The sequence below is a fragment of the Agelaius tricolor genome, unplaced genomic scaffold (assembly GCF_023055355.1).
Source record: "Agelaius tricolor isolate 1412-34295 unplaced genomic scaffold, bAgeTri1.0.p SCAF_4, whole genome shotgun sequence".
Lineage (NCBI taxonomy): Eukaryota > Metazoa > Chordata > Aves > Passeriformes > Icteridae > Agelaius > Agelaius tricolor.
Window position 1 is genome coordinate 52,717,007 of NW_027269264.1, and position 576,716 is coordinate 53,293,722.

The window sequence follows — 576,716 nt, forward strand, 5'->3', positions numbered from 1 at the left end:
TAGAATGTCATATTAGAACCGTTAGTGCATCAATTTTCTTCAGTTTCCTGTCACTGCAGGAGAGCAGAAGAGGTATGAATGTGGATGGGAGTTAATGAGGGAAGGAAGGAAGGAAGGGAGAAAGGAGAACAGAAGGAAGAGAATAAGAATAAAATTAAGAGAAGGAAGGAAGTGCCAGAAAAAAGTGGTGGAAGTAGTGGAAGTGGCAGAAGTGGCGGAAGTGGCGGAAGGAAGTGGCGGAAGGAAGGAAGAAAGTGGCGGAAGGAAGGAAGTGGTGGAAGGAAGGAAGTGGTGGAAGGAAGTGGTGGAAGGAAGTGGTGGAAGGAAGGAAGGAAGTGGTGGAAGGAAGGAAGGAAGTGGTGGAAGGAAGGAAGGAAGGAAGGAAGGAAGGAAGGAAGGAAGGAAGGAAGGAAGGAAGGAAGGAAGGAAGGAAGGAAGGAAGGAAGGAAGGAAGGAAGGAAGTTTTTTTAAATTTCAGGTAAAGGTAAATTCAAACAAAGGTTTCTTTCAGAAAGTGTCCTGGTACTTCATTTTTTTTCATTTTGTTTTGTTTTTCTTTGTTTTGTTTTGCTTTGTTTTGTTTTGTTTCCTCAAAATTTTCTAATTTGGGAACAGATTTTAAATTAAGGTAAGCAACAGTCTGTCATGGTAAACCATTTATGTGGCAAAAAAAAAAAGTTAATAGTTAGCATTGATCACTTCCTGTCCATGGTTGTTTACTGCTACAATCAGCAAGCAGATGCAAATGATAAATCTAGGTCTCTCATGTTCCATAAAGGACTCAAGAAATTATGGGGAATGATCATTCTATTTTTCTGATATGGGAAATTCCTGAAACCTTGGTGATGTTTTCCTTTTTGGTAGTAAATTGTTCACATCTGAGAACTGTAGACATATTTTAAGTCACCTTGTTCATCCAGGTCTCTATTAGAGGTTTTATGTGCTGTTAACATAGAAATAATTAAAGTAACTCACTCTTTGTGAAGTGGGCATACCCATTTATAAATTCAATAAAAGATTTCAAGCCAATTCTGTACCATCTTGAAAGCTGTGAACATCACTGTGATACTGGGGTTCACTTTTACTCTGAAAATTTTGGGTGAATTCAAACAGCTTCCTGTTCTTCATAACGAGTAAAAAGTAACAATTGATGGCAACTTTAGAAGGAAATAAAAACCTAAAAACTTTCACACCATGTCCTTGTGAAGTTGTTTCTGTCATTTCCTGAATTCAGGTATTTTGCATCACCCTAATCCTTACCATGAGGGATGCATGAAATGTTTTCTTTTTGGTTGGTGATTTCACAATGTTTAACACAATGAGAAAAAAATTAATAATAACTGTAAATATTATTTCACAACTTAACTTCTTCTGCAACTCAAATTGTCTGAATTCTTTACATCACTTTCTTTCAGCAAAATCTGGATAGAGTCTTTCAAGAAGTTGAGTGAAAATAATCCTCTCCTGCATATTGTGAATCTCCCTACAGTACAAGACTTTTAAAGACAAGAATCTGTGTCCTAATCTAAATCTTATTAATACCAATTGAACTCTTGCTACTGAAGCTCAGAACTGGTCTCTAGCAAATACTCTGTTATCCTAACTCTTTATCAAATCTTTCTCATGTATTCAATGTGGATTGAAAACAGGAAATTCTATGCAGAGCAAAATAGATTCAGGCCAAAATTGTCACAAGAGTTTGTAATTTCTGCATGGTATACCTCCTCTCCCATTTGCATTCCCTGCAATGCTTAGATTAAGATTTTCACATGGTCATGCTTTACCATCAAACAGGTTTTACTTGTTCACTCCCGTAGATGTTTTTGTTGCTGTTGCTGTATTCAAAGCAGGCATTTAATCCATCCAAGTTTGCCATCACTAGTGTCAAATGCCTCTGCTTAAGCTGCATGAATGCTCAGTCATGCCAAACTTGAAGCTTTCAGCCCTTTGCTGAAGCCAGCTGTGACCCATTACTAAAGGAGAAGCATTTTCTCTCCAGACTGCTGACTGCATGGAGCATATACATCCTTTTTTAGGCTCGTCAGGGCAGCAACAGGGTTGGGGTTTGGCTTTTTTTTTTTCCCTGATTTTTTTTTTAAAACCTTTTTAATTTTGTGTAGACAATTCTAAAAGCAGCTTCCTAGGGGCTGTCTGATCGCACAATCCTCTTAGTCTTTCTTACTCTGTAGGAGGGCCATCATATTCCTGCTCTAAGTCAGTAGTTGGCTTTTCTCTCTCCCCTTTGTGTAATGACTGGAGTCAAAAGGCCAGCACCTTAACCACCTCCAGAGATGATGTAATGAATCAAACTTAAAAATGAGATTTTTTTTTGCTTTCTCTTTTCTTTCAGGTCACACTTTTCAGGCAAAATCTCCATTCAATTCTACTCATTAGAAATATTTGAAATAATGACTTTTCATTTATTATTTTGGTCCAAAAACAATTCATTTATTTTCTGCAAATGGAAAAATAGGTCCTTTCATTTCAGCTTAATTTCTGCATTCAGTTATGACACAGTTCCCAGTTGTTATTTCTGCTTTCATGCAGCTTTTTACACCACAGCACGATGAAAGTCTTCATCTAGCATGAAATATGCAATGCTTCTGATTCTTAAAAACAAATCAGATAAACTTTTGCACTGAAAAACTTGCATACAGAAGGTGCAGGTGGCGGCTCTAGGACTTCTACATTGTCATTATATGATAGAGAGGGGACAAAATAACACATCTCAGCTCTCAGTACAGGGAAAATGCTCTGGTTGTCCATATATTTTGCACTTGTGATATGTCATTGGGCCCTGAAAGAATACGTTTTGAAAAACTAGTGTATACTCGATTGATAGTGTTTTTCATGTTATTTTCCCTCTTATGTTGTGCAACTTTGGCTAAAGGAAAGGACAGTTTGTTTTTTTTTAAGGTTTTCAAGCATTAATCTGAAACTTTTCAGTGGATATTGAGAATTGAAACAACTTTAAAAAATAAAGGACTTTAGTGACAAGAAGTGAAAATGAAAGAGTTTTTGTTGTTTGTGGAGGTAGAAAGGATAGGTAAGATCTTTGAATATGTGTTGATCTCAACACAACCATGTTGAGAATGTTCCTGGTGGAACAGGGCAGGAAAAGCCAAAGTTCTACAAATGAATCAGCTTCTTTTTTTTTTTTTCATTTCATACAAAACCTGAATTTTTAATGTTAGAGTACAAGGCGCTGATAAATTCTTACAGGGAATACTTTGAACATACTTCAAAGTATGGGAATACCTTGTGCTTCTGGGTTTCATCAAGGGACTTAAGCTGGAACGGGTGTAGAAGGGTCTAGAAGTGTACTCAGAGGGGTAGAATGGGGCAGATGGGCAAACCAAAATTTCCCGGTAGATGTCAAGACAGAAAGATTATTTAAGGTGAAAATAATTAAGAAAATTGAAAAATTTAAGACTTGCAGATGACTTAAAAGAGTCATCTTTATTTTTAACATTTCTACTTATCTAGTACCAGTTAGTAGCAGCATAGAGCAGGAGCCTGCTTTGATTTTAATGGAAAGCAATAAGAAATTGCCCCATAATTCCCAAAATTATTTGTCTTGTGAGTTCCTGAGCATTTCTTATATCTGAAAGAAATCTGTGTCTTTAATTATTTTCACATTATTTATATTTTGTGCGTGCCAAGCCTCAGGACCCTTGCTGGTCGCCTAGCAGGGCCTAAAAATGCTTCCTCCTTCATAGCCCACTCATTAATAATAACATGCTTTCTTTTATTTCTTGTTTTCCTGTGATACATTGGAAACAGTCTCCAGGAAGTATGCATGAGAGTTTTCAGGGTTTTTTAAATCTCTCGAATTTCTGCTTTACCTGCCAATAAGTTGCACCACCTAAAGTAAACTAATTTAAGATTTGAGTCACAAACAATTTGCTGGATGGGCCAGCTTACTGTGGATTTGTGTGGTACGGGTTTAACTTTCCCTGTAACATGGATTCTTATCCTCAGATAACTAGAACTTTACTAAACTTTTTATTTCAGTTGGGAAAATTTTATTGAAGAGCTTGGACACTGTCAGTGCCTACAATCTCTCTTGCTGTGTTTCTGAATTGATTAGGAATTTAGTCTTCTGTTATTGAATATTGAATATTGTTACTTGTCTGTCTTCAAAATGTCAATGGCAGGCTTCTTCTCACAGGTTCATCCTCTAGAGAGACACAGAGATGTTTTGGATGAAGATGTACTGCCCCTCATTTTGTGGGCATTTATTTGTACCCTGGAGCCTCCTGCAGGGGCAGAAAGAGGGGAGGTTGTTTCGGAAATAATTTCTGTCTTGCTGATATCTTAACATTGAGAAGTGCCACAGGAACAAGCACAACTTATCTCATTTATTCAAGACTCTTGAAGTGTCCTTAGCCAATGAAAAAAATCCTATTTTTTACCTGGAAAGGACAAGCAGAAGCTCATAAATCTCCAGGCAAATCCAACTGGACCCCTGACTCCTCAAAAGGGTGTTAATATGAAAGACATAATATGTTTATCTGGTGCTTGTTCTGCAACAATGTAGAAAAGAAATATGTTTGCTGAATATGGAGATCCTGAATGAAATTATTTGCAGTTTGGTTTGCTGTTCTTTGTTTGTTGTTTTTTTTTTTTTTTCTTTTTTTCCTTGTGATTGTGGAGGTTGCTGGGGTTTTGTGTTGCATTCACTCAGACACAAGTTCAGAACAGACTTTGAGTTTGTACTGAAAATCTTCTTGAGTAACAGATTGCCTCAAAAATGCAATTATTCCTCAGTACACTCACTTTAGGGTGCTAGGATGGCTGTAACTTAATTTCTTAGTGATAAGTATAAGCCTGGCAAAACATAGATTGCCTTCTGGACATATAAATAGTTACACATTTTATATAATTGTCCACTTCCCAATAAAACTTGAATGCCAGAAATAGGGACCTGAGGAGTCATAATCAGTAGATGTTGACCCAAAATAGCAAAACAAGGTGTTTCTACTGGAAACAGCACTCTAAGCCATATACCAACGAAATGACAGGAGTGAAAACACTGCCAAGGGACTTTTTTGTGAATAAAACATATTTACAAGAAGTTTCTAGAGTCACTCCAACAAACCTGTTCGGTCATTTATTATTATTATTATTATTATTATTATTATTATTATTATTATTATTATTATTAGGTTTGTTTGATTTTTTGTTTGGTTTTTTTCTGTTTTTTTTTTCCTTTTGGTTGTTTTTTATGTTTGTTTCTCTGGGGTTGAATTTGTTATTGTTGCTGTTGTTGGGTTTTTTTTAGTTGTTGGGTGATTTTTTGTGTTTTTTTTTTTTTTTTCCCAAGACATGTATTGAGTAACTTGCCAGTGTGCAAGTGTGTTTCTTATTTACTCATACCAAAAAAAAAAAACCCAAAAATTCAAAACCAGGGCTCCACAGAACTTCTTCCTCTTGCAGTAAAGTAGGTAAATTTAAACACTGATGGTGGAAGTAGATAGTCTCAGTGGGATACTAATTTAAAAAGGAATTTGAATTTGTAAACTGACGGTTTAAACTTTTATTGAAACAATGTTAATTTAGTGTTTATATTAGAGATTGAAACAATGTGGTTTAATATGTCATGTATGCCAAGATGCCAAAGATGTTGATCATCTTTAAAGAATTGTAAATATTTTTGCTTGAGATAATTTCTATATATTGTTTAAATTCAGATATTGTATTCAGAGATTACTTATTTTGGGATTTAATCTGTGACTTTCCTAAGGAGTCAGGAATTTGAGTATGAATCCTGAATGCTTTACTACTTTTCCACAGACAGAAAAATGACCAAAAGTGTCATATCACCTACAGCCTGAAAAGAGCTATGGCTAATTTTCAGATGTGCTCAAGATATTCTTCATCACTTTAGAGTTATATCTGAATAATGAGGACCAGTGATTAATGTCAGAGTCTATGGGGAAATCCTCAGAGTACTTTCAGTAAATCACAGAATCATGGAATGATTTGGTTTGACAGGGACCTTAAAGATCACCTTGTTCCAGCTCCCTGACATGGGCAGGGACACCTTCTGTTAAACTCCAAAACCCAAATCCAACCTGGCCCTGAACACTTCTGGGGACATGGCAGCCACAGCTTCTCTGGGCAACCTGTGTCAGGGCCTCACCCTCCTCACAGGAAAGAATTTCTCCCTAATATCTAATCTAAAGCTACTCTTAGTTTAAATCCACTCCCCCTTGTCCTGTCAGGACATACCCTTAGTCTCTCTCCATCTTTCTTTACTGTTCCCATTATCACTCAGTAACAGGGATGTAAGCAAGGGTGAAATGACTGCTTCTAGCAATAAGAGGAACTCCCCAGTGGTAAAATTTTTGTCTCACCCAATCACATCTTCATGTCTTTGTCTGCAAACTGAAGCCACATTCCCTTGGAAGAAAGTCATTGCTATCACAAGCCTGGTGCATGAAGGGGATCCAAAACTTCCATCCAGTCTGTACCTTTAGGATGCTCGGTCTCTCCTTTTCAGACCAATGAGCCAGAGAAGTGGAGAAGTATTCAAAAATGAGAATAATGTTAGCAAAGTTGCTGAAGTCATCTTCAGAGGGAAAGCAGGATGTGCCTCTAAAATCCCTGACTCTCTGCTGAAGTAAATATTCATGGTATGACCACTGGCATATCTGTCTCTGCCCTTGGCCCTGCCCTGGGCTTTCTGACCAGTAATGGAACATTTTACAAAGGTCAGAACATTGCCTTTGCTCTGGGACATTTTGTGGTTCTCTCTGTCATAAGTAGAAAAATAATTCTCCTTCTTTGGCATATTTAGCATTGTGTATCACTAACATTTTGTATCATGGGTGTTAATGAATACTTCTGATTTCTTCAAAAATTCAAGTACTGAACACAAGGAATAGTTAAGTAACTTAAGTACATACAAATAATAACTTGAAATTTTCTAAAGGTTATTTCCAAGCATATTGCTCATTCACAGTCATTATCCCTGAGTATAATTTTAGTTAAAGATATTAAATATTTTCCTGTCTCCCTTTTTCCCGCATTTGACTTTCCAAATTTCATATTATTTTCTAACATAAATTTATGTGTTCCCAGCATTTTCTGTAGAAGCATCTGTAAAACTCAGTATTATGCTTTTTCCACATATCTGTATTACAGATACAGAATGTGTCTAATCTATTAAAAAACACATTGTTGTTGGTGCTACTGAGGACACCATTCATGTTTATACATATTATGGATCAAAAAAACTTATCAGAAACATGATTCAGAAATCACCAGAAAATAGCATTGTGGTGATTAAAATCAGTTTTATCCTGGGTTGTTTTAACAGTGTAGTATAATTCAGTTTGGTAAGATTTAGCTGGCCCTGGCTCTGTGGTTTGTTCAGAGGTTTGTATCCTTTGAATGAATTTCCCTTCTGTGAAATTTGATTGAAATCACTCCTTGTTTAATTGTGGTGTGGTCAGAACTCACTGCAGCTGTCACAAAATGTACACCTCACCCACACATCAAAAGAGTGAGGGGTGTCACTGCTCTGCTTATTCTTCACGGGCTATTTCTAAGCTGAAGGCATTCAGAAGAACAACCAACAAATAAAGAAGAAGTTTAAAGAGAAATGCGTTTACCTTTTTGTCATCAAACAGACTCTGAAAACTAATCAAAATTTTGTGTGTTTTACCTCTAAGGGTCTTTTGCTTTTTGTATCAAAGGGAACTCTCGAATTTAACGGTTGGGGATTAACCTTCAATTAAGGTTTTCTTTAAACTCTCTATATTTATCCATAATTATGAAATGTGGGCATAGGAGCAGAAAGATATGATACAAAAGAGAAACTGAAGAGTAGGAGATGGATATTTCAAAGCTGGCTGTGCTCTGAAGAGACTTAAGGCATGTTTGTTCATTCAGAAATGCTTTAATTTTTATGCCATCTCTTCTGTTTCTGCAAGACTTGGAGAGAGAATGAGAAATATATTGCTGCTTAAGGGTTTGACATGACTGTTGTGCTGATTCTCTTATATTTGTTTCCAATTTCACGTATTTCCGGGGTGGTTTTTTTGTTTTTGTTTGATTGTTTTTTGGGGGGAGTTTTGTTTTTGTTTTTGGTTTAGTTTGGTTTGGTTTTTAGTGGGTTTTGTTTGCTCTTCTTGTTTGGTTGTTTGCTCTTGTTTGCTTTTGTTGTTGTTTTTTTGGTTTATTTTTTTGGCTATAATTTTGAGAATTCATGTACACACAGCAGATAAAACCAGATCCAATACTGACAAGGTAAATTCCATTCTCTGCAATGGTTCAAATTAATCTCAGTATGCAGTTTGTGAAGATACTGCTTAAATGAGTGCAGGACAGCTGGGATGGGAGTCCCTAGTTTGTATGTGTTTTTAGATGGTCTGTAGTAGAATTAAAGTAAACCCTTACTTAGGCTGCCTGTATCTTTTATTTATCAGTTACTGTTGTCCTTGCCTCAGCTACAGCCATCCACATGCCAGCTGTCTAGTTAAAACTTATTATTTGTGCCCCATTTAAAGTCAAAACAGAAAGATGAGCTCTCCCAAAAGATGTCTCACTCCATACATCTTAGACATCTAATTTAGCATTTAGATTTCTCCATCACCAGAGACACAGCTAAAGCAAGTGTCTTAAAGGTGTCTAGTTCCACATGTATATTGTTAACTAAAATTAATGTTAAATTTAATTCTTTTAGTAACTCAAATAAAATTATGAGTTGCACAGAAATACTTTCACTGACTTCTGTGGGTTTGGGGATTAGACCCTATGGATTCCTTATGCTTTTCTGTATTATTTTTACTGTCCTCAAGTAGTTTGTGAAATGTTGTTAAGTATTTGACCCCTGAACGAACATATTCTGAAGTCCTTTTTTCACAGATTTTGATTTTGATTAAAATCAAACATTTTCTTGTTAAGGTTTAAAAAGTCTGTGAAAAAAGGACTTCAGAATATGTTTTTAAACCTTAACAAGAAAATGTTTGATTTTAATCAAAATTTTCAGTATCATACTAAAAAGCTTTCTAAGCTTTACTTGAATAGTGATGATTTATCACATACAGAGTACTTTCTGCATATATGTATAGACAAGTGAAAATAAATACTTTGATATAAGATCCTTTTCTGTTCAATTTGATGCCTTTTTTTCTCCAAATAAACCTTACAGAAAATTAGGAAATTATGTCTCACTCTTTTAATAATATCCACAGTTGATAGGTACTAACAGAATTCAAGTGACTTACTAGGAAAAAAAAAGACTTTTTTTTTTTTTTGAGAAAGATGAAGTTTATTTCATCATTTAGACCTTCCTTAGAATTTAACAGAGATTTAAATGATAGAAGCATTATGATGATTCAAAATAGCAGAGTATTTCTGAGCATTTGCACACATGGCTTTACCGTGCAAGTCCTGAAAAAGAACCACATATCAGCTGACTAGGGGCAGGTTTCATTTCTTCAGTGACTGTTGGGTTCTTCCTTACTCAAAACTAATCCTACACAGAGACCCAGATACAACAGAAGCAGAGGCCATACCAAGACATGAATTGAAATGAAGAAAGAAAGAAACAAAATTAAAATGTTCTGAAGGAAAGTTTTGGTGGGGGGATGCAAATTCTGGCTATATTTTATTCCAGTTTAACAGTAAAAGCTTGCCTTATTCTTGTATCTGGGTTTGGGAATATTTTGTGTGAAGCAGTTCACTATCTGAAATTGGTGTAAAAATTGAGAATTTGTAGTAGCAGAGAACCCTAATACACTGGGACACGTGTAAAACAGATAAGTCAATAGCTGAAGAGTAGCCTTGAAAATAATGAGAGTTCCTTACAAACACATATCATCTTTCACATCCCTGGAATTCTGTGAGATGGAAACTTGTTGACAATTCTTATAGCATGTACTACCTTATGACTTCTTCAGCTTCAGCATTACTTTTTCTCCTCCTTAGAGTTAGTGAACTCCTCAGTGCAGATGGGAAATGCAGATGGGAAATAGAAATTTTCTTTTGATTTTTCATTATATATATATATATATATATATATATATATATATATATATATATGTAATGAAATATATATGTAATCTCTCATTCTGTAACTTTGAAAGAGAAGGGATAGGTAGTCAATGTGTTTCTATTTGGTTTTACAGCCAAGGTGGAATGGCTCTTTGATAGAGCATGACTCAGAAAAGCAGGGCTGTTGACTCCAAATGAGTCCATATGACTGTCCATGACTATTTGTTTTCATCAGCAGATACCAAAACTTAAAGCCTAACTAAAATCCAGACTTGGAAAACATGAAAGAGCAGAACAAACCAGCAAATTACACTGTGATTTTCTAGTTTCTGTGTTGATTTGAAATTTAATTTCTTTCAGGGCATTGCTACAATCCACAGTAAAGAGGGAGCAGCTGCAAAGTACTTTCAAAATTAGAAAAATGTTCTTGAAAGTTTCATTGCATTGAGGACAGGAATGTGATTTGCCTGTATTGGAAAAGCAACCCTGGTAATAACAATGTGCTTAATTTAAAATTTAGCTACAGCAATATTAGTGAAGTTCTAAGTGTTCCAGAGCTATGAACAGGTGAAAATGGAGGAAGATAAACTGGAAAGGGACACTTTTTGGCAATGCACATAATATCATTCATTTCCTTAGTTCTCCCATATTTTTCAGATTTGCAAAGACCCAATTAAACCTGGTCAGGTGGCTTGCCCAAGGCAAGTGTGGTAGCTGGGAACTAGGTTATGACAGTCTCATATCAGAAGATGCTTTAAGCACAAGTTTGCTGTATAATCAAAGAGAATTGGCTTACCTGGTACAAGGCAGCTTGTGTCTCCAAATCCTGGCTCAGAATTTTGACTCATATTTTTTTTTTTTTCACTAAATATAATTCCAGTGGGGGAAGGATAAAGCCCTGATTTCCTTTGCTGGGATTCAACTACACTTTTGATCCATGACTGTATTGCTAAGTGAAATATTGATTTATGAAATCTGGGCTGACCCCTGCTTCTCTTTAAGCTATTCTTCAGTACAGGATAAAAAGGTGGAAAGCAGAGATATGCTGCAAAGGAAGTGTCAAGGCTGGGTTGCAAACATGCTACAGTAGATCTGTTACAAAATCTCGAACAAAACCACTGATTTTACCATTAAAGAGAAAGGGCTGCATGGTCAGAACTCAGTGTTTTGTGAAGGTACCACTCACACAGCCATCAAAAATGATATTGTGCTTTTTATTCATCAGCCAGTTGGCATAAAAAAAAGACAGCAAAATTTCTTGGGAAATGTCTGCTGTATGGTTCATTTTGTTTTCCAAATGCGTGGCAATGTAGTGTTTTTGGCTGCAGTAGAGTTAATTTTCTTCATGATATCTGGCATAGGTCTTTGTTTTGGATTTCTGATGAAGACATGGATGATACTACAGAGATGTTTTTGTTATTCTGAGCAGGGCTTGCACAGAGTCAAGGCCTTTTCTGCCTCTCAGTCGCCGCAATCAGCCAGGGGCTGCACAAGGAGTTGGGACAGGGCACAGCTGGGACAGCTGACCACAGGGATATCCCATAACATACAGAACAGCATACAAAACTGGGGGAAGCAGGAAGAACAATGGGGACATCAGGAGTACTGGTGTTTGTATTCCCAAGCCACTTTTACCTGTGATGGAGCCCTGCTCTCTCGGGAATGGACCTGAGCCCCTGTCTGCCCACTGGAAGTGGGAAGGACTTCCTTGTTTTGCACGGCTCTATGCCTGGCTTTCCTGGCTTTTGCTTTACATGTTTTGGGTATTTTTGGTGTTTTGGGTTTTTTTTTTCCTTTAAATTTTCTCACTTTTATTCTTCCTATTCTCTCCCTGATCCCAACAGGGGAAAAGTGAGCAAATGGCTCTGTGGGACAGAATTTCTGGCTTGGGTTAAACCCTGACAGCCAGATATAGTAAGTCCGTGGTTTTTTGGTTTTTTTTTCATACTGGTTTATCTTTTTCAGGCTTAGATAATGTATCTAGCCAATGCTATTTCACACAAACCAAAAGGATTGCATAAATCCAAGGAGTCAGTGCTAGCTCTCTTTCCTGAGCCAACTATCAAGGGTGATAACTAGCACTAAAAAACCTGGATAAGGGATATAAGCAAAAATTAGATGCAGCCTTGGACTCAAAGGTTAGTCTCAGGATGACTTAGGCTCCTAAATTCACACCTAGACAGGACTTAGATACTAAAAGTCCAAACCAGAGGACTGAAAAACCTCTAGTCCATGCTCATTCAGCCTTTAGTTTCTCATTCTGTATGAAAGGCTTCCTGATTGCCTCTGAGAAGCTTTTGAGACTATTTAGCTGCACCTCTGTCTTGATAGAGACATTTTAGTGCTTAGCTCACAACCAGTTTCTTGGTTGAAACTGCTATCAGATGAGAGAGCATGCCTGGAAATCTGACAAAATTATGATCATTTTCCTCCCAAAATAGAATTTTTTCCTACTTTATTTAAAATGCAAGTGTCTGAAACTGTGGGGATCTCAGATTCATTTTCAAGCCTAAAACTAAAAGGTGTGCCAAAATGAGTGTGAAAGAAACAGGAAAGGGGAGTGCTGAGGAGATGGGTAATTTTTGTCTTCCTCTTGAGGTTGTGTTACTTTTCTTTAAATTTCTGATTCTTATGCCACTGAGAGAGAATATCTTCTTTTTATTTATTTATTTATTTATTTATTTATTGGAATTTTTTGCTTTCTGCTTTTTCCAACGAACTCAGGAGGAGGGAAGGAGCTGTGGTTTATAGAACACACAAGGACATACGGAATAATACATAAATAAATGGTAAAAAATGAAGCATTTGAAAAAAAAATAATATTAGCCTCATATTTTTTGGCCTCTGAATGTAATGGAGTTTCAGGGAAGAGCTTGCATTGCCTCCAAGCCTAAGGATGTGAGAAAGCCAACACATCAAGTGACTCCTGGATGTTGCATACTTATCCAGTGCACATTCAGAACTTGAAAGGGTCTCTCTCACTCCCCGCCCCACAGATGCCATTACTGGTGTTTCCCTTTTGGGGTTATATCAGCAGCAAGACTGAGGGGATATCCCACAGGCACAGGATTGAAGTTCACACATCATCCCTCCCCCAGTCTCTTGCTTCACAAATATTCATATTCACTTTTCCTTGAGTACCAGTGTGGTCTCTGGTACGCATTCTGACATGCCAAACATAATACAGATGCAGAGGGGTTGACACATAAAGCCATGAGCCCTGTGGCCACTGGTTCATTTTCAAGCTAACAAAAACTCTGCTGTCTGTACTGTGGTGTCTCTGGATATTGACTCTTAGGCTTATGGACACTTAGATCCTCAGTCTCTGTCACTGAGGTCTTGCTGCATTCACATGTATGACAGAAAAAAAAGAGAACATACACAAGAGCAAAAAGGCAAGAAAAGTATTTATTAAGAAGGCAGGGCAGTCTGCTGTGATCAGGCACAGGGTTGATCAGGCAAGAGTACAGTCTGGCATCTTTCTGGAATGTAGCTGCCTCTTTTATCTGCCCTGCTTTCTATTTTCCTGCCTCTCCTCCCACCCCTCCTCAGCTCTCTCTTCCTCCACGTTTGGCACTTCACCAAATCATCCCATGACAAGTTTTCCACAGTTCCATAATCACTTTATGATGTCTCACAAAAGTCATGTCGGGAGTCTCCTTTTCAGGGTGACCCTCTCTGAGCTTTGCCTGAGTAGCTTTGTTAGTGGCCTTCAGCAGTGGCTGAAGAGCTCAGGTCTTCATTACTGTCATCATTGTTATGTTTTTCTTACCTCTCTGTGTCTGTGTACTTATCACTTTCCTTGTTGAATGTTATTTCTTACATGCTGAGTAGCACTGAACAAAATAACTAAATGAATCAGAATCTCTCATGCACTGCTTATCCTTTCATATACAACAAATAGAAAAAGGGGAACTTCACAGAAAAGGACTGACAGTAGCTCTCCATGATAATAATCATGGTTAGAACAAAGGCAGAACATAATTTAGAAACATTGACAGGTGTGAAACTTGACACTTCCTTGCCCCATTCTGGACTGCAGAACACCAACATCCATCCTCTTAGAGGTCTAAAGAGCAGAGTCTTCCTTTCCTGACACCAAGAGATTCATGCTTTCAGAAAGATGGTACTAAAAACCAGAAGGACTAGGGTTTCCTGAGTGGATGTAAATTGGATGCAACTTTTGTACAGTGAAGGCATCAAATTTCGCATTTCATTTAGGGCAAAAGACCAAGCACTTTGAGATTGTGGTTCTTCTGTTTCTATACTAGCTCTTTAAGATATCTCATATAGATTTCTCTTTAGTCAACAGTATGATATCACCAGAGGATGATTCACTTAATGCATTTGTGCAACTGTCAAAGCACAATACTCAGGAAATCTTTCTCTGGGGTAACAGTTCTCTTATACTATAAAGGAGAAAAGAAAACTACTTTGGGTATAAAAATTCATGGTATGGTTATTGACAAGAAGGTACAAGAGTTCTCATGCTGGATACACATAACATTTCTTTCCAAAAATTGATTTGGTTTAATATTTAAAAGCAGGATTTATCATAATTTAAAAGCAGGATTTATCCTAAGTTTATTTTATTTCCAATCAGTGTGAGATAATTAAATTGCCCACAGAGACACTGTAGTTGGAAGTTCAGCTGTCTCAGGGAGTGAGTTTCCTATCCAGGTGTCTGTGTATCTACTGAAGTTCAGGAATATTTCCTTTATATGTAGATGTTTTGCTTTTGCTGGCAGTGTGTGTACAGGCTGTAAAATGAACTTCCTTTCCTGTCCAGGTGAGAAGAAAACACAAGTAAAATAAAACAATGAAATATTAACTAGTTTCTTGAAGACTATGAACTCAGGCACTAAAATATTCGGTAACTTGCTTACAGTCACATGCATCCTATTTGCTACAATTCTATTGAATTTACCTCTTCATCAACTTAATTTTAATCTCCAGATTGTATTTCCTCCACTGACGTTTTTAATAGAGATTTTATTTTGCAATATTATAGTCTCATAATTATGTTTCAGTACACATTACCCAGTATATTATGTAAAACACAGCACTTTGAAAAAATGGGCCATCACTATCAGACTACATATTTAGAAGAGATATTAAAATTACCACATTTTTTGAAATACTTTTTAAAATTAGAGTTCTCAATAGTAAACAAGAAATTGGATTATTCAAGAATAATTGGTTCAACAAATATTCTGTGCTATTCTTTTTCCAGTTCTTCCTCATAGGCATGAATACAAAGAAAAAGCATTGATTAACTCATCAGTCCTAAAAGAAGGGAGAATCTTCTTTTCTAACAGACCAAGAAATTCACCCTTCAATTACAGCAAGGCATAATCTTCAGTGGCCTTGGGTGAAGCACATTCCAATAGAACAACTGCCCCAGGCAGAGGTATTGTAGGTAACTTCTAACGTTTTGCTTTAAATTTTGCATTTCTTTGCCAAGAAATCTCACAGATTTGTCAAAGCTGGTATGTTAGTCATGTGTAGGAGCATAGCACACACTCTTTTCAATTTTGTGCACTTTTCATATTAACAGGTGTTTCGCAGCTATTGTGATAGGTTTTGGTTTTGCTTTTTTCCTCACATACTTTTTTTATCTACACAGCATTGGTGCATTCAAGTCAGAATGAGTAAAAATACAGAGTTGAGTGAAATTGTGTGACATGTATTAAATGGATGAAAAGGTTCTTTAATATCTTACCTTCAACCTCAGTACTCACCTAGCTACTTATTTTGTTGAGATTTAGGTCAAAGATCAATTACCTTTGTAATTAGGTTATATATCACAAAAAAGGTGATATTGGAGTCTCTTGTGAGAGTCCAAGACCAACATGTATCATAAGGAATATTCTTTGAAAAAATAATTTTAAAAGGTTAATTTCTTATTTACTCTACAGGAAAAATATTCTGAGCTCAGTAATATTTGTCATGTTACTGTAAACACAGATCATCAAGTAATGTTTCTTTCCTAATAGCTTGGTTATTTTCACCTTTAATTCATTTCAAAGTTTTGATGCCAGCGTTATTTTCTACAATGATCTTGAAGTTCATTTTCTTCTTTTTCAACAGAGTAATTTTTACTTGTAATTAAAGCGTGCATTAGAGAGACTTGAAAGAATTTGTGAGAATTTGAGTTTAAAGAGATTTCCATACAAAAGCCTGTGTAACATAAAGATGGCCTTGCAGATGTCATTGTGATTTCTACTGCCAATTGCACTTCTGAACTGCTATACGGCCTTGGACATGTCATTTCAGCTTCCCACGCCCTTGGCTACCCTTCAGTCCTTCACCTTTCCCCACCGTTTAGGCTATTAACTCTGTGATGCAAGGATTTTCATCTTGCAGATTGGTGTATGATGCCTAATGCTGCTAAAGCCCTGTTAGTCCTTGATGCACTGCAGTAATATGAAATAATTTCATCTAAGCATGTGGAGTAATTAATTGTGAAGCTGGATGAACAATTCTAATTACATAATGAATAACACAGTCTTACTAATTTTACAACACTGTCCCAATAATCACTATTTCCTGTACCGCAATTGCCACAATGAAAATTAGTAGCTGAGTGAAATTCATGGTAGAGAAACAGAGATGAAGAGCCAAATTTCAAACTTTTTACTTTCAGTGCTTTCTCAGATGCTTACTTCCTCCTCTCCAAGTTGCTCATCTAAGGCAGGGATAATTCTGTACTGTTTTTGACATTGTGTGGTTGAAATGATTGCTGTCAGTTCTTCCAGGCAGTATCATTCTTTGTGAATTTAAAAATTCCCTGAGGAGAACTCTGTAAGCATGAGGTCAGAGGGATGGAGTTGGTAAATGCTCTCATGCAAAGTTTCCTGATACCACGATTTGTCTCCACAGTAATTGTAATATCCTCTAAAGCAACCTGTTCTGGATGATCCTGTTTGAGTAGGCATGCTGGACTATATAATCTCAATAGATCCCTTCTGAGATCAATGATGTTGTAGTTTATATTTAGAGGCTTTCATATATACCTATTAAGACCTGATAAATAATATTTATAATACAGGATGTTAATCTATTTTCAAATCATGATACCAGTGTAAATTTTCCTTGATTTCATTCTTTCCTATTGCACTACCCTTCAGAGGAAATTGTTTTAGTCACTAAGTTGGGAAGATTCAGTCTTCAGTAAGGTGCAATATCCTTGAGGGCTATGTAACCTTTCCAGGACTAATTTTCAGAATAGTTTTTCTTCTTCCTTTCAAAAATCACTTCCTGGGCACCCTTGCAGTTATTGTACGGTCAGAATACACATTTTGCATTTCTTTCTGCCCTTCTCATTTCCATCTTTCCCTTCCAATTTCCTCTCCCACTTTCCCTGCAGCAGTTGTGGAGGAAGAAAGGAAATAAGGTTTGTGGTCAGTTCTTCAAATATTGTCTCTGCCACTCCTTCCTCTGAAGCAGAAGAATTATTCTCACTCTTCCCCTGCTCCCGTGTGGGCTTTTCTTATGGTGCTACAGGTGCTGCCAGGACCCTGCTCCAGCAGAGGCTTCCCATGGGGTCCCAGCCTCCTTTGGGCATCCCCTGCTCCAGGCCGGGCTCCCCCAGGGGCTGCGGGTGGATCTCTGCTCCCCCGTGCCCTCCCTGGGCTGCAGGGGCACAGCTGCCTCAGCCTGGGCTGCTCCAGGGGCTGCAGGGGAATCTGAGCTCCAGAGCCTGCAGCAGCTCCTGCCCCTCCTGCACTGCCCTGCCTGCCTGCAGGGCTCTTGCACAGTTTCATTCTTCTCTCCCATTTTGTTCTCCCCATTCTCATGCCAGAGGTGCTGCTGACACTGCTGGTGGGCTCAGCCTTGGCCAGTGGTGGGTCCATCTTGGCTTGACCTGACATTCAGAAACTTCTGGCAGCTCCTCAGAGAAGCCACCCCTGCAACCCCTCACTACCAAAACCTTGCCACGCAAACCCAGTAATGATGGAATAGGAACTTTTCAGGATATGCTGAAAACCTATTAGAAAGCCCCTCAGATCAAAATAAACAGCATTGAGTAGCATTTATCAGTTTCATATATATACCAAAAGTGGTATATTCTTAACCTAATCACTTAGCAAAAATAATCTAGCTGTTAGGTTTTCTTTATAATGAGTGGGGATAAGTAATTTATTTTTTTAGCATGTGACCCTTAAGCTTATTTGATTCATATTAGTATGAGACAATTGAACTGCACCTAGTCCCATGAACTCAAATCTCACTTTGTTCTGACAGATCATTTTGTCATTGCTTGTCTCCTCAGCCCCTTATTGCCCTATCCCTACAAAATATCAAAGGGAAGCATACCTGGGCTTCTTTTAAGGCTGTACATACCCAAGGGCTATATGAGTGACAAGGCAAAGTACCAGCTTTCCTGTGATAAGCACCACAGGTTTTTTTGTCAGGGGAGGGAGGAGTCAGGAGGATTAGGGAAAGTAAACTGAATTGTTTTGCTCGTAAATACCTATGGGTTTGTCTGGTGTGCTACAAGAGAGATTGCCTCTGGGCTGTTTTATGTGCCAGCTGTTTGGGGAATTGTGTTTTGTTGCCGTTGTTTTTTATCCCTTTCCTCCCCTGTTTATGAATTATTGTAGCTTGTATGATCCAGCTTTGGGGTGTGTGTGTGGTAGTATTATTTATTTATTTGTTTGCTTGTTTGGCTTCTTCTCGTTACCTTGTTCAGCCCTTTGGAATGAGCAGTGGGTGTAATGGCAATCACTGTGTACACAGAAAATAACCCTGGTTACCCCAGAGAGAGTTGAGGGGTTTAGTGAAATCATTAGGATATATTTCCTACATATTTTTACACAGTAGCTACTCAGGAAGAGGAAGAAACCACTCTGTTTAAAATAGGAATTTATCAGAGCATGGGAAAAAAATTTGAATAGTTATTAATGATTACTATGACAAATGAGGAAGAGGGAAAGACTCTTTAACCACCATGTACTACCAATTAGTAAACTTATCTTCTCTTGTTATCAGATAGGTAAACTTAATTTACTTCCTTTTCTAAAAGCAAACTGCAGGTCCTCTGTCTTTTTTCACTGCTTTTCTCCCTAGTCTTTATCCTACCAGGGGAGGGGTACAGGAATTGAGGTGAGTATTTCTATGCATTATGTATAAACTCTGAGGATGTACTTTCTTTGCTCAGATGTAGATGTGTTCTATGTAGATAATTTCATCAAATCTCATCATTCTAATAATCCCTTGTAATCCTTGGAGGAAAATAGTCCATTTTAAGGGTTATACTGCTCATCATAATGCAGTCATTAAAAATATATAAATGTTCATATACTAGGTCATTTCCTTTCACTTTTTTCTGGTCCTTCTTCTTTTTCTTTTTTTTTCCCTTTTATAATAAATAAACTTCAGATATAAATGTATGGAATCTTTACCTAACACAAATGAGATAAATCTTGACCTGATCAATCTACACACAAAATTATGAGTTACCATAAAGGCAGCTAAAAGTTACACACTTTGATTCACCCCTGCCAAATCAAAGCCTCTTTTGTTGTTTTTTTTAGGTATTGGCCTTGACAAGACTGGTTTTTAAACCAAAATACTTCTCATATTCTTGAAGAAACACATAAGGAAGGGTCCTTATGTAACAAACTAACGTAAATTACATGGCATAACACTTAAACTTATATCCAAAAATTCACTTTGCCAGTATTCTCATGATTCAAGCATGAGACAAATATATTCTCTTTTCAAAAACACTCAGGATGGGGTTGCCAGGCCCCAAGAACATGAAACTTTCTAGCAAATTTTGGCCATGGATATTTTTAAACCAGCAATTTGAATCTTTAATGCATTTGAGATCAGGAACTATGCTTTTTTGGCAATGTCTGAGGTAAACTCTCACTATAGTCTTTTATACTGAAACAATTTAAATATGTGAATGTATTATCACAACACCAATGAAAACAACAAACTAAACAATTCATTGATTTCTGTACAAATTAAGGTCTTTGCTAATTTGCACAGACACAATGGAAACAATAAACTCAATGAGAACAACAAACTGGCTAATTATCTCAATGATCATTTAATTTTACATTTGGTAATAGATACCTTTTTTGTTATACTAATGAGATGTAAATTATAATCAACTGCTTTTAAATCTTAAAAATATAATTTTGTGCATTTTAACTTACATGGGGATACCATGTGATGGTAAGAGCATCTCCTACTATGCTTGATTGAAACATGGCAGTGATGTTCTCCTTCATATGTTTGATTGTGTATGGCAGATGACAAAGACTAAATCAGGCTAAAACCTGCAAATATAGTCTAAAAAGGTTGTGCCCTAATCTCTATTTTTATCTTTCCACTAGTGACTGTATTATGGCTGAGGTATGTCACCTACAAATACCAGAGTGATGTTAAGGTTGCTCTAACCTGAGGCACAGTGGTATGGCCCTCTAGAAGAGGAGAATGACGGGTACAAGGAAACTTCAGCACACCCAAAAAAGGTGCTACCTTTACCGGCTTGGTGATAAAAGAGATTGAGACAAAGTGGCCAAACTGTAGTGAGCATTTTCTCAAAATCTAAAAATGTGCATGCTTTAACAAACATTTTGAAATGGACAGATTGATTTTTTAAAAGTATTTAAACCCAAACATCTTGCCTTCCTTATTTCCCATGTTGATATTTTTGTATATTTTTTTCCTCTGAGTAGTCCTATTAAAAAAACCACAATTGCTAAAATCCTTACTGGTTGAAAGTTCAATTAAAGTTCAAGTACAGATACATTTGAAGATTGAAATAGACAGGAGAGCTATTTAGTCTTGTGACTAGGTTTGAAAATGTCAAAGCAATGAGAAAGAGAATTACCTTTCTAGTGATGTTGCAGAAGAATCTAGTCTCCACCATTCCAAATTTTTTAGGAAACATTATCTTCCCAGAGGTTCTTCCAACTTGATTTAATCTAAACTTAACATAACTCTTACCTCTTGAATTTCCTTGCTAAATTTTTCTGATTTATTCCATCAATTCATTTAAATTCTAAAGCTGCAGAAGTAACAAGCTTGATGTAAAATCTAAAAAATTTTTGAAAAAGAAACACAGACACACAGAAATTCTAATCCTTGGGCAACTTGGGAAAAATTTCCTTAACAGATGATTAGGAAGAATAAACATGGTGCAGATCTCAGCCTAATGTCTGAGATCTAACCAAATTCACTGAAAGTTAGCTTGAGGTCATGGTAAATTTTGTTTACTCCAGACTTAAAAGAATCTGAATATGATTAGTGAGATGAACTTTCCAGTTACCAGTATGCCTATTTAATTGCCCCAAAGAAGTACCAGCTATCCCCATGCTTCCTGAGCATTTACAGGTAAATTCACTTTTTGAACCATGCTGTCTGAGATTACCTAATCAAGAAATTAAATATGATAAAATCCAGTTTTACCGGTCAATTTTTTTTTTCTGACTAATGGAATCTTGCAAATGTATTACTATCAGGACAAAAGCTGTGTGGCCACCTACAGCTTTCTGTCAAGACTTTAAAAAGAAATACCAACTGTGCTATAATAAGAAATCAGCTTGCCAAAATATTCCAAAGAGCAAGAACTTCCAACTCACTGAAACTCTACTTAAGTTATTATATGCTTGAATGGCCCCTGGAACAACAGATAGCTGTGCAATTAATGCAAACCTTGTCATCCTTCTCCACCTCACTTGTCTCTGCACAGACCAGTAATGAGGCTCCTTTAGACACAGAATGTGTGCACAGCTCTGACAAACCACCTCAGTATGCAAAAAAAAGATGAGGGGAACCACAGGAAACATGACCACAGTAGCAAAAAATGTCAGTCCTTTCTATATTCACAATTTTGTCTCTTGGAGTCAGTTTGCACTGGGGCGGAAGGATGTGTGCTTCACTGTTGTGTATGCTTCACTGTTGTTAAGTATTTGTCTCCAAGGGAAATATTTTCACTTTTGAGGAGCAAACCAACAAAGTCAGAAGGGGAAAGCTTGTTTTTTTTTCATGGACTACAGGACTACAGCTATTTCCCTCTTAAGATCTATCTTATGTCAGGTGGAAAAATTACTGCCTGAAGTTTTGTGTTCAGATGAGAAAACATTAGCCAGTAAACCATTTCTTACTCAATTAAAAAAAAAAAAAGAAGAGGGACAAGCAAGTATACCTTTTTTCTAAAATGATTAAATAACACGGTGGTGGAGTTTCTGAACAACTTAGTTTTGAATTATACATCTTTAAAACAAACTTGTTTCATAGACTAATCACATGCTTTATTCACTCTCGCACATCTCTTTTTATAGAACTCAATTTTGCAAATTACTCCATTGTGCAATTGACCTCACTTCTAGAAAATACTGTCTTTCTTAAATATTCTACCTTGGTCTTTTCAGTTTGAAGACATTATTCCCCATAATACCATCATTAACCACCTTAAATAGTTCCTCCAGCAATTTCATGTTATCAAGTATTTATAGACAGTTACCATCATCTTTATTTCTTGAAAGAGGTTCATATAGCTTCTTAGCTTCATAGATTATGAAGCCAGAAGGGACCATTGTGAACATCTCATCCGACCTCCCTCATAACAGAAGTCATAGGACTTCCCTGAATTAATTCTCTTTGAATATCTCTTAGAATATTTTGATTTAAACATTTCTAGCATTAGTGAATCTGCAAAACTCCTGAGTTGCTCCACTGGCTAGTCTCTCTTCCTGTGAAAATTATTGCCTCTTTCTGACTTCTGCAGCACTGGATCTAAGTAGGCACAATGTGTTTCCATTACACAGATAAGCAAACAGTTGACAACACAAGAAGTGAGTGGGGAAATTCTCCCAGTTTTGACTTATGGGTGCTTTGAAAACCAGCTTGGCAAGACACTGTTGTCTTCATGTAAAGGAAAAAGGGTATTCAGAGGGGCTAGGCCCATTCTAAATCACAGACTCATCAAAGAACCATTTGGATTGGAGGGGACCTTAAAGATCATTTAGTTCCAAGCCCCCTGCCATGGCAGGGACACCTTCCGCTAGGTCTGCATGTTATTGATCCTCTGGCTTAATTCACCTCATTGGTATTGTTGTGTCAAAAAAAATACTTGACTGATTTTGGGGTTCTTCTCTCAATGCACAAAGTGACGGAAGCGTATGAGAATAAGCCATGAAAAGCAGTGCATTTTACCAGCCTAAGTAAGGCATTAGAGATTTACATTTTGGCCTTCTCAGCACTCCCATAACTCACCCTTTCAACAAGTCACCCAACCTCCTCTGCATTAGCTCACTTGCCTTCAGTCAAACTCACTAACCAGACTGATGTGACTCAAAAACAGAGTAATTCATGCCTGTGAAGTATTTAGTGAAATCTTAGGAAGAGATGTAATGCAGTGCTATGATTGCAGAGAGTGAGTTTTCCTCTCCAGTTTCTCACGTTTGTTGAAACAATTTTCAACTGGAGTTTCTTGATTTCCCGTGTGTGAAAAGATCATAAAGCATCAAGAGTATCTTCTATTTTTGTTCTTATTTGCAGCCCTTACCACTCATCCTAGAACTGGAGTACCTGCCTGCAATCATGTAGCATTACCTATTAAGAGGCATCTGAGTGCTGCAAGAATGGACTAAAAATGAAGATGACACTGCAGCTGTCACACACAATGGAACATTTTGAAGCTGTTTGTGCTTGTTTTGTGCAAGGTGAGATCAGGAATTTCATCCACTACAGAACGTCAACTTGCTAAACACAAATCCTTCACAGCCAGAAAAGTCACGATCTATGTGAAACTGTGATCTAAGCAAGCTGATATAAGTAGAATGGAAGTGAGCCTAATGAAGATACTGATTCTCACAGAGATGTACCTGTATAAAAAACGAGGGCTGTTAGGAAAGACATACTCAGTTGTAGAGCCAAATTCAGCATTTCATTCTGTGTCTGATTATGATATAGGAAAGAATTTGGGGTGCTAAAAGGAACATTTTGGAATGAAACAAACTCATTTCTCCTACTTGACAACTTTAGATCCATTGCCTAAGAAGGCTGTATGCTGTGGGAAAACATAATACAAGATTCTACATGGATGTAGATTAAAATTACCTGGTTAAATATTTTCCAAAGAAAACCCCACATTTAGAATGAAAAGTTCCTTCTCCTTTCAAAGAATAACTAAGGATGTGATTCATCTGCCTCAATCTAACCTTCTGAGTCTGGATTTGAGATGGTCATCATCAGTTTCCTGAGATTAATATAGGAAAATGGGCAACATCTGGATACCATTCATCCACTCTAAGAGAGAGACAATGGATGTGCTGCCACTAGTCATGCCTCTTTCTCCTGACTGACTATAGACAGTTCCAAACAACTGGCTCAGACATATACACCAAATTATAACGTATGGGATTAGAAGCAATGAAACCCAGCACTAAACCCTTTTAAATAATCGTTATGCAGGAATGAACTAAGAGCTCCGCAGATTAGAAATTAGAGACAAAATCTGATCTGTTCCGTTTAGTCTTTCAACTTTATACTACTAGTCTCTGGAGAGGGGGGGAAAGGCAAAAAAAAAAAAATAAAGGTGATTGGAAAAGGACCTTGGGATTTTTCAGTTATATTGATTGGATTGCATATAAAAAGACTGTGCACGACATACCCATTTCTAAAATTTACCATAGAATTAATTTTTTTTTTCTTTTTGGCATGAATCAGTGCACATCACAAGATGTCTGCAGCAAAAAAAAAAGAATAAATGTATGAACAAATCATCCAGCTATCAGTTCCTAGCCACATATTAGCAATTAAAAGATAAGATTATTATCTTAGGGGGAAATTCAGGCCATTTTCTTTATAAATCAGCATTGTCTAGGATATTGCTTACACAAAACCCAGTGATTTGTAATGTTGCTCAAGGCTACATTTCAGCATCTTCCTAGAGGTCCAGATTACAACTTCTTCACCTTTAATACTTTTAATAGAGTCTCATGGAAGTTGCTTCATGGGAGGCATCTGTGAATGATACGTCAGAGCCATAGAGAGCTACTTTGGATTGTATGGACTTGTTGAGCTGTAATTGAAAACCCAGCACTTTTGTGAAGAGCCCTGAGTTTCAAAGATTGTTGAATTATTTCTGGATGAGGAGCAGTAAAAGATTACCTTTGTTTATATCCTGAAACACTGTCTTCAAACAGAAGTTACTGATTCTACAGATGAACATGGGGAAGTAAAAGTTTCTGTCTTGGGAAAAAAAAATTATATATATATATATATATATATATATATATATATATATATATATATAAATATAAACACACACACCCACCTTCCCTGATAGGTACTGGGCATCATGAATATCAATCTAACCATAGACAAGCTTTTCTTTTCAGTTCCCTCTCCAAGGCAACAACACCAAGCTCAAAATTATAAATTACATTTTTGGTGTCAAGTGAACTTTACCAAGCTCCTTTGAAAGACATAACCTTACTCTTTCTTATTCTCTGTTTTTCTTTTTTTTTTTTCTGTGAAATAGAAACAAATTTACATACTTCAAGCTACATTGACAGGTGCTGAGGTAGATAGATATTACACCCTCTCACAGTTAAGAAAACATTATATACATTATATTCTTTTTATATTTTTTTTGTGCTTTAGGTCTGTTGAGAATGTGGCTATTAAGATTATATCCCAGATAAATAAGGTGAGAGAGAGAGATTCAATATTCTCAGCCCCCAAATCTCATGCATTGTCTGCTACTGTCCCAAGTTCAAATTACATTTTTATATGTTCTTCATCCCAGCCAGGTGGATTTTGCCAGGACCTCAGGGGCAGGAAATTCTGGATAATATTTGCAGCAAAGAATACGTGTAAGAGGGAAGGCATGACAAAGGATAGAATATATTTATTCAAGCTCTAGCCCATTTTAATTTCCAGGATTTTGTCTACATGCTTTACTGATCCTGTGCTCAAAAATTAGACTTCTGTCTTTACGTCTTGTGCTCCTGCTTTGGGTTTGAAGCTGTTACAAAGCTGGCAGGTTGAACGTGGCACAGCCATGTGGGCATATTTTAAGGTGTCAGAACTAATACTAAGTCTTTCACGGTTGCAAAATAAATGTAATTTGCTTTGAGGGGTGGACTTATTATTGAGAAACATTGTTATAATCCAAATTTTTCATTGAATCTCTCTCCCTCCTTCTTCCCTTCTTTTGCTCTCTCTCTTTCCCTCAGACTCCCACACAAATGAAGTCATGGATGCTCATACTCACAGGCACACTTGTGTCTTGTTCTTTTTCTTTTCCAGTCCCTCTTACACCAAAAAGAATTGAGCCATGCGATATCATATGGAACTAACAATTTGATTTAAGATGACATTATGACACTAAAAAGAAGAACATAGAAATTCTTTTAGATAATGTTTTTTGCTAGCTTTCCAAAAAAAAATGGCCCATTTAATGCTTAAGCATAAGCCAGGTTGTGCTAAAACACAGCAACCTTATTTATTGGACTGTGTTGTCCTGATCCAATAATTTTAATACGTGAAGGTTTGAATTTTGCATAAAGCAAAATATTCATTAAACGTGCTGTGCCACATCCTTATAGGGTCAGAAAATGAGACAAAATATCATTAGGTTACAATGCTTATTGACAATGAAGGATGAGAGAGGGAGGAAAAGATAAAGAAACATTTTCCTGTAGTCAAAATGATGTGTTTTTTCAGAACTCTGGTTCTCTGATGTGTCCTTTCACTTCAGTGTTTTAGGGTCCTAAGCAGGATCCTAACTTGAATTAAAAGACATGTGGCAAATTGTTACCCCAAGTCTTACAGAACACAAAGTTCATCATTGCCCCAACACATTTACTGTATAACATAGAGTCATAGAATCATAGAATAATTTGGAAGGGACCTTTGAAAATCATTTAGTTAAATTCACCTGGAGCGAACATATACACAACACACACATATACAAACGAATTTCTTCATAGTCCCTTGGTTTGTTGATACTGAACTACATACTCTTTTTTAGAATGACATTTGGAACGAAATTGGACTTTTGCCTATTTTCATTCAGAAGATCCGCACAAGTAGAAACACTCTTTGATCTAACATATTTTTTGACTTCCAAGATAAGAAGTTTGCCTTTCACTGATTTGTGAAATAACCCAATGACTATGGAATCCCTAAGAAGGCAAAGTGAAGCATAAGCATTGTTCTTGCTTTAATTTAAAAAAAGATTATTCAAGTCTAAGAGTAAGGCTGGACATCACTATTATAAGGCTGGATATCACTCATATAAATAAATACATGAGCAATTTTCCAAAGTGAAAGAGTAGGGTAAATGTCTTGAATATTTCTTTTCTCTAAAAGTTATATTAATTCTTCTTAGTAAGATTATATTAACCACACTGAGCTCCTGTTCCTTTGTTTTAATATCTAGCCTTTGTTATTAATAAGAAAGAAAAGTAAAAAAAAAAAATAAAGCTAAGTGTTTTAATTCTGTCTCACGTCTTCAAAATTGTAATACTAGTTGTATAAATTACAGATTTGTATTAATCATACAGTTACCACTCATTAATCAAATTCATATTTTAAAGCCATGGAAATAAGGTTTTTTTCAAGTGTAAATTTAATTCTTAGAGAAAAGAAGAAGCACTGAAAAGAAAACCTTAAATCAGTTTGTCTGTAGATAATAGCAGTAAGAAAAACATCTTCTTATTAGCAGCATCTATCTTGGCAAAGTTTAATAACAAATTTAGTGTCCATAGATGCTGACAGTTTATAGTTTGCTAATGAGAGAAGAAATTATAATTTATCTGTATTTCAAGTTGTCATCAGGTATCTTCTTGAACGATCAATGCATTTTAATACTCGTTCGCAGACAGAAATGCATTTGTCTTCCAAGGATATGAAAATTAGCTAAGAAATCTGTGAGATAAGCTTTTGCTGTGGTTTCTATACCTTTTGTTATTACTTTCCCTCCTTATGTACATATATATATATATATATAAATAAAAATTCTTTCTGTATATTCATACGTACATGTACATGTATACGTACAGACATATTTAGGTATATATATATATATATATATACATATGTATTTGGATACAGATGGATGGAGCAGATCTGGGTCAGCAACAAGTATTACAGTCTCAGCATTGTTCAGAATGAATCACCCATAATAAATGTAATAAATTTAATTATACTTTTCTTGTTTCTATCTCCATGTGAGTATCCATGCACAATGGCATATGTTCATGTGTGTATAAAAAAGAATTTGCTTACAGTCGTCTGTGTTCAAGCTTGCCTACAGTTGAATTGGATGGGTCCCAGAGTAAAAAGAGCAGTAACTAATCCAGGAACCACCCATGACCCTTGAAATTGTTAATCAATAGGATTATCTTGAAAAACCTAAAGAGAAAAAATGTTCTTTGGTTTCCATGCAGACAAGAGCTTGTTCTTTGTCTTTTGGGGTTTTTTTTGGTTTTTTTTGGTTTTTGTTTTTTTTTTTTTTTTTTTCAATAAATACTCCCTGTTTTTCATTGGTTTTCAAGTTGCCCTTCCTATTATCTCTATACTGCCTGCATTTTGCTTAGGCTTTCATGGGCAAATTTTAGCCGATGCTGTGTCAAAACATACCACAATAATCATGCTCCTGTTTACCCAAAGGCACCACATTTCTCATGTGATTCACTTAGGATACTTTCCTCTTTTATCCATACCTCTGTACCTTTTTCTTATATAGAGGTTGCAATATTTTAATGTGCATGCAACACTGCATAGAGGTTGTTTAAAAAAAAATGGAAAAAACAAGTTATATCCAAATTCCCAAACTCAGTTAGAGATTTATATCTGAAAGCAAGGCATAAAATTTAAATTATGCAGTGGCAGTAATAATTATTATTCCAAATTACACCATTTTGCTTGAGGAAGATTTGGGTTTGCCTCTCACTCTTTTTAGCAAAGCATGTTCTGACCTTGACTTTCAAACTACTGTTAAGCAATTTTTTCTAAGCTTTTGAAAAGATCTCTCCTTTAGAAGGTCTAACACAAATACTTAGAGTTTTTTGAGGGTTGAAAATATAACAAGGGCATTTTCACATTTTAACAGATGCAGTTGATATAAGCAAGGCTTGGAAATAGCTTTTGCACAAATATAAGTGTTTCGCCTCTTCCCATCCCTGTCCCATTTGAGAATAAGTAGCAAAAAAAAATTGTTTCTTAACACCCAATGGTGTACTTAGTGCTGGCAGAAGTATGTGTCTTCTATGGATTTATGGTGAGAAATGTCAATATCAAAGTGTTTGTGACAGCTCTTATCTCTGCTCTGTTGGGCTTCACGTGTATTAAAGCTGAAAGCCAGCTTGCTTTTCCTTATTTTATGTCTGTTTTCTTTTTTTTGCAGCTCAGACTATTCAACCATCACAACAAGGTCGCACAAACACATGGTGGATGTTACAAGTGGAATCATAAGAGCTTGGCCATTTACCTGAAATGAACCACACATGGGTGGTGACTATTTAAATATTCATATCAAGAATACAAAACATGAGAGTTGCAGAACTGGTTCAGATGAGGGATTTGCCTTGCCCCTATTGCTTCTTTAATTGTGACCATAAAAGATGCCTAGGGAGGTGCAAAAGAAGTACAAGCAGTAAGATATTTTATAATTAAACTGCATGGAAGTTGCCACTACCCTGAGAAATATTTGTGCATGTGGTTCATCATTTATGTAGGTTATACCCAGCCTGCATGCTTGGTTGTCATTTGCTGCCTTATCATTGACTGCTTAAGCAGCAACATTTTACGAAAAATGAAATCAATTCATCAAAATCAAAATGTCTTCAAAAACATTATTGGACAATGCCACCAATAGATCAGATATTTTGCAGGCCCTTAGAAATAAATAAGATTCTTATCATGTAACTTCAGGAGTGCAAAGTCAAAACCTGCCATCCAACACCAGAGCTGTGGCAATAATTCAGGAATCCCACACTGTCTTTGCCAACATAAATGTGTCTGAATGCTTTTCTGTGCAAACACAGAAGTCCATAAGTGCCAGAAGCAGCAGCTTTGGGTGAATGTGAACTTGGAAGGGATGACATCTGTGTTGTCCTGTGCTGTCACCATGCACTGATTACAGCAATAACAGTAATGTCCTCCTCTACAGCCTTTTTGTTCAAGGACTTTAATTTGCTAACCTGTAAAACATCTCTGTGAGGATGGCTGGGTAATAACAAGTCTGGATCAATCTTTTTCACCTTTATTGTTCTCACTCTATCTCTTGTGCTCGGTTCAAAGCATGGTTCTCCACCACTTATGCTGGCTAAACAGTATTTTGTCACACAGTTATTCATTTTAGGGGAACATCAACAATATCTGTGCAAGGCAGCCACTAAATTTCTATTTTGAAGGGCTAAACTGTCTTTATTAACAGAGAAACCTCCCCTAGGGTCTCTGTGTTCCTGAGCCTCACCAGCCAGTCAAGGCTATAACATCTCCCTTCTGATGTTGTATTACTTAGGCTAAGGCCTTGCTTACTTTCATAATTTCTAGGTGTGCCTGGGAACACTGCGTAATACCAAAATATAGAAAATTAAAATAATGCTATGGAATTGATATCATTGTCAGTTCTTAAATACACTTTTCAGTGCAATCCACAGTAAACAACAGAGCCATTTCTATAAGATGACTGTGATATTTTCAAACCTACTCTGCAGTTATGCAACAAACACAATAGGGGCTGATTTATATCAGTGCAGTTACTGGGGTTTGTATCCCACTCATTAGCACAACTTCATCCCCCATAGCACATTACATGCACTGACTTCCTAGCTCCTTCCTCTCCATCTCCCCTAATTCAGGACAAGGATGTGCTCATCCCTGACAGCATCACAGTTTTATAGATTTTTAAGTCTGAAAAAGATCATTCTATTATTTATTATTTATTATTGGATGGTTAGGATGTCAGTTAAGTTAGCACATTCTGGACTAGTACTTGCTAGAGAGTCTCACTATCAGAAAACGTGCAAGAAAATGAAAACACACAGTAAGATTCGGCAAAATCTCATTTGTAATCTTACTGCTAGAATAAAATTCAATTCAATTACTTATAAAGGACAACAATACGGGGTGAATGGAGAACAGATTGACTTATCTTCCCGCCCAACTCTTCTTTTTTTCCCCATTGACAATGTTAAGAGACAAAATTTGGTATTTTCAGTCAGTTTATCACGCCTAAAATAGTCTTTTTTTCAGATCACTTAGGGAGAGGAGTCTTTCTTGCCATGCCGTGGAGACATTTCCACAACAAGCAGTTCTCTCAAGGCTTTCATTGTCATGAATAGCAGCAGCCTGGAAATCTGCAGTCATGAAGTCCCTCTCACAATTTGGTAGATTTCCCACAGCTACCAAACACAGGTCATCTCAGCTTATTAGGGTGCAATTTTAAGGATGAGCTGTTTAAGCGTAGAAACAAACATTTTCTTCATCCATTTTTAGGAACAGAGGTTTTCTTTTTCTTCTTTGGGGGGAAAGAGTCTTCATCACTCTTATCTAACTCTGTTCAAGCTTCTCATTGGATCACAATTTCAACATCTTTTTGTTTCAGCACAGTGCTTTTGCTCATGTCTACCATTTGAACACTCCATTCCCCCATGCTTTCATGAATTACAGGGATATTTTAGTGTATCATAGTCCACCACCATGGCCTTACAAAAGAATTTCAGTTCAAAACTGAAACTGCATCTCTTCATTTTCTTCCCATCTGCAATTTAACTTTTCCTTCACTGACCTCAGTGTCTCTATGCTGTTTTCTCTAAATGTCTTCACCCTTTTCTCTTACTCGAGAGAGGATTGATATCTGTAAGTTTCACCTGTGCACTGATAAAGTTAATTTCTCTCCTGGGCCTACAGATGGTCCTGTGGTCTCTGCTGGGCCCAGCATGACCTACTGTCAATAGTATTGAAGGGCTCTCTCATTGCAAAAACAGGAAATAAAAAGAGAACTTTTCCCAGTTTTCTCCTCTGTTAAATGTGGCTTACACAGCATCTCCAGCTTCTCTAATTGGTTCTGTCAAGCACGAAGGAAGTTGCACTATTTTTGCAGAGATGGTTGCTTCTGTAGTTGACCTTTTTTCCTTACCAAAAATTCATTTAAGGCTGACTCAGGACAAAGACACACCTGGATCACTGCATCCAGCTCTGGAGCCAACCAATATATGAACATGAACTGGTTCATGGAGCAAATGCAGACCTGAATCATGTACCTGAACATGGAATAAATCCAGAGGAGGCCATGAAAAGGCTCAGAGGATTGAAGCACCTCTGATATGGAGACAGGCTGAGAGAGCTTGGATTGTTCAGCCTGGAGAAGACTCTGGGGAGACCTTCTAACACTTAGTACCTAAAGAGAATCTTCAAGGCAGCTGGAGAGAGACAAGAGCATGGACTGGTAGGTCAAGGGGAAATGGCTCCAAACTGACTTCAAATGGCTTCAAAGAGGACAGGTTTGATTAGGATAAATTTCATTAGATATCAATATGGCATTCTTTACTCTGAGGGTAGTGAAATACTAGAGCAGTTTGATCTAGATAACTTGTGGGTACCCCATTAGAACAGTCTTTTGTGGATGTGGCAACAGATAGGATTTCCAATTCCTAAGGACCTTGTTGTGTTGCAATTTCTGAGCTACTTATTTATATTGTATGTAATTTGGGTGGTTCTGGTGATTGGGAAGGCTAAGTTGTGTCTTATGTTCATGTAAGGTAGCCCTCTCTCTCAATAAGTTACATTAAGTTAAATTCTGCAACGTCAGAAATAATAAAAAAAATCTTAAAAGTTTTCCCATCCCTTGAAATACTTCTTTCTCTCCCTTGAGAATAAGGGAAATAAAGGTAGGTCAGATCCACCTACACAGTTATTTGTAGCAAGTGCTGGTTTCTGCTGAGTGACTTTCTGTGGTTATTTAACAATACTTTTATTCTTTGAGCACAGATGGCATTAGTACACCTAAGTAAGAAAATGTAAAGGATGAATATATTTGTAAGGTGTTATGATATTAAGATCAAAAGCTAAGAAATAAATACCAGATTATTATTATGACTCATGGTATTCCACAAAACTTTGAGTCATACTCTCTTTCCTATACAATTAAATGACAAAATGATGCAGATGATGAAGTGCTAAAAGGAAATAAAAAAAACTAACCAACCAAACAAAATTCAAAAGACAAAAACAACAAACAACCAAACAAAAAAATTAAAAACAAATTCAAAACCGAAAAACGATTGCCAAACAAACACAATTATGAATCTTGCAATATTTTCTGTTTTGGTGGACATTCACAAAGTTACAGCAGTTATAAATAAATTAGAATGGTTAGAATATCTATATACCTACAGAATCTAGACGATTCTCCTTCCTTTTAATTTTCATTTCCCTTCCCTTTCATTTCCCTCATGCTTCTCTTCCATTTCCCTTCCCTACCTGGAACTTCCCATCCCTTTTCTTCCCTTCCCTTCCCTTTCCCAGTAGTATGTGTGTCAAAGAAAGTGTATCTCACATTTCTCACCCTTTGCATACCCACATACACACAACTTGCACACACACATAAATAAATAGAATTGCTTATATAAAAAGTGTTCAAGGAAAAGGTTGTGCTTGCCTGAAGCAGAGGCCAGATGCTTTGACTTCCAGCTTTCTTCCATCAAAGCTGTGCAGTTTCGAAATTAAAATCTGCAGCAATAATGAAACATATTAAAATGCATGCAAAGTCTTGAGGGCTTATAATATGCTAAAAACTGGCAATGCATGTTTACATCCATATATCAACTTGGATGTGCTGAAAAGATTTAAAGTGTAAAATATGCAAATATGTGTCATATTGTCACACTTGGTCTCCCTAATGGAACTCCCTTTCATCTCAACTCTCCTTAATTTCATGAATATTGCATGCCCCTCACACCTTTTACTCCTGCTGCTGCTAGGCTGAGAAGATTATGAAAATATGTTAATAGTAACTTTCATCAAATAAAAGTTGCAATATTGAAAATAATAAAAAAGTATCCTAAAATACAAATGGTTGAGTTTTTTAGCTAATTTTACCCCACTGGAAGCTCAGATAACTACCAGCCAATTAAATTAATAAGAAAATAGTGGGGAAATTATAAAAATCTATGTATGTAAATTAATGAATTCAGCAAATATTTGTGTGCATGTGTGTGTGCATGTGCATGTAAACATCACAAACATCTTAAGAAGTCTTTCTAGACAAAGAACCTCTGAAGGATTTTGGCATTGTGACACTTTTGTTTAAGCACAGGACTTTTTCGTTATTTTTTTTTAGGACTGCTAAGCAAATTTAAGTAGTTTTGGCTTTCTCCTCACGTTCATTATATAAGATAATTTTTTTTCAAGTTTTCAGAAACCAGCATTTCTTTAATAAACAGAGCTCTTTGGAAATCTGAGCTAAAACGCCTTTTTTTTTTTAATAATAGCTCACCTATATATTTTTCAATTGCTTGGATCATGCCTGATAAATTGTTAATTGTTACTTGTTTCTTGGCATTGAAGAGAGAGGAGAGGAGAGGAGAGGAGAGGAGAGGAGAGGAGAGGAGAGGAGAGGAGAGGAGAGGAGAGGAGAGGAGAGGAGAGGAGAGGAGAGGAGAGGAGAGGAGAGGAGAGGAGAGGAGAGGAGAGGAGAGGAGAGGAGAGGAGAGGAGAGGAGAGGAGAGGAGAGGAGAGGAGAGGAGAGAGAGGCCAAAACCATCACAGTTGACATAGACATGGTACAGGCAATGATTAAGCATCATTTTAACAAAGTCACAGGCTTAACAGATTATTGGCTTCCTGGGCTGCGAGTGAGCAATGTCAGTTCATGTCAAGCTTCTTGTCAACCAACACCTCCAAGTCCCATCTACTCAGAGCTGCTCTCAATACATTATTCAAAGAAGAAATTGCAGCTCCTCCTCAGTTCATGTGTCAAGACATTAGGCTGGTGAGAATTTTGACAGAAAAACAGGTAGAAGTTGGATTGTTTCAAACACCTTTCAGAAACCTCTCTGCACTTCATCACTGAGCTACCATGGTTGCTGTCGACAGATGGCACGGTGAAGCCTCTCTGTAATAATCATGTAACTTTCTAAAACTGTTCCTTTTATTATCTGTCCTAAGCTCATCTATTTTTAACTACTGAGATTTATTATAAATGGAATAGCACAGCTTATAAGGTCGGGTAACCCTTGATTACAGCTACTGTAAATCAACCTAGATTCATTTTAATGAGACACTTTTTTTTTTTAAATTTTTATTTTAGAGAGTTTTCAAAGAACAAACTTTTCATTGATTGTGCATGGTCATTTTTCAGTCTTTTCCCCACAAATTCAGTCCATGAACTTTCACATCTTATTTCTAGAAACTTTGAAAATTTTAATTTTTTTTTTTTTTTTTTTTTTTTTTTTTTTTTTCTGGCTGAACCATTGGAAATTTGGAAATCTAAATAGACAGTTGGTGTTTGAAATGGAAGTATACTGAAAACCATATACTTGAGTTCTGTAAATCTCCTAAAATTTTGGGATAAGCAGGTTGGGTTACATAAAGAAATCCATATGGATTAGACAATGAAAACATTGTAAGCATTTCTGCTGCAATTTAAAGGGCTTTTACTCTGCATTAATTAATAATAATCCCAGGGGCTGGGCATCTCAAACTAGTTGAACTGGAAGTTCTCAAAGCATAGGTTCCCAGAGAGGGTATTAACCAAGCACTCTACCTATAACTCACTCTGGGGCTCTGACAACAGATCAGAGGTTCAGATTGACACTACGTCTGCTCCTAAATTCTCTGGAAAAGTCCATCACTTATTTTCCAGCAGGGGTCTGGCTGAAATAATGACTACTGGAGTTTCAAAACTGGACACAGACTTAGCACCAGGGGTTGCCATTCAGACAGAGTTTTAATTAGTTATCAGTAGGACTAGGTCTGCTTTCTCAAGCTGTCTTTTGTCCTGTGTATGATACAGTTTTGGTTAAAAACAAGCCTGTGTCAGCTGAAGGGATGAAGAACAGCCTTTTTTCTTCACTGATGTACCATTTTGCTTCCATTCTTTTGAGAGTTCTCATTGCTGGATTGAATCTCCCTGGGTTGCTGCAGCCTATTTCTGATATTCTAGTTGAATGAAAACTACTGACAGAGTAAGGAAAAAGTGGCTGACTCTTTCTCCCCATTAATGCTGTCTTCCATTTATCTGTATGCAGAAAACTCGACATTTGAAAATATGTGTGATTAGATGGCATGTGTGTTCCTTTAAGAGACTTTATTTCTTAGCAAGGCTTCTGAAGAGTCTATTTCTTTTAATTTTTCATAAAGTGTAGCTTATGAAAAATTTAAATGAAATCATTTAGTAGTGATTGCTCCATAAACACAACATGAACTCCTTTAAAATTCCAATTATATAGGAGCTCACCTTTTTAAGTGGTTTTGAATGAAAATAGCGAAGTGCAACTACACTCCTTTCAGATGGATGGGGTGTAAAACCAAGGGCTTGACAAATTTCAACCATTAGAAATCTGTGGCTTCCCCCATACACCTCATGCAAATAAAGCATGTATAGCCAGATGATCTGGCTAAATTCCAAATGGAATAATTACATTCTATCTACTTAAAATGCTCCCATCACTTTCATTTGCTGGCAACATCCTTCTTCCTTTCCTCCCCTCTGATCATGACGTTTCACCATGGAATTAGCGGTGTTTTGCTTGTTGTTAAAATAAGAATAGCCCTGCATTTACACACTTACAGGACATAATAGGAGAGATGCTGAATAGACAGATATTAAGTTATGGCAAGATTGCTGACAGTCAGATATTAAGTTATGGTATCATGGTCAGTGTGAAATGTATGTAGAGAGCACAGCAAGATGGCTCCACCTGAATCAATAAAGTTCTGTTAATTTGCAGCCTTTGGAAGATTAAATCTAATAGATTAAAAAACAGAGGTCTGATCCTGACCCTCATGGTACAAAAAATGGGATCAAATCTTTCAATGTAGACGAGCTTAACACATGGCAAATATGACCAAAAGCAAAATATTTTACTTCACTGCCTTCAGGAAGAAGACTCTTGTATTTTACTTCAGGCATGTACTCTGTTTTTTGTAAAAAGGGTAACTTGCTGGAACAGAGAAGTTAATTTCAATTTTCATGTGAGAGCCAAACTCATTCTAATAGTATTGAACATCTCAAAAAAGAAGTTATGGGCTTGTAAACACAAACTTGCAGCAAAGTTTCAGCATAAATATTTCTTAATTTGAGCACAAATTCATGCTTTCTATTTGTCTGACAGTGTACTCAGTAGCACACCCTTTATCATGCTTTTTTGAGTACATTCGCTGTTCCTGAGAATAATTGCCCTTTTACTAACGTATATATAAAGAGAAAATGCTTGTCAGAGTTTTTGTACTAAACCAAACAAAAAGTAGATAGATAATGTTTTCTCAGATTTAGAAAACATACTGGCAAACAAGCATTCAACAATGCCTGTTGAACATTTTTCCATTATTCAACAAGCCTGATTTTAAACATATATTTCTCTCTGTAGCATAAGCGTGTTACCCCTTGCTCCTCATCAACTAGGGAGGATAATTCATTCTTTCTCCTTTTACAATGTCCCTTTACATATTTGTGGGGAGATATTTTATGTCTCTCCTCAATCTCCTTTTTGCCAGACTGAACATGGCCAGCTCTGTTAACCTTTCCTCAAACTGGAGGCATTATTTTCCAGTCCTTTTTATTATTCTCTTTCTCTTCTCATAATCCATTCCAATCAGTCTTTTCTTTTTGAAATATAGTGCATAATGCTCCATTGTGGCATCGGTTTCCTAGAAAATAAAGAGGGAGAAAAAAAAAGAGAGAAAGAGGAACATGTCAACATTTGGGAGTTCAAAAGGGCAATTTAACTGCATGGGCTCAACATACCTGAAAAGTTTCAGGACTTAACTTTGATGAAAATAGTATACATGTGATTGAAATCAGTGGGATGATAATTCAATGGTTAAAAATATGCAGATCATTTCGTCTATGTAACTTTTTTTTTTTTTTTTCACTACCCAGTTTCTATAATACCTCAAATAATGCCTGTGAGGTTTTGATCTTGCAAAGCCAGAATGACCAATTAACCATGCTCGTCTTCCTGGGCCTTTCATCCACCATGTGATAAAGACTATGAATGTTCCTGGACCAATATAGCATGCAAGCCAATCCTGTAATGAAAATATCATTTTCCTAGGATTCTTTTGATGATTTTTTGCCGTAGTGCTCCATATGCAGCATTTGCTGAACTTGTCTTTACGAAGTGTAATTAATGCTTTTACCACTTATTTATCTTTAAAAATTTATTTTTTGCTGATTTAATGCTGTTCTTTCACATATCCAAGACTGTAATGCATTTTCTTTCCAGATGAGATTCTTGGAGGATATTAATTACCTCTAGAGGAAGTTAATGCATTCTGTTCTCCAAGCTGCTAGCCAAAGCCCAGGACCTCAGGGAAGTTGCCTGTGAACTTCACACTGTTTGACAGCAAGTGTCAGACACAGTCAAGTTGGGTCCACAATTCCAGGCACAGATTAGATAATTGTCTGGGCAAATGTCAAACGATAACTGTGTGTGTACATAATTATCCAATCTGCACATGTAACCCTCTTAATGCTTGCAAATTAGGCATGCAACTTCATCTACAAGTTACTTGAATGTGTTTTCACACTCATCTAGCTAAAAAGTCAGGCATACAAACTGTAATAATTATGCTATTTCTATGATTCTACTCTCGCTTGTGAGAGTCTAGATTGCACATTTTCATTCAATGACAATTCTCACAAACTGTATAAAAGTCTTTTAAGTTTGAGTAGAATCAGGTGCTCGGTTTTTAGTTTCCATCTTTGAATTTTAGATGCACTATGGAAATAGAAAGTGGAATCCTGTTTAAAATGTGATTGAAACCATCACCTGTTAAGCTATTTGTTTCTTTCTGCATTGTCTGGCTTAAGCCAGAAGAAAATTAAAATATATATTTATGTTATGTGCTGAGCTTTAAGTTATTAAGCCCCCCAAATCAATGTATTCATACTTTTTTCTTTACTTTCTGTAATCCTCTCTGCTGGACCTAGGAAAATAGACTAAAACATTTCAGCTTCTGTTTACACTTGTAATCCCCTTCTCATTCTCATTCAGAGCACTCATAGACATGCTGATGGAAAGCCCATTGAAATCCACAGAAAAGATTTCCTTTGACACCAGTGATCACTGCATCAGGACATAAGTTGCCCAGGCTGCCAGGGATTCATTCTGCAACTTGTTCTGAAAGACAAAAAAAAAAAAAATTGTAGTTTTTTGTGGGGCAGAGAAGAGCATTTCAATACACTCAAAGTGCAATGCTAATTAACACAGTCCTAAAGAAGACAACTTTGCTGGCCTAGAGTCCCACTGACATGCTTCCTCTGAATCCCAGAATATAAATGTCCTTTCTGAGTTCATTTGGACTTTCTCATGAGTTCTCAAAAATGAATGCAAAATGTTCCCTCAACACTTCTCCTGGCAGACTCTTTAAGAGTGTAGATTAAATTTCATCAGCCTTTGCTGATTTGACAGTGTTCAGGTTATCCCATATTCTTTAACCCAGGCTATCCTAATTCTACCTCGTGGCCCCTTTCTCCCTTTGTTAACTATCATTGCCTTTTCACTGTCAGCTCAAGCATCAAACCCATCAAGCATTTCAGAATTCTCCTCACCATCTATTATCTGCTTCTTCCCCTTCTGCTAAGTAGCAGACTTAACATTTTCTTTTGTCCACGCTTCACTTCTTAGACTCCTGGAGAACTTTTTCTTGATCCATTTTACTTCCTTTGCTAATAGCACCTCATTTTGTGCCTTTGACTTTCTGACTCCTGCTCTTACATGTCCTTACTTTTCTCCTGTAAGGGACCCTGTGTCAGAGACTGTGAACCAATTTCCACTGTGCTGTTTCACATTTGAATGGAATGTTAAATATTTAAACAGCAAAGTTCTTCTTGTGGTTGTTAAATCAGTATTAAGTGATAGTCAGAGCCAGTATTCAGGGAATAGAACGGTCCTCTGACTCACAGTCTCAAGTAAATTGCATTGGGGCCAAAAAGCTTTTAAAAAGAGAGATATTGTACTTAATTGAAGATTTTCATACTTTTTTCCTCTACAGGCAGCTTTAGTGTCTGGTTTTTTCCTGTTCTTTGAACAGTAAATAAATAGTTTTAGTTTATTTTTTTATTAAAATAATTTAAAATAACACATGAAGAAATAAATTTATTTTTTTTTTTCTTCCTCAAACATTTCAATTAGATTTTTTTATTACATCTGTTGAGATTCTGAAGCATTCAAAAATGATAAGAAATATAATTTGGAAATATTTTGACTGAAAAAAAATTGGTTGCCATTTTGGGGCAAGAGAAAAACTGTTATGGGCTTTTTTAGAAGCTAGACTGTTATATTTAAAATTGCAGGGTTTTATTTGTTTGTTTACTTGTTCTCCCTGCATAACAGTATTTCAATGAGAATATGTTTTCCTTACTAAAATATTAGAAAAAAAATCAGAAAGACAAAACTGCAAGTCCCCTCAAAAGCATAAAAAAAATCCCCACAGATTCCCAGAATTATACAAGGAAATAAATAATTTTCAGTACAAGGACTTTAGCTATATACACTGCTGACCATAACACCTCTCCTCTCACACACTAGCCAGCAGAGATGGACAATGTAGAGAAAATCTTTGAGTATGAGGCCCTGTGGCTGCATTTCCTGGAATGTAAAGCCCTCTTTGGGCTGCATGGGCACTTATATAACAGAAATCAAAATGTTTCCTTCCACCACTCTGGATCTGAAGTTTTTAAAGATGCTTCTGATGCAAGACCAGCAGATGAAACCTGTGTTTTTTCACTGCCTCAAGTAAGGCATCCTCTGTCACATATGGATTGGTGTGCACATTCCAGCAGATTTGTGATGAAGTTTAAATGCCTAAGGCTATAAATACATGACTAACTGTCTAAAAGTGCCTGAGCAGGTTAAGTATGCAATTTCTCTTAAACGAAGTTCATCTACAAATCTCACAAAGCTTCTAATGGATTTTTTATCAATATGATACCAATTATATTTACATTATGATACAGAGTAAAAGGGGGTAATTTGTCTCTTGGGAAGGCTGAGGAGAGAATGTAGCATCCCAAAAGGTATTTACAAGAGAATAAAGTGGATAACAGCCTTTATTCACACACTTAAAAGTCAGAATTCACTGCTTGTTCTCAAATAACTTCCAATTTTGAAGTTAACAATTACTCACATAACAATCCTATATCTTCAGTATCAAATGCTCTTTGTCATGTTCATCTCTGGATAGAAATCTATTGGTCTCGGCTTCCTAAGCTAAGTTGGTTTTTCTTCTACATCCAAAGCAGGGCGGAGTTTCATATTGAAGAGAAGAAAAAAACATCTTTCAAGAAAAGAATGGCAGCATTCCAGATGCTGCAGCTGTTTTTACATTGTGTTCTCTTCTCCTTTTCCTTTGGTATTCCTCCCCCTAGATCTATTTTTACTTTGTTTTCCTTTCTCTCCCAGACAGTAAAGGAATTGACGAGACTGAGAATTTACCCTCAGCAATGGCTACAGTTCTGCTGTGCTTGTCAAAATCTGTATGGACACTGATTATTGCCAGAGGGGGTTTAGGTTGTTTTTTTTTGTTGTTTGTTGGGAGTTTTTTTTGGGTTTTTTTTGTTTTGTTTTGGTTTTTTTTTGTATAATTTACTGGTGATCAAACTCTGGCAAGGTAAAGGTCATATTCTACTTGCAGAGTTAAAGAAACAGATTTTGAACAAAATATTTACAATATTTGTTTTTCTACATTACAAATGAATAAGAGGTGGAGGAAAAAATAAAGAGATTATCTGAATGTCATTAAAGAAAAAGGAAACTCAGAGAAATAAGGGAAGTTCTGGGAAGTTCCAGGAAGGGAAGGGAAATATTCACTGCTGCCAGGAAAAAGAATTACTGTATTTAACTTTCTGGGTTTTTTTCCTTTTGATGCTGTTCCTGATTTCTTCAGATGGAAGTAAAATGAAACAGTTCCATTGTGTAAACATTCTATTTAATACAAAAATCTGTATGGAGTTAATTTATTAAACTAGCAATACTATATCAACAAAATTGAACCTAGCACTGCTCATCATTGAGAAAAAAGCACAGAGGTGGAACTAAGAAAATTTAAATACTGTTATGAGAATTATCTGTACAGTTTATTTAATGTTTACCATTTCTCTACCCTATAAAATGCAAGAATCAAAGTTTCATCTTCTGTAAAATTATTTGAAATAATAGTAGTTTGGAAGACCAAGAAAAAGTAGGAAATGTGTAACAAATATAAATGTATGATGACCTAGCTGTTCAGTAAAAGAAAATCTTGCTTTAATATTAATGCATATTTATGCTTAAAAATATTTTAGAAATTTTGACTGCCAGAATAAATTACTCTTTCTCAAAATATATGTAAAACCTATTTCAATATAGACTATATTTATTCTCCAGACTGTGTCTGCTATTGGACTTCTCCCCTGACTGACCTGATAGACTGAAGAACCCTCAGTGATCTGTACAAGGTCTCTGCCTAATATCACTTTTCAGGCTGTTACAAACACTGGGTCAGACATCCTTTGGCACCTCAGATTTCTGTAATAAATGAGCAGAAATTGCTCCTGGCAAAAATCTCTTTAAATGAACACCAAGAAAGGTCTTGGCTACACCTCCTACATATAAGCACAGCTTTGGCAAAGGATGGAGTCAAGGACTGACTGTTGAAGTCAAGACATCTCCCTGTTGCTCTTTGATTTTTTCTTGATCAGTGGCTGAGTCTGGGTATGTTTATCCATTTCATTCTTGTATGCAAAGTGGAGACACAGCCCCCTCCAGCCTTTCCAGGGAAGAATGTTGATGCAGTTGTACTTAGATGGAAGAATGGCAGAAAGATACTAGTAGAAAGATACTACTCTTTTCAAATTGATTACAAAATCCTTTACAGACTCTGCATCTTATTAATATTGTACTCATTTTCAGGTGTGCAAACATATAAACCCCTTCCCTCGAAATAAACAATAGAGATATAGCACAACAGATTATTTCTTAAAATTTGTGTGATTTATTTTAAAAAATTATATATATATTTAAGTATATATATATATATATATATATATAATAAATAAGTATACATATACAAATTTATATATATGTGTGTATATATATATATGAAAACCCAGAGAAATTTTGCCTGCAGAAACATGCAGATCTATGCTTGTGGTTAAAGCTCTTTTTTTTTTCCAAATTTGGTTTCGAGTGAGTATGAACAAGAAATAGATCAAAACTGTTATCTGGCATATTCCTTGTGTCTTGAAGCATTCAGCCAGCCCAGGTTTGGAAACTGCAGGGTACCTTGGTGCTTTTTGTACAGTGAACTCAGAAGAGCTTTTATATAAATTTCTTTAATATTTTTTTCTGGTTTTATTTCTTGCAAGTTCTACTGTGGTTTACCAACTGCTCTGAATGCTTTCAAGTCTTAGTCCCTCTCTCCACTGGAGCTTTCCTTTACCTATTATATTAGTACTCTAGTGGCCACTGGAGTTATTCTCCCTTTTCATATTTCCTTTGTCCTGTATATTTTTAATATCTACTCCCCAGCCTCTCTCCACAGTAAACCACACAAACCGCATGTCCACATCTGTGGTTTTGTTAATTTTGAGTGTTTAGAATTATACCGTTGGAATTCTTTTTTTTTTGATCAACTGTTTTTCTTTTCTCAGTTATGTTTCATCAGCAAATTTCATGTCCTTTGTGCGTATTTTATGCCTACCTTTGAGTTGCTGGTACATAAACGGAACACAATTGGTTCTTGTACTGATCCCGTTATCACAAGGGACACTTGAAAACCTCAGTTACCCCAAAATTGTGGACACTGCAGTTTTAGCATCTTTCTAAAGAGTAAAAAAAGCTTATTTTTGCAGGTTACCGAGTTTTCATTAAAAAATATATATTGCCTTTTTTTTTTTCCTTCTTCTTTCACTTGTATTGCTAGGGTGGCCTTAGACTAAGTAAGATAATACGCTGTTTTCTTTTCAAAGGTGAGCTGAGAAAACTAAAGTGGAAATTGAGTTAAGTTTGATTTATGTGTTGTGTGTGCCCCACCAGCCAGTCTGTGGGGGAATTCATCATGTGGAAAAGATGTAGATAGCCTTTTCTGAACTGAAGGTTACTCTTTGTTGAACTCCTGCAGCTCCTGGCATGCTGACACAAACTGAGAATACATCACAGTTGCATTGCAGATACTCCAATATCAAGTCCCTAAACCGGCACACAAGGTTTTATTGGGTAATTTTTACTTTACTGTTGGTGTTGTCACATGTACCTATAGAAGCTGGATATCAATATTTAAGCTCAGGGTCACACAGAACTTGCAAACCTTTCCACACAGATGGTAAAGGAGTAGATTGTTGGCTGGAATTTCTTGGGAAAGACAAGCTGGTGTTTGTGTACATGACTGCATGTGTATGGGAAGATAATATATCCAATTTTCTTGATGCCTATCTCTATAATCTTTCCAAGTAAGCAATTGAGGGAATCTCCAACACAAAGCAGCTAAATTAAGGTCACAGAGAAGATAGCAAATGCCAGCATTTCATAACTTTGCAGTATTCAACTGTGCAAGATTGATGATTGTCTGATTTGCTATTGTATTAAATTTACTAAAAACAAACAAAAAAACCCAAGAAGGGAAACAAACAAACAAAAAGCCCATAACCAAAATAAAAACCCAAAACAAAATAAAACTATAAAACAAATAAAAAGAGCCAGCCTTTCTCCCAGAATTAAACTACATTGCACAACGACACCTTGTGTAATTCTGTCAAGTTTACTCATAAAAATTTCAGACAGCTTTCATTTGGGCTGAGAAAGTAACCAGCCATGAAGTAGAGGATTATTTTTATCCTTGTAAAAAATCATACTCATGGTTTTTTATGTTTCTTCCTCACAAAGGATGAATGGACAACTATTGGTCAATTCTGGAAGAAAATCACCCCTGCTTAAAACCATATTCCTGTTGTCACCCCCCCTATGGTTACGACCTATCTGCATTTACTTTTGTCCACCAGTCTTGTTTCCATCTTCCCCACTGCTGTTTGTGGCTGTTTTATCCAGAAAATCATCATTGTCTTTAGAATTTCACTAATATTCTCCTATCTTCTGATAATTTTTCCCCTTCTGCCTTATGCTCTCATTTTCTCCTCTTTAATCTCATCACCGCCTTCAGGTTTGGAATTCTTACTCTTACTCTTCTGTCCAAAAGTGGGTAGGAAGGTGACAAATAGAATCACTATGAGGTCCCTCTGTGTGAGATTCCTGTTTATACCTCTGGGAACAAATGATGTGAGCTTGTTTGTATTCTCTCTGCTCACCAACACCTTAATAATTTTCTGTGATCTCTCCAGTTTCTCATCTCTCTATTCCACTACACCTCTTTCCCTTTGAGTTAGTCTGAGCCCAAAAGAAGTACTGATTCTAGTCCTTTGCCAACTGATCTGACCCCACAGAAAGCATTTTCAGCCAGTCAGAAGGAAGGGCAGGAGCAGGAGACAGCTCAAACATTGTCCACCACTTCACAAAGCTAATCCATGCACCTCTGTTTACATGGAGATCCCATGCAGGGAAAGAAGAATGACCACTTCACGGAGATTTATCAGACAATGTAGGTAATGATCTGACAAGTTCCTCTTGTCTTTATTCGTCTTCTGGCTTGCTTTTAACACAAGTAAAATGTGGTATAAGTTCTGGGGCGAAAAAAAAAAGCCGAAAAACAAACAAGAAAAAAAAACGCAAAAGCCTGAAGCAGATGAATAAGATGAATAGAAGTGAAAAAGGAGGTTGAAAAACTGAAGAAAAATGAAAACCTTGATTATATGTGTTGCTAGCAGTTTTGTCCACCATACATATAGTAAATATCATTCAGTGCAACCTATCTGAATTAGACTTTGGACATATTTTTTAGCAAGATAGAACATCTTAAGCATTTGCATGAGCTGGCATTTTTAATGTATTTGTACTTTTATGCATAAACAACGGATAAAGAATGAACATAAGCCTTCAATACCTCATTTCTATCCTCTCCCCTCCCACGCTTTAAATACTTTATACTTAAATAAAATAAAATGCATTCAGTTGTAATGAAAATGTGATGTAGATTGTTTTTGCCAAATTCAAGCTCGGTGGGAAATTATTTTCTTCTTGCTGGAAAAATTGAACACTAATTAACCCTCTGGAAGTACCTGTTTAAACTGAAGAGAGAACTAGAAATTTAAAGGAACATTTTTAAATAGCTTATCTTAGTTAATTTTTTTTAATGTGCAAAAATGTTTGAGGATTACTTTATTTTTCTTTCTCTCCTCATCCGTCCTCCCTCCTTCTGTCCAATGTAGGCCAAATCCTGCCAGGCAGATTAACAGAAACTCAATAGGCCAAATTCCAACGTGGTTTAAATAGGAGGTAAATTGGCAATATAAACAAGTGTAATTTACATACTGAATGTTAAGAGCTGTTGAAAGAATTGTGTGGAGGAAGTCACTCACAGTGCATATCAGGGTTTTTTAGTCCAGCAGAACCTGGAAACTATGTCACATAACACTGAATACCATCAAATGGTACTGTATATATTAATATTAATATGGTCAGAGCTTATAAAGTAATCCAATAAGGATACAAAGGGAAAAGTAACATCGAGAGTTAGTTTTTATTAATTTTCTCATCTTTGGGTTGTAGAAAAATGTGTCTATCTTCCTATTTATGTGGGTTTAGTCCTATTCAATGTTTTTCTTCTTGATCTGGTTGACTATGTTTAATTTTTTGAGGTGGAATCAGAACATGAGGGACAGCAAATATTTTATGGCACATGGTTACAGTTCAAAATGAGTTTGAGAAAGCTTAAAAAAGGAACTTTCTACAGTAGAAGGAAAAGTAATTTTTTAAAAGCCAATGATTGTGAAAATACAGGATAGAAATCTATTGCTTTGTCAGCAGATCAACAGAAAAAAAAAATCATGATTTTTTTAATGAATCATTAGATGAATATAACCAGTCATATGACATTTTCTTAATAGAGGTAAACAGCATGCTGAAATGTATAATTGAAATTCTTCCCTACAAAACCTACTCAGCTTTTGGTTCAACAAGAACATTGTCCAATTTAGATGTTGCCCTTCCGGTTAATTAGGGAGGTATTAACAAAAATGAAGGCAGAAATCAGAATCCCAGGAGCATCACAGAGCATGGAATGTAAGCTGCTCGGCCTAGGAGCGCTGTGTGGGAGGACACAATCAGTCTTCAGAGAAAGGAATAACCTTTATTTTTTCATCACCCTGATACACTGGAAAAGACAAAAAGGTTCTAAAGCCCAACAGGGAGAACTCAGTTCCCATATTAGGAGGAGCTGCTGGCAGTGAGGCAGGGGAAGCACGAGGAAATGTTGGAAATGTTGTCCGAGGAAGCTACGCCGTGTCTACCCTTGACAGCCCTGGAGATGAGATTACAGAAACATCTGTAAGGCAGCAGCAGTGACAGCCAGCCCGGCATGGGAACAGAAGGTGGATTTCCATCCTCAGGAGGCCTGAGGGGTCTCCTTCTGCCAGGGGAAAATGTCTTAACTTCCAAGACATCCTGTGATGTGGACAATGACGGGAAGTCATTGGTCCTATTGCCTCTTTGAATAGCTAAATGGAAGTGCAGTCTTGCCTGTGACAAGTTATTTGCTTAGAATTTTTTTTATGGTCCAGCAGGGGTTGAGATTCTGCTCTTAAGCAGCCAGGATGAAAACTTTTATTCCTTCTAATCCATATTTTGTAGTTGTGTATCTCATTCTATGCAGTTGCACGCAGGAAAGAAGAGACAGATAAGAATATTATAGCCCATATTCACTATGGTTTTTATTCATGTGCTTGGAGAAGGGTTTCATACTATAATCACAGGAAAATGATAGTCACCATCAGAAGTTAACTCAGATTTTTCGATCCCTGAGTCATTGGACAGAGATTCTCATCTCTTTTTACTAAATAGAGAGAGAACCTGAGATGGAGGTGCTTCTTCTTGTTCAAGCTCCTGAGTAGTTATCTAAATTTAGGAAGGATGGATCTGCTGTACTCCAGCTCACATAAAAAGTCAGTTGTTACTTGTGCTGATCCCCATCACAGTCCTGATTTAATAAAAATGAGTGTTTTGTTTAACAGAACTTCTAGATTGTTGTAATACAGACAGACTTTAGCTATGCCTGTCAGTTTTCTTATTGTTCCAAAAAGATTTTAAATAGATCTGTGAACACGTTTCTTTATCTGTATTTCTTGCTACTTCTGTCAGCACTAAGGCATGGAGACCATCTGGCCTTGGAAATTTTTTCTTTTTTTCTCATGATGCTGATTATTGTGAAGACAATTGCCCAAAAGGGGAGCAAGAGAAGGTTGCATTTTATTTTGATTTTTCATTGGCTAGAATGTCTGTCTCCTATTACAAATTGACTTAAATTCCTTCTATCTGCTGCTGGGAACCTAATGGAAATGTAAATTAAAATAAATACATTTCTTAGGAAAAAAGAGGGAGAGGAAAAACTTTAATCATTCAGAACCTTAGCATATTTCATAGTGTCCTAATTATTTTTTGTGTCATTTTTCTCTTGCTTCCAAAAATATTTCTAATGATATCACTCTGGTTTCTTAGAAACTTAAAGAAGGACTCCTGGGTTGCAATTATTTTATGAATAATCAGAATGGAATACTATAGAACCTCAAGTTCTTTCCAGACTTGTAGAGAAATGGAGAAGCTGTTCACCAATTTTAGGCAGTGACAGCAGATGAAAAGAAGCCAAGCTGAAGACTTTGACTGTTTTTTTACAGGAATAAGAAAGAATAAGTACAAGCACATAGTATCTTTTAATTACTTTTTTTTTTCCTTTCTGGTGACTTTTTGAAATATAAGCATGAATACAAAATCTCAATCTCAGAAGAAATCATGCCTAAGCAAAATATTTACTCTGTACCTGCAGTTGCTAGAAGGCTCCATGTGTTATTGACTTCAGCATTTTATTTATAAATTATCTTTTGTATTAGAAAAATATTATTTCTCTTTCTTTCTTTCTCCCTCTCCCTTTCCTAAAATATGCCTTATGGGGTAAGGTGGCCTGAGATTCTGGACCATATTTTGAATTTTGCAGCTCTACGGTTTCCTGTCCAATTTTATTTTATGAAATATGTGTTCCTTAAAATTTATCCAAAACTATCTTTCAGCAAGGAGGGAAAAGCTAATTTCCAGAACTGGTTATAACCTGCACAGTCTCTCAGCACCAGAACATCAGTTCATATGGAATTAAACAACAAGGAGGAAAACGTAGCTAAATCCTGGTGTTTGACACCTTTTGGGAAAGAAACTCCGGTGTCAGGTTCCTGGTGGAGAGCTGCTCTCATCGCACTGCCACGGGTTTGGCACAGGCCGGCAGCTCCCGATTCTGATTTTCACAGGGAGCTCAAGGAGAAAAGCTGACACTGAGGGAGTTTTTCTTTCCTGAGCATGGCTAATATTTTTTACATCACATTGAAGGTCTCACAGCAAGAGTTCATTCCATCACATCTCCCTATGATCTGCTGGATAAATGAAAAGGTTGTTGGAATTTCAAGACAAAAGAAAACAGCTGGTATCTCAACCCCAGCATTGCACAGGTCAAATCATTGCGCCCTACATGAGGTATTTTACCTGTGTATACTCACCACAGTAACACACAATTTCTGTAACTTGCCTTTCAGAGTGTTACCTCTTGATGCAAGGAGAGCCACAGATAGAAACTGTTTTGTGTTTTCACTGTCATAAAAATAATCTAATAATTGGGTTTTGTTTCTTTTTCTTTCTGATCCTAATATTTGAGTAATATGCTGTTTTATACATCCTTTTAAAAGTATATACGGTCACCAATAAATTAAAATCTTTTTTTCCAGCATCTTTAAGGAATCTAAATTAACCCACCAAATAAATCTTTTTTTTGCTTTCATCTTAATTCTACAAAGGAATGAAAAACAAAATGCTAAAAGAGCTTATTCTTTCAGCTTGACTAATAAAGGGCACTCAGGCTCTCTGTTTTCAGTATTTAAATGACTGTTTGAACCACCTTCACTTCAGATAGTGAACTCTAAAAGAGCATTCACATGCCTTGGTGCTTACCTCAGCTGGAAGTAAGCATGCCATTAAATTTAAAAAGTAAATTTTAAATAAAAGCAGCATAAACAATAAATGTTTGAAGATGGCCCAATAGCACACCAAAACAGCCCCAGCCAACAAAATGGCCAAAAAAAAAACCCCAAAAAAACCCCAACACCCCCAAAAAAATCTCGAAAATCAAAATCTATAGAAAAGTAGAGCTCAGGTAAATTACTCATTTATACGTTCATAGTTTTGCGTGAGATGTCTCAAAGGAGTAGCAGTGCATCCACGCAGGTTTGTCACAAGTGGCAGCAAGCCTGTGGATGCTGTGCCTCCCTGCAGCACCACTGGGTTCCAGGCAGGGCACTCGGGGACATCCCTGGTGCCTCCAGACACGCCTGTGCAGGGACCAGCTCCAAGCAGCAAGTCCCAAAGAAAACCCTCCTTTTACCACCCTCTCTGAAGTGTGTTTGTGTTTCTGGCTGCTGCATTTCTTCCTCTGCCTCTGCTCTGATTCAGCAGCCCAGTAAATACAGTAATGCCAATGCTAATAAGAAGCCATGGGGTTTATAGTAACTACATGCTGATAACAGGTTAAGGCTTGTATTAACAGAACAGCATAAATCCTCAGGACCTGTCAGGCTCTGCCTGGACTTGTCTTGGCTGGCCTTGAGCTTATTTTAGCTTGCTCATTAATTGTAGCAGTAATTTGCCACTATGGCTGTTCTAACCAGTTATTAGCTTTAGCATAACCTCATCAATTGTGTAGTTTAGCACCTAAAGAATTCATACCACATAAAGCAACAGTCTAACAAACAAAACGACAGCTTTGTGAGCAAAGCTGTGTGAAAATAGGAAGATGAGGAATGATAAAACATGTCTCATAACACATAAAAATTATCCCTAAATGCCCAAGAACAAGGAGGAAGAAACACCAAGTGTTTACCGCACGTAAATTTCATGAGGTGCACTGGCTGCAGGTAAGCCATTCTCTTTATACCCCACTCTCCAGAAAACTCTCCTAAATTAGCACGTCCCAGGGAAACTGCAGTTTTATCCTCTTTTTTTTTTCTTTTTTTAGTTTAACTTTCTTCCAACACAGCTAGACAATGCAAGCAAGCAGTCTGCCACTCTGCTTCTGCCTTTCAGCAGAACAGAGGAAAGTGTGACACTCAGTGGAGCATTGGCAAAAAAAGAACAACAGCCATGTCATTCCTCAAAAGAATATTACTAGGTAAGGCCTTATTATCTTCGTTAATTATTATCTCCAATAATTATTTTGAAGTCAGTCTAAAACATCAATATAATATTGCTGGTCATAACATACAGGAGAAAAAAATAAAAGCACAATAAATTAGGGTAAGGTTGACGTCTTGTTAAACTTGTTGCAGATTTTCAGTGAGTAAAAGGCCTCCATTCAACAAAGCCCAGTAGAAAATAAGAAATCTAAAAAGTAGCACGGTCTGTACCCATTCATTGAGGATCCACTTTTAGGAAGACCAAGTCCAAAAAAGAATATGGTGGTGGTGGTGGTGGTGGATGTTTAACTGGACATGGTTTCCTAAATGTTATGTGAAAAAAGAAAAAAAATAGAGAGGATCAAGGTAAAAATATTCAGAAAATGCAGAAAATTACAGTGAGGTGTTTTAACTTTGATAGATTACTTAATTAGCAGCAAAGATCTCCACTCAAAGAAAAAAATTCTGTGCTAAGAGACCAATAGCAAGGAGGCATTTGAAGCATGGGTCATACCCAAGGTTTGCTCTTTAGTTCAAGAGGCAAAGTGAGCATATGGCCTTTGAGATGCAGGAAATAAAATTAGGCCAAGAATTAATGTAAACTGGTTTTATCTAACTTTTTGCTAGACGTAGCTGGCTTACATTATCTCTCTAGGCTCCTGCAATAGCCCTGAAAGGGTCAGGTAAATTGTCAAACAAGGCTGGACTTGGGCCCTTCACATCCTTCCTGCAAAAAAGGGCTGAGACCAAGTGTTTAATCTGGTTTAGATACTTAGTTTAGATAGCTAACAAGCATATGAAAATGTCCTATTCTGCAAAGATACACTTTCTTTTTCATATTTGTCTCAGGGAATGTGAAAGCAGCTGATGCATTACTTGTTAAAACTGTTAAAGGATCTTTTTAAGCACATTCTTCTTTTCAGATTTTGGCTACATTAAGCAATACTTCTCTGGAAGGCCTCATTCTCCTATGTATGGACAGCTCATGGAAGAGAAAAACTTCAATACAGGCAGCAGAAATACACTTGGTTCCAAAAATTGCAGTGATTTTGTAACCTTCAGGAAAATTTTATGCTTATTCAAACTATAATGAGCAGATAAACAGTTGCAGAAGAATAGATCTATATTTTTAATCCTTACTGTCCATTACAATTACTGTTAAGGTATATGGATAAAATGCATGTAACTGTTTAATTTTGTGATTATTATTACAGAGAAAGGAGAAGATTTTGATTCACAGGAAAACTGAAAAAAATAAAATCACACTGGGAGTTGTTTTTCAGTCAGAATCCTTTGCTTGGTTTCCAGGTAGATAGGGGAGATTGACATCCAGGATGAGCTACAGTAAATGCAAAAAACCCCAACTATATTTAAATTCAAGAACTTAGTATTATGAATAGTGGCATTCCTAAGTAAATGAAACATTTGAAAAGTGAAGGATAGCTGGACAAGGACAAAAACCATTATGACATAATATTTGTAATTTTTAAAGTAAAAGTAAAGCACCCAGGATTATATTTCAATTGCTTTTAGCCCACTGATTTGTAAACGGCATGTATAGAAGAAAATTTTATTTCAATCCACAAACAGTGAAATACAAAATTGATAAACTGTACAAAGAACCTCTGGTTCCTTGTGTATCTTAATACTTAGAACATTTTTCTAGAAAATAAGGAACATGAACAGGGAGTTCATATTGGTCTTTCATTTCTCTGAAAAAGCATTTTCTGTAAAATAAAATTGAAAGGGGAAAAAAAAAGAAAATGAGTACTTAATATAAGCAGGCTGTGATTAAACACATGTTTCCAGTTCTATATGTGAATGTAAAACTGAGGACTGCTCAGTTTGAGGTAGATTGGTATTTTATCCTAAAAGGGACTGAGTGCTGCCAGGAACAGGTGGAACAGAGAGCAAGTGTTCCTAATTGCCTTCTTAGAAAAGACTCCCAAATTTCAGCCAAGTTCCAATTGAGGCAGAACATAATCAGTGTGACTCTTGTTTTCAGTCTAGAAACTGAAATGTTCCAGGAAATGCTATCTACAGTTCTCTGTAGGGGTTTTTGTGTGGGCAGAGGAGGGGAGGTGGGATTATGATATTTTGGATCTGATAAGTTTTGTTTCTAGTTTCTTAGTTTCTTTCTTTGTCCTCTTTTTGTTGGGTTTTTGGAAGGGTTGCTTTTCTTTCTTTCTTTCTTTCTTTTTTTTTTTTTTTTTTTTTTTCTAATTTAAATAGAAGTTGATTCTCTAAGGACCATAGTCTGGTACATTTCCCAGAACTCACTTGGCCTTGCAGAAAGTAATTTAAATAAATGAATGATAAGCAAACTCTTTTGCAGAGCATCACTTCTACACTGAAACAGGGGTAACTTTTTTGGGTGAGCAGTCAAACATTGAAGTATTTAGCAACTCTAGGCAGGTTTTCTTTTCTGAGTAAATTTCAGCTGTTTGAGGGATCCAAGGTTTGGATGAGGGAATATTTTAGGAGTAATAAAAATTTTTCTTCCAGTATATAAAACATATTTCTAAACTCTATGTTAAATTTATAGATAGATGTTACTTCATAAAGTTTTCATGTTCTTTTTTTTTCTATTTTTGTAGCCTGTCCATATTATTTTTACATTGGTCACTTTCCTTAAGAAATACTTGTGCTGAATTTCCAATGGTGAAAGTCTTTTGAAGCTTTATATTCATACAAAGGAATATATTCAAGATATCCATATTCATAGGTAAAACCCAAATATGATAGAAGTAGCTAAAATTGGATTCATGAATCCTTTGGGAGTTAAGTTGTCCATAGCAATATTCGGACTTTCAAAATTGTTCTGTAAAGGATTTCCAGAAATGGAAAAATAAATTTCTTTATGGGTTTGAGGGTACCATCTCTGGTCTTCAGCTTTAAAAAGTGGGATGGGGGAGGGTTTTTTTTTCCTTTCTGTTGTGTTGATATAGTCACCTTAAGGTCAGAAATCTTGGTGGAAGGGAAATCTGCTCTCCAAATTCATGATTATGGTCTTTATTTGTGCACAGTGAGGATAATTTCAGATATGAGCTCAGAGAAAAGGACCCAGTTCACATGATGGACAATTTGGAAGCTATTCTGGGTGATGGGAAACTGTTCTCTCCTCCCAGCCAAGATTTCTCTTTGCATTTTCTGATGTGGTCAAACAGCAATTTCAGGAAAGGCATAAGAGAATCCAGATTGAAAATCATTGAAATATTTTTTCTTTATTTTTAATTTCCATTGAAAACCAAAATGTTCCCTGAAAATTTTCAGGGTACTAATTTTCTGCCCCTTCTGAGATCAATCAATCATGAGAAGACCTAACCTGAACTGTCATCACTTAGTAGAAATTATGGGATTTGGATCCTCTTTCAGCAGCACTGTCCACAAGAAATGAGAACTCCAGTACCATCATGTTATTATACATTAACCTCATTTGACAGTAAAAGAAGGACTTTTCTTCCTCCTCCTCATATGCATTTGCAATTTGGCGTATCAGTTCCTGTGAAAAGCTGGGGAAATAATTGCTTATTAGCAGATAACAGAGATATATATATATATATATATATATATATATATATATATATATATATATATATATATATTTCTCCCCCAGGAGTGAGGCCACTGAACAGCAGCCTAACTTGTGATACGGCTGTCAGTGTTGCCCGGTTATATCCCATCTCCTCACAGAAAAGTGACAGGACTAAAGTCTTCTGCCACAATTTTCCTTGCTGGGTCTTCTGGGAATCAAACACAGATGTCCAAGCCACTGGTGCCAGGGGAATGTCCATGGAGGGCCTGGGATAGGTGAGATCAATCTCCGTCCTTCTCCACACGGAACTGTCCTAATTATTAAAAGAAATTTTGAGCATATATAGCTTGCAAGAATCCTTTGTTGTGTTGAGCTTAAAACCTGCCACTCTGAAATGTTGCCGTTTCCTAAGGAGTAGGGTTAAAACTGGAGTTAAGGCTGTCTGGAATGCAATTAAGACCTCAGAGCTGCTTTGGTAACCTGATCTGACAACATCAGGAAAAGTCAGCACTGGCTTTGGAACAAGTAACTACCCACAGTCTGCCTCCTGTTTCTCCCTGAGAGCCAGCAGCATCTGGGAGAATGCCACATGAGAGCAATTCCATGGAATAACAAAGGTGTGCAAAGTCATGGAAATATGAGGACAAATTTTAGTCATGACCATCCCTCCAAAGCAAAGGGAAGGATCAAAAATTTTGATTCTCTCTGTAGGAAATACTACTACTAATAATAATAACAGCAACACACAATTAAAAAGATTCTGAATTTCCATGTTTCCATGTTTGTGACCTTTTTTATATTTTTTTTTAATAAGAAAACTACACTCCCCTGATGACAGACCTGCTGAATATTTCTTTCTTTTAGCAAGATCCTGATGTACTGACATTTCGTGTTCATGCAAACAAATTCCCTGTAGGATAAGTATATGATTTGTATCATTATTACTGTTACTCTTGGACATGGAATTGCTGTTTCAAAAAGATTTCACCTCAATTTGGTGAGTGTTTATCTTCAAATCAATTGGAAATCTCCTAAATTTTTACAATTGTTTGTAAGACAAAGCAATTAGAAAAATTAAAATAAAATCTATTAACTCCTTGTTATTGTGGGGCGAAACAGCATAGCATCCAACCTCACATCTGCAACCATTGATTCTGAAGTAGTGACTGACAGCACTCAACTGACTAAGTAGGTTATAACAAGCTAGCTCCAGGCTGGAATAGCCAGTAGGGTGCAAAGGAGAAAAAAACTGGCCTCTAAACTTTTCTTCAGCCGAAAGAAAGGCAGGGGAAAAGGAAAGAAAAAAAAAGAAAGATGGAAGAACGAATGCTCTGAAAACAGTTGCTGTCCTCGTTCTCTTGTGCAGCAGCAGCAGCAGCAGCAGCTTGTAATTGCCAGCTTTCTTTAATTCATAGTTATATCTTGAGGGGACAAGAAAGAAAAATTCTTTGTAACAGATAGCAATAAAAGTATTATTCATCTAATCATTCACAAGCACATGTGTTTGTATTTGAAATCTCTGCCTTCATGCATCCACAGCATATCACATACCCAGACAGGCAGAAGCAGCTACAGCAGTGTACAGGGACATAATCCAAATGAACACCACTCCACTGCACAATAGCACAATGTGCAGCTGAATGTGCTCTGCCCAGCTGGACACGGGACTGGAGCACATTCAAATGCAAATACCATATTTTCTACAAGAACTTTGCCCTTCTGAGACATTGTTTCTTCCATTTGGGTCACTCCTTTCCCCAGCTCTCTGCAACAGCAATGAAATGATTATTCTCCCTCCCAAACCCCATTTTTATGTCATACAGACAAATTATATTGGTCCTTCATGTCGAAGCACTCAGTGTAAATGCAAATATATAATATCACAACATGAGGCAAAAACACACTTCAGGACACTTAAAATGTCATTTCAAAACCAAATTCCTGATGGCTTTCAGGCAATGATTTCCATTATTGAACTGCTGCATTGTGGTGATTGTAATTTCACTATAGGTCAGTCTGCAGGAGAACCACACAAGGAAAAAATCAGTGCATAAAGTATCATTCCCCAAAATGCTGACAAGTCTAAGGGAACTGAGGATGTTATACAGTCTTCCCTGTGCAGAACAGGACATTGTCTGAAATCTAGAAAATGTTCAGGGGTGGCAAATTATATTTCCCATTTCCTTTCCTTAAAAAGTGAATATATTTGATAGACCAGTTCATTCTACCTCAATGGACAGCTTCCAGGATGGACATCTATCATATTCAAAGTAGTAGTGGCTCAGGCCACTAATGGTTTTGTTTACAATTCATATGATTCACAGATTTTAAAGGCAGTGGGAACAATGAGATCATTAAAAATGACTTTTGTATACCACAAGTCCTTATCTCCAGTGGAACATCTCCACGTCATGCTCACTGAAAGATCTTACAATCCTTATGCAAACATTCCCCTTCTCTTTCAAGACTCACTCAAAATTTAGCTTCTTCAAGAGATGTTTAATCTTCCAGAGAGGCATCCAAGCTTGATTTAAAGGCAAAGGCTTGGTTCAAGACAAAAAAGAATCCACTTTTCCCTCAGCACTTTGTTCCAGTGGTTAATCACGCACGCTGTTAAAAAATATTGTGCTTTATTTCTAATTTGTCTGGCTTCAGCTTCAGACATCGTCTCTTGTTATGCCTTGCTCTGCTAGATTAAAGAGCTTTTTAGTAGTTAGTGTTTTCTGCCTGTGAAGGTACTTAGACACTCTAATCAAATCACCTCTCAATCTTCTTCTTGATAAGGTAAATAGGTAAAGCTCTTTCAGTGTCTCACTATAAGGCATTTTCCATGGCTCCTAAATCATTTTTGTGGTTCTTTTCTGCATCTTGCCTGATTTTTTCATCATTGCTTTTGAAAGATGAGCATTAACAGTATTAAAAAATAGAAGAAATTCTAAATCTGTTTTATCTTCCTCATATATAAATGTTAAACCAGTCCCTATTCCTGCTGATCTCTTTAGACAGCCAGGAATTGCATTAGTTCTTGTCACATTATAGCCACAGCTGGGAGGATTTGCATCAGCTTGTTTGCCCACTGTAGCCCCTAAAAGTAGAGATACTCATTCCCACAGCACAATACTGTTGTCTGTTTCTTAGTTCTGACTTTTATTTTTTTTTTTTTTAACTTGCATTTATTTTTTAGCATTGCTCCAGAAAGAAAGCAAATATTTTCATGCACACTTGGAAATCCTGTTGGGGGAATGTTGTTAGAGTGGCACTCTCCTCGGTAAATATTCACTCTTCAATTACAAATCAAAGCTTCAGCAAAACAGAAAAAAGAAAAAAAAAGAAGTTGGTGTAAACCCAGTGCATTAAATGAATGAGAATGTGTGAAATATCATAATGATAATAATGAAAACACAAGAATGGTGACCAAATTCAGGTGGTTTGTTTATATTTAATTTTTTCTTGCTGCTTAGAGACATGTTGAGTAACACTTACTTGCCCACATTTAGGCAATTTAAGCAAAATTCTTGCTACAGTAGTTGTCATACCACCCTCTAAATTATGGATGAGGTACAAACCTCTACCTGGAAAAGTCATTCTGCCATCTTAAACACTACTTTAGGATGAGATGAATGGCCTTCTAAAGATGCTTTTATATTTGCAACATAACGGGTTTACGTGATTACCTTACATAAATCACCTAAATTTTATATGGCTAAAGTTAGGTGAGGTGAATCCCATTGTTATTTTTTTTTGTGGTGTAATGATTCTGTGAACTGTTAAAACTACTATTTATCAGTACAGAGATGGTTGCTATGTGGTAACGGGTGACATGAAGCATGAAATGTGTTTAAAGTGTTCTGACAATTGAAAGGAGCAATTTTACTGTGTGAATTCAGAAGTAGCTTGTGGTTTTAAGGCCACAAAAAAAAGCCAGCTGCAATTAATCCCATAACTGTACATGCTTTCATTACATTACCCAAGATTCAGTTGCCTGAAACACTGTAAAATCAGCGATCACCATATCTGTAAAGAAGTGTAGGGTATTTGCTATAGATCCTTCTGGCAAATTAATTAATTTTTATGGATGGAGTGGTTAACATATAGATGATAAAATGAGTAATCTAGTTATGTTTATACTGTAGGGAAAGAAAACAGGTCCGAAAGGAACATGACAACTCAAAGTTACTATTCAAGCTATTATGTAAACTGAAGCACAAATTGAGTCATAAGGAACATTTTAGGGGAAAACAGAGATTGTTTCCCATTACCACATCGACTGGTCAGTCATGGCTTTACTGAGAGGAAATTTGGGCAAATCACTCCTATTTATAATGGTGTGAATATTTTCAGTCCTAAGTGAGACGAGGAGAAATAGCTGAAATGTTATTAACAGCTTGCAGAGCAGTTTTTCAAAAGCTCAAAGGAAGTCAATATTTCCCTTTCAAAAATTGTGATTGGCTCTCAGATTAATTTAGGTCTTTTGTATTTTTATTAGCTCCAAATCCATACTTTTGATTATTTGTCAATCACAACTTGCCATGCTTTCCTGACCTCTACACTCTTTCTCTGGTGTATCACAACTAGATATGTAAATTTTCTGGAAGTTCTGATGATTTGAAGAAATAAGTATACAAAAGTCTCTCTTTTTTTTCCTTTTTTTTTCTTTATTTTTTTTTGAAAATATTGAAATGACAAACTAAGACTATAAATAACAGAGAGTTACTCAACAAAAACAGGGTGTAATTATTCCACTAAGAAAGTGAAGCGCATGCTCATAATTTGGTAACTTCATGGAAAGGATAAGCAGTATACTTACTGTATGAGGAAATAGAAAATTATTCACCTCTGAATAATAGCAAATTTATCTATTAGAGATGAAGTTGTTCTGCACACAGAAGCAGGATTCATTACACCTTGGAAAAGGGTTAGGTGTCTACTCTAATATAATTTTCTAGACTATGAGCAACTAACAAGGGGAATTCTTCCCATCTCTTCATTCTTTTATAACCAATACAGTAATATGATCCAGATTTAGTGTATTGTTACTTGATACCACTCCCAAAGTCACAAAAACTAATATGATATTTATGTGTGTGGCACATACACATCACTGTATTTTTATACAGAATCATATCAAGAGACCATCATTGCTGTAATATTTAGGGGTGGTAATGGAAAATAATGCCAGTTGTGAAAAAGAGCTGAAGTGCAATATTCTGTATTACCACTACAGATGTTATCCTAGAAAAAGTGTTTCCCATTGCAAGCAAAATATTTTACATAACCATTTTCATTGTTACCCTTTTCATTTTAGATTATAAAACCTATTGATAAAACAAATGAGGCTTTCATATATTTTCATACTGCTCTTGCTTTGGTTTGGTTTTGTGGGTTCTGTTTTTATTCTTGTTTTAATCTTGTTTCCCCTATCCCTCAACAAAACCTCAGTTGTACAAGATTATCTTATTCTTTCACAGCTTTTAGGGACACATACAGTGTTTACAGGCAGCAAGGAGAAAATACAAATAAGAAAACAAAGAAGAGATAGCTTAAGCTACATTACGTTGACTAAAATCTAAATTCTTTCAGTAGCAAGCAAGACTACCAATCTCTGTAGTGTCTGTTTCAGAGCACTCTTCATCTAACCAGTGGATTGCTTTACCACACATTTTATTTTTTGTTGAGCTTCAACTTCCCATATCTTGTAGGATCCAGCCTCATTCCATTCTTGGTGCATGCATCTTTCATTTATTTGTGGATGGTTATTATAAATAAGCAGCAGGGCTTTAGGAGAACGAATCTTGTCAGATGAACTTGACTGCTTGTTTATGACAGAATTACAAAATTAGTGGCTGAAGGGAATGCATTTGGCATAATATATTTGGATTTTAGTAAATCATTTGATACAGTGTCTCAAAAAATTAGTTCAAATTGGCTCAGATATGAACTCAGCTTCATGAACTGAACACTAACTGAACACCCATAAAGCAGGGTAATGGTGAGTGGCACAGAATGGAGATGTCTGGCATTCAGAAGCCCCAGCCAACACTGAAATTCTTCATTAAATGTGCATGATGCTGTGATGGAAAGCTGTACAAAGACAAAGAACAAGCACATGGTCTGAGTAAAAATGTTTGGGAGAAATAACTACTAATTCATGAGGAATTGCAGTTGACACGTCTCTTTATATTCCTTAAAATATTAGGAATATGGTGAAGGAGCCAGAATATAACCACAGTTATAAACTCCCCTTTCCCCCCTCTTTGGCTAAGACAAGCATTATATATTTTATATTTTACATTACACACTGTCTATTGAGCATTACTGTGACAGGACATCATATCACATAAGAATTTTCTGTGGATCTTCCTAAATGTCTAAGTAGATTTTCTCTTCTCAAAGAAAATCAAAAGACTTTTTAACTGTGAAAAAGACAATTGATATAGACTGGCTCTATGTTCTTTTCCTGAGATCAAAGTAAGGCCAACTAACCTGTAAATATCTAGGTCATATTTTTGGCCTTTTTTAAAGATAGATTCAATTTTTACCCTTCTCCAGTCATTGAGAAATTCACTTGAACACTACAGTCCTTCCCAGATGATACAGAGGTTCTTGCAAAGGTATCAATTATCTCAACTGCACATCTGGTCTCATCTTCTTTTGTAGATCAAGTTCCTGTGTTCAAACTACTGCAGCACTTAAATTCATCTGTGTCATATCCCTAAATGTTTGCAAATGTGGATGGGGAAGGAGGGTAATCTGAATTATTATGACAGTACATATCCCTATCTGGGCCAAACAAGCACTTCAGAATTTTCAGAATTTTCCAGCCCTAACACCATCTTTATAAGATATAGTTGTATCCACTGGTGTGCAATGATATCCATGTACATGTGTAATGATCTTAAGGCAGTCCAGGGTTTCGCAATGTGCGAGAAGTGATTTGCAAATGCTTTGGCTTAGCAATATTTCTCTTCTCTTACCACTCTTTACACCCAACCTCGCTGTTCTTTCTCTCTCTCCTTCATATTAGATGGTAAGCTCTTTGCAACGGGGGCTGTTCATTTGCATTTGCTCTATAATGTGCATGTCATGCTTGAGAGATACTGACTGTTCTGGTATACATGAGTGCTAGCAACAAGCACTGCTTCTGTTAGATGTACCTGAATTGAACTGTCAAATGGTAAATAGTGTCTGTTGCAAGTGAGCTAACTGTGAGTGGCAAAGAAGCCCTGGAGATTGATGAACAATAAATAACAGTTCCCTTTTTTTTGTTGTTGTTGTTTGTTTGTTTGTTAGCCATATGTCCTCCTTCACCTGTGCTCGCACTGTGTGGATGGTGGGTGCTGAGGGTGAGCTCCACAATGCCAGGACATGAGTAGAGGAGAATTCACACAAGGAGAATTAGTGCTAGAATTTGTGCTAGAATTCGTTTTTATGTCAGTGCTAGGGTACATCTTCAAAATACTGAGGCTTCCCTTTGCCACATTTTGCAGTGGCAGAGAAAAACAAAATGAGGACAGATCAGAGCAGAGACAGATCGTTTCACTGCAGATTCTACAGTGCTAAATCCAGACATCACTGAAACTTGATAAAAAAATAAAAGAGTGGGAGGTGTTACTAAGACTGGTAAAACATAAACTATTCTCCCTTTCACTCCTTTCCAGATATTCCATTGCCTCTTTCATTAAGTTGCTGCTGAGATTCTAAAAAGGTATATTTTCAGGGTATTATCTTCATATGGGTTTCTGTGTGGCAATAATCAGCAGGGAAGGATAACACCCAAAAAGCCCATAACCAATTGAGCATCTCAGGTGGGTTTTAGTCTAATGAAGTTTGATTAAAGTGTCAGTATTAAGCTAAAGAGTAACTTGTTGAACAAAATAAGGAATAATGTTGCTCTTGATGAAATTCGGATGTCCAGATGATGGTCATTGGATTTACACAAGTGTCATGCATGACGATATAAAATTTACTTTATCACCAAAGTTTTCCACCCATCCAAGCTTGTGTGGTGATTATTTGATCTTTTAACTTGTACCACCAGCATCTGATTTTCTGAATTTGTGGGTCACTCTCATCTATTTTATTTATCTGCACTTTCATTGGCAATGAACCATGTTGCTGTAATGAAATTAATGAAAAAGAAATTGAATGTTGTGATTGAAAAATGGTCTCCAGCTTTGAAAATAAACATGTCTGCTTTGCTTGAATACTTGTATTTGCTATCTGTTGGAGATCATTATTCAGTCACAACATTCAATACCAATTACATTATGGGGTAAAGTCTCATTTTCTTTTCCAGCAACTTATAAAGATTTGTGCTTAAGTTGTTTAAAACAAGGATGGGCATGTGAAAATCAAGGGCCAATGAAATTAACAAAGTCAGAATTTTGGCCACAACCCTAGGATAGGTTTTACTGCAATATAAACAATTCCTCATAGGATTTTAGGCTGCAACACTCAATATTGATCTTGTTAGAATCCTTCACCAATTATAACTCAAAATACAACCTTCTATCATTTATCAGATCTAAAAGTCCTCAGTTTTATGGCATATTTGGTTGTAAGAAACACTTCTGGGTTTTCAACCTTTTCCTCATGTTATACTTACCTTCTTCCTGAGCATCCCCAGGTCAGAGATTTCATCTGCTGGGTGTGGTGATAATGGCAGCAGAGGTTATGGTGAGTCTTCAGCATCCTGATCCCTCATCTGGGAAAAGTATCATCCTGATCTTTACATTTTCTTCTTCCTCCCTCTGGGATCTACATAGGGTTATTTTTACATATTTCTAAAGATATTTTACACCTTGCTCTTCTTTGCTTGTACTGCCATGCTACAACAAAATGTACTGTATATTTCCCTTTTCCAATGAAAATTGTAGGCATTTCCTCTCTTCTCTTTGTTACCTCTCAACTAGATTTTTGCAGCTTCAGGTCAGTTTGTCATTAACTGGCATGAACAAGTTGTTAATATCCATGTGGACAAAAGAGACAGCATGTGGCCTCTTTGTCAATCCATGTCTGTACTTCTCTGCTGTACAACCCATGTCCCCACTTCTCAAGCCCTCTGCTGTGATACCAGGTCTTTATTTCTCTACACTATGCCATTGTGATAGTCATAAATCCCTCATTCTACACAACAAAATTACTTATTGCTGCTATCTGCATATAACTGTGGTTGTGCCACACGAGAGTTAAACAAAAGCAAAGCAAATCTTCCACAGACACCTGGTTAATTACAGGGAAGTACCTTTATAGCTAAACCAAGTAAAACAGATCTGTAGGCAGGTCAAGTGGACCAATCTGGATGTCAATTAGATGAAGAAGCTCATACCCAAATTTTAGGCAAGCAAGTTGATGGGATAGGATTTTGAGAAACATTGCCATCCTACTTTATTGCCTCCTTTTGTTTCTATATTTGACAGACTAATTCTGTACTGAATAAATCTTCCCTTCTTGAGACACGTCTTCTGATGGTGTTTGTCACAAGTACTATATCTGACAAATAAATAATAGCAGTAATGTCAGTATCTAATGGAAGCAGAAAGCTTTTAATAAGTTGATTTATTTCCATTGCATTTTCTACCCATTGTTTGCTTTTTTATATTTTGTTTTGTTTACTTGCATAAATAATAAGTTCTGAGGAAAAAAATCCTTAAAAAGTCTTTTATTTTTTTTTTTTCCATGGTATTATATTCTGGTTTAGGGCCCTAAATGCTACCCTAATCAAGACAACTATTATTATATAATGATGCTTTATAATATTGCTCTCTTTTTAAAATTTTTTACTAAAATATTGGCTGAAACAACTCCACATCATCTATTGCTATTTTTCCTAGTGTTTCAGGTACTTTTACTGTGATTTTGGAACACAGAATGAAACCACAATTAATATTCTGAGGATTCTACAAGATGAATACTGTGACTATTGATTATATGACCAACAAAAAATAATTTACAAAAAAAAAATCAGAGGATCATTTTTAGTGAGTGATTTAGGATTTCTAAAAAGAAGGGACTAAGACCTATTTTTTATCTGTTTGAGATAGATATATATTTGGATGCCATAATTCTTTTTAATCCCAGACATTACCTTTTCCAGAAAAAAAAAATATATGAAACTCTCACCCTAAAAATATGAGTAGGGTTACTAGCAGAGTTAACAAAAAAAAAACCAAACAAACAAACAAAAAACCAAAACAAAAATAAAGTAAAATAAAAAAAAAACCATACCAAAATCCACCCCAAAAAAGTGCCTAATTCCCCTTGAAGTGGACCAAGAGGACCAAGAGCTTCACACTTGGGAAGATGGCCAAAATAAGAAATTGTAATTCTCAAAGTGCAATTTAATGTTTCTTTGGACCATCTTGGGCATCTGACTAAATTTCACTCTTAAAAAATTCTCAAGACACAACAAATAATAGCTAACAAATGCATCCCATTTACACTAACAAATGAACAGATCATCCATTTTTGCAAGCTTGTGAATATGGACTATTTAAATTGTCTTCACTTGATATTATAAGAAATATCATCTTAATTCATTTGGCATTTCACTATTTTAGTTCTCCTAAATAAATGAAAGCTGAAAGGTTACAGTAGAGATTCCGATCAAACATTTTATCTGGCAATGCGGAGAGAATGAAAAAAAAAAAAAGCTGCCTATGTACATTGCAAACTCCAATCTAAATACGTCATTTATATTGTGAACAAGTTGTTCATGCTGTCCTTGAAAGTGACCTCGTGCTGAAGACGAGTAGAAGGTTGCAGTCTTTATCTGAGCTGGCCTCCATGCTTACTCTCTGCCTTCTTGTGGAGAAATCTGTCATTTAGATATTCATATTCAAATCAATCCAGGATAATACAATGCTTTCAAACAGCTTTGGTAGAAGGGCTTGAAAACATAGGAAATGCTTTTTTGGAATAATTTATAAAAATGTGCACACAGAAGGATCTGGTGATATTTCACAGGAAGAGAGAAGGATGTGGAATCATTTATCTCAGGGGTTCTAAGTGTATCTGGAACCCCATTTTCTCTCTGACCTGAATTCATAGAGTGTGCAGTTGCCTTTTCTCTATTGTACTGGCAACTAAAAAGTCAGGCTTTAGCACTTCAGTTTCCCTTCTGTGAAAGAGGAGATGATATTGCATTTCCTCACACAGCAGAGCTGGGAGTTTGATTATACTCATGTGTATGAAACCCTACTACTCACAAGTGGTGGGAAGAATAATGTACTTAGAAGAGGGGCATTTTTAGGTGTTGAGATACATTGCCAAGAGGCAAGACATGCTGTTAGGTGAGTTTTGGTGTTCTGTGTGAAGAAGATACCTCTGTTCTTCACTGAAGGTGGAGGATACCATTATACTGACGTTTTGCAAAGCCATCATAACTTAACTGGATAAATTATTAGATTATCCCACTATTTCTAGACATGGTGAGACCTCTTTTCACTATGAACTTGTGAAAAACAGTAAAAAAATAGCAGATCACATCACACCTAGGAAAATAGTTAAATTAGCAGGGGAAAAGGGGAAAACACAGTTCTGGAAGAAAGCTTATTTAGTCTCTCTTTCTCATTCTCATTTTCTCTTTCTTTCTTTCTTTCTTTCTGTTGTGGAACATTCTTTCCCTGACATCCTGACAGCCAGGGCCAAAGCTTTCGGAAATCAAATGTGAACTCATTTTGAAATACCAGCAGCGTTTGAATTTTAAATTAACCTATTTACAATGAAACTATGCCTGCTGATTGCCATCATCTTCAGGAAAATTAACAGTAACGATCATTGGTGTCATAATGCAATTTCCCTGCAAAAATCACATAGGCTTCATTACTGTTTACATAAATTGTCATAAATACCAATTATAGCTGAACATAAAATGTAATGCTCTTTTTTTTAATCATAATCACACGATTGTTCTTCTAATTCATATGCTGGGGGAATAGGGTTTTGATTCAACCTTTGTTGTGAAGGAAATGTTTTGCTGGTAGTTAGTTTTGCTGTAAGTGCTTGTTGGCTTATTTTCAAATCCTCTCTCTCCTTTCTCTCCCTTTCCCTCCATCCATTTGGATCGCTTAGTCCTTGTCCCCTGTTTGCTTTGCCCTCTAATACACCAGAAAGGAACGTGTGGGCATGCTAATAGCAGGCAAGGGAGACTCACTGCTCATGTCCTCTAGACATCGGACATCGGGCTACAGAAGAATCAGTATTTCCGGTGGGAATTTATAACATCATTTTGTGCAATTACGTAGAAGACCCCATAAAGGAATAATGTAATAATAAACCTGTTAAAACCGCAAATTTGTTGCACCAATTTCTGTTTCGCTCATAAGTCAGCAGAACAAAGAGCTGATAAAGGGAATGGCGTGGTAAATTACTAAATTAAAAAAAAAAATAAAAAATACAAACCAAAAAAAAACCCTCAAAGACCAGAAGAAAGGGTCCGGTTTTATTTTAAGCACATTGTTTGCTATATATATATTTTTTGAGAAGCTACATTTTATCTGTCAGCCTCATGCTATATAAGCAGTGCAAGGTAAGCACTGTGTAATCGCAAGATAATTATCTTGTTATTTCTGTCTTCCAGCTTGAGCAGCAAGTGTAAACTCCAGTTCTGTCCAGAGTTTGAGGCTGGTTGATGACCACCAAAACCTTAGACTCTCTGTCTGAACATATTCATGCAAACCATGCATGAATGTGTGGATATGTATATTTATGGGTGTGCATGTGGGCAGTAAATGACAAAATGGTAATTACATGGTAAACTGAAGTTACTCACTTAAGAAATTCAGTTTCTGGAAAGAACAGCTCTTTCTCATGCATCTAATGGTGTGCTCTCATCACTCCTGAATCTGTGGCTCAAATTATAATTGCTCTTTATGTAGATTAGTTGAGATTAAGATCAATTTGCAGAGAAAAGGAAGAAAAAAAATCACTGAATATTGTGCAAGATGGTCTGACACTTGGGTAACCTTAGCTAGAGAGAAAGGGAGTCAGGTGCTGGAAAGTATACTGTTTCTTCTGATGCTAAACTAGACTGTAGAGCAGTCAGATATGCTCAGAAAAAGCAGAAAATCTTCCTTGGAGGTTTAGCTAGTCTGGATCGTAGTCCCGAATTTTCTCCCTGAGCTTGACATATTCAATATATTTGCTCCCTTTTGTGCTTTTGCCCTTACTAGATCCATGCCAAACATATCTGTAATATCTGCTCAGAACACTCAGGTTTTTTTGTCTGTTTTGTTTTGTTTTTTCCTAACCTGCCTGGAGAAGCCACATTGTTTATCTTACTCATTTTTTCTGCTGTGGTATAAATTCTTGGGATAATCTTGATTCGTGTTCCTCACAGGAGCTCGATGAAGAGCACTCAAGCATGTATCCCCAAATTATGCACCATCCATTGTCAGAGGGAGCAGATTCATCTGCAGGTCTACTTGCCAATATAAAGTAGAAACTTTTTTTTTTCTTTTGACATAATTAACCATGCCTCTATAATGTAGATAAAATATTCCTTGCAGAGATCCCAATAGCTTTTTTTTCCCTCTCCTTTGTTTCTGACTGTTTTAGTTTGTAGCATTGAAGTGAATTTTTAGATTTCAAATAAAGTGGGTTAAAAATTGCAAATTTACCAGTTATAGATGTTCAAACAAACAAACAAAAAAAAAATAGGGTGGTGAAAAATCTTTGATATTTGTGAAGAATATAAAATATTTACTATGTCTTCTGCAGTAATATAAACCTGGTCCTGCTGCATCTAAATCAAGAAGGATCTCAAGTTCTTTATGGAGCACTGCATGACTGCTACTGGTTATGTATGTGATTAGTCCTGGATCTTGACATTTTCACTCCAGACCTCTTTTTGTCAAATCTGCTCCAAAGTCAGCAGATGTTCAGAGGACATAATTCTACCTTTGGTATCTCATTGAATTGTGGGTCACAATCAAAGTATTTACAAAGATGTTGAAAAGATGTGAAGCATTCAGCAGTGTGTGTATTTCAGCCAGTGAACTTCCCATAGAAATATTTCAGTGGAACAATCACAGAATCCAAAACTACAGGTTAAAGATCCACCTTATGACTCTGTAAAAACTGACATTTTGTGTGCATTGGCATTAAAGGGGAGATGTGTTCCACCACCACTGCTGACAGCATAGGAGGAATAGGTATCCACTACAACAGGGAGTGCAGTACAATAATTTTAATTTAGGAATTAAAGTTCTCAGACAATGTTTAACACTCTCATTTTTCTTTCACAAAACAATGAAATAAAGAAAAGCTAATTTTCCCTCTCAGTAGGAAACAATCATTTTGTCCTATCAACAAAATTGTATTTTTTCCTGGACAAAATAGAAGCATAGAAAACATTAGATTGGCTTGAAAGCCTTTCCTTTTTTTTTTTTTCTCACAAAATATATTAAAATATTATGTGTAGGATTTCTACATAAATACAGCTTAAACATAGAGATACAATAAAATAAAAAGTACTTTTAAATAAATTTGTGAAATCATTCAAGTATTCTCCATTTTTTATTTCATTTTAAACAAACTCAGACACACAAAATAACCATTGCTTATTTTTCATATGTTAATTCTGTTAAAAATTTTTGTATGGCTAAGTCATAAATACTAATCAATTTCATCATTACTGGAGTTTTTGTCTATAGAATTAACAGTCATGCAAATTTTTCTGCAGATCACTAGCCTGTGACATTGGCTATGACTGCTGTTGCCCTCTTCTATCTCTTGCCACTCTTCTCTCAAAGAGGAATGTTTGTTTTAGGAATAGAGACTGTGTACCCCTTTGTGCTCCTAGCACAAGATACCTTTACACCAGGTAAGATTTTACTAAGGGTTTACAGCAGCTCTGTAATCTGTATTTTCTGGTTGTGCAAAATGACAACATTTCAGTTCTGAGGGTTCAAAATGGATCTCTTGGACTTGTAAGAAGAAGTTATTCCTACTTCTGTAATATCCAGATGCAAGTACTTTTATCAATGTAATTGAATAAAAGAGAAAATTTATTTTTCCATTCATTGCTTTTATGTTCAAGAATGAATACCTGAAATCAGGTTTGAATTCTTTGTTCATCAAAATCTCTGGTGGTGGTGCCAGCAACTGTTTTCAGTAAATTTTGACAAAATTACTACTACTATTATTAAAATCTAAAACAATCTAAAATGCCATTAGAACACATTAGGGAAGAAAATCAGCTTTCTTAGAAAAAAGTTATCTTGTTTGTTAAGAATAAACTTATCTTCAGGAAGGATCCAAAGACTGAAAATTGCAATCACACAACATTCTGTGTTGATTAGTCATGATGCCTGCAAGAGATTAGACAAGTCATATAGTATGGTTATAGTTTCTTATTTGATTCAATAATACGCAAGGAACAACAAATATTGAACACACACACACACACACAAACAAAAAAGAATAACAAATAATAAATTTTCTTCACACATGGGGATTTCAAGGTTAATCCAATACAATCTGAAATAATGAAAAGATTCACTTTTTATTTCAATAGAATTTGCATCAGACCCATGAGTTATTGTATAAACAACATTAAACATTAATTTCTTTAAATATCTGTGTAATAAAAACTCTTATAAATCAAAGCAAATAAAATGGAAACAAAAGAGGCTGAAACTGCATACTGAAGAGTAACAAAGAGTTTGAGAGTTTGGGGAAATATTTTCTGGGGATTTTTTCCCAGTTGCTTTTTGGTGGGTTTTTATTTGTTTTAATTTTTTTGCTGGCATACAACTATCGGTGTTATTTTAACTGATAAAGGCAGCTTCAATAAGCATATCTGTGGTGCAGATGAGGATGATTGCTCCAAATCTGTGTGTTGGTCTAGAAGAGGTCAAGAGGTTTTTCCTTTCCAAGCTGGGATTTTTCAAAACCTTTTTCAAAGAGTGCTTAAATAGAGGATGTGTAATTATTCTTTGAAATGGCACACAGGGTGCATAATAATAAGATTTTTGGTTTTCGTTGCTAAACGTTTTGTGACAAATCATAGAATCACAGAATGGTTTGGGTTGGAATGGACCTTAACGTCATCTTGTTCCAACCCTCTGCTATGGGCAGAGACACCTTCCATTGACCAAGGCTGCTCAGTGTCCCATCCAGCCTGCTTTTAAACACCTCCAGGGATGGGCAATTCACTGGACAACCTGCTGCAGTGATTCACCAGCCACACAGTAAAAATATTTCTTCCTATTACATGATCTAAACCAGCCCTCCTCCAACTTGAGGCCATTCCCCTCATCCTATCACTATGTACTCTCAGAAGAGGTTCGTTGCCATCTTTTTTGTAGCTTCTTTAGGTGCTGTAAGGGGCTCTAATGTCTCCAGTGAGTATTTTCTACTCCAGGCTCAGCAGCCCCAGCTCTCAGCCTGTCTTCACAAGAGAAATGCTCCAGTGCTATGTCCATCTTAGTGCCTTTCTTCTGGGCTCGTTCCAACAGGTCCAGGCACAGCTGGTGTTCTGGGTTGCAGGCACACTTTGCTGGGTCATATTGAGCCAACAAAAATAGTTCTGGTATTTTCAGTTAATGGAAAATCTAAATTTTACAAAAATACCTTATGAATGCAATTGCAACTTCTTTGTGCAGGATCAAAATTTAGTCTCACCATTGTGGTGAAGGAGAATGGAAATATAAAGAGTGATCACTTCTAGTAGTTAAATCTTGCTTGGGATGGATGCTGGTTACATGTTATTCCAGCAAGGACATATTTTGCTCTGTTGTAATTAATTCAATTTCATCTTAATTCTATTGCCTTTGGACCATTCTACCTAAAATTCTGTTTCTCTAAATGTTTCAGAAAAAAACCTTATGATTTCCCATGCAAGGCCATTTTATGCCACCATTATGAGATAATCAATATTAGTTGGGAGTGACTTCCTCATTCAGTATTTTATGGAAAATAAGACTTTATTTTCTTATTTACTCTTGTAAAACAGGGCCTCTGTTCACCTGAAATAGGCATAGTAGTCTAAGTCCTTGTTTTCTGGCACATCTTAACTCTTCCTTATACCAGATGTTTTCATTGATATTATACATTGTTGTGATATAGTTCCATTTTTTCCCAGTTTCAACTGATCAGGTTTTCAAGAGCACACAATTCTTTACAGCATTCCAGTTTCCATTTGCCCATTTGCATTTGCAGCTCCTTCCCATGCTGTGCCTCTGGTGAATATACATAGCAAGTCACTTTTTTTTTACAAAGATCTTTAACAAAATTATTAAGATGAGGGTTGAGGAAAACATTTGAAGAATGCCTTGAGTCACAAGATGAATTGTGTGCACTCCCCACACAATTTTTGTGATCCAAGACAGGGAAGCCTCTGGATTATACTAAGATCAGGCCTGTGCATTGCTAGAAAGTTAACTTTTTGAATTGGTTTGTGGTACGTAGGCATTTACACCCTGCCAGGGTCTGATTTCAATGCATCAAACAGCTGGAATGAGAATTCTCTGGGTCTTTAATGAACAGAAGTAAAAGATGTTTCTTATGAGCAGAGAATCTTTCTCTTACTGGAAACAAGAGAAAAGGAGGGTGTAAAGAGGTACCATCCTATCCTGTTTGGAAAGGTAGAGTAATTTAGCCCAGAGTGTATCAGCCACCTCCTTTTCTTATCAGCCACTTCCTCCTTCAGCACAGGCTGTGTGCAGAAGAAATAGCTTAAACAACAAATTGCCGGAGCCCACAATAAGAATCTTCAACAAGAAAACAGTAAAAGAGATGACAAAAGAAATTTCACCATTGAGTTACACCTATTATAAACCCCATTTTTTAAATGTTGCACGTCATCAGTTCCATCATTATCAAACTCCTTGCATAAGAATAAAGTGCCTTGATGAGAGAACTGATCATATGTGAAGTTATGCATTTTAAGAGACTCTATCACATTTGTGTTTTATCAAATAGTTCCTAATGATGTTCCATAATACAAAATTAAATATTTCTGTCTCAGTTCTGTGTTCTTATTCATGAGTTGGGCATTAATTGTTAAACAATGCAACTGCTTGTTTATTTGTACTAGATGTGATTATTTATATTCTGAGTAGTCTGCAAGGTCTTTAACAGCATTGCCTAGCCATTTTTATGAGTTTGTGTGGGGAGAAGGGAAAGGTTAAGTTATTGAACTCATTTCCCTGCTCTTGTAATAGAAACTATTTTCCTTATTATTTTATTAAAAATAAATTGATTTTTTAAAAAGACAAGAAATAAGAGAGCTATAAAAATATGTGTTTACACCTGCTACGCATTTGATTATACTGGAAACTGTCTAAAGCAACTCCACTTGATATGACTGATATAGGTGTATTTAAAACATGTCTGTCTCCATATTTACAACTGTTTGAATGGTGAAATTTTAACACATTTAGTTGCTTCACTAAATCTGTTTTGTTTTTTTTTTTTTTGGTGTTGAGGAGTGAAATTCATCTGACTGGTTACATATATTGTTTATCTCACTGAGAGCTGTCTAGATTTTCCTTATACTTGCTGAAGAGAAAAAGGTAAATTTAGATAATAGTTCACATAATCTTCTGGTCTAGGAAATGCCTGAGATAAAGCACATAACAAAGCACTAAAATACTTAATACTTTTCATTATTTAGAGAAATTTCTCAGATATGCTCTGTAAAGTTGGGGAGATAGTTAAGAGGAATTTTCTCTGAACTTCTACCCATTTTCCTTGAGTCAGGCCTTATCAGAACTTATCAAGTACTGCTTTACTAATTATAATGATAGGTTATAATAAGAGCATTAAAATTACTATGAGTATACTTGTATTTACAGAACTACCTATTTACAGAGGCTTGAAAAAGCATTGACAGAGTAAAGAACTTTATAACTAATACAGCTTTTAAGGTTCTATAGAAAATAGATTTTGCCTGAGATCTTGCTAAGCAATATATTGTTATTTTGTAAACACGCTTTTTGGGGTTTAGTTAGTTTGTTTGTTCATGGGTTGGTTTTTGTTTGTTTGTTTGTTTTGTTTTGGTTGGTTTGTTTGTTTTTTGTGCTTTTTTATGTGACTTTTTCAACTTAAAATTCACTGTAGATTTTAATGCAATAATAGAACTTTTATTTGCTTATGTATCTTAGCCTAAGGTCTAGATAAAACCTGTGACTGAAAATTTACACACACTTCCTCACCACATGGTGTAAGGATTTTTATTTGATTCAGATGTTGGAATACCTGGCTGAGTAGCCAAAGTAATTATTTTTATTTGCCATAATATAACCAAAGATATAGTTAGGCAATGCATTACCTCATTCTACCCAGTTTATTCACTCACCTCCATCTCTTTTCAATGATTCTTGATTCCATCCATGTATTACACTACATGTGTAATGAGCTTCAATGAGCTTACTATTTCTGTTAAAAAAAAAAAAAAAAAATCTTAGTTCATCTCTACTCTCCTTTTTGCTGGAGTAGTACCCTGAAAGAGAACCAAGTTCATTTGGAATATACCTAGGAATCGTACTCAGAGAGGGATTCAGCTTTCCTTACATTATATGTTTACAGTGTAGAAATCTCCAGCTTGTCTCCTTGGTCTAAAAACTTGAGGAATAAAATCCTCTGAATTCTCACATATCTTCTTTGTAGAACTACTTTGCAATAGTGAAGTTGTATCTGAGCTGTGGCTATTTCTCTCCATTGATTACACAAGGATGCTTCTAATTGAGTAGTTCAGATAAAGTTGTTTATAACTTATATCTGATTAGGTAAATCCTTGTTTGAAGTAGCTCCTTTTATCTTTTCCATGTCATATATCACAATGGCCTGAGACCAGAAAAGTAAGATAATTTAATTCAAGATTCAGAGATATTAGACAAAGAGCTATCACTGTTAAGCAATCTTACTTCAAATCAGTGGTGTGTGAACTAGCCAGTTCCTTGTTGTATTACAGCCATAAGAGAACTGTGCATCCTATTCAAGTATCATAATAACTTCCCAAAAGCCCTGAGGGTTTCTTTCTGGAATTTTCTACTCCATTAATGCTCTTATTTAGACAATGCACATATCCTCATGATTTTTGGACAATTCAGCCATTCTGGGAGAACACAGATAGTAAAAACAAGATGTGGAATTCATTCTAGGAGATGATAAGCCAAAGAAACATTAACAGTAAAGCAAGGCTAACTGACAGTAAAAGTAGCACAACAATTAAAACCTTAACTAACAGCTTTTGAGCAGAGAGTTTGTTGGAGCTCCACCTCTAAGTCCCTGGTCTGAATCCAGATCTAACGAGACTGACCAAATGTCACTCCAATTAAACAGCGATAAAAGTTCCAGAGTGAAATGAATTCCACAGTCTGAACTCAGCTTCAAGTGGGCATTTGTCTTCATTACAAGCCCAGCATATATTTGGCACAGTCTGAACTCATGTCTTTAAAAGAGCTTCATAAGTTAATGAACAGGAAGATTGAAACATTCGCCTGGTGCCTACTACCGCATACTCAGGACTGGGGTAGGGGAGAGAGCAAACTTCAACATCCTTTTTTCTCCCTTCTTCACATACAAAATGGACTTACTCCTTGAGGATCTTTCAGCTGTTAGAAAAATATACCAAGATAAACAAACAAGCTAGCAAACAAACCAACAAAAACCCTAACCAATAAATTTCCCCTCTTTCCTCCCATCCTGTCCTTTCCTTTCTGCTCCCATACTTGCCTTGTGTTACTCAAAGACTCAGCACAAACTTCCCAGAAAGATTCAAAAGTCTTAGATTTTCATTGTTCTTCCATAATTCAGTGTTCCATATATTAGCTGTGATAACTGCTAGGATAAAAAAAAAAGAGTGTAAATATTTTAAGGTCAGGCACAACAAAGTCTTCCTGCTCTGCGAATTAATTCCTTCATTACCATCAGAAAGACTTCCAGACTTTGCTTGATATATGCAGAGTATTAAGTACATTGGTGTGTAGCACAGATTATGAATTTTCTTTGTTTCTCATTCTGGTTTTATTTTTTTTTTTTGTTCATTTGTTTTGTTGTTTTCTTTTTTAAAATAATATTATTTTCTGATGGACAGAATAAAAACAATTTAGTCTTCTATTCATATTCTCCACACGCATGTCTTAGAACAAATGATTCACATCATCCAAGGATTTGCTGATGCTGTATATCTGGAAAGAAACATCAGTATTGTAAGGAAGAGTAATAGCTTGCTTAGGAGTTTGACAATCTGAAACAAGAAGGGAGCTGATTAGGCAGTGATTTGAAAATGTCTGAAATGACTAGCAGGAACCCAATCTTTGATTTTTTTTTTTCCTTTCGTTTTGAATGCAATACGGAACAAGGTAGATGGAGACACTGTTGTAGAATCCCTGGTGTTAGAATTGAGGAATGATCTTTGGCCAGGACAGGGGCAATGCCAAAAAATTACCAAGTGCACTGTGAATTCAAAGCAACTCAGATGAGTCCTGTATTATCACTTTGTACATGCACAAATAGACCAAAGAGGTTGCATATGTTTTCCTCAATGTTTAAAGTGATCTTGTGTTATATCTAAATTTTACCATTAAGAGTGTGTATTAATTTAAAAGTAATTTGATCTGATACCTTGAGGAAGTCACAGAATTAATTACTAGGATGGTCAGAAAAAGTCAGCATTCATCTTCTGAGACAACACTGAAGGAATTTCTTTTGTTGAACCAAGCAAAATTAAAGCTGGTATGGAATAGAGAGGGAGAGAAGAAAAGCAGCTACTTGAGCTAAAGGTAATTTTTACATGGAATAAATCAATATAAATGACCATGAATAAGTTATTTTTAGTCCATGAATATTCTTTTTTCCACTGGGACCTATAAACCTCTCTGGAGAACCATTCCTACAAAAACAGTGAGGGGAAAAATAATAACTGATTTTAAAAATGATTGCTGTAAATTCGGTGCAATGGACACAAACCATTGTGCAGTGGCAGCAGAGGTGAGTCTGGATGGACAAGGACATCTATTCCACTTTGCATCTTTAAGTAAGCATAAAGCCTGACATAGATATCTCTTGTCTCTTCCCTTAATGATCTTTCATGTCCTAAGTGAAAAAAAAAAAATTAAAAAAAAAAAAACAAAGAAAAATAAATTGAACAAGCAGAAAGACCTAGACATTTCTTGTAACATGGTTCCAGTTTCTGCTCCACTAAGCTGACCCACAAGCATGCTCTGACTATGAAGTTAGCAGGCAGCAGACCCTCTTGACTCCTGGTGGCTTTTGAATGCTGTATTCTTAAGTCAGCTCTCCCTGTGCTCTGCAGCAACCCTGTCACAACCCAGCTAAGAGCTCTGACTCATTCTGCCAGCTGAGCACTTAAAGCGTGGTGTTACTCAATGCTGAGATTTGCCACATGGCTTGAACATAAGTAACTTGTAAAGTCCATTGACTTGTACTGTGAGTCAGAAGTCACTTACAGGATTTAAGAGCACCCATATATTTAACTGCTCTCTTTTTTACCACTTTCTCTTAGACAGCACCTTTATTAAAAAGCCTGCAAATACTTTTCATTACTTAGGACACTTTACTTATTCCTCTGGCTGTCTCAGTCTGTAAATTCCATTGTCAAAGACTACATCTCTTAAAAATTTGTAATGATCCTCTCTTACATCTGCAATTTTTTTTTTCCTTTTTCTTTTTTTTTTCCTGGTGAACATTTCACAGAACCATAGACTTGGTCAGATTGGAAGGGACCACAAAGGTTCATCTTTTCCAATCTTCCTGCTAAAGCATTTGCTCTTTTTAATTTTTTTTTTGTTTGTTTGTTTGTTTGTTTTAAGAAACCTTTTTAACTATGTAACTCTTGATAGTGGAAGAGCCCAAAAAACAAACCAAATAAATAATCAACAGGGACATGGGCAAATGGGCATCAAAGTGCTTCTTCCCACTTGAAACCCAGCTGTTATGTCTTATCAGTAGATGGCAAATTAAAGAAAGGTCTCACAAGGGCTCTCCCAAATACAGGCACAAATCAAGGGAATTGAAAGCAATGCCATGTATAACTGCAATTTGCTTAAAAATGACAATCAGCTGGGTAACTGACAGGTGTCAAAGAACACTGGAACATTTCTCCTGTGGAAAGATATTTCCAGGACCTTGCTCTTTCCTTTCTCTAAGTTTGGAGGGGAGATGTGTTTGTATGATGCTTATTTTCTCTATTAGTCTGAAAATACTCATTTGCTCTTCTTATCTTTGTTAAACTGGGCACTCAACTGACAAGATAATGAAGACATCCAAAATTTTGTCAGATAAATAGATCTGGTGATTTTACCAAATTTTTGGGACTACTTCTTGATAGCAAATGTTTGTGGGATCTGTATTTTACTTTACAAGCACTTTAGGGCAGCGTTTGTCATATATTTGTCATATTTTTACAATGCCAATCTGTTTTTAGCATTATAAAAAACTTACATTTTCATTAAAATTCTATGTAATTAAGTGTTCTTATAGCTTTTTAAAACACTATTGTTAAGAATCAGTCCTACAGTTTTAGCTCATTTTATGTAAGCTAACAATACACCATAATAAAACATCTCAATTTCTTGCACCTCTTCCACCTCAGACTTGTAATATAAGAGACACAATTTGCCCTACAACTAATTTGAAAATTTATACGTATTTTTCCAAGCAACTTAATTCCATGAAATGCATCAAGTCAGTATATTTCTTAATTTATTTGGGTCCTTGTAAAGTTTCATCTGATAGACATAAAACTGTAAGATGATAGCATTGAAATGCAAGTCACAAGCTTCAATTAGGTACAATCAGAAATCATGCGGTGACTTCATTAAGTATCATTAAGAATGATCAAAATATTGCTCTTAGGAAAAATACATCAAAAGCATGCATTTACACATTGATTAAACAGGATCTGCAATTTCTAAAATCTGGTACGAGAAAAAAGAATGTAGTAAATTAAGTGCTCATACCCTACTTAGCAACAAGGGACTGCTTAGCAACCAACAAAGTGAAAAATAATGGATATGGCAGTGCACAAACTCTCAGCCCCCTTCAAAATGGAAGTATTGGGCAGCCATAGACAGAAACTGAAATAGATGTCTAGAAAAGGTAAAAAATAAAAAAAAAAAAAAAGAAAAAGCTTTTTGTGTCTCAATAAATTTCACTTATATCAAAGATAGCTAATGTGGTCTAAGAGAGAAGCAGCTGCCAACTATCAACCACTGAACAAGAGTCACAATTCCTCTGTGAACTGATCCCCTAGGTACAAGCTTTTTTGTCTGCTGTGACCACTTTTTGGGTCAGTATTCCATCTTTGTGTGGTTTCAGACAATTCAGGCTACAGCATCCTTAGAGAAAAATCCATTTCTAACACTTTCTTCTCATATCCCAACGTTTCTCTACCTGATAGAAGCCATGTTTAGGCTTCCAGTTGTCCTGACATGACAGAAGACAAGAGGTATGAAATTTTTCAGCCTGAGAGTTTGAGTTTAATTACTTGAAATAACACAAGTTTATAGATTTATTATCCTTACAGAAAATTTCTCTTAAGTCTCAGTTTCTTAAATGTCATCTTCCACAAAATAAAATCTTTCAAATATTTCTTAGAGCAAAAATTTACCATCCTTCAACTCTAACCTTTTTAGCACTTTTAGATGGAATTGAATTACTCTTTCCCTCAGAAAGGTGAATTGAAAAACAAAAAAAATGGTTTTGCCTTGCTTGTTTCCTTAGAAGTCAGCTGAACCAGGATTATATAGAATTATTGTTAAAGGAATTATAAATGTGGGAGAATGATTTTTCCACAGAAAAATTGAACTAGTGAGAATGGCTTTATCCTAAAGAAGATTTAGATTAGATAGTAGGAAGAGATTCTTTCCTGTTAGGGTGGTGAAACCTTGGCTGAGGTTGCCTGGAGAAGCTGTGGCTGCTCCATCCCAGGAAGTGCTCAAAGCCTGGTTGGATGAGATTTGGAGCAATCTTAGCTGAGTCAGTGGCACCCCTGCTCAGGGCAGTGAGTTGGAAATAGAGAACCTTTAAGATCACTTCTGACCAAACTTTTCTATGGTTCTGTGATATATTTGAACACTCAATGAGAAAACACAGATTATGAAAGTGTACACAATCATCAGCAGATGCTTTGATTCCATGTGCTCTCTCACAGACAAAATTATGAAAACCCTATAGTAGAGATACAGAGGTCTCTAAAAAAGCTGTGTAGGGAAATCCCTTCCAACACACTCTAATGGTTCAGGGAAAAACCAGTAGGGCCTCAATTGCATTGATAGGAGCAAAGTAACCTAGTAGTATTATATTGGCTACTATATTGGCTAAGACCCATAAATCACTCAAAACTAATGGTTTTAATTTGATGGAACATTTTTCCACATGGTTACTTTCCTATGTTGTGATCACTAATTTTAGAGACTAGCTTACTTTGTGAATATATGAATTAATCTTTAGATCCCTTTCAAATGTGAATTGAAATGTCACTTCAGATGTCAAGGGATATTTATGATGTGTATACATATCTAGTGTATTCTATAGTTGCTTAAAATCTAGTCCAAGTAACTTTCAGTGGCTATAAATTCAACCATAAAACAAAGAGCTTTGTATCTGGTCCGTCACTCTTTCTAATTTTCTCTTTTCTTCTTTTTGTTCCTAATGCAGATCCTTTATAAGAGAAGAAAAAAATCCCAGTGTATTTTCACTGGATTCAACTCTTGGACCTGAAAAACTTGTTTAGTTCAAAGATCTCAAAGCATATAGCACATATTAAAAGCAATATTTTCTGAAATTGCCTCAGATTTTTACCTGACTCCTGTAAGAGAATTGCAAGTCTGAGTAGGCATGAATGGATGTGCATGGCCCAAGGTTTACAAATTGCGTTTCTCAAGACCTTTGTGCAATATGCAAATGTTGTTGCATTTGCTTACAGCTGAATAAACTGAGGCATCAAGAGGTTAAGTGGCTGGCTGAAGGTTGTGGAGCAAAGCTATTCCAACACCATGGGCAGACCCCCAGGGTCCTGGTTTCCAGAGTCGTGCTGTGTCTGCTGTATTGATTCTCCCTTTACAACCACTCCAACGTGTTAATGGGCTACAAAGCTAATGGAATATTAAAAGAAGCTTAAGAATTTTATCTCTTGAGGTTGGCTGGCCACATAATTTTACAAACAAAGGTTTATAAAACAGGGAGAGAGAAGAAGGAATAAAAGGAAAAAGGAAAAATGTCAGAACTGATTGATTAAGGGAAGAAGTAGGTACCTGAGAAATGCCTGGTCTGATGCCAGCACTGGTTCAGGTCAGACAGGGCTATTTTTAAATTATTTGGTATTTTCAGAAATTGATTACTTGGCTAACACATTAAGAAGTAGCTCTACACATTCATTTAATGGGCCAGTGCCTCTTGTACAGGTCTGGAACAGTCACATTCAATCTCATCTACTCCTCGTTAAGTAGTGTTTTCTTCTTCAGTGTGTTTATTTACTGCCAATGCTGTAAGCATAAAACATATAACAAAAAATAAATAATACCTTAAATAGTCTTTCAACTGTATGGGCCTTCAGGACAAGTGACTTCACTTCAGGCCTTGTGAGCTCAGTTAAGGCTCAGACATCAATTCTCATTCTTTCATATACCTGCAAATTGAGTAATACTTTCTTTTCATACTGTTACCTTTTTAATGTATAGCCACTTCAGTCTAAAAGTGCTCTGAAAAAAACATGGTGGGTTCTTATACAAAAAAAAGGTGAATAATAAATGATTTTAATTTGATGACCCTGTGTGCACTGAAGTAAGAGCACAGTGTTTCAAGTGAGATAAAACCAGTGACAACTTTTGGAGAATAACTAAGAGTCTATTGATGTCTTGAATAATGTGCACTTAGGTGTTAGCTGTTGGCCTGTTTTGCTTTTTTTCCCTGACTTTCTAAACAAAATAATATTCAGAGCTTTCAGAAAGTTGTTTCTAATAAAGGTACTCCTGACCATAAAAAGGTTTTTTCTTAAATCATCAACAATTACATGCTTGTGGCATTATCTGTGGGAATGCTGAGAATAGTTGGCTGGCTGGGACTAGGTAAAATTGTTGCAGGAGTACTCTGTTTTGGTGTCACATAAGAATTTCAGAAAAAACACACAGAGGAAGATAATAATGATGACAGTAGTGATGATGATGATACTACTACTACTACTACTACTAATGATAATAATAACAATTATAGTGCATAGACAATACCATGAGAATATGCATTATTACCATGAATAATAGAGATCTTTAACCTATATTGAGGCCTCCTTCTACCTTACTTATTGCAAATAAAACAGCATGACTGAAAAGCTCAGGCACCAGAGAGAGTGAGGGGAAAAATGGTTTTTCAGCCTCTGAGGTCAGAGGCTTAATTTTTAATGTGAGTCTTTGACTTACGGCCCCAGATAGAGAAAGATATTCCCTAGTCTTTAATTTCTTTAAAGTGATGACTTTGCAAGTCTTGGTGTGCCTTCATCTGCTGTTGCCCTCAGTGAAAGTCACAATTGATGCAAACATGAAATGGGCAGTATTCTGCTGTTGCAATGGCATCTTAAATTATTTTTCTGTTGAAGCTGTTCACTGATTTTCTATACAGCTGTATACAAACAAGTGCACAGCACAGCCCTACCTGGGCAGGGTTTTACTACCATAAGTAAAAAGCCCACACTTAAGCACATGAGGTCCCATCCATCACTCCTCACTGATCATAACACATGCTGACCCTGTCTCAGAAGTAATCTGCTCCTATAACAAAGCTGAGATACACTATTAATGTTTTTACTGCTTTATTATCTTGAATATGATGATGATGTTGGAAAATAAAGCTATCAGCTTCAGTGATACCTCATGAGATAGCTTTCTATTTAATTTCCTCAGTAGAAGGTATATGTTTTTATTTTTTCACTGGAATTTTTAATCATTGTTGAGAAATGTCAAATATTGAATTGCTGATAAATAAGTCAATTATTGCAGACAATGGAATATGTTGCAGAATAAGACATAGGTTTGGGAACAACCTCTACTCCTTTATATTAAGGGGATGTGCAAAAAGGTGTTGGATCTTCTCATCAAAGCTGTATGACTTCTAGTCAGCCAGATTTTGGGTACTCACTAAATGCCTGCTCGGATGTGTCTCTGTACCATGGCTTGTTTCAGTAGCACATTTTGCTTTGTTTGCTTTTCTTCCATTGGCTATGCCTCTGCATTCCACTTAAAAGGAAAAAAAAAAAAAAAAGAAAAAACAATAAAAAAATCAGCAGTTTAGCTGTGACTTTCGTTTCTGTTGTGCATATCTGGCCCTTGCAGGACCTCACAGCTTGGCAGAGGGAGTGCAGAGATGGAGAATCAGGAAAGAGCTCGCGTGTCCTGGTGCTCACGCCCAGCGCTCAGGCTCATTATTCATTGCTTGGTAGACCCAGAGGTTTACTCATTCCAGCAATAAATATTTCCATAATCTAATAGATCTCACAGTAAGGTGCACACTGTAATATTTTAACACATTTTTGTTTCCTTGATTTCATCCCATCATTCCTAATTATACCCCCCATGAACTTCTCTCTAAATCTCTTTAATTGCACAATTGTATATTTTCTTTCAACTTAGCCAAATGATATGTACCTGATTCGGTTCATCAGGCTTTACATTTTCTCCATCATGGAAGAAAATACCCTTCCTTTCACAAGAACTAAAAAAAACCCTCCACCCTACCCCCAGAGGATGGTTCTGGATTAGAGGAGTTCACAGTACAGGATTGACATTATCAGGTCAGGTACATGTGGCATTTACAGAGCATTAAAAACCTTGTTCCCTCACATTTAATGCCTATAATTATATATTATTTAACTTTCTGCGAAATTTTAAGAACAAAATTGCTTGAGATGCCACTTCAGAAATAATTGTATTTGTTCCTCATCGCAAGGAGAATCATTTGCATGTCTTCACATCAAGAATTTTGAACCCATCTTTATAGGCAGGGATCCTAAGGCACAGAAACACAGTGGAATTCATCAGAGATCAAACAAATCATTACTGTTGGTAACAGAAACAGCATTGCTTATATTTCTCTGAAAATATATCATTTTGCTGTCACAATCTTCATTCTCAAAGCTGCATACTCCTGTTGACATTGAAATACGTATTCATTTAGTATTTCCACAGATTAGTTAGGAGAAGTTCTTGCATCAGGCATTTTTTGGTGCATGAATTTTCAAATATGCATAGATTTATATCTCATTTATGAAACTCTGGGATCATTAGGTGTTTTTGTAAATGTCCAGTGGTCAACTGTATGTCCTAGTGTAAAAAGGACTGCAAGCCCAACTTCAGTATGGGCTTCCTATTGAAATATTCCTCAAAGAACACTTGCACTACTAGCTAAATAATTGTCATTATAAAACTAGAAATTCCATGTATCAATATCTAGGATATTAATATCAAGAACATAAAGAAAAAGAGCATGATTTTTTTTTCTTTGTAAAGCTAAATAAACCTCATTGCTACTTTCATTCTGGAATGTATTAATTTATAGTTAATTCTCTTATCATCATTATAAAAAACACATACAAAATACAGACTTTTCTAAAAAACAGAGTGGATGTTAATTATTTAAAGGTTCCATTTCATAGCTTCAGAAAAAGAAAATAAACAAATTCATTATTATTAATTGACAATATTTTACCAGTGTGTAGGGGCCCCAGTGAACTAAACATTATACAAGCCACAAAACACAGAATTAAATCTTGGCTCTGATAAAATGAGTACAATAATTCTATCAAGTTCACTGAACATTTCATCCCTGGATGGAGACAGTCCTTCTTCTGAAGAGTATGCAAAATTTAGTCCCCAGTTTTGCACAAACACAGTGTGCATAATTTTTCTCAGGTGATTAGTAAAGCTTCTTTTTTATTCATCCCCAGCACCAGAACAAATTACAAAGATAAAAGCATTGCAGGGACTGAAGTGAAGTTGGATTAGTTGTCTGTGATGCCTTTATCATCTGTGATAACTTTACTCAAGGTTACACAGGTTTTTAAGAACTAGATTGGGGGTTAATTTAATAGATGATGTAACCAGTGGGTGTAATAAACAAATATGAGAGAAAGGGGAAAGAAGTCTCACTCTAGTGTGGATGGGTATTTAAGAGGGACAGATTGGTACTTTATTTATTTGTGAATGATTTATGTTGGAAATAAACTGCATGCAGATCAGACCAGAATGAGCTCATGGCATGCCACTCTTTCTTCAGGACGTATCTCACCAGCTTCATTTTCTGACTTGCCATTTTACCGTGAATGCTGCAGGAAGCTCTCACTTCTCTGTGCTCTTATCGCCAAGATCACCTTTTCATTTTTACTCATAAAAAAATCTGCAGAACCGAGTCTCATTTCTGAAGTTTAAAAGGCTTGCACTTTCTTGAATGTGAAGCTTGAATAAGGACAGTGGGTTTCCTGAGAGAGGCATTTCCCAGCACAAAAGAGTCTTTTCTATGTACAGCAGTAGGCAGAAGGGCAGAGTCAGACATGTCAGTCACCAGACACACCAACGTGCCTTCACTGCCTGCCAGCACTGACAGCCCTGCAGGTCACACAGCTTCACTTTGCTCTGTCTGTGGAGATTTTGTTTCTGCAGGAACTGATACAATGGGGGAAGAGCACAAGAGTTTCAATGCTTGCTTTCCATTATCCAGTGTGGGTTTATCCCACTTATTCTAGCAAAATTCTCAGCTTTAGCCTGTGTCTGAGGGTAGAGCGCTCTGGATATCCAAGGTCCAAGCTAGCCTTCAACTTAGAAAGGGGATTGAGCATTCTGTTTAATTTAATTGTTTGTACTGCCCCTGCTTCTAGATATTTCTGACATGTAAGAATTAACATGAATAATGAGTAACTTAGAAATAAACCCCAAAACAACAGCAACATCCTGAAACACATTTGTCTTCAAAGCTCAAGGGGTGATCACTGCTGAAGCTGTATGAGGATTTTCAGCAAAACTGCAGAGGGGCCTGCAAGTGACTGGAGCTTGTATTGTCCACCAGTGCTCCTGTCAGCATAAAAATACCTAGATAACTTATCACCCTGGAAGGAAGAAAATGCACCCCCTTGCTGCAAACACATTCCAGTTAAATACCAACTGACAACATCAAATTTTATTTCCCCTCCACCCCTCCATTTTCCATCATGAAAGCAAACAAATAACTAAAACACAGGTTTGTGTCATCTAATTTATCCTTGTATTTGTAATTTATTAGTACTGTCCATTTACTTTTTAATGTCTCTGCAGCAATGATGCTGATTTTCACCTCTCTCATCTGGCTATTAAAATAAATCTTCAACACAACCTGAGGAACAGGGGGAAAGCCTAGGAGGAGCTACTGTTTAAAGTTAATCTTTTCTACTTACTCCAGTGTTAAATCATTCATCCATGCTTTGAAATCTGAAATCAGCAAAGGTAGAGCTGGAAAGAGAATAACAGACTGGTGACAAGACCACTCTAAATATCCATTCTTAAGAGATAAGGGGGAAAAACACACCTAAAACCATATTCTTTATATACTTTCTTTTTCTGATTATAACAATAGCATGGAAAACTGGCTGTTAAAGCCAGATTGATCACTGATTAGATGACATATAGCCTTTATGAGTGGGGGCTAGAAACTGATAAATGTTTTTTTTTCCCCTTCACAACCTTTTTCTAAAGCTGCAGAAAATGTGTCATGCATAAAAAGTATGCAATTTTCATGTAATTAGAGGAACAGGAGATGAAAATGAGTTCCATCAGAGCAATCAAGGATGGTAATGTGGCATGGATTTGTCAGTGCCTATTTGTCATGAAAGCAAAACCCAACAAGTGTTCTATATTTTATTTCATTATTATCACTGCTATATCTTAAAAAACACTTTAAAAACGTCAACAAAATACAATTTTATAACACTGGTGTAAAAAAGCAACCAACAACCCATTGTATGAACTAATTCAGTCCCCTATTTTAATAAAATTTATCAGGTTTGGTTTTGACATTAGGTTAGTTTTATTCTCTCAAAGACAGAAAAAAAGGTGTGATTTATTCTGATGTGTTTTTAGTTTTGCTCTGGTATTATATATCTGGGTTCACTGTTTCCATTACTACAAATTCATGCTATGACCTCTGCTGGTCTCAGGACTCCCCCATTCATCCCACTGAGTAATAACTGAAGGATCCAAATTAGGAGTGCAATCATCCTAAATTGCCCTATAATCAGTCACAAAAAGAAGCATATACAACATTGCCTGAGAAATGTGTTAACTCCTGACCTGTCTTCACTGCTTGTTGAGGAAGGTCAAGTCAGTTGTGTTCTGAACTGTGTGACACAGGTAAATACCTAAAGTCAGACCAGGTGAACCTGAGCCTTTTCAAAACCCTCATCAATGTCACCCTCTATTGTTCATGTTACACTTTCCCTCCTTGTGGACGTCAGGTAGCAAGTAGGAATTTAATTGGTATGGCAGTACCCAGGCCTCTCTTTTATCAACAGCCGTTAAATGACCGAAGGGTTAATGTAAACTTATGCTGTGGGTTTATTCAACATGTTCACAGAAAAGATAAATTCAGTAGAGCTGTGATCGTATGTTTGCATAGCAACTGGGGACAACACTCATATTAAAATTATAAAAGCAAGAGGACTATAAATCAGTGTTGGCAATAATAGTTCAGGATGATAGGACCTGCCTTGCAGGGTCAGATCAAAGGTCTCACTAGCCTGATGTTCTGTTGATGGCAGTGGTCAAAGAAAAAATGCTTAGAAAAAAAAAAAATAATAGCAACCAGGCAAATATGCAATGGTTGTTCCCCTGGTTTAGTCTCTCAGCTTCTGGCAAATCTGTGGTTTAGAGGGTGATCACTCAAACCATGATATACATGGTTAATATGGTACAATTTATTTCTTGAAGGAAACACTAAGCATTTACAATAGTTATTGACAGCTTTAAAAATTTCTGCCCAAGAAATATCCCTTCATTTATTTCCCATAAATATTTCATTTTATTAAAGTCTTGTTATGTACCAAAAAAATATAGGCATTATACACAGACAGACACACTCCCCGATTTGTCACAGGCTACTCTGATTAGGAATGCAGAGCCCTTTAGTTAAAGGTTGCTGATGGTTAATATATTCCTGTTTTCTCCCTTCGGGCTGAAGGTGGGAGACAGTTGCTCTCAAGTCGCATATGTCTCTCTCGAGCCATCCATGATAGGTCTCTTCTCGGTCTTTCAAGCTGGCATATGCCCAGATTTCCTGCTAATGCAGTAGGAATAACAAAAACAAGAACTTGAGATGACAGAGAGTAGAAAACTGTTATAAATGGTTGTTTGAGTATTCTGAATTATAGATTTCTCCTGATGGCACTTGCTGGCGGAGTGCACCTCCCTCTGTGCATTGACACTGGTGAGGCTGCAACTCAAGTCCTGTGTCCAGTTCTGGGACCCTCCTGGCAAGAATGACATTGAGAGTCTGGAGCTTGTCCAGAGAAGGGAGTTGGTGAAGGGTCTGGACCATGAGGAGCAGCTGAGGGAGATGGGAAAGGGGTTTCATCCTAGGGAAAAGGAGGCTCAGGGGGACCCCGTGGCTCTGCACAACTCCATGACAAGGACAATGCAGCCAGGTGGGACTTGGCCACTTCTCCCAGGCAACCAGTGATAAGACAAGAGGAAACAGACTCAAGCTTCACCAGGGAAGGTTTGGGTTGGACATCAGGAGGGATTCTTTAATGTAAAGGGTTGTTGAACATTGGAATGGACTGCCCAGAGCTGAGATGGAGTCACCATCCCTGGAAATGCTCAAGAAACTTTTGGATGTAGCACTGAGGGCTCTGGTTTAGTTGACAATGTGGTGATCAGTCAAAGGCTGGACTCAATGATCTCAGAGGTTTTCTCCAGCCTAAATGGTTCTGTGATTCTGTGATCTGCATACACAACAGGGAAGGAATTGCTGAGGTTCACCCAGGAGAGCTGAATGGTGACTGCACATCTGCAGGGATGGAGTGATTGACCAAGAACAGACTCTTCTGCCCTGAACCTCACAAGCCTCTGGCCTCAGAAATTCCTCCTGCATTCAGTGTTCCTGTCTGCTGTACACTGGTGGTGGAAGACACAATGTTTTTCCAGTAGAGTTTTCATTTCACAAATACCTAAGACACAAAGCTAAAATACTTACTAAAGGGAAAACAATATTTTGCTCTGCAGATCACTTCTTTAAAAGAAAGAAATTGGGAACTTCAGAAGAGCAAATCTACTGTCTTATGCCCATGTAAAGAACCAAGAAATTCTGTAATGATTTCCTTCTTCAAAAAAGCTAAACAAAGAAATTCAGAGGAATCCCCCATGGAGGGCTTATTTTGGGCTGGAAAGCATAAGACTATTTTTGGGTATTAAAAATAAGTTCACATGTTCCTAGAATCCTAGAATGGTTCGGGTTGGAAGGGTCATCAATTTCCAATCCCCTGCCGTGGGCAGGGACACCTTCCACTGGACCAGGTTTCTTAAAGCCCCATCCAACCTGGCCTTGAACACTTCCAGGACGGGGCAGCCACAGCTTCTCTGGGCAGCCTGTGCTAGGGCAGCCTCACCATCCTCAGGAGTTTCTTCCTATATATTTAATCTAAACCTATTCTCTTTCTCTTAAAATGCATTTCCTCTTGCCTTACCACTGTGTGTCCTTGTTAAGCTGAAGAAGATGAATCAAAATTCCTAGAGGAATATGACCCAGACAGCAGGTATTTGTGGTGGTTGCCTGGGTTGCAGTTGTGGAAGAAATAAGTTTGTGATATCTGCCTTTGATTTAAACATTCCCTCCAGCCACACCTGGCCAGCTCCAGTGGCAAAGGAGCAGAGGAACCCTGGTCTCACTTCCTTTTCCACTTGAATCATCTAGGACTGGAAGTGCCTGACTCACTTCTCAAACTCTTTGCCTAAAATGATCTGTGATTAGAGGAAACTTAGTTGTCTTCCTTATGCCAAGAACTACAGTAAAAGAGTCCTAATCAAGGGAAAAATGACTTTTCTCTTGGGAGCCCACCCATCCATGTTCCCTTTTCCATCTGTGGAAGCTGGGTCTAAGTGCTGCAATGGCTCAGTGCAGGATCTCTGGAGTATAAATGAACTTGATACCTCCTTAAGTTTCAGTCAATCTGCATTTTGCATAAATACACACTACTTCAAATGGTCTCAGTGAAATAAAATTACTGACATTTATTACTAATTAGCTAATAATGTCATTATCTAGACTAGTTAAAAAATAATCATGAGAAGTAAAAAAAAAAATATCAGGGGAAGAATTATTCAATTTAGTAAACTTTTTTTTTTTTTTTTTGGAATTGAATAATTATTCTTCCTCAGACAAGATTTGCTGGGAGAAGAAAAAGGCCTTCCAGCATTTTTTTCCATTACGTCAGCTCTGCATAAGTTTGGGATAAAATATTAACTTGTCAATGACAGAAATAAAACTCTACAGCTCTACAGTTAAAGTGAACAAAGTGCTTTAATATTATTATTATTATTATTATTATTATTATTATTATTATTATTATTGTTGTTGTTGTTGTTGTTGTTGTTACTATTATTATTATTATTATTATTATTATTATTATTATTATTATTACTGCTATTATTTTTAAATCTGTTTTCTTCTAAGAAAAAACTTTGCAGGCCTTTTCAACCCTTGAAGCAAGGTAGGAGCCATGAGGAGATCCCATTTCTCCATAAAAAGAAAAGTCCTATACTGGAGGAAGAAAATGTAGCATGGAAAATGTCTGCTCCACATGATTATTGGACTGTCAGAAAATGGGGAACCAGACAAACGTAAAACAGTGAATATTCACACAAATTATCTTCTTGAAAATTTGGAGAAGGAATTTTCTATTCACTCTGAAGATGTTAAAAAATATCCTTTTTTTTTGTATTTTTTTTATAACTCTCCAGTTCCTTGTAGTGCAAAATCATCTATGAAAATTGGTGAGCTCTCACACTCTACTTGGCCAGATATAGGGATTTGTGTTTCTTTACTCTCACAGGCACATGTTACAGCAGATTTCATGTGTTATTAGAAATAGAGGAGTCAAATTGGTTAGCATCTTTTGGAATGATCTCTTAGAGCATGAATATCCATGGTTTTCCAGGCAAAAATTTTGTGTGCATGAGAGCATACAGTAAACATATTACATTTGGGGAAGCGTCTGCACATTTGATCCACCCAGTGCTCCCTAGGTATTTTTGATTTGCAGTGTCAAAGTGCAGCATTTCGTATTTATAACATTTCTGGAGTTTCTCAAAATTATGTCCTAGGTAGCTGCAGTCTACCTGTTTTGTGGGATTTCTGGAGTTTGGCATTCAGGCTGAAGGCACAAAGTGCATCTAAAAGCATCTGGTCTGGTGAGACAGTGACACACCTGAAAGTTTTAAGTAAATATAGACTATAAATTCCACTGGAAAAAGAGGAAGATTAGCTGCTCTAGCTGTGACTCTGATGGGCTGTGTTTCTGTTTTTTCTCTCTGAAAACCTGGGTCTTTCCTCTCTGCAGAGGTGACGGGACATTAGAAGGGAGCTCGGGGGCAGGAGGAGGGAGAGGGCAATGAAAAAGAGGTATGTAATTGCTCAATAGAAGTTTCTCATGGGGAAACTCAGTACTCCTGGTTCTAGTCTCCAGAAGGCTGTTTTCTTCTCAGTAGGAAAGGGAGGAAAAGGTAGACTCTAGAAAGTAGACCCTCTGAAAGATAGATATGAAAGTGACAGAAGAGAAATATCAGGAAGGATTAAGTGATCTTCTGGACTAGCTCTTGCTCCCAAACAGTAAGATGTGCAGAAATGCTTTTTACCATTATCTGAAATGTTGTCTCTACGTCTCTGATTCCTCTTAATGTGAATCACTCAGCTTCCTAATCACAACATCAGACATTTAGAAGGAAGAAAAGTTTGACTCTCTCACATTATGCAGCACCTACCAATGTCAGGGGAAGCTGGGTATGAGTGAAGCAAAGACACACCACAGCTGTAAAATTCCCAGAATCAATGCTTGCTGCTTTAGCCTGCCAGGATTCTGTTTGGAATATGGTTTTGGTGTCTTATTCTTTCTTGCTAAGGGAGATGGGGGAATAACAGAATATGGACACAGTACTGAGGACAGAGATGGCACAATCTCATTTTCTTCCCTGGCATGATGATAATTTTTATTATTATTATTTCTTCCAGTCATGGCTGTTTTTCAGAAACGCCCCCCCCCTCCCCATCCACCCCTGCCCCTTCCCACCCTCCTTCTGCTTCTCAGAGATGAGCAACTTCGCCATCCTTATTGAGTAAATAAATAAATAAAAAAATAAATTTTTGCGAGACAGCTTGGAAGAATGTTTGATAATCTGAACCATTATAGAGGTGAAATTTCATTACACAGATGGTGACATCCCAATGTCTATCATCAAAACACAGCAGGTAGAAACAATCAGCTAGGCCCATTCCCCACTATAAAATTACACTTACATTAATGTCACTCTAGATTTCATTATGCAGAAAATGATATTGCACAGGTCTCTGACATGAGGGAGACTGGGAGAGGAGAGAAAAAAAAAAGGAGATGTGAATCTAAGTGAGAGAATGGGGGGAGGATGTATGGGCAAGGCAGAGAAACAGAATGTGAACTAGGAATGATGAGCTCTGCCAACAAAATAAATAAACAACCACATCAAAACCTTGTGGTGCTTGTGGCAGTGTCCTGTCTTGGTCATCTCCGACCTCAGCTCCCACTTCAGATTCTGAATGAGAGAATCAGATTGAGAGATTGATTTCTTATGGGAGTAAGGTAGTTTCACATTTCATTTGTATTCAAAGTATTGTAGAATCATGGAATAATCCAAGTTAGAAGAGACCTACATGATCATTAAGTTCAACTCCCAGCCCTACATCCAAAGAACCACAACTTATTAATAAGCCTGACCATCATAATTTAGTGAATCAGGTAGTACTTTTCAAAAAGTCATTTTTGCATGCTGAACATTTTAGGGATACTAGGGGAAGCAGTCCCAGATCTTTTCCCTTCCCCTTCCCCTTCTCAGTCCTATTCCCATTCCAGGAAGACGAATATTGCATTTCATTTTATTCAGCTGCCAGTCCCTAATATGGTTCAAACATCATGACTTGACTAAATTTCCTATGGTCCAATCTTCACACTGGTCACACCATTGTGATTTTCACCAGAAAATTGCTACTTTGGTGCATATTAGACAAGATCATTCAGCAAGGCCACAGCAGGAGAAGTTAGCACAGTAACTTAGGAATACAAAATATTGATAAGGGAAACTGATGAACATTATCTGATGAGGTTTCACATATGAAAAAAAAAATAGTATTGGGTGCCAGAAATTTTTCATTTTGATTTAGAAATGGCATCTGAAAATATCTGCTTTGAGGGTGATGGGGCACTGGAACACGTTTCCCAGAAAACCCATTCTAGATGTGTTCAGGACCAGTCTGGCTGGGGTTTTGAGGAACATGGTCCAGTGGAAGGTCTCCCTGACCACAGCAGAAAAGTTGAAACATCACGATCTCTAAGGTCACTTCCAATCCACACCATGCTATTATTCTGTTTTGTCGTTTCTGATTTTAATGATGTTACAGGAAATATCACTGCTGTATTTCTAAAACCAAGTCGTGATACCAGAAAAGAAACTCAGAGGAAAAGGAATTATGTTGCTCATCTGTCTTTCAGCATTCTCACAGTTTTTTCACTCAAAAATCCAGGTGAACTTTTGAATCTCTCTGCTCTCTGTGCTAAGTGATGAGACAGAAGAGAATTTCCTTCTCTTATCAGTACAGTTGTATGATGCTTCTATTTTATATTTGACAAAAGGCTAAGGTATAGGTTTATACAAAAGTGGGAACCTTAGTATTCAAATTAACCTGGGTTTCTGTTACAGTTAAAGTGAAAGGGAGAAGTACTTTGAGAGAATTAATTTCTTAGCAAAATAAATATTATCTGGCTTCAGCAGTTCAAATTGAAAGTGTCTTCCTGTAACACAGACTAAGCTGCTTCTATAATCAACAGGAATCTGACCAATGGGCATTACTGTGTGATGTATCTCAGTATGTTTAGGTGTCTAGTTTAGGATAACTTAAACCACAGCTGAAATTTACTGCTGTCACCTGTAAAACTACATTTGGTCTCAAACTACAAAGTCAGTGCCTATAAAAATTTGCTGCCATATTAGACTAAGGATTGATTTTAATATATGTTATATCATATCATATCATATCATATCATATCATATCATATCATATCATGGAATTATTAAAGTTTTAATTTCCATTAAATACTGAGAAGTCTGAGACCGTTATTGAAATTAGACAATAAACCTCTAAATATCTGAAATTAGAAGAGGTGGCTCCCATTAAGCACTTAAAAATTTTGATTCTATGGTTCAAAATCCTTAGAACTGATAGGAGTTTTAATGAAGTACATAAAAATATACACCTGCCCTCACTAACATATATGGGTTCATTCTGGTTGGAGAAAAGGCTTTAAAAAGCAGTCACCTGACAGGGGTTCTTCCAATGAAATTTTACGTCCAGTTTTGTAAAGTGAAAGATATGAATATTTTAGACCAACTTTTGAAGACTAATTCAAACAGAATAAGAACCCTTATGTTTTAAGCATCACTGTGTTACAGCTTTTATTAAGCAAGAGTATCCAGAGTACAAATAATGGATCTTCTTTGCATTTCATTTAACAAATATATTGGTTGAAGTCCCCTTTCAAACCTCAGCAGACGGGATGCTTTAGGGGTAATTTTTTCAAAGGAAGTTTGCATGGGGGATTTTACCAGCCAACTTCCCTTGATGTTAGCAGGAGCTGTGTGACTAAACTGATACATAACTTTGAAAAGACACCCCTAAACACCTTATGTTGAATCATTGGAAGTCTTTGAACTCAGCAGGATCATTGCCTGGATAAGAAGTGGTTGTTCAGATCCAACATATGAATCACTTTTAATAAACAGTGCTATAAATGGGAGCAGGATTGCATTTGTCCAAAGAGAAAGGGAAGTCTGCGGTAACACAGAACCAGTGGATTTGTCATTAAACCTTTTCTTACTTCTAATTCCATCTTGGGGAACACTTCTGCGAAACAACTTCATCATCTATGATGAGGTGGCTTCTTTAAAATAACTCAAATTTTCTTCAGTCAGCTGCCAATAAGATGTTCCCTAATGGATTTTCCTACAGTACCTTTTAAAGCAAGCTTAGCTTATTCTAAAAAGTCATTTATAGGCAGCAAGATGACAACCAATCTGAAACTAGGGCCCAGACTTACAACCTAAAAAAGAAGGTTCTGTCTGGACACTGGTCCAAGCTCAGACATCATTACTTTCAGAATATTCAGTTCCAGTCAAATAATTCACTGTGTAAGTGTATCATGATTTTGCTACAGATTTATCATATTGATTGGATTGAGTAAAGATGAAATCACTTCCTATTCCTCTTTGACTTCCTATGCTGTCTCTCTTCTGCTGTTCCCTGCAGGAACTCTGTGTCCCCTCCATCTCCCATGGAGAAGAAATAGAGGTCTCATGGATGGCTTTTATAAGTCGTGCTGAGCAGGAACCTACAGCAAAGGTCAAATTCAGTCTGAATTATTTCAGACCATAGTGTTATTCCCTGAGTAAGCCTTTCTTTGTACTTTATATATTCTTCAAAAGGAAGTGCTTTGAACCATTGAATTTGAAAATTTTGATTTGACTTAGTTTATGCTCCAGATCTGAATAGAAATATATATTTTTTATTTTTTTCAGGAGAAAAACAAAAATCTTCCTACAAACTCTATACATTGAGATTTTAAAAAAATTGTAGCACTGCTAAAAGAAATGTTAGACTGCCAGCATTATTTTGATAGAAATATTTTCCCCCCAAAAATGCTGTCATTAGATACGATTAAGGTAATCTTCCTAAAATTAGACAAACAGACAGAGATGTACCATTGTTATCTCCTGCAGCTGTCTTCCTACCAGATTTGTGACATTTTAGGGGTATCTTTTCAAAGCAGCATACAGAGTTTTAACTGCATGACTCTCAGAGACATCAACAGAAGCTGATCGATTAAATCCCACACTTGCCTTTGCTTTGAAAAATTTTCCCCTAAGCTTCCTGTCTGCTGGGCTTTGGAAAAGTACTTCTCTATTTCCCATGCAGAGAAATGCAGAAAATATTCAATCTATATTAAAAGATGAATGAAATTAAAATAGAATAAGACTAAAAATATATAACATAAAATAAAGATCAGGATTTTTACTAGTTCTCTGCTTCCTTGATTGCTGATCTGGTACTGTGAATGCATTCCAAGCTTTGTTACATCCATCAGGGATGGTACAGATGGACATTTTGCCCGTCCAACCTGACTCAACCGCTTGAAGATTCATCAGAGAGAATCTGTTGGCAATTGCAAATGGATGTAATCCAGAGCCGGCAGATTTTGTTTCTCTAGAGGAAAGCAGGACTGTAAAGGGCAGACTAGACTGGCAAAAATATTTACTTTTATATTTCATCACTTCAAATTTATAATGGGACAAAATGCTTTTAAAACTTCACCTTTTTAATACGATACTAACAGAGATTTTCAATTCAATACATTTACTGACAAGTCAGACACTTGAGAGTGGGAAGCATTTTGAGTTAAAAAAAAAAAAAGGAAGAAAAAAGAAAAGAAAAAGCAATCAGCAGGGTGACATATACTTTATTAGTCCTCTTCAAAATCACTTCCTTCCCTTTCTCCCTTTTATATTTCTTGTCTTTCCATGTGCTCTCTTGTTACATTACATCCCTCATTTTAGGCATTTTAATCCCTCCAAAGGGATGCATCCCAGTGGCACAGGCAGTTGTAAGGCACAATTCTCAGCTACACCATGGCTCTTTTACAGTGCTGCGGCAGCAAAAAGCAGCCTTATAGCCCATGGAACTGGCCACTGTGGAATATCCTCCCTGCTATGCACAAAACGGGGTTTCAGAAAGCAAGTAAAGTCAGCATATTGGATATATAATGGCTTCTGTCACATTTTACAGTGTAAAAGACCCCCATGCCTGGGGTAAGCAGGGGAATGAGGAAAGGGGTTCTTGTTTCAAGTCCTATCATGGACTTGAGAAAACAATTCCACAAAATTCAATCTGTCTAGCTCTATATGGCACCTTTTCCTTCTGAATAAGCTGCAGTGCAATGAGGAGAATCAGTCATTACTTGCTGTAGAAATATGGGGAAGTTCTCAGAAATATTTCTGAGGCAGTTATAAATTTATGGGATTTACTCACTTGACACCTGAGGAAATGTCAAACACAAGTATTCTCCTGTCTTCTCATAAGAGGTAGCTGCAGGATATTTACTTATTTATAGGTGGGAGTCTTATTCAATGGTAAATACTCTTTCTACTCTTTTGAATGGTCTATACTCTCCATACATAAGGATGTATAAGTTACCTTCTCCTTTTCCTCTGAGCCTCGTTTGACCAGTTGTAATAAGTCTAGAGTTGGTCAAAACATTTTTCTTCCCATATTTTATTTGTTTACAGCACAGTTGCCACCAAAGATTTCATAGCACTGAATGATGGTGCTCATGGCTGACCCACATGGAACAGGAGCACTCCCTGCTCTGCCAAGTCATCTTGTGCAAAAGTCCTTTTTTGGAGGTTTTTATCAAGCCAGGAAATCTGGGAATACTTTTGCATGGGTGTCTGGTGGAGATGACATAGGATAACTTACAGAATTAGCAGGTCCCCATCCTTTTGAGTCAAGAACTAATGCTGCTCCACTTTTCCTATTTGTACATGACAAAAATGACACTGAATTGTGTTTTTCATCTACATATTCCCAAAAATTCCCTCAAAAGCAACAACGTCAAGATAAATTTTAAAAAATCATCTCTGTTCTTCATCCAACATGGGCACTGTTGGACTCTTATGAAATTCACTCTGTTTCTTTCTTGCTCCCCTTAGGGAAAGTTGTCAGCAATCCTCTGTAGAGAGGAGAGGGATGAAGCCATGCAGAAAATGCAGAATCAGGACAATCTTTCTGCTCCCTCTGCTCCCCACTGATGTCCTTGTTCAGGTGGTGAGTCAACCCTCAGCTACACCTCTCCATTTGGGCATAGGAGATAATCCTTATGCAAATGGCCACAACCACACACACAGCACCATGGAGTGCTCAATAGAAGGGCCATTTCACTGCATATCATCAGTAGTTTCTGTGTACATATTTTTTTCCTCTCAAAAAAAAAACCCAACGCCTCACCAAAAAAAAAAAACCAAAAAAACCCAAAAATAAACCAACAAAAAACCAACCAAACAAATAAACAAACACTCCACCAATCAAAGAAACAAACAAAAAAACCCCACCAAAAAAACAAACAAACAAAACCCGCAAAAATCACAAAGAAACAATAAAACCAAAAAAAACCCAAAAACCCCATCCTGAAAACTAGTAGATTTTCTCAGGAAACAGAGGAACTTCAGGCTCATCTGGCTCAGTGCTCAGCACCAGCCACAAGACGTTTCATGTCCTCAAGCCCCATCAGTTTCAATTGAGTTGAAAGGCCCCAGTTCCCATTATTCTCTTCCTGTTAGTAAATAGATTCCTGCTACTTCTAGTAAGTTTTGGGTCTGTACTCTGTATCTACAGAAAGTAAAATGTAGAGACATTAAAGTAACTCTAGGTGCCTTTGTTCCTGCTTCATTCTCAGCCCTGACCATCCCTAAGAGAGGGTAAAGCAGCCTTAGGGCGAGTAAAAATTATATTCTACATGCAAATATTGCATATTATTTAAACACTGCTTGGTAAAACTGAGTATTTTTTATGTTTTCAGCATTGTTTTATGTTCTGGAAATTAAAGAAACAAAATAGATAATTTGCAGTTCCTAAGAATTTATCACCACTCTTTCCTATTTCTCTTATATCCTTTGAGAGTACCTTTAGTAATCTGCTTCCAGCTCTGTTTACTCTAGAATACTATTTCAATTAAACTGGAAAAGTAATATTGCAACATTAGTTGGTTCTACAGTGAATGCCCAGTGCATGTTTTAATTAGAGGTTTAGAGTTCCTTTAGAAATAAAATTCTGTGCAAATGTAAGCTTTAATGTATAAAAGTACATGTACATGTATGTAAATGTGGATATGTGTATGCCCCTACAGTTAATATTATTTTTATTATTTGTACATTTCACTTTTTACTGTCTGTGGCTATTTCTTCCTTTGTTTTGGATTTTCCCTACTCTATCCTCCAGAATAGAAAAAAAAAAAATAAAATAAAATAGTCATGACACTTACTAGCAGAAAACCTAACAGCTTTGAAATCTATTTTCTTCTCTTTTTAATCCTGCTTTAATCCTTTAGAGCTATAAACCAAGGAAAATGCCTATTTTCTACTGTATATATTTACAGCTTCTATTCTAAATAATTTTAGTGCTTTAGGATTTGCAATCACCATGATTTCCTATATGGAGGAAAAAAAGAATATCAAACTTTTAAGCTCCACAGGGAACAATTCAGGATTCTTTAATGTAGGATTCATATAAAAGCAATCAGAGCTGTTCCTCTCCACTCCAGCTTCTTTCTGCCATTGTCTGGCACATCCTTACCTTGAATTCCAAGGCAGTTACATTTAATAACTAAATGCACTGAGCCAATTATTAAATTCTTCACCACCATGATCCACCCAACACATGCAAACGGTGGACAAAGCTTAAAACCATTTCCTAAAGATGATAATACTCTAATTTACGTGCATGCAAGAATTTGCCTTACACTATCTATAATTGTGATATAAAGAAAATTGTTAATAGAATATAAACAAAGAGTGACCATGAGCTCACAAACCATTTTCATCCTATCAGAGATACAACTGTTCATGCCCTTATCTTCCTATTTGCCTCTTTTATGTGTATTAAGTAAAATGTACACAAGGAGAATAGGGAAGAGAGATGAAAAGACTCATTAAGCCATCATATTTTTGTGTGATTACAGCATTGTTCTTTACATGTTCCCATTCTTCCTAGGAGAACAAAAAGAGAAAGGAGAACATTTCCTGAGGTACAATTTCATAGTGAGTATGTTGAATATGTGGGACATTTCATGTCTGGTCCACCTAGCTAAAAAGTGACTATATTCACAAAACATCTTGAAAGTTATTCCACTAATCCACCAGCCTAAAACTACAGAAGTGTCCTCTTAGAAACTCTCAGTGAACTCAAAAGAAGTGGAGTGCCTACACAGCACTCAAAAAAAAGTCCTTAAAAGAAAAAAACCTGCAATTGACTATATTGGCTCTAAATTGAGCTCCTCAATCATATGTAGTTGTAGCTTTCATGACCCTGGAAGCCCCTCTTTTTAGAATTCAATTCCTGAATCCTTCTATTCCCAAAGATTTCTGCTTGTCTGATGTGGTCCTTCCTGGAGCACTCCTGTGGAATATGGAGTTATCGTCGATTTTAAACTGACATGTTTGGGCCAGTCAGCTTTTATCTTCTGCATAGCTGTTTTCCAGTACTTTCAGATTGCCAATCATATAAAGTTTTGCACTGGAAGATTGAACACTTACTCAGATTTTTGAAGCCTATTGACAGAAGACTTCTTTTTAGCTGTCTGTCATGGACTGCTGAGAACAGCTTCCTCAGGGCTAAACAAACGAAGCTACTTCAATTTCCTTCTCCAACAAAATATGTTTCTATGCTCTTGGCCATCATAGGCACTCTCTTCTGTGCCTTCTACCACTTAAAGTCAAACTTATTTTGTTCTAATTTTCTGTCTGATTCTCGAATAAGAATGATGATGGCTAATCTGTGCAGAGAAGTATCCTTGCTGCTTCTACTTTACAGTTGATAATGTTCAAAGATAAGCACCACATGCCTATTGAAATGACACCACTAACCTATAAAATGTTGGTCTACAAGATAAATATTATCTCTCACTTGATAAAATGTTGAAGAAAATAAAAGTCTGTGACTAAATATTTTTATTCTCAGAACTGTAATGGAACCTCTTAAGAACACAAAGAGGAAAGCTTCCTTTTCTAAAAAGAAACCTAAAAAAACTGTATGAGAAATCAAGGTAATTGCCTTTATCTTAGCATCATTTTTTTCTATCAGATAGTCATGTTTGCTTTTTGTGTGAGCAAAATTCTTCAGGTTTAGAAAAACAATAAAAATGACTGAGTGAAGTAAAGCCAAAAAATACCTGTGTGGATACTCTGATAGTTAATGCAGGATGGATTTGGTCAGGATGCAAAATTGCATCAAATTTTCTATGCATAAAAGACTTCTCTTGTCTTTAAACAGCCATAAATTTTCATGGTTTTGAGAATAAATTAATATCACATTATTCTTCACATTTCTCTTAGGTTTGGGTGCAAAACAGAAAGAGATATATGTAAGTGTACAGGCATACATCAAAAGGTGATATATATTCCCTCTTCTCAGGAAGCTAGGCTAAAAATGTATCTGACTTTAAAAAAATGAGAATAAAGTAGTTCTGACTTAAAAAAAAAAATACCACAAAACCAGTGTTTCAATTTCCCAACCAATTCTAAACCCCCCAAGACTTAGAAATTTAAAATCCAAATGCCCCAAACTGAACATAGAATAAAATCTGAAAAACTTTCTTTTAGGGTTCATAACACACCATTCATTATGGCATTTTTCTTTCAGCATATCACGGGTTGTCATGGGTTATGGCTGGTAACAGGAAAACACAAAACAAGATGAGAAAATGTAGTGAAAGGAGTATTAGCAAATTGGCACCGAGTTCTTGAAAACCCAAAAGAAAGCTTATCCCTTTGGCCACCCTAGTGTCATGAACAAAGTTACAGTGATATTTGGGGACCAGGTTTCAGCTGCCATCAATTGGCATAGCTGCAACAATGGAGCTAGCCTAGATGAATCTTTGTTGATTTCCATCTGTAAGGGATTTGGTTTTAATCTTCCGCTGCATCCTACCATTATAGTGTTCTCCAACTGACTCAAAATAAAAGACCTACTCTTTTCTTTTGAGTAACCCAGAATGATTTGCTAATGTCTATGTGAAGTATTAAATAACTAACACCCTAGAGAGAGAGGACCTGTCATCAGTGATTTTCTTAAACTCTCCTTTATGTGTGCAAATCATAAAACTAAGTTAGGATAACTGATTAAAATGTGATTCTTTCCAAAATTTTCTTTCCATAACCTTGTCTCTTTTTTTTTTAGTTTTATTTTTATTAATGTACCACTTCATAACTCAGAAAATCTGGCCCTTTATTTTCTAAACAGCTACTTGTGTATTACCCTTTGGATATATTTATTTATTTTATTATAAATCCTCTCTTTGCTTTTAGTCTTTATTTCTTTTTCTTTTTATTTACCAGTAGGGAGACTTAGATAGGCTCAGTTTTCTTAATCCTCTTTATAAATTTAAAAAAACCCAATTAAGTCTGCACAAAGTCTTGTTTTTCTGATGTAAAAGAAAATCAGGCTTCCTGCAACATAATAATGCTTTGCACTTCTATAGACCCTTTTATCTGAGGTTCTCAACTAGCTGTAAAACATGCATTCATTAATTAAGCCTTGAAAGAGCCAAGAGACAAAACATTATGCCTAGGCTGCAGATAGGTAAACTCAGAAGCAGAAATTCCCTGTTTTGATGGAAGTAACCCAGATTTGAGAAGTGGGACTCAGAAATCCTAATTTCTATATGACATCTTTTGGTTCCACATGGAGTCCAGTCCAGTGCCAACTGTTTTAATAGGCACAATTCTGGAGCTAACCATTAGAAAAACCCTGTTTTTTGTGTTGTTATTCAGAATTTTCACAAGTCACAGTTCATTTTTCAATGAAAAAACTGTCATGAAGGTTCTCTGTAGGTACAAACAGCTGCAATTTGACTTTACCCTTCTATGGTCTGGCAGTGTCCTAAGTAAAATGAGTCTGTCCTTAAGTCCCCATACATGATAGACACATACCTGGAATTGCTTTGTGTCTTCCAGCTATTCTGAAAGAAGAACACAAACAAAACTGTATTGGCCATCTAAGAATAATGTTGGAGAGCAAAGTGAATTACATGTTCTATAATTGGGCATAATTCTGTAGCAACAAAAGATGGAGAAAAAAGGAAACTTAAGTTTTACTTGCCCGTATTTAGAGAACAAGAAATAGAGGAAGACAAAAAAAGCCCCAAACTGACTGTACAAAAAAACAACCAAACAAAAATAATTACCTGCAGTTTTTAAATTAAACTAAGAGCAAAATTCATTAGGCAGGAACTTTAAGCATCATGATATAGAGGGTTCAAGGGAATGCAGCTTCATAGTAGAGCTCATCTGAAGGAATACACTTTCAAGAAGTTACTAAGGAAACAAGGTGATTTGTTTCATATTCAGCTTCTTTATATTCATTCCAAATTATTATTGCAATAGGATTAGAAAGAATATTTATACAGTTTCTTAAATTTAATTATTGAAGTCCATAGCCTGTAGGAGATTAAAAATGAGGTTTCAAATTCAGATCTGATTTCACTACAGTTTTGAAATGTTTGAATTCATTGGTAACAGGATTTACTTCATTAACTGTAGATTTCCAAAAGTTAGACTGAGTTATCAGGCTGAGTTATTCAGGCTCAACCTCTTCAGAATCCAGTGGAGAAACAGATACTTCAAGAAAGAACTGTACCTGAACAGAGCTTTCATCTGAAAGTGCCTGTTTCTCGCACCTGAGTATGAAAGAAACCTTCGTGGGTTAACTGAGTCATACACAACAAAATTAAAAACATTTTCAGAGAGACATAAACCTCAGCCTCAACTGGCTTCCATAATAGACATTCATGTACACTCGTAACAAACAGCCTTTGCTGGTGGAATGAAACTTCCACCATCCCACAGACGTGCTGAGAATAATTCATTTCTATGCAGAGGCTCTTAATTGAATCATCTCATCCAAAATGAGGAACCGATTAACAATCTAGAAGACAAATGGCACCACAAAAAGATAAAGCTCATGATAGTTAAGAAGGAGGAAGAGAAAATAAAAGAATTCATAAATAAGGCTTCAGAAAGAAATATTTCAATAAATTCAGAGAATTAGGCAACAATATGTTATGAAAGAAAAGTAATAGAGAAGCTTATTTCTTTAAATAAACAATAGTAGAATAAGTTACCCTAATATGAAGGAAGAATAGAAACTTCAGTAAGAGATACGATTTTCTACTCCAATATGCCTTTACTGATCTTAAACACAGAAAGGAAGAAAATGGAGCAGAGAAAACATTTCAGAGCTGGCTTACACTGATCTCTATTTGTGCTGCTGATCAAAATATGACAAATGTCACCTCATTCTTTGCAATTTCACTTTTGCTTTCCATATGAAGCCTTTTGAACAGATCCAAACCAGCCCTGAGAGTGATGCCTTGAGAGACTGAATCTGGAACAGAGACTAGATAGAGCTAAGAGAATAAAGTAGGTATTTATTAAAAGGCCTCAATGGATACACCTTGTGCAGTACAAGAGCCCAACCAGGCTGGACACGAAAAGAGCCAAAATACCCAAGACGGACCCAAAATGGTCACAAAATGCACAACCAGTCACAAGGGCGCACACTTTTATAAGTTTTGGTCCATTAGCATATTGGAATTAATTGTCCAATTACAGCTTTAGGTTATGAAGTCCCATCCTCCTTCTTTGCTCCCCCTAGTTCTTCGTTGTTTATACTTTTGGACCTGAAGCTTGTAATGGTTGTCCTTGGTCTCAAAGTTCCTTTCCTGTCCTTGGAAAAGGATTGTTTTGCCTACCTACTTTGTAAAGAGAGCTTACTGACACCCAATATGAAGCTCAAAGTTACATGCCTAGGCAGCACAGAATGTGAGAAATATGAAAGGTAAAATTTAAGGCATCAGGAGAATTACTCTTCCTTCAGATCAACAGGTTGATCTGGTTCAACTGCAATGGTTGTGCCTTGGCATGTGTTGACCACTCTAAAAAGCCTATAAAGAAATAGCATGAGATTACAAAGGCAGACTGAAAAAGGAAAAAATTGCACAAAAAATACCTGTACCACAGAAGTTTATGAAATGTGATAATACTAAAGAAAAAAAAATGGTGAAAAAAATTGCCATGCTTAACCTGTTACACAGCAATTTTTTGATTAAACCCTATTAAGATTTTTTTTAATTGTTTTTTAACTAATTTACTTTGGATGAAATTGCCTTTAGGCAACTAACAAAATTTATGTTGCTGGATGGTGGACAGGAAGACTAAAGTAGTGAAAATTACAGGGCACTATTTACATTCATATGCCACTTTTTAAAACTAATTTACTTAAAAATTCAGAAAGATAAGGTATCCTAATTTGCCATTTAAACAAGTGGCATATACTTATATGTATACCAGTATGCATTCTGCTTTTATGTTGGTTGAATATCACATCAGCATCCATGAAGAGTTTTGAACTAGTCTCAGTAATTTTCTCTGAAAATCTGGAAATGAGTGTACCAGAAAAATGGAAGAAAGCAAACATTGCCCTTATGTTTAAAAAAACAAAAGGGAGATACATGAAAATCAGGTCATATATATATAAATATAAAATCTCTTAATCTGAAATGCGTTTATCTAAAAGGTATGTGTGTGAATGACATGAATGAATCATCTGCTTGTACAATAAATACAGGTTTTCTCAATAAATTAACAGTATATAAAGATTAACTATAACTATAGATATAAGATAACTATTTATTTATTCATATGATATAACCTAGAGAAACTGATTGTCTGATTGTTCTAATATTCTACTAATATTTAATTCAGAGAATTTTTAAATTCTCTGCAATTTAACAATTACTGCAGCAGAGAAGTGGGGCTTTGTTTCAGTGACATTTAAGATCCTTGTGTGAGTGCATTTGTGTGTGTATGTGTGTACACTTCACAACAGTAGAGAATTCATATAGCTTGTGGATAAGTGAATCCCCAGTTTGTCAGTATTTGACGGGTGCTTGTCACTTTTCAATTTAAAAACTTCTTCTTCGTGAATATTTAAACAAATTAGTTGAAACAAGTGGCATAGAAATAAAAAATTATTATTTTGCAACCTCTTGGTGTACTTGTCAAGACTATTCTCAGTTTTGAGGTACCTTCAAACAATGCAGAGAAACAGAGAAACAGAAACCCCTATGAAGACCTCCCAGAGAAGGAACAAATTTTATACTCAGAAGCAGGTCAGACCCATCAGTACAATGCTTTAGTAAAGGCTTTTTTAGTAATTCTAATTAGCAGACTGGCAGAATGTTCTCTTATTGTCCCCACATTTTTGTTAAGGCTCCAAATTTCATTTCTGGATAGCACCATGACATTTTTGCACTTGTATAGTCTCCCAGTGATGCAGATCTACTCAGTGCACCATACCACACTGGTAAGGGTAGGTGTTGTGTAAAGAAGTGAGGACAAAAGGACCATTATTCTTCCTCTCTGCTCAAGAGAAAAGCCAGGCCCCAGCAGAGAACAGCACTTCTCTGTCTCCTGGAAAATCAATTGCAGCCTTGGAAATGGAGGCTGCAAAACAGTTGAGTCTCAGTCCAAAGACTAAAGGAAAATAAAACAATAACAAACTCTTTATATTTCCCAGTTTTTCTCCCTGGCATTTTTCTTTGACACAAAGAAATTACTCCCATTTATTGCAACTCTGTTGCTGACCTTGGAGTTGAACCCAGCTCCTACACAAAACCCCCTGAATCTTCCCCTTTTATGTACTTTTGGCCTACACCTCTAATTCGTGCTTTGACACTGATTATTCTTTACTGATGTGTTGACTTTCCTTTTCTGATTTGTTTGGATTTCAGTTGTAAGTTATACCTCAAACATGGCTTTTGCAGGCACTAAATTTGACCTATTGTTCTGATTCTGACACATTTGGGCAATAAAGGGTTGTAGGAAGAGAGTTTTAAATTCCAGTACCTATTCTACTAACACCCCTAGGTGTTGGATGCAAAGGGAGTAACTACCTCTGTTTTATTTCCTTTTTTGAACTTTGAGAAAAAAAATCCCTGTTAAATTAGTGGCTGGGATGGCTATTTTGTGCATTTTCTCTCCCAATGCATTCTTGCTTCTCTCCTTCATACTTTACCATTTTCTTTTACCTTTTCCCCCCCTGCAATCTGTTGTTTTCTTTTACTTTTAGAGATAACTATGGTAAATAAATACAGATTTAATCTTTAAATCCACTATCAAGAGAAAATGCACAGTCCAGGTGAATGGGGGAAAGATAGACAAGAAAGGGAGTGGGAAATATAAAGAAAAGGAAAAATCAGTCTGCCGATCAAATCTTTCATTTCCAAACAGAAATAATTACAGTGATGGTCAGTGGGGAGATTTGGGCAATTTATAGTGGTGGAGCAGCAAGTTCCTATCAACAATACTTGATATTCAGGGCAAGCCGCAGAACTACAAGTCCTGAAGCGTTGCCTATAATCTTTATTTCATTTTTAGATGTTATGCTGTAATAAAATGTAAAAAGGGAATACATAAAAAGTTATAGAGGTGGGAAAAAACATGGTTTGAAGTTGTATGGCATTTCTTGACAGGGCATGTTCCTAAGGATATGCAGAGAATAACAAATGCTATTTGAAATAAGTACAATAGAGATCTGAAACTAGATTGAAAACCCAAGTCAATTTTCCTGAGTGTCATTTGATTAGCTTTTTTATATAGAACTGAAGCTTAAACAATGCTGGGGATTCAGAGTGGAGAGGTGCTTGGGAACACAGTGAGAAATGGGTTACTCCTACCAATTTCATTTCTGTAGCTTTACAACATTATCATTGCACATTGTTTCAGTGTTTTTGCAATAATCCATAAATGAAGCAATGTCAGAGGGAATTTGATTGATAGCTGGGAAAACAGAAAAACTGTGAAAGTTATTTCTTTGCTCTTTCTCTGTCTGTCACTGCCTTCTGGGCAAGAGATGTTACCAATAGCTGTATAAAATAGCTGGAGTCTATTGCCTGGCTGTCTGTATGGGAAAACACTAACGAGTTTGTGGATATTGCTTTGGACAACAAAAGGTGACAAATATGCATGTAACAAATTTGACCTGTGGATTGGTTTGAGTGATTTATGTTGGTGGTATTTTTTTTTTCTTTTCCCCAGCAGATACTGCTTGCTTTTTATCTCTGAATTTAGGAAAAGGTGGCTTGCTCTCTTGCAACAAAATTGACCTTGAACTTGGTTTTCACCTTTGGAGAATTCTGGGTTGAGGATGAGTGCACAGATAGAATTTTGATTTGCATCTGAATTAAAGAGGTCCTTCAGAGCTCAGAATTGAGTTTTGTATGTTTATACAAGCATGTAGAGCTCTTCCAAAGGAATGAGATATGCAGAAAATTCATATTGATACTGAACAGCTGATTGTTGTTTCTTCTATACTTTCTCAATTTCTTTTTCTTGTTATTTTATTCTTCAAATCATCTAACAGTTCTTCAAACTTAGATTACTTTAAAAAGGCAAGTTGACAGATGCCCTTTTTCATTTTTCTTTTTCTTTTTTTCTCTCCTTTCTTTCTTTTTCTTTCTCTTCCTTTAATTTTCCAGCAAGGATGTACTCTCAGCCCTTGCTTTATGTGTAAGAATGAACACCCAGACAATCGATGGAGATAGCAAAGGAGATGGTTCTAAGGGGCCAGGGTGATTCCAGCTGTCCCTTAGGAATACTGCACTTTGAATCCTGCACGGGTGGTGTTTGAAGCTACAACATTCCTCATAGCTTTAGGAAAAAATAATACTATTTTAAGAGGTGGTTTATATTGCTAACATTTTTCCCCCCTATTTTTTACCCTCTCAGAACTCTGTCAGCCTCTCTGTCTGCCTACATAACCTTGTAGTAATGGAGTGCAAACCAGCCTCTGTTTGAAAGGTTTTTGAATTCCCACACAGTTCCCAAAATGCATACTCTGGAAGCAGTGCAATGTCCTTAAATTGTGACCATGAGAAATGACACAATGTGCATAAGTTGGAATTGTTCCTCTTTGGGTTGATCCACTTCTGTTCTACCACTTGTATGTACCATGGCCTCCTTTAATGTGTGTTAACAAAAATTGCAATTCATGGTGTGTGTTATGGCACATATTGTGTTTAAGTACTGAATGATGACAGACTTGGTGGGCTTCCACTGCAAATATTGCCCATGGGGAAAAGTTGCTTCTGAGGCTGTAGCAAGTAGTCTCAAAATACTATTTGCTTTCCTTTTCTTCGGGATTTATTGCATTTTATCATGTATTATATATTTTATTCAAAGAAGTCTTTCCAGGGATAAGGACTTCAGTACATAACAACAGCTCCCTTGAGTGGGAGATTTCAGGGCGACCTGCCAGCTCTTCTTGCTGCAGATGTCAGGCCATCTGGCTGCCATCTCTGGGGCAGGACACATCAAGGGAGTTGGCTGGCGCATCTCCCCAGCAGGAGTTACTTGGTAGGGGTAAAGAGGGGAGGGGAGAGTGTGAGGATGTGTGGAAAAAAAAAAAAAATATAGCAGACTACTGTCATGGGAAGCTCATGAGTGCAACTGGTTTTATGTATATATTTATGTACATAGATAGAAAGACAGGTGTACTGAGAGGCATTACTTCCAGCAAAGATTATTCAGGGTTAAAAATTGGCTTGGGTAACTCAGGTAGGAAAGACTTCTCATTCTTGGTATTCAATATTTCTAATTTTTCGACTCCATCCTTTTTGTTTATTTTCTTTCTTTCTTATAACAATGCAGATAATGTGCGCAAGAAGGGTGTCTGTGTTCTGGTGGGGTTTTATGGATGTGTGTATCACCGAATAAGTTTGAATGGACAGCCACCTCTTGTCAAAAAGGTACAGATCTTTCTCTGACCTGGAATACTGGATAATAATTAACTTAGACTATCCGAGTTAACCACACAAAGAGTTGTGGTCAATTTCTCATTGTCCATGAGCAGAGCAGAGATGAGTGGTGTCCCTCAGGGGCTGGTGCAGCAGACTGACACTGCTCTTTGTTGGTGACACGGACACTGGGATCGAGGGCACCTCATCAAGAACACCGAGCTCTGTGGTGTGTCAACACACTGGAGGGAAGGGATGGATCCAGAGGGACCTTAAAAGAGGTCTTGGCTAGGGAGGGGAGACCTCTGTGATGTAAGCATCACAAAATTCAACGCAGCAAAAAGCAAAGATCTACACCTGTATTGCAGCAATCTCAGACACACCTACAGGTTGGGTGGAGAAGTGATTCAGAGCAGTCCTGCAGGGATAAACCTGGGGGAGAAGAAAAACATCTTGAGCCAGAAGTGAGCACTCGCAGCCCAGGAAGCCAAAAGTATCCTGGTCTGCATCCAAAGGAACATCAATTAAGGGAGGGGATTATCCCCATCTACTCTGCTCTTGCGAGACCTCATCTGAAGAACTGACTGCAGTTCTGCTGCTCTCAAAATAAGAAGGACATGGGGCAAGTCCAGAAAAGCCCACAAAGTTGATAGAAGGACTGGAGTGTGTCCCTTGTGAAGACCAGCTGAGAAAGTTGGGGCTTTCCATCCTGGAGAAAAGAAGGTTGAGTGGAAAACTCATAGGAACCTTCCAGTGTCTGAAGGAGCTAGAGGGAAGCCAGACAGGGGCTCTTCATCTGTAGTGGGTAGGACAAGGGGGAATGAGTACAAAGTGAGAGAGAGGAAATTTAGGTTAGATATTGGGAAAAAACTCCTTACTCTGGAGGTGGTGAGACACTGGCACAGATTGCCCAGGGAGGCAGTGGATATCCCAGCCTTGCAAGTGTTCAAGGCCAGGTTGGAGAAGGCCTTGAGAAACCTGGTTTAGTAGGAGGTGTCCCTGCCCGTGGCAGGGGGCTTGGGAGTAGATGATATTTTAATCTCCCTTCCCACTCTTTGCATTCTATGGTTCTGCAATCTTCTACCCAGATAAGTGTAGCTTGAAACAAGGGAATGGTGCAACCTCAGGAATCAGAACTTTCTGGTATTTTTCTACAAGGATGACATTGTTCACTGTTGCTAAAAAGACCTGAAAGCCAAGGATGGTGGTTGAAACATAATTTTACAAATGAGGAGATGGCCACCAAAAATTGAATGTTTGATGCTTGGAAGCTGACTAGAGTTTGCTGAAAGAGCTTACAAAAGCCCCATCAAACAAAATCACCCCAGTATCAACAACAAAAAAACCCCTGATTAGGAAGCAACAGGAATGTGACTTCAGCAGATAATTTCTCAGAAGACCCTAGCAAACTTCAAGCAATGGTGAAATGTTGAAGTTTTTGAGTAATATCCTATGAATCCCAGTCTGGGGCAGATAGGTCTAGAATAGGGAAAATATGCATAGCACATATCTCAAGAGTGTAAAAGGGTCAAATCAGTAACTCTAAATTAAGATTTAAGTTTTCTCCTCAAAGGCTGAAGTCTCAGTCTTGGTACTGGGTACACACATTCCACTTTAAGTAATTCTTCTGCAAGAAAATAGGTAAGAGAAGGATGGAAGATCTACAGTTTGCTCTGAAATTAGCTCCCTTAAGCTGATCTTTCAATATAAATTTTATCAGAAATGCTTAATTTTTCAGAGCTAGAAACGCTGGTTTGCTACCACAAAGACACAACCTCAGTGTTCTTTGAGGGCTGATATAGGCTAATGAACTTTGGCACAGTCCCTTTGGTGATCAAGACAGGCTCATGCCTTTTTCTCTTCTGCCTCTGTCTGCCTTCCCTGTCAGCACTGGGAAGGGACCAATATCTCATCTCCCTCAGAGCCATCATTACACTTAGGTAGGCAAGAGAATTAAGATCAGAATGTGATATAATTTTTTGTTTGTTTGTTTGTTTGGTTTGTAGTTTTGTGGGGTTTTTTGGTTTTGATTTTGTTTTTTTTTTTTTTTTTTTTTTTTTTTTCCCATGGAGATCTCTCCTGCATGGAATAATCAAAGAAAACAGGAACTGGTCCTGAAAAGGATCCCTGCAGTCACCACCTTCTTATCCAGGTCAGTCCTTTGTTCTCACTGACAGCTGTGTAATTTCAGGCATATTTGTTTCTCACCTGTATCTTTTATGTAAACTTCTTAACGAGGTTATTCAATCAAAGAATGTGATAAGATTTCATGCACCATGTGCTAGTCCAGAGGAGGGAAAACAATATGTTCAGATGCTGCATAAGTAATGAACACGGCATCTAAATATAAAGAGTGAAAAATGGGAAATAAAAAAAACCTTGTACTTTCTGTTAATAGAAATTAGAAGCTTTTATGCTTTGAGTATCCACCTGGGTGTTTTGTTTTTTGTTGTTTTTTTTTTTTTTTGCCTTAATGTTGCCTTTATGCAATCAATCAAGCTGGGTTTGGGGCAGGTTTTTTCCCTCATTTAATTTTTTAATGCCGTTGAAGAGTTCTCCTGTTTTTTCTTCAGTTCACATCTCCTCTTTGCTCTTCTTTCTTCTACATTATCTCTCTTTAAAAAATTCTGCCCTTGTTTAAAATACAACAAACAACAAATGATAGCTAGAATTAGTCAAGTGTGCTTTAAGACCATGAGGCACTATCAGCAAATGCAATCTGTCCTCTATAGACCTAATATCCGTGGAGATGAAACAAAATGTTGTTTACTGAATCAACACTAACCACAGCACGGCCTGCATGGGGGAACCAGGCACACATTATTGCAGAGGCTAAAGAGTGTAAAACCACTGATCCTGCAGTTACAGGGTCATAAAATCCTGCTTTCTATGTGAAAAGCATTTAATAGTGGGCATTTTTAATACCTCCTCTCTGGGAGACACAAAATACAAGGGACCTTGAATAATTACTCAGTATAAAATATTGGGAGTAAACTTCTGTCAACAAAGCAGATGGTCCTCCCCCTTCCTCCGACACCCCCTGAATCCTCCAGCCTTGAACATACAAAGTGTGTTCTGACAATTTGACAGTTGATAAGGAAAAGACATTTACCATTAACTCTAAATAGGAACAAGGAGCACAAAATGAGAATACGGCCCTTTGATGAACATAAGTGTGAGTTCCAGTCAGCTGATCCTGGTTGTGCTTTGTGACACGGGACTGTTTTGTCTGTCCCTGTGTGTGCTGTTTTTGATGGCAATAAAAAGAGCTTAATAATAATAACATTTCAAATGGGTTGCAAGCTGCAGTTTTATTTCAGGTTGTGGTTGTTTTCAGTGCTGGGCAAAGGCATAAACCCTGTGCATCCTTCATATCTTATATGTTGAGTTTGAACAGCACTTTCTGGATTTGCGTGTGGTACAGAAAATGGTTATCATTTGCCTTTACTGTAATAAACCACTTGTGGTTGGAGATCTTGCACAAAAGGAGAGGATTCTTCTTTCAGCATTTATAGACTGCACAATTAATTTAGATTAACTGATGGCAGGTTGAATTTATGATGCCAAGTGTGAGAGATATAAATTCTACACTGTCTCTACTGTCTCAGAAAATATATAAAAGTATATATATATATATATATATATAATATGTATATATGTATGTATATATGTATATTTAAATAAGTTCTTGTGGATTTACTAAAATAATTTTAAATTTAAAATGAACATTCTCACTCTTGATAGACTGGGCTGCACTGGTGCAAATGCAAATAATAAGCGAATATCAGGTGAATATCAGTGAATATTAACCTCAGCTCATGAGAGATATGAGGCAGTTATAATCACCTACAATATTAAACTAATATTCCAGAGTTGAGCAGAAAATTCTTCCCTAACTAAGTAAAAATCATTTCTAAAAATTCAGTCCATCTCACCTGCCCTAATGCTGTCATCAGATGAAATTGTCATTCAAAAATATAGTCAAGAAATACAGATCCACTCCTTTTTTCCCTTGTATCAGCTGGGGAAATGTTTCTTCTTCTTCATAACATGGACTTATTCTGTCTATGTAAATTCTGTCATTAAGACCCTGCTGTATTGGTGATTACAGTTACGTTTTTGCAGGCTGGTTAAGTCACTGCTCAGCTCAGCCTGTGGTGGTTGATCATGTTAGAGCAGTGGATCACTGGCTCCAAGTTTCCATCTTAAAGCAAGCTGATTTCCTCCTTTGCTGGTTCCAGTGGGAACAGTATCATTACATCAGGCAATCCTCTCAGAGTCAAGTAATCCGTACTTGCTGAGAGGATGCGTGACCTGTTCTAATGTTTCAGCACATCTGTATCATTGGTAGGTATGACCCACCCGAGACTGGAATTCTGGAGCACACACCTGGGCAGCTGAGGGAGCTGAGGTGTTTATCCTGGAGAAAAGGAAGCTCATCTCTCTTTTCAAGTCCCTGGAAGGAAGTTGTAGCCATGTGGGTATTTCTCCAAGGCAGCAAGTGACAGAAGAGGAAACAGACTCAAGTTGTGCAGGTGGAGGTTTAGATTAGATATTTGGAAAAGGTTCTTCACTAGAAGGGTGGTCAGACATAGAAACAAGCTGCTTAAGGAAGTGGTGAAATCACTATCCTGGAATTGTTCAAAATGTATGTGAAGATCACACTTGGGAATATGGTTTAGTAGCGAACACATTTGTTGTACAGGTTAGCACTTGGACTCTGATCCTAGAGGTCTTTTTCAACTTCAATAATTCTAAAGCTATGAAGCCCTGCATTTTAGATGTCTACTTTAGATTCAGTCAGCAGTAAAAGGAAACTTCTGTTTGTTTCACAGAATGTGATATGAATGTGGTAGGACAGTTTGTGACTTGCTGAAAGTTTTGAATTATTTGTGTTCTGACTCCCATTTCAGATCCTGTATCTGTGGCTGGACAATTTCTGCAGAATTAAAAAAAGAAAAAAAGGTATTGTCACTCTAATAGTATTTAAATGCTGAGTCAGAAGAAAACAATGTGAAACCAAGATTCACCTTTTATTTCTGAAGAATTACTCAAGTGTTGCAGGCTGTAATGGAGAAACAGGTTTCATCCTTTGTATACAACAGCACAATAATGGAGCAGAAATAAGGCCAGGACCTCAGCTCCACAAACTGTAATGTTATACCAATGCACAAAAGCTGAGACTCTCTTCTCTGTTGACTGCACTGTATGTGCAATGATTTCAAGATTAGCCATTTTTAATAATCTACATACATGCAAAAGCACAGTACTACAGGGATAGCATTTTGTAATTATGCTCTGCATAATAGAGCAATCCTGTCTGAATAATGTCAGTTTGCAAATGGATTCTGTAGGAAGAGTTTCTTCAGTTTTGAGTTATATCACCTTATATTGCAGAGACTTTTGGAACAGAGAGCTCAGTGTTTGAGTAGGGGCACCTTTAGCTGCACTAACAGGTGCAGATGACTGGTGCAGGTATCCGTGTGAGCCAAGAACTGCGACAGTGCTGTGGAAAGATGATGTGCACAAACCTGCTGGTGACAGTATCACTTGGGTTAAACATAATGTGGCTGTGTCTTGTGGCTGGCCCTTCTCCTTTCCTACTCAGGAAAATCAACAGCAGGACTATGAAGCCAGTGGAATTACAATTACACATGAGGCAACATGCATTATTGACAGCTCTGGTTTTCAGTATTCAAAGCAGCAATGAGGAAGTTTTTTCACAGCACAAAAGAAAATATAAAAAGGTAACCAAGAGATGGGAAAAAAAAGTTGAAAGACTTTTAATTTGACATAGGAAGGGGGGTTTTTGCCATTGAATGTAATTATATCAACACTTCACCCAAGACTGAAGTATCAAGATGTAGCTATGATGTATCATAAATGAACCTACTGGTAACTGTCTATAAACAATCATAAGCACAAGAAATTCAGAATCTTTGTCAAAATGAAACATCATCTCTTTGTCAAAATCCCGGAGATCTATAAATCCAGAGTAAAAGACAAACCAGACAAACAAAAAAAAAAAAAAAAAACAAACCCAAAACAACAACAGCAACAACAACAAATCCTGAAAACAAAAACAGAAATAAAAAGTAGTCTGGAAAGACACAAGGAATGGAAAGATACAAGGAATGGAAATTACCATTTCAACCACACAAAAATAAGCCAGTGATTTCCAGGGAAACTTAATTTAGCACACAAGAACACAGACTCACACCAGTTCTGGGCTCCTCAGTACAAGAGCTCCTGGAGTAGATCCTACAGTTGGTGACAATGATGGTTAAGGGTCTGGACCATCTCTCTTATGAGAAAAGGCTGAGCGAGATGGAGCTGTTTAGCATCTAGAAGAGAGAACTGAGAGGGAGCCCCATCCCTGTGTGTCCCTGTGTGTCCCTGTGTGCAGAGCAGGGCCCAGGCTCTGCTCTGGGGCCCAGCAATGGCACCAGAGCCACGGGCAGGGACTGAGCCCAGGAAATTCCCCCTGGACATGAGGCAGAACTTCTGTCCTGGGCAGTGACCGAGCACTGGGACAGATTGTGCAGAGAGGGGATGGAGTCTCCCTCACTGGGGATATTCCAGACCCCTCTGGACACAATCCTGTGCCCTGTGCTCTGGGATGGCCCTGCTGGAGCAGGGAGGTGAGGCCAAATCATGCACTGTGGTGCCTTCCAACCTGACCCATTCTGGTTTTCAGTGATTCTGTGATACTGAAGACAAACATTGCTATTCTGAGAGGCAGCTACTGAACACCCAGTTCTGTCACCTCGTTTAATTAAACAGAAACCACTGGTTATCATTTTGATCTCACATCCCAAGAGCCACAGGACAAGACCCTAGAGTGATATCTACATATTAACTTCCGCACTGAGACCAGGTGGTTTACTTACTGTCTCTGAAGACATTCAGCCCAAAAGATTCATTCTTAGCAACCTTGAATTAGTTGAGAAGCATTTTTGGCCAGAAAGTATCTCAGGGGCAATAGGCATTAATAATATCTTGAGGACAATGAAATATCCACTGTTAGATCCCTTAGACTTCTTTCTTCCTGACATTTCTATGTGTATGAAGGGGAATGTAAAGGGCTCTGTACTCTTGTCTGTGTCAACCTCACACAATCAGGTGAACCTCTTCTCCTACAAAGTCCCTGCCTTGTTCCTCCAGCTCATTCTTGTGATATTCTGCACTGCATGACCAGCATAAAGATGCACTAGGGTACTGTTTCTGTGTATAAGCTGTCTTATTCCTTCCTAATGAAAAGTTTGATATAAAACAAGGTATAAGGCAGACAAGGAAGATGATTTGTAGAAAATGCAGCAGTGCCTAAGATGGCAGTGGTCTCCACACACACATTTCTATGGTTACAGACTGATAAAAAAATGACTAAAATTCATCAAGTGCTTCTATAAATCTCTTTACTGAAACAGCAGTGCAGGAGCCTCCCAGGAACTGTAACACTACAGATGAAAAAGCTTAATCTTTCCCCACACTAGCCTGCAGCTAGACCACCACAGTAGGTGGTGCTGTGAAAGGAGTCGATTGGCATTCAGGTCTCTACAGGGGGAATAAGTAACAAAAAAATTACCATCCTTCACTTCCCTGCCCCCACCAACATCTCAAAAGTCGTTTTTAGAGCTGCTGAAATGTTCAAAATAAGAAAAGTTTAATCTCTCCTCTCCTCTCCTCTCCTCTCCTCTCCTCTCCTCTCCTCTCCTCTCCTCTCCTCTCCTCTCCTCTCCTCTCTGGAAATCCATAATGGATTTACGTCCCAGTACAGATTTCGAGTTTTCACTGTGAAAGCAGTAAAATAAATACAAGGAAAGGGGAGAAAATAAAAAAAAAAAAAAAAAGAATCATAAAGAGCCACAGAATAGTCTGAGTAGGAAGAGAGATCATAGAGTCCAGCTCTTAAGTGAATGGCCCATATGGGGATTGAACACATCTTGATCCTATTGACATCAGGTTGTAACCAGCTGGGCTAAGGAAGAAAGAAGAAATGTCCTAGGCTAAAAAAATGAAGAAAAACCTAAATCCATGAAGACATTTTAAAGAACAAGCATTGCATCAGAGAGATTACAACAATCTACAAAATGTACATGAAGAAAGGTACATAAGCAAGTGAAACTGGACTAATTTTTTTGTCTCTTCAAAGAGAGAAGGAGACATTATGATTAGAAAACCACAGCAGAGCAAACAATGCTAATACAGCAAATACACCAATTAAATACAGGAAAACACTTAAAAAAGGATTTTTTTTTCTATGAACTGGAAATCACTGAAAATATCACTTGGCTAGATTTTTTGTGGAAAAGTTGTACGTATCTTCAGTAAATATATAAATATATATATACATATGTCGCATACATATATATTGTCCCATAGCATCAAATATTGAATTATGTATAGGTAACTCCTAAACATGTTTCCATATGGACAGTTGATTTCTGACTGGCTACTGAAGGTTTGTTTTCTAGAGATGGAATTAGTTTTTAGCCTCAGAAAGAGTTTAGCAGACTTGGAACAGTCTGGCAAAGAATGGGCTAGAATTGTCTTCAGTGAAGAAATTTCTTTCTGTGAAAGCCAGGCTCTGATGGAAAGGATTGCCTACCAGCATAAGCTAGATGTCTCTCTAATGATGTTTTGATTTCATACAGCACTCTCTGTTAGAAATCCCAAGAGCTGCCTGAAGAAATCACTTAGTGTTCCCGAAATCAGGAACACGTATACGTACAAGTAATTAAGAACATCTTGTTTTTATTGTCTTGTTTTATTGTCTTGTTTTGCTGAGGTTCCTTTTTTTTATTTATTTGAAAGAAAAGAGAACATATTTTACATTAATTGGTCTTATGCAGAGTATAAAACCCTCACCACTGTGTACCTGTTCTTGTCTATTAATTGCTTTCTCATCTATCTCTGATATTTTGTTTCCTTCCGTGGTAGTTAGTTGTGTCAGTCCCTCTTATGAGGAACTCCCTATGAGTGAATGATTTTAACCTTGATTGAACCTCATTGATTTCAATCATATTCCGTCCAGAAATAATTCACATAAAATTGTGAAAATTTACAGTGCCTGCATTCTGAGGCAGGCTCCTCATATCTAAGAGTGCTCCTTGGTGACTGGAAAGCCCATTTGTCAATCATGGGCATGATAAATTAGTTTCAATAGCAAAGAAAAAGAAAAGATGTGCAAAAGCCACACCATTTCACATTTGTCTTCACCAGCACTGTTCGAATGTGTTTCAATCTTCAAACAGATTTGGAGTCTTTTACTTACACATTTTGCAGAGGTAAATTGAAAACACTCATGAAGGAACTCTGAGCCAGAGTTGGTTGATGATCTAAAGAATGCTCACCTCAGTCTTCCCTTGAGGTGTGCTCAGTGTCCTCACAGGAGCACATTTGTTTGTGGAAACTGAAACTCCTCAGTGGAAATGTTAGAAGAAGGGAAAATCAGTAATAAAATAAAGATTTTGACTACATCCTCTGGATAGATTCCAGCTCCTAGTCAGTATTATTCCTCTTAATAACACAGGCTGACACAGTCTCACATAGATTGTTTTCTGATGTGTATGAAGACACCACGTTACACACAAAACATCAGTTCTTAAGTTAAATATCCTATACCCTAAGATATCTAAGTTCCAGACTAAAAAAATTTGCTCTTAAATTGCTGAACAATTTGGCTTCTTTTCTTCATTCCTCAACTATGTGTTATACACTATTAGACAAAAAAAAAAAATTAATGAACTCATGGGTTTCTCTTTCAGGAGAAGAAGATAAGAGAAAAATAAATAAAACAAAAAAACCCATAAAAAAACTCAAACAAAACCAAGAAAATCTGCTCATGTTAAGAAGCAGTTTACATTAGGAGCAAAATTTAGTAACAACTTCTTTTCTTATCATTTTATTCGGGAAATACTGATTTTGGCTGCAGTTGGGGTTTTCTTAGTGGGTTTATTTATTTGGTTGGTTCTTATTTTATTATCTCAATGGATACAGGGGAGGGTGTCAATAGGACAGAGTCTCCTTGGTAGTGACAAAAAATAGGACATGAGGCAATGGACAGAGACTGGAACACAGGAAGTTACAGCTGAATATGAAGAACTTTGTGAGAATGGCTGAGCTCTGGACTAGGCTGCCCAGAGAGGTTGAGAAGCCTGCATTTAGTATTTCCCTGGAAATGCTAAAAACTGTCTGGACAAAATCCAGAGTAACATGTTTTGGGGCACTCTACTTGAGCAGCGAGGTTGGACTAGAAGACCTGGTGTCTTCCAGTCTTCCTGAATCTGACATTCTGTAGAATACACACAAATTGCTGGAGCAATCTGGTGTTGGTCTCTTCTCCCATGATATTGACAGGACAAGAGGACCTAGCAGCAAGCTGTGCTGGTGGAGGTTCAGACCAGACATGGGGAGGAAGTTCTTCATGGAAAGAGTTGTAAAGCATTGGAATGGACTGCACAGAGAGGTGGTGGACTTACCCCCTGGAGGTGCTCAAGAAATGACCAGGTGTGGCACCTAGTGCCATGATCCAATCAGTCAAAGCTTGGACTCAATGATCTCAGGGGTCTTTGCCAACCTAAATGATTCTGTGATTCTATCAAATAAAAGGACCACTTGAAGCTGGAATAAATGGTGCAACTCTTTTTTTCTTCAGTGACATTCATCATGCTTTGGGAAATAGTCAGAATCATGGTAGTTTAGCATAATGGATAAATCAGAAATAAAATAACCTGTTATTAAATTACACAAATAGGGCTTTTAAAATAGACCCAAAATCTACAACTATATTTTAAAGTAGATGATGCTGGAATGAACAGCTTTAGAGACATTGTCTTAAACTACGTGATGTCCATGTTAATTAATACATTTTATCAAAGTTCATAGACCAAATTCAGCAGAATGCTTATGGTCTTGCCTGCCCAGTTTAGTGCCAGCACATAGCCTGACCTTCCACCACTTGGGTTCTCTAGTTAGGTCCCAAGGCTACTGCAAATGCTAAAATGAAGCACAAGACCATGACTGTGAAATTTGTTGCTGTCCTGCTTTTAAGGTATCTATTTTTCACGGAAATGAGACATCAGGGAGAACATGGAGTCAGATGGGGTAGACCTTTTACAGCACGTTTTTTGAAGTGAGCACATTTATTGTACATATCAGTCATAAAAATGCCTTCCTGGAGTGTCACAGACATCCTGGCTGGAGAGAGTTGAAAAAAGAAAGTGTATATAAATGGATAAAAGGCAGATAGAAAAGAGAAAGAGAGGTTAGTAATGCAAAATTTTTTACTGAGATGGCAGTAAGATGCACAGTAACAAAAGCAGTAATAGACCCTCTCCTCATTTACAAGTTTGATGTGACCAGTATTGACTCACAGTCACCTCTTATCATTTGTCTTTGAAAAAAACAATTTTGTAAACTGAATTTCGTGGACCTATTTTTCAAAATTACTTCCATAAACATTTAAATGTTGGTAATGATCATGCTGTTCATGTAGGAGGAATTTTTTCTGTTTTGTTTTTTTTTGTTTTCTTGCTTTTTTTTTCAGGGATAGACAGTCTGACAGATCTTCCCCTGATTCTTTCTCTGCTCATTTGTGTGCACTCTTTTTTTTTTTTTTTCTGTAGCACACTTCATTTGTTATTGCTAAATAAGGAGAAACAAATTGTACAGGCAACTGGTCTGTTCTGAAATGGGTCCCCTTAAACCTAGTTTTCTCTCTTTGAAGGAAAGACAAGGACAGCTTTCTAGGATGGTTTTATAAATTGAGGACCCTGGAGATCTTTCTGCCATTTGTCTGAAGGCAAATTCTGGTGGCACACCATGTTGCATAGAAATAACACTGTTTTCTTGTTGCTTTTGTGGTACCTGACAGTCATGATTTAATTAGCTGGCCCTTTGACTGAAATGAAAAGTGACTAATGGACATTTGATACAGTGATGTCATCTCAGTATGCATCACATGACTAGTGCACACTGAGTGATTAGAAGACACAGATCTGGAATGCAAAGAATGGGCTTCCAAAAATGTGAAGATAAGGGGCATGACCTCCAAAGCTTCTCCTTTATTATTTTAACAGAAAAGTATGGGCATGTGTTGTACAAGGGTAACGTAATATCCTAAGATTTTTAGGAATATGTTTAAATAGCTCTCTAAAAAATTCTTTGAAGGTCCAAGTGACATCAAACAAAGTTTGGGCATTACTGTGATGGCAGCATTCTGTGACACAACGAGGATGGGGAAAGATGTTAAATTTTGATATGTCATTTAGGCAGAAAAACTCTATGGGAATAATCATACTCTAAGATAAAAAGTTAAACATAATAATCAGCAGAGAAAGATGTCTCACACAAGTTCAGATGAATGACCTTTCTGAGTTTCCTGTGCTGTCTTTGACTCAAAAGTCAGACTAGGACAAACTTAAAGAGTGTTTAATCAGTTAGTCTGAGACAGTCTTGAGAAATCAAATAAAAATTACTTAGACTCTATAGAAAAAGACCCAAATATTTATGTTGTGATTCATCATCTTTAGTTTTTGTTATCTACACCGGACATCTACCTCTGAGCATTTTGGGTACTCTTTGTTATTGTCTAGGGAGAGGAATTCATCTAATGTATTCTGAGCATTTTCTTAAGGACAAGATGAATCATGACCTTGTTTCCCTCATTGGCTGGGGTGACAAGATAAAAAATATGTGGCTACCTCATTGATGTCTACATTTAGTCAGATGAATCCCAGCCTAATGACCAAGTGGAAGCTAACACTCTCTCTAATAGCTATTTGGACTCGCCCACATTATCTGAATTGTCTTGATGAAATAAAAGTAGGCTTGTGCCTAGATTTCCAAACCCTTAACCAAGTGACAGCTGGCTCCCTCAGGAAGGATGCTAAAATTTGACTGAAGATGGAGAATGAAAACCATCACTTTTCAGTAGGAGGCCTCTCTAGGTCATTTGTAAGGCAAGCTAAAGTGATTTTTCTCAAACACAGATTGCAGAATGAGATTCCAGTCTTTAAAGTTCATAATTTCTTTTTTGTTGAAAATATAAATTTTTATGGTGAGTAACCACTGCTGAGTGACAGGAGGAAATTTATATTGAAATATGTAAAACATGTTTTGTATTGATCGATTTTCAACACCGCTGTGTAGATTGCACAATTAGATTGACGTCAACAGATTTATTCCATTTCCATGATTCCGTCCAAGCATTTCAAGCTGTGTCACATAAAACACAAAAAAACCCTCCCCCCAAACTAATTGAAATAACATTAAGCATAACATTTATGAAATGAAACAGTAAGTATTAATTTAAGCAAATATTAATAAAACAGAAAAAAAGCCCATTATGTAATAACATTCTATCTTTCTGCCCATCTAATCTATCCATCTATTTTTTACATAAAGAATAGAAACAGATTTTCTTTCAGTGTGTTCTCACCAAAATCTGGTACTATCTGGAAGACACACATGCATATAAATTGCAGTATGTGTTAAAGATAAAAAATACTTTTTTTTTTTGGTATAAGGTAATAAGCTTTTACACCCGCTTAGTTACTATGAATAGCTGATTTTTTCTGGTGTTTAACACAAACATGTGCTATGTAAATATGGTGAAGCACAAGAAAACATATTGCTTTGGCCTGTTACTCAAGAACTTTTATTCAGAAGTGTCTGTCCTTGCCCTAGAAGGGTAGATTAGCAAAACATAAAAAAACGTAAAATACTTTCGGATAATTTTTCATCTCATATGTCAAGTTTCTAGAGGAAGAAAAGTGGGGACAAAGTGGACACAATCTTTTTAACTTAGTATTCAAAATTCTTGATTTATACATTGTCCACAGACATCATTTATTTAAGTATTCCCTAGGAAAAGGGAAAGCAAAGACCAATGAATGGTTCTCAATGTTCACAAAACTTTATTTTTTTTTGCACATGAGAACTACAAATGTATCTGAGCAAAAGGAATATTTAAAAAATACAGAAAAAAAAATAGAAAGAAGAGTGTGAAGGGACAAAAGGAAGAGAGAGAAGAGGGGAAGTCCATGCATCAAAGCACAAGAATAAAGACCAGTTTATTACAGGTAATACACACAATTGTTTATTTGCAACTAATGTTATAAAATTTTTGCATTTGGGGGTTCTATTTACGCTGATTTATTGTGTAAATGACAAACTTCCACATCTTCATTGCAGATTCTATTCCAAGTATATTTTCATATATTCTTGTCACTCTAGACATTTGACAGTGCCAAGTGAACCCGAAGAAGTTCACACACATGAAAATATTATCAGCATAGATGCCCAAATACAAAAGGACATTCAGGAGCTTCTGCCTCATTTTCACATCCTTTGCGGGAAAAAAAAAATTGATATGTTGGAGATTATTTTTCCTTCAATTGATTATTGATTTTACAGTGGAAAGCTCCATTCAAAAGCAACTGAACTTCACAGACTGGGGGTTTGAAACCCCGGGATATTTAAGGTTCCTTCCAACCCAGGCCATTCTATGATTCTATGATTAATCTCATTAACACCAGATAAAGCGACCCAGTTTCTCTCTTTTATCTCAATCTCCTCCATTTCCCCAAACCTAGAAACCAAAATAAACAAAAGAGAAACACTTACTGTCCCTTCACTAAAGGAATTTAAATTTATGCCAGAGTGACTATCCAATAAGAAGGGAATCCAGCCCCCCAGATTTTTACAGCTTCTTTCATAAAACTCATTAATAGTATCCAAGTGAATATTTCTACTTGTATAAAAATATCGTAAAAATATCCCTATTGCATGACCTGTAAATGTTTAAAACTTTTTTTATGGAAGCACATATAATGAAAAATTGGTTACCACAGGTCATTACTGAACTTAATGTACATTCATTTATAATTCTTGTTAAATACTAGAACAAATCAAATCCAAGTCAAACCAAACCAATCACATGGGTTGTCCAATAAAAGGCTTTCATAGGAGAAGCCAAGAACAAAATTCTACTTCTTCCTGCAGTATTCAAATTTGAGCAATTTCAGTGTCATTTCTTTTCTCCCCTCTGGTAAATAATTGGAAGGCAAAGTTCTCATGCAAGCCATGAGGCCCCAAGATATGTAAAGTAACATCCAAACAGCAAAGTATTTTGATGCAAATTGAGTTTTCTCTGAAAATTAATGAATCTGAGACAGATATACAGTATGCAGCAAGATTCCCTCAAACTGAAAATAGAACAGCAATAAAAATGCCAAGAAGTGATAAGGCAGCAATAACACATGAGAGATTTTATGTATCAGTTGGAAAAAAATAGTTACTGTAAATGAGTGGGTGTTCTTGTGTTGTATTTTCCCTCCTACTTTCTTTTTTGTTTGTTTGTTTGTTTGTTTCATTTTCCTTGATTGCTGAACAGAAACGTGTCTGCAAAATGATGGATTAATTAGGAGAAACATACATCTCTCTTTAAAATAAGAAAAAAAAAAACAAACTTCATCTCTATAAGATCCCTTCCAAAGTCCTCATTATTACAATGTGGTGGGCTTTGAAAGTCATTTACATAATAGCTAACAAAAATGTACTCAGCAATACACCGGGCCCACTAAACACGGGAGATAATTACACAGGGAGAATGATATTCCACTGCCAGCTCCATTTTCAAGATACATTTATTTGCCCTGCACACAGCCCTGAACAACCAAACACACATTAACATATCGTGTAGGTGCGTGCTACTGCAATCTACATGATGGGGGAAGGGAAGAAATACAACACACTCCTCTTGGCATATATGTACCACCTGAATGGTATTTTTCATTATCTCCTGCACTGGGAACATTGTATTATTCCACTGGGAAGTCATAGCGAAGAGGATATAATTATCAGCAAAGTAATGGGGATCCTCCTGCTAATGGCCAGCTATTCAAATATCTCAATATAATCGCCTTGCCCAATCTCTCCCCATTGCCTACTCTTCTGGAGAAACTCATCATTTTTTCCACTTACTCCAGCATAATGAATTCATTTTGCATTTTCTTTGTGAGAAATTAAGAGGAATAGCAATGTAATGTGTTGACATTTGAAATGCAGCATAGAAAAGTTTAGACTGGCAATTTAGTTTAATCGCCCACTAGCAGGGAGAAGCTTCTTATTAAATTAATTCTTGGTGTACAGGATATGTATTTCTCCATTGAACTCCCTTGTCTTTCTTATTTTTATCTTTCATCTACATCCCAATTCACTAGGGAGACAGCAGAAAACACACTCACCTCAAGTACTTTTATATATTACCCTTTATGATCATTGATATTCACATAGAGGATGAGTGATGGGTGAAAATACTTAAATCTTCACAAGAAAACACATCTTCTGAAAATCAGTAGAGGTTACTAGTCTCTTTAAGAGAAGTCCACATAGAACAGTACTGATCATTCATTGTTGTAAGAGCTCTCATGGTGCTCTCCCAAACAGACTGAGCTCATCCCTTGTTTCTGATGTGATTACAGCATAGCCATTAACACTGTATTCATGCTTATGCTTACTTTGAATTTTTAACAGGATACAGAATTAATCAGTCCCAAGATCATTTACTTAAAAGGTTCTCTGAGTAGTGAAAAAAAACAGCTTCATAGAATCTATTTTTGAAGTGAATATGTTGGAGCGGCAGTTGGACAAATCTTTGTGGGTTTTACTTTGATTTGTTCTTATTTGTTGGTTTTACATGGATTCAACATGCAAATATAAAATATAAAATGTTGCTCATTTGTGTTTGGGAAGTCAGTGTAGTCTATAATTTGGGGGAACTATTGGGGAGGTCACCGAGAAGAAGAACAGGATGGTGAAATTGTAATTGTCACTTAAAATTTTTGGGTTACATATATTACTTATCATAATTGTTTCCTGATCTTTTTGTAGTCTGGGGATCATTCACAACAGTAAGAACACATTCCTTAATGCAGGCAACATTTTTTCTTAAATAAATTACTTTTATTTTAACAGAGTTCTATCTCAGCAGAAACTGCATAATTTTCAAAATCCATTTGGGTCTACTATTAATGAGATAACAAAGTCTACACCAGGAGATATTAGAAATAGCATCATTTCAAAACAAAAATACAAACTAATTATATCACATAATATGTTTTCATTCTGTTGTATAAAATAAAATGAAATAGATTGTGTTTTGAATAATTTAATCAAAGATCTTGATGGTAAAAAAACCCCAAAAACTACTAAAGCAGAGAAGCCAGTCTTTCACACATCAAGGAAATATTCACAAAGACTTCTAAGAAACAGAAAGAACCTGGATATTTCTTCCTAAGACTAGGAAGAAATAGCAGAACTTGGATATTGTTGAGCGGTTTGATTGCTTCATGTGACACACTGTGTTTAAGGACAGAACCTTTTTAGGTGAAAACTGCAATGGTTGCCTCTATATGTTAAATGTATGCTCCTGAGCAAAGGAATATTCTCTTTTTTCTTCAAAGAAGTAGGGCAAATTGTTCTTACATCACCTTGTCTTACTCTGGCAGAATATTTCACTGGCTTTAGCCAAATAAATCCTCATTTACATGAATGGAAGATAATGTTCAATTTCCGTGGACTTATGAATTTTTTCCTCTGCTATTTCTGTTCATAAGTAACCAAAGTTGTGTGCTGTAACCTCCTGTCTTAAAAACCCTCTCAATTTCCCACAAGCATTACTCATAACTTAACACATACTATACTGAAGCAAAATACCAACAGCAGGTCCTTAACAAAGTCATCGATTTCTCAGAGTAAAAGTGTTTTCTACATGAAAAATCCTCCAATATCCTCTTGTTGCTAAGGAATCTACTTTCCCCTTCTCCATGCCTAGGTACTCTGATATTTTTGTCTATTTCTTGCTGTTTCCAAGCCTGAAATATGGGAAATCTTTAATTTTTTTTCTTCCTTGCTGAGGATCTTTATGAGTATTCAGGCTTCTCACTGCTATGCCAACTTCCTGCACTTAGCTTCTGCAGAGGAGACACACTAATTTTCACATCAGAGCCTACCAGTTTGTAAACTTGTCTTACATCATTAATTTCAGGAACCTTCCAATGTCTTTCAATGGGAAATTAGCAGTCAAATGTGTTTAGTTTGCAGAAACAGCAGCCACACCACTGACAAGAGCAACAACTCGTACAACTGTAAGTCATTAAGAAAAGAATTTCTTCAATTATGAATGCATACATTGTCAATGGTGAATGAAAGGAAGAAGCAAAAGAGAGAGGTGGAGGGGGGTGAAGTAAAAAAGACAGAAAGTGCCACAATAGGCTTCAAAACTCTCTGTGCTAGTCAAACTTGTCAGCATTCAGCCTGCATTTCCAAATGACTATTGTTTAAAAAAGTGTTAAAAAAGCAGACTCTTTCTATTGTTCATTGCCTGAAAAAAAAAAGAAAATAAAAGAAAAAAAATGAAGTTTTAAAGGCTATTTTTAAAGGATCCTATTTAAAGTTTTGGCAGAGTAGGGAACCTAATTACTACATGTCATTTGTCTAAATGTAAATGAGAAAAGAGTTGAGAAAGAGAAGAGAATAGGATCCATGGCCTTCTGGGGTTTGAAAAGCCCCCTTGATGGTGACTGCATTGCTCTTTCATCCCTTCTTCCTGAGTGTGATTAGGTCCCAGAAGACAGAAATCAGCCTTTCCCCACTGGGAGCAGGATGAGGCGCCCTGGAGAAGGGAAAACAGGGAGGTAGCAGGTGCATGAAGACCACAAGGGTGCTGAGACCTCTGCTGATCACCACTGCTGGGGCCTGGGAGGATAAAAGAGTGAGGGGAGAGATACAATCACAGATTCCCATTTCAAGCAGGCTCTGCTCTTTCTCTAAAAATGCCAAGTGCATCAGGATCCCAAGTGAAGGGCATGGCAACCAAGGGTTAACACAATGCAAAGTTTGGTATTAGTGAGAGATCACTATTGAAAGCAACCTAAAATTACTCCGGGTGTGATGGGTTCACGGAGTGTTCAGGGACATCAGCCCCCAGATCAGTGGTGGAGGATGGGCTCTCATCTCTTTTGGAAGCTTTAGAAAACCTCCACACTGTTTGCTAACTTTTTGTCTCAGGCTTTCTCTTTCACAACTTAGAGATAATTCACATTTTCCTCTCCCCCACATCACAGCGTCCACTGTTCCATCATCACCCTCATCATCATCTTCATCATGCCTGCAGCTTTTCAAGGCTTACTTATTGCCCGTCCCAAATTGAAAGAAACTCTGTATTTTTATTATTATGGCCTTCAGAAGAGACCCAAGAGGAAAAGAGAATTGCAAAGCTGCTCACTTCCTAGATTTGCCAAGTCTCTCTCCATGCTGGCTTTGTGCAAAATTTCCTGCTCAGTCTTTGCTGGATATTTCTTACCTCAGGATATGTACCCTAAGGCATCCCCCACAGGTCAGGATGTAGAGTCACAGATACGAAGATAATGAGGAGCCATGGGCTACAGTGTTTTTCAGCATGCTGTTGTCATCTAGCTCTCTACATCTCTATTTCAGCAGGCAGCAGAGTGTCACATCCCCTCTCTATCAGGCTGGTTTCCTGGATATTTTTTACTTCTCTGTGTGTGTGTGTGTGTGTGTGTGTGTGTGTGTCTAGGATATTTATTATTTGTATTTTTCAGTCTGGGTTATGACCATATCTGTCAATCATTCCTAAATTGGCCTGTAAAAGAATCCATGGTACTACTTGATTTTAATATCGTTTTTCATGGGTTTTTTCCAGCTCCTTGCCTTATAACATCGATTCTTTATATATGCCTGTGCCTGACACTGGCTTTAATTTAGAGATTTAATCAACCTGCACTATGTTGTTTTGGTGAGTCCTCTCTGGCACACATCAAGTCTTTCTTGTGTTACCAAAATGACATTTGCCACAACTTATACCCTGTCCAAGAGCCTGGAATAGATGTCGTCAGTGCCAAGTGACATGTGCTACCATAGATAAAAGTTAATCACCCTTCTGACTATCTTACACATACATTTAAGCATGATTTGGTGTGTCAATCTCCACGCGTATTTTTTTTTTTTTAGTAGGATTGTCATTCTGCTACAGCACATGTATGCTTTCTGGCTTAATTAAATAATATGGCAGAGTTTTTACTGGCTCTTAAATTACTGTCAGAAAAGTTTCTGATGGCTAAATTTTTAGCTGTAAATTAAATAAATCCCTGGGAATGTTCAGTCACAGAGGTAAAAGAACCACACTGAATGACTCACCTTCCAGCTATCTATCTAGCCCTATGGAAAGGATGGACACCTTCCAGCTGCCTGTTGGGTCTATAATGCATGATAATCATCAGTGATGAACAGGGATTATTTGGGAGTTTACCAGTTAGTCCAGACCAAACCCAGGCCAGGAATACTTGTAGCAGCAAAATAGATATGCACATTCAGAGCACAGAAATGCAACATTTGCTTCACTGATACAGATACAGACCAAGGGGCCACTCACTAAGATGCTCTGGCATCTTTTGGCTGTAGGTGAGAGGCAGACATAGGTGTTTAAATATATATATAACTTTCTTAATGCACTGTTTGCTCTCTCTTAGAACATTATTAGGTCATTTTCTTAGAATAATAAAGCTGGAGGTAAATATAGCTTATTCATTTCTAACTTGGTCACTATGGAAGGCAACTGCTCCTCATAATCTTTCTCCAACAAAACAACAAAGACAGCTTATTCACTCACAATTTTTTAAGTTTTTATTACATCATAACAACCCTTTGGTTTTGACTCACTGAGATTCTAAAGGAAGACAACAAGACTGATCTTGTCGAGGTCTGAGTACTCAAAGTGCCAAATAAAATGACTCTAAGTCCCTTCCCCAATTACTTCAACTCATGGAGGAATTTTCCATTACAGCTCTGAAGCTGATGCAATTTTTATGCATTATAAGGCCACACTCTATCAATTTATTGCCCCTCAAATGAGTGCATTAATATTGATGGCAGCTAAACACATTGCAAACATGTTCTGCCCATTAATGCCCTGGAATAGAGTCATTATCCCATTTTAGTCCCACTGCAGTGGTGGGACAATGGGTGTACAGAAGGATCTGAAATAAAAACTCAGAAATGAGTATATTCAGACATCAGGGCTCACATCCACTACAGGCAGTCAGATCTGCTAAAGGTTCACAGTCTATTACTTGTCCCTGACCTCCTGGGATTTATAGCCATAAAGAAAAATTCACCCAAAAATAAATTTGAGGACTGCTGTGGTGGTGTACACATTTATGGTGTACACATTTCCTGACCTCCGTGGATGCATGCCATGAAGTACCCAACACCCATTATCCACATATTCAGGAAAGAAATGAATGGATATTCAAATGTGATTTCCCAGTACTCCAGTTTTCCTACTGAGCTCTGCAAATGCTTGCTAGGTGCCCACTAGCCTGAGAGGATGTAGTAATATCCTGATCCTCTTCAGAACAGCTGCCTATGAAGTGTCACACTTACTGGGTTTCCATTTGGAGAAGAATAGGAGGCAATTTCTGGAAACATGAGAGGCAAATCTACTCCCTCTCCCTCTCCTTTTTTCCCATCTTAGTGCTTCAGGTTAATAAAAAAACTATAGCTCTGAATGTAACAGGGAGATAAAGAAGTGTAATACCAGTGATTGCACATAATTTCCAATACTGAAATACTTCTTTCTGGAACTAAATACTGCCAAAGAAAGCACTTTTCTTCCCTCTTCCTCCTGCTTGCAAAATTCAGATATTATGTATATGTGCTTATGTACCTATTTGTCAATATAAAGAAAATATCTAACTATATATATATATATATATATGTTACATATATTTTATACATGTATTTTGCATGCAGTGGAGTGTCAAGAATAAAAGCTTCTCACGCTCAAGTTTTTTTATACCACCAAACAAAAGCTAACTTAATTTATTTTATAAATTAACTTAATAATATACTCAAATTATTGCTTGTTTGTTTGACTAAAGGCAGTTTGTTTGGTTGGGGTTTTGTTTATTTGTTTTGGTTTAATTTTGGTTTTGTTATTTTGTGGTTTTTTGTCACAATTTTGTTTGGAATCTTTGAGAATTTTATTCCTGGCCTTCCTAGTGGGGTAGGTTATAATTACAAGAAAGTATAAATAAAAACATCCTATTACATACATGAAATAAAAAAGTGAGAGAAAAAGAAATAATAATAAGAATAAAAGATGCTCTGAGCTTGAAGAATTTGACACTCTTTGCAACTGCTTCTGCAACAGCGAGCTACTTTGTGGTCATAAGAATGCTTTTAACCACCTGTTAACGTCAGGAAAATAGCTACCTTATTTTGGAGAACTCAGACCATAGATAATTTCACTCCCAAAAATCAAATCCTTATGGTCTTGGGGTCCTGCATTTGCAGTCCCTTACAGTGTCAAATACAAGTTACAGGTTTTACTCCATCATATCTTAAATGTATTATGACTCTGTTATTAGAGAAAATTTTCCTCTATATGTGAACATATGGGGACAAGAGGGTTCCCCTCATATGCAGGCATCATGGATAACCAGAAACAGGACACCAAAGTCTCACAGTGAGATCCTCAAGCCATTCCTGTGGGACGTGAATCCCAACTCCTTCACAGTGCACCGCAATGCTCATTTATGCCCTTGGGAATAATGATGGAGGCCGTTAGAACTGATACTAGTTGCTGTAGGAGATGGAGACTTTATCTGTAAGTTTTGTTAATTAGAGGGAAGTATTTCCTCTTAAATTAAGGTAGGAGATTTTTGGATTTGGGGTTTTTGTTGGTTTGGTTGTTTTTTTTACCAGAAGGTGCCTTGTGTTTAACATAGACAATTAACAGTTCAACTATGAGAAATAAAGAATTATTTTTTTTCTCAGCTGCATTGTGAAGGCAAGAAAATAATTTAACCCATTAACATTGTTGCACTGTGCCCATTAACTACTATTTTAATGTTGTCTCTCTCGCTTATCAGTACTGCTAATTATGAAGAATTCTTGGTTGAGTGCCATCGTGTGCTCAGCGCTGTAATCAAGCAATCAAGCCTGAACTGGGGAGGGATGTGCTCAAGTTGGATAAAATATGTGAAAAAGAGAAAGAGATTTGGAGCCATCTATTCCCCTTTGGGAAGAGCCTCCACCAGAGACCAACAAGGAACCATTGCAGGTGGCCTCACTAAGATCTCAAGTTAGCAAAGCTCTTAAGCATGTGATACAGTCAAAATGAATTAATAAGCCAGTTGAAATTAAGTGCCAACACAGGGTCTAAATCAAGAAGGATATACTTTATGGCCTATTTTTCTGGAATATTGTCTTTTTGAACGGAAGGAGGGGAAAAGTTCAGTCTTTCCCTAAAGTCAATTGTACTAAGCATATTATCCCCTAGTCCTACTTTCTGGCAAAATTACCAATAGAGGTAACTGAGATGCTTTTTTAAGGCACCAGAACTCTGCACAAACCATCACTTGTTTTGTTTTCATGTCAAAATGCAAATATTATGTTTAAAACAGGAGGAAAATTTTCCCTTTATTCAAAAATATGTCAGTTGCACAAGGTGATATTTTTACACCACTAATTTTCTTTTCTTCAGCCTAGGTTAGGCTTCACTTTTATGTCAACTGATAAGTATCAATTACTCCTAGTTACATCTCCCCTCCTTATACCACAGTTTCCCCATCAATTAAATGGGGAAGACTGATGTGTTCCTTGCAATATAGCCACAGTTCAACACAGCTGTATGGTATAGAATAAGCAACATGACTGATGTTAAATAAATAAATAAGAATAAAGATAAATAAATAAATTAAACAGAAAAGCAATTCAGAATAGATTGATGGGGGGGAGGAGAATGGCCCTTAATTTAAATCTTAGTATACTAGGTGTTATTTATAAATTTTTCCTTAGGCAATTTAATCACTTCCCAATAACAAAACTGATTATTTAGTCACAAACATTTCTGCTCACAGTAGTCACTTTTATTAGTAAGATCCAGTCTGATCTGATTAGAAAACAAACTTCAGGAATACCTCTTATTAGCTTCCATTCATCTCAGCAGCAATTTGAAGACCAGCTGATAGCTGTTTAAAAATAAAAGACACAAAAACCCCAACAACAAAACTCACAAAGGAACCTTCTACAAGCACTGGCACTAATATATCAGCCATTTATTCTTTTCCCCCGCTACTCCCAGTTACTTAAAAGGTAAAGATTTATAGATGACAAAGCTGTCAATATTGCATTAGAGCAAAAATAAACACAATGAGCAGCCACCTGGAAAGGAAGAGAAATTTGCATGTTGAAGGAGGCATGTACATCTTTCATCAAGCACTAAATGAAAATCCTATATAAGGCAGGTTTCTCATGAAAGTGCTGACCAGTACACTTGAAAGCTGGTATATTTTTCCTTTCCTTGGAAAAAATACTGTTTTAAAACCAAGAAAATGGCCAGGGAAACAAAATCAAGGGTTTATATCAGGTGGAGTACAAAAACATGGTCAAAGTTCTTGCTGCTTCCTTGCTGGTGACAGCATTACTTTCATCCTTGAGTATGTGCATTTTTGCCTACAATATTTTTTTTTCTCTTTTCTCTGCTGATTTCAGACGTAGGGGACTCCTGAGCATGGTGGAGTTGTGTTACCAGGTGTGCATCTTCTACAGCAAGAGCAAGAAGTGAAAGGGAGCAGGCTTCATTGAGCTGACAATGTGCTAAAAAAAGAAAAAAACACAAACAAATAAAAGACCCAAACAAACAAAAAACCAAATAAAAACAAATAACAAATAACAAAAAAAAAAAAAGGGGAGTGGGGAAGACAGAGAAATGAAGGCATCACAACTTTCTCAAGATTTCACAAGAAAAGTAGACGCAGAATCTGTAGTGTCTTGCTGAAGGATTTTCTCTTTGTATCTGCGCTCCTACGGAAACAAAATCCACCGAGCCACATCCACACCCGTTAATTAAATGTCTGACTTTCCTCCCAGATTCAGCAGTTTGCATGAAAGGCGCAGGAGGGCACTGCCAGCTCCTCCCCATGATGAAAACCCTCTCAGCCAGGATGTGGCAGTAAAGCAGCCGGCAGCAGAGCTTGCCTCTCCTCCCAGACACAAAGCCCGCACTTGCAGCTCTTCGGGGTACAATGCTGCCTCTTGACCAACTGCTTGTAACTGCTTTCATCCTCACTCTGGTTCCCAATTAGCACCTTGTTAGCCACACACCTGCAGTGCCTTCACCCGGAGGTCACTAAACCTCGTGGGCCCGCATCTCCAGTCTGTGCTCCAACCCCAATCGGAGATCAGTCCATTAAATCAACAGCTTTAGAGGAGCCTAAATAAAAGGGGAATGAGGTGATCTGCAACATTAACCCTTTTCCTCTCTGTTTTTTCCCTCATATGCACCCTTTGTCCATCTGTCGCCACTGAGAAAGTAATTAGCTAATGGGAACATTTCTTCTAATCAGGGCTGGGCAACAGCAAAAGCGAGAACAAATGCGACTCTCAGGCTATTGTAATGTTTTTCCAAATCCTTCTGGAGCTGTTACATCTCAGGAAGAGTAGTCAGGAAACTTGACTGATGTAGTAACAGAATCAGCAGTATGCTAAAAGTTGTGCATCTAAATAAGTCATTCATGATGGCTGCTTTGTGTTTTGGACTCATCAAAATTCAGGCCTATTACAGCATGGGGAGAAAAGCTCTGGGAAGTGAAATGAGAGCTGGGAGAGACAAATGTAAATAGAAAATGTGTTTCTGAATTGTGCTACAGGGACTAGTATGAATATAAGCTACTGGTAAATGATGGTGTTTCACTCAAAGAAGGATATTGTCCAGTGGTGCTAATACAAAGAAATAAAGTTTCAAAGAATTATCACAGCATAATATTGACTCAAAAGCACTGTCTCCAAGACTGAAGCTAAAAGAAATCTCCACAAGAGAGGTGTATATGCAGCTATGAAAAGATAACAATACCACCTACATTTCAGTACCAATATTGCACTAACTTTTCATCTCAGTAAATTCGGTGTTTGATGCAGTAAAGCCCCATACTTGGCTAAGAAGGACCAGGAGGAATGTAATATGTTTTAAAATTTCTGGCACAGAGATGAGTTGAATTTAAGAAGAACAGATAGTGCAAATAATGCATATCTTTAGGGAGGGCTAAACTAGTGAACATAAGCTAAGACTTTTAACATGCAGGAGGTTGGTGTAATCCTTACATATACATTATTTTCACACCTGGGAGCAAAATAATGATTCTGAAAAATATGGTGGAAAAGAGCATTTATGAAGTATATTAGCCCTTAGGGAAGGAGAGAATATTCAAACTCTCACAAAGCAGGCCATTTTAATAGTGCTTATATTTTGGCAGATGGACCTCAACAAAGTTTACAGCATCTGGATGAACAATGCTATTCAGCAACTTTGCTCTTGAGCCTTCTGAGAGACCTTTGTGAGAAACCAAAGATTTGGTGATCTGTCAAGAATGCTACTGTTTAACAATCAAAGCTTTGGATTTAACAGTAATAGACTGAAATCTTGGCCATGTCTGCCTTCCCGAGGTCACACCCTACTTTGTACAGACCTGGAGAGCATCCCTGAGGTTTCTCATTTCTGCAGTTCAGTGGAGTTGTGTAAAAGAGAAACTGAGGTAGGATTATTTGACAGCAGTTCAGTTCAGGGTTGTCTGTTTCACTGTCAAAATCTACTGAATCAGCAGAAGTGATATTGGCACCTACACATCAATGTACTGTCAATTAATTAGAAAGGAATCAAATAAGTGATGCATTCTGCTTAACTCTGAAGACCACATGAACAATTAACGAGTGCCTACAGAAGTACTAATGATGTACTTTGGAAGCAGAGGGATTTTTGAGTCAAGTAAGTCTCACAAGGACAAAGGACTAAAAGGAGAAAGAAACGACAGTAGATCAGGCTGAGAAGATATTTATTTTTTCTTCATATGTATAAAAACGAATAATATTGTATGTTGCTAATTTGATTTTTTGGCAATAGCATACTCCTCGGACTGTTGTTGTAATACAAATGTTTTTATGGATAAACTGGATGATTAAATTCTGCATACATGCTATGTCTGTTCCCTGCTTCACTACAGAATTTGTTGTATGGTCATAAGTCCAGCTGAATTTGTCTAAGCAGTAAAGGATAGATCCAGCCTTAAAACTGGATCTATAGATCCAGAACCCATAGAATGTGATACCATTTTTGCCATGGGATTGGTGTAATAAAAATAGCAGTTTCTAAGAGGTCTAGTCCACAGCTGAGGGTTTTTTTGGGGGAGGGGCTTGTTTGTTTGTCTGGGTTTTAAAATTATTATTATTATTATTGTTATTGTTGTTAATAATATTAACTCCAGGTTTACCACAAATGAAAAGCTTAGGCAGGAGTTGTGATAAGACAGCCGCCCTCTCAGATTTCTGTTGCCATTATTGTTATGTCTGATGATAGTTTTTCTCATTGTATTCAGGTTGTCTGAAACTAAGCTCCACTACACGTAACTAGCCTATGGCAGTGAGCAGAGGAAATAGCACTTTCAGGAAGCCAGAGAAAATCCATGTTAAAATATAGGCTGATATTATTAAGCTGGTTGTTGATGCAGTGGAAGTACTGACGTTTGCTTGTTTAGACAGTTGGATGTGGTCAGATTAAGCACGCCTGAAATTCGAACAGAACCACAACTTAAATAAAAGATGACAAACAATTATATCCCACGTTTACTTTTGTGCTAAGGAGAGCTGTGACATTTCATTCTGAGTGGCTTCTTAGGCAATGAAGGACTGCGAAAAATTGTATAAGTCTTTTGCTTGAAGTTAAGGATGTGTGAAGTGGAGGCTTTCTCTCAGAAGCTTCCTGTGATGTGGTAATGCAAGGAAAAGTCTTTGCTACTGTGACCAACTCACCCATCTGTTATGCTGCTGCTTGCTGGGTGCACCAAGACTTTCAAACACTTCCCTGAGGGCTAAGTTAATGCTAAAGTTCTCCTGTACCACGTGTCCTGACAACCTCCATGTCACTAATTCAATAAATAAATAAAACAATGGAGACAGGGAAAAGGAAAAAAATAAATAAATAAATAAAAGTGGCTTCAAACAGAGCCTTGACTTTATCTGCTTTTATTTGGTGGGGGGAAAAAAGCTGTATTGTTTTGATAAAAAAGGGTATCCCACTTTCATCCAGCCACATGCAATCAGTGATTCCATGCCATTTTTGTACAGAAATTCCCTTCTATCTGCATCTTTCCCTTTTAGGTGTTGGAGGTGTCTTTCCAATTAGTTCTATAGCCATCATTCTTAGCAGCAATTCAGTATCTGAAATAAGTCCTGGTTTTAACTGGTGATTTTCATGTAAGGTTTGCCTTACAGATAGCTCTGAAAATAACTAAAATAGCTTATGCCTTTCTCTTTTCTATATTTGTTGATGAGAATAATGCAGTTTATAATTTCACATCAACTTACCCCACTATAAGATATCTCTGGTATGATGAGTATAATGAAATTGCAAAATTTTCCCTTGTGTTTCTTGTTTGCTTCTTTTTGTTGTTGGTTGAGAGTTTTTTGCTTAGTTTTGTTTTTTCTTTGGAGGGGGATTTTTTCAGTGCAACATTTCAGTAGAACAATTAAAGAACGGTTTTAAGCCATCATAGTATCATTTGATATCAGAAAATACAACTCAAGGTACGGCTCAGAAGTCAGATGTGGTTTACTATACAGGCACCTGTTAACTGACAATGAGAGCTGACATGACTATAATGGAAATGCCCAGTGTATATTTATGGAACATTAATTCAGCCTATAATATTGCAGCTGTCAAAATCTATGGGCATAGATTCAATTTCAGACATTTTCCTTTTCTTCCTTGTAATTCACTTTGATTTTTTTTTTCATGTGGGTGTGTGTCAGAGACTTAAAAACAGATTAGTTAAATGTCCCATTTGAACTATTTTCTTTGTCCTCACATTCACAGTCTTAATGAGCCAGGTTGAACATCTCAGTCTTTTGAGAAGAACCTGTTTAATGCAATAGGCTTTTTCTCTCTGGCAAGAAGAGTAGGGCTGAGGTAACACCATATACACTGACAAAAGATTCCCGTAAGTGGATGATGCTCACAGACTTTCCTCCTTCCCTCGGGAGAGATTTGAATAATGCAAGGTTAAGGGGCTTGGCATATTACCTCAGGACAGCTGTTCCAGTCCTGCAGAACAACATGAAAAAAACACAGAGGCAGACTGGGATGGGAGGTGTTATCATACAAACAATGCTTGCCTCGCCGCTGTAACAATGAGCACAAGGTGCAATGCTGGGACAGATGGATAGTGAGAAATCAGGAGGGAAAAGCACAGATCATAAGCTGGAACTGAGGAAAGGCTAGACAAAAAAAGCAAAGGTGTGTCATTCATGACATTGAAACTGTGATCTTGAGTTCTGCTGGCTTTTTTATCCTCCTGACTAAAGCTGTGATGAAACAAGGCCAGTCAGGGACAGAGAGAGGTGTCAGGAAGACATTGGTCACTTAAGGAATGAAAAAGTGCTCAAGGGTCTCAGTTGTGACATTTTCCAGAGGTACAGACAAAAGGTTGAACATCCAACAGAGAACTGAGGCAAGAGGGGAGTGGGGAGCCAGGAAACAAGAAATGAGAAAAAGAGCATTCATGTTGTTTAGGTGGGCTGTTGCAGCTGACTCACAGGTTATGGTAGTCATCACAGATTTCAGCCTCACATAACTGGATTTAGGCAATTATAATCAATATTATTTTTAATAATATTGAGGTGCTTATTTATAACATAATGACTCTATTCAGGTAAATGACAAGTCCTTAAGGAAACTTTGATGGAGAGAGGTGTTTCTGTGTCTCAACTGACTTTTTGAGCCCTTTTTTCTTTTCCAGCTTTAATTCTTATAACAGCTTACCCTAACCACCAGCTCTAGTTTTCACCAGTTTCATGTAAGTGTTCCTGGGTCATTATGTGTCATCTATTATAATGTAAGCTGGTCCTTCTACACTCCTAATTTTCCTAAGATTTTTAAATTTATTTGCAGCTTCCTCTTCACCTTACTATCTTGAAGGTGCTGTGTGATCTCAGAAAGAAAAAAACTTGTCATCTTTATGCTTGATCATGTGAAATCTTCATGAATGCTTATCAATATGACATGTTTCTGTCACTGATCCATCACATTGCAGCTGCACTTCAGTCTGCTGTCTTGCAGATATAACTACATGTTAAAAAAACCATAGTACTGGAGGATGTTATTTTTTGAATGAGTCTGTTTTCAGTACTACTTATTCACTTTGAAAAGATAAAAACAGAGTTATGACTGTCAGTCAACATAAGGTTGCAAAACTACTTTCCCTTAAAGCAGTTGGAATTTTGACCCAATAACATTATAATTTTTTTTTGGCGGGGGGGGCAGGAAGGGGTTCAAGGCTTTTTCCAGGACCCTATTTCAGAAAATAAGGTCAGTATTCTGAAATTAGTGACATTCATTTTTATCAGATAAGCCTGATGTCTCTCATCTGTGTCCACAGAGATTGACTGACTTATTCCAGTTTAAAAAATGGAAAATGGGAGAGTATGCTCTCCATCAAAAAATCTCCTGGCATAAAAACATTCAGAAGCCATCAGTTTATATGATGTGAAAAGTAATTAAATGCAACAACAGCATGACATCAGCGGTGGATAATTTTCAGACTTTAAATGTCATTCCTTTTAAACTCAAGAGTTGTTTGAGGTTTTTGTCTCCATTTCACAAGATAGAGTACAAAACATTGTGACACGCTTAATATTTCTTCCGCCAAGCCGTCCATTCTGATTTCATTCTCACCCTTTACAGAGTTGTTGATTTCAGCCTGCATTTGGCTGCCAAAAATGCGATTGCACACGCAGCACCAAGAACAAAGTGAAAATGAATTATGCATTGGGAAGGAAGTTACATTTGAGTCAAAAAACTTAAGACTTCAGCACCTCCAAATTACAATATAATTTATGAGTGAATACATTTAAAGAGATAGCAACGGACTGAAGCAAGAGAGGGTCAGCCATGTCGAGGCTTAATATAATTTACAGTAGCTTTCAATTATTTATTTTTAAGAAGCCACTGAGCACACTGGATCTTTTCAGTGGTAATGTCAAAATATGGATATTGGGAAAAAGACATGAATAATAGTGACAGGTTCTTATGCATGATAATGGTATATGGGGACATTTAAAATATGGATCGCTCACCAGAGCAAAAAGCACATGTCATTTACTCTAAAAATACATGACTGTATGCTTAGTGGCTCTTCTCCTGCACTACAAAAGTTTGCTGAACTTGATTTTTTTTTTTTTTATTCTTGCTTCTTCTCTCTTTTGATTTAAAACTTTTTGCTTTGAAACAATGGCTGGTGAGTTCAGATTTACTTCCCAGAAATAAAAGAGGCAGGGCTCTTTACAGTGACTCAGGCAGAATGAAAGCAAGCCTTTTAAGACTTCCAGCTCATGCAGTCAACAATGTTTTGCTTTTTACTTATCTGTTTCATAATATTATAGCTAAAACAAGTGTGTGCCTTTTGACATCCTGGAATGAAGTTTGAAGACATGTTTCCAATTCCTGGAAAAGCTTCTTTCACAGAAACAGGCAAGTTTCTTCAGGACTGAAGTTACAAAATGCTTTTTTGATTCTCAGAATCCCTATGTAATACTTGCTCTAATACTGTAAACATCAAAATCACTGAAACCTTGATTTTCACCTGCAGATTTATGCAAAACAAGGTAGTCCAATGGCTATTTACTCAAGATTCCAACCTATGCCCAGATCCTGGAAACCAGGAAACATATTGAGGTGCCTCCAGCCCCCAATCCAGACAGAAACAGACCCCCTACAACTTCTACATCATATCTGTTTGTCCCAGGCAGATCTTAAATGCCCTAAGGTAACCATTTAGACAATTTTATTTAGTTACCTAAAATCTGGATAAACGTGTCCCTTGTGCCTCTGTAGAGACCACTCCGCTCAGCATTTTCAGATGGTGCTTTTAGGATCAGCCTTGCACATCAGATTCCAGGGGACAACGGGGTCTAAAAGCTAGATCTAGAGTAAAAATAAGTTCTGCTTCCTTGGGTTACCACCAGCATTTTGCCTCCATCCTACCCACGTGGTAGCTTTACTGTTTGGGGGCAACCTATTTGGCCTTGGAAGTGCCCCCTCATCCTGCGGCTGTGTGCTCTCACTACAGGTATATGTGGTAGTTAATTTTCCTGTTAAGGCTGATCAGAAGTGGAAAATCAGCATATTTTACAATAACAAAATGAGAGTTAATGAGGTATTTAATACATTGGGACTGGTATTTAGTGCTTCCTCCTTTTTTAGTTCATTGATTTCTATGCCTCTCCTTCTCTGTGTTTCTCTCCTTTTTCTGCTCTTTCTTACCACACTAGAAATGCACTGAAGAATACCTGATCACACAGTGGAGATTCCCTCCTGAGGTGTGAGAGTTCTGGTCTCATAAATTAAACACTTTAAGTATTTAAAGAGGGATTTTTCAAAGGTTGTGGTACAAGTGCTGAACATTTAATGTAGAGTGCAAATCCTTGCAATTCCTTTCCGTGTTGCTGCTTTACAGGAAAAACAAACAAACAAACTGGGGTATGACCTGCTGTAGCAAATTCAAGGAAAAAAAATCATAGGTTACAGTTTAAGGTAGAGGAAGGAAACCTTCTGCTGAGGGTTGGACATTTGCATTGCAATAGATAAGTGAATTTTTTAGAGTGCTCGTGGTTCTAAGTAAACCACTCAGATTTTGGCATCTGAAGATCCCATACTTATGTATCTCTCCCTAAACATTGCATAAAACTCTACTTGCCTTGAAGCTATGGCATCTGGTCACAACCATATGAGTCACATTAATCCCACTACTGTCATTATTGCCAATACTAAGAGTCCTTATCTAATTAAATGTGGACCTTACCCCTTTGGGTCTCTTAAGCAAAGCAGAGAAATAGATAGTTTTAGGGTGCAATGCACCTTATTCTTGACTAGAAACCCCAAATATGTCAGCTAACAAGACTGATTCTCTTCAAGTGTGCAGGGTTTTGACTTTTTGGTGGTTTTTGTTTTTGTTTTTTGTTTGGTTTTTTTGGTAGATTGTAAAAGACATATTAAAATTAGCTGAGGATTAGCATAAAAGGCATAGCCACCTTCAATTACCTGAGGTAGATCATTCTCTATTTCTCTGTTTCAACTTAGCACTTTGTTAGAGATGAAATGTACTTATCTTAAATAAAGAGGTACAAAGGGTAGTTTTGTCATTTACCACTTTAGGAAAACATTGACCTGAGTTTTATACTTTGTGAATAAATTTGGGAGGTTTTTAGCTAATGCATTTTTGTTTTGTTTTGGTTGATTTGTTTGTTCTTGGAGGTTTTTTTTGTTTGCTTGTTTTCTATTTTTTTTCTCACCATTTTTTTTTTTTAATTTTTTTTTATTTGTTTTCTTCTCTAGGGCTTCTTTATTGGAGAAAAAGTGATCATAGCCATTATTGTCCCATCAGCTGCCATGCTAGTAGAGACAAAGCAAAACTAAAATTGAAGAGATATTCAGTGATTGAATACCACAACAGTTCATGCAAATTCCTCTCAAATGCAAGGAGAGTTTGTTTTTTTCTTTTTTTTTTTTTTTTTTTTTTTTTTTGTTTTTGTCTTTGTTTTATCAAGTTAGCATAACTAGTTCATATTGTCATCAACAGATCAGAGCAGACCAAGTGACAAAGTGTGTCTGGGCATGAGATGAAATCACCAGCTCCCTGTTAGTAGTAGTGGGGAATACCCAAAGACATTGTGAAATAAGGGGGAAATAGCTTACTAAGCATTGCATCTTCTGAAATTCCTTATTGATTTTCTGGTTATGATCTTGTCTGATATCACAACAACACAAGAGAAAATAGGAATTATCTGATCTTTGGTTTATCAATAATCTCATTTCTTAGAAAGTGTCACAAACCTAAACTGAATCCTACAGCTTCTTAACTGTTGACTCTGCACTGACTTTGTCTTATTTGTCTTTCCAGATATTGAAGATCCCTATGTCTGATTATTGTTCATGAAATACAAACTATTGTGGAGGGCAGGACTGGATTCTTTTGGTTTGGATTTTCACAGGGAGTGAATATTGTGAAGAAAGGCAGACTAGTATCATTCAGATGTTGTTCAAGAACATCATTTAAGAAAGGTAGGGACAGGCAAGGCACATGTGTCCTCAGACAAGTTTTGCGTACTGTAAAAGGGATTTCAGTACTGTCTTTGTGGCTCTCCCCACAAGCACATGGAGAAGTGATAAAGCCAGAAAGGTGGGAAATTAACAGCCACCTCACCTAGTCCCAGCCTCTACTCTTTGCTCATTTCATGACAGCAGAAAAAATATAACCAGCCCCAAGCAAGAAGAGAACAGTTCCTACTTTCTACCATGAGCCATGCAGGGACAAATAATGGGCTCAAAGTTGAGAATTGCACAGACTGGTAGAAGAATGAAGGATAAATAAACCCCTTTTCTCCTTTCAATACATTACTGTGTTGTTGCCTTTATGGAAAGGGAGTTAACTGGCACCAAGCTGTTTATCTTCTTCAAACACACATGAGCTATAACCAGTGTCATTCATCACTCAGTCCAGGGGTGCTGCACCTGTGAAAAGATTGGCCTAGAAACCAATGGTAAGGATTGTCCAGCCTGGTTTCTTATGAGGCAAGAAATTTAAATCCTACCGCTTAAAAATGCTGGATTGGCTGAGGTTTGCAACATCAGTCCATCATGAACAGCAACTGCCCAGCAAAGCAAGGCTGCCTTTTACCAACAGCTGACCTTATAAAGCAACATTCCTAACACGAGTCCTTTGAGCCAAATACCTCACAGACAAAGGGCTTTTCTGATGATCTTCAATCTACATTTGGAGTTGCCAGTCTATGCCTTGAAAACTTCCATATTTTCCTCACGAATCATGCAAAACTCTTAAGGTTTAATGGTCTCTCACACTCTCTTTCCTCAAGTGATTCTACCCTTCAGGAAGATTTATGCCTACCTGTCAAAAGCTGCTAGATTTCTATCTCTCTTTCTTTCTACCTCTCTCTCTTCTTTTTCTACCCCCTGAAGTTTCAGAGCTGGTTGTCACTCTTTAACAGTTTATTTTCCATAAATACACAGTGAGCATCTCACCCTTCCCTCAACACTGGAGCACATTCTGCTTTCATATGCAAATCCTCTCAGTCAACAATGTAGCAGGAATATGTTTAAACAAGAATAGAGATAGCTAATCAATGTACTTCCCTAAGATTACTTATTCCTGAGTTGCTGAGTCTGTCTTTGCTTGGTCCTTGCTCAGTTACAACTCTTGTGAATGTCTAGGGAAGTTTAGTTTGTGAAACAACCGGGAGAGATGTGAGTAAGAGTATTAGCATAGGATTTTATATTAGTCTATTATTATATCAGAGATATCACTGGAGTGGACTCCTGAGGGTATAAATACACTGCAGGCTTCTTACTGACATCCTTCTATTACCATTGTGTATTTTTCCCAAATCAGATACCTTTTATGACTTGGTCTGTAAATCTGGGAAGCTTCACAGCATTATAAAGATATTCCAGGAGTGCACGAAGCACTGGGCATCTGTAGGGGACTGACCCTGGCTGGGTTCCAGGCACCAGCCACAACCACTCTCTCATTCACCTTTGCAACGGGACAAGGGAGAGAAAATATAACACAAGATTCATGAATTAAGGACAGGCAGAGATCAGTCACCATCGTGGGCAAGACTGACTTAACTCGGAGATATTAACTGAGTTTATAACCAACAAAAGCAGAGCTGGATAATCAGAATTAAAGTAAATCTTAAAAATAGCTTCCCCCAGTGTCTCCTCTTTCCCCTTAGTGGTGCAGGGAAATGGGAATGGGGTTGTGGTCAGCTCATCACATGTTGTTCCTGCTGCTGCTCATGGAGAGGTTTGAAAGCCTACCCCTGCTCCAGTGTGACAATCTTCCTGTGTGAGACAGTTTTCTCCATTAATTACTCCAAAGTGGGTCACTCTTTCACAGGGTTCAGCCCTTCTGGACCAGGCAGCTCCAGTGCAGGACCTAAAGGTCACAAGCACTATCAAAACCCTGCTCCAGCCTGGGCTCCTTTCTCCACAGGTGCTGCCAGGACCCTGCTCCAGCAGAGGCTTCCCGTGGGGTCACAGCCTCCTTTGGGCATCCCCTGCTCCAGGCCGGGCTCCCCCAGGGGCTGCAGGTGGATCTCTGCTCCCCCGTGCCCTCCCTGGGCTGCAGGGGCACAGCTGCCTCAGCCTGGGCTGCTCCAGGGGCTGCAGGGGAATCTGAGCTCCAGAGCCTGCAGCAGCTCCTGCCCCTCCTGCACTGCCCTGCCTGCCTGCAGGGATGCTCCTCGCACATGTTCTCACCCCGCACTTTTCTCTGACCAGAAATACCTTTGCATTATATGTTTTTTCCCTTCCTAATATGTTATCACAGAGGCATTACCATCATTCTTGACGGGCTTAGCCTTGACCAGCAGTGAGTTCACCCTGGACCCTTCTGGCATTTGATCTGCTGGTTATGGGGAAGAAGATTCAGCATCTCAGAGCAGTCACCAGGCACTCCAAAAAGCTACCAAAACCTGGTCATGCAAACCCAGTACAGGACCTCAGGCCTGTTCTTCCTTAGCTCTATTTTACTGGTTAAATTAAAATATTTCCACTTCAATATATTTCAATATATTGAAAATGTATATATATTTCAATATATAATATATATGCCTTTCTCCCTACTCATATATGTTTAGAGGGGATTCTGATGTCTCTAGGTTAGCCAGTTATTTCTTAGATCTGCAGATATGTGTTCAGAAATATGAATATTAATTATTAAATATTGGGATATAAAAGCCTCTTTTCCAGCTCTACAATCTTTACAGATTTGAAAGAGTTATATTGTGGCAAAAGGATTTCTGATGATTTTGATTACCCTATGACCATTGAAAAGGTATTTAGTGAGTGTTCAGTATTTTCACCCTGTCCCATTTGATCAGAAAAACATTTTTCTAGCATTTCTGCTAAATATGTCAAAGGACTAGATTCTGTCTTTTTCCCTAAAAATGTTGGGCTGTAAGAGCAGAGATGAGAAATAACTATTGTTTCATTGCTTTTCTACTTACTGACAGACTAGGATTCTTCCCACTAAGATATTTTAAATCCTGCTTTAAATATTCAAACTGAGGGTGAAAAGATTATCCAACAGTGTTAATGTCAAATTTACTTTGCATGAAGTGCACTAGAAAGGAAAATTCGCCTTAACAAGGATCAACATTACATGCTAAAAGACTTGCACTAAACTACATTGGTTGATATAAAAGACTTTGGGAAAATATGCACATGTTCCAGAGTGTCTTTTTTTTTTTTAAGGTACTGTGAGATTTATGGTATTCCTCAAGAAACTGCATCAGGAACATCGTGATTCCTCACCTATACGAGCCCAAGCCAGATCTTCAGCTCCTGTTCATTAGAGGCTTCCTGGGGACAATGGGATATTTCCAGAGTTAAATCATGATCCTGAAATTCTCCTTATTTATTGGCAAAAATGATTACTTCATAAAGTTCTCACATTCAAAGGCTCAAAAGCACTTAGGAGTGACAAGTGAGTTTTGCATGGACAGTCAAAACAAAAGCTTTTCCCAGGCAAGTAAGCAATTTCCCCATCTACCACCCATCATGACAGAGCCCTTGTGTGTCCTTAAGGATTCAGTCATGGCTTCCCTTGACTATTAATGTTTCCAATTAAAGCAATCCTCTTGTTATCAGAGGGGATGTTGGGCATGTAGCAGTTTCCCAGTGTGAATAAGCAGTGCACAGCTGGCTCTATATCTCCTCAGTATGCCACAAAATAGAAGTCAAAACCTGTGGATGTGAAGACCCTGTGCTCTGCTAATTCCAGCAATAAACACAGAAATTTTACAGTGACATGCTGAATGAGCTTTTCATCCCTGTATTTGTGTTGAGAGACTGAGTTGGACTCAGTTCAGGTAGCAGACCCGTTTTAGTGAAGCAATGCTTTGGGGCTTATATTAAAGGGCAAAATAAAACATAATGCTTCCCTATCTCCAGCTTCAGAAACGACACTTGCTGTGTTTTTCAACCTCCTTTTGAGGTTTGTATTGGCAGAACATCAGTCACTTTATTTCTACAGCACCACTCTTCATAGCTCTAAAAGTGTTTCATAGAAGCCAGTAACATCCTAATTTCGAGCACCAGCAGACAAATTATGTGTTCAGAAAACATGCCTCTGTTCTTTGTTTCAAAACCTAGTTATCTAGTTTGTTTTAAAGTGGGGTGGTTTTTTTTTCTTGTTTTATTTGTTTGCTTTTTTTAATCACTCCTTGTAAGCTGCATGGTTAATTTACATTTTATGTTCATGAACCAGCAAATGGTTAGTACATAAACATATATGCTGTTTTGGTCTCTTGCTGTCCCTCACAAGAACATGATAAATATGAATATTTTTCCTGTGCATTCATACTCTGAATCCAATGTTTAGGTATTGAAATCAAGAGCTGAACACACTGAAGGTAAGATACAGCTTCTTATTGATTTTTCTTTGCACTGTTTTCTTAGTAACCCACTTGCACAATGCTCTTATTTAAATAAATTGTATACTGATGAATTTAAGCACTATTCAGTATAAATTACCTCTAAATTCTGAAAAAAAAACCTCCTGTTGGCATACTTTTTTTCCAGAGATGATTTGCATCTCAGTTGTGAAAACTAAGGCAGAAGCCAGTGGTTTCATATTCAACCCAAGGCACTCATCTTGGTGTATTTTTCTAACCTTGGGTCCTGTCACAGTTTCCCATACAATTAGAAAAGAAATTACATGTCTTAAAAACGTGGTTGAGAGGGACTAAGTGCCAGTGACTGTAGAGAAAACCCATATATCTCCATGGGATTCTTTGAGAGAGGAAGAAATCTCCTTTCCAGTATAGCTTGGTGATCAGAATACTTCCTGTAGAAATGGGGGAAAGCATCCTCAAAAGCCTCCCTTGGACTGGTTTTGAGCTGAGTCTGAGCTTCCACATCGCAAATGAGCTTAATTGCCTCTTGCATGAACAGAAAGGTTTTTCTGGCCTATGTGCTGCAGCTAGATTTTTTAATCTACCAGAAGAGCCTACATATATCATGTTGGACTAAAACACCAATGTAAAAAGAGTGAGTTAATCTTATGGAGTTGTCTTCCTGGATTTAAGAGTCACTTTTTAGTTATGTTTACACGTATAATCTAGGAGAGACTATCCCTTAGTACTGGGCAATTAAATTCTGCTTGATTGTTCTGCCTCTGGTTCACACATTTTATGTTGCTTTACTGCACAGTGACCCAGATTTAGCAGCAGTGATGGAACATGCACTGGCCTCTGGCTGTTCCATAACATGGCTGGTAAAGCACACTTTTGGAAGTGAAATCCGTGGCCTCCATCACCCACATCTGCAGAGCTGAAAACAGTTTTAGCATATCCTGGGACAACTTAGGATCCGTGGGCCTGAGCCACAGAGCTTTGAACCAATGCCAAAGATTATTCCTTGGCAGGAGAGCTCCATGTGACAGACCATGGAGACTGGGGAGCCAAAGGCAGCACAGTGGGGTGGTAAATATATCTGATGTGAGTGGCTACAGCATCATGCCTTGACCACGGGGCCAGCAACAATTCCTCATGCCTTTGATGCTGACAGTTGTGATAAGCTATCAGGAGTTCAGTTTTTGGTGTGCTGTCTTCACTGTCTTTCTTCTATCAATATATTACCAACTTGAATCATTTCAAAAGAAGTTTTCTGTTCCGTTTAACAGAGTAACTGAAAGAGAGAAAAGATCCATTGAAGGATCTGAAGATGAGCAAGTGTAGCATACAAAGAGGAGTTTGTCACAGCAGCTATATCTCTATTTGCACTTCTGCTATTATTAACATATGCACTTAGAAACATGAAACAAACCTTAAAGCCCTTTTTTTTTTTTTCAGTGCCCTAAAGCTGATTAAATCAATTGCAGATGCGGAATTGGTGCAAAACAGATGCTGAAAAGCCATGTCAATATCCTAAAGGAATCCATTCCATATCAGAAGGAAACTTAATTTCTACTATAAAGAATTTGATTATGTATTGTTATACCAAATGTGATTAATGTTTTGTGGTGATTAATCAACTGCAAAATGTATAATTATGCCATCTGTATTTTTCCAGCTTCTTGTCACTTAAGAATTACACTGGGGAGTGGGAGGTGGGATAATGAGCACTGGTGGCATTTAGAGTGCTTAAAACTGCACTCCAAAAGCCTGAGGAATCCACTAACAAAAAGAACTGGCATTTATTCTAATAGCAAAACCTCTAAGCATATTAAGTAAGAACCCAGAAGACCCATTGGCTTGATAGCTACTTATGTGGAAGACCCAGTTATGGAGTTCAAACAGCCTGGGACCCATGAGGGCTTGCTCCAATTCAAAGGTAACCTATTAAGACCCCAGGAGAGTATTCAGAATTTGACTTTTGGTCCACCTCCTGCTGTCTGATTTATGAAACAGCCCTGACACTGATGCAAGGATCATCGACTGTCTTCTGGTTGCATGTAAAGTGAGGTATATTTGCAGTGACAGTTGAGAGCAAAGAACTCTAACTACTTACATATATTTTATTTTTTTTTCCCCCTAGGGAAGGCAATTGTTTGGGTTCAGATCTTAGGTAAGACACTTGGCCCACAAAATCATCTGTTAAACCAAAGAGATGCCTTTTCAAAATGTCACGCAGAATTAAGGTAAAAGAGGTAAAAATAAAGGTTCCTTTGGGAAGTTGGTCCCAACCACACTACAGATGAGTGATCTCTATCAGTCTTTTATCTGCTCTCAAATTAAAATACATCATTTGGGAGATTCATCCTTCATCTGTTTGGCGTTTGCAGAGGGAAGAAAATGTGAAGACTGAATCCAGAGTCTTAATAATTCCCACAAGCTTGTAATAAAAGCATTCTGGTGATACTTTTTTTATTTTGTTCACTTGTTTTCTTTCTTATTTTTTCGAATAATATAATGTTTATGTAAAACATGGTCTAACAATTCTTCCCCTTTTCATCTATCTCATTTAACACTGTTGAAAAGTAGCATACTGGAACCTGCTGGAATCCAACAGAGCAAAGGCAGGTCCTGCACCTGGGGAGGAACAGCCCCAGGCTCCAGCACACGCTGGGGGTGACCTGCAGGAGCAGCTCTGAGGGGAAGGTCCCGGGGGTCCTGGTGGACAACAGGGGGTCCATGAGCCAGCAGCAGCACCCTGGGGGCCAAGCAGGACAATGGAATCCTGGGGTCCATTGGAAAGAGAATTCCCAGCAGGTCAGGGAGGGATCCTGCCCCTCTGCTCTGCCCTGTGAGGCACATCTGGATTGCTGTGCCCAGGTCTGGACACTTTGGGAGCTCCTGGAATTAGTCCAATGGAGAGCTATAAAATTCATCAAGGGACTCTTTTAAGGATCTTCTTTCCCATGAAGAAAGTGTGAGGGAGGTGAGCCTTTACAAACTCAAGAAAAAAACAGTGGCAGGGGACCTCTTCAATGTGTATGAATATCTAAAGGGGAGGGGTCCAAAAGGATGGACCAGGCTCTGCTCAGGGATGCCAATCCATAGGAGAAGAGGCAACGAGAAAAAACTAGTACACAGGAAGTTCCACCTGAATAAGAAGAAAAGTTTCTTTACTGCAAAGTGGTGGTGCTGGAACAGTGCATCGAGAGATGTCATAGAGTCTCCCTCACTGGAGATATTCCAGAACCATCTGGACACAATCCTGTGCTAGGATTGAAGCAGGGATCTGGGATGAGATGAGCCACTGTGGTCCTTTCCAACCTGAAACATTCTGTGGTTCTGTGATCTCCAAAGAAAGTGAAGATGAATGCAGGCTCATGTATATACTTTAATCATGATCATGGTGTAGTTTTGAATAAAAGATTCATGGGATAAGGTGGAAACGAAGTGTTAAGAACTTGAAATTGTGATCTAGTTAGTGCTTTTATTTTGTACTCCTCGAGACATAAGGTTTTATTAAACTTCAAAAATAGTCATGGGTTTACTTAAAAGTCTTAAAAAGGAGCTTTTACTTTTACATACACAGGTACTCACTGGCATTTTAGACACTCACAATAGCTGTTAAAGTTCAGCTGCAACTCCAGAAGACCATGGGCACCTCAAATATTGTGTCATATTTGCTAGTTCCTTTGTGGATAACTTGGATATCAGAGAAGTGACACTACATGTTTGTTTAGGTATTAGGCCCACCCTATGTCTTTCAGTATATGGATCTCTGATTCTATCAGCTTTGAATTCTCCCTGTGAAAAGACACTTTTGACCTCCTTCTTGTGCTCTGTTTCTCCCTTGCCTTTTTAATTTCTAACATATCTATACAAGGTCCATTCTTCCTGAACATTTAAGGGATTGGTCATGATTGGTTCAGGACACTTGCAACCCCTCAATTAAAAAGAAACAAAATTATGTTACTGAACTGAGTGTCTGGCAAAACTCATGAATCAGGGAGAGGTAATGCCTGATAAAGGAAAATAAAGATTCTTCTTACATGAGCACATGCTTTGGAAATGAGCAGTAACAGGGGAAAAAATAAACTACAGTAGAAGTTGCATGACAGTTTGAGTTTGGTTGATAAATACTTGGTTTTAAAGTTGCCTCAATGTGTCAGTCTTTTGTTCATGGTTGGCAGATAGTGTGGATGCAGTAGAGGTAGTATAATGGTTTGAAATATCAGTGCAATTATGTTTTAGGGTCAAGTACCTTTTTAATATCCTTCCTGGTGGGAAAAAAAAAAAAAAGAAAGAAAGAAAAAGAAATAAAAAAAGAAAAAGAAAATAAAAACAAAGAGAGTGGAGATGGCAAGAAACAGAATATAGAGAAAGCTCATTTCTAAAACGGATAATGAAAAGACAAAGACATTCGGAATCATAGTACTCTGTATAATGTGAGAACACTAGGTAGTGGCAGTGCCTCATTTTGTGTCCACTACTGTGATTTTCTGCCTTCTGTGTGTCTTTGCAATTGCTGAACATTTTGAGCATCAGCAGAGGCAACTGCTGCCACCATGTCACCATCATCACCTTTTGTTCCTTCCTGAAGTACTCACAACTTGCTAGTTACAACTATTTCTCTCAAGTTGTTGATACAGTTTGGATGAAACTTATTAAATTACAATTGTGTGAGTGAGTGAAGTATTAAAGAGTGCATGTGTATGAATTGTTAGATTAAATAATGTGAATTAACATAAGAACAGTAAATCTACATTAGGAAAGTAGTTACTGGAGTCTCCCTTTATCATCAAAGAAAATAGATTCCACAAAAGGATGATTCAGACCACTGGTGATTTTCCCTGGAATTTGCACTCTAATTTTCACGTTAATAGAAACAAGTAACAATTGCATTGATTTCAGTGGTGATGAGACTTTTAATTTGCTGCTGATAGTGAAGGACTATTGGCTCCAGTAAGCTCCCCTTTTCCAGCCATTCTTTCAAAATGAAGTGCTCTAATTCTAAAGAATGGACAAAGCTCTGAAAATCATACTGCAGGGAAACCATCTACACTCTTCTGTGACTGGAAATGAAGGGGAAAAAAGCCTGATGACCCAATAGGTCATTCTCTTTGCTATTTTTTGTGATTTCCTGCCAATTCTGTCTCTGTAAGTCTTGATTAAATATTCAGTAAAATCATTACTTATACATAAAGCTATTCATTTAAAGGTGCTTCAAATAAAGCAGCCTACAAACACTTTGTTAAAGGAAGGCAACATTCAAAAGATATCATATCTTTGAGTCCCAATTAGGCCAGATCATTAAGGAAATATATTGCAATTAAGTTTACATCCACTGGATGGAACTTGTTGCCAGATAACAGGAACCTCTTAAGAGTAGGTTTGATTTTTGTTTTTGGTTGTTGTTTCTTTTTTTTTTTTTCTATCAGGATTATTATCACAGTGTGAGATCATTATTTCAGATAGAATATAGCCAAACTTTATTGAATTCTGAAAAAGAAAGTCAATTTACCTAATTAAAAATTATAAGTTCAAGCTTGCTATTACAAATGAAAACAAATATAAAAACTATTTGGTGCAAAGGGATAGGGATTCTTCTGTTTTAAATGGATGCATATACACATCAGCAGTATTAACTCCTGGAGTACTGTGGGGCAGTAGATTTACTTGTCTCATGCACATTGTGCTAAGGATCTAAGAGGTCACCTCATTCTGACTCAAAGATTAACTAGTGATCCACCATGAGTTTCCTTTATCTTCTTCAGTGACAGTTTCAAATGATTCCTTCAATCCCCAAGTGCATCTGGTCTGGCTCCATTTAGGAGACACATATGATCTCTGAAACTCTCATTTCAGCATAAAATTACTGTCCTGGATCTTATGCTTACAACTCTTATGATTCTCCTTTGATTTCTGCTACATCCAGCTCTTGCCCTATTCACAAACTCACAGTTTTCAACATAAGAAGCTGCTGCTTTAATTGAACCAATTTTCTAAATTACACAATTGGCAGCACTGGATGCATTTCAAGATCAAGAGCTCCATTTCCAAGTAGTTAAATTTTCAGTCCCTTTGTTTTCTTCCATCATAATTCCAATGTTCTTTTTCCCTGTCCAGCCTGCATGTACAGTAACAAGTTATAGAAATCTGAAATTGGTCTAATTGTCTCTCATCCCTTTGAAATCTGATTGTTTTTCTTTCAAGGATCCCACCCTGAGCTTGAATATGACAGACTTTTTTTTTTTTTCCCTAGAATTCCGCCTCCTGCATTTTCTAAGCACTACTTCCCACCAGGTGTTTTTTAACAAAAAACTCAATAGACAGTGGATTAGTTTGAGATTTCCTGTGAATCGGAATGAAACATGAAACAAGGATATTCCTAAACTGCCTTTTTCTTAAGATTCTGATAAAAAAAATGAGAGCTAGTATAATTTTGAAGGACGTAGCAGCTGGAGTGACATATGACATATTTTGTGTGAGAACTACCCACTGATTGTATCATTACAGGGATGATGCTGCTCTTTGCACATACTGGGCTCAAATTAGGTTCAAAAGAAATCCCCTCACTAAGGAAAAAGTGAATTTATTGTCCCTGGCTTGCAGCAGTGCATGTAAGGGTTTAATCCAATCCATGAGTAATCTGGTCTGAGTTTGAATACATTTTTAGGAGGTAAATTTACCCTGAATGTAATGAAAAGAACCTTGATGTGTTGATGGTTAACTTCACCACAGATCCCAGATGTTCCCATCCAGCTTGCTTTATAATGTGCAGGAGTTGGGTTAATACATGAGAGAGAATTTCATCATGGAAGATGCTTTACTCACAGGTTGCAATACTACACCCCAAACTGATATTTAACTCTCATTGTCTCCTTTTTTATTTTGTCTTTATTTTTCCTTCCTGTTTTTTCTTGGGTTTTTTTTTTGTTTTGTTTTGGGTTTTTTTTGTTTGTTTGTTTTTTGGTGGGTTTTTTGTTTGTTTTTTGTTTGTTTTTTGGTTTTTGGTTTTTTTGGGGTTTTTTGGGTTTTTTTTTTTAGTTTGTTTATTTGTGTTTTATGGGTGTTCCTATCATGTGACTACACCACAAGACTGAGAATTGAGAAGTAAAATTGTGAGTTGAGTCTCTGGGAGAAGGGCACCTTTGTGTTAAAAACACCCACAGAAAGTTGTCATAAAATAGGACACAGGACATTCTAAATAACTTGTTAATAAGTAATACCTTCCCTCTGGCAATTCCTTCAGCAACAGGGTATAAAACATATCTGTTGTTAGGGCTTAAAAAATATCAACACTTTGTAAACATAGAATTTTTTGTCAGTTCTTATAATTTATCTTAAAAAACAATGGAGAAGAAAATACACATCTCTGGATAAAGGACAAGTTCAACAACCCTTTAGAAAAATAACACCTTCCTTCCTTTTTTAAAATATTTGTTTAGGGAAGGAAGAAGGTAAACTACAAAACCCCTTGAAAACTAGTTTGTCATTTATCCACTCAGACAGCATCAATAGCAACAATTGAGTTTTCCTTCAGTTACACACAGTAGTAGTGTATTCTTCAGCCTTTATTTTGAATTTCTGTGAAAGAATAATTAAATCTTGCTCTCTTTATTTCTCTTTCTCTCCTTTTTTCCTCTTCCCTCAGCCATCAGTGATCTAGAGCAGGGATAGTTCTTCCTGTGCAGATGCTGTCAAAGGATGATTTTTATATTTGCAGCCTGCTGAACATTTTACAGTCCTGCCAACCACTCATCATATGCTCATGTCCCTCTTTCACTGTCAGAATGGGCTGAAAATGAACCAGCTGTGGGAGATGGAAATAGAAACATTCTTTGTAAGTATTCATTCAGGTACACACTACACACTGTTTTTGAACAATATAGAAAAAAATCCTTCTGTCTGGTCGCAAAACAAAGTTGATAAGTTTCTTCCAAGAATGAGATAAAGCAAATAATTGTGTGAAAATGTATCCACACTCTGTGGCTATCTGCAATTAATCCTCGATTTCTTGCATGTAGCTTGTCCTAGCTATAAAGTAACAGTGCCCTTGAGGCAAAGACTCCTGGAAATGATGTAAAGGAAATAAAACTTGATGTCAGTCATGATTGACTAATCTACATACCCTCATGACTCTTTTATAATCATATTCTTTGCTTTTCATTTAGCTGGTGGTTTTGATTGTAAGGGATATCCCAGCAATTATATAGTCAATGTTAATAGAACTCTGATTGTGATCTCACAGAATATTTTATTTCCCTCCATGTTTGTCATCCAAGAAGCAAAACCAATAATAAACATTCTAAGTGGACAATTAGTGTTGATATTAAATTACTAAGAAAGAGAATATTTGCATAATAATTGTTGATAATAATGTGTGAGGTCTCTATGGACTGCAGTGTGTTTAAATAAACTACTTATCCAGTTACTCTGAGTGTGATGGATTTAAAGTTTCTTCTAATGACTTTTAAATATTATGCTATGACCTGCTTATTTTGATGTTTTGTTTGCTTATATGTATGCAGCGAGCTAATTCAATAACTAGAATTTCAGAAAATCATTTGGAAAAGTGAAGAAGGAATTTCGGATGCACACATCTTGTATACTCTTCACAACATAGAGAGGTCTTTTACAGAAATGTCCTTTATCAGATCTTCCCTCTGTTGGTCCAAGTACTTTTGTAGATTATTTTTGGGATCCTGAGGAGCTGTAAGTAACTGGTGGGTAGAGTGGGCAGGGAATGCAGAGTCAAGCCAGTGTAAAATTAAAAATTGGAGATGCTTCCTGAGACTTAGGCCTCAACACTCAATGGTAAGAGTGTAGGATCCAGGAGGTTTTTTTCAATTGCATATGGAATAGTGGGGCAAACTGAAAGATGTTTTCACTGTGTTTGCAGTGTATCAGCTTCAAGGAAGTCCTGGTCTGGTGGCCATACTTTTTACTCCTATGTGCAACCTGAGGTATTGAGTACTTTTCCTTTTTTAGGGAAAAAGCTTATATTTCCTGTTTTGGAATCTTTCATAAATTGGGCCACCCATCCTCAAACAGGAATTGGTTTTGGTCCAGCTGCCTAAGCTGCTGAGGGTATCCCATCAATCTTTCCTGTCTTTAAGTAATAAAGTTAATAAGGCAAATTTGTTTTAACAGCTTGAAATACTTCAAAGGTTTCCATATTAGCCATTTATCGTACTATAAAGTTATTTACTAATTACCTCAGGATGCTTTAATGCATTCTATGAGACCTAGACCTTAAGTAAGAGAGTTGTATGGGCCTGGATTCATTCAGATAAATCAACAAATTATGGAAGATGAGCAACTTCTTGTAGACAAAATCTAAACTCAAAGTGAGAACTTGGTGGTTCTGCTCTCATATTGCACCTTCATGAATAGATTACTATAATATAATTTAGTTTACAGTCTGATAATGTTACCTAAATCTTTACTGCAGGGCATTTGCATGCAGCAGGGCAGCTAGGAAAGAATAATCCTATAAAGGCCCATCCTCACTACTCTATGACAAAAGCATCTTGTAATTCATCTCCTCTCAAAGTCATATGCACGATATAAGAATCAAAGAATATGTAAAGGGAAAGTCCCCAAAAAAGAATTAAAAGTACAACTATTTCAGTAATTGTGACATTGAGTAAGAAATCTGCAGAAATCCAAATCTGTTTGAATATAAATTCATGAGCCCATGAAGGGGCAACTTTTGAATAAATTAGTCACGGTGAATAGTTTACCCAATTTTATTATAATCTGGAAGAGAGGAGCACAGTGTGATATTTTTTTTTTACCTGATTTTTAATGTCCTGAAGCATTTGTCATGTTGTTTACTTTGTAATCACTGGCTTTTTTACAGGCAAGCAATCTCCTAGTCTGAAAAAAACCCATACAATAGAGCAATGTGCTGCAGCCATATCCTGTCAATTTAGTCTCTGCAGCTTCAATGCCCTGTAAATACCTTAGGCAAACCATAGATCTGCTTCAGCAAGGACATGGAAATTCAGTCTGCATATGGGTTAGGCTGATCCCCAAAATTTAGTACATATTCATAAGCAAAGGTGTTCTTCAAGATTATTCACTATTCTGATTTTGACAGTGTCATCTCTAAAAATTAAGATATTCCTCAATTGCTTAACTACATATTTCTGTGCAGGTAGACAGACAGACAAAATTATCTCAAGAGAAACTAAACTGAATTAGTATCAGTCCAGCAGAGCAATACATCCGAGGAAGGTCTCAAATTCTTTCAAATTTATCTACATCTGATTTTTTTGTTGCCCTTTTTTTTTTTTTCAAAAAAAGTGAAGATATTTCAGTATTAGGAAAAGCTGTTTGCAACAAATCTCACAGTGGCTTATATTAAACTGGGAGCATTGCAGAAGTTATTTAACCTGAATCCAGTGGCCACAAAGCATGACTATTTCCTCAAAAAAAAAAAAATCTTATATTTCCTGACCTACAAATTATCAACAACTGGTACAGGCTTGTGTGTCCATGTTCTTGGTTTTTGAACAGGGCAAAACTCTGTCACATCAGTATTCATCACTTATGCTTCATGTTGAAAGGGGAAGTGAAAAACAAAACAAAAAACAAAACAAACAAACAAAAAAACCCCCAAAAAACCAAAAAAAACCCAACCCCAGAAACATGAAAAGAGTAGATCAAAGGACCAGCCGTGAAAGAGAGAAAAAATGCTTTTCAAGTGCACAGTATTTTTTTTATCTTGTTAATGGATTCTCATTGCAAATCCTAAGGAAAGCGACCATTGTAGTGTATGGATATAGCTTTTCTTGTCTTTTTTTTTTTCTCCTTAACAAATAGATATATACATGTGTGTAAAATTTAATATATATTAAAAGTATTTGTATAGGTTCATTGTTCATTAGAAACACCTGGCTTTTCTGGAAAAGCCAAAGGAAGAGAAAGAGGAAAGCTGTAAAGTCAGATGTGTTAAAAATCATAAATTCCTGGAAAGAATTGAAGAGTGGCCCATGGTTGCAATCCCCTAGGCTGTTCTTTCCCTGGAATGGATTGCCTGTGGGCTGCAGCCCCTGTTCTAATGCAGTTCTGTGAATTAAGGGATGGACATTATTTTAACTTGGGAGGAGAGGAAAAAACAAACAATTGTTAGCTCTGAAATGCTGTTTATAGGAGATTTGCTCTGTAATTAAGTTAAATTCTTGAGAGGGAAAGTAATGGGTGAAAAACTGCAATCATAGAAGACACAAGGTAAAGAAACAAGTAGATTCCAGATCTTGCTCACTGACTGCAGAGGTGAATAAAAGAAGATAGTGTCTAGGAGCTTCAGCCTTTCTTCCTTCCTACCAGTACTGATGCCCGTGGCTTTAAAGTTAAGTCAAAAATTGACAATGGATGTCTGCAAGTGATAGTAATTGTACAAGATGATATTACTTGTATTCTTAGGATAAGAGTTGGAAAAAACATAGTTTTCCACAGTCATTGGTTTTGTTGGAATAAAAATTGCTCAGTCAAAATTTTATTTTTATGGTCTATGAGCTGTAAAGACCATTTAAGGTCAACTCTTCATACTGTATTAGGTAAACATTTAAGAGGTAAATACTTTTATCCAAGTTTGCTGCGAGCAAAGAAATAGACCATGAAAACTCAAGAGAATGGACTTGATGTTTTCATGCTATTATTTTTACTGAGCTAAAGCTTCAGTACTAGAGGTGTTCAGAGCCTCATATTTAACGTGCAAGCTTCAAAACATCACCAAAAGAAAATTACATTGACACAGCTATAAAAGAAAAGTATTATATAGTCTATGGATTGTATGTTCTGTCATTGTGGTACCAGAACCATTTCTGTTCTCACTAGTGTTCATGTCAGGGAGAGTTGGGAACCATAATGGCTGAGGTCTAACCAAAGCTCTAGCTCTGTTTTCCCATCTCACTGCACCCAATTCTATGGGCTAAAACTTCCATAAGCTGTTCCTGTGTTTGCACTAAGGACAGCCCAATCCCAGTAAACATTTTATATGTTTGTCTGACTCTGAAGAGACAGTCCCAAACACTTTAACCACAGGAAATAAGGACTGTGTGCTTATGAGAGTTCATTATTGCAAAGGAAGGAAGTGATGTGAATAACCTGTGGGGCACTCAAGCACTTGTATTTGGATTAGAATATTAGAAATAGATAATAGGAAATACTTATTGTTATGTATGAAAATTTCAGCAGTTCTAACCATGCAGGAACTAGTAGTAAACTGAGTGATTTCTCTAACTCAAATAGTACAAGACAGTAGGGTTTTTGTAGAGAAGATTTACTGTTAAAAAAACTACTGAATTCTCATCTTACACCATCAAGAATACTTCCTGTGAAGCCCTCTGTCTTATTGTTCAGAGAGGAATCAGGAAATATGGCATGGAAGAGAAGCAAGATGGAGGTTGGGGATGGTGAGAAATATGTTGAGATATGCTGGAAAGAATGCTTGTGCCTTAAATTCTTCTGAGACTAAAGGAACTTCATGTTAGACAGACCCTGGCAACACCCTTCTCATTTAGAAGAGAACATATGAACACATTTCTTCTGCTTGCTTATATTTACACATCCATAGGGAAATCCTTGACTAGCAGTTCCTACTATATATATATATATATATATATATATTCCCCTCTCCTAACTGTATGGCCAAAAAGTTTGAAAACACATAAACACATTCCCCTCACCCTGGATTTGTGACTTGTTTTTCTTTTTCTTATTCTCAGACCCAAAGTTTTTCCATCACCCTCCTATATTTTCAGTCCCTGTATCCTGGACTTTGTTGGTAGGAAACCTGCAAGGGAAGCAGGAGAAGAAGATTTGAATTTTTTGAAACAAAAAGGGAGATGAACTCAGAGCTCCTGATTTTCGTTTGACAAGTACCTCTTACTGAGGCTCTTTCTAAAAGCTGATTTGGTTCCACTATCAGTGGGTGCATTTTGCTATTAAAGAAGGCACCTATGGTTAACATGCAGGAATTACCAGAGGTGTGTATGCTCACACAGCTTTTGGAGTTACTAAAAGTTGAGAAAGTCCTACAAGCATATTTCCAGGGTTAAATACAGGGAATATTCAGGATCATATTGTGGTCTCTTGGTAGACGGCTGGTACTTAAGAGAAATACTGTTATTCTGAATCAGTATTCTGAGAGTAGTTTTAGACAAGTTAATTGTACCCATTCTCACTTTTTCTCTCACAATGGCCTGTCCTCTTAACACCTGAATGCCCCTAACTGTAAAGCAAGAATGTTCTGCTCCCATCAGGCTCATAGGGCTGTGGGGCTGCTTAATAATTACCTACTGGAAAAAGCACATGAAGATCACACACACAAAATTATTCCATTTCAGCTTCCACTGCCATGATGCTTTAGCTACTTCCATGGCCTTTTGAAGCAAATATGACAAGCAGCAACCAGAAAGTGCACTTCATGGGGTGCATAAGAAAATTAACACTAAGAGACTGAAAGTTTTGCTTTTGATGTTTAAGTTATTTGTGGTGGTGACCTCAGCTGTGCTTTAATGAGTATTTTGCCCAATTAATTTCCGTAGATATTTTTTGTATGCTTTAAAAATGCATGCTCAAATTTCGTTGGTTTTTCTTCTTTTCTTTCTGAAGTCCCTGTTATGTTTTCTACACTGTGAACTGCAGAAATGTTGCTGCAGTAAATTCCTTTTGTTTTGCCTTGTACAAATCGTAAAAGAGTATATTATCTTCATTTTTCTTCCTTCTTTCCAATTAAATATGTACAAGACTTTTCAGAGGATGAATAGAGAGCGTCAATGGGTGTTTTGTTTTACTGATGAGCAATTGTCATGCCCTTCTTACATTAGACAGGGTTGAGAACTGAGAAAACTGATAAACAAACAGACAATATAGGCAATATTTAAACCACAGGATCTTGATCCTTGCTTCCTTTTTTCTTGCACTGCACACAGTAATGGACTCTGAAGAGGTCAAGGACCTTATTTTCTCCAAAAACATTTGATGTTACTTTCTGAACTACTCCTTGGAAATAAAAAGGAGGTTTTTTTAAAGGATGTGGACACTATTTCCATGGATTTTATGGGCTTTGTAAACCCAGGGAATGAATACCTTCATACCTCAGTATGGTCTTCAGATCATCTCTGAGCCTCCTTTGCACTGTCTTACTCCACCTGCTGTTTTAAATGGATTCCTCAGTACCAGGGCTAGAAGTTTGGGGTTTTTTAGGTCTCTGTAAAATACCCCAAGAGTCTAGAGTATTCAGGGAAAAAAAGAAATAGGAAAAAAACCCTCTAGGGACTTTCAGGCTTGACTTGTGAAGTCAGTAGATTAAAATAACCAAATCAACTAAATAGGGCCTGGAGAAAAGCTGGCTAACCCTCTGAAAATATCCAAAGTATTGTAAAATATGTGGTGTGAGAGCAATTACTCACAGGCCGCAAAAAGAATAACAAGTGATAAAATGAGACTAAGAAACAGAACATTTCCACTTGATAAAGTGTATTTATCCTGTGCAGAAGTCTTCTAGTGCAAGGAGCTATTTTGACTCATTTATAGGTGGCTAAACTATATTAATAAACAAGCTGTTAATCTCTTAATTTCCTGAGTTAGAAGGAGAACTGGCAAGATCTCCTAGTGGAACAGGTATTTTACCTCTCCAGTGCCTATGATTCTATCACACACGGTTCCTTTCAATTATCAAAGCATCATGTGCTCATTTCAGCAACATGACTCCCATTAATGTCAAAGGGAGACACGAGATTAAAAACCCCAGGCGTCACTTTAAAAATGCAGAAATTAAAATGATGTATCATTTCTCCACTAGAGAAACCAATTCCCCAAATATGAGACCCCCTTGAATTTTTCTGCTACCCCCTTGCATTTTTCTTCTACCCTTGCTTATCCTCAGCACCCAAAAATAAATACCAAGTCCAGATTGCAATTAACCAAGAGCTTCTGAAGGTGAAAAAGAGAAAAGCAGAGACTTTTTTTTAGCCATTAAAGAAATTAAAGACTTTGCTTTTCCACGGAGAGTGTGATTTAAGGGCTAATCAGCACCATGGTCCTGCACATTATCTAAGAAATTGAAAATTACTGGCTACTAAACCCAGCTCTCAGAAACTCCAGGGGGATTCTCTGCAAGGCCTCTGATAACTTTTGAGTCTAGGCTTGAATGCTGTTCTCATCTTAATTAGAAATTCATCATGTGTGTGTTCGTATATGTGTTTGCATTTGTATATATGTTTATTGCTGTGTGTGCACATACTTACACACATATTTTTTTCTCCATATGGATGCCCACACATTACAGAATATATAACTCTTCACTCTAATTGCCTGTTTTTTCCCCCTGTCATGTTTAGCAGATTATGCTCTCTACGCTCTATTTTCCTTTCCCTGTATTGGCAAAGACTTACAAATGCCCTATTTGCTTTCTTTTATCTCATTACATTATTCAGTGGTTTTCTGTACACATACACTCACAAACATCAGCAAATAACTTGCTTTCAAAGACTCTTAAGAAAAACAAGTGTATTTGTTAAAGAAAGAAGTTTAAGGCTGACTCAAAGCATAAGCAGAGTATTTGCTCAGGGCAATAGATTACCAAAGATACTAAAATTGCTACAGTCCCACGGTTTTGCTAACACCAGAAGTCACCAGAATCTTCACACCTACAACTGTCAGCAAAGAAAGTTAAGCTGGTCGTTGAGGTAGAAGGAGTATTTGAAGAGCAGCACAGCGCCAGGATTGGTCATCAGCTTGCTGCTGCCTGCCTGAGTTCTGAATAATCCCCTGGAAATGCCCCATCCTCTCCTGTGAATACCGGGACAAATTTGAAATGTATTTTTCTTTTTCAGATAGATGAATAACAACAGGAATTCTAGGACAAAAGGTGGGGCTGCTGCTGAGTGGCATGGGGACCTTTGAAACAGAGCTTGAGACACTGAAAGCATTCCTTCCTTTCATCTTTGCTGTCCAGGCTGCTCTCATGGAACTGTGGTGGTCAAACACTGGAAAATGTCTGCAAAGGTCTTGTAGGCTCTCTCTCCTTTAATGACATTCAAAGTTTGTGCAAACAGTGTCCTGACCAGCTTAACCAAACCCTTCTCTGAGTGAGAGGAAAGATGTTTCCCAGCAATCTCTATAGTCTAAAGTACTCCATGATTCTTTGATTTGTTAGAAATGGGAGAAAATAAATGTTTATGGATCTGCAAGCAGATGGAGCTGAAAATAAACAGAGAAATTGTCAGCTTAAATGTGCCCAGCACTGTTTTCTGGTACTGAGGCCAACTGGCACAGAAAAGGCTATGTTCATATTATTAAATGCTTTTCACCTTCAAAAGAAGGTGGATGTGTGTAAACGGGTCCCTGGCTTGTGCTAAACACAAAACATATCTGAAAATTGGACTATCTCAACTCAGATAGTTCAAAAGGGTGTTGGGGACCACAGCTACAATTTACCTTCACAACCAACTGACTTCTGGAATTCAGAAATATTCCCCATAACTATTTAAATTATTAGAACTGGTGTAGCTGTGACACCAGAGATTTTTTTCTTCCCACAGTAAACATGGAGAAATATTTATATTCCTGAGAACTATTGTAGGTAAGGTATCTGGAATGTTCATCTTTCTAGAATTATTTTTGCTAAACTGTATGTTTCATTTTGGTTTTTGTTTTTTAAAAAAAGACCACCTAAAATTGTCAAGTTCTTTACATTTATTTTTCATCCTGAAAATTATGACCCGTGGCTGTGTGACAGTCTATGTGTGTGGTGCTCTTAAAGACATAGGTAAGATAATGTTTCTATATAGCCTTGTTGTAGTTTATTAGTGCAAATTCTTGATAATGGGGGAGGGTGATTCTGGAAAAAAAAAGAAAATTCTATGTGAGACATGAAAGAGAGGGATGAGATTTTGAGACTAGGCAAAGAACTATACTTTTTGCATATATTTCATATTGAGAGAGGTTCACTTTTAAACAGTTGTACTGTTCGTTTTTTTCTTCACACACTTAAAGTGTATTTTCATAGTTCCTTAAAATACTTTCCCTGTATTATTATTTTTGGATATTTTTGGATTTTCTTTTCATTTTGATTTTTGATATTTTTTTGTTTGCTTGGATATTTTTTTTCTTTCAAATGAATAATTTTTGTGGACTATGTGGGTGGTTTTATTTGGTTGGTTTGCTTGTTTGTTTTCAGCTCACCAAATCTCGAACAGAAATATTTTTATAAATATGTTTTTCTGGTTAATGTGTGTGGTTTTTACATTCTTACTTTGTCTTTCAATGTAGCCTTGAAGATCAGATTAAAGGGAGAAAAATTTGGGCAACTGGTGGGAAATAAGTGGAAAATTATGAAAAATTTTAAATTTGCTCAACTTCAACTTTAGTTATTTCTCTTTCTTCTGGTACAGTGTTATTTATTTATATAATAATATTTATTCACATCTTATTTGAACAAACAGCATTTATAAGCAGAGTGTCCATAAGAAAATGGGCACAATCAGCTTTTTGATATAAGGCAGGGATGTAGAAAGAATTCTTAACTGAATGTAAGTTATTATTTTAATTAAAGTCAGTGATGGGTAAAAGTGTTGCACTGTCAATTCAGATCATGAATGATTTGGTTCATCACCAAAATATTTCTTTCTCATCCTCTGCTTCAGCAATTTACTTCAGTGGAGGGCAAGTTCAGACTACTCAACTCTTCTCCAGAGGAACTTACCTGTTCTGGCCTGGACTGAAGTCCACTGAAGAGCTTTTTTGTCTGCCAAAAAGGCACCATTGCAATTGATCTGTGCTGGGTTTGTACAAGTGACCTCGGGGTGACTGTCTGTGCGAGCTCTCACTCGAGAGAGCCTCACTTTCAACAAGGGCTTTTTTTCATATTGATATTAAAGCAGGCTACCTTGTGAATGAACAGAACATGAAATAAAGAATAACCGTAAGAAAATAAAAGAAAATTAAAAAAAAAACAGAAGCAGTTTTTGTTGTTTGGTTGGGTCTGTTTTTCTCCCAAGGACATGTCCACTTTCACTTAAATTACACTCATATAAGGGCGGTATTGCTCCAAAAGATACAACAGAATTTCTTTTGATCCACATCCTCTGTAACAATCAAAGTTTCACTTGTAGATTGCTAAGTTAACAGAAATTGACTGGAAAATCTTCATGCTTAGGTGCTGCCTTTCCCAATGCTGAACTATAGATGCTAAAGCATATAAAATATTAAACATAAAAGGGATTTTCTAAGTAGACTACACACACACACATCACAGTTGAATCAATTCACTGATCCACAGGGCACAAATTCTGTCAGAGAAATAAAAGAAAAAAAGGGAAGAAATTCCATACATCCTAATGCCAACACCATTAATGTAGGGAAACAATAAATTCACTCCTGGACATTCTTCATTTGGAGATGGGAAAGTTTTGTTGTTTTTTTTTTTTCCAGAAAGACAGAGATGAGAAAGATACATTCATTACACCCTTGAAGGAAAAATCATTCAGCAGAAAATATAGGTAGAATAGCTGAAGAACAAAGAAAGTAGATTCTTAATCTTTTTTTTTTCTTTCCTCCTAATGAGCAGATTGTTTCTTTTTATCCCTTTCTTAAAGGCATAAAAGGAACAATATAAATCCCTACAACCAAAAAATCAGAACCAGACAAACTGAGAAATTAAAATCTCACACAAAATATTTTCCTGTATCAGACTTTGACAACATTATACAGACTCTAGACAGGCAACCTGGGATAAGTTCACAACCTCCCGTTCAGAAATCTGAACAGCCACTAAAAGAAGCGAATATTAAAGTGTCATAACAATGACTTTATGAAAGGAATTGCACAGGTACAAACAGTCATAACCCCATCTCATTGGGAATGACAGTTTCTATATTTCAGAAATAGAAGATGCAATGCTGAAGTGACGCCTGGGTATTCCAACCAACAGAAATAACATTGGATGGGAAATGAGTCTTGAGCATAGGTGGTGAGTTATCCACGATCTGACACTTAAAAGTTCTCAAGTATACAGCCTGCATTTGCTTCACCTGCTCTGGAGATGCTTTAAAAAGGCAAAAACAGCTGAGTGCCCAGTCCTTCCTCTCTTTCTGTCCATCCACAATCTGCACTGAGTTTTGTGACGGCTGAATTTACATGCTGGATTTCTTTGTGGAATATTACATTGCTGTGCAAAAAGACTGTTGTTTTATCTCCAAGATAACACAATGTCTTTAAGACAAAGCAACATTGTACATATAAGCCTGCAGCTCCTTCAGGGAACCATAGTAAATATTTAATACTGTGTGTATGTACAATGTCGGATGGCAAAACACCATATCACACTGAACCCAAAAGGTTTCTTCGGTGTCTTTTTATATAGAGCACCCACCTGGGCTAAATCTGGTCTCCTGTTTTTTTTTAACAAATATGACAAACTGCTGTGCTGGATGGTAAACCAAAGGTACTTTTAGTAGTAGTTATCAAGACTAATAACAATCAAGAAGGCACGCACTTTGCAGTACTGAACGCACCTCTTGACTATTCCAGGGCTTGTCAAAATAAACAACTCTCTAGATGAAAACAGTAAATATCCAGGCATCAGAGGATCAGGAAAGGAAACATTTGTCTTAAGAAAGTAAAGTTTTGGTCCAGATTTAAGTTCCTTGATGCATGCTAGACAGATGTTCTTAAAATTCATGCCTGAAAAAAGTAGAATGAATGAATGAATGAATGAACGAATGAATGAATGAATGACTGAATGAAATTCATTAAATTAACTCCACAGGGTGGGAAATAAAAGAGTCTTCTGAAGGTACAATGTGTTATGGTAAATAGTCCATCATTCCTATATCCAAATTAATAAACCCAAGGTTAAGATCAAGTCCTAATTTACATAACACCACAGAATTGGTCTGAACTAGTACAAATGCTGTCTTCAGCTGTGTAACATAATGAAATCTGGGGAGAAGGAGACATCCTGGTTAGACAAGAGTCTGAGACCAAAGTGCCTTGAGAGTTGCCAAAGGGATCTGAAAAAAACACAAGATTTCCATCTTTTGGGGCATAAAAATGAGTTTTTTAAGTTCAGCATTTTACCCTGCCCTCCTGAAAAGACACCAGACACTAGCACAAGTCCCATGCTTTGCTCTACCAACACAAGTAATGCAGTTTGTTTTTTTTCTCTGCCTGCACAGATATATGTGCAAGATTACCATAGGCTGTCTGCTTAGGCATTGGGAAACAGTCACAGAAAGATGGGTATGCAGCTAAGCATTCCATTTCTATAATTCCTTCATTTCAAGGCTTGTTTTGTTGGATAAAAATGTGGCAGATGACAAAGGAACCAAGAAACAAGCAATCTCTAAACAACCAATCTCTAAAGATGGAAGCAAAATGAAGGAGCAGTGGGAAATCAGAGTCTGTCATATGAGTCAGGTAATGAGGATAATTCAAGGTTATTATTTCTTCTGATTCTCTAAAAACTTCCACCAAATATTAGAGTGATTATTTATAATTTTCATTATATTGATGCTATGGCTAAAATCAAAGTCTCTTTTTGCTGAGTACTTTTGAGCAAATAGGTCAGATTCATCTTTCTCAGTTTTGGAAGTCTGAAGTCATCTGAACTATTTTAACAAGCCATTTTAGGATGAAATGAGCAGCCCTGAGGAACAAGCAAAAGTGCTTATATCTCTCCTTTACTTATAAAAGGAGTTTAGAATGACTAGTTCGTACTGAAATGACTAACTCAGGAGTCTTAACCTAAGTGAAATGAATTCTTCTTATTCTTTCCAACTAAGTTTATCACTCTGAAAAATAGGCACCTCATCTAAGATGGTTGCCTAGATTCTCTCCATAGACAATGGAGAAAAATAAGTATATCTTGAGGGAAATTTTCTCCACATTACTTGGACATCTTTCTTTTGAGAGGACAACTCCTGCTCCAGAAGGGAAGCTGGCTGGCCAGGGGCCTTCTCACTTGCAGGGGAAGGGAGTGACATGGATCAGTGCCTTGCTGAAAACACAGTGTCTTTTGAAAAGACATTATAATTATATATATAAAATAACAAAGTCAAGGATGTTTACTGTTGCCTCGGTTGAGGATGGATTTCACTCTAATGGCTGGTTATAAGACAGATAGGGAAACATAAAGTAAGAGTGAAAGAACAATAAAAGTGAGTGAGAGAGAAAATATAAGAAATAACTTCTGCAAGCCCCATGAGAAATAAACACATTTACAACTACTTTATGCACAGTTAAATTGAGATACAAATAAGTTTAGTTCCAAATAGTAAGCCAGAGCAAGAGACTCAATATCGGGGAAATAGTTCCCAGAAAATGGGAAACAACTGTATGCTAGCTATGGAGAGAACTCTATCTTGTAAGAGATACAGGACACAGCAATGGGTACTGAATGAAAAATGTTTGAATGTGAAAATAGTCAGGAAAAAAAAAAATAATGCATGATAAGATTCCTGGCTGATTGAAATCAGCAAATGGATTCTTTGTTTAGCTATCCAAATAAACATGAATTCTAGCCCCCAACCTGATCCAGCTTTCATTTAGTTCACTTTAGTATATAAATATATATTTTTAAAAATTATTTTTAATTCATATTTTTAGTTTAGATAGTTGAGAATTGAATTATATTACTTTTTTTTTGTATTCCCCCCTGTTTCCCCTTCTTCAAATCCCTCTAGCAAGCTGCTCACTAACATCCAAACAAAATAGCTGTTGCTCCATCTTCATGGTGAGACTTGTAGGGCTTTTGAAGTTAAAAACTAAAAAACTGGGTAAATATGGTACTGACTTTGCTTTTGCTAGAGCATGAAAGGGTGAGATGTGCTGCAGTTTCTACACATATGCATACATGTGCTAGCTGCATCTTTTTTTTTTTTAGAATTCAAACAAGTGATGTTATGAAAGATATGACTTGAAGAAGCAAGACTCGCCCCATGGAAGTTTTAGATACTGCAATACAAGTGAAAAGCCAGTCTGATGGATGACAGTCCAGCATAAAATATCTACACTTGTACTTGTGAGTACACACACACAATGCCAGCCACCAACAAGCAGAAGGAGTGGCTGTGCTGCAGTTCTTCTTCTCAGATTAAAAAAAAACAACAAAACCCCTTGAAATGGTTTCATGTTTGTGTCTTCCACATTAAATCTGATGAAATGAATTAAGCTGTAATGCTGTGAAGTAACTGACACTCCTATCACTCAATTTTGGTAATCATTTGACAAATCTCCTATAAAATATAGCTATGTCCCCAAAAATGGTGTTGGCTTAAAAAGTCTTTAATATTTTCTCTTTTTTTTTCTTTCTTTATTAAGTAAGTATACATTAAAGCATGTGGAATTTTTTACTTCTATGTTTTGTGGGATTTGACTAACAATAGCTTGCTTATTATGATCACAGAACATTTATCTGCACTATGATGCATCAGTCAATAAATAAAACTGACTGGTTTTTGGTCGTATTTTTTATGACTAATGTAATCATTTTAACCCAAGAGCTGGGTCTCACAGTTGTTAAGAAACAGAGAAAAATACCCCAAAACCACCACCCTCCAAGTACTGCAAACTTGGAATAAAATGCAGAGAGTTGGAAACAGGCTGTCAGCAAAGTCAGCGCAGTGTTTGTCTACAGGAGAAGGTGAGGTCAGCTCTGTAGACTTCTTAGAACAGATCTACCATCAGTGTAAACTGATACAGCTCCACCAAAGTCAACTTGCACCAAATAAATATTCCTTCTTTATTTTTGCATTCTCTGTCTTTGCATTGCAGTGCAAAACAGTAGGAGTCACCTTAGAGAGGCTTTTGTGTATTTTCAGCTCACTACCAAGTGCCTTTGGAGGTCCAAAAGGACAGCACACTACCACAGGTCATTTGTGCTTCTTTCTGCATCAGCAGTAAATTCCAGCACACAATTCTTTGCTGTGCACACAAATAATCAGAAAAAATGGGAGAGAGCAATTTTCCTTTCTCTGCTGTGTAAGGTAATATTCCTAAGATCAAGGCCTCTGGAGTTGGTTGGAAAAAGAAAGGAAAGGTCTTCCCAGTCTTTCCAAGTCTAACCACTGTGCTAGGACATAGTATGGACAGATAAAACTGAACACTTTCTTGGAGCTATTTCCAACATAAGTAGTTGTATACTTAAAGCAATTTTCACCTAATATTTATCCTTTCCTTTTTTCCTTACCTGTAACAGAACCAGGTTTGTTTTACTTAGCAATTAACAGGCTATTACACAGTTAAAGAGTGGAACACCTTCTCCTTTTTATTCTTATCCCTCCTTCATACTTCCTTTTTATCCTCTCAGCTTTCAATTTCTTTTTCTTTTCTCTTGCTTCCCCCTTTTTTCTTATTTTTTTCTTTTCAAATTAATTTTCCCTTCCCCTCTAAACCTGAATTTTTAAAATAATACAGGAGAGCAACACTTACCTTACAGCAAGATGTCTGTGAATCCTCTATGCTGCTCCTAAACTTCTCCATCACACTCTGGCTTCCCAAAAGCAGCTTATGGAAAAAGGAATAGTTTTAAAATAGGCTACACATCCACAAGGAATCAACATGTATTACATTGGTAATTCCTTTTTTTTTTTTAATATCAAAGTAGAAACAAGTATATTTCTTTTAAGTAGTTCTTTACTTTTCTAAGAACTGTGGTGAAAAATGCTCTTTCTCTGAGAAAAGTTGAAGGCCAAATCTTGGAATGCAGGATGGTTTCTCAAATACCTCATCTCTGGTCAATAGATAACAGATTATATGAATAATTAAGAACATGCACAGGCAAGTTGATTAGTCTTTCATGGCTGTTTTTAGCAACATTATTTTGAGTAGCCTAAAAATTACTGTATAAAGAACAGACTTTGTCCCTGCCATGAACAAAGAAAAAGAAGGGAATTACTTAAGGCCCTCTGAACACTGAACACAGCCTAGGCAGATTAGAAAATGAGATTATACACCAGCTTAAACCTCTGTAAGTAGAAATGGAGGATACCAAACAAAAAGAAGTAGCATGTCACAAAATATTGCAAAATCAAGTAGATTGCATTTTGTTGTATACACAGTGTTACAGACACAGAATGTCTTAAGGATGAAAGTGTAGGATAATTTTTCCATACTATCCCAAGGACATCTGACATTAAGTCAGATGTGACTTAAGTATTATTAGTGACCTAATCATTCTTTTAGCCCAGTTAAAAGCAATCTTGGACCTAGAACTGTTCTCCCACTTTGGCAATTGTAGGAAAATTTCTCAATGACTGCACTTGATTATTTCAGGACACCTTTAAGAGTATTTAAAGTTTTGATACTCTGATTTTGATAAGTATTATTTTATTAGACTATATTTGACAGATTGGACAACGCTTTGTAAGATATTGATCTCATCTCTAAATCTCTGGAGTTTACCTACAGGTAAATCCACTAACATTTGCAAATCAAAGTGTAAGCAAAGGAGAGAAGATAATGCTTTGAAAAGGGACTGGAAAGAAGAGAAAAATGCCAAACTTTACTGCATAAACTTGCAGGCTGCTTGTTATCTTTTATTGATAGGAGCTATTTCAATTCTATCTTTAAAATCAAGAATCTGACTTTTTCTTGATTTACTCCAAGCTATATTAGCCCTGGAGAGAGAATGCCTTCAAAGGGATTATATCATGGCATATGGTGACCTAAAGGTTATTTGTAGTGGAGAAACTGTGGCCTGTATCTGTGCATGACTATTTATTTCTTTTTCTTTCTACACCCTCAATCTACGTTTTACTATCCCTCAATTCACCTTAAGTGAAAAACAAAGTCCACCCTTCTTCAAAATGAAGTGAGAAATGTCATCAAATAGCCCTTTAAATAAAAACAGGTCTTGTTCACTTATGAAAAAAATAAATTGGTGAAGACTTCCAACAAACTTTTTAGCAATTTTTTTGTTTAAATATACATGTAAATTAATCAATATAATAAGCCATAAGTCCAGTAGCAAAGTCAGTGCAATGTTTCTCTACAGGAGAACATAAAGTCAGCTCTGTAGACTTCTTGGAACAGATCTTTGCCTTCCTGGTGTCACCAGATTAAGCCTTTCTAAGGGATGAAATGTAGATCCAAGTGTCAGAAAATGCATGTTATAATATGATTCTTCAGCTGTGCTTTCCACATGTCATAGTTTCCACCAATATGAGCATGCTGCTTCCTATTTTGACCACAGAACAAACATCAAGTAGTGACAGTCATGTTACTACACCGCCAAGACTGCAATTCTACATTGCTGTGCAGACCCAATGTTTTGCAATAAGCTTCTTTTTACAGAATCACAGAAAGGGCTGGTTTGGAGGGGGCCTTAAAGAACATCACATTCCAGCCCCCCTGCCATTGGCAGGGTCCCCTTCTGCTAGATCAAGCTGCTCATGGTTCTATCCAATTTGGTCCTGAGCACTTCCAGGGATGGGGCATCCACAGCTTCTCTGGACAGCCTGTGCCAGGACCTCACCACCCTCACAGTACAGAATTATTTCCTACTGTTCAATCTCAACTGACTATTTGTCAGCTTGTAGCAATTCTCCCATGTTCTGTCATTCCTGGCTCTTCTAAATAGTCTCTCTCCATCTTTCTTGTAGTCTCTGTTCAGGTACATGGAGGAGCTCTCTTTGAATCTCTGTCTCAAATAATTCTTTAATAATTGCAGTTTTAAATAAAGCCTTCATGAATTTTTCAGTCAGGAAAATCACTTTTCCAGATGTTCACAGCTGGACTATGGTTTCATTATTATTAACTCACCTTTTTTTTTTTTTCCACAAATCAACTGTATTTTCTGTCAAATTCTATTTAGATTTTCAAATTAGAATTTATACCCCAAATTTCTGGGGGAAAAAAAGTTTCTATCATCAAGAAAGTGCTACCTTTTCCAAGAATGTTAAAAAGTTTATTAAGAGAGATTGCTTTGTCCTACAAAAATTCATTAATTTGCATATGATACTATCACTGATATTGCCACATCACAATTATTGCCATATCTTCCTCAATGTTACAGCTCAACATTCTTCTTTTCACCCTATCTGCAACATTCCTATATGCTTTTAAATATTTAGTTCCTTTTTCCAAAGGGTTTACAGACTGAAGTCATCCCTCTTTATCACTTCAAATATGCTAGATAGAAATGTTTCCTTTTTTGTTTGGTTTGGGGTTTTTTTGTCGTTGTTGTTTGGTTGGTTTTGGTTTTGTGGGGTTTTTCTCTTTGTTCATTTTTTTGGTTTTGGTTTTAATCTAGGGATGAGAGAAAGTATATATATTTATATTTCTTTGATATAAGAATATGTACCAAATAGAAAGGAAGGGAGGACCCCAAATAAAAAAAGATCCACTCTGTAAATTTTACGGTTCCATAAATTCTGCCTGTTTGACAAAGCCATTTAGTCTTTATCAGACTGAAAACTCCGAATGTTGCATTTGGAAACTATGATCATGAAAATTTGTCAAATCTTTACTGTATTCTTTCAGGTCACACTATTAACAGACTTGGGCCTGAGTTCCTCAAATGTATATAGAAATGCACTTGGAAGATGAAATTTTTTGCAGTTAAACACCTTCAATCACCACCCAGGATTTATCATGCCCTACTATCATGTTTCTTGCTGCCATCAAGAAAGGAATGGGTGGAGAAAGAGATTTCATTATGGTTAGTTTATCTCCACAGGCAGGATGCTTCTGAGAACAGAAGAGAAAATGTGCTCCATCTCAGTAGTGGCCTGATAAAATCCTTGTCGTCTGCAGTTTTCCTTTCAGAACTTTTTCTTATTTCAGAACATTTCATCTAAATCATCACTCTTTGGGCAGTCCTGTGTGAATCATAATCTGTTCTGATACCACTATCAGTGGAAATGGTGCTGTCAACATTTATGTCAATACTGAGGTTGTAATTTCTTGACAGTAATGTTCCTCACTTGATGTAACACTCTGCTCAACCTGGGGGAAGCTCCTGCTTGGCGCTCCCTCACTAAGAATCCTTTGCTACCCGGGCACATGGCAGGCTGAGAGGACACAGTGCCGTCCGTGCCATATTTATTTACTCTGCTAACAGCTCTTAAGCTTGTTTGGAAGAACTCTCAAAAGTGTAAGAGGGTAAAATGCACACAGACCAGGGATGGTTTGGGAAGAGGAGAGAGGGATGGGATTGCTCTATCATCGAATTTATAGGCAAACATGCATTTCAAGTTCAGTTTGTAGAAGTCATCCCTGTGTGTTCCATAAATAGCAGATAATTTCCCTACATTTTGGAGCCAATTAAAATATTTCTATAACAAAACAAACACAAGTCCAAACACAAAAAATAACTGTCCCCAAAATTATGGCTCAAGAATACTGATCATGGGTTATTTTCTAATCTTCAATTTTTTTTTCCCTGAAAGTGCAGCAACACAAAAATCATATGTATACTCTCCAGTTTCACATAAAGTTTTAATATAAATTAATTATGAAAACCCAGATATGAAACACAGAGTTGAACAAATGCAGAAAAGGGCTACTTAGAAGGTCAAGAGAATGGAGAAATTTTCTTATCAGTCTATAAATGTTAGTTTGTTGAGGCTCCCAGAATGAAAGGGATACAACAGAGGATTTGATTGCTGTCTAAAATAACATAAGGGAAGTTCTAATGGTAACATGAGAGCAGGAAAGGGCCTATTATAGCTAACAGGCAATGTTTGCAAAAGACAAAATTGGTATGAAGTGCTGAAAATAAATTTAAACTAGGAAGTTGAAGAGCATTCTCACTCATTAGAGAAACTATGTTCTGTACAAATCTACCAAACCAAATCTACTACTCCCAGAGATCTGGGAGGAAAAAAATCTGATCTTTTTTAAAATGGAAAATGAAAGAGCTCATTCTGCATGCTACCTGCCATAGCAGAGCATTTTTAGGACCCCACCTCTCCTCCTAGTTCTAACATTGCTTGAAAAATAAGGAAATTCTCTGGCTTGTTTAATCATCTGTGTTTTGAAAATCATATTTGCCACAGCAAGTAAATTGAATATACAGTTAAGTCACAAAACACTTCTTCAAAAGGTTTAGTATTCCTGTGGGTGGCATGGACTTCTGGTCTGCTACAAGAATAAATCAAACACAGATCTAAAGGCAAAAGAGATGTGACTGCAAAGGCAGAATATATCCTGTAGCAGCTCAAATTCAGTAATTTTCATAGACTGGTTCATTTAGAAGTCTGGGGGATTTTTTTTTTTTAATTAAGCAAAATCAGAGTAAAGGGAATAAACATTATTTTTTTATACTATGCTGAGCAATAAAGTTATGTAAGGAATGTTGGAAGAAAATTGTACAAATTATGAAACAGTCTACATAATAGCCAAAAGTAAAACTTCTTTACTTCATCTGAACTCACCCTTTCTTCAACCAAATAACAACCCTCTACTAGGTGTGCATAAATTCTAAAACACAGCTGTTTTGAATCTGCAAATAATCCCCAGATTGTCTTCATATCTTGGAAGTATATCATCAGTTTATTAGTCTCCACTTTTGAGGGTCAAATTGGAGTCCCTACTTGAGGACTAGAACATTCAACCTGGAAGACATATAACGAATATTGGAAGTGTCCCCAGTCCTCAGCTTCAGGAACAGCTGCTCTCATGCACCTATCATCAAACCTTGAAACACTTCCTAACCTAAACTCTAAAATGGTGGCAAAATTTTCCAGGTGATTTTATGTATTATGCATCTCCTTTAAATACAATTATATCAAGGAAAAAAATCCAACAGAGCAAAAAACAAAAAACAAAAAAAAAACCAACCAAACAAACAAAAAAAACCCCACAAAACACAAAACACAAGCACTACGTAGTAAACATTAACAAGGAACTAATGTATTACATAGTCTTAATTGAGTTTGGATAATTGCAGATACTCATTTACTTCCCCATCCCTCTATTTAAAATGCTGCTGCAAGTTTCACATGGATAAAGTGTTTACCCATTTGGTCTTGGGTCATCAGCTCATGTCAGGCCAGCAGTTTATTCCGTAGTGGTCCATCAGTACTAGGGAGCTCTAAAATGCTACAATAATTCTAAAGGCAGCAGAGGCAAATTTGTTCCAAACTTTGGTTTCTCTTAGAAACCTCCTCTCCTCTCTCTGAGAAGATATATTCTCTGGGAATACTGCATACAACTTTGCAGCCTTGTGTTCCTCATACAGGACACAGTATGATGTGCTATATTCTTCAGTTCCCTGGCTCCCCTTGCCCTGTCTCTCAGGAGAATCAGCACCAGTTTACCAGTGACTGAAATCTCTATCTTGGATATTATTTTTACCAGCTGCATTTTAATATTGCCTCAGAATTATATTAGTATTTTCAACATTTGGCCACATTGTTCCAGTCTAATACGCCCACTTATCTACGTTACTGGGATTACGCAGCAGGTGGCTCCATCGTCGGTGAAGAATCAAGTTCAAATTGTTGCAAATACGTCTGCAAATTTATTCTCTGTAAATTCTGAAGGGCTTTGGATGTGATAATGTTACAGCTCCACGTACCTTCTTCTTCTATGGTGCTTTTTACACTTCTTGTAACTCAATGCTCTTGATTTGGTGTTTTTGGGTTTTTGCTTGGTGGGATTGGGGTGGGGGGGGAAATAGTGTAAAATGGCATCCTATGGAAAAAAAGGGGGTTGCAGTTGTGATTCCTATATTTATATTTTCCCCCTATTTGTCCATGTCCAGGACAGTGGTAGAATCATCATCGCTGGAAGTATCCAAAAAATGCACGGATACAAATGATATGGATGTAGCACTTGAAGACATGATTTAGTGGTGATTGTGGAAGTGGTGCTGGGTTGACAGCTGGACTTGATGATTTTAAAGGTCTTTTCCAACTTTAATGATTATATGATTTTGTGAAAACCATTTGATTTGCTTGCCAGTTTCAAGTAAATTTGAAAAGGAGAGATAGCCTTAAAACTTAATTCCTAGAATTTACCATAAAGAAATGTCTGATTTAAACATAAAACCCACAAAACCCCTACAGAAATGCCACTGAATATGACCTAAAATCTTTATGGATAGTAAAGAACCTTTAGAAAAGAAAGTTCTGCAAATCCCTCAGTTTTGGGAAAGTTCCATCTGTGGTAAATTGTCTCTTAATAAATGAGATTGGCCATGGAGGGTGCATTGTGGCCCTGGACATCACTGCAGCTCCTCTTCTTTCTCTGGCTTTGCAACCTTAAGAATCACCTGATTCCAGGTGAGACTGCTGGGGTCCAGCCACACCTGGGATGTGATGATCACAGGCCAAAGGAAAGGCTCTGATACTGTGCTGAAAATGAGAGAAATACACTTTTCTTCAGGAGAGATGGAGAGTCGGGAGACAATTAGATGAGTCACTTCTCCTAAGGAGTGACTTGGCACATTCCCCTCATGGTGGACACTCATATCTGCCTTTCTTTACCTGTAGACCCTTTGCCAAGACTAGTTTGTTTCCTTTCCACATGGCTAAATTTTGTTGAAAAATAACAAATTGGTTTTAATGTGATAATCCAACATTTTAAATTACTTGTGGATACCTGAATTCTAAGCTCAGTATGATAAGCATTTATTTAATCTTCATATTTGTTAGCTCAAGTTAAAAATATCCACAGCTATAAGTTAGTGGTATGGTCTAGTTTGATTGGGGAAGATAATGTTCATGAAATTCTGTCAGCAAATCTTGTCTGGTCTTTACCTTTGTTAAGCGTGTGCTTAATTTCCAAAATTCCCTCCCTCCAGATAAGGTCATATGGCCAGCTCTGTACCTACCCTCAAATCTCATTTCCATGTTTGTGCATAAACAAGCATAGAGGAGGTAAAGATCCTGAGGGAAATAAGGAAAACCACTAGCAGAATAATGAGTGACTGCTGCCTCGTTCAGGGAACCCGTGAGATCTCATGAGGTGTTGCCCTGAAGGGCCAAAATATGTGGGATAGCTCATCAAGGACAAAATTAGAGCAAAGGAAATATTTATTTCAATGTGAAGGATGTTGAGCAGATTTGGCAAGAGGATGACTTGGTCCACTGAGTTCAAACAGGAAAAATATAGTGGGTAGACATTAAAAACCACTGTGGGACACCAGAAAGAGTACAGAGAAATGCAATCAGACAATTAAAAGTTTACCTGGAGTTGAAATTGGTAGTAGATAAGAAAAGCCACCAGAAAAACTTTCACTATCAGATGAAATGCAAAACAAAGACTCAAGAAGATTTATGTCCACTTCTGAATGAAATCACTGGCAAAGGACATGGAAGAGGTGAGGGGGCTGAGCTTGCTTGGGAGGTTGGGAAGAGACACAGCTGGGACAGGGGACCCCAATGGACCAATGAGATATTTCAGACCATATGAAATCATGCTCTGTACATGAGGGAGGGTGGAAAGAAGGAAGGGCAATATTTGAAGTGATGGTGGTGCTCTTACCAAATAACCAGTCTGCATGGTGAGTCCCTGATCTCCTGGAGGTGGCTGAACACTTGCCCATTGAAGAAGTGAATTAATTATTGTCTTGCTTTGCTTGTGTAATCAGCTTTTTATTTCCCCATTAAGCTATCTTGATCTCAACCCACAAGTTCTCCAGCTTTTACCCGTCTGATTGTCTCCCAGATCCTGCTGGCGAGGGAGTGAGTGAGTGTCTGTGTAGTTCTGGGCTGCTGGCTGGGGTTAAACCACTACAGACAGACAGTGCTCAATCACTCTCAGTAAAGAGTTCCTTCCTAATTTCCAGCAGGAACTTCCCCTGTTCCACTTTGTGCCCACTGGGACGCCATTCCAAAGAGTCTGCCTTCACCTTCTTTGCATCATCCTTTCAAGCGTTTGCATACAGAGACATATTCTCCCTGAGCCTTTCCTTCTCCCTGAAATGGGCTTCCTGGTGACCAGGAATCATGGGGTTTTTTTCCAAACCATTTCTCCAGCCTGTGGATGTACCTCTGGATGAGAAATGGTGCTCCAGCCAGCTCTCCCAGTTTTGTACAGTTCTTTCCCCATCATCTAGAAAAATAATGAAGATTGATGACCAGTGACTGGACTTTATTTAACAAGACTTTGTGTCAAGGATTGCCACCTTCCTGGCCCTTTTCAGTCATGTCTCTCTCTCTTTATCCAGCCCATGCTTCATCAGTTCCCCTGTGAGGATCCTGTGGTGACAATTTTCAGGGAAGCCAGGGTAGACATGCCCACTGCTCTTCTCTCACCTGCCAGCAAAGCCATTTCACCACAGAGGTATATCACATTTGCCAAGTGTGTGTTCCCCTTAGTGAATCCATGCTGCTGCCCCTGTTTTCTTTCTTGTCCTTCATTTGCCTGGGAATGCTTTCTGGGATTAGCTAATCATTTTCCCAAGGACTATTCCACAAGCCTTCCTTCTTACCCTTTTGGAAGATAGGAGTGACCTTTGCTTTCCTCCAGTCCTCAGATACCCCTTCTAGTCACCATAATCATTGAGCCTCTGTCAGGGGGTCTCACAATGGTGTAATCCAAGTCCCTCAGCACTTTTGGGCACATGGTATCAGGATTTATAGATAACAGATTTATGTTTGTCTAATTTGCTTAAGAATTCTTTAACCTGATCTCTTCTACTAAGAATAAGTTTTTCTTGCCCCAGACTCCTCTCACCACCCTTTTTTCTTATGCTGCCTTTGTTACTGCCTGCGAATGGTGTTTGGGTGTTAATTACATTCCTGTCTTTTCCATGAGTCTCACTAGAATGATCTCTAGCCTCTGAAATTTTATGAGTTTGTCCTGAAATGAGACCACCTTCCTTTTTTTTCTTTTTTTTTTTTTCTTTCTTGAACAGTGCACTGAGAATTCCTTCCTAGCATTCCAAGGAAACATTTACTTGCTTATTGAGCATGTAATTCTCCCTGTAGCTTCCATGATAGGCAGCTGGGACGTCCTAGTTTGAACATCCTGGTTTGGACATCCATTTTTCAGCCTATGTCATGTCTAAGGAATCTCCAAATTTACTTTCAATCACACATACACCAATGTCTCCAGAGTGAGTGGGAAGTAGAGGCTTGGAGACTTATCTCATTGAATGAAGACCATATCAGGTATTTTAATGAGTAATTACATATGCTGGAATTAGGCTTGGTCTCTCATGTAATCTCTTCCCCTTTAACAAAAAAGTACCATGGAATTTTAAATCCCTAGATTGTCAAGCACTGCTGTAATATTCTTGCCAATGAGTTTACTGTCATAAGCATTTGGAGAGAAAGTCCATTTTAAAATAATATTCATGAAAAACACTTTCTGAATATGTAATTGGGAGAAATGTCACAGCAATTGTTAGAGTTGCTCTCACTAATTAGAGAAAGTACAAAATACCACGTGATTTATGTGTTCCATCAAAACTAAACTAGGATTTCTGATATTGTATATTCACAATGAATTTTGCTTGTGTTCAGTATACAGACCATGCTTCAATTGCAGAAATCACTCACTGAATCATCAGGATGGAACAGATGCAAGAAAATTGTGATCTTCTTGATGAGAAACAGTAAAAAAAAAAAAAAAAAAGGCACTGGATCAATTATTCACTGCAAATTACACACTTGGCTACCATGATCATTATAACTCCTTCACATCCTGTTACTCTACACTCCATTATTTCTGCTTACCCCTATGGAGCCTGCCCTTTTACCTTCCTGACACTCCCCTCTTTTCTAGCTGTCAAACAGACTATTTCAATCCCTGTTTAAAGGATTTCTTATTTCTCCTTTGTGTGCCCTGTCATCCCTATCTCTCCCCCTTGCAGCTCCATCAGAGTAGTGGCTTTCATGCCTAAAATGGTGGGGGAAATGCTGGTTTAAAGACCAACTGGCTTCTATTCACAGGGACACTGTTGAAAACCAAACTGGTTTCTTAAAGCTCTTGCTGAAGTGTAGAAAAGTGTTCTTTTTCCCCACTCTGCTTTTAAACTGGGGGATTTTTTTTATATTTTTCTCCCAAAGTCTTCAGACTGGTTCTTGAAAGTGCTGCTGTCATGCAGGAGCACTGTATGGCTTCCATAATGAATAGCACAAATAATTTTTTAACAAATCCTTCCTTTATCAGCAGAGCTCAGCACAAGAAAGGATTATGCACGGTGAATTTGATATAGAGGATGCAAAGGTACTGGCTTATAGGATAGTTGTTAATTGTTGGGGGTTATTAACAATATTTCTTCAATTTACCATTCAGCTGTCAAGGGTGCCTTTGTCAGTCTTCTATAAAGAATCCAAATATTATCCCCTCTGTCACTGTGAGATGTGGCAGTATCACTCTTTCTCTTTAACGTTTAATCAACAAATTCAAGTGACTCAGCCAAAGCTGGGCAGGAAGGAAATCTGTGATCAAAGAAAAAACCAAAGAGACTTGCAATCTATGCCAGCACTTTAAGCATCAAATGCCTTGTCTTCACAAAGTACAGAAGAGCTTACTCTACTGCAGTACTCCAGCTTTCATAATATCTCAAGCTGCTTCGTGCTCTAAGGCATAATTTTGCTTTTTTAATAATTCCTGTCACTGGAGAGGAGGCAAAGGCATTTAAAATGCTTGTGTTGAACCCTGAAAAAATGTTAACTTTAGCTTTGATAGCTTTCTGCTTATTTTCCAGTACAATAAATCTATAAAAATTCTATCTATTACTTAAAACTAGACTTGGGCCTATTTCATCAAAAGATGTTTTAGATGTTTCAAATGGCCTGTGGAAGAGTCTGAAACAATCATTGTTTGGGGGCACAGCAGGGGTGGAGCACTGAGTTTCACCCTCCAAACCCAGTGGGTTCTTTTGGGGTCCAGATCAGACAGACCTGGTTTACAACAGGACCTTCAGCAGCCTCATCTCAGGGGCAAGATCTCATGTGATGATAGTCAGAATGGTTTATGCAGGGAATACAACCAAAACAATCCTCCTTTGAACATTATTCCATTTTTCCTTGACCCAATGATCAACTCAGGACATAATGAAGGTATTTAATCCAGGTCCTGACTGGATGTGCTTTGTGGTACTGTGAGATTATACGACCAGCTACCTCCATGGGAGTGGTGCATTTCACTCTGAAGAGAGAAGATGCAACATACTCTGTCAAAATAAAACAGTGAGAATAACAAAATTCTGTGGGAAATGTGGCAGTGATTTAACATGATTCAGCAGTGAGGCACACTGGATTATTTGCTGCATAGGGAACAGGGTCACACTGAGCTGTCAGGGAGATGCTCTGATTAGGCCATGAAGTTCAGAAAGAACATTCTCAAAGAAGACTCTGGGTGCACCTACATCCACTTCTAATCCCAGACTTGGTCAAAAGTTTATTTCCAAGGGCTTATTTTGCTTAGTCAACTCTTTACATTCCTTACTTCAGATTTCAAAGCACAACATTCCATTCATCACTTACCAAGGGTCAGTTTCAGAAAGGAATCTCAACCTCAAGAGCAGCATTGGGAAGCATCCCTGTTCAAGGGGAGAACCCACTGCAGGGCAGGAGAGCTCGGTGGCTGCCCACTGTTTATGGAGTAAGATGATGGAATTATGTTTGCATAACAGCAAGAGTTCTGGGTCACTGCTCCAGACAGCTTTTGCCTACCATGTTTCCAGTGCACTTATCCATCTGTCTTCAGTCACCACAGGCCCCACAGGTGGTTATGGTTTGAGGGGTTGGGGGCAGCACACCCTCACACCACCTTCAAGCTAAAAAAGATGGAATACCGTGTGATCTTTATTTATCCAGTCTGGGTGCTCAGATTGGCTCATTTCTGTATAGGAAACAAATCTGAATGTAGACGATGGAAAGAGAAATGTTGTGATCCTGCCTGGAAAGAGTAGGAGTAGAAGTAGGCAATATTATGCTTGCAACAGAAGAGCATAAAGAACCTTAGTTTAGATTTTCCTTTTCTTGAGCCTAAGTTCCTTATATCTGAGACTTAGTCTGATTTAATTGGCTTTAGATAGAAAAGAAAAATTTGTTCCTACTCTAACCTGCCAGTACAGGCAAATCTGTCTTGCTACCTGAAAGCAATAGAAGTAACAGAACTTCCAGATTTACTTGCATTAAATAGAGATTATGTATGTTATGTAGTTCCTTAAATTTAATAGAAAAATTGAAACGCACAAACAAGCAAATCACATATGTACTCTTCAGAATTATATTCAGTAAAGTTTGTGAGAGTATGCCTAGTTTAACTATATGAACCACTTTAAAATCATTATAGGATGGTTGTCTAAGATAATGGCCTCATACTGCAAGGGTTTTTTCATCTTTCTGACACAGAATTATTAATTCTGTGTCAAACATTTTGGAGAACTATGTTCTGTAACTTTTTGTGATTTCTGGGTTTTTTGTATAGGAGAATTTCATTCTGAAATGAAATTCATAATGTCCTATTTTCAGACAACTCAAATGTTTTGAAAAATACTTCTCCACACCTTTTCCTATTGATTAACACTGCTGATCCTATAAACAAGGTTTTCAAAACCTTCACTGACAGAAGCTAACTGATTTTAAAGTGAACTGAGCACACTTCAAAAATTTACTATTAAATTACATGCCTTGCTGTCTGAGCAATGAGATAAATACCAAAGTACCCCACCTAAGATGTCTATTAGAAAAAAATGTTTTGGATATACCTCATAGGAATACCCAGAAAAATCCCTCTGAATCTGTCATGTGGCACAAAGGTAAACACCAAATGCAACACTTTGCAGGCAGCTCTGCAGTACAAGCTTCAGCCATGAAGCTCATCCAAGACAGAGGCAGAAGAGAGGTTTCTTTTTTTACTCAGTCCAAAGCCAAAAATCATCAGCTGATTCAAAGGGCAACCTACCCCAAAGAAAAGAAAAAGAAAGGAAGAGAAGGAAGGAAGTGGTGGAAGGAAGGAAGTGGCAGAAAGAAGGAAGGAAAGAAGGAAGTGGCGGAAGGAAGTGGTGGAAGTGGCGGAAGTGGCGGAAGGAAGTGGCAGAAGGAAGTGGCGGAAGGAAGGAAGTGGTGGAAGGAAGTGGCGGAAGGAAGTGGCGGAAGTGGCGGAAGTGGCGGAAGTGGTGGAAGGAAGGAAGGAAGGAAGGAAGGAAGGAAGGAAGGAAGGAAGGAAGGAAGGAAGGAAGAGAAAGAAAGAGAAGTTGGATATGATTGTCTTTGTTCTTCACCTCCTACTGCCCTGCAAATTCAAGAAGAAAAAAATAGAAAAAAAAAAGAGGAATACTGAATATACAGCCAGTAGGGAGCATGGACTTAGTGAGTCAAATATCACACCAACAGGGAAACATTCCTGTCCAGCTGCATGAGGAAAATCTCAAGCCATGGTAACAATTTTAGAGAATATTTTGTAGCGCCCAAGAAGGCAAAACTTAAGACTTACAGTAAACATCTTTCATCTCCACGGATACCTTTTTTATTAAATAGGTGTATAAATGCTATCATCTCTTTTGTGAAATTCTCCTCCTGGCAGCTGTGATCCATGCTCAGGGAGACAGCCATAGCCACAGGTAAGTCACAGTCACCTCTTTCTTTATGGGACTACTCTATTTTTTTTATAGTCTGCAAAACACAGCCACACAAGGGGCTAAAAGGCAGTGCTGAAGGTCACATAAGGTGGAATCCAAAGGGCTGAAGGCTTTCTTCATCCTGTGTGTACCACTCAGTCCCTGTGTCGACGGTTGGAAGGGACCTTTGGAGAGGTGGAACCTCGCCACTGCATCTAGGGGTGAATACGTCAATGACTGCAGGGGGACAGGATGTTTTCATCTCCTCTCTTATCCCCGGGGCACAGCCACCAGTTTTCACACACAGGAGTACCTGCTTCCTTATCAACGTTCTGATCATGTGAGTCTTAAATCTGCTGGAATGACAGCTCAGGGCTGATGCATGAAATAGTACTTAAAAAGGCTGCAGATGGGGGATAGAATATCTGTTCTTTAAGTGTGTATAAGTATTCCTTTTTCCATTGAATGCATTTTTTAAAAGCTCTGTGTTTGCTTTGTTAACTGTTGCAAGCTGGGCAGCATGAGTGCGGCAGAAAAACAGTGTTTTACAGTTAAAAAAAAAACAAACCAAAAACAAAACCAAAAAACAGGTCAGTCCACTAGCTTGATTTAGAGGTTTCTTTTCTTAAAACACGTGTATAGAGAATAGTGGAGGGGAAAAATGTCTGGACATGTGCTTTATATTAGTTGTCTGGTGATGGCGACAGGTGCATTTGTCAGGCCCCAGGGAGCAACTCCATTAGATTCACTTTATTAATTGAGCAGATTACATGTTTTAGGAGATTTATTCCCTCTTCCTCCCCCAGCCTCCCTGCTCCCTTTTCTTTGATATTCTGTGGTTAAAGCAGGGAAAGGGAAAATAAACTTACTTTCAGCTTTATCAAGTTATAATTAAGCATGAGGGGAGTGGAAGAATCCAACAGTAATGCAGAGGGTGCATAACACTGACAAGGTCAATTATCTCCTGATAATTCTCACAACAGCAAGTATTAATAAGATGAATAATATTAATTGAAGCTGATTTTGTAGAGTTTTAATTCTTATTTTAAAGTTTTATTCGACATAATGCAGACAGGATGGTAGATGCAAGTGGGAGGTGATTTAATGGCCTCCAGCCCTATCAGTTTCTTACCATGCTGAGGGGTCCTTGCAGTATTTGCTGCCTATCAAGACACCTGGAATTAAGAATGCAGAAAGCAGGAAAGGGAGTCTGGGAAAAAACATTTCCCCAGGATTATGGATGCTCTCCATGCTAATTGTTGAATGGGCTCCTTCCATATCACTTTTGATTGAAATAAAAGTTTGAGATACTTTATACTCATGGTTCTTTTAGGGGTTTTGACTCTGTTGAACAAAATCCAATTCATGTTTGAGGTACATCATAATAAATCTGGAAGATCTGCAATGTGACCAGATGCCTTAGTGCAGCTCAACAGACCTGTCCTGGCCCCCTTCTGAAAATTCCACCTCAGGAATTGTCATAGATGGGAGCATACAGCTTCTGTTTATGACAGTTTTATTTAGCTCATGAACCCTTCCTGCCATTACTTATACCTTAAACTCCAGGTCATATATTTGGGAAAAAATTGTTTGTTTATTTTCATAGGAAATTGCCAAGACGGGGCTCTATTTTGTTTTACCTGGTGATCCTCTACAGAAAAAGTATAAATTAAAAGTCTCTTGTACTTTATTGTGCCCATCCTATGCTCCCACATTCACAGAATTCTAATGCAGCTAATAAGGTCTTCCTTGAACCCATTTCATTCATTTTTTACAGTGAAGCCCAGTGTGTTTACTAAGTACTATTGAATTTGAGCTTTTCCAGGAAAAGCTCACGCTTTTTAAATGACCTCGATCTGTGTTTTATTCTAGGTAGAATCACAAGGACCAAGCACAACTAACTAGCCAAAAGTCAATATATTTAGTTTTTACTCCAGAGAAACTGAATAAATAATACAGATAGTTAGATTGCCCACCGCCACAAGCATCCACTTTTCATGGAAAATTTATGATCTAAGTACACAAGACGTTGTGAATACACAAAAAAGGCCAGTAATCCTGAGTCTCTGGAAAACAAAAAATAATCTATTTATATCCATAAAATGTGCTCACTAGTGGGGGCAAGATTCACAGGGTTTTGTGTGCACAATGCAGCACAAATATTGACTAGTAAAAAGACTGTTTACTGCTGAAGAGATGGGAGACTCATTAGTGGCATAACAGAACCATAAGCTGGCCTCCTCCAGAGGCACAGAAGTTTGTAGCAATGAAAATGACGTCTGAGAAGGATGCTGCCATCTGTAAGTTTGAACACTGGAAGGCTTAGGGAGGAAAGAAATGCATGACATTATTCTCAAACCCTGATGAAAAACTTCCTATGAAGGAGAAGCAAGCACTTGGGAAATAAATGCAATATACTCGGGAAATACTTTTGTTTTCTGATAGAGGATGGCAGTTAGTGAGGAAGAAAAAAAAATATTTTTTTGCGTTTTTGCTTTTAAATGTCACCTTTTTATTTCCCATGAGAATTATAAAATATAAATTTACATTTTGACAATATATCCCTATGATAAACAAAGTGTCCCAATGGTTATGTTTGGGCCATTTTCCCCCAAACTCTAACCCTTGTGAATTGAGAAGTGTGGTATGGTGAGTGACAGCAGTCTAGGGACAGAGTATTAAAATTTGAAGCCTGCAAGTCGTGTTCAATAAAAATACATCAAGGGGGATGAAATCTTTACAATTCACCAGCACATTTTACTCTACAATTTTCAAAAGGAAAGTACCAGGGGTCTCAATCAAAGCATGTTGAAATGTTCCATCAAACACATCTCTTGTAAATGTAGCCTGACAGTGCCTGCTTCCATTTCCGATCTCCTCACTTAAATGGGTAGCACATGTGTAAACGATGTTTATTTTATTGTAAATAGAGTGTTGTCTCTGTCCTTTAATATCACAGCTCTGTGTTTGCACCTTTAGTGTCTCCTTTAACTGCTAATTCAGTATTCTCCTATACACATTTATTAAGGCTGTGATGGAGGCCTCTGGACAGCTATTCCATCCCCCTGCATTGTGGCAGGATTGACTTCACAGACTTTTTCCATCCCTAATAATTGGGTATGACATCCTGCCCTGAATATTATTTCCTCATTTACACAAGCCCTTTCTGGCGTTTTATTCCATTTCCTGAACTCTTCATTTTAGGCTAGTTAAAGATTTTCTTCGTATTCAACATTTAGGTTTTCAGCTGCAGTGTAGTGCAAAATGTCCTTGATGAGAAAGAGAGGAAAAGTTGTTCTAACTTTTCACCTATCCCTTGAGAAATGTGTAGCAGTTCCTACAGAAGAAGAGATGGACACCTGCATCCCAGGGATACAGCCTTCTGGAGAATGTTTGGTCCCTCAGCTGGTGCCTAAGTGTGATATGTAATTTCTATCTGCTAGGTCACATTTTCAGATCTTTGGTGTACTGATGGTTCACATCCATCCTAAACACCTATCTTGAGAGCAAAACCTTTTAATATGTCTGATGCTATTCTCTGTTTGTGATTTATTTTACAGCAGAGGTCATGCCAGGTTTTTCTTGTTTTTTGGTTTTTTTGCCCAAGGAATGCCTGTCCCAGCAGCAGGAATGCAGCCAGCTATGCCCAAGGCGCCTGAATGAATGTTTCCATACACCCTTCCCCATCGTGGTGTTCAGCTTTGAATTTCCACGGAATTTCCTTGTGATTTCAGTTAATGTGGCAAGAATAAGAAACATCCATGCTAACACTGGAGAAGGAGGCAGGAAGGAGCAGCAGAAAACCCCCAGTATTCCATGGAGCCAGTCAGTCTGGAACAGATGCTCACACTGCTGTCTGTCAAAAGGATCACTGGGGCAAATACTCATGTGAAGGACTCCACTCCAGAGGACACTGGATATTGCCAATGTTGCCTGGAATCAAAAGAAAAAAACTTTCTGAACAATATTAAGAGTGGTAGGATGAAAAGCAATTTTTTAATGAAAGGTTTCAGGTGGACAAAATATGGCTACACGCATGTGCGGTAAAGGATTCTTGCAATTTTGTAAGGTAAATTAATTTGTATGTCTAGCTATATCCAATAGGAGATCGGTTGTCCCAGTAATCCACTCTTGGGTCAGCCCCTTGGAGGTGGTCCAGGGGATTTTTTGCCCTATTTCTTCTTAGTTGTCTTAAATTCTGGTGGGAAACAAGATGTCCTTGTTAGAAGTTCTCTTCTTAATGATAAGACTAAATAGACGTTCAAAAATGTGTTAGAAAGGGTAATTTTATTATTCTAAGATGTGAGAAAAGGCAGGAAAAGTACTAGAAACCATACAACTAAAAATCTAAAAAAGCTACAAATCTAAACTAAAAATCTACAAAGCTACAAATATATGAAAAACCTAAAAATCTTTAGGCATCATTGATATGATACCTGATACTGACTGTACCCCCTGGGCAACTTGAAGATGGGTAGAGGAGTCTTGAGATCCTGGGAAAGCAGAAGGAAACAAGATGCCTTAAGGTTTGTCTCTTTTGTTTCTCACTACCCAAATCTATTTTAATTGGCAATAAATTAAGTTAATTTTCCTGTCTGCTTTGACCGTGACAGTAATTGATAAGTGATCTGCCTGTCTTAATCTCAACCCACAAGATTTCTTAGTTCTGCATTTTTCCTACTTTCTGCCCCTGTGCTTCTGATGGATAGTAGAGAATGAGCATCTGGGTGGGAGTTTGTTTCCTAGACAAGGTGAACCCGTGACAAGGAAAAGAAAAAGCCAAAAATCTGCCAGATAGGATTTTCAGCTGTAAGATCTTGGAGTTTTTTGTTTCTTTTTTTTTTCTTTTGCCAGCTAGAAAGAAATAATTTAGGTCACTGCAAAGAAGTTAAGCTGGAGCATAACCTGATCAGCTCTGTACACCCATTTTAACCTGTTAATTCCTTCCCCATTGGTTTAGTATCTGGTTCTATGAATATTTCTGTTAATAACTTTACACACATGAATAGACCCATTAATCACAACTAAGGAGACTGGAAGGCTCTCGGATGTTTGCAAGAGAGTTCTGTTTGAGTGCAGTTTCACACAGGTTTTTTGCGTAATGTCCTCTGTGACATGAACCAAAAGGCATAAAAGATCAGGAAGTTGAGCAGGTGAAATGGCACCTCAATGTCTTCGAAAATACAAACCTGAGTCATTCAGACTGGCAAATTCTGCCAGGTTAAAGAGTGTAGTAGGCTGAATTTTCTAAGATAGCTCCTAATTTGGCACTCAGAGAAAACTGTGATACTTGAAATGAAAATGGTATCTAAATCTAAACTTAAGCAGAGATGCCATCTTTGGAATTTGGCAGCTAGAGATTTGACAATGAAACAAATCTAGATATTTTACACTGCACTGATAGCTGACAATAAAACAAATCTTTGTATTTTTATGTCCATTCACCATGGTGTAGGACCCTGTCCCTTTAGGACTCCATGAGTTATTTATGCTCAGATGTCGTCTAGTGCCAGAACCTCTCTCTCCATTCAGCTCAGACTGTGCTGAGCAAAACTGTAATCAGAGGACTGAAGTTAGCCTGATCTATTTGCATGGGACCTGTGGACACACAGAGGAGGTGAAAAAAAAACTCTGTAAATATAGGTGCTGCAGGTCTTGCTGTAAAAAGAGACCAGTATGTGAGACTGGAAATGTCTGTCCATGTTTGCCTGCCATGACAAATTGCATTTCAATATTTACACCATGATCTAAACCCTTCTGCCCTTCTGCCATCTAATCCAAAATCCTACAGGCAATGTCCTGAAAGGGTCCAGAACAAGAACATGCACATGTTACTGCTTCCCCAATATTGCCTGACTTCATTCAGTGCAGAGTCTTAACACCTTGAGTGTTTACATCTTTGTCTATTCTTTAGAAAGGTCTTTCATTAATTTGTTTAATCATCTCTTGAAACTGCTTGATGCAGTTAGCATCCACCAGTTACTGTGGCAACAAGTTGCACAATTAATTCTGCTTTATGTAAAAGCCCTTTCATTTGTTTGCTTTTAGAACTTCACATCTGATAACTTTTTGACTACCTATAACTTTTGTGTCATGAGAAAAAAGAAATACTCATTTGTTACTATTCTTCACAATTTAGAGATCTCTCTCAATCTTTTCAGACTTCTTTCTGTCTGAGCTTTGGGCTATTTAATGTCTTCCTGTACAGAAAAGTTTTATACGTTCAGTCTTGCCTGCATATCTGTTGTTTTATCCTTTCTCAGAAGCAAAAGGACAAGAAAGAAGGTACTCCATGTCTGATATGGATGTTCCATACAGGGGAATGAGGGTTTTGTTGTTGTCTTTATTTATTCCTCATCAGTTCCTGATGTACTGTTACAGAAATACCAACATAAGTGCTATTGTAGATGCAGTTATGCCAGCATAAACTGCTTTGTGATACATGGCAAGGGAACAAGCCACACTAGGATAAAGGAAAAACATTATAAAAGTCAAAGTGCACTCACTATGAGGGCTGCAAAGTATCAGTAAGAACAATAATAGCAATGATTCCTCTCTGCCTGAAATAAATTGTACCAATAGTTCTGTGCTTAGAGTCTGTGCTCATACCAGCCATAGACCAGAGCCACCCAGAAAAATGTTTTAGTGTATGCTTGACTTTGACCTGTGAATATTTTTACAGATACTCCTTTTATTTTGCTGGGAGCACTCATCTGCTTTTCATCTGTACACATGCTTTTTTGGGTCAGGGCCCAAAGCATTTGAGCAAATATTTATCAGATATTTCACAGATTTTTTTTCAGCTCTACTGGGAGCTAGATTCGTTACACCCCTTCATGTTCTTATGCCAGGGGTGAAAATGAGCCTTTTCTCTTATACTTTGAAAAAGAACTGATTTATCTGATTGGAACCAGGAGCCTGAATTTTAAGCACATTAGCAACTCAGTTCTATGTCTGGTCTGTGCACACAATAAGGAGATTTGTATACGAATAGTGCAAAGCTTTTCATCCTTGTGGCTTACTGCACAGGTGTAATCCCTAACAGGATGGATTACTTTTACAAGCTGGAGTCCCTAAATAAGGCAGTGGGTAGCATTCATGACTGTCTACATGGACTTTGCCATTTCGAGCCAAGACTCAGACTTGGTGGGATCCCAGTCCCATATTCCTTTGTCTATCTGCAACTAATCTGTTACCTCCCCAAGATTAGGTCCATTAAAAAAATCCCATTTCTTCCTTCATCACAGGATATTTTTGTCATTGGAGAGGTGCCCTGAATTTGTGATTCTGCCACAGTCTTATGGGATAAGAGCTAGTAGCCAAGACAGGCTCACCATGCATTGCAAGTAGGCTCTGCTTTGCCTACAAGTAGAGGGTTGAATCCTGAGGTTTCTTTATCATCATTTCCCAAATATGGACTCAGACCTATACCTAAAATTAGGCTGGCATAACATGAGTGCAAAGTGATTTTTTGAACACACTTTTTACTTCATTTAGCATTTCAAATGTAGTGGAGAAAGTAGCATGGATTAGTTACTTTTACCTTCCATGGGAAGCTCTGGATGCATTTGAAATGTGTTGCCAGATCTTGGACCATTACAGAAAAGTGTATTTGCTTTTACAGACTGAGGCTGATTTTTGGCACCCTCTGTCTCATGTGGAGTGAACCCTGTCTACTTATCCAAAGTATAATGGAAGGAATGGTCCTATGTCTTCCATGATTTATTAATGGTTTAGGACTACATATATAGGTTATGTCCAACTTCTAAGCATACAGTTATATTTTGGCCCTGATCTGATGATTTTATTTCACTTAGTCAATAATTTACCCGCCTTTAAAATGTTTTTAATATCTCTTCCTAGAAGACTGTAATCCCAGGATATCTTAGGAGATCCTAAATCCTCCCTAGGAGATTTTATTTTCTCTGTAGGAGGAGATATTTACATTGGCATTGAATGACCTAGCTAGCTATTCCTTGTGATACCCAGCATTCCTCACAACTTGAGTGATAGTTTTAAAGGCTCTCCACTTTTTACTGAAGTTTTCTTATTGTTTAGTGAAATAAGCAGGGTTTCACTCTTATTTACTGATTTTTTTAAAGTATTTTGTTGAAGATGGTTTCATTTGAGCACAATGTATTTTGTTGAATTCAATGTTCTCATTACTTTCCAGCGATCATTAGCTTGTCTTTTTGCTCATTAAAACAGGTCTAAATGCTCTCTAGCCAGTTTCCATGGATGTACCCTTACAAGTCCTCCTATTCAACTTATCTTCTTTGTCTAGCAGTAATTTGCAATGCTTTATTTATTTATTTATTTATTTATTTATTTATTTATTTGCTGTTATTATATCCCAACAAACCTTAACAGATTTTACACTTGTGCTGTTGCTGGGGTATTAGAAGACAGCCATGAGCCCTTGTTCCAGTGGAAAAGTTTACCATGTTGTTGGTGGAAGCTGGAAACAAAACTGTTGCTAGGATTCAGCACAGTGAAATGGGGTAACAAGACTGGGGGGATTTAAAAACAGAGGGCTTAGTATGTTGCCACGGGATTTTAGCCAGCTTGATTACTTTCTGAACAATGATGTAATGGTGGCACACTGGACAAAAATAAATGTTTTTGTTTTGTTTCTATTTTTTTTTTTTTTGTGCATCTTATGTCTCATATTCTTGTTTTCAAAATGAGAAGTTTCAAAATATTATCTTACAGACAGAATTACTCATTTGGATCTAAGGTATGATAGACAAGGAGATTTTCTTCATCCTCTCTCTTAACAGAAATTACCTGATTTACCTCCCAGTTATTTTTCCATTTGCTTAAATTTAAAGTGTCATTTACTTTTCCCTTAAAAAGCACAGCTTCTCTTCTCTGCTTGATTTTGTGTGAGACTCTGGGGGGATGTACTGCACAGAGATGAACATTCTTCTGGTTTTTTGGGTTTTTGGGTTTTCCTTTATTTGGAGGGGGGGATGTTGTTGAGCTTTTTGGTAGGTTGTTTTTTAATCTGGTTTGGTTTTAATTTTTTTTTTGGGGAAGGTGGGTTTTTTTTGGTTTCATGGGGTTTTTTGGTGGGTGTTTTTTGTTGTTTTCTTTTCTTTGGTTGTATTTTTTTTAATTTGTTTTGGTTTTCAACCACATGATGTGATGAAGATGAGGCTGGAATCTGGTGACAACTCTTGTGGGACTTAATGTCAGAGTTTGGAATTGATGATTTCTGGGTTCAGGAAAAAATTTAGATCTATGATAGGTGGATGGATGGATGGATGGATGGATGGATAGACAGACAAACAGATAGCCAAGACTTAAACATCAACAGAGAAATTAGTTTGAGAAACCTACACTACAAGTAATAACAATACATAGCTGTTGGCTTCATGATTTTCATGACAATACAATGTGAGGAAGGCAACTGGAGCAAGTCAGAAGAGGAAGGTGTCTTCTCTTTGAAAACTGATATTTTCAACAAAATTTAATGGTTGTGGCACTGACTAAGCTGCCAGCTCCAAAAAAAGAAATCTTAAAGTAACCCTGACAGTCCACATACATTACAGATGTAGAACTGACAGAGGGACCAGTCACAGAAAGGTTGTCTCCCAACCCACCTGCTAGCAAACCAGTTTCAATCTGTATCATAGACAGGAACTTCACTAGGATTAGATTTAGGCGTTGCTAAAAATTAGACACGGCCAAGGTTGAGCTCAGTGACAGTGCATGGTTACTGTTGTATTTATCCTTTTGAGCTGCTGTGGCAGAGGACTTGATTGTGTAGGACTCGTGTCCTCAGCAATGTTGATGGTCACAGAATTTCTCAAATGCAAATTACCCTCAGGCTTCTGGAACCTTTGCCTCCAATTTTAAAATACAAGTTTTACAAAGGAAAATATAGTGTATAAATAAGTGTGTGTGTATGTGCTATATATTGGCATATTCCAGTGCCCTGCTGGACCATTCAAATTTGTACAAAGGGAAACTTTTCCAGCTTTGAATTATATTCATATTCAGGGCTGTTTTTTAACTCACAGAAACAAAAGGCAAAATTATGTGCAGTACATTTATCACTCCCTGGTTGTGTCTTCACAAGGTACCAGATTTGCACTGGTGGCTACCAACAAAGAGTTGAAATCAGAGCTCAGCCTCATAGGAATCATATTCTTTATACATAAAGTCACAAACTGATTATTTTGTATCAGTCATCATTTATTCTTTGCAATCTGAACTTATTCTTTGCAAAGGTTTTCTGTTTATTTTCTGGCTTTAGAGAAATTTCTTCTGAGAATTTTAGTTCATGCTTGGAAATTAAGATTGATATCAAACTTTCCTGTTCATGTTTTTTTCTATTGGAGTCATGACATCTCACTTTTGAAAACATTTTGAACAAGGTTCAGTTATTAAATATGAACTTTAAGTTTTTACACATGTAAATTTATACCTTTTCTGGAACAACTGTTATTTCTACCTGGAAATTAATTATAAATACCCAGAAAATTATGCTGAAAAGCTTCTGTTTTGGAGTTACTCATCCTAATGGCAATAATATGAATGGTGTTTGATGCATCTGTACCCTGTAATTTTCATTAGTCAGATGAAAAGATGAAAGATCAGACCGTAATATCAGTTACGTCAGTGAAGCTTCATTGTTTTCCTCTTGTATGACTCTTCTCAGAAGGCAAAACAAATCCCAGCATCTGATTTTCTATCTTGTCTTTTCCTAAAGATTGCCTAAAGTTCCATAACCATCTGGGCTCCCTTGCCTGTGTCATATTTGTTCTCTTCAAGGAAAGAGATTCAGATTTTATGTAAGTCATCTCCATAGGGGGAAGTCCTGCTACCTGTTAGCACAGTGCCTGATTCTTCAAAAAATTAAACATAATACTGTGTCTTTAATGTCTCTCACTGAATTACAAATTGGGGAGCTGGCACTTCTCTCATTTTATTCATCCTAATTACAATTGCCCTGTCACTGAGATGCCAGCCTGACTAAGAGCAAATCAGGTAGTGACTCCCTAGGGTCTTCTTTGTAACAAGAAGGCTGTCTCTAGTGGCTTCAAAATGACAATTTCCTCTCTTTTACTTCAAAGTAGAATGTTTCCCCTGGACAGTTTCACATTTGATTGTTTTCACTAGCCTCTCTGTCTTGAGCTGCTTGATTAACATCTCAGTCACCTAAGAAATTAGACTAAAGTTTGTGCCTTGGAAGAAAAAGAAAGAAAAAAAAAAGGAAAAAAAAAGAGTAAAAAACAAAGAAACTATTGAAAAATTATCTTTCCAGTAGGGAAGGAGTTGAAAGTACAAGAGAAAGAAGCACTGATAAAGTTTTGTTGCCTGAAACTGTATCTCATAGTAAGGTGGGACTGGCTTCTTGTTTAGCAAATATACAATACTTTCCTTCAGTAATTTTAAAGGGACAGTTAATTTATATTCCTGCTTGAAAAAAAAACCAAAAAAACTCCAAAAACTGTCCATCTCTTTTTTTGATAAGCAACTTCAAATAATACATCATAAACTACAACCAAATAGGTAGGAAAATGCTTTAATGCCAGTGTACTAGTGTGACCATGGATTCAATTGCATGGTAGAGAACCTAAGACTTCAAGCTGCTGGTTATATTCTCTCTACTTGGCCTTTCTAACACAAAGATAATATATCCACACCAGCTGGAGAGATGCTTCTGTACAAATACCATGATGGTTTAGGACTGTGTGTGAAAACCAGAAGTCAGCCTAGATCCCTGGAGCACACAAGCCTTACTGATAATGAAACTCTTGGTTCTGTCTCATTGAGTTACCTGATTTATCTGCCTTTCCAGCTCCTGAGACACCTGCCACCCTAGTTCTTAGGCAAAAGGTATTAACACAGCATAGGTACTGTCCAAAGAGACAGCAAGGGGTCCTCTCTTTTGTGAATCACTGGCATGCCTGTGCTCCTCACAGCTATCTTTGCTGCTTCCCTTTCTCCTACACGATGCAGCCAGGAAAGGAGGACACATGTAAGCACTTTATCCTAAAGTCCCTTGCACAAACATAATGGAGGGAGCCCTGTTTAATAATAAGCAGGGTTCTTTTTTTGTTGTTGTTTTTTTTTTTTGGGGTTGTTTGTTTGTTTCCATAGCTCTAATTGTTACTGGTTTGGGTTTGCATTCAGAGTCACGATGTTGTTCATATTTTTTTTTACATTTCCACACCCAAAAGATTTACAGAAATAAATCTGGAAGAAGTATGGTTAATACCCTGTGCATGTCTCATCCTAAAGAGAAAGATGGAATAATTTGCAGTGTCCAGTTGCACTTGATCAAATGATTACTATCTTTCCATCTGGTTGTAAAACATTCCCACCTTTCACTAATTTGTCTAAATTTCTGCCGTTCCAGTCAAACTGGAATTTATTACTGCCCACTTACCCTGATTTACTTCTGAAATTATTTACATGGCTTCTGTCAATGCTATTTGCATATTTTTATTATGAATAGTGCTTATTTGGGGGCAGACTTGATTTATGAGTGTTTGGCATGCTATGCCCAGTTATTTAGTTTTCATTTCTGATTTGCACAAAGGGAATGAGAGAAGTGGTAATTCTTTTTCTCTTGACACAGAATATGTGGACCAATAACACTTGAATAAGAAGTTATTGTATTTTGTTTTATTTTGGTTTTAGGGTTAAATTCTCAAATGTAAACAATTACATCTTGTTAAGCTTTTATAACAAATCAAAATTATTCTTTCCTATATTCAGCTCTGCTCAAAATCAGTATAGAAACTTGAAGGGGAAAATGAAACAAATGCAAGGAAAGCAGGAAAACAGCACCAACAGGAAAAATCTTTTCTTTCTGTGGTAGTATCTTCATCCTTACCAAAAAGAAGAGGTATATGTTCTTCCATAGGGACAAGGAAATGCTATTTGATGTTCTTTTTGATTTCTCTCATACAACTTTATTGGTATGTTAAAACCCACTTTCACTCACAGAAAAATGAGACAATAATTATGTCCACTTTTTGGTTTTTTGTAATTTTTTTGTTAACTGCTTTTCTGACTATTTTTCTACATATTTGTGAGGTAGAGGGGCAAAAGATATCTATATTTTACTTCTCCTCCTTGAATTCAACTTTTAAGTTGCTTTTCACTGACCAGAAAACAAGAGGAAAAAAATAGGATAAAAAAAATCCCTGAAAAATTTTGAAATTTCTTGAATCAGAGCTGACTTTCAGAGTCTAGCTTTTTTGGCTCAGGAGCTGGTTTTGAGACCAGAGACTTCTGGTAACAGAGGTAGAAATCCTTGCAACACAAAGTGGTTACTATTTCATGACTGCTCCTTCCGACAACGTTTTATCTCAAAAACTGGATGGGTTATCACCTGAGAGCTACACTCACACAACTCATATCTAATGATAGAAAAAGTCTGAATTGACTGACTTTTAAAAGAGTAAACCATGTGAATATGTGGGCAAAATTCATATAATTTAATTGTAGCCACCTCAGAGTTTGGTCTCTAACAAAACCACAGTACTGTAAGTAATTGGAGTCGAAGGAGAAGCATTTCTGGAAAGGAAGTAATATCATCAGTTATAGAGAAATATCTTAGCCTGATTGCAAGTCTGACTATTCTTAAACAAGCACCGGGAACCATTCCCAGGGGAAAGTTGTAATTAATAGTTCAGCCTCTACTAAATTAGGTAGAATAGAGAGTATTCTGTGTAGGCTGCTGTAATCACTTGATGTAAAAATACAGTTACTTCAATAAGCTTAATTTAGGTTGAAGTGCAGTAGCACTAATACTACAAAATTTTGTGGAAAATACTAGGCTCTTCCTTACTGCACTGTCAAAGAAAGAACAATTTCTGGAAAACTGTCCTCTGTAAACCAACATCCTGTTGAAGTAAAATAATATTATTATGTTTTATATCTGGGGACGGAGTATACACATCTCATATTACTCAGTGAACTTTGTCCTGGAAAATAAGAGCAAAATCCAGTTTCCTTAAAAATCTGTATTATGCTGAATTCAGTAAAGCCTCCCTTGTCAGAAATCACCTTTTCCGTGGTCTATAGAGAACACTGCAGACCAGCCTAACATGATCCAGGACAAAGGGCAGTTTTATAAAGATGTATTTGTTTTGAGACTCTTTCAGCCTAACCTTTATTGTTGTCTCCTGTCCCCGCTCTTATTCCCTTATTTGAGATAGAATTTAGTCTCAGAGAATGGCTCCTAGAGAGACTCCCAGAAACGAGCACTACTAATGCAAGTTTTATTCAAGGTTTACTAAGCTTTCCTCCCACCAGAGAAAACCACTGGCAGGGGATGGATGAGTCTTGTTACTCTGAGGAGAGCAGGATGTGGTTCTGGCACCTATCTCACTTCTGGAGACTGAGTAGGGATACTGGCAATGATGTTATTTGACACAACTTGTGCTTCCATGCAGTTCATTTTAGAATGCCACTGTAAAAATTCCTCATTCTCGTTAGCTGGTTGCTATGTCATTAACTCACTATAGAGCCCCCATAATGTCCCATTATACTGTACTTTCAAGCTTTTGGCTGCTAATTAAGCATGGAACATTCTCGATTGTTACAAGTCTGAAATTAAAGGAAGGAAAACTTACATTATGAATAATACTGTTATATAATAATAATAATAATAATAATAGGATTAATGGACACCCAACTATGTACATAATTAGTCTAATTCCAATGAGAGGGTGATGGTGAATGTTTTATCAGTGTCACCAAGCCCCTGAAGTATAATTACAGACCTATTTTTTTCAATGCCTAGTGTGTGTTATTCATTATATTATGTGAAGAATTGAGCCTCTGTTAAAAAAAATACAGGGAACACAATTTAAAACTGTTTCAGAAGGGTTCTTTTATGTTTTGTTTGTTGAGAAAGTTTTAGGTTACTTTCATTGCCTTGTTTCTGTTCTCATTTTTGATCAGTAGTTATAATGTCAGCATAACCTCTACTAATTTCATGAACAAAATAAGGTACAATAATGAAAGTACAGGTCTCCAAATTGAAGAGGAAAAAAAAAGGGTTACTCACTTCCAAAAGTAAAGATTTCTAAAGTAGAGGTGATTATGTTATTTCTGGATTGTTCAAGTGTATGTCAACCAAGACTTCCAACCTCCACCTACTTCTAGATATTGCTTAGACTTTTGTTATGCAGGTCAGCTACATGTTAGAATAAAATCCACTCGCACCACTTGTTTGTATTTAAAACTATTTCCAACAATTCTTATGTAATTTTTAAAGGTGAATAAATTAATTGTATTCCTATAATGTTACTTAATAATATGTATCGCATCTTTTGTTTTATATCCCTATTTCATTAGGACCTTATATAATTGAACATTGAGTAAATTTGGATCAACAACTGACTGCATGTTACCAGACATGACTGCTGAAGCCTAGGCATCTCCTTCTCTTTCCTTTTTTGACAACCTGCAAAAAGTCATGCTGAACAGTTGCCTCAGGACCACAATAATTTTAGTTGCAGAGGACCTTTGGAGGTCATCTGGTGCAATTTCCATCCCGAAACAGGGCTAATTTGGATCAGGTTATTACACGGAATCATGCATCAATTTTACATGGAATTTTCACAGAATCCTGGGGATGAAAGGGGGAAAGGATCCTAAAACATCAGGCATTTTAGCAGGAGCTCAGTGAAAAAGGACATTCCAATCCACAAAAAACATTATTTTTTCAAAACACATTTTTCTCATGCAGCTCCTTCCATTCTTCACTGAAGTAGCACATGAAAGTAGTCAAGATGACTTCTGTTGTGAGGAGTTCAAGTACAAGATATTTTTCCTGTGAATACCTGTTGAAAAGGATTTCTAAATTTAAGACTGAGAAAAATACACCTGAACATTAACAAATTGCAGGTGGTTTTGGCATTCTGCAATATTGACAGAGCAATAATTTGAAAATAATTTGAATTTCGATGAGTAACAGCATAAAGAACCTGTCTCTCTTGGACTGTGTGGTTGTTTTTTTCTTTTTATTTTGACAAGAATGTAGATTTAAGGCTAACAAAACCTTTGAAGTTGCAGTGAAACAACCTTGAAACTTCACGTCCAAAGCTGTTGGTTTGGATGATTCTGCACTTTCTTGCCAAATCCAACTATTTCCACAATGCCCTCTCTTCCCTCTGAAATAAATAAAACATAACCATGCCATTTCAAAATATGTCCAGGAAACTTTTCTGTTTCTCCTCCACAATATCTTTGATGAGGATCAAATCTAGACAGAAAAGAGAATACACAAAATTTAGTGTGGATAACCTCATTTATTCACTGAAGCTTTATAGTAGTGGTCATCTGCTTGTCTGGATTTTGTTCCATGTTTTGTGTCTTTTTTACTAATTGGAAATCAGTTCTAGGAGTTTATGCCAGAGGGGCCAAAGAGTGTCCTTAAGAGGTCTTGTGGTAGGAAGGCAGTAACTTGTAGAGCATGCCATGACTGCAACAGTTCCGTGGAAGCTGGAAATATTTCCAGGCTGGTTTTGTTTTGTTCTTCACAATAGCCAAGATTTTTTGCAGACACATTTCTCTGATTTCTGGTTTATTTCCAGACCTGAGTGATTTTGTATCATTTGGAAAGTCAGAATTTTCAAGGTCTTCATCCTCATGCTAATCCAACAGCTCACTGAATGAGGATAAAGGAGCTTGATTATGAAAAGATCTAAGCTCTGTGTTTTGCTTGTGTCTAGTAGCAATTATTTATAGTTAGTATTTATATTTTGGCATGATCATTATTATTAGCACTGCTTCATTTCCAAATACTGAAGAAATTATGCTGCAAAATGCAGTTTATTTGAATATTAAAATTCTATATCCTTAATTCTTTGAAAAGAGTGGTCAAGGGAATAGATAACCGTGACAAAAACATCCATTTAAATTCATGCAATAGATCTAAAACTACCAAAATTTATAGCGCTGTTCAAATCTGTCCTTTATTTATCATGATAATAACAGTAACTTATTTTTATAGAACAATGTTCCATGAAACAGGGTGAAACGAATAGGACAATAATCCTTGTCCTAATTTTTTAGTAACAGACCAAAGCAAACAGGTTTTCAAAGGGTAAAATGTCCTTTTAAAATATGTGCTCTGTCCTTCTCCTCTCTACAACCTTTGCCTTCACATTTTTGAAACTTTTTCTCTTCCCAGGATTCAGTGGCACTGGACTGTTCAGTGTCTGCTCTGCTGCTCTTATGGCTTTCTTAAATTCCAGTGTGGGTTTCCTCTGAATCCATTTCAGCCACACGTCTCCCCTGTCTACAGGGTTCCTGACCAAATACCAGCCTTCTCGTCTGGGAGGACCATTTTGCTTTGGGAAGGCTTTTCAGTCTGTTTCCTTTGACAGTGAGTGCATGTGTGAATGTGCTGTCATGATTTCCAACATGCAGAAGGGAGTCAAATCCCACCAACTCAGAACATTCTGTGATTCTGTGATCTGAGGTTAGTGAGTCTAAAATCAAAATTATATCTAAGACCTTCTGTGCTGTTTGCCTGTCTTGTTTGGAGAGGCTAAAATTCAATACAGACTATAAAGTCTGTGCAATTTACCTCCTACAACAGAACATAACTTGCCAGGCTAGAAAATTCACTTAGCATCCTCAGCAAATAAAGTCCTTGTCCAGTCTTGAACATCTGGATAACTGGTAACTTGGCTCTTTGGGTAACTGAGTTAAGATCTTATTTAGAAACCTGGTGATTTTTAAGAAATTGTGTTCTCCTTCAGCTTCAAATATAGTCAGAAGAGACTGATAGTGCTTCTGAGGTACTTTAGGCATCATTACTCTTCAAATGAGCAAGCTGTTTTGGAAACCTTAGATGTGTTCATAATTCTAATAACTACACAGACGTCCTAGACATTCTTATTTTATTTTTCATTCTGGAACAAAATATCAATATGAGTCAGAGAAGGGTGTTTGGTTCTTCATTTTAATAGTCATTTGACTCATTGTGAAGTAGCAAAAAAATTCAGGTCTTTTTATGGGCCTTTAAGTGAGGTCAGACATATTCTTCAGTCATACACATTTGAATTAGGAGGTACTGTGAGCAAAAGGAGTGAATAAAATGTTCCAGAACTGAATGATGAGGGAGGGTGGGAGTGTTTGTCTATTATAGCCAGAAAACCTGTCTGTTTCCCAGAAAATAAATTACTCAGCTCAAGAAAGACAATATCTGGCCAACAAAGGTTATTCAAAAGCAGAGGAGATGAGTCTGTAGACTCAAAGGCCATTGTCACCAAACACAGGGGATTATGAGCCATGTGACTATTTCTGAAAAGAAAGAGGAAAGTGGAGGGCATGGAAGAACGTTGGTAGCACAGAGTGCAAAATTAAGCCATACCAGACAAAATCAGTCTCAGTCTTTTTGTTCATGATGAATTCCAGTGTTCTTTGAGATGTGTTAAAGAAAAAATGATGAACACTTCAGACACTTAACACTAAAAATCCCTCCACATGTTCATCTTCAGCATGAATGGCACAGCTTCAAACCAGACATTTCATACACTTGACTAGCAGTTCTGTTATCTAACAGCAGTAGCAAGCAATTATCACCTTAAAGACATCAGGGAAAAATGTCAAAAAAATTCCTTATGTCTGACTGGAAAAAATCAGCATAGACAATTTTATTTTGGTAAAGAAGCCTTCATATCAAATCAGTTTGCACCACCAAATTGAAGTTAGAGGCTCTCATTTATTGCCAGCTTACTGAATGGGAGACATGGCTGACTGACAACCTACTGCCTTCCTTCCCTTTCTCTCTGATGGACTTCATCTCACAGGTCCTCATTGTCTCAGTTCACCACTGAAATGTGTGATGAGAACTCTCTTCTAACTAGGAGTTCATTATCAATTGAGATTAAAACATTGCAAGGGTTGCAAAATTTCGGTTGGCAACATGAGGGACAGGACAGGACAAAATAACTAAATCATATTTCCCAGAGTTCTTCAGCATCAGGTCAAAAAATAAGATGCATTTTGACTGCATAGGACAAAATAAAGGTGTCTTATTGGTTGAGTTTACTTTATCTTGCCATATATTGTTTTTCTATTTACTTCCTTTTGTTTTTCTGTTTTTGTTTTTGGTTTTTTTTTCAATTTTTAACATTCTCGAGGTATACATATGCACATGCTCACATGTAAAGTTAACTTACCTCTGAGCCATTTTTTGAGTGAAATAAAAAAGTACAATGATAAAGGGCTCCATTTGAACAAAATAAAACAAAAGATCCCACCATTTCCCACCTATGCTGTGCTTTCAGACATTGTCTTTCAAATATTCTGGGGCAGGTGCCCAAATTTCCTAATCATTAGGACTTCTAGGCCTACATCTGTTACCCTATTTCTACAGAACAATCCAATCATCACTGAAACTTTTTTTATTTTCCCCAGGAAATTCACTTTTGAAATGTCTGTTTTTCCAAAGTCAGTATTAACTATCCAGAGGTCTATATTAAACAGAAAATTATCGTTCTGACAAAGAGAAATCAACATGACCTTATCAGAGCATTTAATTCTGATGAAGCAAGGTGGTTCTTTTTATCCATATGTTTTATTTCTATTGATGCTGTTCTCAACTACCTTTTTCTCTGAATATAGCAGTGAAACCACTGTTGGTATAGTGCTTCATTTGGAAAATCAGCTCTTCTGATTGTTCCATCATGGAAAAGTTCTCTTTGCTTTAATGTAATTACAGCTGAGTAGCTGATTTCTTTTGAACAAAATGGGATTGATTATGTGAATAACATTTTGTTATATTAATCAGATTTTCTAGTCAGATGCATTACCTCCCTGTTTGTACACGTCCTTTGACTTCCTTGCTCACCAGAAATTGCATTGCTTATGACAAACTTTTTAATGCCTAAATCATCTTAAATGCTTAAATCATCATAAATGCCTCAAGCATCTTTGCAAACCACCACCTGCAATGGCCAAATGAGAACATTCTGCTTTTCTTCATGGGAACAACTCAAACAGTTTTGTGACTAAGTACCTGCCTCTGCTGAGCAGGAGTACTGGGACAACAGGAAACAAGGGATTAAGCCAGAAACAATCATCCCTTGGGAAATGCATTATCAAAAGGGTGTTATTGCCATCATTCTGCTTTTTGATAATAATTATCCATCCACTAAGATGTCACAATTGCCTCATTATAGTTACATTTTGATGTGGTTTAAAGCTACTTGAGAACTGCCAAGAGTTGGTGAGAATTTGCAAAGAACTTCATGTTTTTAAGGTTTGAAAAGTCTGATCTGGACAGATTTTTCTTTTTTTTTTCTCTCTCTTTTTTTTTTTTTTTTTTAGGGGGGAGTGAGGATATGGATGATGGAAAAGAGCAGTCTTTTCATTTATATGATAATGCATGTCTTTCATAGACAGTGACAGGCCTACAATAGAAAGTTATTAGGTAACCTCCTGTCTATAGAGATGCTTTGAATACAATTCTTTTCCAGCTTTATTAAGTTACTGCCTTTGTTAAGCAACCAGTTTTGGTCAGTCCCACAAAACATGCCTCAAATAAGGTGCAACTCTACAATAGAACATTTCCTGCAAAGTTTAACCATGAAATAGTACATTTTCATATTTAAAATGGGGACTATCATTAATAGCCTTAATGCCTTACCCAGCCAAAGGCGAAAGAAAGGATAAAAAAGAAACTAAGGACATTTATAATAGTTCTTTTATTCTCCAAGATAAAATCAAAAGTTAGGATTATTTTTAGTTGGCTCTAGCTACCTGAATGTTAAACTTTTAGTTAAAGCTGTCATCCAGAAACTTTGTGTGTCAATGGAAAGTGACACCTAGAGATGGTGATTCATCCCATAGAGACTGAAATCTTGGAATGGGATGAATCACACCCAGAGCTCCCAGTATTTCACCACTGACTATGGAATGAGACTGAGCACCCAGCTTTGACTAGTTACAGAGGGCTGGTGCAAATATGTGAGATACATTTCACTTGTGGTGGGGTGGAGGACAATAAGGAATTCTGAAATATCTTTCTTACTAGCATTACTTATTTCAATTTTAAATCTTGACCTTCTGAGGAAGGAAAAGTTAATTTTTTCTGAGATCAAGGATCATAACACAGAATATGCAGAAGTGACCACTGCCCTGTGTTTGTTCAGCATTTTACTATTTATTGACACCTACACATGAAAGTTGGTTTGGTCATGGTTTAATTAATTCTGCTGGAGAAAGGTGGCTGCTTCTTATAAAACCTGTTGATGTACAAAAATTAATCACTGGACCACACTGTCTTAGTTCTAGGGACTATGATGGGCAGTTTTTTCTTAATTTACATAAAGAGTCAAGAGAAATTCAAAGTGTGGAAGCAGTTAGCCTTGGATATATTGTGCATACATAACTCCTTGTGTGGCTAAAACCAAGTATCAATGAAGTTAGCTGGAGTGTGCTTCATCATTAAAGTCTGGCTTCAGAAACTGCACAATGACAGCTAAAACTTTTTTCTTTTCCTTTTTTTTCTCCTTTTTTTTTTTATTTGAATGCTCAGAAGAGATAAGAAAGCCAGAAGAAGAACAGATGTGTTAGAAGTGTGAAATGGATTAACATCAAAGCCCCCTGGGAAAATCTGAAACATGAAATGAAGGATCCTGAATGACAAGAGCTATTCAGAATGCATTAAAAGCTCTGCAGTGCATTTTGGTGCTGTCTGTGTGAGCAACGCAGGGCCCTGTGTGCTAGGGAGAGATGCTGATAACGAAAGCTCTGTGAACTTCAGGGAAATTCAGTTCATCGCTGAGAACTCACCTTGCGCTACAATTTGAATGAGACAGAAAAATCACCCAAACTAGTGATTGCCAATATTTATTGTCTCCAGTGGCACAAAATGAGTGGATAATTTAAGCCCTGGACTAACAAGGCCATAGGTGAAACAGTAATGATTTAAAAATCAGAACCTGTTTTTGTAATACGTTTGTTGGGTGTTTCAATATAACCATGGATATTTATCAGTTGACAGATTAGCAGAATATTTTTATTCGCTTAAGATCAAAGAAGGTAAATAAGAAAAAAAATGTAAGATATTTTCTCAATTTTGTGATTTTTGAACAGATTGTTTGGAAGTAGATGATTTATAGCTTATGCAAATTTATGTTCATAAATGGTTTCTGATCTGGCAAGCACTGGCTTCCATATAGTTATTGATGTGCAGGTTACTGATGAGTTTTCACTTAATCTAAACTCAATGAAAATCAAGGGAAGTTGGTCAAATAATATAGAAAATATATCAAGATTTGTTCTGTGCTTGGAGACTGAACATACTGCAGTCTCAGCATATAAATCTCACACCAGACATTTTGGACAAGTACAAGCCCAGCTAATATTCACAGAAAAGGGGTCCCTTTCAGTTGGCTACAATGGACTTCTGATGAGGACTCAGAAGAACTTGCAGTGAAAAGCTGCCCGAAGTCAATACCAGCACTTCACACAATACCAATTGTATTCTTTCCTGAATATCTCTCTTGTACAGACATCATCATGACTTCAGTGAAAATCCCAGGCCTTTAAGTTCCATTCCAAGTAGTGTTTTCATCCCACTGCTGATACAGAGCAAAGGGCGATTTAAGCCAGAGAGTTCAGCTTGACAAGGTGCTGCTGTAGCCATGTGCAGGTTAAAAACAAAACAAAAACAACAGCTCATCCCAAACGGAAGCAGGTTTCTTCACAACCTGAAACACAGGCCAGCTCTCAGAGATTAGGATCCTCTTGGTTTCTGCAGAGGTTTCTGCCCCCGCTGATGTCTGCCAAGTTTGGGACAGGCACATCAGGATCCCATACAAATGAATTTATGAGGCAGTCACTTCTGTAATTTTTTTAGCCTTGTCTGACACTTTAGTTCATATGTTGTTTGAAATATGTCATGAGCTTTAAAGGGTTTCCAGCTTACTTGTGTATACTATCAACAAACCCCACTACTAATAGAATGAGGTGCAACTGCTGCATCTGCCATGCAGGCAGTTTATCCTTTTGAGTTTCATTTCTCCATTTTGGTTTTTTTGGGTTGGTTTCGGCATTTTTGTTTTTTCGTTTTTTGGGGTTTTTTTTTGTCTTCTTTCACAATGGCAAAGGATTAGCTGGAAGTGACTTAACTTTCTTTTATCCCATAGAGGTAAAGCTTGTAGAAAAATATAACCAGGGAACAATTCATTTTGATGCTTTTAAGGTAAAAATAACATGTTCCAGACTGAAAGTTTTATAGTTAGAAGAATCTATTCTAACAGAATCTATTAGTTTGTAAATCAATATCCCCTGTTGATTAATTTCCTAATAAAAAGTGCATGTCTTTACACTGTTTTCTACCAAGATCAGTTGTATTATTGGACTAAACAACACGATTCTTCCGACCTTATTTATGTTCACACAAATAATCCCATCACACGTTCAACATAACAACTGTTAAAATGAATATTCTCAGAATGTGTATTCCACCATAGCACATTTTTGGCACAGACTGTAGTTAAAATTTTAAATAGAATGTGCAAGAGTTCAAAACACAAGAAAAAGTGGATTTTACTTATTTTTAGAGCTATATATTTCAGCTAGACATTTTTGCCTTCCTTTACAATCAACAGAGATTTATAAATTGTAAGAGAATCACTTGCCTGAAATTTAAGAATCTTTTTAAGCATCAAACTATTCTCAACTTGGAATTCGTTGTTTCTATCCAGTAACTATACACAGCGTGATTAACTTAGTTGTAGACACCTAAAATTTTGTTGAGAGGATTCTTTTAAAAACTTGCACTTGTTTGCACTTGCACTCTTACTTTTAATGGAAGTAAGAGTTGCCATGGTTTCATGGAAAACAAACAGCTTGGATGTGCTGGGTAAAAAAAAAGGGAAATAAAAAGTTCTCCCAAAAGATTATTTTGGAAGCATTGAGATGAAGAGTTCAGTCTATTGTCATACAAGTGTAGGATTGAATTAAACAACAATAAGCAGTCCTAGAAATGGTTCTCTGCGTAAATTTATCATGTAGTTGAAAAATATTTTCTTCCAAATAGGAAAAGTTGTGCCTATAGGTATATCTAAGTCCCTCATCATTCTTCTCTGCCTTTATGAATTCATTCTCTGAAGCTGTACTCAATTTTGTGATAGCCAAAAGAAATACACTGGAGACTGGAATTGTTTTGGAGACCAGAACTTTGTCATCATCCTTCACTTAGTATGACTTCAGTTGTGGTTACATTCATGCCAGAGTATGAATTCCTTCTATTATCTTACATTTGTGAGACACTTTGAAGGCTAAGGAATAGTAACTCAAATATCCATGACAATTTGCAGGCAAAATGCAAGATTTTCAAATTAACTATTTAATCTCATGAAATTACTTTGCATCTCCTGTTGTAAAAGTCATTTTAGATGCAGCCCTTTCTGCAAACCTGGATGGACAAAGGTGCTCACAAGCTGGCCATGCAAGTATGGAGACATAGCTCTTTTTGAAAATCTAAATCCAGCGTTTTCAATGCAGCAGTGAAACAGAGAAAACACAACAGAACTAATGCAATTTTTGCACATACTGGGTAAATTATAAAATAATTAGTCATGTTTCAGTTTAAATAACATGAAAAAACTCCTTTAATTAAGATTCTTAATTAATAGTTGAAAGATTAATCAATCAATAATTATAACTATCATTATAGGGTGTAATTGTGCTTAATTGGAGGGGCTGATTAATGATCAGAATAAACCTTTCAAATTCTCACACTTCAAAATGTTGGGAAGTGATGGATTCCAGCTCACAGAGTTAAAAAGGAATCTAAGGATCATTGAAGATGTGTTCAGCTGCCAGGCCAAATTGAAAGCATGGGATTGAAGAAAAGCTTTCCATTGTTAGAAATATGCACTACTGAGTTACTCTTGCATGTGTGTTAGTGTGAGTAAAATATTTGCCAGAAGACCATAAGTGATAACTATTTTGGAAATGGAAAACTTTGTTTTCTCTGTCCAAAATGTAAAATTTAGTATGAATAAATGCAGTTCATTTGGATCATGCCAAGTCCGAATATTTTGCTTACAGTTTCAAGAAAAATTTGGAGCCATAATTCTAAGGACAGCAGCTGTCCCATACAGGTACGTCTCAGGTGTGCTGTGCCACGCATATTTGTGCAATGCATTCTATTTCTCTCATTTATGTTGATGGGATTTCAGGGTTGAAGCTGTCCTCAGCTTGAGTACTTGTCTTGATGATCTTCTGGCAGGAGGCAGTAGAAGTTTTTGGGAAAAATAAATTGAATGGGCAAGTTTAAAACACATTTTAAAACACCCTCAATTTTCCTTTATTATTGTTTATTTTGTGGTATTTATTTTTGGGGTTTTTTTGGTTTTTGTTTTTTTTTTTTTTTTTCCAAAATTCATTATTTTACAGATAAGTGAGGTCTCTGGGTATGGTAGATCCCAAGAAAAAGCCTCAGTCTCATTCCTGGTCTTGCGGAACTCCCTGATTTTTTCACTGAACAATGTTTAATGTCACTGCTTCTCCCAGTCCAGCATCACTGAGTTAATCTGCTTAGTCATTTGGGAATGAAGGAAAAAAAAAGCATGAAATTTTAAACTATAAGTGAGGCTTTAACTGTATCCTTTATTACCCCTTTAGCTGTAGGAAAAAAAAAAGCAAAACAAACAAACAAAAAAAACCTCTAGAGAGAATAGTGTGCTTTAACACACCAAAACACTGTGTTAAAGATAGTAATAAATGTTATTTGGAACAGAAAAGCAAAAAAAAACATCCTTAAAGAACTGAGAAGGGCCAGGATTGCGGTTACTGCTAATTTACTTTTTTCAGGGAAAGCAAGGGAAATGTCTGAAACAGGAGAGGGAGAAAAGACAAAGAAAGGTGACAAAGATAAAAACATAACAAACCTACAAAATCCAGCTTCTCTTTCTGATGCTGACTCTACTTTCCAATGTGGGGAAAAAAAACCAAAGTGAACATTTCCTATTAGCTCCTCAAGAACTCGTACTCATGCTAGACTGTTTATGTTGATTTAGCTGCATTTTGGTGACCAGATCACAGAAGGTTTGTGAAATAAATGATCTTGTCTGTCTAACCCAGACTGTTATTAAACAGAAGACTAAAGCTCTCTCTCTCATAGGAGAGCTGAAAAGGAATAGGACAAAAAAAAAAAAAAAGGAAAAAAAAAAAAGGAGTTAAAGCAGAAAATCAGCTTGGGGTATTGCACATATTTCACATATTTGAGGCTGCTGATGGGTTCTCTGAGCCATTTTCCCTAACCCACCTGGGAGAGGTTTTCTTTCAAGGAATACATAATGCTGTCACTACAAATTTCTGAGTCCCAGGAGTGGGGGCTGCCAGTTTGGGGCACCTTAGGGAATGGGTGGGTTGCAGCCACCTGCTCCTTTTCTGCTATGGGGTGAGATGAAACACTTCAGCCTTCAGGAGAATCACTCTCAAGAGTGAAAAGTTTGTCCAATGTGTGTTTGAAAGTTCCCAGCATAATTGCAGAACAGGGGGGTTTCATTACAGTGGCTCTGAAATCATGACACACAGTTACTCATCCTGGTGTAGTCAAAGTCGACCTTCCTTTGGCAAAGATAATTGGATTAGATCCATGCAGGTTGATCTTGCAAAGCACTAAGAACCTGGGTGATAACTGAACAAAAGATTTAATCGGTAGTTCAAATTTAATCACGGTCCTGTGGATTTCAGTGAAAGCATGCAAATTTACTGTAGCTCAGAGACTGGTATTCTTTATACAAGAAAACAATATAAATCTTGTTCTTCATTACAATGCACAGCTATGCAAAAAACCAAGAACTTCTAGAAACAGAGGATAATAAAAGTCTCATTCCTAATCTGACTCATTATTCAATAGCATATATATATATATTAATATTATTTGTATTGGAGCTTTTTTCCAGCACTGAAGACTAGTGGCACAAAATGGCTTGTCTCCATAATGTTAAATTATGTTAGCTTCCAAGAACAGATGATAACAACTAAGCTTCTATCTGGCAGTGTCCCTAGTACTTAAATAGTCCTGAATAGCCCCAGAAATTCTGAGAAAGAATATTTTTTCCGAGAATTGACCATAGCAGAGCACTTACATTGTGTATGAACTCTGATACCTGGAACCATTCCTGAACACAGAAGAGAAACACAGAAATTAAAGATACACCTCACACTAGACTGAAATATTCATCACTGATGTGGATTGCAGAATTTCTGAGAAATATTGTTTTATTCCTGCCGCTTTGTGAATGATGGACTGCAAGAGAAGATAATCGGGGTTGTAGCCAGGGTCAGAATAAAAATCTGGGAACTTTCTGAAGCTGGCAAGGTTTGCAAACCCAGCTATGTAAGAAAAAAGCTAGAAAAGCAAAAGGAGATACAGCCATGAGACTTAGCTCCTTGGAATGTTCTTTCCAGGAACTTCTGTCTTAATTGGGTAGAATTTACCTGACAGCATTAACTTCTAATGGTCTTAGTCAAGTATTATTTATATAAGTCAAATACCTATGCCTTGTAAGCTTAGACCACTATATTGGATCAGCAGTCTTAAATGAAATATAAGTAGGTCCCAATAAAAGACATACATAAAATAAAAACAGGTCTTTGGACTCTGGGAATTGTGTTCAACTGCTAAATTCAGGATTGTCAACAAACTCCCTCCATTTTTATTCCTCGTATCTTATCTGGACAGCTCTATACTAAATGTCACCCCTTTGCACTTTGCATCTAAACTGCAAAGGACACAAGTTCACATCCAGATTCTAGATTTAATACAAAAATATTGGGAGAAAAAACAAAAACAAGAACAAAAAAAAAAAAAAAAAAAAAAAGAAAGAAAGGAAAACCAAGCATCACTATGATTTACTCATCCAAGTTCCTGGTTTCTGTTAGGTTCTTGTGCACAAGTGGTCTACAGTCTCTATTTTAGGGGAAGTTTAATCCAGCAAGAGCATGGATGAGTCAAGCAAAGGAAGCCTAGTTTTTGAATCTCAGTGGGAATTTTGGATTGAAATAGACATTGGGCAGCTCCAGATTCAGGTTGTATTATGGCAGAAATACACGTCCCTAGGGAAATTCAGTAAAAAACCTAAGAACCCATGAAATATAGATATCATTCCAAAAGCAGATGGCCAAGAGTCAGAGTGATGTGTATATGGGATGCAGGCTAAGTGGCAGTCAGTACATTGTCTAAATCCTTTTCTGCATCTACCTTTTAATCTGTTTGCTTTTCAGTTCTCCATCTGTAAAATGGGAAGAACCACTTATATCCTTTCATCCTTTGTTTATTAAGAAAAAAGTCACATGGGACTCTGCTATATTTTGCTGCATATTATAAATGAAATGCTGATCCCTACTGGGGCCCCTGGGCACTGCTGTTAAATAAATAAATTCATAGCTATGGTTGTCACAGAGGGGGAATATTGACTGCAGGTGAGGAATGGGTAGCAAAAGCAGATTAACTCTTAAGCATTGAGGATCCTGTTTTCCAGTCCTTTGTAAGGAGGAAAAAGTACAGAGAAAAAGAGAAAAATATATGACACACAAGATGAATTATTTCTAAAGGGAATGGTTTTGAAAATTTCTCCACAATGTATCAGCAGCCTGTCTGCAAGCACCAATTTTTTTTTTTGCCTCCTTTACACATTTTTTAGAAAATTTCATGCCAGTGAAAGATGCAGGATTGACATTCTTAAATCTCCCTTTTATCCACAGAAAAGATAAAGCATAGTCGGAAAACATGCAGCTTTCCTCAGATTTTCAGACCAACATGCATTCGTTTGACCTAAAGGGACACCTCTACAGGAGGGAAAAGCAGTTTAGTCACCATTCTCATTTTATCCTTGGCCTTGATGCTGAAGTTATTACCCTGAGAATTGAGTGGGATACTTTGGTTTAAGTATGATATGGGCGCCTGTTCTTTCTGCTGATGCTATCCAGCTCATTTCACAGGGGCCAGTGTACAGTCTTCTGCAAACCTCTTTCAGCCACTTCCAACCAGAACACAGCTGCACGCCCATTACAAACCAAAACAGCAAATTGTGGTTTAGGGGACTACACAGGCCAGTGCCTGTCTCCCAAAACCATCCAGCCACCCATAATACTGCTGCCTTGCCCCAGCATGCCTCTGTGAGATATTTTCTAAGGGGCACAGATGAAATTCGGATTTTTAGAAGGCCACCAGCTCTCACTGCTGTCAGTGTAATATGGTCACTAAATTCCCAAAGACAATATTACTGCAAATCACCTCAAATGTGCTGCAGGCGGTAGAATGATCCCATAATCAAGAAGCTAGGTCTTTGAGGACAAGTTTAATTACTTTAATCTATACAGCCTGGAAAACATAATGGTTAATGGGGTAATCTACTGAAGTATGTGGAATTTTAAGTAGTATAGACTATGCCACTGGATGACACTACTCTCAGTACAGCAGAGACGATAAAACCAAGAGCATAAATGGTGACTGAAGAAAGCCTTAGATGTTCATAAATCAATAATTGATAAAATGTACTCTTGTGTAACTAAGTAGAATTTTATGTTGCAGGTAGAATAAACTGATTACATGATACTATAGTGCTCAGTGGAATTATGGAATGAGCTTCATTCATTCACTCTAATTGCTGCATATTTGTATACAAATGGCTGGAATGGTTCTATCAGTTTCGTAGTCTATAAAACTGCAAGAAAATTCTGCCCTGTGAGTCCACAGATGACAGCCATGATATTTTCCCAGCATGGAGTACCATGCTCCTGGAAAAGCTGAATATCAGCAGATACATAGAGGTTGATGCTCTTGATGCATCTGGCCATTCAGGATTTCAGAGCACTTTTCTCATGGGCAGAGGTGTTAACCCCTCTGTCCTGGCTGGATTCCAACCTGCGTAACAAGCCACCTGGACCAGATGTTGAGGAAACCTAAGGACGAAGTGGTTGAGCTGTGCAGAAATGAAACAATCTCTCATTAACATCGTCCGCTGAAGATGCTTTATCTGTCTTTTAAAAAGACATTAAGGATGATCCTGGGAATTACACACCAGTGAGTCTTAATTCAGCAAATGGACTGCAATGATAATTAAAAGTAGGATTATAAAAAAATCCTAGATAAGCATGATATGTAACAGTCAAAGTAATGTGTGTTGTGTAAAGGAAAATCGAGCTTCTTTAATTTACTAGAATTCTTTGAAAGTGTCAAATAAATATTGGATAAAGGAGAACTGGCTGACATAATCTATTAGGACTTTCAAGAAGCTTTTGAGAAATTCTCTTACAAAAAGCTGTTAAGAAAACTAAGCTGTCATGGAATACGAAGGAAAACACATTATAATGGGGCAAAGACTGGATAAGAAACAGAAAGCATAGAAGGGAAAAAAGTGCTTCTTTTTAAGGAGGGCTTGGCAGAAGCATGTGATAAGTGCTAAACTTTTAGAGTTTTGGTGTTCTTTTGGCATTTTGCCTTTTTTTTTCTTTTATTATTGTCTGCTACTTGAAAAAAAAGTAATTTGGTGTTGTTTGGTTTTGTTTTGGGAGGTTTTTTGTGGCACAAAATTAAAATTATTCAATAGTGTTATATCTGATATATGGAAAAATGCGTACATTTCAGCACATTAAGAGCAGATTTATCAAAGTTAGTCAAATACTGGTTTCTAGAACCAAACCCTGTGAAAGTGCACTAAAAGCACATGCAGACACAGTGTTCTGTGTCCTTTTCCAGTTAGAGCTACATGCTTGTAGCAGTAGACAGTGCTAGATGACTCAGTTTCGCCTATCCAGGTTTCTGGCTTGCTGAAGTGAGAGACAGACTAGGCTGGATGCTGGGTTGGGGAGGCAGAGCTGTGGGATGCCTGTAAACTGTAACTTGTCACCAGCTTACATTTATAGGTTGTGTTTCCTCATCTACATCCCACCTCTTCAGCTCTAACAACAAATAGAAAGACCAAATTTTTAAACATGTGCTGTTATCTTGTGGGAGATTTCACTGATTTTATAATTCAGATTGCATTTCTACTTCCAAGGCCCTTTTTCGGTATCTTGCAGAGTTGTGACTGTTTTGGGAGTCTGCTGCTACCTCTGCTTTCTCCTGCTATGTGCCTACCCAGCATGTTCCCTCTCTGTTCATTTGTAAGGCAGCTCTTGCAAAATGAAAGTCTACAGAGAACAGGAATAGAAGGGTGACATGGTCTCTGTCACTCCAAACAGAAAATGTTCCAGTGACTTTTTTTTTTTTTTTCACACCTTGTAGAATTTCAATTTTCCCTTTAAAACATGGATTAAACAATGTTGCCAAAAACATATGCTTCTGTGTCAAACATTTCACTTATTCAGGAATCTAGAGGCAGCTGGAGAGTTCTCACTGCCAAAGTGACTTCAACAATTGTCTCTTTCACTTTTAATTGGAAACATGTTCGTTTCAGGCATAGGTGTGGATAACCAATATGTGGCAGTGTTAATTTCCCTCACCATTCAGTGTACACACGCCCTTAGTGACCATTCTTAAATAGCTTGGGGAAAAAGATCTGAATCCATTGCCAAAGTGTCCTGAGCTCCTGCAGGTCTATGATTTGCCATGGCACAGATTTCACCTGCTGATTAAAGATGGGAGTGGTCAGCGCGAGATAAGACATCACCAAATGTCTCTTGCTCCTTGTAAGACCTGCAGTGAGCCACACCAGAGGGTTACGGATGAGTTACTGGAGCTGAGGGCCTTCTTATTGCATTAGCTTTAACCATTACAAAAGCACAGTTCCAGGATTTGTTGCCCTGCAGATATTTCCTCTGGGTTTTTTCTGTTGTGTGGATGGTCCCCCTTACACTGCAGTGCTCCAGACAATCTAACTACTAATCTTTCTATGCCAGTCACACTCTATTTATCCATGTTTAATGAACTTCATCTCACTCTTCCCCTTCCCTTCTATTTCTGGAGGGTAAATAGGGGACATTTCTAATAGCACCTTGCTTAAAGGCAAAAGCCAACATGTTAAATCTCATAGATTTTCAGGCTTACTCTCTCTAGCCTGAATTTCTGTGGAAAAGGTTGTAGCACTCCTTCCCAGAGCTCCCTTCCTTTATCACCCTTTTAAAAAGCTGAGTTTGGATTCAACCTCACTGCTCATGCTGCAGGAAACAAATTGGAGGGAGGTTCTATAAGAGTGTTGTTATAGAACAGGAGGTTCTATAACCAGTCTGTATTGGGAAAAGGAAGAACAAACATGCAATCCAAATTTAGCATATGTTGATAGGCAAATTTTCTCATGAGAGATGCATCCACCCTGCCTTTGGAACTAAGAGGGTGGATAAAACATGAAGATTAAAGGTTATAAGTTTGTTAAGAATGACCCATTCTGGGGGTCCCATGGGGTTGAGTGCTTCATTCTCAGCATCAAATCATGAGTGATCCATTATCCAGGCCATCATTACCAGATCCTGTGGCAGAGCTGGGGTTATATCTCTGAGAAAATTCCATATACTGACCTACATGGGAGACTCAAAACTTGATCTTTTCTACTTCATGATAAGCCATCACATCTGATGGAGATATTATCCTGCTCTCCCCTTTAGTATTGGATCTCTAAAACACCCTCTGGAAATGTATATCTATGTTTTTGTCCTTCCTCTAAGGTCTATCCTACACGTTCTTGTATCTGCTTCTCCTGCATCACATTTATTTTCCCTGCATGGTTTTGGGTGCTTTTCTAGTGTCTCTAAGAACTTGTATGCATGCACATGTATTTGAGACTAGGGTCTCAAACTCATATATAGTCACTTGTATATACTCATATATACTCAAGTGTATAGAGTGAGCCCTGTGCACAAAGAAACCTGCAAAATTTCCTATTAATCTTGTGGGTTATGCTCAAAATGTGATGAACACTATATTTAAACAGATATTTACATTTAAAACAGTAATCAAAATTAGTTTAAGATAGTACTTGAGAGAAAGACAGGACAGTAGGGGAAGCCTGTGAAAGCAGAGGGCAAGAATTGATCAGATTTTGTTGGGGTTTGTAGTTTTTATATCCTTAATGGACAGGGCTGCTTGAGTTACAGAACCTGAAATCTGCACAGATGCTCAGAAGTAACTCTCTGTGTCGTCAACAGACACAGGTAATGCACGCTTTGCCATCGATGGTTAAATTTCTATTTAAAGTTAGGGTGAGTTTGGCAATGAATTTTCTGCTGATCTGTTATTGTTTGCACTTTGGAAATCTCAGCACACAAAAACATCCAAGATCTCTGTGTCTTATCTGCCACCCCCCAACACATTCAGCTCCTGCACCAAGAGGGATCCGGCTCTGGCTGTGCTGGGTGAGGGGATGAGGGATGTTGCCATCTAGTGGGTTTTTGTCAGGCAGAGAAAAGACTTTGCTAAAGAATTCTGCCTCAGATCAGCGAGTGTGGAGGCACAAGTCTGAGGTATATGGAAAATGAAAAACTGTCTTTCCGGACAGCTTTCTACGAGAAGCACACAGAGCATTTACCTGCTTGCTCTATGTGATCCTATGTCTCTGTGTCAGGATGTTTTGGGAGGCAGGAATACTCTGTCTGAAAAACACCCTGGGGGTTTCTTTGCCCCAGTGTTAGGGGCCAGGCCCCCTGACATGCTCCCTCTTTGGTATGCAGAGATACAGGGGTTGGACTCAGTGGTTATTTTGAGTCTCTTCCCACTCAGTACATTTGGTGATTCTGGTCTGTGGTCCTGTTCTGTGTTCCTGGGAGTGAGCACACACAGCTGCAGAAATGGTGAAGGGTGAGATTCATCTTCCTTCCCCTTCAAAACTCCGGCTCCTGCCTCAGATGCAGGGGCACCTTTCCTATTGTTCCAGCTCATCACTACAGCCTTCGTCATGAGGGGACTTTTGCAGACAGTATTGAAGTAAAAACGGGTTATTCATACACCGGCAGCTGGCACAACCCTATCTGTCAGCCCCACGGAAATGAGGAATTAAACAGTAATAATAATCATCAAAACAAAATTAGCCCTTTCTTTCTTTAGAACCCTCCATTTGCGGCCGTTGTGCTGGGTACCAGGACCTGTGAGTGCCCAGCGGGGCGACACCCTCCTGCTCCAATCTGCCTGGTATTAACGAGCTGCTTAGCCGGGCTGCGACGCTGGGATGTGATGCTGGCCGAGCAGCAGCTGCTCGGAGCGCACCGTTACGGAGAATTAGCCCAAAGTTTATTCTTAGCCCTTCCTCTCAGCTCCCGCAACATGTTCAACAGCTTGTGCATTTTGTAATGCCTCCTTTCATCGCCATGGCAACCGCTAAAACTTAAGGTGTGTACGACTTGCACCACGGTCTCCGTGCTGCAGGCTGCTGGCAAAATGAAACCCTGGGTCTGCGCTCCTTCTCTCTGCTGTTGATCCAAAGGGCCGCAGCATGCTGGAAAGGCAACTGGGAACATGTGTTTGCAGAGTACTTTAGACGCAAGAGTGTGATTCAGTGTTTAAGAGAGTCTGTGAATCTGATTTTTCTACCCAGTTAGTCATTTGAGCTGGGGCAGAGGAGCTGTCACTGCTGGCTGAGTTGCTTCTGCTCTTCGTGTCGTTCCCGAGCTGGCTTTGGCAGAGCCCATGTGTATTGTTGCCTCGTAAAATGCAGCCTCAAATTGTTGGCAGGCAGTCAGGTAATGGGGAGGGCAATAAGAGCTGCACGATCACAGGTAGATCTATAGGATGCAACTTGGTGCTGAGAAACTGCCAGCTCCCACCAAATGGCAGATTAAGGAGCCATTTCCCCCTTAAAAGAACTTGCTTTTATACCTGAGTTACTCACTACAAGCAGTCAGACTTCCCATTCAGCTGATGGCTGTGTGAGTCTGCCTCAAAAATACCCAAAAAAAGGGAAAAAAAAAAAAAAAAAGGTTGATTTCTCAGGACTGAACCCTCCATATGTCACTCGGGCAAAGTTCACTGTACCCCTGTGTAGTTTTATTTCACCACTGTGGGTATATCCAGCCCCAGTTTGGCCAAAGGAGCAGCCTAAGGCTGCTACCTGCAAAAGCAGACACTGGGTTTACATTAAAATCTTTCCTAGTGAAGCCATTTTTCCTTTCTACAAAACAACTTTGTTGTGAATCAAATCCTGCAGCCACTAATAACTGTCCCTATGGAGAAATCCTACAGGATAGAAAAGGATTGAAACCTATAGGGACTTATAGAAATTAAATTGGATTCTATAGAAATCACTCTAAATAGCTCCTTAATTTAATAAAGGATGCTACCCCTTCTGTAGAATTTTTGCATCATATGATAAATCTAAAGGGACAATAATATCCCTGCAAATATAATTGTTCAGATTGCTTTAAAAATCCTATAGAAAACTTATTTCTCTCTCTCTCTTAATTTTGCTAAGTCTTTTTCCTTTGCACCGGTGGCTTGAAATCGTAAATCTCAAAGCGTTTCACAAAGAAAGAGCACAGCTGTCTGGAGATCACGCAGCCCACCTAGTGCCACTTCCCATGTCTGGGAAAATCAATCCAGGTAGTCCTGCACTCTGAAGTCACCTTTTCAAACAGGATGCTTGCAGCATTTGAAGCTGCTCCTTTCTGTGTTTTGGGAGAAGAACAACGAAAAGTCCCAAGCACCCCCCTTTTCTCACTCTCCCCCCAAATACCTAATCTACCCAGAAACCAGGCAGTGTGAGTCATTTTAAGCCGTTTCTTCAACATGACTTCAGCTCAGTGGTATGCCCCACAGCCTGCAGAGATTTGGAGCCGATTAGGTTAGAATTGTAAAATGAATCATTTTCTGTTTTATGCATTCATCAGATTTTATTTTCTTTTAATATACTTAAGTTATAAAAAATACACAAAAGCATAGAGCATAGATAGAACAAGTGTGTTGCTAATTCAGTTTTTCTTGGTTCTGCACTAGAACCTGTTAAAAATGTTTGTATTTTGATGTGTGTGTTGCATTCAAACTGACACCTCCAGCTGCTATATATTTGCTGGCTAGTAATCTTTTCCATTATACTTTGAAAAGAACAGATTTCTCCCTGTCTAAAATAAGCAACCAGCTACAAGGAAGCAATGGCTACACTGTGGTTTGCTGTTTTGTTGCATGCTTAAAATACTGGTGTTCTGTAAAATCTGCAGGTAAAACTGAAGCATGGCTGCTTGTACTGCTAGAAATTATAAAATGAACCCTAATCTAGTGAATATCAGGATAACTGTTTTGACTTGAGTAGAATTAATTTGGTTTACCCTATAGATTAGTCTATTTTCAAAATTTTATACATTTCTTTTTTTTTTTTTTTTTTTTTTTTTTTTTTTTTTTTTTTGAGTTCTTATTTTCTGCTCCGGTGCATGAATGCATCCAGGAACAGACAAATCTCCCGATAGGGAAGAGTGGGGTGGTGGTACAATGTGTATGTGCCCTACTGTCCTGGGAGGAGGGGGAATCTGCTCTGTGCATCATACCCAGAGGGATTATCTGGTGGTGAGGTGCCACAGAACACATACTGGCCTGAAATTTAGCCCCGGGACTGTTAAAGACTGTACTGTGAGGCTAAAGGGTTGGTAGCAGTGATCACAAATGTATGCCCAGGCTGTCTGGGGGATGTCACAGTGAAAGACATAGAAGAAAAATTGGACTGGCAGAGAAAAGCTCTAAAATAACTGTATTTTAGAGAATTTCTTTAAAAATTCTTATTAATGCTTGTAAATAAAAATAGGTGGCAAGACCTCACCTGGAAGTGAGACTGTCTAAACTCTCAATCTAAATTGATCAGGGCAGAATTTACCTTTGGAAAAGGAAAGTCAAACCTTCTGTACCTGGGTATATGGGTGTGCATGTAGTACACTGGCAGGGTATTTTTGCCTGTAGGGTTTCAGGAAATTTCCTCTGAATAATCTGAGTTGAGCAGTTGGTCAGTCTGAGTACATAATACTCTTACCCACCAGCTTATCTGAGGCAGGGAGGGAGAGGAGCCACAGTTCTGGCAAGTCTTAAGGGTTTGTGGTTTTTTGTTTTGTTTTTTTTTTTCTGTTTTTTCAGGCTTTCATGAGGAGAGGAGAAGAGTGTCTCAAATGCTGAGGACAGACAGTTGCTCCCTGTGCATCGAACAGCTGACTGGGGCAGTATCTCCAGATTCGTTATATAAAAACAAGATTGTCACAATCAGGACAGCAGTCAACAGGGATAAGAGAGGAAATAAATCTAACATCCATTAAAAACAAAACTACAGAAACCTGTTTTGCAGCAACTAACTGCAAGTCCCCATACTGTCCTAGAATATTCTTGCCAGCCTCTACCCCTAAAAGTATACAAGACAGTGCAAGATCAGTGTAATTAGAAATGGGTCCAGAACTATTTGTTTGGTGACTGCTGGGCTGTAACATCTGATGGCAACTGATCTGTCATCCTTCCTGGCAGAACATCCTTTAGTGGATAGGCTGTTCTGGGAACCAATCCCCAGTTTTCCTAAAAATGCTTTAGAAATTAAATATAAATTCGCATCTTCCCTAGTTAGCTGAAAGTGTCTAAGAGCTCCAAAAGTTTGGAGGGAAAAGGCAGTTAGAGTCACTCAGAATTACCATGATCACAAACATTTTGTTTCTGTAGTAAGTCAGGAGCCAAGATAAAAAAAAAAAAAAAAGAAAGAAAAAAGAAAAAAGAAAAAAAAACTCTTGAACTTATATTGGCAATCATAAGAATCATAAATCTGGATCCTCACCTCTTTATGAAGCCTAAAGGCAATAACAGCACAGGACAAAGGTTGTAACACTCACTGAAATGTTATGGGGTCCTGATACCTGCTTGGCTTTCATGCAACTTGGCAGAGAAGAGTATGAGTTGTTCAGGCTACAAAACAAGCAGTATAGCCAGCACCAAAATCAATAAGACTGTGCCTGAAAGCAAGTCCTCGATGTAGAGATAAATAACCACTGCAGTGGCTCCTTGCAGGCTGGCAGGGAGTGGGCAGGAGAGCAGCCAACAGGGAGAGACTGGGACCACTTTCTTGCCTGTTGGGTGACCACATTCTCGTTGGTCACAGGCTCTCTGTCCAAACAAGAGGCACAGATTGCTGCCTTGTGAGTCAAAGAAGCTTCAGGACTACTCTCAGCAGAGAATGATGTAAGTCATGGCTGGAAAATCAGGTTTATTTCTAGGACCCTGTACATTGGCTCAGAGGCCCTTATTGTTTCTAATTTTTATTTGAAAACTAATTTACTGTTTATTTTGGTGGTCTAATGGTCATTTATTCCTTCAGTGGTCAGCAAAGTGAAAAACTCCTTCAAAAACTCCAATCTAGAGCAAGTCTACAGAAGCAGTTTGACCATCAGTTTCAGCTATTCTACATCTTTGCACATATCAGGAGAGCACAAACACATATTTTACTCTATCCCCCCCTCTCCATTAATACCTCCTCCCCATGTCACTATTAGCACATTTTCTAATCCTTTTTCCCCCCTGGATTTTTCAGTAAAATCTGGCTACCCACAGGGCCATCTGAGTGCTGGTACTGTGTCACAGAGGATAGCTGTCTGCTTTCATAACAGTGCAGCCTTAGATTCGCTTAAAGGTGACCAGGTTCTTACTTGAGTTAAACACCTGACATAATTACCACCCTGAAACTAAGGTGGGTGACGGCTGGATACTCACTTGTGTGACTGTCCTCTCCTTTCTGCTGTCCCAAGACATTTTCTTCTCAATCTGCTCCCTCGTGGTGCTGGCCCCGAGCATCTCTACGTGGCCACTGAGTAAATCAGATCAAAATACTGAGCCAGCTGAGAAGTATCCTCTTCACAATAAATAAAAATAAAAATAAAAATAAATTTTTTAAAAAAAGTGATTTTCCAGTGAACCCTTTTGGCTCACACTGAACATGCAAAGAGATTTAGGAGCTGTTTAAACTGGTGAGAAGATGAAATTTGTACTCCATTTCAGGAGCTGCTGCTGTTTCTCTAAAGTATTGCTTTACCATAGGAGTTCTCAACTGTGCTCCTTCCATATCCCCTGTGATAGAAGAGAACTAAGAAAAAGACCCCTACAGAAAGTTTAGCACCAGGGGAAATTTTAATGAACATTTTAAACTCATTTACGACCCTTTTATGCTACCCAAATGTTTTCCAAGGATCCCAGAGCTGAGTTTCAGGATCACAACCATTGCATGGCTTTAATTAACTGGTGCATGTACAATACACTGAACATAAACAGAGTATCTCTAAATGCTAATGGCTGTTATTGAACCCCCATGCTTCCTAGTGCAGTAATAACTGGTACAAAGCCTAACTTACTAGCATACAAGATCCAATTGTGTATCTTCCTCAAGGGGTATTTATCTTCACAGCATGATTGCTAAGATAAATGTTAAAGTTTAAAATTCAAAAGTAGTTACTTCAGGGCATTATGACAAGACAACAAAAATATAAACTTGACAGAAGAAAAGCTTATGCATATAAATTATGTAGCCTTTTAATTGAAAGATATTTCATAATAGATTTTATAGCCAGCAGATTATTTTTCAAGGCATTTCTTCTTTTTTTTTTTTCCCCTTAAAAATAATTTGCAAAAGGCACTTTTTCTCCCCTCCCCTTAGCTTTAGAAAAATATAGACAAAAAAACCCCACAAAAACAAAAACAAAAACAACAAACCGAACAGCAGAGCATTGCAATTTTAGCCATAATAGTCAACATAACAATTAGAACAGTTTGTTACGAGGACGGGGAATAGGGCTGTCTGGAAGAAAAGCGCTGCAGCCAGCGCTGTTGACTCACGGCGCTGAGCACTTGTTTCCTTTCCATCTGAAGGGGAGCAATGCCACACAGCAGCTGTTGTAGGAATAGCAGCCACAGGAGACGTCGTCTCCAGCAATGATAAGCCAGGCTGAGAGGCTTAGCTTTATATCATTTTCAGTTTTCCGTTTGCAGAGTTTTTGGCGTGCTATTTCTTCTCTTCCTTAGGAATGATGTGAATTTTTCAAGCCCTCAGCCACTGCCGTAACCCAAAAGAAAATTTTCATGCATTTTTGGTGGCACTGTAAACACCTTGCAAGACAACTAACCAGGTCTAGTGGAAATAGGACTGATTTTGCTTGTGAGATTAGAAGCACTGTGAAGATCTGACTTTAGCACATGTAGACATGACATGTTTTTCTCATCTGCATTGATGGCTATTGTCCTGTCTGTAACTCAGGCTTTCCTACTTACTCTGCAACTAAAAAAGGGCTGAAAATGAGCTGTTCTGGTAGCCTTAGTCCCACATGTGCACTGCCTGCTCTATTTTCACCCAAGCAGGAGAAAATAGGAGTGTTTGAGAAACGTTTTTAAGTGTCCACCTGAACTACTGGGCAAACTGTAAGGAGAAAAAGTCAAAGTGCATTTGGGAGTAGGTATGGGTCAGCAATGAACTGACAGACATCTTCCAGAAAGAGAGGGTTATCAGTTCTGCTTCTAGGAATTAGGAGAAATTAGATCAGCAACAGCCCTTTGAGAAATTTAATTGAGGAGCTTTCTGCTTTTATAGCTGGCAGCTCTCCCTCTTTCCAGAGGTGTTATTTAATCTAACCACCAAGTCACATCTGCAGTTTTAATTAGCATGTGTGTGTCTCTGTTGTTTTTCCTTCCCTGTGTAGCACACTGAGCACCAACGCATATCAGACCCTTCAGAGTGAGCACGTTTATTTTAAGTACCACTGGGCTAAATTCTGATTTTCGGTAATTTCCCTGTAGTCCTGTGGACCTCAGCAGGACCCCTCAGATTTTCACTCATCTCGCTGAGAACAGAATCTGGCTCACGGTATTTGAAAGCTTTGTTATCAGTGAGGCAGCCTATTGAGTTGCTTGGTGCTCTAATTTTTACCTTGTTAGTGGCAAGGTTATCTTTCAGGCTAGTTTTTCCATTGCAAGTTGCAGATCCCAGCACAGTGGTATATGCTTTAAGCTGTTCTCACCAGTGCAGAAGCATAATAATAATAATAATAATACTATTAACAATAATGAACACAATAACAACACCCAAACAGCAGATTCACAATAAATCTTAATATCAATAAATATTACAAATATGCTCATGATCATTTATTATTTCAGAGATGGAGGAATTGAATGATAGGGAAGATAGTTGCCTGAAGCCACATAGAGGAGAATTAGGAAAGATAGGAAGACAAATCTAATCATCTGTCCTGTGCTCTGTCCACAGGACAGCAGCTCCTACTCCTCAGTGCTGGGTGCAGCCACGGTACTATCTGCATTCCCTTAATTAAAAACCAAACCAAACCAAAACAAACAAACAAATAATTTAAAAAGGGAACAAAAATACAAACAAACAGAAAAAGGGAAAAAAAAAAAAGGAAAAGAGACAATGGGAAAAAAAAAGAAGATGATCAAAAGGCCACTTTAGAAAGAATTTGTAACTACCTCAATGAAGAATAATGCCAAATGCCTCAGGTTCTGTAGACCAGCGTACTGCTGTGGCAGGTGATGTATGTTGAGGCTATGGCTCTTTATACTATCAGTTCCAAAGTCTGGAGCTTCCAGTTTTCATGTTCTTATTCAGCTTGTATTTGTTTAGCATGAAAAGCTGTTGGGGGGTTACGGGGTGGTTTCTGTGAGAAGCTGCTGGATGCTTCCCCCTTGTCCAGCAGAGCCGGCGCAGGATGGACCCTTGCTGGCCACACAGTGACGGTGGTGACACCTCTGGGATAACAGAAAGCAGGGAAAAACCTGCACAGCAGCAACTGCAGCTGGACAGGGCACTGAGGATGTCTGAGAGGAGCATCCCTGCAGGCAGGCAGGGCAGTGCAGGAGGGGCAGGAGCTGCTGCAGGCTCTGGAGCTCAGATTCCCCTGCAGCCCCTGGAGCAGCCCAGGCTGAGGCAGCTGTGCCCCTGCAGCCCAGGGAGGGCACGGGGGAGCAGAGATCCACCTGCAGCCCCTGGGGGAGCCCGGCCTGGAGCAGGGGATGCCCAAAGGAGGCCGGGACCCCACGGGAAGCCTCTGCTGGAGCAGGGTCCTGGCAGCACCTGTGGGGGACCCACACTGGAATGAAATCCTTTTCCTGAGGGACTGACCCTGTGGGAAGGAGCCACACTGGAGCAGCTCACGCAGGACTGTGTCCCATGGGAGGGACCCCATGCTGGAGCAGGGGGAGAGGGTGAGGAGTCCAGCACAGGTGGAGGAAGGAGTGGCAGAGATAGTGTGGGATGAGCTGACCACAGCCCCTTTCCCCATCCCCCTGTGCCAGTGGGGAGCAGGAGGTTTAGAAAAGGAGTAAAATTGAGTCAAGAAGGGGGGAAGGGCGTGAAGAAGGGGGGATGTTTTAAGAATTGGGTTTTATTCCCATTATCCTGCTCTGATTTTCTTGGAAATAAATTAATTTCCCCAAGCTGAGTCAGTTTTACCCATAATAGCAATTGGTGAGAGACCCTGGCCTGTCCTTATCTTGACCCATGAGCCTTTCATTATATTTTCTCTCTCCTGCCCAATTGAGAAGGCAAGTAAAGGAGTGGATTTGTTAGGAACCTCATGTCCAGTCAGGGTCATCTTAACACACAGCTGGAAGTAAGCCTAGAAGTAAATTGAGTAATGTATCCTTTGCTGTGGCTTCAAACCACTATTTATCACCTGAAAATTTGGTACTTACACCTCCATTTGTTTTCCAGATTTGCTCCAGCATGATCAGTATTTGTATCTTTTCTCCATACTTGTCTCCTGTGGTTTACTGAGTTTTTGCTTGAGCTATATGTTTGTCTGGTTGTCTGTTTCACACTTTTGTCTGGCATTATAATGAAGAACAGTAATAAACAAATATCTTGGATAACTAGTGATCATCCTTCTAAATAAATAATGCAAAAATTGAAAAAAAGGAAGAAAAGCTATTGTCTAAAAGGTTTTAAGAGAGAAAAAAAAAAGGAATCTGAAAACAAAAGAAAGAAAAGGGGTTAAAACAGAGTGCTGATGATCTTTCAGAAAGCACAGATTTAATTCCCAGCACTTCTGATTTCATTAAGAACTGCAGCCTTTTCCACTGGCAGCACAATTCTTGAGCTTGACAAAAACAGATGGGGAGGATGGTGGAAGTGGTAAACTCCAGAAGTAGCACTCTGTCTTCTAAATCAGGAGGTCACACCTTCAAGTCTTGACTGAAGAACTCAATCTTCCCCAGATCCCACAAACCCTGTTATACAGGTACTTGCTTATATGAGTCCCTGAGTGACGGATTAAAAAGCTCCCTCCTGGTGACTTATTCCCATGGAAAGACACAGTGCTCTCAGGAAAAAAAAAAAAGGAAAATACGAAAAACCTCATCAGAATAATGGAGGGGAGCTATTGCATTCCTCAAGTGCCATGTAATAACCTGTGCCTGTGAAAGGCTTGCAGCTGGCGGTGCAGGGTCGCAGAGAGAATAAAGACTGCTTCACTCTTCTGGTGCTGGAAACAGAGCTGCCTATTTCCTTCAGGAATCTGGATTAACTCTTTCCACATCCAGCACTCAGCACCCTTCTCCAGCCCCATCTCCGTGATGTTTGGAGGAAAGAAATTAAGATGCTGCATCTTTGCTATCTGGAGCATATAAATGGGATGTGTTGTCCAAGGCACTTAATACAACTTTGGTTCTCCCTGTGAGCACATCCCTGGGGCATAGGGAGACAGCAGCAATCAAGGAGAAAACAGAATTCCCTAGTTCTGACCCCTAAAATAAATAAAAGCAAATAAAATATTTTCTTAATATACTCTGTACATATTTTTGTTTCTTTAGATAGTAAATAATTCTCTGTAACAAAAATGGTGCAGGCAATTTTTTTGTTCCCTGGATATAGTATTTTCTGATCCAAAATCACTTCTCTTCTGACTCTCTAGGACTAGGATTCCTCTAATTATTCCAGGGGAGGAGAGTGGCTGGTTTTTTTTTGCTTGGATTTGCCTGTGTGGAATTGCAGTATACAACTGTTGTTGATGATGACTCTGTTTACAGAATATACAGGATTTTGAATAGATTGGGTTAGGTCTTAGATTAAAAAAAAAAAAAAAAAAAAAAAAAAAAGAGTATAAAGAACATCTGTCTAAACTGTTCAATTAAAAAAAGGAAAGTGAAGCAAACAAAGATAATCAACTGCATACCCCTCAAGTACATTTGTATCACATACATTGGTTTCCTTACATGAATCACTGTCAGTCGATTTTCCCCAGTTGCACTTTACAGTCCTCAGGATGAGTGAATTATGCTCAGTGTGACAATGCTGGACAATTGTGTGAATAATCTGCTAGAAAAACTGCAAGACTAAGATGAAAAGCAGATTGATTCTGTTTTAAAGCAACCTCCTTCAGTATTTGTTGTGTCTGATCCTTGCCTTACACGAGGGCTGCCAGAGGATCAGCACAGTAAAGGTGGTGCTGGTTTATGAGTTGGCTCTGCTATCTGTGGGTTTTGGCAACTCTCTAATGAGAATGGTACAAACTCACTGAAGGTATTGTTTCCATCATACATCATCATGACATCCATAACTTCATCCAGCAGAGAATCAGTTCAACTTTAAAAGATTTATCAAACCCAGTCCAAATTAGGCAACTCTGTCTGCAAAGGTATTATGTACCAACACTTGACAAGCTATGTGAAGATCTGGTCAGGCTCTGCAGAAGATATTTAGGATTTTATGTTCCCTTTTGGTGAAGAAATTAAACTGGGAAACTCAATTTTGACTATCAAAGGTGCATGTGGCCTGTTTGTTTCTGTGCAGATGTGCTTGGAAAATTTTCAGAATCAAAAATGTGTTATGAAAGTTGGGATTTTTTTTGCCAAAGCAATGTATTGAAAGAAAAGGAGAAGCCCTTTCACCATATTTTGTAAAGCTCTGATTAATAATTTTCTATTTGCATATTAAAGCCCATATACAGCCAGGCTTTACTATGGATAGGAACATACAGAGTTTAATTTTTAAAACATATATGGCTCTTATTGTATTGTTATAATAATAATAGAGGTGAATGACACTTCCATTAAGATTTCCAAAGTAAGTTATAAGGATTGGACCTGTAGTCTGCAGCTGGTTTTTCTATGAATGAAATTTGTGTTGGGGGCTCAGATAATGTATCCACTGTGTTGTGCTTGATGCTGTAACACTAGAATGAAAAATCCAAAGGTAAGAATAAATGTCTGTGAAGAAGAGAAGGGAAGGAAGTCCAATTAAATATATGGGTTGCCAATTGCATTAAGACTGTGGGGCTACATCTATGTAGAGCTTAGTCTTTGTACATGGTACTTCCACATAGGCTCAAAGGAGAAGCTTTGAATAGAAGTAGGGCCCTTTCAGGGTCCTAATGTGGCAGTTTTACAGCCTGGAGGGAGTATAGCCCCAGTAGTTTACAGATGGAACAAAGGGGCTGCAAGGAGAGAGGAAAGTCATACCTTTGCATACCACCAGGCTCACTGTGCTGGAGGGAGAATTCATCCTTCAAAGGGCAAACAGCGTATCTGCAGGCAAGAAGATCTGCAGAAGAAACAGCTTTCAAGCTCACTGGAGGTCCTTGAGAGATGTCTGGGAGCCTCCCCTGGCTTCATCCTCTCTTTAGCATATGGTCTGCCTTTCTGCTCTATCGCTTTATGTTGCTTTCCACCAAGAGAAGACTTTTGTCTATGTCTGAGGCCTTGTACAAGGTCCTGGTTCCTGAGGCTATGCAAACATGAATATGCATAACCTACTAGCAGATCAGAGTATAGCCTAGGGCTGGACATGGAGAGGGGGAAGACAATTCTCAGCTTTGGCTTAGCATGTAACCTTGAGCTATCTATTTACAGCTAGATCCAAACCAGCATATTCGTACCCAAAATACAATTAATGTGATTTAGGCATTTAGAAATACTCCTGTTCATGGAGCCAGGTGGATGCTGAGCTGTCCAGACACAATATTGCTCAAGTCAGCAGGCCTCAGAGCAATGTTAATAAAATACAGAGCCTAAGCCAGTAAACCGTTCTAAAGAGTAAGGTAAACTACTTGCAGCACTTAGCAATCAAAATGAAAGGGCTTTCAAAAGGAATGTGGGCTCTCAGTTCTGCAGTGTAGCTGTAATCACCTTCAGAGTCCAGGTGACCATAGGAGGTGTTTTTTTGCTATGGACTTTGCTAAGCATCCTGAAGTTCTGCTTGTGTAGAGGCGTGGCTTCCTCAGAGTGATGCTGCTGTTCCAGCTGAGGCAGCTGCCAAAACAGCAGAAACTACTCAGGACTCAGCAAATGGGTATCCTCAGTACTGAAAGGCTTTGAGATGGATGGCACCTTTTGTGCACAGCAACAATTACACATCCTTTTTAGCTCTGTATAACTGAATGTAGTCTGCAATCCTCTCACATACTGCCACAGATCCCATGCTATTCCCATGTATTTGTCCTTCATCTGTCGTCTCCTGCTTTTTCTCTGCTGGGGATCCAAGTCTGCTATCCAGGGAACCAGAGTGCTGTCCTTTCTCTCCATCCCTTCTTTCCACAGATGGTTGTTTTGTGTTTAAACCTTGCCAGCTATATAGCACAGACTGCCAGCATTCAATCACAGCCTGAGCCCAACATTCCCTATTCAAGCAAAACTACCGTGGGGATCTTAGGGAGCATTTTCTGTGTCAGAGCTTACTGTATTTTGCTTCAGCAGGTTAATTTCCTTTCTTGAAATCAATCCTTGCTTTATTAATCTTATGAGTTTTAAGGCAGGCGTTATTCTGCCTTTTGGGGTGTTTTTATTGCATTTATTTCTTACTTTCATTACAGCAATGATGCCACAATGAGGAATAAGGCCTCATTGTCCTGTAAGCTGTGTGAGCAAACAGCGCCCCTGGAACAAGTTGCATTACTCTGTTTTTATAATACAAGTAGACTTCTTGGTTTTATATCCCGCTAATAGGAATTTTCCCTCAGGTCAGTTTAGCACACAGTGTAGAGTTATTTCTCCTTTCTAATGTGGGATGAAGTCCACTCCTTAACATCAGCTAACAAATACTGTGCTATTGCCAGACCGTGGGACATCAGCAGGGTTTTTCAGCTCAACTTCCCTCTTCCTCTGTCACAGAAGCTCAAAGGATTTGCATCTTTTCTGTCAAAGATATAATTTCTTCTAAAGCTTGAAAGGTGCTAACATATCTTATGCTGAGTGTGGCAGAGAAAAAAAAAAAAACAGTTTGTTTTTTTTTTTTGTGAATAATTCTAAATTGAATTAATGGGGTTTATTAATCATCCTGAAAATCTAGTCCTGAGACCAGGTAGGTGACAGGCTACTCTTCCTCCTCAGCCGATAGAGAGTGATGGGTCTACTTCCTATTGTAAGATCAATGTAAAATGTCTCAATTTCTTTTGAAATTGGTAATGTTTCTGCAAAGGGAGCCCAGGCTACTTTTTCAAATATCAGATTTTTGGACGTTTGTGCCTTAGTGAGGTGAATTCCATGCTAGAATATTGATCAGTCCTTTAAGATGATATGAAAAGTGTGAAAGGATGAGTTTGGCAAAAGCCCTGAAGTCTTTTGAAGTGCTTTATATTTTGTGTGGTTTTGAAAATTTCTGAAATGATGAATCATGTTTTTTTAATTATTGTTATAAACACAGGGATGTGAGATAAGGAACAACAGTGTTGCATACCCCTAAAACATTCTAAGTAAAACTGTGAAAAGAAAGTCTTGATGAGTCATTAAGTGCTCTTATTAAGATGCTGGAGGTTCCATGACATTATTTAGTCATGACTCTCATTAAATTAATTTGCAGATACCTTGCTTGAAAAATTGTACAACTATATCTTCAATTTGTGCTAACCAGCCAAACTCTAAGGATACCTTAACTCTGCTAATTGATGCTATGTGGTTGTCTGTCATGAAGATCTGTAGGCCACGTTTAAGCTGACCTCTGGAATAAGGAAAGGGGTGGTGTTTGTGACAATATTTACTTCTCAAATAAAAGTGCCAATTGGAGCCATGAACAAAGTACAAAGAAAGGTCAGAGCCGAAATTCAACTTTTTCATACTTGGGTTTCACAGTGCAGTCCAGTACTAAGGCTGTTTCCTTCGTGTTTAACCAGTCAGATGAGGAAAATTACATAAAGAGCATTAAACTCAGAGACAGGAAAAGTGCGGCATATTGCAAGCAAAAGTCTTGTGTCATGGAAAATCATTAAGACTTCTGAACACAAAGTATGGTAAATAGTCCCAAACATCATAGCAATTGGGTCGTTGATGGTCTGCAGGGCCTTGTTCATCACTAGCATTTGCAAACTTACCAAGTCTTTGTACCAGCCAAAAAATTGGCTCAGTTTTGGAAAACTGAGATGATTCTTTTTGGTTATTTATTTCAGAAGTCATGCAGGAGAACATTTATTTTTAAATAAAACCCTTGTCAATTTTTCGTGTAACTAAGATACAACTTTACAATTTCTGCACTTTTGCTGCTAGTGAGGAGCAAAGAATTTTAAGAGAAAACCTTCCTAATGCACCATCAGTAGGATTGCAGTGTTATGCACTTTCATGATGGGTTGTTTTTCTTTTCCATTGTCAGGTTTTTCAGAATGTACTGATCAAAAAATCTTGAAAGATTGATATCCACTGTTGGATAATCTGTTTGCTGGAAGAGAAGGGCAGGAAAAGATGACATCACCTTGTTGACACCAGTGTGCTGTGAGATGATTGTAGCAGATGCAATGAAGCCAACAAAGGGGTTTTATTGCCTTAACTTATGTCATTGAGGTGCAGGAAGCAAACAGAGTCCTCCCCTTTTCCTTCTGGCATCTCACCAGGGGTCTGCAGGTTGATAATAGTGCTTCTGTAACACCAGGAGTTTGGCATATTTAGTGCTCCGTATGACAATTTATTCTGTGGCTGTAGTTCCCCAATATACCCAGATTAGCACTTTCACTTAGGTTTAAACTCTTTACTGGGCTCTCCTCCTCTGTGTTGTTCTGTGGAGTTTTTTTAATCGCTTGACAGTTCAGTAACTTGGTCTTTATTAAAGGTCCATGTTGCACAATTATTAAAAATACAGTAGTTGCCTGCAGTAGTAAAAATAGTTACAAATTAACAGCAGTAATAAGGAAACTCTATGATAGCATATTGCCAATCAAGACTGTATGTGCCCTTGCATGTGTGAGTGGGAGCAAAGCTGGTTTGGGGACTCTTACGGGAGTAAACTTGGTCTTGTGTCAAATTAATGGAGAAATAGAAACTTTTCATTCCAGTTTCGAGAGGGTTGACTCCTAGACCTCATGTCTTGCCTCACAGGCTAACAAGCCCTCCTGTGTCAAGAGGCACTAGAAGGATTTTGTAGCAACCATGTAGATCTTGAAAAACACTGTTTTCTCTTTATATATTTGTGTCAGTAAGAACATCTTGACTCACTGTCACTACTCTCTAATAAAATCGAGTGTTCCTCATGAAGTGCACCTGTGTAAAGTCTAAAGCCCAAGGTGCTCATTCTGTGTCATTTCTTTGCTGCTTCTTACCCTCCTTCCCACCAACACTTTCAGCCCTAGAGAGAGAGGCTGCTGTGGAGACTTGACTGGAGCAAGTGGAAGGAGGAAATGTGATGTTTTCCATAGTCCTGCCATTCATTCTGCAGTTTCCTCCTGAGTTTTCACACAAAGGAGTGCAGCTGCAGGTGCTGCCTCCTCTGCAGGTAAATCTACACACTATTGCCTGAGGACAGCCCTGGAAGGTGTGAAAGGTCTGAATTTCAGCAGGAAACAAAGCGACCAAGCTTATTTGTATCCTTTCAGTTTTTGAGATTAATGGAGTTATGATGCGGGAATAGAGCTGCTACAGCATTAAATATAATTTCAAAGCCTTTTCATCTTGTCTTACTTGCTTTTGTGAGTAAGAAGTACACCCTTGGTCTTTCCTTCATGATTTTCTCACTTTGTTTTATGTATGTGTGTATCAAAGAGGGAAGTTCTTCCTCCTTTATAGTCATTCAGACTAATAGCAGGCTGCTACAATAGCCAATCCCATCATCATGGAAATTTAGAGATAAATAATTGAGACTGCTGATTGTGGCACTACGGTGAACAGAAGCTGCCTACATGCACACTCCTGCCCCTGCTTTCCATAGTAAATGTGCTGTTCTACTTCATAGCATTATGTGGGGATAATGCACAGCACACGGTTGCTTTTTCCCCCTATTTTGATGCCTTTTCACTTGGAAGCTGATGTTTTGTTTGCTGGCCTGGAAGCACAGTGTTCTGTAGCATTATGTCTGAGTGTGTTGACAGCGCTGTCACTTTGAGTTTCCATCACAGCTTTAAACTAATAAGGCGGGAGTAGAGATTTTGAACTGTGACTGAATTTGGGCAAATGCCCCCAAAAATTTGTTAAAAATTTCTCACATATGTTTTCATATAATTTCACGTTGACTGCTTCTGTTCCTCTCACAACAAAGTGCTCCAGATAAACCTTGCTATCACTCTTCCCTTAAACACGAACTCATAGCCTCAAATAGGCCTCCTGCCACCAACTCCATTTGCTGATGGATCTGTCATATCACCTGCATTTTATTTGCTAGAAATGCCAGTCTTGTAGTGTCTAAGTCTTTTTCCCGAAAGTACTCCTTTGTTTTCCCTTGTGTTTTGCTGAGGGAGGGCAAATAATTCCCAATCAACACCTGAATCCTACTCCAGCATCCTTCCTGAAGCTTCAGAAATGTCCTCCCAAATTTCATACTTATCTCAAATGTCTTCTATTAACTGAAGAGATCATCAGCTTAACGCTGGCAGATTTTTTTGAAGAAAGGAAATAAAGAAACCCCAAGAAAAAAGAAAAATCCAACCAACCAATCAAACCAAATAAACACCAAAACCTTTGTATCCAAACACCAAATTTTATATCACAAAAGTAATAGTTGTGCTACTGTGACCCCGAGTGAAAAATCAAGGCAGGGAGAAATTTGCATCATTTCTCATGGGAAATTTTAAGTCTTGCCATGCTGGAATGAATAAAAAGTTTTTCACTGATGTCTACCATTTCATATAATTTGACTGCCAAAGGGAAAAAGAAATCGAACCTGTGATTCTTAGAAAGAAGAATCAAAGATGGCTGGTGAGACATTTATCAGATGTAAACCATTATCTATCAACATTCTATGAAATATTAAGACATGAATCCTCATATGCAGAGTAATCAAAATATTTTTAAAAAATGTTTTCAAGCTGTAAGAATTTTTGTTGATTTTTAGAGAAAGAATTCTTTTTGCAGGGCTGAAATGTACAATGAGGTAGTTAAAAGATTGGTATTTCCATACATAGTGTTACTTAAAAGCACAGCATGCCACAATATTTCCTTCTCGTCTGATTTCCATATGTGATATAGATCATCCACCTTCCTACGTTAACGAGGTACAGAAAACCTCACAATGAGGTGAAAGAATAAATAAAATAATTACTGTTAAACTGGTTCATAGGAACTTATTGCTCAAGGAGAACTTCCTCTTGTGCTCTCATCCAGAAGGTGGATTATCTTATGCCTAATGTAGACTCTCTTTGTGACACTGCTGTGTGACACAGCTCCTTTACTTCCCACCATGTGTACAAATATGGTACAAAAACATATAAACAAAACAAAACAAAAGGTATATATACGCATAAATATACATATATATATGTGTGTGTATATACATAAATATGTATGCCTATATTTTCAGTCTTCCAAAATAGGTAGACTGAGATTTCATATTAGTTAGATATTTTTTTGTCCTAAAATGGAAGCAAATAATTTTACAGAGATAGCAGAAATTGCTTCTTTAAATTCAAAAGGTTTTAAGTACTTGCTTGTGTTGTTATTTTCATCTGTGATACTGTGTGCTCATCAAAGTGTATTTCTTTACTGGAACAATCAAAATTCCTTTTGTTCCTTATAATAAATAAATGCTCAATTGTAAGACTGTCCTCAGAGAAAGTTCATGCAAAAAAAAAAAAAAAAGAAATGAAAATGCCAAGAAATAAATGGTTACTGGGATAGTACTTGTTTTGATATAGTATGCAAAATCTAATTTGGCTGTTATGCTGCAGACACACACATGCATTTACCAACACACATACACAAAGACAATGAAAGAGAAAATTTGAAAATATGTTTTATTAACAACTGTATTTCAATTTTTTATTATTATTTTATTACAAATCTTTATGCTATGACCCTGTTTGATGTATGTGCATTGCTGTTTAGAGAAATCTATTATTATTTACAGTATTATTGGCTAGAGGCTCCAGCTGTTTTCTAGCAGCTTTTGTGCAAGGGACTGTGCAAATATAAAACCAGGATGGTATTGCCAAGAGTTTAGTCTGAATACAAAAAACAGAGGCGCAAAAGCACGGGGACAAAATAATGAAATAAAGTTTCCATGAGTTGGTATCAGAGCACAGAATCTTCACAGTAATTCAATCCTGCAATTTTCAGTCTGACCCCTACCCAGAATTAAAAGTTTTCTGAGATGTCACTGCATATTCTGAGGAGTGAACGAAGCTATAGGTTTCAAATCAAAGTGTCTCTCAGAACTGATTACATTTCCCTGTTTTAGGAAAACATCTTTGGTTGGGATATGGTTCTGCAATCATTGGAACATACTTTGCCAAAGATTTGAAAGAGAAGATAACTAAAAAAAACCCAAACAAACAAATAGGTCTTGATGATCTCTTGTGCATTCTTCCCAATGGGAATGCAAAGTTAGTGAGATTTCAAATACTGAGAGTTCTTGACTTCTGAAACTTGGTTGCAATTTCCATTTCCTTGGGTGTTTGTGCATCTGTTCTCCTCAGAAAGTTGTGCAGAGATCTTAATCCAACTCTTTGAAATGGAAAAATGTCATCCAAATCAAAAAGAATTCAAACTTCATGTTTTCAATTTCTGGATGACCAAAGAAGAACTGGGCATTTTTCTTTCTAATGTAGATTTTAAAGCATTAGCACTGATTTTTTGTTTTGTTGTTTTTTTAAGAAAGCATTTGAGCTCTGTATTAGGATGAAAATATCAAATTCATGATAGGGAAGACTGAATATTCTGTCTTCAAAATTTCTTGGGTACTTGCATAGGTGCTACCTGCTCATCCCACTGTCTCTAGGTGCCTCTTTGCTCTTATTTTAAACTCCACGCTAAAAAAACTGACAACTCTTCTACAGAGTATGGGAATAAAAAAATAAAAATAAAATAAAATAATAAAATTTCAAAAAATCAAAACAGAGGAAATGATTGCTGCATGATCAGCGTGAAATTACAGGGCAAAAGTTTATCAGAGGGATCTCATGAACCTTGCCTCTCCATTATTGAGAAATGCTGGGATGCCACAGAAAATGATGGGATCCTGCCTCAGTTTTCACCCAATTATGCATCTTTTTTGACTCAACATCACAGTTCTATTGATCTGTAGCACAGACAACCCTCCTATGTACTCACAAATTTATCACTTTACTTGTTTTAAGTGTAGTGGCTGTGAAACTCACCTGACAGGTTGTCTGTCTGAGCAGCCTGATGAACACAGCGATTTCCAAACTTCAGGATACAAACTTTAGTACAATTTGATATTCCTCCATCCTTTGCCAGATGATGGGGGTAAACGCAGTAACAAAAGAAAAGGAACTGTAGCTCTCCAGGCACGCTGAACTGGAAAACAGGGATGGGAAGCAGAACAGAGCCTCCGTATTCCAAGGGGAAATGGGAAGTGTCCTGATACTGCATTTAAACATGCGTGTGTATCTATGAGGCCAGACAGGATCCACTCAAGGGGATTAAGGGAACTGCCAGGAGTGCTCTGAGCCATTTACCATCATTTACCAGCAGCCCTGGCCACTTCAAATCCTGTGTTCATTTTGGGCCTCACTGCAAGAAAGAAAATTGAGAAGGTGAAGGGTGTCCAGAGAAAGGAACGGACTTTGGGAAGGGTCTGGAGCATCCTCACAGGCTATTAGGAGGCGTTGAATGATCCTGAGGGGCTCAGACTGGAGAAAAGGAGGCTCAGGGGGGACCTTGTGGCTCTGCACAGCTCCTGACAGAAGGAGACAGGGGTGGGTTGGTCTGTGCTCCAGGGAACAGGGACAGGACAAGTGAAAGCAGCCTCAAGTTGTGCCAGGGGAGGTTTAGAGTGGAAATTAGTGAAACCTTCTTCATCAAAAGGGTGGTCAAGCCCTGGCACAGGCTGCCCAGGGCAGTGGTGGAGTCACCATCACTGGGAATATTAAAAATATGTGTAGACATGGCAATATGTGTGGATGCTGAACTCGATAATCTTAGATCTATTTTCTTCCAGCCTTAATAATCCAATATTTCTGTAATTTTATGACATCATGCAAACAATGAAAATGCCAATCACATAGATGACAGAAAAAACAATCATTTAAACATAATGTAGGGTACCTACCTTTAGAATACATCTCTAAGAATTAAAATTGGATTTATTAGGAAAAAGAAAGAAAGAATCATATCCAAGTCTTTCCATTTTATTATTGTTCAATCACATGTAATATTCAAGACTTTAAGCCTACAGTAAAAGCATTGGCAATCAAATAAAAAATTACTAATCATAAAATAAAAAGGGTAATGATAACATTTATTCTAATAAGCACATGGTTTAAGCCAGTAAAATAAAAGGGAATAATTGCCATTCTTCAAGTCCATTACAAAAAGAAGTAAGAGGGGAGAAAGGAATGACTGCAAAATTAAAAATTTAAAAAAAAAACCCAACAAACAATTGTATTACTAGAAAAACAAAATGTCAGTGGTTTATAAAACACATTTTCTCAAGTTTTAGCAGGCTTATCCATCAATAAATTTCAAGAAAAATATACCCTTTACACGTGTATTTTTCTGCAGCTTGTCTGCATTTCTGATACATTGTTTAAATGAGTTTCGCCTGCCTTAATAAGGCACATCATTTGAACAGAAACCTCACTGTGTGATAACAGGCAACACATAGCGAAAAAATGCCTCGAGCTTTTTTCCTTGCTATATTTGGCTCTCTGGGCTAAGTCGATTTGAGTTGGGCTGATTATAATAAGCCAGAAAGTCACTACGAACTAATTATTTTCTGTTCATTTATGTGATTAATGGTGAAAACTTGGATAACTTTTACATATCTTGAGTCCCATATAATTAATCATCTTGAACTTTACAAAAAAAAATAAAGAATAAACCCCCTCAAGGTGCCCCTGGATTTTCTTCCAAAGCATTGGAGTTTCACTGGCATTAGCTCATGCAACTGACAAAATCAGGGGATGTTTTGCAAAGAAGTGACATGTTTGTGCAAGTCCTCAGAGGGCATTGCTGAATTTCCTCAGCCACCAAAATACTAGGAAATTAAAAAATGTGGTTGCAAGTAAGTTATTGAGTGAACTAATGACAGGGCTGGGGGTAAAAAAGAGGAGTTGGGGGGAGATGGGGGAAAAAGCAAATCACAACACACAAATGAAAAAGGACCTATCCTTCAGAGAGACTACATGGCTTGAAGGAAGTAGTATGGGGAAGACAGTTGTTTTGGATCAATTTGTTGACAGTTAAATCAAGCTCATAATAAGCCCAAATCCTGAGGCAAATGCTAGCATTTGATAAAGCCAGAGCATCCTCTTCAAACTGACAGAGTAAAGAGTTCTACCTTTCTCCCATTTCCTTCTTACTTTACCCTTCATGTACTATACAGATAGCCTTGAATCTAAAATGTACACTTAAAACATGAAAAAGGTGAAAATTCCACACTGCATATTTCTTCAAGGGGACAGCCTTTGTTTCCCCTGTGTGGTGAGGACTGAGCAGGCAATAGAAGGTGAATATTGTACTTTAGGGAAGAGAAGCAATCTCTTGAACAATGGCAGTGTAAATGCTGATGTGCAACCCTGCCCAGTGGCAGAGGCACGCGTGAGAAGCTGGCTTAGCAGTGGGATATGCCAGTCCTACACCCAGTCTCATGTATACAGCACCACAGCTGAAGGAGTAGCAAAATAACGTAGAGGGACCCTGAAGATCACTTGGTTCTCGGGGCGTGCTCACACAGAAATCAGAAATTACAAAGGAAGAGAATCCATATTCAGAATCCCAGATTATTTCAGAGATTTGAAGAGTTTCACATTTTCTCAGTAATCTAAGAAACAAGGATGGGAAATTTGGTTCAAATGAATTGGTTTTACACACTTGCTATTTTGTCAAAAGCACTAGAACACATGTGATGATTTTCCTTATTCCTGTAGATTTACTCTTTACAGTACTAGATGGTTAAACCTTTTAAGTAGTCATCCTTATTGCTGCTCTTCCAGAAGTCTGAGCCAATTCCATTTTCCATTCAAGAATTTAAAATAAATAATGTAGTGGTTAGAGGAGGAATCCACCTGTATTTAGTCATTATAGGATTTTAATTTGCTATTGCCTAAACCAAGCTTGCACAAAAATTATAAGTCAAAGGTCCCCTGTTTAAACCCTGTGAGTTAAACAAGTCCTACCCTGTAATTTCACTCCATGCCAGGCCAGGCTGAAGTCAGAGTTATCACTGTGGAAGCCCAAGTCTGTTGCTTTTTCATGTGTAGGTAACATTCATCTTTTGAGAGACTCCTCCCTTCCAGTGTGGCCCCTGAGAAGAAGAGTCTATTTTCAAAATCCTCTTCTAGGATTGTTAGAGCTACAGAACTTTCAAATAATGAATCAGCCTCGGTGATCTCTTTGAAAGCCCTCTGTGATTTCCCATGTTGAAAATGAAGATGTCCAGAAGTGGTTGTGAGAATGCCATAGCTGTATCTGCTACTACCAATGTCCATTTGACATTGACTATTATGTGCTCTATTATTTAGCTGATAAGGTACATATTGGTTCAGGCTGGACTGTAATCTTCTGCATAATTTCAGCAAAGAATGGGAGGGAAAAGTTGGCATGCCAGCTCCTTGACAAATGGCTCCTTTTGTCAGAACCAGTATCTTCACTGAGGAAGGCAAGGAAAAGAAAACCTGGAGAGAGAGCTGGCAGATAAGCATGAATTGACAGTAATTACTTGAAGAGGGCCTAGCAGAAATTCTCCGAGATCATTCTTCTTCAGGGAATACACTAGAGGATCATCACATTGTGCTGTAATTATTACACCCTTCCCAGTCATTCTCTTTGCCTCACAACTGAATTAGCCCTAGTGAAAAGTGACATCCTTTTGTTTAAAAAGTGTGGGGGAAGGGGAGAGCCTCAGGGTTGGAGCAGAGGAATGTCTAGATGAGAAAACATTTTGTCTTTGGCCAGTGACTCCTCCCTACCTTTACAAACTACAAGTTGAAGATACTGACTAAATGTAAACATCTAAGTAGAAGTGAGTTGCACTAGGTTCCCTGCATAGTCTTGTAGGTTCCCTTTATAGTTGGGGAAAAAAAATAAAGGAATTCATAAAGATAAGCTTCACCTCAGCCTGAAACAATTTTCTGGGACAAAGAAGTCTTGCCTTGTTTGTCACCTTTGATTAGCAGTGCCTTAAGGACTAAATCAGATGCTGAAGACTAAAATCTGATAGAGCAAATCTGTGTTGACTTCTGTTGGTTTCAGATAGGACCACAAGTGGCCTGGGCCAATCATTTAAGGGGAAAAAAATATGCAAACATATGCTTACAAACTTTAGTACTAGGAAAACTGTTCAGAGGCTTACTTACCACTAAGGTGCAGTTGACTTCAGTCAAGGATAAGTACATGAATGTGCTAAAATAAATATTCGAAATTGTTTGGTGTTTTTTGTGCTTGCTTATTTAGTTTGGTTTTGGATTTTTTGGGGTTTTTTTTAATTTTTATTTTTATTTTTAACAGTTCTTAAGCTACAATTTTCAGATTTTCTCATATTTGGACTATCTGCCTGGCTGGACATGCATAAATATACCCCAGTTTCTTGTCAGTAACTAGTATAAAGAACATCCAGAATGCATTGAAGCCATCAAATCTTGTAAGTTCTTCTCCTCACTGAACTGGGGCATGTTACATCCACCCCTGATAGTCCCAGAGCGGATGACACAGTTATAGTTTTCTGTCAGTTGAACTGGATTTAGTTATGTTGCTTTTTCTGTAGTCCCATCCTCCAAAGAGACAGACAGGTGAAGTGGGGACAAAATGAAAAGTGCAGGGAGTAAGCAGTCTCAGAGATGTCAGAGGACAGATCACAGTAGAGACTTTAAGAACAGCATAAAAATGAGAGAGAGCAGTGTGGGGGCAGAGAGGGGGGTGGGCCTCTGTTAAATTTTTGTGTAAAAGCAAGTTAGAGGCAAAGCCTGTGGACCAAATTCCAGCCTGAGACATCTTGAGGTCAAAAACTTGTTTGGATTATAACAGAAGTCATAATCCAGCTGTTGCTGAGGGGGGCTCACACACCACCAAGGGCTGCTGTGACCTTCTCTGCTCTGCCAGGGACCAGGCTGGAGGCACCCAAGAAGGTGACACACTGGGGACAGCTGATCCCAGCTGGCCAAAGAGATGTCTCATTTCATATGACATTATGAAATCTCATCAATAAAACCTAGAGGAAAGAGGAAGAGGGGATGATCAGGGTTATGGCATTTGTCTTCCCAGGTAACCATTGTGGACAATGAAAATCCACTCTCCTGGGAATGGGTAAATCCCTTCCTGCCCATGAGAAGAGATTATTCATTCCTTGTTTGTTTTGTTGGTTTTGTTTGGTTTGAGATTTTTTGGTTTTGGGGTTTTTTTTGTTGTTTTGTTTTTGTTTTTTGTTTTTTGGATTTTTTTTTTTTTGTACATATGGGTTTTGCTTCTAAACAGTCTTTAATTTAAGTCAAACTTTTCCATACCTTTACCCTTCCATTTCTCTTCCTCATCCTGTGCCTGGGAAGTGAATCAGTGACTGTGTGGTACTTAGTGGTACTCTACATTATCTATTCAAATTCTGGACAAAGAAAGAGAACTTTAGTTTTTTTGCCCTTTGGAGAAGAAGTTTCATATATACCCTCCAGGGAGTTTTCAGCAATGTTAGCACAGAAACAAAGAGTAACCTGTCTGCAACTAGTATCAACATCTAACCCACAAATGATAAGAAATTTATTCTGTCTTTAAAGTTTAAATCAACATGTAATGGACCCAATCATCATTTGTTACAGCTTTTTAGAAGTAAGTAAGGAAATGCTTATTTATGCCAATTGACAGTGTAGACTGAGAGAAATTCTGATATATATGATGTATATTCCCTATTTGTTATTTGTTATGGCTAGGCATTTTATTGGTTTTATAAAACTTCAAAATGTCAATAAAACAAGAATTTTAAAAAAGTTTGGATGCCATCAAATTATTCTTTGGCAGCACTGACTTCACAATGGGATTGGATTGTACATTAATGCTTAATTTCCTTTTATTGTATTTTTAACTGCCTTTTTATTGTATGCACATTTATTGTTGTGAAATGCCTTGGGATGACTTTGTCAAGAAAGGTGCCATATAAACAAAATGGTATTGATCTGATGATAAGCAGAACAACAACCAAAGAAGTGAGATATTTCCTAATAAACTTGCATACGGCAATACATTGTTAATGTTGTATTTTAGCTTAACACTTTTACTGGTTAAAAGTAACATAGATGACAAGCTACTACTCCCTATTGGATCTTTGATTGACAACTTTACTTCCATCAACCCTCTTCTGCAAACTGTGGTAGAAAGATTTAATTGTGTTTGTAATTAATTGGATTTTAATCAGACTGTATAAAGAAATTGCAGAAGATTTTTTTCTCCTTTTTTTTTTAAAAGCAGCAAAAAGCTCTCTTTCAACATATTGCTAGGGATGCAGAAATATTCATTGCTACAACAGTTTGAATAGTGAATTAAAATGCATTCATGCTTCAATACAAAATTGGTTAGATTAGTTAGCATTTGAAGAACAGTTTCATATATTCCAGAGGAGAGGGAAAAAAAAAAAAAAAAGTAAAAGAAAAAAGAAAGAAAACCCCAAACATGAAGCTTAGTTTATTTTAAACCAAACGTGTATGGTGTTGAATTGAGCTCACAAGAAAGGTATGTTCTGAGGCCTTTAAATTACTTGCATTGAAACTCATAAACATTCATTAATAAATTTCTATGGGAAATAATTTTCAACTTCTTTTGCATAACGTTACAGCATCTATTGAAATAATATTTTGCCATATCACAAAGATAAATCCTAATAAGGAAGGCAATTAAAGCCAAGTGGAGAAACAAAAACTTCCATAATGTTATCTCTAAGTACCAACTGGTAATGAATTGAATGCATTCTACGTGGGAGTTCACGGTCTTTTCGATGTCTTCAGGATTGGGATGAGTGGGTTGGCCCCTGTTCCCAGATTCACTACTTCTCTGCTTTTTCCATTTCCCAAGTCTTCATTAAATCTGGGTCTGGAGAGTTTTATGCATGCAAAAAGGCTGACCTAAGACTTTAACACATCTGGGTAGTGAGACATTTGCATGCTCCAGCAATTGTATTTAAAGCCATTAAAAAAGAACAAGAATGGGAGGGAAACACGACCAAGAGTAACAAGTGTCTAGCAGAATCACTGTAAAAAAAAGACTGTGCTGAGTGCCAGCAACACCATTTCAGTGTCCCCATCAATTTTTATAGGCCATGCTGCTGTGTCTGGTGAGATTTAATGACTTGCAGTGACTGGCCAATGAAACATCTAAATGGTGGGGACTTGAGCCAAGGACTTTTGTTCAGGAGGTCTGAAGCCTTGAACATCACTTGTTCCATTTTTTGGTTGCTCTCCAGAGCAAACTCTCTGTTCTAAGGGAATTGACAGCACACAATATCCAAACAGGACTAACTGAACTGTTTGGATGCCTACAGGTAGCTGGATCAATCTCCTTAGGAAGTGAAATTCCTCTTAATTTGCTTTCCCTCCTGCTATTCTCCTTATTTATTTCTCTTTACATCATAGCAATGCAGTCCTTCACCCTGTACTTTTGTTTCCCTCCTCAAGCCTTCATCATGTAGAGCAGCATCTTAAAGCAATGCTTGTGGAAACCTTGAAGTAAATCATCATAGCCTCACTTCATAGTTTTCTGTCAACCAGTTACGTCACTGCAAAAAAGAAGGTATAGCAAAGCAATAGTGATGAATATTAAAGGTCAGATCCCCATAATAAATGTTAAAGGCCAGATCCTCAGACAATGCTATACAGCTCTGTCTGATTAAGCCTTAGGACTCTACTTTTGCCAGGCAAATGCTCTTCCAATACACAATCACACCATTACAAATATAATGAATTTCTTCTGCCTAAACAGATTTTTTTTTTCCTAAGAATGTGTATCCAAGTGTAAAAGTCCTTGCTGAAGTTTTGTGCTGCAACTTCCAAGTATTTCCCTCTGTCACCTTCACTGCAAAGAAAGAATGACTCCTCTGCAAAGCATCCCCAGTAGTGTATGCTTTAAGGTCACCTATGAAAGAGTTAGCTGTACATTAAGTTATACCTTGCTGATAACAAGATGGATTTAGAAAGTGATGAGAAATGACACGGTACACATGTACATTAAAGCAGATGACAGGAAATTGAAAACATTACTGTAACTTATTAAACATTGATTTTCCAGACATTCCTTGGATATTGTTTGACGAAAATAAATGTTAACAGTAACAACAGCAGAAACAATCAGAAAGGAATTGTAGTCTTGTTTTGGAGCTGGGAGTGAGAAGCAGGATCAGAGAGGATAAGAGAACCTGTGGAAACTGCAAGTATAGCACTTGGTCTACTCTAAGAAAGCACAAAAATGTTATGGTGCTATTATAGCAGAATAGAATAGAATAGAATAGAACAGAATAAATAGAATAGAATAGAATAGAATAGAATAGAATAGAATAGAATAGAACAGAATAAATAGAATAGAATAGAATAGAATAGAATAGAATAGAATAGAATAGAATAGAATGGAATAATTTCAGTTGGAAGTGGCCTACAATGATTTACTAATCCACCTCATTGACCATTTCAGGGTTGACCTAAGGGCACTCATTTAGGCATTGGGGCAATGTCCACACTTACAGACAAATGGCATTGACCACACATCTAAGAATTCTGCTCCAGTGTTTGAACAGAGGTTCAGAAAATCCGTGGAAGAGTGGGGAGTTAGGATAGAACTTCTAATTTTAAATTCTGCTCGTGACTTGTAATGATCTTCTTTCAGAGACTTTGGAGAGTTTTGGGTTAGAGACACCCTACAGAGACAGAAATTTGCCACTTTACTGATGTAGAAGTATTAACTGCCTTTATAAATTTTCCCAAGTTCATTTATGATTGTTTGATTTTTTTTTTCTTTAATTGAGCATTCTACAGATCAGTCCTGTCCTGAACACTGATCCTAGCACACAGGGCTGTTCAGAGTCTTAACCAGGACCAAATGCTGATATTTGTACTCCTCTTGATAAGCCCTTTAAAAATATTATGGTTTAATTTCAAGTGTCATTTGAACAGAAAATGGTTGAATTAATGCAAAAGGCTGCAAAGTCAAATACGTTCATTTAATGTAACTTTCTCCTGAAATCAGTCAGCATTTCCTTCTGAAATAAGCCAGTGTTAAACTTCGTAAAAAATTTGGTTTTACACTCATTGAACAAATTAGTAATCTTCAGCAGGAAAGAGGAGGATTATCTACAAGATGATGTGTAGGGGTTCAACCAAATGTGTGCAAGCACAAGTGCAGTTACTGGTGGGGTCCTGAGGAGGCTTGGCAGATCTGGACAGGGAAGAAGAAGCACAAACAGGGTGAGTGAAGGGGCTCTGTGAGGTCAGGTCAGGTCAGGTTGGGTCAGGTCACACATGGGGACAGAGGGAAATGAACTCCTGGTGACAACCCCAGCTGTGACAGTCTAGGGACTGGCAACCTTGATATCATCTGGCACTGTGCACGTGTAGGATCTCAGCCTCCCATCAGGACTGATATAAATATTGCCTTCTGACAATTGTCTCTGTGAGAAGAAACACAATTTTGGGCTGTTCATGGCACAACTGGACTTAAAATTTTTGTCTCCATGGCAATAAGATATTAGAAAGGATCAGGATCAATTATTTATTTCTGAGTACTCACCTTAAAACATTCTTCCTCCTGTGTGCCCACCCTAAAAGAGGGTGGCATGGCTCATGATGACACCTGGGAGCCCTCTTGCCTTTGAGTCCTGTTTAGGGAATGGCTGGGAGAATGCACTCAGCATAAGCCAAACCTGTGACATAGGCATGATAAAAATTAAATAGTATAGATGATTATGTGCCAGTGTTCAACCTGTCTTTTGACTCTTTGCAGTTTATCCATATAGATGCACTCTCTGGTGCCTGAATTTGCATTTGAAGTGCCTTCAAATATGTATTAAATATGGACACACTATTTCATTTATTTTATATATACCATGCAGTAACGTTTCATTCTCCAATGCATACCTCTGCATACAGATTGGAACAGAAGATATCTTTTTAGGAAGGAGATGTGAAAGTATTAAATATATTACTGAAAGTGTAGCCTCTTTATCTGGTTAGAAATTTTTCATCAAAACACTTTTTAAACCTCTGAGTTCTTAGATCTTTTTGGTAGAAAACACTTGTCTGCATTTCTTCAGGTGTCAGGGAATGCAAACAAAACAAAACAAAACAGAGATGTGTAGTTATCATATCTCCTTCTTAAATATCTGGGGTTTTATTCCAGTAGACTTTCCTTGTCTGTTCTTACTTTTTAGAAAAGCAGAAACAATAGTAACAGTATCACCACAGTTTATGTGGTGAAATGAAAATGAAAAAATATTATGAGGACACCGATAATATCAAAGCCATTCCCTCCAAATGTGTAGTCATCAATCAGGGGTTTTGGGGTGTCCAAGGACTTGGATATTTTTGGGATTCCTAAATGTTACTGCTGGCTAGGGCATAGGAAAAGATAAAAAAAAAAAGACTAACCACTGTACTATTTTAAGTATTTATTTTCCTCTCCTTTTGGAATGATTTTGGCTCTGTGGTGTAGTAGGGCTCTCATTGTACTCATAAAAATCTGAGGATTCTTTGTCTCCATTGTAAGTGGCAAATTATGACACCCTCCGTGCTGAAACTGCTGAGATGCTGGCATATTGTTTCCAAGGTAAAATACACCTGAGAGCAAAATGGCAGCTAGGTAAGTCAAAAAGTGAGTAGATGTTCACTGGCTTTGGAGGGTGTCAGTGAGAGTACTGGTGCACTGGAGCACCAGACTCCTGGAACCAAATTTAATTGCAATGCAATTTGGAACTTGTTCAGAGACTGTTTCTATCACTGGAAGTTCTGCACATGCACACATTTTATGAAAGCCTTGCCTGGGGGTATTCAGCATAATGATATTTTGAACCAAACAGTAAACTCTTCTATCCAGAGAAAAAAGGTGTGATTCTTTTATTGCTATTTTATTATTACTATTGTTTTTTTTTTTTTTTCCCTTCATTGTCTTGTTTGTGTGAAGGCTGAGAGGGAAGTACCAAACCTGGGTCTCCCAGTCCTTCATGAAAAGCAGTGTTTAATTCTTCTTTAGTAGACAGAAATGCAGTCAAATATATTTACTTACTCAAGTCCCCACAGAAACGTGTTGTTAAAATTCAGTGTTCCAAATCCTGAGAACCTGCTCCTGCTTTTCTGGACAGTTAATATTGCCTTAGCTATTTTGATGGTGTAAAACACTCACTTCCTTCTGAGAAAGCATATTTTTATATTTCCTCTTGTATTTCTTTATAGTTAGAACTGCAAGAAAATATATACTGTCATCTCTGAGGACTTTTGATGGATTTAGACAGCACCTACAACAAGTCTGAGTAAAAAAAAAAAAAACCATGACAATGAGAATTGACTCTGGGTGCATCAAATGATATTCAGATGGAGACTCCCATAAAAAGTGGATGCCTTCTGAAAAGGACATCTAGAAGTGTCCACTGGAATTTTTTTTTTTGCTGTTTTATGAGTAGGTGACTTATGAAGCCCCCTACAGAAGCCTACTAGGGTGAGTCAGTGATTAATCTGCATAACTAATGAAGTCATGCAGTTACTCCTATGCTAATACAGATGTAATACAGAGCTGTGTGGCATGTCCAGGGATGAGTGGACATGCCACATGAGATGCTACATCTCATACTTAACATCAGTATAGTCCAGAAGGCCTCAGCTTCAACAAAGGGAAAGCATTTTCTTAAAAGAAGGGTGGAATTGGTTTTAAAAAACTTAAGAAAGAGTTAATGATTCCGACACCTTACTTCAGTAATGAACTTTTCTATCTCTATAAATCCCCTCTTACTGAATTGATTACCAGCTGCACTGCTGTGCAATGTGTGGCTCACTGCTTTGTTGACTATATAAACTCAAAAGTCAGGCATATGTGTAAGTTCTGGCCTATTTGACATGGGCTACAGATTTGGGCCTTGGTGAATTCCTATAGTTGGAATGCGAGAGGAAGTCATGGCATCCCAACATGCGTTTACTGAAGAACAGAGCTCACATCCAGTGCCAGACATGAAATGGCTGTTCCACAAACCACTTCACCATGTCCTTATGCTGCCAGCCCCTTGGGTTTTGGAAACTCACTGTGCTACTCTGCCATGAGACCCAGTATTCCATTTAGCACATTCAGTCTGAGAGCCATTAGCAACATCTCCTTTGGAGTGCTTTTGTGGTGTTCCAGTTCCAGGCCTGCTAGACACAGCAAGGTGGTGATTGGTCAGGAAACCAAGAGTGACAAGAATTCAGAGATTCATAAACGTCTGCTCATGACAGCACCCTGAACCAATGGGAGTTTCAGGCAACAGAGACAGCAGTGTGACTTGCCCTCCAAAGATATAACTGCAAGAAAAGATCTGCAAAAAAACCAAAAATGCCATGAAGCTCAGGGCAAGGAATGAGGTCTTTCCAAAAGGAAAAGGTGAGGGTAGAGAGGAGGGGAAGGAAAAAACTTCAAAATGCAAGGGAAATCCTGAAAATTATTTCCTCCTTTGTTAGTTAATTGTCCCTCGTGGCTGCTAGTCCTGCTGCATCCTCTGTTAGCTGCATTGGTGACCTCTCAGTGCAAGTGGCAGTCATGTGAAACAAGCAATAAAAACATTAGTAAAGTCAGTCATTTCCAAGGCAATTTTTACTTACATATGGGCAGGAAGTGTACAAAGAACATCACTTCTCTGTGGACCCTGTTTGTGTTCTGAAGTACCTAATTTTGAATTAACATCTTCAAGGGTGTTTTCAATGGCATCCCTTGGTTCTAGTCAGGACAGAAAAGAAAATGCTGAGATATCCTGACAAACGTTCTTACTGTGGTATATTTATCAACCAGAAGGATCCAAAATATATTTTAAAAAAGGATGCTCTTTCGAGTATTTTTTTTTTGGAGGGGGGAGAGTGGTTTGCTATTTACTTGAGTGTTCACACATCTCATGGCTGTTCATAAAACACATTGAGACCTCAGATATGAGTGACTTGGGCTGCAGAAAAAAGAGCCACAACTGCAACAAAGCCTAGCAAACCCCAATAATAGTAATGCCATATCTTACAGATCCTGGAATCATAGAAAGGTTTGGATAGGAAAAGACCTTTGGATTGGAAAAGATCATCTAGTTCCAACCCTCCTGCCATGGGAAGTGACACCTCCCAGGCTGTTCCAAGTGTTCCAAGTTTCCTTGAACACTTCCAAGGATGGGATGTGCACAGCTTTCCTGGGCAACCCGTGCCTGTCACAGATCTTAACAAGGAAATGTCACACAATGGAAATATCTTTTCATGATGGCATGATTTACTTAGCTCTGTAACCAGAAAGAGATACTACTTTTATCAAAGCAAAAGTAGATCTCTAAAAAGTAGCCAAACTATCTCTAAGCAAAACCAAACCAAAACAAATGTGTGGGTACTGAATAAAAGTCTCTGCATGGTCTGAAAGATGTGGCAGTCATTAGGTTTTCCTCCCTGTGCTGTCAAAACATCAATTAACTGTACATGCGACATTGGATTATTTTAATTTCTCTCTGTGCAGTCCTCAGTGCCCCAGTCTGTGCACAGTTCATATTCCTCCACAAATTTATCCTCATAATTCCTTCCTCTTGTTAGTTATCCCCTTCCCTTAGCAGGATGGAAGTGGAGACACAGAAGATTAAGTGACTTTTTCAAGGTCATTTAGAAAGTCTGTCCCATACTCCAAATTTTCAAACTGTATGTTAAACACAAAACCTTAAAGTAGCTGTTGCTGTTCTCGTGTTTAACAATTAACAAGTACAGCACAACTGGGATATTATAAATGAGTTACACATTTACTGATTACTTAATTATAAACGTAACAGCTCACCATGTTTTCTCCAACCTGAAAAGGACAGACTCTGTAATTGCAGAGACCAAAGACATTGTTTCCATTATTTTCTTCTTCATATTCCTGCATATTTTTCTTTCTTTTCTTTTTTTTTTATAACAAATCTGCAATCCAGGTGGACAAAATTTCCAAAAAAGCATAGATGGAAATTAGGCATTTTTATTGACAGTCCTACACTAAATCCCCATTGGGGACTGTGAATATCTTCTTCCAAATGTCTTCGTACGGTTTGAGATAATGAAGGTGTCACTGTAGATTTACAAGACGATAGCATTCCATGATGAACTTTATCTTAAAATAACTGCAAGCATAATTATCCAGCATAAATGAGCCTCCAGGGAATAAATTTTCTTGAAAGTGACTGCCCCTAGTCCTATCACAAAAAGGCTGCATCTTCAGCAGCCACAGTGTACTGGAAAAGGAATCAAGAATATGTCTTTCTTCTCTGTACCTGCCTTCAAAATATTCATGTTCTGTGCAAATAAAGCCTGCTGGTGCCAAAGGCTATGTACAAAATGAATGTTCTTGCTTAAAGAGCCCACTTTCATTTTCTTCTTCCTTTTTTTTTTTTTTTCCTTATCTTCCTTCCAATGACAAGCAGACAATCAACCAAAGAAGAATAATGGAGAGCTTCCAGCACAGCATCATCCAGGGGAAGATGTTATATTTTCCTTAGGGAAAGGAACAATTGGAGAAAGAATCGATGAATGAAAGTTTCAAGCTGGATCTGGATATTGGAACATTTGTCCTGAAGTAATTAATATATATTTAAAGGAGAATATGAACCTGGACCACCACACTAGCACCTCCTGCTGTTGTTATTCTTCCTAAAGAAAAACATCTCCACAGGTTGGGAGAGGAAAATCTCATTCTCTCTGCACTCTTTTCAAACAAGACTTGCATACAGATTGTACAGCAGAAAGTTTCTTACCAATTCCTTTGCCTTTGTTTTCACTTCTTTCTTGGTAATTAAATTACTGAGCAGGAGCTGAAGTTGTTCTTCTCTCTTGGAAACAGACCCTCAGAATTTCTGATGGCTGGTTTTCACAGCCCTCCCAGTGTTTAATTAAAAATAGCTAATGATAGAAAAGAGATGAGCTGGTGCATGTTAACCTCCTTGTCTCAGACTTACCAGGGCATATGACAATATGGGGGATAAAAGCAGAAAAACTTTCTCCATCCCACATTGCCAATGGGATGATCACTCTGTTGCTCACCTTGTCGGTTTTCTGTTTTAAGAGTCAAGATATAAACAGCCCTCCTCCGCATAAAATGCAGCTTCTTCATGGCAACTAAAAGCACAATGCACTTTAGGGGCTGAACTGAAGTGATATCTCTGGATGGTTTTGAATAATAAAAAAATTTAATAAAAAATTAAGACCACAAAATGCTGAAAATTGCAGTGAAAAACCCCCAAATCTAGACTGACATCTTTGCAGCAGGTGCAGTTGTAACCAATAATCTTGAAAATTCAACAGTGTGTATATGTGAAAGCATGGAAAGGTATTGACTTTCTTTTCCCAACTTTCTTGTTTGTTTGCTTGGTGATTTTGGGTTTTTTGTTCCTTTTTGTGTTTTTTTTTTTTATTCTTTGTGTTTTTCTTTGTTTATCTGTGGGGGGTTTTGTTTGTTTGTTTTTGCTTGTTTCTTTGTTTGTTTGTTGCTGAAGTTGTCTTTTTATTGGTGGGTTTTGGGTTTGGTTTAATTTGTGTGGTTTTTGTTGTGTCTGAATTTCTGCTTTTTTGGTGGGTTTTGGGTTTGGTTCGGGTGTTTTATTAATAAGGATTCATATGCTATGGAATATAAAATTGATGTCTTGAAAGCTGCACTGGATTCAATTGGGATTCTTCTGCATGGCATGCTGGTGAAAAATTGGCAGCAATCACCAATCACTTTGGTTTGTGAGCATTTTACAGCAATTTATGAGGCAAGCAGGATTGCCAATAGAAAAAGGTATGGCATGCATGCGGATTTAATACAGATTAAGAGACTATACTATTAATAGATAGTGATATTAGAGATATATCAATATAAAGATACTATTTATATGGAATTAGTCTTGGGATGTGAATTCTTACATTTCACCATGGTTTTGTTAAATAAAGGTGATCTCTACCCTAAACTGGAAGTGGGGATCTGGACTGGTGTTCCAAGGAAATCATTGTCACTGCAATTGTCTAGAGGGTCTCTACAGACTGCTGTGCAGAGGAGTTTAAATAAAAAAGTGGTTCAATCACAGACTGTAAAAAGTGATAGCACTGAAGCACCCATAATGAGAAAAGCTGTGCAATGGGCACATAGATGATATTCAATCTCCTTTCAGAGAGGGGTTGTTTTAAGAGAGAACTTTTTCTTAAAAGACCAAGAGCCTTCTTACTTTAACTTTCACTCTGACACTAGCTTTTAAAAATAATAACCAGTCTTTCAAAATGTTGAACTTTTCTGGCAACCAGTTTTTGTCCTAGCAGAGAAGGCCATAGTTCACTTTCTGGATTCTTCCAAGTTTCAAACACTAGGGCCAATATAAATCAGTCAATGTCATACTGGCAATGTAGTCTTTCCACACAGACCTGATGTTACCTCTCATCTTATTTTAACAAGATTTCTTCCCTTCTGTGTTGTATAGTGAAATTAGAGATGGTGAGGTCAGAAAAGTCAAAAGGTGAAAAAAAATCCTTCTGTGGTGGTTTCCTACCAGATCCATCTTGTTCAGTTAGCCTTGAATTGGTTGCCTTCCAGCTCAGTAGCATTGCAGATGGCAGGGTGCCATCCTCAGCAGGGGTGAAATGAAGAAAGTGAACAAAATCAGATTATCTTTGCTATTGTCAAAGGCAGATAACAAGGAAGATTAAGCTTAAAGCTGTTGTGTTCATCAGATGTTAGACTCCTGTATTTCCAGTTCTGTTAGGTAGCACTTTACAGGATGCTGACTACAACAGGATTCTGGAAATACTTGGCATGTAAGAAAATAGATGCAGCCAATTAGCGCAACAGAGCATATTTAATATGTAAGAATCATCTGATTTAAGTATCACTAACTAAAAGTAACTAATCTATTTCCACTTCCTCACCCTGTAGGAAAGGCATAAGCAAACCCCTAAAAGGATCAGTTGTCCCCTTCAGTTTTTGGGGATAGGATGAATTGGCTGTGACTTCACGTGGATTTTTCAGGTAGTACAAATGGCTGGTTCAGAATGACACTCTGCTTTTAGGTTGCTGAATGCAGCAGAAATGACTCTTATGTAATTAACATTTGATGGCCACTACAGTCCAGAGCACCAGACCAGTCTCTGCTGTATCTAATCCAAAGGGTGATGGACAGGGAAAGCAGCATTTGGGGCCAGCTCACAAACACATCCCCATTGCTCCTCTGGCTCAGCCTGAATCAGTAGGTGTATCCCCCAGGGACCCCACACAGCCATCAGAAATGTCTGCACCCCTGACAGTCTTAGTGTCTCACCCAATCTTGTACCAGAGCTCCTCTGAATAAGTCATTTTTTTCAGAGCACTCATTTCAACAAAAAGGGAAATAAAGTTCATGGGTTTTTTTCTCTCACTTATTTTTAATATATATTGATCCACACTGTTAAGATGAGCAGCAACTGACAGATAGATCTTCTGAGGATATGAGCAGCACCATGATATGATCGTATAGTGTTGTTGAAATTCCTCCTCTGCTCAGGTTCACTAAGGCTGAACGCCTGCTTGCTGCAGCCCTACTTATTTTTTTAGGAGAGCTCACTAAATTCTGGACAAATAGGTGAGATACAGTAAAACTGCTAACTGCACATTAACTCTGCTCCTCAAATGAAGTTTTTCGAGTCTGATAGTGCTATGGAATAGATTGGAGCATAAATCCTCATGTTTTGTGTTATAAACCTACCATTTGCTGATGTAGCCTGGGAAGAAATTTCCCCTCTGGGCAACAATTATCCATAAGATTGGGAGCTTGGGAAATCAGGTATTATATGAGCTCTGGTCTTCTATTGTATCAGCTGTGAAAATCAAGAGAAGGATAATATTTGCTGTCAATCCCCCAAATGAGGTGCAACCCACTAACAGATCAAAGCCCTGTAAAGCTTCTGAGCATTGGACATTATTTATTATTAGAGATGTACTATTGATTCTCCATATCTTTCCATACTTTTATATGTTCTGTCCAGACCAAAAAAAAAAAAAAAATAAAACCAAAAACAGAAGCAAAAAATCCCAAACAAACAAACAAGAAAACAAGAAAAAAAAAAGGTAGGAAAAAAGGATAAGGATATATGTAATTGAGAAACTGAAAGTCATGAACTCGATGGGTTTTGAAAACCAGTTTATCTGCAGATATTAAGCCAGGAAATGCTTAATGCTGTTAAGCCAGGAGAGTATTACTAATGCAGATTAAAGCACAAATGCAAAGATGTGTTTTTGTAGTAGTGCAGGAAAGCCACAGAGGTAGCTTGGCAGGTGAAAGAAATTAGCTCATCAAAATACATAAAGAATATAAAATTAAAATTTTGCATGTATAGATATTTTCAATGTCCAGTCAGCAGTGCTTATAGGATTTTGTATATCCTTTCCCCTTCAACAATATTTTAGAGTATTGTAGTGTAGACAAGACCAGAGAAATCACAGTACGACTATGTGAGAAGAATATAAATTACATGAGTTGGAGTTTTGGGGAGGACAAAATGAAAATTGAATCAAACGCCACATGCTATTTTTTTTTTAATAACAAGTGAATAAAATTATATCATAATGTTTCAGTAACTGATGCTCTTGAACACTAGAGAGATCTGAAAGAGATTTTGTAAAGAGTAACAAAGAGTAACAAATAAGATGTGAATTTATGATATAAAGTAATATAAAGAAAGTTCAGTGCAGTTTTGTTATTCATTCCCAGGTGTAACATATAAGGTGCTAAAAAGTGGTTTAACTCTGTCCCTTCCCGTCCCACCAAATACATAACCAAAAATCTCTACCCTCATGTCCCCAAGAGGACAGAACACATGCAGAACTCCACTGTTTCTCCCCAAGAGCTCTTCAGAATTTATACACCCACCTGTTTTATTCACTGTTACCTTGGAGCCACAGATTAGCTGTTAAATAACACTTTTGTGTTTCTATTTAAAACAAATATTAATTGTCATTTTAGACTTAACAGAAAGGAAAAAAAAAAACAAACAGATTATTATTTTAGTGTTTTGCTTCCTGGTAAATAATTTTTAATTTATCATATAAAAATTATAAACCTGCAGGTTGTTTATATATGTGATTTTCTATATTTTTTCCTTTACTTTTTGTGCCTTTTTACAATTTTTTCAATTTTTTCAATTTCAGAAAAAATGATACAGTAGCAAACCCAATCTTAATACTGAATCTTTATATACTTCATTGTTCAGAATCTCTTCTGTGCCCAGAAATTGATGAAGTTCCAAAATCTCCTTTTGTTTTGGTTTATATTATACATGACTTTAAAATCATATACATAACATTAATATATATATATATAAAGCATTTAAAAAAAAGAGGAAAATTAATATGAAAATATAAAAGGGTAAAAAAAAGGATCAAAAGAAAAACTACTTGGGAAACCACAGGGAAGAGGGAAATATGATATCTTAACTGCTTTAGTTAAAAACCAAATATTAATTTTTAAAAGAATAACAATTTTCAAATATTTATTTTTAGCAAATATATTTTTCAGTAAGAGAAAACTGTTAATAAAGCTGACTTCAATGTATATAATAATTTATAAATTTTGAAAAACATAACTTTTTTAGAAAGCATAAAAAGGACAGAAAATGTATAAGTATTTTCCAAGACACAATAACAATTTAAAAATATATGAATTATAGATGTCCTGTCTCAATGACTCTTTCTGGGGAAAAAAGAATGTTTTCCTTAAAAATTCGTAAGAAAATATTTTTGTGTGTACTAAATTCCATGGAAGTGGGCAAACAGAGTATTTCTAATGAGCTGGTGAGCGTTATACCCCTTTCAGAAGTCTTCATTTTTATTTGTATTTTATTTTTACCTTGCTGTCAGTAAACTTCCACTGTTATCACACTAATTCATCATCGTTAGCAAGAGGGCTGTTTCAATCATAGTGTCATATACTGAGGGTAAAATTTAACTCTAAAATTTTGTGATGTTATTAACATTATTGAATCTACTGTAGTAATGGCCCCTAAATTGAAAACCTGAGTGGAAAATAAAATTTTAGCTGTAATTTAATTTTTATAGCCCTTCCCCACCAGAACCTGATGCAAATATTTATTTCAGCACTAACGCTGATTACTGTTATTTCATTTATATGTATTTCTCTGATCACTTGGCAGTTGAGCTACTGTCTGTCCATTCATAAACTGCAGCAAATAAAAAGACCAAAAACATCATGATGCAATGAAATCAACCAATTTTTTTAAAAAATGTTAAGTTCTTGCATTTGCTCACAGATCTACAGGTTTGCTTGACTACCCTGCTTATAAAAACAGGCTGATGTTGCACAAAGAAACTGTAAGAAGAGGAGGATGTCCATCCTGAAATGAATATGATGTTTTCCTTCTGAAAACATAAATGCTCTGGTCATGAGTATGGTCAGGTACAGGAGTAGCAAAGTGAAAAAATAATTTAACATTCTGAGATATAATTATGCTGTTCTTCAGCTTCTGGGTTTTTTTAGCTGTTTTTATTGTTGTTGTTATTGTTGTTGTTTTGTTCTGTTTGTTTGTTTTCCTTTCCCCAGGGAGAGAAAAAAACCAGAAGTTAAAAAAAAAAAATTAAACTGAATAGAATCACTATCTAAACTTTTCTGAAAGTAAATTCAGATTCTGAATGCAATTTGGTTTTTTTGGTTTTCTGACGTTAAATGGAAAACACATGGGGAAATCTAAGCTACCAATTTATATTTCTCTGGAAAAATTTTTGGAAAACTTTCTGTGTTTTGCCACACATGTGTTTTAATACTTTAATATAATCGTATAAAAATGTTTAAGATGTTTATAATAATTATATACATGTTTATAATAATATATAATTGAAATATTTTATACTAATTATATATTAAAATATAAAAATATTAAATTCTGGTGGGTTTATTTTATTTTGTCTTGTGGTTTTGTTTGTTGTTTTTGTTGTTGGTTGAGGTTGGTTTTGTTTTAAATTCTATAAACCTGATTTATCCTATCTTTTTTCTTAAGATAATTTATCTCTTCTTCCTTAGATTTTTCCCTTAAATTTTCAGAAATTGAGTTTTATCTAGTTTAGGGGGAAAACTTGAAAAAATTGTACTTTCCAAATTCTTTACACAGAGTTATGAAGAAAAGAAAAAGTAAACACTGTATAACATTTACTATGCAATGAGACAAATAGAGAATAATTTTTTTTTTCTGCTTTTTTAGATCTTGTATTTTAATCTTGATATTACCTTTCAGAAAGAAAGACTATTGAGATTTTCAAAGATGAACTAGAATTCATAGGAAAACAATGAATAAGAATTTTTTTTTTTCAATAACACCTGTAGGCCCAGTTGAGGTTAGTCTCTAATAAAAATTAAAACTCTGTATCTTTCATACCCCTTTGTAAGCAAAAACATCCCAAAGGAAAATATTGGTTTCAAAACAGAACCACAACATTACAGGGGGAAAACCATCTCCCATCCAGAGGAAGATCACGATTGATCAGTTGTTCAAAACAAGCTCATAGAAAAGGTGGCACGCGCTGAGCAATTGAGGAGTGTGTGAGCTCCTGGTCTGCAGCCATCCATCAGGGAATGCTAAAGCAGAGGTATCAGAACTGCAGAGCAGTGGATGGCCACTGGGATGTGAGGAAAAGCTCTCTGCCATGGAAGGTTTACCTCATGAGCCAAAGGCATTCCTAGGGCAGAGACCGAAAAAGCTGAACTTCGGGGCCTCTGACAAGGCTTGACTCATTCAATTTTGTCTCCTTGTGCTTTCTCTGGAGGGACAAAAAAAACAAAGTTCACTCGAACACTTGAATTTTCCTTTTGCACTTCTGCCCAAGTTTCAGTGAAAAAATATTAAGGGTTTAAAAAAAAAAAAAATCATCCCCTGTTTCCACAGGAAAGAACTACAGAGATACAGCAACTGAGATATTCAAATTTACTGAATGCTGAGTTTGTAAGCCCCTGTTTAGCTGATAACACAACTATGCAATATCCAACTTCTGCACAAATCATATGTGCAGACTGTGGGTTTGGATGTCAATTGTGTCACTGCAAACCTGTCCAATTTTATCTTGGAGATATAAATGTCTCAGAAAGTTTTATTCCTATAACAGCAGATCTTTAATTAAATTGAATATTGTAAAATAAATAAATGCATCTGTAAACATGCTGGAGGGCAGAGGGACATATTTTTATTTATATGATTTTAATAAAAGATATGTTTCTGGTTAAATCCCTGTGTGAGTAATCTAATATATAAAATGCAGTACAAGAAAGAGGTGTCTGTATGCCACAACTTTAACCAATTGTGCATTTTCATTTCAAAATTATTCCTGCATTGTTTCTTCTTCTTCTTCTTCATCTTCTTTTTCTTCTTCTTCTTCTTCTTCTTCTTCTTCTTCTTCTTCTTCTTCTTCTTCTTCTTCTTCTTCTTCTCCTTCTTCTTCTCCTTTTCCTCCTCCTTCTCCTTATCCTTCTTCTTTTCCTCTTTCTTCTTGGTTCTCCACACTTTTTCTGAAATTGCCCTAAACTTACCAAGTACAAGTTTTGCTTTCCTGGATCTGAAGCAACATTAGCTTGGTAAGAGTAAAAAATAGGCCACTTAGAGAAAAGTGTCCACAAAAATCCCTTTTGTGGACAAAGCTGAGTGTTTTTTTTGTGGCTGGGTTTGGTTTTGCTTTTTGTTTTTTGGGTTTTTTTGGGGTTTTTTGTTTGGTTTTTTTTTTTTTTTTTTTTTTTAGATCTTGAGTACCTATTGTCTCTAAGTTAGACATTATTCTTATTTAAAAAAAGTACTCTTTAATATTCTTCCTACTCATTTCTGTCACAGAAGTTTAATATTTTTCTGACAGTCCTCTAAAAACACCCTCTGGAAGATATATTAGCCATTTAAGTGCTAATAATTTTTTAGAACTGTGCCCAAACCTTTGCTTCCCTGACAATGAATTCCACTGTCTATTTGTACCATGTGTGCAAAATATATTTTCTTGTCAGTTCATTTTCAGTTAGCTCTGTTTCATTTAATGTCTCCATGGCCTTGACTGCTGCCTGAAATAACATCTGTCTGCCTATTTCTGTCTTTTTTTTTTGTGGCATGATTCTGCTCTACACCTTAGTAACTTCTCACCTGTGAAAAGCATCTTAAAATCTACTGGAGTTGATTAAATTCTCATACTTATGCTCAGCCCAAGGGACCAGACACAGAGTTTTAATTTTTCTGCTAAATTTTCTTGCCAGGTCTTACAGAGAACCATGGGGCTGCTGGAACAGGACTCTGATGCAAGGACCACACAGACCTGCAACAACTCAGACAAACTGAGCTCATTCTCCAGGGTTCAGCTGGTTCTCCTGTAATGCACACATCTGTGTGTGCAGATGTGCTTCAAACCAGAGCAGCACCAGGGCTATTCTCCTAGATGTGTTATTACCTCTGGGTTTGAGGAATTCAGAGTACACTGAGATGGCTGCTTCTTTCTCCCATTAAATGAATGAAAAAAAAATCCTATCTTTATTTTTTCTCTTGGTTCAAATATACTCCGCATACTTTTCTTATTTTTTTTTTCCCTCCTTTGCCTAAACATTGAAAACTTTTTATGGAGATTGAAATTGCCCTTGGTTTCACCTATAAGGCACAGTTTAGACTTATTTCTCCTGCTGTGAAAACAAAGGGTTATAATAATTCACAATCATAACTGCAGCAGAAATGCCTAGCTTCTCTCTGCAATCCCAAGCAGACCTTTCCCTGGGATCACATGCTATTTAAAGTGTTTCATTTTCTCCTGGTACAAGCAGAAGCCTCATCAAAACTGTGAATTTCAGATAAGCGTTTATCAGACTTTTGCTGTAACCATCTCAGAAATGAGCTGTCATCAGCAAATTTAATCTGTCTCTGGCTGCTTTAATTGTTAGCACCATTTCTGCCAAATCCTTCACAGTCCTCATAGCATGGAAAGTTTCTTTAAGACTTTTAATTCAGTCAGCAGAGATTGCTCACACTATTTTTTTTTTCATATTTATGACTTACACATTTAAAAAGGTGGAAGATCTTGATTGAACAGCTGAATTATGGAAATTCAACTGCATCACTAGTATTAAATACTGAGCCTGAAATGTGGAAATATGTAGGTGAGAGGGTTTGGGGAGAACACTGCCAGCCAGAATAAAGCTCTGGAAGATATTTTACTTTATTTGGAGTGAGGACAAATAGAAACAGATTTCTTTAGTGCTGTGGGTCATGGAATTTTACTGGTGTCTACAAATATTGCAAAGAGGCCCCAGTTTTAAGCATGATGAAGGACAAAAAATTATGGTCTTATGCTTAAAGTTGCTGTAGGAAAGCTGGGTTGAGTCTTTCATTTTGCCACAGGCTTTCTGTGTGACCTTGGGCAATTTATTGTGGCCTGGACTCTCAAAGGATTCAATGACATAAAAATCTTTGGAGCCTGTGGGAATGAGGTACCCCAAATGCCAGGTCCTACCCACGAGCACTAATTACTACTGGATTTTATCTGCCAGTTGTTTACTTACCCAGGGAGCGCTGGGAGATCTTCCTACAGTTCCTCAGAGTCCATTTCAAATCTGACACTCCCAACTGGGCATTTGTTAGGTGCCATCAAAATTTCTTCCACTGTTAACCTCTTCCTGCAAACCACTTATGTTAAACAGTGTACATCCTAATTAAACCAAAATGGCCCTTTTCTCCAATTAGTCCTTCAGTTTTGGCTTCTGACAGTGAACTCATAAATCTAGATCTAAGTGGATGATATGTACTGCACAATTAGGTGAACAGAGTATGCATTTATCTTTCTCTCTCTTTCTCTATATAGATACAGCTATATAATTCCCTATGCCTATATGCCAAGATCATACATATCCATATATATATATATCTCAGTGACTTTTACATATATATATATATATGTATATATGTAAAAGTCACTGAGATAGATAGATATATATATATCAGTGAGTTATAGATATATATTTCAGCGAGTTATATATATCAGTGAGGGACTATGATTGCAGCTTTGGACCTTCCCGACACAGCACACTTTCTTCTGGTTAATTTAGACATTCATAGCATGTAAGAAGTTGCTTAATTAGAACAGCAACTACAAAACTTTCCCAAGCAATCTGTTCCAAATACAGTTAAACACTGGGATAAGACCGCTTGAATTTTTATCCCTGGACAGTTTTTTAAAGTTAAACATCTCCCGAAGATGTGAAAAACTTTGACTGGGAAAGAAATTACTAAGTTCTGCCTGTATTAGTGAAACTGTGATTCATGGACAGCAGTGGGTCGTTAGGCACCAATAAACAGTCCAAGCTGATGACTATACTCAGCATGTGGTGGGAAACTATAAAACAATAGAATTAGATTTATCTAATTCCAAAGAACTAATTTGCTGAGTTTGGCTTCTTTATCTTTATTATTTCATATGGTTGGCATTTGAATTTCTTTATTTTTGTAAAACTTGTTTTCCTGTATGAGGATCTTGCAGAGTCCACGGTAATCTGTTTTTACTCTGAATGTGTGCTTGTTCATTTGGTTGTTTGCTTTGGATAATTACATCCCTCCTGCCATATCATTCCCTTTTGTAAACTATGGGAGTTACTAATGCAGCATGATTTGCAAATTCAGATTATTCTAAATGAATATGCTATTTGAAATTCACTTCATGCAGTTTTAAGCATCCAAGTTTATAATATGCCTTTGCATTCATGCCAATAAAGATCAAATCTGAATGCTCAAAAAAAAAAGTAAAGATGAAAGGATGTATCTTCAATTCTTCCATCTGATTGGAGCCTTTTATTTTGATCCTAAGGGACAGCTGTGTCTGATCTTTCCCCAAGTTTTATGGTTGTGACATGATTTCTCTTGTTGAAGGATTTGAAACTGTCAAAGGTGATAGTCCAGCCCTCCCAGCCTGGTTAAGTCAAGCTCTAGAATGTCAAAAATTTGTACATAGAATCACTAACTTTCTATTCTGACCCAATTTAAAATGTAAAAATTCAAGGGAAAACTGAAGAAAGTCAAAATTAATATTTCATCTATATATTTTTGTTCTCTCAGAACATATATGTCGTCATGTTCACTATGAAAGTCAAAAGGAACTTTGTCTTCAATCCAGCAGGTTAAGAGAATGTCCTAAGCACCTCTAGTGATATCAGCCATCATTTCTGCCCCAGCAGAATTCTTTTCTTATGCTCTTAGGAAGGTGTAGGATGTTTGGGTGGCAGTGGAATCCTTCATGACCCCTGTGAGGCAGTCAACACATAGGGTGCAACCTGTCAAAATCAGGAGTTGATATATTTTGAATTCAGTCACCAGGTGCCTCATTTCTCAGAACATGTAAATATTGAGACACAAAACTTAAGCAACCAATACACTTCACACCGTGCTTGAAAATATGGAACACATTGCACTGCAAATTTTCCGGAAAGTGTGAAAGTATCAACAGTTAATAAAGTCCCAAAGGAAGTCTTGTCCAGTGAATGGTTTTAGGAAATTGTAAAAAATCCCCAGAGGAGCTGCCGAGAGAGTCATTAACATAATGATGATACATTTTTCTCACATTCAAGAATGGACCCAACAGGGACTCCTGATGTCACAGACACATTGTAGTGATATCTCTATATTTAAAAAAAATTGAGTGGAAATTTACAGACTGTACCTAAACTGTCTCGTTCAATATCAAAATTGGGAAGAGTTTCTACATGATTTGTGTTTTTGCTCAGAATCATGATGCTACTTTCAATACCCTCTCACCTCTATTCTATTCCTTCCAACTCACTTGTCATCTCACTGCTTTACCCAATCGTCTAAACTCCAGAGAGCACTAGAAATGCTTTTTTTGCATTCCTTACATATTTGCATCAAACCCCACACAATCAGATCAAGGAATTCTGGGGCTTTCTCTGTGTCCTAGAAGAGAATATAATAGATGAACCTCAAGAGAGCCAAAATGGGATGACAAATACATAACCCAAGACAGAAAAATATGTTATAATTGGATGAAGACCAAACTAAAATGACCTGTGACATAGCCAGTGTTATGCCTCCAGGTCTTGATTTCCCAGATCACCCAGGCTGGGAAGGTGGCCAGGCCCACCATGAATTCAGTCCTGCTGGATTGCCTGGGTTTTTGTTCTTCTGTGAAAATCAGTGCACAGAAGGGAAGGGAGAGTGTGAAAGTACTGATGCAAATTCAGGTCTTGCTCCTGCTTAGAGGCAAACCACAGCTGAGATGTACATCCTTACCCAAAGCCCAGAAGTGTTCCCAGGCTACCTTGTAGGGACAGAGAATGTTTGCATGGAATGCACTATTAATAGCAAAGGCCTAATGTCACCAGCAATAGTCTTTATAATCCATACACACAAGGAACTAAAATACACCGGTCCATACTGCAAAAAAAAAAAAAAACAACCCAAAATGTAGGACCTGTGGATATATTATAATCTCTGAAATAATGCTGGCTAGGACACTTCCTGACTGATCCTGTTCCAAGTCTGAGAACACGTATTTCTGCAAACAAAACAGAAAGCATCTAATCTTCATTTACAGATCTTCACTGAGTGAGAATCTACGGGAACCATAAACTGCTCTGCTGATTAATTAGCCTCATTGTGTTCTTTCAGACCTCATTGCTTATTTGTGTTGGTTTGAGAAAGTGGAGTTACACAAGTAGACAGGAGGGGACTGACCAGCATGAAACACATTTTCTTTTACTCCATATCATTCCCCCATCACTCTCCTTCCATGCCAGTGATGCCTGAGGTTTTAGCTTTTATATTTTTCAGATTCTGTGCTGCTTTAGTGTGTAGTTCTGAGCTTCATATTAGAGGATAGTAAGCTCTCTTCACAGAGTAGGTAGACAAAGCAATTCCTTCTCTAGCTGGGGATCAAGGACAGATGATCCAAATCTCAGGCCCAAGAGCATAAACAGCAGAATGAAGAGAGAAAAACAAAGACGGGACTTCATAACCTAAAGCTGTAATTGGACAATTAGCTCCAATATGCAAATGGAGCAGAACTTATAAAAGTGGGAGACCTCATGACTGGTCGTGCATTTTGGGACCATTTTGGTTCATATTGGGTGCAGACCTGTCTGGGCTCTTGTGCTGCCCAAGGTGGATCCATTGAGGCCTTCTAATAAATCCTTATTTTATTTAACTCTGTCTGCCTCTCTTCTAGGTCAACCTTCACAAGGCATCACCAGAAGCCTCTCAGCTCAAAAAGGGATCCTCTTGGGCCCTGTGCACAGGCAAACCATCAGGTTCAATATTGACATTTAAACACTGAATTGTCACTTCTCTCTTTCCTGAAGGAGTTTATCCTCTGAGCTGCTCAGATAATAATGCAAGCAAAAAATAAGCCAATAAAAGAAATAAAATATAATAAAAACAATTATCTGATTAAGTAAATTTAAAATAAACTCTTAATCTAAGGATTTCAGCCTTCTACTTTTATTAACTCATTTTTTGCCTATAAATTATTTTATTTTAATAGCCAGTCACCTTGGTACCTTAATTTAGTTGTTTTTTGCATTTTTTTCTTAAACTCCCATCATCCTGGATTTTTGATTTTTTTTTTGGTTGTATGGAGTTTTTTTTCCTCTAGACAATGCAGCTCAGAAGTTTTCATGCATCTCCTTGACAGATACAAACATTATTCCCATTGTGTCCTTACTGAATAAAATATTTAGAGTGCAGAGCTAGCACTGGAAGATTGACTGTATTCTAAATGAACTTTCTGATACCAAATGTAAAACTAGGGGGAACAGAGCACCAGTAATGAAGTGAAATACAAGGTCAAGTATTGGAAATTAATTAGTGAGTTCATCAACAACAATTCTTTGATGGTCTGAACTGCTTCCAGAAAGATAAGGAGAGAACAATTTGAGAAAACAACTGTTTGAGAAAACAATTAAATCCCATCCCATACTTGCATAGAATTATTTTATATTCACATGCAAATCCTAAGACATGGATACACTCAAAATACTAATGCCCTATATATGCACAGACTGTTTCTGTTCTTGTTAACACTGCAATGAATCAGAGGTAAATTAACAAGAGATCTACAATACAAAATTGACAAGAGGTCTACTGCCATGATACTGAGGAAATTCAGACCATATATCTCTGACTTTCATCATCCATATTATCAGCAGCAACATATTTGCTACCTATAGATCTTTGCAGTTTTGGATGTTGCATGAAGATGTAACCAAACTCAGAACCTTTACCAGCAGGAGACACTCACCCATACAATATGGGTGGACAGTAGAGTACCCACCATCTTTCTAAGTGGACCTATCTAGACTCACTTTCATTGTATATTTCATTGTAAATTTCATTGTATATCAATGTGACTTCATTGTAGCTTCTGAGAATTTATATAACAAGCTCCATTCCTGCTGTGCTTCTTAGTGGAAAAGAACAGGAATTAAAATTGAAATCGTCCATGAGTGCTCAGGAATGAGTAGCCAATATAGAGCAAGTAAAACCAGATTCTTTCTTCTGTTTTCCAGCTAAACCTGTTGGCTCAACCCACTGATTAAGCAAGCAGACAGACAACAAGTATAGATTGGTGCCTGTTAGCTCTGTTTCCAGGCTGTTCTGCCTTTCATCTTTATCTAGGATCCCAATAAGGATAACACTGAGATATTGAATTGGAGTTTGAAGAAGCTGGGATCTTTGTCATCACGACGATCCTTGCTATTGAGGGACAGGAATGCCGGCAGGAGTTGCTGCTGCTGCTGCGGGCAGATGCTAACAGTGCTGGCTGCGTGCCCGCGGCAGCACACGCTCCTGCAGAGCCCCCGCCGCAGCCGCCGCCACCGCAGAGCAGCAGAGGCCTCATCCACCACGTTCCCACGTGCACTGAAGTCACCGGGAGTTTACTCCCCAGGTGATTTTCCTCTCTTGATTTAGAGGGAAGCAGAGACTCATTGAAGTCACCTTCTTTTGCTGCCTGCTGTTCTACGCCACTTTGAATTTCTTCCCTAGGATGGGGCCAATGTTTCATTGATTCTCTTGACTAGTGGCACTTGGATAGCACAGGCTGAGATGTGAGCAGAGAATGGTCTTAAATTCTTCCTTTCAGTGAATAATGGGCTGTAGAAAAGAGTTTATTGTTTCTGAGATAATGCTATGTGATGACTAAATCTGGTGAGGAAATGGCCATCCAAGCATTACTGTAATAATGCAAGCACTCATTTATTTATCCTTTGATGAGGTTCCAAAGAGCCTAATCAAGTTAGAGACTCTTTATTGTTACTTTTCCTAGGCAGGATTTTGACAACTTATTTGATGTTTAAAGTAGAATGTTTTAGCTATTAGTTTGATCTTTATTTTATATTTTTTGACTCATTAAAAAATGAGACTGACTATAGCCACATGTTTGTGATCTGCAGGAAATGCTGAACAAAATGTGTAGTTTTCTTACATCCTCTTCATGGCGAATAATCGAGATGTGAGATTGTGTCTATGGGTAAGACTGAGTGGGTTCAAGAGTTTAAGTATGTTGAGACTCTGGTCTAATTTCACAGTCAAAATTCCCTATATATTCAGTATGAAGAAGCAGCATGCACCAGCAGGGGAGGATTACAATGTGAGGTATTAAGTGTCTCAATTAGCAAATAGCAGGAATCCTCTCCAGCTTGTTCATCTTTCTTCCCAGTGCCATAGCATATTCTTCTGGGAATCAGAGTGCTGGACTTTGTGAATCAGAAGAAACTGGTATTGCACACACAAAAGGGATTTGGGGTCAATTTCAAAGGAATGAAGGTGATACACATAGCTTCTTCCCTTTCCAGAGGAAATCAGTTGAAGACAGCCCAACATGAGTCACAAAAATTTACTTATCACTCTGGCTATTAAAAAAATCAGTAGCACTAGAAAAAAGAAAATTCTGAACAATTAAGTCTCTGAATTGCAAAAGTGCCTCTGGTCAGTGTCCTCAGGCACTGCTCCTATAGGGCAGTGTCACTCTTTTATGTATCTTTCGTGAAAATATGTGTAACTTGCAACTTCACCTCCCTTCATATACTGACAACATTTTTCTATGACTGTATCAGTAAAGTCAATACAATTTGGATCCAGTTTCCTGAATTCCCCCACTATGCTTTAAACTGATTCCAGGCAAAGAGACCACCTCAGGTGCCAAAAGTTTCTAACATATTTCAGTGCACTGATCAATAGGTTTGTTTTTGTTTTTTTTTCTTTCCTTTCCTAGTCATACAAGCTGCACAAGGTGAAAAAAAAAAAGCCATTGAATTAATATATATTTTGCAACATAAAAGAGCCCAGCACTATCTACAAATGTTATAATTAATTGGGATTAATTTCATGTGGAAAGTTTGGCTCTGAAGGTGTTGATGGAGTAATACATCAAAGAGGCTTCACCTCTCTAAAAAATCAATGCTAAAGTAACCTTGATTACTGTCTCTGTTGATGTCACACATAACACTAATCAGTCATCGTTTGCACTGAACACTATCATGAACAAATATTATTTGTTCTCTTATTGGCATTTTTGAGACCCTGGGATAAAATTCACTGCAGCTCTCTAAGAGGAGGTTTTCACCTTAGGGAAATTGTACAGGTTGTTCAGGAACACATGGTCCAAGAGAAAAATTGAATGAATCTGAAAATCGAAAATAAGGAGACATACACTACCATGGAATAAGGGGGCACTTGCCTTACTTCATTTCTTCTCATCCTTCCCTTCCTCTTCTCTCTTTTCATCTTTAATCTTTTTCTCCTCTATTTCTCTCTCTATCTCACTCTCCTTTTCTTCCCCTTTTCTTCCCCTTTCTTGACTTTTCTTCTCACTTTCTCACCCCGAACTGAGGACTAGAAAGTACATTTGGCAGTGGCAGATTTCTGGAGGGAATGCTTTGCAATACAAGCAGGGGATCTCTAGAGATGCTGGGTCTGAAATACCTGACCTGTGCCGTATCTAAGCCTAATACAACCAAGCAAAATATCAAAGTGAAAGCACCCAGCTCACCTTTAATAAGGCTTGCTATCGATTTTTGTGATTGCTCCTTTTATTCTTCAGAGCAAGCAAACATCTGCCACCCAGCTCCTGCTCTGCTGTCCCCTCCCTTTTGATTATTCTTATTACTTTTCAGGCCCTCAGGAGTCCCTCCTCTCACCCTTCAAGTTCCTGTAACTGATTCAATCCCATTTATTTCAGTGCGGCAAGTTCTTGCCGCTTCAAGCACGCCCTGAAAACAATTTTTGGCTTCAGGGAATCTTGGATCAAGCTTTCAAGTATTAGCAAGGATGGGTTCACATCTTACCTGGGCACTCCACATGGTGCCTCCTGACTAAGGCTGTACTGAAGTGGCAGCTCTCACTCCCTCCCTTGCCCTTCTTGTCTCGGCAGGCAGCTGGAACTGACACGTGGCCTGAGCACACGTGATGGCATGGGCCCTCTTTGGAGTTTGTCCCACCCATGCTCTGTCGGGTCCGGCTGTCTGTCTCTGCCCCGACACGGGTAGAGTGGTTCTTGGGTGGCACGCGATTCAAAGGACAAGTCTGGACTCTTCAGCTTTCGGTCTTCAGGTTGTTTATTATTTCTTATCTACAAAATTTTTCTGTCTGCCCAACAGAGGTCTGATCTGCAGGCAGTCACAGGCACTCTCTGACCACCCACGGGGCGGTCATGTCTTTTTATACTAAAACCTACGTATACAATATTTACCTTTATTTCCCAATGCTTTTCGCCCATGTTGGCAAGTGCACCTTCACCAGAAACCAATCCCCAAGTGCCAACATCATCACAGGAGATGGAGGACAAGAAGAAGAAAGAAGAAGGACAAGACATGCCCCGATCTCTCCATCTTGTCTCCATAACCCCCCTGTACCAAAAACCTTAAAGTCTATATCTCACCCTCTAAATGTGTCTCTTTTACACCTTGTACTCTAAAGTGATTCTCTTGTCCTCAAACTCTTGTTACTTCTGTGGATGGATCAAAATCAAGCCACCAAGCACTCTTGGCAACATTCCAGGATTTTCGAGACCCCCAAGGGTTCTCCTGCATCTCTGGACATCGGGAACGATGTGCTGAGATCCCACAATGCTCCTTCTCTCCTGCTTGTCCACACTGAAGAGTGTTTTGGCTTCATCCGTGATTTATCCTCCTCCTTGAAGAAATAAAAATGGGTAGGGAGGGGGTCAGTGTACAACCAGGCATCATTGATACAAGGCTTAAATCAAAAGGACGTGTGAGGAGTTGGATTCCAAACCAAATCTGTTCTTACATAAAGAAATCCTCTGTGGATCAAAGTTATAACTAAGTTATTCCACCTCTACTCACATCCCATCTTCCTTTCTCCCCCCACATATTCATTGTGTGTATTCCCCCAGGGATAAAATACAGTTTATGCATTTTTGTCATGAGAACAAATGACAGAGGAAAGAAGTTTGTGATAGCTTCTTATATTTTTCTAGTTTAGATAGAATAAATTAACTCAAAACAGAAAAATATCTTAAGATGCCTCTGTCACAGAAACAGTCAAGCATGACTTATGGATTTCAGCTGATGGAAAATATGTTAAAAAATTCATCACGATTTTTAGATACAGTCTGAATAGTAAGTGTTTATTTACCAGTTGGAAAACGGGGCTTTAGATCTCCTGTACTGGTTCTGCTTAGTATAGCAGATGGTACCCCTATAGTGCCACAGTGTTTTCAAAGCCACATTGAGAAAACCTCCTTATTTCAATCCACGCTACATCTGTCCCTGAATAGGATGAATTAACCACAAACACACAAAGAATGAAAACAAATTTTAAACCAAAAACTGAGTGGCTATGAAAAACGTACATACTGCAAATGTGCCAGATTCCTTTATTTAGAATAAAGAATAGCATTGCAGCCTTTTATTTTGTCAAATATAATTTTTTAGTGAGGAGAAAATGTTGCTTTTCACATTTAATGTTGAGTTGTGAACTGCGGTCATTTCCCTCACCTTTGTCAAAACACTGGACAGCAGCGGGGAAAAGAGGAGGGGATGGCAAAGGTAGGGGAAATAGATCTCTTGTTGATGCTCCCAGGATCCAAGGCAACTGGTCAGACACGCATGGATGCTTTGGGCTGGCAGCCTGGGCACAGCAGATGTTGCTCTGGACCCTGGCTCTTTTCCCAGGTCTGGGATGTCATCTGGCTTATCTAGTCAGGCCCCTTTTCTTTACCAGTCTTTGTAAGACTGGGCAGAGCTAGACAGGCTGTCTGGGCTTATCACACTGATAACCATGCAGCGCCGTAGATCTCAGAGACAAGTGATAAGCAAAGAAAAACACACACACATACACACACACTCAGAGGAGCAAAAATGGCTGTGGAAGAATAGAAAAGAAAAGGGAGAGTTCAGTTCTTTGTTGATTCAGTGGTAAATGCCCATAGGGTGCTACTGAGGACATAATGTTTGTGAAGATGGGATGATGCATGAGGCCAAGAGACTTGGAAAATATGCAAATTCTATTTTGTCCCGCCCAGGAGAATTTTCTGTATTTTTGATGCATTTTTTTATATGATGCATTTTTGCAAAGATGTGAATGAATGGATGAACTCTCCAAATGAAAAACACTACCTGAAATGCTATTTTAGCCCCAATTGTTTATTTTTCTTTTGTTTGTTTGTCTGTTTCTGCCTTTAAATTTCACTTCTATATTTTTTGTCAAATTTCCCCCTATTCCACCCCTATTTTTTTGGATAAAAGTATTTACTGTTTTCTTAGAATAATCTTTTCTGACAGGTAAGATTACTTTAGGAGAGGCCTGTTGAACTATCGGCATTATAACACATTTTCTGTTGTGTCAGTGCTTGACTGATCCCTTGATTGCTTTGGGATCAATTAAAATTCCTTTTTTTCCCTTCCATGGGCAGGTAAAGCAGTAAAGGTAAGAGTAAAGTTGAAGACTGGACCCAAAAAAAGAAACATAATTAAAATATTATTGAAATTATATTTTTTTTCTCATCTCCCCACTAGTGTTTTCCAGCTAAATGAGATTTGAATATAAACAATCTTTAATAAGAGAAAATAACTTAAAAAAAAAAAGAAAAAAATGGAAAAATGGTGTAGTTTGGACGATCTCTTTCATTGAAATTTCTTAGGTGTTTTCCAAGCATATTAAACATTGAAGAAGTTAAGTTGTGGTCTTACTTACTGCCATAAAAATGGTAAAATTTAACAGGAAGCAAGGTGGCAGTGTAATAGACCCAGTCCTGCAAAGGCTTCTTGGAGAACAAAACTGCATTCAAACACCAACAGGCACCAAACGTGAAACTTTCAACCTACTCCTTGGTGAAAAAATAATAAATCTTTTTTGTCTTACAGACAAGTAAACATTCCTGTTTGTCTGTGGTGAGGAAGTCTATCTTTGGTGTTTAGAAACCATCTGAATTATCTTATATTTACTGTACATAACTTTGCATTAAACCCCATTCATTTTCACTGTATTAAATATACAAATTTACAATGTAACAGTGAATCATGAATGAGAGATCCAGATCACACAAAAGAATCATTCTCTGTATCTATTTATAATCTATCAGCAGTACCACAAACACACAGATCCCATCCTTTTGCTAAGACCTTGTGGCATTTGCACATTATTTTCAATGACAATCACAAATACAAATGTTTGACAAATATAAGAGTTAGTGTTGATATCCACATGCACAAGGGACATGACAGTGATTTCCAGATGCCCAGCTGGAATTATTGTCCCTGCTTTAACTATCCTGCCAAACATTTCTCCAATCCTGTGATAATAATAATAATAATAATAATGATGATTATGATGATGATGATGATGAGGATGATGATGATAAAGAAATATCCTTGGAGTTAGCAGTCATAAATGGGCTGAAAAAGAATTAAATGGAGAATAAGTGAAAGTGGGTCTTCAGCTGGGTTACTCAATTTCAAAAGGGAAAACTTTGACAAATTACATGAACAAGCAAGTGAAGTCAATGGAAGCAACGAGCTCAGGGGCTTGCAGTGTGACAGGTTCCTCCAAACTCTTTAAGTCAGCAGTGAAAAGTTATCTGAAACTTGCACATCAAGCAAGTGAGAACAAAACTTTCAGAAAAGGTTTCCAAAGGCATTTGGATGTATAGCCACCTCAAAAAGGACATTAGGAGTAAGCATAAAGCCTACGAGAAACTGAGGGAAAAAAGGGATTGATCAGCAAGTAAAGGTACACCTTAGAGGTCACAAAGTGTAGAAATAATGTAAGAATTGCCAACAGCCACGCTGAGGTAGGTCTTTCAAAGTATATTAAAACAAATAACAAAAAAAGCTCTTCATCCACATAAATAAAAAAGAGAGCAGCAAAATAGGAATAGTATCATATGTGGCAGAGTTGGATAGAGAAATGCAGTATATGTCTGGTTCTAGGTATTTAGACTCATTTTCCAATAAAGGATCCTTAAACAGACAGGAGAGAAAATAAAATACAGAAGTGAAAACAGCTATATGCAAGAGAAAGAAAACTAATATTTTATCTAAATACATAAAATAATAAATTAATTTAAAATGTAATTAATTAATAAATTGCACCCTTTCTGAAATGCAAATTAACCACTGACAGGTAAGTCACTATAGGCTAATATTAGTAAAGAGTAACAGCTGGTCTATGATTTTATAATGTATAAATTATCTGCTCCTCAGTGGCAAAGCTCTGAAGGCATGAGAAGACTTCTCCTCTCTTGACAATTCTCCATCTGAAGTGTTTTGTGTTTATCCTGGGAATTAGGAGAGGTGACATTTTTACCTCTCTTGGCACAAAGGGACTTGAAGAGGCAACATAGCTGAGACAGAGCAGATGTGTTTCACTTCTGACTGACTTAGGGCAGATAGGGTTTGCCACTTCCCTCTGCTCATCCTGGCCCAATCAACGAGGGCTGAGTTCAGTTTTCATATCACCTCAGTGGGTTTAAGTGCCTGGATTCTGCCTGTGAAGTTATTTTATAAAAGGTGGGGCTTTTTGCATCTTCTCCTCCTTGTGCTCCTCATCTTTCGTCAAGTGAGAGGTTCTGGTAATGCGCTGCTTAACTTCTCACTGTGGAAAATGAGGAAAGAGCCTGCAGGCTGCATTTTATATTCAGCCTTTCTTTTATGGCTAGCCCTGTGTACTGAAGAACTGAAGCTCAGGTTTCTTAGATATGTGGTGAGGGTATTTGGTGCCAGTTGGAGGTACTAATTGTCCTCTCGTGATCTGCATAGTGAATTAAGTACAGCACATGGACAGAAAACAAACAGCAGTCCACTAATATTTATATAAATAAGATCTTTTTGCAGTAATCAGATTTCAGCACTTTGTACTCAGGTATCCCAGATCCTAGTTTCATATTGCTTAGACACACTCTGTCTCCCACCCAGAAACTCTGGCTTTCTTTTGGCACTGCGGCAGAAAACATAAAAAAAAGAAAAAAATAAAACATTAAAAAAAAAAAAAAAGAGATCAGAGACTTGGATTAAGTCAGATGGAGAAGAATAAAATCATGTTTCTGGCACGAATGTTGCAGTAGAAACAACACAAGGCATCACTGCTGTCCTAAGCCTGCCAGCTTTGTTCTGGGTACAGACATGCAGACCAGAGAACCCCAGGAATCTCAGCAGGGACAGTACTTTGTTTCTGATTCAGATTTGATATGCACGCTGAAAAATATAAAAAAATAAAATGCTTGAGCACATTCAACTGACACAACTTCTCAAGACAGAACTATTTGAAGACTGTGGAAGCTTCTGAATTTATGTTGGGGACGTATTTGGCAGATGTATCTGAGTGAAAATCCAGTATAGGAACTTTATTTGGCAATATAATTTTATATAGGACAAGGAGATAGACTACTGTTTGGATAGTTTAAAACAAAAAGAAAGAAAATGTGATTTTCTATTGTTAGATATAAATAATAAATATATAATATATATAATATATCTTATAGAAAGTATAATTATCTTCTATAAGATATAAATGATAAAATAAAAAACTCATCAAATACTTGTTCATAGAAGTATAAGAATCGAATGCTTTAAATAATAAATTTCTTGTTTGAAAATCTTTTTGTTTTGTTTTGCTTTATAATACCGATTTCTACCAGCAGGACATTAAAATATATTATGAAAGATTTATACTTTCATTAATTCCATGGCAAAGGTCATTTGTATCACTGGGTAAAGACAATGAGAAATGCTTTTCTTGTGAAACAAGGGTTCTTAATGAGACCACCTACTCCTTTCTTCCCTGCTGAAACCAGTTAGATGTATCAATTATTTGTTTTAGTAGGAAGAGCTGTATAATAGTCAAAGAAAGGATGTAAGCCAAGTTATATACAGAATTACTCTAAGAGGATCTATATTTCAAATATTAATCTGTAAGAGAAAGAGCAGCCTTGCCCTGGATAGGGATTGAGTAGCTCAATTCTGTGGATTTCAGCAGAGCTCCACCAAGTTTTGTGTTTCTGGATATTCAGCAATTATATGGAAAATGACAGGTATCTAAAACAACGTTTTGGTGAGACTTTCCAACACGCTGTAACGTCTAACTTGATTTGAACCTATTTGTACTCTAGTGCTTTGGAAGAACCCCGAGGTTTCTGTCCTTCAGAGGAGGCCACAAAAATAATCAAAAGGCTGAATTTCTCTCCTATGAAGACAGGCTGAGAGAGCTGGAGTTGTCCAGCCTGGAGAAAATAAGGCCAGATCTCACTGAGGCCTCCCAGTACCTGAAAGAGGCTTGGAAGATGAACTTTTCACCAGAACTTCTGCTGACAGGAATGATAATGGCTTTAATCTGGAAGAGAGTGGTTTCAGATTAGATATTAGAAAGAAATTATTGATTGTGAAGGTGGTGAGGCACTGGAACTGTTGTCCAATAAAGATGTGGATCCCAGACCCTGGGAGTGGTCAAGGCCAGGTTGGATGGGACTTTGAGAAATGTGGTCTGGTGGAAAATGTCCCTGCCAGTAGCAGGGCAATTGAACTAGATGATTCTTAAATGTCCCTTTCAACCCAAACTATTCTATGCTTCCATAAGTTGCCAGAAACATGACTTTTTGAATCGGGAAAGCTTAAAAAAATATTAAGAAGTTTAGTTCATGGCCTGGTTTTTTGGTGGTTTTTTTTTGTTTGGTTGGGGTTTATTTTGTTGTTGTTTTTTTTTTTCTTTTCTGTCTACTACCACAAGCATTTCCTCCTGAAATGGAACTAACAGGGTTATACACCTGCATGTGAAAGATTGCAATCTGGTGATCTGTTCTTTACACGTTGTTGAGTTGCTGGATCATTTCACTGCGCTGACCACCTGCTAGCTAGTGGAAAAACATCTTGAATTTACGCTGGGTATGTCAAAAAATTTGACCGAAAGATCTGTGAAGAGAAGAATTGGTTTGGGGACAGATCCTCATGATTTTTGAACCTTCAAATGGTGAAAAAAGAAAGGAAAAGCCTTTCAGCAGTTCTTACATTTATGTGTAAATGTTAATTGTTCCAATGTTAGCCTTGAAAAACACATAATCACATAAGTGATTATATGTGGTGCTTTTTATTTAAGAGCTCTGGGAATCGGGGTAGTTTCCACCCGAATCTGATTCTGACCATACATTCAAGGTGAACATGTTTTATACTCTATCGTTATATAACTTTCATGTTAGTTATTAAACTTATATTGTTCTATTGTATACACAGATTTCAGCTAAACATAGCTTCTCATGGTTCCCCCCTTAAATTTCTAACATAGTTTCTCATGATTCTTCTTACGATTATACAATAATTATATTTAGCTAGTAAACAATCACCACATCTAACAATTATATCATTTATCATACTGCTTACACAGGTGCAGTGATCTGAGAAAACACAAAGCCTAACATTTTCAAAGTCTGTCTTTAACATTTTCCAGAGTTCCACTATCACCAAAGTGGGATTATGATGAGGCATGATAAACTGAAACATCTCTGTAGCATTGCTTTCAATTCAAGAATGGAATAAACAAAGACCCCCTTGGGTGAGAAAAGGACTGACCAATTCCTAAGCCGCTGCTCATGTGAGAAGATCAGAAACACTAAAGGAAGCCACCCAAATTCTGCAAACAGAGAGGTGGCTGGCTTTCCTCCAGGGTGCACAGCAATCACACAGGGATTACAGCCTCATGGAGGCTGGGGTGACTGCGGAAGAGTGAACAAACTATTATTAGCTATAACCACACGCAAGTCTCAGGCTCCAGGCAGGAGGGATTTACATCCCGCTGGAGAGCCATGGTCATACACGTGTCCCCTGCCCATCCTTAAAACCACACGGATGTGACATTCCAACTTGAACACGTGAGCAGCCCAAAGAAGATAATGCCACAACATTTGCCTGCCCAAGCTGCCTCCCCAGGCACAAGATCCTCGTGGTGACACTCTCATCCCCACTTAGCAAAATAAAAGTATTTCAGATGCTTCAGCACAAGTTTGAAACTACTTTCTTTGTGGAGCTCCCCATGAACTGCCTGCTGATAGGTGTTTTTCAAAATGCTGGTGACATCAAGAAAGAAAGGCTATAGTTGCTGTTGAAGTCACAAATGGGGGAAAGAAAGGGAATGTGAAAATTCAGCTGAGCTGTTCTCATCTAGGACTTGTGTGGTTCTCTTTTGTGAATGTGTTTTTTGTTTGTCTTTGCATTATTGCCTGTGAACGACAGAGATTTATTTCTTTCTTTTTGACTTCTTTTCCCTCAGAGCAGTGAAGGGTCTGAACCTGGAATTTTGCACAAGAACTTAACTCTCATACTAAGGGGAATTTCCCCAGTGAAAGCAGTAAGAGTATCTAATACTTGATCATGAGTTCTATTGAAAGACATTTCCTTCAAAATGAAAGTTCAATCCCAAATAATTTCATTCTTCAAAAAATGTTGCATAGAGCTTTTAAATTAACATGTAAATAAAGATTTTACGTTGCTGATTTTGAAACCACAAGTATGTAGATCAATATTGCGATATGCAAAAAAACCCAAACTACCAAACACTGCATATTGTAGGCATGAAATTCCTTTTGAGCCTGGCCCTTTAAGAGACTTTGTTTGTCCTTTTAACTCTCAGTAGATACCGTGTATAGCTTTCATTGTGAAATTAAATTCACAATGTTTCATGCAACATGATTATTCCTTTGCCACCAACTAATTATCTAAAAAACAAAACAGAACAATAAAATATATGAATTATTGCAGAACAGCCATGGCAGCTGCTTGCACTTTTGCAAGTTTCATTTTATTTAAGTAATTTTCATCTCTCAGCATTTTTTTAAGTTATTGAGGGATTTTTTTTTCTTAGTTTTTGCTTTGTTTTAGAACATTTTTTATGTTTTAACATAAATAAATATATGTGTATATGTAAATAGGTGATCATACACACATCATACACAATTCATGTGAGGTACAGGAGCTAAACATACAGTAGTGACTGAGAGTGAACATTTTTTAAGGAGAAATATACTGTAAAAATGTATTTCAGTAAGACAACTAAAATTAAATATTCTGGAGGAGTAACTTATATTGTAGGAAGAAAATTATAGATAACACAGGCAAATATTGATACACCATAGTTACTTAATTCCTGCCTAATTACTAAAAAGATTTATAGGATCATGGAATTGTAGCTATAAACCTTATGGTTTCCTTGGCAAAAGTTCAGCTGATTAGTTTAAGAGAGAAATGACTTAGAGAAAACAAGATTCCTGACTTTGGTGGGATTAGATAGAAATTCTGGTCTCCAGATAATTATCCAATCAGGTCAACAACTGCAAGAATATTAATGGTCACCATCAAGGGGATTATCTCCTCACTTAAAGATATACTTATGTTCAAATATTTTGTTAAATGCAGCCTTCAAAACTGGACAGACATGAAAAAATGTATTTGTATGCAAATTGTGCTTTCTGCTTAAAGTTACTAATCATGGCCATTTTTGTTGTAATTTTATGTTTCCCCATGTGGAAAAATGTGACTGTGGTGCATTGAATACACAGCACAACCAATTTTGTGTCACCTTAACAACAGGCTAACCATTTATTAAATATAGTAAGGCTAGTCCAAAGAAAGATAACAAGCCAGCTGTCTCAGTGGCTTCCAAATTGCTTGCTATCACCCAAAATAAATTTTATCCTGCTCTCGGACACTCTAATGACCATGCTTCCAGTTCTATACTGTCGATTTACATCAATAATGCAAGTGCAAAATTAATATCATGTCAGTGTGATGCATCATCTGAGAAAAATAGAAGCAGACTGAACCTATTCTGTAGAGGACCTAAGAATGACAAAAAACTGCCATGTTCTGAACTGCATCATAGCTGATGGCAGGTGACAGTCAAAGTCTTTTCACAATTGCTGGGAGGTAACAAGGACACCTTTGTCTGTTCATCTCAGCAGAATTGGCTAAAAGGAGATTCCAGATTCATTTTCCCATTTGAACTTTAACATTGTAATAGCAAAAAAAAAAAACCCCAACTTGTGACTACAAAGAAAAAGGAAGTATTTACATAGAACCTCTTTTAGTGCTTTACCAGCAACCACAATGCTGCTTCTTGCAAGAAACTCCAAAAAGAGCTCGCTCCATTCTTCAGACCCCCCACATTGGAGTAATCTGCAGTACAGTCACTATTCCAAACATCTGTTATTTTTCTGTCTCTTTCTTTTTCTTCTTTTCTTTATACAAAGCCACACTTGGTGGTTTTCAGCTGCTATCCAGTTATTTGGCAGAAGGATGTGAGAATCCAGCTTCTTACGGGCTTTCAGCGTGTGTGGGATCGAGGTAGCACAACAGTTCCCTCCTTTTTCTGAGACTGCTGCCGCAGCAGCTCCAACAACAAAAATGCACTGTCGGCGGTTTCTTTATTTCCATCTTTGTAGTGTTCTTGGCACCGAATTCTGGAATGGGTAAATTAAAATGGTGTCTGCCTAATCCCTCTGAGAGATTTGTTTGCAACTTAGACTACAGCATTTTTCTTGAGAAGACTTAAAAGATGTCATTTTTTTTTTAGCTGGATTCTCATTTTGGTGTAATCAGTTTTCATATGTGACATATGAAATGTGTTCTTTAAGCTCTAAGGTACAAGTAAAGCAGCAAGGAAGTTCACCTGATAACATATGAGACACATATCACAACAAGGACTTTATTTCATGTTTCATTTCCTTTAATAAGATCATCTAAGAGACCACAGGAAAAAAATGTATGTCGTCTTTGAGGATTTTTCTTCTTTCTTTCTTTCTTTTTCTTTCTTTCTTTCTTTCTTTCTTTCTTTCTTTCTTTCTTTCTTTCTTTCTTTCTTTCTCTCTTTCTCTCTTTCTCTCTTTCTCTCGTTTCCTTCCTTCCTTCCTTCCTTCCTTCCTTCCTTCCTTCCTTCCTTCCTTCCTCCACTTCCGCCACTTTCTTCCGCCACTTCCGCCACTTCTTTCTGCCACTTCCTTCCTTCTGCCACTTCTGCTACTTCCTCTTGTTCTCTTGCTCTCTCTTTCTCTCTATCCTTGAAAAGACCTTTTCTGTGCTTCTGCATTCAAAAACCACACTGTCGGATGGTTCTAGAGAATCAAGTTTCCTGTATATAGAAATAATATGCAATAAAAATGACTCCTTGTTACCAGAACTACAGTGCTTGCATGGAACACCATTTCCAAATCTAAAAGATGTCTCGTTCTCTTTAGAAATTGGATCTTTGAAACTTCTGTATCAATTATGAGTTTGGCAGCTTCTTTTGAAAAGGTGCAGATACTCTGCCATTAAACCATGGTCAAAGTTAATCACGATGTTTAAATAATTAGTTCAGAGAGTACCAGAGCTAATAAATACCTGCTTCCAGCTCTTCTTCTTTCTCTCTGTGTAGCTTTCACCACATGAATTCTCTGATGTTTAATAAAGTATGAGCATCTGAAGGTTTCACTAAGGGGAGTATGACAACAGTGTCTTTCAAGTTGTATGTTTTCCCAGAATAACCAGCATTGTAGCAGCACATGACAGAATGTCTTTGAAACTGTTACTTTTCTGTTGAATTTGGATGAAGTCAACCAGTTGTGTAAAAAGATATTGTTGATGGACAGAAAAAGAGTGGGAGAGAGCATATATTGGATTCACACACAAACACAAAACACAATTATTCGGCATAGACTATAAAATGCAATATATTCCAAATGTGATTAAACCAGCTGCAGACATCTACATAGCTAGCATCTATGGTTGAATTTCTATTTAAATTAAAAAAAAAAAAAAAGTTATTTGAGAGAAGACACTGATTTTAGTAGGGGAGTTGTGTTGCTCTCTTTGTCCCTTTTAATTTCCATTGAATAAAAGAGGCCCATGATGTTTCATTCAGATGCTGATTGTCCACTGTGTTTCCTCCTGGGCCCACCCCATCCAATAGTACCTCTACTTTGTATTAAAAAAGCACCTTTACTGTCTAAGATATTATGCCTATGCTGTTTCAGCCAATCTTATTCTCAAATTTACCAAAGGGAAACGGAGTGGGCAAAAAGAACTTTTTTTTTTTTTTTTTGTCTAAGCTTGTTTTCTACACACAGCAAAAGGCAACTCATGAATCAGGCAAAGAAATGCATTGCAGACCCTTCAATGTAATAAATACCCCCTAAATTCAAATGAAATAAAGCAAGTAAGGAAAGCATCTTTCTCAGTCATTTCAGTGTCCTTTGTGAGTTCTAAGGCTCCCCCACTTCTTTAACAGAGATTTTATTTTTGTTCCATTTCTTCCTACACAGAATGTTATGCTACATTTCTTTCCTTGTGCTCTCTCCTGAGCACCTTCTTTGAGTATGTGAAATGATGTGAGAAGGATCTATCTCTCCTGTTTGTTTTGTTTGTTTGGTTGTTTTTTTTCCCCCATCTTCTCTTTCCTTCCACATCTGCAAAATATTCAATTTCTGTTGAAGATTCGCTATGCCGTGCAGAATGTGAAGGATGATGAGTTTGAAAAAGTTGTTGTGAACATGGAAATGGTAGACAAAATTGTAGACAAATCATGAAAATAATAGATACAATGCTACACAAACCATGAGATAGAGATAGAAGGGAGGGTTATGTGGTCTAGATCAAGTTATTGTTTATTACAGGCTATTAAACATGACTGAGTTGCCTTTATGTTAATTACAATACTGTGCATCTGTCAGACACACATCTGTCCAGAGGTGTCTGGAGACTGAGAAAAAATGACAACCCACTGGATTTTTTCAATTTAAACATTCTCATCTTTTGTTAAGCAAGTAAAATGAGTAAGTAAAAGAGACACCTTCTCTATAATCGTAATTTATCTCCCTTTGTTTTTCACTCATTTTCATGCTACAGTTTTGGTCAATATCTAGGTAAAAAAAAAAGTTTACAAACTTTTCCCTCCTGTTGCATCCAGTTATGGTGTGCAAACTGGTATCAGCTGGTTTCATAAACAGGAAAAGTGAACTTCTCCCCAGGAGTCTGAGATCTGGAAGATTATCTCCCTCTCAAACTCTGTCTCTGTAGGCAGCCTGTAAAATACCACATGAAATAGCACTGAGGCATTCAAGCTCACAATTCTAAGAAGTCAGAACAGAAGTCTGAACAATTTCATATTTGTACCGCTGTAGCCAATGAAGAAAATATTGAATTTAGGTATGAGTAATAGGTCTAAGATAACCTCAACAGAATGTGAGCTGAGTCATCTAATCAGCCTTAAATGCTTCAAAGAATTTCGTGGAAATTTGATTACATCCAGAACATTGTATTCTGGGTTTTTCTTCATAAAAAAAAATAGAAGACTTGATCATCTGCTGAGGATGAACATCTTCAGTGTTTAGAGATTCCACTGAAACTTCAGTCACTTGAATAGTTTTTTTCTCTTCCATTTGGTCAGATTAAGTTTTGACTTTCCCCTCTCAGCTCAAACATGAGATTTCATCCAATCTTTATGGCATGAAATATTTCATTAACAGTACAATCTACCAACAGCACAGTAAGAAAATGTTTCCAGACTGGTATTTTGGGCCTTGCTAGTGAGGCACCATGTCAAGTTAAAAAACGCTGCTATGGTTGTACTGGTCTCTGTAGGACCAGGACAGAGGTCCCTACACCACAGTCCTGTACACTGAGGACATACTCGGTCCAGGCAGGGGAGCAAGAGGTCAGCATCTGTCCCAGGATGGAGAAAAGGGACCAAATCCATCAAAGCAAAGCCCATTTTCAATTGTCTCAGGTGGCCTCTAAAGTAAAATGTGTCTGAATCACTGTTGTAAACCACTCATGATATAATGTTTGTGTGCCAAATATCCAAGTGCATCTTCCTATGAGAACTAGAAACTGTAGGAAGCCCTTCTCTGACAAGATGGCTGAAAATACTAACCAGCTCCAAATTAAGGCTCTTTATTTCTCTGGTAACACATTTTCTATCACCTGCTAAAAACTATTAGTGAGAAATTCTGAAAGTACTGATGTGAGTGTGTGTATGCAAGTTTACTTGTGGGTGTGCACACTGCACTGCTGAGTTTTGCCCTGACCCCACAGGTGACCATCCAGACCTTGAAGCATGAAGACTGGTGACCTTTCTAACATTTTTTTAGCTTCTGTAATGGCAAAACTGTTATTACTGGCAATAAAATTACTCAGACCTTTTCTAAAGTCCTGATATTGCAGTTGCCTCTAGTGACCTTGTCTGACAGTGAATTATTCAGGTTGACTATCAGCTACATTTAAAAAAAGGGGGGGGGGGGGGGGAAAGGCAAACAAAACAAAACAACATTTGCTTTTATTGGTTTAAAATTTACTGCCTTTTAATTTCAGAGAGAGAAGAGTAGGGAGCCAGTCTTGCTCTCCCTCACTGGCATCAAAAATGGATAAATGAATCAATGTAAAACCTCAAGAAAATGAAGCAGTTTAACTATTGTTATATATTGATACCTTCTGATTGTGAAACTTTTTCACTTTCTTCTCTGTATATTTTTTCTGTCTTAACTTCAGGCGAGGACTTTACAGATCACAAGCACCACCACATTTTGGCTGTGGAACAGAGGTTTAGTGAGGACAGTTGTCTCTCAATGCGATTTAGAGGTTTCATCCCAACCTGGAAAACCTCTGATCCACAGAAGGACCATGCACACTGACAGCACCTGAGGCACCTCTGGGACTTTCTGTTCCTGTTCACGTTCCAGGACCACATTTTGGGTACTGGCAGTCCCTGCCTCATTCTTGCTGTAGGATGTTAGTTTCTATCTCTCCACAGCCCTGTCCAGCCTGGCCATGGGGTCTGCCAAGCCATGCTCACCTGCAGAAGGATGTCCCAGCTTTGCCTCAACGTGTCCTCCTCTCCAGGGAAGTTCCCTGCTCCAGGAGGAGGCATCACAGCAGCCATGGCTGTCAGGGGGTTCCCTTTTCCCACATCCCCCTGGGATGCCCTCAGCTCAGGTGTTGCACATCATCCAGATGAATTTCTGTTTGCAGCTGAAACCAGAAAATGTCTTTGTTAAGAACTCAAGCTTCATCACAAATCTAAATATGATGGGAGACCTCATAAATAATTCCATATAAAGAATGCAACTTCAGAGGGCTCTTCCTCCTCTCCCTCTGCCCCCACCTTTTTATTTTGTGCAACCAAGCTGGTACTATCAGAAATGTGGGGAAGGAATATTCGTGGAACTGCATTGCCTTGCTAAATCCTTGCACTGTTGCGTTAGATGTGACCTTAATCTCCTTATTCTTTCTGTTAGGGGATCATCCTCTTCACATGTTTTTGCATTAGAATAAATTATTTCATAATTCACACTTTTACTGTTGTTTTACACATTTAATCTCTGTGAAAGTAAGAGCAGAAACTGCAGTGTAGGAGATGTCTCTAAACTACTCCAGAGATATCTCTGCAAACATTGACTGCCAGTGCAGCATGGGTGTCCCTCAACTCTGATTCATCCCAAACCACTGGACTAATTGAGCATCCTATGCCCAGTGTCTGCTAGTTCATTGGCCACAAGAAAATTTTATAAGTGCTTTTTTCACCCACAGCTACACCTCTTTTCATGCAAGTGTGTTGTACATAATTAGAAGTGGAAAAAGCGACAGAAGCACTGGCAGAGGAGAACCTGCTATGTAACTTCAGACTGAGAGACTTCACCAAGTGGTGAGATACCTCTTTTAACCAAGGAGCAAACCTAGAAAACAAAGCTGAGAGATTATGATACACAGACTTTCTAAGTGACACCAAAGAGATGCTACAGAGCATGTTTTAAACCAGGAATAACCTAAAAGCAGTTTCTGAACTGGGAAGATCCAGGCAAAGAATATCATCCCTTGTGAAAGATCATATCATTTTAGTCATATTATCTGATATGTTTTTTTAAGCCGACCTGGATTTCTTTAATTTAGGAAGTCTACAAACTTTTTTGACAAAAAGTCAAAAAGCAAAAGTCCTTTGGTATTGATTGGCATGATTACTGCAGTAGGCATTGACCTGTAACATCTACAGAATTTTCAAGCCAAGGCTCCATTTGGTGTGGATCTTGTCCTGCACATATTACTTTAATAGTTCATTCCTGAAGACAAGCAAGCACAAAAGACAGGCAAAAATCCAAGTAGTGCAAAAATTATGTAATTTAGATCTTCAAACTTCTACAGCTGATTTTTTTTTTTTTTTTTTTTTTTTTTTTTTTTTTTTTTTTGTGAAGCAAACTTTATAGCAAATCAAGAAAGCAGATGGGGACAAGACAAAGAGTTACCAGTATCAGATTACACACCTGTTAATCAGTCTGATTAAATGTCTGTTCATGCATCTTCCAGAACCACCTCATGCAATAAGAGTTCAAAGCATGTCATTTTTACTGAGCATATTTTTAGGTTTATTTATAGTATTAGGTGGGATTGAAACTGTCCAGCCATTAGGACCTCTATTCCTGGTTTTGCTAACACAAATACTCCTGCTGAGCTCAAAATCACTTAGTAGAGAAACTCTCTTCACAAAAAGAAGAGTAGTGGGGGAAAAAGTTCCATGCTGTTTTAAGTGCTTAGAGAAAATCAAGATCAAGTCATAAAAATAAGTTTAAACCAGAAAAAATTCCAGCCATTTCTATTAAAATTAGTATTGTTAGATTCCAACCAGTGCACAACAACACTGGCAGATTATTGAAACTGTAAAAGACATTTTCTCTCTTTCCCTTAATCTTTTTCATTTTCCTTTCTTTTTTAAATGCAGTTTAGATCATAGGGCATCATTTGCTGCCCAATAGAAAAGTCTTCTTTATTCCAGGGGGACCTGGAAAGTTGATAGATGCCCCTGTGCTTTGGTTCATCCATCTGTGGAATAACACAAGACCTTCCTCTTGGGAGTGCTGATGTCTGAAAAATACTTTAGGTTTCCCAGGTGAAAAGTGCAACTCATGTGCAGGAAGATTATTATTATAATCTTTTTTTCTCCCAACACAAGCATTTCATAAACTTGCATTGTTGTCAGAATAGTTCTGAAATATTTCACCCTCAGGTTCATCCTTCTACCTATAGAGTAAAGCTCTCAGTAGTTTATTCTCAGTATGTCTGTCTATGCACAGACTATCTTTTCAAAGTGATGCTGACATAGAAATTCACAGGATATCTATAATGTTCTTATTAAAGAGACAAATTAGTTATTTTACTTAAGCAAACAACAGAAGCATTACCTGCCGGAATGCCCAGGCACTCTCCATAAGTAATACTGAGTGCTGATGAGATGCGTTGTTTCAATGCTTTTTATTTTACATTTTACCTTGGTGGGTAACTCAGCCTTGGTTGAACTGACTTAACTGCTCAAGTGCCAGAATTCTCAGGAATGCTCTAACATCACAACATTTATGACAGCAGGATTTTCTTTGTCAGGAAACCTTAAATTCTAATCCAAACTTGTCAGTGCCTACTAGATTTTTGTTTGTGGTTTTTTTTTTTTTTTTTTCTGATGATGATCTCAAAACTGAGCAGTTTAACAAAGATATATGTCCTAAGCAGAAGCAAAGAAAGATATAAATAAAAGACAGAAACTGGACATTAGTTTTGATAGTCATCTGCTTTGGGTCATGTCAAGGGACTTCAAAGTAATAAAATCTTTGTGGAAGCTTCAAAAGGTAAGACACCTTCTTCAATGGAACTGTAGTAACATAGCTTTTCCACAGAGTAGCTTAACACATTATTGCTTAAGTGCTGATTATGCTTTCAGGAATTCCTTAAAAATTTGTTCTATAATGTCTCTATAGTATCATTAGGAGAAGACTCTACCTACTCTTGCCCAACGACTATCAATGTCAAAAGGTACAAATGTTTCAGATGAGCTTGAAACCTTCCTCTTAGCTTTTTTAGGCATATATGTATGCATGAAAATTTAAATTCATCAACCCAAAGGATCACTGAATCACTTGTGATGTAAAAGATCTCTAAGATCATCAAGTCCAACCCACTGCAAAGACCACCCCTAAACAATGTCCCCAAGTATATCAACACAGATTTTAAATATTTCCAGCAATGGTGATTCCACCACTTCCCTGGGCAGCCTGTTCCAATGCTTGACAATCCTTTCTGCAAAGAAATTTTTCCTAATCTTCAACCTAAACCTCCCCTGGCACAACTTGAAGCTGTTTCCTCTCTTTGCTGATTAAAACTGGTTTGATGAGCCTGCCAGCTCTCTCTGTACCTCTGGGTGGATCCCATGTGGCCCCAGAGACTTGTTGGAGCCTCAGTGCTGTAGCTGGTTGCTAAGCAATTCCCCCACTCCAGTATATCCAACTACACCAGTTCCAGTCTTCCAAATGTCTACTTCTTTTCTCCACCACAACACATGGCTCATCTATCTATGCAACTACATGGTGTGTTATTCATTACAGAGTTACTCTCCAAAAGTAGCTCTCCTCCTAAATTTAGCAGTTTCAGCAGCGAAAAATTATACTGAAAAGAAGATTTGTTTGTTTATTTGGCTGATTGGTTGGGATTTTTTTTTTGTCCCTCCTTACCTCATGTTTCTGGCTTATAATGCCACAAATGGTCCAGTAAGTTGTTACCAGTATCATGCTTTGCCATTTTTTCTCGGCAGCGGAAAACACAGTTTACAAACTATAAATTCCCTCTACATAGAAGACTGTGGTGACTCTGAAATACTGTCCATATGGCCCAACAGAACCCATAAATATTGTCTGTTAGTAAGAAAAACCACATAATATTTCTCCCTGAGTTAATAGCTTCTGAAATAAAGCACTCTTTTGCATCCATTAGATACATAAACAGATACAGATCAAAGGAAAAAAAATGAAGAAAATTAAAAGAGAGATATTACTTAATCTCAGCACAGATCATGTTAAGATTCCAATTTTCTGCAGCAAAACACTTCACAAGAGGGATAAAATCAACATTCAACCAGTTAAAATCACACTAGGTCTATTAAAATGAGTCATCAGACCAGATCTGAATCAGGTTTTTCTATGCTTGTAAAATAAGAACGTGAGTAAATAATATTTGTTGCACCTGTTTATAGCTTGCAGGATGTTAATTTTTTTTGAAAGAGAGATAATCCTCCTCCTCCACAAAGTAAATTTAAAGAGACTCAATGTCAAAGTCAGATATAGGAAGATGCACAGCCCATTTATATCTCTCTTATCAGAAAGATGCATTTCCCCAAATTTTAGTGTCTAAAACCAACATATATATCTAGCATCTAAATATATTTTTGAGATACTTTGTGCAGGGATTCAACTAACTACTAGGCATTTAAAGTAACATTTTGGTGGAATTTCAATTCCTGCACTCAGGAAACAAAGTTAGAAAGAAAATACTTTGCCTAGATACCTGAGACATCCTATCTGTTGAAGTCTTTTGGAGAAAAATTTTCAGGTAATAAGGGTTAATTTGGGAAGTCTCTCATCACCATCTCTGCCTTTACTGAACTGAGTACTCAGATATTTATTTCTTATTTACAGAAATTTATCACTGAAATTGATAATTCTTCAGGACATCCTGACATGGGAAGTATACTCAGACTCTTTCCAGCTGAAATGGTGATGTGGTCTATATTATGGTATGTATATACATATATATGTACATATGTACATATATAAATATGTGTTATGCAAAGTGTATTTCAAAAAAGAAAAAAAAAAGGTGTTTGGGAGGTGAGCTGGGTCAATGAAAAGGTATCAAATGACAGTTGTTTCACCACAAAACACAAGCCTTGCAGCAGAGACTGAGGTATGCTGAAGGAGATGCAATCCATCTCCCTTTGTGGAATGAAGCTGGGTGGGAAGGACTTGCAGATCCTGCAAACCTCTGGCTCCAGATGTACAGAAAAGTCTGCCAATATCAGATATGCCAAAAGAAGAGATGGGTCTAGACTATAGCTGGCACCTTAATTTGTCCTTGTTTTTGTCCAGTGATTACTCATTTAAGTGAACAGTTGTTGTGAGTACTCCAGGAAAACGAGCTCCCCTTCAAAGCTAAGCTCCTTGGCAGGAAACTCAACTTTCATTTGTTCCTTTAAGCCATGCATGCAAAACTCGTATGTAGGTAGGAGAAACTCTGTTTCCAAGGCTAGTTTGGGCTTCTGAGGTGGAATTGCTGGAACAATGTTCCTTAGGTTAAGAAACCCAGGTCTCCTACCTCCTAGTGTTATACCATCTGTATTATCACAAAGGCAAAGAAGTGCAAGTATCTGAAAGACAGCTCCTGAATATGAATAGCTTCATATTCACTGACTTCAGCAAGTTTTAGTTTAGGCTTCAGATACCAGCAGTTTATATCATGCTTTTGCATAGCAAAGCTGTTTCCTTTTTTTTTTTTTTTTCCCCAGGAAAGAAAGAAATTTTCTGATGTTTGACAACTCAGATAAGTGTTTCATCAAAATCTCAGTGGAAGAGCAAGAGGTATTTTTAAGAAAAAAAGGGAGAAAAAAACCAAAACTTTTTTTTTTGTTTATTTAAATGAAAAATGAGAGAAAATATTGACAATTTTTTTAAGAGACTTTATTGTTTTCTTTAATCTGTAAATCTCGAAAGACTTGTTCCTTCTTCTTCTGGGGTCAAGATTCAGATACTAAGAACTCAAGATTAAGGTTTCATTGGTAACTGCACTATAAAATATCTGAAAGTCCAGTTAAGTTAGTATCAAAGTGCAAATCTTCTGTATTCAGGCTGGACAAATCAAAAATTTGTTATTGTTTTTCTTTTTTCTTTTCCTAAGTACAAAACTGTGTTTTGCTTAACAAAATTTCTCTTAAAAAACTCTTTTAATTAAAAATAATAGCTGTGATTGATAATTTTAATAAATTGTATTTAATAATAATTTTAAGTAATATAGGCGATGGAAAAGAATGCCTGAAGATATTTAAGTTAGAAAAAATGCATTTTCGCAAGAACATTTGAATTTCTGTTTGATTCACTTTTCCTAAAATATTTATTGTATTCTTGTTTTCAAGTTAGATCAGTAAAACCATTGAGATAGATAAGTTAGTGGTATTTTGTTACTTTTTTCAACTGAGATGTAGAAAGTGGCTCCTCTGAATTAACTGAGGAATGACAGAGCAATGAGAATATGTACAAACCAAGCAGTTACCATTGAGGGTGTAAAAAAACTATCAATTCCCTGCATTGTTCTAGTGATATGACAATAATCTAGTGAACCTGACCCTAAACCCATACCAATATGCAAGAAAAAAAAAAAAAACCACAGAACAAAACAAAACAAAGTGGGGGGAAGGCATTTTTGAAGAAAGTGAGGGTATGTGTTGAAATAACAATACCTCAGAAAAGTGACATTGAGCACTTCAGATTCTTTAGTATATTTTTTTAATCAGACTGAACTATGTCTCTATTTTTCCACATGAAAGAAGGAAGAGAGAGAGAAAGATGATGAGGTCCAGAGCTATGAATATGAGTGACTGAGTGATTTTACAGGGGAAGAGGCTTAGCTGCTGTTGAGTGTCTGTGAGAAGTATCAGTGGCAATTAACCTCCTGAAAACTGCTGCTGTGTGATACCTTCCACAGTCTCTAAACTAAATAAGTTTACAACTGTCTCTGACTATCTCATAGTCAGAGCCTGTGTCAGAAAACTGAATAAATTTTCTGCTGCTTCGTAAAGTTGCAAAAGAAAAGCAAAAGTGTAAGTTGCCATGAAATACATGATAACACCCCATCCCCTGTATGGGTGGGACCTCCTTATCTGGAAATATTCTATTGTGCCATCATCACCTATGCTGTGGATGAATGGAAGTCTTCATTCTGTAAATGAATTCAAGATTAAGCATTTTCAAAATGTCTCATGTTTGAAATACTGAGATGTCAAAAGACTCTAAATATCTGTCCCATGAGACCTATTAGCTCCTGTCTTTTCTTTCATCTTAACCAGTCTGATATTTTATGCACAAAACAGAGATGGAATCATTAATTGAAATTAATAAAATCACATGAAAACATACAGATTTCTGGTTCATGTTTTCTTGCTGGCTCATGCCACATAAATGAGATAACAGATTATCCAATATGCTATTACTGTGGCACTATCAAACACTGATGATTTTTCCTCACTGCACCCAGCAGTGCTTCAGCAATGCTGCTGTGGTCTCTCTCTCAGGATAATGACTTGTTAAAAAAAAAAAAAAACAAAAAAAAAACAAAAAAAAAAGGAAGTAAGAAAGAGAGAAAAAATAAAGACAGAAAGAAATAATCATCGTAGAACATCCTGAGGGAACAGAGAGAAGTGGAAAAGCCAAAGAAAAAAGTAGCTAAGCCTGCCTTGACTGCATGAAATTTGTTGGAACGCCTCCTAGGGAAAGAAAATAATCACTTTTTGGGGTGATGGAATTTAAATAACTTAAAATTGTGCATACACAATTGGTTCTTTTGCTGCTCTTAGGAAAAAGAAAATTACTCAGTCATAGCAACCTATTTTTCAGCAGGAAGGAAAAAATAGAGTAAGTGGAAAATATCAGAACAAGTTTTGAAGCTGAGACACATTTCAATTACTAAAGTGAAATACAGTTCTTTAAGTATTTCTTGTTGATTTTCTCATCAGCATCTCTCCTAGCTCCTTTTCAATGAAAACTTAAAGCTTGGATGTGTGTGCAAACGTGTGTCCTCAGAGACAGCTCTGTGTCTCAGCCAGGCTGAACACAAACCACTGTGGGTGTAACAGGGTAAGAAAAGCTTAAACTACAGTAATTAGAGTCAATAACCCAAGCAAAGTAGAGGCAAGTAAAGCTAGCCTTAAGAAGTAAGCTTTGACAGAGTGGGCTACAGGGAAGAGGAAAGCCCCAGCACTCAGGTGGAAAGGGTTTGTCTGACAGCTCTGGGGAAGCAGGCTGGTTTTCTGAACAAGGAACTGAGCTGCTTCCTGCCAAAACAATCCTTGAGTGATCCTTTAAATTCAGGCCTCCAAATTGTTGGTTTTCTGTCCATAAACCTGGATGTTGCCACATATTCTCAGCCATTTTGATGAACTTCCTTGTACCAAAGCACAAGTCAGAAGTTTTATTATTTTTATACTGAAAACGACAATACAGTGAAACCCAGTTAAGCTGCCATTGTAGAGAGCTCTAGTTAAGAAAACACCGAGATCAACCCACATAAACCTGCTTGTGATGAATCACCCCACCTTTCACAGAGCCTTGGTCTTTGCACAGGCCTCACAGGCAGACTAAAAATGCCTGCCTTCATCACACCTATACCCAAAACATCTCTCCCAAATAAGACTGATAAAGAGGAATATTATGTCTGCCTAAGTTCAAGATTTCACTTGGCTGCTTTGTTGGGGAAGCTTATGAACATTTGTGTTCAGAGTGAGGAGTTTCAATGCCTCAGGGGCCTGCTTTCTCCTTTGACCACCTGGGAATCCAGGGGCTGCTCATCTTTAAGTATCTCCACCATGTGTTAGAGGTAAAACAGTGTGAACCCTTAGCCTTTGTCGTGGGTACTGTGCAGAGCACTGACTGTGCTGCCAGAACCTTAGCTTTCATCTTAGCATCACATTCTTTTTGTAGCTGACCTTGCACTCTCACCCTGTGTGAAGTAGTGGGATGCAGAATCTTTCAAACTGGCGCTGAGCACGTGCAGCTGTGACATGGGCAGGGTTTATCCTTCACAAAATCATAGAATGGTTTGAATTTGGAGTACCTTCAGATCATTTTGAGCCAACTCTCCTTCCACTGGACCAAGTTGCTCAGGCCCCCATCCATACAGTCGGACACTTCCAGGGATAGGGAAGTTTGCTTTCAGAGACAAACTCAAATATATTGCAAATGCATCTCCAGGAGCAGCATTGTTACCATCCAGCAGTGCTGTGACAAAGGTTTTGGTACAGCTTAAGGTTGGTATTGTACAAAGGCAGCTGAAATGGCTGGAGTTCACCATCCCTGGGTTTTTTTTGCAGCTATAGTGCAGACATGCCCTCATGCCTTTTAGAAATGTTCGCCCTGTGTTTTCAAGAAAAGCAGAAGAGTATTTTAAAGAATTAAACATGTATTAAGCAAGGCTTTACCTTTCTTTCAGAGTGGGAAGGCCATCCTGCAAGACTGCAGCTGGTGAGATCTCACATTTGAGTTATGCTTTTAAGCTGCTGCAAAGTTACTCGTGTCAGGGGCGCCACAGGAATCAATGTTGGATCCACAGCTTTTTCAGTACCTTAAATGACTCAGAGCATATTATTTAAACTAAAAATTTCTGGTGTGCAGATGATAGTAAATTGGGAGGAAAGGTCATCCGTGAGAAACAATACAGTCAGGTAGGGAAGGATTTAGATCATTTAAGTACTTGAGCTAATAGATAGCAAATTCAATGCAGATAAATGCAGAATAATGGGTCTCGAAGAATGTAATAAAAGGACATAATATCTGCTTAATGGGAAGGTACTACAGCATATTGACCTGGAGAGAGATATGAGAGTTATTTTAATAATAAAAAACCCCTTATATTAAAGCTTTCAACTCAATTATTGTTAAGGAAATACAGTGTATTTCGTTAGGACCTCACCCAAAGTACTGCATTCAGCACTAATCACTCTACAGTTCAGAAAGCATGTTTAGAATTGGTCTTGAAGGGGTGATTTGTAGAGCAATCTAATGAAAGCACATTTCAGAGATATAAGTTTTGAGGACATTACAGTGAAGATTGAATGTATCTTCACCAGAGTCAGAGACTTTAGAGGTGACTGTCTAAGACGTCCAGTACAAGCTTAATGAATACTTGGCAGTAAGAGGTGAACTGTTGAGGAACTCATTACTTTAACCCCTCAATCTTCACAATTCTATTAAGTTCAGAGCTGCTGTCACGAAGGAACAAATTCTTATCTAGATTTAAACCACTGCAGTTTGGGTGAAATCACTGGAGCTACTCTTCTTACAGAACCATGAAGAAGAACAGGATCTGTCCTTCAATTTCTAATAAGAGACTAATGGAGCCTCTGCTCCAGCACAGGTCTCTCTCTGTACCCTCCCTTGTATCATTTGGCTATATAGGTTACAGGCTTGTTAGATAAGGGAACATCAAGGTCTAGAAAGTCCAACAGGGCACCAGAATTTCCTGAAAAAAAGGCACAATACAGCTTGCTAAGTAAGAAAAGAATTAACTACATGCAATCAAGAGGTTTTTCTCTCTCCTTTCTGCTACAGTATGACTGAAAACAGCTGGCGGGGGGAGGTGGGCTCTGATAAATGGCTATTTTTTGTGACAGCAAAGTCATCACATTGTGTCTGCCAGAGACCTGCTTGAAGGCATGCCTTGTGAAGCCAGTTTTGAAGCTGTCAGTATGTGACTCTCTCATCTTTGCAATCTTTTTTTTTCATATTTTGCAAGTTATTATTTTTTCTAAAGCTAATGGGCAGTTTAAGTGACAAATCAGTTCCTTCCTGCCTATAAATTGGTGGTTTACAGATGTTGGAAATGTAATCTGGTATTTTGTTCAGGCTCCAGACACAAAATCTTCCTTGGCAGGAGGCCGTCATTTAATCAGAAAGTACACAGATCTGTTCCAAATGCATGGTCCTGGGTAAGCATTCATCATTTGGTACTCTGTAAGCAGAGAACAAGGGTGCTTGTGTATATTTTCCCTCATTCTGCTAATACAGATGACACAAAATTCATTCTTCTAAAATGATAATGTTCAGAAGACAGTTCATGTTTACCATATCCTACATTACCAGTTCTGACGCACTTTTCTCGTCTTCCAAATGGCTTTTAAATGAATTAGTTTATTTTAATCAGGGAAAGTTTCTCAATGAGACAGATAGAAGTTGTGTCTGATTTTGTTCTTCATTACCTCCTCAGATAAAAATGGAGGTTTTTCTAAGAATTACTTGCGTCATTTCCTTCATGAATAAACAAATTGTTGGAAGAGATGGAACATGAATATTATGAATGCTTTTGAGATGATCCAGAAGGAGACATAATCTTCTTCTAAGATAATTCTGCCATAACCTCCTTGAAAGGCTTGCAAAGATAAGCCACCTGCTATAAGATTAATTCAACTAACTGAAATAGAACTTTAGAACTGCAAACTTTCTGGATCTAAAAAGAGGTGGGTTGGTTTGTTTATATGCCTTTTTTCTACAAGCTTCTGGAAAAACTATTTTGTGTTGCACATAAGTGCAAAACATTACAGGTCAATGCTATTTTTTTCATTATGTCGTATCGAAATATTATATTTCATTTACCTGTCTTGTGGCATTTCATTGTCAGGTTATTATCTTCATTCAATTACATATAGAGCTTTCACTTCACAATCGATCCAGTAACATAACAGTGGTGAAAGCCAAAGGATTCATTGAAGAAGTAAATTATGTTAATTTGTATATTTATATATACAACTTTATGCAAATGATTGTCAGTGGGAAACAAAGTAGAAATCAAGTCCAATGTTAAGCGTACCAGGTTGAAAAAGTTGTCTAAAAGATGAATTAATGTAATACAAGCTTGGGGATCATTAGGTATTTATCATAAACTATTGGGTATGTGTTCAAAAATCTGTACAAATCTTCATTTTTGTTTTTTATGACTAAAAGTTCTGTGATATTATCACACTATTTGTTTACTTTGTCTTTTAATATATTTTAATACACTTTTTTTTTCTGTGTGTTCTGTGTGTGTTCTGTCCACTTATTATCAATTGAGGTACTTTTCTCTTTGTCTTTCCACTTCTATGATTTTGAACTTCCATTCACAATTGCCTTTCACTTCTTTTGAAATGCTCTTTAGCAGATTGTTTCCCTTTTTCTCATTCTCTGCTTTATGATTTCCTTTGTGCCACTGATGTGACTTTCCTTACAAGTAAGGCAATGAATATAATTAATTAAATGAAAAATTAATGTCACAAAAATAATTGGAGAAAAAATATGATGAAAAAGTAGAATAAAATAATTTTCATCTAGAGAAAATTAATTATTGACTTCTTGTGAGGTTTCAGGTTTCTTTTCTTCCCTTCCCTTCCCTTCCCTTCCCTTCCCTTCCCTTCCCTTCCCTTCCCTTCCCAGAACTTCCCAGAACTTCCCTTCCCAGAACTTCCAGGAACTTCCCAGAACTTCCCAGAACTCCCCTTTTTACTTCCTATTACAACAAGAGGAAAATAAACCTGTGCTTAGGCAATAAAAATACTTTCATCTCAGTGGTTTCAATGATCTGGACATCTCTCTTCATAATTTTCTGTGAAGTAAAGGATGCCTTCCTTTCCTTAATCTCTGTTTATTCTGTGCCTTTATTGAGGAAATTATTCTCCAAAGTTGCAAATTCAAAACATGTTTTGAAAACAATATTTGAATTCACAACACTTTTTCAACTCAATTCAACTCATTCAACACTGGCAGGGGTGGGTCCTATGGCAAAGTCATTTTTGGAATGAGGCAGGGGTGCTGTGGCCTTCCTTCACACACCTCACATTATCTTAATTTCTTGTGGCTTGTGAGCTCCCACCATGCAAAATTTTTGCTGATTAAGGTCTTGTTGGTGGTTTGCCATCCTCCTTGTCAGACTTCTGGCATCCTTTCCACTCAAAACTTAATCAAGGAGATGAAGTTGGGTAACAGGATTCCAAAATGAAACCACAGGCAGGCTATGGATATCTAAATAGAACCCATCCAGCACAACTTCTTGTTAAGCTACAAAGAGACCAGCTAGCAAAAACACAGCCTCTGTTTGTTAAATGAAAGTTAACACGTCCACTTTGCTTTTATCTGCTGTTCTCATCACTCTGGAAAAGGCAGCCTGGGGAAGCTGCAGAATCTCATGAGTGAAGGCGTTTAGGAGCATGTCAGATGAACAACCACCTGGAATGGGGAAGTTTAGAGGAGGGATTTAGAGGCAGATGAAGTTTTGAGACCCTGTGAGCCCTATAATCTTCCATGCTGCTGTGTTCCAAGTACTTAAAGATATTGGAGGAATAGCCAGCTCTCATCCTCTAACTCTGTGAGTTCATTCACCCCTGACAACAAACCTGCACACCAGGATTTTTCCTACAGCAGTGGCAGTCCTACAGCAGTTTCTTCAGCAGCCTCCTGAATTCTGAAAAAAAATACTTCACGTTTCAGCTATTAAGGCCATGTAGGTTTCTAACAAATGACGAGGTCAACTGAGAGTGAAAAGCAAGTGCAGCAATTGCAAAATTAAAAATGTGCTTTATTTTAAGTCTGTCAGAAATGCAAACACAAGCTGAGGAATGCAAAGTAGTTTAATTAAAGCTCAGTTAAAAACTAGCATAATTATTATATTAAAAAAAAGTAATTTGACTGAAAGATTCAAGATTCTTCTCTTTTTTTTTTCCAATGGTAGTGAAATCACATTTTACATTTGATTTTTTTTTTTGGAAAACAATATTTCTCATGGCTTTCTTGTCAATGCTGGTATTACATTTTTTTCAAGACAGTGTCTTGCTCAAGGAAATCCCAGAAGCCACATAAGTTCAGTTTCACCCAAACTCAATCAATAGTAACATATATTAATTGTGGCAAATTCAAGCATTTCTAACCAGTATTCTTAACTCACTGGTTTTTAGTGAACTGGGGTCACCATAGGCATTCAAATTTCTATTCAAGTGTCATTCCCTATTAGTAACATACTATTTACATCTTGGGAACAACAATTTAGATATCTCTGTGCCAAATAATTATTTTCCATTGTGGACAATGTGGGAGGGACTGTCTGGCAAAGTGTAGGGCATTGACAGAGACTTAGCAGTGTCAATTAGTATCAATTAGCAGTGTCAGTATCTTCCTTAATTTTAATAAAATCTTTCCATATCTATGTTTAAACATCATTTAAATCATGCTTTATCTAACCAGCTAGATGTGTCTTCAGAAATCTAATTAATTCCAAAACATTTTGGTTTGTCTTACAATCTTTTATTTTCCCCCACATTTTTTTTTGGTGATTATGAGACTTAAACCAAGAGGACCATCAGTGGGAGATTTGTGGATTTCACATGGATTTCACAAGCACTTCTTGCAAGATATGTCTTCTCTGTTGTTGTTTCCCTAGCATTTTTTTAGAGAAAAACAACTGGTTTCTGACAGATGGCCTTTAAACAACTTAGTTAGCAACTTTTAATCCTTTGGCTTGAAATAAGTTGTCTGCCTTCATATGGCACATTGGTCCCCAACCTGAAGATCTTCAGGGCTCCTTTTCCATTCACTTTACACTTGTCACTCTCCAAAAATCTTGGAGAAAATAGAAGATTTCACCCAAAAAAGATTTTTTTGTTGTCGTTTATGAAAACAAAGTAAATCTTATCTATCTATCCCATCCACAACAGAATTCCTCCGAAAGATCATAACTCTTCCTAAATGCCTTCTTTTTCCTGCTCTTAATTTGATTACAGTAGAAGTAGCACAATCCTAGAAAAATATTTTATACCGCAGACCTTTTCTTTTACTTATTCACTGAATCATCTCCTAGAGTTCATCTCAAGAATGCCTGGGCTAGAAAGCCTACTTTATCCAACTCATTAAAAGTTTCTTTAAAAGCATCTTCTTGGGAACTTAAGACCTTCAAAATTCAAAGCTGCCCCTACTGTCTCTCATGTCATATGGTTTGAAATTGTGAAACTCATCAGTGCATGTTCAAGAATTGAAACAAAACATTATTGCTATTAACATTCTCCTCAGTCCCTGGAGGTGATACATGATGATCTGTGTGGTTCCTGGGTGCTGGAGTCAAAGAAGTAGAGGTCCCTGTGGGAGCAGACAGATGATTTTCTGAAATAAACAGTGTTAATTTGCCCTGGAGAAGCCCATGATCCAAACAATGTGGAATACTGAAAGACTACTAAAAAGCTTAGCTGTGTGCTCCTATTTCTTGGTGATAACTGTCAGTTTTCTAATAAAGCAATTTCTTTGACAGACAAACCACGATGTTCTGTTCCAGTCCTGTGAAATTCTCTTTGTCACATCTATTTTGTTTGTGTGCATGTTTAATTGTTCCTTCCTTTTAAGTTTCTTTAATGCCTGCTTTGTTACTGGACTGTAGTCTTTACAGAGCTTGCACGAAGTATTTACCGAAATGGTTGAAAATCAAATTTAAGGAAAAAAGTAAGCAACAAGTGCATTTATTAACATAGTACTGTGAAGTGTAAAATGGATGACAGTATTAGTACAGCTTCCCTCTGGGCAGTGCTCCAAACCCCTCCTTTGATGATTGAGACATGACAAAACTTTGGCTTCGTTGTTTCTTAGCTTGTTTTTCAAGAAACTGCATCTCACCTTTTGGAGTTTGGATGTTTTGGGTTTTTTTTTTCAGAAGTTTGGGTATTCTGCTGTATACCTTTGACTTCATAGCAGAGGTCTGAACATAAGACAGCATTATTAGCTTCATTGGAAGACTTTCCCTCAGCTCATCAGAAAGAGAGCTTCAAGAATACATCTTCATTTGCAGGATCAGAAAAACCCCCAAACAGCCAAACAACTGAAAAACAACAAAAAACCCCAAACAACCCTCTATACTCCTATGTAAGTAAACAACTCTATGATTCTGAAGTTTTAAAATAAAAAGGTCCTTAAGAGCAGTTGTCCGTCCATCTGTCCACCTACCACAGTGTAAAACATGGAAGGACTGCATCCACTTTTTATTGCTATTTTATTAATCAAAGCAGCAGGTATTCTTTAAGTACAAAGGCACTATTAGTGAAATATGTCCTACATCATCACTTGAGTATGGTCTTAGTTGCTGTGGCTTCTAATCGAACCAAGAAGTTAATCTGAGATGTTCAGATGAATCCTTGTGAATGCTATTTTTCCCTTTTTTTTAACAGAATAGTGAGAGCAGTAATTTAATAAAGAGAATTTTCCATATGCTTATATTCCAAAGATTCTTTCTAGAAGAGCAAGTCTAAAGCCAACACAGAAACAATAACAAGGGGTTAGATTTAACTTTGCTTGTACTTTTGTCCTCCTTGAGTTCACCTACATTAGCCAAAATATTAATGGCACTATAGAGCTTTCCCAACTACTTCTTGAGGGGGAAGAGGGATTATTTGATTCCTTTTTTATCACAATTTATGTCAGTATAAAAGTTATAGAGATTGCCAGAAACCAAAGGAACATGATGTAGAATCACAGGAAAAGTGTAAAATCAATACAGCCAGGTGTCTGAATGCTGCACTTGGCAGTCCCTCTCTAATCCATAGTCAGTGCTATATTTTATGTATACAACTGAGATTCTTTTCCCAGATAATCCTCAAACCCAAATAGCCTGCGCCAGTGCAGTGACCACAGAGACAGGAGGGGTTCCTATTATGTTGTGTAAGGAAGGATCTTGAAATGAGTGTCCAGACAATACCTGCAGCCCCTGAAGAGGAGAGAAGTACTTCCAGGCTGCCTGAAATGTCTGGAAGTGTCTTTGTCTCCTAATGTTAGAAGAAGTCAAGGTAAGTTTTGCTTGTGACTTACATTTCTCCTGTTCAGTGATGTATTCCAGGCTCAGCCATGACCATTTTTACCTGGGAGATGTATGTTTTTCATAAGAGACTGTCGGAAGAAAATGCAGAGCCTTTTTTGCTTCCTCTTTCTGCTCTTCCAGGTAGAAACCAGACATAGCTAAAATCATTCTTGTGCATTCTTCCCCTCTCAAAATAGTAACTAATTTAAAATCTGTCCAGATCTCTAACTTCACACAATCAAAACTGTGAATTGTAGTAATTCATTTGTCTAGCCATCAGCCCAACATCTTGTCACAAGAGAAGGTCATTTGACTGTCAAGAGGAAAAATTAAACACTAAGGACTAAAATACCTAAAGAAAGCATTTAACACATTTCTTAGTATAACCAAAGTTGCTAAGCAGAAGAGTTTGTGGTGGGTAATCTCTGATCCTGCTTTCATGAGAAAGCTTTTGTAATTATATTCCATCCCTGCCTTGTTTTAAAGAAGGGCAGATCTTTCCTGGATTTGATTGGAGTTTGAATGATATTTCATCTGTTTAATTAATGTGAATTTCAGAAAATTTTCTCAATATTATTGTTTGCTTTAAGTTTTAGGCTGAAAAAAATTCTGATATTCTGGACTTTGTTTATTCCATTTAAGTGTTTAGTGCACTTTGATCATCACCTTGTTCTAGTCTCACACATAGAAAATACATTTACACCCTCTCACACACATAGAGAAACAAATAAAACCCTTCACATGCATATATATATTTGTGTGTATTCCCTAGCTTTGTTTTATGCTTGACTTATAAATTATTTTAAGAATGTTCTATGCTTGCAAAGTACATAGTTAAATGAAATTCTGATCTGTTGCCGTAGCTCTTCATTATGCACTACTGCAATACAAACACAAACACAAATACAAATAAATAGAAATGCAAATACTACTACTAATGAAAATAATAATTAATAACAGTAGTAAGCACCATTATCTTTGTCTGTGCCAAGGGCACAAACAGACTTAAAACTGTTTACTTATAAATTTCCTTATATATACACAGGTTATGAGTTCACCATGGCTGGATGCCCATTGCCCACCAAAGCCACTCTGTCACTTCCTTGCTCAGGTGGACAACTCAGCTCAACTTCACTCCCAATTTTCTCTACCTCTTCCCCCAGAAGAGCACAGGGAGATGTGGGCTGTGGTCAGTTCATCACACATTGTCTCTGTTGTTCCTCGCTCCCCAGGGGCTGGACTTCAGACACTCTTCCCCAGATCCAGTGTGGAGTCCCTCCCATGGGAGACAGTCCTCCACAGCTTCATTCGTTTGAGTTCTTCCCACAGGCTGCAGTTCCTCATCACTGCTGCAGCACAGGTCAGTTCCACAGGGTCAATCCTTCAGGAACAGGCTGCTCCAGTGTGGGTTCTCCATGGGTCACAAGTCCTGCCAGGATCCTGCTCCAGCAGAGGCTTCCCATGGGGTCCCAGCCTCCTTTGGGCATCCCCTGCTCCAGGCCGGGCTCCCCCAGGGGCTGCAGGTGGATCTCTGCTCCCCCGTGCCCTCCCTGGGCTGCAGGGGCACAGCTGCCTCAGCCTGGGCTGCTCCAGGGGCTGCAGGGGAATCTGAGCTCCAGAGCCTGCAGCAGCTCCTGCCCCTCCTGCACTGCCCTGCCTGCCTGCAGGGGTGCTCCTCTCAGACATTCTCACTCCCCTCTCCTGTTGCAGTTGCTGTTGTGCTGGGTTTTTGCCCCCACAACTTCTCAAGCCTCTTATCCCAGAGGTGCTACCACAGTTGCTGAGGGGCTCAGCTTTGGGAAGCATTGGGTCCATCCTGGATCCACCTGGCACTGGCTGTGCTGGACAAGGGGGAAGCATCCAGCAGCTTCTTGCAGAAGCCAGCCCTGTAATCCTTCTGTTACTAAAACCTTGTCATGCAAACCCAATGCAGCACTGTAATACCCTTTATTACACTACTTCTACTACTAGTTCTAGTAAAATACATTTTAAAAGTATTAAAGCACTTTTAAGACTTCTTTTGCCCTAGGCATGGGCAAAGTTTTTGCTGCTGAAAGGATGTTGGCAGATTGTATTTTGCTGAAAACAAAGCTGAAAGTCTTGTGAGTCAACAAATTTATGTTGGGTGAAAATGTAATTTATGAATGTTCAAAAAACCCCCCAACGAATCAATGTAACATGCCTTAATAAGTTATGGCCTCTCTGCTGAAAAACTACTGACTCACTGGCTGCGTACTTGTGGGCTTAGATTCAGCCTTTCTAAATGTAGGTACCTAGGAAATGGATCTAACCTGGGAGCCTGGTTTCCATGGGCTCCCAGTGAAGTAAATGGAGAGAGGAAGGCAGTTTTAGAGAGTCAGGAAGATCTAGGCAAGACTGATGCCGCCCTTAGAGAAGTCTCTCTGGCTACAAAGGGAGCTTTAGCCCTGAGATTCCTGCTATCTGCCCCAGGCAGGTGTGCAGAGGTGGGTAAGAGATCTGGGCTGTTGTAAGCCAAAACTGAGCTCCTCAGGGCTCTCCTATGCTTGCAATGGACTCAGGTGTGCTTGTAGCTCATTAGCTGGGAGAAAATCCTTTGCAAATGGCTGAGGTGAGGTGTCCTTCATGACTAAAAGAAAATGTTTGAACTGGCCAGGCAGTTCACAGCCTTGACACAAGGTGAGGCTGGATGACATAGGCTCTTTTGACCAAAACATTATTTTTAGTGCTTCCTAGAGAGTGGAGGCTCTTGGGCTTCAACTCTCTGTTTGGGCCAGTTTGATTGTTTGCACTGATACTTGCAGCAGCTTCCCTGCCAACCTACTTAGTCAAACTAATAAAACATCTTTACAGCACCTCCTTTCCGGCCACTATTGATTCACTTGCATGTGCTACCTCAATAGTAAAAGGCTGCTAGGATTTACTCCCTCTGTTCTTTCCTTCTCCAGGCAGTCATTACTCAGTACAAAACTCCCTATACCTGGTAAAGTTGTTGCTCTTGTTAATACTGGTTTAGCAAATTATTGATTCAAATAATGAGAACAGGAATTATTTGCTCCTATTGTACAGTGTGCAATTGGATCTCTGTTTTGCCCCAGTAATTTTCTCTATAGATCTTTCAGTGGTACTAGATAAATGGATCATAAAAAAATAAATAAATAAAAATACCAGGAAGCTGCCTGAGGTTGATGGTACACTTGAGCTGAATCCAAACTTTATTGGTGTTTCTCAGCTTCTATTTGAAAACTTATAAACACTGCTCTTTGGAGCTTTACAGTGGTTCTTTTTCTGCTTGTCTGGCAGAGGTACTAAGTCAGTTCTTCAGTTCTAATGAAACTATGTACAGCCCATCAAATCCCCATCACACCCGTACAAAGGCAGCACAATGCCAATGACCCCAAAACAAAATGAATTAATATTGCAAAATACATTTCAGAAGCTATTAGAAAATTTTAGCTGGAGGTTGACAGTCCCAGGTTGTCCAATGTCACACCTTGCTGTAATTTGCAAACTTCCCTCCATCGTGTGTTTCTCTTTTAGCATTTTAATCAAAGCTATGTAAGTATATTCTTATATTGGGCTGTTCAATGTGACAGCAAAATTCATATTGCGCTTTCTTGGGATGGGAGAGAGTTAATTGTCTTCATAATAACCGGTGTGGGCTGTGATTTGGATTTGTGCTGAAAATCATATTGATAATTTAGGGATGTTTTAATTACGGCTGAGCAGGGATTGCACAGAGCCAAGGCCTCTTTTGCTCCTCACACAGCCCCCCCAGCTGGGTGGGTGGGGTGCAGAGGAAATGAGCAGGGAACAGGACCAGGACAAGTGACCCCAGAGACAATCCAGATCGCATGGCACCATGCCCAGCATATAAACCTGAAGAAAGAATGTTGGGGTGCTCAGAGTGATGATGTCTGTCTTTGCAGGTTACACGTGACACAGCCCTGCTTTCCTGGAGATGGCTGAACACCTGATTGCCCGGGAAAGTCATGGATGAGTTTCTAATTTTGTTTTCCTTTCATGACCAACTCTTGCTTTACCTGTAAACTATCTTTATCTCAACCCATGAGTTTTCTCACTTTTACTTTTCAGATTTTCTCCCCTGTCCTGAAGCACAGGGAGTGAGTGTCTGTGTGGGGCCTTGTTGCTGTCTGGGGTTAAACCACAACAATATTTGGATACCTAACAATGAATAACTTGACCTTCATGTGAGCTGAAAAAACACATATGTGCAAATATCTACTCACAGAGTGTAGTTTGTTGGAAAATCCATGGTTGTGTCCCTTCCCAGATAACCATCTCTCTTGGACCTTTTTAGTCAAGAAATATTAACCAGTGCCAGCCAAAGAGAGTTGAACCTAACCTTTCCTTCATTTGAGCAGTACCAGTTGAATGCTGTTAAATAACTGGCTGCCAGAGAAAAAGATATTCCATAAATTAATTGCTGTCATCAGCAGCAGCATCATTGTCATCATATCAAATAGCATTCCCAGACTGGTAAAAGGAAACAAAACATGGTAGAAGGAATAAGAATTTTCCATCTGAGCTATAGCACTAAATAAAGAAAGTCATAACTAAAACTCCTTCTGGTAAAGGGGACTAGAAGGCTGACCTGTAAGTCTTTTGGCACACAAATTTATTTCCATGTTCATATCTTAGAAAAAGCCTGGATCTGATTTGAGGTTTGGAATCCCAGCCTTACAGATGTGCCCAGATCGATCCAGACACAGGATCTCCAATCCAAGAGAGAACTGAAATTTAAGATATGTTCTTAAACCTGTCTGCACCCTGTTAAAATCCACAACACTGAAAAATTCATGCTGAGATATTTACAGCTTCTTTCACTTTGTACTGGGGACTTCAGTGTCTAACTCAGTTCTTGGATTTAGGAGTCTAAAAGTTAAGTGCAGAGTCCTTCAGCATCACCATGTTTTAGTCATATGGTAATTTGAATATTATCTTTTCTTTCCAGTCTATTTCATTCATTAGAATAAGGCTATAGTCAAACTAGATGACTAATCCCTTTGAAAGAAACAAAGAAAAGAGGAAATAAGAGAGAGAAAACATTGACAGTTAAGCCTTATACATCAGAACAATATGATGGATTCAGAGGGCAAATGTTGTCAAAAAGATATCATAATGACAATAGGAACAAAAAGCTGGGCAACAAAGGCTTATGATGCATAAGTCAAAGATTTATTTTTCCTATAGTTTAAGATGGAAATTATTCACTATCTCTCTATGTTCTTTTTTTGTGCCTGTGTGTAAATTTGACCTAAACTTTCTGTTGGAGTACCACAATCTAAGTAAGGACTTATAGCAATGATTTCTATAGAAAATCATGGTTTGGTTTGAAAGACACCACAAATCTAGTTTGAATTCTCCTGCCATTAAAGGGACATCTTTGACTTGTCCATCTCCCTTAATCTGGCCTTATCCTGTGAAGATAATCTAAGAGAGATGGAGTTGCTCATCTGGAGAAAGCTCCAAGGAGATTTTCTTTCATCCTTCTGGTACCTAACAGGGGCCTACAGAAAGGTGAGAGAGGCCCTTTGTACAAGGGCATGCTCTGGTAGGATGAGAGAGAATGGCTTTGAACTAAAAGAGCATAGATTTAGGTTGGGTACTAGGAAGATACTTTTTACTGTGAGAATGGTAAAACACTGGAATAAATTTTACAGAGAAGTTGTGGATATCCCATCTCTCTCAGGCTGTCTCCATAGGAGAGGTTAGGTAACATGAAATACCCCTGAGTCTTCATACTCAAGGCTGGTCTGAATCAATTAATTCACTGCCCAGACTGCACTTGTGGTTGGGACTGCCCTGACCCACGTGCAGGACCTGGCACTTGGCCTCATTGGACTTTGAGATGTTCATGCAGTCCCACCTCTCCAGCCTGCCCAGGTGCCCCTGGCTTGCATCCCTTCTCTTGGGTCTGTGACCTCTCCTCACAGCTCAGTGCTGCCTGAACTTTCTGAGGATGCCACTGATCCCCCTGGCCATGTCACCAGCAAAGGTGTCAATGTTGGTTCCTCTGGGCAGCACCACTTACAACTGGTCTCCACCCAGACACCGAGTCAGCGACTGATGCCTTGTGAAGGCTGAACTGGAACAGAGACTTGACAAAATTAAAGAATAAAGTAGGGACTTATTAAAAGGTCTCAGTAGATCTACCTTGGGCAACACAGGAACTCAGCTAGGGCTACACCCCAGGTGAACCCGAAATGGTCACAAAAGGGATGCCCGATAACGAAGTCTCATACTTTTATAGCTTTTGTTCGATTTGCATATTGGAGTTAATTGTCCAGTTATTGCTTTAGCCCATGAAGCACCATCCTTGTTTTTCTCTCTTCAGCCCATATTGTTTATGCTCTTGGGCTTAAGATCTGGATTGGTTGTCCTTAGTCCCCAGCTAGAGACAGAACTGTTTTGTTTCCCTACTCTGTGAAAAGAGCTTACACTTTATATGAAGCCCAGAACCACACACTAAAGCAGCACAGAATCTGAAAAATATAAAAGCTAAAACCAGAGGCATCAGACCACAATTCCATCCAGTAAACTTCTCACCCACAGAGGCCTCCATCTGTCAGATCCATGCCTCTCCTGTTCACAGACAAGGGTGCTGTACAGGACAGTACCAAATGCTCTGCACAAGTCGAGGTGGATGATGTGAGTTGCTCCTCCCTCATCCACCACTACTGTAATCCCATTTCAGAAGGCCACCAAATTGGTCAGGCTTGGTTTGCTCTCAATTAAGCCATGTTGGCTACCATGAAAGATTGATATTACATGTCTTCATTTGTTTTCCTAAATCAGTGTATTGACATTATCCTGTAGGATCGTTAGATTATAGAAATTTGGGATATTGAAGATGGAAGTTTATTGTACTTTAAATACAAGATTGAAAACACTAGCCTTAATTGATTAATAAGTGTATTTTTTCTTAAGAATTGCGAGTTATACAACTGAAAAATAAACAGTACAAATACATGCCATTTCTGTGACTACTTTAGTAGGGACTATCTATGCATTACTTTTTCCTCCATGCTTAAGTCTTTCTTACTAAAACAGCATATATTTCAGTTGTAAAAGTTCAACAGCTTCAATTTAGCAAAACATGCTTCATTAATTTTTATAAACATTTCCAAAATAAAATAAGAAAGAAGTTTCCCTATTAATTACCCTGAGGATAGGAAGAAATCCTTGATCTGTTTTGACAGTGGTTAACTACAGATCAGAAAACGCTGTATTAAGCATAAGAAATAAACATGTGAAGGCAGGATGCAACCAGTAAAAGCCACATAAAGCAGACAGGTTCATAACCATAAAGTCAGAAGGAATCTGAATACTAAGGGGAAAATGCTGCATTTTTTTAGCTGACCAGACAGGAAATAAGAAAAATTCCTAACAGAGTTTATTAAAAAAAAAAAGGCTATTGGGGGGGGGGGGGTCAGAACAACAGAAACAGAATCTGTATTTCCTCTCTGGGTAATGTGTTTCAGCAGCAAATGCATTACTGCATGTGAACATACCTATGGCAAATATACTGGGTCTTTAGTCACTGCCTCACTGCCTCAATGCTTCCCAGTCTCAATGCACTGGGACTTTAGCCTGCCTTTTCTACATATTAATGTGGTTGCCATTATCAACAATGTCTGAGGACACCATCAGTCAAAGTTCAATCACTGATAAAGTTCAAATGAATCTTGGTGATTGTGTAATTCTCTATAAAAATGTTGCATTTCACTTGGTCCATCTTAGACACTCTCAGACATCAACTGGAGGTGGGGGAATTTTTTGTCTTCTGAAAGGTTTGCTTCATTGGGTTGGCTATTTTACTTCACTAACATTTGTTATAACTACCCTAGATCGACACTCAGTTCCTGAGGCTGAATTAATTAAAGACAAGACATTTCCAGTCAAAATCCTCTCATAATCAAGCCAGGCTCAGGATGGTGTGACTCTGCCATACCGTAGTCCTCAGAATATCCAGACAGAAAAGGATTAAGTGTCTGACTTCTATAGTGAAACAGAAGCTAAATACCTCAAAAAACAAAAAAAAACCCCAAACCCACAATACAAAAAAAAAAAAACAAACAAACAAAAAAAACCAAAAAAACCCCAAAAAACAACAAAGACACAAAACCAAAACTATAAAATAAAACCCACCCCAACCTACCAACCAACCAAAAAACCCAATAAAAACCCCAAAAACAAACAGACAAAGAAGCAAACAAAAAAAAGGGTTCTAGCAATTAAATTAGGATCCTAACCTAAATATTCTTTTTTCTTTATGGATTTATGAGAAAAAAACAGACAACTTTCAGCACAGGAATGCTTTCTTGTTGTCTGCAATAGGAATAGTAAAAAGAACTGGTATGAAGGTTGGGCTTGCAAATCTGTAAGTGATTTTTGCCTTTAACTTATAATTTAGGATTATTACTCCTCAAAATGTTGAGGCCTACAATCTTACAGCCTTGCAACATTTTAAATTTTGTTTGGCTATCTTTAAAATTCAGACAAATTAGGAAAATTTGAAGCCAAAATATTCTCAATGTTTTGGATAAAGCATTTAATGCAAGCAAATTTTACACAACATAATAAGAAGAAACAAATCCTGACACTTCATAATTAAGAGAATGAATATCTTGGCTGCATGGAAGATTCTAATATTTTGACATTTGGCACTAACTTGAAAGGATTCTTCATTTTTCTACAGATGACACTTCTAGATTTAAAAAAATTCTACTGAAGAATGACAACACCTGAAGATTATTTTAACATAATGATGTTAATTTTATAGAATCACAAGAAGTCACAGGAGTTGGCAATTCAGGAAATCCTGGCTTTTAGTTTATATGAGAAGAAGAGTGCCTCTACAAATCACAAAGTGTTCTGAGCTGAAAGGGACCCATTAGGATCATCAAGTTCAAACCTTTATGAGTGGCCAAGGGGATTCAATGGGGTATGGAACCCATGACTTTGGTGCTATTAGTACCATATCAACAGCTTCCTATAAACTGATTGTTTTTTTCGTGCTATAGGGGTGGAGGGGAAAAACAAAATTAAAAAAACCCCAAATTTTTCTAGCTATTTCTGAGTACAAGTTCAACATCAGGACAAAGGAGCAAAATTAACTTTCCCAAGAGAAGTTACATGGAGAAGTTACATGGAATCTGCCATGTAAAAGGAAGATCAAAAATTATTTGAAGATGCTGCGTAGATTTGAACAAACTCATACTCCTTTTATCTGATCAGTCCAGATCCAAACCAGGTTTATTCAAGAACACATGGTCTCATTACTCCTGTACTGTGTCCGAGCTGAATAATTTGTATTGAGACATTTTCCCAGGCAACTGGGAACTTCATTTATCAAACAATTCATTAGTGGAAGGGCCCAGGACAATGGCCATGGATGTGATTTCTTGTCCTCCCATCCTGCAGCATCTTTCACTCTCCTACCATGAATCTTTGTCATCTGCAGCAAATGATCTGTAGCTTATTGTGCATGGTAGTATAAAATTTAGAAAAATTCGTGTGCTTTTCTAAGGTAGGTGTCTATTATATAGACTTCCCTGATTGAAAGGGATGAAGTAGGATGACTGATAATTTAGTTTATTCCTGCCTTTACTGTAGTTTGCACAAACCAAGTGGCTACACTGAAGAAAAAATGAAAAAATAAAAGAAACCCCACCCTAAAAATGTGACTCATGAGTTAGAGCATAGACATCAACTTTTCAAGAATTTTGTTTCTGAAAACAACCTTTATCCACTTTTAAGGTAGAACTTAATAAGAATGAGGTTGTGTGCCATGATGTTAAAAGGAGGAAGGACAGGTGAGAAGGAAGGGCTCCTTTATGCTGGTTTCTCAATCTGCTTCCCCCATTCAGCCCAAAAGGGGAAGCTGAGTGCACATCTGTGTTTTCTGATCAGTTCCAAAAACCTCTTCCATAATGTTATTAGAAGCTTTCAAAGCAAACCCAAGAGAGACATTTACTATTTCAAAGTCATACAAATTGGAAAGAAAAGAGAATGGTGGAGAAATAAAAGGAAAAAAGAAAAAAACAAAGAAAAAAGCAAAATAACACTTCACTATGTTGTATTTACTGTTAGAGTCAAAGCTGTCTCATTAGAGTAGAAGAACAAATTTTAATAAAGTAACGTATTATACAAAACAGCTTTTCTGATTTTAATTGTTTCATGTACTCTTAAAACATAGAATCCTAAAATTTTTTTCAATACTCTTTCATTTATAGTGATCTTTTTTGTAACTTCTGTTTTTTAAATAGATTTATTGATTCCCATGCATACTGTATTTCTGTACATATAAATTTTAAAAAATTAGGAAAGTAAAACTCAGTGTCTGTATTTCAGACAACAAAGGAAATCAAGGGCATGGAAAATAATTTAAATGAGCAATAAAAAGCATAGATGGAACAAGAAAGATAAAATATCTCAAAAATGCAAGGTGTTTTTCACTTTCCTTTTCTTACACTCTGAAACACCTATCACTCAAAGACAAAAAAAATTGGCAATAACTCATTTTTTACACTTTCAGACTACTTTTCTGAGAAGAGGAGGGGTCAGCAGAAGGTGAGAAAAAGCAAGGAAGAAAGATGAGAGAAAAGAAGGGAAAGAAAAAGGAATGAAGCAAGAGAAGGAGGAAAGGAAGGAAGTGGCAGAAGGGAGTGGTGAAGGAAAGAACTGGTGGAAGGAAGAAAGAAAGGAGGAAGGAAGGAAGGAAGGAAGGAAGGAAGGAAGGAAGGAAGGAAGGAAGGAAGAAAGAAAGAAAGAAAGAAAGAAAGAAAGAAAGAAAGAAAGAAAGAAAGAAAGAAAGAAAGAAAGAGAAAGAAAGAAAGAAAGAAAGAAAGAAAGAAAGAAAGAAAGAAAGAAAGAAAGAAAGAAAGAAAGAAAGAAAGAAAGAAAGAAAGAAAGAAAGAAAGAAAGAAAGAAAGAAAGAAAGAAAGAAAAAGAAAAAGAGACAACTGTAAATTCTTCACTGCTGTCCTTCATGGCTTATCTGCTGTGATTTACTGTTGTGATTGTTGACTAGCTGACCACTGATTTCAACGCAGGGGTATAGAAGAGACAGATTGACATGAGTTTCATTAAAATTCAAGAAACTCAACTCCACAGAGAGCATGACTAACTTCCTTATACATGACAAGAATCCCCACAGATGGTTCTTCACCCTTGCTAAAGGAATTAAGTCTACCAAAAGAATCCTTGTCTATAAGCAGCCAATTCCCCAAATCTACAGCCTCATCTGCACAGAAATTCTTTATACTGTCATTCTTAAGTACCTTAGGGTAGCAGTGAAAGACAGGGAGCCAACAGGGAGTGCTGACTGCTGCCTCCACTACCCCTCAAGCATGCTGGTGGCATAGGGATGATGGGATTATAAAGTAAACATAATAAAACACAGTACTAGGGCATTCAGTGGCCACAGTATATTTGCTTGCTTATCTTTTCCCTGTAAGAGCTGGGGATGAAATTCCTAGTACAACTGCAAAGTGCATGTGTACAAAATTGGCAGTTATTAAACCATTAAAGCAGCCCACAAACGAATACTGAATTTAGAATTTAGTTTTCTATACCAATTAACTTTTTCTTTTCATATAATTCCTCTTTTTTTTTTTTTTTTTGTTGATTGTTCTCTCACTCTCTACAGTTTCCTTTCAAATGTTGGAGTTTTCCTTCTCTGCTTCTCTGAAAGTCTGCTAATAGCTCGATACATTGTGTCGCTAAGGATAAAGAAGAAAAAGCTTCATTTCACTTTAAAAGAAACCCCAACCCTCCTGTCCTGTTTTTCTGTCAATCAAACCAGCAGTAATTAAAGAGCAGGATAACAAAGCTTTCAGCTGAAGACTACAGGAAGAAATATTCAAGAGGCACAGCAGGATAAGAAAAATAAATAAATAAAAGCTTTTTCTATGTTAAAAATGAGAAAACTGTTCTGAGGAACATTTTGAACATTTGCTAATAAACAGGAACATTTGAAACACATGAGTTTTTAAAGGTCTAAAACCTTCATCTCTTGGAACCCAGAAGTCCCTTTGTAATAATCAAATTTGGTTCCTATCATATCAGACATGGTCTCTGAGAGCTCAGTGAGAACCCTCAGCTCCATGTCACTCAGAGCATTGTGAACAGACATCATACAAAAGCTGTTGATTTCATAATCAAAATTTCATTTGACATAAGAAAGGAGAATCAATGTCTTATTCGTATAAAATTATGAAAAACAATGAACATGTCCACTCTTTCAAGAAATATCAACAGCTCTCAGTAGAGACAATCAATATAGGTCAGCTACAAACTTCTGGGTCAATGAACTTAATATAAGACCATCCACTCCGTTCAAAGAGAAGAAAAGGGCACAAAAATTACATGGGAATTTTTCAATGTTAGAAGATGACTGCCCAGTATCAAGGATATTGAAGTAAGATGGAAAAACTCATTACACTACTTAGAAAATGTCCTTTCTACCAGTTTATCATCTCCAGATAATATCCAGCTGAATTCTCAGTACTGAGGGAGAAGAAAAAACTTTTGCAAAAAGATTTTTCCCCTCAGACCATACTTTTTTTCTGGAATTTTAGATGTTCAACTCAGCTATTCTTCCTACAGAATCCTCAGAAGAGATATTGACCCGTGGCTGGAAAAAACACTACTCTCTGGCATGGATGATTCTTCTATCATGAGTTTTTGCCATCAGAGAAAAAATGTGACGACTGTAAGTATGGATGGTGCAAAGTAGAGCAAGGCAATATGACTGATTTGCTATAAAGTTTTGCAGAGCTGGCTGACAAATGGCCAAATCATTCCTTATCCCTACAGCAGGAAGCCTAGCTTCTTCCTTAGGGAGAGGGGCAAGGGCTACAAGCCAAATACAAGACTATCACCTCTGCCTCCTTTTTCTGTGGCAGGGAAATGTTGTGTCCCTGTTACTATCTGGCTTCAAACTGAATTTAAGAAAAGTAGTGATTGCAGCTGTGAAGAATATATGACTGGAAAGTGCTTTCATGCAGCCCTAGAAAATTCATCCAGCAAAAGAAATCTCCTCTGTCCCTTTTGTATCTATTACCTTTCTCATCAATGTTTAGGACTTGTCCCTTCAAACATTTTTGCTAGATTTTTAGTATGCTGCTTCCTAAACAAGGAATTTCCCTTGGATCAAGACATCCTTTCTTTGTCAGGCACGCCCTATCAGCACACTGTGGATTCAGGGAGGTCCTTTGCACAGGCAAGGAAACCACACCATTTCCCAGAAACACATGAAGGATATTAGCACTGGATTCTAAAAGAACGACCCTGCCATCTCTGTCCTCTGGAGAGCTTTCATCCAGTCTGCTTGGCCTTCAGACCTTGCATCCTGCTATGATCAGCCACTATGGAAAAGCAAAGCTCTTAAACTAAGTGTAAGGAGGTAATTTGGTCAAAAATGACAAAAGTGATGCAGAAGATGATCTGTCTTGCAAAACCATCCTGGTTTTCCCCTCTGTTGTCCCCTCACTCTTTAAACTTCTTTCTTGTCATCATCATTGCCTTCAATGAGGCATCCTGTTCAGAATTGTGGTGAATACAAACTGTGTAGTCCAGCATCCTTTCCTAAGACAGTCTTTTTAGTCTCCAGAAGGCACCTGGGATGGAATCAATGCATGTTCCAAAAGCTATAGCAAGGCTCCCTAGTGAAGAAGGCTCTCTTCCCCAGTCCGTAATTAATTTTTGAGCTAAAAAGCCCTATATTGTCAGTAGACATCATTCACATTGAGATTAAAATTTAACACATTGATTCACATTTTCCCTGAATTCATCTTTCTCCAGTTTTAATGGAGCTGTTTGTGTCTCCATAATGTCGGGTGACAATAAACTCTAGGGTTTAAGTGCTCTTTAATTAAAGCAATGTCACTTTTTAAAAACAAAGCACTTTTTTTTTTTTTTAAGGCAGAAAAATATGCTTAATCCCTGTGAGAAATCCAGCTTGAAAGTACATGTGTTCCTGAGCTGCTTTTCTTAAATCTTGCTCCCCTCTGTGCTACTTCTTCTTCTTAGTTGTACCAGACTGAACAGAAACATCATACGTCACATGTTCATAACTCTTTCCTCTTCTTATGAAATGTTTTTCTGCTTTCTTTTCTTCCTGGAAACCTACTTTGTCTCTGCTTGTGTTTCAAGATCCCAGATATCTGTGTACTTCAGTCCCTGCTTTATCCAACCACCTCTTCTTAAAAAAAACACATTGCAGTAAGTTGTATTGCTTTGCTATCAGAGGAGGCCTGATATTTCCTCCGCTGAGAGAATTTCACCAGCCCCAGAGACCAGGAGCCACCAGCATGTGAAAAATCAACCCTCCTCCCCCTGCAAGGCAGGCTTTTAGCAGAACAGAGCAGAACACGGGGCTAACACTCAGAAACTTACAGCAAACCCCAGCAAGCAAACGAAACAGATGTCATCTGCCACAGTCTGGAGAGCATATTCCCTGCCAGCCTTGATTCAAGACAGCCAGAATCCGTTCAACTTAAAGGCTCTAAAGGAGTTTTTCATCATGTCATGCAATGTCAGTGGGTTTTTTTGTAGGGAAAACCAAAACAAAACAATACAAAACAAACTCAGCTGATAGGATCAATATCTACTTATTTTCATATTTTTAAAGGCTTTTCTTTGCTGTTTTTCTTTGAGAATGCTGTGCACAAGTACTGAATCTTCTCCACAGCAACAGAAACTGAGGTCCCAAAGAGGTTGAAAACTTATGCTGTCAGTTTTTATTATTTATCCCAAATAAACTTATTCCTCTTTTCAACCTTCCAAGAAAATTAAAAAAATAAAACAGCTCGTGTATCCATATATGCTGAAGTTTTATCTATCTTTATCTCCGTATCAGGTTATTTTTTGCTATCATATATGTCTAGTTTGGGGTACAGAAATGAGGTTCATTTGTACAAAGATATATACTAAAACAGAGAAAATTTTCAATTGATTGGATCTGTTCTTGAAAGTATGAGCTGAGGAACAGTGTTATCTTAGATGTCTTATATAGTAAGTATTCTCCAAAATATAAGCACCAAAATATATTAATTTCTGCAAGTAAAAAAAAACTGTTTAGATTTGTATTGGACATTTTCTTGAGTGTCTAATGACAGAAGATTTTGTCACCTGGGCTTTGCTGCTTTGGTCCAAAAAGGAATTAGTACCCTAGAAAATAAAATTATAATGTAACATGACACAAATAAAGCCTCAGCAGTTGTGAGAAGATCATCATACATCACACTGTAGTATCTGCAAAAGGCAGGAAGAAGTATAAAACTAAATTTAAAGTGATGGTTAATACAACTTCTCTTTCCAACAGCATTTTAATAAATAGGACTGGAATTCCATGGTGGAAATCTTATATTGAATCAGATGTTCTTTGGTGGCTTATAGCTGCCTATTTGCACATATAGTTTTATCCTCTGACACTGGAAAAAGCAAATAGCAGCTAGCACTTCTGGAGAGTCCTCTTTTGAATTAATGATCATGAGCAATGACAGTCCAATAACTGTAAATGACATCAGAATGTTTTGGCTGTCACACAGCAAGGCACACTCGTGAGTGAGAAGAAAAGGTCTCCCTTTTTTTCTCTCCTTACTGGCAATATCACAAGAAGAACTCATTCCTCATCACAGCGTGGGATATGTACACCTCTCACCACTGGTACCACCAACTCAGCTGCGTTCTTCCCTAAATAATAGTCCATGTCTCTCACAATTCACTTCAAAACAGAAACAAAAACAGAACAAAAACCAAAATCAAACCTGAAACCAAAACCAAAACCAAAACCAAAACCAAAAACCTTGATAAAACCACATCAGAATATGCCTAAAATCTTACATTTTCAAAGGATGCAGGAAATCCCAAATTAAAAGGTGTCTGTCTACAATTCAGTAAGTGATGTCTAAGGAAATTAGCAAAATGTTACTAGTACTCCAACCAGAATGTTTGTTGAATATTCTTCAATAATGTAGGATGTCTGTGTAGTTCTTATATATTTTCAGAGTAGAGCAGTTTGCATTGAATGTCAGCAACTTTTCTCTTTTAATGGAGAGCCCCGAATCCAGTCTGATATATTAGCTAAGATGATAGCAATCACACCTGCATCAGGTCATGAATCTGCAGGAAGCTCTAAAAATAAAAATTAAGAAATTTTTTAAAAGTTTCAAATTAATGTTATCTAATGAAGAATTTTTGTACAAAAGCTGAGAAATCACTGCTTCCTGAGAGTTACCAATAGAAAATTGACATTTATCTCAGTAGCACCACTTACAAAATTTTTACACTCTCTGTATGCTCTTGGGACACTTATGAATATTACAAAAAGGGCTATAGATGGCTTAAAGTAATCCCAGATTATTCCAAAACATTAATAGGATAAGGATGATACTGATGTGAATACTTTGTGTTTGCTAGTACCTGGGCTTAGGATTGTTTCAAGTTTTCTGTAAGCAGTATAATAAATAATATTCAGTACACATCAGTATGAAAAATTTCTTGGAGAAATATAAATGTAACTAGTATTAATAACTTTTCTTTTTCCAATGACAGCCTTAGTCAGGAAATGGGAATGGTGGGTGAAGCAAAGGGTTGTCTTTCTTCTCTGCTAATAACTTGCTAAGTCAATACAGGAAAATTGCTTAGGCAAACATTTTCAAAGTTAGGTGAATAAAGTAAGGCAGTAATGTAGATGCAGCTATAAGACCAACATGATTCAAGGAGAACTTGAATCACCTAACAAATAATTCTGCTTCATACTGTCCTGTTCCAGAGCTGTGCATACCCAGATAACCTCAGGACAGAAAGGGTGGTAGAGAGGGGGTTGAATCAGAAACAACAAGATCACAAATTTGTTTTGTAACCCACACCATGCTGAATCACAGGTTTCCGCTGCTGAATGGCGGTATATTGATTATATGTAAGAAAATACAGAGCTTATCAGAGTAAGTTCCATGAAACAGACCGACTAACTTTTGCTCCAAAATATTTAATCATACTTTTAAAATTATGTGTCTTAGCTCTTTTTAGTTCCAGGAAGCCATTCAGTAGATAACTGTTCAGAAAGAACAATCCCTTTTTCCTGAAAATCCAAGTCTGAGCCTTCAGAAATCACATCATCTCAAGTCACTAAGCTCCTGCAGTACATTTTGTAAAGATGAGAGTTGATTATAATTGCCCTTGGAGGGAGTGATTTCTGAGTCAGAGAAGCACAACACTATCTATGACTATGAAGAGTTTATTTTCTTTTAATTTAGTTTGGGGTAGAAGGAAATAAAAGGGGGGTGAGTGTTGCGGCAGTTTGGATGAATATAATAAAAGATCATATAATAAAACATCTGTTAAGAACATGTGTTAGAACTCCAGGGTATACACTGAAACTAGTCAGTAATATCTGTGAGTGAATGAAAGAATGAATAAATAAGTGTATAAAATCATGATTCCTTCCATCATCCCTCCCCTATGGAGCCCGCAAGGATTTTTTAAGTCTTGTCAAGGATAGAGGAACCTAACATCTCTGCAGCTGTTATTCAGTACAACATCCTCGCATTGACAGATCTATCAAACTAGAGAGGAGTTCAAGACTTAAGAAAATACGAAAGGCCACTGTAAAAGAGAAACCATGGCCCAGAGAACTTTTGTCAGTGAGAAAAGGCAGGGGGGGAAATGAGAAGTTCAGAGAAATTAAGTGACCTGCTCTAGAATGCCAGAGGTGGGAACAGTCAGAGCCTAATGGTTTCTCTCTATTAGTGAATGCATTTCAGTAAATAATTTGTACTATTCTCTGAGGGTACAAATGTGTGCTAGCGTGTGCAGACCTCAGTTTACTGTTCCAGAACCACCTCATGGACCCTGGTTCATCTCTATTCCAGAGGGTCAGAGGCAGCATTTTTTATCATTAAAGAAACCCACTGCACTGCTTATGGATTCCAATGCCCTGCTGGGAGCACCTCACTTTCCATCATTTTGCTGCCTTATCAAAAATTACTTTTTCTGCTTGTCATATATTAAAGAGCTTCTCATTAATGAGTGACAGGCATGTAAGTGGACCGGGATGAATACAGCAATTTCCAGGAACTGTAAAAAATGCTACGAGGTCCTGCAGGAACCCTGTAGCAGCTACAGGAAGAGCGCCAAGATGCCCAAATTCAGCTAGATATTGTTTTAGCCAAGCTTTAGCCAACAACCCATTCTTCCTCTTTTAGAAACAGGTGGCTGCAGTTAAAAGCAATACAACCCCAATCACTTACAAGCTAGTTATCTTTAAATTGTTTCCTTGAAAATTGGATGATGATGAGATATTTTCTATGTGTCTTTCCCTCTTTGAATTTCTGCTCTGAGCTTCTCCTTACAGGCATGTTGCAATAGCTGCTGGCTAAAAGAAGTAGCCAAGGGAATGCAGGCATTCTCAGTTCTCATTAGGATATTGAAAAAAAACATTATCCTCTTCTTTATAATTATAGTGCTGGGGGGATATTATAGTAGCTAACTGTAAAGGTAAGAAAAAATATTTTGTCACATTCCTTTCTTCACTACCTGGATGGCACTGTGGAAAATATCAACAAAACAATGTAAATAGGGCTTTATGAACTCCCCAGCACTGGGACATAGATGCCTTGAGAGGAAGCACACAAAAATAAGCAACTCAAAATTTAGTAAAAATTGGGTAAAGTGACATCTATGTTGACACCAATAGTTCTAGAAAGTCTTAGTGAAAAGGATTCATCAACATAGTAATTTAAATGTCCAAAGTTTTCAAATTCTTTCCTCATCTTCTGTCCCACAATTCCTGTACTACAAGTGCACATGAAGCTAAATAAAGAGTAATTGTAGCACAGTTGTGGTTTTTCACCTGTAATTTAGAAGCAAGCCCAAAGAGAAAACAATTAATCAAAAGTCAACTACTCACTTGAAGCTCCATGCCTTGGAAGATTTCAGTCTTATTCTGTAGCCCAAAATCCTGCACACTTCCTCTAACCCATGAGTTTTCTCTTTAGTGCTTCAGTATACTTTTGACATTCTCTGCATTTCAAAATTTAAGATCACAATAGGTCAATCTTAAACTGGATCTAATTAATGAGACAGCTAACTTAAAAATCATTGATCAGTTTTGAATATTAGCTTGAGGCCAGGTGTGCATTTCCCACATTTTCTGGGAGCCAGGGAGAGTGACTTACTCTTTATTTCATCATGCCTCTCAAGAGATAAGGTAAATCATAAACTGGTGAGAGATGTTACTGTAGCAGCCTTACCAGCTGCAATTTTCTATTCAGAAGTAAAAATGGACTTCGGGACGTTTTCCTCTTGCCCTGAAAATATGCCTGAATTTTGCCTTTGGGACATCATGTTTCAAAATTTAAACACTCCTTGGTCTTTAGTTTTTGGTCTTCATACTTTTGGACAGCTGTCAGAGTGCAAGGGTGTGCACATCTCATGAGTGGACCACAGGCACAGAACTGGGAACCATGAGATTGCCATTGGTTGTTTGCAACTCTCCCTTGGCTTAGGTGGGAGAAAAAACAGTGATCAAGAGAAAAAAATGGTACCGAGCACTATCACCAAATCATTTAAATGTTTATTCTGGATTTTTCCTCCCAATCTAATGGCATTTTAAAATATAATCAGATCAAATTAAACAGTCTATTTATTTTTTCCATTTCCTATGCTCACAAAGAAAAAAAAAAAAGACATCTGTTGGGTTTAAAACATTTGAACGAGTACCAAAAGCAATCATACATGGGCACAGTTCTCACAGCAGAAGAAAAACCACAACTTTTAAACATGTTGGCCTTGGGTTGAAGTCATTGTGTTCACTTAAACTGTTGTTCCAGGTGACAAAAACACATGTAGGCACACACAAAACAGAATCTATTGACAATTGCAGAGTTACTGACCAAGAATATGAAATAATATGTTTATTTTCCAAGGAAGTAAACCACTGTCATAGCCCAGCATTTGCCCTCGATGCCTCTGGTACAGTGCTGTTGAAGAAAGGACCAGTTGTTGTGAACCAGGAGTACACACACCACCTGGTGGGCAACAAAGTGGACCTTTAAGGCAGAGGAAGGCTTTTGTGGGGTACCATCCTGCTCCCCACCCACCTGGGCTCGCTGCTCATGACTCAGGCCTGAGACATAAACTCAAGAGGAGACCAGAAGTTGGCTCCAGGAGGTGCTAGGGAAATAGTATTCACCTGCTGGCCTCTCATCTCTCCTGGTGAGCACAAAACAATTTGTTCTTATGTATATTAAACCTGGCCTAACAGGATAAAACCGTGGGGCCTTCAGGAAGATGGTGCTGGGGAATCAACCTCAGGCACCAGAAACAGCAATTTGTTCCAAAATCAGTTTGTCTGCCTTATTGGGAAGAGTATTCCTCAGTTAGGCTGAAGGATGTATGAAAACAGAATAGGTGGCTGACACCTTTCTTATTGAGAGGTAAAAATTGTCTGTCACAAATGATATATGCCACAGACATCAGGTGTTGGGGGCTTTTTTGGTTTTTTTGGTTTTTTTTTTCTTTTTTTTTTACTTATCCCTTATATTTATTTTTTTTAACCTGGTCCCTGAACTTCACCCTTGTGCATTTGCCTTAGGCTATATCCTCTTTTCCCAGCACAATGCCAAAAGGTCATTTCTGGTCACTGGAGGTTGTGGCTCCAGGGAAATTCTTTTGAGCTCCAGTACCCCAAGACAGAATATATAGTGATTTCAGGGGAAGAAGAAACTATAATCCTGAAAATAGTATTTCTTTAACTCTAAAAATATATTATTTGCCTGTCAATTTTCAATTAGTGGGGCTAGCATGACCTGACTTTCTAAAAATGGTGTTTTAATTAATCAAGAAGTATCAGATGAATTCTCACACAAAGTATGAGATAATTTTTAAAATTCCAGATCTTTTAAACAAGCAAAAGTCAGGATAATTCTCAGAAAACACTTCTATGTTAGTATTATTTATAAGTGAGTAAAACCTTGTTGTTGGTTGTTTTTCACTTAAGCTCGCTTTAAGAAATTATATTTATTGTGGTATTTTCCATGCAATGTCTGCCCAACACTGCCTGCCAGGATGAAGCATTCCTGTCTGAAACTTTAAAAACTGGCAGTATTGTTACCAGTTGGAAAGAGAGTCCAGATATGGGAAATTTTCAGTAAAAAATAGCACTGACTTTGTTTCCTAAGCTGCCTGGCTCTGTGATGCCATTCTTCCCACAGGATGCCAACACCTTTTACAACCTGGGCTGCCTTCTGCTGCTGATTGCATCCCTGTCATCGCTCCACAGAGCTGCCAGCCCAAAGCATTTACAAACCATGAAAGTCTGCTGAAAACCACACAATTTTAAAATGATGGATTTGAGGCTGTCCTTTCCTGCCATTCAGCTGCTGACCCCTCAAGGTGTGCATGCGCGAGGTGTCCAAGATCTTTTTTTTTTTTGCAAGTGTGAAAGGAAAAAAAACCAAAAAAACAACTTCTTAGTTTCCTTCTAATTAAAGGTGAGGCTTGCAACGATTGACTTCTGCTTCCTATTTTGGAGCTCTGAAAGAAAAATCACATTAAGACTTTAGGAAATAGTGGCTGTTAGTAAAATTTTAACAAATCAGGTCTGGAATTAAAGGCAGTGTGTTCTCTGGCCTTGTATAACCACACGAGATCTAATGCCCACCCTGGTAGAGTGTGACTGCCAAGCACACAGCACTGATGAAGGTGCAGCACCGAAGTGACAGGAGACGAAATACTTGTGAAAGATGCTGGGAAAAACTTCCTTCTGATAGAAAGCTTTAATGTTTCCAGAAAGCAGGCTGGATATTAGTTGCAATTTTGCTCTTCCCTGAAAGAGTCTCACAGAATGACCTGCACGGAATTCAATTTCTTTCCCTTGAAAGGAGGCAGAATTGAGTCAAGCCAGCCAGAATTTGAACCTGTGGCTCAAGGGAGTCTAAGTAATTCAACCCTTAGGCACGACTTTTAAGCCATCACCCTCCAGCGTATGATAAAAGGTATTTTATAAAGAAAGGAAGTGGAATTGTAATGAGGGGAGTTTTGGGTGAATCATAAAGTGAGACAGGCTTCAGATATTTTTGGAGGGGGTCATAAAATCACTTTTTTTTTTTCAGATTATGGGAATAACAGCAGGAAACAACAATTGGGTTAAAAACATCTTCCAAATACTGAGTTGAACTCAAAATTTTATACTATTTGAGAAAGTTTAAGAAAGTTGTGGTGTGGATTTTCTTTTTTTTTTTTTTTTTGCTAGTTGCTTCCTCCTGACTTTTTGCTGTCATCTGCTCCTGAAAAAGAACTTGACAGGAGGCAATGTTTGTAGCTCTATTTCTAACACTTCTGAAACTGAAAATAATGGAAACCATATGAAAAAGTTCAATCTCTTTTCCAGTTGCAAACCGAGGAGCTGAAAGTTCAGTAGAATGTTCATGAAAATATTTATAGTTGTAATTTTTTTGATACTTTGCTTCTGAGACTCTTTCTCCCTCAATTTATACATAAAATTCATGGTGAATGTGACCTTAGCTGTGATGCTGTTTCTGCCTTTAAAGTAAATTTAGGTTAGAAAAGTAAGTTTTTTCATTTTCTTGAAAATGCTTAAACTTTGTCCCTGTAGGGACAGCTTTTGTTTGTTTAAATCATATAGAGTTTGGATTTTGCTCAAAATCAGGCAAACTCCCATATGATGCTCTTTAATATAACTGCAGATATTGATATTTTCCCTATGAAAATGTATGCACCAAATTGTATCTGGTGGAAATGAGTTCCATATTTTTCAGTAAGTTTTAAATGAGTTGCCTTTGAATTTTGCTGAATATTTCCATATGTTTCCATTATAAGAAATCAAAATAAGAGCACTTTACTCATTTCAATACATCATTTATTTATAGATACACGTACTGCGGTTATTTCAGAAAAGAAAGCTGTTTTTAATGTTCCCGAAGATACTCCGGGGGCTGGAGCACCTCTCCTGGTAAAGACAGGATGAGATGGCAGGGAGTGCTCAGCCTGAAAAAGAAAAGGGAGACCTTTTTGCAGCCTTTCCATTCTTGAAGGGGACTTATAAAAAAAGACAGAGAGTGACCATTTACATGGGCAGATAGTGACAGGACAAGGTAGAATAGTTTTAAACTAAACATAAGAGATTTAGATTAGATATTTTGAAGAAATTCCTTACTGTGAGGGTGGTGAGGCCCCAGCAGAGGTTGCTCAGAGGAGCTGTGGCTGCCCCATCCCTGGAATTGTCCAAAGCCAGGTTGGACCAGAGCAGCCTGGGATAGTGGGAGGCGTCCCTGCCCATGGCAGGGGGTTGGATTATAAAGATTGACAAAATTAACAAGATTAACTCAAGCCATAATGTGATTCCATCATTTGTATTTCTTACATCTAAAGACATTTTCTTTCTTCAATATCATATTTTTGTCTCACCAGATAACCAAGTTGGAACACATTACTCTGGGTCAGATTTCCTTTCCTTTTATTCTATGTGTTCTACAGCTGAGTTCTTTCTGAGTAATTCTTTCTTCTCAACAGGCAGGATCCTTCTCTTCTCCCACCTTCAGATCCCAACAGAGTATAGGAGCAAATAAGTTTTCTCCTTCTGTGCTGCATTATTTCCTTTCTATCAATAAGTCACCCTCTCTTCTATCACCTAATTTTGTGAAATCACTTTGGGATTCTTTCGGTTTTCTTATAGTCCTCAATGAGCTTCAAAAATTTTGAAAAAAATGGATAATTTTTGGGCAGAACAGTTCCTCAAAAAACCAAATACTGCTTGCCCCAAACCAGAAAGCTCCAACTAGAAATAATTAGGTAGTAACAGGTTTTATAATGAAAATATGTGGCCTTTTGCAATTTTTTAAAATCACTGATTCAGGCTGCAGCACATTCTTGTTATTGTTGTACAGTGCTTAAATGGAAAAAGCTCTTTCCTGCCACTCAGCCCAACCCGTTAGTGAGGGGTCTGGGTGTGCACAAGGAGATGGGAGAGGGCACAGCCAGGACAGGTGACCCCAGCTGACCACTGGGTTATGGTATATATATGTATAGGGCATGGTGCCATGCTCAGCATAAAAATCTGACTAGAAGAAAAAGGAAAGAGAGGCCATCAGGTGGTGTTGGTCTTTTCAAGCCATTGTTACATGTTACAGTAATCCCCTGCTTTCCTGGGGATTACTGAACACCATGGAAGGTGGTGGGTGAATTCCTTGTTTTGTTTTTTTGGTGTACATGGCTTTTGTTTTACCTTTTAAACAGCCTTTATCTCAACCCATGAGTTTTCTTCCTTTTTCATTTTTTTTCCTCCATCCCACTGTGGGGATTGGAGGGGCAGAGAGTGAGCAAATGCTTCATGAGGTTTAGTTGCCTCTGGGGCTAAACCAAGACAAAGGGACTCAGTCCTCATTGTTGGAAATATAAGTAATATTATTTCATAGTGACCCTCTAGAATCACCATGTTGCTATGGATTATCAGTTCTCAGCTTCAGGTCTGGGAATTTAGAAGATGGTTTGGTCTTTTTTTGCTTGGTTTTTGTTTTTTGACTGCATTCATCCCTTTGCAGTCCTGTTGTTGTGTGTATATATACACACAAAGCCTACTTTTCCTGTGAGGATATATTAGAAATATTATATTGCATTAAAAAAGGGCAGAGTTCAATACTCTTCCAGAGCACCTTCCTCTGGTTTAGTAGAGAGCTGCTGTTGAGTGGCACACTCTTGGTAGAGCTGAGAATGCCCCTTTCCAAAGCAGCCCTGATCCTCAGAGTGATGGAGTTCGCCCCTCAGTTTTATTATGGGTAACTCATTTGTTGCTGTGCCATGCCAGCTTGATTTAACTAGCACATATGAGCAATGGCAACACAAGCCCGATTCCTGAGCATTTAAAACTGGCTGTTGAAGGCAGATGGCATTCTCCAGTTCTCACACTGCTCTACTGCAGAGAACTAAAGTTTAAACTATCAGCTACCTGCCATTTTTGAAATTGCTGCAGATAAAAACTCTTTGATGATTTCAGATTTCTGCTGCTTGCTTGCAGGCTTACAGAGAATAATTGCTACCATAAGAAAACTACTGAAATAGACAATAAACTGATTTTGGCTGGAAGTACATTGTAATTCTGTTCTATATTGGTATGTGCTGCACCACAGAGACAAGTGTTTCTTATAAACAACAACAAAAAAAAATAGCTAAACTGAGGTGGAAGAAAAACAACCCACCAGTTTAATAGTTCTGATACAATAATCTGTGAATCAGCTAACGTGGAAACTTAATTGTTGCTGAAGAGATTAAATAGGCTATGTCTGGTATAAAACACGTGGGGCCATATGCCATACTGCAAGGCTGCAGAACAAAGGAACGAGGCACAACATAATCCAGAACAAAGACCCCATCTGCAAGGGAAAACCATTAATGTGATATGTTTTTCTCATTCTCCTTTGAGGTCTTATTGCTGTGCTGTGTTAAATGTGAAGATCATCTAGGCTCTGTCTTCCTCCTCAAGATCTTCCACTTTCTCTGGCCTAGCTGGTCCTTTGGTAGCTCTTTTTGGTACTGCTCCCTACAATGGTACTGAAGGTTTATTTTCATTGGTTAGACAACATGGCCCTCAAAGTTTTTCAGACTTCTTTGACTGTGCATTAAAACAATTATGTTTATTTTCACTTACCTGAATGAGTTCTGTAGTATTGATTTGCCTTTGTCTTATCATCAGAATTGAACAAGATTTCCAGAATCACAGAAAGCCTGAGGTTTGAAAGCATGTCTGGAGGTCACATAGACCAACCACCCTCCTTAAGGCCTGATCAAATAAAACAAGTTTCTCAGGACATTACCCAGCTGGTTTTTTAATATTTCCACTAAGGAAGACTCCACACTCTCTCTGTAAACCTGGGGAATCTTCTCTAGTGCTTGATCAAAATAAACTACTTTTTTTTTTCTTTTTTTTCTTGTGTTTTAAGGAGATGTCTTGGGTTTGGGTTGGGTTTTTTTTTTTTTTCACTTTACGCCTGGTGACTCCTGTCCTTTTACTGGGTACCACTGGCAGGAGTCAGGCTTTGTCTTTTTTACACCCTGGCAACAGGTGTCTATTCACATAGACAAGATCACCCTGGAGCTGCTCAATCCTACTAGAGGATACTCAACTTTACTTGACTTCATGTCTTGAGGCTTCAGCTCTGCCACTCACAATAAACTTTACAAATGGTGTAGCATCTGACTGCAAACAAAACTATTTACAGGAAAATGCATCTGTTCATTCCTTTAAACCTATTTATTGCATTGATTCTAAATGCTTTAATTACTTAATCAAATATTGTATAGCCTCAAATCAAATGCCTCATGGACATCTAAGAGCACTGTACCAGCACTGTTGCATTTATTAATTTAACATATGCTCCTCTCCAATGAAAATGTCACATTAGTTAGATGGAATCTACTTTGCATAAAATAAGTAAAAATTAATCTCTACTAAATATATAGTTCTTCTGGTTTATTGTTTCCTCTTGAAAACACCAGCACTTTTATCACTGCTTCTCCAAATTATCTCCAGCATTCCAAAATTTTGTGAACGTTGACATAGATATGTCAGAGATGGTCTCAGACAGATTTTTTTAGAGTTCTTTGGTATAAACTATCAAAAATGTTAATGAAAATAAATCAGACTTAATACCAGTGGTCCAACCATTTCTTGCAGCTGAAATCATGTCAACTTATTCTATGAGTACATCTTTCATCTTGTCCCAAATTCAGAAGTGAATTATGTACTTGAAGTGTTTACCCTTTTTTTGCATTAGTATAATATTCACCATTAAACTTTTTTTTTCTCCTGATTTCTAACCAGAAGTTCCAATATTCCAACCTAAGTCCATCAAAATGGAGCACCTTTTTCCCATCCCTGGGCAGACTGAGGAAGCTGAAGGCAGCAGTCTGATTCATAACACTCTCTGCATTCCTTCTACTTTGGCTTTCTGCTAAATGGGTAAAAATTTCCATGTTCTCTGTTGTTAACACTCCCTTTTTGCATTTGTTCTTTGATTCATGAGTAATCTAGCTGCTGCCTCTGACAACTTGACAGCTTTTGAGGGGACAGGACTTAATGGAGCTTCACGGATTCTCCTTCCCACCCGCACCTGCTCTCCCAGCACAAGTCCTCAAAGATTTTACAAGAGCAGTGTTCTAACTGCCATGCCACCCATAACTCCCCAAACCAGAAATTTATTTCCAAAATCTCTTTCCATTATTTTCTTTTTGTACCTGGTCATTTTTTTCTTCTGAATAATAACTGAATAAGGAACATAAGGAAAGTAGCATTTTTATTTTGACAAACATTGCCAGTATTTATTTTCTTTTGTTAAATCACTCCTTCCTGACTGGTTAACACCCATGGATTTTAATTTTTTATCCAGATAAATCTTCTACCCTTCTACCAGTTTTTGGGTCCATAATTAACAACTTTAGATTAGGTTTATTTAGAGTTGAAACCCAGCAGCCATTCAAAGGTGCATTCTAAACTAACCTTCCCTTTGTCCAGATGAGTCTGCAAGGACATCCTTCATATACTCTACCCTTGCTCTGTGAAAAGAGCAGAAATTTCTATAACCAGAATTCTACCACCTCCTTCTCTGTTGTTGCTTGCTATCCCCTTTTCCATCTCCCTACTCCTCTCTCACCAGCTGCTTGACCTGCTAATGCAATTTTGCTGAATGTTCTGAACCATTATTTTCCAGGTCTCCTTTTTTGCTGGAAAAGTGGCTGTGATACCATCTACCAATTTTATTTGCTTAGAAACCTGGTTTCTTCAGCTCTGGAGCTGCCCATTCAATCTAACAGTTTGATGCTTCTAGTCCATTTGCCTAATGGTCTTTTGTAGAAGTACTTGCACTCCTTTTATCTACAGGAGAAGGTAATAATAACAAAAACACATTTCCATGTCATATTGATCAATTATTGTTCATTATGTGCAGAGAAGGGCTCTTGCTAAAAGAAAGTGCTAAAAGCACTGGCTCTCCAAATGTCCTAAAATGTTTAAGAGCCATTAGGCCAACCAACTCAATTCCATCTCTTCACAAATGCTCAAGAAGCTCAAATATCACCAATATTCAATGAGTAGTGAATCACAATATCTGCTGTACAGAAACCAGGTGCATTTTTTCATTTATGTTTTCATGGTCAAATTGTACAACTTCCACAGCAAATAAAATACTAAAATAGCCTTTTTCTACCTGCCTATAGTTTTCTAATTCAAAAAATCTGGTTTTATGGTTATCTTCTCCTTTAATTAAAAGTTTCTTATGTTTCTTTTTATTAAATTGGAAGAGGATATTACCACAGCTGAAAGGAAAAAAAAAACCAACAAAATAACACACAAACAAACAAAAAACCCCAAACCCACAACAAATCCCCCAAAAAACCAACAAAAAACAAACAGAAAAACAGACAAAGCAACTAAAACCCTAAAACCAAAAGCAAAAACAAAACAAAACAAAAATAAAAATACCCAACAACGACAAGGTGGGGAGGGGGAGAATGCAAAAAATCAGGAATGCAAAACCCTAGAGAACAAAAAGCAGAGGCAGCTGAAGAGTTGGATATTTTCCTATTGTTTTAAAGTCAGGTTTGCTGCACACTTAAATACACGTTTATCTCATACATCCAAGTCCTCATAAAGCTGAGATTACTATGTTATGTGAGTACACACACCACCACCACCACCACCCCCACACACATACCTCTCTTGATATTTCCTTACTGAACCAGTATTGATTTCTTTCCTAGACCTCATTTCATATTGTGCCCTGAAAATTAAATGATCTATTTAGTTTCAATATGGCCCAGGATTCTAATTGGATTTTGAGGCAGTAATTTATGTAATATTAATGGATACTTTCAGAAAACCGCTAATTAACAGCTGACCTTTATTTTTTCCTAAGAAGAAAGAAAGCAAGAAAGAAAGAAAGAAGAAAGAGAGAGACAGAAAAAAAGAAACAAAAACCAAAACATTAAAAAAGCAAGTAGTCTGAATTTAATTAGTAAAAGCCAGCACACATCAGGGACATTTGGGGGACCATCAAAATACATTATGTATTTGATCACCTTATGCCTATAAAAATGGCTAAATAATTTTAATGCAATTCAATAAAATGTGTTTTCAATGAGAGGGTTCAGCTCTGGGTGATAGATTAAAAGCTTCATATAACCCAGAGATTTTATAAGCTACTGGCAAACAAATTCAAAGTAAAAGATTATATTTTCTTTGCTTCTTTTATGTAGCAAGATTCCTTCATTTTCTGGGTTTTTTTCCTTTTATTTTTTTCTTTTCTAATATATATTAATAAATATATTCAGAATAATTTAAATGCTTTATGAAGAGAAAAAGAAGAAGATTCAGAGCTATCACCTCATCATTAAAAAACAAAATTCACTTGCTTGTTCAGAAGCTGTTTTCCTTCTTATTGCCATGTAACTCCCTAAAAATCAAGGATTTAGGAAAATGTACCCTGGGAAACCCAGAACAATACTGAACCTCACAGTGAATTGACACTTTCACTGTGGTCTTAAGAATTAAACATGGTAGCATTTTGAGAAACTTTCTTTTAGAAATACATTGTTTGTAACAACAGTTATGGATCTATTGTACAAAATATTATGATGTGTAAAACTGAGAATGGCTGTAACAAATATATACTTAATTCTCCATTCATCACTGCATTGTATTGCCTTTACAAATGTGTTCTTTTGTGTATTTCGTGATATTTTACTGTCTTCTACTTTAATGTAAGTAGCTAAATGTAAAAGAAGATGAGTAATCAGGGCCATAAATAAAAAATCCACATATATTCTACATCAAGGTATACATCAGCTTTAGGTCTGATCTGGTTCACATTAGTCCAAATGACTGACATGTGAGTATCTACTAACAAAAGCTAAGCCTCTTCAAAACTGTTTAAAAATCATTTAAAAATGAATTAATAAGTTTTTAAAAAAAAAATCCCTGTTGTGGGTAAACCAGTCCAGTGGAGTTCTTAAGTGTGAATACAAAATTGGATTTAGGGACTTGAAAGCTGAGCATTGCAATAGGCAATTATTTTTCAGTCCTTTACTCTTATCATAGGATCCATGATCTCCAATTAGGCAGTGGGGTGTCTGAGGACTTACACAGAAAAGAAAAAAAAAAAAAATCATCCTTTAGCATGAGATTCAAGAGGACTACAAAACAGGTATTTTCATGAGAGACACACAATAGTTTTTGGAATCCAATAGCACTTAGATATGAGGTCTGAACAATTTATTTCTGTCATTATAGGAACAATAACAGGCAGGATTACCTGAGGAACTAAGATGTCAGGACTGCAGACACACATTTAGTACCCTAAACTTTGTTTACTGAAATTTAGGTGTATATATGCCATATTTTCAAAGGAAATAAACAATTTCTGGTATTTCTTTGGTTTCAATCCTGGAACCTTATGATTAATTGGGACCTGACTTGAACAGTCTGCGAAAGAGTTGAAGACTCACAGAAAGAGGAACTGTCCCAATTTCTATCATCTGTATCAAAAATCCCCTGCATGAGTCAAAGTATGTCAGAGGCATCTTATAGAGGACTGACCTTTAAAGTCTATGGTGACTCTTCTTTTGTACTCAGTGGGCACCACAGGTGACCCTCAGGGACAGGGAAGCAGGGACATACAGCACAGTAAATCGAGTGTGTGCAGACATAACAGAAATTTTTGTCTGGGAAAGAATCCCACACTTTTAAACTGAAGTTTTTTTCAGAATTATCCAAATTTTTTCTTGTCTATCAATTCATCTTTCCATAATGCTAATTTTTCTATGACATTGCTTGTTTATTGATAGCAAGTCACGTTAGACCTATAGAAATAATTTAAAAAAGATTTTTTTAATATTTAAAGAATAATTTGACTCTGTAATGTCACATATGTGTGTATATATATTTTGTTGTTGTTGTTATGTGCTTTGCTCCACCAGTAATAAAGTCCAGCTTACAGTAATCAGATCTGTTTACAAAACATCCTGGAGCCTGAGAAAAGATTCATCCCTTTCTATAAGAGCAACTAATCAGGGAATAGATTCTTTAAATCTTTCTAACCACCCAAGTATAGTTTTATTTTCCTTTCAACCACAGATGTGCTTGAAAGCATCAGCTGCTGTGTCCCCAAAAGTTTATTTCTGCTGTCTGAGTGTATGAAACACAGCAATCAATGGTATCAAAACTTATTTTTTCAATTAAATGTAAGATGAGTGGAAAACAGATGAATGGAGAAGTCAGGTTATTTGATCAATGCCAGCCTGCAGATCAGTGGTGAAGCTGGGAACTAGAGCTGTGTTTCACAGTTGCTGGCTAATGTCCTCCTGATCGTTATTTAGCACCACCTCCCCAGCAAGAAACTATAGATTGGACTTACAAATTCTCATCAAGCTGTTAAGACAAGATTTTTTTTTTTCCTCAAAGGTTCTTCGGTGACTAGCCAAATTTACATTTAAATGACTGAAGCCAGCCTGTTTACTTCCACTGTTTCCATTAAAGATGGATGAGGGTTTGCTTTCGGGAAGCAGCTCCCAGATAGGCTTGCATTTTTCCTTAACTTCTTCCGTCCCTTCTTTGAAGTTTAGCGCTGAGAGGAGTGAATTGAATTCCTCTGCTCTGTATTGTAGCCGGGTGCTTTTACATTTTCTTAACATCTCTTTGTTTACGGGCCAGACACTGCTCAGGGAGCAGAAACCAGGTTCAGAACCCTCCCTGCCAGAGCATCAGAAATGTCACTTGAGGAACAGAGCAACACGATTATCGTCATTATTCTTCACTCCTCTAAGGACTGTTTTCAGGTCGTAGACACCTATTGTGGATGCTTTGGGAATAATGAAAACCATTAACAGATTGTTAATGTGACTTGGTAACAGACCAAGCAGAGACTTATAAAACAATAAAGCTTTACAATCAATCTGATGTGTAACTAGGCACTGATGGGAGCAGGTATAACATCAGTTAGGGATGAATTTTAACTCTTCTTAGCACCCTGGTGGTACTGAGATACTGAAAGCTATCTCGGTCAGATGCATAGCAGTTTGGAGGTTCATAACCTTCGGGGAGTTTTTGTCAGGCGATCAGCTGAACCTGATGCAGCACCAAGTAAATGAGCCAACAGGCATCCCCTGAAACTGGGCGAGGAGTGTTTGTATCCCTCCAGGCAGCAGAACTGAGAGAAGGGTTACTTGGGGCTTGTTTTTGTTGGTGTTCAGGCTTGGTTCTGGCTGAGTTGTTGTTCTATTGGAGTTTTTTTTATTCTTTGTTTCTTAAAGCTAAAAGACTAAGCCAGAGCTGCCGTGCCATGACTGTGTGCAACTGTGGGCTGTGGAAATGCTCAGTAAAAGAAATCAGAAAAATCAAATTAGAAATTTATTTTAAAAATCAGATTTGCTTTACTCGCTCACTGATCTGTTCTGCTGTCTTGGCAAATCAGATTGCCTGTTTGGGACTGAGTTTCCTCACCTCACCTGTGTCTGATTTGACCTTCTTATATTTCATAAGAATTCTTTCTTTCTTTCTTTCTTTCTTTCTTTCTTTCTTTCTTTCTTTCTTTCTTTCTTTCTTTCTTTCTTTCTTTCTTTCTTTCTTTCTTTCTTTCTTCCTTCCTTCCTTCCTTCCTTCCTTCCTTCCTTCCTTCCGCCACTTCCTTCCTTCCGCCACTTCCTTCCTTCCTTCCGCCACTTCCTTCCGCCACTTCCTTCCGCCACTTCCTTCCGCCACTTCCTTCCGCCACTTCCTTCCGTCACTTCCTTCCTTCCGCCACTTCCTTCCTTCCGCCACTTCCTTCCTTCCGCCACTTCCTTCCGCCACTTCCTTCCTTCCGCCACTTCCTTCCTTTCTTTTCTTTCTCTTTTTCTTTCTTTCTTTCTCTCTTTCTTTCTCTTCCTTCCTTCCTTCCTTGTCTTGCCCTTTGTTTTACAATGCTGACATTTTCTATATTGATGTGTGTTTTTGGCATTCTACATTTCTGGATCTTCAGGCTGAACTATCTTTACAGTCTGGAGGAGCACAGCACTGACTATGCTAATACAGGAGCTAAGGTTTAGAGCATCATAGCGGGTGATAACAAGATATTTACAGCCCAAGCAGACTCAGATTGAGCTGTGCACTCTGTCATTTTCATTTTATGAGCTTGCTCCATAAAACTGTTCCCATATGGTTAAAGTTAGGGATAAACAAACAGGTTCTGATCAAATAAGAAACCACTCAAATCTTTGCCCAAGGTTCATAATGAACTTTTTTTTTTTTAATCTCCGAAAATATTGCTTATGCAAATTTCAAAATCTTCTCTTGTTTTTGTCTGCTGGATCTTTATTTCTTAATTTAACCTGAGACTTATAAGCAGACGGAAATGCTGTTTTATATTAGTTCTGCTTTAATCGAAAGAAGTACAGGAGGCAGTTTTACAAGCTGCTGTTGTGCAAAGCCAGGAAAGGTTAAATGAAGCCCCTAACCAGAGTCCAATACACCAAATTTACAGGGCTGATTTCTAAGGAAAAAAAAAATACTTAAAGCATGCCCCACAGAATATCTCCTTTTTCATGGGGACCTGAGATACAGGCACCCCAAACTGTTGATGTCAGTTAATTCCTGCTGCCCTGCCTTTTGAATTTGCCTATGTGCAAATATTGCACATTCATCTTGAGGCTCTGTTTATATTTCTGTACCACTATGGTGCGCTTGCAGTCCTAGAGCAGTGGCTAACAGCAGTCATAGTCCTTCTGCTGTGCAAAGGAGGAGGAAAGATGGTAAGATTTCCCTTTTTTAGCTTACACAGCTCAGTCACCATTCACATAGGCAAAGTATTTTGCCTGTTCATGGGAAAAAAAGGCTGATCCCTGGGTATAAGAAAGCTAAGATGGGAAGAAGGGAAGAAACATCAGTTTTAGAATGACTGTTCTTGCTGGGAAAACATAAGCTTTTGGGGCACAGACATATTTTTGTTCAAAGAAAATCTGTATTTGATAGTTTCTCTATTTCTCACTTACCTTGCTTATATATTGCTATGTGATAGCATTCAAATCACCAGATCTAAGCATAAAACCAAATGTAGTCTAACTTGTCTCATGTCACAGTACAATAAGCCTGGGATGTCTCATTTTAAGCTCTGAGTTCTAGGAAAAATGTATCTACCTAAAAAAACCCATTCTGACTTGACATTCCTGCAGCCTAACATCTTTGAGGTGAAAAGAAGGAAGTCAGAGGAACTTTCTTGTAAATGAATTTGGGCTATTGTCATCAAATAGGACACTGCAGTGTTAGAAATGAATACATAAGAGGTTTGACTAGAGTCTTTGGATAGTATACAAACAACAGCACTCCTGGGTGCCTGTCAGAAATAAACTTCTGAATCTCTTGAGATTTGTGCATCCATAATCACCCATTTAGCTTCTGCCTGCTGTAGCAGAGATACTGGACAAAAAGCACCTGCAGTGCTGCCAAATGTTCCTACTTCATAAAAACAGAACTACTGTATTTTCTGTGGAAGACTGGTGGGGTGAGATAAATAAATACAGAGCCCACATCATGCCTGAGTCTAGGAAGTGGAGTGTTAAGGCTCTGCAATTAGGGCTTTAAGAGCTGCTGAAACCTTGGCTAAGATGAAAGAAAGTCAGGTTTCTCTGACCAGGCTTTTAATCTTCCTTGATGATCCATTTCTGCCTGCCATGAAGAAGGTGCTTGTTTGAGAGGCATTCTGTGGGTGCAGTTGGAAGGTGACAAGGAGAGGTCACAGAGCTGCTCAGTCCTTGGTCAGCTCCGCCCAGATGACATAAAGCTCTCAAAGATTTTATAAGCAAGGATGAGAAGCAATGTGGTGCATTTCTGCTTGTGGGAATTGCACATCAGTTAAGGGCCTTGGTTGCCAGATGGACGAAGGGGTTCATCCCAAAAGAAAAAACAAACAAATAAAAAACCAACCAAACAAACAAAACCCCAAACCAAACAAAAAAAAAATCAACAGAATGGAACAAAACAAAATAAACAAATTTTAAAAAGAGGTAAAAATACTAAAATAGATACCAATTCCAAATTCCCCTTAGCAGGAATTTAGCAGAGTAGCCCTCTGAGCCATAATACAAGCACTTGAGCATGCAGGTCATAGAATCATAGAATGGTTTGGGTTGCAAGAGACCTTAAAGGCCATTTATACTAACTTGTCCACTGCAGTGAACTTGGGACATTTTCAACCAGATCAGGCTCCTCAGATCCCATGCCCAACCTGATCTTGAATGTTTCCAGGGATGGAGGATGTGGGCAATTTGTGCTTGTGTTTTACCATGCTCACTGTAAAAAATCTTAATTTTATTTAATCTAAACCAACCCTTTTTTAGTTTAAAGCACAAGTCATTCCCCCTTAATCACTACAAGTTCTTGTCAAAAGTCCCTCTCCAGCTCTCTTGGAGTGCCCTTAGATACTGCAAGGTCCTCCAAGGACTGTACAGAGCCTTCTCTTCCCCGGGATGATCAATCCTGGTTCTTTCAGCCTTTCCTTTGGACCTTCCCCAATGGGTCCATGCCTTTCCTGTGCTGAAGGCCCCAGAGCTGAATGCAGTGCTCCAGGTGGGGTTCAGTGATGGACAAAGCTGGTGCCTTGGCTTGTAATGAAGGCTTTGCTCTCAGAATGTCTGGGGTAGCCTTATCTCAAAACCTAACCTGCTCTACTGAGTGCAATTGCATGGTCTGTGGGACAATTCTGGTGTTATTCCAGCAGTTAATCAAAGTTATCATCAAATTGAAGAGTTTGTTTCTTTTCTCCCCACTTCCTGCGTCCATGCCCCTGCCCTCCCAAATCCTTCTGTACTATTAAATCAAAACAAGGAGAACACGAATCCCTAGGATAATGTGAGTGAAAATGCATAAAGACCAATTACAATATTGCAGGAAGAACATTTTTTTTTAGACTCCTACTGGTATGATACTGTTACTTCTCTTGAGCTGTCTGGTACATGCCTTATGAGCCAATTTAATTACCTAAACAAGTATTAATTACCTGATATTTTATGGTTTTTTTTTTTTTTTTTAGGTCTTATTTTGATCACTTTGTTTTCTGCTGAGTTGGTGAGTTGGATTGTATCCTGTGAACCGGAAACAGGATAAGGCTGCACATCTGGGGAAGTGAAGGCAGGGAAGAGAAAGGCAGGCATCCCTCTTGGTAGCAGCAAGATACTTGGGTGGGCAGAGCCAGCTTGGTTACAAGGATGTTTTACTTTCACATTAAGTTAGTAAGATTGCAAGGGGAAACAAAACCCTATAGATTTCCTTCTCCCAGAGCCATCCTGGCGCACCTAAACCCCTGTGCTATCACATGAAAAGGAGCAAGGACACAGCCAGAGCGCCCTGGCAGACACAGGGGAGCAGAAGCTGACACTTGGTGGCCATTGAAGGTGCTGAGACTCCTTCGAGGTGTGAGGTCTGGCATTACTGTAGGTGGAAATTGTTCCCAACCAACTTTGTGTAAGGGTTGGTATTCTTGGACAAAAGTTGCGTGGAAATAGACAAATGTTAAAACCATCCTGATTACTTCATATCTCAGTAGATGTTCCATTAGGCTTTCATTGAGTTAATTGATTCTCCGAATTGTTTTAGTCCTTAAATAGTTACAGAGTAGAGTACAAAGCCTCTTTTTTTGTTGGTTCTTTTTCAAGATGTGAGGTGACAAATTTTAGTCTTAATTCTTCTATCGTCTGCTTCCTTCAAATCCAAGTATGGAGAGCACTTGAACCCTTTGCGATGCCAGAAAAGATCTGTTTGCCCTGCAGGCCAGAGAGCTGGTGGAAGGATTACATCTCATGCAACTCAGTCTCTCCCAACTGTTGCCCTGGGAGAGCTGCAGATTTGTCTTTCACTTGACCCAGAGCCATGTGCCATCTGGCTGCTTGTATTTTACTCATGACACATTCCTTCTTACAATCTCTTTTCCCCCTTTGGAGAATTAGGTTTGCTACTGGAAAGTGGGGATAAAGCATTTTGACCACAGTAGGGCATGCACTAAAAATTATGAGGAGACTTATGGAGCAGTTCAGAGTGGATGACTCTGTCATATGACCTGTCATAAAGTTCAGCTGTAATATTTTTCATGAAGTTTAGCTTTCACCCTTATCCTCACCCAAATTACACTGGACCTTATCTTTTTATTATTATTTTTCTTTTTTTTCCCCCTTTCTTTTTTTGCTGATCCGAAATCTGTAGTGGACGCCAGCAGGCAATTTGTTTCTATGCCAAAAGGAGGATTTTGGCTAAAGCTGTGATGTAATTGCTACTGTAATTGACCTCATGCAGGAAAGCCAAGAAACCTGTCCCACAAAAGCATCTGTAGCTTCTGTGCTCCAGGTTTCTGTTTTCAAGCCTGACTTGATGTGCAGTTGGCTCTCAGGATGTAGATGAAATACCCTTCTGCCCTTGTTTCCTCCCAAAAAAAAAAAAAAAAGAGTAGCAGCACTGCTATGGCAGTGCATAAAGCAATCAGTCTTTTATAAAAAACCATGACTGTAGCAAGTTATAATTATGGAACTCAGAGGCAGAACAAGAGCTCAGATTAACTTTAGTCTACTCTGGAGACTTTTAATTATGAACACCATGGGGAAATATGGAGTAACATGAAAAAAAAAAATCCCTAAGTCTAAAATGGACATGTAAGGATATTAATAAGAGAATTTGCAATGCAGAAGAGATGAGATGTAGAATAGTATTGCCATCTGCAGTCATTAAAGTACGGATTTGTTCTTGCTTGCTTTTGCTGTTAGCCTGAGTGATCACAGGAATATTTGCTTCTCAGTTAAGTAAACTAGCTAATTGCCATACTAAAATGTCTGTTTCTCTGAAAAGGACAATTGGAAAGAACTCCTTCTTGAGGGAGAGCAGGAAATTGGTAACTCACACTCTTTTAAATTCCTATAAATTTAAATTCTCCAAAGTCTGAAAACAAAAATTTTCACCACCCTGATATGTAGCAAGGATTTGGATGCTTGTGCAATTAAAGTGCCACTAACACAGTAAAGATGCTATTCCTGCTTTGCTATCCATTTTTGCTGTCTTGTCAGGAAAGGAATTTATCCTCTACAATTACGAATTTGATATTAAACCAAGAAAACTTAGTCCAGAAGGGTTTTTTTGTTCTTCTTTACCTCTCTGATGGCACTGGTGAATAATGATTTCCAAGAGTGAATCTTGTAAACTTAGAAGTGCACTAGAGGACAAAAAACCCACCATAAGATAAATTTGTTATTATTATTATTATTATTATTATTATTATTATTATTATTATTATTATTATTATTATTATTATTATTAACCTCACGGATTTTGAACCAAAAATATCAGGAGACTAGTTAAATGATGATACAATTTTCTCAGTTCTGATGGAAATGGATAAGAAAATCTTACTGCCATTCAAATTTGTTTTAGACAACATATGTCTGACATACGTCTCTATGCAACACTTATTGGTTTTTTATTTTCTTAATACTTTTCTTACTTTTGTATGTCTGAAATTCTGGGGTTTAGTTGTTGTTGCCTTTTTTGTTTTGTTTTATTTTAGGTTTTGCATTTGGTTAGTTTGGTTTTGTTTCTTTTTCTTTCTCTTTTCTTCTATTTTGTTTCCCTGAGTCTAAAAACCTATCTGGCAAAAGGACTTCAGCCCTGTCTTCAACAACAAAATTACTGGGTGAAGTCTGATTTGTTAATAATTGACCTTTCATAGTCACTGAAGTCTTCATGCACCTGCATGAGATGCTTTTGTTAGAAAAAATTAAGTATCTTTTGGCAAATCTGAGAGCAATTTACAGTAAGGTTTTAGGTTTTCATAAATCACCTCTCTAAATAACTTTCTATCCCTGATTATAGAAACTCACCAAGGTCTTCAGGGATGAAAAATGACTTGTAAGAATATATTTCACTACTTATTTTGTCCAAGCCTAAATCAGCACTAATAAAATAATAATCCTGTGATTATTATGGTGTTGTTAGCATTATGTCTCCATTGTTCATATTTACAAAAAAAAAAAAAAAAACTGAACTTTTTTCCATTGATAAAGCCTTGATTTTAATTTTCTCACAGAAATTGGAAGTGGTAAGATTATCCAAAGGACATCTTCTTCATGGATCAATTCTGCAATTGGACTGAGTGTCCACACTATCTAGTTTATGTCTGAGTTTACATTTGTGTAACAGCCTCTGGCCTGGCAAGGATGAAAGCTCTAGTGCCTTTCTAGGCAACTCATTCCAGTGTATCTTTGCTAGACCTCAAAGATTTTAAACTTAATTCTACACTATTTCATATCCTAGTGTTGTTTCTCTTGTGCACATAAATATTTTAGTCACTTTGACAAAAATGAAAGGGTAGGAGAGATGCAAATTCGCAGAAGCTGCAGCCTGATGAAAAGTATTTTTGTTTTATATTGAATAATGCCACTGGCTAGGTCATCTGTGAACATCTGTGATCCATCGATCTACCCACATAAATATCAATGCTTTGAGATAAAAGTCTAAGTCAATAAACTTTATGGCTGTGGCAAACTCATTACGCTGTGCGTGTTATTCTGTCACAAGGAGCCATGAAAACAATGCTGAAAAATTAAGAGCTGGGCTCGAGTCTGAGATTTAATCCTGAAGTCCACTATAAAACAAATGGGTTTTGAGGGTAGTTCCAGTTAAGATACCAGCTATTGTCTGAATGTTATCTTTAATTAATTAAAAAAGAGGAGAAACAGAGTATTCTTCAAGTTTCACCTTGGATTAATATGAATTTCTAATGCCCAAAAGTGGGGCTCCTAAATCCTTTGTAGAATAACAAACCAGGGATTGAGGAAAGCATAAAGATACAGATGACATGGGAAAAGGGCATTTCAGAACTTCTCTGGAACTAACTGCACAGGCTTAGTTGAATTGAAAGTTGTCCCTGCTTGTGGGAGGAATTTGTTCCAGGCTAAGTGGAGGTTTTCTTTCCAAATTTTCTCTGATTTTCTCATTCTCTAACAGCACCAAGTTAGAAGCCTTAAAGCCTATATCTAAAACAAAAACAGAAAACAAACAAAAGAAAAAAAGGGAAAAATAAATAGAAAGAAAAGAACATCACCATCATCACAACTGAAGAATATTTAACAGGGCAAATTATAAAAATGTCATTTTCCATTATTTTTTACTCACCAAGAAAATGGAGAAGGTCAGTAAGAATGGACTGACTACCTTATTGAGTCTCCTTCTCCAACTATTAATATAGATTATGAAACAAAGCACAATACTTGTTTTTTAAAGACCTTTCCTGACTTTTTCAACTACTGGAAGTACCAGAAATGGGGTATATGGGGTCTATGAATATGGGGTCTACATGAGATTTGGGGTTACTGCACACAGAGTTTCATGTGGGCCATAAGCACGTACTTATCGTACGTGTTGTTTCTAACACGTAGGAGTTTCGAAGTGATAAAGTTAGTTTTTTTTGGTTTAAATTATGTTACAAGGTGAATTTCACCTGCATTTCACATGATTTAGGCACTCCACATTAGTGACAGATATTTCTTCATTGTCCTTGGTCAGGAGGGTGAAGTCACCTCGTGCTCAGAGGCATTGATGGACAGACCCTGAGGAGAGCAGCTGCCAGCCAGAGGCAGTGCTTGGGGAGAACGGTGAAATTGGATTACACCAGGACAGGTATAAGTAAAATAATTCATCCTGGTTCAAAGTCAGTACAGCAAAAGGCCAATCTGATGTGACATGCTTAAAGCTGATTGCTTAAGATCTACTTCAGGAGGGTTTGGATCTCTTAACTGGCTAAAACAGATTGTGACCTTATGATGGTGGGGGAAAAAAATATCTGACATTAGTCTGGTTGAAACTGCCATATAGATGAACATCTGTATCAGAAAGTACATTTCAGTAAAAATCCAGCTGAGAATTTTCATATGAGAAAAAGGTTAAGGGGTTTATTTATTTAATTTTCTTCATAGAACAATTTTAACTTGTTCTAGCTACAAAATAATATCCCACACATACTTTACCCATTTATAGATGGTTTTGCAAAGCCTCATTCTAAAATCAACATAAACACTGTGCTTTAAACACAGTTCAAAAATAAATTGGAATTTAAATTAAAAAAACTAAAGATATTTCTGCATGCAACAGCTAATATCTTTGGGTGAAATTGTACTCTAAGTGTTTATGATCATATGCCAGTTTGCTCATACATTCATCTACTCCTCATCTACTAAGAATATTAAATCAAATGAAGTGCAGATATTGTGGAATTATTGCACCACATTTGGATAAGGTGTTGGAAGATGTTGAGTTATTAATAGAATAAGAATAAAGAAACTGAGTAATCTCCCATGACCATTACAGTTCTAAGAAGTTCAGACTGGAAGTGAGACACAGCCAATCCTCAGAAATGTAAACCAATGTGGCAGAAGAAGTCAAGGTAGTGAAATTTAAGATGGGCAAGTGACAGTTCAATTTTCTCATTGTTGGAAAATCAGCATCCTTTGCAAAACTATTAAGAAAAAAGAAATCTTATTTCAAAATATTGTCGATTATTGACTTAATTAATTAGAAAATTTCATTTTTTATAATTTTGTGTGTTTTTTACATGAGCTGACTTTCTTTTCTTCTTCCATTTGTGTAGTTTGCACTGTTCGCAATATGAATTTCTACTCCACAACTCTGAGAATTTGATAATGAGAAATTTCTGGTAAAATGACCTTCTGTATTGTCTCTTTGAGATGTCTTAGAAAGGTGTTTAAGGTGTTTTCTACGTTAATGGGACTCTAGAAAGTGCTCTAGGACAGGACTATCCTTAGATGAAAAGACCCCGACCTAATTATGCACACACACACACACACACACACACACACACACACACACACACACATATGTGTTTTTCTTCTTTTAATTGATTGTGTACTACTGAGAGTTCTTCAGGTACTCTGAACCACTGGAGAATAGGGATTGAGAGATGTCATTCCCTTCCCTTTCCTGCTTGGTTGCACTAAGTTCTGGGCAGGGACTTTTTCCATCACCCAACAGGTCTGCTGCAGAGGCCAGTAGGAGTTATAAGCAAGTCATGATCCCAGCAGCACATAGTGAAAACACATTTAAATATATATGTTTATCCATTAGCCTCAATAGCACCTAAGGGCTTTTTCAAGTGCTTTATCAAAGAGTGATGGCCCAAAACATGAAAAAGATGAAGGTTTTCATGTTCTTAGCCTGTTTGCAGATATTAAAATCTGGATTTTGGGGTTGCTGAAGGAATAAAAATAACAAAGTGGGTGGCTGCACTCCTAGGAGAGTTTTTCTAATTTTTTTTTCCCTCTTGTACCATGCAAGAAAGATGCTGAAGGATTGGATTAACAGGACCTGCACGCCAAACTCCTGTAAAGAGGCTTTTAATTACAGATTAAAACAAAAACAAAAACAAAAATCAAAACAAACAAAAACCCCAAAACAAAAACAAACAGACAAACAGGACTCCACAAAACAAAGAACCCAAACAAATCAAACCGTTTGGAATGTACAGAGGCAAACTCAGGTATGAGCAAAGGAGCCATCTGTGCCAGGTCACAAGTCTGTGAGGTGTGAGTGCTCTGTGCCTGACAGGATCCATTAATGCAGCGTGACAAGGGACACTCTCATGGCATTACACACCACAGCCCTGCAACACCAGGCAGACCTGCAGCAAAAAAGTGTTTCGAGAGCACAGAGACAAACGTGTGCAGCATCCACTCAGCGCCCATTGCCTGCTTCCAGAACACCACACTTCTGACTGGGGTTTGTAAAAGATCGGCTTCAGAATCAGATAACAATATCTGATGAGATTTTTTTTTTTTTTCACCTGAGCTCAGAGGGAATGAGTGGTCATAACCCTGTACAGATACAAGAGAAAAAATCAACTTAAATTCATTCCACTAAGAAAGTTTTCTTGCTTTATTTTTGAAATTGCTGTTTTTATTTTGTTTGTATGTTTGGGATTTTCTTTAATTTTGTTTTGTGCTATTTTGCATTTGTTTTCCAAAAAAACCCTAACATATCTGTCATGTTGTTAATAAAAGGCTGAGTGAAGCCGTCAGTGATGTTACCTCTGCTCTGTGATGAATGGTAACAAACTGCAGCATCTCAACTCTGTGTTTGATCTCTACCCACAGAGGCCAGATGGTAACATTTTCCTGCTAGAAAAAAATGAGGATTTTTGAAAAATCTGAGCAGTTATGAATTTTGATGTTCTTCTCTTATCTGCATATTTCTTGTGGAAGAACGAAATATCCATTTTATGAAAAGGGTAATTATGTCTTTGGACATGAACTTTCTAGGTACAGAGGGTCAGAGTTGAATATCAAGTAATTTGATTTTTAAGTTATCTATTACTATTTCTTTAGTTATTTTGACCATTAATCATTTCATTGTGTCCGTTTGTTGAGAGCTACCTAGCCAGTCTGTGGACTTGTCAGTCTGTGACATTGAACATTATTTTAAATAAGTTATTTAATTGACACAGGTACAAGAATCCTGGAACAGAGGTGTCCAAAAAGTATGCTGGCAATTCTTGTATCTGACTGCCAGTTATCCATTTCTCCTAACCATCTTTGTCACAGAAGTTGAATAAAGGAAAAGAGTAAACTGTCCTGACAGTTATAGGGCTTCCAACATATAGGGTTAATGCAACTATAAAAATATTTTATGGATAATTTCTTTCTCTGCATTCCAGGAAAAAGAATTTGGAAGACTGTATATAAATGCATCATCTGGTGACATTTACCCTAATAGTATAATTAAGACAGAACTAAATTAGTAGCGCTCCTAATGGGCTTTTTCCATGTCACTTATTATTTATATATCACTGCCAGTTCTGTCTTTCTTCATATTTCACATTTATATTTTGGAAGCATTGGAAAACATTCTGCTAGGCATTGTACACATGCATCATGATAAATATATCTTTTGCAAGTAATTTTTAATCTGAAAGAATACATTTTCTCTTACTCTCCCTTCACAATCTTCACATTAAGGACATAGTCTTGCTGACTTTGTATCTGTGCTTGTGCCCCTGGCTTCTCTGCACCAAAAAAAGACTAGATGTGAAAGTCCACAGTGGTGAGGGACCTGGAAGTGCTTCTGGAGATAAAAAAATATCAGTAGTCCAAGCCTCAGCCAGCTCTGGTTAATCTTTCTGCATGCCAGGTGAATTACAGGTGGGAGTAAGAACTATGGGAAACTGAGACCTGAATAGTTTTCAAGTTTTTTAATCTCCCCTCACTTAGTCACTCTCATTGCTTTTCCCAGGACTTCTCTATTCCTGCCATGCTGAGTTGACCAAAACAGAACACAGTGTTCAAGGTGACAGCAGACTACACTACTGATTTATCATTCTTCCCTTTATGGCACCTAGTACAAATGAAAAAGTTAAAATCATGAAGTAAAGTTGCAGCTTTCGGCTCCCGGTATATACTCCCTGCAAATATGGCCTGTGAGACTCCAAATAAGAAAAAGAAAAAAAAAAAAAGAACACGCTACATAATGGATATTTAGTAGATCAGAGGGTATTTTGAATTATCTTTGGACAGTTTCTTTCAGCAGATAAATCAATATTCAGCCTCTTCTTTTGTCAGGTTGTGATGGGCTTTTGTTTACATCTGAAGATTAAAAGCAGCACAGTGTTAGAATATTCAGTGGAAGCACTGTGATAGATAAGATGTCAAGGAGAGCTCCAGGAACTACAACAATGCTTTAAAAAGATAAATAAATATACAGTGTTATCTTCTGAGCTGAAGCCTCATGCAACTTCACTTTTAAATATGTATGACCAGAACCTGTTTTGTTCATACATTTGTAAATGTTCTCTTACAAAGCAAACCCATAGAGGATGGATTAGATTACCTGTGGAAGTAGCCACCACACCACAGGTATATTCAACTGCCAAATGGTAAAAACAGCCATGAGGACGGGCTGTAAGAAGCAACTCTGTTTTGGCCATGACCCAAGAGAAATCTTGGTGAACTTTAGGATTTCTGTCTTTGGTCTTCCCCAAATGACTGACTGAACTCAGGTGGCAAGAAGTTTTTCACTAGATCTCATCAGAATCTGAGGGAAAAGAATCTTCTGCACTTTTGAGAAAGATCTCATATCTGTCATATTTTCTGCTGTTTGTCTGGCATCTTGAGAAACTCACTGAGATAGTTTTGTGTGGCTTGTTCCTCCAACTGGGGTAGCCCAGTGCTGGAGGTGACAGATTGATGAACAAAATTGAATCAACAAAATTATGGACAAGCATTCAGCCTTAGAAAATATTCTGCAGGCTATTTCTATATACACACTTTTTGTTCCTTCTCTACACCTCTACTATGGCTTTTTTTCAGATACAACATACTGAGATAAAATAACTTGTGTTTTAAGTTAGCATAACTTTATTTTTTTACAGGTCTGGTCTTAAAACATGATGATGGAAAAGAAAAAAAAGATCATTAATTTAGAGTTCTTCCTTCCTGGGTATATCATATATATCATATATCATATATCATATATCATATATCATCATATATCATATATCATCATATATAATATATCATATTTATCATATATCATATATTCATATATCATCATTATCATATATCATATATATATCATATATCATATTTATTTATTTATTTATTTATTTATTTATTTTATATAGTAGTTCTTCATTCTCAGAACATCTTTCCACCCTCTGTCAAAACAAACCAAAAAAATCTCCCTAAGGTGCTTGACAACTCAAATACCATTTAACAAGTAATATATTTCATTAACATTGATATCTCATTGGAATCTCATTGATAACATAACAATGATACATGTTGCAGGAATTAAAAGCCTTGGTCACATCATTAGAACAATTTCCTATGCATCAGTGAAATACTATTCCCTCTATACCAAAAGAGTATCTCTGGTTTCTTCACTGATCAGTGTAAATACAGATGTTATTAGAGAACAAGTTCATACTGTGCAACTTTACAAAAAAACGCTGTTGGAGGTTTGCACAGAGTAATGAAATGGGAAAATGTTCCACAAGCTGCAGTGGAGGGAGCCCTCCTGGACATGCTCATTCTTTTACTGTGGACTAGGAGACAAGAGAGAATTCAGCTTCTTCCCACTTGTTGGACTTGTCCTGAGCTGGTCCCTGTTGTTGCCAGAACCCATTCTATGGGGCAGAAACCTTCCACAGAGGGTAACAAGAAGGTATAGCCAGGTTTACTGGGTCAGTTTGAAAGTCACTCATGTGCAGCTTGGCTTCTAAATAAAGCAGCAGCTCCTGCCCCAAAGGGTTAATTATCTAAGGGACATCTGAGTGCCAACAAATGTGCAAAGGGAAAGCTTGGAAATGGTACCAGGTTCCGGTAGTCACAGGAGGTGCCTGAAACTCTGCACAGCTCAGTTTTTGAAAGTGGTAGTGTTTTCATGTCAAAATAAAAGAGTTAAATAGCTTTATCACAACACAGAATTCTCTTTGAGAGAAAAAGTGAAATGTATGGATGTAGGGGAGGGTGGATAAATATTCTTTTCTCAGTGAAAAAGAGAATATTTATCCACCCTCCCCTACATCCCCTTTAAAACTATGCAAAGAAATCAAGGTTAACAGATCCTTATTATTTAATCAAAAGTCCTTCCTATGATTTTTATTGAAATAAACAACTGATTTCATTATCTGTGTGACCTCCAAGACATATATTACAGCTTGCCCCATGCAGTGCTTATGATTTCAACAGAAATGAATAATTCAGACATCTGTCCCAGCCACTGTATTTTTATCACCACTTAAGTCATCTTTGGCAGTATTTTCACCTCTCTCTCAGTCAGAATTCTGCCCTCTCTTACTCTTTGTTTTCTATAGCCAGAAAACAAATAATTTAAGAATAGAATATTCAGTGAATTAGCACTACTGTTAAGTTAAACATTATAATATTGGCTGTGTTCTTTTCCGAGGTTTTTTGTTTGTTTGTTTGTTTGTTTGTTTTGGTGTTTTTTGGGGGTTTTTTTTGGTTGGTTTTTTTTGGGGTTGGTTTTTTTGTTTTTTTTTTTTTGGTCCAAGCAAGTAATTGCTTTATTGTCCATTTAAATGTAAAATCAGGAAACTAAAAAAAGAAAAAAATAACCAAAAAAGATTAAACAGAAAATTTGGATATTACAGCATGCAGAGTGCAAATTTATAGTTAATATATTGCATATATAAAGGGGTCAGACACATTTCACATTTGGCAATTCCAAAACCACAAGTAAATTCAACTGACTTCACCCATATCTCATTTATTGCTCAATCAACCTAATGTTTATTTTACAAGGGTGCAGTGTGCTGAAGTATTTGGTCAAATCAGAGAACATGGAAATTTCCATGGGCACTTAGCTAAGTGTGTGCTTTAGTTCCACACAGGTTTAACACAAAACACAGAGCCAATCATTCTGGGGGGAAAAAAAAATAAGGACACTACAATAATTTTGTTCCCTAAAATATGTTTTTCACACTGATTGTACTTGAAAGACTTGAGTAATTTGATTGGATGTATTTGATTCTGTAGGGCTTATTACTGGTTTAGCTCTATCCATAACACACCCTGAGTTTGGAAAGGGAGGATAAGAAATGCTGCTTACTTCATTCAAAGAAGTCACAGACTGACTGACCCCAGGTGGTCTTTGAAATCTCCAGCAAAGTCTTTATATTGTGAAGTAGTTTCCCGCATTTTGTAGGGTGAAGATACATGGTGGATAAGGAATGCATGACTGATGCAGCATCCAAGTTTAACTGAAATAATTTGGGGGTTCAAGATAATCCTATATTCATATTTGTAAGGAGGACATACAATTGTATTTAAAATTGACAAAACAACTGTAACAAATGGCTTTTTCCTAAAATTAAATGTCCCTTCTCTATATTTGTATTTACTTTTCTGAAAGTTATAGAAAGTCATACCTACAATAAGCTTAAAGCTGTATAAAGACTGCACAAACTGGCACTGTTATCCAGACTTCCAATAATTTAGTAACCCAGAAGAAATCTTATCTAAATCACGTTCTCTTTTTTTGTTTCAGTTTGGTCAGCAGGCTCAAACAATCTGTGGACATGTGAAGCAGGAGAGAGATATGGGTGCTACCTCAATGCAACTGATCTTTACACAGTACATAAGGAGATAAAATATCTTTCCTGTTTTCTTTCCCTTCTAAGTTAAAACACAATGGAGATAAAGAGAGATATAGCCCTCATGCTTGAACCTTTGATAGAAACCACAAGGGAAGCAGAAAAAGACAAATATCCTCCTAATGACAGACTCCTGATAGCAGAAATCCAACTAATTTATTTTCCAATATACCCTGAGTGGCGAAAAAAAAAAAGATTGAGTTTGTGGAGAGACTGGGAGAAGGAGAAGAAGCAGGCAGCAGAAAAGAAATGAAAACAAGGAATACCTAATTATGAATTAAGGCAACTCTAGATGTGCTTTGCAGTTCAGCATTAGGCTTTTAGTTTACTGCCATAGTAGGTAGGACCAACAATCAGGGATTAAAATATACTTTGTGTTCTTTATATGAAACCTGTGGAGCATTTTGGAGAGGTTATATATATATATTTTATTTTAGGGCCTACACAAGTGGCTCATGTTTGTCTCTCTAATTGTTTGCATATCTCAATATCACTTCCACTTGGCCAACACTTGGCCATCAATCACCTCGATTCCTTCTTCATGTACTCCATGAAAGGAAAAAAAGCAAGAAACAAAGAATCGGGGAGGAACCGATAAAATAGTAGAGTACTGATGCCTCAATAACAAATACTTCACTGGATAAAAAAGTAAAAAAAGTAAAGACACTACCTGATTTTGAAATATATACAGGGCTGAGCTAGACTGTTAAGACTATTTAATGACTTAGAGTTTCAGGTTTTGATGGGGTTTTTGGTTTTAGTTTCTTTTTTTGGTTGGTTTGTTTGTTTGTTTGGGGTTTTTTGTGTATGGGTTTTGGGTTTTTTGGTCTTTTTTTTGTTTTGTTTTTATGTTTTCTAAAAAATTTATCCACTTTACAGCTGAATAATTCTTTTAATGTCATACCTGCAAAACAGTGGTGTTGACTTCCACAGAAAGGCGCTGAGATCTCCTAATGAAACACATTTTGCCAGAGGTGAGTGTTACCCTTTTTTAGGGACACACTCAGATTCACAGGGGACTCCTGAGCACTGCAGTCATGTTCTTGTAATGGCTGTGATTCCACCCCTGGGTCACCCAAGGTGTAACAACAGCCTTTGTCTTGTGTCACCATGGCAGGGGTAAAGGGAGACAGGAGCAGGGGATGGAGATGTGGAGGACAAGTAAAAACAAAGCAGGGAGGATCAGTATCTTTGGATTGAGGCACTCATACTGTCCTGGGTTGACTATATGATGCTTTTATCCCCAATCGTCTCGTTCTGTTTATGCTGAATAATAAGTTTTGCACCTTTAAGGCGTGTTCCAGAGAGTGAAGGGGGGAGAGAAGAAGTGCACAGGTGTTTTTTTTTTTCAGACACTGCTCTCATTCCTCCACATTCCTGCTCCTGACTGTGTTGTCTGCGGATGGACAGACAGCAGGACAGAGCTCTCCTTTCTTTTGGTTAGTTTAGCTAGCTGAGGCAAAGAAGTTCCCTGGACTGTGGGTTTTTTCCCTTTTCTTTGGCCCTGTTCAAACCTGCTCTGGCCTGAGCACCCAGGGCAGCACCGGCAGCTCCACCTGTGGCCACCAGGCCGGGCCGGGCCGGGCCGGGCCTGGCCTGCGCCATTTCCAGCACTGAGGGACTGACCAGAGACTGAGTGAGCTCAGCTGCAGCCCGGGAAGGGAGTTCCTCAGTTTGTCATCTCTTTTGGAGCAGCAAGTGGTTTTATTGTTCAATATTGTTTAGGTTTTATTGTTTAATAAACAGCTTTTTCCACTTTTCTCCAAGGAAGTAGTTTCTCCTGGACCGGCTCGGAGGATCTGCCAATTGGATCTGCTCTCCTACAGGACCCCTTTGGGGATTCTCTCCCAAATTTGCTCTGAAGCAGGACAGATACAAAAATATTTTTCATTCTAGTCCTGCCTCCTTATAGAATTATTAGTTTAAAACTGAGGTAAAAGCATTGTCACTGATAGCTCTGTACTGTCACTTATATGCTCAAGTAATAAACTTAGGAGTAATGTTCACATAATTTCTCATCGTAATGGCATGCAAAATGGACAGTTTTACTATAGATAATTGAGAATATACCCATACTCATCTCCAGTATCAGAAAAAACCTGTAACTAAGATGAATTTTTTAAAGTTTCTCTCTAAAAATGTGAAAATCAATCTCAAATCTCCTATTCCTGACCAAGTAGGAAAACCATGGATTCAAAGAGGCTTCTCTTCATAATGCTTCCCTTTAGTCATGTCTTCTGAAGTGCCTGGTCTGTCTTCCCTGTGAATCCCAGAAGGATTAAAGAATGATAGAGGAGTAAAAGGATAGACTGGGACAATATGAAAACCATGAGGTGGTTTCAGAAATGTTAATGCCAAGGAAGACAAGAGTTGGTCAGCAACTGGAGTACAATAAAAAATATTTGTGTGTATCTGACATTTCAGGAATGTTCTGTAATATTTTACCTTCATTGTGTCCAAATCAGTTTCACCACCTTTCTGTGTGCTCTTTATATGTAGTGAAGTGGTGAAAGCTTTTTCCACAGAGAAGGAATCAGATGATATTAACAACTCTCTGAATAGCCCATCAAAAACTTAACGAAACAACTGAATGAATGTGGGGGGAAAGTACTGGGTAAGGCAGATTTAAATTCTGTGTTTAGGAACCTTGGTAAACACGAAATGTTAAAAGCAGTTATGAAAATATATCAGAAGAAAGTCTGAGAATATATCAGAAGAAAGTCAACAATCTTTGTCACTTAGGTTACTGGGTCAGACTTATGCCTTCAGTTTTTTCTGTAAGGAAAGATTTTATGTGTTTTATAATCTGACCCAAAAATTCTAGTTTGCTTCAGAGTTGCTGGCTGTTTCTTACCCATACTAAGTCCTCAGTGCAGACTATTTTTAAGCCCATTTAAGGCTGAAACAAGTCTTCACCAATTTACAGCTTCTTACCTGAAGGAATCAGGGCTGTTCTCCCCTGTATAGCAGCTGTGCAGAGGTGAATGTGAGGAGCAGTGAGGGAGAAGACAAAGAAGGAGGAGAAGGAGGAGAAGAAAAAAAGGAAAAGATGGAAAAGGAAAAGGAAAAGGAAAAGGAAAAGGAAAAGGAAAAGGAAAAGGAAAAGGAAAAGGAAAAGGAAAAGGAAAAGGAAAAGGAAAAGGAAAAAGGATGGGAAGGGGAGTTCTGGGAAGTTCGGGGAAGGGGAAGGGGAAGGGGAAGGGATTAAAAAAAACTCCAAACAACTTCCAATGGCTGAGCTGATAAATATTTTGTTGTCTGTTCTTGCAAGCTCTTTTTTGCTCCTGCTTCAACTAATTCTAAGTTAAAATATCTTTAGTATCTGGATGCTGTCATAAATGTCTTTCAAATTATTTTTTTCCAGCTGATTCTAGCCATAATCTAACATTGCGTAAGTTCTTGCTAAATGTGTGACAAACTTAGGCTTCTGCACATTCTAGATTGATAATATCATCCAAATTCTTGCTGGATAGAAATGATCTGAGTGTAGAACATAGCAAATAAAAGTCAACACAAACAGGTCCCTGCTGCTCAGAATGCACAGTCTTTTGTTTAAAGCAATACCTTCAGTCTTACAAATTATACGTTTAATTGACAGATCTCTCTCGAAGTTACATATCTGCAAATGACTTCCTCTCTTTGTTTCATTTCTGTGGGTTCAAGTTCAGGATTTACAGCCATCTCTGTTTTAAGTAAGCTATTTAAATCAAAGTCTGTGTAGTCAAGTGCTGATCAGAACATTAGCCTGGGTTCACACCCTTGGTCTGCCACAAAATACTGGTGAGACCCTGGGCATGTCACTTAGCCTGTATTTTAACTTGATTTTCATCTCCCTGACGTGAGCCATAAGCCATATTGCCTCTCTGGGGTGTATGTTCAGTAATATTTTCAGTGAGCTTCTGTGATGGTTTTTCAAACCACATTATTACCTTGATAGATTTCGGATTGAACTGGTGCAGCACAGGAGGTATTTCTATTGTTTAGACAAGTTATCTTTGTCAAGCTGAAAGGAAAGAAAAAGATGAGAGAGAAAATGAAACCTACACCTCACTAAATAACTAGCATTAGGGATTTTATAGTTTGTGTTTCTTCTCTAAGAATGACTGGGATGTTGTTCTTATAATCCTTCACGTAATTTTCATGATAAGTACTTGACTTTTCTAGTTAGCTTGAGTTTGCCCTGGGTGAGAGATGTGCATCACCTTGGGAATAATATCTTTTTGTTTTATGCATATTGCTGGTTGAATACCAGTGCTGAATGCTTTTCACATTTCCTGTATGATTTGAATGCTCTATCTGAATCCTGACCTGCCATTGTTACTTGTGTCTTTTATTTCTCCTTTTAGTAGCATTCAATGTTTTATTTAATTTTTTTGTTTGGCTGGGTTTTGTTTTCCTTTCTCTTTTTTTTTTCATGCTTTTATTACAGCTATAAAAATGAAAAATTATTTTATTGTATATATACACAATTTCCTTTGAAACTTTCTCACTCATGACTGACTAATCACTACTAGGGGATATGGGAATCACTCTCAATAATGTGTTTTAAGAAGGGTATAAAACTACAGTAGAACAAAGAAAGAAATATTTACCAGAATACAATATGGTGCTAAGATCTCTGTAGCATCTTAGTGCTGGCAATATTTTCTTTGCTGGCATGGTTATAACTGTATTACATACACACAGGCACACACACACACCAGCACAGCCACATTTTACCACCTCATGTTTCTCAGGAATATGATCCCACTAATCTGTCACTATTTACCTCTGTCAGTGCCTGTGCCCTCCATATCATTTTCATTCCAGGGGACAGCCTCAGTGGGGTCCTGAAGCTGCACATCTGTGGGCATCTGGAGTGCACTGGTGGCCTACAGGAAAGGTTTAATTATAACCATCCCCGGGTCTAAGAACATGGGCAAGGAAATGCCAGGCAATGCACTGAAAAATCCACTAAAAAGTCCACTGAAACAGAAATGTTAATGTGAGCAAACCTTCATGCCATCTTGGAATTCACCAATTTAGTTTTATATAATGTCTGGATTTGCAATGGCATTTTAGCATCACACTTCTATTTGGATATCTAATACACATTCAATTTTGTAAGAGAAGATATTTTAATAACTCTAAGTTAAAGGCAATTATATCACTTGGCATTATTTTCTTGCTGCTTTTTGCCATATTGAAATCCTCTGTTTTTCCCAAAAGGATAAAGAAAGTCTCTCCTCCCAGAAATCCTGACAGTTTTGAAATTCATTTTTTCTGATAAGCTTTGACATGTCTTTTTTTTTGTTTTCATAAAAAATATATATTAATTTATTTTTTCAGAATAAAAAAAAAGAAAATCTAAATCCTTACACCTCTTTATGCTATCACATTTCTTAATTTTAAGGAGGAAGTATTCCAACAGAACATGCTCAATGTTAGGCATTACTTTATATCAAATCAACATGCATACTGACATAGATGCATGTTATTCAACATGTGTACTTACATACCTTTATTCTAACAGCCAGATAAATATGAATAAAATAATAAAATCAATGAATATTTTTTCTGCCTTTCCAGGATGATGTAATTTAGCCTATGAAAACCTAATGAGATTGTCTAAGTGTAAGGATAGAGATGGGCATCTTCCAAGGGTTTCTTATCTTTCTAGTCTCAGACATCAGCCAAAGATTAGAGCTTTGTGAACTGAATCCACCCACTTCATTTTTTTCTTTTTTGGACAGTTTCCTTTGTTGAATCATAGAGTCACAAATGCTTTGGGTTGGAAAGGACCTTAAAGGTCATATAAACCTCCTGCCATGGGCAGTTGTCTGACATTATCTATATCCCTTAGAATGTAGATGGGATTCCATAAGGTACTTATGAAATGTTTTGGTTTTTTTTCACTCTTTCAAAAATTTTTTTTTTTTTTTTTTATTTTTAGGGGTATTGCGCCTCTTCTTGAAAACCCACCCTACGAAGCGACATCTTTGAAGTCTCTGGATTACAAAACCAGAAGAATAATCCTCCTGCCCATGCTTTATCTGCTGTTTCAGGGTTTGAAGCAGAGGCCCACCACTACCTTTGGTGTGCCCAACACAGTGAGATGAATGCCTGCCCTCCCCTTGAAGACATTGGAATCCTCTCTGTGCAGATGGCTCAGCCACAGAGGAGGGTCTAAAGCCAAAGGTCTGGCTTTGCTAACACCTGACACAGAGATCAGTTTTAACCAGCAGTTTTAGGAGCGCTCCTGGAGGTGCCAGCAAGCTCATCCCATGCCATTCCACAGCAGCTCCCTCTACATTTATTTCTCTATTGTTTTGTTTCTTTTTATGGTTGCCTGTTTCTCTGCAGGTAGCTCAGTGATTAGCAAAGCAACCGACTCTGCCTTTTTCAGCTCATCTCAGGGTTCCAGGCAAAACAAGCCCATTTGAAGCCGAGCCCAGCGCTTGCAATAATTCCCCATATGTTGATTTTCACACCAGCCTTGGGTGGCTGCACCTCATTATTTGATTTTCTCTGCATCAGTTTTGTTTGTGAGAGCGTGTGCATGTGTGCCTGTGCGTGTGTGGCTTTTTTCTCTCCAGTTTGAAGTCACTCTGACCTAAATAGAGGAAAGTGTGGGTGGCAGTTTAGTTGTAGGTGCCACTTCAAAGACTTAAAACGCTACAATCTGCAAATAAGTACTTTCAGGGAGGGGTGAGGGGTAGAAGATATCAGTGTATATTCAGGGATGTTGCTTCTGAGAGGTCTAACAACAGATGAACCCCAGAGGCTCTGATTTCTGTGGGTATTACACCCCACATGTCTCCAGAGCTTAGGGGGTGGATTTTTAAAGAAATCATTTGCATATCACTAGACCTAATGCAGTTAAGTTTATGATTTAGTAAAACTGAGCTGAAAGGGAAATACCACAAAAAAAAAAAAAAAATATGATTACACTTAATTAAATCAAGGAAGGATCACAGCTTCCCAAAGATCATTGGATTAGATAGGATGGGAAAAAAAAGGAAAAAAAAACCCAAACATTCTTATGAACCATGATCTAACACATTTAAACCTGGAGTAAGAAACACCAGGAAAAGCAAAGTGCATTAAGCAGACAATATAAGTTCTACCATAAGATTCTGCTGTATACATAAAGCCAAAGTATTCTTGGGATTTGCAGACGTGTGTGGTTAAGGCTGACAGTCACTTACTTCAAGCTGTTACTGCTGTTAAGCACAAGCTCATCACTCAGCCACATCTGCTTATTCTGTGTGACTTTCTACGAGTTTAAAGATTAGTAGGAATACAGAAAAAAAAATAAATAAAGACATGGGCAAGTTGTGGCTTGGACTGGGTCACAGAGCTCTCCACAGCTTCCTAGTTGTGAGTCCAATTTATCACAGTTAACTTTCACATTTCCACTTTCCCTGCAAATTCCTTTGGGAACACCAGGCATTACTTGTCTTTCCATTCATGTTTTCCAGTCACTCTCTCAGAGAATGATTTTCACTCTGTAAGCCAATTGATGAAAAATTATTCTTCAGGAAATTAATACTGAGAATATGTTTTAGAAGCCAGAATTGCAAAACTAACACTGAGAAATGTCTTGGTTTGCTTGGAGAGGAAGAGAGCTGCAGCCTCTGCTGTTGGGTGACAGAGACAAGCCCAAAATCAGGGTGACCACTGGGCTGCATCCTTACAGCCCTTCAATTTGTGCAGCCACCAACAGAGTGATGTGACAGGAGTGACCTCACCTTTAGCTGTAGGTGACTCCATCTCAAAGCCAAGGGAGCAGCCCTTAAAGGTGACCAGCAGATGTCCAGCAGGTCAGGGGGGTGATTCTCTCTCTCTACTCTGCTCTTGTGAGATCCCCCAGCTGCAGGGCTGCCTCCAGCTCTGGAACCCCCAACACAAGGGAAGTGTGGCCCGGTTAGAATGACCCCAGAGGGCTGGAGCATCTCTTCTAAGAGAGCTGGGAGTGTTCAGTCTGGAAAAGAGAGGGACATTATTACACATTCCAGTATTAAAGGGGCTATCAGAGAGCTTGAGAGGGAATTAATAACTTCCATAAACAGGACAAGGGGCAATGTCTTTAAGATGAAGGAGGATAGAATTAAAATAGATGTTGTGAAAGAATTCTTGGCTGTGAGGATGGTGAGGTCCTGGCACAGGTTGCCCAGAGAATATGTGGCTTCTCCATCCCTGGAAGTATTCAAGACCAGGCTGGATGGAGCTGGGAGCAACCTGGTTTGGTGGAAGCTGTTCCTGACCAGGGTAGGCAGTTGGAAAAATATGATCTTTAAGGTCCCTACCAACCCAAACCATCCTATGACTCTGTGAGTGAAACTATCTCCTGAGTATTCCAAACAACTTATCTACGCCAATCTAGGCTTATAAACTCTGTTTTTTATACTAAGGTATTTGCCTTATTTTTATTCATCTTATTTTATCTTGCATCTTTTTAATGTCTATGTAAAAGTTTGGTAAGATGAGCAAACTTTCATTAAATAAGGCAGGGTTTGTCTTTACAAACACATCTGATGGTAAGTGCTTGTATGTGATCTTTTATTAATAAGGAGAAGTTCTCTAACATTTGGAGGAGAAATACAAGTTATACAACAGGTGCAATGGAGTAAGAACATATTCTTGGGTGGATGCCCACCTGCTGTACTTCAGCTTCTGCTACCTTGTTTGCCTTTCCTGAAATGTAAAAAATAAAAAATAAAAACAATTAAAAGAAAAAAAAAGGAAAAAAAACCAAGTTTAGGTAATTCAGGGGCCATAAAGCCAGTAAAGCAGGATTGTATTAAGGCTAGCAGTTAAGGCATTCTCATGAGTTCTGGGAAGTAGAAGTTGGAGGTTTCTGACGCATGGGAGGGACATCTGTGTAAAATGAAAAGTGAAAACTGGCTGCTGTAATCAGTGGTGTACACTGGGCACTTCAGAACAAGACAGACTGCGGTTTGTACAAAACCCAGCGCTGTCTCCTAAGCCTACTGAGGTGAAATCAGCTGCTGGACTGCTTGTCTATGTCAACATGATGGCTTTGGCTACAGGCAGTAATGGAGTTTTATGGAGTTCTGTAAGTCTTGTGGCAAAAAAATAGAGACACCTGTGAATACTGAGATGCCCCAGCAGTTTGGATAGGGTTTTGTGAGAAATTATAATAGATTTAGATGCTTAAACTCTGTCTAAAGTTAATTTTTTCCATCTGGGTTTTTACAGGTATGAGTCTTACTGGCTCTGCTCTTTTGCAGTGGACAAAATATCTCAAACATCTACATATTTTGATAGTCTCTTAGACATTTTTGACCATTTACCCAATATCTCTTTAGGCTAAAGAAAAAGGTACAATACTAATTCTCTGCTTTTGAGTCAATAAAAAAGACAACAATAATTTCCCCTAATATTCCTAAAGGCTTCAGAATCATTCATTTCCTACCAAAACCCCAAACTCTACTGCCACTGTCAGTGGCAGTGCAGCCCCCTTTTGCCCATGCAAAAAGCAATGCTCTACTCTGGTGCATTTTTAGTGAGCTCTGTTGTCCATCAGGGATGCAGAGCCGACAACAACACTGGCTCTACAGAGTGAACTCAGCAGCCAGCAGGGAGGGAGATTGATGTCTCTGCACCAGGAAGTTTTGGCCAGCCAAGTGCTTCTGCAGCACAACAAGACCTCAGCAGCAGCTGCTTAAGCTACCCTGTAGAAAGGCTCATGTTTAGCAAACAATTTTGGTGGCATAATGGACTCCCCACTGCCATGGTTAGACAGAAAATTATTCAATTACATGGAATTAAATTATTATAGTTGTTGTTTATTGTTGTTGTTGTTGTTGTTGCTGTCATTGTTGTTATTTATTATTTACTAAGTGCCAAATGGACTCAGTAATGTTCATATCTGGTAAATGTAGGGAGGGGAGTTACTTTAACACAGACAGCTATGTAGGTGTGCAAAGCCATTTGTTCATAAAGGACTGGGTGGGGATGTTCTTGCAGAGGTCACCATAGAAATATCTCCTAAATGTAAGCTTAAATGGAACACACTACAAGGAGAAATACTGTCTTAATATATATATACATATATATATATATATATATATATATATATATATATATATATATATAAGTATTTTGAAGCTTTTCTATATATATTTATATATATTTATATATTTATATATATTTATATATATTTTAGAGCTTTAAATAAGCAGGAAAAGGAAAAGGGTTATTAGGACCATTTTTTGGAAGAATAAAGAGAATGAAGCAGAAGAACATGCTCCCGTAAAAAATGGCTCTGGAGAGCTCCAGAGGTCTCAAACAGTAAAAGTTTGATATTGCTCATTCTGTGATCAGGCCTCCTGGAGCAATGTAGGGAAAATATTCCTTCTAAATCTTAACATTCCCAGTTTGTGTTGGGGTGAAAGGCTGTACAAACTAAAAGATCAGACCCTATATCTATAAGAAATCCCAGAAATATTGTATGAAGTTATTTTTCTCTCTACTTCGTCTACCAGTGTTTTAATTTCTTTGAAACTGGAACTGAATTTATGGAAGTAGAGGTTCTTAAGCCTGTCATCCTGCTTTGAAAGTTTCAAAAGTGCTGTAGTGCAAGTCAAGTCAGTTAATTACCCAAAGCAGTATTTTAATGCTTTTAACTTGCAGGAGGCTGAAATACAGAAAGAATTCCACAACAAGCATTAAAAAACTCCAATCTACTTTTTTAAGTAGTTACATTAAGCCAATCTTCATATTTTTATCCGATTTTTTTTTCTGCCTGAGTTTATTTTACCATTCTACATCTATCCATCTTTTCAGGAATGGTTATTGAATCCACATATCCCAAATGGTTCATTCCATATTTTGCCTGGGTCACCTCTTCAAATGTCCTTCCTGAAGTTCTTCACTTTCTTCACCCTCAATCTATTCTCTTTTTCCCAGCTCCCAATTTCCAATTCCAGTTACTCACACAGTTTTAAGGATTAAAGTCTCATTTTATTTAATGGAGTGTGCACAGCTATATTTCATTATTGCCAGAAAAATCCATATGCCACATTTTTAAAAATAAATCCCCACTAGAAATGTTGGAAACCTTACAGACTTTGATTGAGTTGCCCCAGGTCAAACTGAACATCTGGGAAAGAACTTCTGCCTAGGAAATGGTTGTGCATCCTTGAATACTCCAGTGGCCTCACTCTTGGAATAGGCTTTGGTGAAGCTGTGTATGAAATACAAGGATATCATTAAATATTTCCATATTTCATATATTTTCTTCTGCACTGTTCTGCCAGCCCAATAGTGTACATATGCCATTGTGGTACCAGTTAATTATTAATACATATATCAATAGAATATGGTTAAATAGTGTTCACCAGATACATAATTTTTTAAAGGCAGCTTTTTTTCTATTCCTTTTGGCATTGCAAGCTACTCACAAATCAGTTGTTAATCTATTCAGTGTTTAAGGATAAGGGTCTGAGCCAAAAGCCCTTTGAAGTCAGCGAAATAAACCCCATGGACTTCAAAGAGCTCTGGATCAGCCCCTAACAGAAAAAGATCACAAACAAACACATATTAGACTATCGAGTTACTTATAAAGCAGTTCGCATATCTTTAGACACAGTAAACACATTGCTGTCATAGCAATTAAAAGCTTGCATCCAAAATCTGAATCTTAAAATAGCCTGTTAGGGAGAACATCCTATTTTCTTTCTGGGGAAGAAATGTAAATCTAGATAGGGAACAAATGGATTGATAATGTATTCCAGACACTATATGTGGTTTACATGACTATATATGAGGGATCTAATATAAAGAAGGCCTTAAATAAATACATTACACTATGTCATGCAGGCTCATTTGGATGTTTCATCATACTGTATGTTCAGAGAGGCCATAAAGGTTTGAAAATAAACTTGTATTTGTAACATATCCTTTTCCCTCTCTTTTGTATAACATGATATATATGACTTGTCATACTCTCCTTTTAATATTTTAGATTTATGAAATTAGTTAAAAAATACTGTTTAAAAATCCTTCTTCCTAATATTAATGCTGACTCAAAATATTATATCTCATGCACAATCTCAATATTATGATGTAGAGCTCATCCACTGTTGCAGATTCCCCATAGAGTTCTAAAGCTCCAGGATTTGGATCTTAGTAATTTTTGTCTGGAAGGATCCCAGAATATTTATTTTTATGTTGTACATTTAATATGGATACTGATATCACTTCTATCTTTACCATAAAGTCACTGGTAAGAAACCACTACCATTGTCTTTTACAAGTGTCAGAAAACAGTGCAGCTGTGTAAAAGGAGGGATTATTCTCCCTTTTTGTAGAATTTAGGCATGTACATAGTGGGGGCATGTGAAGACAGAAGTGAATACAGAAGTGGATACAGACATAGACAAAATAAATGGACAGAATAGAAATATTTAAGCAGAGATTTCCAGAAGGTGATTTATCCCTCCCAAAGCTGCATACCTTTTAAAAAGTGTGGTAAACTTTTGTCCAAAGATCAGTATTAGTCTAGTCTGGCTCTCAACAGAGTAAAACCACTTTAGTTTAGTTTAGCTATCTCATTTTAAGATGGTGTGAATAACTAAGTTGAAACAGTATAAACAGAGGGTGAGAAAACTGGTAAAAATAGGAAGAGTTTTCCTTTACAATTAAGTGGTAAAAAATATTAACCAAGGACATGCAAAGTGAAACATAGCTCTTAGAACTTAGAGCTTCTAATACCAGCAGGGCAGGCAGATGCCTCTTGGCCAACTGGGCTGCACATAAACATCTAAATCTATAAAGCTGCATATACAAATATAATATTTGTACACATATACTTTAGATTGAAGGGCAGCATTAAAACATAGGAGAAACGAAGAAAGAAGCCTTCCCAAATTGCACTTTTCCAGAATGGGGAAAGAGATGAGCTGATACGAGTAAATGTCAGAGAACTGCAAACACCCAAGCTGTAATCTACCAGCTCACATCTGGTCACACATCTCAGAGAGGAGACTGATAGGAGGGCACACATAAATCTCTGGGACAGGGTTCAGCAAGGAGTGTTTTATATACAAGGGGTTTCAGCACAGCATCTTAAACACTTAAATTCTCACTTACTTAGAAATATGTGCAGAAACATTTTAAATACAAAAGTTTCAAGGTTCTTTCTCTGTGAACATGAATGTTTCATTGCGATTTCCTTGGGAATATACGATTAAAGTTTAGCTTGTGCTTGACCTTTACTGAGCAACAATAGAACTAACAGAAGTTCAAGTTCAAAATCCTTTTCATCACAAGGGGGCTTATTTCAATTTTCACTCTTTTTTTTTTTCAAACAAAGTGGAGAAAGAAAAAAAAAGTTTAAAATATTCAAGTATGTTACTATGTTCTTCATTTTAATGTCTTTCTTACTTATTTTGTTCTTTTTTCTCCTTTTTTTCCCCCTGTTTTTCTTTTTTATTTTCCCTTACCCATAATCCCTTCCCCAACCCCAGGAAAAAGGAGTAAGTGTAAGTGGAAAGGAAGTGAGGGGGAAAGAAGAAATTAAAATTTTGAGGAAAAAAGTATCTTTACAAATAAAGACATATTTAAATGAAGAAAAAATAAAATTCAGGGGAAATAAAATTCTTCTCTTTGGAAACACTTTGTTTTATTTTTTGCAAGTCTGTAGACTTCCCATATTGCGATATCATTTTCAACTCCATTGCATATTTTGTCCTACAAAATTCTGGGATATTTGAATCAGTGAATATTCAGAGAGATGTAGGGTGTGTTTTTGACATCAAGAACCTGTGCTTAGCTCAAGATTCTGCTAAAATGTCTTCAGTTTCCAGTGTGCTGCTAATCATAGTCTTAACCTGAGAGAGGGAAAACCTTTCCATTTGCTAAAACAAACATTTACTTAATTTGCCTTGTTAAATTTAAGCCATTCCCCATTTTAAAACTTCTCATTGATTTTACATTCACTCCTCTGATGTAAAATCATCAGCTACTGATTTTACATCTGTCTTTTAGCTGCTGCTGCTGCTGCTGCTGAGCTAACCTCAGCGACTGGCATATTGTACCAAATTAGGATTTCTCCCGTTATGGCAGCTGTGGGGTGGAATTGAGACGGGCTGATGAGACACTTCCAGCCCCCTCACTACTGCAGACACTGCAAAGAAGGAAGCCATGAACAACAGTTGCAAAACTGTTAGCACAAAACATCACCCTACCACAAGCAGGGGGAGGACGATATTTCCTTGCTGGCGTTTTCTAGTGTGCCTCGTCTCTGGTTCTTCAATGCAAAGTCATCAAATAAAATGGAAACCTCCTGGGTGAGATTCATCTGCCAAAACGTAGCTGTTGACATCTGAGGCAGTCACTTGAGCCCCTGTAATCGATGGAGGATTAAGCAAGTTTAAGGCACAATTCATCTAATCCTAAGGTGCAAGTCAAAAAATGGGTCATTGAACTGTGCCCAAATGTTCCTATTTCTCTTTACTAATGGAAAGAGAGACTGAAGTATGGACTCCTGTGCATTTCTGCTCTACAGACACTTCACACAAGGTGCAATGATTCGCACCCCTAGGCCTGGCCCTGGAACAGGCTTAGCTGAAGGGAAAGCTGATGAATAATTAAAGCTCATTGCAAGACAGCATCCTCAGAGACAAAGTGCTCTGAACGGCAGAGGATGATCATCCAAAGCAGCCACATCAGGCTCCCGTGGATTGTGCTGTGGTGCTGCAGGTTATGAGCAATGATTTCCCACAGTAGGTTCCAGAGGTGGCAAATGAGACTAGTGTCAGAGATATTGCCTGAGCATCCAGATAAACTCGTTCACCTGACGAGATCCAAAGCTCCTGAGCTTCTAAATGAACCCATGCAAGTCTCATAGATTTTGAGAAGGTAGATACCTTGCCAAGACTACTCATGATTTTTCTTTTTAATAGCTATATATTTACAAAGAGAATGGTTTTTAATGTTCAAAACAGACACCTCAGAATTAATTGGAGAAAAATAAACTATGAGAATGCACCTATTTTTTTTCTTGCATTTTTAACACATTCTGAGTCATTGGCAAAATGCTATAGTTGATTTTGACTACTGTTATGCTTGCCACAAAATCAAAAGTCCAGGGTATAACTCTCATATTTTCCTTTCTGAATTTTAAACAGTAGAATAAATGGGGAAATTTGGCCACAATGACATGTAGGTATCATTTGGTGTAATTGATTTCTTTTCTTTCTTATCCCTTCTCTGAAAGAATATTTTAAGAAGTGGTGCTTTCTGAGATTAAAAGAAAAATTTATTATTATAACACACATATATATTACAGATAGTTATTTAAAATATTTAATGATATAGGAATCATTTATTTGTTGTGTGTGTGAATTAAACCCGTCAAAATGCCACAGGACAAATGGTAATATATTTCCTATCCCTGAGACTTAAATTTCTTATACTTTCCGTTATTTGGCTTATTTCTCTTAGAGAGCAGAAAATGTTGAAACAGGAAGAAAAAGAGATGAAAATGGGTGAGATGCTTTCCATTCTGTTTAATAAAATAGGTTTTTAAAATAACACTGAGAGCTTGTAAACTGCCTCTATAGAGTGATGGAAGGAACACAGAGAAACATAATCTGAATTGCCATATAAAAAAGGACCCATTTCCTTTTTTTTTTTTTCTCGTCTTTCCCAGTTCTGCTAACTCTTGCACAAGGTAACTGAAACTTATGCATCTGAGCTGAAAGAATCTGATCAGTGGCATGTGCTAACCAACCTCGACACTAAGATATTTAGGGCAGCTGTCAAGCACCACAGCCATCTTCTGTGCTTCTTCTCAGAATTAATTAGCAGAAGAACAGCCTTTAATACACATGTTCTTGCCAAGATGAACTTGGAAGGAATCTTGTTCTACTCCCCATTACTGTCTGTTCCCAGCAAACCTCTAGAGGAGATAAATGTGCAAAATCTTAAGCTATCCACCTCCTGTTACTGCAGGTATAAGCCAGGAGTTGTAGGAGGCAACATCCAGCAAGTATTTTTGGTGCAACAAAAGAAATCAGCCAGTTTGGTGATATCTGGCCTCAGAAATTCAAGCAATTAACTATTTCTGTTGATTATATTGAAAAATATAGCTACTCATTCCAACTACTAATTTAATTTGTTTCAGTTGCATTCACAGTGTGAATCTTAAATTCTGCCTTGTGCCAAATAATTTGAGGAAGTACTACAGAGGTTTCAAAATCCACTTGTAAGTCTGTGTTTAAAGGTAAGGACCACCTGCACTGACCTCAGTCTCCATTTACTTCACAGGCTGATGGGACTCCCTTGAGAATTTTCAAGACTTTCCCCTCTGACTTTGGCTAATGTTTGAAATATCAGTGGACTTTCTCAGTACTTCAGCAATATCTTTTCTTCCACCTCATCCTTAAGCCAAAGGGCACTGACAAAGAAAAGGTGAAATCTAGCCAAGAAAAAGAAATAAATTTAAGGAGGTAAGTTTGAAACTTGAATCAGATTGAACTTGGTAGAGATATTTGGAATAATTTTTGTTTTACTTGAATAGGTGACTAAAACAGTTCAGACAACCTTGCTTTTCCTGGAATTGTTTTACTGTTGTCTCATTTTATTTGAGTGGGTCCATATATATCTTTTTTTTTTTTTTCCATAAAAAATCCCACTTTAGTTCTATGTGTATTTCATTGGTCCTCCTTTGGCTCTCATTATATTTTTTTTCCTGATTGGTTTTATTAATTTATTTATTTAAATGTGAATGGACACACTTCAGGATTTTTTTTTCTAGTCCTGAGTAGTCGAAGAAGTGGAAAAAAATCTTGTTCACATATCAATCCAGAAACAGTTGCCACCACAGTCAGACATGAGCTCAGATAACAATAGTCCAACTCATCTCATTTAACTTTAGCTGTCTATAAATTATATGCTCCGTCAAAACTGGCCATCTAGGCTTCCCTGATAGCAAAAAGAGAGATGTCAACATCTCTACATGGCGGTTAATTTAAATTGTTTTATATGCTTTGGTTTGGTATTTTTAAGATTGGGCAAGTCATCCAGAAACAAAATTAGTGCTCTCTCTTGACTGAAAAGGAAATTTGTACATGGCACTTTTTTAGGGTAGATGTCTATCTCTTAGAAAACCAACCTTCAGTGAAATTAATCCCATGGCACAGAGAGTAAGACACACAGGAATTCCATTTCACTCTCCTTCAAAAAAAAAAAAAAAAATACTTGCATTTAACTTGATTGGCTATTCTAGTAGCTCCATTTGTCTTTTTTTTTTATTTTTTTATTGTGTCCACCTGAGATTCCTCTAATAACACCATATCATTCCTGACAAACTTTATTCTGAAGGTCTTGCAGTAGTTAATGATGTAGTTCTTACATTCCTGTTCTTTTTGGCCTTGCTTTAAAGCACAGTCCTCAATGCAATCATGTCAGAAAAAGGAAAACATATGATCAACTACCCACCACCCTCAGGACTTAACAATGTCACAAATGTTGAGTAGCAGATTTTAACTGCCCATCTCCCTCCCCCTCGCACCACACCCTTTCCCTAAATCTGTGGGTACTTGATGCTAGATAGCTCCTGGTTCAGTCTTTTTTTTTTTCTCTTTTTTCCTTTTTCCTCCTCAATTTCCATGCCTAATGAGCCTGAGCTGAGTTAATAATGGATGTAATAAGTAATGACTCATTGTTTTGGGGCCTGTGTGTCTCTGTGTGCAGTGGCAGAGGAAGCCAGGGCTCCGATGCCATTTGTTCTGCCATGTCACTTGCCGCCAAGCAATGCCACTCATCAATAAAAGGCAAGATGACGGATGAGTTCATTTAATGGAATTCCTCCGAGTGAGCTGCAGCCACTGCTCTTTGTAGGCTCGTTCTCTTGTTCTTTGAGCCTCTCTCTTTCCCAGTCTCTCTTACTCCCTCTCCTTTATTTTTTTTTTTTAAATATTCAGGACAGTTGGAAATTGTGGCTGGCTGAGACAGCTGCCATTCGTGCCAGCAGCTCCTTCTGCTCTTAACAACTGCTATCCTGAATCTAATCAAGGGCTCTGAGCAGGGAGACTAGGTCAGCACCACCTCATAGTGACATCCAACAGCATTGCCTTCCCCTCACTCCCTTCCCCTCTCCCACCTCACTGGTCAAGCTGCCCAAGCATTTGAGGAGGAAAAGGGTTTGAGTGCTCCCAGAATGGCCCTGTGCATGCTGAACAGTTAACACAATCCTGTTCCTCTGGAAAAGGATCAGGCTCTGTCTTCATGCCTAATCTACAGCACTGCATGTTTCCAAACCCAGATTAGCTAAACAGGGTATTATTTCAGTTCCCACATGCATGCAGCTGCTCAGAACAATGAATGAGGTTCCCTTCTGTCTGCCTGTTCCCAGGTTCCTCTTCCTCCACCTCTTCTGATTTGCTTTTCCCTATTTTTTAATTCCAAAGGTGTGATTCTGGTATAATTTAAGAGAATAATTTTTCCCATAAAATTTATTCAGGTAAAAAATGCTGCTAGGCCAGATCCTTAGCTCAGGAGAAGTAGGAGAAATTCACAGGTCTGTAGGTTAATGGATCTCTGGTCCCATTAAGTTCAGCAGGTTTTGATAAAACATCTTGAGTAGAAGAAAAATCAGGACAATTTTACCCAAAACTGTCTTACATCTAACTTTCCAAGATTTCCTAATTTAATATGAAACCTTACCGAACAAGAAGTGAAGTTCCTTCCATTCCTAGTAACATAAATAGGGGTAAAACCACCTGTTCTCACTAGTTTTACCTGTTTACTGAAAACTCACTTTGAACTAGAATTAATATTTTGTTGAAGCTAGAAGAACTTTGTCCATTTATTTTAGTAAATTTGGTAAGTTGTGTTGCCTTTTCATTTTATATGCGTTAAGTACATATGCATGATATCCCAGCTTGGATGATCCTGCTATGGTATCATTGTACATTAGTTTGAGATATGTTTGATGAGAAAAACTATAATATTTATTTTTAACCCTGCATTTTTATAGTATAATGGTTAGGACTCTGATCACAGAAGGCCAACAAGCCAACTATGCTGCAAAAAAGGCAAAATTACAGACACCAATTTTACTCTTTACAGCTTAAAATCTTCCAGGTCACCAGAGCTGAATCTCCCTTTTACTTTGCTTTTGTGAAACCACATCTGCAGGTGCTGAATCCAGCTCTTGGGACCCCAACACGGGAAGGATGTGGAGCTGTTGAAGTGACCCACAGGAGGTCACAAAGATGGACAGAGGGCTGGAGCGCCTCTGCTGTGGAGACAGGCCGAGAGTGTAGGGGGTGTCAGCTGGAGGAGAGAAGACTTCAGAGAGGTGTTAGACACCTTTCCAGTGCCTAGAGGGGCTCCAAGAGAGCTGGAGAGGGACTTTGGACAATGGCCTAGAGTGACAGGACAAAGGGGAATATCTTCAAACTGACAGAGTGTAGGGTTAAGTGAGGTATTAGAAAGAAATTATTTACAATGCGAGTGGTAAGGCACAGGCACAGGTTCTTCAGAGAAGCTGTGGCTGCTCCATCTGTGGAAACATTTAGAGCTGGGTTGGCCAGGACTTGGAGCAGCCTGGGGCAGTGGAATTGCCAGTTCTTGCCCATGGCAGGGTTTGGACCTAGATGGCTTTTAGGGACCCTTATAATACAGCCCAACTCAACCCACCCTGTTTTAGGATTCTGTGGTTCTATGATAAATGTGGTATGGTGTACAAGTTAATTATCTTCTTTAATTAAAAAGAAGATACCCAACTGCAAGAGATTCCTGCACCTTGAACAACTAAATAACTGTGGGTTTGTGCAAATTTTCACTCCAATATCACTCTTTTATTAAGTATCAAAAATCTGGGAATGAGAAACAATGCCCCAGTGTCACAACTGGCTAAAGAGAAAGTGTTGGAAACCACAAAGCTTTGTCTTTCTCTGCTTGTTTATCGTGTTGGTGCCTTGGACGTCACTGAGAAAATGACATAGGTATGAACTTCCATTAATCAGTGGGAAAAGGGTAAACCATACTAGGGTGGATAGCTAAAAGGAAGCTCTCATGGAAGGAAACATTTTCTTTGGTCTGTAGCCCATCTGAGAGTGATAATTAATATCTGTTCTCTTAAGCAGTCAGCATGAGAGTTTGTTTTGTATTTCCTAGAGCATGAGTGCACACTAGACTCAATCTAGCTGTGTTGGAAAAGATTGTGGGGTTTTTTGAGAAGGGTGTGTGCAGGTAGCTTAACAGGGAATAAAGGAGGATATTAAATATCCCATAGAGTAAAAGTGTATTAAATAAACCATATAGTAATATACAAAAAGTATGTTAAAAATCCTATGGAGTACAGACAGCCAAGAAAGAGATTAACAGAGCATCACATTTTATTGTTGAGCACAAATGTTCCATTCCTTTCTCTGAGCTCCTAATCAGCATTTTTCATTATTTCCCTTCCCCTGTATTTGGCTCCTGTGCCTCAGTGCCCATAGCAACACTTCCAGTAGTGTTAAAAACTAGATACTGCAGCCACATTCCCAGGCAGAGAGCTTTGCCAAGGCCTACATTTGATCCAGCTAGGAGCACATGCCCGCTCGGTGGTACAAGGTCATAATAATAATTCTCCCTTCAGGGGCAAACAGTCTTAGGAATGATCCCCCACTATTATCCCCTACTATCTTGGCTCATTTTGATCTCAGTTGTTATTAAGCTCATTTTATGCTGCAGTTGGAGCAGCTTGTTTACTTACAGAAATGGTTATTCAGAAAGTGGATGCCTACAATGAGACCAGAAGCCTGTGTGAGTGTGTGTGTTCAAGTGTGTGTGTGTGTGATGTATGTAGGGAGAGAAAATTGGTTTGTTTTAGGAACACACCATTCCTTTGAACTCCACAAAAATACGAGCCCTTTCTTTGATGGGCTTTGCTTTGGTTTTGGTTTGTTTCATTTTTGCCTTGCCCCAGTTTTCTCTCTGTAGTGTCTAATGTACATTTCAATGGATGGGAATGATGACAGAAGGCATTTTCAATCCCTTGAGGCATGGTTGCAGTCTCTGAAAATGCTTTGGTACTGAAGTATTCTGAAGAGAATAAAAGAAATCCTTTATTCTTCTTTTATTTTTCTTTTCCCCCCAACACCCCCCTTCTACTTATATCAAGATTGGAATTTCAGTTGTTGGGGAGAGAGAGTGGGGTTTTCTTTTGATTCTAAATGGCATCTTTTTCCTCCCCAGCCACTCTATTGATTTAGTTTGTTTTTTGGGTTTTTTTCTCATTTCCCCGCTTTCTCCTCCACTCCCCAAATTTTGACCAGGCTGTGGGTCCCACTACTGAGCACTCAGTCTTATAACTGAATATTGCATCACAATTTTCTCTTCATCTAAAGGAGTCAGGAGAATATTTAAGTTTGTTTCAATGAAGAAACATGGTTAAAAGGAACACTGGGGGTCAAGCTGAGTGTAGGAAATGGGAAAGCAGCAGAAACTTGGCAGAGAAGGCAACAGAAGCAAAGCTGGATGCTTTGCTTTCTTGTTCCAGTAGTTGACTGGAACAAGAAAAGAGATAACTGAATGATCTCATTTGTCACTGACTCAAACTTAACCAAAATATTTGCAAGGTTGACAAAAAGAATCCAAGGCAGGATTTGATCCAGCAAATAAAAAAGACTTCCCAAAATCGTTGTAAATGGAGGAAATCACTTCAGATGAGGCACCAAGTCACTTCTGTTTAGAGCTACAGCACTTTGGGTTGTGCAACTGGTGGTCGTCCCAGTGTATACAAAAACAATGTATGGATTTGAAAACAACAATGATATGGATTTGGATATAGCCTGTAAGTTTGCTCACCAAGGTCAGAACTCAGTATCAGACCCGGGTAAGATCTACAACACCTCTGGTCAGTTCCCTTCTCAGATCTAGGCGGGAGAGAGAAGTGAGTCTCCTTTTGAATTCAGATTTCTGCTTGTCACTTTTCTGTAAAACAAATCATAAGCTCAGAGTTTTCCTCACTGTTGTGTTTTATCCAACTAGATTGCATCATTGTGACAAGAATGTTTAATTCCCAGCATGAAAGTCACAAAATACCCTGCTTACACGACTGTAATTTTTCACACGTGTATTTGCAGGTAAGCATGCAAAGTAGGATAAACCTGTAGATAGTTTCTCAGCCTTTGTGTGGATGAACAGAGGTGGTAAGAACAGGGCAGTGCTGATCATTCTTCAAAAGGCTTTGTGTATTCTGGGTGCTCTTGAAGACACTGAGATGTCACAATCGTGTTGGTAGATAATGGCCCTCTATTGTCAGGACAACTTCCTTCTTTTTCAGTCTGTTCTTTTATTTCAGCTCCTTCCCACAAAGTTTACCAAAGGTTGACCTGTGGTAGCACAGCGTTTCTTCATCTTTATTTTTAAGGCAACTTAGGAATTTATAAAGTTCATATATAATTTTGACAAATACATAACTCAATTTATTTGTTATATCTCTGTACTAATACACGTGCAAACACATTCATTGTGAGACTTACCATTCTTTTGAAAAAAATGATGGTTCTGAGCCACTCTGCTATTTATTTGGAGACACAAGCCTCTCCACTTTTTTGCAAACATAAATCCATTTCTGGCTTGTGTGTTAGAAGAGAACTTGACCAAAAGGCATCTTCCTCACTCATATGAAAATATATCAGCCTCAATTCCAATCTGCTACACATTTTGTACTATATATCTTAGTCATACTATAGTGTTTTTTAATTTACTTCACATGTACTGTTCATAACAGCTGTTTCATAATCTCAAGTCCATGTATATCTTCCTCTACATTGAACATAAGCTTATTCCTTACTACAGTTTCCCACTTGAACTTGACCGATTACCAGAGTGATCCAGAAGAAAACAAGATGTGGTCTTGACCTCTGTCACTAAGGCGACCACATTTGGAAGCTAAGAGTGTCCTCCACTCCCATTCATATGGTTTCATTGACTTTTTCAGATTCCGAAGTTTATTCTATTCTATGTCTGCAATGTGACTCCACATTCACGGATGACAATCAACAGAGTGAATTTCCCTGTCCTCACTGTCAGCTGCAAGACCAAATTCACATTAATGGCTCTGTGCCCAGCTACAGGAGTCCAGGCACTCACAAAGAACACCAGGTTAACTGAGACAGGAGTATTGCATGTAAGTAGATGGACTCCTTTCAGCTTCAGTTAGCTAAATGTTTGTAAAAGATATTAAATTAATCCTAATGTGTATACAAAAAGAAAATGCAACACCCAACAACTATGAATTTTTTTATGCACAGTTTCCTTATTTACCTTCTGTGTCCCTGCGTCTGAAGAAATAATGAAATTATCATAAACACCAATCTAAAAAGATGAAACTTTTTTATTTTCCTGGAGTTTATTCCCACCTTTCTTCCTTTGCTGTGCTTTATGTGATGTACTGTTCATTCCTATTACCTCTTTATAGCTGTTTTGTTAAAGTTCATACCACAAAGACCTGTAAAAGAAATTTATGACTCCTGGGTTTTCAGCAAATTCTAAATAACCATAACATGAACATGAAACATTAATTAAAGACACTGGAGTCTAAGTTATAACAGAGATGCTGACATTTAAGCCCCTTGTACCATGTAAATTAAAAATGGTATGACAAACAGTGAGTAATTTGATGGTCAGGGGTTCATATAGATAGCTTAATATCTTTGTCATGAAAAACAGTCTGTCCTTGGTTTAACCCATACTGAGCAGCCCAGGGGTCTGGTTCATAAAGCATGACACTGCCTAAACATTTTTGCAGTAATTCATGTATCAGTCTGGGAATTGCATTGAATATCCTTGAGACTAAACAAATACACAGGAAATTTGTGAACTAAATGCATTAACACAAAGATAAATTCACTGTGTCAGTCCTGCCTCTGGTTCAGCTACCAAGATTTAGGCATTCTTGCCTAGAAAATCCAATGTCACACATTTAACATACTATTCAAATTTGTTTAATTGGTCATTAGCTTAGTTAACACAAGTCTACCACAATGTATCTGTAGTGCTGAAACCTCAAGTTGCTGGCCACAGTAAAGACACACCTTGCCTTAATCAACCTACAACAAAAGAGGTGACACATAATGTTTTTCAAATTGTGGAATATGCATGCTTCTATGTTCTTTATATTCTTATAAGCAGCGGTCTAGCATATCCAAATAAATTGTTACACTCCTGTTGAGTCATTGCATAACAGCTCGCTAACCAACGCAGATCTGAGTGTCTGAGCAGGTCACAATGGGGAGGGTGGAGTAGAAGACCTCCAGCACTCCCATAACCATTCTTAGATTCTGTGATTTTATAATCAGCAGGAATGCAAATTTCCATGTGCAATTCCCCATATCCTAACAGAGATATCTAGAGCAGACTAGATCACAGAATCATGGAAACACTGAATCATTTAGGCTGGAAGAGCTCTCTGAGAACATGGAGACCAATGCTTAACCTCTCACTGCTAAGCCAAATCTCCTTGTCTGCTAAATACCTCCAAGAATGACAACTCTGCCACTTCCTTGGGCAGCCTGAATCATGAAACAATTTAGGTTGAAAGAGACCCCAGGGGGTCATCTAGTCCAGTTTCCTACTAATTCTACATTCACATTGATAAGGGTCCTTAGGGGCTTCTCTGATTCCCTACAAAATCCTAAAAGTACTGATATCTAATCCTTACAATTAGAACTAAAGTAATGAATTTGCATAAATTTTGTCTGTCAGAGGAGAGGTTCTACAGGTTACAGGTTATGTATATATTCCTCCACCCCTGGAAATGACAGCTGAAGTAGGAGATATAGGGGAATCTAAGTTATCTGAATGTTCCTCACAATTTCCATGAAGCAGGAATAGGGACCTGTGTGTTGAGCAAGGAAAAATAATTTCTTAAAATAATTGCCTCAGCTGCTTATAAAAGGGAAACGTACTCTTAATCACATATTTAATTTTGACTCTACAGATAGTTAAGTTATAAGTCTCTTCAAGCACTTAATTAAATATTTTGAAAAACTATAGCCAAGAGAAAGCCTGAGACAAATTCAGCAGTTACTTCCTGTGGTGAGCTAGGAAATCGATCCAATAACTATGGTGGGTCCCTTCCAACTCAGGATACACTATGATTCTCGTATTCTAAGTATACTCAGAAAATTCATTCAAATTCAGTCTAAAAAGAGAAGTACCTGTATTTTTCCAGGTTCTATCTTCTCATAATGCTTCTGACACTAGTTGCTGAGCTGGACTGGCATGCTACAAAAACTTTTCTACTGGAGAATCTAAAGATAATAACTGGAAAACATGGAGGTTGTCTTGATAGCTCATTCTGAGTTCTTCACCTTTACTTCAGATTTGTTCCATCACTTTCCTTGCCTATACTTCCTGCTTTGTGCTGTTATTCAATATCTCACTAGTTCTGTAATTTCAGCTCCCAAATTGAATATGATGTTCCCTCCAGTGGAACCCTCACCTTGATAAATTGCCAAATAGTAATTATTATTCCTTACAGAGCCTGAGATATGGAGTCATGGCTGTAATTTCTAAGGCTTGAGTGCCGAGAAATTTATGCTATACTTCTCTTCATCAGAGTTTCCATCTGAGATCATATTTCAAGCCCTTTCCTTTGATGATATGATTAAGATAATTCCTCTATGAAGTTCAAGCCTCCGTGAGATATCTAAGAAGGAACCTGATAGTTCTTAAGCTTTATTTGCTTCCCCTATGAATATCAGCAACGTATGAATGGAAAAAGCACACAGACATGATGTCTGATGGTTTCAAATGCTCCTAATTTTTTAATGTTAATTATTACATTAGCATCTGCTAGCCTCAAATATAAGACGTCTCTACTTGTGAGTGTAATATAAAACAAAGGAAAAGGCAGTCTCTGCCCCAGTAATCTTCTCCATATCAGGATTTCTTTTATTAGCATGTTTACTTGTTTCTTTTGTATTTTTTATTTTTAAATTAAATGTTGGTGTGAAATTTTTTAAGCCCATTTATTGAGATGATTATTTGAACTCTTACTGGGCCCAGTGGTTGTGCTTCACATCCTTCCTCGGAGAAGGAAAGAATAATATGATATATGTTTTAACACAGATAATCTCCATTTTCTCACAGGAATGCAGGAGCATTACACACATCTAGGCATGTATAGCAAAATTGACATGCTGTTCATGTCAATTTTTTGACCATTGTGTATTATTTTGGCACTCTTAGTCTGAAAACACCAGGTAGTTTGGGAAATAGTATACTGTTATCCCCATTTTACAGGCCTCTGTCTAATGGTTTACAGTGATCTGTGTTGATTACTGTTGGTTTCAGGAGAGCAAGTTATTCTGTAGTAAGGGTTCATGGATCAGTCACACAACATGAACTCATTCTAAGCTTTCCAGTTTCTGACCAGCTTATGCACTGAACCTGAATGTTTATGCTCTCTTTTATGTGTTCTTATCCTTTATTCAGTACTTTTTGAAATTCTCATTTGGAACAATATAATATGCTTGTTTCTTCAATATCCTCAAGCTATAATGTAAGGATTGATACTAAATCAGTCAGGGTGTTACTGTCATGCGGATACAAGCATGCCCTATACAGGTGTTTTCTCATGAATATAAAATAAATTTGGATTTTAAAATTAACTGTTTCACTACTGAGATGTATAGGAGGCACTTCCAAATACTTGCCCAAATAATCTTCCCACATAAAAACAATTACAAATTCATTCCATCAGTGGGGAAGGAGGTAAAGCTTCTCTTTCTTATACATGCAGTGTTCAATTTAAGTTAAAAAAAAAAAAAAGGAAGAGCCTTACAGTGTTATATTCTAATCTTAATAATATGTACATAAAAGCTTTCTTCCTGTTATGATCCTGTTTTATAGGCTCATTGTTCATGACATGGCCTTATTGTTCATGTACAAGACAGATGAACAAATTTCTACCACACTCTCCACAACTTTCATAAACTGTGATTATAGATTGAAATACTGTATGCCTCATTATTTATTTATAGCTCTGAATATTTCTCAAGGATATTTTCCCTTTCTTTTGTGTTATTTTGTTTTAATGAAGGTGAAAGACTGTAGAAAATCATGCAAGCAATCCAAAGCCCTTTCTTTGACTATGAAATGGCTTGAGGTGTATCACAGTGTCCTTTCTTCAATAAGCATTATTTCCTGGCACAGCGAAATCTCAGTAAGTCATTACTTTGCTCATTGTTTAGGCTTCAAGTCATCAAAGCATTTAAACACATACTTAACTTTAGTGCCTGATTAAGTGCCACTGGAATGGGATTTAAGCACTTGCTTAAAATTTAGAGGGTGTTAACATGCTTTGCTGAGTAAGGATGAAATGCTAAATTGAAATCATATTTATGTTGGAGTGGAAACCATTCCCAAGTTTACTAAAAACAATAAAGCAGATTTGATCATGTCATCTGCATGTTTAACTGTTTCATTCTCCTCTTCTTCCAAAAAAAAGTGTTTGGACCTTTGATTTATAAAACCAAATGTTGCTCTTAAACCTGATCCACAAGCAGAAGGAAATTAGGGACTGTTTATGAGCAAACTGATGTGGAGAAATTATATCCTTTTGCTGAAGGGACAGATTTTCATGGTGAATGCTGTGCTATAATGTGAGGGGACAGGAAGACATTGAGGAAAATCATGGTTGGGCTCTGCTGGGAACAAGGGGAAGCCTTTTCATGTCTCGGGGAAGAAGATAGGACTTGAAGGCGTGGGTTGGTAGCATATGGGCAGCAGATTCATTCTAATTTAATTTACAGATTCAATCATCTTGAAGGCATGAGCCCACTGGAAAGCATTCTTCATTGGACCTGATGAAGCAGAGATTCAGAACATGTTTGTATGATTTCTTTGCAATTGTGTAGATGGTCATGGCAAGACAGAAGCCAATGCTAAATCTAGCTCTAAATCTAGCTCTGGAGGAAATGTCAGGGCATTGTTTATCATGATGGAGAAAGTTTTTTAAGGGATCTAAAAAACCCTTAGATAAAAATAAAAAGTACACTGACTGTGCTCAACATTGACATAATTAATTATTTTTTAAATATTCAAATTTTTAAAAAGCAAAGATAGATAATCCTAAATGAATGGTTATGAAGACAAATAAATATCACCAAACCCTTCCATGTGGCCTCAGAGAGCATTTATTAAGGAATATTTTTCCTAACTTGTCTTTGTCCTCTTAAATTTTGAAACCCTTTAGACACATCTATCATTATAACCTGTATGGATCACCTCCCCTCTTTCTCTACTTATTTATTTTTAGTCCCCATCCACCAATTTTCCTATTCCGCTGCCCACTTGGGTGTGGATACAGGTATCTTGATCCACCATTCAATGCCAACAAAATTAACCCTGCAATAATTTCACTTAGAAGGGACCTGGCCTGGGACAAGCTGAATTCTGGAGAGCTGCTTGGTCCAGCCCTTTCTTCACCAGGGGTACAACACACCCCTCCTGTCCCTGAGCATTGACTGCTGGGGATGATGAGGCCATGGGCAAAACCCCTGCATGATCTGGCAAGGCCAGAATTTCAGTTTAAGGTCTCTGTTACTCAATCATATTGCTGGGTCTGGGAGAAATGGAAGTGGAGACTGAATTTCCTTATTTTTCCTCCCATTTTCTTTTTCAGTGTATTACCTCATGCTTAGAAGGATTTTTATTTTTAAGACAAGTTTGGGAGCATTTCTATTGATCAGCAACATGATTACTATTTGTATACACTGCTGGCACAGAAAGAACTGGTTATGATTCCTGCTATTTTGGGTATTGTCAGTACTGTCAGAAAGAGATAAAAATTTTTTTCTGTCTCACTCTTATGCTCTTTTTTTCTCTCCCCTGTCCTTCAAGAAAATGGTTCTTTTTATTTATTTTTGTTCTATCCAACAGTGGCAGCTGATTTTGAAGTGTTAGACTATTATTTGGGGGGGTTTTTTGGATGTTAACATTTTTTGCACAGAGGATAAAATCAATGTGACATTTCCAGAACAATGATAGATAAAAATGATGAGTGGTCTTTAAAAGCAGAAGGCTAATTTTTAAAAATGTCACTAGCGTACTATTTCAGAGTTTGTCAAAGATAAAACAATAAAAGTTATAGATATAAAAACTAATAATATTTCACTGGCTAAACTATAGATAAACAGGTTCCACAGTATACAAGTTCTATACTCTTCTAAATATAATAGGATAGAAATGCTGCAAAAAGGGACAGAATTAAATATAGTTACTTTGGGTTATTTGATTAGACATTGGTTTGGGAAGACCTTGATTTCTAAGGCTATGACCTTGCAATCAGTTGGTCTGGCAAGGACTCACAGACTGGCATTTTATGCTATGGAGGATTCACATGGGCTCAAGTGATTGTGGTTTGATGGCCAAGTTTTATGAGTCACCTGAACAATATAGTCATTGTGCTTTTAAACCTATTAGTGTGTCTTGCTGTGAGTGCAAGACTCACTTTAGAATGATGGGACAATGTGTCTCTTGCTTTGAAAGGGTTCTGGGTTTTGACATACACCTTCCCTTAGTGGACTTTTGGCTATAATAACCTGTGTCCATAAAGTGTGGGAGACTCATGGGTTCCTGCAGCTCACACAGACTTTAACAACAACTTGTGTGCACGTGTATTATTACTACTGCAATGGTTCCTGGCTATTTCATTAGCAAGCTATGGGTGAAAGTCTAGTTCTGAGGCAAAGACCTTCACCATTTGATATCATTGGTAAAGGGATGTCAAGGATCTGTATCTGCTCTGTTCCTAATGAGGTTTCACAGTCAGGAAAGAGCTGGTGTGACTCAGCTGTGCAAACCTGGCATAAGCTCTTTGATGAGCATGGAGAAAACAGAAGCAAGAAATGATCAGCAGTGAGGTTTTTAAAAGACAGTACTCAAGCTAAGCATGTGACTATAGCAAATTTAATAAATGGAGAGGCACAGACATCTAAAATTTAACGTGTTATGCATCCAGAAAAAAGGGAACTGATACTAGCAAAGATTTGCCAGCTACTGGACACAAAAATACCATGACCTCTAGTGATCTTGTCAGGATTATAAAAGTTAATTTATATATAAAATTGAAAAAACTCTTCCATTGCCAAATCTGGGAGATCTGTGAAATTTCAGTAAACAATATTTCAAGAGAAACTACAAGAAATTCAACTCATACTTGAACATATCTCTGAATAATATATTAACACAGTTCTAGTTCAACTTATGTAACTTAGAAGTAGCTGCAAACCAGATGTCAGCATTTACTATGTTCAAATAGATGGCTTGTTTTGCAGTTGTGAAATATTGAAGTTAACAAAAAGAAAAAAAAGAAAAAAATCACAGATAGTAGTTTAAATGTGATGTTGGTTTTACAACCCCATTGTGGGGGAAAAATAACTTCACAGTTTAACTGCAGATTAAATCTGATCTGATTCCACTCTAATCATCTCATTAGAAGCAAATGCACATAAATTGTGAATCAACTTGAAAAGAAGGGTTGGGAAGATTTATGACAACTCCTCCCATTGCTATATTATAGACACAAACATTAACCAAACTATGAGGAAAAAAGAAGGAAGCACTAAGCACCAGTTTAAAGTTTTGTTTAGCCTTTTTGAAATATATGAAGAGTCACAGCTCTATCTCAGAGCTGGAAAATTGATCAGTCTTCAAATCAAAGAATCATAAAATAGCATCATAAAGAATCTCTCCTATAAAGAGATAAGTTTCATTTTTCTATGTCATGTTCAAAAATAGGTGTAATAAGTTGTGAGACTAAGCATGGGTAGTTATTTGTTGGGATTAATTCTGATTTCGTGCATTACTTGCACTTAATTCCAGAACACTGCAATTCATCCAAAATGTTTCTAAATGTCTACTTAACTATAACATGTGTGTGTTTCACATAATCCACATTTTCTGAAACTTTTGAACAACATATGTGCATAATAATGGGATGATATGCGCAATTTCAGCTTCAGGGGTTTATCTTCAAATATTTCAAAGCATGTGATTGTCAACAGAAAGTACCTTTCCTCCCTCTAGGATCTTTTCAATTCTTTGAAAACAAAAATCATGTGCATGTTACCTCATTGGTCCATTATAAACATTTACTACAGCTTACACATGACAATATGCATATGAAACATTTTGTAGCAATGTTAAAAGCAAAACAAATGGATTTATTAACTGTCTATTCTTTCACTTCAAGGAAGTCCCACACAACATATACTTATTACACAAAGATGTGTCTTTGATTTCACAAATATTTGGTCATGTCAGAAATTTTCTTTGCTTTTGGTCCTCCCAGAAATGTTGCAGGAGGCCAAGGACAACTTGCTTAAGGAGAACTCCTGCTTAGCATTTGCAGGCCTAATACGAAAATCTTCAGAAATGTGATGCAGCAGACAGCAGGAAAGGGAAAGTAGTAGGGGAGGGAGTATGCAGAGAGTCGACAAAACCTTCAGGAAATAATTCCTAAGAATTGTTGTCAGTGTGTATTGACCATGTTGGAAAACGAAAGGCCTGCACATGATTCACCTTTGGTGGAATATGAAGCCTGGAATCTTGACATGATCACAGTTGTACTGCTAAATGTAGTATTGTGTTATAAAACACAAATATTCCAGAGGTTCCCAAAAAATTTGCATTCTTTTGCAGTTGTTTTATTTTTTTGTTTTGTTTTGTTTTTAATATGGCCAAGAATAGTCAAAGTTTTCTTCTCTTACCTTGTCAATACCAATGGCTGCATCGTTTAGCCTGAAACTTCACCTAATAAATATAAAACAAATAACAACACAGACAAAGATAGACACCAACTAAACACAAACATGAAAAAAAAGAAAAGAAAATATGAATTGGTGAAAAATAATGTATTACTACTGAAACTGCATGGGCATTTTATTTAGTAACAAAATATGATGTAAAACCTCATTTAGTACTAACATCATCAGAATTCTCTATAATTTGGTGTCAAATTTCTATTTGTGGGGCATGAATTACTTCAGAAATCCGTAGAAACTCATCAGCAATACTTTGTCTGAGACCAGACTTTAAAATATTAAAAAAACCCCTCACTTTGAATAAGAAATTCAGTTTAATTTTTAAGCATAGACCATGGGACAAAAAAAATAGTTTATGTATCATAGTAAAGGTAAAAACTCAAAAATTAATGTACTTTAGTTTGTGAATTAAAATTTTGATTATTAATTTCCAGTGCATCATCTTCCCAACGAAAATGACCCAATCTTGGGAAACAGCCTTCATCTTCAAGTATCTGTCCAAGGAAAAATGCCTACATACTTTGATCAATAAAAAGCAGGGTCCAAAGGGTCAGGAAGAACCATTGTGTTCCCAAATTAATAAGAAAGACATTCATTTCTGCAGGACTGGCCATCTTAGAAGATTGTCTCCAGTGCACCTTAGAGACCTCAGTTTCAGGCTGGCTTGATGTCTTAATTGAATTGCCTTTGCTGTGGAGTGGAGAAAACAAAGCCTCAGAGACTTTCCCAGACAGAGAGAAAGAGGTGAGTGAAGGGAATCCATGATACCTGCTCAATAAAAAGTGATCATTTAACTCCAGTCTGAGAATTAAAAAAAAAAAAAAAGGAGGGGGAGGGAGGAAATTATTGGGAATTTATTGACCACTGGTGATAAATTTCAGAGGAATGTATTTTTTTGTGTGTATGATACACAACACATAATAGTATGTAATGACAATAATTACTTCATGACCTTATTCATACCTAGCTCTTCTCATTATTATGGCTCAGAGCAGCTTACTTAGAAAGTTTCCCTCAATACTCCTGTTATGCAGAGAAGTGACTTGATCAAGGTCACCATCAGTCAGTGACAGAGCAGGAAATAGGCTTTGGACCTTCTCCACTTAATGCTGTATCTTTTAGACTTGAGCTTTATTTGTACATACATGTAGATTATACTTGCATGTGTACACTGTATCTTGGTATTATCTTGATATTACTGTATTTTGATATTACTGTGAACAGGGAATCCAGGAAATCTTCTTGTCTTATAATTGCTCTCTCTGCCAACACCACCCTCCTGTGCACTTTTACACAGTCTACCTCTGTATTCCCTAATTTTTGTCCCCAAGTACCTTAGGGATGCTTTCGAAGATCAAAGAGCCAATACTTCTCAGCAGTGGTAGAAAATACAATGAATGATGATGGGGAAGCATTGTTCTTTGTGAGGTTAAGACTGGGTACTAGGAAGGTTATGAAATCTTCATTTCTGCATATTTTCAGCACTTATTTAGACAAAACCATGTTTGACTTCTCACTGTGTTTGTTTTAAGCAGAAAGTTAGAAGAGATCTCTCCAGAGATCCCTTTTAATCAACCTTTCTATGATCACAGAACCATAAAACTCTTTGTGTTGGAAGGGACCTTTCAAAATCATCTACTAGAAGCCTTCTGCAGTGACCAGAGACATCCTCCACTAGATCAGTTTCCTCACAGCCCTGTCCAACCTGACCTTGATTGGTTGCAGCTCTCGGGCATCCAACACCTTTCTGGGCAACCTGGTCCAGAGTTTCACCACCCACATGTAAAAATCTATTACCCCTGTTCCTAGCACAACAGAACGTGCTGAAAGATTTGTACCCCTCTCTATATGATCACCCTTTACCTTCAGGGTGACTGCTACAAAGGCTACATTGCTGCTGATTCTACACTACATACTCCCAGATGGGTTCTCATTTTGTCATACATGGCTTTCCTCCCTAACTGGTATCCTTGTCCCTTCTCCCGTGGTGCTGTTCCATTTTCCTGTGTGCCTTTCTCATCCATCTGCATGAGAAAAATGGAGTTAGCGTCTCCCAGCACTGAGCTCCTGCTCACACAGCAATCACCACAGTGTGCCACAGCCTTCCTGGCCATACAGGTACCTGAGCAACAGCACCACCGCTGCCCATTGCTGAGGCAAATCATGGTATCTATTAAATAAATCACAGCCAGCTTCAGGCGAGTGGAAGCAGCCACCAAGATGTGAATAAGGGGTAAAAGATGTGTCAGTACCCCAGAACTGCGTTTTGCCATGGCATGCCTGCTAAACAAAATATCTGGAGTTCTATGCTAAGGAAAGAGGTTTGCATGGGTTTGAAGACTGAATTAGAACATTTTATAGCACAGAATGCAAATAATCAGGTAATTTACTCTGTAGATGTACAGTAATTGCAGCATAATTAGAATAATTACATTTTACCTGCAGGACATGCACTTATGGCATGTTGTATTTGCATTAAATATTCAACATATACATTCCAGACCAATTCAGCTTTGCAGCAGTTCTATGAAGAAGTCATTGGATACATTACAGGGCTGAATTTAGCTTTAAGTACTTTATCTTGTGCAAGTTACTATCTTGACTGACATTCCCATTTTCCCAAAAATATTTTTTTAGGAGAATTTGCTGAATTTGATGATGAAACTTGCATAGCCTGGGAGCAGCAATCCACTCAAAATTTAACTTCAAGTCGTTGGAATAACAGGTGAACAGAAAAGTGCAACAACCAGGAAATCACTCACTGCAGTGAGCAACTGAGCAGTTCATTCTCAATTGAACACAGGCCATATTTGGGGTCAAGCCAAGGCCTTAACTCCAGATGCTTTGTGCTAATGAGGGAAGGAAAAGCAACCAAAAAACTGCCTGAAAAGAGTAACTGTAAACACCCCTCACTGCACCAGTGTTTTTGAGTGTCATGGGTCTGCTCCCCTTGCCTCTCCTCTGTGTGCCCTCTTCCCTTGGCATAAGGACAGGAACCAGCCGTGCCAAAAGCAGCAAGGGCTAAGGGATAATGTGTGGGAGGAAGGATGAGTCAGTGCTTAGGGCAGAAGCTTGGGATGCCTGCAGACCTGGGTTCAGGTCCGTGTTGTGCAAAAATCTTTCCCCATGATCTTGTCCAAATCACCTATAATTAAACCTAGGATATGTGCAAATAGAGGTAAGGCAGGTGAGAAATATTCAGAACTGTTATGAGTCTAAAGTTTCAGGATTATATATAACGAGCTTGAAGTCTGAGAAACAGAGCCAGCAGGCCAAGCAGAGTCACAGTTAGTAAAAAAAAAGAATAATTTGGGCAACATCCCTCCAGATATATAACTTAAAGATAGGTATAGCTGTCCCAGGAGTAGAAACTGTTCTACTTTTGCAAGATACCAGCCCTGTTTTTTGGAGCAAGGAATAACACCAATGCTTCTCTCCTTCTAACTTCTGCATCCTTGTTGCTCAGTTAAAACACTTTGGGGGAAATAAAAAAATAATCCAACCCTGGAAACTGCCTCTGAGGTTAACAGGGATGAGATTAGAGTCCTAGAAGCACTGAGATTGGAAATGATTTTCAAGATCCTTGAGCTGAACTCTGAACACCAAACGGTGTTCACCACTAAACCGTATTCCCAAGTACCACATACACCAGTCCCTTCTGAATACTTCCAAGCATGGTGATACCAGCACTTCCCTGGGCAGCCTGTTCCAATGTCACCCCTTCAGTGAAGAAATTTTTCCTAATATCCCGCCTAAACCTCTGCTTGTGCAACTTGAGGCATTTTCCTGTTTTTTGGTCACTTGTCACTTGGGAGAAGAGACCGAGCCCCATCTTGCTACAGTGTGAGAGGTCCCCTGAACCTCTTTTTCTCCAGGCTGAGCCCCCCAGCTGCCTCAGGTGCTTCTCATCAGACTTGTCCTCCACATCCTTCCCCAGCTGTATTGCCCTTCTTTGGGCACACTCCAGCACCTGAAAATCTATCTTCTATTGAGTGGCCCAGAACTGAACCCAGGATTTCAGGCATGGCCTCAACAATGACCTCAAGATGCAACAGGGGCAGCAAAATCCTCAAACTAAAGTACAACAAATCCCATGGCCCACTTTTCCCCAATCTGTAAGGTTAGCTTCCCTGCAGGCAGAACCAAGCAGACCCCACTGTGCTGACAGCCAAGTACCTGTCATATGGTAAATGTCATATTTGCCTTCCCAACCATGCAATCCAAGCTGCATTAAAAAAAAAACAACTTTTGGCTGTCATCATAGAGGACTCCAGCCTACATTAGAGACACAGGAAGGAAGTATGGCCAAATGTCAGAATACTCATGGTCTTAGGCTTAGCAAACAGGACACTGTAGTCAGATAGTCCAGGGGCTGGACTGATCAGATAATTCCAAATGGACTGGAAAAATATGCAGTAGATATAATAAAGTCTTTGTCTCGGAGCTCTCTTAAAATTTTTGATCTCCACTTCAGATCTGACTGCAGCTGGAACAATGACTAATGTAAAAAATAAAGGAGAGACAGCATTTATTGGGACAAAACCATCCTTGGCCTTGTTTCTGATGACAAGTGCCCAACTTAGTGCAGAAACTTTTGCTGTGAGGCAGTGGACTATGACATTACTTAGCTTTCTTTCTCTTAATTTGCAATTTTTTTAGTCCTCCATTAAGCTTGCATCTCACATTTTTCAAAATGTTTTTCAAAATGTTTTTTCCTGCTCCGGTCTCCACTGCTGTTGTTTTTGGAGGTGTCCATTCAACATGCTGATTTCCCTGTGTGTGTGCAGAAAGAGTTCCTCCAGAGCCCCTTAGATCCTAGTCCTTTCTTAGCTAATTACCATGTGCCAGACACTGGAGTTATGGGGCCTCAGGGTGATCATTTTGTTGACAATGTGCAGCAATAACCATATAATCACAGCACAATTATGGAGCATTTATGGAGTTACTTGTGTCATGTCATAGATGAAGTTAGCAAATGTAATTTACCTCTCAACACTAAAGAGGACAGAGTCTTAAGGTCAAAGGGTGAGTTCTCAGTAAAAACTCCATTTTTTAAATCTGCTTTTAGAAGAGCAAGTTCCCTCAAATCAGCTAAAATTATATTTGTTGGACATCTCTTTAATTTTTTGTTTCTATAAACTCTAAAACTCTGGTGCAAATTTGCCAGCAGGAAATTACCTTTAATATGATGAAGGAAGATCAAGAAAAAAAAAAGCAAACCTTCATAAAACTTCCCAGAAAAATCCTTGAACCCAAATTTTCTAAACAAATAAATAAATAAATAAATGCATTCATACATAAAAATGTTCCCCATCAACTTCTATCTGTCTCTTGATACCACTTATCTGTTCATATAAAACTCCTACCAGGTGCAGAGTGATTAGGAAGACCAAAAATAAAACCATTATCTATCAAGCTAACATTTCCCCACATCATGTGCGGCGGCACACCGACTGCCGCCTGGATGCTCCATCACGTCCGGTGCTCTGAGGTGACATTTGGACAGGAGACACTCTGCCGCAGATCAGAACGGGGACGGGGCTTTGGCACAGCGAGCACCCGGGAAACCCGAGGGATACGGAAAAGGGGGAAAGGGGAGCGGCATTTACAAAAGGTGCTGCCCAGGATAAGTCAAATGGAGTAGAAGAGGGGCAGGGTTCGGGTTATCAGAAGGAAAACATATAATTCTTAGTAACGCAAAGTCTTTTTTCCAAAGATTGGTGTGTGTGTATATATATGGTAATGGGGTACACAATAGATGCATAGGCATTTTGCCATATTACCATATATACATATGCTAATATATGTTCATATGCATACAAACACACAAAACCTCCCAACACAGACCAACCCATAAATATATAAATATACAATGTATTTCCCTTTTCCAATAAAAGAGGATATAGGCTCCTAGACCAACTTTCATATATGGCAGCTTAGAGCAAAAATGTTTTATTCATGAATGATGTCTTTTTTCTTTTTTTCTCTTTTTTTTTTTTTATAAACACATAAAAATGTGAAACAATAAAAGTGATATATACCTAATAATGAGTGAGCCAATAAACCCCACCAGGCAACTTAGCTTTGGAAGTGGAAAAATTGACTTTGTATAACAAATTGCAGAATTATTAATCCTGTTTGAAACCCTTTTTATATCAGACCATTTACTTTAATTCTTGCTACTTTCAACATTATCATACATTATGCATTTTTTTTCTTTGTAATTTTTTTTTTCTTTCCACAAGTACAGTGTGCTCCCAAACTTTAAAGGGCTGGAAGCATTTTAAAGAGAAGCCTACTGGGGAAAAGAAAAAAACAGGGATAAATTATTTAGGCCATTCTGAGGTACTCATGCCTGCAAAAACTCCCTCACAGTGGTCCCTCACAGCCCACTGATGAATTAAACTTTGTAAAACCCCTGCAAGGCAAGGAAATACCATCTCCTGTTAAGTGAGCAGGGAAGTGAAAGCACAGAGCTATTTCTGTGTCTACATCAGATTGAGGAAGAAGCTTCCAGAGGGGTGCTAAACCCACCAAAACCACCCTTCCTTCTGTGTCCTGTCCTGGTGAACATCCAGGGCTTCCTGCAAGTGATGGAAGGGGGCACATACAGGGAGGCCTTGCCTTAGGGTGTCTTTCTGAAGAGATATAAGCAGAAGCAAATGTACTTAAACAAAATCAGACACTCTAAAGGTAGATTGGTCTTCAGACACACCTGCAAAGAGGAATGTGAGCTGAGTGAAACAGTGGCTGAGGAGAGATGAGGTGATGTCTTTTTGGAGGTAAAGCTCACATGATTCACCCAAGATCCCCAGCCCTGCTCCTGGTCTTATAAGCACTGTGTATTTGTGCCTGGGCACGGGGCAAACTTGTATGGGTGGTAATATTCAGGTTATGTCTGCAATGTGGTCCTCTCAATGCCTCTTTTTTAGGAAGTATCAATAGAATCAGTATTTTCCTAAACGACAGATTTTAGATGGACAGTGTAGAAGATGATACCCTTAGTCTAGAACCTGAAGTCTAAGGTCAGTGAGGACCTAGTGGTCCATCTGAGCTCTGTGAGTGCCATGTATGACACCACACTGGATACAAGGACATGCATTTTACTGACTGAAACCAAAAAACTGGGAAAAATTGGACTAATATTTTTTCTCAGGCTGTGCTAGTCAGAATCATGGCCAGCAATGGGACAAAGGCATAAATATGATAAGTGTATTGTTATATCCAGCACACTTTTTTTTTCTCTTCAGTAGAAAACTCCAAACTGCCCAAAATTAATCTTAAAAGGAAAACAAGGAAGAAATGTGTTTCCAGATGTAACCTGCTGTTAGCTCCTAATTCAATAATTCAATGTCATTTCCTCTCTCACATTGTTCTCTATCTGTTCTTTTTAATGCACAAGATGCTTGCTCCAAACAGTGACAGCAATAATGCAGGGGATTTTGGTTTTAGTTGTTTTAAGCCTGAGAGATCTTAGGATTTCAAAGAAATCTCAGCCAATCACTAAAATCCCATGGAATCTGGTAGGAATGAGTTTGAACTCTTTGAGTTTAGGTAAAAAAAAAAAACATATTAACTGGTTGGATTTTGTAATTCAATATAGCAGTATGCCAAGCTTGGCTAGAGCAATAATATTTTTAGTCATTAACAGAGCTTTCCAGTAAGAAGATATGCTGTCAGCTGGCAATCAGTTCTCAAAATAATGGAATCAGAGGTCATGTTTCTCTAGCGAATCTTAAAGAATTAAATCTCTCAAACTCAGTAACTTGCTTTTCCAGGTGTGCTTAATCTCTACCTTTTTTTTTTTCCTGCTGTGTTTGGTTGCATGGCAAGGCTTCAGTTTGAGATAGGACTACAGGTGTGGCTTCTCTGAGAAGATGTTGAAAGCTTCACCCAGGTCCAGAAGCGTCAAGTCCAGCTTCCCTCAGCCCCATGCCTCATTCCTCTGCACTGCCGAGTGGGAAAGAGCAGAGAAATCAGGAGTGAAGTTGAGCCCAGGAATGAGGGATAGGTGGGAAAAGTTGTATTAGTATTTGTTTTTTTATTTCTCATTATCCTGCTCTGATTTCATGGATAATAAACTAACTTCCCCAAATCAAGTCAGTTTTGCCTGTGGTATTAACTGGTGGGGAATCTGTCCTTGTCCTTACCTCAACCCAGGAACCTTTTACTATATTTTTGTCTTCCCTGCCCAGCTGAGAAGGGAAGTGACAGAATGGCTTTGGCTGGTACCTGGTGTCCAGCCTGGGTCAGCCCACCACAGCTGATTAACAGGTCATGCAGTTCAGGTTCAACAACACCAAAACCATCTGGATAATTTGGAATACTTTTGTTGGCTAGCAAACATATAAACACATTAGGGGTAATGTTTCTCTATAGAAGTCTATTCTAAAATATCATTTTGGTTTATTACAAATTCCACCTTTGGGCAAACATTCCTCTACTCTTCCTCTGAATAGGTTAGATAATCAGCTTGAAGAGTACTTAAGATATCGGGTGATTTTATTTTTCACATCTCTTCCTTTGCCAAGATTAACAATTTCAAACTTCCATACTTGCTAACTATGCATAATGCATTTCCAGATGTGAACACTTGTTTAAACCAGTGAATTCTCTTTCAGACGTAAGATTTCCACTTAAAGAAACCTGGAGTTGCCACAAAATAACTCTAATATTTTGGCATTAGTTACATCTCTGAGTCAATCTGTACAAAACAGCCTTAGGTTCCATCTTGGAAAATGATGATTCCAGTATCCTTCTCTTGTTTTCTCTATTAACTTGTAAGTCTGTGACAGAAATGTCTTCTTCCTTAATTTTTAATGCTTCCTCACTGGAGCATCTTAAAATCTATATTCATCTCTGTAGTAAACCAAATATTAATTTCCCTCTGCAGGAAGGGAAGAAGAGGTACCTTCATCGTATATTCTATCACCTTTTTTAATCTTTACTGATCATGAAGTGTATAAAATTATAAAGTTCTGCCCTGTATCTCATGTAGTGAACAGTGCACGTCTGGTGAATCCATAAATTTTCAACTGCACATAAAAAGTGTCTCTCATTTTTATGGAAAGGAATTAGTCCAAATGGGGTTCTAATAGCATATGGATTTTGAAAATATGACCAAAACACCTATTTTCATACCAATCAAATAACTATTTTATTTATTTACAGCATTGACACTCTCTCTTTCCTGCTCTCCAAAGTCCCCATAATTGGCTGCTGCGTCTCTCCATACTCCCTTTCTTCCATTATTTTGTTAGCTGTCCGTGTAACACTGATTTTGAAGCCGATCACAGTTGATGTTACTGGCAAAAAGGCCCAACACAACAAGCAAGAAACCCAAGTCCAAATCCCCCAATGATAATGTGCAAAGGAGGTTGTACTGTGCTGTAATACAAAGCACGTGAAAAACTGATTTACGTGGAGTAATTTAAAGTTTCCATTTCCAGACATGGAGTGAGACAGAAAGAGAGAACTAGGGGGCTGAGATGGAGGGACACTTGATTTATTTTATGATTTGAAAGCATTTCTATTTAATTTTTTCCACACAAAGGGTCAATTGCACAGAAAGAAGTACATTTGCATGAAGTGCTGAAGGTGCGAGTCCCTGAACAAACCAGCTCTTGGCATTCCTACCTTAGGTAGGAAGGTGATAAGGCCCAAATGAAGTAAACAATTTTTTCTTGGGTGTGGTGACTCCAGCACCAGTCAAATTTTGTAGAACATCTTGTGCCAGCAGCCAAAGTGATTTACATAATTTTTTTTCTTTCTCTCTGAACAGAGTGGACAGCTGGTGAATCCTTATACCTATTAATATTTCAGTGCGCAATCATCTCTTGATATCTAACAAATATTTTTCAATCTTTGGGGCATCAGCTGAAGTAATGAATGATTCATTTACAGTCTTATAGGACTGATGGGCGTTACAGAGTGACACATTATGTTTGAGGGTGAAGAGAAAGAGGGAGAGAGGAAATACTAGCATAAGACAAAAAGGTTATTATTGCCCTTTGATTGTGCCAAACAAAAATATTTTTCTAATCTGGTCCTCAGGGGATCACCATAAACCTCTGACCATCTATGTACATTTTGTGTGTGTGTGCATGCATGTGAGTGTCTGTGTTAAACTTTCTTGCTGTCAGGTAGGATTTTTACTACTTCCAAGTTCTTGGTGTCTCTAGTCTTAAACTAAATTGGTGAAGCTATAAAAGTTTTAATCTCTTTTGGCCCAGAAACTGTAATTTCTGTGCCAGCTGCACAGAACAAGACATAGCAGTATGGAGCACACAATGTAAGATACTGTGTGCTGTTGAACAATGAAATCAGGTACCCAGTCTTTTGCAGAAAAGGAAAGGAGATGAATGCTTTGTTAATTCAGTTGGGTCTAAATTGAAAGGAAGACACATTTGATGGTGAATTGTGGTAAAGAAATTTATGGCATTAGTTTCTGTTGTGAGATTTTAGAAATTTCTTATCAATATGTTTAAAACTTGGATCTTGGTAAGTTTCATAACAAAGCACATTGGCCAAGAAAGCAGCAATAGCAGGATGAAAAAGGCTGGATAAGTGTTCAGTGTAAAGGAATCTTTATTACAAAGGTTTCTTCTGCTCAGTTTTGAGGAATGCTTAGGAAGGTTAAATAACTTTTCATGGTCCCTTCTAATGGTTGGCCCCAAGTGCACTCTCTAAATGCAGAGCATGATGGGTCACAGTCCACCACAAATTCTGTATCACAGGAGCATCAGCTCTTGACATCCCTGTTCTAATGCTGCTGGGTTATGATCTGTAAATACTGTAGATCAAGGTAAAGCAGACTGGAGAAAAATTTGGAGGCTGCATGCTGAGCTGTCCTAACACCCTTCTGAGGAACACCTTGGGCATTGCTCTCTGTCCCTCTGCTCCTTTGCATTTCCTTTTGCTACCTATCCTCATTGGCAATGGGTATGATTCACCTCTGAGAGAGGCCTTTGAATCTGTGACAGATAAACGTGATTGAGAGAAGGCACATATTTCATTTTAACAAAAAAATCAAGCCAAGCCAAACCAAACAAAATCAGTCCCTGAACAAGAAATAAGGCTGGACTTGTAACAGAGGCAGGAAGATTTTTCTTAGCAGTAAGTACATAAAATAATGCCCCTTGCTGTGTGCTACAGAAAAGAAGACACAAAAGAAAAATCCAAAGTTCAAAGAGAACTTTGTCATTAAAGTTCACAAGTATGCTAGCAATTTGATGTAGTTATTATTATTATTATTATTATTATTATTATTATTATTATTATTATTATTAACATTCTAGTTTAGATAAATTGGCAGTCAAAAAAAAAGAACACAGGCAATGTAAATCATTTACTTTACTGCAAAAGAGAGGTGCTTCTGCAGAATGGGATGCTGAGAACACTTCAAGGTGTTACCCAAGGAATGCTGATGAACCCCTCCCCAGATCCCCCTTCAAACACAGGCAATATATGAGCATATAATTAAATATGTGTTCTTTGATTATCAGTCAAAGACTCATTACAAGTGGTACCAACCCCTTTGGAAGGCACCCAGCCCACTTCCAATTAAAAACCACCTGACCATAAATAATAAAAGCATATTACACACACAGTAAATAATGGTTCTTAAAATAATGTATTTCAGGAGTTATATTTTAAGGGCACCATATGTGTTCCCTGTATAATGAGCTCTTCCCTCTATCAGTCCAACCAGCAGCCTCTCAAATCTAGAGACTTGAAATGATTAATTTGTTGGTTTAATTTCTTTTTTTCTCCAACATTAACCGGTTGCTTTTCTTTCTCCATTTTAAAATGTTAAATTATCTGTTTTCTGCATTTACATATCTCCTTCATGGTAAAAAACAATCTGCAATTTAAAAGTGAGTTTTTAGAAAAGAAAGAAAGAAGACAATGCTTTTTTGGAGGTGGTATCTTAATTATGTATGAGGATGTTAATAAGATATATATGTAAATATGTGTCTATGTGACACGTGTGTGTTTGTGTGTGTTTGGCATAATGCTTGCTTATGTGTGTATTTGTACATATGTGCATATAAATATGCATCCTATGCAGACATAGTGCTTCAGATGTTAAATATACAATAAGTCCAAAAGATTCTTTCTGATTTGAAGTTTGAGTTGAAAACAAATCTGTGTGTGTGTGTGTGTGTGTGTGTGTGTGTGTGTGTGTATTTAGCTATTTTGAAGGAATGGTATGATCTTTTTCCCAACTGAAAAATTTAATTTTGGGAACAAGAAGGACTTTTTCCATACTGGTTACAATCAGAATCTATCTGCATAATGAGAGAAACTACTGGTTTTATAGGAAATACTAACTCCTGCATTTTTAGTGCACCTTTTTAGGAACTCTTTAGTGCTCAGACCTCTCCACAGAGATGTGTATGTGTACATGCACACAAACGTAAACAAATATACTGTGCTCATTCAAAGCCTTAAAAATGTTTTGGATACTATGTAGAAAACTAATTAAGGGTTAAGCATTACCAGATATGTAACATCCAGAACTGAAATTAACTTTAAACAAAAAATAGAAATTATAGAGTTGTTACTTCTACTTGAAAAGGGAATATGAAAAGCATTCAAAGTACACTTTGTACCAGTTAAAAGCATTTATTTTTCCACTTTTGGAAAGTCTCATGCATGGCTTCAGGCTGTCAGCATCATGCCTGTTAGTAGGAACCACCTTATAGGTTGTTTCATAATTAGCTATTTGAGGGATTTCCTGACTTTCTGTGCTACACCAACAAAAAACAAATTATTAAGAGAAATGGACATAAAGTTAGGAAGATTATCCAGAAAGGGAAAGAGTGAAGATACACCAATGACAGTCCTAAGCACTGCAGCTAAAGCTGGTTTCCAGTAGATCTTTGCCATTTTGTTAAATGACTTCATGCTGTATTCTGTTAAAATGTCCTGTTATCTTCACATCTACTTGTAAGAGCATTTTTTGTTGTCCCCTTATGGATGACATATAGTATTTTATGCTTCTTAGTGACAATATCAGTGCAAGCAGCCACTGAGCTGTCTACACTCTTGAGACAGGATTTTCTGCCTTCTTGCCATTAAAAGTTGAGTATTTGCAAAGCCAGGAAGTTCTGTTGGTTTTATCCAGTAGATGTGGAAACCATTTGTCTTGGTGGCTTAATGGCATTTGAGAGGACTTGATCTTGAGGAGAAGCCCTGTGAGGAGTGGCTGAGGTGGCTTGGTCTGCTCAGCTGTGGAAAACAAAACTGAGGGGAGACCCCAGGGCAGTCCCAGCTCCCTGTGAGGAAGAGGAGGGGCAGGATCTGATCCCTGCTCTGTGACAGGGACAGGACCCCAGGGAATGGCTGAAGCTGTGTCAAGGGAGGTTTAGGTTGGATATTAGAAAAAAGTTCTTCATCCTCAGAGTGCTTGAGAACCAGAACAGGGGAGTGGCCACAGCACCAAACCTGACAGAGCTCAAGTGTTTGCAGAATGTTCTCAGCACAGGGTGAGATTTGTGGGAGTGTCCTGTGTAGGGCCAAGAGCTGGATTCAATTAACCTTGTCTGTCCTTTCCAACTCCATATTCCATTCTATGAACTTTGAATTGCTTTGATGGTGAGAAGGGTTGTGTTTGACTTCCCCAGTGAAGACCTCACATGGTAAAAAATATGTTTTGTGTTCCACCTAGCTACTGCAATTTTCTCATCTGCTTTCTCTGTTGTTATTATTATTATTATTATTATTATTATTATTATTATTATTATTATTGTCATTGTTGTTGTTATTGTTGTTGTTTTTGTTTTTGTTGTTGTTGCTGCTGTAATATGCAGGTACATTATTATCCTGAGACCATCACCTCTGAAACCCTCTGGATTTAAAACAGTCAAGAAGTTCAGAAAGAAATCGTGGGAGACCCAGATACACTTACAGACCAATTGATCATGTTGCCACAGGAAACCAGCCTACACATAATTTTAATTTATTGCAAAAGGGACTGGAACCCCTATGTCCCACAGATAAGTATCTAGGCCAGGGAAATGTGATTCTCTGCCTCCCTGCTTTTTCTTACCATCTGCCTCTCTTTCTCTGTTTCTCTTGTTCTCCAGCTCTCATATAAACTAGAATAATTCCAACAACAAACACTAAAAAGGAAAATTGTTTCATAACATTGCACATTCTTTTCTTAACGTTGGAAGTTTTAGGTCTCAGTATACCCCAAGGAAGAGAGGAAATTTTATACTAGATCTTTTTTAAATGTGTAACCTCACTGTATAAAAAGGAGCATCAACTATGTAACAACAGACTGTAAACATTCAATTTTCTTTCTGTTTTTTAAGAACTCTTGAGGGATGTATCCCAGAAGTAGGTAGAGGGGTATTAGGTCTTAAAATAGAATGAGGTGTCTATTACAGATGGACATAGGCATTGTACTGTTTCTACTGCTTTAAGAAAGTGTATTTAATGAGTTTTAATCATGTCAGGATAAAGCAAAGAGGCGTGGAGGACAGAAGCACGTTTGAAGCCATCCTTCTTTCCTGAGTATCTGAGCCCTTCTCCCAGCCTCTGGGACCCTGGTCTCCAGGGCTTAAACCACCTCTCTGAAATCAGTCATGCAGAGCACACCCTTGGGCTTCCCTTTCTGGTACCAGGCTTTGAGGGTAATCGGGTGCAGCAAGAATTTGGCATAATATCTAGCCATCGCAGAACCTGTACAGAAATTGAAACATATGAGGTTGGCACAGATCTCAGCTTCTGTGGATTAAATTCCTCATGTGTGAGGAAACTGCCTTAAAGGAGGAAGAGTTTGGAAGAACATGCTGTGATAAGTCAAGGGGGAATGGCTATAAAAAGGAAGAGGGTAGGTTTAGATTGGACATTAGGAAGAATTTATTCTCTGTGAGGGTGAGGTCCTGGCACAGGTTGCCCAGAGAAGACGTGCCAGCCCCATCCCTGGGAGTGTTGTGGGGCAGGTTGGATGGGATTTGTGGTAATATAGCCCACGACAGGGGCATCAGAGCAAGATGGTCCTTGAGGTTCCTTCCAACACAAATCATTCTCTGGTGCTATGAAATGTGAAAGCAAAACCCACCTTTGACCATGGCATACACCTCCCCAGATGAAGTGATGGAATTTCACATCAGGAGCCATTGAAGGCTATTTAGGAGATGTTGGCTAGTTAGGAGAACACTGTTTAAGAGAGACCTGGATTTAGGAGCCAGTCTATAATCACCACAAGCAGTGAATTAAATTCCTTTGTGCAGGCAGCATTAAGCATGTCCTACACAGAGCTCAGTGAGGTGGCAGCAGGTCCCCTCTGCCCTGAGCGCTTCCACCACAGATGCATCACAAACGTTTCACCTGATGGAGGTGAACATTCCTGAACATTCCTGTAGTTGTTTTTCACTCCCACTAAACAAAATGATGCAAAACCAAGATCTTTACTTTGTCACACATGCCAGGCCACCGTACTTGTGACAACCTACCAACAAGACCCCAAAAGAAACCCAAACATTTTAGAAAATGTTGTCCTATCCCTCACTCAGGTGCCATGATCACTTAGTGAATTCTGCTTTATAATACCCCTAAATACCTCATTACCATGACTATTACATGACTTGTGGTTATCTTGGATTCAACCAGAAAGACAATCTTCTTTGATTTCAAATCATCTTGTATTCTAGATTTTAATGTTATTTTAAATATGATGTCCATATGATGATTTTTGTGTGATGTCCACATCCCTTCACCTCCAAACCTCTGGATTAATCTGGCTCTCTGCAGCCTTGTAAAAATTGCTGCTGTTGAGATCTGAAGGGAATCATTCGATTAGAATCATCCAAGAGGTTTCTGGTTAAGCAAAAAGGATATATTGGTTGTCCCTTGTAGTTTCTCTACAATTTCCTGGGAATTCATCCCATAAATGCTTCATTCAGATGAATTAGGAAGGTTCTCAATGTTAGCTAGGAGCTCAAACAAATTTTTCAAAGAATTTCTATTTGGCCTGGGTTTTTTTCTTTATTATTTTTATAATTTCAAAGTTGATTTTTTTTTTTAATTAAGGTGTCTCAGGAATAAATATTAATACTAATACTAATACTAATACTAATACTAATATTAGTACATACTCGTACTAATACTAATAAATATATTTTAAATTTGTAATTTTTAACAACTCTTTGCAAAATATATGCCAGCAAACTTTTTTTCTCATTCATTATTAAATCATTCTTTTTTTTCTTTTTAAGAGAAAGAAGGAAAGAAGAAGGGAAAAATGGATCATGAGCAAGTCTCAGTTAGGAGATGATATCAGAAATCTTTCTGAGGATTTGTTTTCACAGGATTTGTTTTCTGTGGTTTACTGCTGCTCTGTGAATTTTCTCACATTGCTTAATGTTTTTTTCCCACATTCTTGGGCAATGGTTTCATTTGAAGTGAGCTGGGATCAGTTTTAAAATGGAGGATTGTTCCTCCAGTAAAAGAGTGTTTTAGACAGCCACATGTTGAGATACCTAAGTTTCTGTGACCCAATGTGCACATCTCAAAACTGTGAAATGAATTTGGATGTGTGTCACAAGGCAAGTAAATACAGAGGATATAACCAGGCAAAAAAAAAAAAAAAATCCACCACAACATCAACAGAAAAATAGTTTTGAGTATTTTTACCTTTCTACTACTTCACTATCCCATTTCTCAGCTCTAGATGAACTGGTGTGACACTTTTCAAACAGTGCAATAGGCAATGAGGCAACCGGAGTAAGAAACTTACGATTTGCTTCAATACATACTAGAGTGGCACATGGACAGCTTCGAATAAAAGGTTAAGCAGGATCTATTGCTGAATAAACATTTCTAGGGAGTATTGGTTTGGTAGTTACTTCCTTTTGAGAAGAGGAAGCTGTGAGAAGGCTCATTTGGGGCCGCTGTCCTCTGGCTTTGCAGCTACGGCTGTTTTCAGAGGTTTTGGTTCCTCGTCGGAGCTACACTGCAGGCATGTCTGTGCCCCAGCCTTCAGCCAGGCTGACCCTGACCTGCTGACTAGGATTCTGGCTCAGCCTCAGCCCGTTTCATCCCTGTGCACCTGTCTGGGATTCACTGCCCACGGCTGGTCCTGGCTCCATCGCTAGACCTGCCCTCCCCGCTGCCAGGCTCTCAGCTCCTGGCTCATTTTCCCCTGCTTGTTTTGCTCCTTAGGGATATGTGAATGCTGTTACACTGTCTTGTCAGGCAAAATGTAAATGAGATGGAAGGACTGAAATATACAGGGTTCAGAAAAAAATCTAAAACCCACAGGTTTTTGGGTTTTTTTTTAATCAATTTATTGTCCTTAAGAAATATATAAGTATATACAAATACATAAACATGGTGTGAGATATGCACTGTCCCTCAAAGCTCTAGGCCCTAAAGAAGTGAATTAATTTCTTGCTGATGATGCTGTTCTCAAATTTTCCAAGGAAAGAGCCATATTAGGAAGCTTGAATCAGTGTCATTTCCATGCTGTCAATGATTCATTTATTGAGGGCTCTTCTGCTGATAGCAGAAATCTGTGAGTCTGTGATCCCCATCAGCTCTATCTATTTTTGGAAGACCTCAGAAGAAAATTTCACTTTCAGTATTTTTTGTACACAACCAACTTTCCTTTTGTCTACCACATCCTTTTGCTACGTCAGTGCATACAATGTTGTCAGTGCATACAATGCTGTATCTTGGGGTTGATGTCCTGTTATTGCAGAATCTAGAAGATAAGAAAGCACCCTGGTCTCTTCACAAGGAGAAGATAATGGAAAATCTGATGACATGGTTATGCAGTTCTGGTGGAAACCAGGTAGTATTGATGTTTATTATCCCTAAAGTATCTGGATTCAGAAAGTGTATATTGGAAATAGGGTGTCCCCAATACCTATATGATTTTTCCCATGTTCCCTTTCTTCTTTTTCTATAGATCAAAATCTTATTTTCTATGTTTCTGTGGCATGTAGGGCTGAATTACAGTCAATGTTTTCTAAAGTTAATTTGCATTCCAGCTACTTCCATGATGAATAGACTCCACCTTCATTGTGTCTTCAATTTGACCCTGCATATAAGGTTGTCCCTTTTCTGGAATGTATCTACTGGTTATTGCTGCTCTAGCATGGCAGCAACATATTTCAAATTCTGTTTTAACAGAAAACTTCCATAAGACCTTGGAAATGACATTTATTCCCTCTTTGACTTAATTTCTTATATTTTCCTACCCCCCAATTAGTGCTCAGATAACAACAGGGCCCTGGACCTTGTCATTACCATAAATTTATGTGCCTAAGTATTTGTCCACTCAATCAGCAGGAATCACTAATCATCATATGAAATTATTGCTTTTTCTTGTCTATTCAGATATTTTCAGCTCCATGGGCAGCATGACCCGGTGAAATGGTGGCTCTCCAGAACAAAACACTCAGGCCTCTCCCAAATGTCAGGGGAAGCTCCAGTCTTGTTCTTGGTGGTTTGCACCATTTGTTTCTCCTCACCCCTCTGGCCTGGTGATTCTGTTTGCAGCATTAGTGAGGATAAAGACTATGAGGATGGGAATTGAGGCTGGCACAAAGTGTGTGATTGGCACCAGTGATGAATTCTTATTGTGTTGAGATTTTGGGCACGACAGTTATTGGTAAACCAATCCGAAATAATCCCATTCAAACCTGCCAGAATTGTAACAAAGTGATGCCTTCCTGAAGATCTTTGCCAGAATAATGATTGATGCCTGCTGCCAATCAGTGCTGAGACACAGCAGAGCCTTGTTGTCACTTAACTGTGGCCACACTCAGTGTTTAACAAAATGAAAGGGTTTATTTGATGTTTAATGGCTAAGGTTACCTACAGCTGCTCATTTAAGAGGTCCACACCTGTGTTCATTGGAAGGAAAACCTGGATTAACACTTGACTTCCTTGTGTTTCAGTCAATGCATCCCTTGAGAAACAATAAAACAAACAAATAAATAAATAAAAAAAACCTATAGATACAAAATGCCTGAACAAAACCAAACCCAAACAAAGTCTCCTGAAAAATAATCAGCATTTGAGCTAGTACTTGCAAGGGAAATTAATGTGAATTTCTCATGTTCTAGTGTCATATCATAGGTGCCTCTTAGCTTCACTGATCATACATTACTCTACAGAATTCATCAAGTTACCTTTGCAGGAAAAAAAATCCACATATTTGATTTTTTTTTTTTTTTTGTCATTTGCAAGTGAATAGAATTAATGGATGAGGAATTCTACTCTGACACTCCTTTACTTAGCTTTATTGAGTAGCTGGGATGTTGTATTTTTTGTTGATCACTCTTTTTAGTAGTAGCAAACTACTAAATTTTTTAGGAAAATGCCTAAATCTCACTGGTAGAAATGGGATATAAGTCTATGCTTACATTTAGGCCTGTATTCAAATACATTCTGAATGAGGAAAATATTTAAAAAAATAAAAGGGAAAAAGGAAAAGTTGAGACATACCAGACTCAAGCTGCATGAATGCAAATGCTAAGGTAAGGGATAATAAACTGGTCAAAAATGTGGATGGGCCACAGTAGAGGTGGATACACTCATAAAGGTCCCAGTACCTTACATAAAGCTTCACTCTTAGTGCACTAATTAAAAACACCCAGAGACTCAGGACACAGCAATTATATTGATGCAATTTTTCTCTTTTATGCAAGGAGAAACTCACCTGATAATACTAATAACAGCACCTGCATAGCACTTTACATTCACAAAATGCTGTACCAACAGCACATAAACTACACCCTGGTTTGTATTATTTCTTTTACTGCTGCTACAGGATGGGTCTTAGAGGACAAGGAACAGGGGAAAAGTTCCTCTGCATTTGCTGCACTGTAGAAAAGGCTCCCTTCAAACTCAGCTTTCCCCATGGATTCCTGTTAAGTGAGGTTCTTCTTCCTTATAACTTTAGTAGCTTTCCACACTAATTTAAAGAAAAACCCAAACCAAAAACAACAAGACAAAATCAGAACCAAAAACAAACTAAGCAACAAACCAGATGAAGAAACCCAAAACATGAACCAAATTAAAGGAAACTCCAACCGCAACAATAAAACCTCCAAATATTTTTTGTTTAAATTATTTTACATATTCTATTTATCTTATGCAGCATCAGTGCGATGTTTGGACTGGGCATCAATCAATTCTGTGGATCCTTGCAAGCTGTAGTTAAAATATTCCAAGCATTTAGCATCAGCACAATTTTATACTCACCTGAGACAAAATAGATGACACACAACATGTTTTTTAAGCAAGTTTAATAACACTTAACAGCAGGGGAATGAATTATAAAGTTTTCTGAGATACACATTGAGAACTCCCAACAGACACCAAGATGCCAGTTTACAAGTCTTGCCCCAAAGAGTCAGCTCTTCTCAAAATGTATTATTGCACTTATCAAAAACTGGCGACCATAATAATCTTGTTAAACCCTTTACACTCAGCATTAATTACAGATCATTTCACCCTCTCTGCCTGCATTACCGCACATTAAACCAGCTCTACCATTCTGCGAGAATACAAACTAAGGACCTCTTTTACAACTTTTTCCATCCATGTCAGAAGAGAACAGAATAAGTTCGTGTTCTATTTCTTTCCTCCTTTCATTAAAAACCCTCTAAGCTTTGTAGTCCTCATAGACATGAAGCTATGTCCAAGCTGGTTCCCAGAATATTGAGTAAATGACCTCTCAAAATCTCCTGTGAATGTGGTCAATATCCTACAGCAGCAGAGGCTGCTCAGGAGCTGCAAGAAACTGTTAAAACTTTTCTTTCTCTCACTTCATAGTACTCTGATATTTCCTAAACTTATTTACTCTGCTGAAATAAATCCTAGTTTTTTTTTTTTTTTTTCTGCTAAACTCTGCCCTTTAGTTCCTAATCTTCATCTGTGTCTAATAAGGGAGTCTTTTACTCACAGCATTCAGCTGACAAAGTCCAACTCCAATAGATCAGTCAGTGAGTTGTGCCCGCATTCAGCTCTGTCCTGACAGAAATGTACACATTATATTACAAACTCTAATCTACATTAACCAGAAGCATGACTTGTGTCTTCCTTCATAAGAAGGCTTTTTTTTTTTGTCATCTTTTAAAAGCCATTTGACCAAGTTCACATGAGTAACTTCTGCATTATTCCTCTGGCTTTTTTCAGAGTCATGCAGCTTGCCAATTAAATCATTTGAAGTTCCTGGGTTATTGTGCCGTGTGTGATAGTCACGTAGGTGTATACAGAATGTGCTGCATTTAATCTTCAATGGATGGAAAATTGCTGGCACTATGAATTTTGCCAACCTTTGCTTCTGCCCCCTCCCTCCCCACTTCGCAAATGGCTTTAGAATCTAAATGCAAACGCGTTAAGTGTAAAGAATGAATTTGGCATTTAAATTAATGGTTTCATGTCAGACAGCATACAGGTTTTGTTTGTTTGGGTAAGAAGCTAAAACCTGCATTAAATCTACTGAATGGCATTGGGTGATTGACCAGCACATTTTGTCCACAGGATGAGACTCAAAAACAGATCTTAGCTTATGAAATGGTTGCTTGACTCTCAGTTCTCAGTTCTACCTTTTTTTTGTTTTTCCTTTCCTTAAAAATATCTTTACCCATGAACCAGTAGAGTTCCTCCCAATGCAAACTATCAGGGCTCACAGTACAAGTTTTCAATGGCAGCCAGTCTGAAGGACTGCATATATCTACCCTCAGACAGCTGTGTTATGGAGCTAAAGGAACTGCATCTAAATTCATGAGCCGATAAAAAGTAATCTGGCTAAAGTCTTTTTTATACCAGAATATACACTGATAATCACACCCCCTTGAATTACAAATGTTCCATAACCATTCAAACTGGTACCAAGTTACTGACATTATTTGAAGTAATGACATAATAAAACACACTTTAAAAGACAAAACCATAATTTACTTACTTCTCACTTAAAAAAATGTTCCAGAAATCTTTTGGGAACATAATTGATGGGACACCAGACTTCATAGGCTATCAAAGACCTGACTATGTTTTAATAAATTAGAAAATATTAATTTCATTTATCTTAATAATTAGATTTGGATTGTATTACTATTATTTCCTATGTTTTCCCCCATTTTTTAATCTTTCTGCTTATTTCTCTCTGTCCCTACCTTATATTATAAATTTCAACTAAAAAATAATTTAAAATTTTGTTGACCTGCTGTTTCATCTCACTACAAAAGTATGGATTTTTCTCTTCTTCTAGGAGATAATAGGTATCTCTGCATTCTCAACCTGATTATTTTTAAGGGAGGTACACCAAAATGAGGCATTTCATGCACCCACTTTAGAGCACATCTAACATGCTTCATAAAGACTACCTGCATGTCTGTGCAATGCAAAGCAGTGATAATTAATAAGGCTGATCAGCATAAGGGTTTGGAACAACTTGCAGTGTCCATCCATCTTTTTAATTGTCATCCACTGTGCACTCCCTGAGATCCCAGGGAAGTCAGTCATGATGCCTCCCCCTACCTTACACATCAGGAACAAGCTGAGCAAATTTAACACCCCAGCTTGTGTTTTCTAGCAGAAGGGAATTTTCTACACCTAGTTGCCCTGAGAAACTCATACAAATTAACTAATTGTCTAATTGGTTATGTTACTTTCTGCTTGCCTGGTAACCTAGCACATGGTTTTGTGAAAGGTGTCAAATTCTCTCAAAGTCGTGTGGTTAAACAGTGCTATGGGGCTGATTGAACAGAAAACGTTGCCAGCTCTTGGTCTTTAAATAAAGGAGGAAAAATGGTCATGATTGTGAGGCAAAACAAAAAAAAAAAAAAGTTATGTATTGCGAGGTATATGTTTTAAATAAAAATAAGAAAAAGATAAACAAATATATCAGAAGACTTTTCAGCAACCCAAAGCAAAACTCAGCACATAATAGTCAGCATGGATAGGAGTTTGTATGTCCTTTAGCTGGAGATAGTGGAGAAATGATGAAATAAAAGCAATTTACTTTAAAGTTGCAGGGAAGTTCACAGTCCCTTATGTGAGGCTTCTAATTCCTACAGTGTCCCTAGTTAATGCTGCAACTCTCAGTTGACTTTAGTCTCTTCCATTGAAAACCTCCACACCCAGGAACTGTGCACTCACATCCTAGGTGTCCATGTCTGAAGCTGAAAGATTTTCATTGCAAGAAAATGGGATCTAATAACTTCACAGTTTTTGGTCTAAATTCTGCATTGTTCTTCTCCTGGGAGAAGTTTAGCAAAGAGAGAAAAAAAAAAAATAACAACCAAAAAACCAAAAAGCAAACACCAAAAAGCCAAAAAGGCAAAAGTAATTTGTATTTAAATGGGAGAATAGGCGACAAGTACTTTTAAAAATGTCAATAGATAGTAGTTTTGTTGCATTGAATACAAACATCTGTCTTTCCATACATCTGTGCTCAGCTGCCAAGGTCCAACACTGCAGGTTCATGCTTTAAACTTCAGTTCTCCACCCACAAACCAAGTACTCACTGAGCACAGAAGTGAAGGGTCCTGAGTGTGAAAATAGAGTGCTGATATGACATTAGGAGAGGACAGCTTGCTGGCCTGTACCACAATAAGGTTGACCCTGCCTGGAACCCCAGTGTCCACCAAAGCCACCCCATCACTCCTCTTTTTGGCTGGACAAGGGAAAGAAAATAAAGAAAATACAACAAAAGGCTCATGGGTTGAGATAAGGACAGGAGGAGATCACTTACCAGTTACTGTCACAAACAAAACAGATTTTCATTTACTACCAAGCAAATCAGGGTAGAACAATAAGAAAAAAAAGAACCTTAAACGCTGTAATCACTTCCACCCCACCCCTCTCTTCTTCCTGGGCTCAACTTCACTCCTCATTTTCCTACTGTCCCCCTCCCAGTGGCATGGGGGGACAAGGAGTGGAGGCTGTGGTCAGTCCATCACACACTCTGCTGCTGCTGCTTCCTCAGCAGGGCTTGGACTCTTCACATCCTCCCCAGATCCAGTGGGGCCCCTCCCATGGGAGAAAGTCCTGCACGGATTGCTCCATTGTGGGTCCATCCCACAGGCTGCAGTTCCTCATCACTGCTGCAGCACAGGTCTGTTCCACAGGGTCAATCCTTCAGGAACAGGCTGCTCCAGGGTGGATCCTTGCCATGGGGTCACAAGTCCTGCCAGCAATCCTGCTCCAGCCTGGGCTCCTCTCTCTGCAGCTGCTGCCAGGACCCTGCTCCAGCAGAGGCTTCCCATGGGGTCCCAGCCTCCTTTGGGCATCCCCTGCTCCAGGCCGGGCTCCCCCAGGGGCTGCAGGTGGATCTCTGCTCCCCCGTGCCCTCCCTGGGCTGCAGGGGCACAGCTGCCTCAGCCTGGGCTGCTCCAGGGGCTGCAGGGGAATCTGAGCTCCAGAGCCTGCAGCAGCTCCTGCCCCTCCTGCTGCACTGCCCTGCCTGCCTGCAGGGATGCTCCTCGCACATGGTCTCACTTCTCTCTGGCTGTAGTTACCATTGCAAAGGGTTCTTCCCCTTTCTTAGAAACACATCCTGGAGGTGTTACCGCTTTCACTGGTGGGCTTGGTAGGTCCCATCTGTGGAGCCCACTGGCATTGGCTCCACTGGATGTGGGGGAAGCTTCTGGCAGCTTCTCAGAGATGCCCTTGTATGGCCCCTGCACTACCAAGACCTTGCGATGCAAACCCAGTTCTTTGGTGGTGCATCCAGTGGCTGTTCACAAGATGTTTCAAAGAGGGAAAAAATCCTGGGACAGGGAGTGACTGAATAATCTGTTTGTTCAGATCTACTGCTGTTTTCTGACCAAAACAGTTGGACTCTACCGTAAAAATTATACTGATCTGTAAAGGGCTTGTGTCTCTTACCTCTTTTACCTTTAATTCTTCCACCTGTCTTTTACTTCTTTCTTCATGTTATTTCCTCTTTTTAATCAGGGAAAACACATCTCATTTCATGAACAGAAACAAGCAAATGTTAATTCCATTGAATTTTAGGCTCTTAATTAAGACAATTTATTTAGTACCTTAGTTCATTTATATGACCAAATATTCTTCCTGAAGGGACAATTTATTCTGCTTAGATCTCAATCACCCTGAAGGTTTCTGTAGCTTTCCAGCTGCTGAAAAAGTAGCAGAAAGGAATTTATCTGAAGTATTCTAACCTAAATACTTCAGTTATGAGCCTAAAAGTTGAGTTCAGCCTATGTCTTCACACTCACAGCACCACGTGTAAATTGTTCCTTACCTCTCTTAACCAACAGCTTTTATCCAACCATTTAATTTATAGGGTGATCTCACTGCTCTGTGGATACCACATTTTGCTCCATGGGCCAGATCTTGCTGAATTACCATAATTCAGCTCAGTGCAGAAGTCTACATAGGAATAACAACAGGTTAATAGTAAGAGAAAGCTGCATGATGCACCACTGACGGAATTGTTCTCTCCTCAGCTGTAGTAAATTGAGGAGATGTAGACACTTGCTTTTACACAATCCTGGTGACAAAACTGAATTAATTATTAAGGATGATGGTATGAGTAAAACTGCTTTTCAGCCAGGCACTTGAATCTTATCCCTTAATAAGATACACCAGAAGCTGGAAGGGGGAGTGCTGGTTGTTTGTTTTTCTTTTACCACAGTCTATCAGCATAAATGCCACTTCCTTAGTTAGAATACATCTGCTCTGTTGACAATGTACTCAAATTGCAAGCAAGCATTTAATGGTGTCATGCTGAAGCACAACAGAGTGGATGCTGAGAGAGCCTTAGGAGTCACTGAAATGAAAGGGCTTTTCTCTTAATTTCAGTCACCAGAAGACTTTGAAAAGAACATGACATCTTAGCCATCTGAGCTTTTTAAACCAGACTTTGGCAGATACACAATGCTCAGCTCTGTGGTACCTAAATAATTGAAGCTTTGAAACATCAAAGTGCTCACACCTTCAAACACTCAAGTTGCTTTATTTGAAAGATTATTTTCACAAAAAGAAGACTAACTCTGCCATTTGAGATCAATGGATCTCTCTGGAACACAGTGTCCCCACTTTAGATTGGAAGACATGGGTTGTTTACTACATATTGACTAGCAGTGTCCCAGGTGCAGAAGGCTTTTGATTAAATGGATGTCTTTGTGATGGCATGACACAATTACAGAATTAGGGATGACATTTGAATAAATGTCAGAACAGAAATTACAATAGAAATTTGAAATTCGTAATAATTTCACTGGGTTTATATGTACATTTTAGTTTCTTTTTTATTAATAAAATCTAATTAAATTTCATTTTGCTCTGCTTTGGTTTATTTTTTACCCAACAGACAGAAATCTTCTCTCTTGATAGTACCACACTCAAAAATGTCGTTGGTGCAAAAGGAAACAGTATCTCTTGTATTTGAAACTAAAGCTTTATTGTTACTTTAATCAATGTTTAACAGTCTAAATAAAAGCCTAATCCTTTTTTCTTATTACTACTTATACCAATGCACATAGTGAAAATTACCACAGAAATGCCCTTTAGAGCTAACATTGTTACTCAGAAAATTTGTGCTCACTTTACTCTGAGTTCCAGTGTTGAAAGCTTCAGTCCTTCTGAAGAGGAATGCCTGGGGTGGAGTCAAAAGTTGTCCACGTCCTGATGCAGGGAGGTGGGTGATGTGCAGTGGAGGATTCCTCCTCCTCTTCAGTTTTCAGCTCACTCAGCCCTTTAATTCTCCTTTTCCCCCATTTCCTTCGCATGACCTCTCTACTGCATGTGACTTCCCAGCTAAGGTTTGCAAGTGCCCTAAAACCTTCACTGGTCCCAAATAATGCAAAAAGCTGTTGTTTGTTACACAGTTTTGACTTTTGTACTCATTTCAGAGACCCTACACTGTCAGTTCAGCCCAGACCTGTGGTCTTGTGCCATCCAAATCTATTTTTAAGGTGATAAACTGGGGGAATATCATAATTTTCTATTGTCTTAGTACTTCGATATCCCTGTTTTTGAAGCTCAGCTATTAGGCAGCAAATTCTGTAGAGTATAAGGAAATAAAGCAGACTTTCACTTTAGTATTCTTCTTAAAAAGTAAAGGTTTAAAATGCCTTATCTCTTTGCAAGACTGTTCATTTATGCTATCCATTGATAAGTTTTAAAAATACAATTAATTAGAATGCTCTTGACAGTAGCTGAAGATCTTTAGCCACTTAGATAAGGACTTTAATCTCTAGACTGCAAAAATATGTCCTCTCTGTGTGTCTCTGAACGGTGATGACTGCTTTCTCAAGCTAAACAACTACATGCAGATCAGTACAAGGTAATGTAGTTTATCAAAACTGTGGAGATTTGTGATTCTTTTGGGGTGTGAATTTGACTTGAGATTTTGCTATTCATTTTAATTTTCTGTGAAGGAGATTATTGCAGCAATGGCAATAATATGTAATCCTTTTCTGTTTCCTATTTTTGTTTTCTGCTATTTTATGGTATTTACTTATACCTACAGCTATATATACAAAAAAATATTTATATAGAGAGACTGTCAGATAGATGCAACATGGTAGAAAAATTTGCTCTATCTTTAACAGTTCATAGTTTACATGGATTCAAGAAATTTTCACATAAAGAAACTAAAGAAAATTCCACCTAAGGCTGCTAAACATGCAAACACTGGCTCAAGAAATTTCTGAGGCACAAACTGTTGAAGGCTGTAAGTGTGCACCAGCAAAATGTACACAGACCTGCTTGTTATTCTGGTTTGCTTTACTTACCAGCTTCTGGGAAGTAGTGGAAAGAGAATATTGACTTCAGTGAACCTCTGGTCAGATCCAGCATGGCCAATTTTATGATCTGATGACTTTTCTCCCTAAATGAGGTATTGAAGCAAGAACCCCTACAGCAAAACACGGGAGACATCTGATTTGATCTCAGTTTAAAAATGACATGTCTATCAGCTGCAAAACCCAAAGTTTAATAGCAAAAGAGATGACTTTTTTTTTTTAAATTCTGGATTAAAAGTGAGCTTTTGAACCAGCAAAAATCTTATTGCTTTCCACAGCATGTTGTGTCAACCGCATGTTCACTCTATCTATGACAGAAAATAAGTTTCAAGGAATGCTGAAAAGTTATGTAAAAAACAAAGGCAAATGAGGTAGAAGATCATGCCATTTATTGCTTTGTCGGTAACTCTTCTGATATCCCTGTGACAGCTCCTGTCAGAGAACAGAACAAGGTAGAACTGCAAACCTTCAAGTCAGAGATACAGAAATTTGTCTAGAATAAAACTAGATCACTGAAAAATAATCTTTTACATTTCTGCCAAAAGTTGTATACCTCTGTCTCTCTGATGTATAGAAAGAGGAAAAATATGACCTCAATATTGCTTTTTCACCATTGACTCATCCCAGAATTGATACACTTGTGCTGTGGTTGCCCTGAAGTGTAATAGTGTACCATTAAATTCCAGCTGCAATACCATTATATTGCTATTAGAAAAGACTGCCGAGCAACACAATTTTTCAAATAAATATAAATTGTGAGCAGCCGAAATGTGAAATGCCCTCAAGTGCCCAGGAGCAGAATTTTTAAGCGTCCTTTTTTAGTGGACAGTTATGATCTCCAGCAAAGGGATGGCTCAGTTTCTCTTTCGATTTTTAGTGGTAGTCTTAACAGGCACATACAACAAAGAGCCATACAGAAGTCTGGGCCATGACCTCTGTGCAGCCTGGTGAAGGCACTGAAGTTCTGATGAGTATTACCAGTGAGAAAGTTACATTTTTGACCTCAAAGAGCTGGCTCAAAACCTATTGTGATTCCCAGCCCCACGCAGTTGCTGTCCTGTTATTTTGCGCTTGCTTTATGTGCCTTAAACCGGGGCAAAACTCACCGAATTATGACAGAAGAACACCGCAGAAGTACAAGGCCCTTTATCTAAACAAATGAAACAAACACAAATCTTTATCTTTCATCAGGCTTGTCTCCCTGAAATTCACACTTCTTCGTCAAGAGGATGCTTTTTACACCTACTCAGCTGGAAGACAGTACTCACTGCATGTTGTTAGCCAGCATTTTCACACCCACTTATTCATGCATATGCTAATAGTTTTCTCACTACAACTGCTGTGCTTTGTTCAGGACCCCTCACAGCTGTTTCAAGCATGCACCACCAGTCTGGCAGCTTCTGGGTAATTCACACCTGCTCCCTACCCTGTGGTATTTCTGTCACTGAACATGCAAGGGATGTATGATCATCAGCACTGACCACCAAGACTCCAGGCTCCTGCCTATGAGGTCCTAGGTGTAGAAGAGATGGGATACCCAGCCGAAATTGTCTGGGTGATGTTAGCTGTTAGTGGAATACTAGAACTCAGTTCCACACCATTGCTGAACTTTGTTCACGGTCTCCGACGGGTTTTAATGCTAATGTTGACAAAAATGCAGAGATGGAGGTGCTCCTGATTGCCAAGAAAAATTACTTTAATCATTGATTTGTATTTAAATAGGTGTTTAAGAAAGGGAGAAGCATGCTTTAAATCACAGGTAGGTTGTGTGTGACTCCTTGCTAGGAGTACAATCCTTATTGTTCAGCTAACTGTACCAAACTGTGAAATACAACTCCAGCGATTACCAGCACCTTTATTGCTCATTCTGCTCTCTTTGTTCATTTAATAGCTGTAAATTAATGATGGAAAAATCTCCAAAATAAAGTTAGGCAAACCCACCAATCGCAAAGAAAGTCTTCTGTTAAAACTGCCATGTGGCAGTTTTATTCATGGCAAATTCCCACAAATTCATGGCAATTTTATTCACGGCAAAAATTCATGGCAAATTCCCACAAATTCATGGTAAATTCCCATGAATTTGTGGGAATTTTCATTATTTCATCAAGACACTACATTTTGTGGACTTTGGCTTCTTGCCGTCTGGGTATTCTCACTGCAGGATTTGAGGAAATCTGCCTTTCATATGTTTCTGTCCTGTCTTTGAACTGGGCATTTCTGCTGCTGTAAATCACAATTCTGAATATTAATTGGAGATAAAAACCACTCCAATTTATGTTAACCCATTGGACTGGGAATGATGGACACACCACCCTCTCTGCCCCTGTTGCTAAGGGTGGGGAAAGTTCTACCACTGGGATAGGGCAGGAAATTCTACAGTGTGATCTCAGGGCCAAGATTTGGATTCGGTGATTCTGATGGGTGCTTTCCAACTCAGTAAATTCTATGACAATTTTTCATATATCTCAAGTAAATATCTACCAAATCTGAGCACTTGTGTCACAGCAGGTGAACTGTGCAATCATTGTTTGTTCCAAGAATTCCTCTCAAAATGTGTCATATTATTATTATTCCTACTTATTTGAATTGCAAGTCCTTTGAGGAAAGGGCTTGTTCATACAAGTATTATTACAGTGTAGTCCTCTTACCCTCATGAGATGATGAAACACATCTGGGCTTTCTGGAGTCTCCTCCTACGGTAATACTTTGTTGTAAAATGAGAGTTTTGTGAAAAATAGCAGAAAAACTAATTTTTGTCCAAGGAGATCATTAAAGCTTTGGAGATGTTATCTTGAGGGGATACATCAGAATTTTTTTTCTGTAAATAGGTTTGGTTTTTTTTTTAATTATAGTGATTTTTGTTGTTATCTTATACATCTTCTCCCCAGCTGGAAATCAGCTGGATACACCGCTAGTCAACTGCCTCTGGAGGCTCCTTGGGAAGTGATTTCAGAGTTTCTTAGGGATCCAGTTTGATTGGGGTTATATGCTCGTATAATGTGACTTCCTGTACCACAGGAAAAAAAATAAATTTGAAGCTTTATTACGTGGCAGACATTGACTTTAACTATAGTAAATAATTTAATAATTTTGGAGGCCATATTATCCTACTGAATTCAAACAGAGAAAATATTCATGAAGTTGAAGTTTAAATGGCTTGTTACTGCTGAAAGTGAAATTATCTCCTCCCTCTTTATTTGTTTATTACTCACATTTGTTCAAAACTTGACAATAAACTGAATATATTTTGCTACAAAATAAGTTTACTGAATCAGCCCAGAGAGGGTCCAAAGGAATCATTGCATGATTTACACAGAAAATGAGGGAATCAGGAGAAGAGCTTGGACCAAAATTAAATTATAGAATAATAGAACCATGGAATCATTTAGATTGGAAAAGAGTTTTAAGGTTGTCAAGTCATGGAATGGTTTGGGCTACAAAGGATTTTAAAACCTATCAAATTCCAATCCCTTTGCCATACACCCTTACACTTGGCCAGGTTGCTACATGCCCCATCCAAACTGTTTAGATTGGTTTTACCATCCATGGACATGGTTTCCCATACCACACCATCTCTCCCTTGCTTCTTATTCTTAATCTGAGAAAAAGAAATTAAAAAGAAATGAAAAAGAAACGAAAAATAAATACTACATTGGTATTTAAGGAAAAAAAAATCTCTGTAACCAGGTAATTAGAACTAATCTGTTTTATCTGCTTATTTAGTTTTTTTCATTATTTTTTTAAACTGAAAGGTCATGGGATACTAAAATTAAGTGTGCTGAAACATACATTCTAGACCTGAACACTCACACCTTTATTTTATCAAAAGTAGGAAATATGTTGCAAGACCCACTTTGCATGAAACTGCACTAATTGCTGTTAGGAGTATTTTTAGCTTCTAATTCTTTGTTGATATATTCTTAGGGTATGATGAATGGCACATTTAAGTCAGAGTTTAGCAGTGACAAGTCCTTCATAATAGCTGGGTAGGTTAATGACATTGGAGAAAAGAGTTTGTGAGACAGAGAGGTAATTGTTTGCCTGGCTTGTTCAGGCTGTTAATATCAGCTGCATCAAATGACAGTGATATGAAAAAGAACTTGTTCCAGATGTTATATTTCAGACCAACATTTTTATAGAATGAGTGGATTCACAAGGTAAAAAGCTTCCAGCTAATTTCAAGTTAATGTTTTCTTTATTTTTAATTAGAATCTATGCCAGACTGGCTTGCCTTTAATTACCTGCAGTGTCCTCTCTTATACTTTTTGCAATATTTGACTTAAAAAAAAAAAAAAAAAAAAAAAAAAAAAAGAATCTTTACATAGTAAGAGTTGGAAAAAAAAAAAATAGAATTTTATATTCATGACCTCGTCAGGATGCACACAGTGAACCAGAAGGCAATAGCAATGTTCAGGTAGCTCTTGGCTGCTGCCACCCTGCTGATTGGAAGGGATGTCTAGGAAGGGGCTGTTTATTGCCCTCATGAATCAAGTGGATTCTAAGCAATCTAGAACCCAAGAAAAAAAGAAAATCAGGAGGAACTCTATAGGGTTCTACCTGTTGAAATCCCTGGAGTTTTCCGCCTTGCTGTGGCTTCTCTTTAAAAAGGGCAAAACTGTAGTTTTTCTCACTTTTGTGGATCTTCCTTGGACAAAATTTTATTCTATAGCAATTTAAGGTACCTACCATCACTCTCAACAGAGCAGGGGCAGGAATTGCACAGCCATGAAGTCATGCCTGAAACCTCCAGTGGTAAAAGATACACCTGACAGCACATCCTGTGTGCAGGCACAGAGAAAACAGAAACTGCACTGTTAGCTGACCACTGGTTTGGAATATGAGTAAAACACTCATCTCGTGAGAATAGCTGACTTTGGAGCTCAGTGGTAAAGAAAAAATAAATCAATGGGCTTGGGTTTGCACGCCAGGAAGTTTTGTTCAAATTGGAAAATGTTGTGTTTCATTTTCAAGTTATTTAAGACTTTTGTTTTCCTTTTCTTACCCTTTAAAAAGATCAATTTCAAAATGAAAATGACATTTTGAAATGAAACATTCCAGTTCATTCTGAAAATGTTGATATAAAGCATTCTGACATTTCCTAAAACCATTTTCTTTCATGTGTGCATGTGTGTACGAAGACTACTTGAAGGATGAGACTTGACCTTATAAATTCATACTTGTTGATAAAACAATACAGGCAGAGGTGTGCATGAAAATGTACTTTTCTCTTGCTAAAAATACTTCACCCAGCTGTAAAAAGCCCATAGGAGTAGCTGCAGGATTTAACCAGTTATTGTGAGCCACATGCAGCAGAAAACCCTTTTCTGTAGGCCCCAAAATGTTACAATCTGAAATAACCACAGCCCAGCCTCCTTCAAATCCATTTTCTGTGCCATGATGCAACAGAAAACCAACAACCAAACAGAAATAAAAATTTATTGTGGGGATTCTTTGTTAGAGTGCATTCTATTTGAAATACCATCTAAACCAGTAGGTACAATAGCTCATAAATATCTATTTGAATGCAAATGACAAAAAGTAGGGATATTATTGGTCATTTAGCTTTACAGCACCACATCCCCATATCTGGCCATCCCCAGTTGCCCTGGTTTCAGGTGAGATAATTTTCCTTCTAGTATCTGTAATGGTGCTGTGTTTATGATTTAGTATGAAAATATTATTAATAAGACACAGATGTGGTCACTCAGCAGTCCTTATTCTAAATCAAGGACTTTTCAGAGTCCCATACTCTGGCTATGAGCAAAGGCACAAGAATCCATGAGGGAGTAAAGGGAACATGATGAGGACAGATTACCCAAAACGGCCAAAATTATATTCCACACCATAAGAAATCATGCCCAATATGTAAGCTGGAGGGACAGATCACCACTGGTAGGTGGGCTGGACATTGGTCAGCAGGTGGTGAGAAATTTTGTTCTGCATCACTTGTTTCCCTTGAGTTCTATTCCTCTCTCTAATTTAGAGAGTATTAAATAATTTATTATGATTTTGTCATGTATTTTTTACAGTTATGAAATAGTTCTTATCTCAGTCCAGGAGGTTTAATTTTTTTTTTTTTTCCCAATTCTCCTCCTTACCAGGGGGCCCAGGGTAGCAGAGAATGCTGTACCTTGTTGCCAACTGGGGTTAAAGCTTTACGCCAATACAAACAATTTAGTGTAATATTATATTTGTATTTAAAAAGAAGTGAACAAAATCCAAATCATTTTCCTTTTGGTTCTGTAGTGTCAGCAAGTCATCTTTGTAGATCAGTTCAGGATGGGAGAGAAGTTCTTATTTTTCTGAAATATTTCATTGACCAAAACCATCAGTAACCAGGTGCAGTTGAGGGATGCCACCCAACTCAGCATAGTTAACATTTCCAAATTTGCAGGAACCTGTTCTAAAGGATTTATTCTTGGTGTTCCATCTACTTTTCCTGCAATCACCTTTCTGTTATGCAGAAGTGGAAAAGAAAAAGAATTTATACATTTTACCCCATAAAAACTGCTGCACTGAAAGGAGAAGCAAAGGGCTATGTACAAATTTGTCTGTATTGTCTTCTCTTTCTCTCTCTCTTTTTTTTTTCTTTTTTTCTTTTTTAATTAAAAAAACCCCATGTAATTGGTTTTAATCCTGCTTGAAATTGGGAAGATTTATAAAAAAAAAACAGTGCTTAACAAAACTGCTTTTGGGCTATAATCTCCCTGTACTCTTCCAAGAACCATGTCAGGTACATCAAGGACAGAAATCCTTCAGTGTGCTGAAAAATGTGACACTGAGAAAGAAAACCCAAAGAGATTTTCTTCCACATAAGACTGTAGAACAAGGCACAAAAATTGGTTAGAAACTTATTTCCTAGATCAGGTTTTCTGATCCAATTGGTAATAAGAAACACAGTTCTGCAATTTCACAATTCAAGACAGAAATAAGAGAAAGCATAGTAAAAGAAGATTTAAAAGCAAAATTGCTAACAAAAATGAATGCTAACAAAATATTGTTAATAATAAAATTGCTAACAAAAATATTAAAATAAAATCTAAGGACAAAAAGCAAAGTTAATTTTCATGTGACTGTGGGTAGTCTTCCAGCTTCACTTTCTGGAGTATTCCTCAATGGTATATCTGTATTAAATGTATATTGCTTCAGATGACAGAAGCCCATCTGATAAACTCGAAAAATTAATTTCTTACTTAAAATCTACTGTAATCTGGACTGGGTTTTTTTATCCTAGGAGAAAAGTACGAATATTTTTCTGTACCACTTTGATAACAATAAAAATCATGCTATAAAATGAAATCACTCCAGACATGCATATCTGTAGAAATATTTTTGATGATAGCTCTATTGAAAAACAGGAATTTGAAACAATTAGTTGATTTCAATTATATATAAATATCTGTAGATTATATTCCAATTTCCTAAACATAAGTTCCTGATGTTATTTTTGATCTCCTCCATGGTACTTACTAGACCATGGAAAATTTTGGAAGTCTAAAATGGCATCAAATGCCTATAGAGGTCAGGAAACTGAATACCTCTATTAATGTAAGTATCACCTTATATTATGGGCTGCATGAGCACAGAGAACATCACCCATGTGTTACAGAAAATTTGTAACAAACTCTGTTAGGGAAAACCTGCACTGATATTACCCTATTTTTTTTTAACTTTTTTTTTTTCATATTTCGTACAACATATGCATGGAGAAAAGGAAGCTTAAGGGACACCCTCTTGCTGCTTACAAGTAACTGCAAGGAGCCTGCAGCCAGCTGAGATCTGCCCAGGGAACTCTGGAGTCACCATCGCTGGAGGTATCTAAAAAATCTGTAAATGTGACCCTTGAGGATATGGCTTAGTGGTGGATTTAGGAGTATCAGGTTTACAGCTGGACTTGATGATCTTAAAGGTCTTTTCCATCCTAAATGGTTCTGTGATTCTATGAGAAAAAGAGAGTTGAAGGGCTCATTTCCAGTGAATTTTATATTATCGATTAACTGATATTTAGACTCCTGAGGCATCACTTCTCATTGTGCAAAATAAGCATAAAAACACTACAAGCAATTAATTGCATGGGGTTTGTACTATGCTTTGAGATGGCCTATCAGCCCTTTATTAATATTAATGAGAAGAATTAGTACCAAAGATCAGGGATCCATGATAGCTGGAAGAACCTGCAAGGACCCTCCAGCTCTCATGCTTTATTATTTTTTAATCAAAGTGTCTGTCTTGAAGGCACAAAATTAAAGAACGGAGTCCTTTATGATTCCACAATGATTCAAATTAAAATGATCTATACTTGCATAATTCCAATGAGCTATTTTGTGCTAGTTAAAAACAGTTAAAAATTGCATAAATGAATGATTTAAGGGCTGCAGCTCTCTAATCTTAATGAAAGCACCGGGGTTTTTTTGTATATTTCTCAACCCACACATGTGACTAGAATAAATCCAACACAGAAGAGTAAGAGAGAAAGAATATATTTGATTGCAACATTCTGCTAGTGAGTTATCTTGAAAAAATTTGGGTTTCGGGATCATAAGCAATGTTTTTTACTTGTCCAAAAAGACAATTATTTTCTTGTAAGTATATAAAATACCCTGTCTTACATTTCCTTTTATTGCAACAGGATTTAAATGTCTCATCCAAGCTGGCTTTTCTGGAAGACTGTCTACACAACAGTTAGTGATAAACCAAGCTGTGAAGAGTTGTTCATAAACAATATAAATTTACAAGAAAGACATAAATAGGAGGGGAAACAGTGAGTAGCCTATAGCCATACTTAAGGTGAAGAGCAGGATTGGGGCTGCAACCAAAATGTTGTGTTGCTGTGTTGTTTAATGGATTCTATTGCCTCCCTCAAATCTGCATTATTATAATTTATGTAAATTAAGATAATCAGTGAAATACAGATAATTATTTTTTGGTGTACTACTACACTAATTATATAAAACAAAGAATAGAAATTATAAGATGAAAACTCTTCAGGTGTCTTTCTTGACCCCTGACAAAAGGCAGATAATCTGTTAACACTGACATACACCAGCTAAATGAGGCTTCCACATCTGCCTAGAAATAGCGACACAGAAATCATTGTGACCTGTAAAAGCCTCCCAAGACTCTAGAAAAGTTCTTGAGCCATTGCTAAATGCTGACTTTGTTTCCTAGACAAGCATGTTGCAGGGAAGTGGTGTTTGGACTACATCAGAACAAAGAAGCACGATCGTTACTGTAGCAGAACTTTGTCAAGCCTTTAATTTGTCAAGCCTTAATACTGCTTGGAGCCACCTCAAAGTACAAAGATCTCCAGTGCCTCTAGCAAATACTCAAAGAACCACACTGTGGGTTGTAAGGCATAGCTCAAGTATCTACCACCAAGCCACAGTCTACATGTCATTGGTACAGCAAAATGGACCATTGGAGAACTCTGCAACTGCACACAGAGAAATCCTAAACCCGTAGATCATGAACATGGCAGATTGCAACAGTCCTTTCAAATATTTTACAGTTTCCAGTACATTTGAGGATTTAGAGAACAGCAGATTTTTACATACAAATCTCCTCTGCACAATAAGAGATCTGACAGAATTCGTGGTGTATGGAAAGCATGAACATTTTAATAATTAGACTTCTAAGCAGAAAAAAAACAAACCAACAACAAAAAAGTTAATTTCAAACATGTATCAGATGTCCACTAGTTATTAATTTTGTCTCCTCTAGCCATGTCAAGATGTCCTATGCATCCTCCTGATTGCATAACTAGAACTCAAATTCTACAGAGCTGCTTTTATATCAGTGTATTACATAAATTTCATGAATTGGAGAAATCATTTCATCCCAGTTCCTCAAATGGTCTAGTGAAAATAAGATTAGGACAGTTGCAAAGCTCCTGTGATGACTTGCAGCAGATATTGTTGTCTTTAATATTTTAGCACAAAGAAAAGAAAAATTTTCACGTAGGTCAGTTTTTTTTCCTACCTGTTAATATTAATTGAAAGAGTGTATTGGTTAATTCAGTCCCTATGGTTCGAACAATATGTTCTTCTGATGAATTTCTATAAGGATATCAATCTTCCTCATCTCTGAGTCTGGTTTTTCATTATAAACATTTTAACTTTCTTCACTTGCTGAAATAGCCAGGAGCATGTGTTTAAGCTTCACCCAGCTTGTACCCAGCATGTACCCAGCTTCACCCAGGGTAAATAAATGTAAATGTGGATGTGTCCTGGGGCATTAAGGTTAGAAGCTGAAGGTAGCACCTCTTATGACAATAATCACACTGTTTCTCTGACACTGGCTAAAGAAACCTTTGGCACATATATTGTCACAGACATCTTTTATGAAAAATCCTTTTTTTAGGATTTTTCCTCCTGAGAAGCTGAGAGACCTCAGGAACAAAATGTAAACAATGGTTATCTGCTGCTGTGGAATGCAACAGGTAAATCTGTGATTGGTCTCATGCAGTTGTTTCTCATTAATGGCCAATCACAGTGAGCTGGCTCGGACACTGTGTCTGAGCCACAAGCTTTTCTTATCATTCTTAGCTAGCTTTCTGATGAATTTTTTTTTCTATTTTTTTAGTATAGTTTTAATATAGTTTTAATATAATATCTATCATAAAATAATAAATCAAGCTTTCTGAAACATGGAGTCAGATCCTCGTCTCTTCCCCCTCCTAAGTCCCCTGTGAACACGGTCACACATAAATCACCCTGGTGAGCTGTTTCTGCTGCAGTGGTTCCTTGACCTTATCGGTAACCTTGTCTCTAACCAGGCCTGAATTTACCCATGGGAAATTTTAGCAGTTATAATAAACTCCACCTGAAATGGGGGACAGGGAGAAGGGAAGTCAGCTGATGTAAACTATTTGCTTCAGTATACATTGAAGTAATCTCCATTCTGTTACATCACTTCATGAATTTATGCCAAGCAAAGCCATATAAAACACCATATCCCACTTCCCAGATAGGTGACAGATGCTTCTTTTCCACTTGACAGGTGCTACCAACAGTGTATTTACACTGTTTGTGTTCTTTGGCATGCATATTTCTATCTGCAGCAGCAAACCTCTGCAACACGTCAGATCACAGAAACACAGAAGTGGCCGTAAAGGACTTGTGCTAGTTGGTTTTCCTGCTCTTGGTGCTGTGTCCCCTCTGGTTCAGCTGGAACTTGTGAATAAGCTGCCATGATTTTTCTTTGTGAAATTTGCAAAAGAAATTTGCTCTGGGACTGAGAGCATGCATGTCAGATAACAAATTTATACGGCTGGTGTACAATGAGCATGGCCCAGAATATAAGGCTTGATAATGGAAAACCTGACAAAATCATAAGTGGTCCTAGTGGGCAATACTATGATACAGCGTTATTATGCCAGATTTCCAAAAACATATATTACTCAGGAACTGAAATTACTGTTTTGCAGCCCAGGAGCTTGTAATGCATTGAATAAGCTATAGTTTCTGACTAATATTTGCATGCCTGTCTAAGAGTATGTAAATATGACAGTTTCCCTCCTGGAAAAATCAAAATCCCTAATGAATTGAAGGGCCAAACATGCAAATAAACCTCATGATTCACACATGTGTCTCTCACTTAATTTTTCAAAATGTATTTTGCATTTTGATTACGCTACAAAATGCAGCATGGAGGGCAGAGCACTGAGAAAAATAGAAGTGTGTGTTCAACATATTTTTCATATCAAACAATGTGATTTACTTTAATCATTTCAGGAGTAACAAATAACGGCAAGTGCATGATTTGAATGCCTTCCAGGCGTATGTACTCGATGTAGTCAAGCTAAAAAAAAAAAAAAAAAAGTGAAGCTATATACATATATACATATATACATATAAACATGCACTTTCTAGTCTGTAGGCCTGATTTTTCACTCAATCACTCTCCTCTGGTATAATACTAGTTTTGACTTTAACCAAATTGTATTTGGTTTTTGCATATGTCAGTATGAGGAAATTCATGCCTCAGATGCATGACAGACCTGAAACAGTTCTGGTTTACTATGTGTATATTGTTGGACAAAAAAAAAAAAAAAAAAAAGAGAGAAAAAATATTAAAAAAAAAATTGTTTTATTTATTTAGACTCAGATACATTCAGCTATGCAAAAAAAACTTTCCGTAGGAAGAAGTTCACCCAGGAAATACCCCTCACTGAATGCCTGAATGCCTGAGAGATTCAAGGAACTTCACATTAAGCTTTCCCAAACTCTTACAGGTGTAAGCAGAAAGTGTTTAACTTTCACTTGTCCTTCTTCTTAAGGTCACTGAAGACAAAGGGCAGTGGAGGAAAATATCCTCCTTGAAAATTGTTCTAAGAGAAAAGATAGCAGATGTCCTCTGGCAAATCTGGTTGCAGAAGTTTTAAGACACACATTTGCTCAGCCCTCTGACTCACAGCCTCCAAGCTATTCTCCTCTAAAAAACGCTGCAGGAAAAAAGAAATCTAGCTGAACCTCACCACTTCAGACCAGCGTTAAATCCACTCGTGGAATTCAGTGCCACTGAACTCCCAGCTGGCACAGCTGAAGGGTGGCTGCTCCTGCCACCCCCACTTGTAGCAGGACTGTTGTGGCAATGCCAAATGAAAATATTCACCAGCAGATGCCCCTCAGCACCCAAACACTGGTGCCTGCCAGTCCCTGCGTACCCCCAAAAAATCTGCGTGGTAAAAATGTCTTATTTTCAATTTATCAATGGTATCTTTGCTTCAGGTAAGGAGTAAAACATTTCAGAACTTCATGTGCAAGACAAACTATTATCGTTGAGCTATACAATTTTCTAGGATTTACCTAAAAAGTGACATCTGCTTTTCTCTCCTTTTAGGGATGCTCTTAAAAAACTGAAAGGATGATTTTTGGTTTGTTTTGGTCATGAAAGATGTTTTGTTGGGGTTTTTTTCCCCTTCATTTAAAACACATAGAAAAAAAATACTGCCTCTTTTTTTTTTTTTCTTTTCAATTTTGAAACACTGATTTTTATTTTATTTTTTGGAATACTATTTTCCAGTCAGCTTTAACGTAATACAAGTAATAACCAAGCCAGACCAAAGTAGGTGATTTTTTCATAACTGTCAAATAATGACAACATATAGAAGGGACAAATAGCACCCTGAAATTAATCATACAGAATAGATCACAGTGAATATCCCCTCTTTCTGCCCAGAAGATGCATTTCATTTTCCTATCTTTATTCACATAGAGATTCAGGCAGAGAAAGCTGCCTCCAAAAGCCATTTCTTTAAGATACCACGAAATAGAAAGGTTAATAGTTAACGCTGTGAAGAGTCCCATTATTAAAACTGCTTTGCCATGCAATACCAGGACAAATGGAAAATGAAAATTAGCCTAGACATCTACAACCTCACAAAGGAGATTCAAAGTCTCTGGGGTTGTCATTCCAGCATCTTTACATGATAATCAAGCAGGTTTTGTGTACTTACTGTAGTTAATGCCACCTCTTCCCATTTTCATTTTGTTGCAAGCACGGAAAATATAACCAATAATGTACATGTTCCTTTTTCTTTGAGGGGAGGAAAGGGGGAAAAAAAAAGAATTTAATTGACAGATAAAATGGATGTAGAAAGGGTAATTTCATTTTCCATCAGAAGAAGTAAGGTTTTATGTTGGGAATTAAATTAACAGCACATGAAATTGGCTTTTCCTAAGTTCATATTTTTTAAACTTTTTTTTTCCCCTTTATAAAAAGAAGAAGAAGGAGAAGGAGAAGAAGAAAGAAAAAGACCTCCAAACCAAGGTAGAGTTGTAAAAAGCCTGACAATGAGCACAGATGATTTCCAAAGACGATAAAACTTTTCCAGTGCTGTGTGGTTGTGGGCCTGCTTGCTTTTCAATCACATTTTCTGCTTGTGTGATACTAAAAAGTTATGCTTATAAATATTTCCTGATTTCTTTGTGTGATGTTCCACCCTCCAACTCCAGCTGGTTTCAAGCTGCACTCCCCACACCACATCTTTTCCTCTCTTTCCTCAGCTTATTCAAGTTGCCTGCGGGTTGTGATTTATCTTTGCAGTTAATACATTTGTATTCACGTAATTTTTTATTTTTTGCTTCTGTTTGGCTAGGCAAATCTCTATTGGAATACCAATATGTATGGATTTCCATATTGTCATCGCTGACAAAACAGCAACATGAGACTAAAAAAAAAAAAAAAAAAATCCAAGTGATGAGCAAGAAAAAAATATGCAGAAAAGGGAAAAATCATTTTGAAATCCCAAAATGTAGTGTCTTCCCCCTCCCTCTTTTAATGCATAAAAGTGAAGTTAATGACAAAACCCCTTGCTAATGTTGTGCTTAGGAGAAACAAAGAGGATATTTCTAAAGAGTTCCCCTGATAATTTATCAAGACAAGTGTAAAAATCAACTATGAGCCAAGCAAAGACAAAAATGCACATGCACACACAAGATATGTACCCATAAAAAACCACAGCAAAGGAAGAAAAAAAACACACTCATCCTCCAAAATTACAGCAAAAATTATGAATAGCATTATAATCAACCACAAACTGGATGGTTTTGACAGTTTTCAGTTTCTTGGTGAGCTGAAATCATAAGTTCTTAGGTTTAGGTACAAAACAAATTTTTTTTTTAATTGGCTATTATTTCAACAGCATAACATCCTTTAATACAAGAAGATCAAATTTTGCCTCACATTTTCATGTAATTGTTTTTTTTTGCTCAAAGTCTCAAGACAATGTGTGAGACAGGTGTAATTTTCAGAAGTACCTCACAACTTAAGAAGTCCCTGAAGGGGAGCACCAGCTCAGAATCCTTAAGCAAATTCATTGAGATACACAAGAGGGTTTCAATGCTAAGTTCATGAAGCTGGTCATCAAATCTTCAGCAGTCTGAAACATCTCAGTAGGTGATGGACAGACCTGTGGGTGTCACTGCAGTGAGCTGATCTTGGTCAGCTGCCGAATGCCCATCCAGCTCCTCCTTCACTCCGTGGGACAGGGCAGCAAAACAGGATGGCAAAGCTCATGGGTCAAGAAAAGGACAGGGAGACCACTTGCCAATTACCACTACAGGCAAAACAGACCACTTGGTGAAAATCAATCTAATGTCATTCCAAATGGACTTAATTAGGAAGAAACTAATAAAAAACAAAATGCTTTTCTCCCACTATCACTTTTTCCAGGCTCAGCTTTACTCCTTCACTCTGATCTTCTTTATCTCGCTCCCCTGGGCTGTGCAGCTTGGTGGGGATAGTTAGAACCCATGAACTACAGCTTCTCACTGCTGCTCCTTCCTTCCCACTCTTGTTCTCTAGTCCAGAATGGATTCCTCTCACAGGGTCCTGCCTATTTCAGGAATATCCACCTGCTCCAGCTGGACTGACTCCACAGGCCAATATAATCACATTTATCAATTACACAGCTGGCCTTTAAATATATATTTAAAATTATTTTCTAAATATTTACAACCAAAATAATGATATGACTTCTGGCATCCCTTTCAAGTGAAATGCCTTTGACTTAGATGTGGTTCAGATAACTCAGATAACTTGCTAAAGCTCTCAGATATTGCCACTAGAGAAATGGGACAATTCTGAAGACCATCAGATTCCCAGAACCTGATTTTTGTAGTCAGCCTCTACCTATTGACTGTAGGAAAGGATGGGAGTATCTTTATGCTGGAAGGGAGCATTTCTATTCTGATATTTGAAGCTATGTGTTTTTTCCACATTCCCCTCATCTCCCCTCCCCGTTCATTTTTTTTTCCCTAGTCAAGTGAGAGCTGGGATTCTGTGAGCAGATTTGAACATCATCCTGATAAGCGAAGATAACTCAGTCACTGTGTGATGACTATAAAGAAAGACAACAGGTGGCATTCATAGAATCACAGAATGGTTTTTGTTCAAGGGGACCTTAATGGGCATGTCCCTGCCATGGGCAGGGACACCTGGCACTAGACCAGGTTGCTCAGACCCACATCCAGCCTGGCCTTGGTCCCTTTGCCCTAGCTAACACTGAGGGTTAGAAAACATCCCTTAGAAACGGATGAAAAGCTGCAACTCTCAAGAGCAATTGCTCAGGATGAATGTGTAAAATAGACTAAAAAACTTCTTCTAAAAGTATTTATTTCCAGTGCTTAATTAGTTCAAATATTGAATTAATTTTTAGGCATTGTTTAGCAGGGGAGCAAAATCTTGGTCTGATACAAAACTATTACTTGGCCATGCTGACCTGACTCACCTGTATTGATATTCCCAAAGCTGATGCAAAGAAGGATCAGGAATGTTTACTGGGGATGGGGAAAATGTACACAGCTGTCCTTCTCAGCATTGTGCCGTGCCTGGATAGGAGTAAGCAGGGCACAATTCACTGTGGAGCCTGTGCAAAAGACGAAGATTCCCTAGTGAGAAATTTGAGGGAATGGAACAAACTCTGGTAGGATGCAAGGACCTGTACTGCTGTTACCATGTTTGGTGCCCAAGTCAAACAGACTGATTTTCATAGATCCCCCTCTCCCCATCCCATCTCAGTTTGGGTAAATATTTCATCAGATCAAAGCAAAATGCTACCAAAATAATGTCTGGACAGCTACAACTCTGAGAGAGAGGATGAAAGAAAAAGGAGCCACACCAAGCAAATGTCAGTTATGTCACTTAATTCATTACTGCCTTAAATGAAGGCAAATGGATGACACTAGGAGCATTAATACAACTAACCTCCATAATAAGAGCTGAATTCCAGCTTCTAAGAGCTTCTTTATATCCTTACATGCATAAAAATAATGCACATAAATATATATATATACACAGAAACATATTTACACATATTTAAGTGTATGCATTTGAACCATAGATATAGCAATACAGATCCTTAGCTTTATATATATGTATATTTATTTGTGCATGTTTATGCATAAATAGATGTTTCATTTCGCAAAGTGTGTTTTTACTCCTGTTTTTCCAGTACTGTGGGTAGGATCAGTGAGGAGGGACCAAATCCACTATAAGAAAGTTTACATTAAAATTAAATTATTAGGTTAAAAAAAGAAGATGATGAAGAAGAAAAGACAGGGAGAAAAAGAAAGACAGGAAAAAAGAGAGGGAAAGAATAAACAGCAAGAGGGAGATGAAGGTATGCATTTTAGGGTGACTGTGTTCTCAGAGAATAAGAGCTTTATCTTGATTTCCAGCTCTCCTTCTAACAATAAGGGATAGCATCTCAGAAAATGGAACTTCTTTTTTCTTTTTGCTGACCTACTAAAAAAAATAAATAAAACACAGTACAAAAAAAAAAAATCTCCATTGCTGAGATATTTCCTTTTTCTTACCTTTCTGCTGATAAGAACTCTCAGTGTTTCTAGATAAGAAGAGATACTTTATTGTCTCCTGCAAAGGTATAAGAGAAGAGAGGGAAAAAAACAATGCCTTTTGTTAGAAAGGAAAGCAAGTGCAATTTGGAAAGCAATTGTAATAGACAGTATTGCTGAAGGCAAACAGCAGCTAAGAAGTAAGCGTTTTAGAATATTATCCTTCCTTAACATTTTGATAAAGTTCCTGAAAATGGGAGCCACTTTTGCCTCTGCAGCACTTTAATTTCCTATAATCATCTCTGATGGAACAGATGATACACACAGAGTTACCCCAGGTATTGTTTAAGTGGGGACTGAATTACTTTTATACTATCACTAAATGATTGAAAAAAAGGAAGAAAAGCAGGTTTTCAGGATCACTCTGCTTCCCTGCTGCAAGCCCAGCATAGTGATGCTCTCACTAATTCTGTTTAAACTGCACTCCAGAAGTATTCACAAGTCAATTTTTTTAAAGCCATTAAAAAGAATGTACAAGCAACATAGTGTGGAAAGCAGAGGCAATGTTCATTATCAGGCCCAGAAGAAAAGGATGTGTTGAAGAGAAAAACCCACAAACTACAGGACTTTGAGGAATTTACTAGTTTTCTTTTCCACTTGGGTGACTTTAGTCTTCACTACCAAATTGAAACACCATTTTCTGAACAATAATACTATACTCTTTTTTTTTTTTGACATCACGAAAGAATGCTTTTAAGGCATAAAAAATGTTTTTCCCTTATGTAATCAAAAACAAAACTCTATAAATTATAATGCTATGTACAGTCCAATTCCTCCATTCAATGCATTTAAATGGTATGTGCTGATTAAGCTCTTAGTCATTTATGTTAAATGTCTAATGAAAAGCTCTTTGAATCTGGTTTAACCCATATTAAATGCCCTAGTGGTGCCCCTGGAATTAAAAAAAAAAAGAAGAAAATTAATCCTATTCTTTGTTCCCTTTATACATTTTAATAAATTATACTGCATCTTCCTAATGCATTTTTGTCAGACAAAATGCCAAATGGTCTGATCCTTTCAACAAAAAGCCATGGAACAAATTTGCACATTAAAATGTAGAGTGATTCAACAATTCAAGGCGTAGTGTTTTCCCAAAGATGATGTGTTTTCTATTTTTCTTAATCAATCTGCATGATGATCTCTGCTTTTTGTGTAAGCAGGCTCGATTGAAAGTTTGCTGAGTTTATACTTTCTTCCTTCCTTTCGTTTTCAACAGCTCAAAAGAATAAACATAATTTTCTAAGTTCTCTGGATCCCAGAGCATAATATGTTGTACTGGGTGTTCAGTAACCTGGCAGTAAGGAGAACCATAGATAGTCCATATAAATTCAGAATAATCAAGGTGTCCTCTTCATGTCTCATTTACATAGATCCATGGAGATTCAGCATTGGAACCAAAATGCAGAGCTTACCTATAGCACTTTCAGGCCCAATCTAAAATCACATAGGCAGAGAACTCTTAAGTGATGTTTATCAAACATATTTTTAAAAATCTTTAGGGATGGACATTCCTCAACATCAATAAGACATCATTTTCTTTCTCTTTTATCTTTTCAAAAAATAAAAAACACAGCAAATTTTCATTGATATCTCTATTATACAGAGTAATTTTTCCAGTTACAAAATCAGCTGACTATTTCTTGCTCTTTCCCCAGGAACATAAAATGTATTCAGTTAATATAGTACACAACCATGTTCCTTCGTCTGAAAATGATCTTCTCATTTTGGCTTCACACCTTGGAAACTTGCAAATTTTTTCAACACCCAAAACTTTAAAATTTTGTTAAAGGTTTTTTGTCTACATTTAAAATCTAGTCAAGGACAAGTTCCTCCACATTTTAGGCACACTAAAATCAGAATAAGTTCAACAACAGCAGCAAAAATGTAAATATCTCAGAAAGAAAATTAAATAAGAAATGGAAATACTTATGTTAATAGAATTCAAGATATGGAGCATAGAGTGCAACTAATGATTAGTTATGTGTATGTGGAGAAGCATGTAAGGAAATAGATTACACAAGTATGCTCTGTTTCACCCTGCTTCCTAAAACATTCCTTTAAAGATTCCCAGGACTTGCCTGGAAAAAAAAACTATATCTATATATTGTGACAGAGTCTTCAAAGAGACTTTTAAACCGATATACACTTACCATTATAGGTTTCTGTTTCTTAATTTAAAGGAAAAGTATTTATCTGCTTTGTATCCAGTAGTGGTCTAAAATGGAAAGTACTAACATTATTAAATATATCTTTGGTACTAAATCTTCTGGGAAATTAAGAAATACACTGATAATGAATGGTAAAGAATAGCTAGATACTGGATTTTAGTACTGTGGACTTTAGCTGATTTGTGATAGGTGTGTGGATCCCAAAGAACTCAAGGCCTGAAGGTCATGGCTTCTCCCCTGGAGGCAAGGTGCTAACTTTTCCTGGATTTTCACCCTGAAATTCTCAGTAGCTAAAGCCTCCTATTTCTGTGTCTCAAAGACAATTTTGGAGCCACAATAGCTTATTCCTACATACAATCTGTGAACAGTAATTGCAAAGTAACATTTTTTGAAATTCATGGTTCTCTTGCTACGGAATCAAGACTTTGTGACTCCTCAAGCCTGGAAGAAAATAACCCCAAAATCTTTTCAACCTAAAATTCTTTTTATGCATGAGGAAGGCTGGAAGGTTTTCTAGACTTGCAAACCCTCCACTGAAAACAGAGTAGATAGAAACAATGACAGCTAAGGTCTTATTTCAGTCAGTTTAAATTTATGCTGCTGTGATCCCTGAAGATGCACACCTTTAAAGTCCCTTTTGGAAATCTGGAAGCCTGAAAACATCATAACTCTGTGCCTAGAAAAAACCCAAACCCTTGCAAATTCAGTACTTCTACCTTCATATCTTTAGGTTCCTTTGCTTCTTCATCTGACCAGTCACTTCCACACCACCTGGAAATTAAATGCAATACATTTACCTCTGATATGAGAAGTTTGTTTTAATAAATCATTTCTTACTATGGAAAAAAATTAAATTGCAAAAATGGCAATGTTTGCATATATTTCTGTTTTTTTGGTTGCTTACAGTGACTTCCTTTGCTCCATTTTATTTTTGGCTGGTTTTGTTGGAAGAGAAGGTAGAGTAGATAACCTGACTGAGGATAAGAAAATGAGGTTGTCAGCAGTGGAAAGTTAGGATGTTATATGCTGGGCCAGCTGTGCACAATTCCTGCTGGGTACAGTTGTAAACTGCAGTGCATAAAGCTGCAGTCACTGCTTCTGTGACCTAATGAGAAAAAAAAAAAAAAAAGGAACTCACAAGAAATTCAGGGAAATTGATTATGGATATGAATGGGATAAAAGCAAAGGTGTTCATTGTGTAGAAATTACTTCTTGTTTCAAGTTGCCAGTGATAGAAAATATTAGGGGTGAGACTGTGGACTGAGTGGATGAAAGAATAAAGAAACATTCTCTCCCTGTGCTGTACATTTTACCTTACTCGTGCAACTATGCTCCAAACCACTGTCACAGGCAGCTGGTACATCCTGAAGATGAATCAGCAGCGGCCCAGAAACATCTGAAAACACCTGGCACAATCTTCCCTGATCTCTATTTCCCAGCTCTCTAGTCAACTAGCAAAACTCAATAGAATGTTGAGAGTGCAGGGTCCAGACCACTGCAGAGGTTTCTCACAGAGAAAGAAAGCAGGCAATATAATCTGGTGGTTTTGTAATAGGTCTCCTCACTTCAGATCTGTCTGATTATTCGTCCACAGTCATGCTCTGTACTTTCCTTGTGCCATGTTACAATTGCCTTCCATAGGGCATCACTCACCTTTTCATCCACAGCCATAAAATAAATGATTTGGGCTGAAGTGTTCTGTTGGGCACAGAACAGATGGTACTGGCCACAGAAAAAACCAGCAACACCTGGTTTCAGATACTCAGGCAGCAAATTCCCTGCCCCCAAAGCCATGGCTCATTATTCAGTCCAGATAATGGACAATTCAGACAAACTTTAGCTATTTAAATCTCAGTTTCTGAAACCAACCAGACTCTTCAATTCCCTCTGCAGATCCAGCTTTGCCTTGGCTACATCTGTCCACAACTGTACTCTAGATGGACTTTTCCATACATATAAAATCCTCTCCTAGTAACAAATATAAGTGTCTGTAGCTATTTCAAGCTGTTTTCTGTGTAATAGTCCCAGCAGCTGTTTTCACTTCAGTGGTCTCCCGTTGAGCTGTTATTTAAAAAAGTTATTCTACAGTTTCTTATCTTCATTCATTAGACCTGTCATCTTCAGAATCAAGTTTTAGATATTTCTTTTCTCATACCCATTATTTGACACCCCTGCAGAACATATTGTGTTTACCCTGAATTCTTCTACAGCCACTGGCATGATATATGTTTACTTGTAAAGCTTAAGCTGTTGTTTGAGGAGCAACTAGAAAGCAGAGAATGACCACAAAACCCCTTTTTGAGGCAGGTTTTAGGCTTTACAGAGATGGCCAAATTTCCTTGTACTGCAGCTTTCTTCATTATGTCGTGCACTTCATCATCAAAATCCCAACTTTTTGTGCAGAATAATGGGAAATAGTAAGTGATTCAGATATCCTAAGATTCAGAAATGTAGGTCACATTCACAACTGGAAACTAGATCTCTCATTGTTTGAAATCTGGATTTATCTCTTGTGCTGCAAAACCTTTAGGAACGTTCTCTCCACGTTACTGAACTTTATAATTGGCTTGTTTTTATTTGCACCCTCAAAATAAACTATCAATAAAAGAAACATATTTGTTTTTCGGGACCCTTAAAAGTGAAAAGAATCACATTGATTTAATGTCCCAGCCCTTCTCATTAGGGCCTCCATGAAGTTTGGGCATCTTTCCTAATCAATGAACTTATGGGGAAAATCTGTGTCAATGCCTGCCTGCTTCTTGCAAACATAATCAGAAAAAGCCAGCAGCAGTTCTCAGGGGATAAGTTAGTCCAATCATATCTTAACATATGGCCACTTCACCTTCCTCCAGCACAACTATTTCCACAGAAAGAAAAAAAAGTGTGTGTATGGCTCCATAGTTAATAAGGGAACTGCTCTCTTTCAGTGTGCTCTCTAGGCACACTTGAAAGATTTTAAAGAATCAGTAAGCCTCAAACAAAGCCATATTTGAACTGAATGCTGTCTCTGCAGCTTCTTGGTGTGTTTCACCTCCATGTAATATGATCCCAGACTGCATTATTCTGGTACCTGAGTGGGTGACAGTACACAGGTCCCATTCTTTGCTTCCATAACCTTTGAGGTGAATTTAGGGAAGTTTCTTGCCCTCATTTGGCAACTTCTTTCAGCAGCAGGCCAGCAAATCTGCATAAGGTCTTCAAGGTCTCAAACAGCATATGATTATTTCACAGTTAAGCAAACTGATGCTGAGTGATTTGCCAAATGTCAGAAAGAGAAATGTTTGTAGGACTCACGAGACCTTACTCCCAGTCTGGAGGTCTACTCGTTAATGACACTTCCTTCTTTGGCAATTCTTCATGAAGCTGGTATGATTCATCCACCACCTGCTGTACAATATAGCTCGGCTTGACATCTTGCAGCAAGATTTACTCTTAGGTGCTACATGCCAATGACAGTTTGTAATTAAGGGGACTGCTTTTTTTTTTCCTGTTTCTCCCCTAAAATGAATTATTTCATTCCACAGACCTTAATGATTTTCATTTGCTCTTAATTAGATAATTAAACCATGAGTTCAGATCATAACATGCTGCATTAATGATATCCATTTAATCAAAATGTCCGTTTGTTTTCATTGTATTATTTTTAGTAAGAGATGTTTAAAGAAATTCTTCATTAGCTCTTTTTTCCTTCCTCTTGGCCTTTTGTTGTTTATTGTGAATAGATATAAATGAAGAAAATGCTGAGATGATGGCAATAATAACACCAACTGCACCAACTGCTACTTTTTTTTTTTTTTTTTTTTTTGGTGATAACAAATCCATGATATGTAAATTTATTGGTACTATACTGGCATAACAGAATGGGAATTAACATATATTCAAATTTTTGAAATTTTGTTGCATCACAGTCCCTCTAGCATGGATATCACCTTTCAGAATATGTTAAGGAAGGTTCTTATGAGTTATATGTTCTCTATAGACACTGAGAAACAAAGGTACCTGAAAAAAAGTCATCTTTTAAAATCCTGTTTTATATATTTGCAAAAAATTCCCATTTCTAACAAAGTTGGACTCTTCTATAGAGCAACACTGGTTTTGTCTTCCTTATTTCCCATGAAGGTTTCATTGCTATCAGATGTTTAACTCAAGACAGAAGCAATGCAAGTCATTTATTGTAATGGAAGTCAATGATATTGCAAAGGTTTCTTTCCCCTTACATAGTTGTTAGTATTATTTTTCTTTTATTTTATTTATTGTCCATTCTTACAATGCAGGAGAGCAGAATTAGTACTAATGTTTTCCGAAGACAAAACTGCAAATGATGAACCCAATCACGTAGCACGTAAAAACCACAGAGAAAATGAATGGCTACCTGTCCTGTGACTTCTTTTTAAAAGACCTCCCTGGCCTTGCCACAAATTTGGCAGATAATCATCCTTTAACATGACAACTCCATTAATGAATGCTCTGCTCTTTCACTTGCTGACTCATAGCAGGATGTCTCTCCTAATGGAATACCAACTGCATCAGCCCTTTTTCTGCTGTTACAATAGATTGAGAAGTTTTCTACAAAATCATGCCGTGAATCAAATTAGAAACAGCACTGAAGCTTCTTGGTGAAAACAAAAGGTGAAAACTCATCAGGAACATTTTATTTGAGAGCCTTAATATTTTGGGATCCTTGTAAGAAAACATGAGTTTTTCAAGGCTATACAAATAAGAATGTTGATCCATCTTGTGAATCCTTGCTATGATCATGCAAGAGTTGAATACAATGATCCTTGTGAGTTCCTTGCAGCTCAGGATATTCTATGACTGTGTGAAACCAAACCTGAATAAATGCATCGCTGCAACTCACCGGTGCAAGATTAATGTAGAAAAATTATGCTTAAACCAAGGTACTAAAATTAAAAACATGAGGAAGGCTTAAGAGTTAGGGCAAGGCTTTCTGCCTTCTCTTGAGAAGGGAGGAAGGGAGGAAGGGAGGAAGAGAAGAAGGGAGGAAGGGAGGGAGGAAGGAAGTGGCGGAAAGAAGGAAGTGGCGGAAGGAAGGAAGGAAGTGGGGGAAGTGGCGGAAGGAAGTGGTGGAAGGAAGTGGCGGAAGGAAGTGGCGGAAGGAAGTGGCGGAAGTGGCGGAAGGAAGTGGCGGAAGGAAGGAAGTGGCGGAAGTGGCGGAAGGAAGTGGCGGAAGGAAGGAAGTGGCAGAAGGAAGGAAGTGGCAGAAGGAAGGAAGGAAGGAAGGAAGGAAGGAAGGAAGGAAGGAAGGAGGGAAGGAAGGAAGGAAGGAAGTTAGTTTTCACTCTCCTGTTTGAATTTTGATAGTTAATTATACATCTCCTGCCATCTAATTGGAAATAGAAATAAACATCTTAGCCAAGGAAGAGATCACAAATAGCTTTAATACTTTTTTTCTAAATTAAATTAGAAATAAGGTCTTTAATAAATAATAAAGATTTCAAAGAAGTTTTAAAATAAATTTGTGGTTGTATTTCCTATTTATTTATTTAAAATAAATTTGTGGTTGGATTTCCTACTAGTGCTGGGAAAAAAATTAATCATATTTTCTTCTGTTTTGATTTTGAACATGGTTGATATACATATGGCTTCAGTAGTCTTTTGTCCATCTCACAGTGTAGTCTGTTCCTGCCATATCACAGAATGTAACATGACATTGTCATTGCTAAGAAAGTTGGGTTAATTGTATTTAAAAATAAAATTAATTGATTGATAAATACATAACCATGGCTCATAGTATCTTTTGTAAACTTCAGGCTTATTAGCTGTATTCATTTGCACATGCAATCATTTAACAACTTAGCTGTGCTGGAATGGTATGGGGGCACAGAAAATCATTTGAAATAGCTTGATGCTGAAGGAGTGGCTAATTGTAACTCCATGCTGCCCTTATTGCATGCTGCCACATTTATGATTCATGTTGCCAAGAGCATTCAGTGGCCAGCTTAGAGGCTTTTCATAAATCTTACATATTTTATAAAGCACAATGCAAAACACTGTGGGAATGGACAGGACTGTTGGCAAATTGAAAAAAAAAAAAAAAGCTGCACATTTCAATCCAACTACCAAGATTTGCTAATGTGTTTAGAAAACTGACAATTTCAGTCTTAATCCTATTCAATCCAGTGCCTTGTAATTATGCACAACTAAGCAGTCATAATTTATGAAGCAGTAGAAGAACATCCAGACTGAAGCTTTGCATCTGGCGTTAGGCTATGGGGACAGGAACAGTGGTGGGGGCGGCCTCTGAAAGCCATCCTGCTACTTGCCAATCTTATTTAAATTTTATTGCTGCCCAAATTGGAAAGATTACATGGTAATTAGCAGTTTCCCCACCAGTATAGATTCTGCCTCTCCAAACAATCTTTGATAATGATCCTGTCCCTCCTCCCCGACAACTTCAGGGAAATTTCAGAGCCAGATATTAAACAGGCATTTATGAAATTGTGCTCAACCACCTGTTCCCTTGACCCGTGGCCGACCCACTTAACAAAGGACTGTATATCTCAATCAAGGCAGGTGATCCCATAGATTGCCATTTGATAATTAGCACACTCCTCCCTTCTTGCAAGCTTATGCAAGGCTCCCCTTAGGAAGATGCCTTCTCTGAATACAGGAGGGGGATGTCAAAATGATGCCCTGTTGAAAACTTAGCTAAAAACTTCAGTTGTGTGTTTGCAGAGTGACAAAGGAGAGATGAAACCATGGATAGGAACATATGATCAGCTAGAGTGTATCATACGAAAGGCTCATCTAATACAATATCCTGTCTTAGGCCAAAAATAGATGTCCAGTAATAAGTATAAGATCAGGGTTAGTGTGTGTGATATTTTTCTTGCTATTTCCTGAGCCTGCAATAATTGCACCTCAGGGTTTTTTGATCTGGAGATGGGTTATACAGATGTAATTATCCTCAATGACCTTGTCCAGTCTCCCCTTGAAACCATAGAGACATTCAGATTTGACAAGATCCTGTGGCATGGAGCTCCATTACTTAATTAATGCAGAAAAACTGAGTAGAAAGTGATCATTCATTATTTCTCAGAATACAAGAACAAGAAAAAAGTTCAGGCAAAGGTTAAAAGCAAAAGAACTAGTTTTTCAAGCGAGGACTGAGGAAGTGGTTGGTGCTGTACATTATGGAAAATGAAAGTAAATCAGATTAAAAAATAAATTGCCATAATGGATGCATCAAACTGAGACTATTAATTGTTTATTTTACTGTTTATTTCAATATAATTTTAAGATCTAGAGGACCAGTCACTGTAAGAAAATGGGAAATTCTTTTGAGAGTTGAAATGTCATGGAAACATAGGACAATAGAATTTTTTTGATTGGAAGGGATCTTATATACCTTCTTGTTCCATGTCCACTGCCACTAGACCAGGCTGCTTCAAGCCCTGTTCAAGGCTGGGGCATCCAGAAAATGTGTGGGGAAGTATCCCATAATAGACACTATTTGTGTATATAGAAGCCCTTAGTGAATCTACCAGTAGACAGTTTGGAGGCATCATTCAAATAGGTCTTGTTTTGTTATAGGGATTTTAGCTATATAATCTCATTAATCCTGAACTTCCTTCACATCTCCTTTGAAAGCGAAAAAGGAGTACAGTGACTGTGATCACAGCAAATTAAAAGGAAGAGGGACTGTGAAGTGGACATGCAGATTCAGGTTAAAATACTTATCCTTTACCAACCCCTATGAGAGCTACATTTATTAAAATTACTTGTTGCCTTACAGACCCCTTAAACTGTTTGAAGAGGAAACAATTAGGGGACAAAACTGTCAGAGAAGTAGTATAGACTAAAGGAGTGAAAGACAGCAGAAAATATATTAAAAAACACTGAGGAAGGAAAAAGATGTAGAAGAATTAGACAGGAAATCAAGGCAGACAGGAGAAAAGAAATATTGGTGGAAGAAGGAGAGACCATTTGAAAAAGGAGGACACTGAGAAAAAGAAAAAAGTAGAAGCAAATAGTGCAGTAGAACAGCTGAGACAAAAAAATGTGAAACAATATATCCTCCAGAAGTCACATCTAACCTTAAGTATACCATGATTCCATACATAAAAATATCTTCACATTACATTTTAGATAGTCATGGTTGAGGATATGTGAATGAAAAAACATTGCTGTTTTTTTGTAATTTACTTTCTCATCTAGAGTTGTAAGTTTCTCTAAAAAGTTGCAGGAATTTCCCTTAATTGCAATACAATACAAACAAAAGCATTTTTTTCCTTGAAAGATTGAAGTGTCCACCAAAACAACCCTGTGATTTGCAGATATTGTTATTTTTTAAACTAGGCTATAAATTAATTGCTATGATTTGAAGACAATTGCTACTCTGCATGTTAAAATACTGATCCGAGAGTTTATTGCCCTCTGCAATCAATGCTACTAATTTTTTGAGTATTTTTACATACACAATTGCAGTTTCAGCTCTAAAGTCTCGAGTGTGTATTTGGAGATTGCTAATGGAAAATAAAACATGAGAATTGTTTTCCATTTCTGCAACTCTTGGGATTCATTGTAATAAGACAGACCAGAGTGAGAGACTTCTTCTTCCCTTACCAAACATCACAGGAGAACAAAGGTATTTTCTGTTTTCATCATTTGCAATAAATTTCTTCAAATAAGGCAGATTACTGAGGAAAAAGATGTTAAAAAATATAATTATGGAAAGGAACTGGAAACAACAATGCAAATGTTGCCTGGTCAAAATGTAAACACAATGTACCAAATTCCTAAATTTGTTCTGGGTATATTTGTAATATATTGCTTCAGCAGAATGAATTTCTTATAATAATCACCTGCTTGGCTGCATCTGTCTTCTACCCAAAAATGTTGTCTGGTCCAAAAAAGAGAAAGAAAAGAAACAAAGGAAGAAAAAGCAATGTTTTTCTGATAAAAAAGTTCTGGAAAAGTAAAAAAAAAAAAAAAAAAAAACCAGTATGGTTGTGGAAATCTCAGTCTCATCCTGTCTTTTCTTTTTCAAACACGTGGAGATCAGTTTGTACTCTAGTAAAGCAATAAAACATTGTTTTCAGGAAGAACAGAATAACCTGATCTTGTTTTCCTGGAAAGCTGGAATTAAGTACAGAGGGGACTTACCCAGCATGGAGGTGTCTATCTCTTCCAGTAAATTAAACGTGGGATAATTTAGATTCCAAGAAAGCTGCCATCCTTAATTCTTAATTAATTTAAGAATTTAATTCTATCGCAGATTAAAAATTAGATCATCCTTGTCAGGCCTGCATCATTGTTAATGTATGCAGCTTTTTACTTTGATGGCCTTGCACTTTGTTCATGAAAGACATACACAGGGTTGGAAATCTGACAGTAAGACTGTCACAGAGTGCCCTACTGACAAAATTCCTCCTCTTCAGAAATGAGGCATCTGAAATGCTTTTGCAAGTGGTCCTGGGCTGGTGCCGGTCAAGAATTCCTTGGGAGAATGTTAAAAGGTTTCTTCCATTCTTTGTATAGACCACCGTAAAAATTTCTCACTCTGGCTGAGTTCCTGTGCCTAAGAATGCTTCTTGGGATTGTTGAATTAGCCAGCATAGCCCAACATCCTGGGAGGAGACCATGGTAAATGATCACAAAGCCAAGGACTGGGAGAAGAACAGAATCACTGAAATACCAAAACCTCCCTCAGCCATGGGATGAAGCCCTCCAGGAGCAAACCGCTCTCCTCTTTGTCTATATATTTATTTCTCAAATGTGAGTTTCATCTTTATTGACTAGGTTCTGGAGTGTCTTTCTGTTTTAGTGTATTTAATATATAAGATTTCCTCAGAATTCTAGAACTAGAGGTTGTTGCATACAACAGTTCAGTGTTCCAGATTATTTCAGCCATATTCTGGAGAATCAGAGAAGAAATGGTCTCATATGTCCACAAATGTTCCTATATGTCAGAGAGGTTGCCCATCACAGCCTTATTTTCTGTATCCAAAGTTAAAAACATCAGCCCTGAAAAAAATATTTTTGCCTATCAGAAGGGATTTTTTTTCATTGTTTTTTGTTTCTTCATTTACTCTTTCGTTCATTCAGAGTCTGCTATTTGTAGACCCTTCTGGTTTGCTTTCAATTAAAATAAAAACCTCACTGTCACTTCTTATCCCTTTATTGTACTTTCTTTCAGCTCTGCTTGTTTGTGTGATCAAAATAACAGCCTACCAAGCAGAAATGGACAGTGATAGCAATTCCCTGTGGTTAGTGCAAACAACTAATTGCCTTTAAATATCCATACATATTAATATCCTTGGGATCTCAAGGAAAGAAATTGTGAAACAGAATCCTCAGTCTTCTTTTGCTTGGAGAGAACTGGTGCACTAGGTACTCCTCTGGTGTAAATAGACAAAATTCCAGAATCATCTTGGGAATTAAAAGTTTACAAAGGTAAGTTTCACTTTCAAAATTTCAATGCATTTTCTTGCAGTGATGATTGACGGTTATCATCAGCAGAAAATCTATTTCCATGTAAAATGTATGTAGAATGGACCACACAATTAGTAGGAAATTGCCAGTCAGTTAAAATTGTCTGATTTGCTCATGATTTTTTCTGGGGGGAGAAAAAAAATTCAAAAAAGCCTGAGGAGCAAGCCTTAACAGAAGTGCTTGTTGCAGGCCATCAGGTCTTTGGATACTTTAATCTCTGTAGTCCTAGATCATAAAGAACATGATTCCTGAAGAACAGTCAAGTTCCTGGTGGGTAAATAACTGCTGCAGACTTTTCATGCAGCACAAAAATGTGTGGACTGAGTGCCTCTAAATTGCCTCAAAAGTTCTCCTGTGACCCTAAAGAAGAACAAGAAGTGCCTGACATTTTGGAGAATGGAGGATCAAAGGTAACTCAGTGACATTCTGAAACCTGGCTTTGTTTTTCATGTCAGTTGAACAAAATCTGCCTTGTTAAATAAAGGCATAAGGATTCATTCCAAGAAAAGGAATCAGCATGTTCTCTTTGATTTTTACAAGACTTCTAAATACAAAAACCTTTAACATTTCCATGTTAAAATTTAACATAAAGAAAAGGAAGAAAATACAACTAAAGCCAGTTAGCAGAAGCTTCTAGTCCCTTAAGAATTGCTGCACGTTAAGACTGCATCACTTCAAGTGGCTGTTGTTCCGACTTCTGAAGTGATAATATTTTGGTATAACTTCACTGAACTTAGATCGGTTTTTGGCTTAAAATGCATGGCAATTTATTTTTTATTTCCATCTCTCAAAGCCTTCTTATCTCTCACAATAAAAACTGGGCTGAAAGAGGCATAATATGTTTGTTTAACACTGCTGTAATAATTTAGTTTGACCTTTCATGGCCCAATTTTTTCTTGAAAGGCAACTATCTTATCGTACTGAGTACATTTTATTTACTGAACAAGGGAGGCAGCCACAATTGTTTCCCCAAAAGCCAGTCTCAATGGCAGAAGGCATAGAACTGAGAGATCTTCAGATGAAAGTTGCTGTGGAAAAGCACAGTTCATGTATTTATGAAGAAAAATGGACATAAGACAGGAACAAGCAAAGTTTGTTAGGTGTTAGCTACACACAAAGACTCAAGTACCACCTAAATGAAGGCTAAGGTGTTAGAGTCGAACACATCATATTAGGAACGTGCCAGAGTCCTAATGAATCTTCTGCCTCTGTAGCAGTCCAAAGAAGATTTATTCTGACTTGAAGCTCATATCATAAGCCTGTTTCCATCTGAGGTAAAGCACAACCAACAGATTGCCTAATCAAGAATAAAGCTCCCTAAGAAAGTGTAAGACTTCAGTGAATCATGAAGTCGCTGCTCTGTTTGTGTCTGATAACTCAATACCTGTTATCTTTGCTTCACCAAATAATCATAATGGCCACTTAGCTTTCAATTGCTTTAAATCCCGAACATTTGCTCTGTGGGCAAACCTGTATTAAACAGGCATTTAAGTGACATATTTCACCCAAATTTTCTGTCCATTTACAACCCAAGACCGTGTTGGTAGATGCCTAGGGAGCACAAGGGATTTCTGATTAAGGGTTTTCCCACCTAGAGAGATTTCCTGTTCTAACTTCTTTCAAACATGTCTGGATTCCAAATTAATTTTTTTTTTTTTTTATTGTTATCAGTTTAATAGAATCTAGGTGAAAGTTAATGTTACTACCTCAGTCCCCTTCTAGGAAGCCAGGATCATGTGTCATAACCCACAGCTGCACAATGTGACCCCGTTTTGGAAGACCCAACCTACAAACAAAGTACTGGAAACAGGATTTGGCAGAAGATTTTAGTTAGCACATCATTGAAACCACTACTATTTTATATTATGTGGTTAAAAAGTATCCATCTTTCTTTAAACACCCACCTGAAACCGAAAAAAACACCAACTACAAACCCTCACTTTTCTCCCTGAAGCTTTTTTTTTTCCTTGCCTTTTGTCTGTAAGGTTTTAAAAGCATGGAGGAGTAAATTTATCCAAGTATCTGAAATATATGCTGAATCACTATTAGTAATTATAGAAATAGAATAACTAACCTACAATCTCAAGGTAAGCTAGATGCATTTCATATTTCCTGATCAGAAATGCAGCTAATGCACTTGGAATTATTCTATTAAAGCTACTTTGCAAATTCTCCTGATATCACTTCACAGCATTTCCCCTTAAATCTCTATCTTTCTAAAGAACATTTCAATATTGGGTCAGATTATGAATATTAAAGTCTCTTCAAAACCCACGCTAATTTTAAACTACAGGCACTGTGAATTGCAAATGACCTGAGCTGCTTAAGCCTCATAGTGTATGTGACTCATCCAGTGGCTTCCAAAAATTAGGTCATGAAATTTTCTGTGCTCAGACCTCCAGTCCCTGAAATATCAAGTCACTGTTGTGACTCTCCATGCTTTCTTTTCAGACGTAATTTAAAAATTTAATTTATAGCCTGAGAAAGACCTGTTATCAGAGCCCCACAGTGCCCCAGAGATCAGAGATTTCTAGCACCAGGTGGTGTTTCCCAAGCACCACAAGATCCTGCTTCAAGCATAACTACAGCTGTTCTTCTGTCCTAGGTCACCCCAAAGTGTCCTACTATCATTTGTGCCTACAGGGACATGATTTCCAAGAATGCTTTTGCTGGGATTCAGGTTGGATATATCAGACTATGCCAGTGGAAGTCTGCATTTTGCAGAAGAATTAATTATTCATGAAGATTAAACTAATCTTCCTGAAATTCATCAGATTTTTATTATCAGAAGTTGGATAAATTTTCTATACAGTTGCATATACATGTATACAAAATATATCCACAGAAAGGTGCAAATTTTGAGGGAAGAAAAATGTAGACCCCAACAAACGTTCTTCTCCAATCCCACCTTTCCCAATTTTTGTTTTTCTTAATGTAGAAATTGTCACAATTTTTCACCAGAGTGCAATAAAAGATTTTGAAGCTCAAATAAAGATGTGAATAATGTAGCAATGTATCAAGACCTGGACTTTTGCAAAAGGGAGCTGGTTGATTACTCAACTGTACAAGATGACAGAGACCAGAGAAAATAGAAAAACAGGGGACACAATGCACTTTTTGACTGCTTTTCCTAATCAAAAAAAAAAAAAAAATCAGAAAACTATGTTTTCTGCGTTTGCTAGAAAACTATGGACTGACACAGAATAATGAAACCTGGGGATAGGTTGTCCTGCCTTACCTAAAAGCTCTTCCAACCCTAAATTTCCTGGAAAGGCTGATTCATCTAAACTAAAAATCTTCTCTATTATGTTTTCTTGCACCCTGGAGTTGCCCTCTTCTCTCCATAGTTTGTAAGGGTGTTGTGGGGTGGCTTAGCCTGGCAGCCCAGAGGCAAGGAGATTGCTTACCAATTGCTGTCAGAGGCAAAACAGACTCAGATTCAGGGAGTTAACTTTTTTTTTTTTTTTTTTTTTGCCAATTAATATAAATATTTAATTATTGATTTAAGTGTTGGGAAACAAAACACAATTCCAAAAAAAATTCCAACAATCAATGACAAAAAAAAAATTCCAAAAATCAATGACCATTAAAACACTTAGGAAAAACAATCTTCTGCCCCATTCCCTAGACTCAGCTTCACTTTTTCCCGCTAGATTCCTCTCCTAGATTTTTTTTCCCCCACTAGATTCCACCCTGCCATCACATCTGGCAACATTTGGTCCCTTCATAAAGGGCACAATGGGTGCAGGGGGGTGGTTAGTCAGTGCACAGCAATTCCTGCCTATTGTTCTTTCCTCCTCACCATTTTCCAGAGTGTGCCTCCCAAGAGCTGGAGGGCCCATCTGCTCCACCGTGGAACACCTCCTCCTCCTCTGATCTCAGCGTTCCTCCACTCTTTTCCCCTTCCCACTCTGTTTGTGCTGCATTTTATGCGCTTTCCCACGTGTCCTTTCTCAGAGGGATGACAAGCTCCCTGGTGCTCTGCAGTGGGCTCGCTGTGGAGCTGGCTGGAAAGGCCCGTGCCCAGCACGAGGTAGCCCCTGCCCTCCTCCACAGAGGCCAGCCCCTCCAACCTTGGGTGTGCTCCCAGTACAAAAGGAAACCTACACAGTGGAAATAAATTGAAAATAAAGCCATTTTGGTGTGAATCCCTTCCTCTCTTACATTAACTTGCCACAATTTTACTTGATAAAATGTTTTTTTGGTACTTATGGGCCCATGGGCATCCAGTAAGGCTAAATTATTGCTCCAAATGAGAGGTTCTTGCAACAGACCCTTAAATTTTTTCAATCAAAGTGAATAGAGAGAGAGAAGATGTCTTTTTTATGGTTGGAAATATGTAATATTACATAGTAACCCTGGAACAGGGCTTTTGCTAGTGGCCTAATGTGTAGCACACAGACCTTTTCTCCTGGGCTATAAACATTTCATGTAAGCTTTAATTAACCCTTTCTTTGTTTAACCAGCTCAACAAACAAAATGTCCTAAGTCTATTACTAAGAATTAGTTCACCTTTTGCATGGCAGCACCTTTCCTAAGATCTCTATTAACATTTAAATGAAGAAAGGTCAACTGCACACATTATAGCTCAATTGTGTAAAACTAGGCAAATGATGAGGGAAAAAATACAATACTGCAATAAAAGCAAGAGTTAGGAAGGAATGTTAGCTCAACCCACTTTAGTAAAATTGTAGGAGCAAGTAAAAAAACTCACTTCTGAACTCATATGTTCTGTTGATGTTGTTTTATTTGTTTAGTGGCAAATTGTTCTCCTATTTTCTTTTCTCATATAGTGAAAAACCTCTGTGGCTTTCACAAACCAGAATTTGATGTTAATTCAGATTCATGTTGCTCTACATTGAAGTAGAATTTGACCCATATATTTTATAAATCAAATCAAATTACTGACTACTGTATTACTAGGTATCAGTTTTCCATTTGGCTGTTGAACCTGATGATCAAATGTTTTCTCTGGTACAGGAGATTTCCGCATTCTTTCTGGTAGATGAACAGCTGGGACAAAAAAAAAAAATCCTCATATCTCTTGTTTTTATATCTTTTTTTCATAAGTTTTAAGTTATTGAATCTGGCCAAAAATTAGAAACAAGATATAGTACAAATGGAATTTCAGTTTGGCTCAGTGTGATGTTATAGTTGCGTGATTATGATCTTCCCATAATTTTATTAATCTGTAGAAATTTGCTGTGCAAAAACCATAAGCAGGAGTCCTTGCTCACTTCTGCATGTGTGGTATTTTACTTTTGCCTTTCTATCATGGGTGTACACATGTGTCACTGGGCCACACAGTCCTGGTTTCCGCCAAGGTGGCTTGAGAACAGATGGAAATGAACCATTTAAAAAATTTTTATCTCTTTCAGGACATTACATTTTAATCCTGCCAGCATATCAAATCATCCTGTACTATGGCGGTGCCTCAAAGGAAAGAGAAACACTTTGATTTCACGGAATCATAGAATGGTTTGGGCTGCATGAAACCTCAAAGATTACCCAGTTCCATTCCCACCATGGGCAAGACCACATTGCACTGGACCAAGTTGTTCAGAGCTCCAGCCAGTCTCAGAAAAGCCACAGCTGCTCTGCGCAACCTCTGCTGTAGTCCCACCACCCTCATAGCATAGAATTTCTTCTTAAAATGTAACCTAAACCTTCTCCCTTTCAGTTTGAAGTCATTCCCTCCAGCCCTGTTCTAGTCAGATGTCCCTGGACAGCTCTCTTATAGACCCTTAGGTACTGCAAGGTAAGGTTTCTATAAATTCCCTCTGGACACTTCTCCAGACTGAGCAACCCAATCTTTCTCAGCCTGCCTGCTGGAGATGCTCCAGCCCTCTGATCATCTTCATGGCCCTTCCGTGGACCTATTCCAACAGGTCCTCATCTTTCTCATGTTGTGGACCCCAGAACTGCTGTCAATCCCTCTCCCTCCAGGCTGTATTTGTGATTGACATTGCTCCATCCCGGATGCAGGACCCCCAGGCTGGTGAACAGGCATAAAACTTAAATTTCCTAAATAATTTAGGATTTTATTTTGTTTTAAAAAAATTCTCCTCAATATTCAAAAGAACCACAGCTACTTGGATGACCCAAAATCTTGTCGGGGAAAAAAGAAAGGCACATATTTTATAGTTTCTGGCACAGCACCTGTTCTGTTTGGGTTCCAAGAACACAACGGGAGTTCTAGTGCAATTAACACAAAATCTCAAAGGTGTTTAGGTATGTGTTGTTGCTAGACAAATAAAAATATATAATTTAGATTTAGCAGCAATGTTGGGGCCCTTGGAGATAGAGTCCATGCTGTAGCAGCTCATGGAAGTCCACCCATGCTCACCCATTGAAGGATTCCTCTCACACATGGCCTCATGCCTCCTCTCTCATCTCCCAGGTCTTCTTTCCTCTTTGCTGGTTCAGCTCTGGCGTAGTGACCACTGCTGTTGTGTTCTTGTCACAATGAATCTCCTGTGCTGTCCTCTTTTCATTGTCCCTTTCAGTTACACGGGAGAAAAACCAGTCCCAAAGGTAGGTCACAGCATCCTAACATAAGCACTTGATAAAAATGGGTGGCAATGCATTTTAGGAGGTGTCTAATCCCTCTGTAAAGAGAGCCTTGATGATAGCTAAACTATGTACATCACTATCAGTTGGATAAATTTAGCTCAGGTGATCCCACCAAAAGTGTTTATTATTATTAAAGCCGAGAAAATAACTCTCTTCTAAGAAGATTTCTTTAGAGTTGTGTTTGCCTAAAGCACAGTGCTCAGTGGTGCTCTGCTTCAAGGTTCAGATTCTTAATAGCTTTTGAAATGCTAATAAAGCAATAGGTAGTGGAGCAATTTCTATTTTGAAGGGTGCATTAGCTATCTACGATTTCCTCAGATGCAATTTATTTTAATAAATAAAATTGCTTTTATTGTGCTGCTTATCCTCACAATAGAAAGATAATTTAGCTACGTTTAGACACAATTACATGCAATGCTTTACCAAAGCTTCCATTTGACTCTGCATTCATCATTTCAGAGAGGTCAAAGTAATGTTTTATTTATACTCTTCACTGATTGGTTAAGTGTACCAAAAGTCCTGGTCTCAAAATTTGTATTAAAATACATATTTTTACAAATATTTATGGCTTCTAGATTCTATTCCAGCTATAGTTAAACAAGAATACTTGAAATATTCACAATAAAAACCAGTTTTGTTTAATTGCAATAGTTGTACAAAATTTCAAGTTAGAAGTACTTTTCCAGTGGAAAGCTCTCCACTTCTGGTTGCTTTCAGGAGCAAATTTCATTGAAAAATACCATTTCTCCTATATATCTTAGAGAACCATACCATATTTTCGCCATACTAATGATTAACGTCTTTGTGAACAAATTCCTTTTACCTCCAGCCAGTTCCCACTGAGTAGATTGTTTGCAAAATTCTTCATTGATCTTTAGATGACTGTGAAAGGGAAATAAATGCAGTAGTAGTGTTGTCTGACGGGGTCACAGGATAAGAAAGAAAACTCTTGTTGTGACTTTTAGTTTCCCTTTTGGTTGCCAACAGACCTACCCATTCATCAGCCTCCTACTTTTTCCCACCCTCCTTGGTGGGCAAGTCTCACTGGGAGATTTCAGCACGATTTCATGATCATCAGAGTAGCGGTAATGAGAAAGTCTGAGATAGTGATAGAACTGCTTTAAAATTTTCTATAAGAGAAAGCTTTAATTTTTAATTTTTATTTTTTCATTAACAGCAAAGGGGCCAGGGAAAACACAGGGCTTAAACTATGGGATTATGTGTGGCCCAGGCAGCTGACACATTCCAAATTCACCCCCATTGTTCAGCATGCTCTGCATTACTTCCTTTGTACAACAGGGATGAACATCCTTTCTCAGAGTATCATCTTCTAAGTCAGGACAACAACCTGACAAACAACTGGACTCGTTGGCAGAGCAGTGCATTAGCCAACTATGTGTTCATTGCAACTCTTTTAATAAATGCTTTCAAAAAATACAGGGTTTTTTGTTCTGTTTTTTTGTTTTGTTTTGTTTTGTTTTTTGTTTGTTTGTTTGTTTGTTTTGGGGGTTTTTGGTTGTTTTCACTGGGGGAAGGGGTTTTTTTTTTTGGCGGGGAGGGGATGGGATAGTATTCCCCCACAAAGTTTAACCATGTGTTTTCATGCTCATTATTTTAAAGAACATGAATGACTGTGTGAAGGTGCATACATGTGTACATGTGTGCCCACCACACTAGCTAGCAAAGCTCTACCCAAATAAAACAAAATAACAAGCAGGGGCACAGAATTCCATTCATTTACTTGCCAGCCTGTGTACAAGGCAGGGAGGAATTGTCTCTAATGATGCTTCTTTCTTTGTTAGTATTTAAAAGGGCAAAACCATCATGGAGGTCACTTTTGACAAACCTGTTTATTTTCCATTTTCCACAGCATTTGCTGAGCATCCCGCTCAGTTAGTGATTTAATTTATTTATTTATTATTTTATCTGCACTGCCCCCTTCTTTCCTTAGCCTTTTTCCCCTTTTTACTCCTTGAAAACTATAATGACTAGAATCAAATAAAATGTCAACATTTGCAATTCCAGAGCTTCATTTAAGCAATAAAAATAATAATTAAAAGGGTAAAACCTTAGAGAGATTTTTTCATTTTATATGGTTTGCCAGAGATGATACACATTCAAAAAAGCCAGTAAAAGAATTAATTAGAAACAGCTAAAGCTCAACAAGCTATGCAAGTTAATGAAGCAGAGAGGGAAATGTCATCTTTGAGACCCAGAGCTACACTGGCTTGGATAATATATACTCCTGCCTTACTCTCCTAACTAAACCTCTTTTAATCTCTCCTCTAAAAAATCAATGTTAATGACACTGATTTACCAGGAAATGACAGGCAAATAATACCACAGGAGTTGTTCTTGTTTAATAGTAACTTAGTTCTGAAGAAGAATGGCAAGGATTTTATTTTGAAGCTTTGGTTTGCTAATTGCAAATTACTTTCAACTTGTTGGGTTTTTTTTTTTCATTTTCTCCTTCTGTTTTCTTTTGCAGCTGATCCTGAGTTAGAGAAAATCTCCCTCTATATCTGCAAGAAATGTTAAATATCTTACAGATTCAGACAAGAAAGATTCACTAGACTACTCTCTCTGCTAAGTTTTTCTTGCTTTTTCTCTTCATCTTTTATTTGTTCTGCTGAAAGGTAAATGAAGAACAGCAAAAATTACTGCATGTAAGCAACACGAACCAGCAGGTCTTGTTCTGCAGGAGCAACTTATGTATATTCATGCTTGCAGAATAATACATGGCATTGGAGGAGGAATTCTTTATTTTAAAAAATGCGTCAGAAGTTAACAGTAATAAAATCACACAAGGCAAAGGAAAACAAACATTTTCTCTGAGTAAGTATTAAAAAATAATGAGAGAAAAGTATTTATAAAATTTCCTTTTATTTTGGAGAGTATTCAACAGTATGATTCTATCAGCTAAGTCTCCCTGTCATACAAATATTCTTTCCAAATATTTCATGTACAGCTCCCAGTACTGCCAGTATTATGGCATCTGGCCATCTTCCATTGTTTCTGGGTTAATTTTCAGTAATACTTCTGAACTATCTTCCCAGAATTCATGATGAGAATTGTCATGGCTTTTCTATTCTTTCTTTTCATTGTTCCAAATATTTAATTTTTCCTTGTAACAGCCTAAAGAGATATTAATGTGATCTGTACTTAGATGCTGAAGGTATTAAGTTTTTTCTTTTTTTACTGAAGATCCCACCTATGGACAGAAAGCCTATATACCTAGCCACACATTTCCTAGGTTGATACAAATAATAAGCAGGAAAAAAAGTACATAAATGGTGAGTCTAGGCTTGTGGTTTTCTAATGGATGTGTAAAATTCATTTACTCTAAATTATATGCTTTCATCTTAAAAATTTAGTTATATTATACATAGATGTGTGTTTATTAATTTTTATACAGACATAGAAAGACATTGTAATGTTATTTTTTTCGGTATGTATGTATGTGTTATTGGCATAATTTCATTCTAACTGGATGAATTATGGACTTTGTGACTCTGGTTAAGGCAATCTGCTAGTTGATCTGAGGGTTCAAATTGCTCCTGCAGGCTTTACACCTGTAGAATAGGTGTAACAGGAGGAAAACCTCCCTGCCAGTGGTCATACTTTCCAGTGTAAATAAGGTAAACTGGATACAGAAAATCATATACAGACTGATCTTTTAGGATACATGCCAACATCCCATAGGCTGTTTCACACAAGACTTAGAGTGCTATCAGCTCTGGTTCCCCAGTCCAAAAAGTTCCTGGTCTCAATTGTGATGAATGCAAAATGTGTAAAACACTATTTACCCGCTATTTTGCACTGCTGTGAGCAGTAACATATAAATAGATTGGATATTCATTAATATTTTTAAAGTTATCTAAGAACCTTACCTCAAAGGTGTCATATCCTTGCAAAGCTTTATTACTGCTATCACACAGGAGAGCCATGAGGAATAATTAATTAATGTTTGTAGAGTATCTTACAAATGCAAAGTGCAATGTGAATATGGATCATTATTATTTATTATCCTAAAAGATATAAAGATATATGGGAGAGCCTGAGCTCCTTTTAAGTTGCACTTCTATTGCATCAAAGTGGGCATAAAACTGCCTTAAGGCACCTGCTGAGGATTCAAAAGAAACAAGGATGATCAAATGTCTAAGCAGCATGATCAGTGAGGAAAGAGCAAAGTTTATGCTAAAGAAAAGACTGATGTGGAAACCTGATAAAAACCTTCAAATACTTTAAATATGCAAACAGAAAATGTATAATCTCTCTCTATACCCACTAGATATTGGATAGGCACAACAGAAGAAAATATATGGAATGAAAAATAAGGAGATCTTTTGAAAAAGGAAGATAGTTTACTCTGCTTTTTTTTTTTTCTGCAGGGTTAAGACTTCTCTGCAGAAGTTTTGTAAATGTTATCTGTCAAGAAAGAGCAGTATATTTGCTTCTGCCTTTTGGAAACTTGCTGGACAATACAGAATCATGCTGGACAACTCAGAATGGCTTGGGTTGGAAGAGACTTTAACAATCACTCAATTCCACCCTCCTGCCATAGGCAGGGCCCTTTCCACAAGACCGTGTTCCTCAGAACCCCATCCCACCTTGCCTTGAACGCTTGCAGGGATGGAAGTATGATCTGGTTTTTTTCCCCAGAAAACATTTTTTTTTGTCATTCTGTGTGTCATCAAGTTCCTGGAAGGGCTGGAAAAGTGTGTAGATTTGGTACCTAGGTACAGGGCGCAGTGGTGGGCTTGGTAGAGCTCAGTTAATTGTTGGACTCGATGATTTTAGAGGTCTTTTCCAGCTTTAACTATTCAATGACTGTAAGATTCTATGACCAGAGATGTTTGAACCATGGCTGAGTGAGTTTTTAGGGTGGATTAGCATAGACATACATCTCATGATTAAATCCAACATCCTTACCCAATTTCTGATGCAACCTGAGCCCCCAAGCACACTCTCCATTTTCACATCTGGTCCTCTATTTGCCCCTCAAAATATGAAGGAGAAAGTGTTTTCTTCCCTCATAGACTGGTGTACTTTTTATTTCTTCTCTCAGTCAGATCTTTATATATTCAAAGTCAAACTCACACTGAAATCTCAGCTTTGAGGAACAATATGTTGGGTTTTCTTTTTTTTTTTTAAATTATGGTCATAAAAAGAAATTTAAAAAAAGAAAGAAAGAATATTCAAGCTGTATGAAGTGATCGTTTTAGTCTCCCACAGCTTCCAAGAAAACTTGCAGCAAATATTTACTTTTTTTTCTTCCCCTGGAATTACTTAGTGAGTCTTAACATGAAGAAGATGTCTTTTTCCCAGTTATTCTCAATATCACTTCTCTCTGGGTGATGTCTGTCTGTTTTCCCCCCCTCTGCCCTTTCACACTGTAATGCTTTATGGAAAACACTGTGCCTACACACTGTGAATTCAAAAAGATGGTTAAACAAACAAAACCAGCAGTGCTGCTTTTCCCCATGTTTGTTGCTGAACAATTACTTGGGAAAGTGCTTTAGTAGGATGAAAATACAAAGCCAAGTGGGGAAACGAGAGGAAGCAAAACTAGCCTTAGCAATACCTTCTTTTTCAAAGATATATAAAGCTATATAAATGTCATTAATGTATATATATAATATACATATATGTATTGATTTATTTTAATTTGGTAATAAATTTTGCTGCATGTTTATTGATATACAAGAAGCATATTAGAAGCATATTGGCAAATAAACCAGCCCAAATGGATGCTTTTAGGTGAGGTGTGAAAGAGGTCATGAGCTGGCACTGTGCAATTGCAGCCTGGAAAGCTGGTCATGCTGTGGCCAAGGGAGGCCATTGCCCTCTCTCCTGAACCCTTGCGAGACCCAGCTGGGGTTCTGGGCACAGCTTTGGGGTCCCCAGCACAAAAAAGATGCAGACCTGTTGGAATGAGTCCAGAGGATGCCACGAAGATGCTGAAGGTCTGCTCTGGAGACAGCCTGAGGGAGTTGGAGCTGTTCAGCCTGGAGAAGGACCTGGGGAGACCTTACAGCCCCTTCCAGTGCCCACAGGGGACTTGTAAGAAAGTTATAGAGTGGGTTGTTTTTCTATTTTTATAGTAACAGGACTATGGGAAATTATTTTAAACTGAAAAAGGGTACATCATTTAAATTGTGTGTGAAGAAGAAGATGATGAAGCACTGGAACAGGTTAACCATGGAAATCATGGATGGCTTGTCACTGGGCAGCTTCGTGGTCAGGGTGGATGGGGCTTTGAACAACCTGATCCAGTGAAAGATGCCCCCATCCATGGCAGTGGGGGTGGACTAGGAGTGTCTTTGAAGGTCTCTTCCAACCCAAACCATCCTATCATTCCAATTGCAACAACAACCTTTTCTCATTTTTTTTTTCCATTTGTTCATTTTTCCTAAGGGCTTCAGAGTGAAAGACATACCTGTGCCTCTGAATGGAATAGCCAGGATGAAATGTTCAAAGTGGAGTTATTCTGAAAGTGAGAGTTCAGCAGAAGCATGGAGTTACTGCCACATTTCTTCCAGGCACACAAGATGCCCAGTCCAAAAAGTAAGAGCAGCTCTCATATTTTTCTATGCAGATGAACACCAATATTTCTTCAGTTTATTGAATTAATCTGTGCTCTGTTAAACAGTAGCATAGCCATTACTTTGTTACTCACAGGCAATGCTGTGAGAGGAAGAAAAACAACGAAATAAATGTTATACTTGGTGCTCTCATTTGCAGATCTGGGGCTTCTTTTATCACAGTGATATATGCTTATCTGAAACCTACTATACATTTTTAAATACACTACCGTGCCCTTGATGGCAGCAGAAGGAATTAATACCCTAATTACTATGAAATTTAGGCTTTACTACAGTAAAGCCTAAAGGCCCAGATACTTTAGGATAAGCAAATATACCCAGAGCCCACAAAAATCACCACATGGTCAGCAAGGAAAGTAGCTGAGTGACCTGATCAAATCCACAGAGAAGATTCATGACCAAAGATGTATTATGTCAAGCTTCTTTCCACAGGGACTGAGAGAGAAATAGACATTTTAATTCACTTGGAGTTTCCAGTCCTCAGGAAAAAGCTGTCTCTGATACTAATAACTGAAAAAACACTGAGGAATAATGGCACAGAAGTTGGAAAGGTACACCCTTCACATAGAAACCTGGCTAAAAAGGACAAAATTCCACCATAACTATTTATTCTGGCTTTAAAGAGCATCCACACTGGTCACAGGGTGAGGATGACTGACCTGTAGCTACGTGCCATTTCCAAAGGAAGAATAACAGGTGATTGCCTGAGCTCTCATTATGTTTAATTTCCCTGTATCATTCTCTATCCTGATCAAAAGACTTTAATAACTTTATTTCTTATTAAAGCATCTTCTCCTTGTTCATGATGAAAGAAGTCTTTTAAACAGGAAAGCTCAGGCTTCTCTTTATTCAATACTTACAGGGTCTTACTTTTTTTCCTTCTTCTTTCTTTCTTGTCTATGGTTCCTTCAAATTAAGTGGTTCCTTGCAATTAATTTGCTGTGAAAGGTAATCCTCATCTCAAACCACTCTTCTGGCAACATCAGCATTTGATACAGTAAATAAATTTTCAGTTATCTTCATATTCTACCAACTATACCAAGTATACTGTCCCACCAGAAATCGTGATCAGGTATTAAAGACTCCTGAGAACTAAATGACCCAAGCTCAGAAGCTCTGAATCCCATGATAAATTATACAAAAGGGGCACTTGAATAGATTTGTAACTGATTTTGCTGCTCAGAACACCTCCATTTCAATTAGAGGTAACCAAGAGGCATGACATTGAAGAGCAAAACTAATAATTTTTGCTGATGTCAAGAAAGGTTATGGGAGGTGAGGGGATAGAAGCAATGACTTCCATAAAATGTACATAATACAAGTGCCTCAGTCCTTTTTTTATGTCCTTGAAGTCTATAAGGCCATTTCTATTTAGTCTCTACTCCTTTGCTGTAGCACTGTCCTAACAGAGCAAAGCCCATCCACAGCAGGGTAACTTTGGCCTCAGGAATGCTGGAATAGATAGAAAATGGATGATGATCATTTCATTGACTGCAGATAAACATTTCCTACCTGGTTTCATGGGCATGCTTTGCATCCAAACATGTGCAGGATGGAAATCCCTGCAACAAGACAACCAAAGCCACAGTATTTACAAATCTTCTGTGCAATTACAGCAAGATTCTTAGCAACTGCCAGGCAGCTCTCTAGACTGTTAGCCCAATTTTGACTGCTGTGAATCTCAAATGTTTAAGTACCTCTGATCCCATATCATTTTTTTCCCAGTTTTAGCAGTCTTGGTCAGGTTATCTGTGTTGGGCAGTGAAAGGTAGGTTGGCTGGTCTAAAATACCTTTTTCTTTCTGTTTAATTTTTTTTCTTTTTTTTTTTCTTTTCCCAGCTTGTTCAAGGCAAATGAATAGGCCACACAGATGTGACCTGTGTTACCACATACAACAGATTAGACTATGCCAGTGTAAATTATTGCTCTGTCCCTCTGCAGATCAATTACAATTTACTTCAGTGGAAATCCTTCCCTTGGAAATCTGACTAATTTTGTGCCAATAATTTGTGAACCCAGTATATTTACAGGTTCTAAACATGAAGGCCATATTTTTATAGGTACAGTAGAGTTATGTTTCTGTGTTTTATAGGTGTTATTCACCAGAAGGTCAGACCTCAATGTAATTAATAAATCTCTCTGTGAGCTTTTAAAACTTTGGTCTTGGTCTTTGTACATGTGGTTCTTTTCATGGTTGTTGTTGCTTTTTTGGGCCTTTTTTTCTTTTTCTTTTTTTTTTCTTTTTTAATAAATTCAAAACACTTATATCAACTTTTGGGATCATGAAAAGCTGAAAGCAGTAGGATTTTGCTTCCCTTATCACTAGTTATGATATCAAATTGTGTACTTTTCTTCCAGCATCTCTGTGTGTGTGTGTGTGTGTGTGTATATACATATATATATATATATATATAAACACAAATGTTCTCTAGTAAAATAGCCTTACAGTGAGGAAGGAGTCAGTCTCAGTGACATTTTGTGATTAAAAAAATGCAGGGGATTAGAGAGAGAGGTAAGACCACAGTGACAATCACCACCCAAAGACAGACAAGAGAAATTCACCCCCTGAGAATTGTATTTTAGTGCAATCGTATGTGGCCCTTACTACCAGAGCTCCTGAAAAATTATCTCAGTCTCTGGAATCCAACAGCAAGGCTTCACAAATAAAGTTTAGGCCCTGGAGAAATCATGTAAGCTGTGTTTAAATATTAACCAGTTTAAAGAGTGGATGTCTTCCACTTTTCCAAGCTATGGTGGTTTCTTAGGGAGAATCCACATGAGGAGCACAGGGGGTAAATCGAGGGGAGGAAATGTGTTTTGGCAGTAGGAGGAGAGAAATACCTGGATCGCATCTTCAACTGGTGGACAACATAACTGAAATTATTGTTATTATTACTAATGTTAATATCAGAATATTGTTTCCTTAACAGGGATAGGCAGCTCTATTTTTTAACTTAACTTTATTTATGAAATAACTTTGTCTAGAAAGTTGCTGCATGGGGTAACATCTCCCTTACTGTTCTGTTCTATAGATATCTGCACAGGATTGTGAGCATGTGTGTAAGTTAATGTTTCTGTGTGTGCGTGTTCCTTGTGATAGTAAAATTCTAGGGGGTAGGTTTTTCTAAAAGATGCATACACATTTCAAAGTGCATGGCTTTTCCACCCTTCTGCTTTATAAACCATTTTTTTTTTTGCAATAGCACCAAAAAAAAATCAATTAAAATTATAAACCCAGCCTGACTCCACTTATAAAAGTACTAAAAAATATATTTTGGGAACTCAAAATATTTGGAAACATGTTTCAATGCATTCAATTCCATGTAGTTTTCAGGATATATTCTGTGTACCCCTGGCTGTCGATAAAGATAACTTGGGTTTGTCAAAGTGGAAAAAGTGAATACAATCATTATTAGCTCACTACATTATGCTTAAAAACACTCTGAAAAAGTACTGTCACAACTGGTACAATAAAATAATTCATCATGTTAATAGCCCCATCAGAAACAATGTGTAATCTGTACGTCAGGCAGGTGGGCAAACTAAGATCAGAAAGACAGATATGCAAATCCAGTTCTCACTCTTGGATTACCTTCCTTTGGGATCTTAAGTGTGTTGCTCACTCTCTCACTTCAGAGTATTTAGATTTTGAAGATAATATGGTCTGCAATTTGTTGGTAAAACATTGCCCATGAACAGACTGTCAAATAATGTATTTTGGGGAAGCTAATTAAACCCCCAAATACTTCAGCATGTGGCTCATTCTGAATGCATAAATGGTCCCATTGAAACCAACATCTGAGTGCCTCCTGGAAACAGAAACTTATGGAACATCTTAAATTAGGGGGGGAAAAACCTCCTTGAAATCCTCCCTTCTCTTCATTTCAGAATCTTCCCCGATGAACCAAATGTCTTGCTTATCTGAATGCTGGCTTGTAAAGCAAGCTGCTGTCTCAGTTTCAATGCATTTGACCTTGATGACAACTTTGATGTTAAACTTTGCAAAGCTAAATGGACTCCTGTGACTGTGCTGTCAAACCTTACATAAATTGTGCAGAGAACATGGAAAAAATAAAAATATTTTAAAACATAATGTAATAAAAAGAAGAAAATAAAAAGAAAAAAGCCATAAGTTGATGGCATGTTTTCCTGAATTTGGGCCATATTCAAGCACAGATCACTGCCACATGCCTCTGTGCCATCCAGTCCCCTACTCACACAACTACTGCAAATGGTATCATTTTGCAACTAATTTACTCGCTTAGTTTTGGCCATTAGTCATTCCCAATATCCTCAATCTGCAGATAATTTTCCACATTATTAGTTACCCACCTGTCTTATTAAACTGGACTTTCTGAAACCCTGTGTGTCTACATTTTCTGCACCTTTAGATCAAGCAAATAATTGCCTGTACCTGGATGGAAGGATTTAATAGGAAGATTATAGTTGATTCCAAAAGTTAATAACTATAACATCTGGTTTCTCTTTTTAACATTTAAATGATAAATTCAGTGTTCAAGAAGAAAGGAGAAAAAAAATGAGAACACAGAAGAATGAAATGTTCTTATCATTTGTAGGACAAGTTAAATTTAGATGGGCAGAAGGTAGGTTTTACTCTTTTCCCCTTAATGTTCCACTACCTTGACCCAAAGGGACCAATCTTTATCACATTAATAGAGGGAATTTCTCAATACCGAGACAAGATTTGGCTCCTTTTTTCACTAAGAATGCCAAGTGAGCTGCATTATGCAAAATCTTGGTTATCTTTTGCTGCTCTTTATGATAGACTATGGCTGTTCTGAGATGCCTCAACTCATTTCCATTCAGACTTCTATAAAACCATCTGCATGTGAAGAGTTTTAAATATTGCTGGGTAAAACTGGGAACATTATTTTCCCCAATCAGTTCTGAAGAGATGGGGGGAAAGAGAGAAGGTGAAATTAAAGGGACAAGAATCTGGGGTCTTGCTCTCTGCACCTGAGATGCTCAGAGTTGCATTGGCAGCTATCCACAGGCACAAGTGCTAAACCTATTTTGCATATAAATTGACACACTTAAAAAAGATGCACACATCTTTAGCAGATGCATTTTCCTTGGTAGGCAAATAAAAACATGCTTGTTGCTTAAGTTCACCTGCAATGAAAACAAAATGCCCAAGAGCTATTCAAGAGGAATAACAGACTTGAGCTCCAGCCTGCATGACTCATTAGTCTTTATGGATTCCACATCCAAATCTGAGTGCCAAAGACCTGATGGCCACCCAGGGGAGAGAGTAGTTTCAAAAAGAGATGAGTATCATGGGCACAGAGTGGGCAGTGTAATTAACCTGCCGAGGTGAAACTCTCCTTGGGGAAACATTTACTCCTCAAGTTTTCAAGATTCATTGAATATGGTAGTAACAGAAATGGAAGGAGCTATCCTAGTCCTGTTGCTTCATCTAGGGTTAAAAATAATATCTCCTGCTTTTAAGGTTTTTTTGTTGTTTTTTTTTTTTCTTCAAAATGCATAGATTCACCAAATTCAGTTGGAAATACCTTGGATCTTCAGTAGACTCTGATGTAGAAGAAAGATGTTCTCTCCTTGACTGGAGCCTTTTCTTCCTTGCTGAAAGTTGGTATTGAGAGGTCTCCCTTACAGAGATCTGAACACAGAAATTAATACACTATTATTTCCCAGAACTACTCTGTGGACTCTGCTGCTCCTTAAGTGGTTTATCTATGGCAAAAGAGACTTCCTGAATTCCATGCCAGCTGAAGAACTAGAAACCAAACCTCTTCTTTCATCCACACTACACTCAGAAGTTTCTTCATGTACTGATAGAGATCATATAGACAGAGTTGGGTGTTCTAAAGCCAACCATACTGTTTTAATATATTATAAGATGCATGACCATCTTTCAGCCTAACTGAAATCCACAACAGAAAACCTGTCAACTTCAACACTGTGGATTTACCAATAGCTGTGTTTACACTGCTTCAGCCATTTCCCTGCATGTTCAACATTATTGATCGTGAAACAGCTACTTTGGATTTAAACAAGTGAAAATATAATTTCAGTACACTGGCATTGCATTGCCAGCTTTGTCACCGAGTTGTTTTCTGTGCTGATTTTGGCTCCTTTCTTAATTCTCACCTTATTTCACAAAAAAAAACCTTAACAAGTCTCTCCTACAGTGCTGTTATGACTCTACATGAAATCCTGTTGCCATTCAAACCTACAGTAAAATTCATATTCAGTCAGTTTCAGCCAAAACTGATATCTTTAAAAACATGTCCAGAACACAGGAGCCAGGATTTATATACTTTTGCCAGAAGTTCAATTAGTTTGAGCCTTTATATAAACTGAACCTTGCTAGCTGTAAAATGGACATAAAGCTAATTAACTGCTTCATGAGTGTTCAGTGAGTACTATTCATATTAACATTTTTTTCAAGAAGGAAAAAACCAATAATTCATATTGTAATTTATATTTATATTTATATTTACCTGGTACTCTAAACTGCTTAATTAATGAATCTATAAATTTCCATGTTTGCCTTTCTCCCTCCCTACCATCTGTCCTCCCCTCGTACATCACTTTCTTCTTTCTAGGTAAAGTCCATGTGCAATTTTCTGAAATCAAAGAAACTCTTAAGTAGACATCTATTTCTTTATTTCCATCTTTCTTTCTTTCTTTTTTTCTTTCTTTCTTTCTTTCTTTCTTTCTTTCTTTCTTTCTTTCTTTCTTTCTTTCTTTCTTTCTTTCTTTTTCTCTTTCTTTCTTTCTTTCTTTCTTTCTTTCTTTCTTTCTTTCTTTCTTTCTTTCTTTCTTTCTTTTTCTCTTTCTTTCTTTCTTTCTTTCTTTCTTTCTTTCTTTCTTTCTTTCTTTCTTTCTTTCTTTCCTCTCTCTTTCTTTCTTTCTCTCTCCCTTTCATTGTGCTTGGGTGTTGTTACTTGTCTGTTTTTCCTTTTACAATATAGGCATAGAAAAAACAGAATTATTCAGGAAAAACGTTTCTTTTATTAATTTTTTTTTTGTCCAGACAATGTAGTTTGGTTGACTGAAAAACCAAAGCGGTGAATTCAGACCATCACCACCACAAAGTCGGTCAGTTAAAGTCTTTGAACCTTCAAGTCATGATCATAGCAAGAAAAAAATCTGGGGACATTAAACTTGTAAATTGGGAGAAGAATTGTGATAATTTACTGGAAATTTCTGGGCATTATTAACTGATGCTGGTTTCTTGCTGCATGTAAGCTATAACCCTTTGCCCTTGAACTAAACAATAATTGTTTTACTGTCAATTGCTTTCTACTTTTACATGATAGGATATATGCAAAAGGATGCCAAAGGGAAATGTTGCAGTTGACACAAGAAGGAAACTATACAGAAATAAACTGGAAAATGTTCCCAGTATAAGATGCTATCCTTAGTAATAAAATTTGTCATAAAAAAGCAAATCCTGCATATGAAATTTCCAAAATAAAATTAAACATCCCCATTCTTGGTTCTGATTTGTATAATACTGTATTCTACACATTTGTGCCTTTTGGAAAAAAATGTTCAGTGTGAAAGCTTTCCTGTGACTTCATCAGTGACTGAAAGCAGCTAAAACCAAAAAATGTCATTTGGACAATGATATTGGGAAATCCAATTAACATTAAATTAGGCTGAGATTATATATCATAAGCAATTAGAGTAGGGCTTTGAAAAGTACTGTCCCTCTCTGATGCTTTCAAACCTTTCAGTGTTAATATTCCAATAAAAATGCTATTTTCCCCCACAGGTTTCATAAAGAATGAATTTTTGATTACTCAATCTGGTTGATCAGACTAACTTTATTGGAGTTGGTTTTTTACTTTCCAAACTTCAGCCATTTATTTCCCTCTCTTTCCTTCTCTAAGAACTTCAACAAACACTGCATTTACTCCCCCGCCCTGCAAATGGTAAAAGAAAGTTACCTTTTATTTATGAGTGATCATTTTTTCCTGTCTATATTTTGACAAATAACATGGCAGAAAATGATTAAGGGTCTCATTTTGCAATGTGACTTGTATGTTATTTATTGTTAAAATAAAAGTCACTTTGTGGATTGAAGTTTTTAATCATTTTTCCCCTCTGTCAGGAAATAGTTTTGTCAAAAAGTGATGATATTTGACAGTGCTGTTTTTTTAATGACAACTACAATCCTGGTAAGGAGTTTATCAGTAATTATTTCACTGTACTATAATTATATGGATAAACTATTATCTAGTTATTTTCCATTTAAATGATCTTCCTTTTTCCCATGTTACTAATAGGAATATTACAGTGCCCTGAATAGCTCCCACATAACATAAAGGATACACAAACATTTTTGAAAATATTTTCCCTGTCTTCTCTCAGAAGCATATTTCATCAAATATTCAACTCAATTTTGCAGCAAACATAATGAATACTCTAATTTCTTTGTCAATCAGACTGTTAAGCATCTTTGTTTTCCAACCTCTCCTTGGAAATCAATGGTTCTTATTCCAGTTCTGCATATGCAAGTGAATTATATTTTTTCCCTGTCCGTATCTATATTCCACCTAACTTCAGCCACTTTCCAGGAAGTTAAAAATAAACTTTATCAATCTCTCCCTGTATTAAATAAAGACAAACAGGACTTAAATAAGTCCTTAAATAAGGACTTCCAGAAGATGATTCAGGTCTGGTTAAGTCAGCTTAAGTTGCTCATTAATTGCACAGGTGATTGGGGAAAAAAAACAAAACAAAACAACAACAACAAAAAAAGAACGTCTCTTTAATAAATGTGCTAAATGATCATACTCACTAAGTGTGTAAGTTGTTGTGATGCACCTACACATGTTCCTCAGAGTGTTTCTTAGCCGTGTATGCCAGACAACTCCACAAATGCCCATTAACTCATCACAGCTCTGTGAGGAGCACTAGGTCAGGTTATAACTAAAGCAAATGAAGCCTAATAGGTCAGTGACATAATGAGGGGTCAGGGAAAAGGCTGGATCTCAGCCTTAGCCAGGTGTTTACAAGCCACCTCTCTGGGTAATGCTGAGAGAGGAGTGGGATTTAAAGGAAAGGAAAACACTGCCCTGCTGTGTCAGGACTGTGAGGTGCTGGTGGATGAAAAACTGGACATGACCTGGCAGTGTGCATTTGCATCCCAGAAAGCCAAGTGTGCCCTGTCTGTGCCAAATGGTGTCACCAGCAGGTCAAGGGAGGGAATTGTCCCTGGTGAGACCCCACATGCAGCACTGCATCCAGCTCTGGGGACCACAATAAGAAGGATGTGGATCTGTTGAAAAGAGCCCAGAGGAGTCCACAGATATGCCCAGAGGACTGGGGCACCCCTGTTCTGGAGACAGGCTGAGAGAGGTGGGGGCGTTCAGCCTGCAGAAAAGAAGGATTTAGGAAGACCTCAGAGTCCTTCCCAGTCCAAAGAGGTTAAAAGAGAGCTGGAGAGGAACTTTTGACAAGGGCTTGGAGCAATAAGACACAGGGAAATGGCTTTAGATTGAAAGAGGCCAGTTTTAAATTAGAGATGAAGAAAGAATTCTTCCCTGTGAGGGTGCTGAGTCTCTGGCACAGGTTCCCCAGAGCAGCTGTGGCTGCCCCACTCCTGGCAGGGTCCAAGACCAGGCTGGACAGAGCTTTGAACAACCTGGGATAGTGGAAGCTGTCCCTGCCCATGGCAGGGGGTTGGATCTAGATGGCAATAGGGGAAGGGACTTCACTGTCCTTCCCAAGCCAAATAATTTTATCATGTTATTTAATACTTAACATCGATGGATTTTAATGCAAGTAACTTCAGAGGGAAATCCTTTCAGAGGTGATAGCGTTTTCTTGTTCTTGAAGCTTCATGGTCAGACAGCCCACATGGAATACTGTCACAGGTGGAGTGATGCACTTCACCTGTTAGAAGAAAAGCAACAACATACTTTATTGAAATAAAACAGTGAATTAAGGAAGTTTGGTGGCAAATATGACAGTGATTTAACAAGATTCAATATCAAGATAGCCTTGATTACTGAATAGAGAACAGAATTACACAGAACTATCAGGGAGACCAGTGGGAGGACTGAGCCATGAGCTTCAGAAAGGATCCCTTTGTGTTCTAAACTCCTTCTCTGACAGATGTCTGGGGATAACTGGACCCACTCCTAGATGCAGATTTGGTCAGACGTTTAAGCCTAAAGAATGTATGTCTGCACAATCAACTCCTAGCACCCCTTTGCTAAGATTTCAAAGTTTATTGTGCTATTAATCACTTCCCAAGGATCTGTTGCTGCAAGGAGTGTCTCAGACTTGAGGAATAACCTTGAGACGTCCCTACTAAAGGGGATTTCCTGGCATGCAGCCTGTCTCTGGGCAGGAGAGCCAAACAGGCCCCAGGCTGTCCACTATTTATGGACTAAGATGATGGACTTACTGTCATATTTGCATACCAGCAACATGTCTGGGTCACCCTTCCAGACAGCCCTTGGCTAGCCAATGCCATCCATCCCCCAAAGTCCAGAGTGAGACTCCAGTTGTATTAACACAGCAAAACATTTACTGTCACACTGGTGCAAGTGGCCTACTGGCATTGGCTCTGTCAAAGCTCTGCTTCTAATTTATAGTGTAACTTAAACAATAGAATGTAAAAAAGGCCAGCTTTTAACCAGGAGTACAAATATTTTTATGGTGTATCCCTTCATTGGGCATGGCCTGCCTGACTAAATATCCTTTCCCCACAGATGAGGAGAGGCTGATTCAGTGGGAACAGTTAGGGCAAGTTCTCGATGGGCTGAAACAAAAAGTTGAGCTGCTCTTCTTATGTTACACATGCAAGTAACACAGGAGCTGAGAGTGGCCCCTAACACAGCAAGCAGCCACAGATTGTTGTTTTGACAGGAATCATGAGGATCAGCAGCAGCTGGTGATTTAGGTTAAAGAATAGTCCCAGCACCTAAATTTGATTTCCCATCTTTATCTCCTATCTTTCAAACTCCCATCTGAGCTTGTTTTCAAAGCCAGGACTGAAAAATGGAAAAAAATGGCACAGTAGCCATAAGGGGGGACTCAGAGCTCTTGGCTCCCAGATGAATATAACTGAAATAATCACAATTAAACTCCTTTAAATTTTCTGCACTCCTCATTTTTCCCCAGTCACTGTCTCAACTGAGAAAAAAAGAAAAAAAAATAGATGAGGTGATTTAAAAAGATCATTTTGCTAGAGTTTCTAATCAGGAAAATTGTTTTGATTATTCAGAGTGGGCTGGTTTCACGTTGAATCTTTTGCACTAATTATTTCTGGCTGGTCACTAGTCAGACTTTATCTTATCTTATCTTGTCTTATATTATTTTAACATTCAATCTGCACTAGCTACAGACATAATTTTTCCTTCTCAGCTCTGGACAGTTCTTACTTGCTTCAGCCCGTGATCATGTCAGCCTCAAGAGGAAAGAGGTACATGTGTAGGTCACAGAGATCAGAAAGGAAAGAATTTAGGCAGTAAAACCCTGATGTGAAACATCTAAGGAGGGACAATTTGAAATTGCCATGCGGGACTCAGAACACGAGCGTGTTAACTAGCAGCTCACAGGCTTTGCCTATTCCTCTGTTCCTGCTTCAGCTTGACAGGATTGGCACAAGGAAGCTCTCAAAACTGTCAAACTAGCACATTTGATGAGTCCAGGTTCTTTTCAACCCCTATGGCAATGTCCTTTTATTCATGCAGCAAAAGCTTGTTACCTGGTCACAAACACAGTCCTGCTTCAAAGCTCGCTGCTCTCTTTCCACTGCTGATTTCTGTATTTTCCCACTTACTCAGCATCAAACCCAGAAAGTCCTGGACTGCTGAAAATTCTCTAGGTGTTTTTTTTTCTCTCCTTCCTTTTTCTTTTTTCCCATCCAAGTTCCTTAGCTTAGCCTTTTCCTCTTGCCATTCGTTTTGGTGACAATCAAAGCAAAACCAGTAAGTTTGTTTTGATAGATTCAACACACAGTAAACAATTCAAACAAGGAAACAGTTGAAGATTCTCTCCATGGACCTGTGAAACTCATATAATGTTGATTCAATAAAACTCATCGTCATATCAGCAAGACAGTACAGTAAAGTACAGTAAAGCAGCACAGCACCAACCAAATAGGACAGTGTACAGAAACACAGACCAGGACAGAACATCACAGGTGTGACCACCTCTGTAAAACATTTACACACATAACACAGGACATGACAAAATATACATTTACATGGCTTGAATTGAAACTGTGATGTGTGCCAGAGTGGGCATGGTGTCATGGCCATCCAATCTGATGTAACTTGCTCTGATCAGATGTTTTGCCTTTCTGTTTGTCGCCAAGCTACAAGGGTGTGCATGGAGAAAGTTCTTGGGCTGCTGGGATAATAACAAAGGACTACAACAAAATATGCAGAAGTAGTAATAAAATAATTCATGTGGCAGCAAAGTAGAATTGCCTGTGATGAAATCAGTCCACTATATTTGCTTCAACATCTCTAACCAGAAGCTCTCTGTTGTGTCCCTGTGCATGACAGAGGATGATATTCCATTTGGAGAATATTTGGCTCATTTAATCTGGAAAGACATTGTCAGGAGTTCCAAAGTGAAAAGACAGAAAATACAGTAGGCAGATTTTTGCTGGTTTTTGTTTTGCTAGCTTTTAAATTGTTGTTTCTGTTTTACTATAAGTTTCTTTCTCTGTACTCAGGTATTTGAGGTTCTAGCATGGTTAAGTCCCTAACCTCAAACTCTGGACAAAATTGGTTGGGAGGAAACTTCAAACACTGGTCATGCGTTATGCAAGTCTGTACTACAAAGATATTGTCTGTGGAGAATACAGCTAAATTGTTAAATTTCCTTTTATTTTGAGGGATCTCAACCTGGCTACACTGCTGCCCATATGGGATATATAAGGATCATATTTCTTATTTGAGTTTCCAACTCAATTTTCCCCTCATTACCAATAACCTTCCTTATATTCAAAAGATAGAATAGCATTTTGTGCAGGATTCTGTTTTTTAACAAGAAATATTACCATTTTTGTTTTTGTTTGTGTGATTTTGTTTCCAGTTGAGTTTCTTTACTTGCATGAGATTTCCTACTGCATAAAATCATGGAATCACTAAGATTGCAAAAGACTTGCAAGGTAAATGAGTCTAACTGTTAATCCAACACCACTGTGTCCACCACTAAACCACGTCCCCAGCTGTCACATCCAAGTACCTTCTGAACACGTACAGAGATGATGATTACAACATTTCCCTGGGTAGCCTGTTCCAATTCCTGACCAGGTTCCATGATAGGAAACAGAAAACCAGAGTTTTTTTCAGGTAAGTGCTGACACCAGCAGCCCATGACCCTTCCAGGCCATTTATAGTATGAAAGACCAGATACATTTCTCTCTTTTTGCTCAGTACAAACACCAGAAAGAAGGTTGTGAGGTGGGTGTTGAGTTCTTCTCCCAAGAAACAAGAGGTAGGAGGAGAGGAAATGTCTTCAGGTTGCACCAGAGGGAGGTTGAAATTATATCACAGGAAAAATTCCTTCACTGAAGGGGTTGTCAAGCCCTGAAACAGGTTGTTCTGGGCAGTGGTGGAGCCACATCCCTGGAGGCAGCTAAAAGATATGTAGGCGTGTTGCTTGGAGACACAGTTTATTGTTGAACTTGGCAGAGTCATGTTTATAGTTGGACTTGATGACTGTAAGGGTTTTTAACGATGTAAATTATTCCATGATTCCATTAAAAAAATCCCAAAAACTAAACAATACCTCATGAGGGTTTTTTGATGGTTTAGGAGGTATATTGGAAATCCTTGAATATGCAAGGTCCTTTTCCATGCATTCGTGTTGTGATCTTCTTATTTCTCAGACATACAAAGCAGTCATGAAGCAGCAAATATTATCAGAGGAGGAGTCACTGGAAAAGCCTTTATATCAGCCATGCCAGGCAATGCCAGAATAAAAGTGCGGGGAAACCAAGAAACACTAATTTGAAGCACTGATGCCTAAATGTTGTTCCATTCCTGAGCAAAGCACTGTAACTTTTGCTGAGTGACAGTCATGACAGAGATACAGTACATAAATCAAAATTCAGACAGTTTCTGAGTACCCACATGTGTGACATTCCTGCTGGAGGTGACTAAGCTACACAGAGAGTGATGGTTGGCACCTGGTTGTCTGAGGACAGTAGAAAGGAAACTGCTTTTCATTAGGCCAAGATTTGCAGGAGTTAAGTGCTAATTTTCAGAGCATGACTATAATTCAGCTTCAAATAATGTGATAAGACGGGCAAAGGCAGAATACTCTGCTAAACTCTCTGACAAGGGAACAGAAAATCCTCCACAGTTACAGAGACTCTAAGGACTTCTCTCATTTGTAATTTACTTCTTCCCTATAAACCCAGTCTGACCTTGTCTGTACAGTATTGTCCAGACCTTTCATTTGTCATATGGTATATGGCTTGGTAGCATAGCTTGTGTCTCAATGTCACTGAGTGTCTGGGGCTTGGGATTTTTTTCACTGTTTTTTTCCCTCCACTTTATGACTTCAGTGGCTAAAGGAAAAGCAGCAAGAGTGTGGATGTCAAAATATGCCTGCATGTCTTTGCAAAGGAACTAAAGTTTAGGAAGGCACAGTTAAAATTTCTCAACTGAAGCATAAAAAAAACCAAAAAGCTTTAAGGTCAAGTGGAGAAAAATTTTTTTCCTACTTTTCTAGTGATCAGATGCAAATTACTTTTTGTTGCAATTTAGTTTAGAGGCAAATTAATCACAGAAAAAAATGGTTTGGATTTTTGTTGTTGTTGTTGTTGTTGTTGTTGTTCATTTTGTCTTGTTTTTAATTACAGAGACTGAGAACACCGAGAGTGTTAGGTTTGTTTGGTTTTCCTTTGTTTGCTTTTAAATGCAACAGAAGACTCAAGAATTTAAGTATGAATTCAAAACTAGCAAAATATCTATAAGGAAAACTGATGTAAAGTACACTAGAATTGGACTGTATAGGTTGTTTTCTTCTGAGAACCAAATTCATTCTCTGTAACACTGTTATCTCAGTGAGGTATCATGATTTAGGTGTGCTGTAGTGACAAGTTCACCTACTCCAACAATGCTCAGTATCAGAACATTTCTCAACCATGAACTAAGAAAGCTGAAGGTTTCTGAATTTTCTGTCAAAACTACAGAAACTCATTGCACAGCTTATTTTTTTCGTGGCCTTGAACTTCAGAATCAGAAATTATTTTGCTAGGACAATACTGAATTTGTTACTGCTCAAGAAGATATTTTAAACATATATTTGTTGATGTGTGTTCATGTTTATTCCTGGTGTGCATACACGTGCGTGTACAGTGTGTAAGACATTGTGTATATGGATTTCTAGAATATGTCATCTGAACAGATGTTGTGATGGGAATCTACCAGAAACAATGTTTGTTGCAGTGACCAACTTTTAAAATTAAAATACAACATCTACATGAAATGTTTTGCCTTTCAGAATCCATTCTTTCTGAATGAATGAAACTATCTTTACATTTGTTGAAGAGTAAGGTTTTCTGAAGATATAGCAAGCTTGTGCTAATGGCCAATTTTAAATTTTTGAGGTCTTCTTCTTGAACCTGGAGTTATTATAAAGGAGGAAAATTTTGAGGTAAACTCAAAATCTGTGAAACTTCTCACCTAACTGCACCAGAACTGGGGAAAAAAACAGAGGGGTAAAACTGAGAAAACACATGGATTGAGTTAGAGGCTTTTTAACAGGTAAAACGAAAGTTGTGCATGCTAGCAAAGCAAAACAAGGAATCAATTCACCGTTTGATGGTGTTCAGCCATCTCCAGCAGAGCAGGGCCCCACCATGTGGAACGGCAGCTTGGGAAGGCAAACTCCAGAAACGCCCCCTTCTTCTTTCCCCCACTGAGCATGATGTCACGTGGTCTGGAACATCAGTTTGGCCACCTGGGGCCACCTTTCCTGGCCGTGTCTCCTCCCACTCCCATCCCCTCCCCAGCCCAGCCATCAGAGAAGCAGGAAAGGTCTTGGCTCTGTGCAAGCCCTGCTCAGCAGTAACAAAAACGTCTGTGTATTATCAACCAGCACAAACCCAAAACACAGCCCCACACCAGCCACTGGGAAGAAAACTACCTCTACCTCAGCCCAAAATGAGCACAACATGACATCCCAACTCGCCTTACCTGGACAATTCTCTGGCTAGGAGTCAGATCTTGAATTCCCCAGGAGACCATTCCTCTCTGCCTCTTTTCTGTACATATCCTTGAACTGATCAGCCACATAAGCAGCGTTAGGTATGAAATAAGAAGCCTGACCTTTGGAATTGGCTCTCCCGACTGATCAGCTCAGCACTGATGTGCCTGGCATATTTTGACAGCGCTGGGAGTTGCGTATGGGAATTGCACATGTCTAGATGGGAAAATATTTTAGTGAGAGGAAAATTCTATAGAGAGGGGCATGGTGGAGGGAGAATTTCTCTGAACAGAGAGATGCAGTTTAGCTGGTTATTTTCTGGCCATTCTTTAGTGCATAAAATCAGGTTATCTTCAGTATTGAATTGCCTATGCATCCAATGAGATCACAGTCAAGTAAAAGAATGTCCTACAAACATGAAAAAATCTAGGATGTAATATATATACTGAGCAATACCAAGACCAGAAGACCAGAAATATCAGCAAGTTTTCAACTCCTACTGTCCCAATCCCTTTGAAGGCAGGAGCTGAGGCTGTGTAAAAAATTCTTACTTAAAAGATAATTTCTTTTTAATAAGGCTTTGTGTTTGTCATGATGATTTAATTGAGTCTGTGGTACAAATTACACTTCCTGAGATTCTCAGTTTCATGTACATTTATGCTTTAATGTACAGAGGCATTTCTGCATTTTGTCATGGCTTCTTCCCAGACCAGCACCAAGGGCCTGACTCCCAGACTGCAGCAGCAAATCTGTGCTTTTCAGAGGCTCTGCCATCTTTGAGGAGCACACATGACAAATGTCTGAGCTTTAAAGAGGAATCTGAGACCACCAGAAAACAAATATAACACATGAGGGGTCAGAAATTCAAAATCTGTGGGTGGCTATTCTCACTAGCTCCTGTGGACCTCCTTACAGCCTGTGAGTGCTGGGGGGTTCTGAACTCTGCACACATTCATATTCTCTGAATGACCTAAGAGGACAGTTGTCTTTTTAGCTAGAGTTGGAAACACTCCAGCATATCTTTCACAAAGGAGAGACTGCCCGGAGCTCTCACAATGTGAGAGCTCATACACTATTTGTAGTCTCATACACTATTTGTCTTTTTTTTTTTTTTACAAACATGTCTAGCTCATATTCTGAGTTAATCTGGACACCTGTGGGAGACCCAACGTAAGATCTGAGAAATGCAATCATATATTCTCAAGCTTCAAAGGCCCCACATGCCTTTTGTCATGGGTTGTTCTTTTTCTGTTAGAAGCACAGAGCTGCATGCCCTTTTATCATGGATAACAGCATCTCCTTTCTTTGGATGTGCTACATTATCCAGTGGGTGCAAAACCCCAGGGTGCATCCCCACTCTCTAACCAACGTAAATCATCACCTTTGGGAAGAGTGAGGATGACAGAAAATGTCAGGGACACTGGGGTCGCCTCCCAGGCCAGGAGAATGCTGCACCATTTCTGCCATGGGAGCAGTGGGGAGCTGTGACACCTGGGCAGGGCACCCAGCACAGGGCAGTGGAGCAGCAGGTCCAGCAGAAAGGGTGACAACCTGCAAGTCAGTAGAGTTTGCTGTGAAATGGCATTACCGCTGCTTTGATGAGGAAAAGGCTTTTGCTTAAGTAATGTCATCAATCTTAAATGGATCTGACAATAGTACTTGCCATCGGTGGAGCTTAAATAACTTTCCATGGGAAGCTGGGATCAGCAGTCTGATGTGAAGTGAATTTCCCAGTTCAGCAGCAGAACTAGGAGCAGAATTAAAGTCGTCTGAATTACAGTGCATCTTTCTCTGGGCACTACTGGCGTGTCCCTCTCTAAAGCATTGCACTCCTTCACCTTTATCTATGTGTGATCACACCCCTAAACTAAAGAAAAGCCATGTGATAAATGTTTGTGGGAAGAGCCTGCTCAAATGCTTCTAGCACATCCTGGCAAGGTTTTATTACCATATGTATCCTGCTTGTTGGACAGCTAGCTAAGAAGGACTTTCTTGCAGTTAAAGTATGTGACACAGATGAAGCCAGATTAAAATTGCACCTCTGCTACCAATCTCCCTTCTGATGCTGGGCATGGCTCTTAATTTATCAGACCTACTAAACATACAGCAGGGAAAGCATCGTGCACTCTTGGTGGAGAGAGCTATTTGTAACACCAGATACAAACAAATTCAGGTTATAAATTAATTTTGTTTCTATAGAACAATGAGATAATTCTAGAAGTGCAAAATAGCAGAACTTCTCTTTGCTTTTTACAGTCAAACAATTCAGTATTGTCCAAAATGCCCTGGGTCAAATCAGGCTGTAAATACTAACAAAGATTTTGCTGGACTTGGGTAAGAATGTTGTTCATATTTATGTGGAGAAAAAGAACAGTTGCCCATCGCATGGGACTAGAATTTTCACTCCTTCCTTTTGCCATCTGAAATGTGGCAACTCTGTACAAGTTCAGCAGCAAGCACAGACAAGGATGGACTGAGGTAAAAGCTACTTCACCCAGGTTGTTTAAAGATATAGCAAGCTGTGAAAAGAAAACCATAATTACAGAGGACTTGAGATCCTTGAACCATGTGCTTAAAAGATGATGTAGGCCTCAAGTTGCAATATGTTTTTAGCTATGCCAAACTGGCTGCTTTTCCAGCAAAGAATACAAGAGAATGAACAGAGTTGCAGGGAATTAAAGCTAATTTTGGGCAGCAATAGCTTTCTTGCCTGCATCTTCTCTTGCTGGTGGAATTAAGCATGAGGAGCCTTTTCACACTGGTGCAATCAGCCTGTGCCCTCAGAGTTACGTGTGTTGTGATATTGGACTCTGCTGTGCCCCTTCAAAGGCTTAATGAGTTGTGTTTGAACCTTTGTGAAGGGAAGAAGAATTTTTGAATGTTATGAGACATTTTTGCAAAATAATGGCTGGGGAATGTCTGCATGTCTGTGGGTACAGGCGGTTCTTTGCCTCTTTCTGTGTGGAAAGGAGAGTTAGGTTCTTCTGTCTCTGCCCGTATGTCCCTCTCACTGATAATGAAGGGCCTTCAACAAGCAGCAATGAGTTCTACTATATTCATTCTTCACTTTTATATTCTCCTGACTTTTACAGATGTTCTTTGAAAAATTGCATTAGGGATTTTACGATATTTAGAGCTGTCAGGGTTCTTCTATCCTCTCATCTCTGAGGCTGGGCAATTGCTGCACAAACATAAAAATAAGGTGAGAAGGTCACTGTTTCCTTTCATGTTCTCTGACAATAGTTTCCTTCTTCCGACCCTCTATATTTCCCCCTTCATCACACTGTTCCTTCTACCCCAGAGCTTAATCACACTATCAAATACACCTAGATTATAGGCTTTTTTTAGGTCTCAGCTCTAGCAGAACCTTAGATATCATGTTTTAGAAAGGATGTTTTCTGTTAACACATCCCACTGGAGGTGTAACTTAGAGGTTGTTAATGGATTCACACTGTCTATACCGAGGTTAGCATTATTGATAGGTTAGGGATCCAAACGGTTTCCTCTTTCTCAGCTGTTGTTCTTTCACAAAGTAAACCTGGGCATGCACCCTGGATAGCAGATTTAATGTCCTCCAACCAGGCTGTGCTCAGGTCATGCAGAAGACTGGGATCCTAAAACACTTCACAATATACCCCGTGAGGTATGTCTGGAAAGAGGAGCAGAAATTATAGCTAAAATATTAGCAGCACAGCTGATTGTAGTTTTTCCATGTTTTAACTTAAAACCCATAAATGACTAGAAAATAAGTGCTTGTGCTTGGAGCTGGGGATTCCAGCAGGCACAAACCAGCTAATGACCTGCGTGGCACACCACACTGCAGGGAGGGACGAGGAGAAGTTAAGGGAGAAGTGGTCGACTCACCACAGACCTGACCATGCCAAATCTGCAGAAAATGGAAGAGTTGCTCTCATGGCAAGTGGTGGTGCTCAATCTGCTCCTTCAGCTCCCCCTCCCTCCTCATGGACAGGCAGAGCAGCATCAGTGCTGACCAGCATCTCCCGGCCCTGTGCTCCCTTTCCTGGCCACCTCTCCTTTCCCTGCTGCAACACAGGCTGGAAACAGCTTCTCCTCCAGGGCTCCCTGCAAAGCCTTGAGCCCGTGTGACACAGCCCTCCTCAGTGTTTAATGCATAAATCTTTGCTCTTTTCCTGAACACCAAATTCAGAGTATTTCCAGAAGAGGCTGTTGTTAAAAGCAGTGATTTATCACTGGGACAAGAAAATATGGAGATTACTGAAAACCTGCATCCAGACATTAATTCCCTAAAAATGAAACTGCAGTCATTCAAGAATTGAGAACTCTGAATCATGGAGGAAAAAGGAAACTATCTAGACCAAACTAAAAGAAATGGTCAAAATATTGCAGTAGGGATTCAAGAAAAGGAAGATAACCTCCATCCTGCTGAAGAAATTGTCCAATAAAATAGTTTTTCCCCTCCTTCATCAAATATTCAAAACTGTTTACCAAATATGTGTCTTTTCTCCAATAAAACCGTGGTGTGAGTTAAGCTTGTGAGCAGATGGTTGTAAGTACATAAAATTTAAAATCTGAAATTCAAGATGGTGTGAGCAGATATATAAATCATATGATATGTTTTTCTGATTGGATGAGCAAACCACAACTCTTAAAACCAGACTTCCATTGCAAATAGCAGCATTTTGTGAAATTCACCTTCTGTTAGTATTTTTTAATAGTTGTCTAAAATTAGCTGTTCCCAGGAACAACCCAGCCAGCAAACTCATTAACTAAAATAACTGCAGAAAACAAACACAGAGTGGGGGCTAACCTAGGCAGTGAGACCTTGTTTTATAAATTTGAGTAAATATTAGTAGAGCATTTAAAACAGTTTGTCCAGCTCTATCAAAAGTTCATGTGTGTTACGAATGTGGAGGGAAAATAAAATAAATTTTAAAAGCCACACACAAATCTTCTCAATGTAAGAAAACACAATTGAGAAAAGCATAGCCTCATGAATAACATTGACAAGTCAAATAATGAAATGTATATTCCTTTCACACAAGACCACGCTCACAAAAATTTCTTCAGCTTTGTGCAAAGCATTGAATATTTTGATGAGACTGTAAAGCTAACTGGATTATTATCTTGAACTTCAGACTCTTGCCTGAGAACTTACATCAAGTGTTATCTGACTGGAAAAAAAAAAAGCAAAAAAGAAAAATAAACCCAAATTTCTGCCCTCCTGTTCTCCCTTCTCTCCACCATCAAGCCCTCTACTACTTAATCTCAATTCTAAAGTTTAAATACATCAAACTTTGTGTGTAGCTATTGTAGATGGCAGGGACATTTTCATCATAAAATCTAAAAATCCGAAATCTATCTTCTGCCACGAGGCCATATAACTTCCATAAGGAAATTTTATTTTAACATAAAGATATGTGGTTAAGGTAAGAACTGTGATGTAAAAAATCAGGGTTCAGAATCTGGATTTTTATGTACCAGCAATTATTTGTAGACAATGGCGTTGACAGACTTTCATTTGTTTAGGTGACATAGTAAGAATATCATATGTATTATACTTACCACTGAGGTTAAAGAAACAAATCCCATTTAGGGTTTTCTAAGGTGTTGTGGTGAAGTAGGAGAATCCAAGATATTACTGTTTACAGTGACATTTCTTACCCCTACTTTTAGAAGCATTGTTTCAATGTGGGGCAAAACACACTGACACTTTCTGGAAGGGAGATTTCTGTCACTCTTAAAGGGAGCTTAAAAATGCTTTGGCACACACCTGATTCCTTCCAGCAGGTCTCCGCATTTCTCCTGGAACTGGTTCCTCTCAGATAAAAAACAAATGAATAAAGCAGCTTCTCTCAAGGCTGGAGAAGAGATAAGAGCTCTCAGGATCAGGCATGAAAAAGGTGTATCAGGTAGGCCTAAAATTAGAGGCTCTTATCTTTAAAGACAGCCCTGGTATACAGATGTGTGAGGATTTAGACATCCATCTAAAGTAAATGAGTAACTTTACATGAATTTAAATTTATGCTAAGGTCTAAAAATGTTATTTAATTTTATTTTGTGTATGTTTTTTAAATTAAATCACCCTATTTCACTCTATCCTTTGACCTTATCTCAGCTAGGTCAGAGTAAAGGTCCTTGTTATTTTGTGACCCCAAATAAAATGTGTGCTTTCCTTGTTAAACCCTGCTTCACAAGAGTAGTTCAGCTGGCCATAGCCATTGTCCTGCTTCTAGGTGAAGAAAGTGCTAATAAACAAGTTGTGCAGTGATGAGAGGCTGTAATAAGAATATTATTGTTGATGTATTTTTATCACGATTCTTCTTGTGTAAAGATTTTCATCTCAATCTTTCCTTGGGAATTAATCCAAGAAGTGAAGTGTGTAAAAATCCTTGGGAAAAACAGTGGTAGTAACTGGTAGAGTATCATCAGTCAGTCATGGTTCCTGGGTTAAAATTCCCAGCCCAAATTCTTCCCCTAGGCTTGAAACTGGAGCAGTCAGCACCAGAGAGTGTTTGTTTTGTCATGGGAATGTGGTTGTTTTTCAGTTCAAACATATCTAGAATGAACATGAGTTGGCTGCATGCACCTGTGAAAGTGCATGAACACTGAACTAAACATAAACACACTTAAAGAGGGAACATTGCCATCATTTTTGTACCTAACCACCCACAGAAATGGTATAGCCAGTGCTAGTAACAGAACACAAGCCTTCTGTTGATGGGGCCAGATCCAAATCCTACCCTCCTGGTCTGGTTATTAGCTTGCTATGAGAACTTGTTTTGTGAACTTGAGCATGGAACCAGATTTTTCCCATTATGGTGTCAATTTAAATGTGGGATAGCAGCAAAGGCCTTGAAAACATGGGTCAAAAGTAGAGGACCCAGAACTGCAAACACCACACTGATGGGCCATTGCTGATCATGGAAGCAGCACAGCTTCAAGAGCTGCAATAGGATGGCATTCACTGAAGGAAAAAAAGTGTCAAGTGAGTGAGGGACAAAAGAGAACCCAGGCAAAAAAGAGGAGAAGACACCTGCCTCAAACTGGGGGCACAACTTCCCCCTGCCATCTTTGGGCAGCAAATGGGCAGCAGCTGAGAGTTGGGCACAGTCTAGGAAACCAACACTCTATAACAGGATATATTCTCACATGTGGTAGTGTGTTCTCTCCCTTTTAGAGAACTTGATCCCTTTAACCTGTATATTAAGACCACCAAGGGCTATAGTCCTCAACACAAACTGCAGTGACATGAGCTCTATGCCACTGTGTACTCATACTTAATTTAGGATTGATTGTTAAGCATTAACTGTGTTGAATATGCAGTGACAATAATTGTTAATGAGTAGGAATAAACCATTAAAATAATACGTATTGTTAATGAACATCAATCTGGTGGAGTTCTGCTTTAAAGTTTAAATTGATTTGACTGATCAGTCTTCTAAATATTCCCATCACATCGGTCTCCTGCTCCCTGAGACAGAGCTATGTATACACATAAACATATTCTGACGTTTATATACATACATATATATATATATATATATGTATATTCAATTGCAACATGTAAATGTCAAAAACAGAAGTGTGAAACACATCATACAAAAAAAAAAAAGTGAGAATGATAATAATTCCGAATTACTGAGGAGCTTGTTAAGTATCTGTGACTAAACTGCTAGGAATATAAATAATAATCTTTATCTGAGGTAAATCTTTATCTGAGGTGAATCTTTTGATCAGGAGATGCGTAGCATACAGTCTGATCACCAAATTTTTTTCATTTTTTCCATGGTAGGATACAGAAACATTCTGGGTCCTTACAATTAAATATTTCAGGTTGTGTCAAGCTAGACTGTTAGGGATATTGTTACTGAGTAGTCTTTGTTCAGCACCCTCAATAAATAATCATTGTGTTTTTATTACAAGTGGCCAATTTGTCTGACTTCTCTTTCATGACAACCTCAACATGCCACAATTACATGATTTAATTGCATTGAACAATGGTCAGAATAAAGCAAAACATGGTAAGTTTAGGTTGCCACATTCATTGACGCGCATTAAGTTCTTGGTCATAGGATCTTGTATTAGTGTATCTATAATGTCCTCTAGAAATCATGTATGCTGGAATTAAGACTTTCATGGGGATTCCAGACTTAATAAGTGAATGTTTCCAGAATGAAGGCATGATGTCAAGAAACCTGACCAGCTCAGCACATAAGACTGGCTGCTCTTTGCTGGGTAAAAATCTGGCTGATGGCCAGGCCCGGAGGGTGGTGGTGAGTGGTGCCACATTCAGCTGGCAGTCCTGCGGTGTCCTCTGGGATCAGTGCTGGGGACAGCCCTTCCTTATCAATGATCTGATCAAGTGCACCCCCAATCAGTTTGCAGATGACACCAGGCTGGGTGGGAGTGTGGATCTGCTGGGGGCAGGAAGGCTCTGCAGAGGGGTCTGGGCAGGCTGGATCCATGGCCTGAGGCCAATGGTGTGAGGGGTAAAAAGGGGAAGTTCTGGGTCCTTCCCTTGGCTCACAACAACCCCTGCAGTTCCAGGCTGGGGACAGAGTGTCTAAAAAGCTGCCAAGTGGGAAAGGACCTGGGGGTGCTGGTGACAGAAGGTGCCCAGGTGGCCAAGGAGGCAGAGGACATCGTGGCTTGTGTCAGCAACAGCGTGGCCCACAGTGCCAGGGCAGCAACTGTGCTGGGCAGTGTGAGCTCACACCTTGAATCTTGGGTTCAACTCTGGGTTCCTAAGGACAAGAGAGACATTGAGGGGCTGGAGTGTGTCCAAGGAAGGGAATTTAGCTGGGGAAGAGTCTGGAGCATGAGGAGCAGCTGAAGGAGTTGTGGAGGCTCAGCCTGGAGAAAAGGAGGCTCAAGGGGGAGCTTCTCACTCTCTACAGGAGGGTGCAGCCAGGCAGGTCAGGCTCTGCTTCCAGGGAACAATTGGCAGGACAAGAGGAAATGGCCCCAAGTTACACCACTGGAGATTTGGATTAGATACTGTGGAAAATTTCTTCACCAAGAGGATTTTCAACCACCCAAGCAGGCTGCCCAGGGTTGTGGTGGAGTCAACATCTCTGGAGATATTTAAGAGGCTGGTAGATGAGGCACTTAGGGGTTTGGCTAAGTGGTGGGCTTAGTTGTGTTAGAAATGCAGTTCATCTTGTTCTTAAGGGCCTTTTCTAACCTCAATTGTTCTGATTCTGTGTTGAGCTAATCACATATATTTCTGTATAGATTTGCTTTGCAAAAATATCTGCTGAAAGTTTTTCACCTGGTTCATTTTACAAAGAGATGGTCTCTTTCTCTGAAGTCCCAGACACTCCTTAAAAAAGTGTCTCTGGAAGTTCTGGACATATTCAGGTCATTTCCTACCAAGCAGATGTGAAGACTATAACCTTAGGAGCAAAATGGATCTTTTACCAGTGAGCACTATCACTGGCCAATATTCTCACTGGACAATCATTTGCCTTGTCTATGTGAAACACTGTTTTCTCCAAATATAAAGCAACATAAGTGAGCTTCAAAACTAAAATGGTTTTCCTTGTTTTTGTTTTTGTTTTGTTTGTTTTTTTTCAATTCCTGCTTGCTTTCAGAAATCTGTGGCAGGAGACCAGATTTTTGTTTCTCAGTTCACTGAAGCATTCTTGTTGATACAAGGGACAAAGCAGGTGATTTACTGGTTAAGAAACTTCCAGCTTCTCAGTTGAGAGCAAACTGCCATTTTCCTCTGCTCTCCTTCTGCTGTAACCATTTGTTATGAGGTGCACATCATATTGCTTGCAATCCATTGATATCTTCCTTATCACTCTCAGATGGGAGTTCAAAGGATTAATTTTCCTTGCTATGGGTACCTTTGGATTCATGGGAGAGTGTCTGGAGTTGTAAAACACCAAATCCTGTGTAAAGTTAGAGACAATCTATGGGCCATATTCTACCAATGCTGATGGATAAAATTTGGATGCCATAATCTTCTGCCTAAAAGTGAATCAGTGCAGAAAATGGCCTGGGTTTCCTTTGGAATAATAAATGTCTCATCCAAAGGATTCACACCTGTGAGCTGATGTCTAGCCATGCTGTTGAACCTAAGCCTGCAACCACAAGTACAGTGAGAATGTAGCAGACCTGTTCATGCTTTGTGGGCTGTCTCTGTGCCTGGTGACCAACTCTCAAGGATTCATTGTAGGTCCAAACTTTAGACTCACTGGCACAAATGTTTCTGACTTCACTACAACATGTCTGACAACGAAAGCCTTGCAGAAAAAATTAGACAACTGTGAACTGGATAACTGAAGATTTCGTCTGTGAGTGTTTGAGATAAGGAGTGCAATAATAAAATTTGTCTGAATGTATTAAGTAGACTTGCTGCAGTTTATGCCTAATCATATATTTAGCAACATTTGCAAACAAGATCAGCAATTACACAGCTAAATGAAGCCAGCACGTGTCTGGCTAAGCCACAGTTTATACATAAAGAAAAACAATCCAAGATTTTTTGATTCAACTAAAGTGCAGTAAGAAAAAGGATGCAAGAAAGGAATGCTATGAATATCATATCACCAGAGCAGTCAAATTATCTGTCTTGTTGATAGATAAAATACTTTTAATGCATTTTCTATTTGGCATACAAATTTTCTGTTAAATGAATTTTAATCTTGACAAGTGCATGATAGTCTTATTTTCCTTGATATTGTAATGGTGAAAGCAAAACGAACAGCTGAGGAAAATACCTTTGTCTTTTAAGAATCTAGTAGAGAATCCTTTGGTGCAGTAGCCATAAGGTCCAAAAGATAAACATAGGAGACAGACAAGTGTAGATCATCTACATGAAAAACTGGAGATTGTGGAATAGTTTGAAAAAATAAAGATAGAAAGAAGAGCATAGCTGAAAGCAGAGCAAGCCCGTCTAAGTGAGCTTTACTAGATGAGAGGCATCTCTTCTCTTTGAATATACACATGTTCCATAAAAACTTTTTGTTAAACTTAAATTAAAAAAGATTGACTCCAGTGGGAAACAGATTTGAGTTTTCAAGGTACAACACCTGCTTCAAATAAACATTCAGCCTGTTTTGTCCCTCCCAGTTGAACTTCTCCTCTAGGAGAATGTTCATTTGTGTTACAAGAAAACAAAGTGAAAAGAAAAAGGAAAGCGAAAAGAAAAATCCTCCAGCCACGCTTTTACTTTGGACTAATGTTCACCTGTGTGAAACAGAGTATTTTTTTCTCTTCCCACATAGGAGAATGACCAAGGACTGATTGACATCCTCAGCAGAATGCCAGCTTTTCAGCTCCAGACTTGCAGACGTTCCTCTACTCCTCAGAGCCCCTGCCCTAGAGGCGTTTGGCTGTCTTGCTTATTTGATTGTGGTCAGATAGGAAGACTGAGCTTTGATAGACAGCTGTTCTCCTGATAGACACTAATAGATTTGATCTGTTTTGTTTGCCTGTGGGTTTTTTGTTTGTTGGGTTTTTTTTGTTTGCTTGTTTTGGTTTTTGTTTGGGCTTCTTGTTGTTGTTATTATGAGCTCAATTTTCCATATTTTATTTTGAAATGTTTATTATATTCAAGTTATAGACTCTTAAGTGCTTGGAAACATTTGGTAGTCATGAGATGGGAAAAGGCATTTCAATTTTTCATTGAATTTTGTAAGTTGAAAGGTGAGATTTTGGAATTTATTTGAGATATACTCAACTTTCTGCGGTGTCAGCAAGCAGAATTGACAAAACATATAAAGAAAATATTTTATTCTTAAAAATCTTTAACACTGTGTGACAAACTGAACTCCCATTCTTGATTTCTTTCTTTTTGTAGCAGAAAATTGTTGTGATTACTATGTCACTGTATATTTGAGGATGTTTATCTCAATTAGAAGACAACGTTTTCCTTTATCTGCTGTTCTCAGTGCCTTGCTGTGAGACCAGAACCTGTGTAAAGCTTAGTGGTTTTTGCATGGAGAGGTGCAGAAAGATGGACTCCACTTTCTTTCACTCCAATTCTGAAAAGAATTGGCTGAGTGGAAGCCCCTGGAGACTCCAGGAGAGAGTGAATATGGACACTTATAACTTTAGTTTCTTTATGTCAAAAATTAACCTTGTGAGTTTTTTGCAGTAAGTGACTATAAATGCAGATAGCATGAAAATTTTATTATAATACTGAAAAGATTCTGCAGATTCAATGACTTAGGTTCTTGTCCAGCTTCCTAGGACCTTGACTTTCACTTTGAATCCCACTGTGTGGTGCCTGTGAGAGCCATAGACTGAGGTAAGTTGTAGCCCTCTATTTTTATCTGTGCTCCTTCATCAGCAGAGATTTCTTTTCTCTGAACTGCTTTTTTTTTTTTTTTTTTCCTTTTAACAACTTATTAATAATCTGCACCAGTAAGGGAATGTGCATAGTCTGAAGTGACATTACGATCAAGTACCATTATTTTCAAAATGTGGGACTACTTCTCCTCTTAGGCTTGAATAAATCAATTTTAACCTTTCTGAAAAGTTGAGAGAGCTACAGGTGTGACAGTGAAAGAAGGGCACAGAGCAGTGCTTATGCCAAGATGATGCCTTATCCTCCACAGACCTGCTCTTGATGTCATTGCTTGCCAGCTGTTGACTTGCTAACCGAGGCAAAATATCCTTATTAAATCCTACTCGGTTTTTCACTGCAATTACCAGCATAAGCAGGGCAAAAATGTTTTTTTGTCTTTCATTGCTGATTACCAGCATCATTGCAGTGCCTTTCCCACGGGTTCCCAAAGATGTAAGTAGAGTGTGCGTTAAAGGATGGCCCTAGGAAAGAGATAACACTGGAATGCACTCTTTCAATATTAGCCCTAAAGACTTGACTTTCCTTTCTTACCTCAGCCACAGTAAATGCATAATAAAATGAAGGAAGCAGCCTGAGTTTCATACTCTTCCTCCACTTTGCAGCTCTTTCATTGTCTCTTTCCTGCCTGCCTGACATTTGGGGAGCAGAGTAGCAAAATCCCATTTATTTCTGCATGGGTAAGGAATATTATTTACACTCTGTCTCAAGGGAGTTGTTCAAGTCACTGCATAAGGCATAGCGTGCATAGATGAATCCTGAATTGCCCATCACTCTCAAATAATATGAGGATGATCTATAAAAGTGCAAATAAATCAAACGATGGAAATTCCCCAGGCTCCATACTCCATGGGCCAGTCCTTGTAGTACAACAAAATTCCTGTGTCAAATATATCTGTCTCTGAGGTACAGTTGAAACTTTAAAGCATTAACATTCTAGTGGAATATGGTTATGAGGGGACAGACATGAGTACAGACAGATAAACCTCTGGAATAAGAAGATTTTTTTCTGAAATAAAATAGGTCATGGATAATATATGGAGGAGGGGAAGCTCAGGTCGTTTCTTCAGACAACATTTTTCTTCTTTTGTGTGGTGAAATATATTTATTTACACACAAAAAATCGTTCTTTAATGGGCCTGAGAAAAGCCTCTTGGCACACTGAGACCGATCTCTTTTTTATTAATTTTACTGCAAAAGGTCAAAACTATATCTATTAAGTATATTTATACAGGAAAGTGCTAGACACACTCGATTACATAATGAGATTGACATCCGTGTCTTGTAAGATAATGATCTTGAGACACAGTCCTGGTGTAGCTCTGATCAAGTTAATAGAATTGACTTTGGACCCTTTTGTTTCTTCCAAGCTCTTAACCCAAAATGAATTGGGTTAATCTTTCAAGAAAGCTGTCTTAGTTTTGGATGCCTTATTTGAGACTGTGGTCTGTGGTGTCTTGGTTTCCTTTTGCCACCTGGTAAAAGGGATCACTTAGACTTTTGCTTTGCTGAAATGTAGCTGCAATTTTTTTAACTTTTAGGTTTTTTTTAAAGGCAGATTTTTTTTGTGACATAGGAAGATTCTAGGCTAGAGAAACAATACAACTGTAAGAAAGCAAAGGTCTTTGTTGAAATCTGAAATAAAATAGATAAAATAATTCAAACTAACATTGTTTACCTGAAGGTTTTCCTTACCATTGGGCAGAGTACAACTCTCCTATTTACAGTGATACATAAACTCAAAGATATCTTGATTATTATCTTATGGGCAAGAAAAAATACTCTAATATTCTATTTTAGTCTAATCTCATCCATTATTCTGATATCCTTCAGAACTGGTACCCCATATTCCAGTTCTAAAAATGGTACCAACCTTTGTTTAAATCATTTGCCACGTGTTGGCACTTTAGGGTTTGTGCTCTCCTCCCAGCAGCCAACAGGCATTTTACTCTGTGGAAGGCACTGAAATAATTTGTGAGCCCAGGGTCACCTAAGTAAATGTGTGACTTCTTAGGGTCATTGAATATATTGTATTTTCACTATTTATCACAGCTAATGAAACACCCAGATTTAACAATCTCTGATCATCTACTGGCAGTTCAGTTCTTAACTGGCTTCAAAATGCTGACTTTATACACTGGGGAAAAAGAAACAAACCAAAAAAATAAACTGTTTTATCTATTAAATATGCAATGTTCCTTTTAGGACAGAGCTTTTTGAGTTTCTATAGTAAGGTTGAAGAAATAAAGCAAATTTAGCAAGAATGTGTTGAAGCTTTCATCTCACTTACATTAATCCATATAAGAGCTGCAAATCCAGCCTTATCTTATTTAATCATTAATCTGGGATTCCTCTGTAGACAAGAGGGGAAATATAACATTTTCACAGAGTCATATATCTCATCTTAAAGTAGAGTGAATTATCTTGTGGGGGTGCTGATTTTTCTCCACCAAATGAACTTAGAGGGTAAGTCATTGTTTGCTTAAAATGAGGCAAAAATAATTTTAGAAGTTAAAATGCTGTGAACATAATTTCAAGGCAAAAATTTTAAAAGTAGAAGACACTTGAACTCCCCAAGATTTAAATATTGTAGCAAACTTTCTTAGTGACTTGAACTCCTACATCCCCAGTCCCTCTCAAAGCCCCACTACCCACGATCAGCCAGGTGTCCAAATCCACGCATAACAGAGGTTGAAGTTAATTTCTAGGAATTTAAGAGCTCACTTTCACTGGGATTTAAGGACATAATCCTGTGTGCCTTCCTTAGATTTTTGTTTTTTTGGTATTGTGACTGCTTCAGCGAGGCAAGCCAAATACCAGATTTTGGATGCTAGATCCTAACTTTGGCCTCCTGGAATAACCAACCCAGTGCTGCAGAGCTGCAGCTGGGACACGGGACTGGGCTTAAGGAGGTCCTTGATTAATCCTCCACAGATGCAATCATGCTCTGGATTTACCCAGAGATAAAAGTTTCCAAAGAGCTCTGATAAATTCCATTGAGAATTCCATATTGCTGTTAGTTGCCAAAGGATGCAGAAAACGCACAGGATCTGAGAGTTCACTCCCAAGTCAGGGGCTTGCAAGTGCAAAGAAAGACTCTAAAAGGTTATTTTCATAAAACAAAGGAAGCGAGTTAAATGTTTCCTGCACGTAATTGAAAAATTGTCTCAGCAATAAAAGATACAGAACAGGGGGAGCAATGGCATGTAAACAACCAATCAACTTGAGACCTGCTCTAGCTTCATCCAACAATAATGCCTGGACTGTTAAATCTCTCTTGCAGGTGCTTTATTTTCCTTTACAGCACTGCACTGTATTTTGCCTTCTATATCTGGCACTGAAAACACATTCTTCTTTTCCTTCTGATAAAATGATGGAGTTTACTGGGTTTCATACTAATACAGAAAGAAATAAAACAGCAATACCACCTAAGTGGGAAGGATTTTGCGGTAGCAGGACATTCATCTGGGTCTGTAAATACCAGTTAATAAATACTGCAGTATAAACTGAGATATATGACCAATACTGCAATGGTTTATGTAATAATAAAAGATATAGATAGATAGATAGATAGATAGATAGATAGATAGATAGATAATAGATAGATAGATAAACAGACAAATTGAAAGAAAAAGACTTAATCCCTGTCACTTCTAAGTCTCACAGTCAGATGCTGAGACACACAGGGATATCTGAGCTTCCATTAGCCTGCAAATTATTAAATATTTTTGACACAAAATGCTATTACATTAATTCCTACCAGCCTGAGAAGATTTAACTCATCTTGGATAGCTGATGGCATGATTTTCAAACATTAAGAACAGTCTTCAGTGTGGTTCATAAACTTAGAAATTGATTTTGAAGTCACTCATCTCTTTGGAAATATGAATTTCCATCATATTTCCAAATTATGAATTTCCAAATATGAATTTCATCATATTTCCCAAAAAGAACAATGTTGTGTCAGCCCAGCTAACTTCCTAAGGACAGCCCAGCATGGAAGCAGATTTTCTGTGGGCTTCCAGTAATGTCAGGGATGGACATATTAAGAGTGTGATACAGATTGTTCCAGAAGAAATCCCATTTTATGACATTTGTCTCCTTAAAATCATTGTCAAGATTATTAAAAATTATAATATTACTAGATTTTTGTGGATTTTTTTCAGGAATCTAAGGCTACACAACAAGAGGCAGGACTCAAAGTACAGTAAATGTAGGGAACACTTTTGCATGTTAAGATGTTTGGTATGAGTGCTGGAAGGACTCGGTCCAATCCCCTTCCCACTGAAATCAGAAAATGATGGACATCACCTCCTAAGCACAATTGTTAATAGACATATATTTTATCCTGTTAATATACAAATGCAGAAGATTAATACATTGGAGAAACTTAGAGTTCCTTATAACCTTTTTTTTTTTTTAAACAAAGTACTTGCAAATTTTTAAAATTCCAGCTTATTTAGAAACACAAATATTGATTCTTTCACTAAAATTATGAAATCTTTTGAACAAATCAGAAACCTCAACTACATTCAACCAGGTTTCCTTTTGTGAAAAATTTGGTTTTTTCATCTAAACTATTTTTGTTTGGGTTTTGGGGTTTTTTTTTTTGTTTGTTTGTTTGTTTTTAAAGAAAACTGTCAGAAAATTTACAAGCAATATTTCTCTCTCCCTTGCCAGGTTTTGTCTTGTGCTTGTAATCAATGATCTGACATCTGAAATTGGTGTTATTTTTCTTTCAGAATATTCTTTTGTTTAACTGCAGCACGCCATGCACACACTGCTAAATCCCCTCTTCAGGTACCTGATCTTATCCTGTGCCTGCATTGCTTTTTTTCTTTCCCTCACCTTGTGCTTATAAATGTATCTTTAAAGCCCACTATCTATCATTTGTTCTGAAAACTAACTAACTGTTTTCACATTTGTTTTCCAGATGTTGCTGCCAACAAATTATTCCCCAGGGATTTAAGCTTGAATTTCACCCATTACTGTTTAGCTTATAGGACATATTCCTGGAACTCAGAAGATTTTCAGCTTCAGTTTGTATTCCTTCCCTCAGGAAAACTCAAAAGAAAATAGTAAATTTCACCCCAAACCAGACCATATGAAAGGTTGAAATTCAACAAATGGCTTTGAAATATACAATTAAATAAAATAATCCACTGTGCCATTTTGTCATAGTATCTAAAAGGGATGTGATGCTTAATAGAAGACAGATCTCCCCTAAAAAATCAATCTTAGTATAAAAGCAACACCAAGTCAATTACAGTGGTCTTGATACTAAAATAAAACATTCCTAAAGTGTATCACTATATGAAATGTCAAGGGTTTTTTTTACACATGGCATTTTTCTACCAATTTTCCTAATTTCAGCTATAGAGTAAGGATCTCACTTACTCCTGCCTGGTAATTAAATCAGTACTAAACTGAGTGTACCAGAACTCATGAAGTTTTTACTGCCCCCTGTCTAAAATGAGAACTTTAAAAATCTCTTTCCAGGTGCTGCCCAGTCCTTTTAGGTCTCAATTTGGCAGAGCTCTGCTCCATTTCTTTGGTCATATTATACCTCTAACATGGAATTTGCCTGCATTGAGGCAAGGCAGAAGTGGAAAGACCAGTTTGAACTGAATGTACATTTCTCTTTATCTCCTTCTCTTACTCCTGAATTGCTTTGCATCAACCAGAAAACGTTTTGGCATTTGGTTTGGGATTTTGGTTGCTTGTTAGTATTTTTTCTTTAATCAGCAGCATCATATGGACTATTACTGTGCAGCAGATGAGGCAACTTAGGGCAGAAATAAAGCGCAGTGCTCACATAGTTAATGCTATTTCAGGGATCTATGCGTAAAAATCAATTTTAGTTATTCACAACCTTTTTTCTTCTTTCCTCACTCAATTACCTTATTGACCACTTATTTATAAACTAAAAAAGACACATATTCTCCCTGTCTGTTCCATAGAGGAAACAAAAAATGGTTTTATTTAATCCTGATGTTGGTGGAATTCTACCAAGGGAAAATTTGGCTCAGATGTTCCTGAATAATATCATTGAATGAAAATAGATTTTACTTTGGCTTAGTTATTCATTTTACCTCATTTTATTCTTAAAATATATGTTTGCGCATAATCTCACCAGATGCAGATGTCTGGTCCTGATTGTTAAAATTCAAGCAAATTATTATTTCACATATGCATAATAATATTGAAAACCAATAACATTTAACATGGTTGCATAATTTTGATACAATAAAGTCCTCACTTATGAGAAGTAAGGATGGGGAAAGTATATTTTTAAGTAAGGTACTGGAAAATGAAATAAATATGTAAATTAAAAATTTTAAAAAGTTATTTTTCCCAGAAAATAAAAGTGGGTTGGTTTCATAACTGCTAAACACCATTACCTGCTATTGAGTTCCACTGCAGAGAGTGGATTAACAGCTGTTGTCAGAAATTGTTGGTGTAATGGAATTATTTATGGTGTCATCTGTTTAATTCTTGTGGGAGATGTTCACACAGTCTGTCAATGAAGTGCATGAATACAGCTAAAGCATGGTTTATTGACTATTCCAAATTATTTCATTTTATGTATGGTAAAACAGGCAAATTTGAAAGTGTTTGCCTTATCTGGCTTCTCCAAGTTTATCTAATGAATGTTAGAGTGGTTTTGAAATATGGCTTTTCCTTTTTCTACCTCTGATCAGACTTCCTTGGTACCACTGCTGGGTTTGCACAGAAGTTCACATTTAACAAATACAACAGAACACTTTTATTACAAAGAGCACTACCTTGTAAAGATTGATGGAGATTAATTCTAGTCCACTCATTCTCATCTGGTACTTCAAAAAAATTTGGGATAAAACCGTTTGTCTCTGTGTGTTCTTATTTTTCATTTCTCTGCCGTTCTGCCATTGTCTCTCTTGGCTGGGGCTAGAAGCAGAATTGCAGAAATGCCACCAGAAAGGCTGTGCTACTGGGGAATAGATGAGGCATGTTGTTTCAGATTTAATTAGAAAAGTTTTGTACAGATTTGCTCTGTAGGCCACATTTCAACATTAAAGTTGAGGGCAGCTGATGCCATCTGCTCCATTTAATGCAAATTCAATGCAGCCCTTCGGCTCTTGGCAACTTACCAATACGGTCCTCAAATTATTTGGGCAAAGTATGACCACCCCTGCTGTAACGAGTGCCCCTGTTTTCTCCCCCCTCCTGCCTAAGCAGTGATGGATTTTTTTGTGCCTCTCTGGCTGGTCATGTATGATTTCGAGGAAAAAGATAGTTTCTATCAATCAAAAAACAACACTCATCATTAGTCTTCTGGGACACATGCTGCAAACCCTTAGGACCAGCTTTTCAAAGGAAGAGAATATTGTTTCTGATGTGAAGTTGATGGATGTTTCATGTACTGTGTGTGACAATGACACAAGAATTTCCAAGAGCAGAGGACCCTCCCAAACCTGTCTTAGCCGCTTTACATGATCCAGGCTTTAAAGAACATCTATGCCTCACTTCTTAATGGGTGCCAATGCTGAAAAATACAAAGAGATGCCCAGGAGAAAAAGTTGTTGTTAGAAAGTAATTATTTGTCATGTTATCTGTCCAATTCGGAAGGGAACTGCCAGGGAGCAGGGGTCTGGCTTTCATGTGACTTAGCAAAGCACTACAGAGAGCTATGGAGGAGCAGAAATTACCAATGAAGTAAAAAACCGATAATCATTATTACCTTTTTCTAATTTAAGCACTGTACAACTATGTATAAACTGTCATAAAAATACATTTGATCAGAAGAGCAATTTCTAAAATCCTCTTTAGCAAACTGACGTATATCAAAAGAAAACCTACCGAAAAGCAACAAAAAAAAAACCACACAAAAAACCAACAAACAAACAAGCAAAAAACCAAAACAACAAGAAACAAACAAACAAACAAAAAAACCACAAAAAAACACAGACACACTCTTATCAGTGTGTTTGGTTTTAGAGCTGCCTTAGTAGATCAAACAGATAATTTTGTTTCACAGGAGGAGGTAGGAGACAAAGGGAGTCCAGGCGATTTTCCTCAGGTCACTTGGGAAATTTATTACAGACTGAGGGAACAGTCTGTGGGAACAGAACTGAGGGAACATATCCATGTGTCCCATTGCCAAGCTAATGCTCAAGCTACTCTTTGTGTTCATCATGGAAATACTATATCAAAAATACGATATTCATTCTGCCACAGGTGCAACATGTCTCAAGAATAATTGCACACTTGATACTTAAGAGAGGAGAAATTGAATGCATTAAGGAAACAAAATGGAGGGAGAAAGCAGGGAAGGAACAGAGTGAGTAGAATGCAATAATTCTGCTACCTGTGACTCTCTTTTCAACGTGCTGTCATGCCTTGAGATCTGTATTTCTTCATGTTTGTAGAAATCCACTCCAAAGCACTCTGCCAGGGACACAGCTGCACCAGCTACAGTTGCTGCAGGTTTCAGAAAGAGGACAATGCCAAACTCTTTATTGTGGCAAAAATTAAATGAGGAATAAGAATAACAAACCCTAAATTTTTCTATTCATCTCTTTGTTCTAGCAAAAATTAAATAAGAAATAAGGATAACAAAAGGCAAAATTATCCATCCATCTCTTTGTTTGTCTGTTTATTAATTTCTTGCTTTATTTGCTTGTTTGCTTGTTTGCTTGCTGTGGATAGGGACAGGCTGGATATTTGGAAATCATACTTTGTTAGAAGGGTAGAAAACCCCTGGGCCAGGGTACCCAGAGGGGTTTGTTACTCCCTGTCCTTGAAAGTTCTTATCATTCTCCTAGAAAAAGGCATCTGTGATCAAATCTAGTGAGGACAACAATCCCACTATGAGAAGAAGGTTCAAGGAGAACCTCCAGAGGTCTATACTTTCCATAGTTTTGTAATTCTTTAAGGCATTATTCATGGGGCCCCAGCTTCCACTGGGAACTCCAAACATTATGGTTGAACCTCTGGAGCTGGAAGGCTTAGCAACTTCAAGGGTTTTCACATAACTAAAAAATTTCCAGTTTGGGTACCTCTAAGTAAAAGCCCTGTTAATAATCCCTGAACACTAACAGAGCCTTCTGAGGCATAATTTATATGTTTTTGAGACATAATTTAGATTGCCACTTTAAAACGAGATAAACCTTACAACAGAAAAACCCTTTCTATTCTTAGACCAGAGAGAAGTTATAGGAGGAGTAGGTGAAATAAAAACCTCTACAGTGCAGCCGCGTACACTGAGTTAGAAGAAAGGGGGTCTTCACTGAAACTGGTACAAATTTTTTAGTCATATGGATTTTTCCTTTTGGCAGAAAAAACGTGATTTCTCAGTACACATATTAGTCTTAGGTTAATATACTGGTGCTAGTTTTCTTGATTACACTGAGCTTTGGATGAGGGCCTAATTCAAAATGCTTCTCTTTGGAAAGATTGCCGAAGAAACAAGCATCATTAGGGATGATACACTAGGTGAGGGAGATGGGGAATTTAGTTGATTGTTTCAACTGTGAGGTACCCAGAAATATAGTACGTTATGAGGTTGCTCTTTCTGCTTTGATATATTGTGTTTGTCAGTGGTGCCTGCCACACTCAGATAGGCACCTCTTCTTGTTTTGCAAATGTAACTGTCTCAATAAGGATAATTAAATAAAGCCCCTGAGGTCCCATGTACCACAGTTTCTATTTCTTTCTTTCTGTTCTAGCCCATGAAGTGGAGGGGGGAAGGGTACAAGCTCATTACTTCCCAGTTTACATTTGGGAGGGTTGTCACTGCATCCATGCAATGCACTGTACTCTACTTACGAGTCTAAAATCCAAAACCTTCCAAGACAGTCATCATCTTATGGGGTCATTAATTTGTCTGGGGTACACGGGATGAGTGAAAGGCCTTTGCTTTTGGGAGATTTCTGAAGGCATTTGGACTGACATTGCACCTACTTCCATCATTTCAGTCACTCTTGTTTCTGAAAGGTGAATGTGCACACTTAAAACTGTGTTTCAGGAGTTAGAGTATGAATGAAACTAAATAAATCAAAGCCTGTAAAAAAGGAATTTAGTTTCCAGAAAGAATTTTCTGAAACAACTTAAACAATTTTCCCCCTGAAACAACAAATAAAGCTCAATCAGGAATACACCATACAGGCTACTTTCTTCTATGTGTTAATTGCTTGTTTCACTATGAATATCTTAAGTAACTGCATTGAAACTAAATTAAAAAAAAAAAAAAAAAGAAAAAGAAAATGATGTCCTGGTTGGATGTAAGTCACCTGGGGATGACCAGTATGGTAAATTTTTAATAAGAAGATGAAGCATTGAGTGATTTACTGCTAATCCCATTGTGTGAGCTGGAGGAGACTAAAGAACAAAGGTTTACCATCCCTTTGGAGATTTGTTTCATCTGCACATCAGCCTACAATTAATGGCCATTTAACTGTTGTTCTCCTGCTGGACATTGGTGGATTGATTCAGTAAATAAAAGTGACAGAGCAGTGTCCCATGGCAGTATAATAGAAACTGGCTGCACCTGTTATTTGCGAATCATTGCTTGCCAGGGCATTGACCTTTTCTAGTCTAGCTAAAACTAATAGGAGAAATTATGGGACTGATTAGTTAAATTTAATTATAAGAAGTTGTATGGCAGAATCTCAGTTCCTTGAAATTCATTGCAAACCACAGTACTGTGTCAATAACACCAACTCCTCCCCTTTCCCTAACTAGTCTTTACCTTGTGGTAATGAAAGGTTGGTTAGTTAACACTTAACAAAGCAAAAAACAATGATTACCTATTCTTAGGGCTTTTGGGGAGGGAAAGATTACTTGTTAATGAGCAGTATGTGACATCAAAGTCTGCTATGGCTTTCTCTTTTCTAGTGAATAAAGAGGAGGGAAGGATTATGCTGAGGGAAGAAAAACAAAACAAGACGAAAAACGCTCAAACTCTAAACAAAACCCTAGAAGTACATGGTGCAAGCATGTGTTCTCTGCATCCCAATCCAGTAAGAAAACAGCTGCCATCCAGTAACTAAGTATTTACAAATATTTAATGACAGGTTTGTCCTCTGTTTCAGCTGGCAGAGGTAAGAGGAGAGGGATGGGTATGGAGAGGGTAGAGGAAATCAGAGCTGAGTGATTTGATTTCTTTATACCTGCTGCTGTTACCAAAGGCAGCAGAGAAAGAAAACTGCAATGGGTTTTACAGCTGGCCTAATACTCTGTTTCTTTCTTGAAAGAAGCTGGCTACAGGGATGGATCCAAAGCTGGTCAGGAACTCAAGCAAGTGGCATGTGTTAGCAGGGAATAAAGCAGAGTTTGCAAGATGGTGGCCAGGACTGCAAGAACTGCATAAAACTGTTGTCACTGTTGAAGTTTTCAGCAGTTCCTGAGGATTTTTTCAGAGTGTATCTCCACATTTATTCACTAATATTTTGATTAAAAAAAAAAAAAGAAAAAATAGATACACCAGTAGGCCTTCTTTCTGTTCTTGAATTTAAAAAATGCAAACCCCAAATTCTTCTTTACCACAGCTTATCCTGGAGGGTAAGAAGAAAAAGCAAGACCCACTTAGGTGACAGAGTTACTTCAGGATGTACAGGCACTCTGTTAGCTGCTGCCCTGTGGAGCTGAGCTGCAGGAGCAAGGTAGGGACAGAGAAGCATGCTTATTGATTAAGACTAAGGAAATTGTGACATCCCCCAGTGCCAGAATTTGGCTGGCTATGCTCACAATGTTCTCCAAACCAGGAAAATGCAGGTGCAGGTAGGCTGATACAGGAGGCCAGCTGAAATGGGTGCAAAGCCTGGCTGGGATGGAAAGCACAGAATGAATCCTCCTATCCCCTGAGCTTCCTGGCAGGAAGCAGAGAGAACGGTATAAAAATGTGGCTGGACTCATTTGTTGCACAGCTCAAGCTCTTCACAGAAAGCCAGACATGTAAACATGTGGCTAACAATCCTAAAATTAATGTGCTGTGTTCAAATGGACCTCGAACAATTTGCTTTCATTCTGTCAGCATTTGCTTCTCTGAAAATAGAGGGGAAAAGCAAGGGGGGAAAGGGGAAGAAAATAAGGATGAAAGTAAAGGATTAATAAAAGCCAAACACAACAGAGTGTGTCAGGCATCTTGAGAGGTCTCCAAACATCTGTCAGACAGTGCACATCAGACACAGTGTGTGGTGCAACTGGTATTGAAAACCATGGCAGAATCAGAAGTGGCATGGATGAGGCAAAAATACTTCGCAAGGAACATGAGTAAGCTGTGACTATCAGTGAGGGGGAAAAAAAAAAGCAAAAGAAAAAAAAGCAAAAAAAGAAAAAAGCCATGTTTCTACCCTTGAATCTTTGGAAAAGCTGTAGTTTTTTGAAAGCTTGGCCACCTTAACCTCCTTGCTGACTGTCTGCTGTTGTTTAAATGCACAGCAGAAGATACAGCTCTTATCTCCCTCTTGGCATCAGCTGTGCTGCCATGAACCAAATGCTATGATGCATAAAATCCTGGAAAAAGGAAAAGTCTGGAAATCATGAAGCAATAACTCAGAATACTCCTCAAGAAAGAAAGGGCCCCACTGTGTGAGATGGCACTTTTCACAGAGACATCATAATGGGCAATCTGAGTAAAAAGGAGATAATTTGTGAAAACAGGAAGAATAGAAAGGGAACAAGATTTAACCAAAGTCATGCAGTAGGACAGTAGTAATAAATAAATAAATAAATAAATCCCAGGTCTAAATATTTGGTTCAAGGTGCATCCAGTAAAATAATATTTCCTGGAAAAGCTTCTCCACTGTGAATTGGAGTAGATCCTCTCGTGGACAGTCTGTCAAATTCTGGTCAGTGTCTGCACCTATGGAAAAAGCTAGGTTTGATATGCTGAAGTTATTCTGGAGGTATTGCAATTAACAATGAAGTCTTGACTACAAATCCAGACATTTCTTGCTAACTTGTTTTATTTTTCACATTCTCTGTTTGTCTGTAACTGCACATCTGCTCAAATATGGGACACTTGGGTTACACAGCAGATTATTCAAAACCACCTCCAAAACACAGGAAAATTACTTTGCTTTTTTTGTGTCCCTCAGCTGTTCCTATTACTTCTTCAAAAAAAAAAAAATTATTCCTCATGTTAGACATGGTGCCCCTTGGGTGAGTAAAGGCTGGCGATCTTTAATTAAATTAATCAAAGCCAGGGACAGAATCTGTGGGGAATATTGGGAAAGCCTCTAGGTTAATTAATCAGACACAGAGAAGTAGTTTAGGCTCAAAACATAGCTGTTGTGCTTTCTTGAAACACAAACTGATATGAGTGGAAATATTTTCAGTTGCTGTTTTTAAAGGGCAGTGAAAAAATGTTTCATTCAGTTCTTCAGCTCATACAAGGTCATAGATGATTTAACCTAGTGAAGGCAAACTACTTCTAATTGTAGCCTTAGCCTCTGTCCCCATAATTCCTCAAGTCCAATTCTTATTTCTTAATATTTTTCCCCCCATTTTTATTTTTTTCTGTCTTGTAAGTACAAATTTACTACTCTTGAAAGAAAGTAACTAATTACTCCTGGACAAAACCAGGCAAAGTGATAAAAACTGCATCTTCTTTTGTCCCTGTGCAATTACGGAAATTGCACATTTCTGTCACTGCAAATAATCTACCGTGTGCCCCAGGACCCAGAATCAGTCATGGACCAGTGATTAAGGGCAGAACTTCAGCAGAGGCATTGGTGGTCTCCCTTGACCTTTTAAAGAAAATATGTCCAGTGAAATCCTCCTGCCTGTACACAAAAAACATCGGATGAGAGGCCTGCTAGACTTTTACAGGACCAGTGGAGAGAATTGACAGACTTTTTAGCAGCTCCTGTTTGGGTTTTGTCTCTCCACATTGTCTCTCTACAGCCTTTTTCATTGCCGCCAATCCCTCTTTCACCCCATAATTACTAATAAGGTCTAACAAGCCCTGTTTTCCAACTTAATATCTTAGAGAAATGTCCACAAATACCTTGGGTGGGACTTCATTTTTTATTTTAGATGTGACCATGTCCAGATCCTGGGGTTTGCAGAAGAATGAGGTAGGTCTGGCAAGGCAGTTTAGCACCATGACACAGAAGGCTGGTCGCCTCATTCTCACAGAATTCCTATTTTCTTTACATTAATTTTCTACTGTAATCTTTTCAGTTCTGTCTCCTCTCTATGATGTTTTATACTTTGCATATGCCTCTTTCTTGCCCTTGATTGCTTTTTGCCCACTCCTATTCATTCAAATTAGCCTTTTTTACTTCCAGCATATTTATTGCTGGTTGGCATGAATAACCCTTGGGTATAAATTAATTTATATTTGAATACTTTCAATTTCCACTCTAATTCATATGTTTCAGTTAAGTCCCTGATGTCAAAAAGGCTCTCTGGGGAAGAGTGGGTGGCTCAAGGGATAGGTAATAAACTCCTTTGTCTTTTCCCTGTGGACCACTGGTTCAACGGGGCCTATAGAGAATTAGTAGTAGCTGACAGTCCTTTTCTTCATTGGTTTTATAGACTTAGGCTGCACAGGCTCCAGTGCTTTCATACCATTATGAAAACTGGGAAAAGAAGGAAATTTTTTTCCCCTTCAAATATATTTAGCCAAATAGAAGTTTAAACAAAAGGATTATATTTACATGCTTCCTTCTAGCTGTTCCCAGGATATGTTTGGTTTGGGTTATTTTTATGTTTATGGATTTATATTTATATTTATTATACACATATATAAAATTGCAGTTCATTTATGTTTAATTAAGAACTAGGAGGAGCTTTTGTTTATGAATCAGAGCATGTTGGTGAGAGGCAAACAAGAACCACTGCAGAGGAATTAGACTATCTGCTGTTCCTATTCTCAGTTTGCCACTTAAAGATGTAAAAGTCTCAGGTGAGGTCAGGTTCCCCTTATGCAAGGTGAGGTACATGTGCTTGGTCAGAGGGAAGGTAGGTTCCAAAAGAGCTTGCTGTCTGCATTAACAAGAGGGAACAAAATGTCTCCCAATAGCATTTCCCATACTTGTGATGGATTTGGAGGGATGAGAGAGGAAAGAATTGAATGCAAATCTTGCTAAAAAACTCTCTTTCTGTCAGGTAGAGAAGGAACAGGACTCTTTTTACAGCTCAAAGCTATGTTTCTAGGCAAACAATGTTCTAAAATCCCTCCACCTATTTATTTCCTGATATTTCAGCCCCCTGTTTTCCCACAGACCCAAAGCCCCTGTGATTTGTTTAGTTTTCCCTGCTATTTATAACACTGGGGTCAACCAATTAGACAACAAGCAAGGGAAGGGGAAGGAAAAAAAAAAACGAAGGTGGCAGAGGTGACCAATCATATGGCATAAACAGTGAATCAGGATTAGTGGACATTCATAGCCAGCAGCTTGCAAGAAATCCATAGGCTCGGAATTGTTCACACAAACTGCTCAATGAGCAAGTGCAAAGACACTAATCCATAAAGGTCACATTCCACCCTTGCAGATTCCTCAGACGGAAAAAGGGAAGGAGGGGGACTAAATTAGTTGCATAAATTATTTGCGATGAATATTCCAAGAAGCTGTGGCTGTGTTTGTTTGTCACTTCCTACCCTAATGTCAATTAGTCAGGGCCAGATGTTAGCATACATTGACAACAAAACTCCCTCCAGGTCCTGAAGCAGAAAGTAATGAGTGAAGGTGGCAGATCTATGCTAAAAGGGTCTTTAATAGACTGAGGTCTAGGTTTTCACATGGATTTAGGTATCTAAATCCCTTTGGAGACCTCAGCTGCAGACAATTCAGTGAATGCATCAAAGAATTTTGGCACATACTTATTTTTCTCCCATTTTGCTTCTGGCAGTCTGGCTACTGGGCAGACAAAGAAGGGGTCAAAAAGACCCTGAAAATCTGAAATAGAATTTTAAAAAATTGCTGGTCAGCACTGATGCCAGGAACAGAATTGGTTTAAGGCCATCAGCAATACCTAAAACTGCCTGTAGTTTTAAAAATAGCTTTTTTTTTTTATGATTTGCTGTAAGAAATGATTTTTAAAATTAGACCTGCATTTCTGTCGTTTCTGTGAAAAGAAAGATGGAAGTAACTTTTTCTATTGAATTTAAGCTTCTCTTTTTTTCTTTGTTGTTGCTGTTGTTGTTTTTAGTATTGTTTTTTACTTTAGAACTTTAGAGCTTCTCATAAATAAATTGAATTGCTGGTCTGAACCATATCACAGATAGAGGCTCTGTGATCATGGTTTCAACCTATAGTATATGATATGGGGAACATATTATAATCAAGCATCAGGGAAGATGCAGTCCAGTAAGGAATCATTCTTTATATGGAAGATTGAGGGCATTTGGCACTGCAATTCCCATTCCCATAAGGCACCACAGTACTGTAACCAGATGCAGTTTACTATTGAACTGACTCCAAATGAAACATTCTCATTTAATTTAACACACAAAAATTAAATATTTTGATCTGGGAATCTGGAAGCATTTTTTTTTGACTGAAAGTGTCAAAACTAAACATTCCAACATATCTGAGCAGTTTTTATTTTTCAACAAAAACTTTTCACATAGAGGAAAAATATATTTTTAGGTTTTTTTGGTATTTTGGTTTTCTGTTGTTTTGGGGTTTGGTTTGTTGGTTCAAGTTCAAGATAACAATATGGAAACATGGGCATGGAAGTATCTAAAGAGGTTGTCTAATACCTTGTCTTGACTAAGAAAGATCGGGTATTCTAATATCATTCCCAGCCAAAGTGTATCAAGTATATTCTCCACAGAAAAAGATTTCCACAGAAATCTTCCACAGAAAAAGATTTCCAAAGCATCCACCATAATCCTGGTATTTGATCAGTCTCACAATTAACTTTTCCCTCTGATTAAATCTTCCCGTTGCAGTTTCACTTCCACTACATGAATATGTCATGCTCCTTCATTTTACAAGAGCCTTCAATCTATCTAAAGATTGCCATTCAGAATTTCCTTTAGTAGGTTAAGGCACACAAACTCAAATACAGTGACTCCCTCTGGGCTCTGTGCCATGATAACCATAGGGGTTTGGTCCAGTTTGGTGGAACAGAGAGCCTGATCCTGTTGCCTTTCAGGGTGCTGTAGAGTAGAACAGACCCCACACAGGACAGGCAGGTACAGCACAGAGCCTTTGGGATTTCTCCTCTTAGTGGAACAGCAGATAGAAACAAAGTCTTCTACACTAAGACTTTGTGGATGTTATGGGTGCCACACTGTAAGATATAAAGCCATTGGAGAGTGTCCAAAGGAGTGAGGGGCATGGGGAAGGGTCTGGAGGTGAAGCTGTTTAAGGAGTGACAGAGGTCACTTTGTTCATCCTGGAGAAGAGGAGGCTGAGGGGAGACCCCAGGGCAGTCACAGCTCCCTGTGAGGGAAGAGGAGGGGCAGGATCTGATCCCTGCTCTGTGACAGGGACAGGACCCCAGGGAATGGCCTGAAGTTGTGTCAGGGCAGGTTTAGGTTGGGTATCAGGAAAGGTTCTTCACCCAGAGGGTGTTTGGGCACTGGAACAGCTCCCCAGGGAATGGGCACAGCACCAAACCTGATGGAGTTCCAGAAGCATTTGAACAAAGCTCTCCACCAAACAAGGTGGGTCTGCTGGGGTGTCCTCTTCAGGACAAAGGGTTGGATTAAATGATCTTTGTGGATCTCTTCCAACTCAGAATATTCTATGATTTTATGGTTCTGTGAAAGGCAATAGGTATTTGTCTAGGCAACTGTGTTGGCCTTTTGACACCAGCAAAAAATACCTGCTATGGTCTAAAACACCCAACTGACAGATGGGTATATTTGGTGTTTATATACTTAGGCTGTATGAAAGCATCTGTGTGTAGACACCTAGGTAAAGGTGTTTTCATCTACAAATTTAATCTGACCTTCAATGTCTACTTCCTTCACCACTATTCTGTTTTCTTCTCCTTAGGTGTGAAGGCTAATTAGCTTTAGGGCAATCAGTGATTCCTTCAATGGCTGTCAGATTTTTTCCTAAACTTTGGTTATGTTCTAAGAATTCCTTTGGCTCTATAGTTAGCCCTATAATTTTTGTTATTTTATTTTTATTTTAGGAATAATTCTTCTGAGTCCCATTCTTGCTTTGATTAACCTTTCCACTAAATTTCAGAGCTGTTGGAGTCTTAAATTTGTTAGTTTCTTATTATTGTTTTTGTCCTTTCTTCTCTTCTGAGGATTACACATTCATCCATTTCATGGCTACTTTATCCTAAGTTTACTACATATTTCACATTCTGGGTAGCTAGTTATTGGTTAGAGGATTCCAAGAAGGACTAACTTCTTGATTTTTCTGCCATTTATTTGAAAAAAGAAAAATATAATTAAATTTAAAAAAAATATTAAATCATGTTAGACTACAAGGTATTTTTAGCATGTGTTTCCAACATAATATGATGCCAACATAATGCAGTCTTTTCATAAAATAAAATTATTACTTTCTCCAATTTTTTGTTAATCATATTTGAAGATGTAAATGAAAGATAGTTAAGTTTTGTTGAGTTAATCCCCAATGAACATTTCCACATGAATATGTGCCGTGGCTTGCTACAGTGTAAGATCGGATTCACACAACTTCGAGTGGTAAATTCTGTCCTTTCATCAGAACTGGTTCTCTCTTGCAAAGCAGATTACCTTGTTGCTGTTGTTAGAGTAGACTTTCATATGTTTTTATTGTGGGGTTCCACTTGTAGTAAAACCTTGCAAAAGAACAGTCAGCTCTCTCTGTTGCTAATATTCTGATCTAGAATTTTTGGGGATTTTAATTAATTTTCCTATTTTGACACCAGGCAATTCACATTCATTCTTTTAAAGATATAGATCAGTCCAGCCATTATTTAATCTCTTTCTTTCTAAGATTAAAGGCAAATCCTTAAAAAAAAAAGCCCGAAGGATGAATAACTGTACCGTTGACTCCTGACTAAAATCATCTATATATCATTGGCTTTTTTGAAGGCCAGAAATCTGTCATCACATGCAACCAGAACATCTTCCTTCCTCCAAGATTTTTGTGGTCCTAATCCTCAAAAGAAGGACACTGACAAGTATTTTTAACACATTTCCACTGATATTGCATAAATCCAGAGGCATTTATATGCTAATAAAATCAAAATAGATGTGATTAGTGAGTGGAGAGTGTCAAGATGGCTGTCCTTTTGCCATCAACCCATGATAACAGCACTGACGCTACATTAAGGCTCTGCATATTGCATAAACCAGGAAAGGTTATAGGACATGACAGACTTAGATAATAGTAAACCCTGAGAAATCATACCCTGCCTATTACATATTTATTATGCATTACAAATTGTAAATATTTTAAAAATAAAAAATATCCAAAGATACAGTGTGGGTAAATTCTTAATGCCTAATGAAATTATTCATGATATACAAAAAGCAACCTAACTCAACAAATAAGATGAAGGTTAATGCATGCGGATGAATATAAAAGAGAACCCAGCCCTGACGACTAATATGCTGTGTCCTTCCCCTGGTTGATCCCAGAGTGAAATTAATGCAACCTCATTTTCATCATTAAGAGCTATCCCTAGAGCTGAGGTGCAGAAGACCAGATAGGAAGCACAGAGCAAAATCCTGACCCTTTGCTTCCTTCAATTTCTCAGAAACTTTCACAGCTATTTATAAATATATATAAAATCTACCTTGTATTTATCTTTCTTATCTCCATCTTTAATTCATACTTTTCCAGTATTTTGCTTCATCCACTGTCTAACTCAAAAGGTCAGTCTCAGGTTGGAAAGGCCTGTGATGTGTAATGTTTGCTGAAAATAATAGGAAGTTCAAAAAGAGGTAAACAGAAGGAACAGGCATAATAGGCCCATGGAGGATTCCATTCTCTTTCAAGGATTTCTGATGTTCTTACTTATAATGATCATAGATCACAGTGCATCATGTCTAGAATTTCACTTCCCTTTCATTTGTAGCTGTAAGTCTGCTGGCTGTAGAGTGAAAATGAGTCTGGAGCCATTTGTGGATATTATGAGTTCTCCAGCACTTTTGTCAGTCCATAGATGTCAGCCTGTGGCCAGACCAGATAGTAAAAGTCTTATTTAGCTTCTGTCCTTTCCTGAATTATTTCAGCTGTTTGCCTGGGTGTTTTGCACGTCCCCATTCCCTGAGCTAAGGAATGGGATGGCACAGCTAAGTGTTAAACACAATGCCCCCTGATACTCTGGAAAAAATGCCAACTGTGTAGTGCAGAAAATGGGAAGGCAATATTGCAACACCCTCCTTAGTCTCACAAACTTGAAGGAATAGCACTGCTCTGGGAACCACAGCTCTTCACTGTTAATCTCTCCCACTTAATGACTACTTGCAACAACATTCTTCCTCAGTAATGCCTCACAAAGGCTATTTAGTTCTGCCTCATCACACCTCTGTTCCCTAAATCCCATTATTTGCAACTAGAATCCTGGGCTACAAAGGCAGAGGTTTGATCCACGTCCTCCCCTGTCTCTTGAGACAGGCTGTGTGGAGTCAGGGGCTCTGCTCTCCCCCAGCACTGTCTGCTGGGGAGCCTCTCTCACTCCTGGGGTTCAGTGACAGCTGCTGTGGGTTACCCAGGGCTGCACATCTGCACTTCTGCACTGTGAGGCATTCATGGGTCACATCCCACTTCTGGTGCTTTAGCTGAGGCACCTCCAGAAGACTTTCCACCATGAGGCCCCTTCTCAAGACTTTCAGCAGTGAAGGTGTCTCCAGAAGACAGTTGTTCTCCAGAACTCCCACTCCTCTTCCTTCACCAACTTAAAGGATGCAAAAGCCGCTGGTCTTTAACTGAGAGACCTCAGTCTAAGCCCTAAAGCTACATAAGGAGCAAAAAGATGAGGCAGAGCACTTTGAGCAGCAGCTCCTGAAGGAATTGTGCTGGCCACCTCTGCATTATACAAAACTGTGTGGAAAAATGAAGCCTGGTTTGTGACTTGAAATATTTTCACACATGGCAGAGGGACATAGGGTGGTGTGTGTGAATCTTCACAATGTGTAATCCATGATTCCAGCCATCTATTCCTCAAGTTTAGCCTTATAACATAAATGAAAATATTCTCCTAGCTTTTGTTTTCTGAACTCTTCTTCAATAAGTTTTTAATAAAGATAAAATAATAAAGAAAATGAATAATAATAAAAATAAAAGATTTTTCTAGTGTAGGTGGAAAATTAAGAAATCTGAGCTCGTGCATTTCCATGAAGGATCAAATGTTATAAGTGAGAATAACTCACTTATAACATTTGTCTCTGTGTAATAATTGTGAATACTTTAATTTGTGGCCTGACCCAACTCATCTACTTGTGCCCTCAACACAGGAAACCACTGAGTAAATCAGGACAGGAGCAGGAAGGACATAAAAAAATGAAGATGAGCCTTTTATTGTTATTCCCATTTTTTTTCTTGTTACACCAACTGTCTACAAATTTCTGGTGCAAAAAAAAGTCCTCCCACCCCTCCTTGGAGGACCCTTCCTGTTCTCCAGGAACAGTCACTGGGACAGAAGGGTACTACAGTACCTCTATGCCCTGAGGACTACACTGGGATGTCTCTCAGCTCAAACCTATCATAAAAATGCTCCCACAGAACCTCCTTGCTGTCTTCCTGTCCTTTGGACCTGTGACTGCCATCTCGGTAGCTTGCATATACATAAAAAGTTGTACAAATGATTCAGAAGCTGAAAATGCCTCGGCATCGATCAGAGCGGGGGGGAAAGAGGTCCCTATTTATTATATCTGTTCTCTCCTCTCAAATCAGAAACTTAGTCTTATTTAATTAAGTTGTAAAGGTTTTCCTTGTAAATAATCACTTTATCATAATTTCCTGAAACTATCTAATGGGAGTTGGATGTAAATCAGAGCATTTATCATACTTCCTACTGTCGGTGTCATCACATGCTGAACCTCTGGATCTTTCTGAGTAATTGATATATCCTTGCCTTCCCTAACTCCTTCCCACCCTCTCTTTCTTTTCTTTTCCCCTCCCTCCTCACCACCTTGGGTTGGGAAAAGCAGTGCTGACATTCTGAGGAACAGTCTCTGCAGCGGAATGTCATTAAAATTAAAAAAAATACTGTTGGAAATGATGCACAGGAAAAAAAAAACAAAAACAAAAAAGCAAAAAACAAACCAAAAACCAACGGGTAATTTAGGAACCAAAAACAGTGACATAAGGTGCGGAATAATGGAATATGGAAAAGAAATTATGATGATGCCTGGTTGACAGATTGTTGTCATTCAACTCTCAGGGGCTTTGTCACAACCTTCCAGTAGGGATGCAGTCTTGAACATCTGGCCAGCAACTGGTGCAGAACCTCCAGGCCATGGAACTGTGGGGAAGTAGCAGGAGGCCCAGGGAGGGGGGCAGAGATCCCTGTTCTGCCTCCAGCCTCCACCATCACTTCTGTGATTCCTTTGGAGGACCATGCGTGTTGAGACAAGCGTATTCCTCCCAGGGGAAAAAATGAATTAGGTTAAATCAGCCTTAAAAAAATCGGTTGACAGAGTTTTATCATTCAGAGGGGGTTTTGGCTCCTTTTCACCATGGCACTTCAAGATTCCCTGTAAATCTGTAAAAGAGAAATGGGGGCTAGGGTGGACATGTTTTCAGGAGAGTTGCATTTCATTGTTTTGTTGTTTCAGCCCTCAAATAATAATGCAATTTAAAATACAGTTCCTTCCTGGCCATATAGAGCCCTTCAGAGGGATGGCAAGGCTCATCTGGAGCCTTGAGCTGAGCACAATAGGAGAAAAAACCACAATAACCCTACCAGGCGAAGTATATTTTCATTTGCAAAAAAGAAATTACAGTGAATCAGCGCAGCTAGCCCAGCTGAAAAAGGTGAGATGACCCCCTGAGATGACATTTCAAAAGTGAGTAATTACTGATCTAGCCAAACCCTGTGATTCTGTGGTGCAAAGAGTACACTGGTTTTCTTTTGTTTGATTTTTTTCCCCTGTGTGACTTCAAAGCAAATTTTCTCTGAAGCAAAATGAAGGTTTCTATAACTTCTATGACAAAAAAAAATCAAAATCAGAAGAAAAAAAAAATCTTAATTTTACAAAAGCAAACAGTTTGTGTACCTCAGTTTGGGAATTTGGAAATATTACAGTAAAAAAGAGGCATTGCAGAGAGATAAATATGATTACTCCATTGAATGTCTAAGTCATTAGGTCATGTAGAAGTTTCAAATGCTTTCTGGTTTATCACAAATGCCTCAGGGCCAGTTTGTTAAGAAAAATGAAAAAATTTCAGAATTTTCTCTTTGGCTTGGAACTTCATACATCCATATTAAAAAAAATAATTGAAACTTACTTGTGTTTCTGTGGAAATGTGTGCATATTTTGTGTAAGCGTGTGCTCACAAAAGTGTTTTTCCAATAAAAGCATTTAGATTTTTCGTTATAGAAAGTGCAAATATGTCTGATATACCACACTGCTTCTTTAAACTCTTCTTTTAACTCTTATAGCCACCAAATTTACACCTCTATGTTGTTATAGTTAAGGAGCAAAAAAGTACATGTCTAAATACTCGATTTTTCTGAAGGGATGCAAGGGCAGTTTTCAGAACTCCTGTGAGGCTTTCCACCTGATCAATGCTTCAGCTCTCATTCCCTGGGCGAGGAGATTTCCCTGTCTTCATAAACTGGGGCCTGTAAAATTACAACAGTTGTTTTCAATCAAAAAATATTAAGATGGGTGATGGAATTGCTGGGTGAATTTTATAGGTTTTGTTCAAGAGAAAGAGCTTGAGATTAGACTATAATTGTTCCTTCCAGCCTTACAAATCCATAAATATTTCTATTGAATTAATAATGGTGATGGACTGATTTCTGCTGATCTTACCTCTGCTGCTACTTGTGCTTTATGTTCTTAACTGAATAATGTGAGCAGAGCCAGGCTCGATAGCTTAACATTATGACAGTAATCACTAAACTATATAAATGTCTGTCATGGGTTTTAAAATTGTTGCATCAGGTAATTATTAGTTGCCTTGATCTTAACAGCTATGGGAAAATGTTTAATTGCATTACATTACATTTTATTTATTTAAACAGTGCCTTTGTTTGATCCAAAGCACCAGGGAAGGATGAGAGAACATTATAAATTAATATTATCTGGCAGGCCAGAAGTGTGGTCTTATCTATTCTGTAGCACATCCATCTAAAGGGAACCAAAAACAGGAGCTAGAAATATGACACAATCCAATATTACAGTAGAAAATGTTGTGAGACTTATTATTAAATCTGTTAGATGATACATTTCTTTGGAAAGAGCCATATGAAACGATTGATGCGTGGATTAATTTATCTACTCATCCACCAGCCTCTGACAGTTGACAGCATCTCTGTCCTGGATTCATAGTGGGAATGAGGTGGTACTTAGCTGAGAATGCAATTGCTGTTAGTTTGGCCTTTCTCTTGAAAGCAGAATTTCTAGCTACAAGTGAAGTACCTAAATCCCAGGTCCAGACAATCAAGTCCCTCTGGAAATCTGTGTCAAAGTCTCTGGCCTGGTAATTTGATGAGCAACAAAAGCTTTGAGTTTTTTGTCTTTTTTTTCCTTTTTTCCTGTACTCCCTCTAAGACTAGGGTTTTGGTTAAGGAAAACAAGAAGTAATAATGCCAGCAGGGACTCAACCAGCAGTCAGAAGACTTGATCTTCCTATATATCCACCATCCTTTTTTTATGAAACTAATCAATTAACTTTATTAGTGCACACTGCATTTTTTTCTCTTACCTTTTTTGTCCCCCACTGAGCTTAGGAAAATTGAATTTTTATACATAGCTCTTTAAAAGTGTGGGATTTGGACTGTGATCTGAAGACTTGTTTATGATTAATTTAGCAACAAACTAAACAAAAAAAATAAGTTCAAAGCTTTGTGGACCTAAAGAGCTGTTCATAATATACATTTGTGTACATTCAGTGCCTTCAAAACCTGAAATCTGCAATCAGATGGACTTTATGGGTCTTTTTAATGAACATTATAGGCAGTGTGAGCTGATGTTGCCTCTGATATTCTCACTTTTCATCTTTAAAAATTGTATCTAAGTAGAGCTGGTAGAAAATTAATAAAAATATTTTCAACTGCTTAGAATTTCTATAACTACTAGGTATTTTTCTTATTGTAGGAAGTTTTGCTTGACTAGGCTGATCACACAATGAAAAGACATTTCTTGTAAAATCCTTTTGGTCTTTTAATTTCACATTTGTAAATCTCATTTGGTTCCTCACTTGGGTACCTCAGTTGTCCTCTTTTTAATTAGAAGGAATAAGTTCAGGTGTTAAAGTCTACTTTGAAAATGCAGAAAAAGGGTAAGAAATAACAGGTACTACACACCAGTTCTCAGGCAATACCCAATTCTCAGTTGGCCTTATGATCCATTTCAGAACAAGAAATCTTATTTTCACTTTCCCCTAATACAACTCACTCAATTCTGCATTGATTTATTATGCCTCTGTGCTATAAATCTTATTAGCTGTGTGTGCATGTTTCTTTTACAAATACAACACTGCCAGAAGTTTGTCCTCATCATAGTCAGACACTGTGTGAGCTTAATGGAAAAAGATAGCATGAAAATGAAGCAGGCTGAAAAAAAGATGTGGAACTCAAAAATATTAAGTTTTGTAAGAATAAAGATCTAAACTGAAATGTAGTTGCACCTATTTCAAAGGTCCTTCCATCTGTTTTTTTTTGGTTGGTTGGTTGGTTGGTTTTTTAGTTTTTTGTTTTGTTTTTTTTTTTCATGCTTTTGGGGACTAGGGTAAAAGGGAGTTTTGGATTCATTTTTAATATTCCAGATTAATTTAGAATTTATGTACATCAGATAAACCTTTACCTTTTACCTGATCTACAATACATCTGAGAATTTATTACTATGATAGGATCCTGCAAAATCAGAAAGAAATAGCACAGACATGAGGTGGGACTGACTAACCCACATAAAAACTAGACATGTGAACATCCTGCATGCATTTGTGAGTTGCTTCTGGCTTTATTTCAGGGCAGGTTCAGCTGTAAATATTAAGCAGAGAAGCTGAAAGAGAGTTCAAGAATTCCAAGAGAAGTTTTTGTGAATAAAATCTGTATTATTTCTCTTGCCTATTCCTGGGTAATTTGCATACCATATACTCAAGATCAGCACCTAAAAAACTAAGACCTGACTTTCCTGATTGCTTGCACTAAGGAAATTGGAACATCTGGGCAATAAGAAGATAAGAGCCTGCCTTAGACCAATTCTAGCTGAGGATCAGAAATCAAGACTGTTTCTCTCAGCCTGATGTCATTTTCCTTCACATTTCCAGAACAGACCTGAAGACTCCATGAATCAGAGAACCTCACAGTTCTCTGTTACATTTATGGTGATAGAGACATAGTCTGTTCCTTGATTGTCATGACATGACTTTGAGTCAGGTCACTCAATGACCAGTTCAGGCACAGATATCTGAGGCTGCTCTGAGAAGCTGAAGGGCTTTCCTACTTGAAAAGTTACTATATTTACCAACTATGGAAAGAAGTTTTCTGGCCTGACTTGTTACGGCTGACTTCCCCAGGGAACATTTTCCAAGCCTTGCCTACAAGGTTTGCTAGCACCTCAGTGCAGATGCCACCCTTCTCCTTCAGATCCTTCTCCTTGTAGGGATCGCTCCTGAAACAACTCCTCTCCTCCATTGTCCAAGGTCCAAGAGATCTGCTTTATAGTCCTTGGCTATGTGACAGATCTGACTGAGAGGCTGTAGGGAATATTGATTTCATTTCCCCTAAATGAGTCTTCAAACTATGCTGGTTATCTTTACAATGCTGTATCAGAAACCTTCTCTCACCTTGAAATAGTCAAGTGGTTTCCTGCTCCCCATTTCTGAGAAATGTTTTATAACACCTCTCAAACTCAGAAAGATTTTGTCCACAAAAACACTAGAAATTGTGCAATGGTAAGCCAAGGGAACCATAGAAACACCAAAACCAAATTTAACTGAGAGGTATTTGAATGGAAAACATCCTGAAATCACTTTTTCTTCATCTGATGGGCTCAGTATTGGCCTCTGTCACAAGCAATTGGTACAGCACAGTACTGGATGGGCCAGTGGCAGTATTGTTGCACCAGTTCTTAATTGTTTAATGTTCTGGTACAGATTTTTGCAACAACATTGATGATTAATCTAATTTTTGGAAGGAGAAATGTCAGGCTGCCTTTTCCATCAGCTCACACAGTCTATTTAGTTTTCCTAGGTTGTTTGGAAGCTTGATGGGGTTTAATTGAAAATGTCAGAAGGGAACATTTTAATTTGACTGCATTTGATATTGTGGCTAATGCATCCGGCAATCCATTGTAATTCAAGGCACTCTTCACACTCCACAACTGGCATTGCTATTATTTTAAAAGGTGAGAACTTTCATTGTTAATCTACATGGGGTGCTTGGAGTTGTTTATACTCTGCTTTTCTTTTATATTTATGTTCTACACTTCTACAAGGGCAAAATTCAAAGTGTATTTTCTGCCTTAAAAACTTTCCCATCTCGATCTTCAGGTTCCAAAAGATCACAAAATATCTTAGATCTCTGGACAGGCTTGTTTTTTTAATTGTTGTGCCAAAATGAGGAAGAAAACCACACCAAACAAGCAAAAAACTAAAAAACCCACAAACATAAACATACACACACAACCCTCTCCCCCCAACCAAGCAAAACCCCACAAAACACTATATGCTAGGATCAGCAAATATAATTCTTTATTAGAAAGTTCACACAGGATATGAGAAAGCAAAGGTTAAGAGGTTAAGTCCCAGTTTCCAGTTCTCATTTAAACAGTTGTATAAAGATGTGCCACAAAAGACTGAAATAAATTATGACGTTTGCAACAAACTCCATAATTCCTTTATGTATCGAGAGTTGTCCTGGAATAGAGGTTCATGCTCTATGTATGGTTTGCATAATGTTTCCCATCTTCACATGAAAATTGGGGATCCAGATTGGCAGGTATAACAGAGCACAATGAACCTGCCCAAATGCTTACACTTTTCTGTCTTATAGGATTTGATACAAGAGACGTATCCTAAAAATGCACATTTGGTCAAGTCTGAGGAAAGATTTTGCTCCATTTCAAGTCCTTCTGTGCTTTTAATTTTAACTCATTGCTAAGGGCCTGGAACTGCCACAGCTCTAGTCCTTATAGTGACAACCAGGTATGTTCCATCCCCTCATATGCGACAGAAATCAGATCCTTTTTACATAGATCTAGCAAACATACAACACAGAACCAAGAGAGGGTTTTTCCCTGGGAAGCATTCTGCCCTTGACAATTTTGACTATCTCTATGGTATTTCAGTAAAATGCCTACTTTTTTTGAGAATCCTAAAGAGGATTATTTATGAATTGCTACAATCAGTAGCTTGGGATTTCCAGATAAAGATGATTTTGTGTCTACCTATTTTTTTGGGTGGCTTGGAACATGCAAGGCTATTTACAAGAAAAAATATGTAGTGGTAAGGAGATTAGGCAAATATGAAGTTCATTGAAAGTGGACATAAATCATAGCATCAGTTCTCTCTTTATTCAGCTCAGAGTGCTTTAATAGCTGAAGCGTACATTGATATGAAGTCACTTTCATTTAGAGACATTTGCAACACATTGGCATTAGCTAGCAAGTCTTAATTAGGGGGAAAAAAAAAAAGGAAAATGAAGGATCACCCAGAGGGACTGATCTTTTGAAATGTTTGACCTATTTTCTTATCTCATGGCTGTGTTTAGCTTAGTGTGGCATTACCAAGTTTGCACCATCGAGTTGTGACTACTCTTTAATTTAGTTTCCCTGCACAGCTCAGTATCTACCTGAAACATTCAAAATTTGATGAAAAGGGGGAGACTCCAAAGAGTCTTGTTCAGTGGCTGGAATTGTGGTCCAGTTTCCTCTGCCCTCAATGGAGAATAAGAACTGTCTCCCTTAGTGTTCCAGACACTTAATCATGGAATCCTGGAATGGCTTAGGTTGGAAAGGACCTTAGAGATCACCTGGTTCCAGCTCACCTGCCATGGGCACTTTCCATTAAACACTGTTTTTCATGTATTTCCTCATTCTCTACATTAACACTGTTGAGTACTGCATCATTCCTAAAATGCTCTGATAAGTGTAAAATTTTTAGCAAATCTTGAATTCAAAACAAGGTTTACAAAACCTGGTCAGTAATAACAATTGACAAAGAATAGGAATTCCCTCTCAGTCCATGAAAAACACACACATCTTTGATGGATATTGTCAAAAAACCCATTTATTCTCCTCATGATCCAAGTCCAAATATTACAGAAATCCCAATGTAGCTATACCAGCAGAGGACAAGAGTCCCATAACATTAGTTATATAACAGTAATCTTGATATCTTTATCATTAAGGACAAGCATACAAGATTTTAGTCTATATCCACAGTAGGATTCCCTTAAATCTTGGAGGGAGAGAGCTGAAATCAGTACAGAATATGAGTCTATTTCATTTTTACTATTATTAATATAAGTAATAGCAAGTGAGTTTTAATGAAATAACAAGAGATTATTAAAACCATTTCTATAACTAATATGTTTAAAAGCTTTTTTTCTTATCTTTTTAAAAATCTAGGAGCTCTCAAAATCTACACAAACACATAAAATATTTCTGTTGGCCTAACTTTATTAAATAGCAAAACCAAAGAAAAGAATAAACCTTGTAACCAGATAAAATCCATACAATTCTTCCTGTAAATTAAATACTTTTCTTTATTAAATTTTGCAGTACAAACTAATTTTCATTGATGGATACGTGTTATTATGTGAAAATATCAAGTTAATTTGTATTAAGTCTTTCCTCTGTGACACAAAATTTACCAGCATGTACTGTAGCATTTCTAGAAATAACATATAGAGAGCACAAATATATTAGGAGAGCAAAAAAATAAATGTGATCTTGAAAACAGCATTGCTGTTCTGACTTTTTTCTTGTTTCTTTTTTTTTTAGCAGACAAGTTAATTAATATATTTGTTAAAGAGTATTTCTTAAAGAGAAATACATCCCCTCTTGGATAACTGTGATATAGAAAATCTGAATCTAGAGGACTCTTCTTTTTCCATTAATATCTGTGAGGGAGGAGTTAAAATGTTGCCCTACTCCTCTGTGCTCCCCACCACACACAGATCTGAATTGGTGAGGCCAAGATAACATCCAAAAAAATCTGAAACAATTAGTTGTAATTTTGTTTTAGGCCACCCTATGTTTTTCAGGCTGTTCTATCTGATGGGAATAACAGGTTGTGTTGGTTATCATCCCTCTTCTCTTCTAAATTAGCACGATTCATCCAAGAAACTTGCAGCAACTAGATCACAGCTTGCCCTAGTCAGTGTACAGCTCAGGCTACAGTAGATTACTGCTGATCTGACCCAAACCCCATGTTTCATTTGGAACAGGGCTCTCCACCTCCTTGGACATCAGTTAATAATCTCTTATGCTGCATCAGTTTGCTCAGGAGTTGTGTAGCAGGTCAATCAGCATTATGATGGAATATTGAGGTGTAAAAATAATGTAGGAGAGAGAAGGGAACATGCTTGCTTTTAGGGACTGGCACCTGAACAATGGTAAAAAAATTTTAACTTGATGAGGAAAGAAGTCTTTTGGTGGTCAGTTCACAAAGATGGAATGTATCTGTACTCCTGAGGGATTGGCACTTTCATTCACACTGTAAAGGATCTGAAGACCAATTTTTCTATTGATATAATGGCAATGATCATCACACCAGCTTTCACATTCACTTTCAGGATGTTTAGTACCAGATGGGAAATGTGAGTACTCCTCTGAAGGGGTCTGTATTGCCAGTTGCAATAGTTAAACTCAAAACAGCCTCAAGAGCAAAAAACCTGGTGCCATGTGCACAGGAGAATAATTTCACTAATGGGATATTACAAAGTATTTCTCATGAGATAGTCATTCCATAGTCAGAGTTCATTTACTGCTGTGAAACAGTTGAAGGTCCTTGGAATAATTGTGTCTGCCACCCTCCCCTGACCCTGGAAAGGTGGGAAATTTTGCGTGTGTGCTGGGAATGAGGGACATGCCTGCAGAGAATATAATCATAGGAACCCAGGGACCAACCAAAGTTGGAAGTGATTAGACAAACCCGGGGTTTAACATTTTCATCCTTTTCTGTATATCTTTCAGATTTGTTCCAGTATCAGACAGAGCAGCAATGCATTTATCTCAATCCCCAGTGCTGTATGCCATTGCCAACATTATCTCTACATCCTTTGATAATTCGTCATCTACTGTCCCTGGGAAATCTGATCCCTGATTTTAGACAAACCTCTGCTCCCTTCACTTGTAAATACAAACCTCAGCCTAAGAAGAAATCTCCTGCTTTGCAGTCCATGTGTCCCTAATTCATGGCTAGCATTATGAAGATTATAATGATTTTTCTTTTATCTCTGCTCAGCTAATACACTAGTGATTGGGGAGAAAACAGAATCTTTTAGTTGAGATCCTCTATGTTGTTTGACACTCTGTGGTTGCTTCTATTTTTCATTCAGCTTCAGATTCTTGGGGAGAACTAAACCCAGTGCAGCCTTTGATCTTTTTGACTGGTTTCCTCAGTGGATGAAGCAGCCTTATAAAAAGGGCACAAGCCCTTTTTAGATGATAACATGCTGTACATTTTCTATCTCATTCAGCACCAGGGTGTTTGCAAAAAGCTCACCATCAGTATTCCAGCCTGTTTTTATGTGGGTCTCTATTATCTACAAAAAACACTTCCTGATCTGCTTTCTCAGAAGGTCCATATTAATTTGCTATGATCGTTTCATTTTCTACGCTTTCCTTCACCTCGCATTAGTTTCTGCTGAGGCAAGCAAACTGTATGTGCTATTCTTTTTCTGCAAGCAAAAGAGGTCTTTTTTGTCCCTTACTGTGGCACATGTTCTCTTCCTTTTTTTTTCCCCTTCCCTTTTCTTTTTCATTGTGCTTTTAAATTTCATGCCTTAGTATTTTAATATTCTTATCAGATTCTTTAATTTAACAAGGTCCTGGTTGTTCCATGTAGATTGTGTGATGTAAAGTCTTACCACTTGTTCTGAGCAGCGTAATTCTGCTCTCCTCATTATGTATTTTTGGGTAAGGCAATACAGTTTCATGCTATGCCCTTGAATTAGTGAGGAAAATATTTATTAGAAGAGGTGTTTCTGCTCTCCCAGGTCCACTCTTCATCCCAAGACACCAGGTGTCTTCCACCCTATTACTCATCATGACATTTTTTCTGGTACCACCCTCTCAAGAAATGTATTTAAAAAGTCCAGAAGCTCTATGAAACAAAAATTAACCGGACTATTGTTCTATTTTCATTGCATGGCAAATATGTAGATATATATTATCATGATGTTACATTTTTATCTCGGTATTTCATCAGATGAGCAACATATTCAGATATTACTGTTTCTTTATTTTAAATTTCTCATTTTGCTTATGAAGATTATATTTAAGTAAATTATTTTTACTCAGAATAATCAGAAATAATAACCTAAGCCCATGTTTATACTCCAAAAGCTGGCTCAAGCCACAATGTTCATGAGGACTGTCTACTAGCTGATTTCACTAATCATTTGAAAAAAAAATTGAAATCTCCCTGAGTTCTTGGTCATCCTTTCTATGCGTATGTGGGAACCTGTTTCTTCATTCTATCAAGAACATCCTGGTTTAGCCACAAATAACATAAAGACCTTAAAAAGTAAATAGAAACTGAAAATATGGAAGTGTACTTTTTTTCTTCAACATAAACAAAAGTACTCAGTTTTTGTTATTGAATTATATTTCATAGGGTAATCTTGCATTGACATTTGTTCAAATACTTTTAGAAATGGAAAATGTTATTTGCTTCAGCCTTCTCAAAGAAAAACAGTAAGTCCACAGCTTTCTCTTTTGCCACCACAAAACAACAACAACAATGAAAAAAATCGATGAATCCAGCCTTTTTCTGTGAAAGGTTTCAGTTTCGATGAATCACCTTTTTCTGATGAAAAAGTGTTTCGTTGAAAAATTCGCACCCCACTCTGTTTACTGTAGTGGCTTAGTTCCGGATGAATGCTTCCAGCAATCAGGATGGCAGAGGAGAATATAATCTGCAGGGCTATTGACTACTTGTTGAAGGCCAAAGAGAAGTTAACAATAAAACCTGCTGCAATGTACATTTAAGCCAGTTCGAGCAGAGAGAGGCTTATCACAGGCCTCAAGTGGATGGAGGCTTCTATTTGGCTCACCTGTCAGGTCTGCTGCAGACCCTTTTTAGAAAGGGCTGCTTGCACCTAAAGCCTGAAAGATCCATCCTATTTCATGCAGGATGCTTAGTTTCATCATCCATGTAAGCCCATGGGAGAGGGGGTGCTGAAACCAGTGCTGCAGATGTGCTTGTACCTCTGGAGAGACCAGGCCACATCACATCAAATTCAGCTGAAGAAATACTTATTTTTAAGACCTGATATTAGGTTCAGAACTAAAGTCTATCTGTGAAGCACATGGCTGTGAAAACTTAGTGTGCTTCATTTATTCTTCCATGAAAGCTATCTGGCAGTGCAAGATTTAATAAATAAAAAACCAAATAGATAAACAAATAAATACATTTTTGAATGCTAACATGTTAAAAAACTCTATATCTGAGGAAGGTAAAACCAGTACAAAACATTCATTTGAACTGAGCCTTTAGTATAGGAGAATAATATTTTTTTTCCTTTTAAAATAAATAAATTAAGAAAAAAAAAATAATAATCCAGAGTAGCAATGAAATCCCAAAGTACAAGATTGACCATCCAATAACTAATCACTGTGGCAACAGACACAGAGACACAAACTTTCTTTTGTTCCTCACTTAGCACTGTCATTTAGTCCCACTCACAATAGCTTATTTTAGAAGAATGGACATAGTTCATCATGAAAAGAAAAAAGAAAGGCTAGAGAAAGGAGAAAGTCAGTTGTAGTTATTATTTATCATTACAGCCCCCTAATCCACTAAGCATCTTTTCTACTAAGCTCATTTTAAGACTTTCTCCCACTCTATCTTCCCCGCTGGAAACACCTCAAAGAAACAAGTACAGGAGAAAAAAAGGTAGGAAAGAAAAATAGAATAATTACATGAACCAGACAAAATTACTAGAATAGCCAAAAATAGACATGAGGATTTCAGAGTGTCCCATTTTTACCAGTGATGCAGTCAACTGTATACTAATCTGAGTCACTGTGGATGTCCTTTGTAAAGAAAGTACATTAGATACATAAAAGCCTTTTCTTGTTTTGTTTCACATTCCTGTCTGAGGAAAGTTCTGCAGGGGACATCTGCCTATGATTCCTCATATTTTTAGCTGCCTGTCTCTTACATCTGAGAGAAGCTACAATTAAAGTCTGTCTCCTGTAGAGTGCATTAGCAGCCAAGGTGGCAACAGAGCTTCCTGGTTTAGAAGGTGATGACAAAGTCACTTTCAGACATGTAAATAAAATAATTTAGAACAATAATGAAGAGAAATGGTATTGTTTACATAGGTCACAACGGGCCTCAGAGGCCAGCACAGCCTACTCAAATTTAGTTTGAGTATTAACACTTTAAATCCTTGCACAGAGATTATGGGTATGAGCATTCTCCTCTTTTTTATACATTTTCCCTGAGGCATGAGCTGCCTTTCCTTTAGCTTCTGACAGACCAATCATCACTGACAATGGAGTATCAGAAACCCCCTGAGTTTGTGTTGTGAAAGACTTCATCAGCTGTAAATAAATGTTGTCTCCACATCAGAAACAGCTCACCCTGTGCACACTTAAAACTTTATTTGCAAGGTCCTTGTTTAAGGAATAAGCCTTCTGGCAGTCACTTAGCACACAGAACATCTCCAGTTCCTACAGTGACATTTTTGAAGGAACACAGTGGTGACAGAGGTATCATAAGCGGTAGGTTGAGCAATCAAACAGTTGCTGACACCTCACCAACCTTCTTCTTACATTTTTTCATCTTTGATATTAAACATATAAAAATGGATGGAGTGCCTGAATTACTTCAGTCATTCACAGACTATCTATTGTGGAGGATTCAGTGAAATAACTGCACTTTATTTTCTTTGGAATCTGAATTTGAATGCATGGTAGCCAACCTAGAGTCTGGGTTACCAAGGGTAATTTGGCCTAGCATTTAAATGACACAATTATGGCATTGCTATTCCCAACCTGAAAAGTTAAGAAAATTTTCTGACAGAAAATCCTGAAAACTGGATACCTGAAAGGAACTGCAGCTCTATCTATAAACACTTTCTAGTTTGTGATACTATTATTTGCTTTTCGTTTTTAATTAATTTTATATTTTTTAATTTAACCACAAGAATACATGATATATACACTTTGACTTGAAACCATAAAAGTTGTTCACTGATTGATGAACTACTGAGGAATCATTGCCTATTTCCTTTCTAAAAATATGCTCACCTAACACTGGAATCTGGGACATTTAACATTTTGTGAAATATGATTTATTTTGTAATATTATTTTCTTTGTCTCAGAAGTCTCAGAGTGAGTTTCTCAATCCCTTCTGTATCCACTAAGTACTTCTATAATGTAAATAATAGTAAATAGATTTAGGTTTTTTCCTTCTGTCAAGACAATCTAATTTAGACTCTTCCATGACACTTACCACTGGGATACCTGACAAGTTGTCCAGTTGCTTTTGAAATTCTTGACAAAGAATCCTAATTTAACCCAGAATAAAACTAGCCTAACTTCTATTAATGTCATTGAAAGGTGGGGATGCTCACACCAAAATAGAATTAGGTATAATATACCCAGAAGTCATATATTTTATTTCAAATAGTAGGATTTTTTTACACGTGATAAAAGGTAGAAAATACTGAAAATGTATTCCTCTTCTATTTATCAGCTCAAAGATCCTTTGTAGATTTACAAAAAGGAAAACTGTTTTTTCTTGAGTAGAAGGAATTCAGGTTCGTATTTTAGTGTCCATAAAGTTCCATTTTAATTACGGGAAAATAATGTGAGGGAGATTGGTAATAGGCAAAACTTTGAGACCTTTTGTTCTTTAGTGCAGTGAAGGAAACCTCATTAGACAGGATTTTCTTAGTTAGCAGGGCTTCAGGGTTAATGAGCTGTGAGTGATAATATATAGTAGTAATCCCTCATGACTGTAACAAGTTGTATTTTATAAACTTCTTAATCTCAGTAGTGAAAGAGATGTGGGGTATGGGAAGGAGAATAAACTAATTTTCAGGGCTCAGGGAAATTCCAGTCATTTTACTCCCTTGTGTGGAAGTTCTTTGGGAAAAAACCTACAGATGCCCCATGGGCAAAGGACAGTATTATTACCTTTGCACTTACATAAATGTCCCCAGAATGACAGGTCTAAGGATTTCCTGAAGAACTGTTAGAGGCAGAGAAAGCTAGCTACATGTGGCAAGGAGAAATCCAAGAGAGACTCTTTGGTGAAGAGTAAATAGAAATTTGTCATTTTATAGGTAATTTGGGGATAAGGGTCAGAAACATTAAAAAAAAAATCCAAAGTCCATAATTTATTAAAAATCTATAAAAATAAAAAATGAAAGATATGCAGTTGTTACTACAAACTTGCCTGGAAGGAGCCTGAAAGGTGGGGATGGTGCCCAGGACCCTGTTAGCACACAGTGGCATCAAGGGACATCAAAAGGATGCTCTGAAAAGTTGTCATTCTGCTAAACCACCTCCAAACAGCAGATAAGTGCTACCGTCAGCCAGCAAGACACAGAACTGTGTTTTCCATACCTACCTGGAAGGTTCTTTGTTCTTTAGATGGTGTCAGTGAAATTCCCTGGACTGGGGTAGCTTTCTTTTCTTGAAACACTCTGCTGGAAATATTACAGATTTTTTTTCCAGGAGAAGAAATGTAAGAACCCAATGCTTTCAGAAGAAGTTAAAAACCCTGTCTCTCTTGCCAGTGAAAAATCCATCTGCTTTCTTCAGTCAAGGGATGAGGGCATCAGTTAAATTAAGGATATCAGGATCCCACTCGAGTGCTGGTCGCCAGAAAAATTCTTGGGACACATTATGTTGCTGTTTTCTGGGGCCTGAGGCAGGAGAATGTACTTTAGTCTGCCTGAATTATAAACCTTACATTGCCCAAGAGGGAAATTTAGATCAGTTTGAAGGACAAATATTTTCATGAAAAATATTTATTTTATTTGTATTTACCCCACAGTTTATTAAGCTTATAATCTAAAGTAATACTATGCACAAATGTTTATATTTTTCTACAGTTGCTTATTAACAAAATCCCTCTGGAAGACTTTATAAGTGTCAACAGTGGTATTTGAGACCCTTCAGAAATTTTTTCAGCTGAGGGTAACATTTAAGATATGATCTATCTCAGGTGCCACTGATTAACATTTTGAGAGATAATTGTATTATAATTTTAGATTTTTAGTGAAATGTTGCAAACATAATTCTTACAGTGCCCATATGAGTACATTAACGAGTACTACTCTTGAACTGGTGTAAATCACTGTGATGCCATTGACTTCTTCTGGCTGAATTTTTTGCCTTTCAAAACTGCTTTTCAAGAGGAAATTAGGGCTTTTGTTTTACATGTTAAAGGTAAAAATAGTTTTGAAGAAAACAATTCATGGAACATAGTGAGCGGACTTAAAATGGATATTTTACTTCTGAAAATTTGCAATGATTTTTAGGGGTATTGTTCATCAAGGGCTGCACCGTTCCTTAAGAGATAAGTTCTTCATCTGTATTTCACCCTTCAGGATGTGCTCTTGAAAAAGCAGCAGATATTTCAACAAATAAATTTTGATTTTTTGTTTAGGAAAAAAAATAAAAAAAAAGAAGAAGTAAACATCACTGGATGTTTCTAATGAAATACCTGTCAAAGTTGTGGAGGTTGTGAATGTCTAGTTGGCCACAGATTTTAGCCACCAAGGCTATAAATAAAAGACTTTTCATGGAAATGGTTTAAGTCTTTTGCTTTTGTGGGGACAATGAGTTAAGTGATTATTGATTTATTTTGATATTTAATTTGAAAATGTTTCATGCCATCTGAAAAAGCATGGGAAGAAGACAATCATTTTGCTTGGTATAGTTTGGAAGAAATCATAACATTTATCCTAAATTAAAGTGCAAATAACAATGCAGCAACAATAAGTAGAATATTTTTTATATATAGATATAAATATGTATAAGTTTTTGTGTATGTATATATATAAATATACATATTGCAAAGTAATTTGCTTGTACTTTTAAATAAGAGCCTGGAAGGTGAAATAGCTTTTTATGATTTGAACCAGTTTAAGATTTTAAGACTTTAATTTGTATATGACAAATCATTTTAAAAGAGGAAGCAACAGCATGGCCATATTAACAGTAAATTAAGCACTTCCTTAAATTCTCTAAGTGTAATAGATGAGGCTCTTGTTGGCATTGGTAGACTCTGAATTAAGGCTGTGGCAAGAACAATTACTTTCATGGTGTCCTATTCAAGTAAACAATGTAAGCAAGAGGTTCTGTATAGATTGGAGCATATGTTTTAAGTTAAAGACATGCTGAAATGTTGTCCTGAACAGGGATGTTTCCCCAAAGTAAGGCTGTGGGCTAGCTGCCCAGTTTGCAATATAACATGAAGAGAGAGAGTAAAGCCATACAGAGGAACAGTGCAAGGAAAAACAGTCTGGGAAATGCAAAACATACAGGGCCAGTGAGGTACCATTGTTTGTAATAAAAGATTGAAACACCTTGGAACAAAACTCTTGAAATAAATTTAGAAATAAAGTGTAATATTACCACAGAGTCATATCGTCAGTAACAAGAGTGTTGGAGAGGGGGGAAAAAAAAAGGAGAAAGAGAGAAAAGATCCAAGTGGTAATATTTTAAAGGGTAACCAATGCTCACTAGCAGCTGCAGTAAGACATTAAGTAATAGAGCACACTAATGTTAACAGCTCTCTTGGTAAGAGTGGTAAATGAAATAAACCTCAGCATTCGGTGTATCATTAATCTATAGTGAATAATGGCACTGGTAGTGTAAGGAGATTAAAAAGGGCATTGTAAACATTTGTGGCTGTATAATATACAAATTAAAAATGTGTGAACGCTTGCAGCTGCATAATCTACAAATTAAAAAGTGTAATAGCGTAGCATTAATTACTGGCTGATCAATTCGCCCATAATTGCTGGCATGTAGATGAACAATTACAGGTCCGAAATGTTATTTGAGAAAGAGACATTGACCTTGGAACCATAAGAAATGATAATATGTTATAAGGTAATACAGGCTTGTGTCAAAATCCTCTATCGGTGCATGTTCTTGCAGGCTAGTTTGCTAGCAGCCCTAATCATACTTTTCCCCATATGCAATTGTGACTGAAGTAAACCATTTTCTGCCTGAGCAACAGAAAATTCTGACTGCTCTGTATTTCCTGTAGTCACTGTACTTGCTGCTTTTGTGCGTGGGACAGATTTGATGGTCTCGTGTGGTGGGGCTGTGACACGGGTGGACAAGAACAGAGCAACTGGCATCACCTACCTGGATTTGTGCAGAGCATTTGGGGCTGCCCTTCAGGACATCCTTGTCTGTAAACAGGAGAGAAGAGATTTGACAGCTGGACCACTGGGTGAAGGAGTCGCTGCGCTGAAGGTCACGCGCAAAGTGAGCTCTAGTCAGCGGTTCAAATGTCCAAGTGCAGAGCTGTGGTGAGTGGTGTCCCTCAGAGGCTGGTATTGGGACCAGTTCAACGCCTTTGTCAGCGACATGCAAAGGGGGAGAAGGTGGATTTTTGGATATCTAATGACTCTGATCTGTATAAGACAGAGGGGGTGAACCATCACCAACAGAGCCTGTAGGCCTGGCTTTGACTCCAGTAAGAGGCAAATCCTGAGATGTGGGATGGTGTTTTTTATCATGGCAATGTCCTCCCTTACACAACTCAATTGTAAAACTTCTCTCCCCTCCCTCCAGGGAAGATCTTGGAGGTTTTTACCTCTTCTGATAGGGCATAACTGTCTCAACTGCACCAGCACACAATGAAGTTGTCATGTCTTGAAAGGTGTCAAAATCCACCAGACTCTAAAATCACCCCCAGACTCATTTCTGGGGGCTTCTACCAGAGCTACTGGACATTCCCACCAAATCTAAGAGCATTTCAGCCTATCAGACTTCATATTCTGGGGGCTTTGCACCTGACTCCAGACTGACCAGGATGGCAATCACTACTCAAAACTCATCACTTCAACCAACGAATATTTAAATTGCAACAATCAAGTCTCATTGTGAGACCCATGGGTGGTAACATATTTATAGACTTCCTTCCTTCCTTCCTTCCTTCCTTCCTTCCTTCCTTCCTTCCTTCCTTCCTTCCGCCACTTCTGCCACTTCCGCCACTTCCGCCACTTCCGCCACTTCCACCACTTCCGCCACTTCCTTCCGCCACTTCCTTCCTTCCGCCACTTCCTTCCGCCACTTCCTTCCGCCATTTCCTTCTGCCACTTCCTTCCGCCACTTCCTTCCTTCCGCCACTTCCTTCCGCCATTTCCTTCTGCCACTTCCTTCCACCACTTCCTTCCTTCCGCCACTTACTTCCGCCACTTCCTTCCTGTCTATGTTCCCATCTTTTCACTTACACAGTTTCTTAAATAATATCTTTACATTTTCATACCACAGATATTCTTAAGTAATATCTTTACACTTTCATACCACTGTACTGTATTACTATCAATAATAATAATCAAAATACTTACATACCTGATTACCAATGCAACCAAATTGTCCTAAAACAAACCCCACATATATATATTTACAAACACCAACCATTCAGTGTTGTTTCACTCTCATCTGCCCCAAGAGATCTATTAATAAGAACCTGGGTTGCTCTTGCCTTCAAGGCCAGATCATTACAAAACCAGCCCTGAGGAGAGAATGAACCTTGAAAAGCTGCAACAGGTAAGAAATCTTGAAACTACAGGTAGAAGGAGAGAACTCTGAGTAAAAGAGTCTTGGGCAGGAGATTGGAGGTATGGCTAACCTAAGACCAAAGATGGAAAGCAATAAAAGGGGACTAGTCTTGAAAAGGGAGAGTAGATAATTAAATCTTTTCATGTGTAGGCACTAGTTATATCATCCTTAATTACATACTGCTTTTCTACTAGAGGCAAAACCCGCAGTGGTTTGTAGATGGATGCTATTGCATAATTAAGAGCAGACAAATCTGACATATCCTTGCTTTAGTCGCAACAGTAATAACTTTTCTAATGTAATGCATAAAATTTATATACAACATTTAGGCCATGATTCTGCACATTATGTCCTCTTGCTAATTACTTAAATAACTCCACTCATTTTAATGTTACTTCCTTATACTTAAAACCAATCCTATGTACATGCAGAACGTCACATTAGCCCTCATCCCAGCCCAGAGACATTCTTAATTCTGTTCCCTTGTCCACAATTAAATCTTCCTGTACCTCTCTATATGCAATCTTGTTTGATTATACAGTTCACCTCCCATCTACATAACTTCATTATTATTTTTTCCTTCATTACACCAGGTAAGATCTCAGAGTCTGTGCAAGAGAAGAACACCAACAGACAATAGCAGAGTACATTTTAGGTTCAATAGAACACCCCTGACTAAGAAAAAGTTCTCTCACAACTGAAAGCATATGACCTCAATGCTTTGCTCCATGGACTGGCTCTCCAAAGAATACAAAATCAAATTCAAGATCTTAGACCTGATAGTCACCGCTCTCCATGGCTCCTGCACAGCTTAGCTGAGAAATTATATCTTCTTGTGCAGCACTGACTGTCCATAACAAAAAACACTAACTCTGACCCTGGGAGTGAGACCTGAAAGTGCTGAGGGTGTGTGTGCAGAGAGTCCCAAAACACATCACTGAGCCCAAGAAATGCAACTTTTCCAGCAAAAGTATAAGGGAAGAAAAACAAAAACTCCCTCAGATTCTCTGGCTGTATTCAGTTATTTCTGTTCTCTTTGGCAGGGATAATCTGTAAAGTGTCTGAGACATTGGAATGAGACTGGAACTTGTAGAATTTCACATTTCGTGTGGTTTTTCTACCAAGGATTTTCATGTCTTTAAATTAAGTTGCTTGTTCAGGTCAACCATTTTAAAAAGGAGATGGTCATTCACTGGAAATGCCAATTCACCTCATTAAGTGGTGGGAAGCTTTCGGCTTTGCTGGAAACCATGGCTCATCTCACCTTCTTGCACGTGTTCTCTGTGTGCTGGTGGTGGACACTGATACCCCAGGGCCGTGCATGTGAAAATCCTTAGATAGCATTAGGGCAATTTTAATATATTTCACATTTATTTTTACATCTTGAATTGGCCTGTGATTACACACTGCATTCATAGTCATTAATGTATGTGATATATTATTTCTTGCCTTTCTTCTTTACTGAAATATGATTTGGCTGATAATGGCATGTTCTTTTGAGGAAAAATATTTTCCAAAGGATGAAGGAAAAAAGCAAAAGAGCATTTCGGGCTTTTTATTTTTAACTTGTTTTAGAGGGTTTTTTTTCTGAGAAAACTTGAAGAATTTAATTTTCTTTTTCCATACAAAAAAAAGAAATTCAAGAGAAAAACTGGTTATTAAACAACAATAATAAAATAATAGAAAAAACCAGCCTAAAATATGTGGATAAAAATGAATATTAAAAAGAAAATACTTTTAATTTATATTTTAAATTGTTGTTGATTCTATCAAAAGGTAGAATTTTTGGTTGTTTTTTTCTTTCATGCTAGATATAGGTTCATTGCCTTGTTCTTTACAGCTTTTATAGGAATAATTCTGTGAAGGCAGTTCAGAAGCCCAGACTGGATCAAATCTGTATTTTCAAGTTGAAACAAAGTAATAAGTAACCTTGGGTTATCCATGAATGTCACAAAACCTAAAGTCAAAGGAGACAAAACATGAAATATAACCAGACCTTTTGACCACTGGTGGTGACTTTTAAATGATTCAGGTTTTGGACAGTCAGTTTGATATACAGTGTACAATCATGTGTTCATGAAATACAAAAGGTCTACTCACTGAAAAACTGTCCTTCCTGCCCCTAAATGTACATCAAATTATATTGTGTCATGTGGATGGTTATCTTTAATTATGCAAGACTTTATATATGTACACATATCTATGTATATATGCATATATCTATATATACATACTCATATGAAGAGCTAAGAGACTGAAGTGCAACAAACTGCTTTTTTAGAGATCCTGGCCTCTTATCTTGCATGATAAGCAATTATAATTGCCACATTAACAATCAGGATTTAACAGTGATTATCTTTTCTGAATGTTACAATTGATAGAGTGAAGGGTATTTAGGTGTTAGAATGCTTGATGGAAAGCCAATGCTGAGATCTGCCATCAAAGATGGTCCTTTCATTGCTCCTAAAACCTTCCTTATGATGTCCCTGAGCTATGAATAAAATAGGTTGGAAAAGCAGTGAGTCCCTTTTAAATCTTCCTCCTTTGGGGTTTGATGTTCGTCAAGAAGCCGAGATGAATTTCAACAGCAACAGTAATGGGAATAGGTAATTTTGGTTTCATTCCCCACTTTTACAAAGAAAGCTATTACCTTCTGAAACATTATATTTTCTCTATAAATCTTCCTACAGATAAAAGAAAAACGATTATGAAATTTCGATTAAAAAAAAAATTGTTGATTCTTAGTTTAACTTTTTTTCTTTTCATATTTTCAGCATTATTCATATAATGCTGCACACTTTGGTTTCAGGTTCAATGTCTCATGGTTTAAGTAAAAAAAGCCCACTGTGTTTTATATTTGAAATTAGACTTATATAATGAATAAATCTTTTTAATGTCTTCATTACCAGTTTTGACTCATCCACTCTTTAAAATTACTGCAAGATTTTCCCAATCCCCATATCATATCATCTAGAAATCATCAGTCACATTGAAATGACCCAAACCTCAGCCCATCATCATTTTTGATGTGATGTTATCTGATGTGTCCTTACCTTGGATCTGTGACAGTGATAGGCACCCCTACCCTCAAGGGCTGCACTTTAACCACAAAACATTTGCCCACAAATGTTGGTTTGTGCGTCAGGGAGCTGACGGTCCACATTGGGATGGGGGAGAAGAAATTAGAAGAGAAGACAGTCTTTTGGTCAAAATCATTAAGAAAGTCCTTGTGGAGCGAGCCACACAGAAGATGTTAGCTGTTATGTGGCAGCCAGCTGATTTTACAGCTCCCTTTGCACATAAGTAGATTGAGCCTCTGCTGAAAAAAGGGAAAGAAGGGTGGAAAAAAGGCCATTTGGCTTCTCAACATGGGGCAAGACTTCTCTTTCACAGCATTTGTATGTCCTGCTATGAGAATGAAGAGAAAATAAAACAACTAAGACCAGATGCAATCATTGTGACAGGGAGTTTGAACAGTGGTAAGGAGTGTTTCTTTCCAATATTTAACAAATGTTTCCATGACACTGATGCCCATTGTACTGTGTTCATATTTGTTACATTCTGGAATGGTTATCCTGTTTTATACATTGATCGTTTTTAGATGGACTGAAATTTTATATAAATTCTCTTCTTTAACAAGCTGCAGATGAAGGGGAGAAGAGGGAACGAGACGTTTTATATTTTTAAGGTGTTTTATAACCTTCAGGGAAATGTATAAAAAATTATGTCAACTCTAATATTTGTTCCAGAATATATGTGCGGATTTGAGATTAAAACCACAAAGAAACAGAGATTTCAAGTAGAAATCATTAATTGTTTCATTAGTGGCCTTTCTTTTCAGACACATCCTTTGAAATGAGTGATAATCAAGGCGGCTAAAGCTGTATGAAATCAGACCTGTAGAGAGGGAGAAACACCACACTCTTGCACCAGCTGTTCAGGCAGAGGTATAGCACAGTGGGGAGTATTCAAGGAACAATTTAACCAGAAGTGATATTGTTTTTACACCTCTTGGATTGGTGGAATGGTTGGCCATTGTATCAGAACTCGAAGGGATTATTTCTGCAGAGAGCTTTTTGAGGGTCAAATGACAGTCTGGCCATGAGATCTACCTCTGTGATCTTGGCAGTGCTGACTGCAGGAGAGGATGTGTGGCATGGAAATGGCACTGGGATGTAGCAGGCCAGCCTTTGGTTGTTAAATGGCCCAAAATATCTAAATGTAGGCCAAGAATGCAATATTTTAAACAGAATGCTGGTGAAAGACACTGTTTTACAAAGGATACCAACCTTGAACCTTATTCCTAGCATAATACATACCACACATTACTTTTGCTCTTTTTTTTTATTTAATCTGAATTGAACCTTAACAGTTGTATCAGTCTTTAAGTTATTGGCATCTAGGGGCAAGGCTGAATTTTCAAAATATTTGTAACACCTGACTCCCACAGCTAAAGCAAAGTTGTTTTAAAAATATGGCACTCAGCCTGTATAAGCTTATATTAATTTTTTCCCCCATCTCCCCTGTGAAGTGTGGCTTAGAAGTCACAGCTGATGCATTAGAAAAAAGAAATACAGTAAAATGAATAAAATATACTCTCATTCATATTTTCCTAGAGGCTCCTTGGTTGTTAATTGAAACTTTTGTCTACTTTATTGAACAATAAAAGTGACAGAAACTACTCTCAGGTGTCCTTCAGTATTAAAAAGAGGATAAAGGGTTCCTAGAAAAGGTGACAGAAATTAATGTGGTGAGCCCAGCTATCAAACATTTTGATATGTGAATTGCCTGATATTTCTATAATGCCTTCTTATGATTGGAAATGTTATCGCTTCTATTGAATCAATAGAAAATGTTAAAGCTCCGTGGTACCCCAATTACAAAATAAAGCTAGAAGGTTAACATCTGGGACCAGCAGAGATAGAAACAATTTCTATTGTCATACCTTTCTGACAAGTAAATGTCAGAAACATAACACCTTCCGCCAGTCTCAGTACCGAGCACATGTAAAAGAGTGATTGCAAGGCAGTCTCAAGTCAAATCACCTGTCATCTCAGTTTTGACATGGAATTACTTTTGTTTTATGCATCTATTAACCTTGAACTATCAGCATTTGTTTTAATGTTCTGGTCTGAAGTGACCTAAATGTACTTCTTTAATGCACTTACTGCTGTAGCTAAAAGGGGGAAAGAACAGGGGAGAAAAAATCCTATTAAGAGGGGGTGGGTGAAGTTGTCTGTGGCTTCTGTGGCATCACTGGGAGAGCAGCACCCTATTTCTCAGCTCCTCCCTAGGGGTAAAAATATCAGGAATTTACCTGGAAAAAAAATGTGGGGAGCCCAAAAACACCTGTAGTATCTTGAGCAATGCTTCTGGCCTACAGTCTGATGCTGTATATCCCACTTTTCCTCACCCCAGGGCTTGGGGGAAGGGATATTGGAGGATGCAGAACTCTCCATATGTTGCAAGACAATCAAAGATCTCCACGTTTCCAGGTGTGGTGATGGCTGAGACATCACATCTCTATCAAAAAACTATGTTTGAAAAATTGCATGTCCAATCTAAAGTCTGGAGACACATGATAATATAGAGATGCTGATGCTCTTCTACAGCCAGGACAGACCACAGGAGTAAAGTGTTGCCTGGATATTAGGACATGAAACTTTAAAAATTACAATAGATAAGCTTTTTTGTCCCCAATTTCCACTACCATAAAAATAATAAAAAAAAAGGTTTGAAATTACTCATGCCAATCATCCCTAAGCAAAGAAGAGAAAATCTTTTCACTTGTAAGTTTTACACTGTACCTCCCAGCCTAATTTCCCTGTAGTGCAAAGAAAGAAGGGTGTCCTTGAACCACCAACTGAACAAATTATGAACAAATTATGAACAAATTATGTCCCAATTAAGAAATTATTTGTTGGTTGGAACAGTTTATACTAAAGGAAACACATAGTTTTGAGCTCAGCTTTTGAAACTAACTGCTTACAAAAATCCTTTCCATTGGAAGATGCAGCCTTTTGATCCTAAATTTTATCTGGACATATTGCATATTTTTGGGCATGTTGAAGTTATTCTTAGAGCTCCTATTGCCACAGTGCTTGGGCATTACATTTTAATATGATAATCCTCAAATCTTTCTGATGAACAATTTTTGCTAGAGGAATCTAAATTCCAGAGATCTGGTCCATCAGTTGCGTACAGCAGAAAGATCCAACTGCTTGACAATCACTTTTGGGTATATAAATTTGAAAATCCAGCATACGTAGAAAGGGCCAAATCTTTGTACAGGTCAAATATAAGGGAAGAGTGTAAGAATGTAAGAGAGCTTTTGAAAGCATCAAAGTAGATCAGTGTTCACTTCAAACCTATTCCTCTGGTGTCCACTCAGACTTACACATTCAATTATCTTGTTGTTATTATTTGTATGCAAACTACCACCTTCATCCCCTTCCAGGAAGATTATTTTTACTGTTACTTGGCACCACAGAGTAAGAAAATTTTCTCTGCCAAATATGTATATGCCATTATTTGGGGAGCTGCATTGACCCTTGAATGTGTGACTTTCTGGGGTTAAAAGAATTCTTGTCATAGCCTCCTCTTTTTCTGGGTTTTGCCTCTTCTAATCAACAACAAAGTAACATTAAAAAAAAAGGAGAAAAAGGGAAAAGAAAGAAAAAAAAATTTGCTTGGACACCAATCTTCTAATAAGTAGGGGATAAGAATCAACACGAATGTGGTCTTGAGAAATAATTTAGGCTCCCAATTATCTAATAACATAATAGGATATTAGGCAAAAAAACCCACTTGCTTATTTTCATTATTGCAGGGTTATCTTAATGAATTCAATAAATTTTTACAAGCATTTAACGATGCACAGAAAACATTTGGACAACAAAAACCATGGAAATATGTAAACTTGCTACAGCTTGACACCATCATATATTTGTAACTAGCAGCTTTTAAGGCTTCAGAAGAACTCTGTTCTCCAGTGGATAATTTCTATGTAGATTGATTTGTCTTCTGAAGAGATAATCAGGGAGCAGATATATTCCTCTATTTAAGTACAAGTCTTTTGGGGAACCCTGTCACTGTGGCACACATGGAGTGGAAAACTTACTTATCCTGTGGTAAAACATAATATTCTCTAATATCCACCATACTTTTAAATCCAGCATATTGAAGCATTGGTTTCTCTTTACTCCTATTGAGATATTCTGTCATAGACACAGTGTATAAGGATGAAGAATCAGGCCATTAATATAGTCGCAGTTGTAATTGCATTTTTTTTCATACAAAGCTCCAAAATGTGAAGTTAGCAGCTTGTTATGTGGGCGTGCATTAATAAGCACAATGGGGGTTCATAATAGAGCTTCAAGGTGCTAATGCAGCATGAATTAATGAATTAATAATTGCTATTAATTAAAAATAGAGCAGGATACTAGCCAACAGTGCCTGAAAAAAGTCTTAGCAGTCTCTCTGTCACACCTCACTTGTGGCTGTTTCTAGGGTTTTTGTGCAGACTGTGGGAATAAAGTTTGGTTTCGGGAGAAGGAAGAGGAGAGGTGTGGAAAAGCAGGACCCTCAAAAAAGAAAGGGTTGCTGAAATGGGACAGAAGTAGAAGAAAATAAAAGACAGAGTCACTGTGAAAACTCCAGCAGGGAAAAGGCCCAGATGGCCTATGGAAATGATAAAATTAAGCCTCAAATTGATGGTGATACTAAACTTGGGACTTGATTATCCTGACAGATGTGCATGCGACTCCCATTGACTTCAATAGGAGGTGTACGTGTGTCACTGATGGGGAAACCAGACCTTAGAACCACTGAGCTGTGTTCACATAAGGAGAGTGAGCAAGAGCAATGAAAATCTCATGGTAAAAACAATGGCTTTAGGTCTGTGCAGCAACCCTTGGCTCAAAAACTTCGGTGAGCAAGATGTTTTCTGTAATAAAAAGAAATCTCTTTCAAATTTAAAGCAGGGAAAGTCTGCTACCTGGTGAAAAAACTACAGGAATCCTGTGGAATCCATTCCCTCTTCCACCTACTCAGCCTCCTTCTCCCACAAAGTGCTACCAGTGCCTGGGTGAGTTTCAATCCTTCATGCTGGTGCAAGCATAGAGTAACTCTATAAAAACCAGTGGTTTCACACTAGTTTGCACCAGCTCCATTGACATGCAGATCCAGATTGAGGGGTGTAAAGAAATACAAGATAATAACCTAAAATGGCTAAAAAGGGTCTTGTCTGAAAACTCGAACGATAATTCTATGATTGAAAGGATGTGAACATTATAGCAACTTAAAGGGCTATTAAGCCAGTTCCTATGTGAATCTGTAGTGTGAATTGCATAAGCATTTGGAATGTGTTGATGATAAAGGGATTCATAAAAGTTGTTATGCTGATTTTATGTTGATGGATGTTAGAATATAAGGTGAGTTATTAACCAAAGGAAAGTGAGACTAATGTTTAAGTGCTGTGATATATGTGTAATTGAAAGCAATTTCTTCTATAGAACAAGGAGATTGTGGGCATAAGTGAAACAAACTTTGAATTAAATGCAGGTGAAGTAGAATCTGTTGGGTTTTCAGAGCTAGAAAACAAAAGGAAAATAAACTTGCCTGAAAAAACAAATATTACTACTAGAAATAAATAATTTGCATTTATATAGAAACTTCTATTCAGAAAAAGCCCAAAGCAAGTTACCCACTTGCTAAAGCATTTATAAATAATGCTGTATACACAGACAGGCATATACAATAACTTTTTCGAGGGATCATATGCCTTTCTTGCAGAAATGTTTTCAGTCACATAGCACTTCAATAAGACCAATAAAAAGACTATTTGCATCTTAAGAGGGGAAAGCTGAAGAAGTCAGAGGTTAACCAGCTTTAACTTGATTTTTCTGAAGTGAAGAGCACAACTTTGCTAAGAGGAGTCCTGTGAGTAGAGCCTGGTGAGAGCAGTGTCTCTGAAACCAGTGGGAATACTGATGTTCCCTCTTTTAGCACTAACTGATGAGCCTAAGGTATTCACCAGAAGAAAACTTGAGTTCTGCCCTTCAGCTGCCAATGTGCCCACAGAAAATCCTGTGCCTGATTTTCTGCCCCCTCGCAGCAGTGATCCTGGCTGGTAGCAGGGAGGACTCGTACCCGAAGGAAAACCAGGTGGGTGGGGTGCAGTCCTCTGAGGCTGCACCAATGGGAAAGTTCCAGGTGTTGGGCCCAAGCCTTGCAAACGTCTCTGTCTGACTGACAACCAGCTGGGGCTGTTTGAGCTGTGGACAGGAGGGGTATTTCAGTCAGATGGTCAGCAGCTATGGATCTTTAGTCCCCCTGAATAAATGTCGGTGTTGCAGCAATATTTTAATCAGTAAGAATTTGAAGTGACTGGCATAATCATGTCTCATGAGAACTGTAACAATCACGTATTAATGTGGGTAAATACTTTGCATACCACCATGTGTTCTGTACCAAAATTAATGGGACCAATTCAAATTATAAATATCTGTGCAATCTAAACAGAGATTAAACAAGAATTGAATGGATTTGCAGACATTTTCCTAAGTCTTTGACCTAAAATCTTCATATATAATCATGATACTGTATTTTTTCACTGAGGAAGAAATATCCCTGAATAATTTTCCCCTCTGTTTTCCACCATTTAGTAAAGGTGATTTTCCTAAAATTTTAGGTCCAATTGAGGTATTTATAGTTAGCCTTACCACAGAAAACTGGGTTCTAGTAGAACATATATCAAGAAAACGTAGGGGGTAATAACCTAAATAAAACATTTATTCCATGTATACAGAATACAGGAAAAAAATTGATAGGTAAGCAATTTTAAAAAATCATATTTAAAGGCTTCTGTAACAAAGTAATTGCTCTCTTTATCCCACTTTTAATAGATTCTTAAACTTCTACGTAGTTTTAACAGTTGCTTGAAATAACATAATCCAAGGGGCAAGATAACATTTATAAAAAGGTGGTGGCTTAGTAGAAGGACCAGAACATTTACCTTCTGCCTTAAGGTACCTTAACAATCAATCATTATATGTTGCAAATCTAACTACTGGAAATTTTCTATATATTAAGCTTTCATTTTTAATTTTTATTACAAACACTTTTTTTCTGTATGAATAAAGGATTAACTTTTTAAAAAATCTTTTTCTGCTTTCTTTCACTTTTCCTTCTTCCTATTATAAGAAAAGGGAAAAAAAGGGAAAAAAAGAAAAAGAAAAAAAAAGGATGCCCCAAAGCCATTGATGTTTGGATTAGAGCCTCTGGGACTTTTTGTACTTCACTAAGCTATGCTAACAGTTTCTGCCTTTTTTTACACACACCTAATTTTTTTTGCCATTAATTATTTTGTCATTGAAATAAAGGATATTGTACTGTGAATTGCTGCCTGCTTCTTAGGCACCAGTGTGTGGGATAAACCTCTTACAGAGTGACACCAGTCAGCATTCAAATTCCAGCCTCTCCCATTGCATTCACTTGTCATTGGAATATCTTCCAGTTAACCTGCACAGATCTGTCCTCGTGTCAGAGCACCCCTGGATTTGGACACTGTGGATCACCCTGTCCATGGCTCTACAGAAAACCACACTGCCAAGAGAGTCCTTCCATCACCTGCAAACTTTGTGCATTCTGGTTCCCCTTAAAGGTTCTTGTCATGGGTTGATGACTTTGGCATAGGATAATATTGATGAAAATGTCTGTCTTTGATGCACACTTCCTTTGTGGATTATCTGGCATTTAGTTATGCTCACACACAACACCTTTATATTTGTTAAGGCACTTTTCTCTGGTCTATGTTTTTGTATAGGTGTATACTTTCCTACATTTCCAAACAGTCCTTTTCTGCTTCGGCTTAATTTTGCTAAAGGTCTCAGAGTCAACAGAAAGAGAAATATATACATGCATTTAAAAAAAAAAAATTAAAATATTGAACAAAAACCATAAAGAAATGGAATTGTTGATTAGAAAATTTTTGTTAACATTTGAAATGGTTCCAAATCTTTTGTAGCTCTGTGTTGTTAGGTTTGGTTTTGGCCAGTCCTCAATAATGGTCACGTTTCAGAGATGGAGAGCTAAAACATAAAATGTTCAGAGGTTCCACAGGGTCACCCAGGAATAACATAAGAAACATCCCATTTGTGACCCAACAGCACATGAATTCCATTGATTGAATGTGACAGAGAAAATTATCATAAACAATGGATGATCTTTCTTGCACCCTGTTTTTATTTCTTCCAATAGACCATGTCTTCTGCCTGATCATTAAGACTGTTTAATAGAGATTCCTAGTGTGGTGAGCTAATCTAATTTTCCAACATAATTAATTCTGCATCACCTCGGCAGCTGCATTCTGATGTCTAAAAGACAATTTCTAATTATGTGAAAGCTGACCATTGAGTTCCTGAAATCTGTGTGTTTTGCTGCTGTACCATTATCCAGGTATGTTTTTCAGTATTTCCTTTTTCTTTTTTTTTTAATTTTTTATTTTATTCTATAGAGATAAATATTATTAACCATGGTGGAAGTTCGATGTTTTTTCTCTTGCTGTCTCGAATGGAACTGCCCTTTCCTTCCTTGCTCTCCCTCCTTGTATGAGCATTTATCTTGCTGGGCTGAAATGGCTGGAACAGCTGTGTCAGGAGGTTTTTAGACATAATAGGGAGAGCCAGGGTCCCTCACAGATTACAATGCTGATAGCCTGGGATCCCAGGCTGGAAGTCATCTGCACAAAAAATACATAGGTTAAAATTTGTGAAGGGTCAGCATAGTGACAACACAAAGAGATGCTTTAATCAGATTTCCTATTCATTCTACAAAAAAGCAACCCCTCCCAAAAAAACCCAAACAACTAAATAAACAAAACAGCCTACAAGCCAACAGCCAAAAACAAAAGCCTGTTTGCAGACCTTGGGTGAAATGAGAAATGCCTCAAGAAATGTTGTGGAAAATATAAACCTTTTCTATTTATAGTCAGCTCAAGGCAAGTTAGTTTTGGGAGACTTCAACATGAGTCTTTTTTCTTTTCCAATGCATAAAATTAAAGACTGTAGTTCTTTCTTTTTCCTCTCCCATATTTCTCATTCTCCTTTTTTTTTTTCTAGGGGGAGGGGGAAGGCAGAGGGAAGGATTGTGTTGTTTGTTTTGGTTTTGGGAGTTTTGCTCATTTGGGTTTTTTTTGTTTAATGAATGCTCCTTTACATACAGATAATTGCAGGATTTCTGTGGGCATTTTCAAAATAGAACCAGCTCATCCAGGTTGAGTAAAAGCACTTTAGACATGGGACCAGAAAGACTCGTGACAATTAGGTACCCAATTTCTATTCCCCTATCTGATACAAATACGTAATGTCTTAGTGGAGGTTGTGATGACACTTGGAAAATTCCTGCAATCCCTTTAAAGGAAACCTCAAACCTACTGCTACTTACACACAGAGACATAGTACTAGAAAAAAAAAGTCATTTAGTGTGCTGAAATCTTCTGGGATTTGGTAGATTTATTTTCTCACAAGAATGAGCTGGTTGTACTCATGCTCTTCTTTATTGCTTCTTTGAATTTCTGTCTTAGACTCACCTTTCTCCTACACTGTGAAAATATTTGGTTGACACAATGTGAGAGTGGTTTTGTGAATGTTTCTTTAGCTTAACCATTACTTTTTCCCATGCTGAAAATGGAAGTTTTGTTTTGTTTTGCTTTTTATTTAATAAACAGTCTAGGTGTGATCTACCTGAAAAAAGTTACTCTTTTCATCAGAGTATTTATTTCATTGATAACACGTACACAAACTATTTTGGTTGTATTGTAAGGGTAGTTTAGTTTGGTTTAGTTTAGTTTAGTTTAGTTTAATTTCTAAGTAGGAACAGCACTTACTTTCACTCTTAACTATGCTATTGACTACAAACGCAGGCAGGATTTCTGAAGATGAAAAATCCATCTAGACACTAGTGTTTCAAATGATGGATGGAACTATGCAGGCAAGAGGCAGTCCAGGTGGCCCAGGAGTCACAGCCAGGAGCAAGGAAGGTGGAGGCAAACACTGGAGATGAGATGGAGATAAATAAATCTCACTCATTTTCTCTGTTTCTCTGGATCTGTGCCAGCCATGATTTCAACACTGAGTCTTACAGGTATGTTCTGAGAAACACTCAGGTAAATTATTTTTCAAATATGATTGACATTTGGCCTCGAATCATCCCTCAGGCTTAAGGCACCTCAGAAAAACAGAAGCCCTAAAATCAGTGAGGAACTGTGGAGTTTTGAAGTGAGCATGGTCTTGAGATTTTGTTCATATGAAATCAGAAGCAGTCAAAATCTCACCATAGAAACCATAACAATAACAAAAGTAATTACACAAATTAAAACCCAAAGAGAAGGACAGACCAGAAGTCCAATCCTGATTAACTCATTATTAGAGTTTTACTCTTCGGCGTGTTCACATTTTTTAAATCAGTTTTGAACTAAAAAAAAATTGCCTTTCTAAATATCAACAGAAAGTCCCCCAGACTTTAAAATTCATTAGAACTTTCACTTTCCTAGTAAAAATACAGTCTTAGATGGAATTTTTGTTTCCCAAATAAAATTTTTGTGAAAGTTCCCAACCTGCTCTAGGTCTAGACTGCAATCATAGACTCCTGGGTGTCAAGGCCGTCAGTTCTGGGATATTCTTCTCCCTGTCTGGATTCTGTGCTATGAAACAGGTGCTTCAGGGAGCAAAGGAGATGTTCTGCTGCGGAGGCCTCAGTGAACAGGAGTGGATCCAATGTGCTCTGCAGCACTGCAGATACTCTGACAGATGGAAAATGCAACAAGAATTTCAGAAATATCCTGTTGTCTGCTAATACAGAGACCACCTCTGCGTGACTGGAGATATGGAATGGAGAGCATTTCTCATGCAATTCACTAACATGATACCCAGTGTCCAAAAAATCCAAACTCCTCAGGACTGGACTATACACTTTATGAGTTTTCCAACTATTGAAAAGAAATCAGCATGACCAATGAATTATTATTGTCCTCGTCTGCCTTTGGAGACCCATCTTATAACAGAATGAATAATCTTCTCTGCAAAAATAGAAGGGATGTGTGACAGTTTATTCAAACATATCCCAAAAGGGATTAATTTCTGTATTTGACCAAGTGAATAAACCTTTAAGTTTCATTACATATAATGACTTCTTTCTCATTGACTATAGCAGGAGCTTAGACTCCCTTCTCTTCAGTTGTAGATACCTCCTTATGAAAATCTATGTTTAAGTGCCTTAATCTGTGAGCTGAATGCTAGAAAGCAATTCTGGATGCTGTAATTGAAGAATGTAAACATCTCCACTCCTCTCAAATCTTTATCAGCCCAATAAGTAAAGCTTTTCCTACCATGCTACTGTTGTGATCTCTTCAAATTAAAAAAAGCAAGCAAAAAATAAAGGGAAAAAAATGCTGTTGTTCATCTTACTGTAGTTTTCATCAAACAAGAGTTCCCAAAACTCTTTGAACTGAAGTTCAGTGCCAGTTCAGTCTCATGAGAAAAACTGTCGGGAGAAAAGCCAAGAACTGAATAGGCCATGGCTATGACTTGAGGGCTGACTTGGAGGCCATGGTTGGGGCACTGTGGAAGACAAGACTTTGCCATTAATATGCTTCTGTTCAGCAAATAAAGGGCTTACTTTATTTGGTGAACAGAAGCATAATAATGGCAAAGCTAAATTGTTTTCAAAGCTAACCAGGCTGTGGCTTTCATAAGCTCTAAACTTACTCATAACTGTACAAAAGGGACCTAACAGAACATTGCAGTCCCAAGACTCTTACCATAACAGATAAGAAAGATCTTTTCTGGTCTTAGGGATGTGCATTTGCTTACATTCAGTGACCAAGTTTCACCTTCAACAGCACCACCACAACTCAAGCTTCATTTAAAGTTTACTCTCAGGTACACAATAACACTCATGCATTTTGCAGGGTCCTGTGCATGGTGTGTCCTGCTTGTGGCACAGCAAGCACTGTCCACCCCATCTCACAAAAAAATCAAATTTCTTTACATTAGTATTTTCATCACTGAAATCCCATGCAGACAGCACACTCACCTGGCCTCGTGAGAAAACTGCAAGGCACTGAATATATGTGTGTGGAGGTGAAACTGTGAATGCTACCTTTTTTCTGGCCATAGGCAGAGGAAAGGTTACTTAAGATGTGCATCATACTGCTGCAGAACCTGACTGAAATGGGAAATGTTCCCAGAGAAAGAATTAAAGACAGGTGGTTTAGGCTATGGCTGGTCCTGTACAAATGTTTAAGGAAGAGAAAGGAGCTGAGTTGTTGAGTGATGAGTACAAGACAAGGAGTCTCACAAGCCAACATGGCACATAAGGGACTTCTTTGCAGCCTCTTGACCTCTGCTCTTGGAAAGGCTCACAAGGGATCAGTTCACCCCCTTTGGGCTTTTGTGTGAAATTGAAGAATGGGCTTGAACAAAGCTAAAACTGGAGAATTTTTCAAGTTTCTTCTATTGATGGAGGAGACCTGCATTGTGTCCTATATGGAAAAGATTACCAGTGATAGAGATTATTCCCCATGCTCCCAGCAACTTCAGGCATGCAGCCTTGCTTGGAAATCCCCAGAGGAGCTGTGAGTGAAAACAAATGCTAGCACAAAATCTCAGAGGCATGTGGCATACTGCTTAACAAAGCTTCTGCCACTTTCAGTTTGAGAAAATTATGCAGGAAAAAAAAAAAAACCACAACCTAAAAATACCTTGAAAATGAGTGATGCCCATTCACTACTGGGGCTAATGTCACAACATTTACTGCAGCACAGCCAAAATGTCTTCTCACATCAGGACATGTTACTGTGATTTGCATAATTTCCCCACTGCTGTGAAATGCTGGGGGTTGCTTCAGTTCTCTGATGCCTGTGGACATCTCCTGTGGGCAGCACTGGGGCCTGCACAGCCATCTCCAATGGCAAATGTGTCTGAAGTTTGGGAAACAGACCATTGATGAATAGCGGTTATTGCTGTTTCAGATTAGCAAATCTGGCACCAGAAAATGATTTCTTACTTCCAGATTATGATAAAGAGGTCTAGCTGTAAAGCATTATCCACTATAAATAGATATCTTCCTGTACCACAGATAGGATGATATGTGGGGTGGCACACCAGAGCTGCAACTCCTTGCATACCAACCATAAGCAGCATTTATCATTCATCCATAATATTTGTGCTGTTCCAGCTATGCATATTTACCTTGTTGCAACAGACAGACAAATGGATGTAACAAATACATTTGCATGATTGTCTAGAAATAAATTAGCAGTATCTGGCTATTGGGGCACAAATTTGAGCTACCAGAAATATTCTTGAGTATGAAAGGAGGTAGATTTAAAAAATCAGCCTGGAAAAGAAATTGGGCTTGAGAAATACCTGACTCATTTTTCCCTTGTGGAGTGGGAAAAATTGGCATAGTTTAATTTTCCAGTGGAGCAAACCCAGCCATAATGGGAGAGTTTAGCAAAGTCAGCATCACCCCATTTCCCACTGCGGCCCCTGAATGAGGCTTCTTCCTCTGCTGACAGAACCCTCTATCCCTTTCTGCTGAGCAGCAGCAACAGCAAGTGGTGTGGCTGGAGCACACTGACCCCATTTTGATCAGTGCATTTTCCAGGGTGAGGTTAGCCCTAGGTTCACCCTCAGTACAACCCGGGAAGGTTTGGGCTCTGATCCATTCTGCACACCATGACACACTGCCCTAGGTAGCTCCTGTCTGCAGTGATTCCTTTGGCTTCCCATACACCTTTTACTTATTTATTCTGTCCTAATAGTGTATTCAGGCATCAGGCCACCCAGAGCTGCAGCCTGAGCTGTGTCCAGCTGGTGCTGACTGGCCTTGTCTGAGGTGCTCTGGTGATTGTTGTGTTGGTGGGAAAGGAAAAGATGTCTAGCCAGATAATAAGTCTCACTTTTTACAGCATCGGATATTTTGTATCAGTGTCATTTGAAAGGATATCGCTTTGCGAGATTGATCCAAGGCTGGCATGAAGAATATGCACTCAAATCTCTTTTAGAAAGATTTATAATATTAACCTCAGGCTATTTTTAAGTCACCGTCGATCTTTATAGAACCAGTGCTGAGATTCATTTGTTTTCCAACTGGCAGAAAGTCTCTCTTACCTTTTGTAAGCCAGCATTGAACAATTTGGCTTTGGGTCAAACTAGTTTAATGAACTGTCTAAGGTTCAAACTTCATGCTCCTATTTGCAGATGTTCAATAGTCAGTCTGTTTTAGCAAAGGGAGTTCATTAATATTTGCAGCTAAAAAGCCTTCATAACATTGATGTGCGAGTGTCTGCTGTAAATCTCTTAAGGAGCTTAAATCTTTTTTATGTGGAGGCATAAGGTCTGATTCGCTTCTTGCTTACACTACTAGTTTTATGTGAAGTTCCTTCTGTGGTTTTTTGGGGTTTTTTTTTTAGTTTTTAGGGTTTTTTGGTTTTTTAATTTGGTTGGTTTTTTTTTTTTTTCAACTGGCAGGTCTGAGGGCAGAATCAGGCCTACAGACTAAAATACCTTTTTCTAAACTTTGTGCAAATGCTTTATGGACAGTAATACACATAAACCCATTTTAATTTTCCATAGGCATAACTGACTCAATTGCAAGTCTTGTAAGCCCTTATAGTTTTAATTGAGAAGTGTGACCAGCAGGTAGAGAGAGGTGATTCTGCCCCTCTGTTGCACTCTGGTGAGACCCACCTGGAGCTCTGCATCCAGCTCTGGGGTCTCAGCACAGGAAGGACATGGGCATTCTGGAGTGAGGAGGGACAGCAAAAATTATTAAAGTGGTGTAGCACTTTTCCTATAAGGAAAGGCTGAGAAAATTTGGATTGTTCAGCCTGGAAAGAGAAGGCTCTCTTGTGACCTAATCACAGCCTTCTAGAACTTGAATGGAGCCCACAAGAAAGATGGAGAGGGACTTTTTACAAGTGCCTGGAGTGACATGACCAAGGGAAACAGCTTCAAAGTGAAATAAAGTAGAATTAGATTGGATATTAGGAAGAAATTCTTCCCTGTGAGGTTGGCGAGGCACTGGTGAAATAATACCCAGAGAAACTGTAGATACTCCATCTCTGGAATGGAGGCTGGATGGGGCTTGACCAATCTGGTCTGGTGGAAGGTGTTCCTGCCCTTAGCAGGGGGGTAGGAGCTCAGGTGATTTTTTAGGTCCTTTCCAAACCAGGCCACTCTGTGATCTTCAAAAAACATTGCAGAGGTTGTTTTAGCACTTCTGTAATAAAGTTATCCCACTGAGAAGTGGTTAATTTTTCATGATTAATTACCATTCCATTTCTTTAAAGCATCCTTTGGTTTCCTTCAGTCTGAACCACCAGAAAAGTGTTCTGTCATGGCTACCTTAGGTCATTCAAATATGCTGAAAGTTGTTTTAACAAGGAAAAAAATTTTCTCCTCTTGTTTATAACAGGTAAGGAAAAAAAAAAAGCAGGAGGGCTTCAGCTGTAGCAAGAGAAAGGATAAGCTAAAAATAGGGGAGCTGGAGAGAGTGTTTAAACAGTGAGGGCAAATAAGTATTTGGATGGATTGACTAGGAAAGTCATGGACACTCAAACACAAGTTTTTCTGAACAATTACGTCAAAGAGCTGTCAGCAATAGTTCAGATATAGCTGATCTAGCCTTGGGATAAGAAAATGGCTTAGTGACTTTTGATAATCTTTTGGATTTTTTGTTGTAGGCATCTATGAGTGTATAGCTTGGGTGAACATTTTTGTGGAAAAGTAAATAGAATTTCATAAAGAGGAAACAAATCAAGCTCTACTGATAATTTGACCCTGATCCTCCTTTCACCATGGGAAAAAAAAAAAAAACCAACAAATCTAAACCAAACAATAAAGCTCACCCACACATACTTGAAGAACATTTTTCAGTGCAAGAATCTATCATATTGGCTTTTATAATGCAAGAAAAAATACTTTTCTCTAAATCTACCATATATATATACAGGATATACTTTTAATTTACTTTTATTTTGAACAGTGGGAAAAAAACATTAAAGAAAATTTCAGTCTGTTCTAGAGCTTTTTTCCTTTTTGTTAATGAACATTCTTCAGTTGTTCAGCTAATTAGTGAGTAAATACAATGCAACACAATGAGTAACCAGAGTGATGACAGCATATTAAGACATGTTCCATGGGAAAAAAAAACAAAACAACTTTTTTAAAGAATGTAAATTTCCAACACTCTGCTTGGATCTAAAAACAACCCCACCCTCTTTATTTGAGAAAATGATGGTTTTTTTCTCTATAGTGTCTCTGGGAAATGTGAAGTGTTTAGGCAGTTATTTCTATGACCTTAAAATAGCCTTTACTGTCTTGGAAATGCAGGAGACTCAGCACATCTTGACTACTGGCTTGCTCTTTAGTCGCTTCAATGATACCACATATGCCCATCCAGCTACTTCTTGCTGAATTTCCCTTCTTTCCTCTTTCCTCCTCATGGTTTCCCTTTTTTTTTTTTTTTTCTTTTTTTTTTTCCTTTGGCTGACTGCAAACACTACATAATTTAGTTTCCCTACCAAGGCTTCGAAATGACTAATTCCTGCAACATATTTCAACACATCCTTAACTGCTAATTGAAGTCTGTGCACAAGTTGGTGGATGGTACGCACCGATGGGAACCTCTCTTGCAATAATGTGCCGAATCCGCTCTTTATCTCATTCATTGCCGACGTCTCGTCTGCTGCAAGTCCAATCAATTTCTGTAGCTTTAAAAGATATGTCCTCTGTTAACTTTCTATGTGCCAAAAAAAAAAAAAAAAAAAAAAACAAAAAACGACGATGGAAAATTAAGCATTACCTTTGCTGCAGTGAAACTTGATTGCTTCCAGAAGACTCAGGGAAAAAATGTTGTTGACATTTTTTTTTACTTCCAGTCTCTGCATGGCAATAAGGTATGATGGCTGATTTATCAAAGAGAGTGTTCTCATCAAGCAGGAGAGCGAGAGAGAAAGTTCACGTCGCACAAAATGAGCTGCTAATTTCTTTTCCATTTCACTGACAATATGGTATTGGAGCAGCTGTGATTAGAACAATGGATGTTCCCAAACTGTGCTCCATTTAACTCCTACAACTCTGCAAGGTCACACAGTGGGAAAAGGAATTAAAGGCCCTTTTTTTTTTTTTCTATTCCATTTTACTATTTTTTCTTCCTTTTTCTTGAAGGGAAAGAAGGGGAAGGCAGAGTTAATGGAGACTGGGAACTGGTGGAGTAGTCTCTGAGGAAATTTTGGATGCCACTCATGTTAAATCAATCAGGAAACCTTAAAGCTACCCATGAGCAAATCTTTGTTAACTAAAGAATTTGGAAACCCCAGTGCATCCTGGTCAAGGCAATGAATGCTGTGTTGTGTCTGTATGTGTCTGTATAATCCACTGGTTTAGTCCTGGCCTCACAACAATGCCTTGCAACACCAGAGACTGGAAAAATACAGGTGGGAAAGGACCTGGGGGTGCTGGCTAGAGCAGCTGAACATGAGCCAAGCTGCTTGCCAGATGGGCAAGAAGGCCACCCTGGCCTGTGTCAGCAATAATGTGGCCAGCAGGACCAGGGCAGTGGCTGTCCCTCGTGTGCTGAACACTTGTGAAGCCACACCTCGAATCCTGTGCTCATTTTTAGGTCCCTAAGACAAGAAAGGCTCACAGGTGCTGGATCATGGACAATGAAGGACAGCACAGCTGGAAAAAGGAGGGACCTTCTGGCTCTGCACAGCTCCCTGACAGGAGGGGGGTCAGGCTCTGCTCCCAGGGAACAGGGACAGGATGAGAGGAAAAGGCCTCACATTTCATGTGCAGGAATTTTGATTGGATAATAGGAGAAATTTGTTCACTAAGAGATTTACCAGTCAGCAGAATAGGCTGCCCAGGGCAGCATTGGAATCACCATTTCTGGAAGTATTTAAAACACATTTAGAGACATGGTTTGGTAGTGAGTTTGACAGTGTATCAACAATTGGACTTTCTCCTCAAAGCAGTTTCCCACCTAAATTATTATATGATTTTACAAAAATTTACATCCAGGCCCCTAGTCTAACAGTCAGTGACTAAAAAATAATGACTTAGTTAGGATACACTTCTCAGCCTTTGGAGACTTCAGTTTCATCTTTTCTGGTATATTCTGAAGTGCCTTTGCCTCAGTTTCTCAGGTCTCCACGGAGTGATAAGATTTCCCTCCTCCAGATTTTGTGGCCTTTAAAATATTAAAGATTGTGTGATATTTAGATAATTAATGGGGCTATGTAAGTATTTGTGATAAAGCCCTTTATAGAGCCATTCCTCTGCTACAGTTAACTTAACAGGCAGGTGATAAATATTCTGCCTCCTTGATTTTTCTCCCTTCACTGCAGCTTGCTGTCACTTCATTTTTAGGACTTGATTCTTTCCCTTCAGTGCTGACTTTATATCAGTGTTGTCTTGGGTGGAATTGCACTCTTGATCTGTTGGAGTAAAAGAAGGGACAACTTTCCTACCATTAGTACTCTGAACTTTGTTTTGGTTTTGCCATTGCATTAATCTGGGCAAGATGAGAAATATATTCCAAACTATTCATCATTCACTGTTTATATTTGTACATAGACTACATTCCCAAAACTACCATTTAGCAATTAGCAATAGACATTGGAGCTTCTACAGTCATTATTCAATGCTACAACACAGCAGCAATGTCAGACTCTGCTGGGATATGTGTTTCATTTCCATCAGTTTTGACAAATTCCTCAACATCTTTCTGATCTGAGCCATGTAAGCTTGGATCATAATTAGCAGTTAGTTTGGCAGCAATTTGGTTCTAGAGCTGCAGAGATATTGATAGAACATTCTCTGCATTCTCTGCAGTCCTCACAATATGGGCAGCATTTGCAATTTGGAATAAAGCTGCTGAGACACCATTCCCATGCAACAGTTTTAAAATCAGACACAGGACTTATTGTCATTTAAAAATAGTCAACGATAGGGAAACAATAGGGAAAATATTGTTTCATTGGAAGTGGTTGAAAAGCACTGCTGGTGTGTTTATCTGAATATAAATTCTCAAATTTGACTACCACTTTGTGCATATATATATATATATACGTATATAAGTGTATAAATATATATGTATATATGTATGTGTGTGTATATAAATATAGATATAAATATGGATGATATAGATACGTAACAGTGATTAAATAGGCAGTATTTGAGTACTGGAGTTGCATTACCTTATTTTCTAAACTCCATAGGACTCCCCAGCTGACACAAAGTCAATTCTGTTTTATTCCCTAAACAGTCCATAGGCCTCTAGCAAAGCACCAAAAATTACACATTTGGAAAGGCAGAAGTTAAGCTAGTTTTGTTGCCTACATTAGTCTGTTAAACTAGTCCTATGGACTTCTTAACCAAGCCCCTAGCTGGAGACTAGATGAATATATTAATTTTATGGAACCCATGTAATACACAAGTGACATGCCCTTTTTCATATAAATTTTCTTCTCCTTTACTCATTTTTAGTAATGGTTTTATTCTTGTTCCTCTCCACGTACAAAGCTTTGGCAGATGGAGTGTAAGTAGTAAAGTTTCTCCTAAAGAGCAAGTCACTGTTGGGTAAAACAACACAATTCCAAGAGGTGTGATGACAATGATTGCATGTGCTCCTGATGTAGAAGGAAGAGTTCCTTCCCCTTTCCACTTCTCTCTATATTTGCCTACAGGCAGACCCAATTTACTTCCTCACAATCAGATTTAATGCAGACCTGTTCTTTTCCTGAACCAAGCAAGTTCAGTAAACTTATGACTTTGTGTGTGGACCTTATTCAGTACATTCGGTACAGACAGAATTGTTCTTTACTCTCCTCCTGCAGGTGTTCATATTTCCCACAAAGACTAGTAAAAGTTACTTGCATAGCACTTGTCTGTGAAATTATTAGCTCAGCAAAAGCTGAAAAAGTAATAATCCTAATAATGTATTTGGCTTTCTCTCTGCATTCTCTGCATCTCCTTTAGGGAAAAAAATAGCACTGATTACTAGTGATTCTAATGATTACTAGAATGGGTAGCTATGGCACTGGACTGTGACTGTTTTCTCTCCATCTCCTGACCTTTGGCATGTGTTGAGATGCTTTTGCATTTTCCACTGGATATGTTTTTGCTATCTGTCAAGTATTATAACAGAATTCTTAACTCAAGCCATAGAGGGGCTCTTGCACTTTTATATAAACTCCCAGGTTTAGCCAATATGACATAATTTTCCTAAAGACATTGAACCCATGGTTATGCACAGATATTTAAAATTCCCAATTTGAGGTAAATCCTAAAGTTTTCAGTGACAGACTGTTTCCTTAAAACAAAATAAACAAAGAGCTATGTAAAATGAAAGGACTTCAAGCCTCTCAAATTTTCACAGGACCATTCAGTCCCATCATACCATAGTTTGAACTTCTAAGTCAAAACAAAAACCAACAAAAACAACAAAGGAAACACACCAAAAACCAAATCAAAACAATGAACAAAACCCCACAAAACCCCAGCTTTTCTTTTCTGTAGCCTGATTTTGTGGTTAGCCCTGAGTAGCCCATGTCATTCAAATTGTGGAAAAAAATTATGAAAGTCCAAAACTGTAAAAAGAACAAATCAAGGGCAAGACAGAGTTCTGATTTTAATGAATCAAGCAGCCTTTTACAAAGGCAAACTTACCCCAAATCCTTCACAAACCTGGTTCAAACATGCATTTAATGCCTTCTTTAATATAATTACTTTCATATTGAAGTTAAACACTCAGGGCTCTGTTCTGCTGTCACACACTATGTTACTCAGGTTTCATGGTCTTTTCAAGCCCTGGGTAAGCCACACGGCTCTGTCATGCATGTCCTCAAGCAAACATATAATTTGGGAGCTGTCTGGTTATGTGAGTGTTTCTTGGTTGTTTGTGTTCACATATGCACATGTTCCATATTTATTCTTCTTTGGGCTTAGGAAATCAAGCAGTTTTGAAAAGAAGCTCTTCCTAATAAACCAAATTTTAATAAAAAAATATGTTATCATGTGGAAGAAACAGTCTTTACTCTGCTGGAACTTTCCCTATCTTAAGATGAGTTGGAGGAACTTTGGCAGCACAGATGCTTTGGGATTTCTCTTGTACAGAAAAATGGTTCTTTGTGTGCGAAGTATCCCAATGTAGATTAATGATTGAGTCAAAAGTCAATTGTTCAGCATGCGTCAAAAATGGTTTTGATGGAAATTGTATCATAGAAGTTTGCTTTCTCACTCTTTCACCACAAACTTTCAATTTTTTTAGAGGTATTTACATGAGGGACTATAGGAAACAGAGAAGATGAGATAAAGAGGGGGAGGAAGACTGTACAGAAGAATTTAGAGAGAAATTAACATTTTGCAGTGAGAAAGAAAACTGCTTCTAAAGCTGGCAGTATTTGTGGCTTCAGTAAAGTATAGGAAGAAAGGGGAGGATTTTCGCCATGATTTTGGGTGTAGAGGATGGAGTGTGCATACAGTTTATGCTTTAGGGTAAGGAACACTGAGCAGTATTTGAGTGAGTGGAGATTTTAGTCAAGTACCCTCATCCACAGGGATGAAAAAGAAACTAACCCCCCAGACACAACAGTTCTGTGTTTTCAGCAAGACCAAAAAATTCTGTATCATTAGATTTGTCTTTCCCTCTGGAACAAAAATCATTCCCTTCCAGTCATGAAGGAGACCAATTTAATGTTATATATGAGCCACTAGCTATGTCACAGAAAAGTCAAAGATCTTCCTCAAATCTACAAAACAAGTTGCTAGCAAAAAGACCAGACTACCAGAATCATGATTCATAGCACCTTACTCACATCATCTCAATTTTGACTCAAAACAAGTGCTTTAAGCCATACAGGACTTTCAGTTCTTTATCAATTCATTTTTTACTGACTTCACCAGTTCCAAGCCTTAGGAAAGCTACAGTTCAGACAAAAAGTGCTTCTTCTAAACAACTCCCATCAACTTTATCCCTCAGAAAACCCTTCTATCAGCCAAGCTTAGTGCTGAGTCTTAAGGTTGCTGAAGATGCTGATCATTTTAATTTAAGATCTTCAGTCTGAGCAGAATATTCAAGGTTATGAAACTTCATTGCATAAGCAGAACACAGAAATTTCAGAGTGTTGCTCCTTTATGACATTTATTTAGGGATTCTCAAGAACATTACCCTTTTTTCTATACCACTTCGCAGAGGAAAAGTGGTTTTTTTGGACTCCCTGAGGAACTAAATCTTTATACCTCAGTTTTACCGGAAAATGTTAAATATTTTACAGGACTTAGCATTGTCTCATAAATGTGGTACACGATGTGTACATCTGGAATCCTTCATTTTTTCACCTGTAAAAATCTGTATATTTTTAGACATTCTGAAGAGGTCTCTGGCCAGCTGAAGTAATTGAGAATTTTATGAACAAAAAGTACAAATAATGCAATTTCTACAAAACTGAAATCTACCTGTAAATGCCATGATCTTTGGTCAGAATATTGTCAGGTTCTTTCCACATCTCATTGAACAGACTGCCTGAAGGTTGGATGATAATAGTTGTTTTTATGTCACGTGCATGTTGGTGTAAAAGGATTTGATTTATAGACGTCACGTGTTTTGGTGAAAAATAAAATGGGATATGTTTCAGCATTGTACAGAGAAAATTTCCTTATTTTCAGGATCCTCAGTCTTTCCTCTTTCTGTTCTAGGTAACTTTTCACTCTCAGATTTGTATCACTAAGCCTGGGATTAAATTTAGCCAAATTTAAGTACTAAGATGGGGTTTAACTGTGTTGAATGGGGTGAGTTAGAGCATGATTCACCCTACACAAACACCCATCAAAAATCATCTGAGTTGAGTCTGTCTCTGAAGTTCATATTTGTTTTCTCTATGAAGACAGTGTAGATTACTAGTTTGGACTAGAAACCAATTTTCAGATGGCTAAACTTAGGGGGCATAGAGAGCAATCTTGGTAGAAACCCATGTGACAGCTTGATGACCCCTTTCTTCCTGTGTTCATGTTTCTCCAACGCCCTGAATAATAAATAAAATGTAATGACTTTTTGCAGAGCTGGAGATGGGGAACCTTCCTTTCTGCTTCTTCTCAGTAGAATCTGAAAAATCTGAGCTCCCTTGCCTCCCAAGAGCAGCGACACAGGCGACAGGTACAGCAACGCTGTAAGGGTAGAAGTCAGGGACACCCCCCGGAACAACATTTGTGAGTAACACAGCCAGTTACCAGGGGATACAAAACCATGGGCTGGGGCCTCTGAGCAGATCACAGAACCTGGAAGACAAAGTTTATGCTTTCAGTCCCTCACTAACTGGTCTCCAACAGGGAGAGACATATAATGTAGGCCCAAAAAGGATTTCCTTCTCCTTGAGGATTTCCTTCTCCTTGAGGATTTGCACACTGTATTAGTGGCACTACTAGTTTTTGTTGCCCTGTGATTTTGAAGTATGCATCACAATTAAAGGCAGAGTGGGAGTTTGAACAAATTCTTGGTTTCCTCTGCTCTATAAAAGCAACAAAATGCTCTCTAATAAAACAAAAGGAGTGCACATATACAGGTTACTTCTCAAGAACATCTGTGGCAATATGCATAGATATTAAAATATCTCATCTATGTGTCTATATATTTACATTTTTATAAATAAAGAGATATATATTTACTTGGTTTGTTTTTGTTTGGAACATTTAGCAGTTAGTGACTAAAAAATTATTTTGAGTTTAAAAGCCAGAGAAAAGTTTAAATGACCTTAGAGAGCTAAGTTGTGTACTTGTAAGACCTCTTGTATGATCTCTAGAATTGCTGTTGACAGATAGAGCCTGATTGACTGAAAATCAATGTGATCAGATGTTTTTATGGATTATAGTGGCCTCAGCTAATTACACAAGATTGTCTTTCTAGATCCAAAAGGTTTCAAAGCAAACTCCAGGCAGATGTATGCAGGATTAATCTGCAGACTTGACAGTTTTTCCTAATTATCTTTTATAATAGCAGAAACTGGATCATCTCTGAACTACTAGAACAAATAAGTTCTGTGTTAGCATCCCAAAGCACAGCCACCTTTAGTCTCTCTGTATTTGCCTTCAAGCACTTGTTTTAATGGTTATAAACATATCTCTGCATTTTATCTCAACTTTCCAGTTTTCTCAAAGTCAGTACCTGCCTCCCTTGGTCTTTTCTCATTGTGGGAATCAACACCTGATACGGGGGATTGTTTTTTACAATTTACTTTCATATCTTTCTTAGTCAAAAAAGAGAAAGAAAGGAAAGGGTCCAAAAACACATTTCATGTGGGTTCTGTAAAAATAAGGTCCAAAAACACATTTCATATGGGTTCTGTGTTCTATCAACACCTGATATGGGGGATTGTTTTTTTACAATTTACTTTCATATCTTTCTTAGTCAAAAAAGAGAACAAAAGGAAAGGGTCCAAAAACACCTTTCATGATGGTTCTGTTTAATTTCATTTATATTATTAATCTAAATATATATGAATCTAAATCTATGTTTTCATTTAGACAAATATTATATTCAAAATATGAAATAATTTGTGTTCAGATTGAATTGCCTTCCCTGACCCCCTCTGGTTTATTTTTCTGTATTCTCAGGCACATCTTGTCATCCTTGGAGTAATCCTTAAAGTGTCAGGAGTTGGACTTCAGTGTTGCTTGTGGGTCCCTAGCAGCTCAGGATGTTCTATGATTCTATATTATTACTTTTTTTTTTTTCTGTTTTATTTTGGCTGTTTGGCTGTTTAATTTTCTCTGCGGCTTGTGATTATATCTGGGTCTACAAATTGTGTACTCTATCACAACTAAGGTTTCAGCATGGTCCTACTTTAGACTAAGAATCCATTCTTTCCAAAGTTATTTGTGACAAATCAGAATATTGACTTGGCTGCATTATCAGTACTTGCACATTTAGGGCATTCTCCAATCGTATAAGAGCTCAAGGCATAAATCCCTGCTTTGAAGCTCTTTTTCCCTAGCCTGAAAACGCCTTCTTGGAAGACATTACCTTAAAAACAATCTTTCCACTGAAGGGTTTCAATTTCCATAATCCCACCTACCTTTGTAACGAGGCCTTGATGGAAAGAGAGAAGTCAGTGCCTGGTGAAATTCCCTGTCAGCTTTGCCAGTTTTGGCTTTACATTCGTTTCTCCTGCTCAAGAACAGGGATGAGGATAAAAATCTTCATTTGATGGACGCTGGATCTCCATGTAAAGAAAGCCAAGAGGCCTTGAATCGATAGGGTTTGTGAGCCTGAATTAATTTATACAGCTAAAGTTCTTTGAAGTCTTGAGCCACAGAAGTTATTGAGATGTAAATTTCTGTAGCCATGACAGTCATCTCCTTTTAGTCAGTGTGGAGCAATACCCTGAAACATTCACTTCTTTGGCCACCCCAGTGTGGTAACTCACAATGTGCACAACTTCATTGGGAAAAAGTCCCAGGCTCCAGAAAAATATGTCTTGATACTTGTCATGGGGGCTTATAAAATGGAGAAAAATCACATATTTAGAGGAGTTTTTTTTTTTAAACCATATAAACCAATTAAGACGATAAACCAATTATATCTCTGCCAATTATAACATTTGACCATGGGGTTGTGATTTCAACTGGAATTGAATCACACTGAATGAATTACAAACTCTTGAGGTTTCAGAAAGTAGAACCCGGAATGTGCAAACATCCACTTAATGAGACAAGGTCTCTTGGCCTTGAGGAGTTACTGTAGCCTGCATCCTGACCCTTCTATTTTTTTTGAAACTCATTTTTGTCACTTTCATTATATTTTGGCCCTTTCAGAAAATGCTACAAGCTCACTTTCCTGGATGGTGTTTGCACCCACCCAGTGCTTCAAGCACAGCTCAGTTCACAGTTCACTGTTTTGTGAGGGTCTGGAGACCACATGGAGTTATTTTAGTATCCTTGCAAGGTCTTTCCATTTTGTAAGAAGGAAAGTATAGTGATAAAAAAACCCCACAACAGATGCATCATAACTGAATGAAAAGTCACTCAATTTCATAATAGTCAGTATGGCCAGATTGTAGTTTAAGTGCAGGTCCACAGATGAATACACAATTGGTTGGACACGTAACCATTGTTAATGGCTACTTTTAGAGTGTGCAAAAGTCAAGGGTTCCATTCCTTCCTTCCATGGATCCAAATGCAGCATTATTTTTTGCTGAGAGTATGGTGAGAATGACTGTACACACTGTGCCCATCACACCTTGTGACAGTGTCTCAGTGTTGGTACTGTGTGGAGAGGTGCATTTTAGTATCAGACACTGCCAAGCACCAGGATGCCCAAATGGCATGACCAGGACACCCAAAATCCATTTTGGCTGAAGAATTGCCTGGGCAGAGCCCACCCCAGCAGGCCTGGGGACACATTAAGAATGAGCTGTGATGTTGGCTACAAATCAGTCCCCAGCTCTTGTTGTGTCTAAAAATGGAGACAGATTTTAAAAGTGCAGAAGATGGAGCCCTTAGGCGGGATGTGGTGCTGATTTGAAAGAATGATGCTCCTTTGGGGGTTGGTGTAAATATTCAAAGAGACACCAGAAAAAGCTGATTTGGTGCAGTGCATCCTTCTGATCAGCAGCACACTCAACATACATGGAGGTGTGAGTGGAAAGTACAAAACCAGGTCTCTGCTGGATGTGTGAAACTCCAGTCAGAGCAAGAAATGTCTGTCAGAGAGGACCAGGGTCACACCAGCAACTGGTGTGTGTGTCAGAGGAGATCTGGTGTGATCCTGAGGAGAAGGGACCCAGTCCCTGCCCAATCACCAGACCACACTTTCTTGTCATGTCTTTTCCATTTTGGACAACTTGCTCACATTTGCCTTTGATTCCTTGTAATGCTACCTACAATTCACATCTCCTTTCCCTGTCCCTCCCTGACCACATTTGGGGTGTGGGGTAGGAGCAGGGTGTGAGCAGGTACAAACTGGAGAACCTGAAATATCATTAATGGAATTTACAGCAGCTATGAACCTGGTGCTCCATACTTTATCCCTGATTTATCATTTTTACAACATTTCACTGTGAGAGTTTATGGCAATTTATGTCATTACACAAATTATACAAATTGCCATTAACGGATGTAATGTACTATAAAGAATTGGAAGCATGAAGAAAAAAATTATTTGAATTTTTCTTCTGCATGTTTGCATTGCTTTATAGCTTAATTTATCAATTCAGTTAATTGAAATTTATATCATTAGAAGAAAATGCACTGAGGTGCTTTTTTTCCTCTTCTTTTTGTCTGGTTTTTAAATTATAGTTTCTTCTTTTTTTCTTTTTTTTTTTCCTCCATTGGACCATAATTGCTGAACCTTTTCTCTGTCAAAGGAGATAAGGTGAAAATGACAACCATCATTTCTATCTCTCTCCCCAGAGACTGAACATATCACCTCTGTGTTAAATTTACCTCCACACATCTTTGCTTTAGGCTTGTGAGTTAATCCCAAACAGTCCCTTTAATTCTGAAAATATAACACAGTTTTGGAAGAGAAAAAGCAGCTATTTTAGTTGCTTAATCACTCCTTGTTTTTTAGACAACTTCCAGTCTCCAAATACAAATTATGTTCTGTCACTAAGTGGTTTATCCCAAAGCTACCCCACCAGTTTTCAACAGTAAAATTATAGGGCAATATTAATTCTTCATTGCAGATGAACCTGGATCGTTATTCAGGTTCTTTGTGTGATGTGTGCTACTAAAACACAAACTAAAAGGATGTCCTTCCCACAAGAGGGACAAAATCTGATGAGAGAAGAGGCAATTTACAACAATCTACAGGCGATGGTTGTATAAAGGCAAACAACAACCTCCATGCAAAAGACAGGCTCACAGCACTTTCCATGCTGCTTTCCCATTACACAGATTTTCATTTGGAGAATTGCAGGAAAGGTAAATTGAAAACATATGAAGGGAATTTGTTTTTTTTTCTTTCATATATGACCTCTTCTCATGCTGAATGAATCTGTGAGCCTGACATAGAGGAAAAGGAAGAAATAAAAATACCGACTTAAGAGCTGAACTCTAGGAGTTTTTACACAGCCTCAAAAGCAGTCTGAAATCACCCTAGTGCTAACAGAGCTATTTTTTTGGGACAAAAAGCTTGAAATCCAGGGGTAATTAGGATTTTTAAAATTTTGCAAAATCTCTTTCTATTCTGAAAGAGAATTCTTGTGCAGTATGCAGAAGTGACAGCTTGATTCATGTATAGGACAGGAGCACTTTCCCTGTGCCTGATTGCAATGGATTTAGCCATATAGACACTTCATGCATTTGTTCTAGCAGTATTGCCTCTTTAAATCACATTGGGCTGTTTGCTTCAAAGACTGCCTTTTATGCTCATTAAGCACAGACTATCAATGCACTAAGGCCAAAAGGTTTTTTTCCACCTTTGCATGAGGGAAATACCTCAGCATTAGCTGAGCAGTGCAAACTTGTCCTCTCGTGGTGACATTGACCAAGGCTGTTCCCCGACACAGGGCTGTTTTCTCTCCTGTTCCCAGCTCATGCAGGGTCTTGTGCCCATATTATACTTTCTCTGTTCCAAATCTCTCTTTTCTTTTGAGGGTGATCCACACCCCTGAGCAGGATTCATTCCTGGCTGCCTCTGACTGGTCCCATCCCGAGTGGGTTTACCTTCAGCAGGAGGGAGAGGTGTGAGCACCCATCTCTATTTCAGACGAGTGCCCTGAGTGATGTAATGCAAGAGGGAGCTGCCTCTCCTTATTTCTTGATAAAAATAAAAAAGTTTGCAGTGCCTGGGAGGTGAACCCAGCTTTGTCAATATATGTTTGTCTTATCCAACAATTATCCTCAAGGTCTGGAAAACTTTTTGGTGAAAGGCAAATCTCAAACATTCAAAGACACAGAAGGACCCCAGGGTATTCAAACCAGCCACGACCATGGTGCACCTGTAGAGTAAGTGCAAAACAAAAATGTAAATATTCAGATTTTTCTTTGGTAAAAAGTTATGAGCTTGGAGATAACTACACTGCAATTCCTTTCAGCTAATTTTAACCATCCAGAAGTTGCTATCTGCTTTATGAAGTTATTTGTATAGACTCGAAATTCAGTGGGGAGCTGCTGGGAGAATTTTATATATTAGATTATTATCCTTCCCTGGCTTAGGTACTTCAATTTTAGCTAAATAAAATCAAGGGAATGTGTTACATTTTAAATGTATATAAGCAAATGTAAGGTTTTAAGTATTACCTGACATATCATGTTTCAAACCTTTGCCTACAGTGAAACTGAAGTGTTGATTTGGTTTAGGAATTTGCACTTTATCTTCTAACCTCTCAAGTCCAGACCTTTATAAAATCAGTGTGAGACAGGAATCCAAATGCAGTTTCCTAGATTTTCAGGCCTTTAGTTTTTTTTTTTTTCATTATATAGTCCTCAAAAAACCTCATATAACTCGATCATTATTATTCTAAGATCCATAAAAAATCAATAAGGTTCTATTGGTCAACTGAAATAGTGAATTAGCTGCAGAGTCGTTAGCTCCAAACACCTCAGGAACTGAAAAATGTGTTTTGGAGAAAAATAGGAAGAAAAATAAAGCATTAATTGACTTTGACATTCAGAGTCAGTAAAGCATAAATATACTTTCTCATTTATCCTGCCTGTTTTATTTGATTTTGATTTCTGCTCAGCTGACTACAAAGAACACTCTAAGCACAGTGCAAACTTTGTCCAAACAGTAAAAGTTATGGAGCAATGAGCAAAAATGCAAGAGTTAGGGCAAATGTTCAACTGCAAATGCAAAATCTTTTCCTCAAAGGATAAGTAAATTTGATGCAATTGCTTTTATTACTAATTTACTTCACTGCACTTCAATGTGCACCTAAAATTCATCCATTGAAAATTTAGCCCATATGCACCACAGTCAAAAGAAATCTCTAGGGAAACGTGATCATATGCTGTGATGACTTTCTAGGGAGCAGCAAAAACAAAGGAAAAATAGCTACTACTATTTCCAGATAGAGAGGGCAAACTTGAGGGGAAAAGAAAAAATAAGAAAGAGAAAATTAGTAACTTACAGCAAATATTTTTAAAAAGATAAAAAAATATGCTGAACACTGTTACATCATTAGAGCAGACTCAGCAAAAGATTTTAATAGATTGTGCACCTTTATCAATAACAGAATTCCACTGAAATATTTTATTTCCCCATTGTTTTTCAAGAAATTTACTAGTTACAATTTCAATTGCTACAGAATCAACTTCCACAGCAGAGGGATATAATGTCATCTATACAGCCAGAGACAGTGAAAAATTTTTATGAACTCACAAACTGGGCAGGGAGTTATTTGTCCTATCTGAGGGGGTAGGCCAAGGAATTTGGGGAAAAAAAAAAATGGGATTTTTCATTAACAAATAATTTTTTGTAGTGGTAGATTAATATATAAAATCTGTATTTTATTTGTGGCCACTAAAATGACCTATCTTTGAGAATATGCTTGTAAAACAAACAAAGGAAGTATGTGGGAATGAATGCAAAAGATCTCTTGTATACAGAGAAGATACTGAAGAATAAAAATGAGAGGAAAACAGGGGAAGCAATGCAGAAAACACAAGTAATTTTTTTATTTCTACATTTGTCTGTTTTGGTTTTGGAGACTTCCTTGAGGGACAAATGAGCCTTGGGAGCAGCTAGCTGAGTTTATCCAGCAACTAGAAGCATTTGGAATTGAACATATGTTTCAAGGCCAGCAGCTGCTCCTCTCTTTCAAAATTAATATGGCTTTTTGGGAGATTGCAATAAGTCCAAAAAAGGGGGCAAAATAGAAAATACAGGCAGACAAGGAAAATGAAAATATAGGCAGTCAACCCTTCTTTTAAAGCTTTGCTGAAAGTTGTAAGGTTTTAGCCTGGAAAAGAGAGGCAGGGAGGCATATCCACTCTCCCAGCATCAACAGATATTTCTTTCCTTCACATGACAAGACACAATGCACACAAGTCCTTGGATCCTTCACTGATTTTGTCAAAGGATGTTTTTGTTAGCAGCAATCTTGGAAGCAGTGAGGACAAGGGAACTAAGGCATTCCAGGACATCTTACGGAGTCCCATGATAATAAGGCTTCAGCATTACAGTTCTTATTGACTAGCCATGGGTTCAGAGCTGGTGCCCTGGAGGTGAAGAGCACATTTGCTCATCTAAAATTCTTTAATGCAACTGGTAAAACAACATATGTCATAACAATGTGATGCTCAGTTCTGGATCTGGGCACAAGGATTTATTTTAAAATTGAGGAAGTTTTTGCATTCACATGGACTGGCCCAACACAGACCAAACTGGGGTATATTATTGAATAAGTGCTTCCCCCAGGTTTATCACCCTCAACCCCTTCACTCCAGCACTAAGGGTGGATAGGCATCCTGTTATTGAAATAAAACATTTAGAGAGTCAAGAAAACAGACAATGGGATTTCATAACATTAGTGCATCAATTCATCTAGTCTGGCTACCACAGTTTCATCCTGTCATGTCTGTCTAGAAGCCCAGAAATAAAGGAAAAGTACAAGTCATGAGAGTATCTCAATAATCTATGCATATCAGACAATCATTCAATATTTAAAATTAATAATATTTTTTTCCAATATTCTTTTCTAGGAATTCATTAAAGTCTTCCCTGACCCCTTTTTTATTTAATTTTATTTGCATTCTTCTTTTAAAGGTGAAAGAGTGGGTATCTGAAAGCCAGGCCTACGAGTCCTTGGGTTTGGCACAAGGCAGCTTGTCTCACTCTGTCATTTGTCTTTTATGTACGAATGCACAGATACATATTTAATTTATAGAATACTTGTTACATCCCAAAAAGGAACAGCATTTCTTTTTATTCTTTGTAAGTTTTTCAGAACTTTCAAAACAGGGGTTTAAAGCACCTCTTCTTTCTTGCTTTGTTTGTATATAAACTGATATCAATCTTTCCATTTGTGGCAGAAATATTGGAGATTTCTAACACGTCTGGACTTTATCTCTGTCAGCAATACTCTAGTGGTAGTCTTTTCAGCTTCACTTCACTGGAGGTTAACCCATCCTTCAAATTAAATACTCTGAGCCTAATTTGGCCCTATGGGGAATTCAGAATGATTCACTTGACACCATCATCTTCTTTCTACCCTCAAAGTAGAAAATAAAGCCTGAAAGAAAGTCAAATCTTAATAATACTTCTCACTGTCACCTAACCTGAATGAATCCTTTCTTCCTAAAGCTTCTGGATGATGGTAATTTGCAGCTCTGTCAGAAAGTTAGTGATTCTGAGTTTTTTTGGAACAAGGGACTTTTTCTGACTCAGGTTCCTACCCAACATGTCAGCTCCTGCCCTGTCCTGGGCTGCCTCCTGTATCCTGTGAAACCCTGCAAAGGTAAGGCTATCCATGCCTCCAGGGCAAAGGAAAGCCAGATTCCCACTGCCAGCCCAGCCATTTTCAAGTGCTGACTGAAGAAGTCTCAGTTAATTTCTCAATTAATTAAAAATGCAATTATTTGATGATGTTAAGTGGCAAACAATGGTAATTTTCTCCTCTTTCCATCCACCTCTTTTCAAACTGAGTCTGTCGGAGAAGCAAAGATTATTGTCAAATAGAGGTCCTCTCCATGGCATTTTAGGGCCCTGAGCTTGATGTACAGTTTCAAACTGGATCAAAAATAACAATAAAGGAGATTTCTGAATGCACAGGTTCAGATTATGTCCATGAGACAACTCAGGTTTGTGAGTGCTGCTCTCAGAAGAATGCAGTTGACAGAGCAGGTACTAAGCAAGCAATTAATAAAAGAAGTTGGGTGTTTACAACTAGTTTTCTTACTGTTCCACATCTGGAATATCACACATCTCCTTTCCTGGATGCTTGCAGGAAACAAATCTGTGAACTAAGAGGTTTAGATCTAAGGGCCATCCCTAGACTTAGAACATTGTATGAAGCAAGTACACTGCCAAAAAAAAAGCAAAAGCCAATAGAAATGAAAAGGGGGGATATAAATGTGATATTATTTTCAATGGAATAATCACAAGGAACATAAACATGAGTTTGGGATGTAGAGAGACCTCAGCTCAAGTTTTTGCAGCTTGCCACACAGCCTTACCATTATCTTAACACATTTAATTATTAATACCTCCATGGTGATGAATCAAAAGTGCTGCATTTGACTGGCACAGGATGGTAAGTGCTTTGAAAGTCATTATCCTAAACACAAAAAGATTTTGAATAATCCTTCAAAATGTCAAGGCACACATCGCATCAGCAATTGTTAAATATTTCTTCTGAGGAAGAAGTTAATTTAAAGCACTTTTGATGTTTAATGCCACTCACGATGGCAGCTGAAAATTAACCCTCTGCATTTCCCTCCTCCAGACCTCAGCAGCCTCAGTATAATGTTCCAGGGTGGTAGGATATTTTCAACACATCTTATTAAAAAGAAATCAAGGGCAGCTTTAGGAAGCTTGAAGGATGAAAAACTCAACGAAACTTCTAAATCAATCCACGGGAAGCAAGGAACTGGGAATATTTTCCTGTCAAATCCATCTGTAAAATGGGCCCATTAAAATTCTCCTTTTACTGCGGATGATTCTCCTCCCTGCTGAGTGAATTTCACTGAGGAAATATCAAGCTCCTGGACAGGATGATCCCCATTCTTGTGGGAGGGATAAAGCTGTGTTTGGCAATTTTTGTAGCAATTCCCCCCCTTGTTAGGTGGGTGAGAAGGAGGAGAATGTGTGAAGACTGCAATAAACCTGTATATATAGGTATGTATTGTTGCTAAGAGAAGAAAGTGCTTGAATTTTATCATAAACACCAAGATGGCCATGAAGTTATGAGCTGACCATGAGACCAATTTTTTTCTTTTTTTTTTAAGACCCAGTAAAGCTGTGAATCACAAAATTTCCTTCCTTACTTCAACATTATGTTTCCTACTAATTTCTCATCGAAACTGATGGAAGTTTTTCAGTCTTGGGAATGAAATTTGTTCTCAGAATGAAATGTAAGGGAGTACTTGCCTGGGTGTTGCTCAGGGTTTTCCTTATCTAGCAAAACCACCACCCTTTGAAACTGTCACTAAGTGTAAAATCAGAAAATTTACATCTCTGGGATTTCCAATGATATGAAATGGATCACTGGCATGTACACTTCTTGTCTGAGGTTTTATACTCCATTCTTATAAAATGTTTTCTTATTTCCCCTTCTATTTATCTAATTTCTTTATGCCAAAACCTTTCAATGCTCAAAATATTTAGAAACATTGTCATGAGCAAAATATTTTCCATGATGCCTAAAACTTCTCCTCACCCTAACCTTACTATATCCTCTAAGGAGGTGTTTGGGAGACACTGTAAATAACAGCAAAACAAGAAACCAAGCAAACAAACAAAACCTTTGCAATTGTATGGTTAGAGATGCATGAGAAAACAAACAAAAAGAATAGCCAAAAAATAGTCAAGAAAATATGTTGTCCTCAAATTCTGAGAGTAAGTCACTTGCCAAGGCCAGACATAATTAATGAAATATGAAGTCCCAGAAATGTGGTGAGATTCATTGTGACCCAAATGCCAGAACAATATTCAGAAATCCTTTTACATGAGTAAAATCTGATTGGAATTCTTTGCTTCTAAGGAAAATTACTAGTCTGGTTGAGTTCTCGGAGTGGCCGGAAGCTACTGACTGGAGCAAATAATTTTTGATAGCAACTAAAAAAAACCCCAAAAATACAAGGATAAGTCTCAGTTAGGCTCTCTGTTCCAATGCAGAGGCATTGTTAGACTGATCATTCACCAGCAATAGAAGGCAGGGGTCTGTGCATTGGGGAAGAATATGCTGAAGAAACATGGTGAGGTGGCTGAAGTTCTGTAAGGATCTTCTCACCTGTGATATGTCTTCTACTGCAGAGTGAGGGCTGTGTTCTTTATTGAAGCCTGTGTTCCCTATATAATCAGCATTTGATGCCAGTGTCAGTTTTTCATTGATTGACCTGGTAACTGAGTGAAACCAGTCAGTAAAACTGGGCAGGTCTCAGGTAGGACCTCTTGTTTACTACCCTGAAATCCGTGTTATGAAGTGTTAAAACATGGAAATTAAATCTGGTTCTTCTTGCTGCTGTTCTCTGCTCTTAACATACCCAATTTAATGAGCTGCCTTTCACTCCCTTCAGCCCAATTAGGCTGCAGAATTTGCATTTGCTCTCTTTTCTGGGTGACACAAATATGCCCCTCCAAAACTGGCTCCTGACTTGCTGGTTGTGGCTTCTCTGTGGGAAGGGAATTATCAACCACTGGAGCAGCCTCACAGCTGTGGACCTCCAAGACTGTCCTGGCACAAGCACAGGTAGAATATACCTCTCGTTGTCCAGACTGGGTTTCTATACTTAAAAGATTAATTTTTTTTTCCTCTCCAGATGACTTGGTTTATATGAAGAATACACGAGAAGTCTCCAATGTAGAGAGCAGCATCAACTTTCAGGGGCAAACTGAACTGAACTTATCTCACATGTATTGCACATAGAAGCTTGGAAATATAAAGAAAAAAGATAAAACTTTGTGTTATATCATTACCAGAAAAAATATTTTATGTCAGGGAATAGCAGGCCTCTACCTCACCTGAAAGTAAATAAGAAGGAAAACACATGTAAAGCTAGGAAAGTATTTCATAAGGAAGTCTTTGAGGATTTTATAAAATATGAATGTTAAATAATATATTTGAATATGCAATCCAACTCAACAAAGGCTTGTATCTATGGGAGTTCCACCAGTGTCCTCACTATTAATTTATTTAGCTTTTGCTTCCCTTTCAGAGATATTAAAATATTATTTACACACTTTTAGAAGCCCTCAATGGCCATTTAATTGACTTTATAAAGTCACAGAAGCAATGGGATATTAACAAAAAAAATCATATGAGGGATCCTAATTCTAGGCCTAATATTTCTACATTAATCAGTAACATCACTCTGTGGAAAACAAAAGAGTGAAGCAGCATTTATATTTTATGAGTTTTGAAGAGTTTTTTTGCAATGCAAAGACAGTCAGTTTTTAAAGAGGCAGTTTAGGGAGACACTTTATAATCAACAAAGGAAAAAGCATACTAAAAAAATTCCTGCATTGCTAATCTTGAATAGTGAAATCCTGCTAAGTTAAGGAAATAGAAAAACCCCAAGTACAAATTCTTAAACACAAAATGAAGTTTTCTAATTAAACTGCCAGTGATGAAACAAAGCCATACAGGTGAATACACTGAATTAAGTTTCCAAATTCTGCAGACTAGATTTCATTTTTTTCACCTCCCAGCCATTGCAAGCTGAAAAAGATTCTAAGACAATTGAGTAGAGTTTAAGAAATCTAGTCCATCTGTAAATGTGTGACTAGTATATTTCCCAATAGCTTTTATTACATTATGTACTAAATTTATTTAATTTTGATGGAAGACTTCAGAAATGTCTTCTAAGGTTCCATGGCACAGACAATAGCAGTATTGCAAGCAGCTGAGTAACATTCTTCATAATAATGTGTCCTCTTTCTGCTTAGGAAAAAAACCATACTTCAGTGTTTTGCTTTTAGTTTGGTATGCATTCAATCTGACAAAGATAGCTCTGAGTGTCAGGAATTATGGATTTAGGGGCTTGAATTTGGTTACTCTGAGTGAAGCCACCAGTGTCTTCCATGGGTTTGTCCCTTCAAAGGTCAGGAGAGCTCAGTGCAGATATGTAAATGTGGTACAAGCCATAGGTTCCAACACTTCTCTTCCCTCCCACCTTCAGTGCCTTCACAGCCCCTTCACCATGTCACCAGGGAGAGAAGGCAGCTCTGCCTGACTGGGCCACATCTGAATCAGCACCACACCTGTTTGGTGAGTAAATACACAGCACCCTAAAGGATGCACCACTCCCAGCAAAGCGTAAGTGGTTTTGCCCTGATCAGATTGTCCCTCATGCCTCGGGATCCCCTGGAACAGCTTGGGTGCCAGCACACAGGCACAAAGCAGGCAAATGCGGGAGAAGTGCATTTGCACTACCCACCAAGAAAATTCTAATCTCACCTGTCATTCACAAGGAGGCTGTAATATCCATGGAAATGCATTGTAGACTTTGCTGCTTTTATTCTGGAGCTATTTAGTGCATTTACATTTTCTATGAAACTCAATCATCTTTCCAGCTTTTCTTTTTGAACCTTTTATTTTTCCCATTAATCTGTTAATAATTGTTGCTTTCCTGGCATTCTTGTTCTGTTAGGTTATTATGCATTCCTCAGCATTCTGAAAAATGAAAAATGGAAAAAATCACATGCTTTTCAGCTGACTTAACACTGCGTAAAATGCTGAAATTATTAATTGAACATCTTGATTATAAATTAGGTGGAAATAATGTTGAAGAAGCAGCCCCTAGTCATATAGGTTTATTATTAGGGCTACATACTGAATGATTTGAATTCTGTTCTAGTAGTGGTAAATATAGTTATTATGGAAGAATGTGAGCTCGTGGATTTTGGCTGAATGTCAGCTGAATCAAGCAGGGTATTTCATCTATAATTTAAAAATGCATGTCCTAAAACAATGTCTGTGTTATCTCTTGCTTCCACCCCATCCAAGAGTAACGTGGTTATGATCTCACATAAGATAAGGAAATTATTTCAGCCACTACAGAATAACTAATTGCCAATAATACTGCTGTCAGCTGTCCCTGTGTGCAGCAGCACCCCACTGTGCTAAGCTCAGTAGACTTACAACACAAAGTTTGCAGTGCATTTATATGATGACTGAGGAATTGCAGCTGTTATGGCAGAATTCATCATTAATGCTGGTGATGTTAGATGACCTTATATAGCTTGTTTGGATGCCAGACTCATTAAGTGGAAAGATATTATCCAGACTTCATGGGTGCAGCTTTTACTCCCCTGGTGTACTTAGCAGGGCCAAGGTTTCATGATAAGAGTCACTCAGTCAGATACCACACAGTTTAATGCTGCCTCATAAGTCATAATTTCTTATCCTCCTGATTTAGCTCAGTGTTACAGATTGTATATATGTTGGACTATTTTTTGTGCTTTAGTCTGTGCAACACTGACCTTGGTAGAGTCCCAGGCTGTCCAAGGCATTTAGGCACTACCATAATAGATATGTTAAGCAACAGCTACAATCGTTCTCGTCCATCCAGGTAGGCTTGGAGCTCAAGATCTGCTGCCTGACAAATGTGCTGCCTCACCACCACCGCAGCACCACGAGGGAACCCTATTCATCTTCACAAATAATGCAAAAGCCAAGGTGTATCTGATTTGAGGCAACTGAAAGGTCCATCTATGTTTGTTTGGGGGCTCTAGAGGGTTAGGGGAAAGGTTTGCCTGAGAGGTTAAGAGCTTATCTCTGCCTTAGATTGAAGAAAACTCTTAAATCTGAACAGCTTTTTCCTTGAGGGTACAGAAATGTGATGAGACCTTCATTATTTCAAATTTCAGATAACTCTATTTCTCACTATTTTCTTTATCTCCTTTCAACTGTAACCTGTTTCTCCTCTCAAATAAGAAAAACACCCAGTGGTGGGTGGCAATCCGGGGCTGTCAGCTGGTAATCTGTTTTAATTTCCTGGCTCTTGTTCATCTGAAAGTTCCAGACTCAGTTCTCTAAGTAGTTTGCTGGAAACAATTCACAAGGAGAAGAGGGTTTCTTATACCAGTGAAGGATAATCTGTACCCCCCAGGATTGCTCCTTGTAGCCTAAAATCTCCTTCTGGACACAGTGAGACATGAGAATCCTCAGGAAAGCAGGGTTATGGCATTTTCTTGTGTGCAGAAATAGCATATGGGGGAATAGCAAAGAAAATCTACACAAAAAAAAAAGCAATTTCCACATTTTCTGCTCCTTCAAACCCTTCTCCATATCTGTATGAAGTAAGTTATACTTTAGCTGTCTATATAAGAGTACCCAGATGAAGGAATAAGGGAGTATTGCTCTGAACTGACTAAAAAAGCAAAAGCATCAAAAAATTCCAAGTGAAATATATATCTACAAAAAACATCCTTCCTTAATTCCCATGTGAAAAAGCTTAGGCAGATGTAGATTAGAGGAGATACAGACTTTTAACAAGAACCACAAATTGGAAGAGCAACTTGACAAGTCATAAAACCTTAACAGATTTCTGTGGTGATTCCTGTGCAATGCTATCAAACAAAACTTCTACCTACAAGAATTCAGTGCTGCTGATACAGAACAGACCAGGAAAATATCAGGACAGATTTTTTTATGGGATTTCATGCACATCACCTGAATGGGGATAACTGGAGGTGTTTGTTTAAGTAATTCTGTTGGGGACGATGGGCTCTTGCTTTCTATGTATTTAAATGCTGGCTGTGGGTGACAACTGAGCAAACCATGAAGACCAGAAGATTGTTTTCTGAGGCACCATTCAACAAATTTTAGGTGAAGTAGAAAAAAAAAAAAAGACTTGACCAACACAGGCAAATTGTTTTGTGTCTGCTTTGCATCATGGGTTGTCCAACTAGGGCAAAAAAATGTGGCTTGAAAGTTGCTGAATAGTGGATTATTTTCCTGGGCTACCTTCAGACATTACAGGTGGTTGTGGGGTTTATCCATGCACCCTAAAGTTCTAACTTTCAGGAAAAATGCACAAGGATGTCTGCTGAAGTCAGAAACAGCAATAGAGCAGCTTCATCCTTTCTGGAAAATAGAGAATCATAGAATTGTTAAGATAAGGAAAGACCTCTAAAGTCACTGATTTCAACCATTAAACCATCGCCTCTGTGCTCACCACTAACCTCAAGTGCCACAGCCACACCTTGCCCACTTTCAGAGATGGTCATTCCACCACTTCTTTGGGCAGCTTGTTCCAATATCTGAACACCTTTTCAGAAAAAAAAAAAAATCCCAATATCCAATCTAAACCTCTGTTGTGCAACTTTTGGCCATTTCCTATTGTCCTGACAAATACAGGACCCATGACAAGCTATTTTCTTACTTTTTATATTCCTCAATCTTCTCACCTTGGCTATCATAGGCATCTGATATCTGTTCTGACATTTCAGGCATTTGACACTCCATTCATGGTATGGCCCAAAATAATGCAAAATTCTCCACTAGATTAAGGAAGGCCTGCAGAATGTGCTCACTATCAGCTTCTCTTTATGTGTGTGTGCTTTTCCAAATGTACAGTTAAATATATAAGCTTTCTCTTACTGATCAAACTTTATTCTGGCCTTAAAAGCTTCCCAGGCACTTGGTTTATGGCTATTTTTTTTGGTTCTCAGTGTTAAATCAATTGACAGCCTTGGGGGAGGAAGGAATTGTGCTAAAGAATAGGTCACTGCTGAGTTATTTTTGTTGTGTTGGTATTGTTTTCCTAGTTAGTGTGAGAAGATGCCAATTTTTAGGGAATAAAAAACAATAGTAGGCTTGTAGATAAATGGATGCCTTAGAAATACTCAAAAGAGCTGCAAACAAAAAAAAGAAATAATATATCAAATATTTATTAAGAAATTGAAGCTTTTAACATGGAGTTGCCCAGAATAATTTGGCTTGACCGTCTGTTCATAAGCAATATTTTTTTTGGCCATATCCAAATCCCAGTGTTGAGGTACTGAAGAATGAGGTTCCTGCCACAAAGAGGCAGGAGTGGTATGGAGTTATTAATCAATCAACAACCAAAGTGCAGCTGTCTGCCTCTTCCTGACACCACCAATTCTACAAATTTATACCATGATTTTTTGACTGTAGTTATGAAGTAGGAAATCAGCAAGGTAGCATTCCCCTGTATTGGCATCTATATCTGGTCTTACAATATATTTATATGGACAAACAATTTGCCTGAGGATTTCTAAATACTAAATATCTTCTTGGGAAAGGCAAGAAGCTTTGTTTTTAGGGTTTTTTTTGTTTTAAATTGTCATTCATCTTTTTGAATGTAAATTCTCTGTTGTAATAGGAAAAGTGTTCCGAAAATCTGAAGTTTTACTAAAGGATGTCATGGCTCATCCATCCGGTTCCTTCATCAGCCTGTGTTAGCTCCAAATGCTCCAGAGGAAAATGAAAAAAGACCAAAATTATCAGAAGCAGTATGTTCCAAGATACACATCATAAAACACAAGTGGATAAAATGATGCTCCAATATGTAGTTGTTGTTTTTTTAGCATGAATTGCAATACTTTATTTCCTCAGCTGTTTGGGTATTTTTTTCACTTAATAATTAAGGCATAAAAAACTTGGCATAATGATTGCCATTTACTGTCCATTCTCATGTGTTTAAAATCTGTGGGTTTTTTTAAAATATTCTGGACCATTTACTCAGTATTTAGCATCTAGCAATGGCTGGCATAACATACTTGTGAAAAAGGTTTATGAAATCAGGGCATGTAAAAAGTCTTCCTGGTTCTAACAAGGTGTTTGAATATCTAGAATCACTGAATCACAGAATTTTTTAGGTTGGAGAAAAGCTTTAAGACCATTGAGTCCATTGAGATCACCACTTCCCTGCGCAGTCTGCCCCATTGCTTAATAACCCTCTCCATGGACAGATTTTCCTTAATATCCAATCTAAAATTTGTTGCAGGCTGGGGCCATTTCCACCTTTTTATTTTTTCTTACTTTGGAGAAGAAACTGACTCTGATATTTCCACAACCTTCTTTCAGATGGTTGTAGAGAGGGATGCAGTCCCCCCTGAGCCTCCTTTGCTACAGAATAAACACCCCCAGCTGTAACTCATAATGACTCATTTTCCACACCCTCCTCCAGCTCCACTGCCCTCCTCTGGACATGCTCTAGCCCTCCCCCATGTCCCTCCTGTCATAAGGAGCCCAAAATTCCCCCCAGGATTCAAAATGGGGCCTCAGCAAAGTGCGGGACAGGGGTATGGTCACTACCCTGCTTCTGCTGCCAGACCATTGCTCTCATGGCCTTCTTGGCTACCTGGGCAGACATTGGCTCCTGCTCAGCAGCTGTAAAGCAGCATTTCCAGGTCCTTTCCCACTGGGCAGCTTTCCAGACACTCTAACCCCAGCTGGAGCTGCAGAGAGATGCTGTGCCCAAGAACAGGATCCAAGACTTGGCCTGGTTGAACATGACAAAGTTGGTCTCAGCCCATCTATCCCATTTGCCCAAGTTCCTCTGGACTTAATGAGACAAAGACTGCATTCCTATTATCTTATTCAACATTGAGGGACTCTTGTTGTCTTTATTTGACCCTCAGTATCTTCTATTTGTAGCAGGCATTTGATGTAATGAAAAATCAGAAGTGGAAGTGGAAAATATTCTTTCCTTCTGAGATTCCTTTTGGTAGCAGGTAGAGCTGTGTATGTTCATCATCAAATTTCTGGCTAGGAAGGAATCTGGAATATAACAGAATAAACTTTGCATTATGAAATAGAACCAAGGCTTCTTTGACACTTGAAAAATATAGATTAAATGGACGGATTTTATTAAACAAAACACATACTGGAGTGTTGGGGAAACGCAAAAAAATCACATCTGGGATTTCATCTAATTTGGTGTTTGAAATGGTAATTTAGGTATGCTTTTAAACAAAGGAAAAAGCATCTAGGTTAAACACTATATCAAATGAAAAACAAACACTATGGTATTCACTCCCTTAAATTTTGTCTATCTAAATGTGAGGCACGCATTTTAAGTTGAGCACCAAGACACCTTCTATACTCAGCACGGAAAGGATATCACTTCCAGATGAACAACAAAATTCATGAACAACTAATGCATCAACAAAAAGATATCTAAGATGGGAGTGGGGAGATCAATCACCCTCTTCCAGAGACTGTTTTTCTCCATTGACTACGAAGAAAGTCTGGAATCACAGTGTAAATTTGATGCCTAACACTGAGACAGATAAAATTAAGTGAGATGAGTCCTATCCTAAATATCTGCCACCCCATCACTTTTTTTCATGGTTGGATTCATTGTTGTTAATGGTTGATTTCACTTTCTGCTCTTATATACTGGCAAATTGCTCTTGCTCTCTGCTTTTCTATACATCAGGGGAATATTTATACAGAGTAAATAAACATTTCCCCAATTTCAGGAAAATAATTTTTCTGCACATTTAAAAAAAAATCTAACATAAAGCTCAGGTAGTAAACTTAATCTCTCATTGTTGCTGGAATGTTAAAGGAAATATGGAAAAGGCGGATTTTTCCTTCTAACCTGTTTAAAGCTGTAAACTTGCTAAGCTTCTTTATTTACAGATATAAACCAGAGTTTTCAAGGATTTCCTTTCAGAGATTATGTCTGTCCTGAAAAAAAAAATTCCTCTAAACAACCCAGAGTAAATCATCATACTCTTTGGATTTTTGATTTATAGCAATGAACTGTTTTTTGTAAATCAACCAATGATCCTCAAAGGAAGGTGCCCTGAGGCTTTAAGGCAACTGAGACTCTGCTCAGAAACTGACTTCAAGTGAAGCAACCTGGTTGAAATATCATCTTCCCAGTTTGAGCAAGCTTTTCATTTTTAATTGAAAGTAGGAGCGCTGGGTTAGAATATAAAAGGCCTTTCAGTTCTCTGCCAAAGCCCCATGACACCACACATCAACACCTTTTTTTTATTTATCAATAAGTTAATTTACAGTTTTGGAGGGGAAATGTATAGCTGGATGTATGCCACAGTGTTCTGACGTAAAATAACCCCTGGTAGCTCCCTTTGCCAGTGGTTGAACTCATGCTGCTTAGTTCATGATTAAGGTTCAACTTCAGCATGTTATTATGATGCAGGTGGACATATGTGAACAGTGGAGAGGATTACAGAGTAATTTCAAATGTGAAATTATACATTTATATATACACTGTGTAAAAATATCTTTATTTATTTTTTTAAAAAATATTTTCTTTCTGTTGAAAGTTTGTGAATTCTTGCTTTCACTGGAACTCAAATAAAGTTTTTGCTGCTGTGCATATTTTCTGTAAGATTTCATGCTGGGCAAATTATATCCACAGCAGTAGAGCATCAATGAGAGGCAGGGAAGCAAACAATTTAATCACAGAAAGAATTCAGAGCAGGTATATAACCTTGTGCATTTTTCATCCCAGCAGCCTGAAGGTCGTTATATCTCAACTGGGAAGAACAAAAGAACAAACTCTGCTCTGTGAGGACAGACACAGAGTTACAGAATCATTAAGGCTGGAAAAGACCTCCAAGATCACTGAGTCCAACCATTAAGCCAACATCACCGAAATCACCACTAAACCATATCCCCAGCTGCCACTTCCACATGTCTTTGAACACTTTCAATCATGGTGACTCCAAGAGTGATCCAGGCTAATTACCTCCAGCTCCCTCAGCTGCTCCCATTGGATGGTAACAAATGTCAACTGCAAAAGCTTTTCTTGAGCAAGTGCTGCAAGAAAGAAGACAACAAACATAAAACCCTCTAAAAAACCAAAAACCAACCAGATTAAAAAAAATAAAATATCAGAAACTCATTAGTTAAGCCAGATTTTGGAAGACTACTTTCCTTTGTCCTGCTTTTGAAAAAAGATTTAAATACCTTAAATAGAGATTTGCAGAAGCATATCCTGGATGAAGTTTATCCCAAAGCACCAGTCCCTCAATGACTTTTTAGGATGACTGTCTGGGAAGTATGGAACTGTTTCTTCTCTGGTTGATAATAAATTATCCAAGTTGCAACAGCTAATGGCATTACTCTCAAATATGTGGTTCAAGTGGACAAGACTTGCACTCCAGCACTGAAATTCTCAGGTATTTTGTGTGGGCAATTCTGTTTAAGCAGTAAGGGATATTTTTCCTTTGAGAAGGAAAAGTTAAAATGTATTACCAAAAACTATATTAAAAAAAGAGAAACTTTCCCCTTCAAAAGCATATACCAGTCACCTTATCAAAGAATTTGAAGAACCACTACTTTCAGTGTTTTCTTCCCATATGCCAAAAATTGAAGTGTATTCTAAAGTCTGCAATAATAAAATGAAAGTAAAAGAAACAGGCTTCCTCCTGAAGCTTTTCCAAACAGTAAATACATTTATTTATCAACCTACAGTATCGGATATACCTGCTCCCAGTGGACTCACTTAGTACCAGGAATTATTGCTGAACAGAAAGCTTATTTAATCTATTATGGGTCAGAATTTTTATCAATCTGCTTAATTAGAGTTCTCTGCCTCCCTCTCCCTTTTTTTTAACAGCTTAATGAGGAGTTTCATCACTCCTGCCAAGATGAGTCGGGTGTTTTCAAGCAGATGAGTGTGATGTCAGTAAATATGCAATATGATGTATCTTTCTTGTATTTCCCAGTCAGAAGTAGGGTCAAAAGCTTCATTAGTTCAATAATATTTCAGGGAACTCTTTAAAACTTTTAATAAGGGCATGATAACACACACAATATCTTTTTCAAGCTAGAGCCTCCTAAAAACTAAATTAGATGTTTAATGAAAATTAGTCATCTCGGCTCCTTATAAAACTTTTAGATGGTTTTATATGAAATAAACCCCATTTTTGGAGTGTCTTTCATGAGGGAACTACTTCCACATAACATTTTAATTGAAATTATTTTGTATCAAATGGGAGAGGGAATTGGGAATACATCTCAGTTGTTCCAAACAATGACCTCATTTGTTATATGGAAATCATTCCTTGATGAAAATACATGCAGAAATAATAGGACTTTATTAGAGTAAACAAGTAAGTATGAAAGTTTTAAAAAATTACTCCCCTAATTAAAAAAAATACTGTCATCTTGAGACAGCTATCTGCCATTGATAGACCCCACCTAAATTATGAAAGTCTGAAAAATAATAGTAACTGAAGAGGATCTAACTTAATGGAAAGTGTAATCTGTGATCTGTGAAATAACTGTGATTATTACTTGCATCATGGTTTCTACCTCTGTAACCTGGATTTGCTGAAGTTTTTGTGGGCCTGTATGGTGTGTGATCCTGCTCAGCATTTTACCAAACAGTAAAAATGCAACTTTGCAGAGCAAGTTAAATTTCAAAAGTCTGGGAAGATAAGCCACTACAACCTCACTGTTGTACTGCAAGAACCTACCTCAGCTGAAGTTGTTGGAAGATTTTCCTCCCCCAGACTTCAGTATTTCTATCCATTTCCTGTAGAGCATTTTCCTTAAATCCACAGAAGACATAAACCCACAGAACTCTATTTATTTTGTATTTTGGTGGTGTAACCCCATTTTACGCTCGTCAAGAATCTGTTCCCAAAGAATTTCTGTCAACTACAAACACACAAGCAATGAGGAAAGATCATGTTTTCAATGAAGTCAGTACAGATATTATTATTGACTTCAATACCACCAGCATTTTAATCACAGAAGGTTTTTAACTCAGCGTTTCCCATTAACTTAAGAGAAATATTCAAGTGAAAAACGATGGTAAAGTGAAGAAACTTTGCAAAATAATTCACTATTTAAAACATCGAGTATCTTAAGAGAACAAGTATGATGGACAAGTTAGAAGTATAACATCTGTAAAAAATTAAAAGTCTTATTATTTATTGTAAATAAATACTAATTTAATTTTATTTATTTACTTATTTATTGTAAGTAAGAACTCTCAAGATAATAGTAGCAGAATTTCTGGTGAAATTGCCAAGGTGCATAGGTTAAAAAGAAAAAAAGAAAAAAGGCTGCATTATCTACATTTGATTTCATAGATTATCTGTAAAAGGACAGGTGGCTTTATGAGAAAGCAAAATAAGTCTTACATTTACATCATTGTTTTGTTGCTTTTTTCTGGAAAACACTGAGATGAAAGGCTTTTTAGAAAGGCGAAGGAAATGATGTAGGTGAAAAACACGTACTCTCTTACAGGCAATCAGATACTGTTTATAAAAGTTTCTTTCTTCAGCTGGAAAAATATTGAGCTAAACCCCCAACTTTATTGAAACAGAGTCAAGAGATTATGAATAACCAATCTCTAAGGAATCAGCAAGCATACACGGGATTTCTGTTTGAACAATGATCTAATCTGTGCTTTTATTACTTACTGTTGGTAAAATCCTGGCTCTGCTAAAGTCACACTGACAAAACAATGTGATTTTGCTCCACTTTAATTATATTTCCCTTTCAAAATATACATGATCATTCTGGAGTTCTGGAGATGATAGAGTTTTGCTCATGTTCCCTAAATTATAGTAGCCTGAATTAGTAGCAGTAAGATGTACCCCTCATTTATTTTTTGCTGATTCTGTAATAAAGGACCAGAAGAAAATAGAATGCATCTTATTTGGGAGATAATTGTGATGCTCTCTTAAGGTAGAGCTACACTTTTATTTCATGAAAAATACCCTGAACTCTCTACAAATCAGCATAATACAAAAAGGCAAGGGTTTTTTTGGTCTTTTTGCCATCTATTTTCTATATGCAGTCTACCAAAAAGACCCAGAAGAAGAATAAAATTATAAGATCTATGCAAAGACCTTTTATAACTGGGATGAGCAGAGAGTAACCCCAAGGTGTCCCATTCTAAGGGAGATAAATAATTAAAAGTTTCCTATAAGATAAAAAAAAAAAATTTAAAATCTCTAAAATAAGTAAATATCCCTGTCTGTCTCTCCATCAATCCATTCCTCTCCCACAAAGATAAAATTTCTCACTGTCTACAAAGAATTTATTTGGTTTGAAAATTTATTACTCTGGTATGATTTGAAATGTCAAAAAAGTATTTACTCCCCAGCTATGTATGTATGATTGCAAGTGCTTTAGAACATACACTTTAAATGTTCAGGATGCAAGTATCCATTGATCAAATGAATTCTTACAAGCAGCTGTGTTCTTTCACAGAGATGACAATTTCCTGATAAATTCAAACTATACAGCATTTTGAAGTCTTTTTGAGATGAAGAGGTCCATAAATAAGTAAGACAATCTCAGACCACTGGTCAGCCACAATGTGTTACACAAAGTCACCATCCTTTTGGCAAATGCCTGTAAAAAATAACACAGGTCACATCAAAATCTTCAGCAGCTAGTGACTTTGTTCACTCCATCTCAGGTGCCAGGGTGGATCCAGTCCAGCCCAGGAAGAATGAACTGGCATAGATGGAATGACAGACATTAGGCATAAGTACTTTTTATATCAAGCCTTTGGCAAGTTACTTGTTGGAAAAATCTGTTCTCATGAACACAATCCAAAATCTGCAAGTTGTGCTACTAAGGCATATGATAACTTCTAATACCCAGGGATATGCTAATACCAGCCATCCTGGGATATGCCAAACCATTGCCAGGATAATGGCTCATTCCAGATGCCAGACAAGGTCCTTTTGACAGCCTTAGGGCATTTCAGTATAAAAGCAGCTTTGACTGGGCTGTTCAGAGCAGCAGATCTTTTATCTTCCCCCAGCACCCCCAACAGAAACTGTAAATAAAGTTTGAATGAAAAGAGGATGGATGCATTTACTGCTGTGGTTTTGTTTGTTGGTTTTTCTGAGGGTTTGTAAGGATTTTGTTTGTTTGTATTTTTAATCTCTCCACATGTTGCATCTAAGACAAAAAAAAAAATCTTCTTTACTATTATTTATAGATCATGGAGACCAGAAAATAATAACAAATACAAACATTACAAATACAAACATAATGAAAAAAACACAAAAGAGAAAAGGTAGAAATAAGGCTTTACAGTTTGGGTTGTTTCAGAACACTAAAGAAAGAAGATTACTAGAGATGAAAACAACAGATTCCAGGTGATTAGCTGCTACACATGGACAATTTTTCAATGAAATATTAAGGTTGGTGGAGTGCTCTATTCAAAAAAGTAGTAGCAAATCCTCAATTATTAGATTATGTACCAAATAAATTGCTTAATGCATACCTAAAGTTTCAGAAAGTTTAATTTCTAATAGTGAAACTTTATTTATTTATTTATTTAAAAATTAAAATTAAAGAAACAATTGAAAAATGCATAAATACCTAATAACATGGACGGCCAAAGAATTGCATGTTTTTCATAGAAAACCGATCATAAAATATTCACAGATGAGAAGGGATAGGTGATCCTCCAGAACAACAGAGAACTGATAGAATTTCCATCAGGTTCAAAATAAATTTTGGGAAAAAAAGAAAAAAAAAACAAACATGAAACACAAAGCTACTGCAGGAGGTTTTACCAGTATATCAACTAGTAATTAACCTTAATTAGATTTAATTAATATCATTTAATATTAATCATATAATATTAAGTATTAGATTAATATATCTTCATATTAACTAAGATGAATTATTAAAAAATTGAAATAGCTTAAATAAATGTGAAGCTGATTTATTAATTATTTAAAGATTTAGCATCAAAACTGTTTATTTTCCTAAAGTACACAATAGTTCTGGGCTGCTGTGAGTGACCTCTATGGTCCTCCACTCATGACATGCCAGATGCACTAATATTTAATCAGAGTTCAGTTCAGTTGCTTACTCGTACAAGTTAACCAGCTACAGAGAAGCTGGTTTAGCCCCTGAACATATTCAGTTGCATTCTGGAAGCGTGCAGTCTACCCAAACTGAGAAGTCACCTTTTTCTCAAGTCTAATTAAACTGATTGCAGGGACGGGCTAATGAGACTGGGATTAGGTTACCTCTTCTGAGTAATGTACTCTATAAAAAATCAATTTACCTCACAATCAGCAGCACCTTTTGTATATAACTTTAGTGTACATTTCTCAAGGAATGCAGCTTGGAATGTCTGCATAATGCAAGCAAGGACCTTAGGCAGTGAGTGGTTGAATGACTTTCACCAGGAGGTCTGGGGAGAAGCAAGGACCAGAACAACTTTCCCAAGTTTGACACTAGCACCTTACTCCTTGGTAATTTTTCTTCTACTTAATTTGTTTGGATTGGCACAAAGGTCTGTAGGAGAAACTTTATTGCCCACGTGGTATGAGGTTTCAGACTAGATGGCCTTTTTGTCCTTGACAGCAAGGAATGTCAAGGGAGCTATGAAAATATAGTACAGGCTTAATACTGGAGGTTCTGTGTGTATTTTTTAGTACCCATACACTCATCAGAAGGTTAAAAACAAGATAGCAGTAAAAAAAATCAAGCGGTCACACAAAGAAAAGTTTCTCAGATCAGTTCTATTGACCTTGCTCTTGCTTCTTGTCAGTTCCCCACATTATACAGTGAA